The sequence below is a fragment of the Hemitrygon akajei genome, chromosome 9 (assembly GCF_048418815.1).
Source record: "Hemitrygon akajei chromosome 9, sHemAka1.3, whole genome shotgun sequence".
Lineage (NCBI taxonomy): Eukaryota > Metazoa > Chordata > Chondrichthyes > Myliobatiformes > Dasyatidae > Hemitrygon > Hemitrygon akajei.
Genome location: NC_133132.1, coordinates 142,903,907 through 143,443,943, shown reverse-complemented (window position 1 = coordinate 143,443,943; position 540,037 = coordinate 142,903,907). Strand labels below are relative to the sequence as shown.

The following is a 540,037-nucleotide window of genomic DNA, read 5'->3' as shown; positions in this document are numbered from 1 at the left end:
GTGAAGTGTCGCCTCACCTGGAAGGACATTTATGTGCTTAATTAGTTTGGGCCAAAGTGATTCTTTCTCTCTCTGTCTCTCTCACACACACACACAGTTTCTGTGGACGTACAGTAAAGCATGTTTGGTCTTGACAGAAAAGTATTGTTATAGTTGGTAACTCCAAAACATAAAAACTAATTGAAAGCAAAAAAAAGCTGGAAATAGCATGATCTAGTTTTATTTTACTTTAAGCAAGGCACACGCTCTTATAACGTAATAGTGTAATAACGTATGCCATTCATAAACTTTTATGTATAACCCATAATGAATCATGTAAACAACAAAGAATGCTTAATCAAACAATATATTTACAATATTACTCAAATATTATTGAAATATTAAATATTAACAGAACAAAACAATACCACTCAGATATTTACGGTATCATTACGTGCATCACCTATACACATGAAACCTTGTTGGAAAGTTCTTTAGACTGACAAAGATAAAAAGGATTTCTGCTCATAAATGAGTTTTGGCCGTCAGCCTGCTCTCTGTGTCTTTGCTATTACATTCTCAAAGTCATTGTCGGAAAACAGGGAAGTTTGTTCTTTGTTTGTCTTGGCACTCTTCCAAGTAGTACACCCAAAACTGCCCGGTTATTTAGATGGTAACTAAAGTTGAACACATTTGCTTTAAGAGATTTGGGGTTTATTTCAAATAGGAACTGTCTGTTGTGTTGTGCATAATACGATTAATGAACTGAATCATGCCATTCACCTCGCTGATGGCTCTGTGGGTTTTCACAAATAAAACAAAGTGAGGCGTTTTATGCTTAAGGAAAACCATAAAACATTTTATTGAACTTCAAGACCTGAACACAAAAGCATGCTAAAAACCCTTTGTGTAATTACGTCATCATGTCAGACCAGCCTCTTAAAGTGAAACCCCAACTCAATGTCAGTGGCTGTGAGTTACCACCAACTGCGTTACCCTGCAGCCCTGGAAAGAAGCATTGGCTAACTGCAGTGCATTGCTTGGCTTGTTCCTTGGTTTCTTTACCCATTATTGAAAGACTGAGCCGGGCAGATGTTGGTGCCAGACGATCTCCTCCTTTTCTGTGAGCTCAGCATTTTATTCTAGAGGCAGAATTCACCAGTACTGAACTGAAGGGTCAGATGCCAGGGCTCATAATTGTAGCATCATGGTTGGCAAGTGGGTGTTCTCGTAATAATTTTTGCTTAAATTAATTTTAATTATTACAGGCATTTTAAAGTAATTTTGTTATATTTGTTTAACTTTTGAACTATTTAAATCTATTTAACTGCCTTTGAATGTCTCTGACCAATAGAGTTAAAAACTGTTAAATAATTAAAAAGACTTTTGAAACAGGGAGCCCCAGGATTCATTAGTGCTCTGATCTGCTCCGCTTTGCAGGGAAGGCTCAACAGTCATTCCTGGAGTTCAATTGGACCCACAGGATCACAATAAGTAAATACAGCTGCAGAAATATTGGGCTTGAGCCCAAGGGGCACATTAGATTGGGCATGACCTAATGTAAAATATACAGTTACAGAGAGAGTTACACCAGTTGTTTCAGATTCAGAATAGTTTATAGAGTATAATGAACTTCTTTTCTTGCGTGAAGTTCACAGAGTAACTTGTCGACATGGCCATAATAAGTGCAGCCACAAATGCAAAACAATGGTCTGGTGCAAAGCACCACTCACAGAATGATGGAGGAACTAAGCAGGTTAGGCAGCGTCTGTGAAAATGAATGAAGAGTTGATACTTTAGGCCGGGGCCCTTCCTCAGGTCCAGAAAGGCAGGGGGATTGCTAGAGGAGGGGAAAGAGGCTAGCTGGGAGGTGATAGGTGAAGCCAGGTGGGTCAAAGGCTGGAGACGAAGGAATCTGAAAGGAGAGGAGAATGAGAAGGAGGAGGGGACCGAGGGGAAGTAATAGTCAGGTGAGAAGGAGTGAAAGGTCAGAGTGGGGAAAAGAGGAAGGGGGAGATGGGGGCGAGTGGAATTGGTTTACCAGAAGGAGAAATTGATATTCATGTCATCGGGTTGGAGAGTATAATATAAGTGTTATACAGACAGAATATAAGGTGTTGCTCCTCCACCCTGAGGGTTGCCTCATCTTGGCACAAGAGGAGGCCATGGATTGACATGTCTGAGTGGGAATTAAACTGTTCAGTTACTGGGAAGTCACACTTGGTATAGTAGTGCAAATTAAAGTAATGCCAAGTGACAGTGTTAGATAGAATTAAGGGTTCGAGAACATGACAGCAACTGTGAAGGAAATTCAAGGTTCGAAGTTAATTATAAAAGTTTGCATATGTTACCATTTACAAACCATGATTCATTTTATTTCAAGCATTTGCAGGAAAAAGGAAATGGAATAGATTTTTTTGGAAAATTATATATAAACAAAGACTGACAAATACCAATGTTCAATGCGCAAAAAGAAGACAAATAAAAATAATACTGAGAACAGGAGTTGTAAAGAGCCCTTGAAACTGTACCTGTGGGTTGTAGTCTCCGTCCTGAGTAGCGGTGAATCAAGCTTTGCACCTGATGGTTGTAATGTAATAACTGTTAATAGGTGCATGTGAAATAGGAAATTGGTTCAGAAGGTTGATCACAGTGGGGAAGAAGCTGTACTTGGGCCTGGTCCTCCAGGCTTTTTCCTGTATCTTCTGCTGGAGAAAAGGTAATGGCCAAGATGGCAGGCATCCTTGATGATACCGTCACCTTTCCTAAATTAACACGCCTGGAGAATGAATTGGATGGATTGACCACTGCTCAAGATCAGAAAAAAGCTGCAGCAAGTTGGAAACTTAGTCAACTCTATCATGGGTACGAGCCTCGTTATCTATCTTCAAAAAGTGATGCCTCAAAAAGGCAGCAAATCATGAAGGACCCCCATGCCTTCTTCTCATTACTACCATCGGGGAGGAGGTACAGGAGTCTGAAGGCACACACTCAACGCTTCAGGAACAGATTCCTGAATGGACTGTGATTCCATGAACACTACCTCACTATTTTGCATTACTTATTTAACTTAATTGTTTTATATACTTCTTATTCTAATTCCTCTTACTGTTGCTGCAAATTTCTCCACATATCCCAGTGATATCAAACCTGATTCTGTGGATGTAATGAGACGGTGAAGGATTGGACAATATTTTCCACTCTCTGCGGGTTCTGATGGCCCCGAGCAGAAGTGGTACCAACCCAGACTCGCCAAGATACTTTATGTAGTGATGCACACAAAATGCTAGAAGAACTCAGCAGGTCAGGCTGCATCTATAGAAAAGATTACAGTTGACATTTCGGGCCGAGACCCTTCAACAGGACTGCTGAAGCTTCTCGGCCCAAAACATCAACTGTACTCTTTTCCATAGATGTTGACTGACCTGCTCAGTTCTTCCAACATTTTGTGTGTGTTGCTTGGATTTCCAGCATCTGCAGATTTTCTTCACTTTATATAGTGCATCCGTTTGAGAGAACCCTCATGGATCGGCTGATTCTTCCCAGCTGCCAAAGAAAGTAAATTCACTGATGTACTTCCTTGATCACCATATAAATATGGAGGGTGCAGGAGAGGTTGCAGGTAATATCGATGCTGAGAAACTTGAAGCTGTCAACCATACCTAAAGCAGCTTCATTGATGAGGACTGAGTTGGTTCACTCCCACCAGTGTTTCTTCAGGTCAACAGCCTGCTCTCTTATCTTGCTGGTGTTAAGGGCTAGGTTGTTGTCCTAGCACCAAGGCACAAGGTTCGCAATCTCTTTTTCTGTACTCTTATCTAATCATTATTGGTGATCTGGTCTATAGCTGTGGTATCATTAGCGAACGAGCATCAGGTTAGCACTATACTTGGCTATATAGTCAAGAGGATGCAGGACATAGAGGCAGGGTCTGAACACACAGAATCTGAAGAACAACAGTGTTGAGGTGTAGGTGAGTGAAATGATATGACTAACTATAACTGACTGTCATCTACTGACCAGAAAGACTATAAGATAGAGGGCTGCAAAGCTAAGTACCAAGAGCTTATTGATGAGCTTATTAAGTACTATGGTATTGAAGGCTGAGCTGTAACCAATTAATAATATCCAGACAACATTTGTGATCTTATTATCTATGTGATCCAGAGCTGAATAGTTAACATATGGATGAAACCTTAGACAGAGTGGGCTGATTAACATCCTTCAGCCTGTACATCAGAGGAAATCAGCGCCGATCCCTGCTCTGTGCCATTTTCATGCATGTTCTCATAAATTTGTGTCTATAATACTCCGAGTACCCTGCTCTTTAGATTCCAGCATCTGTTATTCTTCAAAGAAGCTACTATCTCCTCTTCTTCATTGCTTGCAACATACACCATGATGGACTCCAGCTCTCCCTCTACAATATATTTTAAAAGTCATTCAAGAAGTCTGTTGTGCCTGGCATCAGGAATGAAATGTACCATGTAAGAATATAGATTTTGCTGTGTATTTAATATTTCAGTAATATTTGAGTAATATTGTAAATATATTGTTTGGTTAAGCATTCTGTGCTGTTTGCATAAGTGGTTATATGTAAAAGTACGTGAATGGCATGCGGCATTATGACACCATATCATATGGGTGTGCCTCACTAAAGAAAATATAAGTAAAGAACAAGATAGACCCATTATTGTTACATTTTGCAACTCCAAAATATAAAACTAACTGGCAGAAAAATAAGAGAGCCCAAAATGTGAGCCACTTCGACTTTAAGTGAGACATGCACGTATCGCATGGTAACGCGGAATGCCTTTACATGCACTTATGTATAACGCGTAATTAATTATGTAAGAACAAAGAATGCTTAATCAAACAATATAATTACAATATTAGTTAAATATTACTGACATACAGTTAAATATGCTTACCTACAAACTTTATATAGAATGCATTTCAACTTATACACACACATATATGTGTGTGTGTGTGTGTGTGTATGTATACAGTACAATATATAATACAACTACTGTATAGTTATCCACAGCATAGTAAATATTAAATTGGCCCACTCAGGCCTAAAGATTTAATTGCTGTGGAGGATTTCTTATTTCAGTAAGCAGGAGCATGACAAGAAGATACATTTTCACTTAGATTTGCTGCTGAGGATAAAAACAACAGTGCTTTGTGGCAGTTTTTCAGAGTTTGACTGCAAACAGGATGCATTAGAGTGAATAAAAATAAGGCAGGGGCAAGCAGAGTGGTCATTGTTGGAGTGGATTTGGCTCATCAGGCTTCCGTTAGGTAAGTATCTGGTAAGTTTCTTCATCATCTTCTTTATTCCTCATTCCTCATCTGTTAGGGCATAGTTGGCGCAGTGAGAATGGCTCCAGGCGTAGAGTTTTGTTCTGTATGTGTCATGGTCCAGTCCGTAATGTCTGCATTCTGGTTCATGGTCAAGTCCGTGGATTCCATATTTGGCTTTTTTTCCCCTTGTTCCGTTGGGCGCCTTAATTGAGACACCTGATTCTTGTTTCGGGCTGGCAACATAAATAGCTCTGGGGTTCAGTGATTCCTTGCCGGACCGTCCTCGTCAGTATCCTTGTCAGTAACCCCATCAGAATCCCCATCAAGTTAACCCATCAGAGTGAGACTAGAGCCACTGTCTGTAGTACCTGGGGCGTGTCAAGGACTTGCCGCTACTTGGAGCCTTTTCATGTCAAGATAAAGAACAGTCTATCATTATGTGGTTTTGTCTCTCCGTGTTCTCTCCTCTGCTGGGTAGGTCTGACCGTTTGCCACGACCCTGAGTGGGGAATAGTCTCAGTGTTCTGTGTCCTGGATCTAAGAAGAGTCTTGGCTCTATGTCCTGTGTCCAAGGAGGAGCCCTGGCTCAGTGTTCTGTGTCCTGTGTCTAAGTCATGTCTATTCCAAGTCCAAGTCCAGAGTCAAGTTCCAAGTCCGGTTCCAGTCAAGTCCAAGCCAGGTCTGAGTTCTAGTCAAGAGCCAAGTCTAGACCCAGGAACTGAGTCCCCGCCAAGACCAGAGTTCCGAGTCATGACCTGAGTTCCCTGTCGTTCAAGTCCAGGTTTTCCGGTTTGTCACTCTACGTCTACGTTCTTGTTATCATTTTGTCCTCGCTCCTTGGCTTCCCTAATAAACATAGTCCAGTTCCTAGTACTTCAGTGTCTGTGTCTTGCATCTGGGTCTGCCGCCAACACCCCCATGTGACAGTATGTGAGATGTGGAAATTCTGGAAGACCTCTAGATGTCTGCACCAGGTCACCGAGCTGTAGCTCTTCAGAGAATGCGTTAAGGACCTGGAGCTGCAGCCTGATAGCCTTTAGCTCATTCAGGGAGGAACTCAACCCTAAATTGGCAGGAGGCAGGTAACTGGGTGACTCTCAGGAGAAGGAAGGAGAATGCACAGCCTGTGCAGAGTATCCCGGTGGCCGTTCCCCTCGATAACAAGCATAGGACTTTGAATACTGTTGGGGGAGGAAGACTTAGCAGGGGGGAGCCACAGTGGTCGAGTCTCTGGCACTGAGTCTGGTGCTGTGGCTGAGAAGCAAAGAGAGGTGAAGAGGACTGCAGTGGTGATAGGAGATTCCATAGTCCGAGGAACAGAGAAGAGATTCTTGATAGACGCCCTGACGGTATGTTGCCTCTCAGGTGCCAGGGTCAGGGATGTCTTTGTAACCCAGGTTAATTAAACCCAAAGTTGTAATGTTAGAAAGTTCTACCTGCGGAGGGATGAAAATGGGTTTTACCAATTAAAAAGAAGAATTTGAAAAAAATGCTATGTGAGGGAAGGGTAGGCTAGACACAGGACAGACAAGGAGAGAAACGCAGCAACGATTAGAAGCTGAAGTCATGAACTGTTAAGAGTGGAATTAGTAGTGAGTATCTTTACCCTACTAACCTGAAAACCTCAGGGTGAAACCCCTGGAGGAGAGACAATAGTGATAAAAGATTTATTGAAGCTACAACTAGAATGAGGCAATATCGGCAGAGACCAGTGTCCAAAGTCCCTACCGTGTAGTCAGGAATCAGTTCTGCAAAATCATACCAAGGTATTTGGTCAAGTTTTGTACAAGCTTGTGAATTGACTTACTGTGGATGATCAACTATTTCATCCAACGAACCAAGATGGTGAGCCACGCAGATGAAGAACCAGCGCGGAAACGAAATGTGTAATGATGCAGAGGATTTAATACAGTTGGCTGTATAAGTATTATTTTCATATGAAGTATCCGAATTTGATTTTCTGTGAGAACTGATTATTTTTGCACAGACTTTGATAAGTTACTGAATGAGATTTACTTTGTTTAAGAGTTGTGATGTTGGAGAATTGTAGTTAAAGATGTTAAACCTTGTATATATAATTTTTGAATTTGAATTTAAACTTGTAGGTATACTGCCTGGAACTGAAACTGAAGTTAACTATAATAGTTGAGAATAGGAATTATATTTGGTTTTCTAACTAACTAGGGATAAGTAAAAAGGGAAGTTTAGTCTGTAAACTTCTAAATAGGGAATAACACTAGATCTAATTAGTTAGAGAAACTGGAGTGACAAAGGTTATTCTAATGAATATCACTGATTCTAACTAAATAAGAATTTGTCTTTTGTTGAAATCTAAGATTTGGAATGTAAGCAGAATGTTTGAATTTTGAATTGTTCTTGCTCATGTAAATATTTTGTACATATATATTTTTTAATAAACAAAACCTTATTTCCAGAAGAGTGTGTTTCTATTCACTACCTCTTTCCAATACCTGGAACCTTCTGATGGCCTATTAGCACCTAGTGAAATCTGATTTTCTCAAAAGAGTGAGACGACTAGTCACACACAATAAGACTGGCGCTACACGGGTGTTACATCTTGCATTGTGTCCATAGCATTCTTAAGGGGGAGGGTGAGCAGCCAGAAGACTTGGTACATATTGGAACCAATCACATAGGTAGGAAAGGTGAAGCAGTCCTGAAGAAAATTTTTAGGAAGCTTGGTAGAAAGCTGAAAAACAGGACCTCCAGGGTATAATTTCTGGACTGCTGCCTGTGTGATGCGCCAGTGGGGGCAAGAATAGGATGATTTAGCAGATGAATGTGTAGCTGAGGAACTGGTGCAGGGTTTCAGATTTATGGATCACTGGGATCACTTCTGGGGAAGGTACAACCTATACAAATGAGGGAATATTCTTGTGGGCAGGTTTGCTAGAGCTGGTCAGGAGGGTTTAAACTAATTTGGCAGGGGGATGGGGACCAGAGCGATAGTGCTGAGGATGGGGTGTAATGAGACTGCTCGCAAGAAGAGCTGATGTTAGGACAAAATTGCAGTCAACAGGATGAGTTGCAATGTAAAAAGCAGACCAAATTGAAATGGGTAAGTACAGGACTGAAGGTGTTATATTTGAATGTGTACAGTATAAGCAATAACGTAAATGAATTTGTAGCACAATTATAGATTGGCATTTATGATATTGTGGACATTGCTGAATCATGGCTGAAAGAAGATTATAGCTGGGAGCAATGTACAAAGATACATATTGTATTGAAAGGACAGGCAGGTGGGGGGGATATGGCTCTGTTGGTAAAAATTGAAATCAAATCATGAGAAAGAGGTGACATAGGATTGGAAGGTGTAAACTCATTGTGGGTGGAGCAAAGGAACTGCAAGGGTAAAAAGTCTGATGGGAGTTATATACAGACCCCCAAACAGTAGTAATGATGTTGTGTACAAATTACAATGGGAGATGGAAAACACATGTCAAAAGGGCAATGTCTGGTGTAAACCATATTGCTTGTTAATTTTTGTATGGTTAATCTCAAGGCTACCCTCCTGCATCTCTCTCAACATTATCAGATTTCTCAACAGCAGCATTCAGAGCTCCCAAATCTCAAGAGAGTGTTAAAGAGTTTAGAAGGTTATGGGCTCAGAGCACAACAGCACAAGTGTGAATTCTTTAAACCAAGCATTACTTACTGTAGTCACACCAATTACACAAGTGCCCTGAGAAAAATCAAGCAGTGGTGGATGCCCCAAGGTCATAAGACGTGTCACAGTTTTGGTCCTTTTTAGGATTTGTCAATTAATATAACAGGTTCCTGCCAAACCCTGGGTACCCTTGAACTGATTACTACACATCCGGAAGAAATGTAGTAGTGGTACTTGGCTAGGATAAGAGACGAGGTTCTGCAGAGGGAGTTCAGGGAGATAAGTTAAAGGGCAGGACCTCCAGGGTTGTGATCTCAGGATTGCTACCTGTGCCACATTCTAGTGAGGCCAGAACTAGGAAGATTATACAGTTTAACACGTGGCTAAGGAGTTGGTGTCAGAGGGAGGGCATAAGATTTTTGGATCATTGGGCTCTCTTCCAGGGAAGGTGGACCTGTGCAGAAGGAACAGTTCACACCTGAACTGGAGAGGGACAAATATTCTCGCAGGAAGATTTGTTAATGCAAAACTAGAGTTGCAGGGCGATGGGAACCAGAGTGCCAGAACAGTCAGTGGAGAGGTTGTGGAGGCAGATGTTGGTAAGACCTCAGTTAGGAATCAAAAGGTTGAGCATGGTGCAACTAGTGTCCTGTACTTCAATGCAAGAAGTATCGTAGGAAAGGCAGATAATGTTGCTGAAGGTGAGAGAGCTGGTTTACAGACAGAGGCAATGTGTAGTGAGGAGAGGCTGCTGATAGGGCAAAGATACACTCTGTATTGAAAGGACTGGCAGGATGGCAGAGGGGGCAGTGTTGCTTTGTTGGTAAAAGATGAAATCAAATCATTGGAAAGAGGTGACAAAGGGTCTGAAGGTGTTGAAACATTGTGGATAGAGCTAAGGAACTGAAAGGGTAAAAAGACCCTGCTGAGAGTTGTACACAGACCCTTAAACAGTAGTAAGGATGTGGCCTACAAATTACAATGGGAGATTAAAAAATGCACGTCAAAAAGGCAATGTTACAATGTCAAGGAGGTCTTCAATATGCAGGTAGATTGGGAAAACTGGGTTGGTGCTGGATTACGGGAGGGGGAATTTCTATAGTGCCTATGAGATGGCTTTTTAGAGCAGCTCATGGTTGAGCCCCCAGAGGATCAGCTATTCTGGATTGGGTGTTGTCCAATGAACCATAATTGATAAGTGAGCTTAAGGTAAAAGAACCCTTATGGGAAATGATCATTATATCAATTTCATCCTGAAATTCATCCTGATGCCAACAGACTTGTGAGTCCTTGTGCAGTATATCCTAAAGGTTAACCTCCAGGTTGAGCTGGTCGTAAAGAAAGCAAATCCAATGTTGGCATTCATTTCTAGAGGTATAGACTATAAGAGCAGGGATGTGATGTTGAAGCTCTATAAGGCACTCCTGACACCACACTTGGAGTATTGTGTGCAGTTTTGGGATCCTTATTTTAGAAAGGATATACTGACATTGAAGAAGATTCACGAGAATGATTCCAGGAATGAAAGGGTTACTGTATGAGGAACATCTGGCAGCTCTTGGGCTGTATTCCCTGGAGTTCAGGAGAATTGGGGGGGCTCTCATAGAAACATTCCAAATGTTAAAAGACCTGAACAGATCAGATATGGCAAAGTTATTCCCCAAGGTAGGGGAGTCTAGAACAAGAGGGCTCAGCTTCAGGATTGAAGGACGTCCATGTAGAACAGAGATGCAGAGAAATTACTTTAGTCAGAGGGTGGTAAATCTGTGGAATTTGTTGCCACGAGCAGCTGTGGAGGCCAAGTCATTGGGTGCATTTAAGGCAGAGATAGGTTAGATACGTTCTTGATTAGCCAGGGTATCAAAGGGAATGGGGAGAAGGCAGGGGAATGGGGATGACTGGAAGAATTGGATCAGCCCATGATTAAATGGCAGAGCAGACTTGATAGGCTGAATGGCCTACTTCTGCTCCTCTATCTTATGGTCTCATGGAAATTTGATGAGAAGCTAAAGTCAGATGTATCAGTAGTACAGTGGAGTAAAGAGAATTACAGAGGCAGGAGAGAGGAGTTGGCCAGAATTGATTGGAAAAGAACACTGGCAGGGATGATGGCAGAGTAGTAACGGCTAGAATTTCTGGAAGCAATTCGGAAGGCAGAGGATAGATACATCCCATAGAGAGAGAAGTATTCTAAAGGAAAGATGACACAACCATGGCTTACAAAAGAAGTCAAAATCAACATAAGAGCCAAAGGGAGGGCATATAATAGAGCAAAGATTGGTGGATAGTTAACGGATTGGAAATCTTTTACAAACTAACAGAAGGCAACTAAAAACGTCATTAAGATGGTAAAGATGGAATACAAAAGTATGCTGGTCAATAACATTAAAGAGGACACCAAAAGTTTCTTCAGATACATAGAGTATAAAAAAGAGGCTAGAATGGATACTGAACAGCTGGAAAATGATGTTGGAGAGGTAGTAATGGGGGACAATAAAATGGTGGATGATCTGAATAAGTATTTTCCATCAGTGTTCATTGTGGAAGGCACTAGCAGTGGCATAAAGTGTGTGAAGTTACCATAACTAGAGAGAATGTTCTTAGGAAACTGAAAGGTCTGAAGGTAGAAACTGAAGGTCTAATTCACCTGGACAACATGGTGTTAACCCAAGAGTTCTGAAAGAGGAGGCTGAAGAGATCAAGGAGGCATTAGTAATGACCTTTCAGGAATGACTACATACTGGAATGATTCCAAAAGACTGGAAAATTACAAACGTCACTCCACTCTTCAAGAAGGGAGAGAGACAAAAGAAAGGAAACTATAAGCCAGTTAGTCTGACCTCAGTGGTTGGGAAGATGTTGGAGTCGATTATTAAGGATGAGGTCTCAGGGTACTTGGAGGCACATGATAAAATAGGCTGTAGTCAGCATGGTTTCCTCAAGGGAAAATCTTGCCTGACTAATCTGTTGGAATTCTTTGAAGAAATAACAAGCAGGATAGACAAAGGAGAATCGGTTGATGGATGTTCAGAAGGCCTTTGACAAAGTGCCACACATGAGGCCACTTAACAAGCTACAAGCCTATGGTATTACAGGAAAGAGTCTAACATAGATAAAAATGTGGCTGATTGGCAGGAAGCAAGGAATGGGAATAAAGGGAGCCTTTTCTTACAGGCTGCTGGTAACTAGTGATGTTTCACAGGAGTCTGTGTTGGGAGCAATTCTTTTTATGTTATGTCACTGATTTGGAGGATGAAATTGATGGCTTTGTGGCAAAGTTTGCAACAAATTTCTTGGTAGCAGTAGATACAAAGTGACCAGAAGTGTTGCCAACAGCCTCTACTACAGCCTCACACACTGTTGAGAAGCCTCTTCTCAAAGACTGGTGATCCAGAACACTTGGTCAGTAACAATGGACAACTGTTTATTGCGGAACAGTTTCAGTAATCTCTGGAAATAAATGGAATAAGACATACCTGAACAGTACCACCTAGCTACAAATGCTTTGGTGGAAGGGTTCTGATGAATGTTGAGGGTTGTCTAATGTCTTATGTGGGGATTGCGAGTTGTTGTACAATCCAAGCAAAGAGCCTTTCCAGAGTCTGAAGAATGCACTGTGAGCAATGTCAGCAGAACACACTGCACTGACATTGAATCAGAAAGTGCCAATTTCCTCCCTGAATATCAGAATGCAGCACACTGCACAACCAACAACTCACCAACTATGCTGCACTCACACTTGGACCTCCTCAAACCCCAGCTCAGCAGGACCAACGGCTGAGACAAGTTGAGGTCTCCTCCAACGAGAAGGTTTGCTACTCCTGGACAGGCAGTCTTGGTGAAGGACCACAGTAGTGACGAGAAGTTGGTGTGTGGGCGTCCAGAGCAGTCAAAACCACTTCCTGCAGTCTCAGAGTCAGCCACCATGGAGGAGGCACCAGAACCTGAGATAGTTTCACAGCCACCAGATTCTCCTGCCAAGCAGAGTGACCACCCTCCCCTGTCAGGAAAGATGCTATTCCACAAGACTAAGAAATCCTCCACAGTGATTAAATCTTTAGGCCTAAATGGGAAAATTTAAAATTTACTATGCAGTGGATGTCTGCATAGTAGTTGCATTATATAATATACTCTCTCTCTGTGTATATATATATATACATACATGTACACATATATATGTATGTTCTATATCGAGTTGAAGTGTTGAAGTTTATAGCTACACGGAGGAGTGTATTGTATTCAATATGTCAGTAATATTTGAGTAATATTGTAGATTTATTGTTTTATTAAGCATTCTGTGTTGTTTTCATAATTCATTACATGGGTTATATGTAAAGGATGGGTATGGTACACATCATTATGCCACCACGTCATATGTGCACGCCTCACTAAGGTAAATTAAAGTAAAGAATGAAATAGACACGTTAACCCCAGCTCCGCGTTTTTCTTTTGATTAGTTTTATGTTTTGAAGTTACAAAGCATAAGACTCAGCTTTCAAAAGATGGCCTCCGTTCTCTAATTATTCAGACCTCCAAAATGATCAGTTATGCTTCCAATCCTCATTCACAGAGTTTCCTGCTTCAAAGCCCCATAATTAGCCTTCTGATTCATCCAGGTTTACACAAGTAGCACAGACATTACCCTCCTATTCCCTCTAAACATATCACTTTCTTTCCTCTTTTCACCCCTCATTTGTCCTATCCTACACCCGTTTCTGCCATAATAAAATTTGCAGTGTTCAGTATATGCATCTCTTATAGCTATTTTTTTTAGTCCTGACAAGTTCTAACTATACTACATGATTCTGTCTATGGGAAGGTATTGCAGTAGTAGATTGTTTGCTGAGCATAACGTGAGCTATGTGGTAAGCACTGCAGCATGCACATTCACTTGAGATACTGACCTCAGAGGAAGCCGTCCTCAAACCTCAAACAATTACACTGACATGGATTTCCCTTTGCATAACTCTGGTTATGGAGAATTATCCGTTGGATCCGAAGGCTGGTGGGGTGGTAGGTGAGGACAAGTGGAACCCTATCCCAAGTGGGGTGGTGGGTAGATGGGGTGAGGGCAGATGTGCGGGAAATGGGAGAGATGTGTTTGAGAGCAGAGTTGATGGTGGAAGAAGGGAAGCCCCTTTGTTTAAAAAAGAAAGACATCTCCTTCGTCCTGGAATGAAAAGCCTCATCCTGAGAGCAGATGCGGCGGAGACGGAGGAATTGTGAGAAGGGGATAGCCTTTTTGCAAGAGACAGGGTGGGAAGAGGAATAGTCCAGGTAGCTGTGAGAGTCTGTAGGCTTATAGTAGATATAAGTAGATAAGCCATCTCCAGAGATGGAGACAGAAAGATCAAGAAAGGGGAGGGAGGTGTCAGAAATGGACCAGGTAAATTTGAGGGCTGGGTGAAAGTAGGAGGCAAAGTTAATGAAGTCAACGAGCTCAGCATGCGTGCAGGAGGCAGCGCCAATGCAGTCGTCGATGTAGCGAAGGAAAAGAGCAGGACAGATACCCGTATAGGCGTGGAACATGGACTGTTCCACAAAGCCAACAAAAAGGCAGGCATAGCTGGGACCCATGCGGGTGCCCATGACTACACCTTTGGTTTGGAGGAAGTGGGAGGAGCCAAAGAAGAAATTATTGAGAGTAAGAACCAATTCCGCTAGACGGAGGAGAGTGGTGGTAGAGGGGAATTGGTTAGGTCTGGAATCCAAAAAGAAGCGAAGAGCTTTGAGACCGTCCGGGTGGGGGATGGAGGTATATAGGGACTGGATGTCCATGGTGAAAATAATGCAGTGGGGGCCAGGGAACTTAAAATCATTGAAAAAATTCAAAGCGTGAGAAGTGTCACGAACATAGGTGGGAAGGGATTGAACAAAGGGGGATAAAACAGTGTCAAAGTATGCAGAAATGAGTTTGGTGGGGCAGGAGCAAGCTGAGACAATGGGTCTACCTGGACAGGCAGGTTTGTGGATCTTGGGTAGGAGGTAGAAACAGGAAATGCGGGGTGTGGGATCTTGAGTAGGATCTTGGGTAGGAGGTCAAGACGTCGCTACCAGATGAGAAGAGGCACAGGACAAGGGAACCCCAGCACCAGACTGGGCAAGGTAGTCCTGGGCCAGGCGAAGCACATCGACAAGACGAGAACATAGAGCCTTGGTCAAGGGAGAACAGGAATGCAGAACAGAGCCTTGGTCAAGGGAGAGACAGGAAAGTGGAACACCGAGCCGGGACCCCTCTTTGGATACAGGACGTAGGGTCAGGACTCATGACACAGAACACTGAACACGACGAGACAGTTCCCAACACTAGGTAGTGGCAAAACAGCTGGACCCACCTAGCAACGGCAAGGCCAGGCACCGGGCCAAGGCAGAGTGAGGCGAGGTTCCAGACACAGATTGCAGGGCAGTGCTTCAGGCATAGGTTGCAGGCAGGGCTTTGGAGGGAAGGAAGGGAACAGTCCTGCCTCAGGGTAACGGCAATAACAGCCTGACTTACCCCACAGAGGCAAGGACAGGATACCAACAGGACAAACCCACACAGAGGCAAGGACATGATACTGATAAGACCCAGGGCCACTTATATTCCTGCCCCAAGATGAGAATCAGGTGCCTACGATTAAGCCCAAATGAGACAAGAGAACACCGGAAGACCCAGAGTCTGGAGTCCACGGACCGGACCGTGAGCTGGAATGCGGACTTCACAGACCGGACCGTGAGCTGGAACGCGGACTTCACAGACCGGACCATGACAAGGTTAGATTCTCAGAGATCTTGACACCCAGAAACTTGAAGCTGCTCACTCTCTCTACTTCTGATCCCTCTATGAAGATTGGTATGTGTTCCTTTGTCTTACCCTTCCTGCTCCACAATCAGCTCTTTCATCTTACTGGCGTTGAGTGCCAGGTTTTTGCTGCGGCATCACTCCACTAGTTGGCATATCTCAATCCTGTACACCTTCTTGTCACCATCTGAGATTCTACCAACAATGGTTGTATCATCAGCAAATTTGTAGATGGTATTTGAGCTATGCCTAGCCACACAGTCATGTGTATACAGAGAGTAGAGCAGTGGGCTAAGCACTGAGGTGCACCAGTGTTGATCGTTAGCGAGGAGGATATGTTATCACCAATCTGCACAGATTGCGGTCTTCTGGTTAGGAAGTCAAGGATCCAACTGCAGACGGAGGTACAGAGGCCCAGGTTCTGCAACTTCTCAATCAAGATTGTGGGAATGATGGTATTAAATGCTGAGCTGTAGTCGATGAACTGCATCCTGACATGGGTGTTTGTGTTGTACAGGTGGTCTATACGTGTGGAGCCATTGAGATTGTGTCTGCCATTGACCTGTTGTAGTGATAGGCAAATTAAAATAGGTCCAGATCCTTGCTGAGGCAGGAGTTCAGTCTGGTCATGACCAAACTCTCAAAGCATTTCATCACTGTCGATGTGAGTGTTACAAGGTGATAGTCATTAAGGCAGCTCACATTATTCTTCTTAGGCACTGATATAATTGTTGCCTTCTTGAAGCAAGTGGGAACTTCTGCTCATAGCAGTGAGAGGTTGAAAATGTCCTTGAATACTCCCGCTAGTTGGTTGGCACAGGTTTTCAGAGCCTTACCAGGTACTCCATTGGGACCTTCCGCCTTGTGAGGGTTCACTCTCTTCAAAGACAGCCTAACATCAGTTTCTGAGACGGAGATTACAGGGTCATCAGGTGCAGCAGGGATCTTCACAGCTGTAGTTGTGTTCTCCCTTTCAAAGTGGGCATAAACTATTTACAGAAACCAAAATAAACATTAGTATAATCATATTAAACAAATTAAACTTACATAAAAATAAGTCTTACAAGGCCAAAGAGATTGTTCTTTACTCTCCTTACATATCTCAGTATGTCAGCACTGCTTGCAAGACCAGCATTTAATGGCCTCCTTATTTGTCCTTGGACAGGTGGTGGTGAGGCATCTTCTTCTACTGTTGCGATCCATTTGATGAACATACTCTCGCAATGCTGTTTGTCAAGGCTGAGAAAGGAAGTGGTTTCCAGCATTTTGATCTTGGAATAATGAAGGAATGCTGATATACAATATTTCCAGATCAGGATTGTGTGTGACTTGGAGGGGATTTGGAGCATGTTAATGTTAACAAGCTCCTACTGTGCTCATTCTTCTTGGTGACAGAAGTTGCAGGTTTGTGAATTCTGGGTGAATAACCACAGTGCTCAGTAAACACAGCAGACTAACTGCGATTTAGTAATTAGTAAGCCATTAAACATTCACTCCACCTCCCATGCAATATGAGGTAAACATTCAGAATACTTTGTAACAAGAAATATTGGTCCATTCCAATTCAAATTCAAATTACTTTTCTGAATTCTACTGAGGAAAGCTGTAAACACCACAATCACAAAAATCAGTTTGGGATTCATGAGTTAAACTATAAATGCGTTAAACATTTTCAAGTCAGTATCATGTGATACCATATTTTCTATCTTTACAACCATTCTGGACCATTTTTTTGGTGAAAGTGCCACTATATTTTAAGAAGTACTTTATTAATTGTAAATTATTTTGGAACACATGAAAGTGGTATGCAAATCACCATTATTCCTGTTAAATTAAGTTAAGAATTTATTTTAGAAGGAGATCAGGAAAGTACCATTTTATAACCTGTAAGTTGATGGATACATTGCTAACTCTGCTGGCTGTGTAAGACGTTTGGTTTCTGAATACTGTCATGTTCTGTGTTTTTCAGCATCTTGTTTTCACCTCTTACTGCAGCCTGCACAGATTTGTGCTGATTTCTTTTGCTGCCGCTCTTCCTTCTCGAATGGCAGGTCCAAACAAAGCCCCAGTAGCAAACCCATCTTGCGCAGTTTGGCCAAACCCAGTGTCAGCAGAGATTGAAGTGTTTCCCGAAGTGGGGGAATGACTGCTCCCACTATCCCCTTAAAACCCATAAGTACACTTTGTGACCTTGCTATGAATAACAAAGACGATTGCCAAGTTTTGTAATTGAAAGGGGAAAAGGTCTGGATAAGCGTGTTTAACTGTTTCCTGTGTTTAACAAAATCATCACAAACTGGCAAGCTTTATTTTCAATAACCTGAAATCAATGGCTAGGTTTTAGGTAAAGATAAAGTGGACATTAATAGTCTCAAAGTGGGGTCGGTTGACTTCTGCTGATTCTAGTTTTTACAGCATTTAATGTTTATCCCAACTTCAAGGTCATTTAAGGGGTAGTTCAGAATTAACCACATTCGTGTGTCATGGGCCAGAGCAACTACAAATGATAAAATTACTTCCTTGATGTTTAGCAAACCAGTTAATTTTTTTTAGAAAAACTGTGTCATTTCATGGTTACTATTTTTGATATAAGTTTTCTAATATCAGCTTTATAGTTAATTGACTAGGTTTATATGTTTAACTATTATACGTAGGATATTAATTGGCATTTTTATACAGAACTAGCAAAACTGTGCACTCTGCTTCTAAGATAGAGTACTGATAGCATATAAAACAACTCCCATTAAGGTCAATTTTAACTTCCATTGGAGTGTTCAAAATGTAGTCATTTCCTTTATGATTGTAAACAGCTTTCCCAAGGTCTACTCTGCTTCTGTTGATACAACCATGGGTCGTTTCATCTGCATGGAGTTGGCAATGTGCAATTGGTTTTACAAAGTTTGCCATTTCTGTTTAGATCCAGATCTTGCAAGGAACCCGGGCACTTCACTGTTAGAACAAATGTCATCAAAAAAAATATTGACGCCCAGGATCCGTAGCTTCCATTCATTCTTTATGTCATAGTTAACAAGATTATTGGATCTATTGTAAATGCTCAATTATAAAGAATTGGTACATTAGTAATCATACAATATTTGTACGCTATCTTAGAATGGAAGGCAGACTACTGAAATAAAGTGACTTATTGTTATGAGTAATGCGCAATCTAACTTTGCAAGAGAATATGCGGGTGAGACTGCTAAAAACAAAAAAATTCAGATAGATTTTTGAAACTCTGGATACAATGGGATTATGAGAGGCATAGGTAGTGTAGGTAATCTGTATCATTCTCCATTGCATTTTTACACAGAGGGTGGTTGATATCTGGAATATGATGCCAGAGAAGGAGGTGGAATCAATCCCCTTTTAAGTGGTATTTGGAGAGGCACCTGAATAGGCAAGGCATAAAGGGATACAGAGTTAATGCAGATTGGTGAAGGTGTGCAAAAGGCTTGGCATGGACATGGTGATGTGCTGCATGACTTTGTAAATCTATGGTTTTAGTGGGAGGCTGCCTTTCATTGCCAGGAAGGTCATCCCTAAACCCCTAAACCGCTCAACACTTCCCTTTGCAACCGGATCTTTGACTCCCTGACCAACAGATTGCAATCAATAAGGGTAAGCAGCAAGACTCTGCCACGATTATCCTCAACACTGGTGCTCCACAAGTGGAGCTCCCTTCTCCACTACCATACTCATAACTGTATGGTCATATCCTGCTCTATCTCCAACAACAGGTCTGCAGTCGCTGCCACTATAGTGGGACATATCTCAAATAATGATGAGTTGGAGTACAGGAAGGAGATACAGAGCTTACAGACATGGTGTTATAACATTTCCCACTATTTCAGTCACACTTCAGCATGGGAGATGGTGAACATGTCCCTGTTTACATCAGTGGTGCTGAGGTTGAGTGGTTTGAGAGTTTCAAGTTCCTAGGAGAGAAGATTACCAATAGGTTGTCCTAGTCCAGCCATGCTGACGCCACAGCCACGAAAGATCAACAGTGCCTCTACTTCCTCAGGAAGCTAAAGGAATTTGGCATGTCCCCTTTGACCCTCACTAATTTTTATCAATGCATCATATCCGTGATCCATATCTGAATGCATCACAGCTTGGTATAGCAATTGCATTGCTGATGTCTGCAAGAAACTGCGGAGAGTTGCAGACAAATCTCAATACAACATAGCCTGCACTCCAGAGGCTCATTGGGGACTGTGGGAGTTCATGAAGGTGCCACCATGTTTTGTCAATCAAGGCAAGGATAAAAGGCATTGAGTTCACTTGGGAGTGAAGCCTTGTTGCCACCAATGTGGCTTGGTTTTACTTTATAGGAGGTGATAGCATTGAAGCCCTGTCACAGCTGTCGAGCATCCTCTGTGATTCACATTTGTTCTGGAATTGCCATTTCACATGTGTGATATCTTTCTGGAGATCGTATCTGGTACTCTGGTATTTCACTTGATTGCCAGACTTGAACACCACTGATGTAGTCCTCGGCAGATTGTGGATCTCTTCGTTTATCCAGGATTTCCTGCTGGAGAAGACTCTGAATGATTTTGTGGTGACACACTCGTCTACGACTGACTTTATAAAGCCTGTGATGCCATGGTGTACTCATTCAGGTATACTGACGAGTCCTAGTAATGGGCAGCCCTGATGGTAGTGTGGCAGTGGTCAAGTGTGTTGGGATCCCTGGTGCTGCAGGTCATATTTTGATGATAATTGGACAGCGATTTCTTCAAGCTAGCTTGATTGAAGTTTTTGGCAAACTTGAAAGACATTGGGTTCAGTTGTTCTTTAGTTTGCTAATGGTGGCGATCAGTACATCGAGTGCTTGCTTGCCATCTGCCTTTGGCATTATGTAAACTTCAGTCAGGATCATGGCAGAGAACTCCCTTAGTAAGCAGAACGAATGGTACTTAATCATTAGATGGTCCAATTCGGGAGAATAAGAGTGTGATAAGACCATGACATCCAAGCATCTCTTGCCTTGCCCGAATATTCTGTGAATCGATCCATCTGGAAGATAGTGAACCCCTTGGACATAATCACTATATCCAGCATGTCTTGAATGAACCAAGTCCCAGTGAAGCAGAAACTGCAGTAATTCCTCATTTCTCTTTGATCCAGTAATCTTGCCCTTGGATCCTCTATCCTGTTCTCCGGTGCCTGTAAACTTGTAATCAAGATACTGTACTGGGTATAAGAAGTTTTACTCCCCACCATTTTAGTCTGGATTGGAGTTCTCCCCGCCAAACTCTCTTCTGGCCATGTTGATGTACCTTCATGCACTTAAAGCTGCTGTACCTACCTAATTCCTGAGAGTTGAGTCCACCGAGTCCATCAGAAGATTGTAAAGTCACCACTTCATTTAGCCGGTTTAAAATTACGTTACTTAAAAAGAAATTACATGCTTCAGATTGCAATGGTGGTCATTCAAAAGAATCATATCTAGAAGTTTTGTTAGGTGTCCGCAAAATATTGCCATGTTTCTCCTGCACCATCTTGGAGAGCAGCAAGTCATTTGGAGGTAGCAAAATAAAGTGACAAAGTACATTCTGGCTTTTTGCTGTTCATCCATATGCAGATAAATAGTAAAAAAAAAAGTTTCTAATAAAATTTGCTGTAAATATGAGATATGGGATATAAGCAGGTATAAGTGAAAAGCATCCAACCTAATTCACCAGAATGCTACGGGAATAACAGATGTATTTTAATACAGTGTAAGTATTTTATTGAATTTGAATATGTGTGGGGTCAGAAAGCAACATTATGCACAAGATGATGTGACGAACAGTAAAGCTGGACATGGAAAATAATTTAAGAATGATGAATGTGCAATCACTTACATTTTCAATCCATGTAAAGCAGTTGGGAACAGAGCCAAGTAAATCATACAATGCACACCCGTATCTTTACGATAAGATGAAGAATGGTATTGTGGATGTCTATAGATCAGCAAGCAATACCATTGTATCACCTGGTTTAATATTGGATTGCTCAGAGGAGACGCATACCACACACGTACACACTTCCTTGAGGATTCTGGGAGAGGTGGGTAGCGTGGATTGATGGTTAGAGTCTGAATGCAAAAAATAGAAAGGTTTGTTAGTTTTGTTAGCCTTTTTTCTGTTTCTCTCCAAAACACATCTCCTTAAATCTTGAGACTTTAGAATTGTTATGTATTTGGTTGTTTGACTCTGTTTATTGTTGGTTCTATATAACTAGTTCTGCATTACATCCATTTCTCTTTAACTGGTGCATTTTCAACAAGGTGATCATTCAGCACAGAACTGACCCAAGGTGGTTTCTGACAACAACTGCAAAGCATGAGCACTCCATTGACTCATGCTATCTGTAAATCTTAACTAAATCAATTTAAATGCTTTATTTATCTTTCTACAGGCAGCTGATTTCTCACATTCTTCGCAATGGGCTTCCTGTAACTGTGCCAAGTGAACTAAATTCTGGGAGAACCATGGAAGTTGATCTTGCTCTCTAAGACTCCATGAAGAGTCCAGGGTATCCTATGGCTAGCTCTCTATGATCTCATTTACTTAGAGAGACAGTTCAGTAGGCCCTTTTGAACCCATTACACGCATGTGGTCAATTAACCTACTAACCCATCTGTGTGTCTTTTAGAATTCTCCCTCCAGAATAATGAAAACAGAGTCTATTATTAAGTTATAAGCTGTGAAGCAGGGAAATGGACGCTTTGGCCTAACTAATGTAAGCCAACCACGATATCTATCTATCCCCGCAAATCTCAATTACCTGCATTAGCCCACAACCTTGTGCTCCTTTCATATCCCAGTACCTATCCAATTGGCTTTTGAACATCGTAAATGTATCTGTTCTGCCATCTCAATTGGCAGCTCATTTCATATCTTCATACCTTCTGTGTGAAGAACCTGCTCCTCTGCTGAAGAGAAGGCTGGGATCAAAGAGAAGGCTGGGTTCCTTATGGGTCAAAACAATAAAAAAGATCACGTCATTGAACCTATGTCGACAAGGCATGGGAATGCTAGAAATGAGCTTTTAGTACACATCAGACTGGTTTTTGAAGCACCATGGAGTGCTGCAAAATACACAATATTGTGCAGGAGGTAGAAGTGGATGTAGTGGAGGAATAAGACTCATCATGAGGAATAAGACCTCCTCAGGCATTGTTAAAGAAATGAAAGAGAAAGTTGATCCAGGAGAAGCAGTGCATATTGCTGACCAAGATAAACCGAATCCATCGTTGTTGTAAGATTCCATCAGTCCATCCATCGAAAATGTAACCCACCCACTTGCCGTTTCAGCATTCCACCTGCTAATAAGCTACTTACCAGGATTCAAAGGTTCAAAATAAATTTATTATCAAAGTACATATATGCCACTATATGCAGCCCTGAGATTCATTTTCTTTTGGACATACTCAATAAATCTGTAGAATAATAACCATAACAGAATCAGTGAAAGATCGCACCAACCTGGGCGTTCAACCAGTGAGCAGAAGATATATTGTACAAATACAGAAAGAAAGAAATAATGATACTAAATAAATAAGCAATAAATCCTGAGAGAATGAGATGAAGAGTCCTTCAAAGGGCTTGTGGGAACATTTCAATGATGAGGCAACTGAAGTTGAGTGGAGTTATCCCCATTGGTTCAAGAGCCTGATGGTTGAGGGATATTAACTGTTCCTGATCATGGTGGAGTGAATCCTTCATCCTGATGGCAGGAGCGAAAAGTGAACATGATCTGGATGGTGGGGGACCCTGATGATGGATACTGCTTTCCTCAGACAACGCTCTGTGTAGATGTGCTCAATGGTGGGGAGGGCTTTACCCATGAAGGTCTGAGCCATATCCGTTTCTCTTTGTATGATTTTCTATTCAAGGGGATTGGTGTTTCCAAACCAGGCTGTGATGCAGCCAGTCGATACACCCTCCACCACATATCTATAGATGTTTGTCAAAGCTTTAGGTTCTTGGAGCTCTGGTTTCTTTTTTCTGATGGCAATAATCAGCTCCTTGGCCTTGCTGACGTTGAGTAAGAGGTTATTGTTATGGCACCACTCAGCCAGATTTTCACCTAAATGCTGATTCTTCACCACCTTTGATTCTGACTACAACAGTGGTGTCGTCAGCAAATTTGAATGTGGCATTGGAGCTGTGCTTAGCCACACAGTTATGAGTGTCAAGTTAAGCCAGAATTGCCTCTTTGCCCATGGGATGGCTTTCTGGAGATCGTACCTAGACCACTTGTAACGTTCTTGGTCACCAGACTTGAATGACTCTGACCTGGCCCTCAGCAGACTGCAGACTGCAGACTGCAGATCTCATGGTTTGTCCAGTGCCTCTGGTTGGAGAAGGCGCTGAATGATTTTGTGGGGAACGCAGTTGTCTACAACTGTTTTAATGAAGTCCATGACAACCATTCAGGTCCACAGATGTGTCTTTAAACACAGCTCTGTTCACCGACTTGAAGCAATCCCACAGTCGCTTCTCTGTCTCCAGCAGCCACACTTTTGTTGTCCTAACCTAACTTATTTTCTCTTTAGCCTCTGCCTGTATGCAGGTAGGAGAAGGACAGCCAGGTGATCTGATTTACCGAAAGTGGTCTTGGCATAGAACGGCGGGCATTCCTTACCAGTACAGGAGACCAGGAAATGCAGTTAATAAATATATTTTATGGAACATTACAATACTGAGCAGAGTATTTGTATGCCAGAAATCATTACTCACCTTCTTTCTCTCATATATTCTTGGTTGAAATTCTCTGCCAAAATCTTCAAGAGAGCTTCTTTGTCACCGAACACAAAGCAATGTGCTGTTTACTGAAAGGGAGGGAGCAGGCAACAGTTGACAAAGGGAAGTGCTTTCAATGTTAACTTTCACCTCTCCTTTTGTCTCTCCTGCGGTTCCCTTACAGCGATGAGCTGCAGAGTACTTCACTGCAGATCAATGGGCTACTCAAAGACTAAAACTCCAGGATTTCAAATAGCATAATCAAGGTAGTATTGACGGTGTGCAACCCTTGGTCAATCTGCATGCACTTACTTAATTGTCATTTTTAAGGCTGTGGTCACAAATTTTATGGATCAAGGCCTGGAATATCAGGGTTAACATGCTTATGACACATTCTCCAATTGTAAGCAATACAGTGCAATTAGCAAGCCCATTAATACACCCATTGACTCTTCTTGCTGCTCCCAAAAATAACCTGCTCACTGATTACCTCAACGTCATCTGCAGTATTCGAACTGCTGTACATCTGGGAGTTTTTTTGTAATTTCAGAAGCCTTATTTCATGCCAATGTCTTTTTTTCCCCATTTACGAATAGATCATTTTAAGTGAGTAAGACACTAGGTGAAAACCCAGCCACTTATCTGAGTAGATGTATGGTAAGTATGATGGTATATGGTCAGATAAAGAGTCCAGAAGAAGATGATGCCAGCAAACAGCGCTACTGAAGGCGACATCCTCAAGGAAGGACATGAAGCAATTCCCTTCACTTCTTTTCCAACATTTTATTTCCGATGTGGTTCTGCTACTGTTGGAGACTGTATTCTGGCAGTGTGATTGTGGGCTGATCAGGCAATTTGGTGCTTTACTGTCTCCGAGAGGGCACCACAAGGCAGTGAACAAAGCGTGCGGCGTGGAGGCCAAGAAGCCTGGAGATGGGCGACTCCATGCCTTGAGGATCTCCCCAATTAAACTATTTATTAACTATTATTTCATTTCTCTTACATTGGTTTTTTTTCTCTTAAATGTGTCTCTGGAACTGTTAGACCCTGCGACTTACAGTTTGGAGATCGACTGGGAGACCCAGTACTTTGCTGTCTCTGGGAAGATTCTGGGAAGCAGCAAGCATGAGCCTCAGGGTGAGGGAACGACGAGACGGGGTGCAAGCTGATGTTCCACTCCATTTCATATATCAAAGCTTCCATTCTTTGCTGCTTAAAGCAACAAGGAAGACTGAAACATCGAGATGAATGCGATAGGCGAGCATCGACAAGCTGCCTTCTGTTTGCTGATGGAGGAGAAGGAGAAGGAGCCTGTGATGCCTGTCACCGCTTTTCCACCAGAAAGGAGCCTGTCTGGCCTATTGCTATGCCTAGGGGGTAGGCCTCTGCATAATCTCTCTGTTTTGTTGATGTTGCAGGATGTTACCGATGTTCTGGTATTCTGCGTTTATGAATATGGACTATAGACTTTTTCAGTGTTATGTTTTTCATATTGTATGTTTTCACCCATTCTTTTTCATTTTTTTGTGCAGGGGGAGGGGGATTTTTGGGGCCAATGTACCTGTTGCATTTTGTATGGAGGAAAGGGGTCTGGTTGTTAATGTTCTTGTTGTATTTTTGCTTTTTTGTGTGAACTGAGGAGATGCAGGGTGCAATTGTGTTTTGTGCCAAGGGAGGGGGAGTTGTGGGCCAATGTTCTTGTTGCATTTCATGTGAGGGGAGGTGGTTTTGGGGGGAGGCATTGATGGTCGTGTTGCCGTTCTTTATTTGTGTGTGTTGGGGGGGTGGATTTGCTGTTTCTCTTCGAACTGACTTCTAAGGTTTTTCTTTGTTTCGTGGCTATCTGGAGAAGAAGAATCTCAGAGTTGTATACTTTGATGATAAATGAACCTTTGAACCTTTAAAGGACCAGGGAAGATTGAAATCCTTGAGCAGGGTGTGGAGGCGAGTGAGTGTTCAGCGGTGTCTACCAGCCTCTTGCTCGCTGCTCCTGGAGGAGGTATCTGCGTGTGGCAGTCTCTCGCTCGCTGTTCCCGAGGGAAGGAACCTGCGTTTGAATTATCTCTCTCATCCTCAACGCTGTTAGCAGGTGGTGCTGGTGCAAGGTTCACTCAATGCAGATTGTAGATTTTATGATGTGTTCTAGTTCAAGTTATAGTTAACTCGCTTTTCTGGGCGAGTTTTGAATCGATTAACCAAAAGAGCCTGCAGATAACGAACACTGAGCTGAATTGTACTGAAATGTGGTGGTTCCTTTCCGCACCTTGTGGTGCATCGGGCAGCAACCTTGCCATTTCTTTAGCGTTTTTTTGTCTGTTTTTTACAAGGCCGAGTTGCCAGCTCGATGCTCAACCCAGCATGGATGGAAAGCGTGCAGGGAGCCAGCCGGATTTGAACCTGGGACCACTCGCCTCGGAGTCCTGTGCAGATGCCGCTACGCTACCGCGCAGCTATGCTTTTTTGATTTTGTGTTTTTATATTCTATGCCTCAAACTGATTACTGCTTGCCACTTACATTTTAAGAACTGATGACTGGCTCCCATTTACAGCCTGAAGCTAAACAAAGAAATATTAATTGGAAGATTTCTTACAACTCTTTGTGATCTTACATGTAGCAACTGCTGTGTCTAGAAAACAGGCTCAGCACACAACTAAGAGAAAGAGGCCACTGGCCTAGGAAGTGAATATCCATCACACACTCCCCTTGCTAAGTGAAGGTTTCTAACCCAGCCTCTTCCTACAGACATCAGCTTCGAGATGAAGACTCCTCTTGGGAAAAGAAAATCACTCCTCCAATTGTTTCAGTAGTTTATCAGTGCTAGAAAGGCTCTCTTCACTCCAATGCTCAGAGAACTCAGCAAGTACTTCCCCAATGTAGGGGTTTCTGTGTGATTTTCTCTCTAATGTCAGCTGCACATATTTCCCAAATCTCAAAGGAATATCTCCATTATAATTTTCCATAAGCACACAACTTTGACACATCAATCTCCATATTATAAGTCCATTTTAGTCCATTTTTAAAATCTTCCCACAAAACAGTTCTCGCCACTTCTTGGTGCAAGTTTGAATCACTGTCTCTTGTCGCCATTAGTTCATCAGGTCAGCTGGCAATGCCTCACTGAGCTGGAGATAGTTTATGTCTTCCACAGGGTTTTGGCATCGATTTCAATGTGGCGCATGACTCATACCTTTTGAAAACGAGTCTTGTAAACAAGTTACTGATTGTGTATTGCTGTCTCCTTTCATGGAAGGATTAGTAATCTCACATCTTAGTTATAGAAAATTATATTCATTGGCTACACGATTTCATACCAATGCCCTCTGTTAGTCAGGGTCAACGGCACATGTTGTGTCCCGGCTGTCTACATGATACGCAAGCCTGGGCAGTGCGATATGGAGAGCAGGCTGGTGGCCATGTAAGAAGCTCCCCCACTCCATGCTGCTACTGAATCCAAAGTAATGGCAGAGTCCAATGCGGTTTGGCACCAGCACCATCACAGGAGTTGCCAGTCAGTGTTGAACTCAATGTAGACTGCCTTAGGAAATCCAGCTTCAGATTTTTCCTCAGAGTTTACTCCTGAAGCCTCCCCTGTGAGTAGGCATAGCCACAAGGGAGCGAAGGTTTGAGGTCAGAATTTTGTTCATCTAGATGAGCTGCCAATTGTGGCTGATCCATCTGCATGAAGAAGCTGGTTTTAAGGCACCAGTAACCCATCTTCTCCCCTTCTCCTGTCATTTGCTGCTGTGGAAGCTATATTTGCGGCAGGGGAAAGTTCTGTTGTCTATTGTTTCAGTTAGGGGAAACTTGTGAAAGTAGATGCCTCACTTATCTATTTATGTCGGATCAGTTACCTTCGTAATAGAGAAATATTTTTTAATTTGATTAAGTTTCTTCTATTCATTGTTGATGAATACCAAGTCCTTCTAGAGCATTCTTTGTTGAATTTAGGTGATATTATTGATGCTGAGCTAAATTTCAAATCACATTTTAACCATATTAGTAAGATTGCATTGTTTCATTTTAGGAACACTGCAAGAGTTCAATTTCTTATAACCTCTCTAGATACAAAAAAAAGATACATGCTGTTGTTTTTAGCCAATTAGGCTACTGTAATGCACTCTTTTCAGGACTGCCTAAGAAAGATATAGACTGGCTGCAGCTTGTTTAAAATGCAACAGCATGAATCTTAATCAAATAGAGAAAATCTGTGCATATTTCACCTGTTTTGTTATCATTACACTGGCTGGCTGTGTCCTTCAGGATCAATTTTAAAATACTTTCAATTGTATGTAAGGCCCTGAATAATTTAGCTTCTTCATATATTTTGGGGTATCTATCTCCTTACATCCCCAATTGTAATCTTAGGTTCATGAATATTGGTTTTCATAGTGTTCCTAGAGCCAAGCATGGATGAACTAGTGATATGGACTTTTGCTCTTATGCGCCAAAAATCTGGAGTGCTCTACCGACTGAGATACTCCAGACTAGTACTGTAGAACTTTTCAAAACACTTAGAAAACCTACTTTTTAAATCTGGCCTACTTGTGGGATTACTTAATACCTAATGCCTGTTGATGTTGAATATAATAATTTAGCATATTTGATTACACTGTTTGTCTTTATGATTTTTAATTTTGTCTCATAATTTTATGACTATTGATTTATCTTTACAATCTATGTAAAACACTTTGAGCATGCATCTTAATGTATGAAAGGTGCTGTATAAATAAAGTTATTATTATTATTAATATTAAAATTAATATTATTACCATCAGAAATCTTTACATTTTGAGTGAGCTAAGGGATCACATCAGTGCAATTATGAGAGTGTGCACTGTCAAATCATGGCTTTACAGGCAGTTTTACTCCAATATATTTCTGTTAAAAATCATGAAAATTGTTTAGGTTCAAAAGGTATTTGTTCTCTTCCAGTTGGTGACAATACCATGTGACTGAATATACAGCAATAACACCGGACAAAGAAGATTTTGCTTCCTGAATACTTTTGGGTGTATCTTATAGATTTTGAGCTGCTGATTGCAAAAATCATCATGAAATTTCTCAATCCAGCACTTTTTTTTAATCGACGATATTTATTATTTCAATTCATAATTCAAGTCAATAAAAATGTTGTAAGCAGAAACCATGAAGTGAAGCATGCTATTAAAAATTCATTTTCTGCATCCCATTTCAAATTCTTCCCTGCAAATCTTAGTGCTGTCAGTGACAAGTATGGTGAAAGTTTTCACCAGGCCATTGCGGTCATGGAGAAATGGTATCAGGGCAACTGGGATCCATCAGTGCTGGCTGATTATTGTTGGACGTTTAAGGAAGACACTGAGGGCAAATGAAAATTATCAACAAAACATTTTTAGCTTAGCTGAACTATTGCAAAGTGTCAGCACCGTTTTGCAATTAAATTCATTATATTCAAGAAAAGTTAATTTCTTGTTTCTACAAATTCCTACATGATACAAGTAGACTGAAATTATATTTTCGTTCAGCTTTAAGCAGTCTATCATAAACAAAAAAAATTCTGAGGAAGCAAAACTTCTGAAAAAATTGTTGTCCAGTGTAATTGGAGACTTGTCTATGTATGTAACATTGTCTATTGGAAGTAACGTTGTCAGTTTAAGACCAAAATTTAATATTATCGTTTGGGCTCCAACAGTAAAACTTTTAAAATCTTTGTAGTAAGTATGTTCATATACTTGTTGGCCATAAAGGGGAAGTGCATAATATATCTGTCTAATGGAGAAGTCTTCATTAAAAACATTGGGTTTACTCACAATGTTCTAGTCTATTGATTTCAATATCATAATCCCATGAATGGGGGCATCCAATGACATAACAATGTCTACTTTTCTTTAAGTGTAGAGGCTTCCATGTCAAGGGATTCCTCTATTAGTTTACCTTCAATATCTGGGCTGGTCATATCTATGTTTATTCCATCTGCAATGCGCTCAGAGTGAATGTTTACATGAATGGAAGCAATCACTTTACAGAACCATGTACCAGTATAAAACAAGGGTTTCAATAATTCTAGTGGAATAAATCCTGCTGGGGCAGATTTCATGTCATTTATTGAGCCAGGTTTACTTACTGTCTTGTTTCCCCTCCTGGTCTCGATTACCACAGTCCTATCATTGATAAACTGGGTAATGAGATAAGAATGTTCCATCTAGGACAGAAACTAGGCTCAAAATAATTTTCATGGAATTTATTTTCTTGGACCACCCCCGCCCCCCCCCCATCCCCAGTCCTCTCTATGTGATCGCCAAGTTGTCTTGTCAGGTTATTTTGCCTTTTTCTTGAATTCCCATAAATCTCTCCATTCCTTGAGGACAGTTGTATTGGGTGGAGGTGATGGTTAGCCTGTGTTAGTGATCAGTGGTGGATTTAGGTGGACATGAGTGGTACCACATCAACGAATTCTTACTCAATGTCAGCAACACCAAGGAGCTGATTATTGACTTCAGGAGGAGGAAACCAAAGGTCCATGAACCTACCTTCATTGGAGGATCAGAACTGGAGAGGGTCAGCAACTTTAAATTCCTTGGTGTTTTTATTTCAGAAGACCTGTCCTTGGACCAGAAGTGCAATTATGAAGAAAGCACAACAGCACCTCTACTTCTTTAGAAGTTTGTGAAGATTCAGCATGACATCCTAACTTCTATAGATGTGTAATGGAGTGGTTAAGGCGTCGGTCTAGAGATCTGAAGGTTGCTAGTTTGAGCCTCAGCTAAGGTAGCGTGTTGTGTCCTTGAGCAGGGCACTTAACCACACATCGCTCTGCAACGTCACCGGTACCAAGCTGTATCGACCCTTGCCCTTCCCTTGGACAATATCGGTGTGGAGGGGGAGACCTGCAGCTTGGGCAACTGCCGGTCTCCCATACAACCCTGTCCTGGCACAAATCCATGGTCTCTCGAGACTAACGGCTGCCTATATATATAACAGGTTATCTTGTGATTGCTCCTTCATTATAGGCCAGACATTCTTTACTACTTGCAATGAATCGCTTACGATCACTCAACATGTAAGGCCACCAATAAAACATGGCTAATTTTGCTTGAGTGGCTTGTCTGCCAGCATGATTGTGTGGGAATTTTTGTTGGGCTTCATGAATCAGTGCATCATGCAGGGGGCAGGTAGTATTTGCTTCTTATCTTTTACTTAGGATGGCATACCCAAACCTTACCTTCATCATCAACTTCATATTTGCATTGCTTTGGAATTGGTTTTAGTATTGTAGGAGAATTTTCCAAACATCACCTGGTTATTTTTATTTGTTGGTTAGTTACTAACAAGACCGTGGTCTTTCTTAATCATAGTTAGGTCCATCCCAACAAATTGTTTTGCTTATTTATTACCATCGCTGTGTAAAAGGCTTGCAGTATGTCCTGGGATGTGTAACTCCTGTACTAATAGTCTGGTCAAGAATAATTCTTAAGTATTCTTCCACATGGGTATATGTGGAAGTGATCTACCAGTGATGTGTGTTTCAGAGAGAGATGAACGTTCCATTTTACTCCAGGTCCCTGATCCAATGGGCTTGTTAAATCACATACAGCATTGAGGGATGGACTTCTTTTCCTCACTTCCAACCTTCATAGTCTTGCAGTGGGTCTTTTGTTCTTCATTTCTCTACTCTGGTGGCTTTGATAAAAATAACTCCATAGTGCTTCATGTGTTCCACACAGTGGAAATGAAATTGAATCATGCACAATGTATCTGTTTGGTTGGGAACCCAGGAGTGGTGAGCGCCAATGCTGACCATGTCTTTAGCTACTCCGTTCAGCAACATCAGTGCAGGATTGTTGAGTACAATAGCATATTCACCCACATCCCACATGTAAAAAAGGCACCTGTACTTTATTAGGAATTTGAGGAGATGTCACCAAAGATTAGCAATTTTCTATTAGATGTACAGTGGAGAGCTTTCTACCTGGTTTCATCATTGTCTAACACAGCGGCTCCAGAGGCCACAGAGGGTTATAAATTCAGCAAGTCCATCATGGGCCAAATCCTTCCCATCATTGAGGACATCTTCAAAAGGTGGCTTCTCAAGAAAGCAGCATCCATCATTAAGGACTCTCCCCATCTGGGGCATGTCCTCTTCTCATCACTACCATCAGGAGACTGAAGACCCACACTCACTGCTTTAAGAATCACTTCTTCCCCTTTGCCATCAGATGTCTGAACAGTCCATGAACCCACTTGTTCTTCCTCTTTCACACTTATTTATGTGAATGTATTCAATTACATATTTACCGTAACTTATAGCGATTTTTATGTCTTGCACTGTACTGTTACCACAAAACAAACAAATTTCATGGTCTATATTAGTGATAATAAATGATTCTAAAGCTGTAAACACATTTGAAAACAAAATTTTAAAATGTCATTAAAATTTTTAAAAAGTCAGAGAAGTTAGATGCTGGCATTACTCAGAATAGTCTGTCATTAAATTAATGCGGTTGCTGCTTTAAAGAGACCTCCGATAAAATGGTGTCTTTACATGCATTACTAGTGTTCTTACAGCCCTCAGTTTGCTGAAATATTAGAAATCACCCCTCCCTCTGCCCAGCACCAGCACATCAGTTCTGCTGGTCCTGAAGATATCTGATTTGGCTGAATGTGCTTTATGAGCGAGGCTAATATTGAAAATCCAACTAGTGATGAGATTTTATCTTAATGATTATAGTACATGTCATCACTGCATTGAACTTCTAGATAATTATATAATATAATGCAACCGTTAGTGACATTTGCAACATTTGTCAATCACTATCCTACAGTGCTTCGGGGAGTAGGCCTGTTATTCAAGGAAATGGGATTTGTGAAAGAGAAAATATAGTTACTCTTTTCCACAGATGCTGTCTGGCCCGCTGAGCTCCTCCAGCATTTGGTGTGTGTTGCTTGGATTTCCAGCATCTGCGGATTTTCTCTTATTTGTGACAAATCATTGGAGTTCTTTAACCATAACCATATAACAATTACAGCACGGAAACAGACCATCTAGGCCCTTCTAATCCGTGCCAAATGCTTACTCTCACCTAATCCCACCGACCTGCACTCAGCCCATAACCCTCCATTCCTTTCCTGTCCATATACCTATCCAATTTTTTTTTTAATGACAAAATCAAACCTGCCTCTACCACTTCTACTGGCTTGTTCCACACAGCTACCACTCTCTGAGTAAAGAAGTTCCCCCTCGTGTTACCCCTAAACTTTTGCCCCTTAACTCTCAACTCATGTCCTCTTGTTTGAACCTCCCCTACTCTCAATGGAAAAGGCCTATCCACATCAACTCTATCTATCCCCTTCATAATTTTAAATACTTCAATCAAGTTCCCCCTCAACCTTCTACGCTCCAAAGAATAAAGACCTAACTTGTTCAACCTTTCTCTGTAACTTAGGTGCTGAAAGCCAGGTAACATTCTAGTAAATTTCCTTTATACTCTCTCTATTTTGTTGACATCTTTCATATAATTTGGTGACCAGAACTGTACTATACTCCAAATTTGGCCTCACCAATGCCTTGTACAATTTTAACATTACATCCCAACTCCTATACTCAATGCTCTGATTTATAAAGGCCAGCGTACCAAAAGCTTTCTTCACCACCCTATCCACATGAGATTCCACCTTCAGGGAACTATGCAACATTTTTCCTAGATCACTCTGTTCTACTGCATTCCTCAATGCCCTACCATTTATCATGTATGTCCTATTTTGATTAGTCCTACCAAAATTCCTTTTGATTCCTTTTACACCAGTTTCCATTTCAGTTAATCAACTTACCGGTAAGTGAACAATTTAATGGGAATCAGTGATCGTGCCTTTGATAAAGTACTGCACAAAAGGTACCAAACAAAAGTCAAGCATATGAGATTGGGTTTAATATACTAGTATAGATTGAGGATTGATTAACTGACAGAAAATCAAGAGTAAGAATAAAACATCCATTTTGGGATTGAGAATCTGTGACTAGTGAGCTGCTATTTCCTAGATCCTAGTCAATCGTAATCTATATCAATCACTTGATTGGAGAAAAACAAGTTTGTTATAACCGATTTTGCTGTTAATATTAAATTGGGTGACAGTTCAACATGTCAGAAGGGTGCAATGAGCCTTTAAGATTATAAAAATAGGCTGGGTGAGTAGATGGAATATAATATAGAGAAAAAGTGAGGTTGTCCACATAAGGAAGGGAGGTATAGAAGGGAGATTGAGAATCTGACTGCGTGGTGCCATAACCACAACCTCTTACTCAATGTCAGCAAGACCCACGGGCTGATCATTGACTTCAGGAGGAGGAAACCAGAGGTCTGTGAGCCACTCCTCATCAGAGTGTCAGCAGCTTTAAATTCCTCAGTGTTATCATTTCAGAGGACCTGTCCTGGGCCCAGCATGTAAGTGTAATTACAACGGCGCCTCTGCTTCCTAAGAAAGTAGAATATATTACTAGCTGCATCACAGCCTTGTATGGAAATACAAAAGCTCCTGAACGGAAAGTCCTACAAAAAGTAGTGGATATGGCCCAGTCTATCATGGGTAAAGACTTCTCCACCATTGAGCGCATCTACATGGTGCGTTGTTACAGGAAGGCAGCATCCATCTTCAGAAACCCCCACCAGGTCATGCTCTCTTCTCACTACTGTCATCAGGACAAAGATATAGGAGTCTAAGGACTCACACCACCAGGTTCAGGAACAGTCATTACCCCTCAACCATCAGGCTCTTGAACCGAAGGGGATAATTTCATTCAACTTCACTCACTCATCACTGAACTGTTCCCACAACTGATGGATTCATTTTCGAGGACTCTTCGTCTCATGTTCTCAATTTTTTTTGCTTATTTATTATTATTATCATTATTTCTTTTTGTATCTGCACCATTTTGCACACTGGCTGAACACACAAGTAGGTGCAGTCTTATATGCCCACAAGAAAATGAAACTCAGAGTCATCTATGGTGATATATCTGTACTTTGGTAATAAGTTTACTTTTGAACTTTTTTAAGTAGAGAAAACAGGAAGTCAATGTTTTTAATATGTTGGGAGATTGAGTCATTGGTGTTCAGAGGGACAAAGGTGAAATTAATTTAATATGTTGGTCAGCAAGAAGAAGATTTCAATATAGGATTAAAAACATGTCACTGCATTATAAGCCAGAATATTGTGTAAAGGCCTGGACAAGGATATACTTGTGATTAAGGGAGTGCAACAGATGTTCTTTTTGACTCTTAGACTAGAAAATTAATTACAGGTGAAGTAATTAACCCGGAGTGGACCTGTAGTATCTTGAATTTAGAAAAACTGTAAGCGATCTCATTATTAATTTCACAGGGTCTAATGAGGTAGACGCAGGCATGATACTTCTCTAACTCAGGTATCAAGAACAGGGATGGTGGTGGTGGCAGTCATGCATTTAGCATTATGACCAACATTGCACAATAATGATATAAAAATGCCCTGAGTATGCATAAAGTCCCCAAATCCTGCTATATAAGTCCATCTGCACAGAAAAAAAAAAGAATAAGACCTAGCTGGTTATTTTTTAGAGATATAGCATGCTAACAGGCCCTTCTGTTCTGTCCTAATGAGACTGTGGTGCTCATTTACACCATGGGACTAATTAACTTACTAACACATGCGTCTTTGGAGAGTGGGAGGAAACTGATGCATCCAGAGGAAACCCTCATAGTCAGAATATAGGGAGAACATGCAGACTCCTTGGTGACAGCCGTGCAATTTAACCCAGGTCACTGGCACAGGTGTAGCAGTGCATTCACCACTACCCTGTCATGCTTCCATATATACCATAGAAATGACCCTTCAAGTTTGACGACTTGAAGCATCATTTTTATATCCCAATGAATAGCACCTTGCTAAAAGAACTCAGACCTCCTTACACTAATCGGTGTGCTCAAAAGTGAGCAGATCACTTTATGAGATATTGAAATTTCTCTCAACATTGTACCATTGCATGAAAATTCCTACTCCTAGCGGAGACTCTTATAACCATGTCTTACCAGGTGTTTACAGTCAGTCTCCAGGTCCCTTGGCACACAGGGCCTTCCTGCTGGCATGTTATTGACTCAGATTTGCATGAATAAACCTATTGTGTTGAGAGATGAGCTGCCTCTCCCTTTCCTTTAGTCTCTGTATTCTACAAGACAGCCACAGTGTGTTGCTGCTGTGTGGCTGCCATCCTGTGCATGTGTTCAATGGAGGGTTGATGCTCGTTTATGAATTCTGCACATTGTTTGAAGGTGCACAATATTGGGTGAAATCCTGTCAAGAAATGCTCTGGGAGCTAACCACCATAATTTTGGCATAATTTTCTTTGCAAGGAATCCAGTTAGATGTTTTTTGCCAAACAAAACCATGTTGTGAAGTAGGTGCAGTTTCACTTCTGCACAACAAAATACTGGATTACACCAGGATGTTGAGGGCCGTGAGGATTAGCTTCTTCCCTTCATAATCTGAGAAGGAAGGATAGAGCCAAGAGTTGTTTCGGCCTTCCAATGTAAGAGTAAAAGAACATCTTCAATAAGTCCAAGTAATGGCTGTGAGAGAGCTATCTGTCGCTGAATGGGGAAGAATTACATCATTTTGCTTGTTCATATTACATTCATTTTTGTAGGTTTTTCCCTGATAACATTTTCTGTTATAAATCATGTTGTCTATTGTTGAATTAGCAACTTTAATAACAAAAAGTAGACAACTGGGCATCTCAAATGAACCCCCTCAAATCCTCAAATCTCAATAAGGTTTATGATAGGGAACTAAGCAAACCGCACAAGTCCTGAAGGGGAAGAGCTCTCTGGGCACTCTTTCAGTACCCACTCATACTCAGACTTTGTAGACCTTCGTGGTCAGATTTCAGCAAACAAGCCTACAAAGCGTCTCTTCCTTCCAGAGGGTGCTGTAAATTTACATCCAGGGACATCCTCTGTCTGAAATATACATGAAGACTTGGCTTCCACAGATTCACCACTCTCTAGCTAAAGAAATTCCTCTCATCTCCTCTGTAAAAGGACAGCCCTCTATTCTGAGGCTGTGTCCTCTGGTCTGAGACTCTCCCAGCAAAGGAAACATCCTCTCCACATCCACTCTGCCTAGGCCTTTCACCATTCAATACATTTCAATGAGGTCACTCCTTATTCTTCTGAATTCTAGTGAATACAGGCCCTGAGCCGTCAAACACTCTTCATATGACAAGCCACTTGATCCTGGATTCATTTTCCTGAACCTTCTTTGACCCCTCTCCAGTTTCAGCACATCCTTTCAAAGAAAAGGGACCCAAAACTTCTTACAATACTGCAAATGAGGCCTCACCAGTGCTTTATAAAGTCTCAACATTACATTCTTGCTTTTATATTCTAGTTTGCTTGAAATGAATGCCAACATTGCAATTGCTTTCCTCACCACAGACTCAACTGACAAATTATCCTTTAGGGAATCCTGCACAAGGACTCCCAAATCCCTTTGCACCTCAGTTTTGTTTTTGTATTTTCTCTCTATTTAGAAAATAGTCAACCCTTTCATTTCTTCTACCAAAGTGCATGATCTTTCTCGACACTGTATTCCATCTGCCATTTCTTAGTCCATTCTCCTTGTAATGCCTCGATTAAGATTTCTACTGCTATACTGTGAGGTATGTTATTTTAATATTTTTCTGTGAAAGCAGTTTGTCCTGCTGGAAAAATGTTTTGGTTTTGGCTTCGGCTAAAGATAAGGAGCCACCTTATTCTACTTAGGAATGCTGTGTCGGCCAATCAGGATGGTGGGTTCGGGAGAAGTTTCCAGAGAGAGCTTGGCAGAGAGTGATCTATGATGGACAGTTCCAGGTTCATCGTCTCTTGGTGGGAGATGCAGAGAGGAGAGGGTCCGAGAGGACACCTGGAGGATTTGATCCAAGTTGGAGACTCTAGTACAAGCAGTGCTTCACAACATGATGGAGTTAAGCAGGGAAGTTCTACCTGTGATTGGTGATAAGAATTCAGTGCTATGAGTAAGTAGTATAACCGACCATTACAGATGCGGTATGTTTTTGTGTACATGCAGACTGGTTTAACTGTGATGGGCCCTTTTATTATTTTTCATTTATTTTTCCTATTAACTGTTCAATACAGCTAAAATTGGTAAATATACAATCTTTATAATTTTATACAGTGTACGATATGTTATTTTGTGCCAATAAGTTGTTGTGTATGGGCAGTATTTACACAGAATTCACTCAGTTAGAGGTTTCTGTAATCAGAATTCCCAATGTTCCTGTTGGTTGAATCCCAAATCATACCAACACTAGACATATCTTGTTTATGAAAGGTGGCCTTCTCTCCGCTGAGTTACATGGCTGTTAGCATAGTTAGCTACTGAGCCGAGTTTGTATACTAGCCCCAATGAGAGGGTTACACTTTTTGGGGGGCTTGGTCCAGGTTTTCTGATGCTTTGTGAATACTCTTTTAGGATTGATTAAGTGGTTTATGTGTTTAAGCTAGCGGTTAAACTAGTGTTGGAGAAAGTGTCTCAGGTATTTTATTATGAATGCCTGACCGATTAACACTTGGTGCGATTCGAAGCGGTTATCCACACATAATGGTATTTGAAGTCCCGATGAACTGTTACTCAGAGTGCTGAGTTCTGTAAAAGTATTGGGGAAAGTTACGCTGGTTGAGCAGTATTTTAATCAATCAGATGATAAGATGACATAACTGCAGTTGCACAGACTGATACGTTGGGAGGACGTGGAGAGGCGGGGCCATGTGCAGTCCATATTTTGAGAGAAGTGGAGAATGTAGCTGAGAGTGAAGTCTTAATACAAGGCTTGGGCTGAGCAGACATCTCAGTTACGAGATGAATAGCAGTGCTCAGATGATATGAAAAAGTCTAAAAGCTGAAGTGAAGGCAGAGAACCCGTTGGTCACGTTCACGAACTACATGCAAACTTCTTTGGCTCGAGAGACAGCCCAGCCGAGCTCAGTAGAAAGGGGAGACACTCTCTGCCTACATTTTAAGGCTAGGGAGTCTGCTGAATTGCTTGTGGCGTAGAGGGGCCACTCAACTGGCTGAGATAAATCGGTTAAGGTTGGGGCAGGTGGTGAAGGGCAAGCTGTCGCCAATGTGATTGCCCTAAACCCTTGAATGATTCAAAAGACACTCTCCCTCCCTTGTTTATTGAACTGATCAGAGAAGTGAGAGGAGAGGCATGGGAGGCCTACACCAGTAGGGCAAAGTCCTCTGTAGTAGCCTCTTGATAAAGCAACCCCTGACGTCACAGATGTGGAGATTTTGCGGGATGCAGTGAAAGACCTGCAAGACGAGGTATCTCAGTTGGTGTCGGCCACTGCTGCCACCAAGCGTGACAAGTCTGACAGGACACCGGACCCACCAGTAGGACATACTAAGCAGAGCGCTGCTTGCTACTAACAGAGGTCTTTTGACAAGGGAAGGGACTGGTATCTTCAGTTACAACTGTGGTAAGGCTGGACATTTCGATCAGGAGTGTGAAGGACAGTAAAACCTTCAGGAACTAACCCAACAGTTATTTGAACAAAGAAGGAAGTCAGAAAACTTTGGAAGGAGTCAGTAAGGGAACAGCTTGGCTTCTCGGAAAGAACGTGGGAAACACTAAAGTGCAAAACCCTATTTCTGAAGGCTTTTTGGGACTGTTCGGGTGTATCCATATGGATACTTTCAAGATGCTTTCAAGTAGGAGCTAGATAGGTATCTTATGGATAGGGAAATCAAGGGATATGGGGACAAGGCAGGAACCGGGTATTGATAGTAGATGATCAGCCATGATCTCAAAATGGTGGTGCAGGCGCGAAAGGCCGAATGGTCTACTTCTGCACCTATTGTCTATTGACTGAGGGTACTTAGCTAGAGGCATACTTGACACAGGTTCTCGGGTTACTCTACTCTACAGATCGTTTTATAACTGGTATTTGATGCATTTAGCATTGATGCCACTCAGTGCCCTAGAAATTTGGAGCTTGATACCATAACAAGACCATAAGACCATAAGGCATAGGAGCAGAATTAGGCCATCTGGCCCATCGAGTCTGCTCCACCATTCAATCAAGGCTGATCCTTTTTTTTCTCATCCTCAACCCCAGGTCCCAGCCTTCTCCCTGTAACCTTTAATGTCACAAACAATCAATAAATACACCCAATGACCTGGCCTCCACAGCTGAACGTGGCAACAAATTTCATAAATTTACCACCCTTTGGCTGAAGAAATTTCTCAGCATCTCTGTTTTGAAAGGGCGCCCCCCCCCCCCCATCCTGAGACTGTGCCCTCTTGTCCTAAACTCTCCCACCATGGGAAACATCCTTTCTACATCTACTCTGTCTAGGTCTTTCAACAATTGAAAGGTTTCAATGAGATCTCCCCTCATCCTTCTGAATTCAGCAAGTACAGACCCTGAGCTATCAAATGTCCCTCATTATGACAACCTTTTCATTCCTGGAATCATCCTTGTGAACTCCTCTGGACCCTCTCCAATGCCAGCACATCTCTTCTAAAATAAGGGGCCCAAAACTGTTCACAATACTCAAGCTGAGACCTCACCGGTGCCTTATAAAGCCTCAGTATCACATCCTTGCTCTTATATTCTCGACCTCTTGAAATGAATGCTAGCATGGCTTTTGCCTTCCTTACCATCGACTCAACCTGCAAGTTAACCTTTAGGATGTTCTACACAAGGATCTGCATCACAGATTTTTAGATTTTCTCCCCGTTTAGAAAATAGTCTGCGCATTTATTTCTACTACCAAAGTTCATGACCATGCATTTTCCAACTTGTATTTCATTTGCCACTTTCTTGCCCATTCTCCTAATCTGTATAAATCGTTCTGCATCCTACCTGTTTCCTCAACACTACCTGCCCCACTGGTACGACTACCAGTATGATGGTTAGTTGTTATTGAAGTTGGAGTTTTTGGAAGCAGATGTTGGAGTAGCTGAGACCCTTGACAGACCAGTGTTGGTCTGTCTGGATCCAATTGAAAGTAGTGAAGCTTCCATTATCGAGGGAACAAATACTCCCACTGTGAGTTGGGAGTATGCAAAGAGAGAATTGGAGAGAATTTTCTAAAAACCTTGTCCGTTCACCCAGTGTTTCAGATTTAATTTTGAGAAGGTGTAAATTCCTCCTAAGCAGGATGATGAGCAGAAATGAGGAACTGTGTGGTACACCCAGTCCAAACCTGTCATTTTACATCCTGGACAGACAGCTGGAGTGACTGGAAACCCCAAATTCCCTGGAATGCCCGATGCTGAGGCCCTCCTGGTGAATGCAATGGAGGATCTTGACGAAGAGCCTTGCTTACCTGCTGGAGTGCTGGTGAGGCCTGAACTGCAGAAATCTTTGGCTATACACATAGACAGGATGATAGTGATAGTCAGGAGAGAGAGGTCACCCTCAGACGTGAGATGCCAATGGCACATCTTTTCCCAGTGACCATAATGTCTGGTATTCTTTCTTTTTTTTAAATTTTTTTTTATTGAATTTTCAAATAGGTTACAGAAAGAAAAAAAAATTATCAACCCTTCCCCCCTCCCCCTAACATATCCCAAGAGAAGAAAAAAGAAAGAAAGAAAGAAAGAAAGAAAGAAAGAAAGAAAGAAAGAAAGAAAGAATGCCTGGATATCAGAAGATCCCCACATGCTCCACAGAGTTCATAATAGCTTTAATATGTATATTTATTTCTTTCCCCAGATAACCAATAATTTTATCTTTGGAGCACCTATATATTTAATCCTATTTTTTGTAAATAAGGGTGCCAAATTTTCAGAAATAGTTCATATTTATCTCTTAAATTATAAGTAATTTTTTCAAGTGGAATGCAGCTAAAAATTTCATTCTTCCAACGATCTATACTTAAGTATGAATCCAATTTCCAAGTAACTGCAATAGCCTTTTTGGCTACTGTCAATGCAATTTTTATGAATTCCTTCTGATATTTATTCAATTTGGGTTTCAATTTTATCCCTTCAATATCTCCTAGTAAAAATAATATTGGATTATGTGGAAGTTGTATTCCAATAATTTGTTCCAGTAAAATTCTAAAATTTGTCCAAAAAGGTTGAATTTTAAAACAAGACCAAGTAGAGTGTAAAAAAGTACCAATTTCTTGATTACATTGAAAACATTGATTAGATAAATTTGAGTTTAATCTATTTATTTTTTGTGGTGTAATATATATTTGATGTAAAAAGTTATATTGTACTAATCTTAGTCGAACATTTATTGTATTTGTCATACTGTCAAGACATAATCTTGACTAACTTGTTTCATCAATTTTAATATTCAAATCAGTTTCCCATTTTTGTCTTGACTTATGAATTCCTTGTTTAATTGCCTGTTTTTGAATCAAATTATACATACCAGAAATAATTTTTTAAATTTTTCCTTTATGAATTAAAGTTTCTATTTCATTAGCTTTTGGCAATAACATTGTTTGACCCAGTTTATCTCTTAAATAAGCCCATAATTGGAAATAACAGAAAAGAGTGTTATTCGATATTTTATATTTATTCTTTAATTGGTCAAATGACATTAATATACCTCCTTCAAAACAGTCTCCTATATATCTAATCCCTTTGTGAAACCAGTTATATAAAAGTTGATTATCCATTGTAAAAGGGATAAGTTTATTTTGAATTAAAGGTCTCTTTGCTAATAAAGATTTCTTTATCCCATCATCAACATTTATCTTATTCCATAAATCAATCAAATGTTCTAGTATAGGAGATTCTTTCTTTTCCCGTATCCATTTAGATTCCCATTTATATATAAAATCTTCTGGTATATTTTCTCCTATTTTATCTAATTCTATTCTAATCTATGCCGTTTTACCTTCATCAAAAAAAGATGCAATAAATCTAAGTTGATTTGCTTTGTAATAATTCTTAAAATTTGGTAATTGTAACCCTCCTAGGTCAAATTTCCATGTCAATTTTTCCAACGATATTCTTGACATCTTACCTTTCCAAAGGAATTTCCTCACACATCTATTTAACTCTTGAAAAAACTTCTGCGGTAATTGTATTGGTAGTGTTTGGAATAAATATTGTAATCTAGGGAGTATATTCATTTTTACAGCATTGACTCTACCTATTCATGTTAGTGGTAACATCATCCATTTATCAAGATCCTCTTGAATTTTTTTCAATAATGGCAAATAATTTAATTTATATAAATTCTTTATATCATTATCAACTCTTATACCTAAATACTTTATACCATTTATCGGCCATCTAAATTGAGTTATTAATCAACATTGACTATAATCTCCTTTAGTAAGAGATAGAATTTCACTTTTATCCCAATTTATTTTATACCCTGATATTTTCCCATATTCTTCCAATCTAGAAGATAATTTATGCCACAAATGCAATGGGTTAGTTAGATAAATCAGAACATCATCAGCAAATAAGTTAATCTAATATACCTCCTGATTAACTCTGAAACCCATAATATCTGAGTCCATTCTAATTAATTCAGCTAATGGTTCCATTGCCAACACAAATAAAGCAGGTGATAATGGACAACCTTGTCTAGTTGACCTTGTTAACTGAAATGATGTTGAAATTTGGCCATTTGTCACCACTTTAGCTTTGGGGTTAGTATTTAAGATTTTAATCCATTTTATAAAAGATACTCCTAATCCATATTTTTCCAATACCTTAAATAAAAAATCCCATTCCAATCTATCAAATGCTTTTTCTGCATCCAAAGCAACTGCCACACTCATTTCTTCCCTCTTTTGTGCCAAATGAATTATGCTAAGTAACCGAGTTACATTATCTGCCGATTGACCATTTTTAATAAATCCTGTTTGGTCCATGTGTATTAATTTTGGTAAGTATTTAGATAATCTATTAGATAAAATATTTGCTATTATTTTACAGTCCGTGTTCAACTAAGAAATAGGCCTGTATGATGTTGGCTTTAAAAGATCTCTGTCTTTTTTGGGCAATACTATTAAAATAGCTGTTGAAAAAGATTCTGGAAGTTTATGCATTCTTTCCGCTTGGTGTATTAGCTCCATAAAAGGAGGAATTAATAAATCTTTAAACTTTTTGTAAAATTCAGGCCGAAAACCATCTTCTCCTGGAGATTTATTACTCTGAAGTGATCCTAGATCTTCTTCGACCTCTTTTAATGTAAAAGGCACATCTAATCCCTTCTGTTCTTCTGAATTCAATTTTGGGAGAGTTATTAATAAAAGAAAGTCTAGTATGTCTAGTATTCTTGTGAGAAAACTGAGAGAAAGACAATTTCCTGGCTCAGGAGAGTTAACAGTAGAGCCATTCAACTTTGGTGACTCCCCAGTAGCTGAGGAATGGAAAAAGAGACCAATTTGGAAGATTTGAACCTCGAAGATGTCTTTTCATCTGCCAAGTTCAATGTGGGTTGCTCCAAGAGTACTCACCACACTTTTCAAATGACAGAGGACACTCCTTTGCGAGAGAGGTCTCGACGATTACCACCACTGAAGGCAGAAGATGTTCCTGCTGAAAGTGAAGAAACTAGAATTATCACTGAGTTAAGGAGTCCTTATGCATCACCCATAGTGGTGGTGAGGAAGAAGAATGGGAAGGTACAAATGTCTGTTGATTATCGGGCTCTGAAGAGGGGTACAGTCCCGACAAATATACTGTTCAATGGATTGAGGTGCTCCGGCCAGTCTGCATGGAGCAAAATGGTTTAGTGTGTTGGATCTAAGGAGCAGGTTTTATCAGGTACCCATGAGCGAAGCCAATAAAGAGAAGACAGTACTTATGTGTCCACTTGGATTCTTTCAGTTTGAAAGAATGCCCCATGGCATATCAGAGCACCGGCTACTTTTTAATGTGTCATGGAGAAGATTGTTGGTGTCACAAACTTGCTTGAGGTGCTGATGTACTTGGATGATCTCATGGTGTTTGGGTCTACACTGGAGGAGCATGTGGAAAGGCCACTGAAGGTGCTAGACCGCCTGAAAGCTAAAGGGTTAAAACTGTCATTGGACAAGTGCCAGTTCTGTAAGACATCGGTCAGCTATGTCAGACACATAGTCTCATTATCAGGGTAGCTACCGATACATCCAAGATAGAGGCAGTGACCACATGGCCAAGGCTCAAGAATAGAGTACTCTACGCTCATTCCTTGGATTCTGTGGGTAGTACTGGAGATTTGTGAAGGAGTACGCCGGAGAAAGCCACCCTTTAAATCAACTTCTGTGTGGTTACCACCCCCCCAACCCCCTTGGGGACGAGAGGGAGGAGAACAAAAGGAGAAGAAGGCAAGCCTTATCTCAGTCCTTCGAAGCCTTTTGGAGAATGATGGGATGCAAAATGTGAAGAGGCCTTTCAGCTGCTGAAAGAGTTGCTGACTACAGCACCTGTGCTGGCCTTTGCAAACCCCCATTTGTCATATATGCTGCAGACTGATACCAACCGTGAGGGTTTACGTGGTGTCCTATATCAGGACCAAGGTAAAGGGTTGCTTTCCTCAGCCGGAGCCTATCATGCTCTGAATGAAACTACCCTACACACAAATTGAAGTTTCTGGCATTGAAATGGAGAGTAGTGGATAAGTTAAATGACTATCTATAAGGTGCCAAGTTTGAGGTGAGGACTGACAACAATCCACTGACTTATATTCTGACCTCAGCAACGTTGGATACAACTGGACATTGCTGGTTAGTAGCATTGTCCTCTTATGATTTCAGCCTGAAACATCAGCTGGTAAGACGGAACGTTGATATGGATGTGTTCTCCTGACAGTCGCATGAGGTGCTGGAAATGGAAGTGGGAGGACATTCTTGCCTCTGGTGTTAAAGCAATGTGCCAGTTTGCAGCAGGGAAATCAGAGGCAAGTCTATGGCCTGATAGAACTATGGATCATTTAGGAGCTTCTAGTCATGCCATTCCACAAGCATATTGCTACTTGATCGCTCTGGATGCAAGTCAGTTACCTGGCTTGAGCCCCGCAGGAAGGGCAGCAGCCCAGTGAGCTGACTCTTGTGTAGGTGCCCTTTGGTCATCCATTGGAAAGGGGTAATGCCCAAGTTGAGAAGATAAAACACCCTACCATACTCCTACTGATGAGGGAATGGGACAAACTGGAGTTGAGGGGCATAGTTTTATAGATAGATAGATAGATACTTTATTCATCCCCATGGGGAAATTCAACTTTTTTCCAATGTCTCATACACTTGTTGTAGCAAAACTAATTACATACAATACTTAACTCAGTAAAAAAATATGATATGCATCTAAATCACTATCTCAAAAAGCATTAATAATAGCTTTTAAAAAGTTCTTAAGTCCTGGCGGTAGAATTGTAAAGCCTAATGGCATTGGGGAGTATTGACCTCCTCATCCTGTCTGAGGAGCATTGCATCGATAGTAACCTGTCGCTGAAACTGCTTCTTTGTCTCTGGATGGTGCTATGTAGAGGATGTTCAGAGTTTTCCATAATTGACCGTAGCCTACTCAGCGCCCTTCGTTCAGTCTCCTCTATTCAGACCTTGGCATTTCCAGGTGGTTTTACCTAAGAAGTACCGGAGGATGGTACTAAAATTATTTCATGATGATGCAGGTTATTTGGGATTTGACAAGACCTACGGATTAGTCCAAGATCGGTACTATTTGCCCCGAATGAAACCTGAGGTTAAAGAGTTGTGCATCAGATATATTCAGAGGAAGGTACTGCCTTTGAGAGTTGCTCCATTATCTCACATACAAAGTACATGATCACCTGATTAGTGTGTATGGATTTCCTTCCATAGATTCTGATTCCAGCAACACTGCAAATGACTTGGTCATCACTGATCACTGCACCAGATATGCTCGAGCCTTCCCCACAAAGGATCGGAGAGCATCCACAGTCGCCAAAGCATTATGGGAGAAGTATTTTGTTCATTATGGCCTCCTAAGAAGAATACACGGTAATCAGGGAGGGGATTTTGGAGAGTCGGCTCATACATGAGCTACTGGACATGCTTGGAGTCGAGAAGTCAAGGGCTATGCCATATCCCCCCTCTGAGGGATCCTCAGCCTGGAAGGTTCAACCAGACATTGCCAGACATGCTTGGAGCCCTGGATGCCAACAAAAAGGACAAATGGACTCAATATATTGAGCATTTGGTCCACTGTACACAGAATGAATCTACTAGATATTTGCCATACTATTTGAGGTTCAGACGCAAAGTGATGCTACCTGTAGATCTGTGTTTTCGAGTTGACGGTGACGACTTGCCACAGAAGATGTATCTCAAGTCTGACATGAGGAAGGAACAGCAAAAAGCTTCTGAACTAGCAGTGGTTTCTGCTACCAAGCAAGACCAAGGAAACAAGAGGAGATACAATATGATCAGAAGACTAGGTTTTCTCAACTGATGTCTGGAGACAAGAGTTTTAGTAAGACATTTTTGCAGGGAAGGATAATTTGGCCGAACACTGGGTGTCTACACCCTACATAGTAGAGAGCCAGATGCTGGTGACTGGTCCTGTCAACATTCCCCATTCGAATCACCTTCTACCCCAAGGGCAGGAAGTACAAGCTGACCCAGAGCCTGACACAGAACCTACACTGAATTGGAGAACTCTGTGCAGAAGGAGGAGAACAGAAAGGCAATCAGCTGACAGCAGTGCAATTTCAGTGGAAAGACCTGAAGAGTGATCAACCCACTGAGTGGTACACAGACTCTGAGGATGAGGAAATGGGAGCATGGTATGGTTTACCTTATGTGAACTCCCCGAGAATTGATGAAGAGATTTCTGAATCTCCGAGTCCTGACTCAGATGTAACAGGGAGGACTATCAGTGGGCAGGCAAATGTGATAATAGACAGTGAGGGGAAACTGGGCTCCAATATAATTGGGGACGAAGCTGTGTTCAGTCAGGTAGCCAGGCACAAGGGATTTACAGAGGGTGGCATCCCCTAGTAAACAGGAACACAAGAAGTGCCTGAGGCTGAAGAAGCCGACGATGAGATAGAAGGTCTCAGAGAGTCAGAAAACCCCAGATAGGCTGGCATAATAAGCAACAGGGAAACAGTGTGTTACTGTTGCACGAAGTGACTGAGGAGAACCCAAGTGCAGGACACAGGCACGGAGATTGAGTTGGGATGCTTGCGCAGACGTGAACGTTGAACAACAAACAGGAGGAATCTTGACACGGAGCTCTGATATGGAGGCTGGACATGGAGACGGGGCTTTCATGGAATATCTTGAAACTGGAGCTGAACTTAGAACTAACGGTTCTAAGCAGTTGGGAAACGAAGTTATCACATGGGAATAGACCAATGAACCGGCAACCAGTGGTTGTGACACCAGGGTTCTTATACTGCAGTTCTTGATGGAGACCAGCTGTGCTGTCATCAAGTGAATTAGCAGTAAATGGGAAATTAACGATTGGAATTAAGGCATAATCAAAGGAGATTAGGGGCAAAATAGGGGATTACAATCGGGACTATGACAGTTACGTCTATCCCAATAGTGAGATATGTTACTGCCATTTCCAAATGGATTGGGGGGGGGGGGGCGTCCTGAAATCACAAAATTCATTTTAATATGGTGTCATTAAAATTAGTTTAATAAGTTCCAAGGTCATGAGGACATGACTATTTTTGGTGGAGAAAAAATGTAATGCTCTGCTATGCTGTGAAGTATTTCATTTTAACAGTTTTCTGTGTATCCTGCTAGTAGAATGTTTTGGTTTTGACTAAAAATAAGGAGCCATGTTGTTCAATTTAGGAATGTATTGTCAGCCAATCAGGATGGTGGAATTGAGAGAAGGTTCTAGAGACAGCTGGGTAAAGAGAGATTTCTGACGGACAGTGGTCAGGTCTGTGGTCTTTTGCCGGGAGATGCAGAGAGGAGAGGATCCAGGAGGACACCTGGAGGATTCGATCCAAAGGGGAGACTCCAATGCAGGGAGTGCTTTATAAGACAAGGGAGGCCAAGAAGGGAAGCTCCACCTGTGATTGGTGATGAGAATTCTGCGCCGTGAGTAAGTGGTATAACCAACCATTATAGACACGATACGTTTTTGTGTACATATAGACTGGTTTAACTGTAGTGGGCCCTTTTATTATCTTTCATTTATTTTTCTTATTAACTGTTTGATACAGCTGAAATTGGTAAATATATTTTCTTTATAATTTTATACTGTGTATGATCTGTTATTTCTTGCCAATTGATTATTGTGTATGGACAGTATACAGCATTTACTCAATTCATGGTTTCTGTAATTGGAATCCCCAATGTTCCTTTTGGTTGAACCCCAGATCATACTGACCCTAGACGTATATTGCTTATGAAACGTGGCCTTCTCACCTCTGAGTCATGTGATATTAGTAGAATTAGCTAACTAGCCAAGTTTGTATATGAGCCCCAGTAAGAGGGTTACATCCTAATCTGTCTGAGTCCTTCTGTAGCCTCTCTACTTCCCCATAACTACCTGCCCCTCCACCTATCTTCCTATCATCTCCAAACTTTGCAATAAAGCCATCAATTCCATTATCCAAATCATTGACATATAACATTAAAAGAATTGGTGCCAACACAGACAATCCCTGTGGAGCACCACTAGTCACCGGCAGCCAACTATAAAAGGCTCCCTTTATTCCCACTCTTTGCCTCCTGCCAATCAGTCACTGCTTTATCTATGCTAGATTCTTTCCCATAACACCATGGGCTCATAGCTTGTTAGGCAGCCTCATGTGTGACACCTTGTCAAACTGCTTGTTATTTCTTCAAAGAATTCCAACAGATTTGTTGAGCAAGATATTTCCTTGAGAAAACCAGGCTGACTATGGCCTATTATATGATGTGCCTCCAAGTACCCTGAGACCTCATCTTTAACAATCAACTTCAACATCTTCCCAACCACTGAGGTCAGACTAACTGGCCTATGGTATCCTTTCTTCTGCCTTTCTCCCTTCTTGAAGAGTGGAGTGACATTTGCAATTTTCTAGTCTTCTGGAACTATTCCAGAAACCAGTGATTCTTGTAAGATCATTACTGATGCCTTCATGATCTTTTCATCCGCCTCTTTCAGAACCCTGGGGTGTCCACCATCTGGTCCAGGTAACCTATCTACCTTCACTGTTCAGTTTCCCAAGAACCTTCTCTCTAGTTATGATAACTTCACACACTTCATGACCCCTGACACCTGGAACTTCCACCATACTGCTGGTGTCATCCACAGTGAAGACTGATGCAAAGTAGTTATTCAGTTCATCCACCATTTCGTTGTCCCCCATTCCTACCACTCCAGCATCATTTTCCAGCAGTCCGATATCCACTCTCACCTCTCTTTTATACTTTATGTATCTGAAGAAACTTTTGGTATCCTTTTTAATATTATTGGTTAGCTTGCTTTCATATTCCATCTTTACCCTAATGACTTTTTTAGTTGCCTTCCTAATCCTCTAACTTCCCACTAATTTTTGTTCTATTAATTGCCTTTTCTTTGCTTTTTATGTTGGCTGTGACTTCTCTTGTTAGCCATGGTTGTATTATTTTTTCTTTAGATTATTTCTTCCTCTTTGGGATGTACATATCCTGTGCCTTCCAAATTGCTTCCAGAAATTCCAGCCATTGCTGCTCTGCCATCATCCCTGCCAGTGTTCTTTTCCAATCAACTCTGGAGCACCACACAACACAGGAGGAAAACTATGCTGCACAGATGACCAGTGACTGCTGCTCATTTTAGTGATTCATCACTGGATGTCATGCTAGGGGGTGTTAAGACTACTGGAGATATTGTTGTCTGCTGACATGTGAAAGAGACCTGTCAGTAATATTTTAAAAATGGCTGTAGATATCTGCAAAGGTTACTAGAAAGAGCCTTGTGTTAAATTCTTGGATTCACCACTAAATTGATTTCCAGCATCTGCAGACTTTCTTGTGTTTGTAAAATGATGAAATGTTACCATAAATAGAGAGAAGGTGAGAAAGTGGCATGTTTTTATATTCCAATTTGCTCCCACTTAACATTGTATTCAAACTTACCTTCACATGTTGTTTCACCTCCTATTGTTATTAAACTTTATCATCGTCCGTCCTCAATCTAATCTTCATGCAATGTTGTATCTTTTCCTTGTAGTCAATAGAGAGAAGCAGAAGTGGTTGTTCCAGATATCAGTTCTTACCTCTATGGTGGAGGGATCTTAGAGATTAACTGAAATGTCTGAATGCAAAGTCAATATGGCCTTACGGTTACCTGGTGACAAATTTCAATATCATCCAGCTGCACTGCTTTGCCCCATTCAGTCAAGGGGTTGAAGCCAGTTGTTGAAAATGAATAAATACATAATGAGAAATAATTCTGCTGCTCAGATGAGGTCATTCACTGTGAAGATGGGCTGTCACAGGAATTATCCAGACCATGCACCACATCAGATACTTACACTTCAGAGGGACTAGTGAAATCATTGATTTTCTTCTGGTGACTTGCACGTCACAGTTGATCTAGAACTGAAAGTAGAGGAAGGAATAATGGTGAAGAGTTAATATCAGAGAGTGCAGCAATATAGGTATAGCTGATAAAGCCAATCCATCACAGTGTACAGTTGCAGACAGCTAAGCCTCTGGAGCTTGTGCTTTCTTGCTGTGGCCATGTGAGTTTCCTCCAAGTGCTCTGCTTTATTCCTGAAGGAGTTGGTAAGTTGATTGGCCACTATCAATACCCCCCCCCCCCCAATTACATCGGTAAATGTGGAATCTGGGGAGAACTTATGTGAATTAGGAGAGCATAAACATGGGATTAATGTAAATAGGGTGGCTGATACATCTGTTTCTGTGCTGTATAAATCTGTGAGTCCCAAGCTCAGCTCAGCTTTAAATAAACGTTGTAATGTGGGGCTATTGACAGACAGGATTGGTCTGGGACTAAAGCAATGGCTGTTGGATGGACTGGCAGGTATCCCAGCTGCACAGGAAGAATTCATTGCAAGCACGAACAGAATAAGGTCATCTTCCTTCAGAGAATGAGTGGCCAATTACATAGGAATCAAACATGAAAGCAAGCTTTCCCTTTCCCTTCACTAATCCATGGTGAAATCTTCACTGACTCATTGCTGTTAAGGGCCGGCTTATGACTAAAATGTAGAAATGTGGTCTCTTATTAAATTATTCTTACTCTTACCCTCCTACCTCGGTCAATACTCCACTTACTATCTTTCCTTTCAGTTAGTCCTGACGAAGGGTCTCGGCCCGAAACATTGACAGTGCTTCTCCCTATAGATGCTGCCTGGCCTGCTGCGTTCCACCAGCATTTTGTGTGTGTTGCTTGAATTTCCAGCATCTGCAGATTTCCTCATGTCTCCACATACCGTGCTGTGACTCTTTGCCTCAGTCTGTCTCTGCAGGGTATAGAAGAAGCAGTCTATTGGACTTGCTTCACAAGCTCTAGAACCAGAGCATTTCTGCAGAAAACTCAATAGTTTACCATTGTCTTTTCTGGTGACAGAGGAGTTGCAACACCAGAAGTTCTATATAGAGATAGAGGTATACAAAATTACGAGGGGTATAGATAAAGTAAATACAAGCAGGCTTTTTTCATGAAGTTTGGGTGGGACTACAACTTGAGGTCATGGGTTAAGGGTGCACGGTGAAAAGTTTAAGAGGAACATGAGGGGCAACTTCTTCATGATTGGCAATCATCTTCTCATTTTATTTGGGATATCTCTTGTATTCAAAAAGTCAGTCAACAAGGCTGTTCCAGTATGTACACAGGATAGGTGAGGCTGACCTGGCACCAGAGAAAGGCATCATGCCAAGTCCCTGTGATTCCTGTGTACATCTGCATGACGATTTTTTTGTAACTACACACCAGTCACACATTGAGAGAATGGAAATATTTGCAACTAATTAATATTTCTGGGTGAATTAAAAGTGTTTTTATTGCCTGATTCACCTTACATCTGTGGGAAGCTGGTGAAACCTTCAGATCAAATTACCTGCTAGTACTGGCTAGCTTCATAGCTGTCAAAGTTGATGTAATTTCCAGCTTTGTCAAGGAGCCCATCGGTCTTTTGGATTTATGTAAGACTAATTGGAAGACGCTGCAAATGTCTTCAGCAGAACTTTGGAAGGGGTAATGATTTTGCAAGCCACCAACAAACAATGGCAATGAAATTGCTGATTCACCTTGAGTTCTTGGACGTTTCCTAAAATGAATCAGCTGGGCATTAGCATTTATAACTTCGGGAGCTTACTAGAGTGCAAAGAATTGTGCCTAGAAATTGGAGCCATTATGCCTGTTTGTTTTCAATAACTCTCTCACACCCTCTTTCCCTCTCCTGCTGAAGGTGAATCAAATGGGTTAGCTTCTATTACCTTTAAAGGGAGCCAGCAAAATTATTTCTTGAAGCAGGTACGTTACATTTTGTGATCTTTTTGTGACTTTGGACAAGATGTTAAATCCACATGCCACATTTATTTAATGTGCCAAAATGCCTAAATTCCAGTTTCCTGACATGAAAGGAGGCACAAGAGACCACAGATGCTGGATTTGCCCACACACTCCTCCCACTGGTTCCTTTCTCCCACCAGTCCCTCGTTTCCTGGTCCACCTTCTTATCCTATCAGAATACATTATTGTCAACTCTGTAATGTCCACCTCCCAGCTTCTGACTTTCCCACTCTCCCCTCCCCGTCTGCCTGTCTGTGGTGAACTACATATACCAGAGTGGTTTGCTCCCAACAGACCCCTGCTGACTGCTCCTGTGGCTCCTCCCACAAACCCCTGTATAAAGGCGAATGAGGCCTGAGGCCGGCCCTCATTCTCCAGGATGTTGTGTTGTTCATTCTTCCAGTCAATAAAAGCCGATATCTCACTTCTTACGTCTCAGAGTGAGTTATTGATGGTGCATCACTGTCAACCCTCCTCACCCGTGTCTGCGTAATGCCTGCCAGCACTTGCTCCACCCCCTTTCCAGATAAAGGGTTTTAGCCTGAGATGTCAACTGTCAACTTTCCTCCTCCGATACTGCCTGACCTGCTGAGTTTTTCCACATTTGCTCAGCATTGATGTTCACTGTGAGGAGGAGCTTAGGAGGATTAATGGCACCTAACGGCGACTCCTTTGCTTGAATCTTCAGAAACAGCTCTATGTCCATCTTTAATGTCTCTAGTTTTCCCTTTTAGGGTTCTTTTGAAGATCCTGACCTGGAGTTACACGCTGACTACCGTTCTTTGCGGGAATGGGGCCTGCTCTCGGGGTTTCACGACTGGTTGTTATTCGGCACGGCCAAGGCACGGCCTAAGAGCTCTGCTCACCTTCGGAGGACTGAGAGTTCGTAGCTATGGAGATGGGGGATCAAAGGTCGGTGCCTCTGCAGGAGATCGGTGTGTCATCGGAGACGGAAGATCTCTAGCTGTGTGCTCAGGGACCCCAGATCATTGGACATCGAGCTTGGAAAAAGTGACGCAGCAGACTTTTAACATCGTAAATCAGAGAGTTGTTTGTTATGTCTCCCCTCTCACTGTGAAATGGAGACACCTCTTTCTCCCTTATTAGAGAGAGAGAGAGAGCCTGTGGTATGTCGAATACCGGGTGAACGAGTGGTCTTCGGGTAACTGCAAGTCTGTGTCTTTGCTGTCGCTTTGCTCACACTTGAGTGCTCAGTGGCGGGTGCTGGTGGTTTTCCTTTGCCAGTGGTGGGAGGGGGTTCGTTCTTGCTGCCGCTTATAGACAATAGGTGCAGAAGTAGACCATTCGGCCCTTCGAGCCTGCACCGCCATTTTGAGATCATGGCTGACCAATTACTATCAATACCCAGTTCCTGCCTTGTCCACATATCCCTTGATTCCCCTATCCATAAGATACCTATCTAGCTCCTCCTTGAAAGCATCCAGAGAATTGGCCTCCACTACCTTCCGATGCAGTGCATTCCAGACCCCCACAACTCTCTGGGAGAAGAAGTTTTTCCTTAACTCTGTCCTAAATGACCTACCCCTTATTCTCAAACCATGCCCTCTGGTACTGGACTCTCCCAGCATCTGGAACATATTTCCTGCCTCTATCTTATCCAATCCCTTAATAATCTTATATGTTTCAATCAGATCCCTTCTCAATCTCCTTAATTCCAGCGTGTACAAGCCCAGTCTCTCTAACCTCTCTGCGTAAGACAGTCCAGACATCCCAGGAATTAACCTCGTGAATCTACACTGCACTTCCTCTACAGCCAGGATGTCCTTCCCTAACCCTGGAGACCAAAACTGTACACAATACTCCAGGTGTGGTCTCACCAGGGCTCTGTACAAATGCAAGAGGATTTCCTTGCTCTTGTACTCAATTCCCTTTGTAATAAAGGCCAACATTCCATTAGCCTTCTTCACTGCCTGCTGCACTTGCTCATTCACCTTCAGTGACTGATGAACAAGGACTCCGAGATCTCTTTGTATTTCTCCCTTATCCAACTCTACACCGTTCAGATAATAATCTGCCTTCCTGTTCTTACTCCCAAAGTGGATAACCTCACACTTATTCACATTAAACGTCATCTGCCAAGTATCTGTCCACTCACCCAGCCTATCCAAGTCACCCTGAATTCTCCTAACATCCTCATCACATGTCACACTGCCACCCAGCTTAGTATCATCAGCAAATTTGCTGATGTTATTTTCTATGCCTTCATCCAAATCGTTAACGTAAATGGTAAACAGCTGTGGTCCCAATACCGAGCCCTGTGGCACCCCACAAGTCACCACCTGCCATTCCGAGAAACACCCATTCACCGCTACCCTTTGCTTTCTATCTGCCAACCAGTTTTCTATCCATGTCAATGCCTTCCCCCTGAGCTTTGATTTTACCCACCAATCTTCTATGTGGGACCTTATCAAATGCCTTCTGAAAATCGAGGTACGCTACATCCACTGGATCTCCCCCGTCTAACTTCCTGGTTACATCCTCGAAAAACTCCAACAGATTAGTCAAGCATGATTTACCCTTGGTAAATCCATGCTGGCTCGGCCCAATCCTATCACTGCTATCTAGATATGCCACTATTTCATCCTTAATAATGGACTCTAGCATCTTTTCCACCACCAATGTCAGGCTGACAGGTCGATAGTTCTCTGTTTTCTCCCTCCCTCCTTTCTTAAAAAGTGGGATAACATTAGCCATTCTCCAATCCTCAGGGACTGATCCTGAATCTAAGGAACATTGGAAAATGATTACTAATGCATCCGCAATTTCCAGGGCCACCTCCTTTAGTACCCTAGGGTGCAGACCATCTGGACCTGGGGATTTGTCAGCCTTCAGTCCCATCAGTCTTCACATCACCGTGTCCTTCCGAATGTCAATCTGTTTCATTTCCTCTGTTACCCTATGTCCTTGGCCCATCCATACATCTGGGAGATTGCTTGTGTCTTCCTTAGTGAAAACAGATCTAAAGTACTCATTAAATTCTTCTGCCATTTCTCTGTTTCCCATAACAATTTCACCCAATTCATTCTTCAAGGGCCCAACATTGTTCTTAACTATCTTCTTTCTCTTCACATACCTAAAAAAGCTTTTGCTATCTTCCTTTATATTCCTGGCTAGCTTGCATTCGTACCTCATTTTTTCTCCCCGTATTGTCTTTTTAGTTAAGTTCTGTTGTTCCTTAAACACTTCCCAATCATCTGTCCTCCCACTCACCTTAGCTCTGTCATATTTCCTTTTTTTTTAATGCTATGCAATCTCTGACTTCCTTTGTCAACCACTGTGGCCCCTTTTCCCCCTTTGAATCCTTCCTTCTCTGAGGGATGAACTGATTTTGCACCTTGTGCATTATTCCCAAGAATACCTGCCATTGCTGTTCCACTGTCTTTTCTGCTAGGCTATCCATCCAGTCAACTTTGGCCAGCTCCTCCCTCATGGCTCCATAGTTTCCCCTGTTCATCTGCAACACTGACACCTCCTGCTTAGGTGCAGGAGGGAGGGAAGCTGGAGGGGGATAGCTTTGGGGTTCTAACATTTAACTGTCATTAATTCTTTGGGGGCACTCCTCCATTTTTGTGGATGTTTGCGAAGGAAAAGCATTTCAGGATGTATATGTATACATTTCTTTGACATTAAATGTACTTTTGAAACCTTTAAAACTTTGATCATTGGCTACAGGTACTTGAATTTGCTTGATTGAGAATGGCATTGTTAGACAAACCTCCACTTTGCACTAATTTTATGCTTGCATGTGACCATTCTTCATTCAATGAGGAAAAGCAAGTGTTTGTGAAAATGAAGGGTTTCGGCCCGAAACGTCAACTGTGCTTTTTTTCCATGGATGCTGCCTGGCCTGCTGAGCTCCTCCAGCATGTTGTGTTTGTTTGTGGAAATGTTATATCAGGCTACCTTTGTTGTTTACCACACAAATTTGCCTGATGTAACTTCAAATTTGGTGCTTCATTCTCTGATATTCCCAATATTGCTTCTTGCTTATCATTTGAGGAAGTCTGACAGAAGGTATAATAGGCAATTCTGTTTGTATTTATTACTGCCAGTGTTACTGGTCCATTGTGCCTCAAGAATATCATTTTGGGCTGTAAACTCTATGTTTACTCTTTTGTACACCATAAAAGTGTGGTCACTGTGACAACATTCTTAACATTTCCAGGCTTAGGGTAGTTACATCAATCGTGAAAAAAACATGTTTGCAAAACATAAATTAGTAAAGCCAATTTTAATGTTGCTTCCTCATCACTGATCAATAATCTGTGGTGACTGTCAGGGCCATTACAATCGACATAGACATTGTTGCACCAGAGGTAAATCCAGTTGCTGACTCGTATGTTAGGTCATTCCCAACAGAAGACTAAGTGAATTCAGAACTTCCTAACTGGTTTATTGGGAAAGTTACATTGATCTCCTTTCAAAGATGGAAGTTGATTTTTCATACCGTTAATACTCAATAGAATATAGATTGTGTTTTGGTACGGATAAGGCTAGAGCATAGCAGACAACTATGATGTAAATTGTTATTGTACAGTTTCTATTCCAGATAATGACAAAATGTAAAAAAGACAGTTGCAGCATGAATCGAGCGCACCCTTGTGTTTCACCACACTGCACCTTCCTGTATATAGTCTGATACTTGAATGCAAAAGCAGAGTGGTGAAAGGACAATATCTAAGCACTTGATTATTACTTAAGAAAGCAACTAATTTGCTACATATTCCAAGGGAAGTAATATTGTCTCGTGGACAGGGACTGAACATCCTTAGTGTATATAAAATATCAGCAACAAAAAACTGGACGATCATGGTTGTCCTAATTGGTAATTTTTCAGAGGTCTCTTTCTTTGGATTGGAAAATAGTATGTATCAGTTTGCTATAAAGAAGGTAAGAGGGATAAACCAGGTGTAGAAGAACTAGTTAGCCTTACAACTGCTGACAAATCGCAAGAGTTTGAACAGTATGACTAAATGCATTAAAAGTTTGATAAGGCAGAATTAATATGGATTTGTAAAGAACTGATTGTTTCCTATTCTGTTTTTGTGTATTTTGAAGATGTGACTAAAGTAATTAATTTCTATGAGGCTTTCAATGAAAAACCTTATAAAAATCTGTTAGCTGAAGTTAGAGCTCATGCAACTTGTGGCTTTTTAAAACTTTATCAACAAATACTTGTTTGCAAAGTAAGTCAGAAACTTATGCCGCCGTGAGCCAGCCATACTCAATGTTGACATACATTGGACATATGTACCTTCCATTCTGCAGATGTAATCATGCAACTTGCACTCCTCAGCCAGGCCTTGGCCACATTATGTTGCCAAATGTTTGTTTTTCAGTTTGTGGTTGTGGGTCTGTGTAGTGGGGACTGGGGTTTGGAGGTTAGTCCAGAAGAAGCCCCACCCATGTAAATATCTTTGGCATTCCGCTAAACCATGACCCTGGCTTAGCTGGTTGTCAAATTTGCCAGAAACAAGGGGTTTCTGAGCCCTCTCAAGTGAAAAAAAGTGAAACGTTAAGAGCCAGCTCTTAAAACATGTAAGGAATAATTGTTGGCTTGGCACAGGTTACACGGGAAGACTGTCCTCTGCAACTGAACTCCACTAGCAGTTTGATGTCAGAGAACAATTGGAAAATGACAGGCATGAAGTGGCCAGCAAATATGGGACTTGGGTGTTAACAGAGGTGTCCCGTACTTGGTGATTCTGCTGAAAAATATGCAGATAGTTTGGTGCAGAATTGCCAGTAATTCACTTCAAGAATCTGCCAAATATTAGATAAAGCCAAAGGGTAGAATTGTACACATGGATTTTCACCTGAGCAAACGTGGGGCTATTTAATTAGGGGCTAGAAAAGATAGAACTGTGGCTTCTGTGTTCTGGGAGAATCATTAAAATGTCATTGATGGGCAATTAAAATAGCCATTGGAATCGTGGATCCAGTATATCTTTTGTGGGGATAGAATTTGTGCAGCAGCCTCCTGATCTCTCCTGAGATCAAACCATGGAGCAACTGTCGATGCCACCTCTGAGGAGAGATGCATATTGGCCTTGAAGTGAATACAGAACATGTTTGATGGAATGATATCCATATTCCAAAGGGCAGGTCACAAATAGAGATTACGTAAACAAAGGTTGTACTCCATTGAATTTAGAAGATTGGCTATGGGACATTTGATCAAAGCTGGAGGGCCTGTACTGCTCTGTATAATAGTCACATTGCTCTATCAAAAGGTCAAACAGCAATAAAGGACGTTAATGACCTATTACTAGCCACATGTTTCCATAATCAGCGCACTTGTTAAAGCGTCAAAGTTCCAAGATTGTTATATTCGTGTAGGAAAAGGCACAAGAACAAGTTGATATAAAATGAAAACTGTTTATATATATTTTTCATTTCAATCAATACATCATATAATGTATTAAAATGGAAAGGTACAAAATTTGAAATAAATATTTTCTGATTCATGTATAAACCTTTTGTCCCGATGATTTTATCTGTTCATGTTACAATAAAACATTTTAAATGGCATTTCACTTTTTGTTTTAAATGTGCTCTGCGAAAACAGAACATTAACAAATACAACAAAAAAAATTGTTTTGGCGTGATGTCTTGACACACTACGTTCCCCAAAACCATGTAAATAGTGGTGAAAACAGTAGAATTTGAATTTGTTAAATAAATATATTTTTAAAACTGCAATTTCCAATCAGTCTAAATAAGCAAGCCATGTTCTGCACTTAGGATACATACATTCATTAATGTCCAAGGGAAGACAGCCACAGAGATTGAAAGTGTTGGTGAAGGTCAAAAGACTTTTTGTTATGGCTGCAGTAACTTTACACACAAAGAAGAACATTTTTAAGGCGAATAATTAAAAAAAACAGGTTAAAAATATTGAATTAAACCAAATCTGAAAGGTCACTTGCCTACTTATACTGATACTTGGGCTTGATCAGAATACAGATTACACTATGGGTGACCGGGAATTTAGATGATGGCATTCTCAATTCTGGTTATTAAAAATAAAAACTTGTATATTGGCATACCTAATATACGTGAACTCATACCACGCTAAATTTGAGGGGGGTTTTTTTGGGTTGGCACCACAGACATTAGATCCTATTTATTGTGGTTACCAAAAGACTGCAAATTTCATTTACTTTTAAGCTGATTATATAGGACCAGTAGGAGCAGAGGTACTTCACTACAGGAACTGCAGTAGCCCATACCTCCACCTTTCCCTACAGCCAATTCCAATCTGTACACCTGGCTGCACAAGGCAAGTTAAATATTACTCTTTTGGCTAGTTTTGAATGTGAGGCCCAATCAGTTTAAATTGCTTCAGAACAATGTTATCCACTGATTAGTGTGTTCTAAGAACAACAGGTGAACACGGAGCCCAAAAAGTTGTAATATGGATAAGTAATTGTCTCTAATGATATTAGGGGACAAATACTGAACACATTCAAATAATACTCTTCTGCCCACTATTTGTAGCACATCATTAACAGTTTATTTTAAATAAATTAACATCTCCAGCAGAATAATGTAAGAAAAATGGAACTGGAACATGTTAAGTGTTTATCCGCTAATATTGGCAACAGTAATTTTAAGGTTTAGAAGACTAGGATACAGGATATGGAGTGATCAAATGATTAGTAAAACATACCTCAAATAAAAAAGTTTGTGATGTCAGAACACAATACATGAAGAGTATTATCACACTACATAATTTTATAACATTATTACCTCGTTTTGTAAAATTATACTACAGAAATGTGATGCCATGTAAAAGAAATAGACAGCAATTTATCAAAACTTTTTTAAAGAAGGCCATTTTAAAATGCAATTCTTACTTTTGCAAACCATTTCTCCAAAACGAAACTCTTTACAGATCTGCATGGTCTGCTGAATGACTACAATGACCTCTAATCCAAGATGACCCCTGCATGCTTGATTAGAATTATCTTTAAATAATTCACCATCTTCCTAGGGATAATCCAGTGATTTTTTTTTTAGTCAAAATATCCTGTACGATAGTGTGGAAATTTATCCTTGGGCACCTGTATTAATTGTAAACAGTATTTTGGAAAATGTGTGTAATGTGGAGCCATTACCGTAAATGAACTTGTGAAATCAAGGAATTAATTCTAATTCAATAATTTCTCTGTGTATTATACGCATGTCTCCTTTTTGCTTTATACGGTGTGGTACCTTTACATTTCAATTAAATAAAAGACCTTTTTAAAATTTGGTTTAACTCAGTTTACCAGTCATTAAAAAATGTTGCTATTGAACACAACAGAAAAAAATACTGTGGTTCTTGGACAATAATTTGCCAAAGACCGCTTTAATTTCCACAACCTGGTTTTAAGGAACAGTATTAAAGTACAGTGAACTTAAGGAAAATCCTAGTTGGAAACAAGATGCAATTAAACAATAAAAGAGTTATTTTCTGATCAACAACCAATCACCATTATAGTCAAAATGAAACCGTCCTGTGCACTGAAGACCTCAACAACATTTCTCAACATTTCACTAAGTACATCTGACCATGCAAGATTACACAAACATCTTAACTAGTTTTAAACTTTTAAACACTGACATTATGCAATTCTTCATAATTATACTGGTTAAAGTAACAGCCAACAGCTGTCAAATATCAGATACATCATATACATATATTTTTTGTTTTTTGTATATAGAATCTGGACAACACAACATTACATATATTATAGAAAACACTTCTTTCTCAAAGAATAGGAAAAGTATTTACTATCAACTTAAGTTTACATGAAATTATACAAAATACAGTACAATAAAGATCAACTTGCTCAAAACAATATACATCCACATTGCTTAGTGGCTTTTAAAAAGCTAATAAAGGACTGGACAATGACACAGTACATATAAGGCATATTCTCAAAATATAGAAGCATTAACATCATGCTGTCTGATTCCTATTAACATTTCTGACTTTTGAGGGCAAGTTATTAACATGGATCCTGTTCATCATGATGCATTGTTCACTAATATCACCCTGGGCAATACCAATCAGCACAGTATAAAACACTATCAGTCCTTTTAAGTATTGGGGCCTTTTATTTGGATTTACTTTTCCCACACCACAAGATTTGGAGAGAACAAATTGTATAACATGACAGTCGGTAAACTCTGGAATATTTTCTAAAAGGATTTCCTTTTTGTGTTTCAAGTTTAAAGTTTTCAATTTGATCTCAGTAAATCCAGAGATTGGTATTAAGTTTGGTTCATATTCATTAACCGACAACCTTACAGTTGGTTTGCTCCAGATGTCTTCCTGAAACTATTTTCAAACCAAACTTGAGCCAGACCTGCATGCCACTGTTTGATGCTGAGATAAAACCAATGCCAAAGTAGATGCCAGTCATAAATTTGCCAATCAGGTTAATTTTGGAAGGATCTTGAAAAGCAGATATAATTTTTATAGCTAGACTGAAATATGAATTCATTTTTCTACAATATTAATATTTTCAATTAACTTTTATGAGAAATAATTAAATGGATTAAATTGAGCTTGCAGTCAAAATAAAAGCCATTTTAATTCTTTTTTAGTAGCCCACTTTAATAGATAACTTTAGAACTTCATAGTCAACATTCATACACATAACCCAATGTTGTCTCAGTTTTTTTTACATATTATAATTAAACATGAGTGTTGCCCAGACTGACAATACTTGAAACAATGCTCATGGTTATTGTGAATACAAAATCCTTTTCGAATGTATTATTCTTTTATTTAAACAGGGCCTGTTCCCACTGTTTCCAAAGCTGTAGATATTGGGGTCAAATTACTGTACACCATATAAATATTTTCTTTGAAGATTATTGAAAAGTAACTTTACAGTCAATAGACAGGCTTTACATTTTAACCATTATTATGCAGTTACCATCTTATTAGATTGAAGGAAAGTTTCACATAATCCATCTGCTGTTGTAAATGTTATACAGAATATCTCTAACATATGCACCAATTATTGAGAAATTCAGCACAATAAAGGTTTGAAGAACAAATGCATTGTTTTACATTTATAAAATGATACATTACAATTACTTTTTACAAACATCTTGTTAATTAATATAGTAATTTCTAAATACAAAGAAAGGAGATAAAAAAATCACATATTAGCCAAATATCCCATTTAATTAAAGCTTTGTATTTCTCCATTGTGCACCACTACTTTAAATCATTGATCCAGAACCTTCATTAAACCTTACTAAGAGTTTATTAAATTATGGGACAGTTTATTAGAAATAGATAGTGTACTCTTTAATGACGATTAGCTTGTACCAGAATAATCAACAAACAATAAACAGGAAATCCAGATAACCAAATCACCTACACTTGGATACAGCTGCACTAATATACTTAACATATTGAATGCAATTTCAGATAATGTTTGGTATTAATGTTCAAATAATTTTGATACACTGCTTCCCTTTTTTTCTATAACTTCTGTTTAGTTGGAAAGAACAGATGCACTAATTAGTATTGCCAGATGATGAAGAGTGCTTCTAATAGAAACTAGGAATGGTATCATTCCATCTTCATTGTGCTATTATCAATAAATCAAAAGCTTTTAAGTAAGTCAATTAGAAGGTTTTTGTTAAAACCAGTTTGGTTTTGCGCATACTTCCACATTTATTTTTACTCACAGGTTCGTATTCTGTAATTGTGGCTAATTAGGGCTACAAATTGGTATATGTATTATTGAAAGCATCAGTATGTATTTTTCTTTGAATTATTGGAAACAAAATGATTTTTTAAGTTTGCAATTTCCATTCTAAATTCCACTCTAAATTTTCACGATTCATAAAAAATAGAACATTAACCTCTTTGCAGGCACGTTTTAAATATGCAAGCTATTAAAAGGGAAATGGATATGACAAAGCATATACAGTATTATGTTTTATTTGTGATTAGGAAACTGTCGAGTCCTTTTACAGTTGTCATTACAAACACATTTCCCTTTTGCAATTTGAGTATATCCTAGACTATTTTATTACAACAGCAGTCTTAGAAAATTGAACAATTCCTTAAAGAAGTTCAAATAATTGCAGGTGGGTGGCAACTTTTGAAAACTAGCCCATACTATTTGGAGTAGTTATGAGGAGTAAAACAGCAACAATTAACAGTTTTTAAGCACTAGCCCTTGTTAAAATAGCACTTTAACCTAAAGAAAAGTATATCCAGGGATAGCTCTGTGGATATTTTCTCACACGTTAAAATACGCATACAGCATTTGCCTGATAACTGGTTGTACCTGAGTTAGTCCAACTCATCATACTTACTGTGATGGAAATGCATAACTTAGAGTAAGCAGAAGGGTGTACACGTCTCTGCGCACGTGACCTAGCCATCTCAATGAAACATTTGCAATTTATTATCTCAAATGAGTTCCTTCCTAGCATCAATAGCATATCCATTATGACTTTACTTTGAAACATGTAGAAGTCTAAATATAGACATACAGATTGAACTTTAATTTAGCTCTGTGTTTTTTTTGTGATGCTGCTAAGGCAATTGACTTCACAACTGATTTTGGTAAATTGGTTACTGCTGGTTTGCAGAGTACACTTTGGTTAGATTCTGATTTAAACTGCAACCATTTTAGGAGTTATATTAGAGGACAGTAAAAATAGAGTAAATATGGAAAGTTCAATGGATATATGAACACTCCAGCCCAGAAGACATGGCTACAAAGCCTTTCACTATTTTAAATACCCTGGTGAATTGCACACGACTGAAAGAATAATATTTTCATGTTATACACAGTAGGCAGTCTGGGTAAATGTAATTAGAAGGATGTGTCACAAATTAGCTGGACGAAAAAGTATTTTTAAGTATTTTGTTCATATGCATTTCTATGATCGCTTTAATCACACTTGTGTAAAATGTAATTTAAATTTAATTCATGTTTCAGGTATGAAGATGTTATAAATCAAAAGGGAATCCTTTGGGTGTCCAACTTTGCTTGTGGAGTCAGCAGCACCAGTGGCTAGGTCAAAGTGATTCAAGCTTTTTTAGGAAAATCCATTCATTTTGTGGCTTACATGCAAGAGCATCGTTCAACAAGAATCAAAGAGTTAAAAAACACTTTTCATCTTTTCTTTGTGATAAATCTTTATCATGATCTTTCTTTCTTTTGGAAAAGAAAGGGCAGAATGAGCTGAGAATATCTTCATAATTTCTGATGGCATTAACTGATATGATTATAGATAATTTCAGCAAACTAAAACATTTATTACAGCATCATACTGCTGGATTCAATGAACTCCATAGCTGGTCCCTAATTCAAATTGTTATTTAAACCGGGTCTGTTTAGTGATATTTGGTTTGCAGAATGAAAGAAAAAACAAAATCAAAACCAACAATTCAGAACAATGTTAAAGGAATCCAAAAAATGTGTATGCTAGTAAATTAATTGTTGCTTGTATAATTATCCTAATGTGTAACTGAATTGTAGAATATGAGAGTGTCGAGAACAATATGGGGAAAATAAACAGATTAGGATGATTTTATTTTATTTAGAGACACAGTGCAGACTCGGCCCTTCCAGCCCTCTGAGTCACACTGCCCAATAACCCCACAATTTATCTCTAGCCTAATTAAAGGAATAATCAATTAGCTTGCTAATGATTACATCTTTAGACTGTGGGAGGAAACCCATGAACCTGGAGAAAACCCATCCATTCCCTGGGGAGGACGTGGAGACTCCTGACAGATGACATTGGAATTGAGCACTGAACTCCGACCCCAGAGCTGTAATAACGTCATGCTAAACATTACGCTACGATGGCACCCCCCAGTTAGTGTAAATAGTGCTTGACAGTTTGCAAGGAATCAATGGGCCAAGCAGTATGGATGACTTTATGACTCTATGAATGCAATACCATCTGTTATGCCATCTTCTGTTCTTATGACTTACGGTCTTTTGTCAAAACCGGGTCTGCTTTCCTTTGTATAACATTACTTTAAAGAGAAGGGAGTTACTTCAGTACTATTCCAACATTTGCTCCCTCCAATGACATGACAAAAACAAATTATCAGGATATTTTCATATCACTGAGATTCTGATGGGCAGAAATTGGCTGGCTTGCTCTCAACGACAGCCATTACAATTCATTAGCTGTCAAATGATTTGATGTCATGAAAAGACAAATACATAAAATTCTATAAGTTTCCTTTTTAGATTATGCTGGATGCAAGATCAGGTAAAGTATTATCATATCATGGAGCTCTGTTTGTCAACTAGGTCTCGTTGATCTGTATTAACCTGCAAGCAGGATGAGACCGAATCATAGTCTGTGATACTTGTTATTTTAATAAGAGTGAAGTGCAAACTGCAGTCAGCATTAAAAAAATTGTCATTATTAGTTAAATTATCCTTTCAAATGATTGTTTTGGAAAGTAGTTTTAAAATATTATTTACTTCTTTTGAAAGCTTATGAATAATCAATTGAAAGTTATATAAATTAAATAAGTTAAAGAAAACATCGGGAATTTTATGAATTTCTCAGATTAATTTTCAGACTGTCGTAAAACTATTATATAAAAGGTCATAACATGCTCATCCGCCTTGTCAAAGATTTCTGTTTCTCTACGGCTGAACAAGAATCCACGTAAATTGAGGGACTTGGTAAATCTAAAGTGAAGTTAAATCTTGATTTCCAGCCCTGAATTGTACATTCTGTTGCTCATTATCCCATAAACAATAACAATTAAAATGGGGTTGGATTTTGAATATACTTTAATGATTATCTATATTTGGCCATTTTTCTAAATTATTTTAAACACAGAGATATATAAGCAGTCACATGCTGGTGGTGCAATGGTTAAATCACCAGACTGATAATTCTGAGATTTGAGTTCAAATCCCACCAGGGATACGACGGTGGAATTTGAATATAGTTAATAATATGGAATCTTTTAAAAAATGACAAAAAACTACTGGATTGTTGCAAAATCCCACTGGTCCATTAGTCCTTACAGGAATGAAAATCCACAAACTTTAACCAGTCTGGTCGATAAGTGACTACAAATCCATCAGTCTAGTTGGCTTTTAAACAGAGCAAGCCAGTCAGCTGAAGGACAATTAGGAATTGGCAATAAATGTTGTCCTCACTATTGATGCCCAATATACCCCAAAAATGAATAGTTCACTTTTCATTTAATTCATAATAACTAGTTTTTGCAGCACTTCCATTTTGATATACAGTGATCTATATTATTTGCATACATATCATGATTGGATTGTAGCAGTCTAAAGTTTGTGTTATTTTGGCTATAATATTTCTCTCCCTACTGTTGAAAACATACACACAAATGCTCCTTAACTAAAATTCCTTCAAGGAATGATCGGTAAAGTTAATTTTGAGCACAACAGGAATTTATTAAAATACGAAGCCAAATCAATTGTAAAGGTGCCAATCTCAGACGTAAGCACTTGAGAGAGATTAAACCTAAGCAGCTTAAATTTGTTACCTCAATTAGAAAATGATCTAATAAAAAATGCATTTTACTTTTATGATGTTTTGAATTAAATTTGTCATGTATCAGTTACAATAATGCAATGGTAGAAAAGTGTATTTTTTATCAGCATTGTTCCTTGTACTGAAAGGGAGCATATTAAATTAAACATCTCATTAAACATCACAAAATTTAAAAAATTCTACTATTAATTTAATCCTGTGGGTAGTGCACAAGGGAGTGACATTGCTTCAATTAAATGAAATATTTGGAAGCTTATTTTCAAGTATTCACAACTTTTTCAGATATCTTTTTGATTCCAGGTTCCATCTACAATCTACTACCTGATTCACAATTCTACCTTCTGCAGACAGTTAATGTAGTACACAAGAAGAACTGACAAAAAAACTTCATTTGTCCACAGTAATAGAGATCACTTACTTAATTTATTGATACCACATCCCAATACAAGTTCTTTGTGAAAAACACTAACATTGCTTAACTTTGTTTTGGATGTTACTCTATATGCTATTATAGTTATATATTACTGTATATACTGATTGGATTGTTGAGTTTAAGGACATGAAATATGACATTCCAAAAGACATTTCAAAATTATTTAACACTATAATGTACTGTTAGTAATGTAATTTTTTATAGAACATACTGGACAATGTGCTTCAAGAAAAAATAAAGTAGGCAAAACGGTTTCAGCATATATAATGTAAAGGACGCCACAGAAGAAAATGTGGTATAGGCTACAGGATTTTTTTTTCTATATAGTAAGTATCTAGGTGATTGGAGCTGCCTACATGAAACAGCCCATCAAAACATGAATAACTGGTGCAGTTACGGCGCCATTTGTCTTTTCCTAGCACACACTAGAAAACTGATGCAAAATTGCAGTTATTTAAAGCAGGAACGTAATTTCTTGTTTCTAATACTAATAGTTCTGGTCATCTTTTCTATACAGAGCTGTAATATTCATATAATTGATTATAATTATAGCAGGGACTAGTCAAGGCTGTGATCAGTGATTATTAAACAAAAAGCAATTTTATTTGCCTACTATCTACCATTGAACAAATTTTGAAATTTAAAGAAAATGCTAAATCCACAGGAAATCAGAGAAATTATAATGAGGTAGATACTACTACAGTAAGATAAAACTGAAGCAATATTAATTTGGAAAGAAATCTGGTTTTGTTAGAAGATGCCATTTTATTTTTCAAGATCACACTAATTCACCATAACTATGTATTTAAAGAAGTGTTTTCACCTTGTTGATACGAAGTATTGTAAGAAAAACTGCTTGAGAATGGGAAAAACTATTTTGAATTTGGAAATTGGAGTAGCTGGAAGTTTGCATAGTTGGGATCTGTGCTTCGTATCAAGGTGAAAAGAGCACTGCCGGAAAAAAAAAAACATCCTTTGAAAATTATTTCTGTTTATTCTTTTCATTGATTAATTTTAACTGTATATCTCACACAGGAAATGTATGTACAGTACACACATGCTCACAAACTCCTAACATTTATAGCCTTATAAATATCCTTTCTTAATTACTTCATGCACATCTTTTAAATAAATTTGTTATCATTTTTAAGTCTATGAATTTAACTCACAGACACATCTCTTCCTCAGAAAGAAGGGAAAAGCACCTGGGCAAAGTTCAGCTTCAAATGGATTGCTGCAACTTGAAAAAGGAAACAAAATAACTACAAACTTCTCAACTGTCTTGAGGTAAGAGTAGTTCACTAACCAAACATACATTTGAACATATACATTACATTATAGGAGATAGCAAAGTTTTTCTTCGGTACATTATTTACAGATTCTTTGTGTTGTTTTTGGATAAACAGCTATATCATTCTACAGTAAGGCTTCACAGGAAGTATTCGGTTTATTTTTTGTTTTCTTAAAAACCACACTATAAAATTGAGGTTCGATGTTAGCACCTTTGATTATTGATGTTGCTCCCATTAACACAGTAACTATTTCCTGTTAAGAACCTTATCTTTTGAAACAATTTTGATACTACAGGAGATAATTTCTCCATGCAGCTGAATGAGAACCTCACAAGTTGTACATATTATATACATTATACTTATATAAATATATATTATATATATTTATATATAATATATATACATACATATAATATATATAATACAGTGATTATTTTGTATTTTACTGCACTGGCACATAAATGTAAAGGTACTGGCATTGTTGTTTGCTGTGTGGCTGCCTTGATAGGAGTACCATAAGCACCTAGAAAAAAGGCACCACAAGGTTGAGAAGCAGTGTTTTTCTTTCATTCATTTACATTTCCTTCTAAGCTAAGATCATTTAAGAATATAGGGCTTTCACGGTCAGCGGAATAAATAATAGTTTACTTTCATCGACATAGATATGACTTCCAAAGACTTCAACACTCAATGGTGAATCAACAGTTTGAAAAAGGGAGTTTTAAGGTCAAGGCTTTTTCAAAACAATGGGATTTTAGTTCCAACCATTTTCATGGTAATCTCCTTAATAAGAAATACTTCACTCAGGGTTTCCCCAGTAGAACAAAACAGGTAAAAATGATGAAGAGGTTAAAGAGGATTGAAAATTATTATATATTAGTTCATGCAAGCTGAATGTATTTGCTTAAAATGTATTTTATAATGATTAATTAAAGTAAGATAATGCTTTTTACTGAATTTAGACTCTTAGCCAATTTAATTGATTAGAACTACCGTTCCTTTCAGATAATGACACAAAAGTTCTAGGATTCCTTTCTTTTTTATTATTGTTAATTCTTGATATTTATTACACTTGCATTAAAACACACTGGTCCAAATTTGATGATTGGAAGAAGACCAGCCAGTGTAACTTTAATTACCACATAATCTGTGTCATTAACTGATATAGAAAGGCAGCTACCCATCAGAAGGATTTTGATCTGTCTATAAAGGAGACAGTGTTATTGAATGCTGTCAGTGCTACTGAAGATATATATTTTGTTTAGAGATACAGGCGACCCCAGTCTTGTGGGGAAAGGTTTTGCCTGTGTTCTTAGAAAACATTGCAATTCTCTGTAATGTGAAGCTATGTCTACTGCACATGCAAGTTGAAACTAAAATTGTGTTTATTTATTTGCCCTTTTTCACATAAGGTTGATGAGAGCAAATTGAATTTTCAATCTCAGACTTTTGGGTAATGAATTGTAAACTCTGTAAGGACGAATTTCTGTTACCCAAAAGGGCGTGACACAGTGGCTGCCTATAAAAGGAACTTGCTAAACTATAAACGGCGCGTAAACACAAGCTTCGACTGTACTTTCTGTTAGTCCTGTAGTAATCAATGACTTATTTAAAGGAACAAAATAACTGGTGGGCATCTTGTACCTTTCCAATTCAGATTTTCACATTGACGGTTTAACACATTAGTTTATCTGATGACAAGTTCTTGTTACCATAGATTGTAAAATACAACCTGCAAATTTGCAAGTCGCTAGCACCAGTGTGAAATGTTTTGCTTTGGCCCACTGCTGTTAAAAAGATTTCCAGCTTGTTGTCATTGAAAAACTCAAAACCTGATTGACTGTGTCTACTTTAAGAAATCACTCTCAAATGCTTATTTCCTGGGAAGACCAACCTAAGCAATTACTATCTGTATGTCGATTAAAATAGCAAATATATTTATTAATATTTTATGATGAATATAGTCCGGAGAGTTAAACTAGAAAACTAGCTAACCTTGAAAGCCCTTTAGGTGATTCATGGTGTACTAACTAGGTCCTCTCAGTGGTGTAAAATTACAATTGCTTGCGTCTTTTACATCATGCAAATGCTGCAGCACATTTTCTTATATGTATAAAGGTACAATGGTATTACATATGATGAAATACAATGACACAAAATACTAATTTGCTTCAGTGATAAGGAACAGAAATCTGGTGATTATCAGATGGTAATGTGTGCCAGAGTTAGATTATCTTAAAGTGCAAATTACCAACCAATAATACATACCATATTGTTCATTACCACTATTATATAATGCCTCAAAGCATTAAACGTCAGTTTATAAAAATAAATCATACTATTTCTGTTATTAAAAAAGTACATCAATTTAGTGTGTTTGGAAATTTAGCACCCTTACAATTTGTTGTTTCAGGGAAGGTATGCTTTTTTTTTGTTTGCTAATACATACCTATCAGCCAATCACACTAGGCGACATAGACGTTGGCATTATATAATGAAATTAAATTATTGTAACCCTTTGAGTGCTGAAGAGACATTTACTGTATCATCTAACTGATAGATTACTTTCAATATGGCATCATTACTTGGGCTTCTTTTTACAGTCACTTGAGATACCACAGTCTTTTGTGGCATGTGGTCTAACAAGAAGTGAATCTATCTTCTCAGTACACAAAGGGTTCATTGACTAACATTGAGTAAAGATATAATACTAAGTATTCTAGTATAACAAATAATGACTATTGTGCTAGGCAGTCCAGAAATTAAAAGGCAGATTTTTTTTTCATTGTTAGCAATAAGCTTCATCTAGCTTGAGTTCATTAGACTCCCCAGCAAACAACAGTGCACCACAGTCTGAATTAAAAAAATATTCCTTAGTAATGTGGATAGGTATTTCACTATACTTACACAATGATGTAGCAGAACATTTAGAAATTCCTATAAGCTATGCCTTCTATAATGGATATTTCCTACCAGAAGAGAAGATACAGCTATCTGAGACAGAAGAGTTGTTGAATCTTATTGTTCTGGCATGCTAGCACCTTTTATTGGCTGGAACAATGATTCCATTTTAAAAGAAAATGCAGAAGGTTTATTGACTTAATCTGTCTCATTTCATGTGCTTTTTGTAAGGATTGTAGCTGTGGTCAATGACCCCAGAATTACTGCAATTTGAAAAATATATTTTTTCAATATATAATGATTACACAATTAAGGTACTCTGTGTTTTACTGATTCTTGCATTCTTTAGAAGGATGAAATGATACAAAGCTCTTGAATCAACATTCAAAATTGTATTTCTCACTGAATTCACTGAACACTTTAAAAAAAACACAGAACAGAAACAGGTTATTTAACATAAACAGTCAATACAGGCTCTCTTCCAAACTTCTCCTATTCGTCCTCATCTAACTTCAACATGAATAGTTCATCATTGAAAATATGCATCTGCAAGGTGGAGATAAATAGATTTCTACTCAGTAAGGGAATCAAGAGTTATAAGGATAGGGTGAAAAGTGGACTTGAGGAAAGTCAGATCATTTGTGATCTTATTGAAAAATGGAGCACAGTTGAAGAGCTAAATAGCTATAGCTGCTCAGAATTTCTATGGTTACGGTCTTATGATTGTCTAATTTGCTGAGGAAATATATACTCTCTGATAAGACTTCATGGGCTTCTGTTGCCTTAGTCATCACATTGGTTTGGATTAAACTTTATCATCCAATACATTTTGAGCTCTTTTGGGCAAAGGTCCAATGATATAAAACTGAATGTGAAGATTGGTTATACTTAAGTACCTAACCCCTTTTCTATGTGCAACTATGAAAGGGAAAAAGTAAAGAGCAGGGAATAAATAGATAAATGCACAGATTAGTAAGATATGAGAAGCTGTTTCCCGAAGAATCAATGCTGGACCATCTGTTGCTTAAACAATTTGTATGTAGGCACGAGGGAGTAGACATGAGGCCTAAGCTTGAGGGGCATTTCTAATTTCCAGCATGCCCAGCAATCCCATGCAAGTGCATGTACTCTGTGTTGTTTGTAGCTATTTACCAGCTTCAGATTGACATCAGGCTCTTCAATGAGCACCTACCAGGTAAAGAACAGTACATTCAGTGCGCTGTTGAAAAGGACCATGAAAACATAAATGGAATTGAGTTGTTGTATATAATGTCGCATGATTGATTAGAGGGTATTTGAGGTATGAGAAACAGATCATTGGAATAATATCAGGTGGAAAAAGGCACATAAAACAGAGAGTGAAAAGGTTTAATTACAAAAGAGATTTAAAATAGTGAAAGACAATGTGTTTATGACTCTAAAACATTGAATGGTGAAAGACAGCATCTACTTGTAGGTATATCAGTAATGACACCACACTTTCATTATCAGAATGATGCAGGTCAAACGATCGCTTATTCCAGACAAATGGTTATTAGTACTGAGAGTTATACACTACAATTAGCTGTACGAGCGGACCATATCAAAATTTAAAATTAACTGGGAAATACTTAGCATAAAGGGGTTGCATTAATGTAGGCAGATGTCGATTGAAGAGCTTATGTTAAGAAAGGTCAGAGGACAAACTGATTTCTTCAAAGTTGCAACTTTTTTTAATTGTGCACAGCAGGTGACTACAAAGAGTCTTCCCATCCCAACTATCATGAAAAAAAGAAGAATCTTTCAGGAATAAAACTACAAGTATTTTTTATTTTTGTATAACAAGAATAGCTCATTATTAATGGTGTCTTAGAATGGTGGGTGAGAAAATGAGGTGTCTCCTTCTCGGAATCAATAGGAACTGGAATAGAAGCTCTAAAGTAGAAGTTTAGGTCATCAGGTGAACCTCCTCACTGAATTACATTTCCTTCTTGCTAAACATCACTAACTACTTCATCTGAAATGTGCAATGCAGTAACTGATGACTACCAAGAATTATAAACAATGCCAGGAGAAATAGGAAGAGATGGCCTTGCATAAAATAATCTCTGGAAAATGTGTTGTGCAATAATACGTGTGCTGTGCAATCAATATATGAAGCACCAACAATCATTTCAGTCAAAGGTTTGCTAAATAATGCCCAAGGCCTTACCCTGAGCTCTCAAAGACGTTTTCCTACGTAGGCTAAAGAGTTGATGAAGCTTATATTCTGGCATGCTAGCCAGTTTTATTTGCTATAACAATGAATCTGTTTTAAAAGCCTATAGTGGAGGTTTATTGACTTAATCTGTCTCATTTAATGAGCTCAAAAATGGCCATAGCTATGGTCGATGAGTGTCAGGGCTGGTGGTGCTTAAAGCATGCCATTGGCAGTAGGTGATGAAGCAATCAGCCTTTGCAGAATCAGGATCTTACTGGAGACTGTGTGAGTTGGAGAATTTAAGGCTTAGAGCCATCAGGTAGTTAGAGGCTGGAGCAAATGGCACATGGGAATCATGTTATGAGATTAGTGTTGATGAGAGTTCAAAGAACTCTAGGGACAATTGAGACTTACCTTAGTGATGAGTGAAAACAGTCAGTATGATCACTCCCCAGAACTAGTAGTCTCATTGCCCAAGCAATGTTCCACCAAAAATAGCATAACTGAGGAGAGCATGACATGGAAAGCAAAATGGTGATTCACACAGGAGAGTTGCATGTAAAATGTTTAATGTGAGGGGAAACAACCCAGAAATGGTTGATCAATCACAGACAAGAGAACATCTGCAGATGCTGGAAATCTAGTTAAAATCTGGAATGGCTGTTAACCCATTTCACTCTGAGAAGATGAATAGCTACGTGAGTTCTTGGCCAATTAATTTATTTTTGGCTGCCTGTATTCAAATTGATTACCTAACTGCTGCACTAGTGGATTGGGAATGTAGGTAAATATAATTGTCCCATAGAATCTGCTAAGACATTCCTTGTAACAAAAGTTTAGGGGTAACATGAGGAGCAACTTCTTTACTCAGAGAGTGGTAGCTGTGTGGAATGAGCTTCCAGTAGAAGTGGTAGAGGCAGGTTCGATTTTGTCATTTAAAGTAAAATTGGATAGGTATATGGACAGGAAAGGAATGGAGGGTTATGGGCTGAGTGCAGGTCAGTGGGACTAGGTGAGAGTAAGCGTTCGGCGCAGACTAGAAGGACTGAGATGGCCTGTTTCCGTGCGGTAATTGTTATATGGTTATATAAATACGAAATAACTTACTTGGTCATTAATTGATCTGGCTTATTAAATGACCAAACACAGAACAGGCATTTGAAGCTTAAAGCAATGCAATCTATTAAGTATTGCTCACTTTTATGCAGACAGTTTTGTACCATTGATCATCGGCGGCTGAGTCTGCATACTATTTCTCAGTAGGTGATTACTGTCTGACTCATGGATAAGGGCATTGTTTGATTTTGAAGGAAGGCAAATTCTGAATTATTTGCAAGTTTCTGACAGGCCAGTAGATTATAAGGCATAAAACATCATCTGCTTGATAAAAGCATAAATAGTGGATGAATTGTTTTGGAAGAAATTTACAGACCTGTTGTTAGGACCTAGGAGTTTTAGCTATGTGGAAAGAATGGAAGAGCAGGTTGCATTGATGTTTTTGGAGCAGTGGTGACTGAAATTGAATTTAGCCGAGGTGTTAAAACAATGAGAGGCCTGGTTGGAGAAGATTGGAAGAATCAGTTATCCTTAGTAATGGATTTTAGGTAAAAATACTAGCAGGGAAGTGAGGGTAGTGGGAACTCACTGCCTGAAAGGCTGGAAGACAAATAAACCATCATCATATTTTTAAAAAGGACAATGTGTTCAATGATTGGATAATTATGTAAGCTTTACATGAAGCAAAGATTTAATGTGCAGTTTCAAATGGGTTGGAGATTTACAATGTCTGACAATATGAACATACTTTTACTAAATGTTCACACTAAGTTAAAACAAATTTGCCTTATGAATAAGTTAACCTATTTTGATACATACAGCTTGAGTTACACTTGGGCTACGAACTGTATAAAAATCAAATACCCAAGTTGTATCTTTCCTGCACAGTGAAAAATATTAGCAATAATTAGATAACGGATCATTGTCTCTTAACAGTAAAATCTCTATCCACATTATTCAAGGAAGCCTTTAGTCTCCTAACTCAAAGCTTTCTGGAAATCTCTGCACCAGAATACACCTGAGCTGCACCAGGAAGTCAAAAGGTTAACCCTTTTTTCAGTGGTCTGCACGTGTTTGTCATGCAAAGGCCTGATTAGGCACACAAGTACTAAAAAGAAAGCTATTCTGTGGGTAGGTTGTAAATTGGCTTATTGAATTGCACCAGATGGCTTTGGCCAGAGTACTTTGGCCTCTCCCTGTATGGCAGACAGAGTTGATGGATCTATCAAGGTTACAAACCTCCTGTATAACACCGTTATTATAACCACTTAAAATTCAGGTATATTCAGGTAAAGAAAAACTCCAGTATTTTTTTCCCATGCTGCAAGTTATAAAATTGATACTTTTTCTGCAACTATTTAAATTAAAAAAGAACTCTGTAAATTACAAAATCAAACAGTAATATTCCATTTAAAAAAAACTATATGTCAAGAATCTGATGTGGTGTGCTTGACATATGGTTGCACCTTGAACTGTAATAACAGATTGTTATTACTTGAATAAAAAGCTCACACAGACAAAGAAACACACAGTATATACTTAGAAACATTTTTTTTTGCCAAGGATGGGATTGTGGAACTGAAAAAACCCCACATGCTCACAAAACCCTGAAAGGGATTTAAAATTGCACCACTTTGAAGTTTTCTAGTTAATTGATGTTGTATGACTTGCTTTTTCAGTCCCACTTATCATCAGTCCTTTAATGCTCTGCATACAGATAAACTGAGTGAATGTATGTGTATTTTGTCTGTGATATCTGTGTTTGCATGTGAATGAATATGCACCTCTATTTGTGATTCCTTGTAATAACAATTGGAAATTCTCGATGAAATTTTCCACCATTTAATATACAGTATAAGCACTGTATTTTGCTGTGTAAAAAGATTTTTTTTCACTTTTTTGTTACGTACAAAACATATAGAATATCTTTATATACAGACAGCTACCAGGAAAACAAAAACATATCTGTGAGTTTTGTGTTTTGAGAGTTGCGTGACAGTGTCTGAGTGCCTGACGTAAACATAATTACTTCTTTTGTCTGTGTCAATGGGTGAAGCTTTAAAGTGAAGATTCATACTGTAGCAGCTCATATACAAGTGGTCCATCTCTATACCTTATACCGACAGACGTGGGAGTTACATACTGTAATATATTAACAGTTCTCCTCAGCCTTCTGTCTACAAAGTGGGCATCCCAGGCAGGATATCGTTTCCTTGGCATGTCAATCTTGATGAATGGTCCCTCTGGTATGTAGGGTCGGCCGGATGGTGTAAGTGGCACTGTGGATCGCACTTGGAAAACAGGCAGGCAGGTCTCGGCCGCATCCTCCTCCTCCTGATCGCCTGCTACTCTGGTCGGGGTAGTCTGGGATCCTCGAGGTGCCGCTGGCGTAGCTGCCATAGCCTCGAGCTCTGGGGGCAGAGGGATTCCCCAGAGCAGTTCAGCACAGCAAGAACTGGCAAGGATCTTTGTCCTTGGTCCCATGGGATGAAGTAAACCATAATACAAGAACATAAATGCTGCCCCAGCAATAAAACAAATAAAAACTGTACATAGTGCTGTAATGGCATAAAAGTCAGTGGTTGTGGGATCTCTGTAAAGATACCAAAGAAAAGTCAAGGCAGCATTTTCTGTCAAAATTACAGTATAATAGGCAAACATTCGATATCGTGTCCGTCCTTCTTTGACATTAAACCAGCAGAATATGTACACGATTCCTATTACCATATTGAACAGAATTTCCTCCCACTTGGACATGCAGAAATCTGTTCCTCCATGAATAATCCAAAATGCCATGGCACACCAGTGCACAACCACAAATATTCCAAAATATAACTGAAAAATAGATGCAAATAATGCAAACGAAATGACTCTGGATGATATGGTAAACAAACGCCAAAAGATGTGGATTAGGGCACCTCTGTAGCTCATGCTTTTTTTGTCGTCCCTGGAGTCCCGCAGCAGTTTGTGATATGAGGCTAGCACCCAGGCAAGGGACATCAGAGAGGCCACAGAAGACAAACCTGGTGTGACAGAGAGAGAAATACAGTCAGAGTAGTAATGACAATATCACGTTACATTAGCTCAAGCAGGCCTCAGGACAAAGGAAGGAACTATAATAAAAATCTGTACTCAAGTAGCAGCATTGCCCATCGCTGGCCAACGTGTTGTGCTTTTGGTTAATGCAGATTCTCGATGTAATATACTTTCAAGATTACGTTATGAACCTGCTTGTTTCTCAGTAGATTCAAGGTTTCTTAACAAGATAGGTAAATTCGACATTTTGTTAAATTAAGTTCTAAGATTTGCTTTTTCTATCCCAACTAACTTCAGTCCTTAATACAGAAAGTATGCTTATCTGCATATGGGCTACATCCCTGGTATCAATTTAATATTTCAATGAGTAGATATGTCTTATTAGATATCTAATAATAACAAGGCACAGATGCCTTGTGCAGGAAGGCACAGAGTCGACTATACTTCCTTAGAAGGTTGGCGTCATTCAATGTCTGTAGTGAGATGCTGAAGATGTTCTATTGGTCAGTTGTGGAGAGCGCCCTCTTCTTTGTGGTGGCGTGTTGGGGAGGAAGCATTAAGAAGAGGGATGCCTCACATCTTAATAAGCTGGTAAGAAAGGCGGGCTCTGTCGTGGGCAAAGTGCTGGAGAGTTTAACATCGGTAGCTGAGCGAAGGGCGCTGAGTAGGCTACGGTCAATTATGGAAAACTCTGAACATCCTCTACATAGCACCATCCAGAGACAGAGAAGCAGTTTCAGTGACAGTTTACTATTGATGCAATGCTCCTCAGACAGGATGAAGAGGTCAATACTCCCCAATGCCATTAGGCTTTACAATTCAACCGCCAGGACTTAAGAACTTTTTAAAAGCTATTATTAATGCTTTTTGAGATAGTGATTTAGATGCATATCATATTTTTTACTGAGTTAAGTATTGTATGTAATTAGTTTTGCTACAACAAGTGTATGGGACATTGGAAAAAAAGTTGAATTTCTCCATGGGGATGAATAAAGTATCTATCTATCTATCTATCTATCTATCTCTCTATCTATTATTTGCCTTCCACAGCAATTGCACAATAATAGTAAACTGGATAAATATAAACATCATTTATAAAACATTTTTTTCATTGAAATATATTCTATAATTCATAAGACAGAGGGGCAGAATTAGGCCATTCAGCCCGTTGAGTCTGCTTGGCCATTCCATCATGGCTGATCCCGGATTCCACTCAACCCCCTACCCTTTTCTTCTTGCCATATTCTTTGGTGCCCTGATTATGTGAACTTCTTGCTAAATTGACTTGGGGAAAGAGATTATAAAGTAATGACATATATAAAACAGCATCATGAATCTATATTTTGTAACTTAGATACTTCTTATACCTTATATAAGTTTATTAGATAAATGATTAAAAATAAACATCTTCTTTACCATCCTGAGCAAAGCAAGAGTGAAAACTATAATCCGTTTTAAGAAATGTAGAGAAGGTGTTGCCAGTATAAAAGATAATAATTTTCAAAAAATTAGGAGTAGTTCAACAAAGTTTAAGAAAACTAAGTACTACTAGAAAACTTCATTATCCTTGATGTCTCAAAATGTTTCATACTGTAACCAAGTAATACATTTAAATTCCTTGCTTGTTAACCATCTAGTTATGAATTTTATCAGAAAGCTCCTATAGTCCATTTTTTTCCTCAAAGACTTGCCACCCATCAAAGTATTTAACAATAATAGCCTTGCTGGGTAGTCATTAAAAAACAAACTTGTTCAAACAAACACACGCTGGTTACTTACCATCCTTCAGAAATGACAACTAAAGAACTGGCAAGACATCCACCCAATGTTTTGTTCACACAATGTTCTTTCAACTAAGTAACCTGAACAGAGAGCACATTATATTTTCCACAAAAGAAAAAATGCAGCTGGGATGTGGATTTGTGCAAATAAGTGTCCAAAACTATTTGTTTAAAAATTCTCTTTTATTTTTTGATATATAAGTCCAGAAGAAGTAGGATTGACATGTGGAAAGTTTTGTGTTTCTGAAATAGTCTACAGTTGGGATGTATATGAGGCTGTGCGATTAAAATAATCATTCTGGATATCACTTCACTGACCCTGAGTGAATATTTGATTTTGTGGGTTTGAAATCAGTGGAGTGAAAGATTCAAGTTCGAGCTCATAGGTCTAAATGTTTCAATCCCTTTGATAAGCAGATCCTAACTCAGGTCACAGCATAAAGATCTTGAGGTGGGGCTTGGTGGGTGGCAAATGTTTTCCAAGGGTCATCAGGTGGGCACCCCTTTCTTAGATGTTTTATCAATTTAAGCTCACTACGTCTCCAGAGGGCTCAACAATATGACCTGGCGCCCCAGGTGCACCCCTCTTCACATTTTTTGGCCCAGCTGTCATCACTCCTCTTCATCCATATCCAGAGGTTGCTTCGTTCGGCTGCCTCCGAGGGCTCTTTTATAGTTCGTCGCTGGCCCTGGCCTTGGACTTCCAATCCCTTCAGCAATCTGCCATGGAAGCAGCCAGACTCTACTGGGAAGATCTGCACCTTCCATCCACGCAGCTTAGCATCCGTGGCCAGCTCAGTGTCTCCTGCATGTTTCCATTCATATGTCTCGCAGACGGCATCTTCCCAGGGCACTGTGAGCTCTGAGATTACTACAGGCTTCAGACTGCGGGACCACAGGACCAAGGGTGGTAGTGGCTATCTCCGGGGGAAATATCAGCCCATCGTCACGTTCAACAGCTATGTTCCAGTCGTGAGCAGGCTCCAATGTGCCTGACACCAAGCATGTCACTGAGTGTAGCACTGTCTATCCTTGCTGGACATAGGGGATGGTGGCTCTTCCAGTCACATGAGGCTTAGAGTTGTCATTCAGCCTTTGCAAGATGAGAGGATGTTCTTGAAGTTTGCTGTTCTTCCACAGAGAGGACAAACCACAGGTTCAGATTTTTGGGTGTTGGGAGAACATCATCAACTGCTCTGATAAGGAAGCTAATCTTTCTTCCTTCCTTTTCCCATGTCTTTCCAGCTCAATTTTCTCTTCTCAATGTTTTCCCAACTGGTCCACTGACCCTGTTTTGCCTGAGATACAGCTCTGGCACACCTCATCCACTCCTCCTGTCGCTGTACTCCCTCCACCGCCACAGCTTTTGTGTTGTGCCAAGGCCCCCTCTTCCAGATTGCACCTGGCCCACCATGACTGCAAACCTGAGTGCTGCTCTTGCCTGTTTCACTGACTCTACTGGACACCACTTTCTCCCTGTTCAGGTCCTGGGTGCAGTATCCTGGACAACACTGGCATGACATTCTCATCTCAAGCCTCACCTCGGCACACTTGAACTCTCCAGTCAGCCCTGTGACAGACAACTCCAGATCTCCTTTGCCATACAGGTAGATGTTACTTAGCGATCTTGGTAGGCCCGTCCACTTCTTAATGAAGGAACTAACTGTCCTCTCCGTCTTTTCAACATGAGTGATCAGGACTTCATACAGAGTCAGTGGCCACAACACCCGAGGGAGCAATCCAAGCTGAAGGCGCCAGAGCTTGAGGTTTCCTGGCAGCAAGGTTTTATCGATGGCTTTGATGATTTCTTCTTTCAGCAGTTTCACTTACTTTGTATCACTGAGGTTTACATCATACAACGCCCCAAGCTTTTAACATGCTTTTCTGACACAGTAGGAATTACTTTCCCATTCACGCAGAACTTATAGTGCACCAGCCCGCCCCTGACTATAGAAATGCTCTGAAATTTCTTTGTTTTAATTGTCATTTGAGCCTATTGGATGTTTGAATGGAGTTACTCAAGCAACTGTTTGGTACATGGGATGGTAGTTGTCAGGATAGTCAAATCATCCATCAATGCCTGGATTGGTGGTAGACGTAGTCCTGACTTCAGTCGTTCTCCTCCTACTACTCATTTAGAAGCTCTAATCATTACTTCCATTGCCACAGTAAAGGCCAGTGGGGAGATGGTGCAGCCTGCCATTATGCCTATGTTGACATATCCAATCTCTTGCCCGTTCTTTGTGAATTAGACCAACTCCAAAACCACTGCATGAAATAATCATTAAGATAGCATGAGAATATGAAACTTTGGTACAGTTTTTTATTGTACTTTAAAAGGTTACAATTAACTTTAAAATTCAATCAACTAAGAAAGAAACTGTGTAAAGTTCCAAATGATTTGAAGTTGTTGATAGGGAGACTGATAAAACCTCATGGAAGAACATTTTGTATTGATGTGTAAATAATACTTCATTCACAATAGTAATAAGTAGCAAGCTTTCTCATGAAGTGTGTTGGTCTGTCATTGTGTAATGCTGAAGCCCCAGCTTATCGTAGTTGGGGCTGGATCTGTGGGGGGCACAGGTTAATAAATAAATCAAAGCCCAGTCACATTCGTGCCAGATTGTGATCTGTTCAGGCAGGCTCCCTTTAATACAAGGGAATGTTTCATAACAAAACAAAAGAAAGGAGACTCTCCATTTAACACCAGTTCACACAGTCTAGTGTCCATGGTCCTACAGACTGTATTCGATGATATGTCCTGCCATACTTCAGAAAAGAAACATCAGCCTTAGCTGTGTGTTCTGCACTGCCACACCAGAGAGTTAAACCCAAGTTGAGTTTATTGCCGTATGTACCAGCACAAGCCTGAACAGGTGAAATGAGAAGCAGACTTGCAGCAGCAACACAGGCACATTGCATCAGATAAGCAGCGTTCACAAGAGAAACATAAACCAAGCACAGATTATGCACAACTTTTTCACGTAAGCACAATTAGAACTAAATATAAAGTCTGTTTTAGTCGGAAGTTGTAATCCTTGCCTTCTACTGGTGCCCTCATGAAACTGAATCTCTTGGTGAATTTGGTGCGGAGGAGATTTGTGATGGTTGGTGTGGCCAGGTCAGGGCCAGCAGTGCAGCCTCTCAGGCTGAGACATGGGTCTCAGGGCTACATCCATTGGTGTGGACTGCCAGCACCAGGACAGGTGCTGATGGGCCATCTGTGTTCAATGGTTTCTCTCTGCACCTCCAACTGGATGTAATGGAAGCTGCTGTCTGCTGCCTTGTGAGTTCATACCCCCATCTGGGCATTTATTTTTGACAACAAGGTTAATGGTGGTCACATCCAACAGGAGATGGTGAGATCATAGGATTCAGGCAGTCTCTTACCACCGTTGCCAGTTGCCTGTGCTGAACAACACTCGCATTCCGGCCAGGTTATCGTTCTGAACCCTATATCTCTCACCCTTAAGCATCCACATTGCTTATCCCTGACCTGTCTCTCACAATCAGCCTCTCCACACTGAGCCACAGTCATCCATAACTGCTGGAGAGCAAGTGGAGGCCAGAGAACTGCACCTGCTTTGCATCACAACATTGCTGCCAGTAACAAATCAGTATAGTTTGTGCCGTAATGATTTTATTGATGCTGGTTCCATCAGAGCACAGTGACCCATGTAATGATTTTGGGACTTTGTAATATGAGGCAATATCCTTGTGAAAAAATTATTTTTAAACAAATTAAATTAATTATAATAAACTAAAAATATAAAAACGGTGTGTAAAATACAAACATCATACTTAAGGTTTCCTTTTAAATAATGAAGATTCACGGCTGTACGGAGCTGGTGTGGAACTGATGAACCTGACATTACAGAGCATTGAAATGTCTGCACTCATTTCACACCCAGCTCATTACGTGCTTTGGCACTGCAGAAGGCAGGCTGAGAAGACTGTAATGCTCTGATTACACATTGCAGCTCATTGTCGTGGTCTTGTCTGTTAGTCTTCTTTCTCATCAGCAGTAGCTAGCCCATTAACTCTCCTTCGATCACGCCAGGTGCTGCCAGAGCTGCAGATTTTTTCTGATATTTATCACACTATTAAATCCTTCCTGTTCTGAGAATGCCCAGAAAAGCATGACAAAAGTTGCCAACAATATTCGGGCAACATTGCAAAGATAATAATGCCATTAGATATACAAAAAATATATATATTGGCAGCTCAAAAGCAATTCAGGACTATAAGCACCAGGTCAAATTTCTGAATTGGGTCGTTCTTCCTTAAAACAGTACAAATTTCATTACAAATTTCAAACACTCCACATACCTTAACTATTCCATTCATGTATTCATTCTCATGAACCTCCTCTGGACCCTCACCAATACCAGCGCATCTTTTCTTAGATAAGGGCTCGCAATACTCCAAGTGCAGACTGACCAATATCTTAACAAGTCTCAGCATTATATCCTTGCTTTTATATTCTAGTCCTCTTGAAATGAATGCTAACATTGTATTTGCCTTCCTTACCACAGAGTCAAACTACAAGTTAACCTTTAGGGACTCACAAGTTCCCTTCCTTTGACTTCTGAAAACGCTCCACATTTAGAAGATAGTCTACACCTTCATTCATTCTACCAAAGTGGATGACCATACACTTCACTATACTATATTTCATCTGCCACTTCTTTACTCATTCTCCCAATCTGTCTCGGTGCTTCTGCAGTCTCCCTGTTTCCTAAACACTACCTGCCCCTCCACCTATACTTGCATTGTCTGCAAACTTTGCCACAAAGGCAACAATTCCAACATCCAAGTCATTGGCATATAATGTGAGAAGTGGTTCAAACAAACTCCTGCAGAACATCACTAGTCACCAGCAGTTCTCTCACTCTTTGCATCCTGCCAGTCAGCCAATCGTCTCTCCCTGCTAGTGAATTTCCTTTAATACCAGGGGTTCTTATCTTGTTAAGCAGCCTCATGTGTGGCATGTTGTCAAAAGCCCTCTGAAAATCTAAGTAAACAACATCCTTTGACTCTCCTTTGTCCACCATGCTTGTTATTTTCTCAAAGAATTCCAACAAATTTGTCAGGCAAGATTTTGCCTTAAGAAAACATGCTGACTTTGGTCTACTTTAATCATGTGCCTCCAAATATCCCAAAACCTCATTCTTAATAATGGACTTCAACATATTCCCAACCATTGAGGTCTTGATAACTGGCCTAAAATTTCATTTCTTCTGCGTCCCTCCCATCTTAAAGAGTGGAGTGACATTTGCAATTTTCCAATCTTCCGGAACAATTCTGGAATCTAGTGATTCTTGAAAGATCATTACTAATGCCTCCATAATCTCTTCAGCCACCTCTTTCAGATCCCTGGTATGTAGTCGAGGTGACTTATCTACCTTCAGACCTTTCAGTTTCCCAAGCACTTGCTCTTTAGTAATAGCAACTGCATTCACTTCTGCCCATGGCACTCTTGAATATATAGCTTACTGCTAGTGCCCTACAGTGAAGATTCATCCAAAGTACTTAACAAATTCATTCAATATTCCTTTTCCCTCCATTAGCACTTCTCCAATGTCATTTTCCAGTGATCCGAAATTCACTCTCACCTCTCTTTTCACTCTTTATATATTTGAAAAATTATTTTGGTATCCTCTTTTATATTATGGGCTAGCTTACCTTCATATTTCATCTTTTTGCTTCTTATGACTTTTGTAGTTGCTTCTGTTGGGTTTTAAAAGCTTCCAAATCCTCTAACCTCCCACAAATTTTTGCTATATCATATGCCCTCTCTTTCCTTCTATGGTGTTTTTGACTTCCCTTAACAACCACAGTTCGGTTATCCTACCTTTAGAATAATTCTTCATCATTGGGATGTATCTATCCTGTGCCTCTGAATTGCTTCCAGAGGCTCCTGTCATTGTTTTCTGTTCTGTCGTCAGCACTACTAGTGTCTCCTTCCAATCAGCTCCTCTCTCATGCCTCTGTAATTCCCTTTACTCCACTGTAATACTGACTTCAGCTTCTCCCTCTCAAACTGCAGGGTGAATTCTACCATATTATAATCATTGCTTCCTAAGGGTTCCTTTACCTTTAGCTCCCTAATCAAATCTGGCTCATTACACAACACTTAATCCAGAATTGCTCTTCCCCTAGTGGGCTCGACCCGACATATTACATTTCAGATTTATTGAAGTTAATTCTCTGGTAAGTCTCAAATCTTTCTAACTAATTAGATTAAGGCCAATGGGCTCGGTCGACAAGTAGCTAACAACATTGTTGTTTCACTTTCACTGAACATCCATTATGTCATCTAGATTCCTTTTACCAAAATGTAAACCCCTTGACTATAGGAAGTATACAGGGTCAGGTTTTGAGCTAGCCTATTTAGTTTAACCCGACAGAATTTGATAGCCACTACCAAGGAGCCATTTGTTGATTATATCCCAAGTTTTTTAATGTAGTTGTTAACCTATTTGCCCCATTGGGTTTCTGGCAGAAACAAAGTAGTTGTTAAATGCTGGAAATCCAAGCAACACACACAAAATGCAGGCCAAACAACTCTTTAACATAGATGCTGCCTGACCTGCTGACTTCCTCCAGCATTTTGTGTGTGGGGTTTGTTGTACGTTGAATCTGGATGCTTTCAGGAATACAGATAGAATGAGTGGCTGAGCTAACAGCATCACATTTAGTTCTTGTGGAGGTAATGGAAGGCAAATACGCAGTTCCTGGCACCAGAAGACAAAGCTTTAGCTCTAGACCACCTCCATCTGGCCAAGAAGCTTATTGCAGTCAGACAGAAGGGGTGGCCTTAAAGCTGGCAACAATCAGATTGGTATAAATTCATGTTTGTCAAGTCAGGCAGGTGACTCTGTCATCCAGCTTGAAGATAACCACAGGACAGAAAAAGACCAGCACTTGGACTGCTTCGCTTTCAGTATAGGAGATTTCTCTAGGATAACAGGGACTAAAGATTCACAATCCTAGTTCCAACAGTAACTCACAATATTCTCTGAAAAATATCTGTTGATCTTGTTATTTCACAGTACACTAGTAACAAAAAGTTCCAGAATTATTTATAAAGTTAAAGAATTTCAGATTTCCAGCAGCTCCATTATTTTCTTTTTGTGTCAGTTGATGAGTTTTGTGTATAAAATGACTTGTCAAAAATATGACTGGGAAATTAAAACAAATGCACAGTAGCTTTTACATCACTTAATGATACGCTCACCCCTGGTTTTCTTTTCACTTACATACTAACCTTCAGCTGCTGATTTGCAGTAATTGCAAAGATATATGCTAAGATTTTCTCAGATGTCATCAGAATTGAAAAGCATGAATATATCCAGTCTACAAAACCACAGAGGCCACAATTGTGTAATATAAGAAAATAATTACTTTGCATTCTAATCCTTTCTTTTGAGTGATCATTATGTTTTTACAATGACAAATATAAAAGATGGCATTTCCAATGAGATGAAATCTTGCAGCAATTTCATTCATTGTAGGGAATAGGCTAAATAAAAATAATATTTTTATAATAGCAGATAGATAACCTCGAACTGCTAGTACAGATGGTAATAGGAAAAGGTCTATTAAAGAGCTTGTTAAAATAATGAAGTATCCATTTTTGTTACAGAAAAAGAATCTTCTGGTAAGATGGTGGAGCGTTCAATCGCAGTGGCTTCTATAGAGTCAACGAAGATTGCTGCTGTCATTTTTAAACGTACTTTTAATGATCGCAAGACCCTGCTAGACATTATGAAGTTGAAGTACTGCAGGTCTACCCCATCAGCGAGTTGCTCGTTGGCAGAGAAAGTGAAGGCGCTGCACTTGGTGCAGATAGTGCTCCTGCTTGCATCAGAGAGTCTTCGGAGGAGCCGCAGAGCGCAGAAGGCGTGCAGTCCAATAGCAAGTCTTGGTCACTTTCCTTGTGATCGTGAGACCCTTTTGGATGTTGTTAATGTGGAGTGCTGCAAATCCGATGCACTGACTTATTGGTGGACAGCAGGGGAACTGCATGGCCTCAGTCATAGCGAGGAATAGACCTCAAGCCACGGTGTCACTTGTTTACAGCTGCCAGGAGAGAGGCATCAGAGCTGGTGTGCTCCACCAGGGGTGATGTGGTGCTGCCCCCCAGTGTTCACTTGGCAGAAAATAAGCTGCATCGTGGTCGACTGCAGGTTTCTGTGGCATTCACGCACTCAGGGTCTGGACTTTTTTTTCTATGGCTGTATTTAACTTAAATGTGCTTCCTACCTTGTATGAACTATGTGTGCTTTGTGCTGTGTAAGTGTTGGTACTGTGTTTTGCAGCTTGGCCCTGGAATAACGCTGTCCAGTTTGGCTGTCTTCACGGGTACTCATGTATGATTGATTGACAATTAAACTTGAATTAGTAGAATTGAATCTTCCAGTCCTGAAGAAGAATCTCGGCCTGAAACATTGACTGTATATTCATTTCCATGGATGCTGAGTTCCTCCAGCTTTTCTGTGTGTGTTGCTTTCGATTTCCAGCTTCTGCAGAATTTCTTGTGTTTAGAATCTTCTTGCAGCAGATTTTCATAAGATTCATGGCAGATGAAAAGTAACTGTCCTGCTACAGAATTCAACAACTGAAATGTTAAACATCTCACAACATTCACATCATCATACAAGTTGAGTATATCACATTACCGTTAAATCTAAAAGCATAAGAACTAAAAGCATGAGAGGCATAATATAATTAGGAATAGTCAGCATGGCTTTGTCAAAGGCAGGTCATGCCTTATGAGCCTGATTGAATTTTTTGAGGATGTGACTAAATGCATTGATGAAGGAAGAGCAGTAGTGTATCTGGATTTCAGCAAGGCATTTGATAAGGTACCCCATGCAAGGCTTATTGCGAAAGTAAGGAACTATGGGATCCAAGGGGACATTGCTTTGTGGATCCAGAATTGGCTTGCCCACAGAAGGTAAAGAATGGCTGTAGATTGGTCATATTCTGCATGGAGGTCGGTCACCAATGGAGTGCCTCAGGGATCTGTTCTGGGACCCCTACTCTTCGTGATTTTTATAAATGACCTGGATGAGGAAGTGAAGGGATGGGTTCGTAGATTTGCTGATGACACAAAGGTTGGGGGTGTTATTTATAGTGTGAAGGGCTGTCAGAGGTTACAGCGAGACATTGGTAGGATGCAAAACTGGGCTGAGAAGTGGCAGATGGAGTTCAACCCAGATAAGTGTGAAGTGGTTCATTTTGGTAGGTCAAATATGATGGCAGAATATAGTATTAATGGTAAGACTCTTGGCAGTATGGAGGATCAGAGGGATCTTGGGGTCCGAGTCCATAGGATACTCAAAGCTGCTGTGCAGGTTGACTCAATACATACGGTGCATTGGCCTTCATCAACCATGGGATTGAGTTAGGAGCCAAGAGGTAATGTTGCAGCTATATAGGACCCTGGTCAGACCCCACTTGGAGTACTGTGCTCAGTTCTGGACGCCTCACTACAGGAAGGATATAGAACCCATAGAAAGGGTGCAGAGAAGATTTACAAGGATGTGGTCTAGATTGGGGAGCATGCCTTACGAGAATAGGTTGAGTGAACTTGGCCTTTTCTCCTTGAAGCGACAGAGGATGAGAGATGACCTGATAGAGGTGTATAAGATGATGAGAGGCATTGATCGTGTGGATAATCAGAGGCTTTTTCCCAGGGCTGAAATGGCTAGCACGAGAGGGCATAGTTTTAAGGTGCCTGGAAGTAGGTACAGAGAAGATGTCAGGGGCAAGTTTTTATGCAGAAAGTGGTGAGAGTGTGGAATGGACTGCCGGCGACAGTGGTGGAGGCAGATACGATAGGGTATTTAAAGAGACAAGTACATGGAGCTTAGAAAAATAGAGGGCCATGGGTAACCCTAGGTAATTTCTACAGTAAGGACATGTTCGGCACAGTATTTTGGGCCGAAGGGCCTTTATTGTGCTGGATGTTTTCTATGTTTCTATGTGACTTCACAGCTAAAGACCTCTATGTGATAAATGAAATTCAATACGAGGTGGAACACAGCAGGCCAGACAGCATCTATAGGGAGAAGCACTGTCGACGTATAGGGAGAAGGACTGACGAAGGGTCTCGGCTGGAAATGTCGACAGTGCTTCTCCCTATAGATGCTGCCTGACCTGCTGCATTCCACCAGCATTTTGTGTGTGTTGTTTGAATTTCCAGCATCTGCAGATTTCCTCGTGTTTGCTCTTCAATACAAGGTGACGCATTTTGGAAAGTCAAACCAGCGTAGGACTTTTATTATAAATGGTATGTAATAGAGTGTAATAGAACAGAGGGATGGAAGATTACAAATGCATAGTTTATTAGAAGCTTCATTACTGGTGAAAATATTGTTTAGCATGCTGGTATTAGTTGCAGCATTGAGTATAAGAAATGGGACATCATATTGTTGTATACTTCCGGAAAGATACAAGCAGTGGTTTCTCAGGAGCCAACCAAAGGTGCTTTTTAACTTGTTAAATGTGTTTTTATATAGAGTAAGACTATTCTTGACTCCAATAACTACCTGTACAGTAGGTCCATCTCTGGTCATTGTTCAGAATAGCCGGCCAGCAGTTTGAAGAAGGTGAGTCAGCGCTTTGGGCCAGGGAGGTCGAATCAGCCCATTGGGCTGGGGACCACAAGGCAAGCAGTCAGGCCGGTGATGATGAAATGGGCTATTGGGCCAATGATGACATGGTGGGCCATCAGGCCTTGAGATTTGTGCCGAGTTGTCGGGCCTGGGGATTCAATCCTGGAAATTCGAGTTGTCTCGTGGGGCTGGGAGATTCAAGTGGGCCGTCGGGCCGCAGGAGAAGCCGGATTGGGTTCAGATGAGCTGTCCTGGGTGCAGACCGTGCTGCTGCTTGCCACTCGGAGTCACTGGAGTCGGTGCCTTCAAATTAGTGTGAAGGTAGCGTGCAGTAAAACCATGAGATTCTTGGACATTCCTTTTGCAATCGCAAGACTCTGTTGGACATTGATTGCCGCAGGCCTGCTTCCCTTACTTGGTGGCAAGGCAGCAGTATGGTCTCCGATGTAGCTACGGCTAGGCCTCAATCCTCGAGCTCGAGTTGTAATGTGACATCTGGGCTAGGTCAAGGGTGGCCACTCCTGTCGGTGCTGCCCTCCACTGTTGGATTGGTGGAATTACAGGCCGGACTGCCAGCAACCATCAATTTGCAGAACTTGTCACTCAGGGACTTCGACCAAAACTTTGTTTTCTTATGTCACTACATCCTTTTCTCCCCCTTCTCAATACTTTGAATGCGTGTGTATGTTTTTTCACCTTGGCCTCAGTGGAACGCTGTCTCATTCGGCTGTGTCCATCTATGGTTTGAATGACAATTAAACTTGATTTGATTTGATTTGGTAAATCAATAGTGAGTCTGCACATAGAGTGCTATGTACAGTTTTGGTCACCCTGTTATACGAAAGATGTGGTTAAACTGGAAAGGGTGCAAAAATGATTTACAAGGAAGTTACCAGGACAAGATGGCTTGTGTAACAGCTTGGTTGGCTAGGCTAGGTCGTAATTCCTTGAAGCATAGGAGAATAAGGGGCAACCTTATAGAAATGTTCAAAAATATGAGAGGCCTAGATAAGCCTGGTAAGGATAGTAACAATGTTTCCCCAGGGTAGGGGAGACCAATGTTAGGGGACATTGATTATGCGTGACAAGGGAAAGAGACCTGCGGGGCAATCTTTTCACACAGAAGATAGTGAGTATATGGAATGAGCTGCTAGAAGAAATGGTTGAGGCAGGTACAATATTATCATTTAAGAAGCACTTAGAAAGATAAGAGCATTGCTCATGTGGATAGTCAGAGGCTTCTTCCCAGGGCTGAAATGGTTGCCACAAGAGGACACAGGTTTAAGGTGCTGGGGAGTAGGTACAGAGGAGATGCCAGGGGTAAGTTTTTTACTCAGAGAGTGGTGAGTGCGTGGAATGGGCTCCCAGCAACGGTGGTGGAGGCGGATACGTTAGGGTCTTTTAAGAGACCTTTAGATAGGTACATGGAGCTTAGTAAAATAGAGGGCTATGCGGTAAGCCTAGTAATTTCTACGGTAGGGACATGTTCAGCACAACTTTGTGGGCCGAAGGGCCTGTATTGTGCTGTAGGTTTTCTATGTTTCTATAGATAGATGAAGGATGGGGCTTGGGGAGATATGGGCTGAATGCGGGAACTTGGGACTAGCTGGGTGGGTACAGTGGTGGGCATGGACTCCTTGGTCTGATGAATCTTTATCCGTGCTGTATTGCTCATGTGTGCAATGGCAGCAGCTCCAATGTATTGACAACAATAAATACAGCAATTCATATTTAAAGCATGAACAGCAGGTGCATTCACTTGCGTGTCTCTGATTCACGTTTTAGATTGAGGTCTCCAGGGGTGGAATGGATGAAATTTAGGACCATTCTGAAGTGGGCCACTCATTTTATAGGGTACGGACAAGAAAGTGGAATCCATTATTAAATCTGAATCAGACACTAGACTCCTGCCCATTCCATTCAGATGAGTAATCCCACTAACAGGGCTCTGCTGAAACAAGGGCTCTCCCTAATGTAACTAATGCAACAAATATTGTTCACATTCAAATATTATATTCCTTACCATAATGGCCATTTTGAATACCGTTACCATTGGACCCAAAATCCTGTTTTTCAATGTTTTTCTTATTATGCAATATTTCCAATTTTTCATTAGTGAATGTGCTTTAAATATATTTAATTGGCCTTAAAGTGGCTTGGCATTATTTGATAGCAGTAATAATGGCATAACAATATGACTTTTTTTTCCAAGAAGTGTGATTTTGGTAGATTTTGTTGTAGACAGAAGATGTCAATATAAGTAATGAGAGTGCAGACAAAGCCACCGATGCAGAAATTCCATAATTCTTGATCTGAATTATAAAGCCGCTTTTTCAGAAAAGTGTAACTCATTCACCAGCTTTGAATGAAACGGCTGTTCTTAGGCGTGCAAAGATCTTTTTGCCGCAAACTGCTGCAAGAGAAATTTGAAAAAATTAATCCGCAGATGCTGGGAACCTGAAGTAAAAACAGAAAGTGCTGCAGCTCCTCAGGGAGCGTGGCGGCATTTGTGGAACAGAAGAGGAAGCTGACGTTTCAGGATTGATGGATTTCGAGAGCTACCATTTAACAGCTGCCGGAAGAGGAATCTTGCAACACATACAACAAGCTGGAGGAACTCAGCAGGTCGGGCAGCAACCGTGGAAACGAGCAGTCAACGTTTCGGACCCTTCGTCAGGAAGAGGACTCTGTTCCTTCCATCATGGAACCTTTATTAGACACTCTCTAGTCTCAATTCATGCAATGACTGACCAGGAAGAGGAGGAAAATGAGAAGAGGGTATGAGAATCATATAGCAATAGCAAAAGAAAAGATAACCATTCTGACCTTCCATGAGAATCGATGCCAAATGGCACCCTTTTCTTGTACTTCAGAAATGTTCACTTGAGGAGCTGATGTTTGTTAATTAGCCATGCAAGGAGTACTTGTCTGGAGATTGAATCACATGATGCTGTTTCTTTCAGTAGCACTCTGTTGATCTTGGCAGGCTCACTCTAACTAAACTGGAGGCTTCTGATTGTGACACATGCTCGTGCCAATGATGTATTTTGCACATTAAAACTGTTCCTAATTACATCAATCCTTGCGTAAATACTGATAGAAGTTAGATGATGTTGGTCCAACGTGTTACTGGTGTTGGGCAGACAGAGACCAACCATATTTCATAGAACATAGAACATAGAACACTACAGCACAGTACAGGCCCTTCAGCCCTCCATGTTGTGCTGACCCATATAATCCTTAAAAAAGTACTAAACCCACACTACCCCATAAGCCTCCATTTTTCCTTCATCCATGTGCCTGTCCAAGAGGCTCTTAAATACCCCTAATGTTTTAGCCTCCACCACCATCCCTGGCTAGTCATTCCAGGCACTCACAACCCTCTGTTTAAAAAACTTACCCCTGATGTCTCCCCTAAACTTCCCTCCCTTAATTTTGTACATATGCCCTCTGGTGTTTGCAACTGAGCTCAATTTTCATTGAGCTCCATACACACACTCTCATTATGGCCTCTTCAAGGGGCAATTACTCTGTGATTAGGTAAGCTCTAGAATCAGAGTTCCATGATGGCATGAGGAATGAGTTTGATGTCCCCCAGGGTTCACGAATTGATGAGGCTGGAGTTCAAGGCCTAACGTCTGGTATGCTGCCATTGGTGATTCTGGATTTTGAGGCCTGATGTTCGGTGATCAACGTGTCATGGGATTGATGACAAGGACTGAGGCCCGAGGATGAATTGGCCGGAGACGAATCTTTGTGAGTCCGCTGGGAAGGTCAAGACTCAAGGTCATGTCTCCTGGAGGCTGGAGCGAGAGGCCTGTCCTGGGGTCAAAGGACTGTGTTTGTGCACAGCTAGGAGGAAAGAGCCAGGCTTGTTTTTGCTTTTGATGTTTGTTGCAAGTTGTGTACTGCGTAGTTATGCTGAGCATTGTGGGCATGCTACATTGGCTCCGGAACACGTAGCAGGCCTTCCACAGCACCCCCTCCGGTGTGGTGATTGCTAATGCTAACAGCGTATTTTACTTTATGTTTCCATGTACACGTGACAAACAATCTCAAATCTTGAAAACTTAAACCTTTATAAATAAAATAAATCTGAACTGCGATTCAACAGAGCACCACCTTCAATCCGTGGCCTTTTTCATTGATATTCTACATTCTATGGGTAATTCTCCAACGATGCATCCAGGTTGGATTTTTTTGAGCTTAAATATCAAGGTCACCAGCCAATTCAATTTTCTTTTTATCCATTCCCAATAACTAATCAATGCAGCAGGACCCCACCACCAAGCACATCTTCCCCTCTCCCTCACTTTCTGCTTTCTGCAGGGATCGCTCCCTACATGACTCCCTTGTCCATTCATCCCTCCCCACTGATCTCCCTCCTGGCACTTATCCTTGCAAGTGGAACAAGTGCTACACCTTCTCCCTTGCTACTATTCAGGGCCCCAAATAGTCCTTCCCGGTGAGGCGACATTTCACCTGCGAGTCTGTTGGGGTCATCCACTGTATCCGCTGTTCCTGGTGTGGCTCCTGTGAGACCCGACATAGACTGGGAGATCGCTTCGCTGAGCACCTTTGCTCCATCCACCAGAACAAGTGGGATTTCCCAGTGGCCACCCATTTTAATTCCACTTTCCATTCCCATTCCAATATGCCCATCCACGGCCTCTTGTACTGTTGCGATGAGGCCACGCTCAGGTTGGAGGAACAACACCTTATATTCCATCTGGGTAGCCTCCAACATGATTGCACGAACATTGATTTATCGAACTTTTGGTAATGCCCCTCTCCTCACCATTCCCCATTCCCATTTCCCTCTTTCACCTTATCTCCTTACCTGCCTGGAACCTCCATCTGGTGCTTTGCCCCTTGTCTTTCTTTGTGGCCTTCTGTCCTCTCCCATCTGATTCCCTCTTCTCCACCCCTTTCACTAATCACCTCCCCAGCTCTTTACTTCACCCCTCCCCCCGGTTTCACCTATCACCTTGTGGTTCTTCCTCCCCTCCTACTTTCTTACTCTGACTCTTTTTCTCCAGCACGATGAAGGGTCTTGGCCCGAAACGTTGACTGTACTCTTTTTCATGGAAGCTGCCTGTCCTGCAGAGTTCCTCCAGCATCTTGTGTGTGTTCCCAAGAAACTCATGCGAGTTCCACGTTGCCAGATATCTTTTGGTCCCAGCACTGGCTCAATATCCAAATCTTGGGAGATAAGGGCTAGCCCCTCTTTGGCTTGCCATCTTTATTGATGCGCCACCAATTCCAGCAAAATGATACTCCAGTGAAGGCCATGGCATCAATCTATTGGGCAACTCCATCAACCTAATCAAAGTGAGATCCCTGGTCCTGCAACAGAACACACCTGACAGGTCTTGATAGCTTGTCATCATCAGCTGTCACATAACCAACAGGAGAGCTCAGAACCTGTCTAGAGGACCAGATGTGAAGCCAAAAGACAAGAAGAACATGTTTAATGAGAGGAGAAGGATCATATAACGAGGTGATTCCCAAACTTTGTTGAGTTACGGCCTCCTTGACTCACAGACCACACCCCATTACATAAAAACTACTAAAAGTTTTGAGTTACAATGCACAGTGAAAGAAAATAGCAACTGCAACTTTAAAGCATTGACAAATAATAGCAAAATTATTCAAATCTATTTAAGCTACAAATAAAAACAATTTTCATCAACAATCTTAGAGCGTACATAAGTAGTCCAACTATTCACTACTTCATTGCTCTTTCACCTTTCAGTGAGATGGTGCTGTGATATCAGCTTCTCGACATCAGGCTGAACGTCACTCAGAAGGGGTCTCAGATCCTCACGTTCAGTAATTTGTAGTCTGTATAATTTCTTCGAAAGAAGTTGGGCGACTGCACTGAAACTGCCTGCCACTAAATATGATTTTGGAAAGGCAATAAAGGACATAAGACATAAAACCAAAGGACATAGGAGTAGAATTAGGCCATTCAGCCCATCGAGTCTACTCCACCATTCCATCGTTGCTGATTTATTATCCCTCGCAATCCCATTCTCCTGCCTTCTCACTGTAACTTTTGATAGCCTGGCTAACCATGAACCTATCAACCTCCGCTTTAACTATACTTAATGACTTGGCCTCCACCGCTGTCTTTGGTAATGAATTCCAGAGATTCAGCACCCTTTGGCTAAAGAAACTCCTCCATATCTCTGTTGTAAATTTATGTCCCTCTATTCTGAGCTGTGCCCTCTGGTCCAGGACTCACCCACTACAGGAAACACCGTCACCACATCCACTCTATCTAGACCTTTCAATAAGTTTAGTGAAATCCCGCTCATTCTTCTGAACTTCAGCAAGTACAGGCCCAGAGCCATCAAACAGTCCTCATATGTTAACCCTTTCATTATCGAAAAGCTCCCTGGACTCTCTCCAATACTAGCACATCTTTTCTTAGATAAGGGGCCCAAACCACTCACAAAACTCCAAGTGCAGTCTGACTAATTACTTACAAAGCCTCAGCATTACATTCCTGCACTTGCATTCTAGTCCTCTTGAAATGAATGTTGGCATTGTATTTGCCTTCCTCACCACTGACTCAACCTTCAAGTTATCTTTACATTTCTGCAACTGGAGGAACAAAAAGAATGGGACAAATATCAAAGCATGTAATTATTGCTTCAGATCATGAATTCTGGCATGTTCCTGGGATCAAAGTGCACTGTTTATTACAATGAATCTTGCAAAGTTCAAAGTTGAAAGTAAAATAAATATCGAAGTACATGTATGTCACGACATTCAACCCTGAGATTAATCACAGTAAATATAAGAATTACTAAAGAACCATTGAAGGACACACTCAACAGGACAAGCAAACAATCAGCATGCAAAAAAAAAACACAACACAGTGTGTAAATACAAAAAGAAAGAGAAAAAAGAAATAGCAATCATAATAAATAAATAAGCAATAAATATCGAGAACAAGAGAAGAAGAGCCCATAGGTTGTGGGAACAGTTCAGTGGTGGGGTGAGTAAAGTTGAATGAAGTTGTCCACTTTTCTTCTTGAACTTCTTCCACAGTGCAGGGTAGCAATCAGAGATTTCTTTCTGCAGTCAAAAGTCTTTTTTGATCCTTGGTTTTAGCTCAAAGGTGTTTTGTAACAAAATCAGTTCTTCTTCCATCCTTCCTGTTAAGTCCTCACTACAAATGCTCAAAAATGGATTTATTACCCAATCTGGAATTTGGATCAAGTGAAGAAACTGAAGTCTCTCTGGCATATCTTTATGCAGCCTACCCAGGTGGACACAGTAAACTTAAAGATCAACATTCTTTCTCTTTTGGAAATTGGAAAGAGTTGTGATGGTCAATGTTATGCTTAAATGGGGTAAACTTGGACAGAAGTGTGTAAGTTTTGTTTATTGCTTATTAATTTATTTAGTATTACTATTATTAACAAACTACAGTTTGTTGTCTTTTGCGCACTGGTTGTCTGCCCTGTTGGGTTCAATCTTTCATTCATTCTATCATGGTTATTTGATTTATTGACTATACCCCCAGGAAAACGAATCTCAGGGTTGTATATGGTGACATATCTGTACTTTGAACTTTGCTAAGATTCACATCATTTCCTTGCAATTAAAGACTGATTTCATTGAACTTTGCAAGTAATTATGACAAATAAGCAATGTCATTCCTAACATTCTTGAGTTGATTACAGAATGAAGCATTCGAGTCCTTAAAGAATTTTATCACAGTTTTGAAAAGTGCATAAACGCATCTCAAGCAGTTTCCTTTTGAGGACCATCTGACTTCTGCGTGAACAGCAATCATTCAAATTATTCATCATTCTCAGTACAAAGCTCTCTAAATAGTCAAGAATTGAGAGCATGAGACTTAGGTTTTTCGTGACAAGATGGTGCTTGTGAATTACACAATGAATGGTAAATATGTTAGGAATAGTTTTTTTTTCAAGAAAGCAACAACCCCCATGATGCCGTCCTGTCATTGATGGTGCTCCATCTGTTGCACAAGCAAGAATGTTAGTGAAAATAATGTCCTTCTCTTTGAAAAATTGCTCAATAACCTGAAATATTAACTCTCCCTTCATATCTGTTTCTAGTCCCCTTGCAAATAACAACTCTTAAACCATGCATTCATCTTTTATGAAGTGAACATAACCAAGAAGCAAAGATTCATTGCCCGATTCAGTGATTCATCCAAATCCAGAGTAAATTCTATTGTCTTAAGTTTGTTGCACAATGTGTCTTCCACATTCATAGACATTTCATCTATTCATCTTTGAACAGAGTTGTTGTCGGTGGAATTGCTTGAAATTATTTGGGCTGGAGACTTACGCAAAACCTTACTCAGAACCTCCTTACTGCTGGCAGAATCAGTCCTTCTCCAATTGTAAGGAGAGGACAGAACATAGATGTCATACTAGACTACATAAGGCTGGGAGCAAAGCCAATGACGTTCCCGAATATTTTAATGAACCAAACAAACCTTGAGTCAAAAGTGTTGCATGTAGCAAATGTCTTAGATGGGATGATCCTTAAAAGGATCATCAAAAGGCGATGATCAAATGGGATAATCAAAAGGCGACTGTGATTATTGATACTGTATTGTTCTACATGGAAGGAATATTACCTCATATAAGTACGACATTGCCTTTAAGATTTTTTTTACCATTTAAATCATCCATTTCACTAATTAGCTCTAGAGTTAACTCAACAGATGGATGTTCATCATGCAACCTTTGCAACAACCTATTCTTTATAAAGTATATTGTGAAATTAACTTCAGATAATTGTTTGAGTTAGTAGCAAGTCTAAATATAATGTGTAACAATCTTTTGTTTAACTGCATAATCCATGCAATGATTACACTTCTCAAATCAGCCAGGAGAGGCCAGTTTTCTAAAATTGTTATGCCTTAAGGGGTGAAATGTACCAAGAAGGAAGATGAGATGCTCTTCCTTAAATTTCCATTGGGCTTCTTCGGAGCAGTGCAGCAGACAAATCTCATTGAATCTCATTGAAGAGTTGGTGTGACTTGCAGAAATAAATTGGTCAGAGTTGCCTTTGCGTATTGAACAGAGGTCCAATGCAAAGCAGACATGTAACCTGCATTTAATTTCCTTAATGGGGACAAGAATATATCACAAGCGTCTAATATGGTACTCTAAATTGGAAGAGTTATAAGTGTGTTTTGACCTTATCTTCTTCACCCAACTTCCTGTAGAGCCTCCCAATCTCCCAGTTTAACTGGCTTTGCCACTTCTAATTATGAAACATTCCACCCTGGAGTCTTCCAAGATACTTGCAATTTTTCTTAATCATGCTTCTCCCCAGCATTATTGATGATGGGTGAAGTGCTGGAAGACTGGAGGATGGCCAATGTTGTGCCTTTATTTGAGAAGGACTGCAAAGAAATACCTGGGAAATATAGACAAGTGGGCTTTACTTCTGTGGTAGGTAAGTTACTAGTAGAGATTCTGAGGGTTAAGCTACACAGGCATTTCGAAAGACAGGGGTTGATTGGGGATAGTCAGCCTGTCATTGTGCACAGAAGATCATGTCTCAAGGATTTGATTGAATTTTTTGAAGAAGTAACCAGAAAAGTCAAAGAGGGTGGGGCGGTAGATGTGGTCTGTATGGAGTTCAGTAGAGTCTTTGATAAGGTTCCGCATGATAAACTGTGTAACCCTCAGGTTTAGCCGGCGGTGTTAGTCTAGGGAAGACAGTCTCTGGCCCCACCAAACGTGTGAAATCTGAGGTGGAAAACCTCTTGTCTGGATGCTGTGTGATGTGTTCCCCTGTTACAGATCAGTACCACGAAATAACAGATAGTGCACCATATGCAATTAAATGATTTAGCTTTATAATTCTTAATTTGACCAGAGGGTTAGTAAAGAAAAACAAAAAGAAAAGGGGCCCATTTTAATGTCTACTGTGAATGTTGGAGCTCATGGTTTCCAGTGCATTAATCCTCCATCGATTTCCCCCCTGGGTATCGTCGCCTCCCGGCCCCACTCCTGTCAGGCATCTTCTCTCTATCTTCCGCTGAACAAAATACCCAGATCACCTCGGCACGCAATAAGAAAAAATACTCCCTTCATTGGACAGCTCACATTCCAAAGTCCCCGTTATCTCTAACCATACTCAAAGACTGCTGCTACGGAACAACCATTACATCAGCAGTGAAACCTTTCCCAGGGCATTACACTCTCCCCCCACCAAATTTAGACATGTCCTCATGACTTTGAGATAATTTGCCAACCCTTTCTGCATGGCACAAAGTCCAACCCAGGTGTAAAAGGCAGTGTCATAGCTCCCCAAAGCAGTAGGCCACACTCATTTCCCCCGGCGCTACATAGGCCAGCCTATCCGGTGGTCTCCTAATTCTTTGAGACCTCCGTACCCCAATCTACCTCTTCATGTTTCAACACTACTGGGGATATTTCTGGTCTACTTGGCGAGGCCTCCCCGGCCTATCACTCGTGCCCACCTGCAACTTGGACCCCTCTGTCCCTTGGCCAAGCCCCGCTTCATCTTGTGCAGGGTCCCGCTGCAACCCAGGCTGTCCCCCCCACTTCACCTGACTCAGCATGAGAAAGGTTGGGAGTTTCTTCCTCGGTCAGTGGGGAGTTAGCGAAAGGCAGCATATACCACACCCTCATTTCCTCATCCTCTGAATCAGTATCCCATTCAGAGGCAGGGGCCGGTCTAATCTCTCCTGCCGTTGGTCCTTCAATTGCCCCACATCGCCGCAGAGTCCCCTTACTAGGTGTAGGCTCCAGGTCGGGCTCTGGGTCAACCCGCAGCTCTTGTCCCAGAGGCAGAAGGTGGTTCCGTTGGAGAATCTTCACAGACCCATTCCCATCCTCTGGTTTCACCCACAAAACTGGTACATTTTGCATCTGACTCTCCACTACATAGGGCATAGCCACCCAGCCATTGGCCAACTTCTGCTTCCCTGGTAGCCCCAAGTTCCTTATGAGGACTCGGTCTCCTGGCAGGAGTTGGGAGAACCTCACCTTTTGATCATTCCTCCTCTTATTTCCTTGATTCTGCTTGGCAGCCGCGACCTCAGCTGATTCATAAGCCATTTTCAGCTCCCTACTCATATCAGACACATACTTGAGATAAGTCTTCGGTGGTAGATCACCTTTGTCAGTCCCAAAACAAAGGTAGATGCATAACCTCGCCTCACGCCCAAACATCAGATAATACCCAGTAGTTTCATTTCAGGTACAGTTGTAGCAGTGGACCAGATGTTCAATATGTTGACTCCACCGGCTCTTCTTGCTGATCTCCAAGGTCCCAAGCATGTCTAGCAAGGTCCAATTAATCTTCTCAGGCTGGGGATCGCCCTGCGGGTGATAGGGCGTGGTCCTCGACTTCTCTACTTCAAATATGCTCAGTAACTCATGGATGAACCTACTCTCAAAATCCCATCCTTGATCACTATGTATCTGTCTGGAAAGGCCATAATAAATGAAATACTTCTCCCATAACACTTCGGCCACCATATACGCCCTCTGGTCCTTGGTAGGGAAAGCCTGCGCATATCTGGTGTCGTGGTCCGTGATGACTAAGACATTCGCCATGTTGCTGGCATCTGGCTCTATTGACAGGATATCCATACACACCAGGTCAAGGGGTCCTGCACTCTGCAAGTGGGATGAGGAGCTGCCCTCATAGGCAGAATCTTCCGCTGTATGCATAGATTGCACAACTTGCAGTATTCTTCAAACTCCGGCTTCATTCAGGACCAGTAGAACTGGTCTCTGAGAAATCCATAGGTCTTCTCAACCCCCAGATGTCCAGAATCATCATGAAGTGACTTCAACACAATCCTCCGATACTTCTCAGGCAGAACTAACTGGGAACACCGAGGTCAGTCTGGAGGCGATGTGACCCGGTATAGGATCTGGTTCCTCAACTCCAACCGAGGCCATTCTCTCAGTAACAGAGGCACAACAGCGTATTTCATCTTCTCCGCCTGAGCCATGTCTCCCTTTTCGACCGCTGACCAAATGGTATCAATGCCTGGAGCAGCTGCCACTTCCCCAGAACTCAATTCCAGTAACTGGTTTGTCTTCAGGGCAGTCAGGTTACAGTAAGCTTGTGGAATGGCGTCATCAGAAGCCCCCAATTGATCTACTGCTCGATCCTGCCCTTGCCTTCCCTCAGCCTTCATCGTGGTGGCAAACTGGCACATTGCTTTCACTCCCGGAGCAGGAACACTCTCCCACTCTTCGTCCCTGTCCAGCACGTCGGGACATAGTATCAGCATCAATGTTCCTACTTCCCGACCGGTACTTCAGGCTGAAATCATAGGCAGTCAACACTGCCAACCACCGATGGCCTGTGGCATCCAATTTCGCCAAGATCAGTATATAACTTAGGTTATTGTTGTCTCTCCTCACCTCAGACTTGGCACTATAGAGGTAGTCACTCAACCTATCCACTACAGCCCATTTCAACATCAGAAATTCCAACTTGTGTGTGGGATAGTTTTTCTCACAGAGCGACAGACTCCAGCTGACAAACACAACGAGTCTCAACCCAGTGCTGTGATCCTGATACAGGATACCCCCTAAGCCTTCTCAGCTGGCAACCATATGCAATACGTATGGCAAAAGCCAGCACAGATGCCTGGGTCAGCAGCTCCTTCAATGACTGAAAGGCCTCTTCACAGTTTGCATCCCACTTCAGTTCAAAAAGCTCTGAAGGGCTAAGATACTCTCTACCCTCCTCTCCTTTTGTCCTCCTACCTTTCTTCCCCAAGGGAGGGTAACCACACAGAAGCTGATCCAAGAGTGACTCACTGTTGCGTAGCCCTTCACGAACCTCCGATAGTAACCACAGAACCCGAGGAACGAGCGCAAAGCGCTCCCAGTCTGAGGCCTTGGTCATGTGGTCACCGCCTCTATCTCAGACAGATCTGATACTACTCCATACAGTGAGACTATGTGCCCAACATAGCTGACAGATGTTTTGCAGAACTGGCCCTTGTCCAGGGAAAGTTTTAACCCTTCAGCTTTCAGGCATCCCAGCACCTTCAGTAGTCTCACTTCATGTTCTTCCAAGGTGGACCCAAACACAATGAGGTCATCCAGATACACCAATACCTCAAGCAAGTTCATATCCCCCACCGTTTTCTCCATGACCCTCTGAAAGGTTGCAGGAGCTTCGGATATGCCCTGGGGCATCCGTTCGAACCGGAAGAATCTCAGTGGACATTTAAATGCCATCTTCTCTTTGTCAGCCTCACTCATGGGGATCCGGTAATATCCACTGCTCAAGTCCAGCACACTGAACCACTTTGCACCACTGAGACAGGCCAGCACATCTTTGATCCTCGAGACCATATACTGGTCAGGGACAATACACCCGTTCAGAGTCTTATAGTCCACACATCTGTATCTTCCCATGCTTCTTTCTGGCTACTACTATTGGGGACGCAGAGGGGCTTCTGGACTCAGTGATGATCTCAGCTTTCTTCAACTTGCACAGATGTTGCTGAATGTCCTCCACCTCTGCGGGGGTCAGTTGCCACGACCTCTTTCTGAACGGGCTGTCCTCGGTCACCCGGATAGTGTGACGACTGCTCTTGAAACAACCCACATCAAACTAGTCAGTGGAAAAGACACCGTCCAGCTTCAACATCTTCTCTACCGACCTCCTCTTACAACCTGCAGGTACCGGGGAGTCAACTGGACTCAGTGGTCAACTTTCCCCCTCTCAGATAGTTTCTCCCTGGCTTGTCTCACAGGGACATTAAACGTTACTGGCACTGGGAAAAGATGCACCGGGGCATCCCCCACTTGAAGGAGACCTCCCTCTTCATAGTGTTCCGGACGATCACTGCCATCCTGTTCCTGTACATCTGAGGGCTTCTGCAGTTCGGGCCTCACCAGTACCCCAGCAGGAAATCCCAACTCCTCTTTGTAGTCTTCCGGAGCATCCACTCAGAGGACCTCACCCTCAGGCATTCTGGGAAATTTGAGGGTCCCCATCACTCTCACTACTTCCCGGGCCGTACCACCTTTGGCTTCGACTGGATGAACCACACAGTCCCTCGTTTAAACTCGGTATCCGGCCTAGTGCAGCCACGCACTTCCTCAAAAGCAGCTCGAAACACTGAGTGAACGGAAATGTTCTCAGGAAGCTCTCTCCAGCTTTCACCTTGTAGGCTCCCATCATAAGGGGGGGGGGGTCACATCCACTGATAACAACCAGGACGTCTCACTTCTCAACTCTGCCACAGTCTCCTCTACCACTCCCGGGGCAGGCTATCCATGGTCATTTCACCGCAGGGGACCAATACTGAGGACTATACCCTGCTGACAGTGGCTTCCCACGCCTCCGATGCATTCTCTTCCTCTTGTACTTCTCTGATCAGCTCGACAAGTGAGGGAGGGGGACACGTCTTACAAGAGAGTCGGAGACCCCAAGCAGTCAGGTCCTGGGACTGGGCACCCTTTGTTTTCTGGTCCATTCTTAACTGATCCACCTCAGCCGCCTGAATTGCCCCTCTGCTCCGCAAGAAATTTAGCTGCCTGTCTAGCCGAAAGAGGTAGGCAGAAAGCTTCTCCCCCTTCTCCTGACACATGTTCTGAAACCCCATCATGAGCTCCATTGAGCTTCCTGTCGTGCCAAATGCATTTTCCAGTGCTTGCATGTAAGCGGCAGTAGTGGTAAGCGGGTACTGTGACTTTACAGCTCTCACAATGTCAGCAGCCCGCCCCCTCAAACTTTCAACCAATCACTGTCAATTTACATCATCGGAGCACTGTCTGCTCTGCCCAAGTCTCCCGTAACGATACCCCATAATTGTAACCCTCAGGTACGGCCAGCGGTGTTATTCGAGGGAAGACAGTCTCTGGCCCCACCAGACAATAGACAATAGGTGCAGGAGTAGGCCATTCGGCCCTTCTAGCCAGCACCACCATTCACTGTGATCATGGCTGATTATACACAATCAGTACCCCGTTCCTGCCCTCTCCCCATGTCCCTTGACCCCGCTATCTATAAGAGCTCTATCTAACTCTAACCTGTGAAATCTGAGGTGCACAGCCTCTTGTTTGTGTGGATGTTGCGTGATGTGTTCCCCTGTTACAAATCAGTACCATGAAATAACAGACAGCACACCGTATGCAATTAAATGATTTAGCTTTATAATTCTTAATTTGACTAGAGGGTTAGTGAAGCAAAACAAAAAGAAAAGGGCCCATTTTAATGAAACAATCTAACGTGCATGTTGGGTCCATCTCCCCCTCCCCCCTATCCTCATCACATTCTACAGGGGTTGTATTGAGAGCATCCTGAGCAGCTGCATCACTGCCTGGTTCGGAAATTGCACCATCTCAGATCGCAAGACCCTGCAGCGGATAGTGAGGTCAGCTGAGAAGATCATCGGGGTCTCTCTTCCCGCCATCACGGACATTTACACTACATGCTGCATCCGCAAAGCAAACAGCATTATGAAGGACCCCATGCACCCCTCATACAATCTGTTCTCCCTCCTGCCGTCTGGGAAAAGGCACCAAAGCATTCGGGCTCTCACGACCAGACTATGTAACAGTTTCTTCCCCCAAGCCATCAGACTCCTCAATACCCGAAGCCTGGACTGACACCTTGCCCTATTGTCCTGTTTATTATATATTGTAATGCCTGCACTGTTTTGTGCACTTTATGCAGTCCTGGTCTGTAGTCTAGTGTATTTGTTATGTGTTTTTTTTTCTCTGTGTTGCTTTTTTTACGTAGTTTAGCCTAGTTTTTGTACTGTGTCATGTAACACCATGGTTCTGAAAAACATTGTCTCATTTTTATTATGTACTGTACCAGCAGTTATGGTCGAAATGACAATAAAACTAACTGAACTTGACTTGACTTGAGCTCACAGTTTTCCTGTCCATTCGTTCTCCATCAACTTCCCCCGGACGCCATCAACTCCCGGCCCCATTCTATGTTCCCTCCATGCTGCGGTCTATGAACTCTCACTTCTGGCGTCTTCTCTCTCCACCTTCTGCCAAACAAAAGTCCGCGAATCACTCGCTCTCGGACACACAAGAAAGACCTAGCACTGAACCCAGGTGACAGGTCTCCAGTCCAAAAACTAACCTGTCACCAGCACCCTGTTCCCTACCATCATGCCAATTCTATATAGTCAGTTAGCCAGTTCTCCCTGAATCTGATGCGATCTCATTTTCTGTGACACTGTAGTGCCCTGGGAAAGGTTTCACTGCTAACGTAATGTTTTTTCTGTAGTGCAATGTTTGGGTTATGACTAGAGATAACGAGGGCTTTGGAATGTGTGCTGATGAGGGGCTGTGTTTGATTTTTCTCAATCTAGAGGAGGCCATGTTCTGAATACAATATACTAGATCGGAAGAAGTGTGAGTGAACCTGAAAAGACTATTTGGGAAAGAAGCAACAAAAGGGCAGATATTATTACATCTCCTGGCGTTGCATTGGAAAGTACAATGTGGAGCTGTAGTTGCAGACTGAAAAGATAAATCTGTTTGAAATGCTTAAAGGGGAAAGGGAGTGGAATCATGTTTTGACTGATGGAAATCTTGAAGGATGATTCTTTGATTGCAGTGGCTGGTGGGGTAGAAGGTGAGGACAAGGGAAACTGTTCTTGCACTGTCAAGGAGGAGAAGGGGTGAAAGTAGAGTTGCAGGAGTGGGATGACTGAAGATGCTGGAGAGCTAAAACATAAATGGAAAATTCTGGAAATATTAATAGGTTAATTAATATTAATATTAATATGAAATACTAATATTAATGCAACATCTGTGGGAAATCAAACAGAGTTAATATTTTGGAGTGAGAGCTCTGTACAATGTGATAGAGAGGAACACTACAGTTAAGAAAGAAGGATGGCATCTCAAAAGCACCTTTGTGGAATATCTCATCATCGAAGCAAATATGATGGAGATAGAGGAATCAAAATAATATGAAAAAGTACTACACGTAGTTTTGTTTGCCTTAAGTTAAATTTGTACCACAGTATTGGAGGCAGTCTAAAAAACTGGGATGAGGGTATTGTCCTACCAAGAGAGGATAAATATGTTGGGTCTATATTCTTTTGATTTCTGAAAAATAAAAAAAAATTATCTTATTGAGACGTAAGATTCTAAGGTGATGTGATAGATTGGTCATCCTCTTCCCTTCTATAACTGGATGTTGACAGCCATAAGGTGATGTGCTAACAGATCCTTCCACATCAGTCACAGGGATTAATGAAAGAAATCATTGGCTGAGAAAAGATCAATGACATAAATTCCCTCTGCAGCGCACAAAACATTTAATTTACCATGCTATACTCCACAGTTGCACTTTTATTCAGTAACTTGACAAAAACATAGGGAAGACCAAATTCCAGCTCTTGGAAGTATATTTAAAATCCTAATGGTTAGGAAAATAGCATTTGATACAGAAGATACACAAATTTCTCCCTCAGAACCTGCAAGAGAAATATAGACAACACGCACAAAATGCTGGTGGAACGCAGCAGGCCAGGCAGCATCTATAGGAAGAAACACTGTCGACAGTGACACTGTCGGCTTCTCCCTATAGATGCTGCCTGGCCTGCTGCGTTCCACCAGCATTTTGTGTGTGTTGCTTGAATTTCCAGCATCTGCAGATTTCCTCGTGTTTGCGAGAGAAATATAGAGGAAATTTTTCCTGTGTTTGTACATAGCCACAGTGGGTCCTCTAAATATTGGAACTTTGAGCAGTTTGTAATGTGATTCTGATCTCTCTTCAACTTCATGCAGTGATCTTAGTTCGGTTTTCCTCAAGCAATCTTGTTTAAGGAATTAAGAAATGGTTTTTGTTTCTGCGCAAATTGGCTGCTATATTTTTCAGAGTTTCATGAGCTGATTCTTTCTGACTGGCAGTCCTTCGTGGCTGAAGACTGACTTCTGCTCCAGGAGTATGGGTTTTGCTCCAGGAGTATGGGTTTTGCTCCAGGAGTATGGGTTCTGCTCCAGGAGTATGGGTTCTGAGCTGGCTGATGAATCTGCAGAATGGGGGTCAGGAGGTACACACCTTCCACCGATTTCACTCAGCTTTTCCTTTCTCCTGTAAAGAGACTACATGCTTCTTCTCCATCTTAAGCATCCATGGTCCACAGATTTCCATGAGTTAGTGAGGATATTACAGTTTTTCTCAGAAGCAATTACTTAGGAAGAAACTTGTAGAGAGATCGCAGACTGTTGCAAGAAACATAAGGTTGTTGATTTCAAATTTCCACATATTGACTAGGTAGGTCACCCATACTGTAAAAGGACAGGATGGGATAGAGTTTGTTAAATGTGTTCAGGCAAGTTTCCATAATCAGTACATAGAAGTCCCAAAGAGATGGTATGCAACACTAGATCTCCTGTTATGGAATGAGACAGGGCAGGTGACAGAAGTTTGTGAAAGGGAACACTTTCATAGTGATCATAATGCCAGTAGTTTCAAAGTAAATATGGAAAAAATGTATCTGGCACGCGGGTTGAGATTCTAAATTGGAGAAAGGCCAACTTTAATGGTATCATAGAAACATAGAAAACATATAGCACAATACAGGCCCTTTGGCCCGCAAAGCTGTGCCGAACATGTCTTTGCCTTAGAAGTTACCTAGGGTTACCTATAGCTCTCTATTTTTCTGAGCTCCATGTACCTGTCCAGGAGTCTCTTAAAAGACCCTAACGTACCCGCTGCCACACAGTTGCCAGCAGCCCATTCCACGCACTCACCACTCTCTGCGTAAAAATCTTACCCCAACATCTCCTCAGTACCTTCTTCCAAGCACCTTAAAACTGTGCCCTCTCGAGTTAGCCATTTCAGCCCTGGGAAAAAACCTCTGATTATCCACACAATCAATGCCTCTCATCATCTTATACACCTCTATCAGGTCACCTCTCATCCTCCGTCGCTCCAAGGAGAAAAGGCCGAGTTCAGTCAACCTTTTCTCATAAGGCATGCTCCCCAATCCAGGCAACATCCTTGTAAATCTCGTCCGCATCCTTTCTATGGTTTCCACATCCTTCCTGTAGCGAGGCAACTAGAACTGAGCACAGTACTCCAAGTGGGGTCTGGCCAGGGTCCTATATAGCTGCAACATTACCTCTCGGCTCTTAAACTCAATCCCACGATTGATGAAGCCCAATCCACCGTATGGCTTCATAACCACAGAGTAAACCTGTGCAGCTGCTTTGTGTGCCCTATGAACTCGGACCCCAAGATCCCTCTGATCCTCCACACTGCCAAGAGACTTACCATTAATTCAATATTCTGCCATCATATTTGACCTACCAAAATAAACCACCTCACACTTATCTGGGTTGAACTCCATCTGCCACTTCTCAGCCCAGTTTTGCATCCTATTGATGTCCCACTGTAACCTCTGACAGCCCTCCACACTATCTACAACAGCCCCAACCTTTGTGTCATCAGCAGACTTACTAACCTATCCCTCCACTTCCTCATCCAGGTCATTTATAAAAATCACGAAGAGTAAGGGTCCCAGAACAGATCCAGAAAGAATATTTTCCAAAATATTCTTCAGTGCCAGGCTTTAGATGTTTCAGAAAGGACAGGGAGGGAGGCAAAAGAGGTGGGAGCATGGCACTGTTGATCAGAAATTGTGTCATGGCTGCTGGAAAACAGGAAGACATGAAAGGATTATTTATGGAGTCCCTGTGGGGGAAATTAGGAACAGGAAGGGGTCAATAACTGTACTGGCTGTTTTTTATAGACCACCCAATAGTAACAGGGACTTCGAGGAGCAGATAGAGAGACAGATTCTGGAAAGTTGTAATAATAACAGGGTTATTGTGGTAGGAGATTTTAATTTCCCAAATATCAATTGGCATGTCCCTAGACTGAGGGGTTTAGATGGGATGGAGTTTGTTAGGTGTTCAGGGAGGTATATTGACACAATATGTAGATAAGCCTACAAGAGGAGAAGCTGTACGTGATCTGGTATTGGGAAATGAACCTGGTCAGGTGTCCGGTCTCTCAGTGGGAGAGCATTTTGGAGATAGTGATCACAATTCTATCCCCTTTAGCATAGCACTGGAGAGGGACAGGAACAGACAAGTTTGGAAAGCAATGTTTAAGAGAAGTTTGTGTAGATACGTGAATGGTAGGGATGTTCCCGGTCCTAGTCAATGGGTGTAGGCAGTTTAAATGGTTTGGCATGGACTAGATGGGCTGAAGGGCCTGTTTCTGTGCTGTACTTCTCTATGGCTCTGGGAATTGTGAATTTTTGTGTATTTGCAATGGTTGCCCACTTAATTGTGGTGGTATTGGTCAACTGAAATGAACCTTCTTACAAATGCATACCCAAATATGACTGCATTATGGCTGGCATTTCGTTTAATGGGCCGTGATAATGACCATGCTACCCTTCTGGATTAATAACTGAAATCTAATTTGTAGCAGAAACCCCGGTGATTGAAACCATTTCAGATTAGGAAGACCACTTTGGTATATATTAACTCCAAATCTACAAAGGAATCCTCATAGTATATCACACACAAAATGCTGGTGGAACGTAGCAGACCATGCAGCATCTATAAGGAGAAGCACTGTCGATGTTTCGGGCCGAGACCCTTCATCAGGACTAACTGAAAGGAAAGATAGTAAGTGGAGTATTGACCGAGGTAGGAGGGTAAGAGTAAGAATAATTTAACTTACTATCTTTCCTTTCAGTTAGTCCTGATGAATAGTCTCGGCCCAAAACATCGACAGTGCTTCTCCTTATAAATGCTGCCTGGCCTGCTGTGATCCACCAGTATTTTGGGTGTATTGTTTGAATTTCCAGCATCTGCAGGTTTCCTCGTGTTTCCTCATAGTATATACTTTCTAACAACTGTAATGTTAGCTAGAATATATTCATAGCTCTAGGAGATTAATGGAAGTCAGGAGATTGGTGACTAGGAATCCTAGTGGTCTGGAAAGGTGAATATACAGTGTTTCAGTTGTTGCTGCACATCATGGAACTTCAGTTGGAGCCTTGGGTTAGGGTTCAGAAAATGCATACTTACTTGCGATGAAATGTTTCACATGGACTTCCTCATCTGAGGCTGAGGGATCAAAGGCTTAGGGATTGAAGGTGAACAGGGGATCACAAACTGCCATATTCTAATGGGGGAGAAGGATGGGTGGACATTGTTCAGAGGTCAACATTCAAGCTAATATTGTCTTGTTTACAGAAGCCTTTGAGAGAGCTGGTCATGCACCAACCAAGTGCCAAACAGAGGTCCTTTACCAGCCTAACACATAGCAAAACACTGTCGAAGGTCGTAGCTGTCTATCTTGGATTTCAAGGGACCACTCCGACATTTATTTAGTGATGATAATAGGCCTTTCCAGAACAAATGGGTCTCCCGTTGGACTGTAACCTGCGATGGGTTCTCCCCAGCATCTTCTCCCTTCATCTCCTGCTGAACCAAACCACCCCCCACCCTTCCGAGACCAACCTTAGTGCCCCTCACCAAGAAAGCCTCCCCCTAATTCTACCATCCTAATTGTATGGCGTACATGTGGTGAACTAGATATACCTGTCTGACTGCTCCTGTGGCTCCTCCCACAGACCCTGCTGACTGCTCCTGTGGCTCCTCCCACAGACCCCTGTATAAAGGCAACTGTGGGCTGCTGCTCTCCCTCATTTTCCCCAGGATGTTGTGTTGTTTATTCTTCCAGTCAATAAAAGCCGATATCTCGCTTCCTAAGTCTCAGCGTGAGTTATTGATGGTGCATCAGTACATTCCTCATCATCCCTTACCTTTAACAATAACCCAAACAGGCTGACAGCAGAACAGACCGCTCTTACAGAACTGCTAAATGAAATACACACAGCATAACAGTAAAAGTATGAACCAGGGCTTTACATCTGTATTTGCACAGTTTGCTGTCCGTTGATCCTATTTACAGTTACTGTTCTATAGATTTACTAAGAATGCCTCCTGAAAAGGAATATCAGGGTTGTCTGTGGTGACATGTGATGTACTCTGGTTGACATGCAGCGGACTGAAACACTTGAGTGTATAAACATTATGAAAGAGGATGCGCTGGAGCTTTTGAAAGATACTAAGTTAGCTAAGTCACTATTTTCTATTTTCTCAGTGCCCCAACTTATACAGTAATTTCACCTGCTTCTCCGGAGACAAATGCACAGAAATCCAAGCAAAACACACAAAATGCTGGAGGAACTCAGCAGGCTAGGCAGCATCTATGAAAAAGAGTACAGTTGACATTTTTGGCCAAGACCCTTCGGCAGGACTGGAGAAAAAAAGCTGTGGAGTAGATTTAAAAGGTGGGGGGAGGGGAGAGAGAAACACAAGGTGATAGGTGAAACTTGGAGGGGGAGGGATGAAGTAATGAGCTGGGAAGTTGATTGGTGAAAGATACAGAAGGCCATGGAAGAAAGAAAATGGGGAAGGAGCACCAGAGGGAGGTGATGGGTGGGCAAGCAGATAAGGTGAGGGAGGGAAAACAGGATGGGAAATAGTGAAGGAGGGCGGCACTGAGAGATCGATGCTCATAGCGTTAGGTTGGAAGCTACCCAAACAGAATATAAGGTGTTGTTCCTCCAACCTAAGTGTGGCCTCATCACGACAATGGGGAAGGCCATGGATGGACAAATCGAAATAGGAATATGAAGTATAATTGAAATAGGTGGCCACTGGGAGATCCTGCTTTTTCTGGTGGATGGAGTATAGGTGCTCGATGAAGCGGCCTCCCAATTTACATCAGGTCTTACCAATATACAGGAGGCCACACTGGGAGCACCGGATACAGTATATGACATCAACACTCTCACAGGTGAATTGTCACCTCAGCTGGAAGGACTGTTTAAGACCCTGAATGGTAGTGAGGGAGGAAGTGTAGAGGCAGGTGTAGCACTTGTTCTGCTTGCAAGGATAAGTGCCAGGTGGGAGATCAGCGGGGAGGGACGGATTGACAAGGAAATCACGTAGGGAGTGATCTCTCCGGAAAACAAAAGTGTGAGGGGAAGGAAAAGATGTGCTTGGTTGTGGGATTCCTTTGGAGGTGGCGGTAGTTTCAGAGAATTATGTGCTAGGCATGAAGGCTGGTGGAGTGGTAGGTGAAGACAAGAGCAACCCTATCCCTGGTGGGGTGGCCAGAGGATGGGGTAAGACCAGACGTGTGTGAAATGGAAGAGATGCAGTTGAGGGCAGAGTTGATGGTGTTGAAAGCGAAGCCCCTTTCTTTGAAAAAGGAGGACATCTCCTTCTTCTAGCATGAGAAGCCTCATCCTGAGAGCAGATGCGGTGGAGACAGAGGAATTGAGAGAAGAGGATGGGATGAAGGAAATGAGAGAAGGGGATGGGATATCCAGTGCAATATTGAGGAAGCGATACATTCCAATGAATGTTGTCTTTCCAATGGGGCATTGATTGATAGCCTGTTCTGCCTATCAATTAAAATCTTTAATATGTTTCTGCATAACGTCTTGTGATCTCAGGATATCCTAGCTATTAGGTACTTCACATCTATTGAGTACCTAATGGCTGGGATGATTTGAGATCATGAAAAATGTTGCAGAAACACAATAAAGATGTTTAAAGATTAGTTTTTATTTGTTGCACGTCCATCAAAATATTGTGTGTGTGTGTGTGTGTGTGTGTGTGTGTGTGTGTGTGTGTGTGTGTGAGAGAGAGAGAGAGAGAGAGAGAGATAGTCTCTATTCTCATTCATATTCTGGCAAATTACTAGGCAAAGAAGAATATTTATTTTTTGAAATGATTGGCTCTTTGTACTGGCATACGTTTTCATCAGTTTTCTATAGGAAATGGTTGTTGCAGAATGTGATTGCATCATGTAAAGTTTCTTTATACTAAGCATCTCAATTTAAATACAGTTAAGATTTTAAACAGAAACTGTGAGAAATATTTAGCAGATGAGCATTAGAGTTCCAGCAAGCAGTATTTTGTACCTCACAGTTCTATACTGTACATTCTTAATTTGCTCTCCTCTGTGCTGAATCACCGTCTATTTTCATTTCTTCCAGACAGATCAGTGTGATTCATCAGCATCAACACTGGAATCATTAATTCCCCTCTGGCCTCCCCTGACACCATGTTTTCTCAACCCTATTGCTACTTCCTGCAAATTAGAACATCTTTGATATCTGATTTTTCCTGGTTTTCATGAATGGCCACTGACCTAAAGCAATTGCAATTCAAAAAAACTGCACTTATTGAAAATCTGAAATGAAACAGAATGTGCTGGTAACACTGATTTCTGATGAAGGGTCACAGACTTCAAATATCAATTATATCTATTTCTCCAGATGCTGCCTGACCAACTGAGTGTTTCAGCATTTTTGGTTTTTATTTTATACCTGAAGAATAACTTTGTTTCCCTCTCCACAGATGCCGCCTGATGTGCTGAGCATTCTCAGCGTTTTCTATTTAGATTTCAGATTTCCAGCTTCTTGCATTTTTTGCATTTTGATTCAAGTGAAGATTTGCTGCTACGATTTCTGGAATGTGGGAATTCATTTATGGAAGTGTACAGAGAACCTCCCCTCAGTCCTCCCTGCTGAACATCTTTGTTTCCCTCCAGCGTAAAATTTGAGAGGGGATTTGAAAGTGGTATAGGGAGCAATTGTTTGCATTGGTGAAAAGGTCAAAGAGCATCTTTCAGAGATTTGAAAGGATTGCCAAATAATTTCAGAGTGATATACTGAAAATCTTTTTGTGTGCAGTGAATGGTTATGATCTAGATTGCACTGCCAGATGCTGCATAAATTCAACTTTTTGAAAAGGAATTAAATAAATATTTGATGCCCTGGAGAGTGGAACCATTCAGATTGCCTTCCACTTGATTTATATAGAGTTGCTAACTGAGCTGTCACCTGTATCGTATCGACTCTATGATTCCTCCCAAGTCCTCTGCATACCTCAAGGCCACTTCTGTGATGTCATTTGACCCCTTTGTGGTCCATGAAAGGTTAAAAAGCCTGCTTCATCATAACCAAGAAAAGATCAGCTTGAACAAGTACCAGAAAGGTCTTGGGAGACCAATCTTTTAAATAGGTCTTTTAAATAAAATCCATTATTATTGTGGTATCTTCCCCTGGTGCCACCAACAAACCTCAACCCTCAACATTCACACTCTTCTACTTATCTCCCAAAATGAACCTTACTCCCCACAAATCCAACTACCAAATCCACTTGCTCACCCAACCCTCTACCAATCGCTGACCCCAGAATGCCAATCAAAATTCAACCCTAATACCCAAATATTTTTGCAGCTCCCAACGCCCACACCAACATAATCTAAGCATTACATCCATCTGAAGATCTAAAGCCTGTTTATTATTTCCTCTGAAATATGTTTTTTTAAACAACATTCTAAACATTTTTTATATAAAGAATGTTATTATTCATTACTTTTATTTTTTGGTGCTTTTTAATTTACTGCATGTGCGTAAATAAAATTACCAAGAACAGTAACAGCCATCAATTAAAAACAAAATCAAGAAATAAAGTGAATTAAATCCAACTGGTGGGCCAGAGAAAGCAAAGAATTTGCTAGCACTTTCGGTTCTTATTCTAATAGGAAAAGGCTTCCAAAAGCTTCTAATTCTAGTTATTAGAAGAAAAAGGTTTCCTTACAGAGATCGCTGCCGAGAAGTGGGAAGAAAAACTCCCAAGCTGCAACAGGCTTTATGTGACCTGAAATTCTGTATTTGGCTTTATATGACAAGCCTTCCAGTTTAGTGTCTGAATATCCCTACATGGGGTATAAGGACAAAGCAGTAGAAAATGGGGTCTCATGTGCCAGCCTGCTGTTTATAGACCAGTTTGCTGTCCAACACCAGCACACCCCGGAAATCGGTGGGGAAACTGTCCTTGCTGGGTCTCAACACCTCCCTCTAAAATTGGATACTGGATTCTTCACAGTCAGTTTTGTACGGCCAGCAACATCTCTCATCCCATTTCACTGAGCTCTAACGCTCCCCGGGGCTGTGAACTCAGCCCGCCGCTGACGCATGGACCGTGTCGCAGGATCCAGCTCAAACCATGTCATTGAGTTTGCAGATGACAACAGTGCGTCACCTCATCAAGAAGGATGACGAGGCAGAGTATAGAGAGACAGTGGAGCGGCTGGTGGATTGATGTGAGAACAACAACCTGAGCCTGAACGTGGAGAAGACAAAGGAAACCACTGTGGACTTCAGGAAGGTGCAGATGAACCACCCCCCTCTGCGAATAAATGACTCCTCCGTAGAGAGAGCTAAGAGCTCCAAGGTCCTGGGAGTTCACACCACGTATGACCTCACCTGGTCCCTTAATATCACCTCCCTGAACAAGAAGGTACAGCAGCACCTCCACATCCTAAGAAGATTGAGGCAAGCAAGGCTTCCCCCACCCCCCCCCCCCATCTTAACTGCATCTTAACACTATTGAGAGCATTCTGACAGGTTGCATCTCCATCTGGTATGGGAGCAGTTGAGCATTGGACCTGAACGTCCTACAAAGGACTGTGAGAACAGCTGAGAGGATCATAGGGGTCTCACTACCTTCCATTGGAGACATTTATCAGGAGCACCGTATACGCAGGGCCCTTAATGTTATTAAGTATCCCACCCATTCATCCAGCATCCTCTTTGACTTTCTACCATCAGGCTTAATAAAAGAACGGTCAGGATGGGAAACCGTTTCTTCCCGCAGGCTTATGAACCCCTGGCCACATCGTATTCAAAACATCACTGGTTAATTTGTTCTGTAGCTTACAACATTTAATATTAATGCAGTTTAGTTTGTTATTTATGTGTGATTCCTCTAAGGGTTTTGTCCTTACCTTCATAGGTTATCGTGTTTATGTGTGTTAAGTCCTTTACACCCTGGTTTGAAGAAACATTGTCTCATTTCTCTACATTATATACATTATTTACATATATGCAGTTAAATGGCAATGAACTTGACGAGTCCTAGAGCATGTCCAAAAATGTCCTGTGTGGACATAAAGTGATGTATGAAGTCATCATTCTATCTTCCCTTCACCACGTTAGTCTGAAATGATGTGGATGTGAGGACAGCTCTTTGTTACTATGCAGTCTAAATTCAAAATGACAGAATCTGAACATCTACTCAGCTTTCTAGATAAAGCTTTGGGTAAACTTGTTATCAAATAAAGCATGTTTATTTTTTGGAATGAATTCCACCCTGCACCAAGATAACAGAGAGCTTTTTTTCTGTCTAAACAAAGTAATTCTCCAGATAAGATATCACCTTGTTCTAAGTGTGCTCATTTTAACCGTGCTAGTTGTAAGTGTGCTAGCATTAAGTGTGTTCCTTGTGAATGAGCATTCCTCTCATTATGAACAACCAGTATCATTACAATTGGCTATGAAAAATAGACAAGCAATTTGCAGAGTTAAATTTATCTTTGCTTTTTATTCTGAACCGACATCTCCTGCCAAAAAGATATTGCTTCAGGAAAATGGCCCTTGCAAATAGAAATCTTGAAAAATGTAAATAGCATCATGGATTAATCTTCTTTACTTGCAATGTTTCTTTTTCTTTAAATGGTTATCCTCCATTAAACAAATTTAATACCTGTATCCCATCTGAATGCAGCCAAAATTCAAATGTGTTTCCAGTTTTTATTTCTACATTATGATTAAATGCTCATGCCACTTACTAAAAATGTGAGAATTCTGATCTCACCAATGTTACTGTACACTTTAAAACTTCCGTTAGACCATAGGTAAAGAAAAGTTGAAGTGTTACATACTGTATTAGAAAGCCAGGACATAATACCAGCATTTTCCCAATAGATATACTTAATGTAAAATATGTCAACCAATCTCCAAATCTATGGATTAAAAGCAGGACCTCAAAGGTAATCAGTTCTTGATTAATCCAGGTCAAGGCAGAAATCAAAAGTCAGAACAGGTACATTGGTGGCTAAGGAGTTGGTGCATGGGACAAGGTTTCAGGTTCTTTGATCACTGGAACTTCTTTGGGGCAGAGGCAACCTTCACAAGACGGACAGGTCACACCTTAACAGGAGGGGAACCAATATCCTGGCCTGAAAGTTCGCTAGTGCTACACAGGAGGATTTAAACTAGCTTGGCAGGGGAGTAAGAACCAGAACACCAGGGCAGAAAGAGGAAGGACTGGGAGGAAGGTGGATGACCGGTAGGTCTGTAAGGAAGGACGAGTAGGAGCATGGTGGTAGACACAATGGGATGGACAGTTGAAGTGTAAAGGTAATAGATGAGCTTAGAGTATAGATCAGAATGTGGAACTATGACAGAGACTTGGTATGGAGAGGGACAGGACTAATTGCTTAATATTCCAGTGCTTCGATATTTTGGAAAGGATAAAGAGGGAGTTGGGGGGGTGGGGGATGAAAGAGTTACACTATTAATCAGGAACAATATCATAGCTGCACTCAGAGGTGATGTGATGGAGAGCTCCTCTACTGAGTTTATATGGGTAAAACTCGAAACCAAGAAAGATGAAATTACTCTGATGGTGTCATGGTACAAACCCCCAAATAGCTACTGAGACTTTCAGCAACAGGTGTGCAGGCAGATCAGAGAAAGGTGTAAAAACAATACCATGCCATGAATGACATCAACCACCCCAATATAGACTGGGACCTCCTTAGTGCAAGGGGTTTAGATGGGACAGAATTTGTTACATGCATCTAGGAAGGTTTCTTAAATCAGTATGCAGGTAATCCAGTGAGAGGGCAGGTCCATACTAGACCAAGTGTTGGGAAATGACCTTTCAGTGTTAGAACATTAGGGAAAAGTGGTCACAACTCCATAAGTTTTAAGACAGCTATAAATAAGTGTAAGTGTGGACCTTGCAAGAGAGTATTGAATTGGTGCAGGACAAATTATGAGTAGATTAGACAGGAACTAGATAAAGTTAATTTGGAACAGCTGTTCTTAGGCAAGTCCACATCTGACCTGTGTAGGGTGTTTAAAGACCAACTGCACAGAATTCAAGGCAGATAAGTTCCAGTAAGAAGGAAGGAAAAGGGTGGCAAGGTAGGGGAACCTTGGTTGTCAAGAGAGGTAATGGATCTGGTCTAGAAGAAGAAGGAAATATATGTAAGGAAGCAAAAATCAAATACACCCTTGAAGAAGAACTCTTCAAGGATTAGGAGACACAGGAAAGACCATGTAAAGAAAATGGCAAGTAAGATTAAAGAAAATCCCAAGGTATTCTGTACATACATCATTACACTCTTTTGCAATATCCTCAGTACGTAGTGATGGTATCCAGGCATCTAATGGACCTGGAAATGGGCAGGCAGATGATGGGACTTAGTTGTAGTGAACAGGCTAAGTATCAACTCATTAGGGATGCAGAATCAGAAAGGATAGCAAATATGGTACTCAAAGTTTTGTATCTAAATGCGCGTAGTATAAATAATAAGGTGAGTGATCTCATTACAGTATTACAGATTGCGAGGCATGATGTTGTGGCCATCACTGAATCATGGCTGAAGAATGGTTGTAGTTGGGAGCTGAATGTCCAAGGTTACACGTTATATCAGAGGGATAGGAAGGTAGGCAGAGGGGGTGGTGTGGCTGTACTGGTAAAGAATGGTTTCAAATTAGTAGAAAGATGTGACATAGGATCAGAAGATGTTGAATCCTTGTGGGTTGAGTTAAGAAACTGCAAGGGTAAAAGGACATTGATGACAGTTATATACAGGCCTCCCAACAGTGGCTGGGAAGTGGACCACAGGCTACAACAGGAAATAGAAAAGGCGAGTCAAAAGGGTAATGTTATAGTAGTCATGAGAAATGTTAACATGCAAGTCGTTTGGGAAAATCAGGTTGGTCATGGATTTCAAGAGAGTGAGTTTGTTGAATGCCTAAGAGATAGCTTTTTAGAGCAGTTTGTCATTGAACCTACTAGGGGATCAGCTATATCGGATTGGGTGTTATGTAATGGTGATTAGGGAGCTTAAGGTAAAAGAACCTTTAGGAACCAGTGATCACAATATGATTGTGTTCAACTTGAAGTTTGATATGGGAGAAAGTAAAGTCTGATGTAGCAGTATTTCAGTGGAGTAAGGGAAATCACAGTGGTATGAGAGATCAGTTGACCAAAGTAAATTGGAAGGAGCTGCTTGGGGGGCTGCTTCGTCGAGCACCTACGCTCCATCCGCCACAACAGACAGGATCTCCCGGTTGCCACTCACTTCAACTCTCCTTCACATTCCCATTCGAATATGTCCATACATGGCCTCCTCCACTGCCATGATGAGGCCAAACTTCGGTTGGAGGAGCAACATCTCATATACCGTCTGGGTAGTCTCCAGCCCCTTGGTATGAACATTGAATTCTCCATCTTCCAGTAATTCCCTCCCTCTCCCTTCCCCCATCCCACCTTCACTCTGTCTCCTCTTCTAGCTGCCTTCTTCCACTACCCATAGTGCTTTCCCCTTAGATTCCTTCTTCACCTCTCCTGGCCATCCCCTCCCTGTTTCCCCTCCCCCACCCCTTGATCTTTCCTCTGATTGGTTTTCCACTCTCCCCCCACCTTCTTTATAGGGCCCCTGCCCCCTCCTTCTTTAGTCCTGATGAAGGGTCTCAACCCGAAACGTTGACTGCTTCTTTCAAAGGATGCTGCTCAACCTGCTGAGTTCAAAGAATGGTTGTAGATGGATCATATTCTGCATGGCAGCCGGTGACCAGTGGTGTGCCTCAGGGATCTGTTCTGGGACCCCTACTCTTTGTGATTTTTATAAATGACCTGGACGAGGAAGTGGAGGGATGGATTAGTAAATTTGCTGATGACACAAACGTTGGGGGTATTGTAGATAGTGTGGAGGGCTGTCAGAGGTTACAGCAGGGCATTGATAGGATGCAAAACTGGGCTGAGAAGTGGCAGATGGAGTGCAATCCAGGTAAATGTGAGGTGGTTCATTTTGGTAGGTCAAATCTGATGGCAGAATATAATATTAATGGTAAGACTCTTGTCAGTGTGGTCAGACCCCACTTGGAGTACTGTGCTCAGTTCTGGTCACCTCATTACAGGAAGGATGTGGAATCCATAGAAAGGGTACAGAGGAGATTTACAAGGATGTTGCCTGGATTGGGGAGCATGCCTTATGAGAACAGGGTGAGTGAACTCGGCCTTTTTTCCTTGGAGCGACAGAGGATGAGAGATGACCGGATAGAGGTGCACAAGACGATGAGAGGCATTGATCATGTGGATAGTCAGAGGCTTTTTCCCAGGGCTGAAATGGTTATTTCGAGAGGGCACAGTTTTAAGGTGCTTGGAAGTAGGTCCAGAGGAGATGTCGGGGGTAAGTTTTTTACACAGAGACTGGTGAGTGTGCAGAATGGGCTGCCGGTGACAGTGGTGGAGGCAGATATGATAGGGTATTTTAAGAGATTCCTGGATAGATACTTGCAGCTTAGAAAAACAGAGAGCTATGGGTAACCCTGGGTAATTTCTAAGGTAAGGACATGTTCGGCACAGCTTTGTGGGCCGAAGAGCCTATATTGTGCTGTAGGTTTTCAATGTTTCTATAACATGTAACCTTGGACATTCAGCTCCCAACTACAACCATCTTTCAGCCACCTCCTACTGCCATCTACTATTTGACATTTCCACCCTGGGAGCAAGACTCTATCAGAATCAGCATTAGGTTTATTTTCACTGACATACAGCACGTCACAAAATTTGTTTTGCTGAAGCAGTGTAGTCCATTACCCGAAAAAAATTACTACAGGTTAGAATAAGAAATATAAACGTACATATATATAAATAGTGCAAAATATTGAGGTAGTGTTCATGGGTCATGGATGATGATACCAGAGAGGACGAAACTGTTCCTGAAGCATTGAGTGAGCATCTTCAGGCCCTCGTTCCTCTGCCTTGATGGTAGTAATAGGAAGCGCACATGTCCGGGATGGTGATGGTCCTTAATGATGGATGCTGCCTTCTAAAGGCAGTGCTTTTTGAAGATATCCTCAGTTGTGGGGAGGATAGTGCCCATGATGGAGCTGACTGTGTCTACAATCCCCTGTATCTTTTTCCAATCCTGTTAATTAGAGCCTCAGTTAGTGATGTAACCAGTCATAATGCTCTCCATGATACCTCTGTAGAATTTGCTAAAGACTTTGATGACATACCAAATCTCCTCAAACTCTTAATAAAGTATAGACACTAGAGAGCCTTCTTCATGATATTCTTCATCAATAGGTTGGGCCTAGGATAGAACCTCTGAGATGTTGACATCCAGGAACTTGAAGCTGCTCACCCTTCCTACTGCTAACCCATCATTAAGGATCATATGTGTTCTCCTGGCTCTCCCTTCCTAAAGTCCACAGTCAATTCCTTGGTCTTACCTGTGCTGGATGTACGGTTGTTCAAAGTTCAAACTTGAAAGTAAATTTATTATCAAAGTACATATATGTCCAGCTGGTGGCGAAGTGGCATCAGTGGACTTCAGGGTGAGAGGTCCTGAGTTCGAATCTGGCCAGCTCCCTTGCTCTCCATCTGTGCCTGGGTTGGGTGTCTACCTCATAAAAAAAAACCTGGAGAGGGAAGGGCTCCGCCAGGTTTCAGATGCTGTACGATGAGCAATCACCAAAAAGATCGGTGCAAAATGCTTGTCGTGATGTCACCCCGACGACTCCACCACGAGTTAAGGACACACACACACACAACCCCGAGATTTTCTTGCAAACATTCACAGTAAATACAAGAAATACAATAGAATCAATGAAATATCACCACCCAACCAATGTGTGAAAGACAACAAACTGTGCATGTACAAAAAAGAAAAAAAGATGAAATCATAATGATAGTAATTAATAAATAAGCAATAAATATTGAGAACCTGAGATGTAGTCCTTGAAAGTGAGTCCATAGGTTGTGGAAACTGTTCAATGATGAAGTGAGTGAAGTTGATCCTTTCTGGTTTAAGGGCCTGGTGATTGAGGGGTAATAATGTTTGCTGAACCTGATGTAATGGGTCCTGAGGCTCCTGTACCTCTTCTCAGCGGTGATAAGACAGCATAGCCTGAATGTTGGGGGTCCTTGACCATGGATGCTGCTTTCCTACAATAACACTACATTTGAATTCTGTTGGAATTCTTTGAGGAAATAACAGGCAAGATAGACAAAGGATAGTCAGTTCATGTTGTTTATTTGGATTTTCAGAAGGCCTTTGACAAAGTCTGCACATGAGGCCACTTAACAAGTTAAGAGCCTATGGTGTTAAAGGAATGATACTAGCATGGGTAGAAGATTAGCTGACTGTTGGAATAAAGGGGGCCTATTCTAGTTGGCTGCTAGTGACTAATGGTATTCCACAGGTGTCGATGTTGGGACTACTTCTTAGTATGTTAGATTTCTATGATTTGGATAATGTAATTAATAACTTTGTGGCCAAGTTTGCAGATGATACGAAGATAGGTGGAGGGGCAGGTAATATTGAGGAAGCAGAGAGTCTACAGAAAGACCTGGACAAATGAGAAGAATGTCAAAGAAGTAGCAGGTGGAATGTAGTGCAAGTAAATGTATGGTCAGGCACTTTGGCAGAAGTAAGAAAGAGATAGACTATTTTCTAAATGGGGAGAAAATTCAAAAGTCAGAAGTGCAAAGGTTCTTCTGTGACTTGTGCAGGGTATAACCATATAACCATATAACAATTACAGCATGGAAACAGGCCATCTCGGCCTTTCTAGTCCATGCCGAACGCTTACTCTCACCTAGTCCCACTGGCCCACACTCAGCCCATAAACCTTCATTCCTTTCCTGTCCATATACCTATCCAATTTTACTTTAAATGACAATACCGAACCTGCCTCTACCACTTCTACTGGAAGCTCGTTCCACACAGCTACCACTCTCTGAGTAAAGAAATTCCCTCTCATGTTACCCTTAAACTTTTGTCCCCTAACTCTCAACTCATGTCCTCTTGTTTGAATCTCCCCTACTCTCAATGGAAAAAGCCTATCCACGTCAACTCTATCTATTCCCCTCATAATTTTAAATACCTCTATCAAGTCCCCCCTCAACCTTCTACGCTCCAAAGAATAAAGACCTAACTTGTTCAACCTTTCCCTATAACTTAGGTGCTGAAACCCAGGTAACATTCTAGTATATCTTCTCTGTACTCTCTCTATTTTGTTGACATCTTTCCTATAATTCAGTGACCAGAACTTTACACAATACTCCAAATTAGGCCTCACCAATGCCTTGTACAATTTTAACATTACATCCCAACTCCTGTACTCAATGCTCTGATTAATAAAGGCCAACATACCAAAAGCTTTCTTCACCACCCTATCCACATGAGATTCCACCTTCAGGGAACTACACACCATTATTCCTATATCACTCTGTTCTACTGCATTCTTCAATGCCCTACCATTTACCATGTATGTCCTATTTGGATTATTCCTACTTCACACTTATCAGCATTAAACTCCATCTGCCATCGTTCAGCCCACTAAACCTACTTCATTATTCACAACGCCACCTACCTTAGTATCATCTGCATACTTACTAATCCAATTTACCACCCCATCATCCAGATCATTAATGTATATGACAAACAACATTGGACCCAGTACAGATCCCTGAGGCACACCACTAGTCACCAGCCTCCAACCTGACAAACAGTTATCCACCACTACTCTCTGGCATCTCCCATCCAGCCGCTGTTGAATCCATTTTACTACTTCAATATTAATAACTAACTATTGAACCTTCCTAACTAACCTTCCATGTGGAACCTTGTCAAAGGCCTTACTGAAGTCCATATATACAACATCCACTGCTTTACTCTCGTCAACTTTCCTTGTAACCTCTTCAAAAAATTCAATAAGATTTGTCAAACATGACCTTCCACGCACAAATTCATGCTGACTGTTCCTAATCTACCCTGTCTACACCATCTCAAAGAATACTTTCCATTAATTTACCCACCACTGACGTCAAACTGACAGGCCTATAATTGCTAGGTTTACTCTTAGAACCCTTTTTAAACAATGGAACCACATGAGCAATATGCCAATCCTCCAGCACTATCCCCATTTCTAATGACGTTTGAAATATTTCTGTCAGAGCCCCTGCTATTTCTACACTAACTTCCCTCAAGGTCCTAGGGAATATCCTGTCAGGGTATTTATCCACTTTTATATTCCTTAAAAGCACCAGTACTTCCTCCTCTTTAATCATCATAGTTTCCATAACTTCCCTACTTGTTTCCCTTACCTTACACAATTCAATATCCTTCTTCTTAGTGAATACCAAAGAAAAGAAATTGTTCAAAATCTCCCCTATCTCTTTCAGCTCCACACATACCTGTCCACTCTGATTCTCTAAGGGACCAATTTTATCCCTCACTATCCTTTTGCTATTAATATAACTGTAGAAACCCTTCGGATTTATTTTCACCTTACTTGCCAAAGCAACCTCGTATCTTATTTTAGCTTTTCTGATTTCTTTCTTAAGATTCTTCTTACATTCTTTATATTCCTCGAGCACCTCATTTACTCCATGCTGCCTATATTTATTGTAGATATCTCTCTTTTTCCTAACCAAGTTTCCAATATCCCTTGAAAACCATGGCTCTCTCAAACTTTTAATCTTTCCTTTCAACCTAACAGGAACATAAAGATTCTGTACCCTCAAAATTTCACCTTTAAATGACCTCCATTTCTCTATTACATCCTTCCCATAAAACAAATTGTCCCAATCCACTCCTTCTAAATCCTTTCTCATCTCCTCAAAGTTAGCCTTTCTCCAATCAAAAATTTCAACCCTGGGTCCAGTCCTATCCTTCTCCATAATTATATTGAAACTAATGGCATTGTGATCACTGGACCCGAAGTGTTCCCCAACACATACCTCCGTCACCTGACCTATTTCATTCCCTAACAGAAGATCCAACACTGCCCCTTCTCTAGTCGGCACCTCTATGTATTGCTGCAATAAACTATCCTGCACACATTTTACAAACTCCAAACCATCCTGCCCTTTTACGGAATGGACATCCCAGTCTATGTGTGGAAAATTAAAATCTCCCACAATCACAACCCTGTGCTTACTACAAATATCTGCTATCTCCTTGCAAATTTGCTCCTCCAATTCTCACTCTCCATTAGGTGGTGTATAATACACCCCTATAAGTGATACTACACCTTTCCCATTCCTCAATTCCACCCAAATAGTCTCCCTAGATGAGCCCTCTAATCTATCCTGCCAGAGCACCGCTGTAATATTTTCTCTGACAAGCAATGCAACACCTCCCCCTCTTGTCCCTCCGATTCTATCACACCTGAAGCAATGAAATCCAGGAATATTTAGTTGCCAATCACACCCCTCCTGAAACCATGTTTCACTAATAGCTACAATCTTAAAGGTTAACTTGTAGGTTGGGTCGGTGGTAAGGAAGACAAATGCAAGGTTAGCATTCATTTCAAGAGGGCCATATTGTCTACTTTTTGTAGGCTTTTCTGTGCAAGGGCATTGGTGTTTCCATACCAGGCTGTGATGCGACAAGTCAATAAACCCTCCACCAAGCATCTATTGAGATTTGTCAAAGTTTTTGATGACATGCTGAATCTTTCCTAACTTCTAATAGAGGCACTGCTGTGCTTTCTTCGTAATAGCACTTATGTGTAGGACCCAGGACAGGTCCTCTAAAATGATAATACTGAGAAATGCAAAGTTGCTGATCATCTCCACCTCTGATTCCCCAGTGAGGACTGGCTCATGGACCTCCAGTTTCCTTCTCCTTAAGTCAACAGTCAGCTCCTTTGTCTTGCTGACATTGAATGAGAAGCTGTTATGGCACCACTCTGCCGGATTTTCAATCTCCCTCCTAAATGCTGATTCTTCACCACCTTTGATTCAACCAATGGCAGTGGTGTCATCAGCAAACTTAAATATGGCATTGGAATTGTGCTTAGCCTCACAGTCATAAGTGTAAAGAGAGTAGTGCAGGGGACTAAACACACAGCCTTGTGGTGCCCCTGTACTGATGGAGATCGTGGAGGAGATGTTGTTGCCCATCAGAACTGACTGGGGTCTGCAAGTGAGGAAATTGAGAAGTCAGTTGTACAAGGAAGTATTAAGGCTTATTGATTAGTTTTGGGGGATGATAGTATTAAAATGATATCTCTTGTTGACCTGTTGTGGCAGTAGGCAAATTGGAGTGGATCATAGGGAGGAATTGATAAGTTTTATTACCAGCTTCTCAGAGCACTTCATCACAGTGAATGTAAATGCTACTGGACGATAGTTATTGAGGCACGTCACCATCTTCTTCTTAGGCACTGGTATAATGGAAGCCTGCTTCAAGTAGGTGGTTATCCCAAACTGCCAAAGCAGCAGGTTAAAGGTATTGGTGAACATTCCAGCCATTTGATCATCATCGGATTTTAGTACTAGGGCAGGTATCCGGTCTGGTCCGGATGTGTTCCATGGCTTTGCCCTCCTAAAGGATGCTCTCATGCCAGCCTCAAAGATTGAAATCACAGGGTCATTGTAGAGTGTGGGAGTTTGTGAAGGCTCCGCCATGTTTTGACAGTCAGAGTGAGCGTAAAAGGCACTGAGCTCTCTGGAAGTGAAGCTTTGTTGTCACATATTTCACTTGGTTTTACTTTATATCAGGTGTTAGCATTCAAGCCTGCTCACAGCTGTTGAGCATCCCTCTGTGATTCAAGTTTGGTCCAGCATGTGAGATGGCTTTCAGGGAATAGTAGGTAGACTTGTTGTATTTTATTTGGTTGCCAGATCTGAAAGCCACAGATCTTATGGTTGTGGATTGTGGATCTTATGGTTTAACCAGGGCTTCTGGTTTGGGACACTGGGATGATTATGTGGGAGCGCACTCATCTATGATTGTCCTTATCAAGTCTGTGACAACTTCTGTCCCACTTCCCTCTGGGAGAAGGTTCAGGAGCATGAAGATTCATATGGCCAGATTTGGGAACAGCTTCTTTCCAACTGTGATAAGACTGATGAACAGATCCTGACCCGGATCTGGGCCGTAACTTCCAAATATCGGGACCTGACTTGCACTACATTACTTTCCCTTTTCTATTTTCTAATTATGAATTATAATTAAAATTTTTATTACATCTACTTTGATTTGTACTTCATGGAGCGCAAAGCACAGAATCAAATATCGCTGTGACGATTGTATGCTCTAGTATCAATTGTTTGGTGACAATAAAGTAAAGTAACTGTGACGTATTCATTCAGATCCTCTGAACCCTTGAAACTGAGCCAGTTCATCTACTTAAAGCAATCCCTTAGCCGCTCCTCTGCCTCCTTCCTGTTGTCCTTGTCTCTGGAGCCTTTGCCTGTATGCAGGTAGGAGCAGAACAGCCAAGCGATCAGATTTTCCAAAATGTGGTCTAGGCATGGCATGGTAGGCATTCCTCATCATAGTTAACAGTGGTCAAGTGAGCTGGGACCCCTGGTGCTGCAGGTAATATGTTGATAACTGGGCAGAAATTTCTGCGAACAGGTCTGATTGAAGTCCCCGACAATGATTTGAATGGTGTCCAGGTAGGCTGTTTCTAGTTTGCTGATGGTGGCACTCAGTACTTCGAGGGCTCGCTTAATGTCCGCCTTTAACACTATGCAAGCTGCAGTCAGGATCACAGAGGACAACTTTCTTGGTAGGCAGATTGATCGGAACTTAATCATGAGATGCTCCAGGCTAGGGGAGCATGAGTGTGCCAAAACCGCTGCGTCTGAACACCACAAAGAGTTTATCATGAAACGCACACACCCGCCTTTTGCTTTATCAGAATCAGTAGTTCAGTCCATCCTGAAGCCCTCAGATTTTACCAACTTATCCAGCATATCTGGAGTGAGCTATGTCTCCATGAAACAGAAAATGCAGCAATTCCTAAGTTGCCTCTAATATAGCAAACTTTCTGTTAGGTAGCCAGTCTTGTTCTCTAACAACTGTACATTTGCTAACAAGGTGCTGGGCAGAGGAACTGTCATACCTCAGTGTTCCAGTCCGACTTCCTCTTCTTTGGCCATGGCAATGTACCTTTGTCCACTTAAGGGTGCTGTATCTGCATACCAAAGAGTTAAGTCCACTGAGTCCTTCAGAAGATCATGAAATCACTACTTTATTAAAACAGTTCAAAATTGCATCACTTAAAGGGAAATTACAAGCTGCAGATTGCAGTGAGAATAGTTCAGAAGAAGTATATTTGGAAGTTTTGTATGATGCCCGCAACACGTTGCCCTGGTTCACTAGTGTCATTTTGTGATACCACTCAACCAGCTGATCTGTCTCACTCCTGTATGCCTCCTCGTTACCATCTGAGATTCTGCCAACAACAGTTGGGTCATCAGCCAAACGTATAGATGGTACTTGAGCTGTGCCTGGCCACAGCCGGGGGAGTAGAGAGAACAGAGTCATGAGCTTTAGCACACATTGCTGAGGTGCTCTGGTGTTGATTGTCAGTGAGGTGGAGGCAAGGAAAACAAAGAAAATGGTTGGTGCCTTGTTTGATCCTGTCTTCACTGAGATCAGCTGGTGAGAATCACAGCTTGCAAATCATCATGGAGCAGAGAGAGAGAGTGTGACAAATTTGTGGGACAGCTAAAAAAGCAGCCTTTGGAACGGATACTCCATAAACCTTCTTGGCTTATAGTACTAAACACTTTTGAGAGGTTAAAGAAGACAACTTTCAATGGTTGATGCCATGCCCTGCACACCTCTTTATGGACTGTTCTAAGATGAAAATCATGTCCATTGAATCTCTTGATATGCGTAATGCTCAGTAAAACTATGAGAAGATTCTTCACTATTGTAAGGACGAGGTTCTGGATGGAACTCATGATGAATTTCCCTGAGGCAGACAAAGTGGATCTCACATCTAAAGGATTGGCTTGCCCTCGCAGGGGCTCTACCCTGCTAATTTAAGCAGTCAACATGGATCTCTTCCGATAACTTGGAAGTAACCCTGTTAGCAAGAGAAAACCCCAAACGAAAAAAATCCATTTCCACCTACAGTGCACTATCAAAGTCTTTGACCACCTGCAGAAAAAACATTGGAAGATCAAGACCTCAAAGCTGGCACCACACTCATGATTTACTGAGCAGCAGAGATCCATTTCTTGCTGTAAGCATCAGAGCCATGAGCAAATCATAACAGACATCTCAAAGCATTTGGAAAATATCACCAATTCTGCCTCGGTAAAACACTCCAATACTACTGGCAGCTTATGCAACTAAATGTCAGAATCCTCTCCCAAGTTTAAGTCGCCAGACCTGAGTTAAAAATAAGTCTCAAAAAGCTTGGCTACATCATGCATATGTCTGACTTTAAACTACCAAAGAAAGTACTTTACTCTAACATTAGTCACGAAAATTATGCTCAGGAAGACTTAGAAAATTCTCCTTGGTCTCTGGCTGTCAGAGTGTGGGTGGGAAACGGCTTCCAATTTTCATTGTGGGAAGTAAGAGGATGTAACTGCAGAGAAGTCAAAGAACTCCTTCAGTGACTTAAAAGAAGCCCTTTTGATCTTCCCAGCTCACTAAATCCATAGAAAAACAAAGTTTTCAATTGCACACAGGCCTCTTTTGCAGCTGCCTGCCAACAGATATCAAGCGATGCCCTTTTCATGGACTTTATAAATTCAGTGGCATGCAAAAGTCTGGGCACCCCTGGTCAAAATTTTTGTTACTGTGAATAGCTAAGTGAGTAAAAGATGACCGCATTTCCAAAAGGTATAAAGTTAAAGATGACAAATTTCTTAAATATTTTAAGCAAGATTACTTTTTTATTTCTATCTTTTACAGTTTCAAAATAACAAAAAAGGAAAAGGGTCCAAAGCAAAAGTTTGGGCACCCTGCATGGTCAATACTTAGTAATACCCCCTTTGGCAAGTATCACAGCTTGTAAACGCTTTCTGTAGCCAGCCAAGAGTCTTTCAATTCTCTTGGGGGACTTTCACCCATTCTTCCTTGCAAAAGGCTTCTAGTTCTGTGAGATTCTTGGGCCGTCTTGCATGCACTGCTCTTTTGAGGTCTATCCACAGATTTTCGATGATGTTTGGGTCGGGGGACTGTGAGGGCCATGGCAAAACCTTCAGCTTGCGCCTCTTGAGGTAGTCCATTGTGGATTTTGAGGTGTGTTTAGGATCATTATCCTGTTGTAGAAGTCATCCTCTTTTCATCTTCAGCTTTTTTACAGACGGTATAATATTTGCTTCCAGAATTTGCTGGTATTTAATTGAATTCATTCTTCCCTCTACCAGTGAAATGTTCCCCGTGCCACTGGCTGCAACACAAGCCCAAAGCATGATCGATCCACCCCCGTGCTTAACAGTTGGAGAGGTGTTCTTTTCATGAAACTCTGCACCCTTTTTACTCCAAACATACCTTTGCTTATTGCGGCCAAAAAGTTCTATTTTAACTTCATCGGTCCACAGGACTTGTTTCCAAAATGCATCAGGCTTGTTTAGATGTTCCTTTGCAAACTACTGATGCTGAATTTTGTGGTGAGGATGCAGGAAAGGTTTTCTTCTGATGACTCTTCCATGAAGGTCATATTTGTGCAGGTGTCACTGCACAGTAGAACAATGCACCACCACTCCAGAGTCAACTAAATCCTACTGAAGGTCTTTTGCAGTCAAATGGGGGTTTTGATTTGCCTTTCTAGCAATCCTATGAGCAGTTCTCTCAGAAAGATTTCATGGTCTTCCAGACCTCAACTTGACCTCCACCATTCCTGTTAACTGCCATTTCTTAATTACATTCCGAACTGAGGAAACGGCTACCTGAAAACGCTTTGCTATCTTCTTATAGCCTTCTCCTGCTTTGTGGGCATTATTTATTTTAATTTTCAGAGTGCTAGGCAGCTGCTTAGAGGAGCCCATGGTTGTTAATTGTTGGAACAAGGTTTGAGGAGTCAGGATATTTATAAAGCTTTGAAATTTGCATCACCTGGCCTTTCCTAAGGATGACTGTGAACAAGCCATAGCCCTAACAAGCTAATTAAGGTCTGAGACCTTGGTAAATGTTATCTGAGAGCTCAAATCTCTTGGGTTGCCCAAACTTTTGCATGGTGTTCCTTTCCTTTTGTTCACTCTAAAATTGTACAAAACAAAAATAATACACTAATCTTGTTTAAAATGTTGAAAAGAATGTTTCATCTTTAACTTCATGACTCTTGGAGATCAGTTCATCTTCTACTCATTTAACTATTCACAGTAACATAAATTTTGACTAGGGGTGCCCAAACTTTTGCATACCACTGTAGGTGGGATCGCTGCTGTTATCATTAGCATGTAAACTTGGCCTCTTAAACTGATAATCATCAATTTCACTTTCTCAAAAGTCCAAATCAGTCTTCTAAATACTACAAAGGCCAGAAATGAGTCAACTTGCTATGATATCTCGATTTTTAGTGATTGACTTCTTGCTTAACCCTTTATTGGTATTGGGGTAGATATTAAAATTGAGACTGTACATTAAGTATATTGCAAATAATTAACACTTGACAGTGTGATGTCACCCACAATTATCCATCATTACCTTCTGAGCAATATTGGGTATAAGAAGTACAAGCATACATGAAGTAGCCAGCGATGCTAAAGAGAAAGAACAGCTCTAGGGCATAAAGAAAGAACTTGCTCATGAAATGTAATGAAACAGGAATATCATATGTGAACACACTGCCATTCTCCAGAAACATTAATGACTAAGAGCACACAAAATGCTGGAGGAACTCAGCAGGCCAGGCAGCATCTATGGAAAATGTACAGCCAACATTTCAGGCCAAAACCCTTTGAGAGGACTAAGGGTCTCGGCCAAACATCAACTGTACTTTTTTCCATAGATGCTGCCTGGCCTGCTGAGTTCCTCCAGCATTTTGTTACTCAGATTTCCAGCAGCTGAAGATTTTCTCCTGTTAATGATTAATAGCATTGACTTTTTGTTATTTGATTTTATTTATCTCTCTTCACCCATAGTCCATTTTTCCAAACTTAATTTTGTATTTAAATAAATTATTCAGAACAGATGATTATTCTCATTTGAAAATTAAGGGGCCAGTGGTTGTCAACAGAAATTTTGAGTCTTAAGATATGAGAATGGTCAATTTTGAAGCTCAGTTAAAAATGGGACAAGTCCCAATCTTCAAAAGAAGGTTTCTTGCCTTCCTAAACACAAGAAAATCTGTTGAAAATCCAGAGCAACACACACAAAATGCTGGTTAAGCAGCACTTAAGGAGAGTTGGTGTTTCAGGTCGAGAGCCTTTATCAGGAATTAGACCCTTCTTGCCTTTCGATTGTATTCACAATTATCTCCTGAAATATATCTGGTTATTTACAAACCCTATTTAATTTTCTCTTGACAACCATTCTAGAGGAATGTTCCTTGTTGTATAAAGGAATATTCATGATTTCTCTCTCAACATGTGTTCATGAATATTTGACTTCCTAATCAGAGAAAGTTATTTGCCTTCATTAACTTTCACAATAGCATTTGTGGTTAAGAAAACTTTGTTAACTCCATCACCTTTTTCAATGAGCACTTTATGCATAGAATTCTGATACTTTAATTATTTTCTCTATTTCTCCACATAGCAAGGTCAACTTTATCCTTTCTAGCTGAAAAGAGCTTCAAACCGTATTCACTACTTTTTGATCATTATCTCATACATGAATAGCATAACATTTTTGATTTACAATTTCAATGTTGGAATCCTATCCACAAGATGGTTGAGTACCACATTTTACAAGCACAGCAGGTATAAAATGACAAACTCTTTCTAAAAAAAATTGCCTTTCAACTGTGTGAATCACAACCTACAGCTTTGAATATGACTTTCAAACAAGAATCCAAGGTTCATCTAAAATGTATCCTAAAAATTTTCAGAGTTCACAAGATACTTCTGCTGTATCAAAGTTCTTGTCAATACCTTTTTACAGAAGAAAGTTAAACACACCCAAGTTGATACAATATATATATCATTTATTTTGCAGTTCCGAGCACAGTTTCTAATTTGGAATTGTTATGTCAAATGCTTCCAACTAAAGTGAACAAAAGCCTCAATTTGCTTGCAGATTAAACTGCAATATCTGAAAAAAATTACAGTATTTGCCAAATATATATTTGCATGTTAAGGTAGAATACATTTCATAACATTGTCATTATGCACAAAACACAAATGCTTTAGTACTATAGAAGTACTATGACATCTTTGATTTACAATTTCAATGTTGGAATCCTAAACACAAAAGGGTTGAGTACCACAAAACAATTTCTACGAAGTACTGTAACTTTCATGTTATAGTACTTCTACTATAACATGAAAGTTAAGTTCCTAAAAAACTAATCACACTATAATCAATACATTTTGTGTAAAGTAAATAACATTCCCTAATCCATCAATAAGCAATTCACATAATGGAAGTCTCTGCTTGTGTCATGGGATTTGCTGTAAACAAGGGAACTTCATAAAATGGGTATCAAGATAAGCACGTGCATGCAACATTGAGACTTACATGGTAAAGTTTCTGCCCGGTTTTTCTGGATCATTATGCAGAGTTGTAGCACCAGTTGTGGCGCACTCTCCAGGAAGGTTTCCAGAAGGCGCAGCATATTCACATCTGCATACTCATACATCATGGCCCAGTAAAATCGGCGCTGGTGTTCGTTCTTCCTCCTGCTCTGAATGCCCAAGTACATTGTACGAATATACCTGAAATAAACACAAGATTGAAACACTTCAGAAATATTAGTATTCCAAATTAGGCTAATTGATACATTCGGAATATGTGGGCTTTGGACAGTACTCTACCAAACCTGAATCAGTTATTGATCATGAACATTGTTGGAGGTTAATGGCGGGAATATGGGAGAGCAATGCGTGGAATTCCAATCATTTTTCCTGTCCTGAATGGTTGAGCAGCAGAAGAAAGCCCTGGAAAACATGGTGCCCATACAAAGTGAAGACTACTTGATGCACCATCAATAACTCGCGGAGACGTGAGGCGAGATAGGCTTTTATTAGCTGGAAGAAAGCACTGTCAGCAGCAAGAGACCATCACACAACATCCTGGAGACTGAGGGAGGAGCAGTGCCTCCAATCGCCTTTATACAGGGGTCTGTGGGAGGAGCCACAGGAGCAGTCAGCAGAGGGGCGTGTCCAGACAGGTATATGTAGTTCACCACACTACTTAAATATTACATTTAATAGTACCGTGGTTGTGAACCCACATTTGCAATTTTAACAAAGAGGAAAGAATAGACTTCTTATGTTAGCCCCAGACACTGAGCAGCCTAATCAGTACTCTTAGGGACCACTTAGATAAGATGCATTCATCCTATAACGTCTACAGGCAGTGTCTTTTTATCATTCATCCCTCCCCACTTAAGATCTCTTTCCAGAACAATTCAATGTAGAAAGCACTAAGCATCTCAGACACCATAGTCAATGAACTGTTGAAGAGCCTCAGTTTGGAATTGCATTGTCCAGCAATATTCACATGATTGTTGTTTAAATATTATGGGTGAATTCTCCATTCTGAACCAAAGTTGAACATTTCTAATGCAAGATTAATCATGCAAGTTTTTCTGTGATTAGCCAGTGTTCACTTCTGCCCTATGAAAAAGCATCACATAATTAACTAGTACCCATCCTCACCACCACTTAGACTGCCTACATTTTTGTGGAAAATAATTTACATCAGGCAATTTCTCATAATCATTTGCCATCTCCTAATCAATTATGAAGGTGGTATTTACAAGATGCTGATTGAAGGTATTTCATTAGGTTTCTTGCATCTCATTAAGGTGTGATTAACTTAATGACTCTGCATTTAGCATTTTCAAAGCTTTGTTGAATTCAGATAAATTGAAGCATTTATTAAATGTATTTTAGGAGCAAAGGAACTTAAGAGTCAGGAATAGGTCCTTCATCCCTTTGATTTCCTCCATTCTCCTGTTGCATTGGACATAAACTGCACATCAGCTTCATGGAGTAGATTTGCCTCAAAGTCTTATACAGCAAAACTGTTAGTCAAGAAAGTTTTAATTGTTCAGGATCCAATGCATTTTCAGGAAATGATTTTTCCTCTGCTTTACTTGAAAAAAGTATTCTTGTTCCTAAATGGCTGAGCAATAATTTTTAAGAATACATTCCTCATTCCTGATTTCTCCATCAAAGATAAATTCTTTACATCTACCCTGCCAAATCCTGTAACATTTTAAACATATGTCAAATAAGCCATCACTCTTATCTACACATAGTCTTTGGTAAGAAAGTACGACAGACAATTTATGCAATATTTTCAGTTGATTTGTGCCTGCTCGAGATGGCCTCAGGAAGGTTCTGCATCTTGTCATGAGGAAGTAATGGGGAACAAAGAAATAGCAGATGAACTTAATGGATACTTTGCATCAGTCTTCACCGTGGAAGACACTAGCAGCGTGTCAGGGGCAGGAGTGGATATTGTTGCTATTACAAAGGAAAATGTACTATGCAAACTAAAAGGTCTTAAGGTGGATAAGTCAACTGGACAAGATGGACTACATTCAGGGAGCCAAGAAAAATTGCTGAAGAGATAATAGGTCCCTTAGTCATGATCTTTCAAGAATCACTTGATTCTGGCATGGTACCGGAGGACTGGCAGATTGCAAATGTCACTCCACTCTTTAAGAACAGAGGAAGGCAAAAGAAAGGAAATTATAGGCCAGTTAGCCTAACCTTAGTGGCTGGGTAAGAGATGGAGTCTATTATTAAGGATGAGGATTTGGGGTACTTGGAGACTAATGATAAAATAAGTCAAAGTCAGCATGGTTTCTGTGAAGGGAAATCTTGCCTGACAAATCTGTCGGAGTTCCTTGAGGAAGTAACAAGCAGGTGGACAAAGGAGAGGCAGTGGATGTCATTTACTTGGATTTTCAGAAGGCATTTGATAAGGTGCCACACATGAGGCTGCTTAACAAGATAAAATCCTATGCCGTGACAGGGAAGATACTGGCATGGATCGAGGAATTGCTGACAGGCAGGAGGTAGCGAGTGGGAATAACAGGGCCTCTTCTGTTTGGCAGCCGGTGACTAGTGGTGTTCCTCTGGGTCAGTATTGAGTCCACTACTCTTTGCATTATTTGTCAGTGATTTGGATAATGGAATTGATGGCTTTTAGCAAAGTTAGCGGATGATACAAAGATAGTGGAGAGGTAGGTAGTGCTGAGGAAGCAATGTGGTTGGAGCAGGACTTAGACAAATTAAAAGAATGGACAAAAAAGTGGCAGATGGAATACTGTATGATAACGCATTTTGGTAAGAGTGCTGGTTATTAACTAAATGGGAAAAGTTTCAAACATCAGAGGTGCAGAGGGACTTAGGAGACCTCGTGCAAGACTGCCAGAAGGTTAATTTACAGGTTGAGTCTGTGGTAAAGAACGCAAATGCAATGTTGGCATTTATTTCAAGTGGAATAGAATATAAAAGCAAGGAGATAATGCTGAACCTTAATAAGACACTAGTCAGGCCACTGTATTGTCAACAGTTTTGGACCCCGTAACTCAGAAATAAAGTGTGGTCATTGGAGAGAGTGCCGAGGAGGTTCACGAGGATGATTCCAGGAATGAAGGGGTTAACATAAGAGGAGTGCTTGGCTGCTATGGGCCTGTACCCACTGGAACTTAGGAGAATACAGGGGGATCTCATTGAATCCTACTGAATGTTAAAATGACTAGACAGGGTGGATGTGGAGACGATGTTTCGTATGGTGGGGGTATACAGAACTAGAGGGCACAGCCTCAAAATTGAGGGGTGACCTTTTAGAACAGAGGTAAGGAGGATTTTTTTTTTTAGCCGAAGAGTAGTGAATCTGTGGAATTCTCTGCCACAGACTGCAGTGGAGTCCACGTCCATGGGTATATTTAAGGGAGAAGTTGATCGTTTCCTAATTGGTCAGGGCATCAAAGGATATGGTGAGAAGGCAGGTGTATGAGGTTGAGTGGGATCTGGGATCAGCCATAACGGAATGGCAGAGCTGACTCGATGGGTTGAAATGCCTAATTCTGCTCCTATGTCTGATGATTTTATCATTTTATGGTCATACGTTGTACAGTAAATGTGTGAAATTACACCAAAATCTCATGTGTGAAAGTGTGAAGATTTCTGAGCTGTTGACACATTGGATCTTAAAGCTGTTCACCTTTTCCACATCAATGAGGACTGGTGCATACTCACTGACTTCCCCTTCTTAAATGCCAGAGTAAAACACCACTCAACCCACTCCTGTATGTCTCATCACCATCTGTGATTCTGCTAACAACAGTAACATTTGCATAGAGTGATCACGATGCCATTAACTTCACAGTAAATATGGAAAAAGATAGGTCTCGTCCCACAGGTCGAGATTCTAAATTGGAGAAAGACCATTTTGGATGGTATCAGAAAGGATCCGGTTAGTGTGCATTGAGACAAGCTGTTTTTTGGCAAAGGGCAAAGGTTTACTTAGTAATTGGAAGGCCAGAAGTGAAATTTTGAGAGTACAAAGCTTATATGTCCCTGTCATAATAAAAGATAAAGACAATAGGTTTAGGGAACCTTGGTTTTCAGGAGGTACTGATGCTCTGTTTAAGAAAAAAAAAGGAGGTGCATAGCAGGTATGGGCACTAGGAACAAAAGAGATATTTATGGAGTATAAGAAATGCAAAAGAGATGGGAGAGATCTCAAATGGATCTTCCATTGACTTTTTGCATCTGTGCTTACTCAGGAGATGGACACTGAGTCTACTGAAGTGAGGCAAAGCAGCATTGACTTCATGGATTTATGCAGATTGCATAGGAGGTGTTTGCTGTCTTGAGGCAAATTCGGGTAGGTAATTCCCCAGAGCCTGACAAGGTTTCCCTCGGAAACAAGTGCAAAATTTGCAGGGACCTGAGCAGAGATATTTAAATCATCCTTAGCAACAGGTGAGGTACTGGAGGATTGGAGAATAGTTAATGTTGTTCTGCTGTTTAAGAAATGATCTAAAAATAAACCAGGAGATTATAGGCTGGTGAGCCTGACATCAGTATTGGGAAAGTTATTGGAAGGTATTCTGAGGGACCAGATATTTGAGTATTTGGTTAGACATGGACTAATTAGGGATAGTCAGCATGGCTTTGTGTGTGTGGTAGGTAGTGTCTAACCAATCTCATAAAGTTTTTTGAGGAAGTTACCAGGCAAATTGATGAAGGCAGGACAGTGGATGTTGTCTACATGTGCTTTAGCAAGGCATTTGACAAGGTCCCACATGGGAGGTTGTTGAGAAGGTTCAGTTGTTCAGCATTCAAGAAGAAGTAGTAAATTGGATTAGACATTGGCCTTGTTGGTGAAGCCAGTGAGTGGTAGTAGATGGTTGCCTCTCTAACGGGAGGCCTGTGACTAGTGGAGTGTCATAGTGTTCAGTGCTGGGCCTGTTGCTGTTTGACATCTATATCAATGATCCAGATGATAATGGGGTTAACTTGATCAGCAAAGGGTGTCGTGGAGTAGTGGACAGCGAAGCCTATCAGAGCTTGCAGTGGGAACCATCTGGAAAAATAGGCTAGAAAATGGCAGATGGAAGTTAATGCAGAGAAGTGTGAAGTGTTGCACTTTGGGAGGACCAGCTAGGGTAGGTCTTACATGGTGAGAGGCAGGGCACAGAGGAGTGTGGTAGAAAACACAGATCTGGAATACAGGACCATAATTTATTAAAAGTGGTAGCACAGGTAGACAGGGACATAAAGAAAGCTTCTGGCATGTTGGCTTCATAAACCAAAGTATTGAGTACAGGAGATGGGATGTTGAAGTTGTATAAGACATTGGTGAGGCCTAATTTAGAGTATTGTGTGCAATTTTGGTCACCTACCTACAGAAAAAAATGTAAATAAGGTTGAAAGAGTACAGAGAAAATTCACAAGGATATTGTGGGGTCTGGAGGATCTGAGTCATAAGGAAAGATTGAGTATGTTAGGACTTTATTCCTTGGAATGTAGAAGACTGAAGGGAGATTTGATAGAGATATACAAAATTATGAAGGGTATAGATAGGGTAAGTGCAAGCAGGTTTTTCTACTGTGGTTGGGTGGGATTACAATGAGAGGTCATAGGTTAAGGGTGAAAGGTGAAAAGTTTAAGGGAACATGGGGTAAAATGCCTTCACTCAGAGGGTTGTGTGAGTGTGGAATGAGCTGGCAACACAAATGGTGCATGCAAGCTTGATTTCAATGTTTAGGAGAAGTTTCAATAGGTACATGGATGGCAGGGGTATGGAAAGTTATGGTTCCCTGTGCAGGTTGATTGGAGTAGGCAGTTTAAATGATTCAGCATGAACTAGATAGGCTGAATGGCCTGTTTCCATGCTGTACTTTTCTATAACTCTATGACTCATTGGAAAATTTGTAGATCTGTTGGACATATGCTGTGTCATGTAGTCACAGCAACAGAGCGAGTAGAGCAGGATGTTCCCTAAGGTGTGCCTATGTTGATGGTCATTGAGGAGGAGATTCTTCTGCCTGCTGATCAGCCTGACACTTCTGATCCCAAAGCACTAATCCACCCAGCCAATTTCTGATCTACCTCAGTTCCGAAATCTCCATCACAGGGCACCCAGCACCCATACTCACTGTTCTGAATGACAGGATTTTCACAGGGCAATGCCTACTCATTAGTACATCAAACTTTTCAAACATTGGGCATCAAGGAAAATGTTTGTTGGTCTGCTGATTAAAGTCAGGAAATCCGTGCCTTAGTAAGGCTGGGCCAGCGTGTAGAAGTACTAAGGTAAGGTTGTTGGTGGTTGGGTGTTCTGGGTTCTCGGAATCTCCTTTCGCAGCTGCCATTTGTTCTGTGCGGCACAGCAGAGGTCAGTTCCACATAGCACAGCTCCCTCTTGAACAGATTTCCTCCAGGTCTATCTACTGGGTGCACTGTCTTCCCAGTTTTTAGATGTAAAGTTGAATTTCTTCAGGCTGATTTTAATGTTGTCCTTTGCCCACCAGGGGCTCGCAGACCTACCTTCAACTGAATGACATGACCTATCCATCGGAGTTGTTACCGTGGTGGAGATGCTGTTCATGTTGGCCTCCTCCAGTACACTGGTGTTAGTGCGTCTGTCCTTCCAGCTGATCCTCAAACCTTCTGTAAGGCTCTTTACATTTTTCCTGTTCTCCTGGGCTTTCAGGTATCTACTGTAGGTGATCCATGAGTCTGCTCCATACAATACTGTAGGAAGGCTGGCTGCTCTATAGACCAAAAGTTTTGTTTGAACCCATAGGTTGTGGTCTTCAAAGCCTCTTTTCCTCAATCCTGCATAGGTTCCACTAATACTACTCAGCCGGTGGGTTGATCTCTGAGTCAATGTCTGCTTTTGAGAAGAGAATGCTGCCAAAATTAGGAAAATGCTTTACATTTTCAAGGGGGCTATCGTCAACCTTTATGGAGGGCTGGGTAAAGAGTTGGTTGGGCAGTTGCTGATATGGGTCCTGTCTTTTTCAATAGTCAAAACAAAACCCAGGGCTCTATGTGTCTGGGCAAAGGCGTTCAGGGTACAATGAAGGTCTTCTTCACAGTTGCACTGTGTCAGCTGCATACTGAAGCTCCATGAGAGTGGTGGTACTGACCTTGCTCTTGGCCTTGAACCAGTTGAGTTTGAAAAACCCGTTGTCCATTCTATACACAATTGGGATTTCTTGCAGCAGGTCCTGGCCACTGAGGTGAAATATGTCAGCAATAAAAAAAAATCCCTTGATAGCATATGCCAGAGAGCTTGGCAAACTGCTGTACCGAATGCTGTTGTCAAATCCATGAAACCCAAGTACAGACAGTCCCCGGGTTATGAACGAGTTCCGTTCTCCCGTCTTTAACTCAGATTTGTACTAAGTCGGAACAAGTACATTCGGTATTATTTAGCGTTAGTTAGTCAAATGTTTGTCTTAGTATATAGTATATATTTTACCCTACTATGCATATAAAACACTTAAGAAACGTACGTATTTCAATCATTAAGCCACTGCGTTGCTAAGTAATAATTGTAGCTTTCATTGGGGCAGGGCCTTTCACATGCTCCATTATTCTCACTTTATCCTTTACCTGTATCCTTTAAAGTTGTTCCGATCGTTGACCGACTGTAACCTAAAGCTTTTCCAATGACCGATGGCATTTCACTTCTTTCCAATCACTTTATTTTTTCCATTTTATTTTCAATAGCGATCATTTTACGTGAACAGAACAGAAAACTGTGGATTTTATGTTCTATCGCTGAGCAGCAGTGAACCGTCTGATTGGCCTGTCAGAGTTCTCTTTAGGAACTAGTTGACATGATCAGCATTTCTGATCTGGCTTCTGGCTATTGTTCAGGATCTCACTTAATAAAAAAAATACAGCAGCAGCCGTGGGCGGCAGGTCTTGTGCTGCTCCGGGTCCTAAAATCCACCTGCACTGAGACAGGTTAAATGGGACGTTGCTGACTGGAAAAGGGCGGGGAGGGGGGGGTGGTGGTGTCAGGGTGAATCTTGCTAAGAAATATTTAAGCCAAGTCCAAAGTTACCCACTCAGCACAGTGTTAACGGCAATGACTTAAAGTGGAGGACGGCATCGTGATCGGACTTAAAATGGCGGACAGCGTTCTCCTCCCTCCGTTTGTAAGTATGAGTTGTCTGTAAGTCAGACGTTCGTAACTCGGGGACTGCCTGTACAAGGGTTGCCTTTGTTCACAGCAGGTTGTACAGGAGCCTAAAGTCCCACACACAATGTCTTAGGAACAGCTTACTCCCCTCTGCCATCAGATTTCTGAATGGTCCATGATCCCATGAGCAGTTCCTCACTATTCTTCTTTTGCACTATTTAGTTATTCTTTTAATTGTAGTGTTTCTATGTCTTGCACTGTATTGCTTGCCACAAATCAACAAATTTCATGACATGTGTCAGTGATAATGAATCTGATTCTGCTTCTGGTTTGTATTCAATAGCTCGTCCTGGTCCACCCAGCCAGGAAAGCACACCAGCATCTTTACTTCATCCGGAGACTTTTGTATGTACCCACTGATATACACTACAGAAAGCATCCTATCTGTATGGCAACTGCTTCAAAAAGGATAGCAATCATACTAGTGCCTCAGCGACTGTCACCCATTAGCATTCACATTTACTGTAACGAGGTGCTGTGAGAAGTTTGGCATGGGCAGTGTAAACTTCTGCCTGAGGGAGAACCTGAACCCTTTGCAATTCATTACCACCGTAACAGACCTACGGCAGGCACAATCTCACAGGGTCTTCAGTCAGTTTCAGAGCACCTAGATAAGCACAAATTTGTCACGCTGCTGTCTATCAATTACAGCTCCATATTCAGTACCATCACCAGCAAACCCCTCCGCCCCCAGTACTAATCATCAAGCTTCAGACCCTGGGCCTCTACTTCTCTCTGCAAGTAGATCCTCAATTTCTTTACTGAAAAACCACCGTCAGTGTGTATCAGTCATAACATCTCCACTTAGCTGACAATCAACAAAAGGCCATCTCAAGGATGTATGCTTAGCCCATTGCCTTACTCTGCATCGTGACAGTGCAGCTAAGCACAGCTGAAGCGCCCTCTATGGATTCACAGATGACATCTCGGTTGTTGGTAGGATCTCAGATGACGATGGGAGTGAATGAGATTGATTGGTTAAGCAGTGTTGTGACTACAACCTTGCATTCAATGTCAGAACAACCAAGGAGTTGATTGTGGAAAGCAAAGTTGGGAGTACACACTCCAGTCAGCGGTGGAAAGGGTGAGCAGCCTGAAGCTCCCGAGCACTAGCATCTCAGGGGATCTATCTTGCGCACCAATCACAAAGTCGGCAGTCCAGTGGTTCTACTTCATTAGAAGTTTGGGGAGATTTAGTATGTAACCAAAGACTCTTTACAAATTTCTATAGCTGTAGAGTGGAGAGCATTTTGACTGGTTGGATCACAGCCTGGTATAGAGGCTCCAATGCATAGGATTACAAAAGGTGCAAACAGCTTCATCACGGACATAACCCCCTCCCCTACGGCACCACTGAGCACCTCTTCAAGAGGTAGTGGTTCTGGAAGTAGACCATCACCAAGAACCTTCACCACCTGGGACATGTCCTCTTCTCATCACTACTGTCAGGGAGGAGGTACAGCAGCCTGAAGACCTTCCCAATGATTCAAAAGTAGCTTCTTCCTTTCTGCCATCAGAGTTTTCAATGATCCATGAACCCATGAACAATACCTTATTATTATTATTATTATTGTTGTCCATACATGGCCTCCTCTACTGCCATGATGAGGCCAAACTCAGGTTGGAGGAGCAACACCTCCTATACCGTCTGGGTAGTCTCCAGCCCCTTGGTATGAACATCGAATTCTTCAACTTCTGGTAATTCCCTCCCTCTCCCTTCCCCCATCCCACTTTCACTCCTCCTCCTCTTCCAGCTGCCTATCACCTCTCTCATGATTCTGCCTTCTTCTACTACCCATAGTGCTTTCCCCTTTCATTCCTTCTTCACCTCTCCGGCCAATCCCCTCCCTGCTTCCCCTCCCCCACCCCTTGATCTTTCCTCTGATTGGTTTTTCACCTGGCACCTTCCACCCTCTCCCCACCTTCTTTATAGGGCCCCGCCCCCTCCTTCTTCAGTCCTGACGAAGGATCTCAGCCTGAAACATTGACTGCTCGTTTCAACAGATGCTGCCCGACCTGCTGAGTTCATCCAGCTTTTTTGTACATCTTGATTTGACCACAGCATCTGCAGTGTACTTTGTGTTTACTATACCTTATTATTAGCTTTTGCCTGCACCATGTTTATTTTTGAAATTCATAGTAATTTTATACCTTTACACTGCACTGATGCTGCAGACCAACACATTTCATGTCTTGCAAGACTGTGATAATTCATCTGACTCTGATTTTGATTTGGATTTGCCCAAGAATGCAGGAACCTGCAGAAAACTGTGGACACACTGTTCAGTGATAACAGGTTTGGTGCATGTCACCTAATTCTGGAATGCTTCATTTTCAACATTTATCCCATATCCCCACATGACCAACCTCTCATTTGAATTGCCATTTGAAACATTGACTGCATTTGCTTGCCTAGGCCACACCAGCAGCAACTCAAATTTTCAGCCTCTACTGCAAAGAAAGACAAGGACTACAAGTGGGGTGCGAAGCACAGCATTACTTGCAGATTACCCTCCCATTTACACATCATCCCAATTTAGAAAAGCATCCTTCACCGGGGGAGGGTGTGTCTCCAGCGTTTAAAGAAGGTAATTTACCACCACTTTCCCAAATAGTTCGGGTTGTCCGCTTTTACAAGATGCATGAATGAGCTCACATTGACAAGCTAGCCTCACTTGTCTGCAGTCTTCAGTTTCAATAAAATTGTGCAGGTAATCAATTGAAATACTACTTCAATATATTTTGCATTTACTTGTATGTTGGTGGTTGAAGTAATTAGATTCATTCTAACCCTATTCAGTTAGTAGTTTCTGCTCCAGGATACTGAGACAGATCTTTGTATTAATGATGGTTCTTTGTTAATTATTGACAATTTTATTTCACGCGTGAGTTAACGCACTGTTCCGCGTGTGAAAGATGTAACGCGTTACTAACAATAGAATAAATTTGACATACCATTACTTCAAGGGAACCAATGACAACGGTGGGCTGAGATGACGGTGTGATGGTGGAATCTAGGATCTCTTCTGGCATTTAGAGCATTGAAACAACGAACGAATCAGCTGATTGAGTGTCTAAGATACAGGAATCTACTTGGAGTACACAAACTGCTTTCTCCATGGATTTGCAAAAGCAGATGGAGTTCTCAATGGGGATAATTGAAGGGTGTAATCCTTTTTGTTGACTTACTAGCCAAAACTTTTCAGTCGCCAAATATCTAAGTGAGGCCAATGACAGCATACTTTTCATTGATATAGACAGACATATTTTCTAAAAGTAGCGCTGTATTTAAAGAAGAGGTAAGAAAATTAAAATATGACAAAACATGATACATTTCAATTCTCTTGTCATTTTTAAAATGCATTTTATCAACTGAGTATTTTCAGTTAATTAATTAATATTCTTATTTATTTAGGTGCATGCATAGTCCTTTAGAGTAATTAATATGGCATGCATTGCAAAAGTAATTACTACATGGAAATCCCCCCAATTACATCTGCTGATCTCATTGGGATAACTAAAGCCACTTTGTCTCTTTGCTCTGTGATCTTTGCCACAGTGCAGCAATGGAAAATAAATTATGCCCCACATCTGGAAGACAGGTTGATGGCTAATTGCCATACTTACTTCAGCAGCTAATGTCAATAGCCCCACTAATAGGTCTTTATCAAACTGCGCGTAGAGATATACTATTTACTTCCATTGGGACGCGCAGCCCTAGAAAATGGTATGTTAATCTCTATCTCAGAAATCCCAACCCTCCGGTACTAATGAATGGAACAGAGGTGCCCATAGTCTGTCTGCACTCCAGCTTAACAAAAAGATAGGAGTAAATTCATTAGACCAATAAATTCATCTGTACATCAATAGCATTAAACCCACAAGACATGGGGATCCAATGTGTGTTCATGCAGCGCACCTGGGAAGTGGCATTCAGTTTTGACTGTAAACAATATCTTGTCTGTATGCGGTCTTTTTTTTAAGTTTGGTGCTGATTGAGTAGTGATTATTAATACTACAGCACCTTCTGACTCACTCATTAAATGTTATGACACGAGCCCTCAGAGGGTACCCAACAGTATGACCGGAAGTCTCTGGTGCATTCTGGACACTCAGCTGTGCATGGATGCTATCTGCTCCTCCCTCCCTTCCCCCACAACCTCAGCCTTTCACTGGACACAGCAGGTGGGAAGGTGGAAGTCTGTTCTCTGTGCCAGGATCAAAGTGTAGCTCCACTGACACGGTGGCAACAGAAATCATAGTCAGCAGTGAGCAATGTAGGCTGGGAAAGGCGGAGGAAAAATATTCCGTTTTCTCACATGTTCGGTCAAGGTGAATGTTATAACTCTGTCTGTCAACTGCAGCCTTGCAAAACATGCATCATTCTCCTAGTAGCTGTTCTTAGCTCACAAAGATCGCAATTCGCAACTCTCAGACACACACTCACACCATGTACCTGGCCACAAATAAAACACAAACACAAACGACTAAGGTAGGCATGTCAATTAGGAGCAGGAAATGGTCAGCCCTCGTCTATTTTTACTATTCAAAACTACTCTCATTGTAACCTCAACTCTCCATTCCTCACTACCTCTGCTAATCCCCTTGTTTATCAAGAATGTAACTTTGCCTTACAAATATTCTGAGATTATTATTCCATCTTTCGAAGAGAAAGTGAGGTTCAAAGAGATACACAACATTAGAGAGAAAAAAATATGCCTCATCTGTTGTTAACAGATAACTGCTTTTTTTAAACAGAAGATTTCCCTTGTAGGAGAATCTAGATGTGGTCCTAGATTCTCATTCGAGAAAGCATCCTCTTAATGTCCACATCAGATCATGTGTTTCAATCAAGTTCTCTCTTTCTTTTCTAAATTTCAACAGATAAGAGACTGGCCTATCCAACCTTTCATCAAGGACAACACATCTTTCAAGGCAATCTCTAAACTGCTTCCAATGCATTACCTTTCATCCTTAAACAGGGAGACCAGTCTGTGAAGGTTCTTTGCATGAAGTCTCATCAGTATCCCAATTAACTGAATCATAACTTCCTTACTTTTATTTTCAATTTCTCTCACAATAAACAACATTCTGTAAGCTTTCATAATGACTTACTTCACCCACATTATTGCTTTTTGTGACTTGTGGATCCCTCTGTACCTCTGAGATCTGCATCCTCACACTACTTATATAAGACAAATTATTCAGCCAAGATGGGCCATTGGCAACAAGCATGAGAGAAGGTTTTATTTTCAACCCCAACCTCATGTGGAGGATTTTAGCAGGAAGGGCTGGTGTGCTTCAATCTTCGCTAACCATAATTGATGAGTAGATATTGTCTACTTGAAAACCCTCTGACAATGTTACAGTCAACGTTGTTCACTTCATAAGAGACGGCTATGTGTATAGAGCACAGCAAAGTCTATTAGCCTTGTAAACATTCTTTTTGTAGTACTAAAATGTCTTGGACAAACTGTTGCATGGTCCATGGAAGAAAGAAAAGGAGGAGAGTATCCAGAGAGACATGATGGTCAGGTGCATGAGAAATGGAAAATAGAGAGAGTGGACGGGGGTGGGGAAAATGAAAGAAATTGATGTCCATGCTCTCACATTAGAGTATTAGAGGCTACCCAGACAGAATATCAGAATATGAGGAGTTGCTCTTTCAACTCGAGTTTGGCTTCATCACAGCAGTAGAAGAGGCCATGGACAGACATTTCAGTATGGGAATGGGAAGTGTGTGTAGGCCTCTGTTAGTCTTGATAGACCACGGATTTGCGCCTTGGAAAGTTTCCAGAGCGCAAGCCTGGGCAAGGTTTTTTTTAATGGAAGACCGGCAGTTGCCCAAGCTGCAAGTTTCCCCTCTCCACACCACAGATGTTGTCCAAGGGAAGGGCATTAGGACCCATACAGCTTGGCACTGGTGTCAACACAGAGCAACGTGTGGTTAAGTGCCTTGCTCAAGGACACACGCAGCCTCAGCCAAGGCTCGAACCAGCGACCTTCAGATCACCAGACGAACATCTTAACCACTTGGCCATACACTAATGGGAATGGGAAGTATCGCCGGTATGAATCAGATGTTAATGCAAAAGTTAAATACCTGAGGATAGCTGTACTTGTCCTTAAAAGTTTCATATTAAGTGTCATATTTTTAATATGAAAAAGTAACTATATACATCCCCACGCTGATGTCAATGGGTAATCAAAGCAAAACCTATTAAGTGGATGATACTTTCAGAATCCCAACAATGAAATTCTTTATAGAGTGCAAGAGCACTTGGACAATACACTCAGTATTAGGTATCTGCTGTCCCTTATAAAGTGGCCACTGGCCTTCTGCTGCTGTAGTCCATCCACTTCAACTATTGTTTGTTCAAATGCTCTTCTGCACGTCACTATTGTAACAAGTAGTTATTTGAGTTACTGTCAACTTCCTGTCAGCTTGAATTAGTTTGGCCTCTGACTTCTCTCATTAACAATTCATTTTCACCCACAGAACCACCACTCACTAAGTGATTTTTTCATCTTTCGCACCATTCTCTGTAAACTCTAGAGACTGTTGTGCAGTGGCAGGAGATCAGCAGTTTCTGAGACACTCAAGCCATCCCGTCTGGCGCCAATAGTCATTTCATAGCAGGCTGAGGAATTCTAGTCAAAGAAGCGGGCTCGGAGATGGAGGCAGCGGAAGGAGAGAACAGCATTGTGGCGTGAGCGGAACGCACTGAGGTTCAGGTGAAGGGGGTCAAAGGTAAAGGCCTTGCTGTGGACAGAATGTTCCAGCTCAAAGAAGAGGAAGTTCAGAGGGAAAGGTAAAGCCACGGTAGGGATCACAGCTGCGATGAGAGGGGAGAAGGAAGTTGGTGGTATCAGAGGAGGAGGGAGTGCTGGGATCTTCAGGGAAGGTAGGGTGGGAGGAAAATGGAAGCTACTAGGATCCGAGTGATGATGGGGGAGCATGAGAGACCTGGGTTAAGGAAAGTGGAACCCAGGGTCTCAGCAGCAGTGGGAAAAGTCACAGCCTGGAGGTGGGTAGCTGAGATCGGTACAGGAGGGTGGATAATTTGGGGTCGTTGGAACTGGAGTTGGTGAAAGTGGGATCTGCAGTCTGGAGTCATTGGAGCTGGAGTTGGGAATGGTGGAATCTGTGTCTAGAGGTGTCCAGAGCTGTAGAAGTCTGTGGGCTGGAGCCAACCGATCGAATCGAGTTCTGAGCAGGAGGCAGCAGGTTTGTGATCTGGAGACATGTGATCTTCTGATCCTGCCTGGATGCAAGGAAGGAGAAGAACCGGCAGTTTAAGACGTGGATCCAGTGGAGGGTGAAATATCAGACAGGTCCGTGGCAGGTGATGGAGCGTGAGGCCTGGAGCAGAGAGGGTGGTGTGTAGAATACAAAGGGAGATGCAGATATCTGGACTCCTCAGAGGGTCCAAAGCAGGAGGTCTGGAAACAGAGCTGGAAGCCATATGGAACAAGATGGCAGCAAAGACAATTCCCCGTGAAAGACGTGGCTATGGTAGCAAGTCTGGGTAAGAACATAGTTAAAGAATTGGAGAGCGACCGAGATCACAGAAGGGGAGTAGTGAGAAAAGGGTCTCATGGAACTCCAGTTGAAGAGAAGATTTAAACTTCTTCAAGGTAGGCATCCCTTAAAGAGACCGCAATGGAGTAGCAAATCAAAAACACAATGGATCCTACGAATGCTGGGAATCTGGAGCAACACACACAAAATGCAGGAGGAACTCAGCAGGTCAGGCAGCACCTATGTGAATAAATAAACAGTTAATGTTTTAGGCCAAGACCTTTACTTAGATATGGAAAGGAAGGGGATAGATGCCAGAAGGTGAAGGGAGGGGAAGGTGTCATAGTCCGGATCAGTTCCCCTTTAAATTTAGTTAGGTCGCGATCCGGACCATTGACGCCTTGTTCCCTTTTAATTTCGTTTTACGCGTCCCTTGAGTTTGGCAATCAAGGTAATCTACCCTCGGCCCAAACCGGCAGCTTATAAGCCCCTGGCTTTAGCCGTTCAGGGCGAGAGTGTTAAAGAAGCCTTTGCAAGTCACCGCCGCCACCACGACAAGCCAGAGTGATCCAGCCCACATCGGAGTACCAGCAATTCACCTTCCGTCGCCAGAGTGATCCAGCCCGCATCGGAGTACCAGCAATTCACCTTCCATCGCCAGAGTGATCCAGCCCACATCGGAGTACCAGCAATTCACCTTCCGTCACCAGAGTACCAGCAATTCACCTTCCGTCGCCAGAGTGATCCAGCCCGCATCGGAGTACCAGCAATTCACCTTCCGTCACCAGAGTGATCCAGCCCGCATCGGAGTACCAGCAATTCACCTTCCGTCACCAGAGTGATCCAGCCCGCATCGGAGTACCAGCAATTCACCTTCCGTCGCCAGAGTGATCCAGCCCGCATCGGAGTACCAGCAATTCACCTTCCGTCACCAGAGTGACCCAGCCCGCATCGGAGTACCAGCAATTCACCTTCCGTCGCCAGAGTGACCCAGCCCGCATCAGAGTACCAGCAATTCACCTTCCGTCGCCAGAGTGACCCAGCCCGCATCGGAGTACCAGCAATTCACCTTCCGTCGCCAGAGTGACCCAGCCCGCATCGGAGTACCAGCAATTCACCTTCCGTCGCCAGAATGATCCAGCCCGCATCGGAGTGCCAGCAATTCACCTTCCGTCGCCAGAGTGATCCAGCCCGCACCGGAGTACCAGCAATTCACCTTCCGTCGCCAGAGTGATCCAGCCCGCATCGGAGTACCAGCAATTCACCTTCCGTCACCAGAGTGATCCAGCCCGCATCGGAGTACCAGCAATTCACCTTCCGTCGCCAGAGTGACCCAGCCCGCATCGGAGTACCAGCAATTCACCTTCCGTCACCAGAGTGATCCAGCCCGCATCGGAGTACCAGCAATTCACCTTCTGTCACCAGAGTGATCCAGCCCGCATCGGAGTACCAGCAATTCACCTTCCGTCACCAGAGTGATCCAGCCCGCATCAGAGTACCAGCAATTCCCCTTCCATCACCAGAGTGATCCAGCCCGCATCGGAGTACCAGCGATTCACCTTCCATCACCAGAGTGATCCAGCCCGCATCGGAGTACCAGCGATTCACCTTCCGTCGCCAGAGTGGGTCCGGGCAATGTCAATCTACCAGGGGTGAGTGGAAGGCGGAGTCCTGACTCGACGTTCATGCCCCTTGTCCGTGTCTACCCCTCGAAGAAGTCCTGGCTCGGTGCCCGAGTTGAAGGCGGAGTCCTGGTTCAAGATTCCTTGTCCTGTGTTTTGGTGTCCACGTTTCTGGCTGCAGCGATCCATGGTATCCAAGTGTCTGGTGGCGGTGAATCAAGGTCCCAGGGTCCAAGTCCAAGGTCCGCGGCTGTCCATGTTCCCCTGTCCAAGTCCAAGGTCCGCGGCTGTCCATGTTCCCCCTGTCCAAGTCCAAGGTCCGCGGCTGTTCAAGTTCCCCTGTCCAAGCCCAAGGTCCGCGGCTGTCCATGTTCCCCTGTCCAAGTCCAAGGTCCGCAGCTGTCCATGTTCCCCTGTCCAAGTCCAAGGTCCGCAGCTGTCCATGTTCCCCTGTCCAAGCCCAAGGTCCGCGGCTGTCCATGTTCCCCTGTCCAAGTCCAAGGTCCGCAGCTGTCCATGTTCCCCTGTCCAAGTCCAAGGTCCGCGGCTGTCCATGTTCCCCCCCATCCAAGTCCAAGGTCCGCGGCTGTCCATGTTCCCCTGTCCAAGTCCAAGGTCCGCGGCTGTCCATGTTCCCCTGTCCAAGTCCAAGGTCCGCGGCTGTTCAAGTTCCCTGTTTCCAAGTGCCAGGTCCGTGGCGATCCAAGTCCCTAGTCCGAGGTTCGTGTTCCTCTTTGTCCTTGATTTCCCGATCTGCTGTGTAGCGAGTAATAAACGCTCTTTTATTGTACCTAAGAAAGACGTGTTTGTGTCCTGCGTGTGGGTCCTTTCCCAGCACCCTTGTCCCCACCTCGTCACAGAAGGAGGACAAGATGGAAGTTGATCGGTAAAGCCAGGTGGGTGGGGGAGGGGGGGTGAAGTCATAAACTTGTAGGTGATGTGAAAAGGCAAAGGACAGGAAAAGGAATCTGATAGGAGAGAATAATGGACCATGGGAGGTGATAGGCAGGTGAGGAGCAGAGGTAAGTCGCCAGAGTGGGGAAATGAAGAAGAGGGAAGGGGAAGGGAAACATTTACCGGAAGTTGGATAAGTTGATGTTCATGCCATCAGGATGGAGGCTACCTAGACAAAATATGCGGTGTTGCTCCTCCAACATGAATTGGGCAGAAGAGGAGACATACACCAAATATCCACATCTGCAGTTCCACTCATACCTACAGAATGCCCAAAGCACGAGCAATTTCTGATTGTTTCTTCCCTTGTGTGTCTGGATTCATGTGTGTTTGAGGCACAAGGCAAAGCTCCGGATCTTGATGAACCCTGCTGTGCGTCACTGCAGCTGGCCACTTTTCCAGGAACGCCACAGATTAACTTGGCATTTACAGTGAAATCACAACAGCTTATAGCGTTCATCTGGTCTTCTGTTGCTTTTTCCCTTGACTGCAGATGGAGCTTTTTCTAAACTATGCACTGTATCTTTTGCACACTTGAATGTAGATGAACTGAACCTCCACAAAGAAAGCAGTCACGGCAAACTTGTGAAATTGTGTTTGAGGTTGCACAGATATCAAAGCATACAGATTTAATGTTAGTCCTTCAATGCCACGGAATCGAGATGAGTGAAACCTGTCAGCACGTAAGGATGGTTCTCTTTACAAGGCTGTGACATTGAAATTACGCTGGAGATAAATATTGCATTTTGCATTACTGTGGACATAATCTTGGGAGCTTGCTGTGGAAAAGCCTTGCTCCAGGAAATGAAAATCCCACCAGAGTGCTTGAGCCAAGTTTCCTGATGGGTGCCAAGAAATCCAGAAATGAGCACAATATTGCTGTAATCTGACTTAAGCCAATTTTCACCAGCACCGCTCGGTGTACATACAAGGAAGGAAGAGAGAAAAGTTTGAGTGTTGTATCCGAATGCTGTTTGGCGTCCTGGGGCTTGACATCTTTGTATCAAGTGTAAATACTATAATATTCAAAATGTGCTGCCTCTCAATTTTCAAAAAGTACAACTATCAGGTTCATAGAATAGGCAACGGAAGAGATCCATCAGCCGCTGTTAACCATAAACAGTGTTTACAATTGAATCACCACCTTTCTCATTGTCATTCAAATGGTTCTGTTTATTGCCAGAGAATGCATACAGTATACCACCTGAAATACTTAATCTTTGCATTTATAAAGAAATATTAATATGTTTGCCATGGAACTAAATACACGATTTTGTGGAATAAGATTCGGATGTTACAATTCTGCTTGGCTCTTTGAATACAATCATTATAAATCATTTTCTTTCACCCACTAGAGGGTGCACATGTATTTCAAATTCTGTTTTAATCTTGTGCTGTAACATTGGCTAATTTAATTACCTAAGGAACAATTATTCCCAAGTCCTTTCCTCGTGCTTGGATAAATCAGCCATCGCTCTGCCCAGTGTAGAAGTTCCAATGCACAGGATCAAAGCAATCTGCAGAGGACGATAGACTAAGCCAGCACCTAACCATTGTGGACATCTTCAAAAGGCCGTGTCTCAAGAAGGCGGAATCCATCTTCTAGGACCTTCATCATCCAGGACATGCCCTCTTCACATTGCTGTCATCAAGGAAGAGGCATAGGAGACTGAAGATTCACACTCAACATTTCAGCAACAGCATCCTCCCCATTGCCATCAGATTTCTGAACGGTCCATGTATCTCAGAACACTACCTCACTATTCTGCTCACTTTTTGCATTACTTATTTATGTAATATTTCTTATTGTAACTTACCATAAGTTTATGTGTTACACTGTACTGCTGCTGCAAAACAACAAATTTCGTGACATAAACTACGTGGCCACTTTATCAGCTAGACCTTACACCTGCCCGTTAATGCAAATATCTAATCAGCCAAACATGTGGCAGCAACTCAATGCATAAAAGCACGCAGACAGGGTCAAGACATTCATTTATTGTTCAGACCAAGGGTGACCTAAGTGACTTTGACCGTGGAATATTTGTTGGTGCCAGGTGGGGTGGTTTAAATATCTCAGAAACTGCTGATCTCCAAAGATTTTCACACAAAACAGTCTCTAGAGTTTACAGAGAATGGTGTAAAAAATAAAAAACATCCAGTGGGTGGCAGTTCTTTGGGCAAAAATGCTTTGTTAATGAAAGACGTCAGAGGAGAATGGCCAGACTGGTTCCAACTAACAGGAAGGCAACAGTAACTCAAATAATCACAGATTTAAGTTAGTAATGTGCAGAAGAGCATCTCTGAACACATAATACGTTGAACCTTGAAGTGGACGGGCTACAGCAGTAGAAGACCGCAAACACACAGAAATTCACTCAGGTACCTCCTCTACCAAGTAAAGTGCCACTAAGTATATGTTAGTGATAATAAACCTGATTCTGATACCGTTTTATTTTTCACCTTATTTTTATTGTGACCGAGTTGCCTTTCTCATCCTCATGCTCCCTCTGCTTCTGAGCTCTTTAAACGTGCTTCATCACACAATTTTCCTCTCCTCCACTGTTCATCTACCTGACACAGTCCTCTAGGTGTTTCATTACTAACTATTTAAATTATAGAAAGCATCCCTGCCAGTTGCTTTCCTCCCCAGTAAAAGCTCCACAAGGGCCTGCCATGAATCCATCATCAATATACAGTACTTCACCTTTACAATATCATCCAGAGGAGTTGGTGAGGCATTGCCATTTCTCTTTGTTGTTTAACCAGTTTATTTGGCATCCAGGCTCAAATGAAGATTAACTTCATGTGGAGAGTGGGAAGAGTTTTGCCCCCAGCAAAACTTCTCATGGGTACTCCACATTTTTCAGCTAATTGAAATGTTCTTATTTTCGCTGACATTTGATTCCCAGTTCTCCTCATCATCTCCACCACAAGCAACTGCCCCCGTAACAATACACATCTTCACTGCTACCTCAGCCTCATCTTCCTCTTCAATGCAATTTTCAGAATCAGGTTTATTATTACTGACATATGTTGTGAAATTTGCTCTTTTGCGACAGCAGTACAGTGCAATACATTAAAAAGCTACTGCAAGTTATAATAAAAAGTATAAAACAATAAATAAGTAGTGAAAAAGAGAGGAAAATTGAGGTAGAATTAATGGATTCATGTTCCATTCAGAAATCTGATGGTGGAGAGGAATAAATTGTTCCTATAATGTTGAGTGTGTGTCTTCAGGCTCTTGTACCTTTTCCCTGATGGAGCATTGAGAAGGTTTGTCCTAGAATGTGAGGGTCCTTGATGGATGCCTCTTTCTTGAGGTATTGCCTATTGATCGTGTGGGTAATCAGAGGCTTTTTCCCGGGGCTGAAATGGTTGCCACAAGAGGACAGAGGTTTAAGGTGCTGGGGAGTAGGTACAGAGGAGATGTCAGGGGTAAGTTTTTTTCACTCAGAGGGTGGTGAGTGCGTGGAATGGGCTGCTGGTGGTGGTGGAGGCGGATATGATAGGATCTTTTCAGAGACTTTTAGATAGGTACATGGAGCTTAGAAAAATAGAGAGCTATGGGTAAGCCTAGTAATTTCTAAGGTAGGGACATGTTCAGCACAATTTTGTGGGCTGAAGGGCCTGTATTGTGCTGTAGGTTTTCTCTGTTTCTATGAAAATGTCCTTGATGGTGGGGAGGTTAGTATCCATGATGGAGCTGGCTGAGACTACAACCTTAGAAACATAGAAAACCTACAGCACAATACAGGCCCTTCTGTGGCTTTTTCTGATCCTGTGCATTAGGGCCTTCATACCTAATGGTGATGCAGCTCATCAGAATGCTCTCCAGGTATCTGTAGAAATTTGCCAAAATCCTCCAAGCCACTCCATTCTATCCTTCTCTATGGTCCTGTTATCATTAACATTTATTTCCTCCCAATTCTACAGTAGATTAAATTTTAATGTTTGTTTTTGAATCCTTTCATGGTTTCTGTATAGTTTCCCAACATTATGACCTTCATCTAATCTGTTGCACTTCCTGTTTGTCCCACCGCTGATTCAGCCGCATTCTATAGAACATAGAACACAGAATAGTACAGCACATTACAGGCCTTTCGGCCCACAATGTTGTGCTGACCCTCAAACCCTGCCTCACGTATAACCCCCTAACTTAAATTCCTCCATATACTTGTCTAGTAGTCTCTTAAACTTCACTAGTGTGTCCGCCTCCACCACTGACTCAGGCAGTGCATTCCACGCACCAACCACTCTCTGAGTGAAAAACCTTCCTCTAATATCCCCCTTGAACTTCCCTCCCCTTACCTTAAAGCCATGTCCTCTTGTACTGAGTGGTTCCCTGGGGAAGAGGTGCTGGCTGTCCACTCTGTCTATTCCTCTTAATATCTTGTACACCTCTATCATGTCTCCTCTCATTCTCCTTCTCTCCAAAGAGTTAAGCCCGAGCTCCCTTAATCTCTGATCATAATCCATACTCTCTAAAACAGGCAGCATCCTGGTAAATCTCCTCTGTACCCTTTCCAATGCTTCCACATCCTTCCTATATTGAGGCGACCAGAACTGGATACAGTACTCCAAGTGTGGCCTAACTAGAGTTTTATAGAGCTGCATCATTACATCGTGTCTCTTAAACTCTATCCCTCGACTTATGAAAGCTAACATCCCATAAGCTTTCTTAACTACTCTATCTACCTGTGAGGCAACTTTCAGGGATCTGTGGACATGTACCCCCAGATCCCTCTGCTCCTCCACACTACCAAGTATCCTGCCATTTACTTTGTACTCTACCTTGGAGTTTGTCCTTCCAAAGTGTACCACCTCACATTTCTCCGGATTGAACTCCATCTGCCACTGCTCAGCCCACTTCTGCATCCTATCAATGTCTCTCTGCAATCTTCGACAATCCTCTACACTATCTACAACACCACCAACCTTTGTGTCATCTGCAAACTTGCCAACCCACCCTTCTACCCCCACATCCAGGTCGTTAATAAAAATCACGAAAAGTGGAGGTCCCAGAACAGATCCTTTGGGACACCACTAGTCACAACCCTCCAATCTGAATGTACTCCCTCCACCACAACCCTCTGCCTTCTGCAGGCAAGCTAATTCTGAATCCACCTGGCCAAACTTCCCTGGATCCCATGCCTTCTGACTTTCTGAATAAGCCTACCCTGTGGAACCTTGTCAAATGCCTTACTAAATTCCATGTAGATCACATCCACTGCACTACCCTCATCTATATCCCTGGTCACATCCTCAAAGAACTCTATCAGGCTTGTTAGGCACGATCTGCCCTTCACAAAGCCATGCTGACTGTCCCTGATCAGACCGTGATTCTCTAAATGCCCATAGATCCTATCTCTAAGAATCTTTTCCAACAGCTTTCCCACCACAGATGCAAGGCTCACTGGTCTATAATTACCTGGACTATCCCTATTACCTTTTTTGAACAAGAGGACAACATTCGCCTCCCTCCAATCCTCTGGTACCATTCCTGTGGACAACGAGGACATAAAGACCCTAGCCAGAGGCTCAGCAATCTCTTCCCTCGCCTCGTGGAGCAGCCTGGGGAATATACCGTCAGGCCCCAGGGACTTATCCGTCCTAATGTATTTTAACAACTCCATCACCTCCTCTCCCTTAATATCAACATGCTCCAGAACATCAACCTCACTCATATTGTCCTCACCGTCATCATTCCTTCCCTAAATCTTTCTATCTGCCTGCTGCTCCCTCCTTGTACAAGACCCTTTCTGAAGTAAACATTTTGGCCCAAAATTTTTGTTTTTTCCCCCTTTTTTATCATTCTTTTAAAAGATGGTGAGGATGTTTTATATGCAAAAGATCCCGTGTTAATGCAGATGGTTGTGCTTTCTATCAAGCTAACTCCTACGGCATGTCTTTTTGTTGATGCTGTCATGTCCCTGCAGTTTTTGATTGCCTGACAGCCAGAGCTGACAATTTCAAGTGGAACATTGTGTTGGCTCTTATTTTCCCTAAAAGTAATACATGTATAAATTACTGTATTTTGAAAACCCTGTGAAATATAAATCTCTTTTTTTGGCACATTCACAGATCCACTCCAACTCTCAAAAATGTTTAATTAGCTGGAAAGAAAACATTGAAAGAAAGAAGTCTAATAATATTTCTCTTACCTGCTGCACTTTAGTTTGAATAGGTGCTGATACAGGGTACAATAGAAGCCTTAGTTAAAAATTGTCAGATTGTTAGGGCTAACTACCAACGTTTTGTGGAGCTTCTGTGGTTTCTGTTGTGAATTTGCACACTCTAATCAAATAATTTAGCACTGAAGAGTGAAGGGCTGCCTACAACATCTAGAAAATCCAGAAATTTGCATCAAAATCATCTAATCTTGCCAATTTATTTCCCTATTCTACATATGTATTTCTGTTCCCTGATATACTTCAACTCTGAAGGTAAAGAACTCTTTAGGTAAGAAAGCTGAGAATCAGCCTTGCATGGCCTCTTGAGCACAAGTTCTATTTAAACTCAAGCTGAATGTTGTGGAAGCACTGCATTATCAGTGGTACCATTCTTACTATTACACCAAGGACTGTACCTGAAAAGACTCAGAAAATTCTTTTATTGATTTGATGGCAGAACTTGAAGAATATAGGACTGTTGGAACGCAGAAGCTGAATGTTTTTCTCTCAGACCCGAATGACATTGAAGAGTCCAATGCAGCCCAATACAAGGCTACACAATGTCATGCAATATATCTTACTCAAATGGGTCAATATTCCCTTCTATTGCAAGTGTACTATCGCACACACTACCCAGGATAACTTAACACCCAAGTAGTATTCTTAACAGGTATAAACAGATAATATTAAGTTGTTTAAACAGGTCAAAGAGGAAATAGCAAAGATTCTGGCAGTTTCCCATTTCTTGTTAAATCTGCAGTCAAGAAGAAAGTAGTAACCTGCCTCACTGACTTTTGTCCAGTAGCACTAACATCCGTTGTAATGAAGTGCTTTGATAGGTTGGTCATGAAGCATATCAACTCCAGCCTGAGGAGTGACCTGGATCTGCTCCAATTTGCCAAATGTCACAACAGATTAAGAGCAGATGCCACTTCATTAGCTCTTCAGTCTACCCTGGAACATTTGCACAATGAAGATGCATACATCCAGATTCTCCTAATTGACTACAGACCAGTATTCAATGCTATCGTTCCCTCAAAGTGAATCACTAAGCTCAAAGACCTGGGACTTGATACCACCCTGTGAAACTACATCTTATTTCCTCACTTGCAGATCCCAGTCAGTTCAGATTGGCAACAACATCTCCTCCACAATCTCCATCAGCACAGGTGCACCACAGGACTGTGTGCTTAGACATCCTGCTCTACTCGCTATATATATATATATACCTATGATTATGTCATAGTGATAGAAAAGTACAGAACAGAAACAGGCATTTACTCTATCTATACCCCTCATAATTTTTTTTACCATTGTCAATCCCTCAGTCTTTTATGCTTCAAGGAATAAAGGCCTAACCTATTCAATCTTTCCTTATAACTTAGGTCCTCTAGCCCCGGCAACATCCTTGTAAACTTTCTCTGTACTCTTTCAACCTTGTTTACATCTTTCCTGTAGGTAGGTGACCAAAACTGCACACAATACTCAAAATTAGGTCTCACCAATGTCTTATACAACTTCAATATAACATCCCATCTCCTACATTCAATATTGGATTTATGAAGGCCAATGCACAAAAGCTTTCTTTATGACACTCTCTATCTGTGACAGAACTTTCAATGAATTATGGACCTGTATTCCCAGATCACTTTGCTTTACCACACTCCTCAGTGTCCTACCGTTCACTGTGTAAGACCCACCCTGGTTGGCTCTACCGAAGTACAAAACCTCACACCTGTTTGCATTAAATTCCATCTGCCATTTTTCAACCCATTTTTCCAGCTGATTCTGATCCAACTGCAAATCATGATAGTCTTCCTCTCTGTTTATTACATCCCCAATCTTGGTGTCATCTGCAAACTTACTGATCCAGATATTATCACTCAGATCATTGATATAGATGACAAACAATAATGGACCCAGCGTCGATCCCTGTGGCACTTCACTAGTCACAGGTTTCCAGTCAGAGAGGCAACTATCTACTACCACTCTTTGGCTTCTCCCACAAAGCCAATGTCTAATAAATATACCACCACATCTTGAATGCTGAAAGACTGAATCTTCTTAACCAACCTCCCATGCAGGACTTTGTCAGATGCCTTGCTAAAGTCCATTTAGACCAAACTCCATTGTCTGCATCCACTTTTCTGGCAACTTCCTCAAAAAACTCTAAGATTGGTTAGACTTGACCTACCACACATGAAGTCACGCTGACTATTCCTAATCAGTCCATGTCTATCCAAATTCTCATATATCTGGTCCCTTAGAATACCTTCCAATAACTTTCCCACTACTGACGTCAGGCTCACCAGCCTGGTTCATTTTTAGAGCCTTTCTTAAACAGTGGAACAACTTTGGCTATTCCCCAGTCCTCTGGTACTTTACCTGTCACTAAGGATGATTTAAATATCTATGCTAGGGCCCTGGCAATTTCTGCAGTTACCTCCTACAGTGTCCAAGGGAATACTTTGTCAGGCCTTGGGGATTTATCCACCCTAATTTGCCTCAAGACAGCAGCTAAATACAGCTTCAATGCCATATCTAAGTTTGCTGATGACACAAATCAAAGGTAGTGACAAATCAGCATAAAGGAGAGAGGTTGGAAATCTGGTTGCCACAACAACTTCTAACTCAACATCAGCAAAACCAAAGAGATGATTACCAACTACAGGAGGAAGAAGCTGAAGATGCATGATCCAGTCCTTATTAGGGGATCGGAGATAGAGAGAGTCAATAAATTTAAATTACCTTGTGATATCATATCAGAGGATCTGTCCTGGGACCAGCATGTAAGTGCCATCACAAAAATAGGAACAACAGCACTTCTATTTTCTTCAAAGTTTGCGTAGATTCCTCATGTCCCCAAAAACTTTGACAAACTTCTATAGATGCACAGTGGAGAGTATCTTGACTAGTTGCATGACAGCCTGTATGGAAATACCAATGCCCAGGACTTCAAAAGTCTACAGAGCGTGCTGGACAGAATTCAATCCGTTCTAGGCAAAGCCCTCCACACCAGTGGGCACATTTACAAGAAGTGCTGCTACAAGAAACAAGCATCCACCATCAAGGACCACCCAGGCCATGCTATCTTCTTGCTACACCCATCAGGTGGGATACAGGAGTCTTAAGTTGCACACCACGAGGTTCAGGGATGGTTATTACCCTGCAGCCATCAGGCTTCTGAACCAGTGTGGATAACTTCACTCACCTCAACCTGAGCAGATTCCACAACCTAGAAACACCCTTTCAAGGACTCAAAAACTTTTTTTTTGCACCATTTGAGTCTGTTCAACATTAACCATTTGTCAGTCATTATTTATCTATAGTTTTCACAGATACTATTGTATTTCTTTATTTTCCAGTAAATGCCTTAAGAAAATGAATCTCAAGATAGCATATGGTGATATATGTACAGTATAGGTACCTCAATAATAAATTTACTTTGACTCCAAAGTCTTTGTTCAGAGTCAGAGCATAGTTTAACTGACAGCTGTGAGAAAGCGAACAAAATCCACAATTCAAGATGAACTTTTAAAAATCAACAGGTTAATCAAAGACAGCCTGCATTGATTTGACAAAGGCATATTGTACTTCACAATTTACTCCTAAAGACGTATTATGAAAAAATTCTGAATGGATATGCAATAAAACCACATATGTACGGATCTTTAGAGTTTTCTTACGAAGAATCCATAAGCAAACTTACAGAAAGAAGACAAATTGTAAGACGACCACAAACACAAGAAAATCTGCAGATGCTGGAAATCCAAGCAACACACACAAAATGCTGGAGGAACTCAGCAGGCCAGGTGGTATCTATGGAAAAGAGTAAACTGTTGACTTTTCAGGCTGAGACCCTTCAGCGGGACTGGTGAAGGACCTCAGCCCGAAATGTTGACTGTTTACTCTTTTCCACAGATGCTGCCTGACCTGCTGAGTTCCTCCAGCATTTTGTGTGTGTTGTTACGTTGGAAGAGGAATTATAATAACATAAATTGAAAGTTGGTTGGTTGACAGAATTTGGATGAATATATGCTCATCAGGTGCAGAATGATGTTAGAGTTGCACTTATACTAGAAAGCACATGGACAATTTGCACTTGGGCAGCCTGGTATTTTCCAAATTTGCTGATAGCAGTTTTTGATTAACTGTGAAAAAGGCTGTACAGATCTTCAGGAAGATATGCAAATTAATGAATGCGAAAACACATGGCAAATACAACTTAATATTGCTAGGTGTGAAGTAATGACACTATTTCCTTTCAACAGAAGGTTGGCAATTTGAGAGGTTGAAAGTATGGCTTATAGATTCAATTATCAACCCCCCTGAAATCATTGGTAGATGAAGATAACACCATAAAATAGGATATGAACTTTGGCTGATTTATCCCTCATGCCTCTGATTAATTATAAGGATTTGTTTCAACTGTTGCTTCACTTAAGGTACGTGGCATAACATTTATGTTCTGTGTTCTATGTCCTGTGTTCCATGATTATACAATGTATACTCAACGACGGAATACACATAGTGCTCTTAAAGAGGAAATACATAAAATAAAGTAATAATACCATAGCGACACTACATGGGCAATTGTCAGTACCTTTTAAATGGATGCTAGCGTGTAAGATGAAAGTGTTAACAATAAGCTTATTGATTACTGCATACAGGTCTGACCAGCAAATTAGGGACAGAAGAGTATACAATATAGTAATGGTGAAAAATAATGGTTAGACAGAAAGAATTGGGTTGCTGAAGTAAAGGGGATAACATTAAGATGTTAAGGACTGAAATGCACTTACCTCTACCCATAGTCTCATGCAGAACTGCCAGCGACATCCTCCTCATAAGTCAGGCTATCTTATTTTTGTGCCTGCACTTTGAAGTGTGGACATCAGAGACAAACTGGAGGGCAGATATTGATGGATCTGAACTCCCAAACCATGTCAGTGCTCAACAAAGCTGAGGGGCTGGAATGCACATATGGTCTTACCCCTTGGCTTCACAACAACTAGGATTAAAAACATAGAAACATAGAAGCATAGAAAACCTACAGCACAATACAGCCCCTTCGGCCCACAAAGCTGTGCCGAATATGTCCTTACTTTAGAAATTATCTGGAGTTACCCATGGCACTCTATTTTTCTAAGCTCCATGTACTTATCCAGAAGTCTCTTAAAAGACCCCATCATTTCCACCTCCACCACCATCACCTGCAGCCCACTGCACGCACTCACCATTCTCTGTGTAAAAAACTTACCCTGACATCTCCTCTGTACCTACTTCCAAGCACCTTAAAACTGTGCCCTCTCATGATAGCTACTTCAACCTGGGAAAAAGCCTCTGACTGTCCACACGATCAATGCCTCTCATCATCTTATACACCTCTATCAGGTCACAGCTCATCCTTCGTCGCTCCAAGGAGAAAAGGCCGAGTTTACTCAACCTATTCTCATAAGGCATGTTCCCCAATCCAGGCAACATCCTTGTAAATCTCCTCTGCACCATTTCTATGGTTTCCACATCCTTCCTGTAGTGAGGCGACAAGAACTGAGCACAGTACTCCAAGTGGGGTCTGACCAGGGTCCTGTATAGCTGCAACATTACTTCTCAGCTCTTAAACTCAATCCCATGACTGATGAAGGCCAAGGCACTATATGCCTTCATAACCTTAGTAACATTGAACAGAATAGGAAGTACAATCAAGTGGGTTGGTTAGTTCTCTTTTATTTTACCTTTGTTTTTAGTTCATATTTTGTATTGTTATATAATTTCAAAGCACCTTTTCCATTTATAAATATTATGCCTTTTTTCTGTATTTAGAGTTAAAACGTATCTGAGTTTGAGGTATGTGATATAGCCAAAGGGTTTTTAATCACAGTAAACTGTCAGAAAGCCATCAGGCTGACCTGGCGTCAGGTGCAAAGGATCCAGCTCCACTCACCACTGGGGACGGCTACAGAACGAAATGTGGCGGATGACTGATAGTGCAAACCTATCACAATTAAATATAACTAGGAGAGGCAAATCCATGCATCACAAATAATTAAACCTAATCCCAGGGCTGAAATGGTTGCCACAAGAGGACATGGGTTTAAGGTGCTGGGGAGTGGGTACAGAGGAGATGTCAGGGGTAAGTTTTTTCATTCAGAGAGTGGTGAGTGTGTGGAATGGGCTGCCGGTAACGGTGGTGGAGGTGGATACGATGGGGTCTTTTAAGAGACTTTTAGATAGATACATGGAGCTTAGTAAAACAGAGGGCTATAGATAAGCCTAGTAATTTCTAAGGTAGGGACATGTTCGGCACAACTTTGTGGGCCGAAGGGCCTGTATTGTGCTGTAGGTTTTCTATGTTTCTGTTTTCTATGTTTAATCGGCTTTTTAAGCAGTGAAAAGTTTTGATTGTGATTCAAGAAATACTATTTTCTTTAATTGTGGAATCAGTGACAAGGAATCATCAATTTGCAGTTAACACCATCAGAATGGGAAGGTAATTTAGCATTTTTTATCAATAAAAGATTACTGTAATGAGATACACTTTGCTACAAAGAGATGGAGCCAAGTATATCTTTTAAGGGAAAAGTTGGGTAAATCTTTAAAGCACAGAAAATGTAGGACTTAGAGACAGAGGGTCATTTTGAATCCTGTTGCTTCTATACATTGTAAGCAAGCGGTTATTATCCCTTTAGAGCATTTGTTAGTGCAAAGTATTGCTGGCTTCTCCGCTTATTTGGTTTGCAGACTGGTTGGTGCAGGGCTCCTAGATAATACTCGATCTATCTGAGGTATTAACAATCGAACCTGCAGCCAGTGTGGTTGTCATTATCACATTGCTAACTGTTTTTTGGAAGTAGGTCAGTTCTCCCGTGGCAGGACAGCACTATGGTCCTCCAGTTTGCCCTTCAGGAAAATATCCACCCTCATGACTTCACTATTTTTGGGTTTTACCAGATGGTACCCGAATCTGTAAGCAGTCTCAAATCTTCATCAGGCACAGCAAAATTAATTATAAATAGCAAGGTCGTTTAAATATAATGCTTCCATAAACATATACTGTATAACTAGAAAGTGGATTTCACCTTCTTTTAGCGAGTTAAACGTGTGCTGCTTTCCCCAATTTACAGATCTCTTATCTCACCAATTCTCGCTGTAATGCATTTGAATCTTTGCATTACTTTTTACTATTTATGGATCTAATTTTCACTCCAAGAAATACTCCACCACTCTCCACCATAGGGACGGAGATCAAAATATTCTTCGTGCAATTCACCCAGCCTTCTTAATTCACAAAAAAATTGTTTAACAAAATGCTTTCAAGTACACCTCCAATTTATAAATCAAGGAATAGTCATAGCATTAATGTTTAGTAAAAAAAATGAAAGAAAGCAGGCCTGGATCAGCAGAAGCTTCAGGGGCAACACGGTGGTGACTGGCTAGGTTAACATTATTTCAGCGCCAAATGACCCAGGTTCAATTCCCGCCATTACCTGTAAGGAGTTCATATGTTTTCCCTGTGACCGCATGGGTTTCCTTCGGGAGCTTCCAAAGACATTTGGGTTAGTAGGTTAATTGCTCACATTGAATTGACTTTATTTCTCACATTCTTCATATACATGAGGAGTAATAATCTTTACGTTATGTCTCCGTCTAAATGTGCAATGTGCAATCATAGTAATTTATAATAAATAGAACAGTCAGTGTAACATAGAAATACACTCAGATCAGGGTGAGTCATTCAGTCTGATGGCCTGGTGGAAGAAGCTATCCTGGAGCCTGTTGGTCCTGGCTTTTATGCTGTGGTACTGTTTCCCAGATGGTAGCAGCTGGAACAGTTTGTGGTTGGGGTGACTCGGGTCCCCAATGATCCTTTGGGCCTTTTTCACACACCTGTCTTTGTAAATGTCCTGAATCACAGGACGTTCACATTTACAGATGCGCTGGGCTGTCCACACCACTCCCTGCAGAGTCCTGTGATTGAGGGAATTACAGTTCCCATAACAGGCAGTGATGCAGCCCAGTCAGGATGCTCTCAACTGTGCCCCCGTAGAAAGTTCTTAGGATTTGGGGGCCCACACCAAACTTCCTCGTTGTGCCTTGCCTTTTTTACCACACAGCTAGTGTGTACAGACCACGTGAGGTCCTTGGTGATGTGGATGCCGAGGAACTTAAAGCTGTTCACCTTCTCAAGCCCAGATCCATTGATGTCAATAGGGGCTAGCCCATCTCCATTCCTCCTGTAATCCACAACCAGCTCCTTTGTTTTTGCAACATTGGGGGAGAGGTTGTTTTCTTGACACCACTCTGACTTGTTGGAGGGCCGGTCACTGTGCTGTATCTCTGAAAACACAGCAGCGCACAGAATCTAGTTTTCTGCATTCTGCACAGAACTCGCAGCTGCTGGGCTATTACAGCACTCATCAGTGGGTTTAATGCAGTCACACCATGACACAAGGACACTCATGACACAGAACTACAGTAGGCCAGGGCAGAACATTGTGTGAGAGGTGGAAGGCCACGAAAAGGAGAGAGAAAACACAATGGGAGCAAGAACACCACAACCTCTTGTGCAGCCAGAACTCACCCCACAATAGTCAGCTCCAATCAAGTGCCATTCCTTCAGGAGCCTTGCGCCACACTGAGATGCAGACATATCAGTAACAGTGATCACAAAACGGGACGGTATATAAAGACTGTGAACAATGAGGCAGATTCTATAAACCTGACTATTTAAAACTGAGCAAACACGAGGAAATCTGCAGATGCTGGAAATTCAAACAACACACACAAAATGCTGGTAGAACACAGCAGGCTAGGCAGCATCCTGACGAAGGGTCTCGGCCCGAAACGTCGACAGCGCTTCTCCCTATAGATGCTGCCTGGCCTGCTGTGTTCCACCAGCATTTTGTGTGTGTTGTTGTTTAAAACGGAGACAGGCAGATGCTGTGTGTAAGAGGTTAATGACTCTGTGATGACCTGCCATTACCAATCTCTGCCCCTGATCACTTAAGGTTGAAGGATACACTGAAAAGTTATGCCAGAAGTCATGGAATTGCTTTGGCCAATTTCCTGATTGGCACAATTACGCCCAGAAATGATTATTGCTGTTCCTGTCACACATTCAGTGCAACGCAGACCATATTACCACCTCACACACACTCACACATCACAACGCAGGCCTTCATCCAGTCACACTCACTTCACTACAACTCAGGCCTTCATCCTTTAAGGTACAGCTTCAGCTAACTAGTATGAGCATGATCTTTGATGACAAGCTGTTTGTCATGTGCTTGCGTGGGAGCTGGTCCAATTATCAGTGGATACACTGCTGAGTGCCACAAAGAATGATGGCCATTAATTTACTGAGACAAGCAAATATGAATCTGGGCCATTTAACAATGTAAATTATTTCCACAGACCTCTGAGGATAATAATGTATGCTTTTAAATAAAAGAGCTGCAAATCAGAGGCCTTTTACTTTACAAGCCTTCACGTAAATTTTTGGTACACCATTAAAAAATGGTTATAGACCAATAAATACAATGATAATTTATCATTTGTGTTGAGACCTGTGCACTCAGTGAAATAAGCAGAGCTTGATATTTCTTTAGCTAGTATATTTACTTCACAGTTTACCTGTTGTCCACTAAAACCACTCAGCTCCCTGATTGTGATCAACCAGGTCCCAGTCAGGCAAACTCCTTACTTGTACAAAAGTTAATAAAACTGAAACCAGATGCATTATTTGTCAGTAACCTGAATATCACCTTCAGGTACCCAGTCCAGTAAACCATTCTGACTGTCTCTCTGGAGATTTGTGCCAAAATTCAGCAAGCTACCCCACAGACTAACCAAGCAACAGTGTGATATTGCCATTCACATAGATTCGTAGTTTTCATCCAATGCCCCACACTCGTCTTTCACTCCCTCTCCCCCTACCCTAACCTATCGACAGGACCACATCTCCAGAGGTGACAGTACGATGATATCCGGTCAGGAAACCATAACCCTTGGAGCCCTCGACAGTGACCCTGACCTCCATGAAATCTCATGGTGTCTGGTCAAATGTCCACCCTCAATGGATGCATCTTCACTCAACAGCTAACAGCACTCGGAAGTACAAAGGGAAGCAAAGGCCCAGAATGTACTCTGTCTGAGGAAGGTTGATAACCAATACTGTTCCATAGGTGGAGCTGGCCATTGCTGATTAATGCTATTTCCCGAATGAGCTTGTAACAGGTGGTGGGAGAACAGACATCAAGGGAACTATTTTACCTTGTCCTCGCCACGTTACTACGTGTGTTCTGTCTTTGGCAATGGGGCCGCAGTGTCCACAACACACGCCCAACAGAGACGATGTATTTAAATTAGGTGCACTTCTACACCACGGGCCCCAACAATGTCTTCACCATGTCACTGAACACATGTTCCAAAACTTGTCACGGGACCCATCAGGTTAACTCAACAGAGCTCCTAATACATATAGAAAGCCACATACTGTGACCCTGTTAAAAAAAAAGCAGATAAAATTCAATATAGCTCATTACCACATATTAATCTGCTCTCAATCATTAGCACATTTGAAGGAAGATGTTTCTGGCAATCCTTTCAAGCAAATCTTAGTTATGAATAATCCTGCTCATTGGTACCTACCTTTGTAGATTGGTTCCAGAGTTTAGCACAACCTGGTCCAAATGTTGAAAAAGAGGCTAATTACTGAGGTGATAGCAACAGCCCTGGGCATCAAGGCAAAATCTGACTAAGTGTGGCTTCAAACAGTCTAAGTAATTTTGAAGTCAATGAAAGTGAAGGACTCCACTAGTTGGAGTTTGCCAAGCACCACAGGTGATGGTTGAAATTTAATCCTGTCCAACATTGGTGAGTTCCTCAAAATAGTTCCACAATCCTTTCCAGCTGCTTTAACAATGACCTTCCAAACACCTAAAGATCAGAAATGGGGACATCCATTGAGGATTCAAGTACTCAGTTTCATTAGTAACTTTAGATAAAGCTGTAACAGTCCTTGATCTCATGAGATAAGACTGGAGTAATAGTGAAGCTTTGGGTATTTTGTGTGATATATCATCTATGTGCCAAGTAATGAACATTGTCAAGAAAAGAGACAAACCAAATTCCTTAGCCATGTGACAGAATGACCACCATCAATACTCTGAAGGTCTGATTCAGAATCAGGTTTAATATCACCAGCATATGTGGTGAAATTTGTTAACTCTGAGGCAGCAGTACAATGCAATGCTTGATAATATAGGAAAAAACAGAACTACAGTAAATATATATCCAAGAAAGTATTGAGGTAGTGTTCATGGGTTCAGATGGCAGAGAGGAAGAAGCTGTTCCTGATTTGTTGAGTGTGTGCCTTCAGGCTTCTGTACTTACTTCCTGGTGGTAACAATGAGAAGAGGGCATGCACTGGGTGACGGGCACCACCTTTTCGAAGATGTCTTGGCTAGTGCCCATGATGGAGCTGACTGACTTCACAACTCTTCTGCAGATTATTTCAATCCTGTGCAGTAGCCCCGCCCCCCGCACCCCACCAATAGCAGACGGTGATGTAGCCAGTTGGAAAGTTCTGCACAGTACATCTGCAGACATTTGCGAGAGTTTCAGATGACAAATCTTCTCAAACTCCGAAGGAAATATAGCCACTGTCTTGCTGTCTTTATAGCTGATATGTTGGGACCAGGTTAGGTTCTCAGAGAGCAGGAACCTGTCACGCAGGTGGTCACCATTAATATAAACTTTACTGAGCCAGCCACATGATTGGATATCAGTGGCTGCATTTGTGAATGAACTCCTCCACTGGTTCTTCGCTCCTCCAATAACACAGACATTGAAATGCCATTCATGTCTTTCATTAACAAGCCACTAAAAGCACTCAGCCATATACCAGTATATAGCTGTAGCTGCTGTGAGCTGTACTTGTAAAATGCACTCCTCTGCGGGGTTTTTAGGTTTAAAGTGAGAGGAAGGAGTTTAAAAGTGGATTTAAGGGGAAAGTTTTTACACAGAAAATGGTTGATATCTGGAACTCACTGCCAGAGGAGTTGGTGGAGTCAGAAACAATCACTGAGACATTTAAACAGGCTTTTAAATAGGTAAGATATAGAAGGATATTGACCCAGCGCTACAACAGCAAGGGCAGCTGGTACATAAGGTACCAAGTTCACCTTCTAGTCAACTAAAATTAGTACTTTCACACAATCAGACATAAGGATTCCATGTTCAAAGTTCAAACTAAATGTTATTATCAAAGTACTTGTATGTCACCACATCAACCCTGAGATTAATTTTCCTGTGGCATACTCAGCAAATCCATAGAATAGTAACTATAACAGGATCAATGAAAGATCAACTCCAGTGCAAAAGACAGCAACTATGTAAACACAAATATAAATGAATAATAAGCACATGAGATAATGAGATAAAGAGTCCTTGAAAGTGAGATTACAGGTTGTGGGAACATTCCAATGACGGGGCAAGTGAGTGTAGTTATCCTCTTTTAGGCAATAGCCTGGTGGCTGAGGGGTAGAAACTGTTCTTGAACCTGGTGGTGTCAGCCCTAAGTACTATATTAGGGTACTATATCAATAAAAGTTGAAATAATTTGTTCTATGTCAAAACTTGTAGTAAAAATACTCTCAGGCCACTTACTCCCTTTCACTGTTGGTGAAGTTAATATAAAGTTCCTGCAGTATTTAACCCAAAGCCTTTCCACAGAGCAATAAATGCTCTATGATTATACATTTTTCTTGTGACCAATTTTCCTTCCTTCATCACAGCAGTACACAGTTCTACAGGCAACAGTAGCAATTTCAGAGTCCACCCAAGCAGCCCATCTTCATGTGTGCCCGGTGACAGGGTATGTCAGCACACTGTACACTGAGTAAGTAAAAGGACATCATCCAATTGAATTCAGTATTGGTGAAAATAAAAGGGTTAAACTCTGTATTCAGATGCAGGATGGTGAAATGCCATACAAATGTGTTAAGTGTTCATATGCTAATATTGTCGCAAATGATTTCTAGGTTAATGGGTTCTGTGCTGCTGGGACCATGGATATGATGTCTGTGGAAGTAAGCTTGCCATCCTTGAATAATGAGGTATACATTTTGTAGAGCTTTGCTTAGCTACATTTAGAGATTAGGGAAATTTATGTGCAGATTTTTCCCTTAAGAGTTTAAGCAGAATGGTTGGAGATTATGATGGAATGGAGTGCACACGAATGGTGCAACTTATGTATTTGATGGCCTTCATACATATGGTCTCTCTCATTCCATACGTCCCTATACAGGTGGCTAAACCTCTTCTACTCTTTGCTCTCACAAAGAAACCCCTGTTTTTTTTTAATTTTAGTTGTATGACACTTACCTTTTGATAGCTGGTTAGGATATAGTGGATGCAGAATAGTACAAGGTGTAGCCTGTCCATCCGTTGCTTTGCTCTTCCAGCTCTCCATCTACCAAAGGGACCTCAAAATAGCACTCTTTCTTTTCCAGGCTGTAAGCAAGGTACCTAAACAGTGGCCCAGCGCAACATCCACTCAAACTACATTCAGCAGCCACTTTATTCAATACCTCCTGTCTCTCATAAACTGGCCACTGAGTGTATGCCCATTGTATTCTGCTCTGTAGCCCATCCACTTCAATATGTTGCCTGACCAGAGATGCTCTTCTGCACACCACTGTTATAACGCGTGCTTATGTGAGTTACTGTCGCTTGAACCAGTCTGGCCATTCTCCTCTGAGCTCTCTCATTAGCAAAGCATTTTCATCCAAAGAAATGCTGCTCACTGGATGTTCTTTTTTTGCATTTGCACCATTCTCTCAAAGCTCTAGATCAGGGGTTCCCAATCTCTTTTATGCCATGGGCCCCTACCATTAACCGAGGGGTCATTGGACCCCAGGTTGGGAGCCCCTGCTGGAGAAATCCCAGGAGTTCAGCAATTTCTGGGGTGAACAAATCACACCCCACCTGGCAGCAACATTCATTGCACAGTCAAGTCTCTTAGATCACATTTCTTCCCCATTCTGATGTTTGGTCTGAACAACAACTGAACCTCTTGACCATGTCTGCATGCTTTTACGCATTGAGTTGCTGCCACGTATTTGGTTGATTAGGTATTTGCATTAACAATCAAGCGTACAGGAGCACCCAATAAAGTGACCGCTGAGCCAATGTTGGAAAAGCAGAACTGATAAGACTGAAGCAACCAGCAAATTGGTTTTATTGCAGGACGTTTGTGGGCTTGTATCTCTGAACATGCAGGCAGGTTTTCTTGTTCCTTTGCTTGGGGTTATTGAAAAACCGGGGTTTTTACAGAAACAAATATTAAAATGAGGTGGATGGTGGAGATCTGAAACAGACACAAAAATACAGCGAATGCTCAGAAGGTCAGGCTATATCTATAGGGGCTCAGAGTGTTAGCATTTCAGATCAATAAGCTATCTCCAGACACTCCTAAAATTTATGGAAGTTAATTGATAGAGTTAACATTAATTGCTAGCTTGACTCTGAGTCATGGAACCAATTGGGGATCTTGCAGTTTTGATCTTGTCACAAGGAGCAAGCCAGTGTGCAGAAGTGAGTTGAGGGCTCAGCTAAGTGCAAATACAGACACTAAAAACCAAACAAAGGTGGTTCACAGGCATGCCACAGAAGAGTTGAATCAGGCGGACATGCTTTATCAGGGGACGGCAGTGCCTAAAACAGTCCTGATGCAGAGACTCGGACTGAAACGTGAACTGTTTATTTCACTCCATCGATGCTGCCTGACCTGCTGATCTCCTTCAGCATGTTGTGTGCGTTGCTCAAGATTTTCAGCATCTGCAGAATTTCTATTGTCTCCATTCTTTGTTGTTGTTCTTTTTTTTTTGAGTAAGTAACACTTGGAAATATCTACGTGTAACTACGCAGTTCGGTGCAGAACCAAACTTCAGAAATTTCTACCACTGGACTCTGGCTGTCTGTATAAAAGCAGACCTAACATTAACTAATGGGCAGAACTACTGACAGGCCTAGTTGTGGTCAATTACTGTTGGCATCACTTGAATGATCTAATAATTCCAAGTACAAGAATAAGCAAATTAATGCAAATGAGTGCCTCCTTAACCAAGGGGAAGTCTGCAGGCAAAAAATATCCAACAATCTGTTATCAGTAGCTACCCATTTCAATTCTACTTCTCATTCCCATTCCGACATGTCAGTCCATGGCCTCTGTCTGGGTAGCCTCCAACCTGCTGGCATAAACATCAATCTCTTGAATGTCTGGTAATTGCCCCTCACCTCTACTTCACCATTTCCAGTACCTGCTTCCCTCCTTCACCTATCTCCGTACCTGCCCATCACCTCCCTCTGGTGTTCTTCCTTCTTCCCTTTCTTCCATGGTCTTCTACCCTCTCCTGTCAGATACCCCTTTCTCCAGCCCTTTATCTCTCTTTCCAATAGACTTTGCAGCTCTCTACTTCACACCCTCCCTCATCCCATTTCCACCTATCACCTACCATCTTGTACTTTTTCCTACCCTCCCCCCATCTTATCACTCTGACTTCTCATCTTTATTTCCAGTCCTGATGAAGGGTCTCGGCCTGAAGAGCCAACTGTTTACTCTTTTCCATAGATGCTGCCTGGTTTGTTGAGTTCCTCCAGCATTGTGTGTGTGTTGCTTTGGATTTCCAGCATCGGCAGATTCTCTCATGTTTGTTAACCTATTATCTGGGTAAATTATCTCCATGAAATTTCTCTCCTATAAATTGCTCGTTTATATTAATGTGTCAATGTGTAACAGATAACAGCGCTTAAGTAGGGATGTAAATGAAGATTCAAGAAATCCAAGTAACAAATTGGAAAGCACGCAATTTGTTTTCATATGAGCAGACGATGCCAGATGGCACAAGCGTTCGAAGAACTCTTGCCTACGTTTGAGCATTCAGGTAAACACAATGCAAATTTAGACCAATTTAGATTATTTAGAACTTGGCTGTGTTTCAGATGGTCTGTCTCTTTAAAAGGGCATTCACATGCAGAGAAAAGCTTCATCCTGCCAAATGTTTCTGTGCCACCGGCACGGCAAGCATCTGTGCCTGGCAATGCCATCCAAATATAGATAATGAGAGTGGGTCTAAAATGTGGGTACAGCATTTGATATTTACACTCAATATCACCATTGGTCAGAACACAAATAATTAACTTTTTAATTTAATAACAAGATTATTTAATGAAAGATAATTTGCTAACAATATCAATGCATAGTGTTTTATAAGCTGAAACCTTAAAGGAAAATAATCTGGAGGCTGGGCATCTGAAATAACAGACAGAGACTGAAAATTCCTTTCAGGTTAAACAGCATCTCTGGAGCAACAAAGTTAATGTTTCAGCTGGATGACCTTTCAGAATTCCAGCCAAATGGTTCCCATCTCCATAGCCGCCGAAATTTCCAGTACTCTCTATGTACAGTGTAAGTTCCCAGCATCCACGTTTCTTGCATTTACAGTTGTCTTGAAACTCTGCCCTAGTAAACGAGGCATAGCAATTTAACTTAATTGTTCCTTTGAAAGAATACTAGTGCAAGTTTACTTGGTTATCTCCCACTTGTGATTTTCCAAAACTTTTTCTTCTCTTTAATTAAAAACTTGCAAAGAAGTAGATTAAAACTAAATTCACATTTAAAACTGATTCAATTTTAAAGATTGGAATGCTGTTGAAATAATTTTTCCTCGTATTGGCCCAAATATAGAACCCAGAAGGCCTTTGTTTAAGCTTCACTATGGATATAAATGAGAAAATATAGTCATTATGATATTGCACTTTGCAGGGTGTGGCTGCATACAAATCTGATCATTTGTTTCTCCACAATAGTCTTCACCAGGTGTGAAACAGCACATTATGAAATCCTGAGGCTCTAGTTTGTAATATAAATACAAAACCTACTAGGATTTTTAGACATGTATGTCTTTAGATTGTTGTTTTGGACATCTTAACTAATCTTTCATAATAAAGTTATGAACAAGAAATTGTGCAATTTGTGCAATGCAATCCCAGCAGTTAAATCAGAAACAGGTTTAGTATCACCAGCATATGTCATGGAATTTGTTAACTGTGCGGCAGCAGTACAATGCAATATAAGTATGGGTGGTGAGGGTACTTAATGATATACATTGCCTTTCTGAGGCGTCGCTCCTTGAAGATGTCCTGGATACTACAGAGGCTAGTGCTCATGATGGCGCTGATTAATTTTACAACCCTCTGCAGCTTACTTTGTAGCACCCCCATACCAGACAATAATGAAGTTAGAACGCTCTCCACAGTACATCTATAGAAATTTGCGAGTATTTTTGGAGACATACCAAGTCTCCTCTAACACTTATTGAAATAAAACCGCTGTCTTGCCTCCTTTATAGCTGCATCAATATGTTGGGTCTATGTTAGCTCCTCAGAGATCTTGACACCCAGGAACTTGAAGTTGCTCACTCTTTCCACTTCTGATCCCTCTATGAGGACTGGTGTGTGTTCCCTCATCTTACTCTTCCTGAAGTCCACAGTCAGTTCTTTGGTCTTACTGGTGTTGAGTGCAACATTGTTGAATGCACAATGTAACAATACTAAGCTGTCATCAAGATATTTTCTGTGCACTTATCCAGTGATTATGAAGAGTAAATCCTGGAAGTGAGATTTTCAAAAGCTTAAAGTCAGTCCAGATCAAAAACGTAAATAATATTCGAATGAGGCATAGCCCATTTGTGAAATGGGATGCAAAAGAATGTTGAATAGCTTATGTTATTTTTGTTCCCTCCACCCAAAGCTTCATACCCCACCTTATAATTCCTTTATTTCTATTTCCTTTGCCTTTCTCTTTACAGACTACAGCTGCAGAATTTCTAATATTTTGTCTTAATTTCACATACGGAAGAGCAAATGAAGGCCACAAGATGTAAAGTATGGGTATCCTGATACCGAGTGATGGAAGTTTTCCCTGTCACTGTGGATACTATGTACACACGGGCTCTGTTGTATTTTCCTTTCATTCAACCGAAAAAAGTCAGCATTTAATGTGAGGAACATAGAGCCCAGCCCAAATATCCTGTTGAGATTACAATCCTTAAATGAGAGGGCGGGAGATCACAACTTTCGCATGTAACTCACGTCAAAAAGGAGGAATTTTTGGACCCAGTATCACTTTTGTTCCTGCCGCAAAATCCATACATTCCCATCGGTTCCGTTCCCTCAGTCTTTTACCAGCTTCACTCAACTCCTGGCAGTCACCTAACCTCAGAGTATCATTATAGAAAGTGATTGTTCCAGCTCCATCACGGCAAATCCTTCAGTCCTGAAATCTGCCTCCATACACATTTTATTTGATATAAGTTATGCTCTCATAGCTGGCTTCCATAGACATCAGCACTAAACAAGCCAAGGTTCCACCACCATATGTATTCAATGCTCCTTAGTTCCTAAGCTCCTGGTTTCTCAAATTCAAGATTCTTTGTGAAATAGTGTAGTCCAGAGTTTAATGACCAGGTAAAATAAACTGCAGACCACAATTCTAGGAGATATTCATGGCACCAAACTTGAAATAAAATCCTGAACCAGAGCCAAGTGTCACAATAACAATCTTAAAACAATGGAAAAGAATTAAAAATCAGAGTGAGAATTATAATTCTTCCTCTTGTGAGCTATTACTGTACTAAAAAGTTTATATCATTACAACACATGGAGCGACTTCAATAAATCATGATCATAATTTCATAATGTGAAATTACATACAACAATAAAGAAATTATATGTGATTCTCTTGTTGAGATATCACAAAGAAAATATGAATTCAAAATAACAATTTAATAATGTTCCAAAAAAATTAGACCTCACATACTTGACAGCTTGGCTATGTTACAAATATGGTGTGATATTGAATGGAGTCCTGCCTTTTCTAAGAGAGACCTTTTAAAGTGTCAGCGGCTCACAGCATTTAGCTGCCATGCAGTAAAATGCCATCCCAAGTGTAAATGACACCATCTGCAGTGTGTTCTGGCTGCAGATGCATCCATTTTAGTTTTCAGATTTGTTGCTGAAATTGCCCCCTCCGTGAATGCAAAGGAGATGCAGAATACTGACGGCAGACTTTAAATGAAAACAAATATCAAAACTCCAACACTGGTTTCACTATCTACGTGACCTTTACTCTTGACAAACACCTTCAGCTAGCCCAAGCATTATGTTACTTTTACCTTGATCTCTGTATTTGCTTTAGATATATTTTACTTTGTCTGTTGCTGCTCAGGTGGATTATAATTTGTAATGCTGCATTTAGTAAAGTATACACTTTGCGTGAAAATCAAACAAATGTTGCAAAAGTTGGAAATCAGAAACAATAAAGAGCATTAGAAACACACAGCAGGTCAGGCAGCATCTGTAGGAAGATGAACAGAGTTTATTTGTTGATTTATTATTTAGGTAACAAGGCACAGTAAAAGGCCCTTCAAGCCCAACAACCCTACACCACCCAATTACACCATGCAACCAATTAATCTACTAACGCATATGTTCAAAGTTGAAGATTATTTGACCATCCCCATACCTGTTCCTATCTACTCAGAAGCTGCCTGACATGCTGCGACCAGTATTCCATTTTAACCCTTACTCTGCTTCTGTGGGTTGTAATAATAATGCTTATAGAAGCTATATTAGTTTGTTCTATTAGTTATTACGGTAGTTTATAATGATCTTCCATCATTATAAAATTATAAATGTATACAACAAATCCTGCTTATAAGTCTGCAACCTACTCACTATTGCTATTTTGAATTCATGTTTTCTTTGTGATGCCTTAACATGATAATCACATATAATTTCTTTATTACTGTGGGTATCTTCACATCTTCACTTTCTAAAGGGGAAATTGTGCATGCCAAATCTGTTGGACTTCAGAAGAATTAATAGGAGAATCAGTCAATTCTGTTTATTTAAATTTTCCTAAGGCCTTTGACAAGGTCTCTCACATGAGGCTGCCTAACAAAGTAAGAGCCCACGGTATACGGGAAAGGTACTAGAAGGAATAGAAGATTGGCTGACTGGCAGAAGGTAAAGAGTGGGAATAAAGTGGACCTTTTCTGTGTTTGAAGGCTCTGGGCCTGTCCTCCCTGGAGCTTAGAAGAAGAAAGGAGAGGGGATCTCATTGAAACCTATCAAATATTGAAAAGTCTGGATAGAGTGGATGAGGAGAGTATATTTCATATAATGGAGGAGTCTAGGACCAGAGAGCACAGCCTCAGAATTGAGGGGCATCTATTTAGAACAGAGAAGAATATTTTTTTTTTAGCCAGAGGGTGGTGAATCTATGGAATTCTTTGCCACAGACAGCTATGCAGGCTAACTTATTGGATATATTTAAGAGGAAGTTGATAGTTTCGTGATTAATTAGGGTATTCAAGGTTATGGGGAAAAGGCAGGAGAATGGGGTTGAGAGGCATAATAAATGATATATGACTGAATGGTGGAACAGACTGAATGGGTTGAATGGCCTAATTCTGCTCCTGGTCTTATTATGAAACTATGGTCATGATCAAAGATGTAAGGGGTTTCTTCTTTTATGTTACTGCTAAGGCTAATAAAATGGCTTCTTTGTTATGGTAAAAATAAAAATGGCTTTGTTGTTATGTTAACTGCTGAGAAAGTGCTTCTCTCTCGCAGCTTGTTTGGGTTATAATTACTGATAGAGAGAATTGTATTCATTTGCTAACCAATTGAGATAGATGTTACTCTTTCTTGTGTATCTGTCTGTAAGCTATTGTGTTCACAGGCTTTGGGGAGAAGGTGCGATGGGGACAGAGAGAGGAGACGCGATGCTGTAAGCTGGGCAATGGGACGGACCCCAAGCAGGAGTCCGAGGCCCAGGGTCTTCGGCGAGGAAAGGAGATGAGGACAGACTCGTGTAGAGTGTCTGGGCGACCACTGTTGTTGGTCCCAGGCGGCGGGTCGAGGTGGTCGGAGGGGATCGAATAGTGGAAAGAAGACTCTGTTGATTGAGCTCCAATGGTTGTGCAAGAAGAGGTTGAACTTTGATAAGTTTGGCGCCTTTTACTTCTTCCTTTTATATTGTATCTCTATTAATTACATAGTTCCAGTATGATCTATAAAGTGTAATCGTTTAATTGCATATACTGTACTGTCTGTTACTGGCATGGTGGGGACATCACACAGCATCCATACAAACTGATTACCCAGTCTGGCGGGGCCGAAGGTTGCTCCCCCTAGACGGAAGCGAACTGAGCGAGCCTGAGGCGACCCGGGGGGCTGCATAGATTTAATTTGTGTTGCTTTTCCAGGAGCAATGGCCTGATCACTAATGGAGTTTCGTGGAACCAGACCTGGCACAGTGATTTTATGTCTGCGGTAGAAGGACAAGGATTGGCGTATTAGAGCATTAGTATATTCAATATTAAGTAATTGTGGCGTGTCGTCTGATAATTTGTGAAGCCAGACTTAAATGGAGGTCTGGGAAACTATGTTTAATGAGTCTTTCAGGAAGTCCATAGAACCACAAGACATAGGGGCAGTATCAAGCCAGTCATCCCAGCAAGTCTGCTCTGCCATTCCATCATGGCTAATTTATTAATTTATTATCTTTCTTAACTCCATTTCCTGCCCTCTCCCTGACTAATCAAGAACCTATCAACCTCCGCTTTAAATATACTCAAATACTTGGCCTGCACAGCTGTCCATGGCATAAAGATCTTCCTCCCCATCCCTGTTCTAAATGTTCAGTTTCTAGAATGGTAAGCCCAGATCCAAAACGCACAGCGGCATGTATGTATTTTGGTGATTATGTGGGTGTTCACAATATGCCTTGCTCACAAACAGACCAAAAGACGCTGACAAGTAGCAAAAGCCATCTGTCAAAGCAGTCAGAGTTTCTCTGTAACCAGAAATAGCCAGTAAGTTCTCAGTAACTCAGCAAGTTTGTGTGTTACCATTGCACTCCACGCAGAACCAGTTCAGAAATCGTCAGCAGAGCTTGGAATGTCATCCAGAATTCCCAAATTTGCAACTACAAGGGTGAATACTGGCAGTCTAGCAAGGAACGTCTGGAATTTCCATCGAGTGGTAGGCCCCTGCTTCGCTTTTCACAGATGCTGCCAGACCTCTAGAATATCCCTGGCATTTCTGTTTATATATCAGAGATTCATCCCTGGCTTCTTGACGAGTAGTGTGCAGTATAGGAGCCTCTACACATTGTGCTGAGCTTCCTGAACTCGAGCTTCTCGAGCGGAGCTGCAGGGGATGATGACGTTAGCATTTCAGAATGAGTCAGACTCTCTGATGACGAGTTAATAGACGATTCATGCAGAGACGCTGCAGTTAAGATACTGGCGTGCTGGTGCAACGTACATTAGGGGTAACGAGGATCGTAACTAGGTGACTCATACACTACATCGTACTAGGTGAGCTAAAGCAGATGGCAAAAATAGACGGCAGTAGAGAGAACACATTAATGGGTGCGGGGCTATTTCCTGCTCCATCCAGCTGCTGCAAATGCACTTCAGGGATTGTCAGTGAACAGGACACCTCTGAGCGACAGGATTCAATGTACGAGAGGCTGGCAAGCTTCCCAACCTCGCTGTGCATTCCTGCAGAGATGAGAGGACCCTCTCAAGCATGTCACTGATGGTTTTATCCATGGGAAAAATGCCCGCCTGCAGCATCGAAGGACAAGTGAATGCATATAGGCTTTAATAGGAGTTCGCTCATTGAGAATTTTACAAAAGATAACATGCGTAATACCAAAGCCTCATGAGGGAGTGGGGTTCAGCATCTGGATGTCAGAGGAATGGACTGATGAAACCTAACTGAACCTCACAATAATGAGGATATCTCGGGCAGTGTTTGCTGTTCCAGTGGCATTGACTACATTATATTCTTCAGTTTCTAAACAACACACACAAAATGCTGGAGGAACTCAGCAGGCCAGGCAGTAGCTATGGAAAAGAGTAAACAGTTGACGTTTCAGGCTGAGACCCTTCATCAAGACGTTTTGGGCCAAGACCCTTCACCAGGAGTCATGAAGGGTCTCGGCTCGAAACATCGACTGTTTACTCTTTTCCATTGACGTTGCCTACCTTGCTGAGTTCCTCCAGCATTTTGTGTGTGTTGCTTTGATTTCCAGCCTCTGCAGATTTGCTCCTGTTTCAGGTTTCTAAGTGCTCTCTGTAATCTGCTGTCCACAGCTGCTTCAACTGTGCCTGTTTGGAGCTCGGCACAGCACCAGGTTCTAGAGTACATCTGCAGATACATCCGAAACCCATCTCCAGCCAGCCCGAAACCCATCTCCAACCAGCCCGAAACCCATCTCCAACCAGCCCGAAACCCATCTCCAGCCAGTCTGAAACCCATCTCCAGCCAGTCTGAAACCCATCTCCAGCCAGCCCGGAACCCATCTCCAGCCAGACCGGAACCCATCTCCAGCCAGTCTGAAACCCATCTCCAGCCAGCCCGGAACCCATCTCCAGCCAGCCCGGAACCCATCTCCAGCCAGACCGGAACCCATCTCCAGCCAGTCTGAAACCCATCTCCAGCCAGCCCGGAACCCATCTCCAGCCAGTCTGAAACCCATCTCCAGCCAGTCTGAAACCCATCTCTAACCAGCCCGAAACCCATCTCCAACCAGCCCGAAACCCATCTCCAGCCAGTCCGAAACCCATCTCCAGCCAGCCCGAAACCCATCTCCAACCAGCCCGAAACCCATCTCCAACCAGCCCGAAACCCATCTCCAACCAGCCCGAAACCCATCTCCAGCCAGTCTGAAACCCATCTTCAGCCAGTCTGAAACCCATCTCCAACCAGCCCGAAACCCATCTCCAACCAGCCCGAAACCCATCTCCAGCCAGTCCGAAACCCATCTCCAGCCAGTCCAAAACCCATCTCCAACCAGCCCGAAACCCATCTCCAGCCAGTCCGAAACCCATCTCCAGCCAGTCCGAAACCCATCTCCAGCCAGCCCGAAACCCATCTCCAGCCAGCCCGAAACCCATCTCCAGCCAGTCTGAAACCCATCTCCAGCCAGCCCGGAACCCATCTCCAGCCAGTCTGAAACCCATCTCCAGCCAGTCTGAAACCCATCTCCAGCCAGCCCGAAACCCATCTCCAGCCAGTCTGAAACCCATCTCCAGCCAGTCCGAAACCCATCTCCAACCAGCCCGAAACCCATCTCCAACCAGCCCGAAACCCATCTCCAGCCAGTCCGAAACCCATCTCCAGCCAGTCCGAAACCCATCTCCAGCCAGTCCGAAACCCATCTCCAACCAGCCCGAAACCCATCTCCAGCCAGCCCGAAACCCATCTCCAGCCAGTCTGAAACCCATCTCCAGCCAGTCTGAAACCCATCTCCAGCCAGCCCGGAACCCATCTCCAGCCAGTCTGAAACCCATCTCCAGCCAGTCTGAAACCCATCTCCAGCCAGCCCGAAACCCATCTCCAGCCAGTCTGAAACCCATCTCCAGCCAGTCTGAAACCCATCTCCAACCAGCCCGAAACCCATCTCCAACCAGCCTGAAACCCATCTCCAACCAGCCCGAAACCCATCTCCAGCCAGTCTGAAACCCATCTCCAGCCAGCTTTCTCAATGCTCATTAGATTATTTTGCTTCTAATGCCCTTGGGCCTTACTCATTGTCCATCTTGCAGGTGCTGCCAACCATGTTTTAGAAGAGTAATTCTCATCTCCGTGCTACCAGTCTGAAGGTCTGCTTCAAGATGCTAAGAAATTACGAAAGCTAGACTGCCTAAGAGGGAAATAAGGCATCATTTCAACAGTGCAGGAGCCATTCACGTTTCTGTGTGAAGATTTACGTCAGTTTGTACGCCGGACGCATGTTAATGAGGTGGGCCTCTGCAGCTGGGTGCACCCACAATAAATCACCCAGCACCACAAAACAAACTACCCACCCATTCTAAGTGGCCTAAGGGTGTTTAATTGGTGGCTCTAATGCAGGCAGATAGAACTTGAGTAGCTGGGATATTGGTCAGCCTGGGTGTGGCCTAAAGGGCCTGGTTCTGTGAGGTGAAACTCTACGACTATAACCTGATGTTACGTACTTGTGTCCAAACAACTGCAAGGTCCCACACACATCTCCAGTGGACCCCTGACAGGATACCAAAGTAATGTGACTGAGTGCCACTGGTTTTGCACAGCTATCAGATCTCTACATTGTCACCGTTCCTCTTCAACACACGCAAAATGCTGGAGGAACTCAGCAGGCCAGGCAGCATCTGTGGAAAAAAGTTCAGTTTCAAAATATTGACTGTACTTTTTTTCCATAGGTGCCGCCTGGCCTGCTGATTTCCTCCAGCATTTTGTGTGTGTTGCTCAGATTTTCACTTGTTTGTTCACCATTCCTCTTGCTTCTTCTCTGATCCACAAGAAGGCAGAATCAGCAGCACCCTACTGATGTGGCAGTTTAGAGCTTCAATGTGCAAGTCACACCGAGAAATGTCTAAAGTAAACTGCAAACTCTAAGGTTTATTACTGTTAGCTCTCATTATCAGTTCAGTGAACAGCCTTTAACAAATTATTCAAGGAAGCAGCTGTGATGTTACAATATTGTTAACAGTCCTTATACACTTCAATTCCCCATCAAGAAGGCCTCAAAGCCCTCCGCTACTTTCTTGACAACAGACCTCACCAGTTCCCCAACACCACCACACTCCTCCGGTTGGTGGAACTGATAATCACACTTAATAACTTCTCCTTCAGCTCTTCCCACTTTCTTCAGACAAAGGGTGTAGCTATGGGCACTCACATGGGCCCCAGCTATACCTGCCCCTTTGTGGGATATGTGGAACAGTCTATGCTCCAAATCTATACTGGTACTGCTCCCCAACTTTTCCTTTGCTACATTGATGACTGCATTGGTGCTACTTCCTGCACCCATGCTGAGCTCGTCAATTTTATCAACTTTGAAATACTTTCATGACTTTCACCCAGCCCTCAAATTCACTTGGTCCATCTCGGACACTTCTCTCCCCTTTCTCGATCTCTCGGTCTCAATCTCTGGAGACAGACTGTCCACTGACATCTTCTATAAACCCACTGACTCCCATAACTACCTTGATTATACCTCCTCCCACCCTTCCAAATGTAAAAATGCTATTCCCTATTCCCAGTTCCTCCGTCTCCACCGCATCTGCTCCCAGTATGAGGCTTTACGTTCCAGGACATCCCAAATGTCCTCTTTCTTTAAGAATCGTGGTTTCCCTTCTGCCGTCATCAATGATGCCCTCACCCACATCTCCTCCATTTCCCGCACTTCAGCCCTCACCCAATCCTCCCATCACCACGACAGGGACCATGTTCCCCTTGTCCTCACCTACCACCGCACCAGCCTCCGGATCAAACATATTATCCTCCGCAACTTCTGCCACCTTCAACAGGACCCCACCACTAAGCACATCTTTCCCTCTCTACCACTCTGCTTTTTACAGGGATCGTTCCCTCCACGACTGCCTGGTCCACACGTTCCTCCCCACAGATCTCCCACCTGGTACTTATCCCTGCAAGTGTAAGTGCTACACCTGTCCCTACATCTCCTCTCTTACCACCATTCAGGGCCCCAAACAGTCCTTCCAGGTGAGGCAACACTTCACTTGTGAGTCTGTTGGGGTCATCTATTGCATCCGGTGCTCCCGGTGCGGCCTCCTCTACTTCGGCGAGACCCGACGCAGATTGGGGAACCGCTTCGTCGAGCACCTCCGCTCCATCCGCCACAACAGACAGGATCTCCCGGTTGCCACCCACTTCAACTCTCCTTCACATTCCCATTCGGATATGTCCATACATGGCCTCCTCTACTGCCATGATGAGGCCAAACTCAGGTTGGAGGAGCAACACCTCATATACCGTCTGGGTAGTCTCCAGCCCCTTGGTATGAACATCGAATTCTCCAACTTCTGGTTAATTCCCACCCTCTCCCTTCCCCTATCCCACTTTCACTCTGCCTCCTCTTCCAGCTGCCTATCACCTCTCTCATGATTCTGCCTTTGTCTACTACCCATAGTGCTTTCCCCTTACATTCCTTCTTCACCTCTCTGGCCTATCCCCTCCCCCACCCCTTGATCTTTCCTCTGATTGATTTTTCACCTGGCTCCTACCAGCCTCCCCCCACCTTCTTTATAGATAGATAGATAGATAGATAGATACTTTATTCATCCCCATGGGGAAATTCAACATTTTTTCCAGTGTCCCATACACTTGTTATAGCAAAAACTCATTACATACAATACTTAACTCAGTAATAATATGATATGCATCTAAATCACTAACTCAAAAAGCATTAATAATAGCTTTAAAAAAAGTTCTTAAGTCCTGGCGGTTGAATTGTAAAGCCTAATGGCATTGGGGAATATTGACCTCTTCATCCTGTCTGAGGAGCATTGCATCGACAGTAACCTGTCGCTGAAACTGGCCCCTGCCCCCTCCTTCTTCAGCCCTGACAAGGGTCTCGGTCCGAAACGTTGACTGCTCCTTTCAACGGATGCTGCCCGACCTACTGAGTTCATCTGTGTTGATTTGACCCCAGCATCTGCAGTGTACTTTGTGTTTACTGGTTGTTAACAGTCTTGCCTGTCCTTTCTGCAGAACCAGCCAATGATGTTGCATGCTCACTTAGCTTTCAGCGGCGAGTGTCCAGGAAGCCAATCCTACAAACCTGCATTAATATCACTTGAACTGAATGATTAACATATTGAAAGCGCCAACCTGCCTCTCTCAGGGGGAATTGCTCAGCTGGACACGCTCAGGTTAATTGAAAAGTTGTCAGGTTGGAGATAACTTCCTAAAGCATTGACGTTGTCAACGGTTTTAATCTCACTCATGCTTCAAAGCCCATTTACTCATATAAGCTAAAGTTTAGCCCGAAGTTCCAAAAGACTTACAATGTTGACGGTCAACAATAAAGTGATTATTTAGGACCAAATTACAGACTTATAGAATTGCAATAATAACCGTTGGATCTGGTGATATTGATCCTGGAGTTGTTCAGAAGATAAGAAAGAGACAAGAGTGGCCATTTTATGAAGTGTTACAAGAACAAAGAAGAAACAAAGAAAAGAAGTTGTGGTCACTTCATACATAGACTAGCGATAATAACATTTCAACCTTAAAATATCCAGATTCGAGTGGCATTACACCAGCTGCAGAAAAACTGAGAAGCTTCTGTAAAATACAGAATTAGCTGTACTGCAGTTACTAGAAAACTAACTGAACAACTACACATAGAAAGTTAATTATATAAATATAAAATCAAGCATAGAAAAGATTAAACTACAGGAAAAATGCAAGAAAAATAACAATTCTGCACCCTAATCCAACATGACTATCACTTTGATGCCTGCCCGATCATTCCTTTCTGCTTAATTGTGCACGGTTTACCCAGGGCCACCATTTGGGCCTACTGGCACATTCTGAGGATCAAACTGAATTCCCTTATCATTGCAATAGCCTGGCTCTGTGTTACTCTTGCTAAATCACACCACATATCCAGAAAGTAGTATTGGGACAATAAGTTTTTAAATCCTTAAGGAGAATTTCAGGAAGTTGAGGTTTTGAAAACCTAGCAAGGAATGAGTTAGGGGTTAGGGGGCAAAGATGCTGGAAACCAGAAATTAGACCATAGAGGAGAGAATACCAAACCCTGACTGGAGAGATCCTACCAAATGCACCGATACCTTTTCCTTGTAGCTTGTTCAGATTTTTGTAAAAAAAAGTGGAGGCTGTCCTCATTAACAATGCTTCCTTCCCCATGTCCTCCAAAATTAATCTCTTCCTTTGAGCAGGAAGTGAACAGGCCTTGCTGTAAGTTGCAGTCTGGGCCTACTGATGTCATTAGGACCCAATTCGCAATTTGAGGTTGAGAAAGTCAGTGGTATCGGTGGCTGCTGTGCTGGTTCCACATCAGATCAAACTGTTGAATGTAATCAGAGAAAGCACAGATTGTCAAGCTTTATTTATTTTAGGTTTCCGTGCAGACAGGACAAGGGGATCATGAGTTATAGCCATGGTCTGATCACACGCATTTCCTTTTCCCAGCCTGTGTCATAGACAAACGTCATCCCACTCCTTAACCTACCAGCTACCCACTGCTTGACTATAGAAGGCTGATGATAGTTTATACTCCAGTCTGTTGGCCAAACTGTCAATCTAATCAGCAAGAGATTACAACGTTTTACTTAACTGACTTCCCTGCAACAGCTCCAAACAGTTTCAGCACTATTTCAGAAGGAAGACGGACAGTGAAACTATGAACGTTGACAATCGAAGAACTAATCATGAAATCACCAGTTGTATTAGGAGGTGTGGTTGGGTGGGCAATGAAAAGAATAAATTCATTAAAAGGGGGGGGGGGGGGGTGTCAAACTGATTCCTGGGATGGCGGGACTGATGTGTAAAGCGAGATCAGAATCAGAATCAGGTGTATTATCACAGGCATGTAACATTTAATTTAACTTAGCAGCAGCAGTTCAATACAATGCATAATATAGAAGAGAAAAAAATAAAATAAAAATAATAATAATAAATAAACAAATAAATCAGTTGCGTATATTGAATAGATTTTTTAAAATGTGCAAAAAAACAGAAATACTGTGTATTAAAAAAAGTGAGGTAGTGTCCAAAGCTTCAATGTCCATTTAGGAATTGGATGGCAGAGGGGAAGAAGCTGTTCCTGAATCACTGAGTGTGTGCCTTCAGGCTTCTGTATCTCCTACCTGACGGTAACAATGAGAAAAGGGCATGCCCTGGGTGCTGGAGGTCCTTAATAATGGACACTGCCTTTCTGAGACACTGCACCCTGAAGATGCCCTGGGTACTTTGTAGGCTAGTACTCAAGATGGAACCGACTAGATTTACAACCTTCTGTAGTTTCTTTTGGTCCTGTATAGTTGCCTCCCACCCCATACCAGACAGTGATGCAGCCTGTCAGAATGCTCTCCACGGTACATCTATAGAAGTTTTCGAGTGTACTTGCTGACATGCCAAATCTCATCAAACTCCTAATAAAGTATAGCCGCTGTCTTGCCTTCTTCATAACTACATCAGTATGTTGGGATCAGGTTAGATCCTCAGAGATCTTGACACCCAGGAACTTGAAACTGCTCACTCTCTCCACTTCTAATCCCTCTATGAGGATTGGTATGTGTTCCTTTGTCTTACCCTTCCTGAAGTCCACAATCAGCTCCTTTGTCTTACTGACGCTGAGTGCCAGGTTGTTGCTGTGACACCACTCCTCTAGTTGGAATATCTCACTCCTGTACGCCCCCTCGTCACCACCTGAGAGTCTACCAACAATGGTTGTATCGTCAGAGCACTGGGTCAATATAGACCGTAGGACCATAAGAAATAGGAACAGAATTAGCCATTTGGGCCATTGAGTCGGCTCTGCCATTTGATCATGGATGACCTATTTCCCCCTCAATCCCATTCTTCTGCTTTCTTCCCGTAATATTTCACGCCCTGACTTATCAAGAATCTGTCAACCTCTACCTTAAATACACCCAATGACTTGGCCTCCACAGCTGCCTATAGCAACGAATTTCACAGATTCACCACCCTCTGGCTAAATAAATTTCTTCTCATCTCTGTTCTGTGGTTGTGCTCTCTGGTCCTAGACTCCGCCACTGTAAGAAACATCCTCTCCACATCCACCTTAAACATTGAGACATTCAACAGGCTTGAATAAGTTCCTGCTCATTCTTCTAAATTCCAGTGAGTACAGGCCGAGAGCCATTGAACGCTCCTCTTATGATAAGCTTTTCATTCTCATGATTATCCTTTGCTCTATTATATGCCTTCACTTTTGCTTTTATGTTGGCTTTGACTTCTCGCATCAGCCACAATTGTGTCATCCTGCCTTTAGACTAGTTCTTCTTCGTGATGTATATATTCTGCACCTTCCAAATTGCCCCCAGAAACTTCAGCAATTGCCGTGCTGGTGTTTTCCTTTCCAATCAACTGTGGCCAGCTCCTCTCTCATGCCACTGTAATTCCCTTTACTCCTCTGTAACTACTGATACATTTGACTTCAGCTTCTCCTTCTCAAAATGCATGGTGAATTCTAACATACTGTGATCACTGTCTCCTAACGATTCTTTTACCTTAAGATCCCTAGTCAAATCTGGTTCATTGGAGCTATAAGCAGGTAGTCACTCCAGGGCCTGGGGAGACAGATAAGTGGGTAACAGTCAGGAGAAGGAAGGGCAAGAGACAGATAATAGAGAGTACCCCTGTGGTTGTTCCCCTTGACAACAAGTTCTCCTGTTTGAGTACTGTTTGGGGAGATGGCCTACCTGGGGGAAGCGACAGTGGCCGCGCCTCTGGCACAGAGTCTGGCTCTGTGGCTCAGAAGGGTAGGGAAAGGAAGAGGAAGGCAGCAGTGATAGGAGACGCTATAGTTAGGGGGTCAGACAGGCGATTCTGTGGAAGCAGGAAAGAAACACGAATGGTAGTTTGCCTCCCAGGTGCCAGGGTCCAGGATGTTTCTGATCGTGTCCACGATAGCCTGAAGAGGGAAGGAGAACAGCCAGAGGTCGTGGAACATATTGGTACCAATGACATAGGTAGGAAAAGGGAAGAGGTCCTGAAAACAGACTACAGGGAGTTAGGAAGGAAGTTGAGAAGCAGGACCTCAAAGGTAGTAATCTCAGGATTACTGCCTATGCCATATTTCAGTGAGTATAGGAAGAGAATGAGGTGGAGGATAAATATGTGGCTGAGGGATTGGAGCAGGGGGCAGGGATTCAGATTTCTGGATCATTGCGACCTCATTTGGGGCAGGTGTGATCTGTACAAAATGGACGGGTTGCACTTGAATCCCAGGGGGACCAATATCCTGGCAGAGAGGTTTGCTAAGGCTACGGGGGAGATTTTAACTCGAATTGCTGGAGGGGGAGGGGGGGGGGAAGAGATGGAGGAAGGGGAGATTGGCTCACAAATAGAGAAAGCTTGGAGACAGTGCGAGAAGGAGGATAGGCAGGTGATAGAGAAGGGACACGCTCAGACCGATGGTTGGAGATGTGTCTACTTTAACGCAAGGAGGATTATGAACAAAGCCGATGAGCTTAGAGTTTGGATCAGTACTTGGAGATATGATGTTGTGGCCATTACAGAGACTTGGATGGCTCAGGGGCAGGAATGGCTACTTCAAGTGCCAGGCTTTAGATGTTTCAGAAAGGACAGGGAGGGAGGCAAAAGAGGTGGAGGTGTGGCACTGCTGATCAGAGATAGTGTCACGGCTGTAGAAAAGGCTGAAGTCATGGAGGGGTTGTCAATGGAGTCTCGGTGGTGGAAGTTAGGAACAGAAAGAGGTCAATAACTCTAGTGGGTATTTTTTATAGACCACCCAATAGTAACAGGGACATTGAGGAGCAGATAGGGAGACAGATTCTGGAAAGGTGTAATAATAACAGGGTTGTTGTGGTGGGAGATTTTAATTTCCCAAATATTGATTGGCATCTCCCTAGGGCAAGGGGTTTAGATGGGATGGAGTTTGTTAGGTGTGTTCAGGAAGGTTTCTTGACACAATATGTAGATAAGCCTACAAGAGGAGAGGCTGTACGTGATTTGGTATTGGGAAATGAACTTAGTCAGCTGTCAGATCTCTCAGTGGGAGAGCATTTTGGAGATAGTGATCACAATTCTATCTCCTTTCCCATAGCATTGGAGAGAGATAGGAACAGACAAGTTAGGAAAGCATTTAATTGATGTAAGGGGAAATATGAGGCTATCAGGCAGGAACTTGGAAGTATAAATTGGAAACAGATGTTCTCAGGGAAACATATGGAAGAAATGTGGCAGATGTTCAGGGGATATTTGCGTGGGGTTCTGCATAGGTTCATTCCAATGAGACAGGGAAAGGATGGTAGGGTACAGGAACTGTAGTGTAAAAACACTGTTGTAAATCTAGTCAAGAAGAACAGAAGAACTTATGAAAGGTTCAAAAAAACTAGGCAATGATATAGAAGATTATAAGGCCAGCAGGAAGGAGCTTAAGAATGAAATTAGGAGAGCCAGAAGGGGCCACGAGAAGGTCTTGGCAGACAGGATTAAGGAAAACCCCAAGGCATTCTACAAGTATGTGAAGAGCAAGAGGATAAGGCGTGAGAGAATAGGACCAATCAAGTGTGACAGTGGAAAAGTGTGTATGGAACCGGAGGAGATAGCAGAGATACCTAATGCATACTTTGTTTCAGTATTCACTACGGAAAAGGATCTTGGTGATTGTAGGAATGACTTGCAGTGGACTGAAAAGCTTGAGGATGTAGATATTAAGGAAAAGGATGTGCTGGAGCTTTTGGAAAGCATCAAGTTGGATAAATCACCGGGACTGGACTGGATGTATCCAGGCTACTGTGGGAAGCGAGTGAAGAGATTGCTGAGCCTCTGGCAATGATCTTTGCATCATCAATGGGACAGGAGAGGTTCCGGAGGATTGGAGGGTTGCGGATGTTGTTCCCTTATTCAAGAGAGGGAGTGGAGATAGCCCAGGAAATTTAAGAACAGTGAGTCTTACTTCAGTGGTTGGTAAGTTGATGGAGAAGATCTTGAGAAGCTGGATTTATAAACATTTGGAGAGGCATAATATGATTAGGAATAGTCAGCATGGCTTTGTCAAAGGCAGGTCATGCCTTATGAACCTGATTGAATTTTTTGAGGATGTGACTAACACATTGATAAAGGTAGAGCCATAGATGCAGAGAATATGGATTTCAACAAGGCATTTAATAAGGTACCCCATTCAAGGCTTATTGAGAAAGTAAGCAGGTATGGGATCCAAGGGACATTGCTTTCTGGATCCAGAACTGGCTTGCCTACAGAAGGCAAAGAGTGCTTGTAGACGGGTCATATTCTACATGGAGGTCAGTGACCAGTGGTGTGCCTCAGGGATCTGTTCTGGGACTCCTACTCTACGTGATTTTTATAAATGACCTGGATGAGGAAGTGGATGGATGGGTTAGTAAATTTGCTGATGACACAAAGGTTGGGGGTGTTGTGGATAGTGTGGAGGGCTGTCAGAGGTTACTATGGGACATTCATAGGATGTAAAAGTAGCTGAGAAGTGGCAGATGGAGTTCAACCCAGATAAGTGTGAAGTTGTTCATTTTGGTAGGTCAAATATGATGGCAGAATATAGCATTAATGGTAAGATTTTTGGCAGTGTGGAGGATCAGAGGGATCTTGGGGTCCAAGTCCATAGGACACTCACGGCTACTGTGCAAGTTAACTATGTGGTCAAGAAGGCATACAGTACATTGGCTTTCATCAACCGTGGCGTTGAGTTTAAGAGCCAAGAGGTAATGTTACAGCTATATAGGACTCCGGTCAGACCCCACTTGGAGTACTGTGCTCAGTTTTGGTCGCCTCACTACAGAAAGGATGTGGAAACCTTAGAAAGGGTGCAGAGGAGATTTACAAGGATGTTGCCTGGATTGGGGAGCATGCCTTATGAGAATAGATTGAGTGATTTCAGCCTTTTCTCCTTAGATTGGCGGAGGATGAGAGGTGACCTGATAGAGGTGTATAAGATAATGAGAGGCATTGATCATGTGGATAGTCAGAAGCTTTTACCCAGGGCTGAGATGGCTAGTACAAGAGGGCATAGTTTTAAGATGCTTGGAAGTAGGACAGAGGAGATGTCAGGGGAATTTTTTTACACAGACAGTGGTGAGTGCGTGGAATGGGCTGCCAGCGGTGGTTGTGGAGGCAGGAACGATAGGGTCTTTTAAGAGACTCCTGGATAGGTACATGGAGCTCAGAAAAATAGAGGGCAATGGGTAACCCTAGGTAATTTCTGAGGTAGGGACACGTTCGGCACAGCTTTGCGGGCTGAAGGGCCTGTATTGTGCTGTAGTTTTTCTATGTTTCTATGTTTCCTTTGCACAACACCCAATCTGGAATAGACTTTCCCCAGGAGAGCTCAAACACAAGGTACTCGAAAAGCCATCTTGTAGGCATTCTACTAATTCTCACTCTTGAAATCCAAAATCAGCACCAACCTAATTTTCCCAATCTACCTGCAGATTGAAATCCCCCATGGCTACTTCCCACTTGACATTCATTTTCTATCTCCCATGGTAATTTGTAGCCCACCTCCTGACTACTGTTCAGAGACCCATATATAACTCCGATCAGGGTAATTTTAACCTTGCAGTTTCTTAACTCTACCTACAATGATTCTACATCTTGAATCCTATGTCACCTCTTTCTCAGGATTTGATTTCATTTTTTACCAGCCGAGCCTTATCACCCCCACTGCTTTCTGTCCTGTCCTTTCAATACAATGTGTATCCTTGGATTTTAAGGTCACAACTATAATCTTTCAGCCATGACTCACTGATGTCCACAACAACATACTTACTAATCTCTAACTATGCTACAAGATCAATTACTTTATTCCATATATTGCGTGCATTCAAATATAACACCTTCAGTTCTGTATTCATCACCCATTTTGATTTTGTCTCCCTGTTGCGCTGTAGCTCATCCCACTGACTGTAACTTTGCCCTGTCACCTACCTGTCCTTCCTCACAGTCTCATTACACACTTCCTCTTGTATACCAATTGCCCCATTCTCATCCTAACACTCAGCTTCCCACCCCCCCTGCCGAATTAGTTTAAACCCTCCCCAATAGTTCTTGCAAGGATATTTGTCCCCCTCAGGTTCAGGTGTAACCTGTCCCTTTTGCACAGGTTATACCTTCCCCAGAGGTGATCCCACTGATCCAGAAATCTGAAACGCTGCCCTCTCACCAGTTCTTCAGCCACGCATTCATCTGCAGTATCGTCCTGTCACGCGCCACGAACAGCAAACCAGAGGTCCCTCGAAGTCCCATTTTTCAGCTTTCCACCTAGCTCCCTAAATTCTCCCTTCAGGACCTCCTCCCTTTTCCTACCTACGTCATTGGTGCCAATATGTCCCATGCTTTCTGGCTGCTCACACTCCCCCTTTGGAAAACACCTATTACTGTCTAAAGATCAGGGATACCAACAAAAGCAGGAACGGGGTACTGAATTAGATGATCGCGTTGACGAGGGGGAGCAGGCCAAAAGGGCTCCTGCTCCTGGTTTCTGTTTCCACGTCACTGCTATTCCAGCAATTAATGCATACGGCTTGCTGCCCCTCCTTCCCTCCGCCTCCACAATTAGCATTAGCTGGTGCACTGCTACAGTACTTTAACTCACAGAGATCTAGAACCTGCTCTGGCACCTCATGCATTGTCTACAGAGAATACTGTTCTAGAAGAAACATACAGGTTTCATCCCCCAGAACATTATGGCACATCGGACATTAGCTCAAATCAGCCAAGTGAACAGAACAGAATTATGAAGTTAGTGTTTTGAACTATGCATAGATAAAATTTTGATCCTCAGCTATGCCTGCATATCGAATCTGGACTCTTGATTTGGGTAATTAGAATGCATTATTTGGGCTGCATTCTTCATGGTTTCTATATTCATTCGAACTTCTGACTAGGATTGCTTCCCCACTTGATTCTGTAATAATTAAATTGAGAGACTATGATGACATGAAACTGCAAAGGAGAGTCTGAAGTTTGAGGCCTAGTGTTTGGGGTCCTTGTCCAGGGTTTTTAGTCATCAACACCGGTGAGTTCCTGGTTGATACTGAAGATCGAAGCCTGAAATTCTGGAAGTCTGCAGAAGCCTCGGTCTACGACCCTCTATGAGTTTGTTAGGGATGTCGATGCCCAATGTCTGCAAATCCATGAGTCCGCTGGAGGCTGAAGACAGCCTGCTTGGGGTTGGAGGTCTGTGTTTGTGTGTGGGTGGGTGGGAGGCAGAACGAGGATTGTTTCCCTGTTGTTGTTTTGTTGCTTGTTGTGTTCTATGTTCTGACACTCCCCGTCACATTGTTCGGTTTCGCTCGTGGTATGTGTGGTAACTTCTATTTTTTAAAAAGCCCACTTGACAATTTGATGGCCAAAAGAACACCTTTATCTGGGACGGCAAATTATATTTACAGTACAGAGGCTTCCAGGTACCTCGTGCAGCATGGGTGGAGGAACTATATACAATGCATACTGGGAGTAAAAAGAGCGGAAGTAAAGACCCCGCCAACCCCGGATCCTACCTCTTGTTACCAACAGCTTCCAGATTAGTATTAACTTACTTTAAATAACACTCACATTAAAACAGTATGCTTCAATATACATGAGATAAATAAACAAATCTAAATCTGGGAGGTCTGACTCATAGTGTAGAACAATCTGTTCAAGAACATACTTGGGGAATGAGGTTGAAGTAGTCATTAACCAACACCCTCTCAACCTCAATCTCAGGGTAGTATTCTCGGGATTACTGCCTGTACCATGTGACAGTGAGGACAGGAATAGAATGAGGTGGCAGATAAATGCATGGCTGAAAAATTGGAGCAGGAGGCAGGAATTCAGATTTCTCGATCATTGGGACTTCTTCCGGGGCAGATGGGACCTGTACAAAGGTTGCACTTAAATCCGAGTGGGACCAATATCCTTGCAGGTAGGATTGCTAAGGCTTTTGGGAGTGGTTTAAACTATTATGGCAGGTGGATGGGAACCAGGATGATAGAGCTGAGGATGATCCAGCAGGTTTACAAGTAGATGATAGGTGTAATATGAATGTAAGGAACGACAAGCCAATGACTGGGTACAAAGACAGACAGAGCAAAGAGTTAAATTGTACTGTTATGATCCCAGCCCCCTCCTTTGTGAGAATCGCAATAGCCCTAGTGAAGGGGGGGTCAATGACCCAAGAGAAGAGAGAGATACGTGCGGTGTCCCTCGTTTCACGGCGAGGCAAAGCTGGCGACTGTGGTCATTGTCTCGTGGAGACACCTTTGTGAATTGGGAACTGTACTACGTGTACACCCTCGGGGCAACGTGGGTGGAGAGATGGAGAGAGATTGCATCATCCCAACCTGATTGACATCTGAGACCCTGTGAGTTCAGATAAAAGAGGGGTTGTAAAGACGGCCCCCCAGACGCACCAGAAGACATGCTAGAAATCCTGTGACAGCGTTTAATAGCGACAGCCGGTGAGGAGGTTCGTGTGCGTCTTTTCCTTGCCTGGGATTGGCGACCTCACCACGAAATAACGGCTTTAGCTACAGGAGAGGCCACGAGTGAACGGCCACCCCCCAACAAGACTCCGACGGATCGAACTCCTAAAAGTTGGAAAAAACCCGCCGGGTAACTGTTTCATTCAAGCTCTATCTCTCTCTCTCTAACAAAAGTGCACCACCGTGACCCCCCAAAAGACAGCAGCTGGTGGAACTGCAGTGAACGCAAGAGACTTTTAGATATACAGCGGACAATATATATATTACCCCTAGACAACGATAGAGCTTATTTCTTATTGATTATTACTATACCTGTGCTTTAGATTGAGTATTGACGACGTATGTTATCTGAATGTTTGTATTAACCTTACTTTTGTGCCCCTTTATAAATAAAAACGTTTAAAAATGGTACCATCAGACTTCAGCGGACCTCTCTATCTTTGCTGGTAAGTGATCCAGTTACGGGATACGTACCAGTACCATAGAAGCAAAATTCAAAAGGGTGAAGAATACAGGACTGAAGGTGGGTTTGAGAGTGCAAAGGAACCTGGAAAAGGCATGTAATAAGGGTAATGTAACATTGTAATGGGGAACGTCAATATGCAAGGGGGCCAGGAAAATCAGATTGGAGTTGGGTCGCATGAGACGGAATTTGGTGAAAGCGTACGAGCTAGCTTTTTAGAGCGGCTTGTGCTTCAGCCTACTCGGGGAAAGGCCATCTTAGATTGGGTGTTGTGTAATAACCTGGATCCTATTAGGGACTTAATGTAAAGGAACCCTGAGGAGGCAGTGATTGAATTCATACTGCAATTTGAAAGGGAACAGCACAAGTCAGATGTACCAGTGTCACAATGGAATAAAGGGAATTACAGAGGCGTGAGAGAGGAGCTTGCCCAGGTGGATTGGAGGAGGATACTGGCAGGGATGACGGCAGAGCAGGGACGGCTAAAGTTTCTGGGAATAGTTCACGAGGTGAAGGATAAAGATGTCCCACAGAGAAGTTGTTCTCAAATGGCAAGGGTAAACAAGGGAAGTTAAAGACTGCATAAAAACCAAGGAAAGGGCATGTAATGTAGCAAAAGTGATTGCGAAGTTGGATGATTGGTAAGTTTATAAAATCCAACAAAAGGCAACTAAAAAACCATAAGAAGAAAAAAGATTAAATATGAGGGCAAACTAGCTGATAGTATAAAGCAGGATACTAAAAGTTTTTTCAGTTATTTAAAGAGTAAAAGGGAGGTGACATTTGATATTGGACCACTGGAAAATGATGCTGGTGAGGTTGTAATGGGGGATGAACTTAATGAGTACTTTGCATCAGACTTCACTGTGGAAGACACGAGCAGTGTGCCAGAGGACCCTGAGTGTCAGGGAGCAGGAGTGATTGCTATTGCTATTACAAAGGAAAAAGTGCTAGGCAAACTAAAAGGTCTTGAGGTGGATAAGTCACCTGGGTCAGATGGGCTACATCCAGAGTTCTGAAATTGGATGGTGAAGAGATAGCAGATGCATTGGTTATGATCTTTCAAGTATCACTTGATTCTGGCATGGTTCCGGAGGACTGGAAGATTGCAAATGTCACTCCACTCTTTAAGAAAAGGGAAAGGCAAAAGAAAGGAAATTATAGACCAGTTTGCCTAACCTCTGTCAATGGGAAAGTGTTAGAATCTATTATCAGGAATGAGGTTTCAAGGTACCTGGAGACTTATGATAAAATTTGTCAAAGTCAGCATGGTTTCTGTCAAGAGAAATCTTGCCTGACAAATTGGTTAGAGTTTTTTGAGGAAGTAACAAGCAGGTGGACAAAGGAGAGGAAGTGGATGTCATTTACTTGGATTTTCAGAAGGCATTTGGTAAGTGGCCACACATGAGGCTGCTTAACAAAATAACATTCTATGGCATTTTAGGAAAGATACTGGCATGGATAGAGGAATAGCTAACAGGCAGGACACAGCAAGTGGGAATAAAAAGGGTCTTTTCTGGTTGGCTGCCAGTGACTAGTGGTGTTCCTCAGGGGTCAGTATTGGGACGGCTACTTTCCACAATGTTTGTCAATGATTTGTATAATGGATTTGATGGCTTTGTGGCAAAGTTTGCGGATCATAAGAAAAAATAGGTGGATGTGGTAGGTAGTGCTGAGGAAGCAATGTGATTGCAGCAGGACTTAGACAAATTGGAAGAATGGGCAAAAAAGTGGCAGATGGAATATGGTGTTGGGAAATGTAAGATAATGCATTTTGGTGAAAGGAACAAAAGTGCAGACTGTTATCTAAATGGGGAGAAAATACAAAATATCAAGAGTACAAAGAAACTTAGGAGTACTTGTGCAAGACCCCTAGAAGGTTAATCTGCAGTTTGAGTCTGTGGTAAGGAGGGCAAATGCAAAGTTGGCATTTATTTCAGGGGGAAATAGAATATAAAAGCAAGGAGATAATGCTGAGCCTTTACAAGACACTAGTCAGGCCGCACTTGGAGTATTGTCATCAGAGACTGTGGGCCTCTCATCTCAGAAAGGATGTGTTGTCATTGGAGAGAGTCCAGAGGAGGTTCACAAAGATGATCTCAGGAATGAAGGGGTTATCATATGAGGAGCATTTGGCAACTTTGGGCCAGAACTCACTGGAATGCAGAAGAATGCAGGGAATCTCATTGAAACCTACTAAATGTTGAAAGGACTAGGTAAGGTGGGTGTAGAGAGGATGTTTACTATGGTGGGGGAACGAGAGGGCACAGCCTCAAAATTGAGGAGCGTCCCTTTAGAACAGAGATAAGGAGGAATTTTTGTAGCCAGAGAGCAGTAAATCTGTGGGATGCTCTGCCACAGACAGCTGTGGAGGCCAAGACTGTGGGTATATTTAAAGTGAAAATTGATAGTTTCCTGATTGGTCAGGGAATCAAAGATTATGGCGAGAAGGCAGGTGTCTGGGGGTTAGTGGGATCCAGGATCAACCATGATGGAATGGTAGAGCAGACTCAATGGGCTGAATGGCCTAATCCTGCTCCTTTGTTTTATGGTCTAACCCTTCCGCATGCACCTCCTGCTTTACACATCACAGTTCCTAAAATAGTTTTAGTTCAGGGTTTCAATGATTCAGATAGCAACTGCACATCTTTGCTCAGGAGAACTGGGAAATGACTGATAGCTTATCACAATCTTAATTACTCCAAAGGTTGTCATCATTAATTGCACAAGCTACGTAGTGTTAATATATTTGCACAATTTGTGAATTGGTGTAAACAGAGAATTTAAAACAGATGTCAGCAAATGTTAGATATAGTGCATGTTATATCTTTTTTGTGCTCATTACTATTTTGAAGGATAATGGAATTAAATGTTTTTTTAAATGACAATTTTAGCCCTTCCAACTGTGAACCAATTTATGTTGAGTTCGTATTGAACGTTCTTCATTAATAATCAGAATCTGTAAAATTATGCTTTTAAATTCTTTAAGCTCACCTACCTATTCATACACACAATACTTCTAATATTTATTGGTGCACTAAAATAAATTTTATTCTAAAGGTACGCAAGTGTAGACAACCAATTTGAAGTGTACAATTATAAATTTTATAAATCATTTATAAAAACGAAGAAGTCTGAATTTAAAAACCAGGTTTAATTCATTTTTGAACCCCAAATAATTCTATAATTCCAATACTTGCCTTTTACACACAACTCTTCAGGAGCAACTCTTTAGTTCATCCATAGTTGATAACAACTATATTTCCAGGCGTGGGACCATTGATTTATGGGTAATGGATTCTTGGTCTGTGCGACAAAATACCCTAGTAATAAATATTTGATGTAACAATTCTTGAGGCAACTTATGAGTAAGGAAGAAAGTCCTTTCTGATTAGTAACTATGCATGGACACCCCCTGAAAGTGCCTGGAGAGTGCTCTGGCCCCTTTAGTTGAAGGTCCCATCTGAGGATAGCTGAAGGATGAATGCCATCATCTGAAGGGTAGTTCTGAAATCTCAGTTCATTGAGTTACCGCCAGATCGCAATATGGATGGCCATCCAGAAGTGGGACAGGGTGTCTGGACAGGACATCTCGTGAAACATGGTGATAATATGAAGTCACACCACAACAGCCTTCTCCCTTTGTTTCATACAGTTTTACATTGATTATAACATATTAGCTAATTTGTATTCAACAGAGAACTGGTAATGGAAATTAGTCAAATAACCAGATATCTATTTCAGTGAATTAGGGATATTGGTACAGAAGTAAGCCAATCAGTTCTTCACAACTATTCCCCATTCCATTAGTTCATGGTCGGCCTGAATTTAACCACTTTAAACTCTCGCTTATGGGAATCTACCAGCCTCAGGGTTGATTCATATTCAGCAGAGTTTAGGTGGGAGCTGCAGATCTCCACCTGGTGCAAAGAAATGCTCCCAGGTATCATTCTTTGAAGGGTTTGCCTCCAGTTTTAAGAGTGTTGCTTCCTGTTCTAGACTGTTCAACAGAGGAAATTGATCCTCTTATCTACACTATTAAAACATCAATTTAAGTAATTCAGTTACATCACTCTTAATCATCCATGCTCAGTGGAACATAACCTTTCAGTGAAAGATAATATTGGCTATGCTGAATTTCCACCCAAATAGTGAAAGTAGAAATTTACTCTATTGTAAAAATTTTTACAGGGCCTTCTTTCCCCAGGCAGTTAATCTGATCAACCATTCTAGTTAGCCATTCCCACCCCCTCTTTCTATCACCCTAGTCACATCGTAAACACTTTAAAACAATTTTCATGATGCTCTTTACATTGTAAATACATTATGGTATTTATGCATTTATTCCATGTTTGTACTTTAACCCCTAAGTTTTTTTAATACAATTCTTTTTTCTTATAACACCAGATAACAAATTTTTCAGAAAGTGTTGTTCCCTCAGAAGTTTTTTTATTTATGATAGACCACTTGAAGCTGAATGCGAATAGAATTTCAGAATACTTGCATCTCGGAGGAACTGGAGAGAAAGAAATTAACTTTTTTTGGATGTAATGGGTTTAATTGCATAACGGTGCTGATGCTTTACAATAGTTCAAATAAGCTAAAACTGTTTTGTTGATGATTTTCATTTGTACTCGGTGACGAAGACGTCTTGCTGAAGTGTCCAACGATAATCAGCCAGCGCTGATGGGTTCCAGATGTGCTGACACTATTTCTCCAGGATTGCAATGTGCTGGTGAAACCTTTTGCCATGCTCGTCACTGACAGTGCCCAGATTTGCAAGGAAGAAGTCTAAATGGGAATGCAGAAGATGAATCTTTCATGAGATGTTGCAGTTCATGGTTTTGTATGCTTGAAGCATGTTGTCAACCAACTGCACAGAGTTGGGTGCTCTGTAGTTGCCAAGACAATTTTTAACAAAATCCTTCAATGCCTTCCATGCAGTTTCCTCCAGTCTCCAGAAGTTCTTCATATTGCCTGTCATTGATGGCCTGTTTGATTTGTGGACCAATGAAAATGCCTTCCTTAATCTTGGTATCAGTTATTCTGACTTGAATTCTGAAGTGAAATAACAAATGTAGGCGATTTTCGAAAAACGGTGCATGAGAGGGAAAGTTGATGGTGATTTACATGATCAGCAGCCCAAAATCCAGAAGATACCCCCAAAAGTACTCAGGAAGCAAAATCTTTGCTGTCTTGTGTAATTGTTGAATGCTGTTGTTTTTTGTTGCATTATACACTAACACACCACAGCAAATTCCCAACAAATGTAAATATATATGGCAAATAAAATTGATCCCTAATCCTATAAGCTACCCTGAAACCTCTGTTTTCCACTAACTGAAGAGATTTAAAACTATTTTCCTTTTTCTGCAACATAACAGTGACATTGGTACACTTGTAGTTTGTTTTCAGCATCCATGGTAAACCAGCCCCTACACCGCACAGAAGCACTCATCACAAAGTCAGCCTGACAGGCGTGAAACTGAAACCACAACTGTTCAAGGGGAATAAAATTCATAAATCAAAACATTCTGCCTCTTCAAATCAAATCCAGTCACCTGTTACTGTGTGAAATAAAATCATGTCAAATCAATATTAACAAAAAGCTTTAGTAGCAGTTTTGGTGCAGAAGTAATGAGGCAGGTATGCCCGAATAACAGTAGCAAGCCATTTCTGCCTGCTATATCCACACTGCACACTGCAAAGACATGACATGCACTGCTGATGACAATGGACAAAATCACTGAACAGCTTATCCTACACTTCCTAACAGGGATGCGTATTGATTTGGCGACCTGAGCTACGGGTAAAATCATTTTATTTCCTCACTGACACTCAAGTGCATCAAGTTATGAAACTAGATTGCCTGAAGCTTCAGGGTATTAAAACATGTTTATTAGAGCGAGGATACACTGTGCCTTCTGTGATTTGTGAACTTTCTTCTAGCACAGTACAACAGCTGGTTTAGTTAGTAAATCTGATCAAGTAACACCATTACTGTATTCACAAGATGCTGAAGTAGAAAGAAAACTGATGGACAAACTCAGTGGGTCAGGTAGCTTGGTGAATGGTCAATATTTTGGGTTGAGACCCTGGATCAGGACTAAGAGTGAATATGATGGGCAGATGGTGCCAGGTAGGGAAGAAAGAGTTTTTTTTGTACAGAGGCTGGGGTGATAGGTGGAAGCAGATAGGGACACTAAAAACATGAGCTCCATCCATCTATTATCCCCTGCCTCACCTTGTCATCTATTACCTACTAGCCTCTGTCTTACCCCTCCCTCCTGCCTCTCTGTACGAGCTACCTTCCCTGATGTGGGGTCTTGACCAGAAACATTTGTCTCCACGGTGCACTGAGTTTGACCAGCGGTTTTTGTTTTTATTTCTGCTCCATAAATTGATTAGTTTTTACAGGAGGTTCGAGGATCATGACTATCATTTACATGGCCATTTGTTTCATATATTTTACCTCTTCATTCATTCTCTAATTTTAATTTGACAACCAGAAATCTCCAGTCAAGAGTGGTTTTCAGACCCTAGAGAGATTCTTTGCACAAGAGCTATTAGTCAGTGTTCCACAATGTCAAAGGAAAGGAGAATATCAGGTTTTTGCCAAGGTGAGTTGATCCATCTGACTAAACAGCTGGAGCCTTGGAGAATGTGACAAGCAGGAAAATAAAGAGAAACTAATGGATGAAGTGGACTTAAATTTAGGAAAGGCTACTGATAAAGCGGCACATGGGAATTTGATTAACAAGCTTGGAGCATGTGCAATTCTGGATAATATTCTGTCTTGGATTGAGGATTGGTTATTAAGCAAATACAGAAAGTGGGAATAAACAGATCCTTCTTAGGTTGCCAGGCTGGGATGAATGGAGTACCACAATTATCAGTGCTTTGGATCCCACTTTTCACCATTTATACTAATTATTTAGCTATAATCAAGCGATTGAGACACTGCATGATGCTGACTGCAAACAAGAAACAGTCCATCCCAATTCATTTCAAACCAGGCCTCAGCCAGACACACCTGAAGAAAACTCTGCCCGTTTTCCATAAGCATATAACCTGTATCTCCAGAGGACCTAACACTCTAGACCACTGTTATACTAAAATAAGGAATGCCTACCGTTCCGTGCCCCGACCACATTTCGGTAACTCTTATCACTTGACTGTCCTTCTCCTACCTACACACAGGCAGAGGCCAAACAGCAAAGCGTCAGAGACTAGGACAACAAGGAGATGGTCACGGGAGGCAAAAGAGCGGCTACCGGATTGATTCGAGTCGGTGGACTGTGCTGTGTTCAAGGACTCAACTGTGGATCTGAATGAATACACCACAGTTGTCACAGACTTTATTAAAAGAGTTGTAGAAGATTATGTCCCACAAAATTGTTCAGAGTCTTCCCCAACCAAAAGCCCTGGATGAACCATGAGATCTGAGATCCGCTGAGGACCAGATCAGAGGCGTTCAAGTCCAGTGACCAAGAAAGTTACAAGAGGTCCAGGTATGATCTCCGGAAAGCCATCCCACAGGTGAAGCGGCAATTCCCAACTCAACTTGAATCAACGAAGGATACTCGGCAGTTGTGGCAAGGCATGAACACTACCTCTTATACAGTAAATTCAAGCCACATTGGTGACAACAGGATTTCACTTCCAGATGTGCTCAATGTTATCTCTTCTCACTTTGACTGTCAAAACATGAAGAAACTCCCGCAATCCCCAATGACCATGTGATTTCAGTCTCTGAAGCCAACATACGAGCAGCCATCAAGAGGGTGAAAAGCATTCAGCCCAGACAGGATACTTAGCCAAGAACTAAAGACCTGGCTGGAGTGTTCACTGAGATCTTTAACCTCTCACTTCAGCAGTCTGAGGTACCCACCTGCTTCAAGCAGGCTTCACTTCTATCGATGCCTAAGAAGAATGTGGTAACATGCCTCAATGGCTATTGTCCAGTAGCACTTATATCCACATCGATGAAGTGTTTTGAAACGTTGGTGATGAAATATACAAGTTCCTGCCAGAGAAGCAACTTGAATCCGCTCCAATTTGCCTACTGGAACAACAGGTCCACAGCAAGTACCATCTCATTGGCTCCTCACTCACCCTTGGAACATCTGGACTGCAAAAATGCATACATCAGGATCCCCTTTATACTACAGCTCGGCATTCAATACCACCATCCCCTCAAAACTAATCAATAAACTTCAAGACCTTGGCCTCAATCCCTCATTGTGTAATTAGATCCTCACTTGCAAACCCCAATCATTTCCGATTGGCAACAATATCCTCTCCATAATTTACAGGTTGAGTCTGTGGTAAAGAAGGTAAATGCAATGTTGGCATTTATCTCAAGGGGAATAGAATACAAAAGCAAGCAGATAATGCTGAGCCTTTATAAGACATTAGCCCGGCCACACTTGGATTATTGTCAGAAAGGATGTGTTGTCGTTGGAGAGAGTCCAGAGGAGGTTCACAAGGATGATTTTGGGAATGAAAGGGTTAACATTGGCAGCTTTGGGCCTGTGCTCACCGGAATTCAGAAGAATGTGGGGGGAGCTCATTGGAACCTACCAAATGTTGAAAGGACTGGACAGGGTGGATGTGGAGAGGATGTTTCCTGTGGTTGGGGTATACAGAACTAGAGGGCATGGCCTCAAAATTTAGATCAGAGGTAAGGAAGAATATTTTTAGCCAGAGAGTAGTAAATTTGTGGAATGCTCTGCCACAGACTGCAGTGGAGACCAAGGCCGTGCATATACTTAAGGCAGAAGTTGATTGTTTCTTGATCAGTCAGGGCATCAAAGGATAAGGCAAGGCAGATGTATGGGGTTGAGTGGGATCTGGGATCAGCCGTGATGGAATGGCGGAGCAGACGTGATGGGCTGAATGGCCTAATTCTGCTCGTTTGTCTTATGGTCTAATGGTCTTATAATCTCCATCAGCACATATGCACCTCAAACTGTGTGGTTAGCCTTCTACTCTACTCACTTTACACGTATACCTGTGTAGCTAAGTACAGCTCCAATGCCGTATTCAAGTTTGCTGATGACACCATCCTGAATCATAGGTGCTAATGGAATCAGCATGTGTAGAGAGAGATTGAAAATCTAGCTGAGTGGTGCCACAGCAACAACCTCTTACCCAATGTCAGCAAGACCAAGGAGCTGATTACTGACTTCAGGAAGAGGAAACCAGAGGTCCACGAGCCAGTCATCATCGGAGGGTCAGAGGTGGAGACTATCAGCAACTTCAAATTCCTCAATGTTATCATTTTGGAGAACTTGTTCTGGGCCCAGCACATGTGCAATTATGAAGAAAGCACGACAGTGCCTCTACTTCCTTAGGAGTTTGCAGAGATTCAGCAATGACATAGTGGCTGCCTCACAGCCTAGTATGGAAACGCCAATGTCCTTGAATGGAAAATCCTACAAAATGTAATGGATATGGTCCATCCATCACAGGGAAAGCCCTCCCCATCATTGACAATATCGACGTGAAGCATTTTAGCAGCATCCATCATCAGGGACCCCCACTACCCAAGTCACGCTCCCTTCTCGCTGCTGTCATCAGGAAGAAGGTTCAGGAGCCTTAAGAGTCACACCACCAGGTTCACGAACAGTTATTACCCCTCAACCATCAGGCTCTTGAAACAAAGGCGATAACTTTACTCAACTTCACTTGCTCCATCACTTAATTGTTTTCACAACCTATGGACTTACTTTCAAGAACTCTCTATCTCATGTTCTTGATATTTATTGCTTATTTATTCATTTTTACTATTTCTTTCTTTTTATACTTGCAAAGTTTGTTGTCTTTTGCACATTGGTTGAACACCCATGTTGGTGTGGTCTTTCATTAATTCTATTATGGTTGTTATTCTATTATGGATTTATTGAGTATGTTAAATTAATATTAGAGTTGTATATGGTGACATATATGTACTTCGATCATAAATTTACTTTGAACTTTGAATAGAGAAAATGTCATACCTATTTCCAGACTTACTAGTGGTACCAAACAACAGTAAGTGGGATTGTGAGTTCACAAGAAAATGTAGATGTGGGCAACACAGTGGTCTATCTCGTGCATCTCCAGCAACTTGGGTTCAATCTTGACCTTCCGTGCTGTCTATAGACAATTAGCATGTTCACCCAATTGTTTCCTCCAGATGCTCTGGTTTCCTTCTTCATCCCAGTCACTAGGTTAATTAGGCTAATTAACAGTATGTTAATTAGCCACTGTAAATTCTCCCTAGTTTCAGCTGATGAGTTGAGATGATGGGCATGTGGAGAAAAACGTGAAACATTTGTGAGGTATGTAACCCTCAGGTTCGGCCAGCATGCATTTGTCTAGGCGAGGACAGCCTCTGGCCCAGCCAAACTGAGAACTCTCATTTGTGTGGATGCTGCGTGATGTGTTGCCCAGTTACAAATCCGAACTGCAAAATATCAAACAGTACACTGTATGCAATTAAACAATTGAACTTTATAAATCTTAATCTGACTATAGGGTTAGTAAAGAAAATAAAAAGAAAAATGGCCATTTTAACAGTCTAAGGTGCACGTTGGAGCTCACAGATTTGTCTATTTGTTCCACATCGACCTCCTCCAAGCGTCGCTGACCGTCGGACCCTCGCTCCGAGTCCACTCCGTCCGCCAGTCTACCAACTCTTTCCATTCGCGTCTTCTCTCTTCATCTATCACCGACAAAAAGACCATGAAATCCCTGCTCCCAGTCCCACAAGAAAGAACAACACGTCTCTCATTGGATGGCACACATCCCAAAGCCTCCATTATCTCCAGTCATAACCCAAACATTGCTGCTGCAGAGAAACCATTACATTAGCAGTGAAACATTTCAGAGCGGCCATTACCTTAGTAGTGAAACCTTACAGCACATTACATTCTCCCCCCACCAAATTTAGTCATGTCCTCATGACATTGAGATAATTCGCCACCCCTTCCTGCAAAGCACAAAGTCCAACCCAGGTGTAAAGGGCAGTAACATAGCTCCCCAAAATGGTAGAGGTCACACACTGTTCCCCCAGTGTTACGTAGGCCAGCCTATCTGGTGGTCTCCTAATTCTCTGAGACCTCTGTACTGCCTCACCTAACTCTTCAGGTTCAGGCACTACTGGGGATACTTCTGGCCTACCTGGCATGGCCTCCCCCGATCTATCACTCGTGCCCACCTGCAACTCGAACCCCTCTGTCCCATGGACAAGCCCTGCCCCATCACTTGCAGGGTCCCTCTGCAACCCAGGCTGTCCCCCCACTTCACCTGACTCAGCGGGAGAAGGGCTGGAGGTCTCTTCCTCAATCAATGGGGAGTTAGTAAAAGGTAGCATATACCTCACATGCAGGTCCTCATCCTCCGAATCAGTATCCCTCTCAGGGGTGGGGACCGGCCTAACCTCACCTGTTGGGGGCCATGTAATTGCCCCGCATTTCCGCAGAGTCCTCTTACTAGGTGTAGTCTCCAAGTCGGGCTCTGGGTCTACCTGCACCTCTTGCCCCAGGGGCAGCAGGTGGTTCCGATGGAGAATCTTGACAGGCCCATTCCCATCCTCTGGTTTCACCCGGAAAACTGGTAGGTTTGGCATCTGACTCTCCACCACATAGGGCGTAGCCACCCAGCGGTCAGCCAACTTATGTTTCCCAGGTAGCCCCATATTACTTATGAGGACCCGATCTCCAGGGAGGAGTTGGGAGAACCTCACCTTTTGATCATACCTCCTCTTATTTCCTTGATTCTGCTTGGCAGCCGCAACCCTAGCAAATTCATAAGCCCTTTTCAGCTACTTTCTCATGTCAGACACATTCTTCAGATAAGTCTTCGGTGGTAAGTCACCCTCGTCAGTCTCAAAGCAAAGGTCAATGGGCAACCTCGTCTTGCGCCCCAACATCAGATAATATGGCGAGTACCCAGTAGCTTCATTTTGTGTACAGTTGTAACTGTGAACCAGGTGACCAATATGTTGACTCCAGCTGCTCTTCTTGCTGATCTCCAGGGTCCCGACCATGTCCAGCAAGGTCTGATTAAACCTCACGGGATCACCATGTGGGTGTTAGGGTGTGGTCCTCAACTTCTCGACTCCAGTAATTCATGGATGAGTCTGCTCTCGAAATCCCATCCCCAATCACTATGTATCTGCCTGGGACGGCCATAATAAATGAAATACTTCTCCCATAACACTTTGGCCACCGTTGACACCCTCTGGTCCTTGGTAGGAAAAGCCTGCACGTATCTGGTCCCTGATGACTAAGACATTCACTGTGGTACTGGCATCGGGTTCTAGGGACAGGGTCCCCAGCTGATTTGTCTTCAGAGCAGTCAGATTATAGTAAACTTGGGGATGGCGTCATCAGAAGCTCCCAATTGATCCACAGATCGATCCTGCCCCTCCTTTCCCTCTGCCTTCATGGTGATGGCAAACTTACACAGGGCCTTCACCCCCGGGACAGGAACGCTCTCCCACTCCTCGTCCCTGACCAGTTCCTCATGCGCCCATCGGGACAGAGCATCAGCATCAATGTTCCTGCTTCCCGGCCGGTACTTCAGACTGAAATCATAGGCAGACAATGCTGCCAACCACCGGTGGCCTGTGGCATCCAGTTTCACCGAGGTCAGGATATAGGTTAGGGGGTTGTTGTCCATCCTCGCCTCAAACTTGGCGCCATAGAGGTAGTCACTCAGTTTATCTACCACCGCCCATTTCAACGCCAGAAATTCTAAACTCTGTCTGAGATAGTTTTTCTCAGAGCGCGACAAACTCTGACTGACAAACGCATCGGGTCTCAACCCAATGCCCTGATCCTGACACAGGATGCCCCCCAAGCCTTCTCAGCTGGCATCCGTATGCAATACGTAAGGCAATCAGGGGGTCCGCAAAAGCCAGCACCAGCACCTGGGTCAGCAGCTCCTTCAATGACTGAAAGGCTTCTTCATATTTTGCATCCCACCTCGGTCCAAATTGCTCTGATGAGTTAAGATACTCTCCACCCTCCGGTCCTTTTCTCCCCCCTCCCTTTCTACCCCAAGGGAGGGTAACCACACAGAAGTTGATTCATTGGGTGACTCACTTTTGCGTAGCCCTTTACAAACCTCCGATAGTAACCACAGAACCTGAGGAACGAGCACAGAGTGCTCCCAGTCTGGGGTCTTGGCCAAGTGGTCACCGCCTCTATCTTAGCTGGGTCTGTACCTACTCCATACCATGAGACTATGCGTTCAACATAGTTAACAGACTTTTTGCAGAACTGACACTTGTCCATGGAAAGTCTTAACCCTTCAGCTTTCAAGTGACTGATAACCTTCAGTAGCCTCGTTTCATGTTCCTCCAAGGTGGATCCAAACACTATGAGGTCATCCAGATACATCAATGCCTCAAGCAAGTTCATATCCCCCACCACCTTCTCCATGACCCGCTGAAAGGTTGCAGGAGCTCCCAAGATGCCCTGGGGCATCCTTTCAAACTGGAAAAATCCCAGGGGACATATAAATGCCATCTTCTCTTTGTCAGCCTCATTCGTGGGGATCTGGTAATATCCACTCCTCAAATCCAGCACACTGAACCACTTTGCACTACTCAGGCAGGCCAGCACGTCTTCAATCCTTGCGACAGTATACTGGTCAGGGACGGTGTGCCAGTTCAGAGTCCTATAGTCCACACACATCCGTACTTTCCCAGTCTTCTTTCGGGCCACTACTATTGGGGACGCATAGGTGCTTCGGGACTCGGTGATGATCCCAGCCTCCTTCAACTTACACAAATACTGCTGAACGTCTTCCACGTCTGCAGGGGCCAGTCTCCGCGACCTCTCTCTGAACGGGCTGTCCTCGGTCACCCCAATAGTGTGATGAGTGCTCTTGCAACAACCCACATCAAACTCGTCAGTGGAAAAGACACTGTACAGCTTCAACATCTTCTCTACCAACCTCCTCTTCCAACCCGCAGGAACCGGGGAGTCAACTGGATTCAACTGGCACTGGTGAGTCCCTGAAGTTGAATGACACTGCTGTCAACTTCCACCACCCCCTTTGCAATAGTTTCTCCCCAGCTTGTCTCACAGGGACACCAGACATTACCGTCACCAGGAGCAGATGCGCCAGGGGCACCCCCCGCTTGAGGGTGACCTCTCTCTTTGTAGTGTTCCTGACAATCACTGCAATCCTGCTCGCCTGTACATCCGAGGGCTTCTGCATTTGGGCCTCACCAGTACCCCAGCAGAAAATCCCAACTCCCCCTCGTGGTCTTCCAGGGTGTCCACTAAGAAGGTCTCCGGGAAATTTGGGAGTCCCATCACTCTCGCTACTTTCCTGGGCCGTACCACCGTTGGCTTCGTCTGAGTGAACCACACAGTCCCTCGTCTAAATTCGGTATCTGGCCTAATGCAGCCACGCGCTTCCTCAAAAGCTACTCAAAACACCGAGTGCATGGACGATGTCCCCAGAAAGCTCTCGCCAACCTTCTCCTTGCAGGCCCCCCTTCAGCCTCCTCACAAGAGGGGTGTTGGTCCCCACCAGAATTGAAGTCTCAATAGGGTCCGGACAAACCAGAAATAATGTATCAAGAAGCTCAGACGCTCCCACATCGGCCTCCGAAAACAACAGTTTCACTGACAAATAGCCATCGCACGGATAATCACCTACACTAAGACCCCAGGTCTCCAGTTCACTGAACAGTAAATGCTTCAGATACCAGTTGTAAAATGAATGGTACAGCAACGTGACCTGTGATCTGTGTCCAGTATGGCTTTAGCATAAATACACTCTATCTGTAGCCACACACTGGAGCATGGTCTCATAAAGCTTTCGGGAATCGGGCTTTTGCTTTCGGGGGTTCCTTGGTACATTGCTGGGAACGTGCTCCCCCACAGACACCAGGCTGTTCCCTCACTGGGTCTCCTCTAAGTTTTCCCGACGACTCTCTCTGCTGAGATACCCGGGGGCTCCCTCTCCTTCTGGCGTGACACTTGCTGCCAGCAGCCCTCCGCATTGTCCGTCCCCTTGGGGATCTGCCCCCCCCCCCATCAGCTCCATCATATGGGGGAGGGGTCACACCCACTAATAACAGCCGACGTACCTCAGGTTTCAACTCTGTCACAATCTCCTCTACCACTTCCCGACGTAGGCTATCTGTGGTCACTTCATCGCAGGGGACCACTACCAAGGACTGTACCCTGCTGACAGAGGCCTCCAGTGCCTCTAACGCATTCTCCTCTTCCCGTACCTCTCTGATCAGCTCAACAAAAGACGGAGGGGGGCGCATCTTACGAGACTGTCAGAGACCCCACACAATCTGGTCATGGGACTGGCTATCTGGTCCATTCTTATCTGATCCACCTCTGCCGCCTGAATGACCCCCCCCCCCCCCTCCCTGCGCTGCAACAATTTAGCTGCCTCTCTAGTCAAAAAATAAAAGCAGAAAGCTTCTCCCCCTTCTGACACATGTTCTGAAACCTCACTATGCGCTCAGGTGGGCTCCCTGTCGTACCAAAGGCACTCTCCAATGTGCACATATAATCGACAAGTTTAGCTAAAGGTTGGCATGTTTTCACAGCTCTCACCACATCAGCGGCTCGCCCACTCAAACTCTCAACCAACCTATGTTGCTTTACATCATCAGAGTGTTGCCAGTCATCTAACAATTAAGAGGTCTGCTCTGCCCAGGTCTCACACTCCTCTTCCCCCTCGGCGGTGGCCATTATTCCAGAGAATAGGCGGAGCATACCAGAGCAGGCACTTTGAACCTGGGCATTTTTCCATTCATTCGCCAGAGAGGTAAGGGCAGATACTACCTCAGAATTCTCACTCTTCCCTGTGGGACAGGGACTAATTAGACATTCCAAATCCGACCACTTTTCCCGCTCACTCCGAAACGGAAGAACCCTGTCTTTGAAGTCGCCACCCCCGGCTACAGGAAACTCCACTTGTGACTCAGCCCGCTCCGCTACGTTCCTCTCCTCCCTGACAGTACGGACAGGCCACGGCCCCGCCTCACCTGGGGCACCGATAGACGCTGGCAGTCCACTACCATTATGTCAGTGCTAGTCTGAACTAAAACAAGGTCTGAACCTGCCATTTTATCAAACCTCAACATTGCCAACAACTTTAACCGTACACAAACATCGAACATCGAACAATTCATCCGGGGTACGAATATCCACCCCACTCAACATGCACGCATTAGTTACCAGTACTCCACGCTGGCAGCATCCATACCAGCACAGATTTAAACACACAATGCACAGGGCAATCTCACAGCATTCAATAGAATCAATCCCGGAATGATACCCCCACAATCGTGACCCTCAGGTTCGGCTAGCATGCGTTTGTCTAGGACAAGACAGCCTCTAACCTGGCCAAACTGAGAACTCTCATTTGTGTGGATGCCGCGTGATGCATTGCACACTTACAAATCTGGCTATAGGGTTAGTAAAGAAAATAAAAAGAAAAATTTTAATGAAACAGTCTAAGGGGCACGTTGGAGCTCACAGATTCGTCCATTCGTTCCCCATCGACCTCCTCCAATCGTCGCTGACCTTCAGACCCCCGTTCCAAGTCCACTCCATCTGCCAGTCTACCAACTCTTTCCATTCGCATCTTCTCTCTTCATCTCTCGCTGACTAAAAGACCGCGGAATCCCTGCTTCCAACCCCACAAGAAAGAAACAACATGCCTCTCATTGGATAGCACACATTCCAAAGCCCCCGTTATCTCCAGTCATAACCCAAACATTGCTGCTGCAGAGAAACCATTACCTTAGCAGTGAAACATTACAGAGAGTTGCAGGTAATTAATGGGATGGTCAGTAAGCAGGCATAGACTCAAATGCCAAAATAGATCTCCTTCTGGGCTTTAAGGATTTACAAAAATATGTTTTCAACCTGAGTGAGAAGGAGAGAAGCAGGATATATGCTAGATGAGGAGATTCTGATTAGAAAAAGAAACTTAACAAAATTCAAAAAGGGCATGAAGGGGTAAATGTAGAAAGAATGATTCCGTTGACTGAGGACCATGGGTTTGAAGATAGTAAGTCTCTCACTGAGGACTGAGAGAAGATGGTAAAGCTCTGGAGTTTTCTGTTAGAGATAGAACCAAAGGCTTAGACTTTGTTCATTTAAAACAGAACTTGATAAATTTCTATCTATTCGGCCATCAAAGAACATGGGGAAAGTGCAGATCAGTTATGTTCTTGATGAATAGCAGACTAGGTCAATCCTTCTCCTATTTCATATGTCCTTACATTCTTAATTAAATTTGATTGTTTCTTTTTAATATTTGTTACATTATTTTAATTATTGAAACTCTTATTATCAATATAACTCAGAGACGTTCCAGAATAATCTCTAAACTGACAAGGTACATTTGGGACCTGGTATCAGTTCTGTCAGCTAAGGCCTATAATAGTACAGAGGACACCCCACTTCACGGGACAGCTGGCAGTTGGCCCTGCATGTTGCAAAGTGGTTAGTGCAGACAGCTAGAAATTCCAGGTGCAAGGTTTGGGCATTAGGTCAACGACTGGAGCATGAGAAGCAAGTAAAAATGGGTTGACATTGGATGTCAGAATTGTCACCTAGTGACCCAATCACAAGGAAATTTACATGTGTCCAGAGAGAATGTACAAGCATGTCAGGATCTTTGCAGAGCTGCGATTTACAGAGTTTTCCTTTTGTCTGAAGCCACACTCTCATTTGAAGTATTGGAGCTTTTTTTTTGTTGGAGTGCTCCTGACTTCACCCCATTTCAGCCTTGATTGTTGTGCACAGCATAACTCAAGGAGACACGCCATATCAAAGTTCAAAGTAAATGTTATTATCAAGCAACATATATGTCACCACATACAACCCTGAGATTCATTATCCTGTGGGCACACTCAGCAAATCTACAGAATAGTAACTATAACAGGATCAATGAAAGATCAACCAGAGTGCAGAAAACAACAATCTGTGCAAATGAAAATGTAAATAAATCTTAATAAATAATAACATGAAATAACAAGGTACTGAGTCCTTAAAGTGAACCATTGATTTTGGGAACTTCTCAGTGCTTGGGCAAATTAACCCCTTTTGTTCAAGATCCTGATGGTTGTGGGGTAGGAATTAGACTTGAACCTGGTGGTGTGAGTCCTGAGGTTCTTCTACCTTCTACTTGATGGCAGGTGACTGGGGTCACTGGTGATGGATGCTGCTTTCTTATGACTGTGTTTCATGTAGATATGCTCAATGGTTGGGACAGCTTTACCAGTGAGGCACTGGGCCAAATCCACTACCCTTTTTAGGATTTTCCATTCAAAGGCAATGATGATTCCATACCAGGCGGTGATGCAGCCAGTCAATACTCTCAACTACACATCTATAGAAGTTTGTCAAAGTTTTTGATGTCATGCCAAATCTTTACAGACTCGTAAGGAAGTAGAGACACTGCCATGCTTTCTTCCTAATTGCAATTATATACTGGATCCCAGACAGGTCCGCTGAAATAGTGACACCCAGGAATTTAAAGTTGCTGACCCTCTCCACCTCCGATCCTCCAATGAGGACTGGCTCATGGACCTCTGGTTTCAATCTCCTGGTCTACAATCAGTTCCTTAGTCTTCCTGACATTGAGTAAGAGGATGTTGTTATGGCACCACTCAGTCAAGTTTTCAATCTCCCTCCTGTTTGCGGATTCATCACCCCATTTGACTCAGCCCGCAACAGTGGTGTCATCGGCAAACTTGTGAAGAAAGTTAGCATTTTTTTGTTGAAGAACCAGGAGTTAACAGCAACCTACACGTCCATCAGCACATTATGTGACTCAGACTCTCCCAGGGTTTGATTCTCTTATAAAAATGCACAAGTCCCAAACCTCACAAGGGTTTAACCTCAGGAAAATGACTTTCAGATGGATATCCGTGAAGCCCCAGCTAGTTTGCGGACTCTAACTTGCACCCATTTCCAATCTATTCACAGCCTTCACAGTGAAAGTTTAACTATAACAGATCACCATCTGCTTCTGTTCCTTAACTGGGTCTTTGCTGACAAAAGATATGCCTGAGATCACAAGGAGCCATTGGATAGTGCAATGTGGGAGCGAGGTTTGAAGAAGTGATCGGTACCATTTGGGACATTCTGCCTGCCTGAAATCGCAGGTAATTAGGCATTTGAAAAGGACTGATAAAAAGTAGTTAGTGTTAAATGGAGCAGCCATTGTGAATGTGGGCCTGTGTTAGAGAGGGAAGCTTGAGTCTCAAGCGACTTTGGCGAGGAGAGGTGGCGGCTGCTAACATAGGTTTCTGGTAAGTTTCCTTCTTTCTTCCTCTATTACTCCCTAGCAAGTGTAGTGAGAATGGGTTCAAGGTCAGTGGTGTGTTCTTCATGTCCGATGTAGTAGATCTGGGAGACCTCTAGACTCCCAGATAATTATATCTGCATGAAGTGCATCCAGTTGCAGCTGCATACAAACCATGTTAGGGGACTGGAGCTGCAGCTGAATGCAGTTCGGCTCATACAGGAGAATAAGGAGCTGCTGGGAGGTAAGTTGCAGGAAGCACATAGATGGGTGACTGTCAGGAGAACGAAAGGGAATAGATAGACAGTGCAGAGTAGCCCTGTTTATACCGGTTTGGATACTGTTGGAGGGACGACCTACCAGGGAAAAACTGCAGCAACCAGGTCTCTGGCACTGTCACACTCTATGGCTCAGAAGGGAAGGGGGGAGGAGAAGAGTGCTGTGGTGGACGGTGGATTCAATAGTTAGGGAAGCAGACAGGAGATTCTGTGGACATGAAAGAGCCACACACATGGCATGTTGCCTCCCAATTGCCAGGGTCAGGAAAATCTCACAAGGTAAAATTGCAGTCAGTGGGATAGATTGAAGTGCTTTTATTTTAATGCAAGAAATATTGGACAAGAATTATGAACTTAGAGCATGGGTCAGTACATGGAACTATGACATTGTGGTCATGATGGAGACTTGGCTGTCACAGAAGCAGGAATGGTTGCTGAATGGTCTGGGGCTTAGATGTTTCAAAAAGGACAAGGAGGGAGGTAAAAAGAGATGGGGGAGAGGCACTGTTAATTAGGGATAGTATCACAGCTCCAGAAAGGGAGGACGTTGTGGACAGATTGCCTACTGAGACAGTGTGGGTGGAAGTCAGAATCATGAAGGGAGCAATCACTCTATGAGCCTGTTCTACAGAAGTCCCAGCAGTAACAGATACACCAAGGAGCTGATCGGGAAGCAAGATTTGGAAAGTAAAATAATAGGTTTGTTGTCATGGGTGAATTCAACTTCCCTAATATTGATTGGCACCTCCTTAGTGCAAAATGTTTAGTTGGGCTGGAATTTTTTTAGGTTTTTCCTGGAAGGAATCCTGACACAAAAAGTAGATAGGCCAACTAGAGAAGAGGCCATACCTAGATTTGGTGCAAGGCAAATCTCTCGGTTGGTAAGCATCTTGGAAATAGTGACCACAACACCACCCCCCCACCATAACTTTGGAGAGCGAGAGAAGGAGATCGTAGGGGCAAGTATTTAATTGGGGGAGGGGGAGTTATGATGCTATTAGGCAGGAACTTGGGAGCATAAATTGGGAATAGATCTATTCAGGGAAATATAAAATAGAAATGTGGAGGTTGTTTAGATAGATACTTTATTGATCCCAAAGGAAATTACACTATCAGACTAGCATTACAGGTGAAGAGAAGTAGAAAGAATAAAAAAAGTAAGTTACCACAAACAGTTAACAGGAGGGGGTCATCACTTCCCCGGCTGTAGGTTGACTCATTATAGAGCCTAGTGGCCGAGGGTAAGAATGACCTCATATAGCGCTCTTTGGAGCAGCACAGTTGTTTAGTGAGCACTTGCATGAGGTTCTGAACAGAATCGTTCCAAAGAGGCAGGGAAAGAGTGATAAGGCGAAGGATCATCTTGTCAAGAGGAAGAAAGAAGCTTACTTAAGGTTTAGGAAGCAACGATCAGGCAGAGGTATAGAAGCTTACCCGAAAGGAGCTGAAGAATGTACTGAGGAGAGCAAGAAGGGCATATGAGAAAGCCTTAGTGAGTAGAATTAGGGAAAACGCCAAGTCATTCTCCACGTATGTGAAAAACAGAAAGATGACCAGAGAAAGAGTATGACCAATCAGGGATAAAAGAAGAAACATACCCCTGGAGTTGGAGGGTAGGGGAGGTAGAGAATACTGACTACTTTGCTTCAGCATTCACCAGTGAGAGGGGCCATGACATTTGTGAAGACAGCATAAAACAGGCTGATATGTTAGAACATATCGGTGTCAAGAAAGAGGAGGTGCTTGAACCTCTGAAAATGATTAGCATAGATATTAGCGTGGATCAGTACCTGGAGCTATTATGTGGTGGCCATTACAGAGACTTGGATAGCTCAGGGGCAGGAATGGTTACTTCGAGTGCCAGGCTTTAGATATTTCAGAAAGGATAGGGATGGAGGCAAAAGAGGTAGGGGTGTGGCACTGTTGATCAGAGATAGTGTCACAGCTGCAAAAAAGGAGGAACTCATGGAGGGGTTGTCTACGGAGTCTCTGTGGGTGGAAGTTAGGAACAGGAAGGGGTCAATAACTCTACTGGGTGTACTTTATAGACCTCCCAATAGTAACAGGGACATCGAGGAGTGGAAAGGGGGACAGATTCTGGAAGAGTGCAATAATAACAGGGTTGTCGTGGTGGGAGATTTTAATTTCCCAAATATCGATTGGCATCTTCCTAGAGCAAGGGGTTTAGATGGGGTGGAGTTTGTTAGGTGTACCTACTTCCAAGCACCTTAAAACTGTGCCCTTTCGTGCCAGCCATTTCAGCCCTGGGAAAAAGCCTCTATCCACACGATCAATGACTCTCATCATCTTACACACTTCTATCAGGACACCTCTCATCCTCCGTTGCTCCAAGGAAAAAAGACTGGGTTCACTCAACCTATTCTCAGAAGGCATACTCCACAATCCAGGCAACATCCTTGTAAATCTCCTCTGCACCCTTTCTATGGTTTCCCTGTCCTTCCTGTAGTGAGGCGACCAGAACTGAGCACAGTACTCCAAGTGGGGTCTGACCAGGGTCCTATATAGCTGCAACATTACCTCTTGGCTCCTAAACTCAATCGCACTGTTGATGAAGGCCAATGCACCGTACGCCTTCTTAACCACAGAGTCAATCTGCGCAGCTGCTTTGAGTGTCCTATGGACTCACACCCCAAGATCCCTCTGATCCTCCACACTGTCAACTTGGTGTTACAGTGGATGTTGAAGTATGTATAGCACCCTCCTAGAGAGAGTATAGAGGAGTTCTTCCAGCATGTTGCCTGGATGAGAGAACATATCCTATGAAGTTAGGCTGAGCAAGCTAGGGCTTCTCTCCTTGAAGTGAAGAAGAATGAGGACTTGATAGAGGTGCACAAGATGATAAGAGGCATTGATCAAGACTTTTTACCATGGTGGAAATGGCTAATACAAAGGGCATAATTTTAAGGTGATTGGAGGAAAGTATAGGGTGAATGTATAGGGTGCAATTTTTTTTTACACAGTGGTGAGTGCATGGAACATCCTGCCAGGGGTGGTGGTAGAAGCAGCTACATTATGGGCATTTAAGAAACTTTTAGATAGGCACATAGATGATAGAAAAATGGAGGATTATGTAGGCGGGAAGGGTTAAATTGATTTTAGAGTAGTTTTGAAGGTTGACACAACATCCATCATGTGAAAGGAGGAGGTTTAGGCAAGGGGCTATAAACCCCTCCCATAAAACCCAGAGCTACAGAAACTTCAAAGACCTCATCCCTGGGAGAGGAAGGATCTTCGCCTACAGGTCGTGTGGTGAAAGCAGATGGCCCACAACCGATCAAACCGGCACAGGACAGAGAGCTCAGGAAGCTGCTGTCATCGGCCAATGCACCAGTAGATGATGGGCTAAAGAAGAAGAAATGAAATGACATTATGGGCTAAAGGGACTGTACTGTGCTGTAATGTTCTATGTCCTATAACCTGGTAACTGTTCATTTTTCGGAGAAATCAAAAGGAGGCTGATGCAACTGAGAAAATGCCTATAGTCCAGATTGATAGAATCTTTTAACAGCATCATAGCTGAATAAACTGCGTGAGATAAATTTGATTTGACGGTTTAGAGCCCGAGGGTTCAACAGACCTTAGGAAAGAGTAGGTCTCTTCCAATTAAGGGAATAACCTGTATTCTCTGTGAAGAACAGAATATTTGAATCTGAACATTTTTAGCTATTTATACTGTTTCTCCTGGGGCTTCAGCAATCTTCCACTGGATAATCCATGCAGAAATTCCTGGCACAGGTTTAATGGTACTGTTTTCCCTTCATAAAAAATGTGCAGTGATTTCCATAAATAAACATTTTAGATGGAGTACAAATTCTGAAATCTGCTTTTGCCAAGGAGCACAATGAAAGAACTCACAACCACCTTACCTGCATTGATCTGTTTCCTGCAGGTTAGTTCCTATCAAACACAGTTCTAATTCCATGGGCTAAAATAAACAATGTATTGAGTTGTAAGTAAACAGAAAGGTGAAGCACAATAAATACAAGGGTGTATGACATAATGCATAAATAAAAAGAAGCTGAAATAAAATGATGGCACTGAGGAAACATATATGAATAAATCTGCTGAGTCTTTAAATAGTATTTCCAGCTTATTTCTCTATACCTGTGTTGACAGTAGGATGTTTTCAATTATAGCATGATGGTCACAAGACTGCAAATATCACTAACCCTACTAGTGTCCCCAACCAATCAACTCTGGCCAGCTCTGCTCCCACACCTCTGTAGTTACCTTTACTCAACCGTAATACCAATACATCCAGTTTTAGCTTATCCCTGTCAAACCACAGAGTGAATTCTATCATATTATTTATCAATGTCTCCTAAGGGTTCCCTTACCTTAAGCTCCCTAATAAAATCAGATTCATAACACAACACCCAACCCAGAATCGCCTTTTCCCTAGTGGACTCAGTCACAATCTACTCTAAAAAGCCATCTGGTAGGCATTCTACAAATTCCTTTTCCTATACTCCAACACTTTAGATTAGATGAGATTAGATATATATTTATTAATCACATGTGCATCGAAACATTCAGTGAAATGCATTTACATCAGCACAACCTGATTTCCCCAATCTACTTGCATATTGAAATACCCCACAACCATCATAATACTGCCCCTTTTACATGCCTTTTCCATTATAATCTGTACCCCATATCCTGGCTACCAGCAGCATACCCAGAAATTCGAGAGTGTCAGGGAGATGAAGTGTGTGTAATGGCTATTACTAAGGAGAAGTTGTTTGGGAAGCTAAAAGGTCTGAAGTAAGTAAGTCAGCTGGACCAGATGGACTGCACACCAGTGCTCTGAAAGAGGTAGCTGAAGAAATTGCAAAGGCATAGATAGTGATCTTTCAGAAATGACCAGATCCTAGAGTAGTTCCAGAAGACTGGAAAACCGCAAATGTCACTCCACTCTTTAAGGAGGAAGAGAGATAATAAGGAAGAAATTAAAGGCCAGTTAATTTGACTTCAATGATCGGCAAGATATTAGAGTCCATTATTCAGAAAGAGGTTTCAAGGTACTTTGAGACAAAATGTAAAATAGGTCAAAGTCAGCATTGTTTCCTTAAGGCAAAATCTTGCCTGACAAATCTTTATGGAAATAACAGGCAGGACTGACAAAGAGTCACTAGATATTGTTTACTTGGATTTTCAAAATGTCTTTGACCAGGTGCCAATCATGAGACTGTTAAACAAGGCTAGAGCCCATGGTATTACAGGAGAGATGCTAGCATGGTTAGAAGATTGGCTGATTGGCAAAAGGCAAAGAGTGGAAATAAAGGGGGTCATTAATGGCTGATTGCTGATGACTAAGTTGGGTTCGATGTCGGATCCGTAATTTCACGTTACAGTATATGTTAATGATCTAGATGACGCAATAGATAGCTTTGTTGCCAAGTTTGTGGATGACACAAAGATAGATGGAGGGGCAGGTAGTTTGAGAAAGTAATGAATTTGCTGGAGGACTTGGACAGATCGGGGAGTAGAGAAAGAAGTGGCAGATGGAATACAGTGTGGGGAAGTGTATGATCATGCAGCTTGGTAGAAGGAATAAAGGCATAGACTGTTTTCAAACCAGGAGTGAATTCAGAAATTTGAAGTGCAAAGGGGACTTGGGAATCCAGTGCAGGATTTTCTGAAGGTTGACTTGCAGTAATGCGATGTTAGCATTCATTTTGAGAGAACTACAACATCAAGCAAGGATATAATGCTGAGGCTTTTTAAGGTATTAGTCAGACCGCAGTTAGAGTATTGTGAACAGTTTTGGTCCCATATCTAAGAAAGGACGGCATGGAGAGGGTTCAGAGGACATTTATGAGAGTGATCTCAGAATGAAAGATTAACGTATGAGGAGCATTTGTTGGTTCGGGGTTTGTACTTTCTGGAGTTTAAAAGAATGAGAAGGCATCTTATTGAAACCTATTGAATGTTAAAAGTTAGAGTGGATATGAAGAGGATACCTCCGATAGTGGAAGAGTCTAGGACCAGAGGGCACAGGCCACGTCCCTTTAGAATAGAGATGAGGAGAAATTTCTTTAGCTAGAAGGTGGTGAATCTGTGGAATTCAATGCCACAGAAAACCTTAGTCCAAGTCATTGTCTATTTTTAAAGATGAAGTTGATAGGTTACTGATTAGTAAGGGTGTCAAAGGTTACATCAAGAAGTCAGGAAAGGGAAAACAAATCAGCCATGATCGAATGATGGAGCAGACTCAATGGGCTAAATGGCCTATTTCTGTCTCTACATAGGAAAGGAAATATACTCAAAGACCAGATATTTCTATTCATTGTCATGCTATTAACTATTCAATCTATTTATAGTCAGATTATAAGATACATTTAGAAATATTACAATAGATAAATAAATTGAATTAATTGAAATCCTTTAAATTGTGCAACCAAAGACCTAATAGCATTCATCCCATCTTATAAGGAAAACCAATATTAGTCTATGAGGAATAAATACATGCTCCACATTCATATCCTTATACCAAGTGTTGGCATGTGGCCAAGTGGTTCAGGCATTCGTCTAGTGATCTGAAGGTCGCTAGTTCGAGCCTTGGCTGAGGCTGCATGTGTATCCTTGAGCAAGGCACTTAACCACACATTGCTGTGCGACGACACCGGTTCCAAGCTGTATGGGTCCTAATGCCCTTCCCTTGGACAACATCAGTGGCATGGAGAGGGGAGACTTGCAGCTTGGGCAACTGCCAATCTTCCATTAAAAAAAAACTTTGCCAAGGCTTGTGCCCTGGAAACTTTCCCAGGCACTGATCTATCTGCATACACATTCCTTATACCAAAAAAACAAAAAAAAACAGAATTATTATTTAAAAAATTATAGAAAAGTTCAGTGATGGAAGCATTATCAATTTAAGTCAATTGGATCAGTGATGCTAAGAAGGTAAAGACTGTCATGTCAGACACAACATAGACTGGCAAAATTCCAAACTTCTGGCAGTAATAAGTAATGATATTCTCATCATCAATATAAATCCATAAGATATAGAAGGAGAAGTAGGCCATTTGGCCCATTGTCTACTCTGCCATTTCATCATGGCTGATCCATTTTCCTTCTCAGCTCCAAGCTCCTGCCTTTTCCCTGTAGCCCTTTATGCTCTAACTAATCAAGAATCTATTAATCTCTGTCTTAACATACCAAATGACTTGGCCTCCACAAGTGCCTGTGACAAAGAATTTCACAGATTCACCACTCTCTACCTAAAGAATTTCTCCTCAGCTCCACTCTAAAAGGATGTCCCTCTATTCTGAGGCTGCATCCTCTGGTCATAGACTCCCCCATTATAGGAAACATCCTCTCCACATCCACTCTGTCGAAGCCTTTCAACATTCAATAGGTTTCAAAGAGGTCACCCCCCTTTCTCCTGAATTCCAGTGAGTACAGGCCCAGAGCCACTAAATATTCTTCATATAACAAGCCTTTCAATCTCAGAAGCATTTTTACAAACCTCCTTTGAACCCTGTCTGTGGTAACTTCTACTTTACAAAAGGACCACTCGACAATTTACTGGCCAAAAGAACATCTTTATCTGGGACGGCAAATGATATTTACAATACAGAGGCTTCCAGGTACCTCGTGCAGCATGGGTGGAGGAACTATATACAATGCATACTGGGAGTAAAAACCCCGCCAACCCCGGAACCCGCCTCTTGTTACCAACAGCTTCCCGATTAGTATTAACTTACTTTTAATAATACTCACATTACAACATTTCTCCCCCTTTAAAATACAACATTCCCCAAGTACAGAAGAACTGGGAAATAAAAACAGTGGTATCATTAGCAACAGGTTACCAATACAAAAACACCTAAAAACAACATGGCAAATTCAACATTCAATCTAACAACAAAAAAAACTATCCAATCAAAGATTCAGTCTGTCAGGAGGTTTGTGAGGTGCTGCGATCTACGCACTACCCCCGGTGACCCAGCAGACACTGCTGGTGAGGATGTTTTGGGTGGATCTAGTGCTGGGGGCATGAAAGGGGTCTGTGTGTCCGCATGAGAATGTCCGTCGTCCTCAGGGGACCCTGACCCCTCTGCCAGCGTCTCTCCCTCTGGCAAAGCCACTGGTGGACATGCTTCCCCAGTAGTCTGTCTCACCGTTGGAAACTCCACGGAACTGTCTACCTCTGAACCTGTATCGTGACGCAGATGCAGATGATCCTGATGTCTGCGGAAAACACGCCCATCGGTCAGCTTAACAACATAGAAGACTGGACCACTCTGCTCAAGAATAACCCCAGGTAGCCATTGCTAATTGTTGCTACTGCTAAAGTTTCTCACATAGACACTGTCATCCGGTTCTAACTGTCTGCCTCGCGCATGTTGATCGTTTCCCTCCTTCTGCTTTTCCTGCTTTCTCTCCACTTTTGCCTTCATGTCCGGACGCAGCAGGTCCAGTCTTGACTTGGGCCTACGCCCCATCAGCATCTCTGCTGGAGTGCGTGCAGTCGTAGTCCGTGGCATGAGGCGGTATTTAAACAGGAAACGTGAAAGCCAGGTACCAAGAGAGTCCCCTGTCATCCGCTTCAGGCCTTCCCTCACTGTCTGGACAGCCCGCTCAGCCAAACCGTTTGACTGGGTGGAAAGGGGCTGTCCGAACGTGACGAATGCCATTCTGCTGCATGAACTCACCGAACAGCTCACTGGTGAACGTCGGGCCATTATCAGTGACCAGAGTGTCAGGCAACCCGTGGACTGCGAACACTTGCCTGAGTTTGTCTATGGTTGAGGGGGCTGTGATGTTGCTCGTGATGTGAGCTTCTATCCTTCTGGAGTGCGCATCTACCATTACAAGAAATATATGCCCCATAAAAGGCATGGGTGCAAAGGAGCTGGTGGTGGCATGTTCTGATTGGTCTGACATTGCGTGCATGATTTTACCTTGTTCTCCAGATCCTGATCCATTCTTGGCCACCAGACGTAGGACCTTGCAAGGCTTTTCATTCGAGACACCCCTGGTTGAGACTCATGAATTTCCTCCACAATCTGTGAATGGCCGGAAGAGGCACATTGACCCTCGCCCCCCCAGAAAATGCGGCCATCCTACAGACTCAGCTCGGTCTTGCGTTTGGCATAAGGCCTCAGTTCCTCTCCTTCCACAACTCTGGGCCAACCTTGTAAAAGGAAAGTCTTGACTTGAGACAGGACTGGGTCCCTCTCTGTCCATTGCTTGATCTGGGTCGCCTTTACAGGTGTCTCGGACAGCCTCTCCAATGAAAACACAGTCTCTGGAGGCACATATGTAGTAACAGGCATCTCAGGTAAAGGGAGTCGACTCAGTGCATCGGCATTTGCATTATCCCCACCCACTCTGTACACTATAGTATACTGGTAGGCTGACAATGTGAGAGCCCAACGCTGTATCCTGGCTGAGGCTAGCGGTAGGATGCATCTGGTCTCCCTAAAAAGGCTCAGCAGTGGTTTATGGTCCATATAAATTGTGAATACACGTCCATAGAGGTACTGCTGAAAGTGTTTGACCGGAAAACCAACGGCCAGACCACTTTTGTCTAGCTGTGAATATCCCTTCTCAGCAGCCGTCAGGGTACGTGAAGCAAAACCAATAGGCTTCGCTGAACTGTCCTCCATTACGTGTGAGAGAACTGCCCCGACTCCATAGGGCGAAGCGTCGCATGAATGTGTGATCTCCCTGTCTGGGTCATAGTGAACGAGCAGCTTTGCTGAGTGGAGAAGTTCTTTCACTTCCGTGAAAGCTTCCTCCTGCTCGTCACCCCACTGCCACTTAGTGTCACTGTGAAGCAGCTTGTACAGTGGGGCCAAAACCTCTGAGAGGTCAGGAAGAAACTTGCCATAATAATTCACCATGCCCAAAAATGATCTGAGTTCAGTGACGCTCTTGGGACTTGGGGCCTCCTTGATAGCTCTCACTTTGTCCTCCACTAGGCAAAGCCCCTCAGCTGTAATCTTGTGTCCCAGGTAGGTCACACTCGGAGCCAGGAACACATATTTTCCGCATTTCAAACGCAGCCCTGCGTCTGAGAGCCTCTTCAGCACCTGTTCTAAGTTAGCCAGATGCTCCCCCTCCATGGCTCCCGTGATCAAGATATCATCAAGATACACTGCTACATGCAGAATCCCCTGCAGCAAAGAGTCCATTGTCCTTTGGAAAATGGTGGGGCTAGACGCCATTCCAAACACCAAGCGATTGTATTTGAATAATCTCTTGTGCGTATTGATGGTGACGTACTCCTTTGAATCCTCGTTGGCGGCAGCTGTTGGTAGGCGTGGCTCATGTCCAGCTTTGTGAACAGCTTACCCCCTGACAGGGTCGCAAACAGGTCATCCACCCGTGGCAATGGGTACTTAGATACCTGATTCACCATATGTAGTCCCCTCATATCCTTGCCATTTTATCTGCCTTCAAAACTGGAACAATAGGAGCCGCCCACCTTGAAAACTGGACGGGCTCAATGATGCCCAGCCCCTGTAAACGTTTCAGCTCCTCCTCGACTTTGCCTTTCATGGCAAAGTGCATTGGGCACTGATCTGGGCTTAAAAAAACGTGGTGTGGCCTCAGGGTCGACATAGAGTTTCACGGTCACGCCCTTCAGTGTGCCCAGCTCGTCCCTGAAAACGTCACTATACCACTGCAGAACGTCCTCTGTCGTGTGTGCATACTTAATTTCATGCCAGTTGAACCGGATTTTGGAAAGCCAATCGCAGCCCAAAAGACTGGGCCCACTGCCCTTAGCTATCACCAGCCTGGCTTCAGCCTTCTGGCCCCTGGCCGAAATATCCACATATAACACCCCTAAATGAGGTATGGGCTGCCCTGTATAGGTCCTGAGTTTGAGCTTAGACAGTCTGATAGGAGGCAGGTTGGATCCCCATGTCCTCTTGTAGGTCTCCTCACTAATGACCGATGCAGTAGCCCCTGAATTAATCTCACACTTAATGTACTTTCCCCTGACAGTGACTGTGGCATAATATGGTTCAGGTGGTCCCTCATCCGTTTCCACCCCAAACATGTCATAGGCACACACTGCCTCTTCGTCTGCTTCTCCTAGGTGGTGTGTGGCTGCCTGAGTCTGTTGAGCTTTCCCCTGCCCAGGCTTAACCTTACCCTTTATGCTCCTGCACTTTTTAACTAAACGTCCCTTTTTGCTACAAGCATGGCAGACAGTATCTTTGAATTTACAAACATTTGCATAGTGTGTTCCTCCACACCGAAAACATTCCACCCGCTTTGCCTGTTTACCAGACTCCCTCCTGACTTGGAGCACTGCTGCTGACTGCGACCCCCAATGTCCTTTCTGTATGTCCTTGGCATTATTAGCAGCCATCTCCATGCCTTGGGCAATCCCTAGGGCTGTCTTGAAAGTCAATGGTGGGGTTTCCCCCAACAAGCGGCGTTGTACGGTGTCATTATTAATGCCGCATACTAATCTATCACGGAGCTTGTCATCCAACATGGCTCGGAAATCGCAAAGCTCGGCCACAAAATTAGCCACAGACTGACCTGGCTTCCTGAAATGGCTGTGAAGCTTGAACCAAAGGTTTCAGATTGTGGTGGTTCCCCACGAGCTTGACCAGTTCATCATATGGAATTTCTCCCGGTTTCCGCGGTGTAGCTAAGTTCCTTATCAGCTTGTAAATCTTTGTCCCACACACACTCAGGAGAATAGAGTGCTTCTTAGCCTCCTCAGTAATTCCATTAGCACAGAAAAAGTGTCCCAACCTTTCCTCATACTCCAGCCAGTCCTCATTTCCCTTCACAAATTCACCGAAAGTCCTGAAAGTAGCCATTCAAACTCGAGGCTCCTCGTCCACTCACAGCTCCTGTTCGAAATGGGCCGACACGTCCACAAAACCAGTTCACCTCGTCGCCAAACATGTGGAAACTTCTACTTTACAAAAGGACAACTCGACAATTTAATGGCCAAAAGAGCATCTTTATCTGGGACAGCAAATGATATTTACAATACAGAGGCTTCCAGGTACCTCGTGCAGCATGGGTGGAGGAACTATATACAATGCATACTGGGAGTAAAAACCCCGCCAACCCTGGAACCCGCCTCTTGTTACCAACAGCTTCCCGATTAGTATTAACTTACTTTTAATAATACTCACATTACAACAGTCTCTAATGTCAGCACATCCTTTCTTAGATAAGGGGCCCTAAATTGCTCACAATACTACAAGTGAGGCCTCACCAGTGCTTTATAAAACCTCAACATTACATCCTTGCTTTTATATTCTGGTCCTTAGCGTACTTGTTAAACTTTTGTCCTATGTAAAAGAAGATATTTACCAACTCTAATTCATGAGTCACTTTAAGAAGATTGAACAAAATGCTCAGCACGAGGTACTTGTGTAGGAAAGGCCTGTTGTTGAGAGTATCTAGCTTCTTAGAATACTGATGGAAGCCTTTACCCACATGGGGAAGATATATTTATTGACCTCAAAAACAAACTTGATGAAGGGAATAAAGCACAAATATTCGATCATATACTGTATTTTTAATTGATAATTGTTTGAATATATACTCATTACAGAACTTTTCTTTGTAACATCATACAACATAATTAATTTTTGAACTTCAGTAAGTCCTATCCTTATGATACACAGTGCTTCAAACTTGAAGGCATAATTCCATTATTTAGATCCTGGGAATAGTGTTATTCCTAGGGACCCTCCAGCATCACGTTAAGCCAGCTATTCGTCATGGAACAGTGGCAGAGCATTCCATTTACCACGTCTGACAGGCTTTCTGGTAAGAGGAATGGATTCAGTTAGGAGCTGTAACTGTCTTATTCTGTTTCTGAAGGTTCTCTGAGTGAGATGTGATGCTCTGAATGACATAATTAAGTTCAATATTGCTCAAAGACCCAGCTCTGAGTTTTATTGTACAGTCTGTCAGTCCATTCACAACTTGAACATCAGTGGAAAGGCAAAAATAAAGAACAGGGACCATAAAACAATCGTTGGGACTAATGGTCCATTCCTCCTCCCCTCACTCTTTCTGCTGCTCATATGCATTTTGACTTTACTGGCTTCCTAATGAATTATTTTACATCTTTGCAAGTTTCCTCAACTTATCTTCTTAAATCCAACTTGCTAAATTCCCTTGTATTTTAGTTTTGAGTTACGAGATAAGGAGAAAAATTGAAATATACTTGACAACACATTTTAAAAGAATATTATAAATTCAATATAATTGTCAAAATATTAATTATGCATTCTATGATAAATCCATGTTATGAAAATGGTCAAACACACCTTGTAAACAAATTTTGTTAGTGGCATACTATCTGATAATATATAAGTATTGAACAGTAATTCTTCTTAAATATTATATTACCTTAAAATGTTGATAATAGAACAGAGGAAGGTAGTCAACATTTGTAAAATCCACAACACAAAAATGAAAATAGAACTATGCAAGAGAATAGGTGTCCCCTCAGGAAAGAAGATTGGATAAAACTTTAATTTTCTACCAGAAATTCAACCTTAGTCCTCATTGATAAATATGGTAGTGGCTTAATCTCTTGCTCTAATTCCAAAGTTCAATGACACAGTGTTCTGGATATGCAGTTGAATTAACTGCCATTGAAATGGAATGCATTTAGCGATAGGGAGGAAGTACTAGTCACTTTTTGTTGAAATTGGCATAGTTAGAATCAAGAACCCCTTTTTTAGGAGACAGAATATTCACAAAGAATAACTAAAGTCAAAATCATAAATACCAAGATACAGATTTACCTCTTCAGCACTTGTACAGAAAGCATTGGCTTCAGAATACAAAGTTGAAAAGTGTATGCAGGGAATTTCATCTCTTGAGCAGAATGTCTGCCTTTTTACCTACAAGATGTACAAGTTTCCCTACTCAATTTCTTCTTTTGCCTTGAGCCCAGGCATGTTTTGTGTCCAAAACTTAAAGATGAAAATTTACCTTGAGATGGAAAGTGCTAAAGCCTATACTGAATTCAGCCCGGATAGATACTTAACTTCATTTTAATGAACTGCATTTCCTTCTGGGCATCTGAGCTGATTTCCCTTTGAGACATCCAAAGCTAGATAGCTGAATTAATATCTTGCATGAATACACATTAACGCTGGAGCCAAACATCTCCTCAATTAAGCAGTGATACAACCTAGGTCATCTCCATTTCTTTTGCTGAAAATAAAGCAGTGGCAGGAGTTCTTCAGCTGATTTGCAGTGAAAATGACCAAGTTTCTTCAAGCGAGAGACAGTAATAAACTTGGCTCCAAACTCAGTAACAGCCACTAAAAATATCTTTATTACAAACTGAGTTTAAGATTATAGCATAAAGGAATGTAACAGTTGATGACGCAGATCTGGCACAGGTTTCCAATTCCTCGGTAAATGAATGTTTATTTATATAAAGCCTGACTAAACAAAATTAACAATTGACGGAGTAGCTAGGAAACTAAGGAAGCAGGGTGAAATGAGAGCGAAGACATTGCCACCAGTACCTTCGGGTTCTCATTTCCATATTGTGCAAGTTTTGGTGAGCTGGACCCCAAGTCTGCAAGAGCACTGGTAAATTATATAATTAAGCCAAGAAGCTCTTTGAATATGTGACTGTGACAAGGCTATCAAAAGAACACTGCATCTTGACTCGGAAAGGGAACCACACGTAAGCACTACAGCTGGTGAACCTTCAGCGCTGTTACACATGGTAACCACTGGCAACTTCAGAAAACACGCAAGATGCCGAGACTCCCACAATGGACGGAGCTGTTAAGTGGGAGCTCTCAGTGAGAACAACCACTTCAGGCAGTAGGATTGATTAATTACTGTGGGAGTTCTGGGATAGAACTGAACTGGGCATCCAGCTTTTCAATGGGATGTCGAACACAACGGAAATCACAGCACCCCTTCGAGAGCAACCTCAGAGATATTTAATCTATCAATGAAGACCCAATGTCTGACTTTGGCAATAAACTATTCAGTGGCAGCACAACAAGGACTGCCTTTTTAACTTAAAAAAAAATTCTCTTTCTTTCAGAACTTTTTTACCTTTGTTTTTCCCATCAGGTTCCATAAGACATAGGAGCAGAATTAGGCCATTCAGCCCATTGGGTCTGCTCTTCCATTCAGTAATGGTTGATTTATTTCCTCTCAACTCCATTCTCCTCCTTTCTCCCCTTAGCCTTTGACACCCTTACTAATGAAGTAACTATCAACCTCCACTTTAAAAATACTCAATGACCTTGCTACCACAACCTCCTGTGGCAATGAATTCCATGGATTTACCATTCTCTAGCTAAAGAAATTCCCCCTCATCTCTGTTCTAAATAACGTCCTTCAATTCTGAGGCGGTGCCTTCAGGTCCTAGACTCTCCCACTATTGGAAACATCCTCTGCATATCCACGCCATCTAGGCCTTTCAATGTTCAGTAGGTTTCATTAAGATTCTCTCTCATTCATTAGCACACATTCAAGGTTGGAAAAGTCACATTAAATTTGAACAACACACACAAAATGCTGGTGGAACAGAGCAGTTCAGGCAGCATCTATAAGGATAAGCACAGTCGACGTTTCGGGCCGAGTATTTCTGTACACCAGTCAGCTTGATGTGCTGGTGTGTCTCATTTAATGTTTAATGAATTTAGCATAATATTTTTGTTTTAAATTTATACTTTTACTTGGATCCTATATGCGTTGAAATGGGCCAGAGTCTACACAGTGGTGCGGGGTATCCTCTTCCTGCGAGTTATCGTTTGAGGCAAAACCTTTCACCTGTTCCTTCTTGTGAGGGTTGGGATTTGTATAATTTTATAAGAGAATCAAAGTACAGAAGTGAGATAGGTCAGCTGGTTGGGCGATCAACCTTACACTCAAGGTCAGTAAGACCACGGAATTGATTGTGGACATCATGAAGGAGAAGTCAAGGCAACAGACACCAGTGTTCATTAAGGGATCACCAGTCGAAAGGGTGAGCAGTTTCAGGTTCCTGAGTGTCAACATCTGAAGGTCTATCCTGGACCCAACATATTGATGCAATTACCAAGAAGCATACCAGTGGCAATATTTCATTATGGTTTTGAGGATATTTGGTAGTCACCAAAGACTCCAGCAAATTTCTAAGATGTAGTGTGGGGAGCATTCTAATGGAATGCATCACCATCTGGCATGGAGGGGCTACTGCACAGGATTGGAAAAAGCTGCAAAGTGTTGCAAACCCAGGCAGCTCTGTCACTAATCACCCCAGCAGAAGACCATAAGACCATAATTTATAGGAGCAGAATTATGCCATTTGGCCAATCGAGTCTGCTCTGCCATTTCATCATGGCTAAAACATTTCCCTCTCATCCCCAATTTCCTACCTTCTCCCCGTATCCCTTCATGCTCTGACTAATCAAGAATCTATCAAACTTGGCCTCAAGTATACCTGCTGACTCAGCCTCCCCCACCACCTGTGGCAATGAATTCCTCACCTTCAAAAGTTGATACCTCAAAAGGGTGGCATACATAATTAAGGACCTCCATTACCCAGGACATTCTGTCTTGTTACTACCATCAAGGAGTAGGTACAGGAGCCTGAAGACACACACTCAACGTTGTAGGAACAGCTTCTTCCCCTCCGCCATCAGATTTCTTAATGGACATTGAACCAACCCATGAACACTACCTCACTACTTTTATTCACTTTTTCCACTAGTTATTTATTTTAACTTTTATATATTGTATATATTTCTTGTAAATTGTAGTTATTTTGTGTATTGCACTGTACTGCTGTTGCTAACAGCAAATTTCAGAACATAGGGCAGTGGTTTAAGCCTGATTCTGATTCTGAAGACTGGGAGCATCTGAACAACAACAAAAACATGCTGCTAGACACAAACTCTGTTCTTCCGCAAAATTCGAAATTTTTCCATATTTTTATGGCTCCTTGGAGTAGAATGACTTTTGCTGTTCAAAACTACCAAGGCTGAAATGAGGCAACGCTATATTTGCTCTTAAATTTCTCTTAAATTTGCTCTTAAATTATTTTTAAATTTGCTCTTAAACTTATCAAAACAAAAGATAGAATTTCTCACTCAAATTGTTTTTCCAAAAGAATGACGATGGCAAAAGGCATCACTGACAGTGAAGTGAAAGGAGCGGGACAGACTGTGCAGGGTGTCGTCTTGAATTTAGCTTCTTCCTGAGCTGTCAGGACTAGGATTCACATGTAAGCAGCACAAATTGTGAACCTTCAGCATAGCTACATATGGACAGAATTCCGTAACTTCCGCCACCTCCAACGGGATCCCACTACCAAGCACATCTTTCCCTCCCCCACTTTCTACTTTCCGCAGGGATCGCTCCCTACGCGACTCCTTTGTCCATTGGCCCCCCCCCCATCCCTTCCCACCGATCTCCCTCCTGGCACTTAACCTTGCAAGTGGAACAAGTGCTACACCTGCCCTTACACTTCCTCCCTCACCACCATTCAGGGCCCCAGACAGTCCTTCCAGGTGAGGCAACTCTTCACCTGTGAGTCAGCTAGTGTGGTATACTGCGTCCGGTGCTCCCGGCGTGGCCTTTTATATATTGGTGAGACCCGACGCAGACTGGGAGACCGTTTCGCTGAACACCTACGCTCGGTCCGCCAGAGAAAGCAGGATCTCTCAGTGGCCACACATTTTTAATTCCACGTCCCATTCCCATTCTGATATGTCTATCCATAGCCTCCTCTACTGTAAAGATGAAGCCACACTCAGGTTGGAGGAACAACACCTTATATACCGGCTGGGTAGCCTCCAACCTGATGGCATGAACATTGACTTCTTTAACTTCCGTTAATGCCCCTCCCCTTCTTACCCCATCCCTGATATATTTAGTTTTTTTTCTCTCTCTGCCCATCACTCTGCCTGTTCTCCATCTCCCTCTCGTGCTCCCCTCCCCCTTTCTTTCTCCCTAGGCCTCCCGTCCCATGATCCTTTCCTTTCTCCAGCTCTGTATCCCTTTTGCCAATCATCTTTCTGGCTCTCAGCTTCACCCCACACCCTCCGGTCTTCTCCTATCATTTCACATTTTCCCCTCCCCCTCCTACTTTCAAATATCTTACTATCTTTCCTTTCAGTTAGTCCTGACGAAGGGCCTCGGCCCGAAACGTCGGCAGTGCTTCTCCCTATTGATGCTGCCTGGCCTGCTGTGTTCCACCAGCATTTTGTGTGTGTTGCTTGAATTTCCAGCATCTGCAGAATTCCTTGTGTATGGACAGAATTGTCCAGTAGGGTCACAATGCTGCAGTAGGATTTGAAATTAATAAGAAAACCATTCAGGTACTGGAAATCAAATCTCTTTTCCGTGTCAGAGTACATGCAGAAAGAAATGTTCTGTAATTTCACGTTACTTGGTATGAGTTTGATTTGCCTTTGAGTGCTTGTAAGTCATCTGTAGAGAAGCTACCTAAAAAATATTAGCCCTCAACTATGCTGATTTTTATTCCAAATCAGGTGGGAATACCAGTGTCAAAAGCACAACCAAGGTTGTGAGAGATTATTTCATTTACAACTTATGTACAGCCAATTCCCATAAAATTACATAATTTATGAAGAGTGCATGGGAGATAATTAAGAATGTGAAAATGGTGGAAAATGGAGGGTAAATGCAAGTAATTAATCACCCACAAACATCTGTGGCCATTTCCTTCCTCCTTGATCATAGACATTACCCTGCATTTTACAACGTACATTGTGCAAACTTCAATATGAGAAAGGCAGCTGCCACACATATTGTAACACTTGCTAGTCAGCGTATAAAATCTTACCTCCAAAAACTGGTTTTTAACATGCCTGCATTTTAATGATTTGAGTAAATAAGTTTAACAGCAAGCTTCATCCAGAGGTACATTCACTCAAAACCCCTTCAAATAGATGGTTACAATGTACACTTTCTTGTGTCCGGAAACAACTTCCCATTCGGAAGACCAGTTTGCCTACTACAGCAAAAGAATGTTCCAGAATACGGCAAAGTATTCCTGAAAAGAATCAGACATCACTAGGCACAGTCTGCATGAGAGTTTTAATGAGTGACTCAGTCAAAATACTCAAATGTTAGTGTATAAAGAAAGGGCATCTGCTTGTATAGAGGAATGTTGTTTCTTTCTCTGTTGCAGAATTTACACATTTCTACTAAAACCCCACATCCTGGTACCATGTGAAATTTTGTTGTAAGTAGCAGTCAATATCCTTACTAGGTAAACAGTTCAATTGCTGCAGTTTGACGTTATTAAGGCAACCCCCCCCCCCCCCCCCACGCCCCATTCATCTGAGTCTGCTCCTATAAGCTGAGACTTCTTTGCATCGTGCTGTGTCTAAAATGCCTGGTGACAAAAGTCATCAATTAGGACATTATTCTGTGGCACCCAAAGTTGGAATCTAAGGAGCATTCTCCAGGGACGACTGGCAATTGCTCTGGAATGAAAGCCGCCGCAGATGCGGTGTTATAGAAGTTCTTAATTGGAAAGGCAACAGCAACAGGGCTTTCATGCAACTCGCATCCATTTTTCTCCGAAATTGCTTGAAGGCATGGTATTATCAAACTGTTGCTCTAGGCAAGTGGGAAATGGCCCTAACCTTGGAGAACAAGCAAGGATCTCAATTACTGCTGAGTATAGACTGGTAAATACATATCCTCAATCTTCCAGAGTTCAATAAGTAATTTCGATCTGGAGAGTTGACAATTGCAGCAAGCCTGAAGGCTACATGAAATCTCACAATCAGTGGCCTGTAAAGGTTTCTCTGGGTCATCGTACCATGAATATCAGCTGCTTTGAAGGCTCATTAGATAGAAATTGGCTGTGTTTGCTCTCACAGGGAACATGTGAGTGGATTGAGATTTATACAAAGATTCTGCAGTGTCATGCAGCTCAGGAAAGTCTATTCCACACCCTTCACTGACTCCCGACACAAATTACTTTAGCCCAAGATCCTGAAAGAGATGTTGACAGCAATAGAATATTAGATTTAATCCAAAGCATGTCCTCAATCTTGAGCCGAAAGCTTAAATTCTGATGGCACATAGTCCAGAATTTTGATCAAAAGTCTTGGGGTTTTCTAATATATTTAATTGGAATGAAATCATGATATTAAATAAATTTCTTCTTATGCTGCATGAACAGCGATTTAGCTTTGAATGCAAATAGCTTGATAGTCATAGTTTGACGCAACAAACCTCGGAACAAGATGGTGCCAGCAAACAACAGGACCCAGGGCAACGTCCTCCAGACGGTTCATGAAACTACTTCTTTCATCTTCTTTCTCTCTCAACTGTGGCTCTGCTACGTTTGGAGCCTGTGATCTACATTTTGGAGGTGTGTTTTTGGGCTGATTGAGCGATCTGGCGCTTTGCTGTCTCTGATGGTGTTCTGTGAGGCCAAGAAACTTGGAGACGGGGGGCGAGCCCAGGATTTCTCACCAATTAAAGCACCAAGGAAGTTTGAAATTATCAAGGCAAGGGAGAGCTCAGTGCCGTCTACCAGCCTCTCGCTCACTACTGCTGAAGGACGGTGTCTACATGTGACTGCTTCTCCTCCCTCTCGCTCCTTGCTCCCAAAGAAGGTCCCTGCAACTGGATGCTCACTGGCTCTCACTCTCTCTCACTTGATGCTGACCAAGGATGGTGCTAGAGTTGTTCTGGGTCTTGAGCAAGGTCTAATCAATGTGGTTTAAGGGTTGGACGCTGCAGTTCACGTTATGATGTGTTTCTGGTCGCTCCTTTTTATGTCGCTGTTTTGGGCGATTTTAATTCAGGGCAGCTTGCAGATAATGAACAATGAGCTGAACTGAATATGTCTGGACTCGTTCGATTTTGTTTTACATTCTGCGTTTTTTGTTCTTTTTTTTTGTTGCTGCGTGTGTGATTTCTTTTTGCTCGTGGGGGTTGATGTTTTTCTTTGAACAGGTTCCATGGTTTTCTTTGTTCATGGCTGTCTGTGGGGAAGACTAATCACAGGGTTCTATACGGCAAACACACTTTGATAATAAGCTTACTTTGAATCTTCGAATTTCTGAATCTATTGCAAGAAATAGTTTGAATAAATGTCCTAATTAGAATAGTATTAACCACTGTTCTAACATTTCTATGCCTATTGTCTATAACATAATTTTTTATTTAAATAGAATTTAAATTTTACAAGACAGAAAAAGATTTTTGGCCAAGTGATTCCATACTGACTACTTCTGCCTTATTCTCCACATCAACTCCAGTCAGATTGTACCAATCACCTACACACACCGGAGAACAATTTACATATAAGGTAAGTTAAGATATGTCACATGTACATCAAAACATTGAAACATATGGTGAAATGCGTCATTTGCGTCAACAACCAACATAGTCCGAGGATGTGCTGGGGGTGCAGTCTGCAAGTGTCACTATGCTTCCAGTGCCAACATAGAAATATAGAAAACCTACAGCACAATACAGGCACTTGAGCCCACAAAGTTGTGCCAAACATGTCCCTACCTTAGAAATTACTAGACTTCCCCATAGTCCTCTATTTTGCTAAGCTCCATGTATTTAAAAGTATCTTAAAAGACCCTATCGTATCCGTCTCCACCACCATTGCTGGCAGCCTATTCCACGCACTCACCACTCTCTGAGTTAAAAACTTACCCCTAACATCTCCTCTGTACCTACTTCCCAGTACCTTAAACCTGTGTCCTCTTGTGGCAACCATTTCAGCCCTGGAAAAAAGCCTCTGACTATCCACACGATCAATGCCTCTCATCATCTTGTACACCTCTATCAGGTCACCTCTTATCCTCCATAGCTCTAAGGAGAAAAGGCCGAGTTCACTCAACCTATTCTCATAAGGCATGCTCCCCAATCCAGGCAACATCCTTGTAAATCTCCTCTGCAGCCTTTCAATGGCTTCCTCAACCTTCCTGCAGTGAGGTGACCAGAACTGAGCACAGTAGTCCAAGTGGGATCTGACTAGGGTCCTATATAGCTGCAACATTACCTCTCGGCTCCTAAATTCAATTCCATGATTGATGAAGGCCAATACATCGTACACCTTCTTAACCACAGAGTCAACTTGTGCAGCTGCTTTGAGCGGCCTATGGACCCAAACTCCAAGATCCCTCTGATCCTCCACACTGCCAAGAGACTTACCATTAATACTATATTCTGCCATCATATTCGACCTACCAAATTGAACCATTTCACACGTATCTGGGTTGAACTCCATGTGCCACTTCTCAGCCCAGTTTTGAATCTTATCAATGTCTCACTGTAACCTCTGACAGCCCTCCACACTATCCACAACACCTCCAACCTTTGTGTCATCAGCAAACTTACTAACACATCCCTCCACTTCTTCATCCAGGTCATTTATAAAAATCACGAAGAGTAAGGGTCCCAGAACAGATCCCTGAGGCACTCCACTGGTTACCGACCTCCATGCAGAATAAGACCTGTCTATAACCACTCTTTGCCTTCTGTGGACAACCCAGTTCTCGATCCACAAAGCAATGTCCCCTTGGATCCCATGCCTCTTTACTTTCTCAATAAGCCTTGCATGGAGTACCATATCAAATGCCTTGCTGAAATCCTTACACACTACATCTACTGTTCTTCTTTCATCAATGTGTTTAGTCACATCCTCAAAAAATTCAATCAGGCTTGAAAGGCATGACTGCTGACTATTCCCAATCATATTATACCTCTCCAAATGTTCATAAATCCTGCCTCTCAGGATCTCCTCCATCAACTTACTAACCACTGAGGTAAGACACACTGGTCTATAACTTCCTGGGCTATCTCTACTCCCTTTCTTGAATAAAGAAACAATATTCACAACCTTCCAATCCTCTGGAACCTCTCCCATCCCCATTGATGATGCAATGGCCATAAGTCCGTAAGATATAGGAGCAGAATTAGGCCATTTGGTTCATTGAGTCTGCTACACCACTTCATCCTTGCTTTTACATTCTTGTCCCCTTGAAATGAATGCTAACATTGTACTTGCCTTCCTCACATCTGACTCAACCTGCAAATTAAACTTTAGGGAATCCTGCACCAGAACTCACATGTCCCTTTGATCCTCAGATTTTTGAATTTTCTCTCCATTGAGAAAATAGTCTACCTTTTTTTCTTCTACCAAATTACACGACCATACACTTCCCAACACTGTATTCCATCTGCCGCTTCTTTGCCTATTCTCCTAGCACATCTGTCCGTCTGTAGTCTCTCTTCTTCAAAACCACCTGCCCCTCCTTCTAGCTTCATATCGTCTGCAAACGTTGCAACAAAGCCATCAATTCTGTCATTCAAGTCATTGATATATAACATAAGAATATTTGGTCCTAGTACAGACCCCTCAAGAACACCACCAGCCAACAGCAACCAACCAGAAAAGGCTCCCTTTATTCCCATTCTTTTTCTCTTGTCGATCAGCCACTGCTCTATCCATGCTAGTAACTTTCCTATAATGCCATGGCCTCTTAACTCGTTAAGCAGCCTCATGTGTGGCACCATGTCAAAGGCCTTCTGAAAATCCAGGTATGCAACATCAACTGATTCTCCTTTGTCTGTCCTGCTTGTTATTTTTTCAAAGAATTCCAACCGATTTGTGAAGCAAGATTTTCCCTTGAGGAAACCATGCTGACTTAGGCCTATTTTATCGTGTGCCTCCAAGTATCCTAAAACCACATCCTTAACAATCAACTCCAATTTCTTCCCTGCCACTGAGGTCAGAGTAACTGGTCTATAGTTTCCTGATGAAGGGTTTCGGCCCAAAACGTCGTCACTACCTCCTCCCATAGATGCTGTCTGCCTGCTGAGTTCTGCCAGCATTTTGTGTTTTTATTTATTTCCTGCATCTGCAGATTCACTCGTGTTGCCTTTGAATTCACTACTGCGAAGCCTCTTCCAGTGATGCCTGCACTGAAAAAGTTCAGATCTTCTCTCCGACGGAAGTTCAGCGAGAGCCTCTCTCTCTGCTCCCAACCTACTATTTCTTCGGCCCTAAAACGTTTGGACCACACGCTAACCCAGACCCGGTATTATAGTCACATATCCTTCCTTGGTGCGTGTCTCCACAACCAACTAACTCCAACAGGCTTCAGGATTCGTTTCCAAGCCTCCCGATTTGGACCTTCGGAGGATCACAGGTACTCACATGTAATTGACTCTGCCTCCCGCTGCTTCTCCCGCCGGGCTGTGAGAGCAACCATCTCTGTGATGAGGAGATACCTGGTCTCCTTTTCCTCGTACCTCCTGCACCTCCAGGACACCTTCTTCACCGTGTGTCGTGGACCCACCCACTATTTCATCCTTCGACGGATTCATGCATGCAATCATCATTTTTTTGACTTTGTTTCGTCCGCTAAACACTGCAAAATCGCCCATCTGCGGACCCCAGAGCCCGTCAGCTCCGACGCCAGCACGCATGAATCTTGGATCGCAACCCCCGCTGCCAATCACGGCACTGGACAGACTCCGAACCCTGACTCCAGTACCACCAACGTGGGTTCCTACGGCCATGGACACACCCTCAGAGACTCCAGCCTTGAACTTCCAGTCGGACCTGCCGTCTCCCCTTCCCCCACCAGCACGCTGGATCCCAGCCTTGACCTCCGAGCTGGACCTCCACGTGCTGCCGTCTCCCCTTCCCCCACCATCACACTGCCATCGGATCTTTCCAAGCCCGAGGTTCAATCACCGGTTCCCGGGCCCTCGGGGGCTTCAGCTTCCTCTCACCCCCACCCCTTCTCCGCTGACTCAACCAGCCTCCCATCCCCCTCGGACCAGAGCTCTCAACCCTGCCGGGTCTTCACCATCCCCTCTGTGGTGAACTAGATATACCTGTCTGACTGCTCCTGTGGCTCCTCCCACAGACCCTGCTGACTGCTCCTGTGGCTCCTCCCACAGACCCATGTATAAAGGCGACTGTGGGCTGCTGCTCTCCCTCATTTTCCCCAGGATGTAGTGCTGTTTATTCTTCCAGTCAATAAAAGCCGATATCTCGCTTCCTAAATCTCAGCGTGAGTTATTGATGGTGCATCACTCTCTGACCTTCCTCTCTCTCTGAGGCTGAGCGCTCTGTCCTTAGTAAGGGCCTCTCCTTTGTCCCCCTTCGCCCTCACCTCAGTGAGTTCTGCGTGCACCAGGACGTGGAGCTCTTCTTCCGCCAGCTCCGACTTCGAGCCCACTTCTTCGGTAGGGACTCTCCCACCCCCACCGATGACCCGTTCTCCCATCTCCAACCCTCCTCTTCCTCATGGACTACCCGCCCTGGATCTGTTCTTCTCTAATTGCTGTCGGGACATTAACCGTCTCTAACCGACATTATCCACTCTCGCTGCTCTTTATGCATCTGAGGAAACATTTAGTATCCTTTTGAATATTATTGAATAGCTTACTTTTGCATTCTATCTTTTCCTTCTTAATGACTTCCTTAGTTGCCTTCTGGTGGTTTTTAAAAGCTTCCCAATCCTTTAATTTCCCACTGATTTTTACTCTATTTTATGCCCCTCTCTGGCTTTTATGTTGACTTTGACTTCTTTTGGTACCCACAGTTGTGTCATACTGCCTTTAGAGTACATCTTCCTCTTTGTGATGTATATATCCTGCACCATCTGAATTACTTTCAGAAATTCCAGCCACTGCTGCTCAGCTGACATCCCTGCCAGTACTTTTTCCCCCCATCAAATTTGGGCACCTCCTTTCTCCTGCCCCTGCAATTCCTTTTCCTCCACGATAATACTGATACATCTGACTTTAGCTTCTCCTTTTCAAATTTCAGGGTGAATTTCATCATATTATGATCACTTACCCCTAAGGGTTCTTTTATCTTAAGCTCTCTGATCAACTCCAGTTCACTGAACAACTCCCAATCCAGAATAGCCGATTACCTAGTGCGTTCATCCACGAGCTGCTCTAAAAAGCCATCTCATCGGCATTCTAGAAATTCCTTCTCTTGGGATTCAACATCAACCTGATCTTCCCAACCTACCTACATATTGAAATCTCCCATGACTATTGTAACATTGCCCTTTTAGCATCCATTTTCTATCTCCTGTTGTAATTTGTAGACCACATCCTTACTACTGCTTGTGGGCTCTGTACATAACTCCCATCAGGCTCTTTCTACCCTTGCAGTTCCTTAGCTCTACCCACAATTACTCAACACCTTCAAATCCTATGTCACCTCTTTCTAATGATTTGATTTCATTTTTATCAACAGGGTCATGCCGCCCCCTCTGCCTTCCTGCCTGTCCTTTTGGTACAATGTGTATCCTGGACATTCAGTTCCCAGCTATAATTTTCTTTCAGCCATGATTCAGTGATGCCTACAACATGCCAATCTGTGACTGTGCTATGTGTTCATTTACCCTATTCCATATACTGTGCACATTCAAGTATAACACCTTCAGTCCTGTTTTCACACTTCTCGATTTTGTCCACCTTTTACATTGCAACTCATCCCATTGCCCAATCACCAGCCTCTCCGTGCTCGGTGTCTCACTACACATTTCCATTGTTTATAAACCAACTACCTCATCCTCAGCCTATCACTATGTTCCCATTCCCCTGCCAAATTAGTTTAAAGCTTCCCAAACAACCTTAGCAAACCTGCCTGCAAGGGCATTGGCCCATCTTGGGTTCAGATGTAACCTGACCCTTTTGTACAGGTCATACCTTCGTCAGAAGAGATCCCAGTGATTTATAAATCTGAACCCTGGCCCCTGCACCGGTTCCTCAACCAAACATTCACCTCTCAAATCATCTTATTCTTACCCTCACTGGCACATGGCACAGACAGCAACCCAGAGATGACTACCTTGGAGGTCCCATTTCTCAGCCTTTTCCCTAGCTCCTTAAAATCCAGAGCCACTCCTGATTAACCCCTGAAACCTAGATCTACCTGCCCAACTGAGGATGATTGCAAGCATTTCCAAACAAAAAACTTCCAAAGTGTTCCCCATACAACCAAAACTTTCAATCTAACCTAGGGTGGTTCCCCTCCTTAAAATTTATATCATCATTTATTCTACATTTAATATATATAGGCTAAAGATAACACAGATCAAGCAAAGCGTTAAAAACAAAAACTAGGAAACTAAATGCCAGAGATGCAAATCCCAAATATTTACATTTTGCTGGTTGAAAGATTTTGTAAATCAGATTCCGCAACGTAGCAGTTTGACCCGATTGCATTCCACAAATTACAGGTAAACTGGAAAAATGAACAAAGAAGTGAATTGCGAAAATTAACAGTTTGCCTTGGCAGGAGGACCCTTCAATGCTGCGTGAATAACCTAAAAATGTCATTGCTCTTCTCATTCTTCTTCTCCCCAGCGCGAATGGTAAAACTCTTTGGCCGCCTCTCGTGTATCGAAATAATGCTTTTTACCTTCATGGATGACCCAGAGCTGGGCAGGATACAAGAGGCCGAACCTGACCCCTTTCCTGTAAAGCAGGGATTTCACCTCCTTGAAAGCTGCTTGTTTTTTCCCCAGCTCTGCACTAAAATCTTCATGAAAGAACACCCAATGCCCGCGGAAATACAGCTCCTGTTTCCATCTACTGATAATGCGTTGCTTATCTTGAAAGTGAAAGAAAACCAGGAACATTCTTGGTCTTGTTTGCTTGGCTTCAGGGACGCCGGATGGTTTAGGCCCGACTCGGTGAGCACGCGAAAGCACGAGAGGCCTCGGGAAGAAATTTGTCCCCAGCACTTCGTCAAAAAAAACTCAGTCATAAATTTAACAGAGTCCGAACCTTCCAAATTTTCAGGAATGCTGACTACTCTCAAATTGGATCTCCGCGACCGATTTTCAAGGTCATCTAGCTTCCCCTTCAGAAATGCGTTTTCGCTCTGCAGCGCTGCAATGGCGGCTTCAGCGCTCGCCAGTCGGTCACTGTAATCATTCAGGCCATCTTCAACCTCACGAATGTGTTCGTCGTGCGACTCATAATAAGACGTAATTTGTTCCATGGTAGCATTCACTGGTGACAAAGCACCTTCAAGTTCTCTTTTTAGGGCAGAATGCACTGCTTGCTTCATGTCAGTAAGAAGTACTAAGCGAAGCCTCTCCAAGTCATCGGGTAGCGCAGGTCCAGCAGCGTGCAACGGCGCCATTACCGTAACATCAGCTTTCTTACTCCAGGCTTCGCTATCTTTATCCCCAGTTTTACTTCAAAGGTGCGTTTTGTTTGCCATGTCTGTGTCCAGCAACATCTCGGGTTGTTCACAATGTTGAACATTCAGTTATCTCGCGCATACGGCAAAGATAAACAGGTAGATTTTCAATAAAAATCGGGAGCCACATTCACACGCACCTACTCACTCCATGCTCAACCCGGAAGTCCAGTGCCAACTATCTTAATTCCAATCCCCACTCCCATTCCAACATGTTGGTCCATGGCTTCCTCTTCTGCCGTGAAGAGGCCACACTCAAGTTTGAGGAGCAACACTTTACATTTTGTCTAACTAGCTTCCAACCTGATGCCTTAACATCAACTTCTCCAACTTCAGGTAACTTTTCCCCCTCCACCTCCCCTCTTCTTCAATTTTCCATTCGGGCCTCTTCTCTTCTTCCTGCTTATCACCTCCCCTGGTGCCCCTCCTCCTCCCCTTTCTCTAATGGTCCACTCGTCTCTCCTATCTAATTTCCTCTTCTCCATCCTTTTACCTTTTCCACCTATCACCTCTCAGCTTCTTACTTCATCCCTCTTCTTGCACCCACCTAGCTTCACCTATCATCTTCTAGTTTGTACTCTTTCCCCTCCCCCCACCTTTTTATTCTGGCATCTTCCCCCTTACTTTCCAATCTTGATGAAGGGACTCAGCCTGAAACGTTGACTGTTCCCTTGCATAGATGCTGCCTGACCTGCTGAGTTCCTCCAGCATTTTGTGTGTGTTGCTCCCAATGGACAAAATAAGAATATCTTTCTTACTTATTTTCTTTCTTATTATCGTAAAGAGATTGATAGCCATAGGGCACAGGTGGTGTTTGTCATCTGAAAGGCAATTGTTTATAGAGGTCTACCAAAGATCCACCACAGACATAAGGGGCCAAAGGATCCATTTCTGAACCATATCCTTCTATGATTCAATTATTAATTGAATTCAATTATATTTATATTCAATTATATTCCAGCATTAATAAGGCAGACATGAATTGGAATATGTCATATATGATGCAACACAAGCAAAATGCTGGAGGAACTCAGCAGGCCAGATAGCATCCATGTAAATTGCAAACAGCCATCATTTTGGGCTGAGACCATTCATCAGGACTGATGAAGGATCCCAGCCCAAAACGTCAACAGTTTACTCTTTTTGATAGATGTTGCCTGGTTTGCTGAGTTCCTCCAGCATTTTGCTTTGGATTTCCAGCATCTGCAGATTTTCTCTTTTAAAACTGCATTATTTTAGACTAGTTCATATAGTTTGCCTTAATCCAAGATGGGACCACCCTTTCTCAGCCCTACTCCAAATCCTGCTCCAACCATCCAGATAAGGGTCCTGGCAAAATCAGTGCAACTCCCACCACATGTATGACAAGTAAACATTCAAACTTCACGAGGAGATCTGCAGATGCTGGTAATTCAAGCAACACACACAAAATGCTGGTGAAACACAGCAGGCCAGGCAGCATCTATAGTGTCACCTCACCTGGAAGGACTGTCTGGGGCCCTGAATGGTGGTGAGGGAGGAAGTGTAAGGGCAGGTGTAGCACTTGTTCTGCTTACAAGGATAAGTGCCAGGAGGAAGATCAGTGGGAAGGGATGGGGGGGGGGGGGGCACAAATGGACCAGGGAGTTGCGTTGAGAGCGATCCCTGCGGAAAGCAGAAAGGGGGGGAGGGAAAGATGTGCTTGGTAGTGGGAATCCAGGTGAGGCGACACTTCACCTGTGAGTCGGCTGGTGTGGTATACTGCGTCTGGTACTCCCAGTGCGGCCTTTTGGTGACCCAACACAGACTAGGAGACCGTTTTGCTGAACACCTATGCTCTGTCCGCCAGAGAAAGCAGGATCTCCCAGTGGCCACACATTTTAATTCCACATCCCATTCCCATTCTGATATGTCTATCCACGGCCTCCTCTACTGTCAAGATGAAGCCACACTCAGGTTGGAGGAACAACACCTTATATTCCGTCTGGGTAGCCTCCAACCTGATGGCATGAACATTGATTTCTCTAACTTCCGTTAATTCCCCTCCTCCCCTTCTTACTCCATCCCTGATTTATTTATTGCCCCCCTCTTTTTTTTCTCTTTGCCCATCACTCTTTGCCTGTTCTCCATCTCCCTCTGGTGCTCCCCTCCCCCTTTCTTTCTCCTGAGGCCTCCCGTCCCATGATCCTTTCCCTTCTCCAGCTCCGTATCCCTTTTGCCAATCACCTTTCCAGCTCTTAGCTTCATCCCACCCCCTCTGGTCTTCTCCTATCATTTCAGATTTCTCCCTTCCCCTCCTACTTTCAAATCTCTTACTACCTTTGCTTTCAGTTAGTCCTGACGAAGGGTCTTGGCCGGAAATGTCGACAGTGCTTCTCCCTCTAGATGCTGCCAAGCATTCAAGCTTGCCAGCTCTGGAGGGCTCTATAATGACTTGTAAGGTAAATGGGAAGCTGACTTGCAAGCTTTCAGGCCAGTGTGCACTTTAGCAAAACTGACAAGAGGCTGGCATTCAATCTGCTCAGCATGTATGTCCAGCTGACATTAGAATGAAGACTCTGTACTGTCTGAAGAATTGATGGGAATCGAGTATTATCCTTTTGTTGTCTGCCAACTAAATTAGGACCTGTAGGCTCCCAGAACTACAGTTCCATTAGGATAGGTACACCTGTTTTTAAATGAGGACTATCTAGTCAAAATTGAGCTTGTTGCAATAGCAACTTCACGGAAAAAAAAATCCTTTGAAGTGACAAAAAAGCAAGTCAGCCTCCCATGAGAAGCAGAAGACTTACGATCTCTGAGGCAAAATCAATGGCATAGTTGGTGGTACTAGGCCAGCTGCCACTTCCAGTACACAAGTCTCACCACAGAATTGGACACAACAGATCCAACCCCAAGACAATTTCCCCTTGAAATACAAAAAGATCAAAGTGAAACTAACTCAGTGCAAAGAAAGGCAGGAAGAACTCTCAGTTACAAACACAAAGCCCAAAATGCAAACATCCATTTTAACCAAGTAGTTTGATATCTTTTTATAGTGACTATACTACTGACTTGATATTATACATCACTACTGTTCTGATTTTTAGATCAATTGTGACAAAGCAGCAACGATCTCAAAGAAAATTATCAGGCAGAGAGAGGTTCAGCCCAAGGTTTCCCTTTACCTGGCGTGAGTTATAGTTTGGCAGCTTCTATGTGGGATCAAAGGATCAAGATATAGTGATGTACAAGGACATCCCTTCAGAACAGCTCAGGAGGAATTTCTTTAGCCAGAGGGCAGTGAATCTGTGGAATTCATTGCCACAGATGGCTGTAGAGGCCAAGTCACTGAGTATATTTAAAGTGAAGGGTGATGGGTTCTTGATTAGTCATGGCATCAAAGGTTATGGGGAAAAGGCAGGAGAGTGGGGATGAGAGGGATAGTAAATTAGCCATGATTGAATGACAGACAGGCTTGATGGGCCAAATGGCCTAACTCTGCCCCCATATATATGGTCTTATGTCATTAAATTTGCTGATCTGCCCCCAATTGGAATGAAGGATTTTGAATGAATGCAAATCAAGAAAAAACATGATCAGATGTTTTTAATGTTGAAATTATTTTTCAGAAAGCAAATTAAGATTTGGTGTAAATATTAATGGCTTATTGCAGAATATTAAAGATATAAGGAACATGCCATTATGTAGCAACCCAATGATTTTTACAGCAAGAATAAATTGTGTTGATGTTCTCATCAAATCAATGACTGTGTGATAATAATAGGTGGGAAATAAAACAGGGCAAACAATGATGTCATACAGCACTATAGCATAGAAATAGACCATTCGGCCCATCAAGTCCATGCCGAACCATTAATCTGCCAAGTCCCGCAGACCTGCACCCAGACCATAGCCCTCCATACACCTCCCATCCATGTACTGCACCTATTTAAATTTCTATTAAATTTTGAAATCGACCCTGTATCCACCACTCTTTCCACCCTCTGAGTGAAGATATTTTCCCTCATGTTCTCCTTAAACATTTCACCTTTCACCCTTAACCCATAACCTCAACTTGTTGCTTCACCCAACCTTGGTAATAAAAGTCTGCTTACATTTATCCTATCTATACCCCTCATAATTTTGTATACAGTATCTCCACCAACCTCCTCTCAATCTTCTACATTCTAGGGAGTAAAGTCATAACCTATTCAACCTTTCCCTATAGCTCATGTCCTCAAGTCCCGGCAACATAATTATAAACTTTCTCTGTAGTCTTTCAAGCTTATTTTCATCCTTCCTGTGGTAAATGACCAAAACTGGGCACAATACTCCAAATTAGGCCTCACCAACATATTGTACAATTCCAACATAACACCCCAACTTCTGTACACTGTACATTGACTTATGAAGGCCAATGTGCCAAAAGCTTTCTTTATGACCCTATCTACAGCAGCTGTGATGCCACTTTCAAGGAATTATGTATCTCTTTTCCCAGATCCCTCTGCTCTACCACACTTCTCAATGCCCTACCACTCACTGCATGAGACTTATCCTGGTTGGTCCTCCCTAAGAGCAACATCTCATACTTGTCCGCATTAAATTTCATCTGCCTTTTTTCAGCCCATTTTTCCTGTTGCTCTAGATCTTGCTGCAAGCTTTGGTGGTCTTCCTCGCTATCCACTATGCCCCCACTCTAGGTGTCATCAGCAAATTTGATGATCCAGTTCACCACATTGTCATCTAGATCATTGATATAGGCGACAAACAACAACGAACACAGCATCAGTCCCTGTGGCACAGTACTAGTCACTGGCCTCCTGTCAGAGATGCAACCAGCCATCTACTACCACTCTCTGGCTTCTCCCACTAAGCCAATGTTTAATTCAAGGGAGAGGGAGATTTTGATTTACATGTTTAAATGTGCACTTTTGTTTGCCAGTAGCTGCTATCAGTTTCATCTAGTAATGGCAGAAAATGCTGACAGTTTCAATGTCAATACAAGTAAAAACACTGGGCAATGATTTTTGCTTTAGGCTTTCTCTTTCATACTGGCTGGACAATGCAAATACACGGCTCCTCCATAGAGAGAGCTAAGTACACCATGTTTCTGGGAGTTCATATCACTGATGACCTCACCCTGTCCCTTAATATTACCTCCCTGACCAAGAAGGCACAGCAGCACCTCCACTTCCTTAGAAAATTGAGGCAAGTAAGGCTCCCACAACCCCATCTTACCTGCATGTTACAGGAGCACCACTGGGAGCTTCTTGACAAGTTGCATCTCCATCTGGTATGGGAGCAGTCGAGCATTGGACCAGAAGTCCCTACAAAGGACTGTGAGAACAGCTGACAGGATCATAGAGGTCGGAGACATTTATCAGGAATACTCTGTACACAGAGACCTTAATATTATTAAGGATCCCACCCATCCATCCAGCATCCTCTTTGACATTTTACCATCAGACAGGAGACTACGATGCATAAAAACAAGAACAGTCAGGATGAGAAACAGTTTCTTCCCTTAGGCCATCAGGCTTCTGAATTCCCTGCCACATCGTATTTGAAATGTCACTGGTTAATATGTTCCGTACCTTACAATATTTAATTTATGCACTTTACTTTGTTTATTTATGCATGTTTCATCTGTAGATTTTATCCTTACCTTCACAAGTTATCATGTGTAATGTGTGTTATGTGTACTACTGTACTTTGCACCCTGGTTTGAAGAAATGCTGTCTCGTTTCTATATACATTATATGTTTATATATGTTATATACATGTCTATAGTTAAATGACAATAAACGTGACATGCTGTCTGCTAAATTACGAGTTTACGCATTCTCCCTATGACAAACTACCCAGGTAGTTCAGCCTCCTCCCACATCCCAAAGACGTCCCGCTTGGTTGGTTACTTTCATACTGTAACCAGCCCCTAGTGCGATTCATTGAATTAGAGTGAATTTGATTGGCGTATCGTAGAGAATGAGTTATCGAAAATAAGAAGGGGAATGAGAGTAATGTGTTCACTCTGAAAGTCAGCAAAGATTCAATGAGCTAAATGGAATCATGGAAAGTATAGAATATCATAAAGACAGAGATATGAACAAGCCATGACCTTTACCCAGGCAGTATGGTTGACAATTATATTCTCCCTGCTTATGTTCTCTCCATTCTCAAATCACCCTAATATGGAATTTAATTGATTCTCTGCTTTCCACCCTCACCCCACCCTCTCCATTAATGTTCTTCATGGCTCCCAGTAATTCCTTCTGGAGTTCATACAGTTTCCAGGTTTCATTAAGTGAACATTATCTCCAAATATTTTTTTTATTTGTAATAGTAACAAGATGACTAGGAATAAAAGCAGGTAAAGGTTACATGGAATTTTTGACACTGCTCCAACTTCAAAAAGAACTTGGTCAATCCTGAAGTTCATTTCAATCCCCTAATTTCAGTATCCAAGCTTCTTTTGACCTTGGACTTCAATCTGTTCAATGTCTGAACATCTGCAAAACTATGAGATGGGTAATTCCAAATATCTACAACCTCTCAAAATATAAATTCCTTCTCATATCAGTACTTCTCCTAAGACTCTGTATTCTTGTCTGGACTCTCCATCAAGAGAAGCCAACATCGGGCAAATACCCTATTAATGTCTTGAAGAATCTTATTTGTTTCAATTAGATAATTTTCCATTCTTATAATGAACTTAGAACAAGCTTCACAATCACTCTTTGCAGGGTAACATTTTCACTGATGAATCGTATTATAAATATGTGCCACACAAGCTCCCAGAGCAAAATATTCTATATACAGAGCAGAGAACAAAGTGACAGATACTCCTCCAAATCTGGTCAGAATGGGCACTGTAAAATCTCAGCAAGACTTCTAACCATTCTTTTACTAGTCTGTGTCAATTATTTTTGATAAACTCATCTGCTTTACACTGAGTATTGCATTTACTTGGAACTCTGTTGTTCTTTCCATGTTCCCTAACCTGTGTAGAAAGTTTCCTCTCTTCCTTACTTTAATTTCCTTCCCAATCCACTAGAGCCTACTACCAAGAGCAGAACCCCAAACTGCAGCAATAGTTCACCTCGTGGTATTAATTTGTCTCATCAATTAATTCCATACTGTCGCCATTTATGTCAGTACCACTGTATCTTCTTCACTGTCGATTTTATAAACTGATTTGTTCCTACATTGGGGATCTAATCCAGTCCATATGTTAAATTTGAACTGCTGCAATTACATTAGATTTAGGTATCAGCACAAGATACATGTTGCTTTGGGCTCCTTTAGTCTTCCAATATGGGGTCAGTGTTTTACTTTTTGAATAGAAACTTGCTTTTTCTTTTCCCTACTTCAAACCATCCAATATCACTAACTTCATATTTTTCCAATATGTTATTGAATGGTAATCCCATAAATGCAATATATAGATCCCAGCCCAGAAGATAGTGAACTTGGTAAAAGTTGAGCAATCTTGCCTGTCATTCTTCTTTTCAATTTCTCTAGCTAGCAATTATGCCCAAAGCAAACATTTAATTCATATGAATTTTAACTCTAAAGAAGAACATAAGCAATAAATCAGATACTTAAAATTTGGTTCCATTGCATCTTTTAACACAAAGGGAGTCTAAACTTAATGCAAAGAATTATCCTTCCAAGTTTGTATCAAGAGTGAACTGTTCCTGAATGGATTTACTTTAATTGTGTACATGCAGATATTAAAGACCATGGGCAACTGTGGCAACATTAGGAACAGCACCAAATAGTTTCATTATAATTGGTTAATTGCCAGTCACGTTTCTGGATGTAACAATTCCTAGTTAGACCATTTATAATGTAATCGTTCTTAATGGAAACTTCCTTCATGAAACTTCTTTGTTGGGAGGGGAGAGGTATCTGCTTAATGGCATCTATTGAGTTCCTGCAGCTTTTAATTGTGTGTTTCTAAAAAAAAACATATTTTAGACTATGCAAGTCTGAAGTAGGAGGAAATATGTTCAAATATTTAAACAAAATTTTAAGCTGGTTGTGATGACTCATAAATTCAAACAGACTCGTCTTGTTCCAAAGGTAGTCAAACTGAAGAAAACACTATCACACAGATAAAAGCAGATATCAGTTGTCATTAACCTGTTCCCACATAGTGATTTCTTCAAAGACCTCCCAGGATTTACACTGAGCTCACTGCAGTTCATATCTGCCAGCGTCAAGCAAAAAAAACCTCACTTTTGTTATTGTAATTGCCAGCACTTAAAATAGCTATATATATGTATATTTTAAAATTCAATAAAACATTGAAACTGCATAGTAATTATTTTAAAAAATGCATATAACTGTTTTAAACCCCATCAATCAACTCGGAAAAATCATTTCATGGTCTTGTTCAGCTATTCTTAGTGGAACAAAGATAAAATGGAAACATTGGCTCAAATGAGAAAGTTGTCATAGTAGGACAAGTATTTTCAATATAAGATACTGACTAGTCCAATGGGCTAAATTCTATTGCAAAATGCCTGAAGCAATTTTACTTTGCAAGCTATGCACTTTGTATTATATTTAATGTATTGTTATAGACGGTGAGTTCTTTGCCAACATGCATTTCCTTTGCAATAGACAGGTTTTATATCTATGCAATTTAGATGTTTTAGGAGGTTTGTGATCTAAATCAGTTTAAAAAAAAAGACCCTGGAGTATTAATGTTCACACAGCATTTACTTCAATCTTCATGGTATGAATGATACCACATGGTGTAAATGCTAGATTCTAGTATGATGAGTTAAACTTGGATTTTGGTTTGGTTAATATTTGTCAAGCCTTCCTATTGCCAATGAAGGCAGTAGCCATAACAATCTTTGATGTCAATTCAGCATGTTTTATTAAAACAACCAGGGGCATCCAGGCAATCATGCTTTCTTCACAATCCTCATGCTTTCTCAGGAGGACACCTCACTTCAACAGCTTCTCCAGATTACTTACTGCTGCTCCTGGGGCTCCTGCGATTTATCAGCAGCTGTACCAGAAACCTACATTTGCATTTGACGAGGATGCACATTTTCTCTGTAAGGAAGAAAATGGTAAAAGGCTAACTATATTTTCATAGTTATGAACATGAATCAACCTAACCACACAAATTATTGATAAATACTTTGGCTGAAAGCATGAAGATCAATAATCTCCATTAATGTATAGAGAACTGCAGTGCCTCATGTTTCAGATCTTGCTGAGTGTTACGGACTGACCCCAGCACATCTTTAAGTATTAGTTTTTAACACATTTGCACATTTGGCTGTGCTGGATTGGTTGCTGTGCAATGATCCAGAGGCAATAAGAGAGCTTAAGGTTAAGGAACCCTTACAGAACAGTGATCACAATATGATCGAATTCACTTTGAAATCTGAGAAGGAGAACCTAAAATCCAATGTGTTGGTATTTCAGTGGAATAAAGAAAATTACAATGACATGAAAGGGGAACTGGCTGAAGTTGACTGGAAAGGGACATTTGCAGGAAGGACAGCAGAGCAGCAATGGCTGGAGTTCCTGCCAAAAATGAGGGAAGTGCAGGACAGATATATTCCAAATAAGAAGAAATTTTCAAAGGGAAGAAGGACACTACCATGGCTGACAAGTGAAGTCAGAGCCAAAGTAAAAGCAAAAGGAAGGACATACAAGGAAGCCAAAGCTAGTGGGAAGATAAAGGATTGGGAAGCTTTTAAAACTTGCAGAATAAAACTAAGAAGGTCATTAGGAAGGAAAAGATGAATTATGAAAGGAAGCTGGAGACTAATATCAAAGAAGATACTAAAAGCTTAAGTATATAAAGGGTAAAAGAGAGTCGAGAGTAGATATAGGACAATACAAAATGATGCTGGAGGTATTGTAATGAGAGATGCAAAGATGGCAGAGGAACTGAATGCGTATTTCGCATCAGTCTTCACAGTGGAAGACATCTGCAGTACACCAGACATTCAAGAGTGTCAGGGAAGTGGAGTTACTGCAGTGAAAATTATGACTGAGAAGGCGCTTAGGAAGCTACATGGTCTGAGGGTGGATAAATCTCCTGGACCTGATGGAATGCACCTTCGGGTTCTGAAGGAAGTAACTGGAGAGATTGCAGAGGCATTAACAATGATCCTTCAAGAATTGATAGATTCTGGCATTGTACCGGATGACTAGAAAATTGCAAATGTTACTCTGCTATTTAAGAAGGGTGGGAGGCAACAGAAAGGAAACTATACACTTGTTAGCCTGACATCAGTGGTTGGGAAGTTGTTGGAATCAATTGTTAGGGATGAGATTACGGAGTACCTGGAGGGACTTGACAAGATAGGCCAAAGCCAGCATGATTTCCTGAAGGGAAAATCCTACCTGACAAACCCACTGAAATACTTTGAGGAAATTACAAACAGGATAGACAAAGGAGATGCAGTAGATGTGGTGTACTTGGATTTTCAGAAGGCCTTTAACAAGGTGCCTCACATGAGTCTGCTTAGCAAGATAAGAGCCCATGGAATTACAGGGAAGTTACTAGCATGGGTGGAGCATTGGCTGATCAGCAGAAAACAGAGAGTGGGAATAAAGGGCTCCTATTCTGGCTGGCTGCCAGTTACCAGTGGAGTTCCACAGGGATCGGTGTTGGGACCGTTGCTTTTTAAGATGCATGTCAATGATTTGGACTATGGGATTAATGGATTTGTGGCTTAATTTGCTGATGATACCAAGATAGGTGGAGGAGCGGGTTGCGTTGAGGAAACAGAGAGCCTGCAGAGAGACTTAGATAGTTTAGTGGAATGGGCAAAGAAGTGGCAAATGAAATACAATGTTGGAAAATGTATGGTCATGCACTTTGGTGGGAGAAATAAATGGGCAGACTATTATTTAGATGGGGAGAGAATTCAAAATGCAGAGATGCAAAGTGATTTGGGAGTTGTTGTGCAGGATACCCTAAAAGTTAACCTCCAGGTTGAGTTGGTGGTGAAGAAGGCAAATGCAATGTTGGCATTCATTTCTATAGGTATAGAATATAAGAGCCGGGATATGATGTTGAGGCTCTATAAGGCACTCATGAGACCACACTTGGAGTTTTGCGTACAGTTCTGGGCTCCTTATTTTAGAAAGGATATACTAGCGTTGGAGAGGGTTCAGAGAAGATTCACAAGAATGATTCCAGGAATGAGAGGGTTACCGTATGAGGAATGTCTGGCAGCTCTTGGGCTGTATTCCCTGGAGTTCAGGAGAATGAAGGGAGATCTCATAGAAACATTCTGAATGTTAAAAGGCCTGAACAGATTAGATATGACAATGTTATTTCCCATGGTAGGGGAGTCTATGATAAGAGGGCACGACTTCTGCATTGAAGGACATCCATTTAGAACAGAGATGGAGAGAAATTACTTTTTAACCATATAACAATTACAGCACAGAAACAGGCCATCTCGGCCCTTCTAGTCCGTGCCGAACGCTTACTCTCACCTGATCCCACTGACCTGCACTCAGCCCATAACCCTCCATTCCTTTCCTGTCCATATTCCTATCCTATTCTGCTTTAAATGACAATACCGAACCTGCCTCTACCTCTTCTACTGGAAGCTCATTCCACACAGCTACCACTCTCTGAGTAAAGAACTTCCCCCTCATGTTACCCTTGAACTTTTGCCCCCTAAGTCTCAACTCAAGTCCTCTTGTTTGAATCTCCCCTACTCTCAATGGAAAAAGCCTATCCACCTCAACTCTATCTATCCCCCTCATAATTTTAAATACCTCTATCAAGTCCCCCCTCAACCTTCTACACTCCAAGGAATAAAGACCTAACTTGTTCAATCTTTCCCTGTAACGTAGGTGCTGAAACCCAGGTAACATTCTAGTAAATCTTCTCTGTACTCTCTCTATTTTGTTGACATCTTTCCTATAATTTGGTGACCAGAACTGTACACAATACTCCAAATTCGGCCCTACCAATGCCTCGTACAATTTTAACATTACATCCCAACTCCTATACTCAATGCTCTGATTTATAAAGGCCAGCATACCAAAAGCTTTCTTCACCACCCTATCCACATGAGATTGCACCTTCAGGGAACTATGCACCATTATTCCTAGATCACTGTGTTCTACTGCATTCCTCAATGCCCTACCATTTAGTCAGAAGGTGGTAAATCTGTGGAACTTGCTGCCACGAGCGGCTGGGGAGGCTCAGTCATTGGGTGTATTTAAGGCAGAGATAGATAGGTTCTTGATTAGCCAGGGCATCAGAGGGTATGGGGTGAAGGCACCCTGACATCAAGCTCACAGCACCCTGACAGACCCATGCGGCAAATTAAACTACTAACCCATTGTGGTGAACTACATATATCTGTCTGGACTGCTCCTGTGGCTCCTCCCACAGACCCCTGCTGACTGCTCCTGTGGCTCCTCCCACAGACCCCTGTATAAAGGCGATTGAGGCCTGAGCCCGGCCTCATTCTCCAGGATGTAGTGTTGTTCATTCTTCCAGTCAATAAAAGCCGATATCTCGCTTCTTACGTCTCAGAGTGAGTTATTGATGGTGCATCACCCATATGCTTTTGGAACATGGGAAGAAACCAGAGAAGCCGGAGGAAGCCCACACAGTCATGGGGAGAACGTACAAACCCCCTGCAGACACCAACAGGAACTGAACCCAGGTTGCTGCTGCATTACTGATGATATGCTAACCACTACACAACCATGCTGTGCTGCCTTATTACAAAAATACCTGATGCATAGGTGTGACAGGAACACTGCATATGTCTGCAGCGATACTTCAATGGACTGAAAAAAACTAATTGAGAAGCCGGAGACAGATTGTTAAATTACTCTGGCTGGCATTTGTATGTGAATATGCAGAGGAAATGTCCAAAATTAAAAGTCATTCAGTTGTTTTGATATTCAACAATTGCTAATAAATGAGGGCAACGATAAACCACTAGAACTTTCTATACTGATGGGCCTCCTTTATGATAGCCTCTCATTTCTGTGCAAATTCTGTCTTAAACTTCTCTCGTGCTAATGTGGATTGCTAAAGACTAAGATTTTCATGGAATGACAGACCTCAAGCATTTTTTTGTTTTATACCTATTGAAAAGAGCGGCTTCTCTCCTCCATCCCTGTTGAGAAATTCACCAGTAAGTCTGTCAATACAGCTTTCTCCCTACAAGTCTGGATTCTGGCCAGGCATCTTTATTTGTGTTCAAAATAAATACATGCCTTCAGACAGCTTGCAATGAAATAATTGACTACTTTCCTTTATTAAGTTAAACACGTGACAGAAAGAACTGAAAGAACTGAGAAAATTGGCATTCATCACATTTGGGTTTATTTATGCTATTAGTGTGATAAACACATGCACCTTTGATGTTTTTAAGAGAACAAATGTTACTCCGGTTTGATAGATGCCCTGCACATTCGCATCGCTCCTGCACCAAGCAGAAAGGTGAGCTGCTTAACCAGTCCAGTTAAAATGTAAAAGAGGAGCAGTTCAGCTGCGAAGTGACCATTGTCACTCACTGATTACTGGAGATGACTCGAGAGCTGGTTGCGTTTCTTTTCTGGTGCTTGTCCTAGAGCATACATGTCAAACTCAAGGCCCGTGGGCCAAATCCGGCCCGCGGTGGAATTATCTTTGGCCCGCGAGATAATATCTAATTACTATTAAAGCTGGCCCCAGTAATCGAAGCACCTATGGCGTATGATATGGCTAATGCTGAGTTTATTCAGGTACCGGGTTTTCAGGGTTTTTAGTGTTTATTCGGCAGTCTTCTTCATAAGAAATGGAATTTGTAAAGTGAAACACTTTGTAGTTATAGCAGAGACTGAGACACATGAGAGCAGGCTGAAAAAACGGAGGCAACGAAAGCTGCGTTGGCACGCGTCCGACTGGTCCGGCCCGCATGAAGCTGCATTTTGCTCAATCCGGCCCGTGACCTAAAATGAGTTTGACACCCCTGGACTAGAGTGTGGGTCTGTGGGTACCAAAGTAAGAATGAAGGTGGCATTCATTCCACCCCGCTGTTTGGTAAAAGCTTCCATGGAACCTGTCCCCTTCCCTTTCACTGATTCCCCACTCCCACTTCCCTCGCTCACCTCTCTATTTACCTGCCCATCACCTCCCTCTGGTGCTCCTCCCCCTTCCCTTTCTTCCACGGCTTTCTGTCCTCTCCTATCAGATTCCCCCTTCTCCCGCCCTTTATCTCTTTCACCAATCGACTTCCCAGCTCTTTACTTCACCCCTCCCCCTCTCCTGGTTTCACCTATCACCTACGGTAGCACTTCCTCCTCTCCTCCCCCACCTTCTTACTCTGACTTCTCATCTCTTTTCTCCCCCAGTCCTGATGAAGTCTCGGCCTGAAACATTGACTGTTTACTCTTTTCCATACCTGCTGCCTGGCCTGCTGAGTTCCTCCAACATTTTGTATGTATTACTTTGATCTCCAGCACCTGCAGATTTTCTCTTGTTTATGGAATCTGCTTGCTTTGTACTCTGCAGTCAGTTCTGAATTACCAGGCTGCTTCTGCAAGGCATCAGAGTGCTCACATTGCTCTTGTGTATGAGGGATGGGAGGAGTTGCATAGTTTCAGTGTGAAATGATACAGCCTATTTCCAGGCATGGATGATCACTATATACCCCAGTTACTCCTTACGTCCCTGTAGACCACAAAGAGCTCTCCAGCCACAAATGGATGTTAACAGAAGGGGAAAGCCAATCTAAAAACAGCCTCTCTTTGAAGCGATGCATTAACAAATACACACGCTATTAATTTAACTGTGAGTTATGCTGAGGGTATGGAGAGCAACAAACAGCTACTAGAACACATTCATCTCCAGTTCCAGTATGCACATACATTATACATCAGGCATTTAGACTTTTCTTTTTGACTCTTGCATTCATGTTATTTATAAATTTAACCTTTTCACAGATCCTCTGAGTGACTTGGATCTTCTCAAATGAACTTGTGTTGCATCCACTTCCTGACTTAATAATATGATTTCTTGAGTCAATTCAGTCAGTTATTGTCAATTCTTCCAGCATCTCCACTGAATTCACTCTCGAAAAACCCTCATGATCAATAACTCTGATATTCCCTTGTGTGCCTCTTACTGGAATTGTGTGAAACCAGTCTGACAATCAGAAAGGGAGGTTTGAGTGATGATCAAAGTATGATCATCACTTCTGATTTCAGCTCTTACTTTCACAAAGCATCTCATTGTATCTCATACTTTTGATCATCACTCCAAAATACCTTTCTGAGTGTCAGATTGATTGGGTGATATTAACAGAACTATCATAAACACAAGAGATTTCTTGTGTTCATAATTGAGGCAACTATCATGAACAAATGAACACAATGTTCCTCTCCCTGACTTGAATCAAAATCTCACATCTGTCTTTTCTTCTTTCAAGGCTTTACTAAATTAAGGTAAATATTAAATAATATAAGGAACTTCTTATTAGACTTTGTGACATTTTCTGAAATTTGACAAGTTTGCTAATCAAATATCTCATCATTAAACTTGAACACACAAGTAATAGCTGTCTGTTCCAAGGCACTTCAGCTTCTGTCCCTGATCTCTCACCTGTACTACTGACATTAGTGAAATTGCATTTTGTCTCATAAGAAACAAACTGGGTAATCTAGCTCTAGTTGGAAATAACACCAAAAATGTGTAGCTCAGATGGTTGGGATGCTGACCAATCTTGGAAATCCACTTGCAAACATTTCATCACAATATGAGGAGACATTATCAATACACTGTTCACTTGTGGTGTGTCCTCTGAATGTCTTTACATACTTATCAACCCACTGACTGGTTGAAACTCAATTCTCACATAGAGAGGGACTCTCATTGCTGATTGGTTGAAACTCAATTGTCACATAGGGAGGGACTCTCATTGCTGATTGGTTGAAACTGAATTGTCACATAGGGAGAGACTCTCATTGCTGATTGGTTGAAACTCAATTGTCACATAGGGAGGGACTCTGATTGCTGATTGGTTGTGTGGCGAATTCTGTACGCTGTGATCTGGAATTTTGCCAGCATTGGCTTGTGAATAGTTTCGAGGTCTGCATGTCTGTTTACAGAATTCTTTGCAGAAAACCATCCAGCTAGGAAATCTCCTGCCTGCCACTTGTTTGCTACATCACATTTGAGTTTCCACAATGACGAGCCATCAGCTGATTGATAAGTGTATAAAGGGCAAGCATTCATAGAAATGCCACAAATGAACAGAGCATTCTTATCCCTGCAAGTGTAAGTGCTACACTTGTCTCTACACCTCATCTCTTACCACCATTCAGGGCCCCAAACAGTCCTTCCAGGTGAGGCAACACTTCACTTGTGAGTCTGTTGGGGTAATCTATTGCATCCGGTGCTCCTGGTGCGGCCTCCTCTACATCGGCGAGACCCGACACAGATTGGGGGACTGCTTCGTTGAGCACCTACGCTCCGTCCGCCACAACAGACAGGATCTCCCGGTTGCCACTCACTTCAACTCTCCTTCACATTCCCATTCGGATATGTCCATACATGGCCTCCTCTACTGCCATGATGAGGCCAAACTTCGGTTGGAGGAACAACATCTCATATACTGTCTGGGTAGTCTCCAGCCCCTTGGTATGAACATCGAATTCTCCAACTTCCGATAATTCCCTCCCTCTCCCTTCCCCCATCCCACTTTCACTCTGCTTCCTCTTCTAGCTGCCTATCACCTCTCATGACTCTGCCTTCTTCTACTACCCATACTGCTTTCCCCTTAGATTCTTTCTTCTCCTCTCCTGCCTATCCCATCCCTGCTTCCCCTCCTCCACCCCTTGATCTTTCCTCTGATTGGTTTTCCACCCTCTCCTTCTTTATAGGGCCCCTGCCCCCCCTTTAGTCAGGACAAAGGGTTTCGACCCGAAACGCTGACTGCCTCTTTCAACGGATGCTGCCCGACCTGCTGAGTTCATCCAGCTTTTTTGTATGTCTTGATTTGACAAAAAAAGTTTTTTGCCTTATACCCACTGAGCAATGGGAGAAAGTTTTACAATTAGTCAATTCTTTTATTTGTGCTAAGCGTGCCCTAATACAATTTAAGGTTGTACATAGGGCTCACATGTCCAAGTATAAACTTGCTCGATTTTTTTCTTATGTTAATCCAACCTGTCACAGATGTCATTCTGAAGTCGCTTTATTGACCCACATGTTTTGGTCTTGCCCTTACTTGCAAAATTATTGGGAAGATATTTTCGGTATTATTTCAACAGTTCTGGATATCAAATTGCAACTGCATCCTATTACTGCAATTTTCGGTTTACCAATGGTGGATAATAGTCGTTTATCCCCCCTCAGCCCGGCGGATGATTGCATTTGTCACATTAATGGCTAGAAGATCTATCCTATTGAACTGGAAAGAAATTAATCCTCCAACTATATTTCAGTGGTTTTCTCAAACTATTTCTTGTTTGAGTTTAGAAAAAATTATAAGTGTTGTCTTTGACCCTTCAGTTAAATTTGAAGAAACTTGGAGACCATTTATTCAACATTTTCATATGAGCTAAACTGACTATACCTAAACCTTACTTTTATTATCCTTAATTATTTGGATGGAGGTGCGGAGTTATTGACGCTACTGTGTATATTTGACATAATGCAATGGCCCATGTTGGTTAGGTTTTTTTTTCTTTTTTGGGTTTTTTTTTCCTTATTTACTCAATTTTTTGTAATTACTGTGAGTTTGGGAGGTTATTATATATGGATTATCATCTATTTGTATTTATACCTTAACCTATTAATTATGTACTCTCAAGCTCTCTGTATTCATGTTTCATTTATGTTTGTTTAAAATTAATAAAAAGATTTTAAAAGAATGATTTGACCACAGCATCTGCAGGATACTTTGTGTTAACAGAGCATTGATGATGTATCCTCATATGGTGACAAAATGTTTGTAAATGGATTTCCAAGATCAGAGAACAACCCGACTCAACCCAACCCGACTGTAGTTCTTCTACCAAGCCCTAGTATCAGAACATGGATCTCATCTTTTCGATAGCATGTTCAGTTGTAATATTGGACCAAGTTGTGACATCTCAATCTACTTCAAGCAGCAACATGTTATCAATCTCCACATAATAATTAGTGTGGACTCTGAAAAGATTTTGTTTGTCATTGATTTACAACAGTCTTTCGGTTCTTCAGTAGCTTATCCCAGACAATAAAAAAACTCCTGTAATTAAATTTATTATCAAAGTACATATATGTCACCATATATTACCCTGAGAATAACTTTCTCGCAGGTATTCACAGCAAAGCAAAGAAATACAATAGAATCAAGGAAAAGTTATGCACAAAGACTTGATAAACAACCAACATGCGAAAGCATGCTCCCTTTTCCAAAATATTCAGTATCAAACTTCGATAAAATTTCTCTTTGCAATGCACTTGGCATGAAACCCCATATCCATGTTTAATATAATATTCACCCATCAGCAACTGACAACAGCATCTGCTCTAATTCAGGATAAACCACTGTTATGCTGTACAAATGCACAAATGTATTTTAACATTGTACTTAAAAGGCAACACGAGTGAATCTGCAGATGCTGGAAATAAATAAAAACACAAAATGCTGGCAGAACTCAGCAGGCCAGACAGCATCTATGGGGGGAGGTAGTGACGACGTTTCAGGCCGAAACCCTTCATTAGGACCTGATGAAGGGTTTCGGCCCAAAACATCGTCACTACCTCCCCCCATAGAAGCTGTCTGGCCTGCTGAGTTCTGCCAGCATTTTGTGTTTTTAACATTGTACTTGCCTAGTTATTCAAATGTTCCTCATATCCACATTAGTGTCACACTGAACATACGTTCAGTGGCCACTTTATCAGCTACACCTGTACACCTGCACGGTAAAGCAAATATCTAATCAGCCAATCATGTGGCAGCAACTCAGTACATAAGAGCATGAAGACATGGTCAAGAGGTTCAGTTGTTGTTCAGACCAAACATCAGAATGAGGAAGAAATGTGACCTAAGTGACTGACCATAGAATAAACACGAGAAAATCTGCAGATGCTGGAAATTCAAACAACACACACAAAATGCTGGTGGAACACAACAAGCCAAGCAGCATCTATAAGGAGAAGCACTGTCGATGTTTCGGGCCGAGACCCTTCGTCAGGACTTCCTTACGTCCTGACGAAGGGTCTCTGCCCGAAACGTCGACAGTGCTTCTCCTTATAGATGCTGCCTGGCCTGCTGCATTCCACCAGCATTTTGTGTGTGTTGTTTGACCATGGAATGATCATTGGTGCCAGACAGTGTGGCTTGAATATCTCAGAAAGTGCTGATCACCTGGGATTGAATTCAATTAACTTTATTGCTTAAATCCTTCATATATATGAGGAGTAAAAATCTTTATGTTACGTCTCCATCTAAATGTATCATGAGCAATTCAGAGTCATTTATAATAAATAGTATGTACAACAGGATAGTCAATATAATATAGAAATACAGTTGTGTCAGAATGAGTTTATCAGCCTGATGGCCTGGTGGAAGAAGCTGTCCCGGAGCCTGTTGGTCCTGGCTTTTATGCTGTGGTACCATTTCCCAGACGATAAGCAGCCAGAACAGTTTGTGGTTGGGGTGACTCGGGTCCCCAATGATCCTTCAGGCCCTTTTTACACACCTGTCTTTGTAAATGTCCTGAATAGCGGGAAGTTCACAACTACAGATGCACCGGGCTGTCCGCACCACTCTCTGCAGGGTCCTGCAATGGAGGGAGGTACAGTTCCCATACCAGGCAGTGATGCAGCCAGTCTGGATGCTCTCAATTGTGCCCCTATAGAAAGTTCTTAGGATTTGGAGGCTCACACCAAACTTCTTCAACTGTCTGAGGTGAAAAAGGCACTGTTGTCAACCCCAGGTCCATTGATGTCAATAGGGGTTAGCCTGTCTCCAAGCCTTCTGTAGTCCACAACCAGCTCCTTTGTTTTTGCGACATTGAGGGAGAGGTTGTTTTCTTGACACCGCTGTGTCAGGATGATGACTTCTCTGTAGGTTGCCTCATTATTATTTGAGATTGGGCCAATCAGTGTAGTGTCGTCTGCAAATTTAATCAGCAGATTGGAGCTGTGGGTGATGACATAGTCATTGGTATACAGAGAGTAAAGGGATTTTCACACTCTACATCGTCTAGAATTTGTAGAGAAAAGTGCAAAAAAAAAGCATTCAGTGAGTGACAGTTCTGAGGATGAAAACACCCTGTTAATGAGGGAGGTTGGAGGGAAATGGCCAGACTGGTTCAAGCTGACAGGAAGGTGACAATAACTCAAATGACCACCTGCTACAACAGTGCTGTGTAAAAGAGCATTTCTGAATGCACAACATGGTGGCCTTTGAAGTGGATAGCTACAGCAGAAGACCAGAAACATACTCTCAATGGCCATTTTATTAGGTACCAGAGGTACTTTGAAACAAATTATTTTGTTAAACAAGAAATTCTGCAGATGCTGAAAATCCAAATCAAAGTATACAAAATGCTGGAAGGTCAGTCAGCAAAGTTTTCAGGATCTGAGAAGGGTTTGGCCTGAAATGTTGACTGTTTGTTCATTTCCATGGATGCTGCCTTACCTGCTGAGTTCCTCGAGGATTTTGTGTAAATCATTCAGTAGTCTCCATTGCTGTAGGTGGAATATCACATTTTCAGTGTGAAGATCTGCTTTCATTCCTGAAATCTGTTTAATGAAATGGCCCATTGCTGCATTCAGCATTGTCAGTTTAGGACTAAGAACAGAACAGCTGATGGGATAAAAGATCTAAGCAATAGGAATCAATTAAACCTTTTTACTCAGAGCAGATTTTCTCTCTTTGTCAATGTATACATTGTGAACATGAATGGCTTTCCCTTGACCATCTCTGTATGTAATTTACGAGATCCCTTTCTCCATTGTTTGAAGTATTACACCTAAATTCCCATATACATATTGCAAAGTAGCAAAGGCTCATTTTTCAGAACTTCTGGCCTAAGTCATATAGTAGTCTTTTATTGCCAGAAATCAACTTATTGTCTTTTTAGAGTAACTGCTACAATAACGTCAAACTATTGTAAGATCAGGAAGACCTGAGACATCAACTGGACCATCCTAGAAACAACCAGCAATAATATCTCCAGCTCTCTCGTCATCACAATTACTTACACCTTTTCGATGTTGCAATCTGCTCTGTATCTGCTGAACCCACAATTGTCCATGCACAATTGGAACAGGCATGAGGGGAAATTTCTTTAACCAGAGAATCTATAGAATCCACTGCTGCAGAACAGTTGCAGAGGCCGAGTAATTGGATATACATGTATAGCAGAGTTTCATAGGTTCTTGATTAGTAAGGTTAAAAAGTTACGGAGAAAAGCAGAAGGATGGGGTTCAGAGGGACAATAAATCAGCCATGATGGAACGGCAGAGCCGACTTGATGGGCCAAATGGCCTAATTCTGCTTCTATGTATTATGGTCTTTTTTTCTTTTCAAATGGACACTTGTATCTTAACATTGTATTTGCATATCCACTCAAACATTACTAATATTTGAATATATTTTTCTTTGGTGACTGTGGCTTCTGGTACACATTACTTATTGCATTGGCAATGATCCATAGCTTGTAGTATCTTGTCTATTCTCATTTGAAAGATTAAAAAATTGATTTTGCACTGTATTAAAACCTATGTGTGTTAATTACTGAATGTTGTTGACTCTCCTTAGCCTACTTGTACAATGTGATGATCTAATTTGCTGAAAACTTGTCTCCTACCAACTTTATTGTGGCCTCTCAAAGTCCAACCCTACATCCCCATTGTGAGAGGTGGAGGTGGGTAATCCATACAATAGATTACAGAAATATTGATGAACTCCAATCATTCCATTGACTTTGGACTGTGGAGCTGGGAGGTCATCAATGGCCTATGTTCCACCAGAAGCTAAAGGCCCAAGAAGAAGAAGAATGCTGCTGTGAATCAGGCAATGAATACCAACCAGAATCAACTGCAGATGAACAAGAATAGCTAACATTGCTCATCAGTTGCCCATTAGGGCCTTGTGTTATTTTGGTACCAACATTCAGCTATTGCAGTCACGATATCTTAGGTCATGATGCACATATACACTGTTGATAGCTTGGTCTTTGTAGTTGGTCTCATCAAAACCAGAACACCAGAACCCAAAGAGGGCGTAGGCCTACACTCTTACACAGAAACAACTTCTTTACAATGGAACACTCTCCCCGATAAGACTAGGTAATCTAATGCAGATTTTTAATATGTAATGCATCAGTGACTGAATTTTTTCAGCACCGTTGACCTCTATGAAGTAGCTGAAGCCAAAAATAGAAACATACAGTTCATCTGATGGTACTTAATTAATGGGCCACAAATGGGCCATATTAATATTTAAAAGGAAACTCAACATCACTGCAGAAATCATTGTCAGAAAGTAGACATAACGGACATATTGAATGGCAGTTCTTTATCATGAGTTCTGAATAAAAACTGTACAGTCAACTCTAACAGTCAACCAGGGACATATCACTGAATGACTATTACAGTCAATGAGATTAGAGTTGTAACCTTCAAGGATCATAAAGCAAGGCAGGGCTTTGTACAACAGCCTGGCTTTCTTCAACACCATTCTTCATGCCATGGACCTGGTCCAACTACTTTCACAGTGATTTACTTTGTAATGTAATATATTTGCACTTTAAATTCCTCCTCACCCCCTCCCCCAGCTTATGTGCAGCCTGTGCATACAAATGAGCGTTTTTGAGTCTGGTGGGATGAACTTACCGACTAATACGGGGCGGCAGGGACCTTCTGCCATGAGATAACACCAGTTTCAGCTGCATTTCCATTTGGCTATGGACAGTTCACAGGAAATGGGGTGGACCTGTAAAGCCGCACTTCACAGGTACTGCCTGCCACACGAGTAAGGTAAGAAGAATTGTGGCTGCACTATTTGTACATAAAAAGCAGCAATCACCAAAAGTAAATTCATACTGTGAGAAAGTCTTCTTCCTCCTCCTTCCCTCTCATCTTCAATACAACATCCTTCCTGATTACCTCTCCACCACCAGGGGAATGCACATCCTTATCTAGCAGATCACCAGCAGCTGCTTCTCTTTCCAGCTTCAGTATCGCTATCTTTGTTGTTTCCCCACAGATTTATTCTTGGGCCCTAATTCTCATACACTTGTTATCTCTCAGCAACAGCATCTGGAAGCATCTTGACCCTTGCATTATGCCAGCAAAACAAAAGAGCTGGACACTAACTTCAGGAAGTGGGGCAAAATACGTGCCCCTCTATGATGCTATGGTGGAGATGGTTGAGAGCTTCAGGTTCCTAGGTGTAAACATCACCAATATACTCTCCTGATTCAACCACATGGACGATATGGCAAAGAAAGCTCACCAATGCCTGTACTTCCTCAGAATGCTAAGGAAATTCGACATGTCCCCATTTCCTGTCACTAAATTATATTCACCATTACAGGTTTTGCCAAAGACTCCAGAAATTTGCAGAGATGTGGACTCAGCTTGATTCATCAGGAAAATCAACTTCTGCTCCATGGATTCAAGAGGACTAGAATATAAAAGCAAGAATGTTATGCTGAGATTTTATAAAGCACTGGTGAGGCCTCACTTGCTTGGAGTACTGTGAGCATTTTTGGGCCCCTTATCTTAGAAAGGATGTGCTGAAACTGGAGAAGGTTCAAAGGAGGTTCACAAAAATGAATCTAGGATTGTTGTATGAAGACCATTTGATGGCTCTGGGCCTGCATTCACTGGAATTCAGAAGAATGAGGGATTACCTAATTAAAACCTGTTGAATGATGAAAGTCCTTTATAGAGTGGTTGTAGAGAGGATGTTTTCTAAGGTGGGGTTGTCTAAGACCACAGGACACAACCTCAGAATAAAGGGATGTCCTTTTAGAACGGAGATGAGAATTGCTTTAGCCAGACTGGTGAAACTGTGGAATTTTTTGCCACAGGCAGCTATGGAGGCCAAGTTTTTATGTATATTTAAGGCAGAGGTTGATAGATTCTTGATTGGTCAGGGCATGAAAGGATATGGGGGGAAGGTAGGAGATTGGGGCTGAGAGGAAAATTGGATCAGCCATGATGAAATGGCGTAGTAGACTCAATGGGCCAAACGGCCTAATTCTGCTCCTATATTTTATGGTTTTTCCATTGGACACAAGATACAACAGTTTGAAAATACGCACTGCCCATGATCAAGAACAGTTTCTGTCCCCGATACAAGATTCTTGAATGTAACTCTTGTATGATAAAGCTGAACTCTTGATTTCACAAGAGTGAGATCTTCATGGTAACTGTACTTTTAACATTATTATTCTGCATTCTATTATTGTTTTTCCCTCTGTAATAGCTCAATAACTTTAAGTTTGAATGTTGTCTGTATGAATGGCTTGCAAAACAATGTTTTTCACTGTATCTTGATACAGGTGACAATAATAAATTAATAACCAATAAATTGTCAGTCTGATTAATCAATTTACAATATGGATGAAAAAACATTTCTTTCATCCAAATATGGGAAGACACTCTTTGGTTAACATTAAATGGTACCTTATTTCCTTGTAGTATTTAATTCAAAATCACTTGTAAATTAGTTGAGAATTTCACATATTTCTTTGATTGTGTGTAATTGCTCTTTTAGTGTTGTGCCTTTCCCTAATCCAACTTATCCAGCTCTCTTCATTCCTCTTTAATCGGCTTTATTTAAGTTTTGGACTTTAATTATGGATTTAAGAATGCAGTATCAAATTCAACATGGAACTCAAGGATATTACGATCACATTTTTCCCCGGAGGATCCTTTCTTAAGAGATTACTAATTAACACCAATCGCTTTATGCACAATGAGATCTAAACTAACCTGTTCCTTGCTTGGTTAAATTCTAGGAAACTGTCTCATATACATTCTATGGATTTATCCTCTTGACTGCCTCATTACTTCAGATTAAAGTGCCCTAATGTTCCCTTTGTTACAAGCTTTTCTTATTTCTTAATTAATTCTCTGTCCGATGTTACATGTGCAAAGCCAATGACGTACCCCAACTCATGTCACCTTCTTTACCTTTCATGTTTCTGTTCATTGTGATTCTACTTTCTGATCTCTGAGTTTGTTTTATTCTTGACCTATGTCCTTACTTTATCTTATGTCCTTACTTTATTTTTCAAGGCTATCCACTGCACCCCTCCCAAAAGTGCTTCCCCCCCACCCCCATTTTTCCAAGTAGTAAGCATTGTCTTCAGACTGGATGATCACATCCACTACTGCAATTTTACTGTTTTTCTGGAATATAATCTCAGGAATAAACCCTTTTACCATCTCATTCCCAAATTCTAGATTGCTTAAAAGGCCTCCAGCATTATCTTATCACAAAAGAGGTCCACAATGTGATTGTGATGCTTGATCCCAGCATCTCAAATCAAGGGGCATATTTAGCTCCTATTCAAACCCACTTATCTCTTTTTACAGCATGAATTCAATCATCTTGTTACAAAGGCTCTTTGCATTGAGAAATGCTGCCCTTAATTTAGACCACTCATTTTTCCCAACTTGGACCCTTTTTTATCGACACACTACTGAATTCTCTCCCTCTGAAACAGTTCGCTTATTCTTACTGAAGTCACTGCAATACACTCTTTTGAATGCTCATGCAAGCAACATTTCTCATTTGCTGTCTTACCAAAAAACTCAAATTAGTAAGACACAATATGTCTTTAATAAATCCATAATGACTTTTTAAAAATTCATCTATTCTTGGTCAGTTGGACTTGTTCTGACTCATTTCCTGTGGATATGAATCAGGAGTCTCATTCCATCTCGTGCAACCTCTGGTTACTGAGCTAAATAAGAACTTCTTAATATTTCCCATGACATGACATGAACATAACAGGTTCCTACTTACCAGCCATTGACCACAACCTGCTAAAATGTTGGAAATTCAAAAATCTATAGAGAATTCATGTGAACGGGAGCCCATTAGCTGGTTTCTGAACCAATATATCCACTTAAAGCAGACTGTGTCAAATAATTACACTAAATTCAACTGGATGTACCAGTGCTCATTGGTGTTAATTATATGTCAACGTACTGCAGTATGATATCTGCAGAAAAATAATTAAGTAAAAAGATAGTAATTGACAGCCAGTGTATTTTTTGGGGGATGTGGATATTGTCGGTAAGGCCACCATTTATTGCCCATCCCTCATCACCCCCAAGCAGAAGATTTGCTAGGACTTTTCAAAAGACAAATAGTTTTAGAGCTAATTGCAGTGCTGGAGTCCCACATAAGATAATAGCAGCAGATTTCCAGGCCCAGAAGTTCAGGAACAGGGATGTGTGATTTGCGTTTGGGTCCCAGGGTTCTGGAAGTGAGTGGGCTTGTAGTCAGACTGATATACCTGGAGAGAATATAACTGAGAAATCAGATCCATTATCTGGATTGAGAGCCAGGTGTGGAGGAGATCGAACAAGTATGACACATGGAGGGTTTTCAGAGAGATTGGACATTAGGACAAGTGGTCAGAAGTTGAGTTTGAGCCTTGGGAGCTTGGGGCATCTGGGGTAGAGTGTCAGGAGGGTCAGGGGTTGTGGCCTAAGAGTCCTTGCTATGTAAATGAAAAGAGTCATGGACGAGTGTGTCCCCCACAAAATCATTCAGAGTCTTCCCCAAACAGAAGCCCTGGAAAAACCATGAGATCCATAATCTGCTGAAGGCCAGATCAGTGGCATTCAGGTCTGGTGACCAAGTAAGATACAAGGGTCCAGGTATGATTTCAGGAAAGCCATCCCACATGTGAAATGGCAATTCTAGACCAAACATGAGTTCAACAGCTGTGACAGGGCTTGAATAGATTACCTCTTACAAAGTGAAACCAAGTGACAGATGAGTTCAATGCCTTTTATGTTCGCTTTGACCTTCAAAACGGAGGGAACTTCACTAACTCCCACAAACCCCCCAATGACCCTGTGTTTTCAGTCTCTGAGACTGAAGTGAGAGCATACTTCAGGAGGGAACCCATGGGAAGCATCCGGCCCAGATGGGGTACCTGGGTGAGCACTAAAGACCTGTGCTGATCGATTGGCTGGAGTGTTTACCAATATCCTTAACCTCTCACTTCAGCGATCTGCGGTAACCACCGGCTTCAATTATACCGGTGCCTAAGAAGAGTGTGGTAACCTGCCTCAGTGGCTATTGTCCAGCAGCATTTACATCCACTGTGTTTTTAGGAGTTGGTGATAAAACATACTAACTCCTGCCTGAGTAATGATTTGGATCAGGTCCGCAGCAGATGCCATTTCATTGGCTGTTCACCCAACCCTGGAACATCTGGACAGCAAAGATGCATACATCAGGATGCTCTTTATTGACAACAGCCTTCAAGGCTAAGCACAGCTTCAATGCAATATTTAAGTTTGCTAACAACACCATTGATATTGGCCAAATCAAAGGTGGTGACAAATCAGCAATGAAACCTGGCTAAGTGGTGCCGCAGCAGCGAACTCTCCCTCAAGGTCAGCAAGACTAAGAAGCTGATTGCTGGCATTGGGAGGAGGAAGACTGAGGTCCATGAGCCAGGAGGATCAGAGGTGGAGAGGGTCAGCAACTTTGAACCCTTGGCATTATCATATCAGTGGATCTGTCTTTAAATTTCTTGGTGTTATCATTTCAGAGAACCTGTCCTGAGCCCAACACATAGTTGCAATTACGACAAATGCACGGCAGCATCTCTACTTCCTTGGAAGCTTGCGAAGATTCAGCATGACATCTAAAACTTTGACAAACTTCTACAGAAGTGCATTGGAGAATCTATTGACTGTTTGCATCACAGCCTGGCATGGAAACAACGGTGCCCTTGAACAGAAAATAGTGTATACAGCCCAGTCCTTCACGGGTAAAGCCCTTCCTACCATTGAGCACATCTACAGTATACGAAGTGCTGTCACAAAAAAGCAGTATCCATCATCAGGGACCTCCACCACCCAGGCCATGCTCTCTTTTCACTGCAGCTGTCGGGAAGAGGTACAGGAGCCTCAAGACCACACCACCAAGTTCATGAACAGTTATTAGGCTCTTGAGTCAGAGGGAGTAACTTCACTTGCCCATCACTGAATTGTTCCCACAACATATGGAGTCACTTTCAAAGACTCTTCATCTCATGTTCTTGATATTTATTGCTTATTTATTTATTTGTGCCATTTTCTATTTCATATTTGCATATTTTGCTGTCCTTTGCTCATTGGTTGTCTGTCCATCCTGTTGGCATTGTGTTTCATTGACTTATCATGTATGCCCAGAAGAAAACGAATCTCAAGTTTGTTTATGATGACATATATGTACATTGAAGTTTGAACTTTGAAATCGGGGTAAGATACTGTTGAGGTAAATTTCAGACATTCGAGGGGTGATTGATAAGTTTGTGGTCTAAGGTAGAAGGAGTCAATTTTAGAAAACCTAGCACATTTATTTATCAACATAGTCCCCTCCTACATTTACACACTTAGTCCAGCAGTCGTTGAGTGTACGGATCTCAGACCTCCATAAAGTATCCACAGCAGGAGTGATTGATAAGTTCATGGCCTAAGGTAGAAGGAGATGAGTTATTAACTTCAAACTTTCTGCATGATCACTCAAAGAGTTGAACTGCATGTGCACATAATGAGAGCTGTATAACTCATCTCCTTCTACCTTAGGCCACGAACTTATCAATCACCCCTGCTGTGGCCACTTTCTGGAGGTCCAAGATCTGTATGCTCCATGACCGCTCGACTAAGTGTGTAAATGTAGGAAGGGACTAAGTTGAAAAATAAATGTGCTAGGTTTTGTAAAATTGACTCCTTCTACCTTAGGCCACGAACTTATCAATCACCCCTGCTGTGGCCACTTTCTGGAGGTCCAAGATCTGTATGCTCCACGACCGCTCGACTAAATGTGTAAATGTAGGAAGGGACTAAGTTGAAAAATAAATGTGCTAGGTTTTGTAAAATTGACTCCTTCTACCTTGGGCCACGAACTTATCAATCACCCCACGTATATTACAAGGATATCAGTTCGGTGCTGCACTGTGAAATCTAGTCATCCTGGTAATGTTCAGCAACGGTGGGTCCTGGGGCAACTTGCTCTAGGATCCCTACAAGCTCCAAAAGGAGTAGTTCATCATCCTATGCATGTCTTACATGGAATTCACAACAGGTAGATCAGATCTAAAGTATCCAGCCTCATTTCCAAATTGATATGAATATCACAGAAATAGTCATAATCGCATTTCACTTGCGGAAAATTTAATTCTCAGTCGCAGTGCTGAGAATAATTTGAAGCCAGCATTTCAAACAGAACTGAGAAAAGAAAATGCTGGAAACACCCACTAACCTTGGGTCTACCTATGCAGAAAGAAACAAATTGATTCTTTCATGTTAATGAACTTCTTGGTGCTCTGAAAGAGAACCATTGTCTGTTAGCCATCAGTGTGCCAGCTGATGGAATAATCCATACTTCACTGATCTCTTTGACTTTCCCCATCCTCCAACTCACGGGCTTCTCCTCTTCTATGCCAAAATTTCCATGTTCCCACTCATTGTAAGTCAGCTATGGTCATTGATAGCCACATTGGCCTCATATTTCCATGGTTTATAAGTTTATTGCCATTCTTGTACCAACATCCCATTTGCCTTTTAATTTCTCAGCACTTCCACCCAATTGTAGGCTCTCCGTTTCCCTTTTGTCCTCTTCAATGTTCCCAGCTTTGCACCAGTTTACAGGCGTTTCACCTTTAATAATTTCCAGCTCTAATGAAAGGTCATTGAACCAAAACATTAACTTCTGACAAGAAAGCTGGGAGTTTTCCAAAATTTTCCATTTCTGTTGCACTGGAAATAATACATAGCTGAAACTCCCAGGTGGAGATCAAATGGCATTGAACAAGATCGAAATAATTACAGATTCAAGTTCTCTGGCATTGAATATGAAGAGTGATTTTATGCTTCTAAGATTCAAGATTCAAGTTTACTTATCACATGTACATTGAAACATACAGTGAAATGAGTTGCTTTCAATAACAACCAACACAACAGCAGACTTGGGTTCTGACTCATACATACAGACATTGAACCTATGACTACCTCAGAGATCCATAGATCCTAGTGCTTCTGCCAAAGGGCCTTCCAGACCATCCAATTCAACCCTCAGGCCTCAATCCTCAGCATCAGCCCCAGGAACCACCGATTTCTGATCGCCAGGCCTCGAACTCCAGACTCACCGGTGACGACACCCCGATCACTAGGCCTGGAACTCCAATCCCACTAATTCATGAACACAGAGGTTATCGAACCTCGTTCCTCCTACCGCACAGAACTCCATCTCTGGAGCACACGGACAACTCGCTGACCCTGGGAGGGTCCACCAGCCTTTGCCCACACTGGTCTGCCAGCCCAACGTCCAATGAGGAGTGATGCTCAAAGGGTCAGTGATGAGTCAGTGATTGTGTGCTTGTGGTTTCCCAGGCTGTGCTGCTTGTGACAGCAATGGCCAGTTGAAAAATAATCTCTGTTACCTTTATGTTACATTACCAAGTGACGGACATTGGGGTACGGTTCATCATCTTAATTTAATGCTTTATAAGGTAAGAAGTATTTCCAATGGCTGGACAGTTGCAAGGCCGCGGGACCGGATGGCGTCCCAGGGGAGTACTCAGAGTGTGCGTGGCACAACTGGCAGGTGTGTTTCCAGACATTTTTAATCTCTCCCTCTCCCAGTGTAGAGTGCCCTCCTGCTTCAAAACATCCATCATTGTTCCCGTACCTAAAAAGACCAAGGTAATATGTCTGAACAATTGGCGTCCTGTTGTACTCACCTCAGTAATAAGCAAATGCTTTGAGAGGCTGGTCAAGGATTACATCTGCAGCATGCTGCCACCCACACTGGACCCCCAACAATTCACCTACTGACGCAACCCGTCAACAGATGACGCAACAGCCACAGCTCTACACACCGTCCTTACACATCTGGAGAAGACCATAAGACAAAGGAGCAGAAGTCAGCCATTCAGCTCACTGAGTCTGCACCGCCATTTCATCATGAGCTGATCCAATCTCCCCTTTAGTCCCATTCTCCCACCTTCTCACCATAACCTTTAATGCCCTGACTACTCAGATACCTATCAATCTCTGCCTTAAATATACCCAATGACTCAGCCTCCACTGCCACCCGTGGCAACAAATTCCACAGATTCACCACCCTCTGGCTAAAAAAATTTTTTCGCATCTCCATTCTGAATGGGCGCCCTGCAATCCTCAAGTCATGTCCTCTCGTACTAGACTCCCCCACCATGGGAAACAACTTTGCCACATCCACACTGTCCATGTCTTTCAACATTCGAAATGTTCCTATGAGGTCCCCCCTCATTCTTCTAAACTCCAAGGAGTACAGTCCAAGAGTGGTCAAATGTTTCTCATATGTTAACCCTCTCATTCCCGGAATCATTCTAGTGAATCTTCTCTGAACTCTCTCCAATGTCAGCACATCTTTTCTTAAATAAGGAGCCCAAAACTGCACACAGTATTCCAAGTGAGGTCTTACCAGTGCCTTATAGAGTCTCAACATCACATCCCTGCTCCTATACTCTATTCCTCTAGAAATGAATGCCAACATTGCATTCGCCTTCTTCACCACTGACTCAAACTGGAGGTTAGCCTTAAGGGTATCCTGCATGAGGACTCCCAAGTCCCGTTGCATTTCTGCAATTTGAATTCTCTCCCCATTTAAATAATAGTCTGCCCATTTATTTCTTCTACCAAAGTGCATGACCATACACTTTCCGACATTGTAATTCATTTGCCACTTCTTTGCCCATTCCCCCAATCTATCCAAGTCTCTCTGCAGACTCTCTGTTTCCTCAGCACTACCGGCCCCTCCACCTATCTTTGTATCATCAGCAAACTCAGCCACAAAGCGATCTATCCCATAATCCAAATCGTTGATATACAACGTAAAAAGAAGCGGCCCCAACACGGACCCCTGTGGAACACCACTGGTAACCGGAAGCAAACCAGAATGGGATCCCTTTATTCCCACTCTCTGTTTCCTGCCAATCAACCAACGGTCTATCCACGTATGTAACTTTCCCGTAATTCCATGGGCTCTTATCTTGTTTAGCAGCCTTATGTGCGGTACCTTGTCAAAGGCCTTCTGAAAATCCAAATACACAACATCCACTACATCTCCCTTGTCTAGCTTACTTGTAATTTCCTCAAAAAATTGCACTAGGTTTGTCAGGCAGGATTTTCCTTTAAGGAAACCATGCTGAGTTCTGCCGATCTTGTCATATGCCTCCAGGTACTCCATAACCTCATCCTTGACAATCGACTCCAACAACTTCCCAACCACCGATGTCAAGCTAACAGGTCTATAATTGCCTTTTTGCTTCCTTGCCCCCTTCTTAAATAGCAGAGTGACATTTGCAATCTTCCAGTCCTCCGGAACCAGGCCAGAATCTATCGACTTATGAAAGATCATTGCCAATGCCTCCGCAATCTCCACTGCTACTTCCTTCAGAACACGAGGATGCATTCCATCTGGTCCAGGAGATTTATCTACCCTTAGGCTATTCAGCTTCCTGAGTACTTTCTCTGTCGTAATTGTGACTGCGCATATTTCTCTTCCCTGACACCCTTGGACGTCTGGTATATTGCTGATGTCTTCCTCAGTGAAGACTGATGCAAAATACTCCTTCAGTTCCTCTGCCATTTCCTTATCTCCCATTACAATTTCTCCAGCATCATTTTCTATCGGTCCTATATCTACTCTGACCTGTCTTTTACTCTTTATATACTTGAAAAAGCTTTTAATATCCTCTTTGATATTATTTGCTAGCTTCCTTTCATAGTTCATCTTTTCCCTCTTAATGACCTTCTTAGTTTCCTTTTGTAAGCTTTTAAAAACTTCCCAATCCTCTGTCTTCCCACTAATTTTTGCTTCCTTGTATGCCCTCTGCTTTGCCTTTACTTTGGTTTTGACTTCTCTTGTCAGCCACGGTTGCATCCTTTTTCCATTCAAAAATTTCTTCTTCTTTGGAATATATCCGTCTTGCACCTTCCTCACTTCTCACATAAACTCCAGCCACTGCTGGTCTGCCGTCCTTCCTGCTAGTGTCCCTTTCCAGTCAACCTTGGCCAGTTCCTCTCTCATACCACTGTAATTTCCTTTACTCTACTGAAATACCGACACATCAGATTTCAGCTTCTCTTTCTCAAGTTTCACAGTGAACTCAATCATGTTGTGATCACTGCCTCCTAAGGGTTCCTTCACTTCCATCTCTCTAATCACCTCTGGATCATTACACAATACCCAATCCAGTACAGCCGATCCCCTAGTAGGCTCAACAACAAGCTGTTCTAAAAAGCCATCTCGTAGACATTCTACAAATTCTCTCTCTTGAGATCCAGTGCCGACCTGATTTTCCCAATCCACTCGCATGTTAAAATCCCCTACAATTATCATAACACTGCCCTTCTGGCAAGCCTTTTCTATTTCCTGTTGTAATTTGTAGTCTACATCACTGCAGCTGTTTGGAGGCCTGTAGATAACTGCCATCAGGGTCCTTTTACCCCTGCGATTTCTTAGCTCAACCCATAAAGATTCTGTACCTTCCGATTCTATGTCAACTCTTTCTAATGATTTAATGTTATTTCTTACCATTAAAGCCACGCCACCTCCTCTACCTACCTGCCTATCCTTCTGATACACCTTGAATCGTTGGACGTTCAGCTCCCAGAGACATGCATCCTTTAGCCATGTCTCAGTGATGGCCACAATATCATACCTGCCAATCTGTAACTGTACAACAAGATATCCACTTTATTCCTTATGCTGCATGCATTTAAGTAAAACACCTTAAGTCCAGTATTTGGTAATTTTGCATTGATTGCACTGCAACCTTATTGCACTGCAACTCATCCCAATGGCTGCAAATTTGCTCCATCACCTGCCTGTCCTTCCTGACATCCTTACTGCTCACTACCTTAGATCTATTTCTGTTTTCCCTCTCCTCCACTCCATCATTCCGGTTCCCATCCCCCTGCCAAATTAGTTTAAACCCTCCCTAACAGCTCTATTAAACCTTCCCATCAGGATATTGGTCCCCCTAGGATTCAAGTGTAACCCGTCCTTTTTGTACAGGTCACACCTGCCCCAAAAGAGGTCCCAATGATCCAGAAACTTGAATCCCTGCCCCCTACTCCAATCCCTCAGCTACGCATTTATCCTCCACCTCATTCCATTCCTACTCTCATTGTCGCGTGGCACGGGCAGTAATCCCGAGATTACTACCTTTGTGGTCCTTCTTCTCAACTGCCTTCCTAACTCCCTATATTCTCCTTTCAGGACCTCTTCCCTTTTCCTACCTATGTCATTGGTACCTATATGTACCACGACCTCTGGCTCCTCACCCTCCCACTTCAGGATATCTTGGACGTGATCAGAAACATCCCAGACCCTAGCACCAGGGAGGCAAACTACCATCCAGGTCTCCTGATTGCATCCACAGAATCGCCTATCTGACCCCCTAACTATCAAGTCCTCTATTACTACTGCCTTCCTCTTCCTTTCCCTACCCTTCTGATCCACAGAGCCAGACTCTGTGCCAGAGGCATGGCCACTGTTGCTTCCCCCAGGTAGGCTGTCCCCCCCCAACAGTACTCAAACAGGAGTATTTATTGTCAAGGGGTACAACCACTCTGCTGCCCATTGTTTAATGTTGTGTCCTTTTTAAATCTTCCCCACTTCTCTGCCCGACGTCACACGCCTGCGCAGTCCCACCTCTCTTAACTCTGATGAGAATAAGAAAAAGTCAAAATGGCTTCCGCCGCACTCCCGTTCTGATCCTCCGACTTCCTTCTCCAAATGAAACCTGATTTAGAATTTCTGCCCTTTTTAAATCTTCCCCGCTTCATTGTCCAATGTCACACGCCTGCACAGTCCCACAGAAGAAGGATGCTTATGTGAAAATGCTGTTCTTGGACTACAGTACATCATTCAACACCATAATTCCATCCAGGCTTGACAAGAAACTCAGAGACCTCGGCCTTCACCCTGCCTTGTGCAGCTGGATCCTGGACTTCCTGTCAGATCACCGGCAGGTGGTAAGAGTGGGCTCCCTCACCTCTGCCCCTCTGACCCTCAACACAGGTGCCCCTCAGGACTGTATACTAAGTCCCTCCTTTCCTCAATCGCAGGACTCTGCAAAGAGTGGTGCGGACAGCCCAGCGCATCTGTAGATGTGAACTTCCCATGATTCAGGACATTTACAAAGACAGGTGTGTAAAAAGGGCCGAAGGATCATTGGGGAACCCCAACCACAAACTGTTCCAGCTGCTACCATTTGGGAAACAGTACCGCAACATAAAAGCCAGGACCAACAGGCTCCAGGACAGCTTTTCCCACCAGGCCATCAGACTGATTAATTCATGCTGATACAACTGTATTTCTATGTTATATTGACTGTCCTGCTGTACATACTGTTTATTATAACTTACTATAAAGTGCACATTGCTCACTTGCTAAGTTAACAAATTTCATGTGACATGCCGGTGATAATAAACCTGATTCTGATTCTGATTCTGTTTCCGATTTAGACGGAGATGTAACGTAAAGATGTTTACTCTTCATGTATATTAAGGATAATAAAGTCAATTCAGTTTTGTTTTTCTCCTCCATAAGCTTCTTGCACCTGTGAATTTATGGCATTTAAAGTACATGTTCAGTTTTGGAGACTACAATTCAGGAAAGCAAAACTGACCTTACCAGCACAGATTCACAGTCATAATATTAGGGCAGCTGACCCAGACTAACACTGATTTTATGAAACATCAACATTTTACACTCATGCAATACCTTTCTGTAGTTAAAACACCTCAAGGCACTTCACTGCATGGTATCAGACACTGAGCCATGTAGGAAAGTATGACATATGATCAAAATCATGTTCAAACAGATTTTAAAGAAGGAAAGGGTGGCAGACAAGTAACTAAGTTTGGAGAGGGAATCCTAAGCCAAGTGCCTTGGGTGATGAAGGTACAACTAAGCATGGAGCAATCAAGACCAGGGATGGTTAAGAGGCAAAAACTGGAAGAGCACAAATTGCATGGACTGTGGGAGAGAACGGAAGAGCGATGGGTGTGTGGCAATGCTAAGGAAGGATTTTAAATCACAATGGAGAACTTTAAAATCAAGCCTTTCCTCAATCAGAAGCCAATGTAGTCAACAAAGATCATAGAATTCTAGCAGCTTGGAAGAAGACCGTTTGTCCAATCAGGCTTATGTTGGCTCTTAGCAAAGCAATCCTATTGGTCACATTCCACTGCTCTTTTCCCTAAGTCCTTCAAGTTATTCTCCGTGCAGGTTAAAGACGTTGAATTCTATATCAAAACATGTTTCAGAGTAAGAAAGTTTCTCTTTACATACCCCTTGTATCTTTTGTCCAACTGTGTCCCCTGCTCCTTGAGTCACTCAGTAAATGGAATGGATGACCTGTGTTTACCCTGTAATGAGCATGTGCACCTCTAGCCAAGGAAACAAAAATATCCTGTCCTCAATTGGGAATTGAAATTTCTCATCCTTAAAACCATTCTGGCAAATCTTCTCTGCACTCCCTCTAGCCTGCACATTCTTCTCAAAGTCTAGTGATCAGAATGAGATTCAATACTCTAACTGGCCCAACAAGACTGTTGGACAAAATATTATTCATTCTGTTTATGAATTCCAGGATCCCACAAGGCCATAAGATATAGGAGCAGAATTAGGCCATTTGTCCCAACGAGTTGCCTCCACCATTTCATCATGGCTGATCCATTTCCCTCTCAGCCCCAATCTCCCGCCTTCTCCCCACATCCCATCATGCCCTGACTAACCAAGAATCTAAATTTCAAAGCTCAAAGTAAAATTTATTATCAGAGTACATACATGTCACCATATACAACCTTGAGACTCTTTTCCTGCGGGCACACTTAGCAAATCTATAGAACAGTAACTGTAAACAGTAAACATCAGGAACTATTAACTGTAAACAAACAATGCAAATACAACTATAAATAAACAGCAATAAATAATGAGTATTAAATAACAATTTAATGGAGTCCTTAAATGAGTGTAGCTATTCGCTTTTCTGATGGTTGGGGGGTAGTAACTGTTCTTGAACCTGGTGGTGTGAGTCCTGAGATACCTGGTGGCAGCAGAGAGAAAAGAGCATGGCCTAGGTGCTGAGGATCTTTGACAATGGATGATGCTTTTCCATGGCAACATTTCATGTAGATGTGCTCAGTAGTTGGGAGGGTTTTATCCATGATGTACTGGGCTAAATCCACTACCTGTTGTAGGATCTTCCATTCATAGGCATTGGTGTTCCTATACCAGGCCGTAATGCAGCCAGTCAGCACACTTTCCACCACACATCCATAGAAATTTGCCAAGATTTTTGATGACATGCCAAATCTCCACAGACTCCCAAGGAAGTACAGGTGTTGTTGTGCTTTCTTTGCAATAATGCTTAAATGATGGGTCCAGGACAGATCATCTGAAACAGCAACACCCAGGAGTTTAAAGTTACTGACCCTCTCCCCATCTGATCCTCCAATGATTACTGGCTCATGGACCTCTGCTTTCCCTCTTCTGACGTCTACAATCAGTTCCTTGGTCTTAACAACATTGAATGAGAGTTTGTTGTTATTACACCACTCAGCCAAGTTTTCAATCTCCCTCCTGTATGCTGATTCATCACCAACTTTGATACAGCCCACAACAGTGGTGTCATCAGCAAACTTGTATATGGTGTTGGAGCTGTATATCGCCACACAGTCATAGGAGTAAAGCAAGTAGAGCAGGGGGCTAAGTACACATCCCTATGGTGCTCTCTGTGCTGATAGAGATTGTGGATGAGATTTTTTTTTTGTCATCAGAACTGACCGGGGTCTAGGAGTAAGGAAATCCATAAATGCTGAGCTGTAATTGATAAAGAGCATCCTGATGTATGCATCTTTGGTGTTCAGATGTTCCAGGGTTGTGTGAAGAGTCAACGAGATAGCATCTGCTGTGGACCTGTTGCTTCAGTAGGTGAATTGGAGCAGATCCAAATCAACATTCAGGCAGGAGCTGATATGCTTCAACACTAAAACACTCTATCACTGATATAAGTGCCACTGGGTGATAGCTGTTTAGACAAGTTACCACGCTCTTTTTGGGCACCAGTACAATTGAAGTCTGCTTGAAGCAGATGGGTACCACACACTGCTGAAGCGAGAGGTTCAAGATATCCATGAACACACCAGCCACTTGGTCAGCACAGGTCTTCAGTACTCAGCCAGTACTGGATGCATTCCTTGGATTCACTCTCTTGAAGGCAGTCCGCACTTCATCTTCAGATATTGAGACCAAAGTATCATCAGGAGACATGATAGTTCCTCCTTATTCTGATGGTCAAAGCGAGCATAGAAGGCATTGAGCTCATCTGGAAGTGAAGCCCTGCTGTTCCCTATGTCACAAGATTTAGCTTTGTAGGCTATCAACCTCTGCCTTAAACATACCCCACATGCCTCATTAATGTATCTCTCAACACACCCTTCCTCTTTCAAGAATTCATTTGTACAGGCTCTAAATTTCTAGTTCCTCATCATGCTTTAGAACTATGCCATCCAATCTATTTGTCTCAAGTTGTCCCTTCTGCCAAAATGTATCTCTTCCCTCTTCTTCGCATTTCATCAATAGCTTTTCCCTAGCAACACACACCAGGAACTCACCAGGTAAGGCAACATCCACGCAGATGAACAGTCGATGTCTTGGGCTGAAACCTTTCTTCAGGACTGGAAAGGAAGGGGAAAGACTGATGCACCATCAATAACTCACTCTGAGACGTAAGAAGCGAGATATCGGCTTTTATTGACTGGAAGAATGAACAACACTACATCCTGGAGAATGAGGCCGGGCTCAGGCCTCAATCGCCTTTATACAGGGGTCTGTGGGAGGAGCCACAGGAGCAGTCAGCAGGGGTCTGTGGGAGGAGCCACAGGAGCAGTCCAGACAGGTATATGTAGTTCACCACAAAGACTATCTACAAAAATTACTCAGCTGTGTAGCTTCTTTCCCTACCTCACTATTATTCCCTTTTTGTACTTATTTTGTATATATTTATTTCTGTAACTTATAGCAGTTTTTTTACGTGTTCGACTGTACTGCTGCCTCAAAACAACAAAAATCACAACATATGTCAGTCTGATTATAATTCTGATTAAATCTCATCTTCCACTCACCTAGACCATAAGACCATAAGATATAGGAGCAGAAGTAGGCCATTCAGCCCATTGAGTCTGCTCCACCATTCAATCGTGGGCTGATCTAGTTCTTCCAGTCATCCTCACTCCCCTGCCTTCACCCCATACCCTTGGTTAATCAAGAACTTATCTATCTCTCCCTTAAATACACCCAATGACGGCCTCCACAGCCTCTCGTGGCAACAACATCCACAGATTTATCACCCTCTGACTAAAGTAATTTCTCTGTATCTCAGTTCTAAAAGGACGTACTTCAATCTTGAAGTCATGCCCTCTTGTCCTAGGATCCCCTAACATGGGAAATAACTTTGCCATATCAAATCTGTTCAGGCCTTTTAACATTTGGAATGTTTCTATGAAATCCCCCCTCAGAGAAAACTTACAGCACAATACAGGCCCTTCGGCCCACAAAGCTGTGCCGAACGTGTCCCAACCTTAGAAATTACCCAGGGTTACCCATAGCCCTCTATTTTTCGAAGCTCCATGTACCGATCCAGGTGTCTCTTAAAAGACCCTAGCGTATAGGCCTCCACCACCATCGCTGACAGCCTATACCACACACTCACCACTCTCTGTGTAAAAAACTTACCCCTGACATCTCCTCTGTACCTACTTCCAAGCACCTTAAAACTGTACCCTCTCATGCTAGCCATTTCAGCCATGGGAAAAAAGTCTCTGACTATCCACATGATCAATGCCTCTCATCGTCATATACACCTCTATCAGGTCACCTCTCATCCTCCTTCCATTCAAGGAGAAAAGGCTGAGTTCACTCAACCTATTCTCATAAGTCATGCTCCCCAATCCAGGCAACATCCTTGTAAATACCCTTTCTATGGTTTCCACATCCTTCCTGTAGTGAGGTGACCAGAACTGAGCACAGTACTCCAAGTGGGGTCTGACCGGAGTCCTATATAGCTGCAACATTACCTCTTGGCTCCTAAACTCAGTCCCATGGTTGATGAATGCCAAGGCCCCGTACACCTTCTTTACCACAGAGTCAACCTATGCAGCAGCTTTGAGCATCCTATGGACTCGGATACCAAGATCCCTCTGATCCTCCACACTGCCAAGAGTCTTACCATTAATGCTATATTATGCCATCATATTTGACCTACCAAAATGAACCACTTCACACTTACCTGGGTTGAACTCCATCTGCCACTTTTCATCCCAGTTTTGCATCCTATCAATGTCCCACTGTAACCTCTGACAGCCCTCCACACTATCCACAACACCCCCAACTTTTGTATCATCAGCAAACTTACTAACCCATCCCTCCACTTCCTCATCCAGGCCATTTATAAAAATCATGAAGAGTAAGGGTCCAAGAACAGATCCCTGAGGCACACCACTGGTGACTGACCTCCATGCAGAATATGACCTGTCTATAACCACTCTTTGCCTTCTATAGGCAAGCCAGTTCTGCATCCACAAAGCAATGTCCCCTTGGATCCCATGCCTCTTTACTTTCTCAATAAGCCTTGCATGGGGTACCCAGTTGAAATCCATATATCCTACATCTACTGCTCTACCTTCATCAATGTGTTCAATCATATCCTCAAAAAATTCAATCAGGTTCATAAGGCATGACCTGCCTTTGACAAAGACATGCTGACTATTCCTAATCATATTATGCCTCTCCAAATGTTCATAAATCCTGCCTCACAGGATCTTCTCCATCAACTTACCAACCACTGAAGTTAGTATAATTTCATGAGCTATCTCTACTACCTTTCTTGAATAAGGGAACAACATCCGCAACCCTCCAATCCTCCGGAACCTCTCCTGTCCCCATTGATGATGCAAAGATCATCACCAGTGGCTCAGCAAACTCCTCCCTCACCTCCCACAGTAGCCTGGGGTACATCCTGTCTGGTACCAGTGACTTATCCAACTTGATGCTTTCCAAAAGCTCCAGTACATCCTCTTTCTTAATATCTACATGCTCAAGCTTTTCAGTCTGCTATTAGTCATTCCTACAATCACCAAGATCCTTTCCCATAGTGAATACTGAAGCAAAGTACTCATTAAGTACCTCTGCTTTCTCCTCCAGTTCCATACACACTTTTCCACTGTCACACTTGATTGGACCTCGTCTCTTACGTCTTCATCTTGTTCTTCACATACTTGTAGGATGCTTTGGGGTTTTCCTTAATCCTGTCTGCCAAGGCCTTCTCATAGCCCCTTCTGGCTCTCCTAATTTCATTCTCCTGAACTCCAGGGAATACAGCCCAAGAGCTGCCAGACTTCCTCATATAGTAACCCTTTCATTCCTGGAATCATTCTTGTAAATCTCTGAACCCTCTCCAACGTCAGTATATCCTTTCTAAAATAAGGAGCCCAAAACTACAATACTTTAAGTGTGGTGTCACAAGTGCCTTATAGAGCCTCAACATCACATCACTGGTCTTATATTCTATACCTCTTATATTTGCCTTCTTCACAACTGACTCAACCTGGAGGTTAACCTTTCAGGTATCCTCCACAAGGACTCCCAAGTCCCTTTGCATCTCTGCAATTTGAATTCTCTCCCCATCTAAATAAATGTTTGCCTGTTTATTTCTTCCACCAAAGTGCATGGCCATACACTTTCCAACATTGTATTTCATTTGTCACTTCTTTGCCCATTCCCCTAAACTATCTAAGTCTCTCTGCAGGCTCTCTGTTTCCTCAACACTACCGGCTCCTCCACCTATCTTTGTATCCTTGGCAAATTTAGCCACAAATCCATTAATACCATAGTCCAAATTATTGACATACATCATAAAAAGCAGCAGTCCCAACACTGACCCCTGTGGAACTCCACTGGTAACCAGCAGCCAGCCAGAATAGGATCCCTTTATTCCCACTCTCTGTTTTCTGCTGATCAGCCAATGCTCCACCCATGCTAGTAACTTCCCCATAATTCCATGGGGTCTTACCTTGCTAAACAGCCTCATGTGCGGCACCTTGTCAAAGGCCTTCTGAAAATCCAAGTACACCACATCTACTGCATCTCCTTTGTCTACCCTGCTTGTAATTTCCTCAAAGAATTGCAGTAGGTTAGCCAGGCAGGATTTTCCTTTCAGGAAACCATGCTGGCTTTGGCCTATCTTGTCATGTGCCTCCAGGTATTCTGTAATCTCATCCCTAACAATCGATTCCAACTTCCCAACCGCTAATGTTATGCTAACAGGTCTATTGTTTCCTTTCTGCTGTCTCCCACCCTTCTTAAACAGCGGAATAACATTTGCAATTTTCCAGTCATCCAGTCTATCGATTCCAAAAAGTTCATCATTTTTGCCTCTGCAATCTCTCCAGCTACTTCCGTCAGAACCTGAGGGTGCATTCCATCAGGTCCAGGAGATTTATCCACACTCACACTTCACATCCCTAACACTCCTGAATGTCCGGTATACTGCAGACATCTTCCACTGTGAAGACTGATGCAAAATATGCAGTCAGTTCTGCATCTCTCATTGCAATGTCTCCAGCATTATTTTCTATTGGTCCTATATCTACCCTCGACTCTCTTTTACCCTTTATATACTTAAAAAAGCTTTTCGTATCTTCTTTGATATTAGTCGCCAGCTTCCTTTCATAATTCATCTTTTCCTTCCTAATGACCTTCTTAGTTTCCTTCTGCAAGATTTTAAAAGCTTCCCAATCCTCTATCTTCCCACTAGCTCTGGCTTCCTTGTATGCCCTCTCTTTTGCTTTTACTTTGACTCTGACTTCATTTGTCAGCCACGGTAGTGTCGTTCCCTTTAAAAATTTCTTCTTATTTGGAATATATCTATCCAACCAGCCAGCACATCTAATTTTCTTGCAGTTTAACACTGTTCTCCTCAATGTTTATCATACCAGTGGTATCATTCACCATTTGGAAATGTTATCCTAAATCCTAATACCCTTCTCATGGTGCAAGTTAGGAAAGCAGCAGCAGACCTCAAAACTACAGGTTGTAGAATGAGGAACAGCAATGTGAATCTGACCCCTTTGACACTCAGTGGCATCACCAGCACTGAATCCCCTACTATCAACATCGGGGGAACTGCACTGGTCTCACCATATAAACATGTAGCTACCCGAGCTAGGAATCCTGCGGTGTGTAACTCACCTCCTGACTCCCCAAAGCTTGTCCGCCATCTACAAGGCTCAGGTCAGGAGTGTAATGGAATACTCGCCACTCACTTGGATGATCACAGCTCCATCAACACTCAAGAAGCTTGACAGCATCCAGTAGAAGGCATCCAACTTGATTGGTACCACTTCTACAAGCATCCAATCCCCCCACCATCGATGAACCGTTGCAGCAGTGTGTGCTATCTACAAGATGCACTGCAACAACACACCAAAGTTCCTAAGGCATCACCTTCCAGACCCATGACCACTACCGTCTAGAAGGATGAGAACAGCAGATACCTGGGAACATCACCACTTGGAAATCCTCCTCCAAGTCACTCACCATCCTGACTTGGAAACGTTTCGTCGTTCCTTCATTGTCACTGGGTCAATATCATGGATTCCCCTCCCTAACAGCACTGTGGGTGTACCTACACCTCAGGGACCGCAGCGGTTCAAGAAGGCAGCTCATCACCACCCTCTCAAGGGCAACTAGGGATGGGCAATAAATGCTGGCTTAGCTGCGACACCCACATCCCGTAAATGTATAAACAAAAAAATAAAATTACAAAAAAAGTCAAGCTCAGTTCTTGTAACCATGGCTGAGAGTTCTACCAGTACAATCATTGAACTTGGCACAGATTCATATAGTGCACAAAGTGGACAAAATATTCTTTCTTATCAGTCTTGTGTGCTTTGATGCCATTCATTACAATAATGTGGAAAGTGTGGTTACCATGTTCACTTAATTTTGTGAACCCAATCGATAGGAAAGAGATGCAGTCCAAAGCTCATCGTGGAGTCAAGAATAACAAACACGAAGTCTGCAAGCAGTCTGGTTGAAAGTTGGACAGGTGCCAGAGAAAAGAGTAGATCTGAGAGCTACTGGCCAGATAAAGACAAGAACCAAAGGGAGGCCACAGTTCCATAGTGGTTATCTCGTTGCCATTACAGCTCGGGGGCGGCAGAGTTCATAGTTCAATCCTGGCGTTCTCTGTAAGGTGTTTGGACGTCCTCCCTGTGGAATGCATGGGTTTTCCTCCAGGTGCTCCGGTTTCCTCCCACAGTCCAAAGATGTACCAGTTACTAGGTTAATTGGCCATTGTAACTTGTCCTGTCATTAAACTAGGGTTAAATTGGGGTTGTTGGCAGTGTGGCTTGAAAGGCCTAATCCGTGCTATACCGCTACGTAAATAAATCAATGATTACTGAGTGGTCAGGAGGAAGAAAACTGACCTGTGCCAAGCTGAGCATCGAGACTGCAATTAGGGGGAACATTCTCTCAGTTTATTAGTAAGGCCATGTAATCTCCAATAGTAATAGCGATAATAATCACCAATTGTGGGTAGCAAAGTACAAGTGAAGGAACTCCATGAAGGGTGAAATGGAGGTGGAAGAGGCTGAAAATTTACTCTTTGGTGTTGCCCAGGAGGAAGTTCGGGTCATGAAGAAGGATGATTGGTTGAGTTTGTTGTTCCTTCAACAAACAGGAAAGCTACAGGCCTATTGAAAATGCAATAAAACCGGGAGAGCTTTAGGAAGATTGGTCAGCGAGTATTGAATGGACATAAAGAATACCACACCAAAAAGTAGAAATGAAAGAAAGCATAATAATAAGAACGAAATGAAAGGTTGAGATAATAAAATGGCAATAAAAATCAGGACTCAGCACTGAAGGAGCAGATAAAACACACACCTGAACAGGCAAAGCTGCAGCTATTCTTACCCCCTCGCATAGAAATGATCAGAATACTTACAAATCATTCCTGGGGTTTGAACTTGACTTATGGACACCTACATATAATCAAACTCCCATACTATTAGTAAATTCAAAAGTCAAATGCACAGACAGAAATTCATTTCTTTGAGTCACAGAACTAGTTTCCTCTCTCTCTCCACTTTTCAAAAATATTCTTTCTTAATAGTCTTGTGTGCTTTGATGTTGTTCATTACAGTAACGTGGAACGTGTGGCTACTATGCTCAGTTAATTTTGTGAAATTTCTGAATTAGGGACAAAATCAGCTTAAGGACATGCGTGCAGGGAGATTCATTACCTGGGACTGTGTGGTAAGGAAGGCGGGCTCTGTCGTGGGCAAAGTACTGGAGAGTTTAACATCGGTAGCTGAGCGAAGGGCGCTGAGTAGGCTACGGTCAATTATGGAAAACTCTGAACATCCTCTACATAGCACCATCCAGAGACAGAGAAGCAGTTTCAGCGACAGGTTACTATCGATGCAATGCTCCTCAGAAAGGATGAAGAGGTCAATACTCCCCAATGCCATTAGGCTTTACAATTCAACCGCCAGGACTTAAGAACTTTTTAAAAGCTATTATTAATGCTTTTTGAGATAGTGATTTAGATGCATATCATATTTTTTACTGAGTTAAGTATTGTATGTAATTAGTTTTGCTACAATAAGTGTATGGGACATTGGAAAAAAAAGTTGAATTTCCCCATGGGGATGAATAAAGTATTTATCTATCTATCTATCTATCTAAAGTCAAAGAATCATGGAGCACGGACACAGGTGAACCAGCTTGACTAGCTGCATTGCTGTTTCACCCACATAAGGAATAAGATTTCTTGGCAGAGAATGGGAAATAATGAGGGATAATAGCATAGAGTGAAAAATTCAGTAAGCTGGGTAAAGTTAACATGTGCAGGGTGCAGTGAGCAGGAGTAAAAGTTTTCAATGGAGTACATGCAGAGATGGTTGCTTCATTTGGAATTGCAAGCCAAAAGAAGAGGTTAGAATCTTGGGGTTTGGGTATTTGATCCTCCACAATATTCCGTGTGGGAATTTAGACTGGAGGGTGGCAGTGTTTTTTTTTTACGAGGCCGAGTTGCGAGCTCGACATCGACCCGGTGCGGGTGGAGGGCGCACTCGGGAGCAGTCTGTCACTGGATCGATCTCGGGAACCTCCGTTCTCGAGCCCGGCGCCAATCTCACTGCGCCACCAACTGCACAGCTAGGCTAGAACTAGGTAATTTAAGAGAAAAATCAAGACTGGATATTTTCTCAACCAAAATTTTCAAGATTGAGATTGAAAGAGTTTAATTAGGCAATGGTATCAAAGGGTGTGGATCAAAGGAGGGTAAGTAGAGGTGCCGTTCGGATCCAATTGAAATACAGAACAGGCTCAAAGTGTTGACTGCTTCTGTTCTTATCTTGCCTCTGATATTTTTAAGTAATTCACCCTCTTTGATGTTCATAAATAGACATGCCTTGGTGCTTTGAGAGATGATCTGGATCTCCTGATTGATTTACACACTTGTAATCTGCTTTTAGATAGTTAATAATTATCTATATGGGGGACAAATAAGTGGAGAACACACAAATAAACCATGAGCACCTGCTGCCTTCTGAATGATTGTAAAGCTGCGCATTCAATTGGCAGCACAACTTTGTTAATTCGTAGAATCATAGAGAAGTACAGGACAGACACAGGCCCTTCAGCCCATCTAATCCATGCCAAAACCATTTAAATTGCGTTCTCCCATTGACCTGCACCGGGACCATAGCCCTCCATACCACTACCATCTATGTACCTATCCAAACTTCTCCTAAATATTGAAACCGAGCTTGAATGGACCATTTGTGCTGGCAGCTCATGCACACTCTCACAACCCTCTGAGTGTAAAGGTTTCCCCTCATGTTCCTCTTAACCTTCTCACCTTTCACCCTTAAGCCATGACCTCTGTTTGTAGTCCTGCCCAACCTCAGTGGAAAAAGCCTGCTTGCATTTACTCTATCTATACCCCTCATAATTTTGTATACCTCGATCAAATCTCCTTTCAATTTTCTACATGCTAAAGAATACAGTCCTAACCTGTTCGATCCTTCTTTATAACTCAGGTCCTCCAGACCCGGCAACATCCTTGTGAATTTCCTCTGCACTCTTTCAGCCTTGCTTACATCTTCCCTGTAGGGTAGGTTCAAAGGAAAATAAATTCCAGTTGGTTTCTTACCCGAAAAGGAAAGCCTTTGAGATTCACCATTGCCTTCAGTATCGGGGGCTTATAGATGCAAAGTCACACTGGGAACCAATTGTGGCACTATGGTAATCATTTCCATATTCTTACAAATGTATATTCTCAGCAATATACCATATTATCAATACACATTGATCTAATTGCATATCTGACTGTACATGTAGGTTACAAGACAGTGATGTACACAATCTTAGTGTTTGGGAAATATCCTCCCACATTTCCCTTCCTTATGCTTTGTACATAGTGATGGAGACACAACATAAAGATTTTTACTCCCTCGTGCTGTGAGATGGATGTAAGAAATAAAACTTTGATTCTAATATATTACCATAAATTACCTTCTGTACCCCTATTCCATTTCTATTTGGGAAAATGTCTTTCCAATTGCGAGCTCCTCCTTACCAAAATGAGAGATTCCTAACCTGTGGCTTTAGGACAAGCAGCGTCTCCACCATGACTGGCTTATATAGTCGACACGATCCTGTTTGCACAAACAGCTTTACTTCCTGAGTTTGTTCCATCTGAAATTTGTGAGTCTGGAGTCATAAAGAGGTTTTGTTGCCTCATTGTTAGTTAAATTCTTAGCAGAGCAGCGATGTGCTTGCATTAGCAAGTTAAAATTTATATAAGTTTGTTGAACCTTCATTTAAACATGACCTGTGGGTCCTGGTTTCCATGATGTACAACCATTAGGCTGAGAAACCTGAAACCCCTTGCTTCAGATGCTGAGCTCTCTAAGATAGTCTAATTGTGGGGAATCTTACAATACCTATCTACAGTTAAAATATGATAAAAATGAAAATTTTCAATATCATACACATTTTTCATGTTCACTCCTCAAAATTCTTTTTCATATAACTATTAATAATAAGTAAAAGATAAACAATTGAAACAATCTTCAGAAATAAGAATAAATTATCAGCCTTCTTAACCAATATGTTATGATGTTCAACATCAAGGGTTAATATGGATGGAAAATCAAAATTGTGAACTGTATAAATGAAACAAAACAGGCAGTCTGGAGAGAGAAACAGATATATATTCTTGTTGATGAACTTTCACCACAGCTGGGGCTCCACAGGGGACTGTCCTGTCTCCCTTTCTCTTCACCATCTACACCTCAGACTTCAACTACTGCACAAAGTCTTGCCATCTTCAGAAGTTTTCTGATGACTCTGCCATAGTTGGATGTATCAGCAAAGGAGATGAGGTAGAGTACAGGGCTATGGTGGGAAACTTCGTCACATGGTGTGAGCAGAATCATTTGCAGCTTAATGTGAAAAAGACTAAGGAGCTGGTGGTGGACCTGAGGAGGGCTAAGGCACCAGTGACCCCTGTTTCCATCCAAGGTGTCAGTGTGGACATGGTGGAGAATTACAAATACCTGGGGATACGAATTGACAATAAACTGGACTGGTCAAAGAACACTGAGGCTGTCTACAAGAAGGGTCAGAGCCGTCTCTATTTCCTGAGGAGACTGAGGTCCTTTAACATCTGCCGGACGATGCTGAGGATGTTCTACGAGTCTGTGGTGGCCAGTGCTATCATGTTTGCTGTTGTGTGCTGGGGCAGCAGGCTGAGGGTAGCAGACACCAACAGAATCAACAAACTCATTCGTAAGGCCAGTGATGTTGTGGGGGTGGAACTGGACTCTCTGACGGTGGTGTCTGAAAAGAGAATGCTGTCCAAGTTGCATGCCATCTTGGACAATGACTCTCATCCACTCCATAATGTACTGGTTAGGCACAGGAGTACATTCAGCCAGAGACTCATTCCACTGAGATGTAACACTGAGCATCATAGCAAATCATTCCTGCCTTTGACCATCAAACTTTACAAGTCCTCCCTCAGAGTGTCAGACACCCTGAGCCAATAGGCTGGTCCTGGACTAATTTCCACTTGGCATTATTTACTTATTATTATTAAATTATTTATATCAGACTGATGCACCATCAATAACTCACTCTGAGACATAAGAAGCAAGATATCGGCTTTTATTGACTGGAAGAATGAACAACACTACATCCTGGAGAATGAGGCCGGGCATCAGGCCTCAATCGCCTTTATACAGAGGTCTGTGGGAGGAGCCACAGGAGCAGTCCAGACAGGTATATGTAGTTCACCACACGGACAGACATATCGGAGTGGGAATGGTCTGTGGAATTGTGGAATTGAATTCAACCGTTTTCAATTCCACAGACCACTCCCACTCCAACATGTCTGTCCATGGCCTCCTCTACCGTCAAGATGATGCCACACGCAGGTCAATGGAGCAATACCTTATCTCCCGCCTAAGTAGCCTCCTACCTGCTGGCATGAACATTCAACTCACAGACCTCCGTTGATACCCCTGCCCCCCCTTACCCCATCCCTATCTATAATTTTAGTCTGGTTCTCTTTTTCTCTCTTTCCCCCCTCACTATAATCTCCCCCCAGCCCTACCTTTCTTTCTCTTTTATTTCCCATAATTCTCCACCTTCCCCCTAGCCCATTTCCCTCCAGTCTATCACTTCCCAGCTCTCTACTTCATCCCTCCCCCCACTTCTTATCCCCCCTCGACCATCCCATGTTACTTCACTCCTGATGAAGGGTTTCGGCCCAAAACATCGTCACTACCTCCTCCCATAGATGCTGTCTGGCCTGCTGAATTCTGCCAGCATTTTGTTTTTAATCATATGTAATACTGGTCCTACATGGCATTTTCACTTCAATATCTTCCCACTAGTTTATCCAAGTAATTTCATTCACTGTCTTTCTTTGCTATGATACACAATCTTACAAAACCACTCTAACCTTGACATGACTCCCCCATGTTGTGGCACTGCCCTTTCAGTAGGTTGGATTTTTGCAGCCATGTTGTCAGTAAATAAGTTTGCACTGATGTGAGAAGCAGACATAAGACATAATTTCCTCCGAGTTCCTCCTGAGTTACCAGTCCACAGAGAATAAACTGAGATACTGCTGCTGTTGCCGGTCAAGGAACATTTTCCAACAATGTGAACTGCTGTTAAAATTAGAGGCTATTTTCCTTACTACCTTTGGTCATAAGGAATTTTAGCAAGTGGAAGGAAGAGCTAAGCCTGCCAAACACCTGGACACCTTTCGCCATTGTTAAGAGACAGCTTCATATCTGCAGGATATGATAGAACCTGTTCTGGCAGAGGCAGTCAGGGGTGTAAGATATAGGAGCAGAATTAGGCCATTTGGCCCATCGAGTCTGCTTCACCATTTCCTCATGGCTGATTTATTTTTCTTTCAGCCCCAATCTCCTGCCTTCTCCCCGTATCCCTGCATGCCCTGACTAATTAAGAAACTATCAACCTCTGCCTTAAATATACCCAATGACTTGGCTCCACAGCTGCCTGTAGCAATGAATTCCACAGAGTCACCATTCCCTGGCTAAAGAAATTCTTCCTCAGCTCTGTTCTAAATGGGCATCCCTCTATTCTGAGGCTGTGCCCTCTGGTCTTAGACCTCCTCCACTGTAGGAAACATCCTCTCCACATCCACCCTATCGAGGCCTTTCACCATTCGATAGATCGAAAGGCTTCGGCAGAGTGGGTATGGAGGGAATGTTTACTGTGGTGGGGGGGTCTGACAGCTAATAGTTAAAGATTGCATATATACTGTAAATCTGTTTCACAACTACTTAGGCCTACAAAGGCACTCCAAACTCAACAGATCTTATGCCTGAGGTGTGAGTTTACTGATAGCAGCCTGCTTCAGACACTTCTCACAATGCTGCTATAACACTGCTAATGAGAGTACTTCAGTACTTATAGAAGATACCAGACTCAAAATAAATAGAAACAGTGGGAAGGAGACGGCAACAGAAACTGTGAGGGGTAATAATGGTAGGTTGATAACTCTGACTAGGATAGTGCTCTATTCTCGATTAAAGTGCTTTCTGATGTGTTTAAAATGTATTTGCTTCTACCCTGGATCTCATGTTAAGTGGTTGAGTAGTTGAGGTGAGTAGTTTCCTATAAGTTACATTGGTAACACAACTATGCATTTAAATCAGCTTCACGGCCTGTACATTATTGGAGGCTACACCTGCAGACAAGATCCTGCAGAGAAAATTTATAACCGTTTATTGAACACTCTGATTCAAATATTAAAAATAGGCCCAAAATTTCAAGGAAGAAAGCAGCTGGTCTTCTGACACCATACTATACCAGCCCAACTCCGGAAAATTGGAATCGTTCAAATGACAATGTTGGATAGCCCACTTCCTGCCCAAAGTACTCTGTGAAGGATCGTAGAAGAAAACCACAGACCTGAACAGCAAGTAAAAAATTCTCTATGATTCCCCCCCCCCCCACCACCTCCAGAAGAAACACTAATTGGTAAATTGATTGGTGTTTTCCACATATATTCAAATGAATAGAACTCGAAAAGAACTGACACCTCTCCCAAGCACCATAGTGATTTCCAGAATAATGCTGGACAGCTACCTGTCTCGTTTTTGACAGTGGAATGACTGTTTGTACCAGACAAGGTGCTTTGATTATCTTAGAAATTGCTGATCTCCTGGGATTTTCTAGAGTTTACAAAGAATGGAACAAAAAGCGAAAAAAAAACATCCAGTGAGCAGCAGTTCAGAGTAGATGTTGACAGAACCGTTGGCTCAATAATGTGCTTATCCATGCAGATTCATGCCATGTACTTTGGTAAGTGAAACAATCTATTTTCTTCCTACAGAATATACTGCCATAGACAGTAATGTGGTACAAGTACAAAATAGCATACTTGCACTTAACGATATTATTCTTTATTTATTCTTATAAAACATAACATTGCGTTTTCTATTGATGAAAAATATCCTTTTTCATTCTTGACACAAAATGTCTCGCTATTGCTTAGGAAGTTAAATATTATATCTCTGGTCTTTTGAGTTGGATGCTATTTCTTTCTGTGCTGAGTTGGTGCATAGTTTTGCTGATCTGCTTTCAGCTATTCTTGCTGCTGCTGAAGTAACGTTTAACGGTGTTGCAAACCTGCTGATGTTCCTGGTGTTATTGTGGAAAATTTCAAAAATGGAAAATGCTGGAAGTACCTAATACCTATTGGAGAAGAAACAGTTAAATTCAGGTCTGTTTCTCTCTTCACAGATGTGGTCTGACCCTCCAAGCATTTCAAGCATTATCTGTTTTAGCTTAAGGTATTCCCCCCCCCCCCCCACCTTTTACAAAGATAGAGAGTTCCTCTGAAACCTTCCTTAAGCTGAAAAGGTGTAAAGCGAAGAACCATTAATTTATATGGGAAAAATTTTCGTAAAAGCGAAAATCCTCTTTGTAATGCGAAAACAGGTTACTAATGTAGGTCTTTTGTAAAAGCGAAGTGGCATAAAGCGAATATTCGTAAAGCAAGGGGACACCTGTATCTGCATCTCTTTGCCTTTTGATTATTACTGATGCTTGCTCCTCCATCATCTCAGGTCCAGATTGAAGATTAATTTGGTTCTTTCTCATCTGTTGATCAATTGTCATCTTGATGATGCATAATCCTTGCATATTGACTTTATCAATAACATTAGCCTGATCCATATTTCCATAAATGTTTATTCCATAAACATGTGCTGCTGATCATCTCCACAGTCCAATAATGATTTAACATGGTTGTTGAACAGTTAGCTTCTTCTTATGTGTGTGTCAGTCAATCATTTGTTTATTTCTTCTTGGTCTTAAGGAGGATGGATTATAATTGGTGTTTGCTTTGAACTTCTGAGATGCAGTAGCTTGACTGATGATTCCATGTTGGTATTAAGAAGTGTGACTCGGGCAGACAGCAAGGCAATTTCTAGCTCTCTCTCTGTCTCACTGTGATGGATTAAGATTTTCTTGACTACTTGAACACATCTTTCCATAGAATGATGTCCCCTTAGATAATATGGGCAGAGGTCACAATGTTTGAATACCTTTACTCTTATTTTCGATCATTTGGTTTATTGTTGTAGCTCTTACATTTCTTGCCTTTCTGAAGAATGGAAATGAGGCACTAATCTACAACAATGAGGTGTTGTTCTGGATTATATTTGACCAAACAGCCCTACGGCATGCTGTGATCTTGGCCATATGCTGGGGTCATCATCTCTTCTTTTTCCATTCCGTTTCTATACTTCCGGTATATTGTGCATGATAGCACCATTTTGTAGATCTGTGCAGATGGCAAGTCAGTATGTAGTTGCTGTCATTCTCCAAACCCATACGGCTTTCGTACATCTTCTGAAGCATTCCTTCTTGCGCCTTTTTTTTTGGGTATGACGATTCCAGACCTAGCTAGCATGACATTAACCTGTAGAGAATTGTTATCTCTGTTTGACCAATAACATCTCATTTCTGGCTTTGTGTCACCTTTACAGGTCACTCCTGAATCGGTTGTTAAGAAATCACATGCAGATTTTCTTGGATTTTACTCAGATTCATAGGTGTTACATTTATTCATTCGTGAATTTGTCAGATCCAATCTCCCGTCTTGTGCAGCAGTCGAGATATTGCTTCTGCTAGCACCATTTCTCTCCCTCATTTGTATCTGAGAGCAAAGTGAAGCCTCGCGTGTGATCTCTGCATATCTCGCTGGCATCTACATTGGTTGTTCTTGTAGATTTGGGTGGTACAGTAGTTCGAATTGCAGCCAGCCTCATGGCTGCACCGACACAGGTTTAATCCTCAGCTCCATTACCGTTTGTATGGAGATTTCTCATTCTTTCATTGACCAAAGTCAAAGTCACAGTAAATTTTATTATCAGGGTACATGTATGTCACCACATACAGCCCTGAGGTTCATTTTCCTGCAGGCAATTCTGTAGCATAGTATCAATGAAAGATCAAGTAGAGTGCAGAAGATAACAAACTGTGCAAAAGCAGATATAAATAAATAGCAATTGATAACGAGAACATGAAATAACAAGACAAAGCGTCCTTAAAGTGAGATAATGGTTGTGGAAGCATATCAATAGTTGAGTAAGTGAGAGTAGTGCGTCCCTTTGTTCAAGAGCCTGACAGTTGAAGGGTAGTAACTGTTCTTGAACCTGATGGTGCAAGTGCTGAGGCTCTTGTGTCTTCTACGTGATTTCAGCGGTGGGAATAGAGGAAAAGAGCATGGCCTGGGTGGTGAGGATCTCTGACGATGTGTGTTTCTTCAGTGTGTTACTATTTCCTCCCTGCTAACTGGCATATTAGGACAGACAATATTGATCCAAGAGATACATAGACTCGATGGGCTGCGATTTTCTTCTACATCGTAGGGAAATATGAGAGATTTGCTCCACAGAAATATGCCTACCTATCGTCAGACTGTCAATGCTGCTCTTATGCCGTTTGCAAATCTCATTTCAGCTGACGTGAGTGCTCTCACTGCAAATGCGATCAGCTTGCTATTTTGTGCCAGAGCTGCTACCTGACCTTTAGAAGGAGTACCTTTTTCTGTGTTATAATGTGACAGACTTGTCTCAGTGCACACCATTTCTGTGAGCTTATTGAAACTCACTTCATAGTATCGTGACTATTTGTATTCTGCATTTTCTTTCCTCAGTTCTCCCACGTGTGCCACTTATTCCGACCAGTAAGGGGCAAAAGAATTTGGGTGTCAGTTCTTTCACACCTCTTGATGATTCCGTCTTAACCATTGCTTGATGATATTTGGAATTGACTTAACTCTGCCTTCTGTTCTTTGATCTTCTTTGCGTTCTTTGTTTTATTCTTTTACTTGGTGCAGATAATGGTCATCTACTGCATAAGTGTGGATATTAATTGTGCATTATTTGCTTTTTTTATTTACTTTTATGATGTGGGCTTTGCTGGTAAGGTGAGTATTTATTGCCTAACTGCATTTGCTCCTGAGAAGGAGGTGGTAAGTCTGCTTACTGGACCATTGTAGTCCTGCTGGCGAATTTATCCCCATGGTGTTGTTGGAACCCAATCAGGCTGAAAGAACACATATATATTTCAAAATCAGGGAGGTGTGTGGCGAGGAGGGGAACCTTCTGACAGATCTACTTTCTTTGACTGTTTTGCTCGCCATGGTTGTGGGATTAGGAGATGCTCTACGTTGCATTAATCATTGCATGAATCCAACTGTTCTGCTTTGTTCTTTGGCTTCATGGAGATAATAGTCTTTTGTATTATCATTTACCCTAAAAGTCTGGATGTTATCCTCTCTGAGGCTCATCAACTTCTGCTGCAACATATCCTGGCCTTATCCTATGATTAATCACAAGACATTATTAATACTTTGAAGTTTGCTCATCAAGCTTCATACTTCTTTTTGCATTTCTGGCATCAAGTTTGCCAACATCTCTGGTCATGCAATATTCAAAATCTTCAATAGCATAAGACTTTTTGATTAAAATATGCTGAGTACATTTGCACTAGGCCGGGTTTGTCTCTGATTGGACGGTGCATCTTACTTTCAGTTTCACTGTTGTCTCCACACACCACATTTGGCATGAATCCCAACGAGTTATGAGTAATATTTAGTTCAATATTTTGCATCAGATTCAGGATCCCAGGCAGGCACAATTAAATTAAGAATAGCACAATAAGAGTATATAATTTAAAAATTGCAGCCTCATAAGAAACTGACTCTTGCACTTTCCTTCCAATTTCCAAATTGTGCGGCTCCCATTATTGCAGCTTCTTCCAGGCCACCCAGCTGGGGAAATTGTCCCATAAAGTTACCCGGTTAAGGAGGTGAGGCTTTTCAAGTGAAATCAAGTTCAATTTTATTGTCATTCAACTGTATACATGTATATTATCAAATGAAACAATGTTTCTCCACTCTAAGGTGCACAACCCAATACAACACATTCCAGAATTCTGCATTCTGCTTTTGCTTTCCTTGGTTACTCCTTTGATGTACTCATGAATGTCATGATTTGTTTAAACAGCATGCCAACAGAGCTTTTTAGTATATCTTGGTACATGCGACAATAATATATCAATAACTAATTAACAAATATAATTTTTGTCAGCTCAAGAAATTTGGGCCTGAGGAGCTTTGAATTCACATGCCTACATCTTTTACCCTGAACTTTGACCTGTGCTGCCATGTACTAGACATGGACCACAGAAATCTACAGCGTAGAGAAGGCCTCTCCATCCATTGTGTCCATGCTAGTTCAAAGAGCTGTTTGGACTAATCATGCATGCCAACTCCAAGCACGTACGACTGTATGGACTGCCCATCAAAGGCTCATCTAGCTGTCTTTTAGACGTTTAAGGGCTTCAACTGTGACTGCCTTTTCAGGCTGTGAATCCGAAAATCCCACCAACCACTGAATACAAAATTTTGCATCCATTCCCATGAAACCTGTTGTTCATCTACCTGAGTCCACATGCTTTAGTTACAACCTCTCTACTGAGCAAAGAAGAAACTTCCTATTCAACCTTGGAACTTTGAAACTGTTCACTGCTGAGTCTGTATAACCACAAAGACTAACTGGGCTCCTCATCAAGTGTAACAGAGCCCCTGTTTGTTGAGCATGCAAATAGTATTTTCCAGCAAGAGCCACAAAGTTCATGAAGAAAAGTTCAGATAAGAAAGGTCAATCAGTTGATCCCCTACTGAAACCTACGTATGTAAATCTAATCCTTAACGTTACTCAGTCTGTCTACAGACACCTCAAATACGTCATATTTCCAGAGGCAACAGTACCAATGTACAGTATCATAAGACATACAGCAGAATTAGGCCATTCAGCCCATCAAGCCTGCTGTACTATTTGATCATGGTTGATTTACTTTCCCTCTCAACGGGATTCAACTGACTTCTCTGCATAACAGTGATACCCTTACTGATCAAGAACTTAACAATTCCACAGATTTTCCACCCTCTGGCTAAAGAAATTTCTCTTCATCTCTGTCCTAAAGGGTGTCTATCTATGCCTTCTGGTCTTAGACTCTCCCGCTATTGGAAACATCATACCTACTCTGTCTTGGCCTTTCAATATTTGGTAGAATTCAATGAATTCTCATCCCTCTAAACTCTGGTGATTACAGGCCCAGAGCTATTATTCCAGGGATCATTGTCATAAACCTCTTCTGGACCCTCTCCAATGCCAGAACATCCTTTCTTAGATAAGGGGCCCAAGTCAGCTCTCAGTTCTCTGAATGTGGTCTGCCCAAAGCCTTATAAAGCCTCAGTATTACATCCTTGCTTTTATAGAACATTGAATAGCAGAGCAAAGGAACAAGCCATTTGGCCCACAATTTTGTGGCAAACCAATTAAATTGGAAATCAAATGGCTCACTAAATTAATCTGTCCTGCCTACACAATGTCCATATCCTTCCATTTTTCTCACATTCATGTGACTATCTAAATGTCTCTTGAAAGTCCCCAATGTATCTGCCCCTACCACTAAACCAGGCAGTACCTTTCAGGCACCCACCACTCCCTGTGTAAAAAATGTGCCCCTCACATCTCCTTTAAAATTACCCCCTCTCATCTTAAATGGATGTCCTCATGGTATTAGACATTTCAACCCTGGGAAAAATATACTGGCTGTCTACTGTCATAATCTTACAAGCCTCTAACAGATTTTACCTCAGCCTCTGCCTCTGGTTTTCCAGAGAAAACAACTCAAGTTTGTCCAACCTCTTGTTATAGCACATCTCTTCTAATCCAGACAGCATCCTGGTAACCATCTTCTGTACCCCATCCAAAGCCTCGATATGCTTCCGATAATGGGAGAAACAAGACTGTATGCAATAGTAAACATGAGAAAACTTGCAGATGCTGGAAACATATGCAATACTCCAAATGCAGCCTGACTAGAGTTTGATAAAGCTGCAATACAACTTTTGAACTCAATGCCTTGACCAATAAAGGCAAGGATGCCATGTGCCTTTTAACCTGTGTAGCCACTTTCAGGGAACTATGAACTTAGATCCAAGATCCCTCTACTCATCAACACTATCAAGGGTTTATTCCCTTAACAGTGTACTCTTTCTTTATGTTTGAGTTTATATGCTAGTTCTCTTGAAATGAATGTTAACGTTGCCTTTGCCTTCCTTACTACCAACTCAACCTGCAAGTTTACCTTCAGGGGATCTTGTACCAGAATTCCCGATTTCTGATTTCATCTTCCTTATTTTTCTGTCTCCAAAACTGGCAGCCTTCAGCTTCCTGCTTATCACCTTCCAGCAGGCTCACCCTCCTCTCTCCCCCCCCCCCACCCCACCCTCCATCAGCCTGGTTCCATCTGCTTTCTTTTTTGCCTGCCTCTGTCTAACATCCACTGGCTCAATCTCCCAACTCCACCTTTCACCCCTACTCTCCCCTACCTGGCTCCACCTGCTGTCATCCTTCACCCATCCTCGGTCCATCCACCAATCAGTTCTGACCCCTTTGTCACACCACTGCCTCTCTCCTCTCTGTATTGGCTATCTCCTCCATCCACTCTTTGCCTTCATGCAGGATTTCAAGACATATGCCAGTGATATTAAACCTGATTCTGATTTTTCAATTCAAAATATCAACAATTCCTTCCCCCCCCCCCACCTGACCCACTGAGTTCCTTCAACAATTTGTTTGTCAATGCTGATAGATCTTTATGGGCAGGAATGGTAATAGAAAAAAAAGCTTTAATAAAAATTCATACAACTTATATCATATAATACGGAATTTGAAAAGGACACATTAATGTTAATTATTACAAAACACCGGCTATAAAAAAGCTTACAAGAACTGAATGCAATTTTGGCCTTCCATTCAATGAAGCATGGGGAAACTATGGGGGGTGACAGGGCATGCGTTACGAGGAGATAGGAACTAATAATTATGATAAAAACCTTTCATTCAGCAAAAAAATTAGCTATTCATTAGAACAGAGACAGATAATACGAATCCAAAGGAAGATTTTTCAGTTTTGAAAGGATATGAGAGTGCAATTATTGAAAGATTATTACCACTGGCAGAAGTTCTAATATGACAAACATAAATTTAGGATCAATATTTAAAATGCAGAAGATGAGATGAGAAGGGTTTTTTTTCCGGAACAGACTTACTGGAACATGGGGAAGTAATGACTGTCAAAGCTGAGTCAAGTACACTGGAGTCAGCACTTCCACAACAGGTTTAATTGCCTCCTTCTGCGCTCAAATCCCTAACAGCAATCAGATAACAGTAATTGAACTACAGTATTAATGGAGCTAACATCACATTTCCCCTGCCACCATGATATCTGGAAGACTGAAGTGTCAGGCTGCCCTCAGTTCTAATCCATACCCTGCCGTCTGTAAAGAGTGCAGTTGGAATTCCAGTCCCAATGTCAATTTTTATTTCATAGGCATTGAATTTCAATGGTCATCGTGTCATAGAGCACTACAGCACAGAAACAGGCCCTTTGGCCCATTTAGTCCATGCTAAACTATTACTCTGTCTAGTCCCATCAACTTGCACCTGGACCATATCCCTTCATACCTCTCCCATCCATGTATTTATCCAACTTTCTCTTGACCGTTGGAATCAAACCCACATTAAGTGTTGGCATCCACCACTTCCATTGACAGCTCATTCTACACTCTCACCACCATGTGAGTGAAGAAATTCCTCCTCATATTCCTCTTAAATATTTTAACTTTCTCATTTAACTCATGACCTCTAGTTCTAGTCTCACCCCAGCTCAGTGGAAAAAGCTTGCTTGCATTTACCCTATCTATACCCCTCATAATTTTGTCTTCCTCCGTCAGATCTTCCTTCATTCTCCCACACTCCAACGAATAAAGTCCTAACCTATTCAACCTTCCCCTATAACTCAGGTCCTCAATTCCCGGCACAACCCTGGACTAAGGGGTGGAATTTATTTATCTGAGAAGCCACTCTGTTCATGGACACAGAATTATAAATTTTCTCCACATGATGTGTAATAAAGATGTTGTGATATGCTTTATGCTACAGAAACAAAGTTTAATTCATCGTAACCTACATGGAGTTGTCTGCATGTGCCTAAAGCCCAAGATTTACCCTTGTGTTCAGTTTGCCACAGGCACCACTCTAGCAAATGAAAGAAGAAACAGCTCTAGCAGCTTGTGGCAATCTTCTGCCATTTCTGAGACTTTCCACTGCAAATCTTCAGTTACAATAAATCACCTGAGCCCCTACTTGAATGACTGCACATGACGGTAACAAAAGATTCTGGATATATTTTCACAATGACAATGCTGGTCATTAGGAGGTGCCTGGAGACATCCACACTGGGCTTTGCCCTATTTCCCAAGGGACAACATTTGTAAAGGCCAAGGGGCTGGTGCAACTGAATTCAGCCGATGGAGGAATGGAGCTGAACAACGTCAGTAGGTCGCCTTTGACCTCCTCAGGCTTTGGCTACCATTCAATGACATTACAAGGGAACTGTGATCTAGCTCCACATGCCTGCTCTTGCAGCTGTAGGTGCAATTGACGGCTTTGGCTAAAACTGCATTTAATTTAACTCAAAAAGTACCAATGATGGCACAAAGATTGTTGCCCGTACCACTCGATGTACTCTTTAGCAAATCCCCCACTACAGGAGGGCTTCCTCAGCAAACGGTGAGGAGTACAACCTCAAAAAGACCACAAACTCAGGAAAGCCTCAGTGTTCGGAGAAACCACCCTTCAGCTGTGCAGAGGAGATATGAAACTGAACAACTGCCACCTTCCCAGTACAGTGGAAAACCCACACCTTGGCGCCACACACATCTTCCAACCTAAATGCCGTTGACTTTAATGCAGGAAGCCTCATAGATAAGACAAATAAATGCAAAGCATAAATCAACACATGTGATATTATGGCTATTATGGAAACAGGTTTAAAAGACACTGGGACAGATATATGGATAGGAACAACCTGCACGGAGATGAGACAAACTCAGGCAAATGGAATCAATCAGATTGGGAAGTTCTCAGCGTAGATGAATTGGGCCAAAGGGCCTGCTTCTGAGATGCATGACTTTATGACGAACCTGAAGATTTTCAGTTTAGACCTGGCAAAGAAAGCCTGTAACTGAGTGAGCTGAAGATATGACTACATGCTGTGGACAAAGTGGGGATGAGTTCAGAGGCATGTTTGTGGACTGACTCAAGGCCTCTGATACAAAAGCCATGATACAATGTTTTTTTTCTTATTTACTTTTGTCAATGGGAAGGATTTTGTTTTACACCCTGGGAACTGTAATTTCGCAGGTGGAAATACACTTAACAACCTGCAATAGCAATCAGTATTCATTTCCGTGCGGACTTGATAAAGTGCTGATGACATTGTACAAACTGAGCCAACACCACTTTTTTCAGTCTCTCTTTGCTTCCAGGTATCCTTTCACATGTGCAGCAGAGTGTCATAATTCACTTGTAGAGGTGTTACTTGGATTTCCCAGACTCAAGCAAGCACAAGCGTAACCCATAAGATTCCTTGAAACACTCGCAATAGAAATATTTCACAGAACAGCGCCAGCTTAGCAGTTATAGTGCTCTCTCCTAGTCATATTCCACTTCATCTCAAAGGCTGAACAAAGACTAACAATGATTCAGCTCAGGTCCCAGAATCTGCCCGGTCCCAGTGGCAGGAAGATGGATGATATGCGCAATTATAGTGCTTTTTTAAGAAAGGGTATCCACTCAAGGATAAAGGGGGGAACGTTTGCTTGGATGCGGAGGATGGGGGTGAGGTCCTTAATGAGTACTTTACATCAGTACTTACCGAGGAGAAGGATGTGGAGAATAAAGAGATCAGTGCTGAGTGTACTGATATGCTAGGTAAAGGAGGAAATAGTGTTGGGTCTCTTAAAAGAGCCCCAGGGATAGGTCCCCAGGGCCTGATGTGATAAAAACCCGGGTTATTGAGAGAGGCAAGAGAAGAGGTTGCTGGGATACCTTCTTATTGTTCCTAGTTCCCAGAGGACTGGTAAGGAGCTAATATTGTTCCTTTATTCAAGAAGGAAACCAGAGATAATTATGTAAGCTAGTGGTCGCCAACCCGTCGATCGCGATCGACTGGTCGATCTTCGAGACTTTCCCAGTAGACCCCAAAAAAAAAAGAAATACACAAATACTGTTGAGAGATTGTTTCCGAGTTACGAGGTTTTAGTTCTATTCTTTCTGCCCAATGCGCACGCGTGTAGCCCCCCCGCACTACACAGTGTACTTCAGTGGTCCCCAACCACCGGGCCGCGAGGAAACGATACGAGTCAGCTGCACCTTTCCTCATTCCCTGTCAGCCCACTGTTGAACTTGAACACACGTGAGGTCATCACCCACCTAAACGCAGTAATACCCTCGCAGGGATCACTGGTTGGCCTCGGGCGGCCAGCGGGAAATGCCGTTGCTACTGGCCTGGAGCACGGACAGATGGGTGCCGCCTCTGATCCTGTTTAGCACACCAAATGTTCATGGGGAATCTGGTGCTAAAATATTCGCAGACGACCTAATTCAGGCTCACCATTTCATAAGTAGCAGAGCAGCTACTTCACTGCGATCTACTGAGACAAACTTTTGTCAGCCGATAGAACCTACAAAGGGGGGCGGGCGTGTCCTGTTGCACTCCTCGCTCGGTTGGTCGCTCTGTCCAGACTGTGACCGCCGCAGCCCCGGCACGGGGACCTCCGGCTCTGACCTCGTTCTCTCACCCGACCCACGACCAACTGCACCTGTGCCTGGAGGCTGTGGAAGTGAGCGAGGTCCTCAATGAATACTTCCCTTTGGTATTCACCAATGAGAGGGAACTTGATGACGGTGAGGACAATATGAGTGAGGTTGATGTTCTGGAGCATGTTGATATTAAGGGAGAGGAGGTGTTGGAGTTGTTAAAATATATTAGGACAGATAAGTCCCCGGGGACTGACGGAATATTCCCCAGGCTGCTCCACGAGGCGAGGGAAGAGATTGCTGAGCCTCTGGCTAGGATCTTTATGTCCTCATTGTCCACAGGAATGGTACTGGAGGATTGGAGGGAGGCAAATGTTGTCCCCTTGTTCAAAAAAGGTAGTAGGGATAGTCCGGGTAATTATAGACCAGTGAGCATTACGTCTGTGGTGGGAAAGCTGTTGGAAAAGATTCTTAGAGATAGGATCTATGGGCATTTAGAGAATCATGGTCTGATCAGGGACAGTCAGCATGGCTTTGTGAAGGGCAGATCGTGCCTAACAAGCCTGATAGAGTTCTTTGAGGAGGTGACCAGGCATATAGATGAGGGTAGTGCAGTGGATGTGATCTACATGGATTTTAGTAAGGCATTTGACAAGGTTCCACATGGTAGGCTTATTCAGAAAGTCAGAAAGCATGGGATCCAGGGAAGTTTGGCCAGGTGGATTCAGAATTGGCTTGCCTGCAGAAGGCAGAGGGTTGTGGTGGAGGGAGTACATTCAGATTGGAGGGTTGTGACTAGTGGTGTCCCACAAGGATCTGTTCTGGGACCTCTACTTTTCGTGATTTTTATTAACGACCTGGATGTGGGGATAGAAGGGTGGGTTGGCAAGTTTGCAGATGACACAAAGGTTGGTGGTGTTGTAGATAGTGTAGAGGATTGTCGAAGATTGCAGAGAGACATTGATAGGATGCAGAAGTGGGCTGAGCAGTGGCAGATGGAGTTCAACCCGGAGAAGTGTGAGGTGGTACACTTTGGAAGGACAAACTGCAAGGTAGAGTACAAAGTAAATGACAGGATACTTAGTAGTGTAGAGGAGCAGAGGGATCTGGGGGTACATGTCCACAGATCCCTGAAAGTTGCCTCACAGGTAGATAGGGTAGTTAAGAAAGCTTATGGGGTGTTAGCTTTCATAAGTCGACGGATAGAGTTTAAGAGACGCGATGTAATGATGCAGCTCTATAAAACTCTAGTTAGGCCACACTTGGAGTACTGTGTCCAGTTCTGGTCACCTCACTATAGGAAGGATGTGGAAGCATTGGAAAGGGTACAGAGGAGATTTACCAGGATGCTGCCTGTTTTAGAGAGTATGGATTATGATCAGAGATTAAGGGAGCTAGGGATTTACTCTCTGGAGAGAAGGAGGATGAGAAGAGACATGATAGAGGTGTACAAGATATTAAGAGGAATAGACAGAGTGGACAGCCAGCGCCTCTTCCCCAGGGCACCACTGCTCAGTACAAGAGGACATGGCTTTAAGGTAAGGGGAGGGAAGTTCAAGGAGGATATTAGAGGAAGGTTTTTCACTCAGAGAGTGGTTGGTGCCTGAGTCAGTGGTGGAGGCAGATACACTAGTGAAGTTTAAGAGACTACTAGACAAGTATATGGAGGAATTTAAGGTGGGGGGTTATATGTGAGGCAGGGTTTGAGGGTCAGCACAACATTGTGGGCCGAAGGGCCTGTAATGTGCTGTACTATTCTATGTATAGCGGCTGGCGGCAGGTGGGAGGCTGGAGCTCAGACCCGGAGGCTGTCTAATGAGGCAATGAAGCCCTCAAAGCTACTTCGGTACCTTGAGTCCAAGAACCCTGCACTTAAAGACAAACCCGTTGAGTTTTTTCAGCGGAAAAAACGTGAGCAGCATGGGACAGCAGCTAAGTGCCGAGAGCCGCGAAAACTAAATTGCGGAATAGACTGGACATAAGGAACTTGCTTCGAGTATCGCTGTATTCCTGTTGGGTTTAACACCACCACCACCCCCCCCCCCACCCCCCCGTCAGCCGGTCCGAAAGTATATTGTCGATATTAAACTGGTCTGCGGTGCAAAAAAAGGGTGGGTACCCCTGGTGTTTATACATTATTTCTACTTCCAGGTTGCAGGGTTTTACTTCCGGTCTTTTCTGCCCCAGTGCGCATGCATGTAACTAATTGATCTGGGGTCGATCTTGCCTTTTACTAAGGCCGAGGTAGGAGATCTTGGGCTTTAAAAGGTTGGTGACCACTAATATAAACTATAGACCGTTGAGTCTCACAAGCGTTGTAGGGAAGTTACTGGAGAGAATTCTTAGGAATAGGATTTACGAGCATTTGGAAAACCATGGCCTAATTACGGAGAGTCGGTATGGCTTTGTGCAGGGTAAGTTGTGTCTTACTAACTTGATTGAGTTTCTGACAAGGTGATGAGGGTGATTGGTGAAGAAAGAGCTGTGCATGTTATCTTCATGGATTTTAGTAAGGTGTTTGGCAAGGACCACGCGAGAGGCTTATCCAGAAGGTTAAAATGAATAGGCTCTATGGTGAATTCACCATTTGCATTCAGAACAGGCTTGCTTATAAAAAATAGAAGGTAGTGGTTGAAGTGACTTAGAATTCTGAAGTGACTTAGAGCTAGAGTTCTGTGATTAGTGGTGTTCTTCCGGGATCAATATTGGGACCTCTGCTGTTTGTCATGGATGAAAATGTAGATGGATGGGTTATTAAGCTTGAAGATGATACAAAGATTGATGGCATTGTGGATAGCATTGAAGACTGGTAAAGAATATAGTGGGATATAGGACAGTTGCAGATATGGGTAGAGAAATGGCATATGGGGTTAAACCCAGCCAAATGTGAAGTGTTGCATCTTGGGAGGCCAATGCAAAGTGACAGTACACTGTTAAGAGTAAGATCTTTAACAGTGTTCAATCACAAACAAAAAAATTTGCAGATGCTGGAAATCCAAGCAACATACTCAAAATGTTGGAGGAACTCAACAGGCCAGGCAGCATCTATAGAAAAGAGTAAACTGTCAACATTTCGGGCCAACCTTAACAGTGTTGATATGCAGAGAGATCTTTGGGTCTAAGTTCAAAGCACCCCAAAAATGGCTACACAGGTTGATAGCTAAAAGGCATACTAGTCAAGTATATGTATTAGTCAAGGCATTGAGATCCAGAATTGGGAAGTTATCTTGCAGCTTCGTAAAACTCCAGTTAGGCTGTATCTGGAGTATTGCACACAGTTCTGCTCACCCCATTAAAGGAAGGAGGCTTTGAGAAGGTGCAGAAGAGGTTTACCAGGATGTTGCCTGGATAAGAGGTTGGACAAACATGTTTTTTTTTCTCTGAAGCGGCAGAGGCTGTGGGGAGATCTTATAGAGTTTATAAGATTATGAGAGGCACAGATAGAATAGACAGAAAAAATACATAGCTTTTTCCAAGGATCGTAATGCCTAATACCAGAGGACATATATTTAAGGTGAGAGGGGGTAATTTCAAAGGAGATGCAAGGGGCACATTTTCTTACACAGAGAGTGGTGTGTGCTGCGATGGTGGTGGAGGCAGAAACATCAGACACACTTGAATATGAACATAAATGTGAGGGAAATGGAAGGATATGGACATTGTGTAGGCAGAAGAGATTAATTATACATTTAATGATGAATTTTGGAAGAACACGGTGGGCGGAAGAGCCTGTTCTTGAGCTGTGCTGCTCTATGTTCTATAGAACTCAGATCTGTTCCTTTACAAGCATTGCTGACGAGATCAACATTAATTACTAATCACTAACTGTCACACAGATGCTGATGGAGAGTCATCTGTAGCACAAACCTTCTTAAGTACATTTGCTTAATCAGTTATACTGTACTTCAGAATGTTTTACCATTAGCTGCTCTTGGACCTTCTTAAGGTTGTGAAAGGAACAAACTTATTTCATTTCATAATGCTTTTTACATTACTGAGATCATTTTCAAAAGTAGATTTTTATTCCAAAAAGGGTGATAGATTCTTCAGAGAGAAACCTTCAAATAAAAAAGCCTAAGAAATGACAGCATGTCATTTCAACAGCAGCTTACACAGGCCATACTGGGGGATCTCAGCAGGTCAGGTAGCGTCAATGGTGGGACATGACCAGTGCGTGTTCCGGGCAGGGATCCGTCATCAGGACTGGAAAGGTAGGGGGCCAAAGCCAGAATATAAAGGTGAGGCAGTGGGGGGAGGGGGGAGAAGGAGGTGCACAAGCTGGCAGGTGGGGGAAAAGTAGGTAGGTGGGGAAGGGGATGAAAGGGGATGAAGTGAGAAGCTAGGAGATGATAGGGGAAGGGCTGAAGAAGAAGGAATCTGATAGGAAACATTTCAATTCTCTAAGATGCTTAAGGAAGGTATCCAGAAAGTGGAACACAAGGTTTGTTTGCAGAGATGATTCTTGCGCACAACCATACATGGTTTAGAAAGTCAGAGCAACCAGACCATAGAAATGTATGTGATGTTATCTGCACCATGTCAGCCAGGAATATTTTTCAGTTTGTAATGGACAAAATGTTGTATGGTATTGCTCAATATTTGTACTGCAAAGGTGACATTCTCTTTGACAAGGAGACCTAACAGGAGCACTTGAAATATTGATGGAGGTGCGTGCCACATTGCATCACCATAATGTACAACTGATAGAGAACAAAGGTACTTTCCTGCAGCCTGGAATTGTTAGTTTGGCCTTCAGAACTAACCAGAATGGGCAGAGACCCACCCAGGAGATGGTGGTGATGGCATTAGCCCCTATAGAGCTAGTTAATGCAACTGAGCTCTTTTATCCCTCACATTCCTTGCTGGTTTTGACCACCACATTGTGTTCTCTTCGCAAATACTTAGGCAAACAGTAGCCCTGGCTCTGAGTGAGGAGTGATGACAGGGGCATGAACTACGTACGCTATGTGGAGCAAATTTTAGGAGTTAATCATTCCTGATTTATCATGACTTATGGTATCCATTACAGAACTGAGTGATACCTCCAGCCGTCTTCACCCATGTTATGCGAGGAGGGTATGAGTAACCAAATAGCTCCACTTCTCCCACCAAAGAGAAAATTTGCTTCACACAATGGAAAGGAAATGTTGAGCCATTATTTCTGCGGTCACTCAATTTCCGATTGGCAGCAAGCACGCACACACACACACACAAGCACAGACACGCACAAATACACGCGCACACATGCACACACACACACGCACGCGTGCGCGCACACACGTGCATGCACGCACATGCACACATGCACACACATGCACGCACACACACGATAAACCTTCCATAAGCTATAATTTTTCTTTTATCCAGCCCTCAACATCCCTTGACTTGCTAACCTTGCCCTTCTCCTTGCGGAAGCATTTTGACCTTGAACTCTTTCATTTTTGACTGTTTCTCATTTGTCACCCAGAGAGTTACCGTACCTACACCAACCATCAAAATGCTCTGTAGTTCCTCGCCGTTAGTCTACAAGATGATCTGGCATTTCTTCTCAAATAAAAGAAGAGGGTGTGAAGCACCTCAATGGCCACAAGATAAAGAATGTGATTCACAAGTACAAGGTTGTCTGACTACCCCCTAACCACTAGCGAACTTGTCAAGTTGTACTTATCCCAACCATAGAATAGAATAGAACTTTATTGTCATTGCTCAAGATAATGAAATTCCAGTGCTTCTCCACTCCGTGCATAACAGATATTTACAATGCACGTGGTACAACTTAATTTAAAGAAAAAATTCCTCTATTTACATGCAAGAAGTGCTTTGATAGTCCATGACCCTCTAAGGCCATTGGCAAGCCGGGGTGTAGCATTATTCAGCTGCACAACAACCCTCAGAAAGAAGCTGTTTTTCAGCCTCTGTCTGGGCTAAGATGTTTCTTTATCTCTGACCAAATGGCAAGATATTGAATAGACAGTGTCCGGGATGGGATGGGTCTTTAATGATATTACGAGTGTGCCATAGGCATCGAGAGTTGTTGATAGTTGGCTCCGGGTCCGGTAGTTGAGTCACAGTGATGTGCTGAGCCATCCTAATCACCGGTTGGAGTGCTTTGTGATCTGTCTTGCTGCAGCTGGAGTACCACACTGTCAGTCCGTATGTCAGTTTGCTCTCTATCACACATCACTAAAAGCTGGCCAGCAATTTTTGGAGCAGATTAGTTCCCTATAAGCACCTCAGGCAGTATAGTCACAGCTGTGCATTCCCTGCTATCGAGGTTGTGTTGACAGACCAAGAGAGCTCCACAGCGATGTTCATCCCCAAAAACTTGAAACTGGAGGCCCTTTCCACTACCTCACCATTTATGAATAGTTGGACTTGTTCGGGACCTCTTGCCTTCCTGAAGTCAATTATCATTTCTCTTCTCTTCTCAATGTTGAGTGATAGGTTGTGGTTCCTGCACCAATCAGACAGTTTCAGCAACTCCTCTCTATATGCAGATTAATTATTGCTTGTGATTAGGCCAATCACAAATGTGTCATCTCCAAATCTGATGATTAAGTACATACCCCTAGGGGGCACCAGTATTCAGGAAGGTGGTTGGGGGTGTGTGGGGGGGTTGATGTACAGTTCCCTAGTGTCACTGTCTAGGTATGATTAGTGGGGAAATCCAAGATACAATTACAGGTAAACAGTCCATAAATGGATTGTCCAATTAACCATATTTTTGCGGGGCCTTGATGAAACCAAAAGCTGACTTAGATGCCCAGCTCAAATGGCACCAAAGCCTATCTCCAAAGCTCATTCCTCACTCCAGAGCAGATCTTCCCCAAATTTACTCACCAAATGAAGTGCGGTTTTACTTTTAAAGTACTCACAGCCTGTGCTTGTGCAGCAAAGATTGTATTTGTCATTCATCGGATATAACAGAGCATTTATTTGCAATTGTGAATGGAGCATTTGGGGTTTACAGTTTACAAAACAAGACACCAAGACCCACATTGAATTCCCTTAATATATTATCGTCCTTAAAATAAATCCAGTAAGGAACTCTTGCTTCACCAGAAAGTGAGGCATCCTGCCACGAGCTGTGACTAAGATGAGTTGCTCTTGAGTGAAGCTAGACACAGTGTTGCAAAATGCAGCCAGGGTCAAAAGGCTGAAGAAGCAAGATGGCTGGTACTTGGCATTAAAGCATATTGAAGAGTTCAGGCAAAGTGAGATCTGGGCAACTCAGTAAACAATAGTCAAGATGCAAACTCTTAAGATTAAGATTAGCTCTGTTTGTCACATGCACATCGAAACATACAGCGAAGTGCATCATCATATCAGCAAGGACTGCGCTGAGCAGACTGCAAGTGTTGCTTCTCCTCCTGCGCCAACGTAACATGCCCACAATTCTCTAAACCTAACCATACATCTCTGGAATCTGGGAGGAGACTGGAGCACCTGGAGGAAACCCACACAATTCAAAGTTCAAAGTAAATTTATTATCAAAGTACATATATGTCACCATTTACAACCCTGAGATTCATTGTCCTGTGGGCATACTCAGTAAGTCTATAAAATAGTAACTATAACAGGTAAAAATAAAAGATCAACCAGAGCGCAGAAGACAATAAACTGTGCTAATTCAAATATAAATAAATAGAAATAAATAACAAGAACATGAAATAACTAGATAAAGAGTGAGATTATTGGTTGTGAGAACGTTTCAATGGACGGGCAAGTGAATGCAGTTATCCCCTGTTGTTCAAAAGCCTGACAGTCGTTGGGTAGGAATCATTTTTGAACCTGGTGGTGCCAGTCCTGAGGCGTTTACCTTCTAGCTGGTGGCAGCAGAGAGGGAAGAGCGTGGCCTGGGTGGTGGGGATCTCTGGTGACCGATGCTGCAACAGCAGTTCATGTAGACGTGCTCAGTGGTTGGCAGGGCTTTACCAGTGATGGTCTGGACCAAATTCACTTCCTTCTGTAGGCTTTTCCCTTCAAAGGCAATGGTGCTTCAATGCCAGACTGTGATGCAGCCAGTCAATAGACTCTCCACTACACATCCATAGAAGCTGGTCGAAGTTTCTGATGTCATGCCAAATCTCCGCAGACTCCTAAGGAAGCAGAGGTGCCGTTGTGCTTTCTCCGCAATTGCATTTACATGCCAGGTCCAGGACAGATCCTTTGAAGTAGTAGCACCCAGGAATTTAACGTTGCTAACCCTCTGCATCTCTGATCCCCCGATGAGGACAGGCTCATCGACCTCTAGTTTCCCTCTCCTGAAGTCCACAATCAATTCCATGGTCTTGCCGACATTGAGTAACAGGTTCTTGTTATGACACCACTCAGCAAATTTTCACTGTCTCTCCTGTATGCTGATTCATCACACCCTTTGATACAGCCCACAACAGTGGTGTCATCAACAACCTTCGACATGGTGTAGGAGCTGTGCTTAGTCACACTGTCGTAGGTGTAAAGTGAGTAGAGCAGGGGGCTCAGCACACAGCCCTGTGGTGCAACTGTGCTGATGGAGATTGTAGAAGAGATGTTGATGTCAATCTGAACTGATGAGGGTCTACAAATGAGGAAAGCCAGGCTCCAATTACACAAGGAGGTATTGAGGTCAAGGTCTTGGAGCTTATTGATTCTTTTTGAAAGGATGATGGTATTAAATGCTGAGCTGTAATCCTGATATATGCAGCTTTACAGTCCAGATGTTCCAAGGTTGTGGGAAGAGCCAATAAGATGGCATCGACTGTGGACCTGCTGTTCTGGTAGGCAAATTGGAGTGGATTCAAATCACCTCTCAGGCAGGAGCTGATATGCTTCATCACCAGCCTCTCTAAATACTTCATCACGGTGGATGTAAGTGCAACTGGCCGATAATCATTGAGGCAGGATACCACGCTCTTCTGGGGCACTGGTATAATTGAAGCCTGATTGAAGCAAGTGAGAACCCCAGACAGCCGAAGTGAGAGATTAAAGATATCAGTGAACACGTCAGCCAGTTGGTCAGCACAGGTCTTTAGAACACGGTCAGGTACCCCATCCGGTCCGATACAGACAGACAGACATACTTTATTGATCCCGAGGGAAATTGGGTTTTGTTACAGCCACACCAACCAAGAATAGTGTAGAAATATAACAATATAAAACCATAAATAATTAAATAATAATAAGTTAATCATGCCAAGTGGAAATAAGTCCAGGACCAGCCTATTGGCTCAGGGTGTCTGACACTCTGAGGGAGGAGTTGTAACATTTGATGGCCACAGGCAGGAATGACTTCCTATGACGCTCAGTGTTACATCTCGGTGGAATGAGTCCCTGGCTGAATGTACTCCTGTGCCTAACCAGTACATTATGGAGTGGATGGGATTCATTGTCCAAGATGGCATGCAACTTGGACAGCATCCTCTTTTCAGACACCACCATCAGAGAGTCCAGTTCCACCCCCACAACATCACTGGCCTTACGAATGAGTTTGTTGATTCTGTTGGTGTCTGCTACCCTCAGCCTGCTGCCCCAGCACACAACAGCAAACATGATAGCACTGGCCACCACAGACTCGTAGAACATCCTCAGCATTGTCCGGCAGATGTTAAAGGACCTCAGTCTCCTCAGGAAATAGAGATGGCTCTGACCCTTCTTGTAGACAGCCTCAGTGTTCTTTGACCAGTCCAGTTTATTGGTAATTCATATCCCCAGGTATTTGTAATCCTCCACCATGTCCACACTGACCCCTTGGATGGAAACAGGGGTCACCGGTGCCTTAGCCCTCCTCAGGTCCACCACCAGCTCCTTAGTCTTTTTCACGTTAAGCTGCAGATGATTCTGCTCACACCATGTGATGAAGTTTCCCACCGTAGCCCTGTACTCAGCCTCATCTCCCTTGCTGATGCATCCAACTTTGGCAGAGTCATCAGAAAACTTCTGAAGATGGCAAGACTCTATGCAGTAGTTGAAGTCCGAGGTGTAGATGGTGAAGAGAATACTTCCCTCGGATTCACCCTCCTGGAGGTAGTCACAAGGAAAGTGTACAAATGCCTCACAGACAGTGGTGGGAATCGAACCCCAATCTTACAGCTAGCGCTGTAAAGCATTGCACTAACCGCTATCCCATTGAGCGGCCATATTCCAACCCTTGAGGAAACTCAGTCAAAACCCAACTTACCCATTCTTCTCAAGCCTTCATTTAACAAATCACAAATGTGATTGCAGGTAGATCATCTATATACATGTAATCTAACTCCGATCAACTTCTGGTTCGGATAACGAAGGTATTTATTAAAATATATTCATATATATATTTTGATAATTATTGGAGCATTGTGAGCAGTTCTGCACCCCTTATCTTAGACAGGATGTGCTGAAACTGGAGAGGGTTCAAAGGAAGTTCACAAAAATGATTCCAGGCTTTAATGGCGTGTCATATGAAGAGCGTCTGATGGCTCTGGGCCTGTATTCACAAGAATGCAGAAGAATGAGGGGTGACCTAATTAAACCTATCGAATAGTGAAAGTCCTTGATAGAGTTAATGTGGAGAGGATGTTTCCTTTAGTGAGAGAGTCTGACTAGAGGACACAGCCTCAGAATAGAGGGGTGTCTTTTTATAACGGAGAGTAGGAGGAATTTCTTTGGCCAGAGAGTGGTGAATCTGTGGAATTCTTTGCCACAAGTAGCTGTAGAACCCAAGTCTGTCTGTATATTTAAGGGAGAGATTGATTGATTCGTGATTGGTCAGGGCATGAAGGGATAAGGGGAGAAGGCAGGAGATTGGGGCTGAGAGGAAAATTGGGTCAGCCATGATGAAATGGTGGAGCAGATTCGATGGGCCAAATGGCCTAATTCTGCTCTTATGTCTTATGGTCTAATGGTATAGCTAGAAGTCTGAATGCCTGAGGACTTGGATTTTTCCCTCAGCTGAACATGTGACACAACAGAGAGCAGAAACTAGGTGAAATTGTGTCATTCAAACTGAAGTACTGATTCATATCGTGGTAGAATTCAGTTTTATTTCACTCCAGATTACAGGGAAATTGCTTGTTCTGTGAGTGAAGATGGATTGATGGCACTTGAAAGAACTGAATTCAGAGGAAAGGCCTTTATTGCAAGGAGCACAAAAGTAGGGATATACATTTTGATATACATTGCCACAGTGCTGGTGAATTTATATTTAGAGGGCTATGTACAGTTTTGGTCTCTGTAGTTAAGAGTGATGTATTTGTATTGGAGACTATGCAGAAGACGCTCAGTAGGTATGAAGGGAGGTTAGGCCAATGCTCACTGAGAACAGAGAAGTCTTATAGAAACAAACAAGAGTCTGGAGGTTGTTTTTGCAATCAGGAGCATCTGGAACAAGGGGGAATAGTTGCAGGATAAGTCGTTATACATTTCAGCCAGAGATGAAAAGGAATATTTTCTCTCAAAGGTCATGTATTTCTGGAATGTTTTAATCTGGAAGACTGTGATGATGACATCATTGATTATGTTCAATGTAAAGAAAAGCATTACATAGAAAACAAGTAGCGTAGAGTATGGAGGGAGGGCAGGAAAGTGATGTTAGGCTATTATTGGATCCGCCTTTTTAATAATAGAGCAGGTTACTGTGTTTCCTACAAAAAGTGATCCTGGACAGCAGCTTCTAATAGAATGGGAAGAAAGGGAGAAAGAAGAGGAGAAATACTGTCAGTGAAGGTATCATCAATTGCAACAGCAAATCATGCCCTCTGTGGCTGATTTATCATTCAGAGGAGTGTGTCCTCCATAGCATGCTAAAGAAGTGACATTGTGTTGGGTAATTATAGTTGCTTGTTTGCATACAACTAAACAGCAAGTAATGACAAAATTGCAGTCTTGTCACTTCACTTTGTGCTAGGCTTATTACATAATTAGAACACTTACTGCCTCCATAGGATCCCACAAAGACTGGGTAAATTATCTTAATTAAGCGTTTGGTTCTTCAGCAGCCTGTATTTCATACAGCTGATGGAACGAAAAGTAAAAGATATACAGAACTTAAATTCCACGAATTGTTGAACTGAAGTAAACAACATCAGTTTTTAGGGTCCTTCATATGAGGATTCAAATTCGTAGTTCTTGCTTTCCTTTTGTTTCTGTTCTTCTCCACAAAAGACAGAGTTGCCAAAAACATGTCAATAGAAACCCAGGGTAATTTCAACACGGGGCTTGTGATACGTTGTCGATCCCGCCAGGAAAACTTGACTGCAACTGAGAGCAAACCCAGGAGAGAGGTCAGAAACATTCTCTTCAGAATTTCAGGCATTCCTGTGGGCCAGGGGGAGGGAGGCCACTCACAGTGGGTTTATAACACCTGCTACGGTCAACATTGATACAAGGACACTTCCTGATAACTCCTCATGAGCCATGACAATCAGGAGCGCCCTCTCAATGTTTCTCAAAGAAGCCTAGGGTGCACCAACCACCAACCACAGTGGTGCAATCTCCAACCAATTCCCCTACTCCTCCCCATCCCTCCTCAACCTCTGGCCCACACTGATCCTGACTGTCAACTTTTCTTGCTCCACGCTCCACAGAGCTGCTGATCCATCACTAAGATGCCTTGGATACAGTATTTTGTCACTGGTCAGACTCTAGCTAAGTTATCAATTTGAAAAGAGACTGCCTGGAAAAGTACAGCAAAAAAAACCCAATAAGGTCCTCTTGTTCATTTCTGCAGAACTTCCCTGTCCACCAACTTGCTATGCCTTTTAATCCTTTTCAGCCTTGCCTGATGTTTTCCCATTTCATGGCTTCATTGGCCTCTAATAGTTCACTGTTAGCCTTTTTTTTTCTCAAGAGAATGTAGACCCAGCCTATTCATCCTTACCCTGATGATTATATCCTTTCATTTCTGGTATTATCCTTGTAAATTTTCACTGGACCCTCCCCATCACCTCTGTAAGTCTGTTATAATGTGGCAACCAGAACAATAAGCAACACTCTAAATGCAGAATAAGCATGGGGCCCATTCAGTTTACCACCCCTATTGGTCAATTCTGTAACTTTAGAAGTCCCAAAGACTTGGTCAGCCTTGTCAACCTGCAGCGCAAATTTTGGTGAATTGTACTTAGACTCTGAGATCACTTTGTACTTCAGCTGGTTTCACATCTTGCAAGTAATAAGTGATCACCCTTTTCTTCGCACTAAATCTCACGTCCTCCAGCTCCTTGTCCACTCCCTAGAACATAGGCGAAAACATTTAGGACGCTCCAATAGTGTAGCGGTTGGCTCAGGGTGTACCGGAGTTCAGAGTTCAATTGCAGAGCCATCTGTAAGGAGTTTCTATGTTCTCCCGATGAACGCGTGAGTTTCCTTCGGTTTCTTCCCGTAGTCCAAAGACATATCGGTTAGGAAGTCAATTGGTCATGGTCAATCGTGCTGTGATTAGGCTGGAGGTAAGTATGTGGGTTGCTAGGCAGCGCAGCTCGCTGAGCCAGAAGGGCCGGTTCTATGCTCTATCTCCAAATAAGTAGTACAGAATAAAGAAAGTGCTCCAGTATTTTTACTTTCTTCGGAGATGAAAGACATCAAGAGCTTGTCACGGAGCACCCAAACTTCCATGGAAGTCCTGTTGAAAGTATCCTGACTGGCTGCATCGTGGTCTGGTACGGCAGATGGAATTCACAAGAATGGAAGAAGCCACAGCGAGAGGCCAACTCAGTCCAATACATCGCAGGCACATTATAGACAGTATCTACACGAGGCACTGCCTCAGAAAGGCAACATCTATCATTAACGATCCCCATCATCCAGACCATGTCATCCTCTCACACCTACCATTGGGCACGAGGTAGAGAAGCCTTAAGTCCAACACCACCAGGTTCAGGAACAGCCACTTCCCTTCAACCATTCGGTTCTGAAACCAACCAGCAGAAGCTTAATTACTAGAGTTTAGCAAAACAATGATAATTGTGATCACTTCACACCAAAATGGACTTCGTTGCCATTTTGTTCTAAATGCATTCTTCCCTAAAAAATCATGCATAATTCATCTTTAATTTATGTTTTTGTTGTAAATGCTTATGTCCCCGTGATACTGCTGCAAGTAAATTTTTTATTGCATCTGTCATACACATGAAACCCCTTTCTCCTGGGCATCTCTGGAAATGTGGCTTGTTAGCCCCTCATTAACAGGCACTGGACTCCGTGGCGAGAAACACACCTTTCTCGGGCTCTGTACGTCTAGGGTGTATACGACTTCAGTCCCGCCAAGCCCATGAGGTTGGGTTGTTTCACCCACCCAAACCCTGGTTTATGTGAATGCTGTGCAATCGTCCATTGGCAAGAAATAACAGATTGTAGATTTCATACAGTTATAAAGAAAGTATATTTATGAACATTAACTTAACCAAAGAACTATTCTGAAAAGAAAAAACAAAAAGGACGCATTATAAATAAACAGTCAAATGCACACGTAAGTTGGAGTTCATCTTGAAGTTGTCTATAACTCACATGCTGGAGCCTTGCTCTGCATGAAAACACACACTACCTTCTGAATGTCGCTCACAATTCGCCTCCCCCACTGGAGGTCCTTCCTCCTCGAAGCCCTTCAACTGCTCAAAGCACCTTGTGCATTATCCTCAGCCATCTTCCCTGCTGTCTCCTCAAAGCTCCCACCAAAAAGACCTCAACCCACAGCAGTGTCCACCACAAAAAACTCTCCCAAGTCCACCATCTTGACTGACTGACACCACATTCCTAAGCTGAACAACAAAGCCCCTTATCTCAGCTCAAACCCAAACAGGCTGAAAGCAGAACAGACTGCTAAAATCAAATCCCTACAGCATAGTAGTAAAAGTCTTAACCAGCGTATTACACATGTACTTATGCAATGACAGTAAACTCAAATTTGACTTTGAAGCAGCATGTTCTTCAATTTATTGAAATCCTGCGACTACAATCCCAGACTCTGCAGCACCCCTAATAATTTTGTATCATTTACGAAATTAGAAACTGTATTCTTGATTCTAGAGTCAAATTAGTTAATAAAAGTTATGAACAGCAATATACCTGCATTGATGCTTGTTGGTAAGCACCAGCACCTGCCTTTTTCCATTGTAAAGAGCAACCCTTTACTCCCGTTCTTTCCTTCCGATACTGAATCCATTCTGCTTCTCCTCCTCCAACCCTGCATCCTCGGAACTAACTCTTTAGTTAATTTTGGATTTTCTCTCCAGAAGCCTTTTGAATATTTGATAAATTATGTCTACTGCATTACCAATATCTATTATTGCTGTTACCTTTTCCAAAATTATCAAGGCTGATGTAAGGCTGATCAGGCAGTATTTCTCCGTTTAACTCTATTACGTTTTTATTATTTAGTAATACATTTTATTTTGCTTCTGAGTATTTATTTTTATTCTCATTTTTTTAGGGATGCCTTTATTTTCCTTACAACAAAGTTAACTGAATCGTCTATAAGTGTTTTATCTTCTTTCTTAACTTTGTCTTTTTTAACTAATATCTACATTAAGCAATGCCTCTGTTACCAATCCACAAGATGCTTTTTGAATGTGTAATTGCAGTCCATCCAAGCTGGAAAATCTATCTACTTTGAATATGATTAATTTATTTAAAGATTCAAAGTATATTTTTTATCAAAGAATGTATAAATTACACACCTTGAGATTTGCTTGTTTACAGACACCCACTGAGCAAGAAACCCAAAGAACCCAGTTTAAAAAAAGAAAGATCATAACGACTGCACTGAGAAAGGAAAAAAAACACACACACACATCATGCAACAGGAACAAACAACACATCCCAAACCAGATTGAGTCCTTAGATCCGTTACCCTTCTATCTTAAATATCCTGTCTCCTTACTCATCTCGTCATCTTATGCCATGTCCACCTTGACATAGGACCTTGGCAGCTGTTGACATAGACATCAGAAGTGGAGCGATTGCATTCGGGAATGATTGCTCAAAAAGCCAGAAGCAGAACAGCCCAGGACAAACAAGATCAACAGGAGTGGAACTGATCAAGAAGGACTGGGATATTTGTTCCAAGCCAGGGGAAGCTGTACAGAGGTGTCTAAAATTATAACAGGAATTATTGAGGTAGACCAGACAACACACCTGCTCAGGAGAGACCAAACCATAGTTCATAAAAGTAACGGACACCAAGAAATCCAAATGGGAATTTAGGACAGCCTCTCTTCTCAAAGAATGGCTGGAATGTGAAAGCTGCTTCCACTGAGAGTAGCTGAAAACAGTGCAGATGCACGTGTGAGAAAGCCAAATAAAGCAGAAGAAGAAAGGAAGAGATTTATATGCTGAGAAAGGCAGGGAGTGTGCACTGACATAGGCCAGTTGTGCTAAATGATCTGCATATGTGCTGCAGCCTCTATGTAGTTCTATATCAAATGACTGAATCAACTTGCACTTTAGAATTATAATGAATCTAGCTGAACCAGGACATCACTGGAATGAATTTAACACAGATATGTTGCTTACAAAACTAATGGAACATGAAAATTGCCTGAAGTTTTAAAAATGGTGAGTCTGAGTGGTATAAAGTAGATATGAACATTGGGGAAGCTGTTTGTGAGGGAAGTGAATTACTTTCTCATAGACTTACCTTCACCATGACCTTCTCATTTTGATCCAGTGTTTTCAAAAGCATATTTAAATGCATAAACATATTTTCTAGTGTTTATCTTTGTGTGCATGGACATATTGTGACCATGTTTACAGGAACATCATATGGTGTCCCTGCTTTGTGACAGATTGGGACACATTCTGTTACAGGAGTTCCAAGACTTCACCAGCATATAGGTCATGTTCTTTTTCACTGGTAAACCTCGACCTCTTTTATATATAATATGATGATGAACTTATGAAGACGTTTGGAGTGACAATGAGAATGCTGAGGATGGGAACAGCTGAGGATTCTCATGTATTTTTCCATTTGGGATTATTGAACAACATTGAATGATGCGCACAAAACAATTTTTAATGAGTTTATAGCACCAAAACTGGTGTGTTTTCCTGCATCCATTTGCACAGGATCTCTGTTTGTCTATGGTCTTTCTGCTTTCCTGTAAAAGTGCACACCACAGCTGAACCTTCATAAAACAATGCCTTGGCCTCGGCTGGGGTATTGCGTTCAATTCTGGCTGTGACATTACACAGGTGATGTGAAAGCATTACAGGGGTACCAGAAAAGATTATTGAGATGAGTTCAAAAGATGAAAGACTACAGTTATAAGGATATATTAGAAGGCTGGGACTGTTTTCTTTGGAGAAGAGAAAGGGAGATTTTATAGAGATATATAAACGATCGGATGTCAGGACGAAGTGGTGAATGGAAGGCTGTTGAGGAGTACAGGTCATACATACAAACCACTGGGGAAGTGAATTAACTGACAGGCAATCATAGAGTCAGACAGAAAAGAAACAGGCCCTTTTTTGGCCCACCATGCCTCCGCTGACCATCGTGTACTTATTATAAGGAAATACTTTACTTCAGGTATGTGCAGAGCAGGGGTCACCAAGCCAAAGACTGGGAACACCTGGTGTAGAAGAAGGTCTCTTTGTGGCTTTGTAGGGGAGATTGGTAAGGACATGATGAAGGAAAATTTGATAGGCTTCAAAGAGCTGATGGGTGCAAACTCCTGGTAGTGCACATCTCACACAATCTCTCATGGCCCCAGAACACATTCTACACAATCAGGAAAGGTCACGAATGCCTCTACTTTCTGAGGAGACTGAAGAGACTATGCACATCAGTACTCATGTCATTCTACGGGTGCCCAGTAGAAAGTGTCCCAACATGCTGTATCACTGCATGGTACAGAAACTGCACTGCAGCGGGTGGAAAGGGGCAACAAGGAGTTGTCAAAACTGCCCAACACATCACCAGCGCCACCCTACCTGCAGTCAAGGACATCGATACAGAAAGGAGTCAGAAAGAGGCCAGTAAAATCCTGAAGGATCCCACCCACCCTGCTCATGGACTACTTGTCCCATTCCCATCAGAGAGGAAGCTACATAGCATCTATGCCAAGACTACCAGATTCAAAAACAGTTACTTTCCTCAAGCAGTAAGGCTGATCAACACCTCCACCCACTAACCCAGCCTTCCACAACCCCAACCACCATTACTTTATCATTTCCTGTCAGAAACCCCTGCCTAGTATTACTTTATAGACACACAATCAATCTATACATATAAGCATTGTCAGGATGGTGCCAGCAGATATTGCGACCAAGGGCAACATCCTGCCGATGGTTTATGAAGCTACTTCTATTCTTCTTTCAAATATAATTCTACTGCTAAGCTGTGTGTGATTGGATCCTGTGATTTATATTTTTGGGCCAATTGAGCAAACTAGCACTTTGCTGTCTCCGAGGAAGTTCTAAAAGACCATAAGATATTGGAGCAGAATTAGGCCATGTGGCCTATCGAGTCTGCTCTGCCATTTCATCATGGCTGTTCCAATTTCCTTCTCAGCTCCAATCTCCTGCCTTCTCCCCATATCCCTTCATGTCCTTACCAATCAAGGACCTTTCAACGTCTGTCTTAAATATACATAAAGACTCAGCCTCCGCAGCAGCCTAAGGCAAAGAATTCCATAGATTCACCACTCTCTGGCTGAAGAAATTCCTCCTCATCTCCGTTCTAAAAGGAGGCCTTCTATTCTGAGGTTGTACCCTCTGGTTTAGAATCTCTCAACACAGGAAACATCCTCTCCACATCCACTCTATCAAGGCCTTTCACTATTTGATAAGTTTCAATGATAGGTTTCACCACTCATGCTTCTAATGAAGTAGGTATTGTAATACCTCAGTGACGGTGAAGAGAACCAAATCGCTTTCACTTCAAAGGATGAGAAAACAATGTGCAAATTGAGAATAAATTTCGTGGAGTAGTGTCGATCAAAAAAAAAAATCCACCAGTTTTTATTTTGCCAGTCCTCTACTATAACAAATCATTAACCATAAGTAAGTATATCAGGACATAAACTAGTTAAGGCATAGACTAGTTAATGAGCCTTCTACTACAGAACGACTAAAACGCCAGGTTCAGAAATTTCAAGTATAATGTCATTACTCTATCACCGCTACTTCTCGTGAAATCTGATGCCGGAAGTAAAAATATGATATACATGTTTAAAAGTAGTCAATGAGGACTTTACAGTGATTGCATCTGAAATTCCAGACAGTTCAGAAAGTGTCAAAAAAGACTCCACTGAAAGAATGGACAGAATTCGACCAATGTATAAGTGAGGAATTAAGCCTGCTCCACATTTGTTACAATGAGAGCCCAATTGCCCGGAGGTATACTAAGTGGGTGATGGCATATGAGACTTTTCTTAATGAATACTGTAGATGTGAAAAAGGAATTGACAGTTTCCTGGTATTGAGCAATAGTCCCTCAAAGTGGAGTGAAGTGACACTTGTGGGCTCATCTTTAGATGAGCTGAGCTCAATATCTCCATCTCATGGCTTACCTGAAAGGTTTATGATAATGGCCACTGGTTTGATAGACTCTTTCCACAAACAATGGAAGTGGTATCAAGCATACTTTTATTCCTTCACATCACTGAGCTTCAAATAGAACAGCCAAGAGGTCAGTCAGAATAGTTTTTCATGAAGCAAGTGAAAATGCAGAATATCTGGATGCTATGTTGGGTTTAACAAAACAGATCTCTTTCTAAAGAGAAGATTGAGAAGTTAAGCTTCATTCTACCTATTAGAGCAGAAGTAAAAGTTACTACCGCTCTTATTAAAAGGAATGCATTTTCAAGTTAAACAAGTGCAGTCTTGTTCTCAGCGCAACTAACGTCTTGACCTCACACAAATTGGAGGTAGGAACCAATTAAGATGAAATTGGTGACAAAATGCAAGGTGATCCTTTTGATCAAGTGACCTCATCAAAGCTGAGCCAAGTCTGGATGTTAAACCCCTTGATCTTGCAGTTATATCCAAGTTGGATCCCATGCAGACTTCAGGAAGTGAAGTACCAAATCCAGGCAAAACCTTTTTTTTTGTAATTTATTTTTTATTGAAGTTCATCGTCAAACAAACATTTCCATAAGATGTATTTCAGACATTGTACATTGTACAGTCCAAAAGTTAAATCAACTCCTGAGATAACAGGATGACTCCAGAGACCAGATACTAGACCAGGTTTGTTTATTTGAAATGGAACACAATATGTGAGGTATGCTGATATTATTGGCATCACGGGTAACCTCAATATACTGCAGAAAGTAGAAGAATAATTGTCATAAAAATATCTTTAGTTTCCTAAGAAGGAATGAGCAATATAGTGTTTCTATGTACATGGACTTACGTAACTCTCTCTATAGATATATATCTGTTTTTGGACATACCATGATCCTGTTGAACAGGAGAGTCACGTGCTTTGCTTGCTTTGCCAACTCTGAGTGGAAGTCTGGCTTCAGCAGGAGCTTAGAAACAACTTGTACATCGGTAAGATGTTCTGCATTGCAAATAAACCTCTCTTTCTTGTTCTACCTAGACGCCCTGTTGTAAAGCATGTGTGGAGATCCTCTGTAGAACTCAGGAGGAAACCAGCATATCTAGAAACATGGATAATCTTGCTATCTGCAAACCAGGCCAAAGGTTTTGGAACAGCACTGGACACGTGGGTTTAGAGGTTGGAAACTAGGCAGCAGGCGTTCAGTTCCTGCTCACGACCCGGTCACAGGCTGCATGTAAGGGGTTGCTTATCCTCTCTTGAGTTATGAGAGAAGACAAAGTCTTAACAAATGGAGCTTCCTGTGTTGGGCTTGGTCTATAGCAGACAAATATTAATCTAGGGTTACAGGTGCCTCTGCATCACAGTTGCCACACAATGGTACGTTCTAATCACACTTGCACCAGAACTTGGAGATGTCACCTCATGGATAGGAACAGAACACTTGGTCTGAAAGACTAGGGAATGTTTGAGTGCATGACTCGAATAGCCCATAGCCGAGATAATGTTCAGATAATGGCCAACACCAGGGAGTTCTGCTTTCATTTTGACCACTCACTGCAGTTGAATGAAGTGGGCAAAACAAGAGCAAAAAATACATCCTGTATAAAATGGCCAACCTGAAGATTTTTACTTTAGTCCACGGAAGGCAGTCAAAGTGCGGTACTAAGTATGTTCTTCCCACTTCTAGTTGGCAATTCATGCCAGCTTTCTTTGCTCTTATATCACAGCAATTCTAAGGTGCTCTTTTTCACCATAAACCCTGGTTAGGACTGGGTCAGCCCCTCTCTTTCCACCAGCCCATGTCCCCTCTCCTTCTACCCTCTCAATCCATTATAGATCACATGTCTACCTCCCTTCTTTCCAGTTGATATGTCCATAGAATCACAGTCCATTCATTCACGGAGTCTCTGTCAGCTCTACGTAATGTTTTGTAACTCCAAAACATAAAACAAATGGAAAAGCACAGAGCTAGGGATAGCCTGTCTACTTTGTTCTTAATTTAGTGAGCTGCCCACATGTGACATGGGGATGTAAAGACATGAGCCATTCACGTACTTCTTACATATAACTGGTTATGAATTATGTAATCAACAAAGAATGCTTAATCAAACAATACAGTATATTTACAATATTACTAAAATATTGTTGTAATATTAAATACGCAACACTCCTTCCGTTAGCTATAAACGCCAACTCAATATAGAATGCATCTCAACTATATACATTGTATACTGTATAATACAGCTACTACATCTATATCATAGTGCATTTAAAGTTGTCCCATTCAGGCTTAAATATTTAATCACTGTGGAGGATTTCTTACTCTTGTGGGATGATGTATTTCCTGACCAAGTTGGGGGGGGGGGGGGGGTCACTGCTCAGCTGGTGACAATTGTGGCTGTGAAACAATCTCATGTTCTCGGGCCTCCTCCATAGTGGTGGTAGGAGTTGACTCTGGGAGTGCAGGAAGAAATTCTGACAGCTCTGGACACCTTTCTTCTCCAACAGTTGGCTATGCTCTACTCAGCTGATTGATGTGTCATCTCCAGATGACATCAGAGACACAATCTCCACTGTGCAGGAGAGTAATCCAGTTCTGTCCTCAACCTTGCCAAGTACCCACTTGCGATCAACTCTGAAGTCCCTCTCTAGGACTGCTTGTCCGAGAGTGAAACATCCAAATTGCTTGTTTGAGGAGCCCTCAATTTGTCACAACTGTTTCTCCTTCTGCGGTTGGGTCTGAGGAGATTCAAGCAGGAATGCAAGGGATGACTCAGGAACAGCACAGCTGGTGAGTTGCTAGCTGTGGAGTGTGCTGCATTGTGATATGAAGGGAGGAAATTGGCATCTTTCTGACTCGTCGTCAGTGTAGTGTGTTCGGCTCATTGTGTGTACTTGAGACTTTGGACAAACCTTTCCGCCAAACCATTTGCATCAGGGTGGCACGGTGCAGATGGAATATGTCTTCTTCTATTCAGTTTTCAGGAATTAAGGAAACTGTTTCGCAACAAATTGTGGTTCATTGTTACTGACGAACCCAGAATCAAGACCTCTCTGTCAATCTGTGTATAATGCTCCTCTGCAGCAGTAAGGGATCATGATGCAAAGGCAATGGGCACTCACCTCCATCGCTCATAACATGTGAAATTAACCTATACCATACGGCCAGGCATCAGGTAAGCTTTACTGGACAAGGTGGATCATAATGTGCAAGTACAGTGTCTGACGTCACCACGTCACACAGCTTTGTCCATTGCCAGTTCTTCCATATCTGTAGTAATGATTTCAAGGAGGGGAACATTATAGCCATGTTTGTAATTGACAAATCCTAAAAAGGACTGCAACTGTGACACGTCCTTTGGCCTTGGGGCATCCTCCACTGCTTGAATTTTCTCAGCACACTTGTGTAAAGCTTGTGCGTCAATGGTGTGACCACAGCAAGTGATGCTTGATTTAAAGAATTCACACTTGCGTCATGCTCTGAACCCAGAATCTTCTCATATTTTTAACACCGTCTTGAGATTTTGGAGATGTTCCTTGTGATCCTAACCAGTAACAATGATGTCATCCGGGTAACACTGAGTGGCTGGACAGCCTTGCAGTACCTGGTCTATACCTTTCTGCAAGAGTGCAGGTGTGGATGCTGCTCCAAAAATAAGCCGATTATAGTGATAAACCCTCTTGTAAGTGTTTGTGGACTCTTCTTCCATTTCCATCCATAGGTAGGCCTCAGTCCACTTTCAAGTCCACTTTGCTGAAGTGTTTGCCTCCAAAAAGGTTTGCAAAGATATCCTCTATCCTCGCAAAGGATATTGATCTGCTTTCAGTAATGAGTCAATGGTGTCCTTAAAATCACACAAATCCTGACAGACCCATCCTTCTTGGCCACTGGGACCATTGGCATTCTTGGAGAGAATCTTGCAAAGAATTTCTTGAGCCTCCATGCTATCTAGTTCACTGACTATTTTATCATGGATAATATAAGGAACTGGTCGGGCTTTGTAAAACTTGGGTTTGGCATTTTTCATATTAACACTATTTTACCCTTGATATGTTTGAGTTTTTCAATGCCATCTTCGATCACTGCTGTAGCATCATCCAGTACCTTTCTTAATTTCCTTTAGTTGACTCTATTGCAGGGAATGCGGCATGCAAATGGCAGATATCTCCAGTCAAGTTGTCGTCATCTCAGCCAATCATGGCCCCACGTTGGGCCCCCTGTCTTTACCACATAAAATCTTAATGTGGCTTATTGGCTGTTGTATCCCACTTTTCTGAATGCCATTCTCACAGGAATTATTTTTTCTCCAGTATAAGTTCTTAGCTGGAAACCTACAGGTTTCAGTTCATTATCTTTAAAATACCGTTGAAACTCATTTTGTGGAATGACTGAAACAGCCGAGCCAGAGTCCAATTTCATTTTAATTAATTTGACGTTCACTTCCAGAGTAAGCCATAAACAGGTAGCCCTGTTAATTTTCACATTCTAAGTCTCAAGGCCACTCGGTGTCACTCCCATCTTCATCAGATTTTTCACCAAAGCGTGCCGATTGGTGCTCTTTTTGAATCTGCAGCTTGACTTTTTATCCTTCTCCCTTCTCTGTACAGACCGTTTATTTTTGCCTGTCCAACCTACTCTACTTTGTCCTACTTTGTTGCATTTTCTGCAAATTTTACCCTTAAACCTGCATTAGCCTGATGTATGTGAGCCCCTGCCATAATGGTAACACAATTTGTCTGGCCAAAGAGGTTTCTTTGTAGACGTTGCAAGTGCATTCACACTCACTTCCATTCCTGACTGCAACTTAATTGCATCTCTGGCTACGCTTTCCATTCATACGCTGATTTCAACTGCTTTTCTAAATGAAAGTTGTGCCTCAGTTAGGACAACAACACACACAAAATGCTGGTAGAACACAGCAGGCTAGGCAGCATCTATAGGGAGAAGCGATGTCGACGTTTCAGACCGGACTCGGCCCGAAACGTCGACATTGCTTCTCCCTATAGATGCTGCCTAGCCTGCTGTGTTCTACCAGCATTTTGTGTGTGTTGTTGTTTGAATTTCCAGCATCTGCAGATTTCCTCATGTTTGCCTCAGTTAGGAACCATTTTTGTATGTTTTCTTGTAAGATTCCACAAACTAAATTATCCCTCAGTGTATCATTAAGCCCATCAGTGAATACTCAGACAATCTCTTCGATTCAGTCATGTATGCTGAAATAGACTCCCTTTCCATTTGATTCCACTTAGGAAACCTGCAATCAACAATGGTTTCGGTTCTAAATCTTCCTGTATTACTTTCATAGTATTAGCAAAGCTTATTTTGACTGGTTTGGTTGGAGCAGTCAAACTTCTAAGCAAACTGTATTCATTTCCACCTATTATACTCAGCAAAATTGGCACTGTCTTTGCATTGGCTGTTTCATTTGCTTTAAAATTCTGCTCAATTTGTTCAGTATACAATAACCAGTTATCTGTAGTGCAATCAAACACATCTATCTTTCTGATGTAGACAGCCATTTCTGTTTTGTTAAATTTATTATTATCACCCGATACCCACTGTTTATGGAACCATGAATTTCAACCATTTTTTACCTTTTTCTAACTCAAACATCTCGCTGCGCATCCAAAAAAAAGTCTCACGTTTTTCTTTTTAACTCAAACGTATTACTCTCCCCCTTCCATAGAAAATACTTGCCGCACTTCAACAGGTAGGTAGTCATCTCGGATTCATTTTAAAACTACCTCATCACCACTTTTATGATTTGTAACTCCAAAACATAAAAGTAATCAAAAGAAAAACACGGAGTCAGGGATGACGTGTCTACTTCATTCTTACTTCAGTGAGGCATGCACATATGACTTCCTGGCATAATGATGTGTGCCATTCACTTACTTCTTACATGAATTATGTAAACAACAAAGAATGCTTAATCAAGCAATATATTTACAATATTACTCAAGTATTACTGAAATATTAAGTACACAACAACCTACAGCTTGTATAGAGCAACTTCCACCTATCTCCCCCATATCTGGCCTCCAGCCCGTTCTTCATCCTCTGCTCTGTCAGTCCTGAGTGCCATTTTAAGTTTCTGTCTCCTGGTGTCCAGGACAGTGAGTAGTGCCTCAAACTACGGAATATAAATCTTGACTGCAGAGGAATTCCTACCCAGTGTGTGCTCTGTGGTATTTAATCCTCGGAGCAGTGGCAGGCGGGGGAAAGATGGGTGCTGAGGTGAAGAACTGGAGGAATGGAAACAAAACCAGTTCTGCAGGCAGAGAAAGCCTGATTTGACAAACAGGCACTGACTCGCTGCTAGCCAACTGCCTGTGCTGTAGTATTGTACCACTATGCAGTGTCCAGTTGCCATAGCAACATTAATGTCATTTCATGGTGTGCTACACTTAGAGTTTAAATACCCCCTTTAAAAGCCAATCAACACTGTTACTATAAGATGACAGTTGGGAAAAGACACTATGCCATAGAGAGTTTAGGAGCTGCCATGAACGAAGGGCAGTTGGATTTTTAAATTAATTTTTTTGAAATGACGATATCAAAGACAGAACATTGTTGTCAGTACGACATGCTAAAAAAATACAATTCATTATCTCCAGCATTTGCTATAACAAAGGGGGAGATTTAGATGATTTTGTGGTTTTGCTCCTTGCTATTTCATAGACAAAAGACAAACACAACAAATAAATTTACATTGAAGAAATATTATTTTGATGACACTGGCTTCTGTAAATATCTTTCAGCAAAACACAGCTAAAAATTGCTTTTCATTGAAACATAAAAATTAAAATTTAGCCAAAGGTTTTTAGCTGGAGTAAAATGATATCAGTACAAACTGTAACACACCATGGCATGACATTTAACTGATGTTCTTCAACGTGATTTTTCATTAAGCACAATTGCCACACAGACTTGCCTTCCCAGTTTCACTGCAGGCAATGAGCTTGTTCCAGCATTATGAAATTATCTCTAAGAGCCACAACTTACAGAATGGCCATGGTCACATGCAATGTTTCAGATTTGCTAAAGGTTCCCGATGCAAATGCAGAGACCGCCATGAAAAGGCCGTCAATGTCATGATTTTGTATTATTGTTGGCGGTGCCTTTTTCAAACTGGAGCTTCGATTTCTCCAGGGTCTCTGTGGCTGTGACCGCTGTTGAAGCAGTCGAGCAGCAGCCAGTGAGAGCATTACAATCACAGGAGGCAATCTGAAGAAGTCATGGCAAAAAAAAAATAGCAACAATGTCAAAGACAGGAACAAGGAGAGAAGAGAAAAAATAAGAAGCACCCCAGGAAAAAGAAATATATGACACAACACAGGAGGGGAGAGAAAACCTAGAACATTAGAGGCCAAGAGAATTAATCATCACCACTGAAGGTAGTGCTATGGTCATATTCTCTCAGTTCTTCCCTGGACATACGGCTTTGGTCAACTTTGCTGATCGCAAATGAATGAAACAAAAATAAATATAAAATATAGAAAAGGAAATTCTAGTCTACAGGATCTGAAAGCAATGAGGGCAACCTTGAGAGATTTCAACTTAATCTTTATTGCAATCTTGCCCAGACTGTCTGGGGCTTGAGGCCACCTCTGCAGTGCTCACAAGGTGGTGCCTATAACTCTTATTAAATACTACCTGGGTCTGAGATGCATCATGATCAATCCTGGACATCGCATATTGGCAAGCGTGTTATAGGCGCAGTGGTGGTGCAGAGACTGCAGTGGCTCAGAGGCAGAATTTCAGTTAAGCGGTGTGAATGGATTTGACAAACCTCTTCTCCTTGGAGCAGAAGAAGTTGAGAGAAAACTTGTTATTTGTATTCAAAACCATAAGTGAGCATCAGACAGTTGAAAGAAGAACTAGCTTCCACTCCTTCCATCCATGCCAAGAGTTAGTGACCAGGAATACCGATTTAAGATCATTGACAACACAACCTCAGGGTACACCAGGAAATGGATCAAAGATTATAAATTGGATTTACTTGTCATCTGTATGTCAATACATCAAAACCTATAAGTGAAATGCGACATTTATGTCAATGACCAACACAGTTGAAGATGTGCTGGGGGCAGCCTGCAAGTGTTGCCATGGTGCCAATGCCAACATAGCAGCTCTACAACTTACTAACCCATAAGTCTTTCAAATATGGGAGGAAACCAGAGAAACCCATGCGGTTATGGGGAGAACTCTTTACAGGCAGCGACGAGAATTGAACCCTGATCACTAGCAATATAAAGAATTACACTAACTGCTACATTACCATGCCCCTACCATGCTACCATCTTGAAATCATGGTTGAAAAGGAGGATCAAACAGATTATGCAGCTGTAACATTCAAGTGGGAATTAGATAAGTAATTGATGGAAATTGTTATCAGGGCTGTGGGGAAAGAGGACAGGATTGACTGGGTGGATGGAATGAAAAAATGACAAACACACAGGTAGCATCTTTCAACGGTGTATCGTATTGACTGAAATAGCACTGCTTGCAACAATACAACCAAATGATTAGCCTGGAGCAGCTGTTTTTAAAATCGTTATGATGTTCTTCACCTTGTTTAGTTACCGCTGGTTATTACAAGGGAACTTTGTAGAGCTCTTTCCTACAGTATATTGGCTTAAAAATGTTCTACCTCTTTACTTTGTACCAGGACTGTGATGATTCAGCTTGCAATTTGAATGGCTGGGATCAGTTTGATTCATCAGTTACTTTGATCATTTGTTCATATGTATTTTCTTCAGCACAATCTCCTTTCATTTGAACTTGTGTTTTAGAAATCCCAGCTCCCAGTTCTCATTGTCCATGACTTAAACAGCAGCAAAGCACTAATCACTTGGGCCTCAACAACTTTTGATTCTGTAAATGCTTGGACAATTGCTGATATCTAGGACAAGTTGGCCTGGTGAATCTGACTACTTGCTCCACTGCTGAACTCTCCAGTGAGTCTGGTGTTGGAGCACTAAGGAGAGAGGTTAAACACAAAGTTCAGATTAACCCCAGGAATGGTGGGAAAACAAATGGGAACTTGGTTGCTGACATTGTAGAGTACAGTACGTTTTTAATTATTTTGTTTAATATTAATTATTTATTAATATTTAAAGATTTTAAATAAATATTTTAAATAACTATATTTTCTAAATTTTTAGATATATGTAAATAGCTTTTAATGGTCTATGACTGAAAGACCTTTGAAATCAGATTGCAAGCCCTTGTCATAAACTGGAGCCAAAAAAACTGCTGGAGAAACACAGCAAGTCAGGCAGCATATGTGGGCAAAGTGCATTGTCTTTCTTTCTTTTTCAATCTTTTTATTAAATTTTCAAAAACAAATACATAGCAGTCATAATAATACAAAGGGAGTGGGAGTACATTGTTGGTAATTAATACGCGTGAGTAGAAACTTTGAGTATCACCAATATAATTGACCTCCCAAACTCTTAATATAGACAAAATACAAAGAAATAAAAAGATTGGAAAAAAAACCCCAAATGAAAAATCAAAAACAAAGTAAACTAAACTAAACTAAAACTAAATTAAACAAAGCTGGGCTATTCCATTATATCGGATAAAGTCATTAATGTCGTCAACTCTGTTCCTCTACTCAAATTAATAAATAATATAAAGGAATCGGAGAAGGGAAAATTACATTCTATGAAAGTATTGAATAAACAGCCTCCAAGTTTCCTCAAATTTAACCGAGGGATCAAAGGTACCACTTCTAATTTTTTCTAAGTTTAAACAGGATATGGTTTGGGAAAACCATTGAGATGTAGTTGGGGGATTCATCGCTTTCCAATTCAATAGAATAGATCTTCTAGCCATTAAAGTAGCAAATGCTACATCCGCCGAGCTGAAGAGGGCAGATCACCCATTGGTAAACCGAAAATTGCAGTAATAGGGTGAGGTTGTAAATCATTGTCAACATTATGTGAAAAGACAATGCATCAGGACGGGGAATATTTAGGGGTATAACTCCACCAAAGTGCTGACGGCAGAGTGGGGAAAAGCAAGAGGAAGCTCACCTGCTAATTCTTTTTAATTTATTTTGCATTAAAAATATCCAATTTGGTAAAACATGATTGTGTATGTACCCAAGGAAACAAAACTTCTCAACAGGAGTTAACCAAACTGAAAACTCTCAGAAAATGTGTCAACCGTGGCTCCAAAACTATCTCTAGTTTTTCATTGATTCTATTCTATTTCTTTGTTTGAGTATCTACAAGAAACTGAATATCAGGGTAGTATATGGTGACATATATGTACCTTGATGATAAATTTACTTTGAACATTGAACTCCATGGCCAGGAAGGTCCAATATCCATCTTAGAGATATGAGCTCTTGAAGCTAGCTGAGAAACTTGATCTGCAATCTTTGAACTAAGTTGTTACTCCAAAGCTCTCTCTCTGGATCAGGTCCAAGTCGTTCACCTCAAGGTTCTCCCCCCACTCATCTAAGTCAATGCTGATCCTTAACTGTACTCTTTTATCCACCTGTGTTGCTTACCTCAGGACATTATTTGAGAAATTCTGGAAGCTTTCCCTGAGATCATCCTCAACATTTATCTCCCAGCCAATACTGGTAATTCAGATTATCTTGCATTAAGTCATTGTTGTTTGTGGGATCTTATTCAACTCATAGTAGTTATAGTAAACCAGGTACTGCTCAAAACTATGGCAGACAGAGCTCGATGAGGCCAAGTTAACTTTCAACCTGACAAAAATAATTCAAATTATTTACCTAATGAAGGATCTGTGAAGGATTTAGATTCTGAGTATACAGCTTTGGTACTCATTCATGAGATGTGTTTCAGGTGAGGTTCATTCCATTTTGCCTCCATTTTGCTGGTTATTTTCAGAAGGCAGTTTAGACTTAACAATATTTTTGTAGGACTCGATTACATGCAGGACTAATTCAGAGAAGGATGACACTTTTTATGGATATTAGTGAATTAGATGGGCAATGGTGGTGATCTATCTGCCAATAATTTTGTGGTGACCATTACTGATTGAAGCTTTTTATTCCTGATGTATTTGATTGCTTGAGTTTAAACTCCTCAGCTACTCAAATGGGATTCAAATTCTAGATCAATAGTGTAGGCCTCTGGGTGCGTTCCATAAACTTAGTCTGTAATATCGCAGTCAGCCCACAGATACAAAATGTTGGCTTTATCTCAGGAGATGGAATTTAAAACATGAGAAAGTAGTGCTTCAGTAGAACAGAACTTGAGTCAGACTCCACCTGGGGCATTTTATTCAGAGTGGTGCCAACTCCCTGCTGCCTAACTGCCAAGCTCTTGTGAACTTCAGGTTTTTGGCATCTGCAGGATTTGCATTCTCTTGTTGAAGTCATATTGACTTTAGCATCATAATAATAATAATAATAACAATAATAAAAAAAATACTTCATTGATCCTGAGTGGAAAGTTTTTTCGTTACAGCAGCAACATTTAAAAACACACTTAGCGGTGCGCAGACTTAACTAACAATAAAGTGCAGATTAATAATATACACAATAGTGTACCAATATGCAATAAAGTACAATAATGTGCAATAATAACATATGAAATAATAAAACAGAGACTATTGTACTATGATGTATGTTCTCCTGTCGCACAGAGATGAACAGTTGTATATGCTTATTGCATTTGGTAGGAAAGATTTTCTGTAACGTTCCTTGTGATGGTGGAACTGAATGAGTCTGTTCATAAGGGTGCTCCACTGCTTATTCCCTAGATCATGAAGGGGATGTGCCTGATTGTCCATAATGGATAACAGTTTGTTTAGTGACCTCCTGTTGCTTCTGGAAGGCTTATAGTATTGCAAAGGATGCCTGTCATCCTGACCATTTCGTTTTCTCTCTTCTATTTTCTAGGAGAAGATAGAGGAAAAAGTCACAGGACCAGACTCAAGCACAGTCTCTTCCACACTGTTATCAGACATCCAATCACTTCTTCCACATTCCCTTCTCGGTGGTGCTGTTAGTCCTTTCTCTTCCATTATTGTCACTTTAGCATTTCTTCTTTCACTACTTCAGGTCCCACTGCCGAACATTGCTCCAATCCATTGTTTTTGTTCTCAGCTCTGTATTCATTGATATGCTTTTTATTACCGTTTATACTGTTAACTCTGTGAACTTCATGAATGCAGGAGATTCATTGCACTCTGGTGTGCATGGCAATAATCTAATCTTCACCAGGTAACCAGGCCTTAAACAGTTTTGGTAACAAGATTATTTAGGCCTAGTTTTATATTCCATAAAGTTTAACAAGTTGGGAGAGGGAGGAAGGCGGAAGCAAGGTATTGATACAGATTAATGGAATGAACAACATAAATTCATGGAAACTATTTCATCTGCTGAGAGCATTCAGAATAAAGAGGTACACTGTTAATTTTAAAAACACCTGTAAGATCAGGAAGGACTTTTACCTACAAAGAGAAATCCAATTTTGCAACTTATTCTCCAGAACACTGTGGCTGTTGGTTCAAATAAGACTTTCAAGATCCAGACTGGTCAGTTTGGAGGAACAGAAGCAGCTTGAGGTACAGATGTTCTTTCAGAATATTGGACCATGCTTGAGAAACAAAATGTTTCCTAAATCAATGTGCTTCCGAGTCCTTATGGTAGTTGTGTTTCACCAGCTGGGACAATGAGAACCCTTTCAGTATGAACCCGACCTGGAACATCTAGTGATCATGTGTGGTTCATTTTATCTGTTGTGGGAGTTGGAAGGTTTGAACCAGGCCAGCTTGAAAAAGTCCCTAAATACTTATCACCAACATATCACTTGCAGAACCAGAGGAGCCAACACAGTGGAATACTGTTATACCATCATGAAGTATGTTTACTGTGCCATCTCACACCCACACATTGGAAGGTCTGATACTTGGCTGTACTTCTACTCCCTGAGAATTGACAGAAACTGAGGATCGCAGCACCAGTAGAGAGGACCAAGAGGGTATAGCCAAGGGAGGCAGAGAAGCACTTACAGGACTGCTTGTGTTGGTGGACTGGACATCTTCGAGTCGGAATGAATACGCCACAGTTGTCACTGGCTTCATTAAAACCTGTGTGGATGAGTGTGTGCCTAAGAGAGCATACTATACATACCCGAATCATAAGCTGTGGATGACCCAGGAGACCGATAGTGTGCTGAAGGCCAGGTCTGATGATCCAGATCTGTACAAGAAAGCCAGGTATGACCTATGGAGGGCTACCTCATGAGCAAAGGAACTATTCCAGTTGAGGTTGGAGGTGGAAATGGATGCATATCAACTCTGGCAGGGTTTGCAGACCATTATGTCCTACAAGGTGAAACCTAACATCATGAATAGCTGTGATGCTTCACTCCCAGATGAACTCAAAGCCTTTTATGCATGGTTTGATAGGAAGAATAATACTATGGATCCCTGCAGCATCCAGTGACCCAGTGATCTCTGTCTCAGAGGCAGACATCAGAATGTCTTTCAGGAGGGTGAACCCTTGCAAGACAGGCCTCAATAGTGGCCTGATAACTTCATAAGCCACAAAATAACCTCATAGTTCCCACACCCGGCACCTCCCATTTCTACCTCCTACCCAAGATCCACAGACCTGCTTGTCCAGGTAGACCCACTGTTGCAACTTCTTCCTGCCCCATTGAACACATACCTGCATACCTCAAATCTGTTTTACCCCCTGGTTCAGTTCCTTCCCACCTACATCCGTGACACCTCTCATGCTCTGGATCTCTTCAATGATTTCAAGTTCCCTGCCCTGATCATCATATTCTCACTATGGATGTCCAGTCCCTATACAAGTCTATCCCCAATCAGGAAGGCCTCAAAGCTCTCCATTTCCTTCTGGACACTGGACCCAACCAGTTTCCCTCCACCACTCTCTTCCATCACTCTTAATAATTTACTCTTCACTTTGTCCTCACTCTTAATAATTTCTCCTTTGGCTCCTCCCACCTCCTTCAAACAAAAGGTTAGCTATGGGCACTCACATAGGTCCCAGCTATGCCTGTCTTTTTGTCGGCTACGTGGAACAGTCTATGTTCCAAGCCGACACTGGCATCACTCCCCAACTTTTCCTACGCTACATCGATATCTGCACTGGTGCTTCTTCCTGCACCCATGCGGACCTCATCAACATTGCCTCCAGCTTCCAGCCTGCCCTCAGATTTACCAGGACCATTTCCAACACCTCCTTCCCCTTTCTCGATTTCTCTATCACTATCTTTGGAGACACCTTATGTACTGATGTTTATTATAAATCCACGGACTCTCACAGCTACCTGGACTATACCTCTTACCACCCTGTTACTTTTAAAAGTCCATTTTTCAATTCCCTTCTCTCAATTCCTCCGTCTCCACTGCTTCTGTTCTAAGGTAGAGGCTTTTCATTCCAGAACGAAGGAGATATCCTCCATTTTCAAAGAAAGGGACTTCCCTTCCTCCACCACCAACACTGCCCTCAACCACATCTCTTCCATTTCACGCGTGTCTGTTCTCACCCCCATCCTCCCTCCACCCTACCAGGGATAGGGTTCCTCTTGTCCTCACCTACCACCCCAACAGTCTCTGCGTCCAGCACATAATTCTCCATAACTTCTGCCATCTCCAACAGGATCCCACCACCAAGTACAACTTTCCCTCCCCCCCACTTTCTGCTTTTCACAGTGATCACTCCCTACATGACTCCCTTGTCCTTTCATTCCTCCCCACTGATCTACCTCCTGCACTAATCCTTGAATGCAGAACAAGTGCCGCACCTGTCCCAACTTCCACCCTATCCCTCACTACCATTCGGGGGCCCAAACAGTCCTTCCAGATAAGGCAACCCTTCACCTGTGAGTCTGTTGGAGTCAGATACTGTGTCCGGTGCTCCCGGTGTGGCCTCCTGTATATCAGTGAGACCCGACATAGATCGGGAGACCGCTTCACCGAGCATCTACGCTCCATCCACCGGAAAAAGCCGGATCTCCCAGTGGCCACCCGGTTTAATTCCACTTCCCATTCCCATTCCAATATGTCCATCCATGGCCTCCCCTACTGTCACAATGAGGCCACTCTCAGGTCAGAGGAACAACACCTTATATTCCATCTGGATAGCTTCCAACCTGATGGCATGAACACTGATTTCTCAAACTTCCAGTAAAGCTCCCCCCCCCCCCTCCACCACTCTCCATCCCCTTTTCTCTCTCTCGCTTTATCTCCTTGCTATGCCCATCACCTCCCTCTGGTGCTCCTCCCCCATTTTCTTTCTTCCAAGGCCTTCTGTCATCTCCTATTAGATTGCCTCTTTTCCAACCCTGTACCTCTTTCATCAATCAACTTCCCAGCTCTTTACTTCACCCCTTCCCCTCCCGGTCTCACCTATCACCTTTCGTTTCTCCCTCCCCTGCGCCCCCCCCCCCCCACCTTTTAACTCTACCCCTCATCTTTTTTTTTCTTTCAGTCCTGCTGAGGGGCCTCAGCCCGAAATGCTGACTGTACTCTTCAATGGCTGCTGCCTGGCCTGCTGGGTTGCCCCGGTAGCGTACCTGGCAGGGTTCTGAAAACCTGTGCCAACCCATTGTGCTCATAGACACTTTCAGTCTCTCATTGCCAGTACCCACAAGGACCAGGGTGAGCTGCCTGAATGACTATCTCACATGTAGCACTCACATCTATGGTCCTGAGAGGTGGGTTATGGTTAGAATCAACTCCTGCCTAGGCAAGAACCTGGACCCGTTGCAATTTGCCTATCACCACTATAGGGTCTACGGTGGATATGATTGCACAGGATTTTCACGTAGACTTGGATCACCTAGACAATAGTAACACTTACATCAGGCTGCTGCTTATTGACTACAGCTCAGTGCTTAACACAATTGCTTCTACAGTTCTGATCAAAAAGCTCCAAAACTTGGCTCTCTGCAACTGGATCCTCGGCTTCCTCACCGGAAGACCGCAGTCTGTGAGGTTCAGAAATAACGTCTCCGCCTCCGTGGCGCACCTCAAGGACGTGTGCTGAGCCCACTGCTCTACTCTCCTTGCACTTGCAACTGTGTGCCGAGACACAGCTCAAATGCATCTATAAATGTGCTGAACATACAACAGTCATTGGCAGAGTTACAGATGGCAATGGGAAGATGTACAGAAGTGAGAGAGACCAGCCGCTTGAGTGGTATTGCAGCAACAACCTTCTACTCAACGTCAGCTGAGACCCAAAGAATTGATTGTGAACTTCAGAAAGGACAAGGTGAGGGAAATCCTCATTGGGAGATCAGAAGTGGACAGAGTGAGCAATTTCAGGTTCCTGGGTATTAAAGTCTCTGAGGATTTATACTGGGCCCAACATATCAGTTACAAGGAAAGCAAGACAGCAGCTATATTTCATCAGGAGTTTCAGGAGATTTGATATGTCACCAAAGGCACTCACAGATTTCTATAGATGTACCGTGGAAAGCATTCTAACTGGCTGCATCACTGTCTGGCATGGGGAGTGGGTTACAGTCCAGGTTAAAATAAGCTACAGAAAGTTGTGAACGCAGTCAGCTCTGTCAATGGGCACCGGCCTCCCCAGCATCCAGCTCATCCTCAAAGTGTGATGCTTCAAAAAGGCAGCATCCATCATTAAGGACTCCCTCCACCCAGGACATGCCCTCTTCTCATTGCTACCATCAGGGAGGAGGTACAGGAGCCTGAAGGTACACACTCAATGTTTCAGGAACAGCTTCCTCCTCTCTGCCATCAGATTTCTGAATGGACACTGAACCCATAAACACTCCCTCACTATTCCTCTTTTGCAGTACTTATTTAATTTAACTTTTTAAATGTATATATACTTCTTGTCGTAATTTATAGTTATTATTACTTATTGCAATGAACTGCTGCTGCATAACAACAGATTTCATGACATATGCTGGTGGTATTAAAACTGATTCTGACTGATATATAAGCAGAACATATTCATTTTAGCTTAATAATATCTGCTTTGTAGCACTCAACACTTTTTGTACCAAATGAAGATAAAAGTTACTTCATTTGTCACCTGTCCATCAAAGCATTGAAACACACAGTGCTATTCATCATTTTGTTTCACACCACGAAGAACACAGTCTGAGCATTGCGCTGGGTGTCAGCATGCATCTCGCATTAACAGAACATACCCACAATTTACTAATCTTAAGTCATACATCTTCAGAACATGGGAGAATACCAGAGCACCTAGATGAAACCTATTGGTCACTGGGAAAATGTCCAAAGTCCCTACAGACAGTGGCAGCAATTGAACCGTGATCAGTAATTGCTGGCACTGTAAAGCATTGCGCTAAAAGGAATGGGAAGAGTCAGAGGCTAGAGAATATCCATGTGGCTGTCCCCCTTGACAATAAGTACTCCTGTTTGAGTACTGTTGGGAGGGGACAGCCTACCTGGGGGAAGCAGCAGTGGTCGTGCCTCTGGCACAGAGTCTGGCCCTGTGGATCAGAAGGGTAGGGAAAGGAAGAGGAAGGCAGTAGTGATAGGGGACTCTATAGTTAGGGGGATAGACAGGCGATTCTGTGGATACAGAAAAGAAACACAGATGGTAGTTTGCCTCACAGGTGCCAGGGTCCGGGATGTTTCTGATCGCATCCACGATATCCTGAAGAGGGAAGGAGAATAGCCAGAGGTTGTGGTACATATTGGTACCAACGACATAGGCAGGAAAAGGGAGGAGGTCCTGAAAACAGACTAGAGAGAGTTAGGAGGGAAGTTGAGAAGCAGGACCGCAAAGGTAGTAATCTCGGGATTACTGCCTGTGACACGTGACAGTGAGTATAGGAAGAGAATGAGGTGGAGGATAAATGCGTGACTGAGGGATTGGAGTGGGGGCAGGGATTCAGATTTCGGGATCATTGGGACCTCTTTTGGGGCAGGGGTGACCTATACAAAAAGGACGAGTTGCACCTGAATCCCAGGGGGACCAATATACAGGCAGGGAGGTTTGCTGAGGCTATTGGGGAGAGTTTAAACCAGGATTGCAGGGTGGTGGGAACCAAACTGAAGAGACGGAGGAAGAGGCGGTTGGCTCACAGATAGAGAAAGCTTGGAGACAGTGCGAGAGGGAGGATAGGCAGGTGATAGAGAAGGGACACGCTCAGACCGATGGTTGGAGATGTGTCTACTTTAACGCAAGGAGGATTATGAACAAAGCCGATGAGCTTAGAGTTTGGATCAGTACTTGGAGATATGATGTTGTGGCCATTACAAAGACTTGGATGGCTCAGGGGCAGGAATGGTTACTTCGAGAGCCAGGCTTTAGATGTTTCAAAAAGGACAGGGAGGGAGGCAAAAAAGGTGGGGCATGGCACTGTTGATCAGAGATAGTGTCACGGCTGCAGAAAAGGAAGAAGACATGGAGGGACTGTCTACGGAGTCTCTGTTGTTGGAAGTTAGGAACAGAAAGGGGTCAATAACTCTACTGGTTATTTTTTATAGACCACCCAATATTAACAGGGACATCAAGAAGCAGATAGGGAGACAGATTCTGAAAAGATGTAATAATGACAGGGTTGTCATGGTGGGAGATTTTAATTTCCCAAATATCGATTGGCATCTCCCTAGAACGAGTGGTCTGGATGGGTGGAGTTTGTTAGGTGTGTTCAAGAAGGTTTCTTGACACAATATGTAGACAAGCCTACAAGAGGCAAGTCTGTACTTGATCTGGTATTGGGAAATGAACCTGGTCAGGTGTCAGATCTCTCAGTGGGAGAGCACTTTGGAGACAGTGATCACAATTCTATCTCCTTTACCATAGCATTGGAGAGGGACAGGTCAGACAAGTTAGGAAAGTGTTCAATTGGAGTAAGATGAAATATGAGGCTATCAGGCTGGAACTTGGAAGTATAAATTCAGAACAGATGTTCTCAGGGAAATGTATGGCAGAAATGTGGCAAATGTTCAGGGGATATTTGCATGGAGTTCTGCATAGGTACGTTCCAATGACAAAGGATGGTAGGGTACAGGAACCATGGTGTACAAAGGCTGTTGTAAATCTAGTCAAGAAGAAAAGAGCTTCAGCTAGCAGGAAGGAGCTTAAGAATGAAATTAGGAGAGCCAGAAGGGGCCATGAAAAGGCCTTGGCGGACAGGATTAAGGAAAACCCCAAGGCATTCTACAAGTACGTGAAGAGCAGGAGGAGAATATATTCAAGATGGTGGCGCGACACAGCTTGCAGCGGCCACTCCGGAGCTGATATGTTATTTGTTAAGCGGGGTGCTGTGCGCAATCCTAATCTAATGAAAAACGGACATGGGAGCACGGAGGAACATCTGGAAATCTCCAGGAAGACCCTCTTCATTGCTGCTGCTGCTGTGAGGTCCAGGACTCTGCTGGGAAGAACAGGCCCCCAGTCCTCGGGGTTGCGTTGCCGATGGCCGTTGGCAGGGACGTCTTAATACGCTCGGCAGAGGATGGTGCTTGGAGAAGCTGTGCCGGAGGGGATGGTCAGAGACTCGGAGGTTCGATGGACTCGGAGTATGCTGCGGTCAGATCGCTTTCAGTGTGCGCTGCGTCTGCGAGGCTGAGTCAGGCGGCACCGTGGAAGTCCATAGCGGGGGTATTCCCTTCTGCCACCAGCATGAGATGGCGAGTCTATCGGGACCCTGAGGACTTGTGGAAACTGTGTGGTAGTTTCTTTCGAACTTATAGTCTTTTAACATCTCTGGACTATTTTTACTGTGCCCATGGTCTGTTTTTTTATCAAATTATGGTATTATTTGCACTGTTGTAACTACATGTTGTAACTATGTGGTTTTGCGCAGGTCTTGTAGCTTTAGTTTTTGGTCTTGTTTTGTCTGGTGGATTTGGAGCTCCTTTCCGGGGAACGTGCTAAGATAGAAGCGCGATATTAATATGCAGCAGCCTCTCCGGGCTCTGGATTGGGGATTGCCAAACATTACGTGGATTTTCTGGTGTAGTCTATTTTGTCATGTGTTTTGTTGATATCATTCTGGAGGAACGTTGTCTCATTTTTTAACTGCATTGCATTTGTGGTTTTTAAATGACAATAAATTGAATCTGAGTCTGATAAGATGTGAGAGAATAGGACCAATCAAGTGCAACAGTAGAAACGTGTGTATGGAACTGGAGGAGATAGCAGAGGTACTTAATGAGTACTTTTTTCAGTATTCACTACGGAAAAGGATCTTGGCAATTGTAGGGATGATTTACAGTGGACTGAAAAGCTTGAGCATGTAGATATTAAGAAAGAAGATGTGCTGGAGATTTTGGAAAGCATCAAGTTGGATAAGTCACTGGGACCGGACGGGATGTACTCCAGGCTACTGTGGGAAGCGAGGGAGGAGATTGCTGAGCCTCTGGTGATGATCTTTGCATCATCAATGGGGACAGGAGAGGTTCTGGAGGATTGGAGGGTTGCAGATGCTGTTCCATTATTCAAGGAAGGGAGTAGAGATAGCCCATGAAATTATAGACCAATGAGTCTTACTTCAGTGGTTGGTAAGTTAATGGAGAAGATCCTGAGAGGAAGGATTTATGAATATTTGGAGAGGCTTAATGTGATTAGGAATAGTCAGCAAGGCTTTGTCAAAGACAGGTCATGCCTTACGAGCCTGATTGAATTTTTTGAGGATGTGACTAAACACATTGATGAAGGAAGAGTAGTAGATGTAGTGTATCTGGATTTCAGCAAGGCATTTGATAAGGTACCCCATGCAAGGCTTATTGAGAAAGTAAGAAGGGATGGGATCCAAGGGGGCATAGCTTTGTGGATCCAGAACTGGTTTGCCTACAGAAGGCAAAGAGTGGTTGTAGATGGGTCATATTCTGCATGGAGGTCGGTCACCAGTGGTGTGCCTCAGGGATCTGTTCTGGGACCCCTACTCTTCGTGGTTTTTATAAATGACCTGGATGAAGAAGCGAAGGGATGGGTTAGTAAATTTGCTGATGACACAAAGGTTGGGGGTGTTGTGGATAGTGAGGAGGGCAGTCAGAGGTTACAGCAGGACATTGATAGGATGCAAAACTGGGCCGAGAAGTGGCAGATGAAGTTCAACCCAGTGTGAGGTGCTTCATTTTGTTAGGTCAAATATGATGGTAGAATATAGTATTAATAGTAAGACTGTTGGCAGTGTGGAGGACCAGAGGGATCTTGGGGTCCAAGTTCATAGGACACTCAAAGTTGCTGCGCAGGTTGACTCTGTGATTAAGAAGGCGTACGGTGTATTGGCCTTCATCAATCGTGGGATTGAGTTTAGGAGCCGAGAGGTAATGTTGCAGCAATATAGGACCCTGGTCAGACCCCACTTGGAGTACTGTGCTCAGTTCTGGTCGCCTCACTATAGGAAGGATGTGGAAACAATAGAAAGGGTGCAGAGGAGATTTACAAGGATGTTGCCTGGATTGGGGAGCATGCCTTATGAAAATAGGTTGAGTGAACTTGGCCTTTTTCCTTGGAGCGACGGAGGATGAGAGGTGACCGGATAGAGGTGTATAAGATGATGAGAGGCATTGATCGTGTGGATAGTCAGAGGCTTTTTCCCAGGGCTGAAATGGCTAGTATGAGAAGACACAGTTTGAAGGTGCTTGTAAGTAGATAGAGAGGACATGTCAGGGGTAAGTCTTTTACGCAGAGAGTGGTGAGTACGTGGAGTGGGCTGCCAGCAACAGTGGTGGAGGTGGATACGATAGGGTCTTTTAAGAGACTCCTGGACAGATACATAGAGCTTAGAAAAATAGAGGGCAATGGGTAACCCTAGGTAATTTCTGAGATAAGGACGTGTTCGGCACCGCTTTGTGGGCCGAAGGGCCCGTATTGTGCTGCAGGTTTTCTATATTTCTATGTTTCTATGTAACTGCTATGCTATGCAAAGATTTATCTATGCAAAGAAAAATCAGTACTTCAGTATTTATTCAGAACACACACATTTTCCCTGGCTCCCTGCAAAGACATATCTTTTGGTCCCTGTGGGAAAATCTTTCCTTAGCTACCCTTTTGCTTCTAATATAATTATGAAAGGTTTTGGAATTCTCTGTAGTTCTGTTGACTGGGGCTCTTTCACGTCCTTTTTTTGTAATGCCCTCTTAACAGCTATCTTAAAATCTGTCCTTTATCCTTTATAAACTTCAAAGCACTTACTTAATAATAATTCCCTACTCCTGGCATGTGCTTCATTCCTTTTCCTGTTCAAAGCCTCAATTCCCTTTGTTAACTAAGGTTATAAATATTGGCAGAGTAGTGTAGAGCAAGAACGGTTCTCAAAGGATACAGCGGAGTGTGGAGCAGTTGGAGACATGGGCAAACAAGAGACAGGTGGAGTTGGCTGGAGATGTTTCACTTAGTAAGATGAACATGCAGATTAAATGGCAGGACCCTTGGGAGCATTGACATACAGAAGTTAGAAGGTTAAGTATAACCTCCTAAAAACTTAAAAACTTATTGAACTTTGAAAGATCTCCAGAGCTGATCCTGAGGACCACTTATGACAGTCTTTCTGAGGGAAAGATTATTGCAGCAGGCTTTGTGATGGATATTCACTTACCAGGGCCCAAAAGGCTTACTGCTAACCTCAGCTATCTAACACAGTGGCATGGCCTCCTTTCCAAAGGGTTAAATACTGTTGGTGATAAAGTTTTAACAAATACTCTTTGCTCAGCTTTTTATGGTAAACAAGAGCCAGCCTTTAATGTAAATCACAAGCAGCAATCAGTTTGAAATTGGAGGCACAAATGGCTGTTAAGAGATGTGGTTTGCAATATGGAGTGACCAGGAGACTTCTTGTCTACATTAGCGAAACAACAAGACAATGGAGTCATGTCACTTAGCACATCAAACATGATTGCAAGTTAGAATGTTTGTGTTCTCAGAGGGTCAGCCTCAGCATTAATTGTGCGTGCTTGAGATCTCTGTCATCAGGAGCTTTTAAGACCATCTGTGTGAGTTACTTGGTCTCAGTAAAAGTATCTGGAAAATATCACAAGCAAATAATGTCATCTAGCAGCAAAAACTCTATAAATATTAGAATGTATTGAGGATTGTTAGGAATGACAAGGAGAATGACAGAAAGACTGTGACGGACAACTTGTTCAGCTCAACTCATTGGTATGTTCTTTTAGTTCATAAAAATTGTACCCATGTTTGAAAACCCTTTGTAGTTTGTAAACCTTTCATATTTTGGAAATCATTCTATAAATCAGAATTCATTTGTGAGCATTAAATGTGTATTTAGAAATATTTGTCTAAATTTAAACAAGTATCATTAAAAATAAAATAGCTGTGTTTAAACTACTTTGTTATCTGGAAGCATCTTCACTACTCAGGCAGTGATTATTGGCAGCTAGAATTCACCACAGGGGCTAGACGGGGAAGTAAGCTAGTCCTTGAAGAGTCAGTGGATACCCTGTAGTGAGGATACCTGTAGATATCTATGCTGGATAGGGTTTAAAATCCTCTTTTGAGTTAATGGTTTTGCAGGCAGGAAACTCAATACTACCACAGTTTTCAGATAAATTGTCATTTGTGTCCTTCCCAGTTGCATTTCCTCCCCTCTGTGTTCCCGTTTTCCTTGAACTCTGAGCTTAATAACTGATCAAAGAAAACCAGCATAAATTTTCAACCCCGCTCAGCTGTGTATTGCCAGACTTCTCCAGGGGTGTCCTGGCAGTGGATGCAGCACGCGAATGGTGCGCAGTGTTGTTGCAGAGTGGCTCCGTGCATGTTGTGTAGGGTTGATAAGTGCTGTAATGAGGTTTGAAAGCAAATCAGGCCAGCAAGTAGGAATGGAGTGAAGTCAGTAAACTAGCAAGAATGAATGCATAAATACAGCAGTACAGAGGCAACCTGAGTAAACGTGCACCAGGAAAGAAGAGCTTTAACTTTAGCACATGATGTAAACTGCGAAAGGTACAAATGGATGAAATTGAACACATTTAATGGATCTTTTAAATAATCCTGTCTAAATTTAAGAAATTTCTAATTTAAGAAGACAAATATGTTACATGACACTGATGGCTCCAATGTGATAGATGATATCCTGAGAGAATATTACACAGTCAGTAAAAGTAATGGGAAACTGAATATGAATGAGTGCAAGGTCAAGGGGTCAGAGTGCAAGATGTTGGTTTCACACTTTATGGCTGCAGAACAAAAATCTGACGGAATATGGGTGACTCAATGCAAAAATAAAACAGAAATAGTGGCAACAGAAGAGAAATGCAGTATCGCAGCATTTAAACTTGCACAAAACTGATAAGAAAGCCATTTGGACAGATGATTTTTATGGAAAAATACCATAAAAAGCAACAGAACCCAAATTCTGAAATACTATGATTTGAAGCTACAGCAAGCCACTGCATGAAATCACATTAAGAGCACATTGCATCTATGACTTGACAGAAATCAAATGAATGGTGCAAAGCTGAAATGGATGTTGTACCAAATCAGAAGTATCTAACTAAAACCAACAGGATAGATGGCATAGGTGACCAAGTAACTGCATGAAACAAATCTGTCGTCTTACGTATCACGTGAGGCAACAGAAACCGAGTAAAATTTAAATTACTGTCCTTAGAGAGATTTCTTGAAGCTGATTTTGAGAGCCACTTGCACTAGCATTTCCGATTATTGCAGGGGGTTTAAGACCAAATGCTGCAAACATTCCCAGACTAAACATTGTACTGTTCTGGTGGAAACACATAATGTGCTTGTTGTGTGCCATCCCAATGCTTTATCCCATCCCAACTACAGAACTGTTGTTACACTCTTTCCTGCCATGCTGATTTACAATACTGGCCGACCATTTTGACAATTTGCGCCGACACACTGGAACAATATGGCAACCCTTATAGATTTTCAGCTTCTTTATGTTTTTTTTTTCAAAGCAAATTTCTTCCCACTGACAGGCCTGGAAATTACATCATGCCCCGCTGTTCATTTCAGCTCCATGCATTTAAGAATAAAATCCACCAGAATATAAACTAATATTTGTCAGTTTCCTAGAATGGGAATCACAGATAAAGTTATTTCAGAGAAAGGTTTTCATTTCTTGAGCATAGAGTTCAGAAATTTAGCGAAGCCTTGAAATCAAACAATGTCTCATTTTCAAAATATTCGGAGTACAGTGAGAAGACTCTTTAAATTGCACAGCAATAAGTAGTTGTCGGCAGTAAAAGGTCAAACCAGCTTGATTACCATACGCTGCTGGAAGCTGCTATAGCAGTACCAATCCAATTACTGATAGGCTGTGGGCACTTCGCTCCTCAATGACTGCTGAAACTATAAATAATCAAAGGATTTACACACTAACCTACGCAAGAACAAGCAGATCCTGCTTGACCAAAGATCGCATCCTTTCAATCACCGTCACTGAAAAATTCTGTGAGAATCCATGCAATTACAGAAAATAAATGCAAATCAGTGACTGTTTCTGCATAAGAGATGAGCCAAGTGCCTATGTCATGAGAGCAGGTGATCTTCCATCAAGGCAGTGCAGAACAAATCTCACCAAATGTACAAAAGCTGGAACCAAAACAAGAAAAGGTGACTGAAGTAAACAAAATATTGGCCCAGCAAGCTAAGTCAAACTGAGCAAGTGAACCAGAGCAGAGGCATCCAATCACAGTCCAAAAGCCAAACAGTGAAAATAGAAATGTCGATTTTTGTTCCATCACAATGCAGATGAGAGGGTAGAAAATATAAACAATACACTCAGCCGTTACTTTACTGAGCACAGGAGGTCCCTAATAAAGCGTGGTCTACTGCTGCTGTAACCCATCTACTTCACGTTGCAACATGTTGTGCATTCAGAGATGCTCTTCACTGTTGTAACATGTGGTTATCCAAGTTACTGTTTCCTTCCTGTCAACTTGAACCAGTCTGGCCATTCTCCTCTGACCTCACTTATTAACAAGGCATTTTTGTTCACGAACTGCCACTCACTAGATGCTTTTTTAAAAATTTTTCACACCATTCTCTGTAAACTCTAGAGGCTGTTGTGTGTGAAACTCCCAGGAAATCAGCAGTTTCTGAGATACTCAAACCACCCTGTATGGCACCAACAACTATTTCACAGTCAAAATCACTTAGCTTACTTTTCTTCCTCATTTTCTGTCATGGTACGGTCCGTGAAGACCACGTTCCAGTTCACGGTCCGGTCCATGGACACCGGACTCCGGGTCTTCTGGCTGTCCATTGTTTCAGTTAGGCTTAATCACAGGCACCTGATTCTCATATTCAGGCTGGAATATAAGTGGCCCTGGGTTTGAGTGCAGTGGCTGGTTTGTCTTGTTTGTATCCTGTCCTTTCCTCTGTTGGGTAAGTCAGGCTGTCTTTGTCATTACTGTATGGCGGGATCTGTCCCTTCCTGTCCTTTCCTCTGTTGGGTAAGTCAGGCTGTCCCTGCCATTACCCTGTGGTGGGATCTGTCCCTTCCTGTCCTTGCCTCTGCTGGGTAAGTCAGGCTGTCCTTGCTGTTACCCTGAGGCTGGACTGTTCCTTTCCTTCCCTCTGAAGCCTGGCCTGTAGCCCTGCCAGCTACCCATGCCTGCATCCTCACTTGTATCGCTGTCAAATTCAGCTGCCGGAGTGAGACCAGAGCCTTGCCATGCCAACAGAAGTCTATTGTTGAGCTTGGAACTGTCTCTTTGTGTCCATGTATGAGTCCCGGCCCTACGTTCTGTTCCCAAGGAGGGGTCCCAGCTCTGTGTTCTGTGTTCCTGTGCTCCAGTCCAAGGCTCTGAGGAGGTTCCAGTCTGTGTCCAAGGCTCTGAGGAGGTTCCAGTCCGTGCCCAAGTCCAAGTCGTAGCCTAGGCCCTGAATCCTGGTCTTGTCCAGGGCTAGTGTCCGTGTCCAGCTACGCCTCTCCCTGCTTCTGCTTTTCTCTCCCTCGACCTAGGCTATGTGTTCCTACTCTCCCTCGACCTCAGCTCTTCATTCCTTCTCTCCCTCGATCAAGACCAAGTCTAGAACTTCACGTCCTCGTCCAAGTCTGAGCTTCATGTCCTCATCCAGCCCTGGAGCCCCGTGTCCTGCCCCCACGTCCAGTCCTGTTGCCTTGCCACGTTCAGTCCTCGCCTGGATCCTGAGTCCGAGCCCAAGTCAAGACCCAGGTTCCGGGTCCCTGTCCAGTCTCTGGCTCGGAGTCTTTGTCCAGGTTCCTGGCTCCTAGTTCCCAGTTGCTAGTTCCTCATCCAGGTCCCACTTTTCTACTCTAGCCCTGTCTCCTGGTCTTGTCCAGGCTTGTGTCTTGTCCAGTGTTGTTTCTTCCCCACTTCCCTTGCTTTCTTGACACACCTGGTCCTCTCTCTAGTACTTCAGTGTCTGTGTCTTGCATCTGGGTCCATTCCCAATGCCCACCTTATGACATTTTCATGTTTAATCTGAACAATTGAACCTCTTGACCATGTCTGCATGCTTTTATTCATTGAGTTACTGCAACATGATTGGCTATTTAGATATTTCATTAGTAGGCAGTGTACTGGTGTACCTAATAAATTGGCCACTGAGTGTATAATGCCACTCTGGTGATGAAGAAAATGATTGATTCCCAGGGCTGAAATGGCTAACAAGAGGGGGCATAGTTTTAGGGTGCTTGGAAATAGGTACAAGGGGGATGTCGGGTAAGTTTTTCAGAGTGGTGGGTGCATGGACTACACTGCTGGTGGTAGTGGTGGCGGATACAATGGGGTCTTTTAAGAGCCTCTTGGGTAGGTACATAGAGCTTAGAAAAATAGAGGGCAAGTACTAGGGAAATTCTAGGCACTCTATAGAGTAGGTTACATGGTCTGCACAACATTGTGGGCTGAAGGGCCTGTAATGTGCTGTAAATTTCTGTCTTATGTTCAATTCCCAATGAAATTCCACATTGGATCACCACATTTCCCACATTAAATCGATAAGTTCCTCTGCTGTCATTGTTCTCCCAGTAAAGTTGCAGTGGGAGAGAGGACGACTTCAGAGCCAGAGTAATCCAAGAGACCAAATAATATTTTTAAAAGATGTGTGAGTAGCTCCAGAGTTATTAAAATAGACATGTCGTGACAAACTTGGTGCAAATCATGAGAAAACATAACATCTTAAAATGACAAAATTTCCACAATTCTGTGTTTTTGCATGTAATAAGTAGGGCAACAAAATTGTGGATTAGAAATTCTTCCACATTTTGTACAGTGCACAAAGGAACTTGATGAAGAACGGTCATTGAACGTGGCTGAGGCCTTGGTGTGCAGACTGCAGTTTCGGAGATTTGTTCCTAGTTTTCTATCGAGCACTTACCCTGTATGTACGTGATCACTGATGCACAAGGTGGACATGTGAGGTAACTCCAAATCAACAAAGTAGGATTTGCATACTTGTGCAAAACTAAAGAGATTTTAAGGTCATAAAAAAAACTGGGCCACCCACAAAACACCTGAGATGGAAAGATGGGACTTTTTGCTGCACCCCTTAAAGGATGCAGCATCACCAATTTCAGTACCATGTCGACCAAGCCATTGATTATCTAACGGTTTGGACTGCTTTAAGAATTTTGCATCGCAATTTTTCTTAGCTCCTGCTCTCCCCCCAACCCCCACTACCAGTTCACTGACTGTGTTGTCTCTAATCTTGTCCCAAACCATTCCCAGAACCCAAACACTCATCAAGATATCCCCGTCTCCAGTATCTTTTCCTTTAATTTCCCACCTCACAACGTTATTGTGTCCTGTCCTGCCCACCCTACCCCTGAAGCCAGCTCCAATCCTCTCCACCATCTCCCTCACCCACACGACAAGCCAACATCAGAGTAACATCCCCAACTTCAGAAATACCCAAAGAAGGGTCTTTTTGAAAAAAAAACTATTATTGCCTTCTGAATCTTTATCTTTGTTCATATGAGAAAATAGAAAACTCTGCAAACAGGTCACACTATTTACGTAATACACTGCTTTACCACTCCTCCTTCACTACCCCTCTTTGATTGTGAAACACTTTTATAACTATAAAGCAACCTTGGATCTGTACAACTTTTACCAAAAGCAACTAAATTCCAGAGCAAAGTTTATTACTATACTTGATTTTTTTTATCTGCTCACTATTCTGTTTTTTATTTATTGACATGTCTTTATTTAGAATGCTGTTACCATTTGAAACCTTAGTAATAGCTTGTTATTTGAGTTGGTTTCTCAATAGTACACAATCTTCCTGAAATGATAAATGAGTGGCTTTATTCCACACTTATGAGGTAACCATAGATATAAAAAATGGGCACTGTACATTCCATTCCTTTTATATTATCAGTACTTCACAGAACTTGAGACTGTACAATAAAGCGATCAAAAGCAGATAAAGTTTTTACAAAAGTTGAAAGGGATCTTCAAAGTCAGTTTGCCAAATACAGTTTAAAGCAACAAGGGACAGAATGAGGAATGAATATATGCTGTAGACACAGATGATTATCTTTCTGATCGCAAAGCCTTCCGCATGCCAATTTTTGGTGCATTCGCATTAAGTTCCACTGCACGCAGGTCAGCACACTTGGTGAAGTCACATCCCACATGAAGCATGCTCTACACTCAGTGCCATTACTTATGTAGCTCCTGTACCTTATAAAGAGGCCACTCAGTGTATGTTTGTGATCTTCTGCTGCTGTAGTCCATCCACTTCAAAGTTCAACATGTTGTGCATTCACAGATGCTCTTTTGTACACCACTGTGGTATTGCAATGGTTATTTGAGTTACTGTCACCTTCCTGTCAGCTTGAACCAGCCTGGCCATTCTCCTGTGACCTCTCTCACTAACTAGACATTTTTGCCCACAAAACTGCTGCTCACTGAATGTCATTTTTTGTACACCATTTCCTGTAAACTCCAGAGACGGTTGTGCTTGAAAATCCCTGGAGATCAGCAGTTTGTGAGATACTCGAACCACCCTGTCTGACACCAACAATCATTCCACAATCAAAGTCACTTAGGTCACATTTCTTCCCCATTCTGATGTTTGGTCGAACAACAACTGAACCTCCTGACCACGTCTGCATGCTTTTATGCAATGAGTTGCTGCCACATGATTGTCTGATTAGACTTTTGCACTAACAAGCAGGTGTAAGGTGTACCTAATAAAGTGACCACTGAGTGTCTATTCATCATTATTTATGCACTGTGCCATATAACATGGTCTCCACGACCATGATTGTTCTTGGCAAATTTTTCTGCAGAAGTGGTTTGCCATTGGCTTCTTCTGGACAGGTGTCTTCCAGGATAGGTGACCCTAGCCATTGTCAATACTCTTCAAGAGTAGTCTTCCTGACATCGATAGTCACATAACCAGGACTTGTGAAATGCACCACGTGCCCATACGACCATCCACCATCTACTCCCATGGCTTCATGTGACCCTGATTGAAAGTCTAAGCAGGGATCACCACTTACCCAAGGTGACCTGCAGGCTTGTGATGGGAAGGAGAGCCTAGCCTTCCTTTGGTAGAGATGTATCTCCACCCCACCACCCAAGAGCATCTATTAGGTTTTTAAAATGTTACTGTTGTTTGCAGTTGGACATGTCAGGAATCTTTTCCTGTGATTATAAAAGGAGTAAGAAAGAAATATCATTCAGGGTGCGATGTATACTTTTTCTTGCAAGTACAGATAGTGCCTCTTGGTGTTTCTTGATGTCTCATCTAGAAAATCTAAATTCTATTTTTTCAATGGGATTTTTGCTCTCAGTTTCTTCTTTTCTCCAGTGTAAATCTCTCCCAAATGATGTCAAAAATAATGCAACGTGTAAAATTTGTTTCCAGTGAAAATTTAAACTTCACAGTCCAAGAAATGACAGTTTGCAGGTTCTGGCAGAACAACTAGATTATATTAACCTACTTCCATTGGAAGTGTGCTATGTGACACCATATTCAAGCATGCTCTTTGTTTTTGGTGAGCTCCTGCAGCCTCAAACACAGCCTCGCATTCGTGCCTGGTCTGCTCTGACTTGGCTGTCAGGATGCTGGTCCCTCTAATCTTTCTAGGTTCATTGCTGTCGATCTCTGTCATATTCTACAGTTTGCTGCTCACTTTTTGTTACATAAGTGAACTCTCCCTAAAGCTATTCTCAAGAACAGCGTTCATGTAGGCATTTCCTTCTGCCTACATGAACTTTCAGGGGAGGCGCACGTGTCTGCACTGATACCATTACAGAGACCTCGCTGTTAATGTCCTGACAGAAACAACTGTCTATACCCATGTCTCACAAACACTCCAGCACCAAGCAATTGCGTCCTGCACACACTAAATTTCTCTGCCTTATGGAGCTTCCTCTGCCCTCCTGGAAGCATTCTCACAAACTCTCCTGACATTGCTGAAGGAGTCTGCCTGCATTGTGGGACGTCCCTTTCAAACAGACAGCAGAGAGAACCTGCAATGGATCAGTATCAGGTTTAATACGTCATGAAATTTGCTGTCCTTGCAGCGGCAGTACAATGCAATACCTACATTTATTACAGTATGTATTTATTATTTATTGAGTTACAGCGTGGATCCCTGCTGCCCCAATTTAGCCCTAGCCTAATCACAAGAACAATTTACAAAGACCAATTAACCTACCAACTGGTACATCTTTTGGAAGGTGGGAGGAAACCAGAGCACCCAGAGGAAACCCACACGGTCACAGGGAGAACGTTCAAACTCCTCACAGGCAGTGGCGGGAATTGAACCCGGGTCACTGGTACTGTAAAGCGTATGTTCTAACCACTACACTACCGTGCCGCCCCGGAAAGTATACGTATATTAAGTAGCTAAATTAAATAAGCAGTGCAAAAATAGAAATTAGAGAAGTAGTGAGGTAGTGTTCACGGGTTCAATTTCCATTCGGTAATCGGATGGCGGAGGGGAAGAAGCTGTCCCTGAATTGTTAAGCGTGGGCCTTCAGGCTTCTGTAGCTCCTCTTTGACGGTAGCAATGAGAACAAGGCATGACCTTGGTGATGGGGATCCTTAATGATGAATGCCGCTTTTTTGAAGCATCACTCCTTAAAGATCCTAGCGAGGCTAGTGTCCGTGGTGGAGCTGATTAAATTTACATCTCTCTGCAGCTTATTTCACTACTGTGCAATATCCCCCCCACCCAACTCCCCCCCCCATACCAGATGATGATGCAGCCAGTTAGAATGATCTCCACGGTACACCTGCAGAAATTTGCAAGACCACTGTTGCCAGCTTCAGTTGGATAACAACCTAGTGAAGATCGTGGTTTTTGTGCAAGGTTACTACATCTTAGTGCCAACAACAGATGGAAGAGCAATTTCTACTCAGAAATATCCTTGGCCCATCAAATGCAAGCTCCTGGGAAATTGCTCCAGTCTCCATCTATTGATAATGATGTAAGTGTGTGGGCCCAGGAAATGTACGCGATCTCTCCACGGTCATTGACAAAACTCGTGTAGCAGCAGAGCAGAATCATTCATACAACATCCAATATAGGCATTGTGTGAACTCACAGGCAGTTCTGCAATGACTAATATTTTGACATATGTGAGCCTAGATAATGGATTTCACCCTAATTGGCATGCTAAAGAATTGCTGTATTTATCACTAAAATTCAATTGAGGGACCCAAAAAAAAATAAAGAAATTGGGAAAATCAAGCCTTGAAAGAAAAGTCTGAGGATGGTTTTCAAATGCAATTGCTGCCAGAGATCATGGGAAATGTCTCAACCTTAAAGACTTCTTTTCGTGGCAGTCACATTGCAACAGCATGAAAAGCTACCATGAAAGTGAAGGGAGAGTGAAGATATGTGCGTCCACTGTCCTGTGACTCAACCTCTCCCCCATCACCCACCTCTCCATACAGTCAAGACGGATCTCCTCTGATGCCAGGGGTGGCCCATGCCAGTGTGACTCACAGCCTGCGCACCCAGCAGGGATGTGACAGGTGTTGCTTCTGGGCACAGCTGCAGTAACTGATGTCAGACCCAGCACTGATGTGAGAAATATGTGGAACAATAAAACCTCCAGCGGATAGATGCAGGCAGCCACCTATTTGATGTCCTGGCGGGGAGGCATTTTAACTCTTGTCTCCTCACTGCAGGGCTTGCCTCTTGTTTACTGGGAATTTAAAAAAAAAAACAAAGGTCATAAATTGCAGGCTGTTGCTTCAATTTCTGTTGTTAAGGCGAAGTGGAGCATTGCACTAATTGTTGATGTCATTAATTGCGCCCAGATTCACAGTGGGCAAGATTTCAACAGGAAATGGTTGCAATTGCATTAAAGACAAATGAAATAATTTTTTACATAAAATATGAGGACAAGTGGGCCCAATTTCTGGATGTTATTTCTTGAGTATTAAGTTGCCACAAGCAGCATATAAAATAGTTAGACCCATGTGTATGTGTTTAACGCAGAAGGCTCCCTCCTGAGTCATTCGATCTCATTTTCATTTAACACTTGGACTGATATATAATGTTTTGTCAGAATGTAGAGCAGCTTGGGAAGTGGAGAAAGTTGGGGCATTTGAGTTGGTTACAAGTGAGGCCTATGAGATGCACAAGTGAGATGTCACAACATCATGTGTGACGGTAAAATGCTTAGATGGCCTACTCTTGCTCCTATTCCTTGTGTTGTTATGTTCACACTCTCATGACCCTCTGAGTGAAGACCTTCCCCCTCATGTTCTCCTTAAACATTTCATTTATCACCCTGAACCAATATACAACCAATAAGTATCTAATATTGTATCAAATTATTTACATAATATAAAAATATAACTGAGCTTCCAGCCCTCGAACGCTTAAACTGGCAAAGTTAAGTTGATCAGGGTTGTAGTTTTAATTTTTATCTCTATAATAACAGAATGGTAATTATTTGTATGTTTTCCATGTATATATAAATGACTTCCAATTGTTGATGCAAATATGTCATCCTTTTCTGATCCATCTAACCCATCAAGCCTGCTCCGCCATTTGATAAATTCATGGCTGATCTGACCATAGACTGATCTCCCCCTGCCTGCCATTTCCCCTAACCCTTAATTCCCCTACTATGCAAAAATTATCTGACCTTGTCTTAAATATATTCACTGAGGTAGCCTCCACTGCTTCACTGGGCAGAGAATTCCACAGATTCACCACTCTCTGAGAATAGCAGTTCATCCTCATCTCTGTCCTAAATCTATTCCCTCAAATCTTGAGGCTATGTTCCCTAGTTTCTCACCTACCAGTGGAAACAACTTTCCTGCCTCTGTCTTATCAATCCCTTTCATAATTTTATATGTTTCTATAAGCTGTCCTCTCATTCTTCCGAATTCCATTGAGTACAGTCCCAGACAACTCAATCTCTCCTCATAGTCTAACCCCCTCATCTCTGGTATCAACCTGGTGAACCTGCTCTGCACCACCTCCAAAGTCAGTATATCCTTCCTCAAGGAGCCCAGAACTGCGCACAGTACTCCAGGTGCGGCCTCACCAGTACCCTGTATAGTTGCAGTATAACCTCCCTGCTCTTGAATTCAATCCCTCTAGCAATAAAGGACAACATTCCAATTGCCTTCCTGATAGGCTGCTGCATCTACAAACCAACCTTTTGTGATTCACGCACAAGCACTCCCAAGTCCCTCTGCACAGCAGCATGCCGCAATCTTTTACCATTTAATTAATACTGTTCTTTCATTGTTCCTTCCAAAGTGAATGACCTCACATTTACCAATATTGCACTCCATCTGCCAGATCCTTGCCCACTCACTTAACCTATATATATCGCTGTGTATAATGAGCAAGTGGTGGATGTGGGCTTGATTTCAGCGTTTTAGAGAAATTTGGATAGGTACATGGATGGGAGGGGTATGGAGGACTATAGTCCCAGTGCAGGTTGATGGGACTTGGCAGAATAATAGTTTGGCATGGACTTGATGGGTCGAAGGACCCGTTTGTGTGCTGTAGTGTTCCATGACTCTAAAAATAGTTTTATTTTCTAATACTGCCTAACTCTTTATGAATGTTTATGAATATCAGACGTTTGATTCCTGTGACATCTTTGACAAGCAGCAAGCTTGGGGGGCAGGACCCTATTACTGCATGGGGCCCTGTCAGTCACTTGGGGCTATGCTCTTTTCACACCTTAGAGTGCAACAGAGAAAATCAGGTGACTAGCAATCTCTTATGCGGTAACCAATTTCCCTTCACTGCTTTCATAAGTTGTGCAAGTTTATATAAAAAGATCATTGGCCAGAAATATTAGCTCTGTCTCCCACCACGGATGCTGCCTGATCTGTGCATTTTCGGGATTCAATTCGGATTTCCAACATTCGCCATTCAGATTTCAATTTAAATGAACAAAAGCTTGGATTTCCATCAAAAATACTGTTGATTCTTTTCTGAGCTACCAACTTCTACCCTGTTTAAATGTCGGCATCTCCAGTATGTCCATGCAGACACTGTCATAAAGGAAAATCCCAACTGCATGCTGGCGGCATATGCTTCGCGTCCTTTGTAGTTAGTCTCCCTATGGAATTGAGAGACAGAGCTCTGTCTTAGTGAGATTACCCATAATTACACTGGGGAACTGACTCTCACATCTTGTACTACGTTAGACCTGCCCAGCATCTGTGACTTGATTTCACTTGGGGATTGTTGGTCTGCTGGGAAGGTAAGTATTGAGAAGACAAGCTCCTTTTTGAAAATTATTTGCGTTTCGTTTAATTTTTTTAATTGTTTGTAAACCTTTTGAGCTTTGATTGATTTCAATCCATTTAAAAATAGAAGCCACAGTACAGCGCAGGAGCAGGCCATTCAGCCCATGATGACCATGATGTAAGTGAAACATAACCCTCCATGCCTGTTCACATGCCTGACTAAATGCCTCTTAACTGTCACTTTCGCATCTCCTTTCACCGCCGCCTCTGGCAGCAATCTCCAGTAAAAGCTGCCTGTGCAAAAAATTTTCTCCTTCTCACCTGAAAGCTATACCCCGTACTATCTGAAATTCATACCCTGAGAGAAAGACTCTGACCATCTACCCTACCTAAACTTCTATCAAGTCACTCCCTCCACCTCCCACACTCCAGGGAGAACAATCCAAGTTTCTCCAATCTTTCATTGCAGCTGGTTCCCACCGACCCAGGCAGCATCCTAGTAAATCTCTACTGAACCCTCTCCTTCCTAAAATGGAGTGACCAGAATGGCACACAACATTCTAAATCCAACATTCAAGATTCAAGACTGTTTAATGTCATTTCCTGTAGACAAGTGTAAGGAGAACAAAATAATTGTTACTTTGGATACGGTGCAGCACAAAAAAAAACGCAAAATATAAAGAACATAATAAAAATACTAAACAAACACACAATAAATATAAATACATATGTAACCTTCAGGCTCACCCAGCTCATGTTCCTCTAGGGAAACAGCCTCTGGCCCCACCAAACTGAGTAATCACGTTTGTGTGGATGCTGTGTGAAGTACCCCCAGTTACAAACCCACAACGCAAAATATCAGACAGTGCACCATATGCAAATAAATGACTGAACTTTATGAATCTTAATCTGAATATAGGATTAGTAATGAAAATAAAAAGAGGACCCAATTCAAGGAAAAGTCAAAAGTTCATATCAGAGCTCACTCAGTGGTTATTCTTCCACCATCGGTCTCCTCCGAGCATCGCCAACCTTCGAACCCTCAGATCTCTGTCTACACCATCCGGTGATCTGGCAGCTCTCACCACACGCGTCTTCCTCTTCATCTCTCCTCGACAAAAGACCGCGAAAACAACATCCTTTCAGATACACAAGGCAGAGCAACAATCTCCGATTGGCTAACATGCATACCACAGTCCTGTTATCTCCAGCCATGACCCAAACATTGCTGCTACAAAGAAACTGTTACCTCAACAGTGAACATTGCAGAGAAGCCATTACATTAGCAGTGAATCCTTACAGCGCGTTACACATAAGACAGTTTACAAAAACACAGATTGATTGTATGTCCAGAAAATGACACTGGGCTGTACATAAGGTGACTGATGGGAAGTAATAAAGTAGTGGTGGAGGTGTTGATCAGAATTATAGCTTGGGGAAAGTAACTTTTTTTGAGTCTAGTGGTCCCGGTGTGGATGTTACGTAGCCTCTTTCCTGATGGGAACGGGACAAACAGTCCATGAGCAGGTTGGGCAAGATCCTTCCTGATGTTACGGGCTCTCTTTCAGCACCTTTCTGTATATGTGTCCTTGATTGAGAGTAGGCTGCTGCTAAATGCAGCCTAACCAAGGTTCATATAAATGTAATTCTTTAAAAAAGGCTAAACATACATTTTCATTTTGCTGTTAAATAATGTTTAAATGTTTCTGAATACTTGACAAAAACATTAAAAGATCATGTCAACTTTGAAAGGCAAAGATGCTGTAAGTGAGGCATTGCAGTTTTCAGTGCTGCTCGGGAGAGCTTGGAAACAAGTCTTCCGCAGTGGGACTCTTAGATTCTTCTACCCTGGAGTCCAGGACACCCCAGACTAGTAAGATTATCTGCACCAGGCAAACACAAATAGGGAGGTGAGGGGTAAGAGAGAGGAGCTGTGGCCCATGTGCAAGCCCTGTGTCTATTTTATTTCTTTGGTTACTCCAGATTTAAAATGGTGCAACTAGTAAAATACTTGGTTGCTTAGCATTGTTGTGGTAATGGGGACAAGCTCCCACTACCTATTAAATGCTCCCAATGGCATGCACCTCAAATAGCCTCTGACAACCAAATCGAGTTGCTGGCCTTCACGTGTGGCTTGGCTGTTGAGCCCATTTCTACTGACAGGAGAAGGGGCAAAGGTGAGCTACTGCCACCTTAAAACCAGTCACTTCGGGCAGATGGGGTTTGTCAGCGGTGGTTGGCCGCTCATTGAGGAGAAGGGAAACTCTAAACTCGACCCACCACTGCCTCGTGGCTATATCCACTCGAGCAAAGTCCGAGGAAAAAATCCAGAGCTGGAATCCTTAACGCAGCCCTACATTGAGTTCAATGCCGACTGGCAACTCCTGCGATGCCGCTGGTGTCAAACTGCATTGGTCTCTGCCATTCCATTGCGTGGAAGGGGGGAGCTTGCTATATGGGCAATAGTTTGCTCTCCATATGCTGACCAGACTTGCACATCTCTACAGCTAGGATGCAGCATCCACATTTAGTCCTGACCAACAGAGTCCTCACTCAATACAATGCCTACAGTAGAATTAGCATTAATCCCAATAGCTTTCAGTTCTTAGCATTTACTTGTTTTCAACACAGTTTAAAGTGTTCATAAATTCAGTTCTGCTTCTGTTCTACTTTCTTAATCCAGTCGGAAAGTTCAGAAAACTTTCTTAAGCAAAGTAGGGTAACCACATTAAATAATTCACAGTTTTGGACATGCTTAAGAAGCTTGCCACACAGAAAAACTTTAAACAGTTATGCACTCTCAATGGTCACTTTATCAGATGCACCTGAACACCTACTCATTAATACAAATGTCTAATCAGCCAATCATGTGGCAGCAACTCAGTGCATAACAGAATGTAAATATGGTCAAGAGGTTCTGTTATTATTCAAAACAAACGTCAGAATGGGGGGAGAAATGTGATCTAAGTGACTTTGACTGTGGAATGATTTGGTGCCAGATGGGGTGGTTTGAGTATCTCAGAAGCTGCTGATCTCCTGGGATTTTCACACACGACAGTCTCTAGAGTTCAAAGAGAACGGTACGACAAACAAAAACATCCAGTGAGTGACAGTTCTGTGGGCAAAAATGCCTTGTTAATGACAGAGGTCAGAGAAGAATGCCCAGACTGATTCCGGCTGACAGAAAGGTGGTAGTAACTGTAACCACGCATTACAAAAGTGGTGTGCAGAAGAGCATTTCTGAATGCACAACACATGGAAACTTGAAGTGGATGGGCTACAGCAGAAGATCATGGACGCACACTTAGTGGCCAATTTATTAAGTACAGGAAGTACCTAATAAAGTGGCCACTGAGAGTTTATCCAGATACTGCGACTGAATATAACAGTGCAAAATGTTTCTGCATGATAAATTTCTTAACAATCTAACACTTTCCAAAATGTGACTCTTTAAATTTACACCTTTATACTGTACAAATGCAAGTTATATCTTTGAATGGATGGCACTGATTAACTGCAAGTTTCTATAGTAGATCCTTCAAGGTATTTTGAAAAATTGCATATTCTTGGTACAAGATAACAAAGACTTCCAAACAAGAGAAAATCTGCAGATGCTGGAAATCCAGGCAACACACACAAAATACTGGAGGAACTCAGCAGACCTGGCAGCATCTATGGAAAAGAGTAACAGTCGATTTTTCGGTCTGAGACGACCTGACGAAGGGTCTCGACCCAAAATGTTGACTGTACTCGTTTCCATAGGTGCTGCCTGGCCTGCTGAGTTCCTCCAGCATTTTGTGTGCGTTGCTGGAACAACCAAAGACTGCTGTGTTGTAGAACAAAATGCTTTTTTTTCTGGCTTCATGCCCACGTCAGCATACAAATTGCTGATGTTCTCTATTCCAGTCACGGCTCCCACTCCTTGCCAATATATCCATCAGAGGCCGTACGCACCATCGTATTGACAAAACAGTACGTTGTAGGAAACGTTGCTTAAAACAAGTGCAGAAATTAATAAACAGCAGCAGATAAGGGCATCTTTAATATAATCACAGCAGGTCCAGCAGCTTCAGTGGGCTTATATTGTTCAGCGAATGAAGAAGCTGTGGTCTCACACACCGTGGTGCATAATTTCTCACTTTGGCACTCTTTATCAAAAGCTGCATCCCCCTGAAGGAGCCATTTGCACAGCTAACACCATCCGCTTTTTTACGTTTCATCCAAGTCTTTGAAACATTGATGAGTAAACACTTTAAATATATTCACATTTCAATCATTCCTCACCCCACCCCCCATAACCCCACACTAAGCCAAATAAAAGCAGTATATTTTATTGTTCGGGTGCATTGTAAAATATTTGATCTTCATACGGCAAAGAAAATCATTAGCTCAGAACACCTTCCAGGAGTACAAATCTATCAGAGCAAAACAAGGAGAATTATAATTCTGAAGTTAGCTGGTCCCTCAAGTCCATCGTTTTGCAGCAAAATGCAATTTCCTTGTCATCTCTGTGATCACAGTCCTAAAGCTGAATACCCACTTTGGGGACTGACCAACACTGAATTGTGGAAAACATCAACAAACTCCATAGTAAAATTTCTAACATGATTCAGCATTTTAAAGTGGTACTGACATTCCTACAGTGAACAATATCATAATATAATTAATTGCTCTTTGCCTCTCACATAGTAGCACGCAGGGTTTGTTATGTGACCAAATCTTCCTCAACCTTAGAATGTCAGAAAACCGCTGTAAAAATTCATCAGAATGGCTTGGTTAATGCAACAATAGGTGATTTTAAACAATATTAAACCTAGGGCAAGAGGGCACGACTTCAGGACTGAAGGACGTCCATTAAGAACTTCAGTCAGAAGGTGGTAAATCTGTGGAATTTGTTGCCACGAGCGGCTGTGGAGGCCAAGTCATTGGGTGTATTTAAGGCAGAGATAGATAGGTTCTTGATTGGACACGCATCAAAGGGTATGGACGGAAGGCAGGGGAGTGGGGATGACTGGAAGAATTGGATCAGCCCATGTTTAAATGGCTCCTTTATCTTATGGTCTTATGGTTTAAATTATTTTTGTTCTTAAAAAATGGCAGCAATGTCTTCAATATTTCCTTCTAATTATCTTAATGTACCTGTCAGATAGTCCAGCTTTTTATTTGGGAAGAGCTGAAGCTATGTAAGTGCCTCATAGTTCATTGTCTAAACGATCATTCTAGGAGAGTTTTGAAGTTGCACAATGGTAGTATAAGGTTATTTCATTGAAAAGCGCCATAATAGAGCTCGGTCCTATTATCACTCAGCACCCTTACCAAAAGGTAGAAACACAGAAAACCTACAGCACAATACAGGCCCTTTGGCCCAGAAAGCTATACCAAACATGTCCTTACCTTAGAACTACCTAGGCTTAAACATAGCCCTCGATTTTTCTAAGCTGCATGTACCTATCCAGGAGTCTCTTAAAAGACCCTATCGTTTCTGCCTCCACCACCACCTCTGGCAGCCCGTTCCACGCACTCACCACTTCCTGCGTAAAAAAACTTAACCCTGACATCTCCTCTGTACCTGCTTCCAAGCACCTAAAAACTATGCCCTCTCGTGCTAGCTATTTCAGCCCTGGGAAAAAAGCCTCTAACTATCCACATGATCAATGCCTGTCATTATCTTGTACACTTCTATCAGGTCATCTCTCATCCTCCGTCACTCCAAAGAGAAAAGGCCGAGTTCACTCAACCTATTCTCATAAGGCATGCTCCTCAATCCAGGCAACATTCTTGTAAATCTCCTCTGCACGCTTTCTGTGGTTTCCACATCCTTCCTCTAGTGAGGCGACCAGAATTGAGCACAGTACTCCAAGTGGGGTCTGACCAGTGTCCTATAAAGCTGCAACGTTACCTCTCAGCAACTAAATTCAATTCCATGATTGATGAAGGCCAATACACCATACACCTCTTAACCAGAGTCAACCTGTGCAGCTGCTTTGAGCACCCTATGGACTCAGACCCCAAGTTTCCTCTGAACCTCCACACTGCCAAGAGTCTTACTATTAATACTATATTCTGCCATCATATTTGACCTACCAAACTGACGCTTATCTGGGTTGAACTCCATCTGCCACATCTCAGCCCAGTTTTGCATCCTATCAATGTCCCGCTGTAACCTCTGACAGCCCTCCACACTATCCACAACACCTCCAAACTTTGTGTCATCAGCAAACTTACTAACCCACCCCTCCACTTCCTCATCCAGGTAATGACGAGTTTTCAGGAACGTAGAAGCTCCAGGTAGTTTTCCTCATTATAACCCAGAAGGTAGAGTGTCCTTTTCTACACTCCTAACTGTGATGAGTTATATAATGGCCAAGAAGCTCCAAGTCTAAATTCACTATCTCTCTGAGTCATGTACTGAACAGCTGAGTAATACATGCTGGCATGCGAACTTCTTGCTAGAATATATTTTTAAACAGAATGCCAGCCGGTACCGCATAGCGAGAAAAAAAATACCCATTTCAAAAGTGCTCCTCTGAAATAGCCTGACAAATTAACAGAATACAGCAGCATTGCTGCTAATTACTACTGTTGCACTGTTCTCACATTTTTGTATTGCTTTGGAATATTACTGCATTCATGAACATGAATAAATTCTTCCTGAAACAGTCTAAATTAATAATGTTTGTATTATCAATGTAGCACCAGAATCCAATTAATTATGTGAAGGCATGACAGATTGAGTTCATGTTAAAAGGTGGTCCATTTGGACTGTAAAATAGTTTTGAAAGCCTCAGGTGTTGTTACTTCCCTGGAGATTCCCATATTAAGGTTTGTCTTTGCTAGTCTTCTGACCTACTTCTTTATTCTGAACTAGTATTCCCCACCTACAATTTTGACTCCCAAGAGGATTCAATTTTGATTTATGGTAACAGCAAATGATACAAACCATCTTTCATCAGTCTGAAGTTTTGTCTCCTGTGATCATATTGACTTCGGGTGTTTCATGAGGTTATTTTGAAGGACCTGCATTTTTCTTGGCGAGTAAAACAGTACAGATACGAAGATTCGGAATTTCACGCCAACGGTGAGCCACCTGTGATTGCAGCTGGCAAGTGTGCCAAAACCAGAGTGGTCTTTAACAGATTCCTCTGCGTTAGCTTCCTTCAGTGTCAGCCAGCTCTTCACTGGCAAGGACCTCTCTGACAGCAGGACTTTGCACAGATATATTCCCAGGAAAAGGCTGAAAGCAGCTTTGAAAGCTGGCTCAGCCATGGCCTCCAGCTAAGGAGGCTGTCAAACTGATGATTATTTTTAATGATCCTGACTGTCTCTGACACTCTATAAATTACAAAAGCATTCAAAAGTTATTAAAAATTTAATCAATTTTTGAAAACTGCCAAATTATTAAAAACAAAATCTATAAAGTAATTACCACTTAAGAACCATAAAAAATTAAAAGCTATCTAAAGTCAATTTATTAAAAAAATAAATGTGAACTTAAACAGCCTCTCCTCTCCATCTCCATCAAATAAAAGGTAATGCTGTTTCTGCACCAGGCTAACTACCGGAGAATTATTGCAACCTGGATGCAGTAGTGGCGAGTTATTGTTCATCTGGATGATGTCTTATATCTTAAGCATTGCTCTAAGTGAGTGGTGAGTATTCCATTATCTTCCTGGGTCAAGTCTGCGATGTAGCAGAATGACCTTGGGCACGTGAACCATTTACTGGCACGTTCTCAACCTACACACAACACAATCTCAAAAGAGATAGTGGGAAGCACCATAGGGCAATTCTTTTGATGTTTACTCACTTGAAGCTATTACTTCTGCAGAGTGCATAATTACCTGATTTGTAATCTTAAATTGGGAGCTGAGAAGACTCAATCTGAGATAAGTATACAGCATATATAGCAGAAGGTTACATTTTTAAACCTTACAAGCAAGGATGATAAAAATAGGATAACAGAAATAGCATGGGACATGTTCTAGGGAATGCACCTTATAGACAGCAGTTTTAATAAATGGGTATTAGTGGAAAGATTAATATACAGTTTCACTGAGATTATATGATACAGCTCCAATGGAAGGGCAGTATTGTTTTACAACCTATATCAGATGTCCTTACCAATGTAGCAAATGTGAGATGGGTAACATCACTGGGCCTTAACTAGGTTACTAGGCCAGGCAGCCCCATTATGAGGAGAAATTCACTGACAGTGTACTGATCTCAGAGAGGCTATAGTATCATCACTGCAGCGTTTTAGTCAGTATCAATGAAAATGAGAGCAAAGAAAGCGAAGAAGACATAGTAACCTTCAATACCTTGCAGCCAAAGGCAGAAGATATCAACTAACTTTAATACAATCTTTAAAACTCAGGGAAGTAAGACCATGGAGTGCCTCCAGAAATCTCAGTCTACATGCTAAAAATTACCAATAGTGCTTGAAAGCTTACTGACAGAAAGGAGTGGTTGAAAAATCATCAAATTGAACATTGGTTGGCTCTGTGATTTAAAAGATCACTGATGCTCAAAAATGGACTCGGTGATTGGCATTGGAAAAATGTTGTAACTAGTGAAGATATCACTGGATTAGTCATATTGGGAAGAAAGTTCCAAGATGAAGTCAGAGAGAAGTACAATCAGTATATGTCATTTTCTTGCAGGCATTCACAGTAAATAAAGAAACACAAAGAACCGATGAAAGACTGCATACCACAGGATGGACAAGCAATCAACATATAAAAGGCAACAAACTGTGCAAATACAAAAAGAAAAAAAAGGAAATAATAATAGATGAAGAGTCCTTGAAAATGATTCCATAAGTTGTGGAGTTTAGTGATGGGGCGGTGAAGTTATCCCCTCTGCTCCAAGAGCCTAATGATTGAGGGGTAATAACTGTTCCTGAACCTAGTGGTGTGTGTCCTGAAACCCTGTACCCTGAGGTGGTAGGACGGTAGTTGAAAAGGCATATAAATTCTTCATTAGCCAATTCACAGAGTGTTAACAGCAAACAAGTTGGAAATGTGTAAGACTCATGTAAAACCTGAGATTCAGTTACTTGTGGGCAATCACAGTAAATCTGAAGAAGCAAAAAAAAAGCAAAATAATAATAATAGCAAGTAAAATAAGAAATAAATATTGAGAACATGTAATGAGGAGTCCTTTAAATTGAGTCCAAAGGTTATGGGAACAGTTCAGTGTTGGGTGCATAAAGTTGAGTGAAGTCATCCCTTCTGGTTCAAGAACCTGAAGATTGAGGGGTAATAACTGTTCCTTAAGCTGGTGGTGTGGGTCCTGAGGCTCCTGTACCTCCTACCTAATGGCAGCAGCAAAAAGAGACTGTAGCCTGAATAGTGAGGGTCTATGATGATGGATACTGCTTTCCTGTGAAAGCACTCCATGTAGATCTGCTTTTCTCATTGTCACCATCAAGGATGAGCCTGAAGACATTTAAGGAACAGCTCTTCCCTTCTGCCATCAAATTTCAGAATGGACAATGAACTCATGACCACTACCTCAGCATTTTTCCCTCTCTTTTTGCACGACTTATTTAATTTGTTTTTTCTTTTTTCACATATTCTTACTGCAATTGATAGTTTTTATTATTAGTTTTTAATATTGCAATGTACTGCTTTTCCAATCAAGTGCATTGGTGTTTCCATACCAGTAAATATTCTCTCCACCACACATCTATACAAATTTGTCAAAGTTTAAGATGACATGCCGAATCTTCTCAAACTTAAAGAAAGTAATAAAGTGTCTAAATGTGCTTTCCAATATATATGACACATAAACACTTCTCGGGCTTCCAGCCAGGTCTAGGTATTGATTTTAACCAAAGTTACGATGACAAACTTCACCATCTTCATCAGGGATGATGCCTAGGCATGTCTAGTCCAGTGGTATATATACTCAATCATCCATCCCTTCTGATTGGTTAGTCCTCAACCAATCAGGTTTCCATTCGCCACCTAGTTTAAAGGCATATATCAATTCTTACTCAGAGCAAGACCTTAACCATTGTTGAAATTCTTATTCTCTGGTCGTATTTCAATGGTTTTCTTCACCAGGCGGTCCCAAAAGCCACAGGTGCAGCACAGTATTTCTGAGTATATATGCTGCCTATGTACGGCAGTTAAAATCGACACTTGGACCCGGCTGGAAGCCTGAGAAGAGTTTATGCGTTCTCGGAAAGTAGTAGTGCTGCCATGCCTTCTTTGTAATAGCACTTTTGTGCTGAACCAGGACGGGCCCTCTGAAATGATAACACCAAAGAATATAAAGTCGCTGACCCTCTCCGTCTCTGATCTGGCCTGGCACATAGGCCACCGGTTTCTTCCCCCTGTAGTCAGTAATCAGCTCCTTGGTCTTGCTGACACTGAATGAGAGGTATCATTCCTCAAAGAAGCAGAAGACCATGGCTACTTGCCAATAACTTTTCGGAACCTCACTGTACGTATCAGGTGCAGATCATGTCAGTTTTATTTTCTGATGAGCACGCAAGTTGGGTCATCACTATGTGTGCCCTCTGTTATTGATCAACAACAGTATATCTGCAGCAAAGAAAATCTTCTTGTCTTGCTTCATTTTGCAAGTCATCTCCAGCTCATGTCAGAATTGTAAGTACTCAGCTGTGGGTGAGGTTCAAAGGGAATTTTAACTTTATACCCACACAGAACTCTATAATGGAGAACGTTCTCTCTGAATTGCAAGACTCTCTAATGTGACGATGCTCCCATATTGGCGTTAGCTCAGGGTGTTAATACAACCTGAGAATTCATTCAGAATACAACAAGGATATTAGAGTGAGAATGGTGTGTTGATTGAAGGATAGCTTTGAACTGATAATGGTTCCATGATACTCTTGTCATTTAGAGTAAGAGATGATAGGATTAGGAACTGACTTCAAATTGCTGCAATAGCAAATCTTCCCTAAATGACAACCAGATCCAGTTTTCAGAGCAGCGCAGAGGTATTTTCATTTTTGGATTATTCTATTAGAACAGATGGCAGTGTGCTAGAGAACAAGTATTTAAAGGACCAAGTATTTAAGGTTTAACAAAATCATTTCAAACAAGAATGTACATATACACTTTTCTCATGATTCACATTCTGATGAAAAGTCATCTCTGTACAGATGTACACACACACACACACACACACACACACACACACACACACACACACACACACACACACACACACACACACACACACACACACACACACACACACACACACACACACACACACACACACACACCTGCTAGAAAGGAAGGGCAATTGTTTTCAGTAGCAAATTTTCAGTGACATAATTTCTTTAAGTTATCCCCAATTTTGTACTTATCTTTCTATTTACTTTTGGCAGTGATATTCAACAGCAACAAAGACCTTTGACAATAGCTTCACAGTTTATAAAATTCAGTTTAACAGAATTTGTAGACTGAAAGATGAAAACATGAATGGTTCTTCATCCATTGTAAAGTTTCAACACTGGCAACTAATCAATGTATATTCTTGGAATGATAGGTGTGACATAACATTTTCAACATCAGAGATTGTAAGTTAAAGGCCACTGGGATCATAAAGGGAAAGATAATAATGCCAAGAATAGTGACTGCTGTTCTAATAGCTTAGCAGAACTATATATATATATAGTTTAGCCCTTCAGAAACTTTCTAAAAACCTATTTCTGACTATCATGAAGGATTGAGTTGTTGAAACCAGAATGATTTGAATATCAGTTGGGAGGTCCTACTTTGACCTCAGTAGACAGAGTCAGGATGAAGTAAAAGAGTAGAAGTGGGGTGGGAGTATTCAATTCACTCAAAGCACTGCCCTGATTTCAGGAATCATTTCAGTGTGGCCATGTCTTTGATCCTGGACTTCCTCATGGAAAATGTTTTTAGATTCATTTGAAGAAATAAAACAGAAAAGGGGCAGCTATCACAAGTTTGTTAATGGATTATTTCAGTCTGCTGTAATGTGCACTCTACAACAACAGTAACATACAACCCACCATATCCTTACACAGAACTGACATTCTGAGTCAAGTGTGATTGACTAGCAAGAAAGACAGATACAATATTTTTATAGTGGCATTCACATCACTTATGGACCTCCAAGCACACTACACCCCGTGATCTTCATCTGAAATGTACTCATTCCTTTAAAGTAGAACCTTGTGATAGACTGGCGTCCTATCCGGGGGGGTGGGGGGGAGTCTCGTGCTCTCCGTCGCTTCACGCCACGGAAACCAGCATAAGCACTGGCCTGATGAGCCTATAAGGCTCGTGACAGACTTTAACTTTTTAACTTTGAAGTAGAAAACATAACATCTGACTTGGTGCACAGCAAATATCCACCAGCAGCTACATGATAATAACCATGCAACCTGTTTTAGAAATGGGATAACTGTCAGCTGAGATGCCAGAGATAACTCTCCTTCACTGATAGAGGCAGTGGAGCCTCGGACTGATGTCCGTGTGCCAGACTCCCCCAGTGCTGCACCGTGCTGTCAGCCTATATTTCTCTGCTCAAGTCTCCTGAGGGAGACTTGCCATTGTGAAATACTGTAATGGAAATCAGGCCAATTCCCAAAGTCGCATTTCAATTTACTGATGAATAGAAATTAAATCTGAAGCATTCAAAGCAGCATTTCTACATATTCAGCTGGAATGTTTAAGAAATGACAATTGTGGAAGTTTGTTCTTCAATCTGATGGGCTCTAGCATCACAAAAAACAGAACATTTACAGAAACAGTGTAGATCTCAGTAAGCATTTTGCAAACATGACAGTAAAATGTTACCAAACACCAGTAATTGTCAGATCAGGTCCTATAACAACTAACATTTTGAGACAAAGGATGTCCAATTAGAAACACGGGTCCTTAGATATTTCGCCAAGTTTGAGAAGTGTAAGCAAGCTAAAGAAGGGATTAGAACACCATTAACGACTGGGGATCTTTACATGTAAAAGTATCTGAATAAATTATTTATGTGTGAATTTATTGGAGATACAGGTGCCATCTTCCCCCATGATGTTCCAAAAGATTTTGGCCACTGAACATTACAAATTGATAATGAGAGTAACATGATGTACATCTGCAATCAATTCCTTCAGGGAAAAGGGAATACAGTAGTTTTAACTTTTTTTAAAAAGCAACGCTCATGGTTTATTGAGGCCCTAATGCCTCGCAAATGCTATGGTACAAGTGGATGATTCGCTGATAAGAGGAATTTAATGTTCCCAGTGAAGCCAAACTGGGAAACAGTAGAAAGGTAATTTCCCTACAGAACAAAGAACACCTTTTTTCTTCCCCGGATTCCAGCAATTTACAGCCTTTCTTAAAAACCAATTCAAATTCCCCGTCTGGTGGAATTTAAACTCCAGATTTTAGATTAGTTGAATAATGTGATCAATGCATCACAACTCAGCCAAAATAGCTGAACAACTGAGAGATCTGGAGTCAGCGAGGTCGAAGAACGCTGCTCTGCTGTGCAAAGAATCACACAGATGGTGCTGAAGAATTGGTCTCTCTCATGGCTTCCATGGGGCCAACACACAGCTGGAGCTCAGCACTTTAATAGTCTAAAGTATAGATGGCAGTTCATTAACCCACCCACTAAAGCCACACTTCTATATAGCACCAAGTATGCCATAACAATATCTTTATATAGGTGATTCCAACTAAGTCAATAGCTTTCAACCTATTGGTGTGTCTGTGTGGGATATGTGAACAAAAATTAAAATGCCAATAAAATTTCCCACGGCCTCTGAAATCATCCGAAGCTATCTACTGGATCGTAAGGTGGTGCTGAAGATGCCTCCTCACAAGCGATTCTGATCCCACAGAGTATCATGTTATGACAACCGGAACAGATCGTGTGGCAAGTGTTTGATGATATCGTACAGTGAACACAAGGAGGGGAAAAAAAGCAAGTTGGTTTATTTTAAAAGCAGAATGCTGGAGGGCAAATTCTCACCGAGCTCAGGAGTAGAATGCAGAATAGTGGAGAGGATTTAAATTGTTTAATTTAAGCAATGTGAGACACTAATTTGGAAAGCATGGCATGTTAGGCTTTTTAAGAGATGGTTACACCATTGTACAGAATCAGAATCAGGTTGGATAGACTCACATGCTGTATGTCATGTGGCAGCAGTACAGTGTAATACATTAAAAAACTATAAATTACACTAAGAGATGTATACAAAAACAAAATTAAATTAAATAATTAGTGCAAAACGAGAGCAAAAGCAGTAATGTATTGTTTATGGGTTGGTTTAGAAATCTGGTGGCAGAGGGGAAGAAGCTGTTCCTAAAACTTTGAGTGTGTGTCTTCAGGCTCCAGTGCCTTCTCTCTGACAGTAGTACTGTAATAAGAAGAGAGGATGTCCTGGGTGATGGGGGACGTTAGTGATGGATGGAGCCTTTTTGAGACATCGGATTTTGAAGATGTTCTCAATGCTGGGGATGTTAGTGCCCATGATGGAGCTGGCAGAGTTTGCAACCCTCTGCAGCTTTTTTCTGTTCCTGTGCAGTGGCCTCTCCACACCAGGTGGTGATGCAACCTAGCATGATAATGTGTTAGCATATTGGATCATAACAGCTGCCCTGCAGTGTTTTAGAAAGGCTGTGATTAAGGATTAGGAGGGTCCATTGGACCAAAAGATATGTTTACAGATAGATTATCGGAGGAAACTCTTTCATCCATGAAACAGACTGTTTCAATATTAATTGGGCAGTTTGGACTGGCTCTGATGAGTTGGGGTTGTGGAGTCCATTTCTAAGAACAAAGAGCTGAGCGTGGAATCATTTGCAGTCCCACATGAAATAAGGTCATTATCTGACCTTTGGCAAATATAAGTACTAAGCAAAACTTTCACTTTTAAAATGAGAAGCCTCTATTTTTAATAAACTCACAATAAAAACAATGCTTTTCCTCATGGCATTTCAATGTTTTCACTGCTTAAACCCTGATGCACCATCAATAACTCTCTCTGAGACGTGAAGGCGAGATATCGGCTTTTATTGACTGGAAGAAAGAACAAGCAGTAGTTGACCACCATACTACATCCTGGAGACTGAGGGCCGGGCTCCGGCCTCAATCGCCTTTATACCGGGGTCTGTGGGAGGAGCCACAGGAGCAGTCAGCAGGGGGCGTGTCCAGACAGGTATATGTAGTTCACCACAAACCCGAAGCCTAAGAAGATGGGTGAGAGAATCAGGAACACTCCAACCTTATAATCTCTTTATTTGCCACTTCCTTTCTGAGACTGTTGGGTTTTTTTCCTGAAGAAAGCACAACAGTTGCTTCTACTTCCTCGGGAGTCTGCCGAGATTCAGAATGACATCTAAAACTTTGACAAACTTCTATAGATGTGTAGTGGAGAGTGTATTGGCTGGCTGCATCATGGCCTAGTATAGAAACACCAATGCCTTTGAACAGAAAATCCTACAGAAGTCAGTGGATTCGGCCTAGTACTTCATGGGTAAAGCCCTCCCAACCAGAGGGAGCACTGTCACAGGAAAGCAGCACCCATCATCAGGGGCCCCGCCACCCAGTTTCTGCTCTCTCTCGCTGCTGCCATCAGGTAGAGGAGATAAGAGCCTCAGGGCTGACACCACCAGGTTCAAGAAAATGTTCTGCCCCTCAGCTATCAGGCTCTGGAATAAAAGGGGGATAATGACACTCACTTGCACCATCATTGAAATGCTCCCATGACCAATGACCTCACGTTTCAGGACTCTTTACTTATTATCTCATGTTCTCGTTATTTATTGCTATTTATTTGTAGTCACATTTGCACAGTTTGTTGTCTTCAGCACACTGGTTTCTGTTTCATTGATCCTGTTATAGTTACCACTCTATAGAATGGCTGAGGATACCCACAGGAAGATGAATCTCAGATTCATATATGGTGACAAATAAAAAGCTGCACTATTTGCTTACTTGTATTGTTTGCACATTATTTTCTCTTCTTTTCTCTGTTTCTTTTGTTTCAATGGGTTCTATTGGGTTTCTTTGTTTTGTGGCTGCCTGTAAGGAGACAAATCTCAAGGTTGTATAAAGTATACATACTTTGATAATAAATGTACTTTGACTTTGATAATAAATTTACTTTGAACTTTATTAAAAACCCTATGAATTCATCATTTTCAATTCATAACTTCTGTGGCATTCCTAGTCCAACTTTAAATCTGTAGGAAGCAAGAGAATTTTTTTTTTAAAAGATAGAAGATCCTGGAAATCTGTAGACAGGCAGCGTCTGTGAAGAATGCAACAATGTAAATGTTTCAGGTTGCCAACTTCTTAGGAACGAGGAAAATGTCAAAACTTTTCATCTGGAAACATTAAGAGAAAAGCAGGGAGGTGGAAAGAACAAAATGAATACCAATGATAAGGTGGAGAACAAGAAAAGGCACAGATTGTTGTCTGCATTAAGAGGATGTAACGGCAGCTAACTTGCCTGGAGAACATGGGACATAGAACTGTACAGCAGAGAACAAGCCCGTCAGAAGATGGAAAGGGAGGTCAGAGATGGGCAAGAGCACACCTGCTGAAACTGGGAGGTACAGCAACCTGAAATAAAGGAAATGGGAAACCCCAGTAGTCAGGCAGCATCTGTGGAAAGAAACACTAAGTTACATCCAAAATGACAAAGGCAAAGTTGGGGTCAAGGAAGTGGTCAGGGAAGGGACAGTTGATACCTAAAACAGAACCAAATGCTAGAAATATTTACCAGGTCAGACATCATCTATAAAGAGATAAAAAGGATCTCTGAGGCGGGCATCATGAAACGTTATTAACCCGAAATGCCACTCCCACACCTTTCCTCACAGACACAGCTCAACCCATAGAGTATCCCCAGTATTCCCAGCTCTTATACCAGATGTGTTTGGATCTGACATAAACTTGGAAGGATAGTTATATAAGATTGTTGACTTTGATGATAAGCCCCAAGGGTGAAGTGAACTGAAATGGCTGATGACACTTTGCTCTCCAAGTTTACTTGACTTGACTTTGACTTTGAACATAGAATACTAAAGGTTATGGCCTACCACAGGCTCTTCAGCCCATGATGTTGTGCCAACCTTTTAGCCGATTCTAAGATCAATATAACCCTTCCCTTCTACATACCCGTCCATTTTTCTATCATCCATGTGGCTATCTAACAGTTTCTTAAATGCTCCTATGTATCTGCCTCTTCCACCACCCCTGGCAGGATGTTCCATGCACTCACGGCTCCTCATGTGTAAAAAACGTACATCTGACATTCCTCCCCCCCCCATACTTTCCTCCAATCATCTTAAAATTATGACCCCTCGTGTTAGCCATTTCCACTCTGGGAAGAAGCCCTGGCTATCCACTCAATCTAGGCCTCATATCATCTTGTGCATCTCTATCAGGTCACCTCTCATCCTCCTTCTCTCCAAAGAGCTCACAAAACCTCTCCTCATAAGACATGACCTAAAATCCAGGCAGCGTCCTGATAAATCTCCTCTGCGCCCTCACTAAAGCTTCAGTTGAACCCTGCAAGAGGCCAAAGGCAGAAGGGTTAGAGTAAGAATGAGATGGAGAATTAAAATGAAGTTCACAGCCATTCTTTTGGACTATACAGAGATACTCTGCAAGGCAGCCAACAGTCTGGAGTTTCTCCATTGTAGGGTGCACACCTGCCCTCTCCTTCACTCCGTCCAAGGTCCCAAGCACTCTAGTGTGAACCAGCAGTTTATTTTCAGTATTTTCCAATTGAGTGTGCTCCTGGAGTGGCATCCAGCATCCTACATTATTTCTTACTGAAACTTCACTCACTCTACCATTGAACTGTTCCCACAACCTAACCACAAGGCTAACTTTCAAGGACTCTTCATCTCATCTTCTCAATATTTATTGCTTATTAATTTATTATTATTATTATTATTATTATTATTTCTATTTTTCTCTTTCTTTCTGTATATGCACATTTTGTTGTTTTTTTTCACATTGGTTTTGCCCATCCTGTTGGTTCATTGATCCTTCTTGTATTAACTGTGCTTGCCTGCAAGAAAATGAATCTCAGGGTTGTATACGGTGACATACACATGTGTGTTCTTCAATAATAAATTTCAACATTGAACTTAGAAAATAAGATTATGTTACTTTAGATCCTAGTCCCCAGAAATCGCTTTCTTTTCCAATAATAAGTGAATCAAAATGCTAAGCTTTTGAGTATCAAAGCTTTTCTAGGCACATCTCAGTAGCTAGTAAATAAAATCAAGCCCACAATAAGACTTTGCATGAAGAGGCACACAAGAAATTGATATATTAAAGTTGGTACATGGTTTCATTTTCTGGGTGCCTGGAGAATTTTATCTGTGAAACTAGTTGACCAAAGGAAGCACGGCGGAAAATTTTGCCCTGAAGATAAACTCATCAAGTTTCATTTTCACTGACATTTTCTGAATTTAATACAATGAAACAGAATCAAGTCTTATCAGCAGACCTTTCCTTATCTTTAAGCTCTGAAGCCAAGTAAAGGAAGAGGACATTGTAAAATTGAAGAAACTCACACAAAATACTGGAGGAACTCAGCAGGCCAGGCAGCATCTATGGAAAGGAGTACAGTTGATGTTTCGAGCCGAGACCCTTCAGCAGGACCTTATCCACAGATGTTGCCTGGCCTGCTGAGTTCCTCTGGCATTTAATTACTTAATTTTTACTTAATTATTAAGTAACTTAATAGTTTACTTAATAGTTACTTAAGTTTCTGTCTGCATATTTTCTCATGTTTGTGATTGTAAAATTGAAACTTATTTTCAGTACATGTCAACGTAGAAGCAAAAGAGAAAGATATTCTGCCATATTGAGTGAGTAATCAATATCATCTGCAGTACAAAGGAGATAAAAACATGTCTTTGTGTGATAACTTCAGCACAGATGCGTAAAACTGGTTGCACAAATAAATGCAACCATAGATAACGTACTGCATGAGGAGGGGGATGTTCAGCTCCCATTGGAAACAAGATTAGGGATTGGAAGGTAGGCATAATGAAAAATAATTCCAGTGGATTTCTTTTAAACAGTTGGGATACAAAATGAAGGCTGTTCTCTTTTCAAAATGGAAGACAGAAGACACTCATTCAACAAGCAATGCAGTTTTGTGTTTCATTCAAAAATCAATTGCAAGAAAGATACATGAATAACTAACCAGAACAGGCAGAATGTATTGTTCAATTACTGTCAGGCATCAAAACAGGAACGCCATTAAGCATTAGGAAGCCAGCAGTTACAAGACATTATGACTTCTGTCTTTCAGGGAATAAAGACTGCTCACAATTTGATAGCTTACCTTGTGCAAAACAAATATTTGTAAATCTGAAAAATCAACACAAGATAAATATTGTCCCGAGTTATCCTAAGAAGTTTTGGCAGTTCCACGTGAAATTGTTGCATCGTATTGCGGTAATCATCAAAAAATTCAGAACACCTGCACAATTGTGCGCACGCACAAAAATCTCAAATTTCCAGGAAGGTGTTTGCTAGGAAATTCTCAGTTGTACTCTTGTGTAATCCAATGGTATAACAACATTAGAATCCAATACAACATCCAATGGGCAAGCTTCTCAAACAGCATAGATAACTTCACTCCCATCAACTAGTTCTACAACCCACAGACTCACTTTCAATGACTCCACAACTCATGCGCTCAGTGTTATTTATTTACTGATTTTACTATTAGTTGCTTTTGTATTCACATAGTTTAACATATATGTTATATACATATATATATATATATATAATGGAGTCCTGCCATGTGCAGAAGTTCGCTGATGACACGGCCATAGTGGGGTGTGTCAGGAATGGACAGGAGGAGGAGTATAGGAAACTGATACAGGACTTTGTGATATGGTGCAACTCAAACTACCTGCGTCTCAATATCACCAAGACCAAGGAGATGGTGGTGGACTTTAGGAGATCTAGGCCTCATATGGAGCCAGTGATCATTAATGGAGAATGTGTGGAGCAGGTTAAGACCTACAAGTATCTGGGAGTACAGTTAGACGAGAAGCTAGACTGGACTGCCAACACAGATGCCTTGTGCAGGAAGGCACAGAGTCGACTGTACTTCCTAAGAAGGTTGGCGTCATTCAATGTCTGTAGTGAGATGCTGAAGATGTTCGATAGGTCAGTTGTGGAGAGCGCCCTCTTCTTTGTGGTGGCGTGTTGGGGAGGAAGCATTAAGAAGAGGGACGCCTCACGTCTTAATAAGCTGGTAAGGAAGGCGGGCTCTGACGTGGGCAAAGTACTGGAGAGTTTAACATCGGTAGCTGAGCGAAGGGCGCTGAGTAGGCTACGGTCAATTATGGATAACTCTGAACATCCTCTACATAGCACCATCCAGAGACAGAGAAGCAGTTTCAGCGACAGGTTACTATCGATGCAATGCTCCTCAGACAGGATGAAGAGGTCAATACTCCCCAATGCCATTAGGCTTTACAATTCTACCACCAGGACTTAAGAACTTTTTAAAAGCTATTATTAATGCTTTTTGAGATAGTGATTTAGATGCATATCATATTTTTTACTGAGTTAAGTATTGTATGTAATTAGTTTTGCTACAACAAGTGTATGGGACATTGGAAAAAAAGTTGAATTTCCCCATGGGGATGAATAAAGTATCTATCTATCTATCTATCTATCTATCTATCTATATACTTTGATAATAAATTTACTTAGAAATTTGAACAATGTCCTTCTGTATCCAGCATTTAAGACAAAAATATAATTGGTAAAATTGCAGCAAGGAGCAGTGCCTCAGAAAGGCAGCATCTATTACTAAGGACCTCCAGCAACCTGGGCATGTCCTTTTCTCACTGTTATCATCAGGTAGGAGGTACAGAAGCCTGAAGACACACACTCAGCGATTCAGGAACAGCTTCTTCCCCTCTGCCATCCATTTCCTAAATGGACGTTGAACCTGTGAACACTACCTCACTTTTTTCATATGCAATTATTTCGGTTTTTTGCACGATTTTAATCTATTCAGTATATGTATACTCTAAATTGATTTATTTATTCTTCTTCTTCTAGATTATGTATTGCATTGAACTGCTATGTTAACAAATTTCACGACACATGCCAGTGATAATAAACCTGATTCCGATTCAGATTCAGATTAGACCTGGCCCATTACTAGTGAGCCTATTATCTGAACAGAGGGGAAAAACTGCAAGGGGGAGAAGTCTTCAGGTAAGTTACATTTCTTTTAAGCAACTAAATTTACATATATGTTTATGTGTTACAAATAATTTGAATATTGATTCACTTGTGCTGAATTCATTTGAATCTAAGACATATTCTCAAATATTAGAAATGCTTTAGTTTTAAGAGTTGGTTCATGCTGGAGGCAGAACTTGTTAAGCTATCAAATCATACAGATGGGGAGTTTGTTTATATGCCAATATGTAGTGTCATTTACAGATGGAAGCCCTCAGCTCTAAATGAAAGCTGGTTTTGTGCATGATGCTGTGACCTAAAATTACACACAAGTCCTACTAGGCAGGAGAATACTGCACATGTGCAGCTGGCTACTCCCAGGAAATTATAAGGCAATGCTAGCAAATAGCCCTCATAGTAAAAACTCTGTCAATGGGCATTATACTTCCAACTACAACCTCTGAGTTGCTCCAACCCCATTCTTTAGCCCATCCCTTAATTTAATCTCTCCACTAATGGCATCCTTGCCTCCAGCTAGTGTGGTGAACTACATATACCTGTCTGGACACGCCCCCCCTGCTGACTGCACCTGTGGCTCCTCCCACAGACCCCGGTATAAAGGCGATTGGAGACACAGCCCCGGCCTCAGTCTCCAGGATGTAGTGTGGTGGTCAATTGCTGCTTGTTCTTTCTTCCAGCCAATAAAAGCCTATATCTCCTAGAGTTATTGATGGTGCATCAGCTAGTAAGAACTTGAACTCTGGAATGCCTTTCTTAACCCTTACCACTTCAGTCCCAGACTTCTCCATTTTAGAATGGACTTTTTTAAACACTCTCTGTGACCAAACTTGGGGTTACCTGTCCTCATATTTCATGTTACTCAGGGTCATAATTCATTTGAAAATACAGGCTGTTTCTTTGAGTAAATAGTAGAGCCCTGCGGAGTCTTGTGGAACAGAGATACCTAGGTCCTTGAAAGAGGCAAAACAGGAAGAGGGAGGAGGAAGGCATTTGGCACACTTGTCACCTTTGGTCAGAATATTGAGTGTAGGTGATGGGACATCATGTTACAGCTGCAGAAGATGTTGGTAAGATGTTGGAGTGCTTTGTACAATTCTAGTCACCATGCAAGAATTTCATTAAACTAAAGAGGTACAAAAATTATTCACGTTAGTAGGGCAAGAGGAACTCGGTTATCAGGAAAGCTACAGAAGCTCGACCTCTTTTGCCCCGGCGCGTAGGAGGCTGAAAAGTAATCTTAGAGAAAGTTACAAGATCACAAGGGGCATAGAACTGTGAAGAGCCAAACTCCTTTCCCCAGGGTAGAGGAAAAACCAAAGGACAGGTGAGAGGGAAAATTTTTAAAGGAGACATGGGGGCAACTTTTTCACGCAGAGGTGGTGGGTGAATGGAATGAGCTGCCAGAGGAAGAGGTACAGACAGATACAATTATAACAAAAAAGATAGTTGGACAGTTACTTAGAAAGGAAAGTTTAGAAGCATATAATCAAGCATAGGCAAGCAGGACCAGCTAGCTCAGTTAGACAACCTGGTTGACATGGCCATAGGACCTGTTACTCTGCAGTATAGTTCTGTGACTACAAATATAGAATATTCCTGTCTACATTTGCAACATTTCATTCTGGACTCGTGAAAAGATACCTTTTCATTCATGCCGGCGTCTCCACTGATGGAGCTTACAGGAACAACTTTTGGGGAAAGGGCACATTAACCCTTCGGGGACTTGAACATTGTGGAGGACAGTTGATTGCTGGTTTTCCTAACTCAGCACGTTGTCACGTCTATAAAAAGAATCAGGTGCCATGCTCTTTTTCCATAATTTAAGAAATAGCAGAAGTCATGAATGAGTGTGGGTGTGTAGGTCAGCCCAAAGAGACACAAGGAGGGCTCTGGCAAAATTGCCGCAAGTTGGGAGCCACACTGATTCCCCTGCATTCACTATTTAGTGAAATGATGTGAGCTTGTTTATTAACGAGCTAAAGAAATAAAAAAAAACACCAATCAATTCTGGGAAACATAGATAAAAGTGAATTTCTAATGGGTGATAGGGAAATAGCAGGGGAATATAGAAAATAAATATTTTCTGTCTGTCTTCACAAAACCAAAACTTCCCACAGATACTGAAGAACCAAATGCTCCATGCAAGTGAAGGAAAAATACCTCAAGGGAATTATTATCTGAAATCTGAGAATTACCAAGGTCTGATGATGTAATCCCAGAAGTCTAAAAAGTTGTGACTATGGGGACTCATGTTATCAGCTTCCAGGATTCTATAAACTTGGCAAATGTTCCTGCAAGGATACTAAATGAGTTATTCATAAATCAGTAATTAGTAAACTACAGGAATTTATAAAGATCAAAGTTCAAAATAAGTTTAATATCAAAGTACATATATATTCATTTTCATTTTCTTGAACGCATTCACAGTAAATACAAATAAGCACAATAAAATCCATGAAGAACACAGACAGACAAACAACTAAGGTGCAAATACAATAAAGAAAAAAAGAAAGCAAAATAAGAATAAATAAATAAATAATGTTGAGGAGATGAGTTGTAGAGTCCTTGAATGTGAGTACATAGATTGTGGAATCAGTTCCGTGTTGTGGTGAGTGAAGTTCTCCACTCTGGTTCAGGAGCCTGATGGTTGAAGAGTAATAACTGTTCCTGAACTAGTTGGTGCGGGTTCTGAGGCTCCTGTGCCTCCTTCCTGGTGGCAGAGTTGAGAAGAGAGCATGGCCTGGGCGGCAGAGATCCTTGATGATGGAGTTGGGAGCAAAGATGGATATAATAACAGGTAATTTAGAAAAGAATAATAGGTTTAAGTTGAATCAGCATAGATTCATGCACAGGAAATCAGCTTTTAATAATCTATTGGTATTCTTTAAGGACATGGCTGCTTAAGAAAGAGCTGGAATCTGTAATTAAGGATATAATATCAAAACAAAAGAGCAGATTCAACATGGATCTCTGAAAGATAAATCATGTTTGACTAATCTATTGGCTTTTTTTTTTTGAGTATGTACCTAGTTAAGTAGGTGAGAGAGAGCCAGTAAATGTGGTGTGCTTGCATTTACAGAAGGTTTTCGGTGAGGTCCCACTCAAAATGACATATTTGAATTGTGAAACTCAGTGTGTGGGAGGCTCATTAGTGTATGTTCATTCCCTGGAGCACCAAGTTGTCCATTTTTTTCTGTTTTATCAAGAGGTCTTTGTGAAAATCCTTGAAAGCTTTTGTGACTAATACTTTGAAAGTTTCTCATTCCATTATAACCAGTGAAAGTATAAAAGTTTTTTTTTCACCCCCTCAAAAACAGTGTCATTGTTGGACAGATTTTGTAAAACAAGTCATGTTTGACCAGTAGATTCATCATGACAGGGAAATCATATTTTACTTATATATTGAGGCTTCAGAATGTAATTAGTAGGGTAGATAATAGGAAAGCAATATTTCAAAGAATGAGTGGGATCTCATTGAATCTACTGAATATTGAAAGGCCTAGATAGAGTGGATCTGGAGAGGATGTTTCTTATAGAGGGGGAGTCTATGACCAGTAGGCTCAGTCTCAGAATACAAGGACATCCCTTGAGTACAAAGATGAAGAAGGATTTCTTTAGCAAGGGGGCGGTGAATCCATGGAATTCATTGCCACAGACAGCTGTGGAAGATAAGGCACTGGGTATATTTAAAGTGGAAGTTGATAGGTTCTAGATTAGTAAGGGTGTCAAGGGTTATGGGGAAAAGACAGAAGAATGGGGTTGAGAGGAATAAAAAAAAACCCATGGCAGAGCAGACTTAATGGACCAAATGGCCAAAGTCTTAAGTCCAAAAGAGAACTGTGTGTCACTGAAATCTAATATGCAGACACAAAAGTTAGGTTGGCCTTGATTGCACGAGACTATGAGTACCAAAGTAAAGATTTCTGAATAGAATTCTTTCGACCTTACTGAGACCACACTTGGAAAGATGAATGGTGAAAAGGATATACTTGTCAAGTAAGGAGCACGGCAATGATTCAGTTAGGCCAGTGGCTCTGGCATTAAGGGATAGATTGAGTCCGCTACGCCTCTGTCCCTCGAAGTTAGAAGAATGAGAGAAGACCTCACTGAAATGTGCAGGATTCTTAGACAGTTTAACTGTGTAGATTACAGGAAAGATCTTTCCCTTTGCAAGGAGTATGTGCCATTCAGAACCTAATCAGTACACACTCCTTGCCAAAGCTGCAGAAGGCACTGGTGAGTCCTCAGTCGTGAGCGGCTTTGAGCCCCTTATTTAAGAACTCTCTCCTAACATTGGAAAGAGTTCAGAGGAGGTTTACCAGAATGATTCCGGGAATGAAAGGGAATCGAACGTCGAAAGGCCTAGATAGAGTGGATGTGAAGAGGATGATTCCTTTGGTGGGGGGAGTCCAGGACCAGAGGGTTCAGCCTCAGAACAGAGGAGAGTCCTTTTATAACGGAGATGAGGAGGAATTTCTTTAGCAAGAGAGTGAAGAATCTGTGGAATTTATTGCCACAGGCAGCTGTAGAAACAAGATGCATTTAAGGTGGAGGATGATAGATTCTTGATTTGTCAGGGCTTGAAAGGTTACACGGAGAAGGCAGGAAAGCAGGGTTGAGAGGGAAATGCATCAGCTATGATGAAGTGGTGGAGCAGACTCAATAGGCCAAATGGCCTAAATTCTGCTCCTATGTCATATGGTCTAAATGAGGAGAAGTATCTTCATTCAGAAGGCAACCAAATCTTTAAAAGTCTGTATTCTTTAGATTTGTGAAGGTTTGGTCATTCATTGTGTTCACTAGAGAAATCTTTTTGAATAGCAGAGGACAGTCAAGAGGATACCTGGCCTCAGTTCTTTATTCACCAGATTTTGGGTAGGCATAATCTGAATATTTAAATAGTCCTCAAAGGGTTCTCTAGAACCACTGGGCAAGGTGTTTGCTGTACACCCTTCTGATACCTGTGTAGAAAGGCTTCTTCTCCCTCATATCTTACCACCAACACAGCTTCAAAAACGTTGTACATTTGTGGGGCCAAAAGAGAAGCAAACAATCTCCACCATCAGATTCTAACAACCATAGCAAGCTTTCAATTAAAAGCAAGAACATAACCTCCAGTAGCCCGTGTACAATGTCTTTATGAAATTAATATCATTAATGTCAAACTATGATTTTGATCACACTATTGGTAACAGTCTTAATCTGACTATTTTGCATAGTTAGAAGTTTGGAATTATGTGGCTAATTGCTTACTTAATGGAACACAGCAGTGGAGATCCATGTTTAGATGCCATTGATGCAGCTTAATTTGGGTATGCTGAACTTGTAAACTGCTTTAATCTTTGATTTATAGGCTTATCTTAAACTCCATGGATAACTGATTTATTAAAGTCCATTCATCTGAGTTTATAGGGATTTGCATTTCTTTCATAAGTCTGTATACCTTTACATACTTTGGCAAAATATCGATGGCCAAAGGGCCCATACTGTGGTGTGATGTTCTATGTTCTAAGCACAATTTTCAATGTCAGTGCCTCTTCTGTAAGATATTATACATTTGGTAGCATTTTCTGGTTTTAGTCCTCTGCAAATCTGCCTGAAGCAAAACATCTCCATCATGGGCTTGTACATTTGCATGTTTCTCGAACTTTGGCCATCCTGCTAACAGATTGCTTTCTAAAGATTGCTCATTGTCTGCCTTTGTCTCACTTCAAGTCTTAAAAAAAGAAAACACACTTATATTTCTTTAGCATTTCTACAGACATGCCTGAATAAAGTCATCAGTTTGAAACAATGACTCTCTCTCTCTCTCTCTCTCCGGAGCTGCCTGACCTGTTGTATATCGGTAGCATTTTCTGTTTTCACTCCTCTGCAAACCTGCCTGAAATAAAACATGGTCATAGTATAAATGGGTAGAAAACTCCTACCTTTTTTTTAATGAGGTAAAGGAAAAGTTTGATAAAGGGAAAAGACGTGGATTTTCAGAAAGCGTTTGATTAAGTCTCACATAAAATAAAGCTGGGAGTGTGAAGCAAAGTTCTTCTCAATGCAGGGAATGGTTTTGATTTTGAATTCTCAGCATTTAGGGATGGTGGTAATGCACCATCAATAACTCTCTCTGAGACGTAAAGGCGAGGTATCGGCTTTTATTGACTGGAAGAAGGAACAAGCAGTGAGTGACCACCATACTACATCCTGGAGACTGAGAGGCCGGGCTCAGGCCTCAATCGCCTTTATACCGGGGTCTGTGGGAGGAGCCACAGGAGCAGTCAGCAGGGGGCGTGTCCAGACAGGTATATGTAGTTCACCACAGGTGGATACAGAAACAATCAGTACCTTCATAGAGAAATGGGTAAGTACTGGAAAGGAAATAATTATTTGTAAAGAGTGAGGGAATGGACTGATTAATTTGCTCGATAAGGAGCTGGCATAGATTTCAAGGGCCATCTTGAGTCAGAGTCATAGGTAACTACAGTACAGAAAGAGGCACTTCACATTGGCCCATCTAGTGGTTTCCTTCAGTGAACCAATTGAACAATCACATGCAAGATGGCACCACTGACCAATGCGACTAACGGCAATGTCCTGCAGGTGGTTCACAAGAGCACTTCTTCTCCTTATTATTTTAAATATACTTCTACTACTAATCTGTGAACGATTGGAGCCTGTAACTTACACTTTGATAATGTCCTTTTTATGCCAACTAAGCAATCTGGTGCCTTTGCTGTCTCTGAGGGAATTCGGTGTGGTTGAGAATGGAATGTGTGGCCTAATGGCGGAGCACGAACCCATGATCGGTTCTAATTCTTGCCAGTTAATGTTGAGCAAGATTGAAATCAACGAGGACAAGAGCAAAAGGTGAGCAGAAGTCCGGTGCCAACGACCTGCATCTGACCGGTTTCCCTCTCCCTCTTGGTCACTGCTGCAGGAGGAAGGCGCAGGAGTCTTGGGGCTTGGACAAGGTTTGAGCGGTGGATTGGACTTTGCAGTTCACGTTATGACATGTTTCTGGCTTCAGGTTAATCCTTTCTTATTGCTATTCTCTGCGATTTTGATTGGGTCAGACTGGCTCTGCAGCCTGCAGTCAACGAACAACGAATGACTGAACTAAACTAAGCTATTTGTCTTTCTCATTTTTTTGTGTGTGGAGGGTTGGAGGATTTGGGGGTCAATGTGCCTGTTCCATTTTTGTTTGTTTCTTGTGTGAGCAGGAGGGATTTGTGGGATGTTGACTGCACTACCTTTCTCTTCTTTCTTGGTTTCATGGCTATCTGGAGAAGAAGAATTTCTGAGTTGTACACTTTGATAATAAATGAACCTTTGAACCTTTGATTTGGTTTTTTTTGCACGTTGGGTATCTCATATTTTCTTTGAATGGGTGTTTCTTTGTTTCATGGCCATCAGTAGGAAGACATATCTCAAGGTTGGATACTGCTAATAAATGTACTTTGAATCTCTGAATCTTTGGCCTCCATCAGTGTGCCAAAAATTCTATGATTATGTAATGCCCTGGTAAGGGTTTCACTGCTATCATAATGCTCTTTCTGTAGAAGCAGTGTTTGGGTTATGGTTAGAAATAGCGGGGGCTTTGGAATGTGAGCCGTCCAATCAAGGGAGTGGGTTTTTTTTAGCGTGTGCCTGACACCAGTGTGATCTGGGTCTTTGTTCAGCGGGAGATGAAGAGAGAAGACACTAGAAAGAACCAGTGGTAGGATTCGACCCGGTGGGGGACCGTGATTCAATGGAGCAAGGAGCCCGGGTCTACTGAAGATCGGTGGATATGTGTGATGTTTGGAAGAGTTGAGCTCCAACTTGTATTTAATTATAACGGGCCCCTTTTGTTTTTTCCTTTCTTTTCTTTACTAACCCTTTAGTTAAGATTCATCAATATAATTTCTTTAATTGTCTGCAGCATGCTGTCTGTTGTTTCTTGGCACTGAGTTATAACAGGGTAGCAAACTACACAGCAGCCACACAGACCGGGGTTTGGGGTGGGAGAGCTGTCCGAATCTCACAAATTTGGTGGGACTGGATTGTGTATTTCCTAGACTTACGCTGCCCAAGAAAAATGGGATTTCAATTATATGATCAAGCATACCCACCACCTCAGCGCCCCCTTTTAACCTCACTTTTGACTCTTCCATTAATTGAAAACTTAACTTTATCAGTCCTATCCATAACATGGGGGCAAGAGCAGGAGCAAGACTTGGCGCTCTGCGAGGAGCAGTTCACCTCATCATCCCCAAAGTCATTCTATCATCAATGAGGTTCAACCGTGAAATAAACTAACCATTTAGTTGGTAAAGTGCATTAACAGTATCCCAGCTTGCATCCTTGACTATAGAATAGGATAAGATCAGCAAATGATGAAGCCAATCACTCACAACTTCCTGTTCAAATGATAGAATCATAAGATAGACGTGCTTTGATGGACTGACTTTATAAAGACACTCATTGATGAGTGTGTGGCACAAAATCATTCGAAGTGTTACCCAATCATAGTCCCTGGTTGAACCAAGAGATCCACTGACTGGTGAGTGGCATTCAGGACTGGTGGTCCAGGAGAGTACAAGAGGTCCAGGCACAATCTCCAGAAAGCCATCGCACATGCAAAGTGGCAATTCTGAACCAAACGTGAATCACAGAGGGACGCTTGGCAACTCAGACAGGGCTTGAATGGCATCACAACCTCCGAAGCAAAGCCAAGTATCATAATTGACAATAAGGTTTCTCTCCCAAATGAGCTCAATGCCTTTTATGACCAGCAGAACATGGAGGCGCCTTGAGAAGCCCCAGATGACCCTCTGATTTCAGTTCAGTGTCTGAGGCCGATGTGAGAGCCCAAGAAAACCACCAGGCCCACACTGTGCACTTGGGTGAGTACTGAGGTTCTGTGCTAATCAACTGTCTGGAGCGTTTACTCACATCTTCAACCTCTCACTTCGTCCCTGCTTCAAGGAGGCTTCAACCATAGCAGTGCCAAAGAAGGATGAGGTAACCTGCCTCAACAAGCATCGCTCAGTACCACCTACGTCCACTGTGATGAAGTGCTTCGAGAGGTTGGTTATGAAGCATATCAACTCCTGCCTGAGGAGTGACCTGGATCCCTCCGACTTACTTACCATCACAACAGGTCAGGTTCAGAATCAGGTTTAATTACACCGGCATATGTCGTGAGATTTGTTAACTTTACAGCAGCAGCAGTACAATGAAATACATGATAATAGAGATAGAAAATATACTGGATTGCAGTAAGTATATAGATATATATACGGTATATATTTGACTATTAAATAGTTAAGTTAAAAAATAATTAGTGCAAAACTAACAGAAGTAAAAAAAAGTAGTGAGGTCCTGTCAAAGGATTTCAGCCCAAAACATCGACTGTACTTTTTTTCATAAATGCTGCCCGGCCTGACGAGTTCCTCCAGCTTTTTGTGTGAGTTGCTCTGATTTCCAGCATCTGCAGACTTTCTCTTGTTAGTGAGTTAGTGTTCATGGGTTCAATGCCCATTTAGAAATTGGATGGCAGATGGGAAGAAGCTGTTCCTGAATTGCTGAGTGTGTGCCTTCGGGCTTCTGTACCTCCTTCCTGGGTGGTAGGGGTCCTTAATGATAAAGATGCTACCTTCCCAAGGCACTGCTCCACAGCGAATGCCATTTTGTTGGATCTTCACTCAGCTTGGGAACATCAAGGCAATGAAGATGCATATATCAGGATGGTCTTCAATGAATACAGTGCAGCATGCAACACTATCATCCCCTCAAAACTAACCACTAAGCTTAAAGACCTAGTCCTTGGTAGCACCCTGTGCAACTGGATCCTTGACTTCCTCACTTGCAGAGCCCAGGGAGTACCGTCTGGCAGGGCACCTGTGCGCCACAATAAGCATCAGTACAGTTACACCCCAAGACTGTGAGCTTCCCCCCCACCCCCACCACCACCCCATTCACTTTATACCTTTGATTGTGTGGCTACTGTGAGTACAACCCAATGCCACATTTAAGTTTGCTGATGACACTGCTGTCGCTAGCCAAATCAAAGTTGGTGACAAATCAACATATAGGAGGGAGGTCAAAAATCTGGTTGAACGGTGCCATAATAATAATCTCTCACTGAACATCAGCAAGATCAAAGAGCTGATTGTTGACTGCAGGAGGAAGAAGCCAGAGATTCTGAGATTCGTGAGCTAGTCCTCATTCGGAGATCAGAGATGGAGATGGTCAGTAACTTTAAATTGCTTGGCATTGCCCTATCAGATGATCTATCCTGGGCCCAGCACAAAGTGCCATCACAAAGAAGGCTTGACAGCGTCTCTGCTTTCTTAGCAGTTTGTGCAGATTCAGCATATCATCTAAAACTTTTGCAAACACAGTGGAGAGTGTCCTGACTGATTGTTCCATGGCCCGGTGTGGAAACAGCAATGCCAAGGGGTGGAAAAGTCCAGAAAAAGTGGTGGAGACACACCAGTCCATCACAGGCAAAGCCTTGCACATCATTGTGAACATTTACAAGGAGCACTGCCGCTAGAAAGCAGCATCCTTCAACAAGGGCCCCCACCATCCAGGCCATGCCTTCTTCTTGTTGCTGCCATCAGAAAGGAAGTACAGGAGCCTTAGGTCCCACACCACCAGTTCAGGAACAGTTATTACCTGACAACCATCAGGTTCCTAAACCAGCGTGGGCAACCGCACTCAACTCCACTCCAAACTGATTGCACAACCTGCAGACCCACTTTCAGGCACTCTACGTTACTTATTTACTTTTTATTAGTACTTGCACAGTTGGTTTGCTATTCACGGTTTTTCATAAATTCTAATGTATTTTTTTATTTTCCCGTAAATGTCTGCGAGAAAATGAATCTTAAGAATATGGTGACATACACGTACGTGCTTTGATGATAAATTTATTTTGAACTTTGATGTATCATAGTTCTTCCATTGTTTATAGGTAGAAGGTCTGGGAAACCTTCCTCAGCATCACTGTAGAATTATCATCAACGCAGGACACCATAATCTAGGCAGCTAGAGATGGGTAGTAAATATGACTTTTGCAACAATACCCTCAGTTTCTGAATAAAACTGTACCATATGCATATCTGGAAGTGGATTTACTGTAACAATAACGTGATCAATACAAAAGACACGTCCTTGAAACAAAAACCATTAGTATTGCTTCCATAAATAACTGTCACTGCCAAATTTCAGACTTCTTTTTGAAGTCAGTGTTATACTGAGCGCTGAGTTACACTGAAACCAGACCGGGACACTGACTCTGTCATTTGCCTGGATCTCTGTCCTGCCTTGGTAGATTTGAATACAGATATCAGACCTCCATATGAAAATAGGAATGGTAAATTGATTGCATAAATATAAACATATTAAAGACATGCACGCACATATTCAACAAAAGGTGAAAATACCATTAGACCATTCAAAAACTATCACTATCACGATCACTTTTCAAACTTCAGAACAGATCAATTGCTCTCACTGCTGACAAAGGTACATCAATACTCTTCACTGAACTGCTGACACCAGACACACAAATTAATTTGGGGGGCAAATACTGAAATAAAGTGAATAGTTGCAATGATCCGGAGGTTTCCATAAGGTTTATGTGCAAATTAAATTTATTGAGGTTGGAAATGATGCTAGTGCAGAATGAGAAGTGCTTTGCTCTTTGCAGTTAATGACAACTTCCATATTGTTTGGCACAGGTCCATAAGACCATATGACATAAGAGCAGAATTAGGTCATCCAACCCATTGAGTCTACTCTGCTATCCCATCCTGGCTAAGTTATCCCTCTCAACCCATTCTTCTGCCTTCTCTCTGTAACCTTTGACTAATCAAGGCCTATCAACCTCTGCTTTAAGTATACCCAATGAATTGGCCTCCACAGTTATCTGTATCAATGAATTTCATAAATTCACCACCCTCTTAAAGAAATTCCTCCTCATATCTGGTCTAAATTGACGTCCCTCTATTCTGAGGCTGTATCCTCCTATCCTAGACTCCCCTACTGTAGGAAACATCCTTTCTACTCCACTCTATCGAAGCCTTTCATTCAATATTTGGTAGGTTTCAATGAGATCACCCCCACCCCCCCACCCTTATTCTTCTAAACTCCAATAAGTACAGGCCCACAGCCAAGAAGTGCCCCTCATACGTTAGTCCTTTAATTCCTGGGAACTCATTCTCATGAATCTCCCCTGGACCCTCTTCAATGCCTGCACATCCTTTGTTAGATAAAGGGCCCAAAACTGCTCATAATGCTCCAAGTGTGGTCTGACCAATGCCTGATAAAGTTTCAACATTATATTATTGCTTTTATACTCTAGTGCGCTTGAAAGGAATGTTAACAATGCATCTGCCTTCCTTATCACCGACTCAACCTGCAAATTAACCTTCAGGGAATCCTGCACGAGAACTCCCAAGTCAGATCTAGACCTGGAGTAAGAGTACATCTGATCACTTTAGCAAGGCAAAACATGAAATGTAGACTTATGTATTGAGAAGTCAAATAAATTTATTTTGTTATTTATTTGTTCACAAGAGGTGAACATCACATGTGGCCAGCATGTACAGTCCTTCACTGATTGGCTTTGAATTGCTGGGCCATTTCTCAGGAAAGCAGGTGGATCTGGAGTCACAAATAGGTCAAGCTCTAAAGATGGCAGATTTTCTTCCCAAAAAGGCACTGGTGAACTAGAAGTGCTCTTACTTTTAACCAGTATGTTCAAGGTTATAAATATCCATACAGCCCACTTTTTTTAATTGCTAGAATTTAAACTTCCCAGCGGATTTTAAACTCTGATTTCTGAATCAATACAAATACCTCTGTCAGGATGCTGTTTATTGACTATGCTCAGCATTTAACACCATCAATCCTGCAGTCCTGATTGAAAAGCTACAGAGCCTAGGCCTCTGTACCTCCTGGACTTCCTAACCGGAAAACCACAATCTGAGGGGATTGGTAATAACATCTCCACCTCACTGACATTCAACAGTAGCACACTTCAGGGATGTATGCTTAGCGCACTGCTCTACTCTATTTTCACCCATAACTGTGTGGCTAGGTGCAGCTCAAATGCTATCTATAAGTTTGCCGATGAAACAATCATTTTTGTCAGATTCTCAGATGGTGACGAGAAGGTGTTCAGGAGCAAGATATACCAGCCAGTTGAGTGGTGTCACAGTAGCAACCCTGCACTCAATGACAGTGAGATCAAGGAGATGATTATGGATTTCAGGAAGGGTAAGATCAGGGAACACACACCAGTCCTCATAGAGGGACCAGAAATGGAGAGAGTGAGCAATTTAAAGTTCCTGAATATGGTATTAATATCTCTGAGGACCTAACTTTGTCCCAACATAACAATGCAGCTATAAAAAAGGCAAGACAGAAGACAGATTTCATTAGGACTTTGAGGAGACTTCGCATGTCACCTAAAACACTTGCAGATTTCTACAAATGTACCATGGAGAACATTCTAACTGGCTGCATCACTGTTGGTACGGGGGGTGGGGGGGCGGTGGAATACTGCACAGGATCAAAGTAAGCTGCAGGAAGTTGTAAAATTAGTCAACTCCATCATGGTCTCTAGCCTCCATAGTATCCAAAACATCTTCAAGGAACAATATCCCTCATAGGATCATCACAAGGACGATTCCAGGAATGAAAGAGTTATCATACGAGGAACGTTTGATGGCTCTGGGTCTGTACTTGATGGAATTTAGAAGGATGAGAAGGAATCTCATTGAAACCTTTCAAATGTTAAAAGGCCTAGACAAAGCAAATGTGGAAAGGATGCTTCCCATGGTGGAGGAGTCTAGTGTATAAGAGTACAAATTTACAAGGATGTTGCCGGGTCTAGAGGACCTGAATTATAAGGAAAGATTAATTAGATTAGCACTTTATTCCTTGGAACATGGATTGATATACAAAATTATAAGGGGTACACATAGGGAAAATATAAGCAGGCTTTTTCCACTGAGGTTGGGTGGGACCACAACTAGAGGTAATGGATTAAGGGTGAAATGTGAAAAATTTAAGGGAAACTTAAGGAGAAACTTCTTCACTCAGAGGTTCATGAGAGTGTGGAAAGAGCTACCAACACAACTGGTGCATGCAAGCTCGACGTCAATGTTTAAAAGTAGTTTGGATAGGTACATGGATGGTAGGGATATGGAGGACTATGGTGCAGGTCAATGGGTGTAGGCAGCTTAAATGGTTTGGCACGGGCTAGAAGGGCTGAAAGGCCTATCTGCGTGCTGTACTTCACAGAAAACTCCAGACTGTGTAATGAGGACTGGAGAAGCCAAGCACTACTCGTTTGAGCTGCGGTCAGAACAAATCAACCCCACAAATCCCCCAACACCCTGGAAGGAAGTCTTGACAACTGTGTGTACAAAACTGGACCACAGATTATACTGCCCATAACTTTCCATAATTATGTTGAACATCTTTGGGATTTTTGGTGCGTTTTCAGCAAGACTCCCAGAACTACATGATAAAAATCACTCCTTGGATCTTATGGTTATCTTGAATTTGCATTTAATTCATTTTGAATCACTAAGAAATTTATTTCAAAAACAAGCAATTTTTTTTGTATCTGTTTTATTGGCAATTCATAAAATCTAAATTTTGTACAATAACTTCAAACAATGATCAGTTGATTACATGCCAGAAAAACCACCCTTTAAATTTTTTATATGAACTTATTAAATGTGAATTTGTAACACAGGAACAGCTGACTGTTCAGAATCAGAATCAAGTTTATTATCACTGACATATGACATGAAATGTGTTGTTTTGTGGCAGCAGTACAGTGCAATACATAACATATACAATAAATTATAATAAAATGTATAAATTCAGTCGTGCAAAAAGAAAGCAAAAGTAGTGTGGTAGTGTTCATGGGTTCATTAAGGTGGAGGGGAAGAAGCTGGACAGAAAACGTTGAGTATGTAGGCTCCTGCTCAACGCTCCCGCTCAACGCTCCCGCTCAACGCTCCCGCTCAACGCTCCCGCTCAACGCTCCTGCTCAACGCTCCCGCTCAACGCTCCTGCTCAACGCTCCTGCTCAACGTTGCCTCGCAAGACCAATGTAGTCATTAATATTGCAGGAAGCGTGAGGAGAAGCTGCCACTAAAATATTTGAAGCTCTTAAGATAGCCTGTTCCACGTTACAGTGACTTCAGAGATTCTATATGGCAGCAAAATGTTTTGGAGTGCCAAAGTCACGAAGGACACAACATAAAAACACAGTTTCCAGGGTCTGCACGATAGAGAAGTGGCTCACTTCCTTCTACTGTATATGAGCAGTGGGACACAAAGTTATTATTCAGATTTTGTCAGTTTCAATCACTCAAGCATTCATTAAACACATTTTTTTATTGTTACTTGCTATCCGTGCAGCAAATTTGGATGAGCCTAACGAGGCAAGATAGCCAAAAAGTAAACCTAAGTCCATAAAACCATAATACAACAGCATGCAATAAGGGATTATAGTTTCAGGAAGTCTGAGTCTTCCAAAGTAATTGAAAAGCAAATGGGTATAGATGCTGGAAATCTGAAGTAAAACAGGAAATGGTGGGGTTACTCAGTGCATCAGGCAGCATATGTGGAGCAAAAAGCAGCATTAATATTTCAGTTAAATGTCCCTTTGACAGAATGTTACCAGCATCTTCTGTTACTATTTAAGATTTTGAGGTTGAATCCTCTCACCACTCAGGAAGTTTATCCTTGTCTAATGGTTGTGATTTTCAAGCAAGGAATCTGAACCTGGTTGCTTCATCAAGTTTGAAACCAAGCAGTCTGACAGTAGCATTATTCATGTGGGGAAGTGTATGGTCAAACATAAATGGATGAAGACTCGATATACACTTCTAAAAGGGTGGATTTACCTTGGAATTATTTCTGCATGCCCATCATCTTCACCTTAATATGAAGTTGGAATCGTCACATCTCTTTCATTCTTCATAGATATATATGGTCGATCTACTTTAAAGCGAACTCCATAATGGACAATCCCGAGCCCAGTGGTGAAAGGCTGGGTATGGAGCTAGCAACCCTATCATATAAAAACACCAACAGAAGTTCCAAAGATCTCATTCCTGGGAGAGGAAGGATCTTCAAAGAAGGGCTACTTCTGGCTACAACTTGAAAGACCGGTCCAGGACAGAAGACTCTGGTGAGCAGCTGTCAATGGTCAATGCCCAGTAGGGGTGATAGGCCTAAGTTAGCACTACTTCAAAAGACTTACGTGTTTTAGACCATAAGAACATAAGATATAGGAACAGAATTGAGCCACTTGGTCCATTGAGTCTGCTCCACCATTTCGTCATGACAAATCTATTTTTCCTCTCAGCTCCAATCCTATGCTTTCTCCCCTCATCCCTTTATGCCCTGAGCAATCAAGAATCTATCAAACTCTGCCTTAAATATACATACAGATGGCCTCCACAGCCACAGCCACCTGTGGCAACAAGTTCCACATATTCACCACTCTCTGGCTAAACAAATTCCTCCACATCTCTATTCTAAAAGGACGTCCCTCAATTCTGAGGTGTCCTCTGGTCCTAGGTTCACCCACCATTGGAAACATCCTCTACACATCCACTCTTTCAAGGCCATTCACCATTCACCACTCTTCATATGACAAGCCGTTCAATCCTGGAATCATTTTCGTAAACCTCCTTTGAACCCTCGCCAATCACAGCATATCCTTTCTAAGTTAAGGGGCCTAAATCTTCTTACAATCCTCCAAGTGAGGCCTTACCAGTGATTTATAAAGCCTCAACATTACAACCAAGTCAATGACATATAATGTAAAAGGAATTGGTCCCAACACAGACCCCTATGGAACACCACTAGTCACCGACAGCCAACCAAAAAGACTCCCTTTATGCCAACTCTTTGCCTCCTGCCATACAGCCACTGCTTTATCCATGCTAGTATCTTTCCTGTAATTCCATGGGCTCTTAACTTGTTAAGCAGCCTTATATGTGGCACCTTGTCAAAGGCATTCTGAAAATCCAAATACACATCAACTAATTCTCCTTTGACTATCATGCTTGTCACTGCTTCAAAAAATTCCAACAGATTTGTCGTGCAAGATTTTCCCTTAAGGAAACTATGCTTACTAGAGCCTATTTTATCATGTGCCTCCAAGTACCCCAAAAGCCACATCTTATACAATCGGCTCCAACATCTTCCCAACCACTGAGGTCAGGCTAAACGGTGTATAATTTCCTTTCTTCTGCCTCCCTCTTTTCTTAAAGAGTAGAGGGGTATTCGCAATTTTCCAGTCTTCCTGAACGATTCCAGAATCTAGTGATTATTGAAAGACCATTACTAATGCTTCAATAATCTCTTCAGTTACCTCATTCAGAACCCTAGGGTGTACAACATCTGGTCCAGGTGAGTTATCTAACTTCAGACCTTTCAGTTTCCCAAGAACCTTTCCCTAGTAATGGCAACTCATACACTTCTGACTCCTGACACTCTGGAACTTCCACCATGCTACTAATATCTTCCACAGTAAAGACTGATGCAAAATACTTATTCAGTTTGTCTGCCATTTCTTTGTCCTCCATAACTACCTCTCCATCGCCTTTTTCGAGAGGTCTGATATCCACTCCCACCTCTCTTTTACACTTTATCTATCTGAAGAATCTTCTGGTATCTTCTTTAATATTTTTGGTTAGCTTACTTTCACATTCCATCTTTTCCTTCTTAATTTTTTTTTAGTTACATTCTGCTGGTTTTTAAAAGTTTCCAATCCTCTAGCTTCCCACTAATTTTTACTGTATAACATACCCTTTCTTTGGCATTTATGTTGGCTTTGACTTCTCTTGTTAGCTACAGTTGTGGCATCTTGCCTTTAGAATAATTCTTCCTCTTTGGGATGTATTTATCCTCTGCCTTCCAAATTGCTTCCAGAAATTCCAGCCATTACTGCTCTACCATTATTCCTATCAGTGTTCTTTTCCAATCAATTTTGACCAACTCCCCTCTCATGCCTCTGTAATTCCCTGTACTCTACTGTAATACTGATACATCTGACCATAGCTTCTCCTTCTCAAATTTCAGAGTGAATTCAATCACATTATAAACAAGAGAAAATCTCCAGATGCTGAAAATACAAGCAATGCACACGAAATGCTGAAGGAACTCAGCAGGCCAGGCAACATCTACGGAAAAAAGTTTCGGGCCGAGATCTCCATCATGATCACTTTCTCCAAGAGTTCTTTTATCATAAGCTCTCTAATCAATTCTGGTTCACTGCAAAACACTCAATCCAGGACAGCTGATCCCTTAATGAGTTCAACCACAAACTGCTCTAAAAAGCCAACTTGTACACATTCTAGAAGCTCCCCCTCCTGGAATCCAGCATTAACCTATTTTTCCCAATCTGCCTGCCTATTGAAAACCCCCATGACTACTGTAACTTTGCCCTTTCAGCATGCATTTTCCATCTCCTGTTGTAATTTATAGACAACATTCTTACTACTGTTTGGGGGCCTGCATGTAACTCCCATCAGGGTCTCCTCACCTTCGCAATTTCTTAGCTCTACCAACACCTTCCGACCCTATGTCACCTCTTTCTAATGATTAGATTTAATTTTTTGCCAACTGAGCCACACCACCCCCTTTGCCGACTTGCATGTCCTTTCGATACAATGTGTATCCTTGGATGTTCAACTCCCAGCTATAATCTTCTTTCAGCAATGATTCAGTGATGCCTACAACATCATGCATGCCAGTCTGTAACAGTGCTTCAAGTTCATCTACCATATTCCATCTACTGCGTGCACTCAAATATAACACCTTCAGTCCTGTATTCACCCTTTGCGATTTTGTCCACCTTTCACATTGCAGCGCATCCTGTTGACTGTAATTTTGCCCTATCATCGGCCTCTCCTTGTAGGAGTCACACTACACATTCCTTTGTTTGTAAACCAACTACCTCATCCTCAGCCCTATCACTCTGGTTTTCTTTCCTCTGCCCAATTAGTCTAAACCCTCCCGAACAACTCTAGCAAACCTGCCTGCAAGGATATTGGACCCCTTCGGGTTCGGATGTAACCCAACCAACATTCAATTAATGAGGAATGTAAGAAAAAAAAGCAAAGGTTAGAATAAAAGAAGCTTGGGAATGGTTGTAGGACAGAGATATCAAAATGTCTTACGTAAAGAATTACCCGAAAGAGCAGAAAAATCCGTAAGTGTAGGATTGCATCTCAGATGATGTATCTCCGACAGTACTACACAATGGAGTCAGTCTTACTTTCACTGCTGAGCTGGACTTGAACCTGCGACCTCCTTCCTCAGAGGCACAATACAATCAACTGAGCAGGCACCATTGTCAACTAAGTGCTGGACCTAACTTGATCAGATAGCAAGCAGCTGCCTCCATTGGAACAATACTCGCCCGAGGTTCAATGAACCCTTTCTAGTTATGGAGCTATGGAAGCTATGACAAATGTAGTGAATTTGACAGAGACAAGAAAATGTTGACTCTGCTCCCGACCTGTAATGGCACTCTCTACAGAAAGAAAAAACTGAAAGATTACCTCAGTATACAAAGAGCAAGAGCAAAATGCCTTGTTGTCCAATTTCCTACTTCTAGGATCCTTCACCGAGATCAAAGAGGAAATTTTGCCTTTAGAAATAAATACATTAAAGGATGATTTTCTTATGAGTCAATACAGGATTACTCAGTGATAAATAGCCATTAATTACTGTGGACTAATGGGTAAAGAGGCTTTTCATCATAAAACTTCAGTAAATTAATATTAGTTGGATAAGAGCTCCCAAGTGAATTAACAGGGCACTGCAGCCACCGTTCACATTCCAGGGACTGATATTCACACCAAGGCAGTGGGTTAAGAGGTACAGCATGTTTAGACATGTTATTGAAACATCACCTTACTTGATACATGAGTCTCTAAAAGAGAATTCTCAGTAGAATAAGAAATACAGAAAAATAGCATTTTTGTTTGTCCATGTACATTGTTGCTTAAGAATCTGATGACTTCTGAATCTGTTCTTGCTATAAGCAAAAAAATATAAGATTATGTGATATCAATTGTGAAAGGATAAATAAATTTTAAAAATTAAAAACAAAAGGATACAACTGGAAATACTCAACGAATCAAGCAGCATCTGAGAAGAGAGGAGAAGAGATAACCTTTTGACCTTTCATCAGGGCCAGGAAAGGTTGGAAGTGAAGTACATTTTAAATTGCACAGGAAGAGGAAGAGGCACAAAGATCAAAATATTGTGACGAGACTAGGAGAGATTGAATGAGCCAAGCAGGGATCATATAAACAGGAGAACGTAAATGAAATGCAAAATTACAAGATGATGCAAAGATTTCCAACATCTGTAATATTTTCCTTTCCAGATTAACAAATACAACCAAAAACAATCCACTGTCAAAATTCCAGCACTCACAGTATAACCTGTTGACCATTAATGTTTGAAAAAAATATATACCAGTAAATCAATATAAACTCTGTTGCAAGCTCAGCAAAAGATGCTCCTCACTGAGAACACAAAACTGGAAGCGTAATTTGCAGAAACAGAAACTTGGTTGTGCCTTGCATTCACTTCAGTCAGTAGCATTACAACTTAAGAATATAAGAATTAGGGGCCCTATGAACCTTCTCCATTGTTTGTTAAAATCTCCTGCCTCATTTCCTCTTTAGTTCACTAAGCCAAGCTCCTTGGCTTCCCAAAATATCCAGAAATCCATAAATCTCCATTCCAAATGAATTCAATGGTTGATACTCCACCATACTCAGGGTTACAGAATTCTAAGGATTCACTGCTCTCTGAGTGAAGTGCTTTCTCCGCTGTGACGGTGCTGAGTTTACTGACTGTGAAGTTCTAAACTCAAAGAAAGATCTTAAGCCCTATCTGATAAAAGGGATGTTATATTGTAACTACCAAACCTTCAAAGTTCACTTTCCTCTTTACCCTCCACAGTGGGCTTAGCTACCAATACTTTTTTTGAGAGGTGGGTATGCCCCTACAGTGGAAGTTGCAGTAGTGCAGGGGTTAAAGACAACATCTGGACAAGTATAGCCCAAGGCAATTGTAGTCAATTAAAACTTTTGAAGTTTAACCACTGGAGATACCTCTGCCTACTACAGATGAGGCAAGCAGTGTGTACTCAACCAGACCTCTGCAGTGAGACTTTTCCAAAAAGGTCTTCCTAAAGCATAGCATCCCTTTACACAAAAGGGGTGCTGGAGACAGACAAGATAGAAATAACAGAAGGATGTGAAGCACACCCAAGGACTAAGCGACACTTCAAGATATCACTGGTTGTCAGCTTGAAGTTTTGATTAACTTTAAACACCCCTATTGTGAATGACAATTAATCTTGCAAGTAAGGAATTCAAACAAGTGCCCATAACTGATCAGCTAATTCTGTGTAAAAATAAAAAACACAAAATGCTGGCAGAACTCAGCAGGCCAGACAGCATCTATGGGAGGAGGTAATAACGACGTTTCGGGTCGAAACCCTTCATGACTCCTGATGAAGGATTTCGGCCTGAAACGTCGTCACTTCCTCCTCCCATAGATGCTGTCTGGCCTGCTGAGTTCTGCCAGCATTTTGTGTTTTTTATTTATTTCCAGCATCTGCAGATTCACTCGTATTGCCTGTGTAAAAATAATAGTTTCTGTCCTGGCTTCAGAACGGTGTGGGTGACAGGGGCCCATGCTGTTCTGCTCATGCACAAGTGAAGAAAAAAGAATATTTGAGGCATAAGAGTGTGTGTCTTCTGGGCCCAGTTACTTGGTTGTTTTAGTTATTATATTTTATTATCAGTGACAAAACTACTGAGGAGGAGATACCTCCAGCTACCAAAGTAATTTAAACACAGTTCATCTATTTTAGTGATAAACATTTAAATCCAGACAAAATTCTTAAAACACATCCAAAACTCACAGAGGATTTCTATTTTGTAAAATATTTCCAAATTACAAATGATTTCTAAAACACAAAGGAATTCCAAATCACAGATACAATTCTGATAAGCAAAAAAGACATACCAACAAGTTGCAAGTGAACCAATCGTCCATTGAAGAAATCAAAGGTCGAGGAATTGGTTCTAGTCACTCCATCTTTCTGTCATTCTTCTTGCTGTTCTTTACGATTTCTAACAAGTCCGAATGTTCTCTAAACTTGGATGATTCCACATACATGATATTTTTCAGATACCTTTTTGCACAAATGGCCTAAAAGTTTCTGGAGACAGAGCTCCCAGAGTACAGAAACCTTCCAACTATTAACAGATCAGGGAAGTGCAAGGCAGATATATTCCAAATAAAAAGAAATTTTTGAATGGAAGAAGGACGCTACCGTGGCTGACGAGTGAAGTCAGAGCCAAAGTAAATGCAAAAAAGAGGGCATACAAGGAAGCCAAAGCTAGTGGGAAGATAGAGGATCGGGAAGCTTTTAAAACTTGCAGAATAAAACTAAGAAGGTCATTAGGAAGGAAAAGATGAATTATGAAAGGAAGCTGGAGACTAATATCAAAGAAGATACTAAAAGCTTTTATAAATATATAAAGGGTAAAAGAGAGTCGAGGGTAGATATAGGACCAATAGAAAATGATGCTTGAAATATTGTAATGAGAGACACAGAGATGGCAGAGGAACTGAATGTGTATTTTGCATCAGTCTTCACAGTGGAAGACGTCTGCAGTATACTGGACATTCACGAGTGTCATGGAAGTGAAGTTTGTGCAGTGAAAATTACAACTGAGAAGGTACTCAGAAAGCTTTGAGGGTGGATAAATCTCCTGGACCTGATGGAATGCACCCTTGGGTTCTGAAGGAAGTAGCTGGAGAGATTGCAGAGGCATTAACAGTGATCTTTCAAGAATCGATAGATTCTGGCATTGTACCGGATGACTAGAAAATTGCAAATGTTACTCCGCTATTTAAGAAGGGTGGGAGGCAGCAGAAAAGAAACTATAGACCTGTTAGCCTGACATGAGTGGTTGGGAAGTTGTTGGTATCGATTGTTAGGGATGAGATTACGGAGTACCTGGAGACACATGACAAGATAGGCCAAAGTCAGCATGGTTTCCTGAAAGGAAAATCCTGCCTGACAAATCCACTGCAATTCTTTGAGGAAATTACAAGCAGGGTAGACAAAGGAGATGCAGTAGATGTGGTGTACTTGGATTTTCAGAAGGCCTTTGATAAGGTGCCGTACATGAGGCTGCTTAGCAAGATAAGAGCCCATAGAATTACAAGGAAGTTACTAGCATGGGTGGAGCATTGGCTGGTTGGCAGAAAACAGAGACCGAGTGTGGGGGGAATACTGGCTAGTCAGCAGAAATCAGAGAGTGGGAATAAAAGGATCCTATTCTGGCTGGCTGCCAGTTACCAGTGGAGTTCCACAGGGGTCGGTGTTGGGACTGCTGCTTTTTACAATGTATGTCAATGATTTGGACTATGGGATTAATGGATTTGTGGCTAAATTTGTCAATGATATGAAGATAGGTGGAGGAGCAAGTAGTGTTGAGGAAACAGAGAGTCTGCAGAAAGATATAGATAGTTTAGGGAAATGGGCAAAGAAGTGGCAAATGAAATACAATGTTGGAAAGTGTATGATCATGCACTTTGGCGGAAGAAATAAACAGGCTATTTTTTAGATGGGGAGAGAATTCAAAATGCAGAAATGCAAAGTGATTTGGGAGTCCTTGTGCAGGATACCCTAAAGGTTAACCTCCAGGTTGAGTTGGTGGTGAAGAAGGCGAATTCAATGTTGGCATTCATTTCTAGAGGTATAGAATATAAAAGCAGGAATGTGATGTTGAGGCTCAATAAGGCACTCATGAGACCACACTTGGAGTTTTGTGTGCAGTTTTGGGCTCCTTATTTTAGAAAAGAAATACTGACTTTGGAGAGGGTTCAGAGAAGATTCATGAGAATGATTCCAGGAATGAAAGGGTTACCATATGAGGAACGTCTGGCAAATCTTGGGCTGTATTCCCTGGAGTTCAGGAGACTGAGGGGAGATCGCATAGAAACAGTCCAAATGTTAAAAGGCCTGAACAGATTAGATATGGCAAAGTTATTTCCCATGGTAGGGGATTCTAGAACAAGAGGGCACGACTTCGGGATTGAAGGCAGAGGTAGATAGGTTCTTGATTAGCCAGGGCATCAAAGGGTATGGGGAGAAGGCAGGGGAGTGGGGATGACTGGAAGAATTGGATCAGCCCATGATTGAATGGTGGAACAGACTCAATGGGCCGAATAGTCTACTTCTGCTCCTATATTTTATGGTCTATTTGCTGTGTTACATAATAGTATCAATCTGGTATTCAAGCTTCCTTGAACTAAATACCTTATGCAGTGTTGTCAGGTTTTAAACAAGCCAATTAAAATAACCCATTGTCTTACACAGTACTGTATCTCTTGAGCAGTCAGCCCACGTGGCTGTGAGCCAGCATTCTATGTTCTAAAGACAGTGCTGTTTGTTTAGCTTCTTGGTGTAAATGGCAGCCAGTCTTCAGTTCTTAGTGTAAAATGCATGGCAAACAGACAGCACTGTCTTTAGAACACAGGATATTAGTTGGAAGTTTAACTTATTCAAAAACAACTCTTTGAGTGCTAGACGTTTCAACTGCTGTGTTGGAAGTGAGCTTGGAAGGTAATAAAAGGGCCCGGCTCTGGACAACGATTATCAATAACACTGCATCTCAGTCTGAAAACAGCCTCTTCTCCTTTCTGAGCTGTGACCCATGATTCTAGCCTCCACACCCAGGGAAGCCATCTTCCTTGCTTTCAATTGGTTGAGAATTGCAAGGGTTTTCATTAAGGTTGCCTGCCATTCTTCCTCTGAACTCCAGAGAAGGCAGATCGAGTTCAATCAGTCACTCCACATGAAACCCCATATGCACTGAAATGCTAACTAATATTTCTCAAATACAAAAGCACAAGCACTTTCTGTAAAGGAAATCAAGAATGAATGTTCTCAGACATTTCAGTAGAAATACAGTACTCTCCGAACAAGGTCCCAAAGGCACTCAGGAAGGAAAATTTCACAGTGTCAAACGACACTGGCTCGGGTTGAAGAGTTGAGAGCATTGATGAATTCCAGGATGACTTCTTTGATAAATTACATTAACTGAAAGCAATCTGATCTTTCAGCAACTGCATCAAACAATCAACTTAAAAACAACTGGGCCAATTGATAAAAGCTCAGAGACGCTATAGTATCTGGCAAACAGCCAATCGTTTCATTCCATTGAGAAAACAGAGATACGACAGGCTCCTAGCCAAATCCTGGTATCCACTCAGAATATATAGTTTTCACAATCATCCAGATAACAATCAAGAAACCAAGTTTAAGATATTCAGTTGCACATAAACAACTTATAGAAATCTAATTCCAATTAATTTGGGAAAGGAATATTAAAATGAGCTAAGTTAATTGAAATTTTAACTTCTTTTGATGTAATAGATACTTGCATTTATGCTCTAAACTTAACATAATAACACCTGCCATGGTGTTTCACAAGAGCTTCAGCAAATGTAATTGGTCACTGAGTCACACAAGGATGTATCACGGCAAATAACCAAAAGTTAGATCAAAGAGACAGGTATTGATAAGTGTCTGCAACGAGGGACTAGGGAACTTAAGTTTAGAGAAGACATTCCAGAAATTACAACCTTGGCAACTGAGGAACACAATGTCTAATGCTGGGATAATTGTGAGGTTATAAATGGAGGGGCATTACTTGGAGAAGATTACAGAAGCTGAGTGAAATGTGGCCATGGACAGATTAGAAGAATGAGTGTTAAGGAATGCTTTGAGAGGCTTATCAAGGATTACATCTGCAGCATGCTATCACCCAAACTGGACCCCCTACAATTCACCTACCGACACAACTGATCGACAGACGATGCAATAGTCACTTCTCTACATACTGTCCTTACACATCTGGAGAAGAAGGATGCTTTTGTGAGAATGCTGTTCTTAGACTACAGTTCAGCATTGAACACCATAATTCCATCCAGGCTCAACAAGAACCTCAGCGAGCTCAGCCTTGACCCTGCCTTGTGCAACTGGATCCTAGACTTCCTGTCAGATCAGTGGCAAGTGGTAAGGGTGGGCTCCCTCACCTCCACCCCTCTGACTCTCAACACAGATCCACATCAAGGCTGTGTACTAAGTCTCCTCCTTTACTCCCTGTATACCCATGACTGTGTCACCACCCACAGCTCTAATCTGCTAATTAAAATTGCCAACGACACTACATTGATTGGCCTTATCTCAAACAATAACGAGGTGGCTTACAGGGAAGAAGTCATCTCTCTGACACAGGGGTGTCAAGAAAACAACCTCTCCCTCAATGTCGCAAAAACAAAGGAGCTGGTTGTGGACTACAGGAGGAATGGAGACAGGCTAACCCCTATTGACATCAAGGGATCTGGGGTTGAGAGGGTAAACAGCTTTAAGTTCCTCGGCATCCACATCACCAAGGATCTCACATGGTCTGTACACACCAGCTGTGTGGTGAAAAAGGCATAACAGCCCCTCTTTCACCTCAGGCAGTTGAGAAAGGTTAGTATGAGCCCCCAGATCATAAGAACTTTCTACAGCTTTACAACTGAGAGGATCCTGGCTGGCTGCATCACTGCCTGGTATGGGAACTGTACTTCCTTTAATCGCAGGACTCTGCAGAGAGTGGTGCGGACAGCCCAGCACATCTGTAGTTGTGAACTTCCCATGATTCAGGACATTTACAAAGACAGATGTGTAAAAAGGGGTTCGTAGGATCATTGAGGACCTGAGTCACCCCAACCACAATCTATTCCAGCTTCTACCATCCAGAAAACATTACCACAGCATAAAAGCCAGGACCAACAGGCTTCAGGACAGCTTCTTCCACTAAGCCATCAGACTGATTAACTCATACAGATTTGAGTGCATTTCTATGTTACGTTGACTGTTCTATTTATTATAAATCACTATGATCGCACATTGCACATTTAGACAGAGACGTAACGTAAAGTTTACCTCCTCGTGTATGTGAAGGATGTAAAAAATAAAGTCAATTCTAATGGAAGTATTGCTTAAATGTAAATCATGAGGTATTGGATTAATGGGAGAATGGGATTGTGGGTAATCTAGGACTTGGAAAGAGTGGTATACGTGAAGTAAGAAGGGGCAGCAAAGTTAACAATATGGGAGTAGGAACCAAAACTAGTCCATGAGATTCTCCAACTACAAGTCAACCAGTAAGAGTGGAAAAGCAAAAGACATCAGGTGCTTGAAATCTGGAATATACACAACAGCTCGGGCAGCATCACTGGACAGAGAAAAGAGCTAGTTCTTTAGATCAATGACCTTTCACAAGAATGGAACCAGGTGAGTACAGTGGCATGAAGAGGAGGAAGTTGAAGGTTTGGTCAGTCATGTTGAAGGCGGCTGAAAAGGTCAAAGCAAATGAGAGAGGATAGATTGATAAATTTGTTGCATTCATAAACAATGCCATTTGTAACCTTGATAACAACAATCAAACGTTTGTGATAGGCAATTAACCAGAAGTGTTGGACTCGAACAGGAGGAAAAAGTGGTCAGAAACTTAGTGGGAAGGAGGGGAAGGATTTTTAGTGGACCTTCAAGGTCGAAGCAGGAGTGGTGGTGGAGTTGGAGGATCAGGTGTTAACAAGACAGCTTGAGAGTTAGGACATTTTTGCAGAATCAGAATCAGAATCAGACTTTAATCGCCAAGTACCTATGCACATACAAGGAATTTACTTCTGGCAGATGTTGTCTCTCTGCTCATAACAATAATAATGATAAATATAAATGAAAATATAGATTATACATACAGGTAGTGCAATCCAAGTAATAGTTAGCCGACAGTTAACCGGCAGATAAAGAAACACTTATCAGAGGAGAACAATCATGTTTGATGTGGTCAAGATCCAACAGTAATGGATAAAGCCAATTGTATTCAAGACTGCATTTGTTTCAAGATTCATAGAGAAATATAGAAAACCTCCAGCACAATACAGGCTCTTCAGCCCACAAAGCTGTGCCAAACATGTACTTGCTGTAGAAATTACCTAGGGTTACCCATAGCCCTCTATTTCTCTAAATTCTATGTACCTGGCCAAGAATCTCTTAAAAGACCCTATTGTATCCGCCTCCACCACAGTCGCCGACAGCCCATTCCACACACTCACCACTCTGCATAAAAAACTTACCCTTGACATCTCCTCTGTACCTACTTCCAAGCAACATAAAACTGTGCCCTCTTGTGCTAGCCATTTCAGCCTTGGGAAAAAGCCTCTGACTATCCACATAATCAATGCCTCTCATCATCTTGTACACCTCTATCAGGTCACATCTCATCCTCCGTCGCTCCAAGGAGAAAAGGACGAGTTCACTCAACCTATTCTCATAAGACATGCTCCCCAATCCAGGCAACATCCTTGTAAATCTCCTCTGCATCCTTTCTATGGTTTCCACATCCTTCCTGTAGTGAGGCGACCAGAACTGAGCACAGTACTCCAAGTGGGGTCTGACCAGGGTCCTATAAAACTGTAACATTACCTCTCAGCTCCTGAACTCAATCCCATGGTTGATGAATGCCAATGCACCGTATGATTTCTTAACCACACAAGTCAACCTGTGCAGGAGTTTTGACTGTCCTATGGACACGGACCCCAAGATCCCTCTGATCCTCCACACTGCCAAGAGTCTTACCATTAATACTATATTCTGCCATCATATTTGACCTACCAAAATGAACCACCTCACACTTATCTAGGTTGAACTCCACCTGCCACTTCCCAGCCCAGTTTTGCATCCTGTCAATGTCCCGCTGTAACCTCTGACAGCCCTACACACTACGCACAACACCTCCAACCTTTATGTCATCAGCAAACTTACTAACCCATCCCTCCACTTCCTCATCCAGTTCACTTATAAAAATCACAAAGAGAAGGGGTCCCAGAACAGATCCCTGAGGCACACCACTGGTCACCAACTTACATGCAGAATATGACCCATCTACAGCCACTGTTTGCCTTCTGTGGGCAAGCCAGTTCTGGATCCACAAAGCAATGTCCCCTTGAATCCCATGCCTCTTTATTTTCTCAATAAGCCTTGCATGGGGTACCTTATCAAATGCCTTGCTAAAATCCATATACACTACATCTACTGCTCTACCTTCATCAATGTGTTCAATCACATCCTCAAAAAATTCAATCAGGTTCATAAGGCATGACCTGCCTTTGACAAAGCCATGCTGACTATTCCTAATCATATTATGCCTCTCCAAATGTTCATAAATCCTGCCTCTCAGGATCTTCTCCATCAACTTACCAACCACTGAAGTAAGACTCACTGGTCTATAATTTCCTGGGCTATCTCTACTCCCTTTCTTGAATAAGGGAACAACATCCAGAATCCTCCAATCCTCTGGAACCTCACCAAGGATCATCACCACAGGCTTAGCAATCTCCTCCCTCACCTCCCACAGTAGCCTGGGGTATATCTCGTCTGGTTCCAGTGACGTATCCAACTTGATGCGTTCCAAAAGCTCCAGCCCATCCTCTTTCTTAATGTCTGTATGCTCAAGCTTTTCAGTCTGCTGTAAGTTATCCCTACAATCGCCAAGATTCTTTTCCATAGTGAATACTGAAACAAAGTATTCATTAAGTACCTCCGCTATCTCCTCCAGTTCTATACACACTTTTCCACTGTCACACTTGATTGATCCTATTCTCTCATGTCTTATCATCTTGCTCTTCACATACTTGTAGAATGCCTTGGGGTTTTCCTTAATCCTGTCCGCCAAGCCCTTCTCATGACCCCTTCTGGCTCTCCTAATTTCATTCCTAAACTCCTTTCTGCTAGCCTTATAATTTTCTAGATCTCTATCATTACCTAGTTTTTTGAACCTTTCGTAAGCTTTTCTTTTCTTCTTGACTAGATTTTATTCAGCCTTTGTACACCATGGTCCTGTACCCTACCATCCTTCCCCTGTCTCATTGGAACATACCTATGCAGAACCTCACGCAAATATCCCCTGAACATTTGCCACATTTTTGCCGTACACTCCCCTGAGAACATCTGTTCCCAATTTATGCTTCCAATTTCCTGCCTGATAGCTTCATACTTCCCCTTACTCGAATTAAACGCTTCCCTAACTTGTTTGTGTCATGGTCTGGATCAGGTTCTCTTTAAATTTCCTTTGTTTGTGTTACGATCAGGACCGTTGACTCCTTGTTTCCCTTTAATTCCCTGTTTTCCTGTGTCCCTCAAGCTTGGTGATTAAAGGCAATTTACTCTTGACTGAACCGGCAGTTTATAAGTCTCCGGCTTTCAGCCGTTTAGTGAGAGAGCATTATGGAGCACTAACAAAGTCACCGAAGCTAGTGCAAGCCAAAGTCATCTTGCCAGAGCCAACTAAGTTTCTTGCCGGAGCAAGCCAAGTTTCCTCCCCGAAGCAAGTGCCAGAAAGCCGCTTTCCCTCGCCAGAGCAGGTCTGTCAAAGTTAACCCGCCGGGGTGAGTCAAGAGCTCACCGCTGCTTGGAGCAAACTTGTGTCCAGGTAAAGGACTGTCTATCGTTGTGTGGTCTCCATCTCCATGTCCCGTGTCAAAAAGAGTCCCGACTCCATCTTGTGTCCAAGTAAGAGCCCTGGCTCAGTGTTTCTTGTCCTCACCTCGACAGTGTAGTCTCAACCGTCTGCCGCTACCCTGAGTTAGGATCTGTCTCTTCATGTCCAAGTCCAGGTTTCATGAATCAAGTCCAATCTCTGAGGTTCAAGCATCAAGGCCAAGCGCCGAGATTCAATTATCAAGTCCAGGGTCCCGAGTTCCAAGTATCAAGTCCAGTGTCCTGAGCTCCAAGTCCTAGCCGAGAACCTGAGTCCCAGCCTAAGTCCAGGGCCTGAGTCCTAGTCCGTCATGCTTATTCCCACTTCCGCTTTGCTCTCTCTTTGATTTCTCTCCGTTCTATCCTTGTGTCAGGGCTTTCCTTGTAACTATTAATAAACTCTTTTTAGTTAAACCTACAAAACACGTTTGTGTCCTGCATTTGGTTCCATCCTTGCTCAGCACTTGTTACAGTTTGTTCCTGTCCCTCTCCAGTGCTATGGTAAAGGAGATAGAATTGTGATCACTATCTCCAAAATGCTCTCCCACTGAGAGACCGGACACCTGACCAGGTTCATTTCCCAATACCAGATCACGTACAGCTTCTCCCCTTGTAGGCTTATCTACATACTGTGTCAGGAAACTTTCCTGAACACACCTAACAAACTCTACCCCATCTAAACCCCTCACTCTAGGGAGATGCCAATTGATATTTGGGAAATTATAATCTCCCACCATAAAAGCACTGTTATTATTGCACCTTTCCAGAATCTGTCTGCCTATCTGCTCCTTGATGTCCTTGTTACCACTGGGTGGTCTATAAAAAACACCCAGTCAAATTATTGACCCCTTCCTGTTTCTAACTACCACCCAGATTCCGCAGACAATCCCTCCATTACTTCCTCCTTTTCTGCAGCAATGACGCTATGTCTGATCAGCAGTGCCACGCCCCACCTCTTTTGCCTCCCTCCCTGTCCTTTCTGAAACATCTAAAGCCTGGCACTCTAGGTAGCCATTCCTGCCCCTGAGCCATCCAAGTCTCTTCTGTAATGGTCACAACATCACAGCTCCAAGTACTGATCCATGTTCTAAGCTCATCAGCTTTGTTCATGATACTCCTTGCATTAAAATAGACACATCTCAAACCATCAGTATGAGCACATCCTTTCTCTATCACCTGCCTATCCTCCCTCTCACACTGTCTACAAGCTTCCTCTATTTGTGAGCCAACTGCCCCTTCCTCCATCTCTTCAGTTCAGTTCCCACCCCCAGCAATTCAAGTTTAAACTCTCCCCAATAGCCTTAGCAAACCTCCCTGCCAGGATATTGGTTCCCCTTGGATACAAGTACAACCCATCCCTTTTGTACAGGTCACTCCTGCCCCAAAAGAGGTCCCTATGATTCAGAAATCTGAATCCCTAACCCCTGCTCCAATCCCTCAGCCACACATTTATCCTCCACCTCACTCTATTCCTATACTCACTGTCACATTGCAGAGGCAGTAATCCTAAGATTACTACCTTTGAAGTCCTGCTTCTCAACTTCCTTCCTAACTCCCTGTGGTCTGTTTTCAAGACCTCCTCCCTTTTCCTATCTATGTCGTTGGTATCACTATGTACCACGACCTCTGGCTGTTCACCTTCCCACTGCAGGATATCTTAGACATGATCAGAAACATCCCAGACCCTGGAACCTGGGAGGCAAACTACCATCTGTACTTGTTTCCTGCATCCACAGAATCGTCTGTCTGACCCCCTAACTATAGGGTCCCCTATCACTGCTGCCATCCTCTTCCTTTCCCTCAGGTAGGTTATCCCCCCCAACAGTACTCAAACAGGAGTACATATTGTTAAGGGGGTCATCCACAGCGGTACTCTCTAGTATTTGACTCTTGCCTTTCCCTTTCCTGACTGTTACCCATTTTTCTGTTTCCCAAGGCCCTGGCATGACTACTTGCCTATAACTCCTCTCTATCGCCTCCTCACTTTCCCTGACCAGCCGAAGGTCATCAAGCTGCGGCTCCAGTTCCCTAACACGGTCCCCAAGGAGCTGCAGCTCAATGTGGCCGTCCGAGAGTCTCCCAGACATCCCACGTCCAACACCCAGTACAGAACACTGGCCTCACAGACATACTTCCTATTCCTATTCTTCACAAGTAACTTACCTCACCTCGACCCGTTATCGCCAAAGCCCCGTTGAGCCAAAGCCCTCCTACCCTGACACTCGCTCTATAAAGCTGTCCTCCTTTCAAACTCTTCCCGCCGGTCTAACTCACTGACGTCCACGCGCCTGCACAGTCGTGCCTCGATCAAACAGCTGAAGGAAAAATTGTTAGTTGTCATTTCGAGATTGTTTAATGTCATTTCAGGTACAAAGAGTAAAGAAGAGTGAAATAATTGTTGCTGTGGATCTGATGCAGCAAAAAGACACAACAAAATAAAGAACACAGTAAAAATTTTAAAAACATGACAAATATAAATACATAAGATTGCATGTTTTCTTGTTTTCTAGGTGTGTCAGGGCCAAGTGCATTCTGTCCGTAAGCTGATTGACATGTGTCCAATGTGGCAAGAATGGAATTTTTGATATTGCCATCACCAGCCCATCGAAGCACTTCATGATGATTGGTGTCAGTACAATCAGGCGGCAGTTGTCTATTTCTGAATGTGTAGAGGTCTTCAGTGCAGCGATGATGGTGTCTGCGGCTGATTCGAAGGCAGTGTGGACAGCAGCCTGGATAAGTGATGTGTTGAAGATGTCAGTGAGCTGGTGTGCACGCTCCCTGCATCTCTGGCCTGGGACATTGTCTGGCCTGGCTGCCTTACGGCGGTTGAACCCCTGCAGAGCCCTTCTCACCTCTGCTGTTGTTACATACTTTGTATGCTCACCTGGGAAAGGGAAGGCGTTGTGTTGCAATCCTCAAAGCGTGCATAAAAGTTGTTGAGAGTATCAGGGAGGGAGGTTTCACTGGTACAATCAATGCAGTTTTTCCTTGCAACATTACCCTTGATGCCCAGCCACATATGCCAGGGAACATTATCAGACAGGTACTCCTGAATATTTTGAGTATGGGTGGTCTTAGCCCTCTTGATGTCTAAGATGAGTTTTCTCCGAGCTTCTGAGAGCTGTTCTGTCACTACAGGCTTGAAGGCAGATCCCAGGCATTTAGTCGGGGGGGAAGCTCAGCGTTCAGCCAGGGCTTCTGGTCGGACTGTGATGTGACCATTCCTGAGATGCCAACGTCATCAACACACTAACCGATGTAGGCCATGACAAAGGAGGCATAATCCTCAAGGTCTGTGTCTTCTCTGTTTGTGGCACCACCTTGGACATCTGCCAGTTAGTCCATGCAAAGCAGTCCTGAAGCATAGAGATTCCCTCATTAGGCCACACAGTGATGGTCCTCTTGACTGGTTTCTCCATTTTTAACAGTGATCAATATGCCAGGATTAATATTATGGAGATACGGTCAGAGAGGCCAAGATGAGGGCATGGGACGGCTTTGTAAGTACTGCATCTGTTTGTATAAACATGGTTGAGTCTATTTGTTCCCCAGTAGCCACAGTGATGAGTTGGTAGAATTTGGGTAAAATGTCCTGTAGGTTAACATGGCTGAAGTCCCTTGCAATTATGAAGCGACCACTTGGATGCTTGTTTTGTAGAGGGCTGATGATAAAGCTCTCCCAGTGCATCCTCAGCGTTTGCACAGGGGGGGTGTAGACAGTGACGATGAACACAACAGTAACCTCCTTGAGCAGGTAATGTGGCCTGCATTTATTTGGAAGATGTTCAGAACAGTTGCTACTACTAACAGATGAGCTTGAGCTCCAGCCTTTGTTAATGTACACCCAGAGTCCTCCCCCTTTGGATTTCCCCAACAGGGAGTTTCCATCTGCACGGAACAGAGTCATTCCATTGAGTTGAAATTCCGAGTTTGGCACGTTGTTGTTTAGCCACGTTTCAATGAAAACCAGAAGTCAGCAGGTTCTCATGTCTTTCCGTGTGTTCATTCTAACTCTCAGTCAGTCCATTTTATGTTCCAGCGAGCAGACGCTGGCCTGAAAAACTGACAGTACCACCAATCCGGTTAGCTTAGCTCCCATCCTAGGTAGTGTCCTGGCTCTCTTGCCACATTGCTTCCTCCTACATCTGCCGCTTCCTCGGGTGAGCCACCTGGGCAAAATTGCTGTCAACAAGTCGTTGGGCTGTTTGACTCAGAGATGAGCAGTGTGACAGAGACTACTGATCTTAATGGAGTCTGGACCATCAAAAGTAGAGGTATGTTTGTGATTCTGATCAGTTGCTGTGGAAGTGTTATGGCAAATGCCTAAAAACAGGGATTTTGAAAGTGCAGCTGCAATGTGCTGCAAAAGAGCTTTTTCTCCAGCGATAATTTGAGAAGGAAGAATAAAGGTGGAAGGGGATATGGAAGAAGAGGGATACAAACGGAATGATCAGAGTTGGCTGTTTATTGATTGAGGTGATAAGGACAGTAGGGCCAATTGAGATAGTGAGGCCAGGGATGCATAATTATGGATTGGAGACTTTATAAAGGAGTGAAGATTAAGGAGGTCTGGGATGGTTATGAATCCCCCAGCAATGTGGAAAGCTGCCTGTTCACAAAATGCAGCACTAATTCATTCCAACTAATTACCATCCAGTCAGTCTGCTCTCAGTAATCAGCAAGGTGATCAACAGTTGAGTCTAGCAGCATTAACATCCAATTTTGGTTTCACCAGGATTATAGAGCTGGAAACCTCATTTTAGACTTGGCCCAAACAATGACTGAAGAGATGAATTCCTGAAGTGAGGCTGGAGTGAATGCTCACATCTGCGACTGAGTTGCATCAACCGTGCAGACCCAGCGACATTGTGAGAAGAGCCGCCCTGCCAGCTCGGGCAGGACAGCTGCAGAGAGGCTTTACCGGTGGTCAAAGGCCCAGCAGCCCATTCACGTGAGGAGACATGCAGAAGGGAAGTGAGGGAAAGGGTGATGGTAGGAGGAAGGCAAGAGCAGCGAAGATGAACTGTGCAATTATTTAGAGTTTAAATGCATATAAGATCAGTACTTCATTACATTCATTTGTTTTTTATTTTGCAATACAGCATGGCCCTAAACCTTCCAGTCCAATGAGCCTGCACTGCCCAATTGTAGTCAATTAATCTGCTAACCTGCATGTTTTTGGATTGTAGGAGGAAACCGGATCATCCGAAGGAAACATGGTCACGGGCAGAATGTGCGCAAGACTGAAGAGAACGTCTGTAGTGACAGCCCAATCTGCCAGGAACAAACAAGAAGCATAATTCCAGTGATACCATTATATATTATCCCCCGCTATGAAGGAAAAATGTGGTCAGCCTATCAGTGGCCCTTGGTTTACCCCTAGTCATCTGTTGTACACTACAGAACTACTGACTGGAAGCATCCTGCAAGAGACTGATTTTTTTTTTAATCATGGAAGTTCCCCTTATTTAATGTCACAAGGTCCCTGATGGAATGTTGTCAACCTGAATTAGTCCTGCACTGGGTTTCAATATCCACCTGCCCTGTAACTTCCTGCAAACCCCAGTCATTGCTTTAGTCATTGCCTCCCAGGTGCCAGGATCCGGGATGTTTCGGATCACGGCCAAGATATCCTGCGGTGGGAGGGAGAACAGCCAGAGGTCATGGTACATATTGGTAACAATGACATAGGTAGGAAAAGGGAAGAGGTCCTGAAAAAAGACTACAGGGAGTTAGGAAGGAAGTTGAGAAGCAGGACCGCAAAGGTAGTAATCTCGGGATTACAGCCTGTGCCATGTGACAGTGAGAATAGGAATAGAATGAGGTGGAGGATAAATGCGTGGCTGAGGGATTGGAGCAGGGGGCAGGGATTCAGATTTATGGATCATTGGGACCTCTTCTGGGGCAGGTGTGACCTGTACAAAAAGGACAGGTTGCACTTGAATCCCAGGGGGACCAATATCCTAGCGGGGAGGTTTGCTAAGGCTACTGGGGAGAGTTTAAACTAGAATTGTTGGGAGGTGGGAACCAAACTGAAGAGACTGGGGAAGAGGAGGTTGGCTCACAAATAGAGAAAGCTTGTAGACAGTGCGAGAGGGAGGATAGACAGATGATAGAGAAGGGACGCGCTCAGACCGAAGGTTTGAGATGTGTCTATTTTAATGCAAGAAGTGTTGTGAACAAAGCAGATGAACTTAGAGCATGAATCAGTACTGGGAGATATGATGTGGTGGTCATTACCGAGACTTGGATGGCTCGGGGACAGGAATGGTTACTTCAAGTGCCAGGCTTTAGATGTTTCAGAAAGGACAGGGAGGGAGGCAAAAGAGGTGGAGGCGTGGCACTGTTGATCAGAGATAGTGTCATGGCTGCAGAAAAGGTGGATGTCATAGAGGGATTGTCTACGGAGTCTCTGTGGGTGGGGGTTAGGAAGAGAAAGGGGTCAATAAATTTATTGGGTGTTTTTTATAGGCCGCCCAATAGTAACAGGGATACCGAGAAGCAGATAGGGAAACAGATCCTGGAAAGGTGTAATAATAACAGAGTTGTCATGATGGGAGATTTTAATTTCCCAAATATTGATTGGCATCTCCCTAGAGCAAGGGGTTTAGATAGGGTGGAGTTTGTTAGGTGTGTTCAGGAATGTTTCTTGACACAATATGTAGATAAGCCTACAAGAGGAGAGACTGCACTTGAATTGGGAAATGAACCTGGTCAGGTATCAGATCTCTCAGTGGGTGAGCATTTTGGAGATAATGATTATAATTCTGTCTACTTTACAATAGCATTGGAGAGAGATAGGAACAGACAAGTTAGAAAAAGCATTTAAGTGGAGTAAGGGGAATTATGAGGCTTTCAGGCAGGAAATTGGAGGCTTAAATTGGAAACAGATGTTCTCAGGGAACAGTACAGAAGTAATGTGGCAAATATTCAGGGGATATTTGTGTGGAGTTCTGTATAGGTACGTCCAATGAGACAGGGAAGTTATGGTAGGGTACAGGAACCGTGGTGTACAAAGGCTGTAATAAATCTAGTCAAGAAGAAAAGAAAAGCTTACAAAAGATTCAGAGTGCTGGGTAATGTTAGAGATCTAGAAGGTTATAAGGCTAATAGAAAGGAGCTTAAGAAGGAAATTAGGAGAGCCAGAAGGGGCCATGAGAAGGCCTTGGCGGGCAGGATTAAGGAAAACTCCAAGGCATTCTACAAGTATGTGAAGAGCAAGAGGATAAGACGTGAAAGAATAGGACTTATCAAGTGTGACAGTGGGAAAGTGTGTGTGGAACCGGTAGAGATAGCAGAGGAACTTAATGAATACTTTACTTCAGTATTCACTACGGAAAAGGATTTTGTTGATTGTAGTGATGACTTTCAGCAGACTGAAAAGCTTGAGCATGTAGATACTGTGGCTACTGTGGGAGGCAAGGTATTGATTGCTGAGCCTCCGGCGATGACCTTTGCATCATCGTTGGGGACGTGACTCGTTCCCGAGGATTGGAGGGTTGCGATTGTTGTTCCTTTATTCAAGAAAGGGAGTAGAGAAAGCCCAGGAAACTATAGACCAGTGAGTCTTACCTCAGTGGTTGTTAAGTTGATGGAGAAGATCCTGAGAGGCAGGATTTATGAACATTTGAAGAGGTATAATATGAGGAGTAGTCAGTATGGCTTTGTCATGGGCAGATCGTGCCTTACAAGCCTGATTGAAATTCTTGAGGATGTGACTAAACACATTGATGAAGGTAGAGCAGTAGATGTAGTGTATATGGATTTTAGCAAGGCATTTGATAAGGTACCCCATGCAAGACTTATTGAGAAAATAAAGAGGCATGGGATTCAAGGGGGACATTGCTTTGTGGATCCAGAACTGGCTTGCCCACAGAAGGCAAACAGTGGTTGTAGATGGGTCATATTCTGCATGGAGGTCAGTCACCAGTGGTGTGCCTCAGGGATCTGTCCTTGGACCCTTACTCTTCGTGATTTTTATAAATGACCTGGATGAGGAAGTGGAGGGATGGGTTAGTAAGTTTGCTGATGACATAAAGGTTGGAGGTGTTGTGCGTAGTGTGTAGGGCTGTCAGAGGTTACAGCGGGACATTGACAGGATGCAAAACTGGGCTGAGAAGTGGCAGGTGGAGTTCAACCTAGATAAGTGTGAGGTGGTTCATTTTGGTAGGTCAAATATGATGGCAGAATATAGTATTAATGGTAAGACTCTTGGCAGTGTGGAGGATCAGAGGGATCTTGGGGTCTGAGTCCAAAGGATGCTCAAAGCAGCTGCGCAGGTTGATTCTGTGGTTAAGAAGGCGTATGGTGTATTGGCCTTCATCAATTGTGTAATTGAATTTAGGAGCTGAGAGGTAATGTTGCAGCTATATAGGCCACTGGACAGACCCCACTTGGAGTTTTGTGCTCAGTTCTGGTCGCCTCACTACAGGAAGGATGTGGAATCCATAGAAAGGGTGCAGAGGAGATTTACAAGGATGTTGCCTGGATTGGGAGCATGCCTAATGAGAATAGGTTGAGTGAAACCGGCCTTTTCTCCTTGTAGCAACGGAGGATGGGAGGTGACCTGATAGAGGTGTATAATGAGAGGCATTGATCGTGTGGGTAATCAGAGGCTTTTCCCCAGGGCTGAAATGGTTGCCACAAGAGGACACAGGTTTAAGCTGCTGGGGAGTAGGTACAGAGGAGATGTCAGGGGTAAGTTTTTTTACTCAGAGAGTGGTGAGTGCATGGAATAGGCTGCCGGTAACAGTGGTAGAGGCAGCTAAAATAGGGTCTTTTAAGAGACCTTTAGATAGGTACATGGAGCTTAGTAAAATAAAGGGCTATGGGTAAGCCTAGTAATTTCTAAGGTAGGGACATGTTTGGCACAACTTTGTGGGCCGAAAGGCCTGTATTGTGCTGTAGGTTTTCTATGAAATCTGCCAAAGTCAGAGTAAATTTATTATCAAAGTATCAATTTGTCACTATGTATTACCTTGAGATTCAATGTCTTGTAAGCATTTACAGAAAAATAAAGAAATACAAACAATTCATGAAAAACTGTACATAAAGAGAGACTTATGTGTGAAAGAAGATAAATTGTGTAAAAAACATACATTCAATATAAAATATTCCAAGGATAATACAGCCTGAACTTCACTGAACATATGGTGATCATCATTAAAACGAGGGATTCCATTGTTACTTTGGTCTACAAAAGCACTGATATGGTGAAACTTAGAGCTTTTGGAAAGCCATAAAAAATTGTCATTTTATCATGCATACGCAATGACAATAATATTTTATTCCATGTCTACAAACTGCAAACTAAATAAAGCTTCATCAAACAGATTTAAATTCAGCCACTTGCAAATACTTAGCTAACAAATCGAAGCGAGGTTTTGCCCTAGTTTTTAAAATCTGAATTTAGACTTGACGAATACTCTCTCCTACACGGATGGATTTCATTCATAGAAACTATCTTCATGAATAATTTATGAACATCCGATACTACACTTAAGAGACAGCAGACAGGCTGCTGCCCAGACAGTGGTAAGGAAGATATCCGGTAAAGTCATATGTTCCTGTCAGAGAACCCAACTATTTTAAAAGCAACATAAGTCTATAGTGCCATTAGGGAGGACTTTTTAACAAGTATTTGGCAAAGATCCTTTTCCCAGTCATTCGCAAACGTGGCCAGATATTTCAGCTCATGCTTACAAGATGCTTTCCCATTTGCATGTAAAGTACCGGTAGTAACTTCTTATGCAATTCATGATGTATCATTCTGTCTTAAGATTAAACCGAGTATAATTAAATGAATAGTAAGTGGCAGACATCTTCATTTTTCATAAACATTCACATATACGTGCACAGGTAACGATGGTTGAGATTTTGCACTAGTTAATGACAGCAAGTACTCACCAGATCAAATATTATAATGTGCCTTTCCTCTCTCTGTGTTATGGTGCACATATGGTCACATTTCCAGAAGCAGACGTGATCACACTCATCTGTGGAGGATCTGGACTACAAAGCCACCTTCACTGGATGAGCTCACAAAATGATGGAGGACCTCAGAAGGTCAGGCAGCATCTACAGTATTGTGCAAAAGTCTTCAGCTCATATATAGATAGGTAGCTAGGGTGCCTAAGACACTTGCCCAGTAATGTACTAATTTTGTGAATTGCACTGTACTGTTGCCGCAAAATAAACACATTCATGACACATGAGTGATGATAAACTTGATACTGATATGATAATGTTCTATGGTTCTATAAGTGCAGGTCAGTGGGACTAGGTAGAAAAATGGTTTGGCACAGCCAAGAGGGGCTGAAGGGCCTGTTTCTGTGCTGTAATGCTCTATGCTTCTATGAGTTGCTATTGTGGACAGAGAGTGGGAAGGGAGAGGGGAGAGGGGAACCATGGTTGGGAAAAGGGGAAGGGAGAGGAGAGGGAACGGGAAGCACCAGAGAGACGTTCTGTAATGATCAATAACCAATTGTTTGGAGTCAAATGGCCTTGCTTGGTGTCTCAGGGCTGGGTGTGTCTGCACCCATGCCACCCCTCACCCCTGGCACCCTCTCTCTGCCAACTGTCACACAACCCTCCCGCAGCGCGACACCCTCGCCATTCCCAACATCCTTTCCTCCCACCAGATTTACAAACTTGCTCTCTACATTGACAAATACAGTGCAAAAGTCTTAGGCACCCAAGCTATAAATACTGTACGTGCCTAAGACTTTTGCACTGTACGGTATGTCCTAATGAAGGGTCTCAGCCTGTTCATTCCCCTCTTTTGATAGTGCTAGCATTTTGGGAGCTGCTCCAAATTTCCAGCATCTGCAGTCTCTCTTGTACTTATGTTAGACTATTGTTTTTTGACTACACTTCTGCCTTTAATACTATAACTCCACGCAAACCCATCTCCAAACTCCTAGACCTGGGACTCAACAGCTCCATTTGCAACTGCATCCGTAGCTTCCTGACCAACAGATTGCAATCAGTAAGGATGGGCAGCCACACCCCCACCAGAATTATCCTCAACACTGGCATTGCACAAGGCTGCTCTACCTAAACACTCACAACTGTGTGGCCAGACTTTGCTCTAACTCCACCAACAAGTTTGCAGATGATACCACCATAGGAGTACAGGACGGAGAGAGAGAGCCTGGTGACATGGTTTCAAGACAACAACCATCCCGTCAATCTCAGCAAATCAAATGAGATGATCACTGACGTCTGGCAGGGAGGTGATGCACATGCTCCCATTTACATCAATGGGGCTGAGGTTGTGAAGATTGAGGTCCTCAAGATTCTTGAAGAGGACCAATAACCTGCCCTGGTCCAACCACATAGTCAAGAAAGCTCACCACTGCCTCTACTTCCGAAAGAAATTTATCATGTCTACTTTGACCCTCACCAGTTTTTAAAACCATCCCATCTAGATGTATCATGGCTTGGTATAGCTATTGCCCTGCCTGCGCCCACAAGAAACTGCAGAGACAGCTCAGTATAGGCTCAATCAACACTTTTCACTGCCTCAGTAAAGTACCCAAAGGTGATCATGGACCCCACCTTCCCCAGACATTCTCTCTTTTCTCATTTCCAATGGGCAGAGAACACAAAAGCCTGAAACCAGACTCAAGGATAGCTTCTATCCTGCTGTTGTAAGACCATTTGATTGGCCCTCTAGTATGACAGGAGGGACTCTCAACCTCTCTATTTACCTGGTTATAACATTGCACCTTATTGTCTAACTGAACTGCACTTTCTCAGCAACTATATCACTTTATTATGCATTCTATTATGGCTTAACCTTGTACCACCTCAGTGAAATGATTTGCATGAACAGTACACATGGTTTTCACTGTCCCTTGGTACATGTGTCAATAATAAAGTTGCCAAAGCATTCTGACACTGACAGATCTCTCTCAAACTCCCTTTCAGATTTCTTCTGCATCCACCTCTGCTGTTGGATTTTCATCTCCCTCCTTGTGGAAAATGGTTAACAGCAGCCCAAGGCATGTTTTGTAATGCCTCTGGTAACTAATGAGCATGTCCACATTCAGTGCCCAGATTGACACATAAGCAGTGGGCATTCTGGCAAAGTACCAAAGACCAACCAGCACAGCAGGAATCATGAGGCAGGAAGCACATGAGATATGTGCAGAGAGTGAGAGAAAAGCAGATGAATAAAATAAGCAAGGATATTTCAGAAGTATACACATATTTACTCTCCCACTTCTTTGTTTGCAATTTCTGCTGCCATTAGGCAGCAGTCACCTGACCCTTGGCTTTTCAAGGGGCTGTCATTTCCTCCATAAAGAAAAAAGAGGCAGTTTTCCGTCCAAATTCCATCGGAAATCCGCTCTAACTTCAATGGACGCCTACTAGAAGCTCTTAAGAAATGGTTCAAGCCAAGTTTCTATCTTACTAGCTGAGCTTTTGCCACCTGTACTCCAGGTTGTAACAGAGCAGAAAAGAGAACCTGCACTGCAAGACCCCCAAATCCCTTTAGGTTACCTTGAGAGGAACCAAATTTAAAATTAATCTAATAAATGCAATGTTGCTTCTGTGAATAAAAGCACTCTGTGGAAAGATAAAGAACTTCAGCTTTATTTTTGCTGAAGAATTCATCTGCAGCCTCGAGCAAAGTATAATGCTCTTTTTCATTTTGTTCCCATCTCGAAGACAAATGGTCCTTTTTTTATACATATCAAAATTTTGCTCCACAACATATGGCAATGTATGACTGACTTGGTTTCACTTTCATAGGCATATTTGCTTTTTTTCCCACATTCAGCAAGTTAAAGACACACATCTATTGGATTCCAGACAACTGCACGCATTGATGATTTTTATGCGGTTTCCTTAAATATTGGGGCTGCCCTTCTTTAGCACTGCATACGCATTCCCTATTTACATTGAACTTATTAATCCTAATTTTCCCAACCATGTGCACTTGTGTACAAAATGACAGAAGTTTAGCGTGAATGCATGGTTTCATTTCATGGCAAGGTGCCTAATGTTCACTTACTTATCGGGCATATCAGGAAAGCCACTGTGGGTAGCCATGGAAAACAATCACAAAGGCCGAATGTGTTAACATAGAGAGAGCATGTAGGGAACCAGGCAGGAGAAAATCAACGAGTTGAACCAAAAGCAAATCATGGTTCTCATTTTAGAAGACACGTCGGAAAAGCTTAATTTGGTTTGGAAGGGGCTGAGCAAGTGCTGGAGAAGACTGACTCAGACAGTGAAGCTTTATTCATTAATTGATTCTTGAGCTCAGGGACTTGAGCTATGTATATTGTTTTTGTGTGTGGCTGTACATTTATATATATGTGCTATATGTGTCTTGTGCTGTGTATGACTATTGGTACCTTGGCTCCAAAGGAACACTGTTTCATTCATGGGTAGTCATGTATGGTTGAATAATAATTAAACTTGAACTTGGAATGCATTGCTAATATCCAAACCAGTCCTCACTGGTCAAACTAATTAGCAAATAGATATACTGGAATGAATTAGGGCCCCATCATAAATATGAGTGAAATGACCTTGAGAATGATTGTTGGTGCCAGACAGGGTGGTTTGAGTATCTCAGAATCTACTGATCTCCTGGGATTTTCAAACACAGCATCTATCGAGAGTTTATAGAAAATTATTTACAGAAAAGCAAAAAAAAACTTCCAGTAAGCTGCATTTCTGTGGGAGAAAACACCTTGTTAACAAGAGAAGTCAGAGTTTAATGGTCATACTGGTTCAAGAAGTCAGAATTTAATGGTCATACTGGTTCAAGCTGACCGGAAGGCAACAGCGACTCAAATAACCACGAGTCATGACAGTGGTGTGCTGAAGAGCATCTCTGAACGCACATAATTCAAACCTTGAAGTGGATGGACTACAGCAGCAGAAGACCACGGACAAACAGGAATACACTCAGTGGCCACTTTATTAGGTACTTATAAATTGGCTACAGAGTGTATTTGATCTGGGAATAAAGAACAGGAACACCAGCAATTTTGCATCACAAACTTTTGTAATCAATAATTTTCACCTCAACTTTAAATTGACTGCTTTCTTCCTTTGCCTTAAAAGAGCACAATTGTTGTTGCACTAGTCAAATCAATGAGAAACTGGTATTGGCTGCTTAACAGAGAAAATTACAAAAAGATACATAATGGGATTGCAGAGGATCAATCTTACTCTAAACCTATTTACTGCAAAGTAAACCACATTCTTCAAAGTAACATTCCTCATAGACGTTTGGTAAAATAGAATGGAACGTCACAGAAAAGACAACAGCAATATGTTAAGCTATTAAAATTGTCAGGGGATGTATCACTTTGATTTGTGTATATCCATTTTTGTCTGGTATATTATATCTAAATCACCCAAAGGCATAAAACTACAGTACATAATTGTTTAAACATAACCAAATCATATATAAATACCTCAAATAAATAGCTCTTTTTATCTTGTTTTAACTTGAGTAGATTATCAGAGCTTCTTATTCAACATCTCTAAAACAGTGCTGTTTCAATGGAATACTTATTTGCAATATACTGAGTGCTGAATATCCAAATCCATTTTGAACTAAAAAAAATCTTAGATGTTTTTAATGCTTAAACAGCTATATGTGATTTGCAACTGAACTGTGTAGATCAGATCCTCATCTTTGCTGAGTTATTTTGAGTCTGATAGAGGCATCACAATTGGTTTTGACATTATCAACTGGATGGGAGTGAAGATTTTTCGTTGCAGTTGCTGATCCCAGTTGTTGTGCAGTAACATCCACTTGAAAATAACAGCCAAGGAAACACCACGTTTACCGCATTTACTATCCATATTCATATTTAATTATATTTAATTAACCCTGCCATTGTAAAGGCCTCACAAGGGTAAGGTCAAGACTGATCACTGTCCAAGTTACATTCATTTTTCTCTCCACGCATATAAAGAGCATTCGGTTAAACAAAGTACAAAGGGCAGTCAACATGCATGAAATTAAATTCCCGATAGAAGTACAGATCTAATATTTTATTCCTACTATCTGTTATGCAAATGCAGACTGGCAATATTCTTGATAGACATTTATATACAACCTTCTACTTAAATCAGAACTAGATATGAATTTATTCCCAATGCAAAGGAGATAAATTATATTTATTGATGTAAATGGAAGCTTACTTGGCCTGGTAGCTCTGACATCCACCATCATTAAGTGCTTCGAGAATCTGGTCATGGCATACATTAACTCCAGCCTCCCCGGCTACTTCAAACCACTGCAATTTGCTTACCAACCAAACAAATCTACAGCTTCTAAATTTAGGAACCATCTTCCTAAATCTGCACTCCTCACTGAAGCATCTGAAACTGAAGACACTTATGCTAGAATATGGTTTATTGACTTTGGCTCCATCTTCCAAACCATGGGTGGCACGCTCATGTAGTGGTTGACAGTACAGGTGACCAGGGTTCAAGTCCCGCCACTGTGTTCTTCAATGACTGCATTGGATTCCTCCGGGTGCACCGATTTCCTCCCACAGTCCAAAGATGTATCATTGGTAGTTTAATTGGTCATTATTAATTGTCCCATGATTAGGTTACGATTAAATCAGGTGTTTGCTGGGCTGTGTGGCTCGGAGGGCTGGACCAATTCGACACTACATCTCAATATATAAAAGCAATAAATAATTCCAAGTGAACTCAAATTCAAACTCCAAGACCTGGGACTCAACATCTCCCTTTGCAGCTAGATACATGAATTCCTAACCAACAGACTGCAACACAGGCAGCATCAGCACCAGAAGAAACATCTTCTCCACATCCACTCGATCAAGGCCTTTCAATATTCAATAGGTTACAATGAGATCCCCACTGATTCTTCTAAATTCCAGTGAGTATAGGACCAGCACTATCAAACACCCCTCATATGATAAGCCTTTCAATCCTGGAATCATATTCGTGAACCTCATTTAAACCCTCTCCAATGTCAGTACATCATTGCTTAGATAAGGGTCCATTGCTGACAATACAAGTGAGGTCCCACCAGGTGCCTTATAAAGCCTCAGCATTATATCCTTGCTTTTAAATTCTAGTCCTCTCGAAATGAATGCTAACGTTGCATTTGCCTTCCTCACCACCAACTCAACCTGCAAATTAACCTTTAGAAAATCCTGCATACGGACTCCCAAGTCTCTTTGCACCTCAGATTTTTGAATTCCCTTTCCCTTTACAAAGTAGTCGACGCTTTTATTTCTTCGACCAAAGTGCATGACCAAACGCTTCCCAACATTTTATTCCATCTTCTGATCTGTGTAAGTCCTTCTGTAGCCTCATTGCTTCCTCAAAACGTAAAAAGAAATGGTCCCAACATAGAACCCTGTGGAACACCACTAGTCACTTACAGACAACCAGAAAAGTCTCCCTTTATTCCCATCCTTTGCTTCCTACAAATCAGCCAATGTTCTGTCCTTTCCAGTATCTTTCTGGTAATACCATAGGTCTTAACAAGTTAAGCAGCCTCATATGTGGCACCTTGTCAAAGACCTTCTAAAAATCCAAGTACACAACATCCACTGATTCTCCTTTGTCTATCCTGCTTGCTTTTTCTTCAAAGAATTCCAACAGATTTGTCAGGCATGATTTTCCCTTGAGGAAAGCATGCTGGCTACAGCCTATTTTATCATGTGCCTCCAAGTAACCCAAAACCACATCCTTAAAAATCAACTCCAACATCTTCCTCAACCACTGAGGTCAGGCTAACTGGCCTATAATTTCCTTTCTTCTGCCTCTCTTCTTTCTTGAAGAGTGGAGTGACATTTGCAATTTCTAGTCCTCCAGAACCATGCCAGAAACCATGCTTGAAAGATAATTACTAAGGCCACCACAATCTCTTCAGCCACCTCTTTCAGAACCCTGAGGTGTAGACCATCTGGTTCAGGTGAATTACTTACCTTGAGATCTTTCAGTTTCCCAAGCTCCTTCTCCCTAGTAATAGCAACATCACATACTTCTGACCCTTGACACTCTCAAACTTCCAACATACTGCTCATGTCTTCAACAGTGATACAAGATGTTTATTCAGTTCATCCATCATTTCCTTGTCCCCCATTTCTATCTCTCCAGCATCATTTTCCAGTGGTCTGATATCCACTCTCACCTCTCTTTTACACTTTATATATCCGAAGAAACTTTTGGTATCTCTTTAATATTCCTGGAATAGTGAATGGCAGTTGTGTGTTCTTCATGCCGGATATTGGTGTCCTGGGAGACCCAGAGTCACCCAGGGAACTACATCTGTGTGAAGTGCATCCAGCTGCAGCTCCTTGAAGACCGTGTTAGGGATCTGGAGCACCAGCTGGATGACCTTCAGCGTGTACGGGAGAGTGAGGAGGTAATTGATCAGAGTTACAGGGAAGTAATCAACCCCAAAGTTGCAGGAGGCATGTAGCTGGGTGGCTGCCAAGAGGAATGAAAATATAAAAAGGCAGGTAGAGCAGAGCACACCTGTGGCCATTCCCCTCAAAAACAAGTATACCGCTTTGGACACTTTTGTGGGGGATGACCTCCCAGGGGAATACCACGGCGACCGGGTTACAGGCACTGAGCATATGTCCATGGTGTAGAAGAGAAAAAGAAAAAAGGAAGGAGCTATAGTGATAGGGAACTCAATAGTGAGGGGAACAGATAGGAGATTCTGTGGATGTGAACAGGACACCCGAATGGTATGTTGCCTCCCAAGTGCCAGGGTCAGGGACGTCTCAGATCACGTCCAGAACATTTTGGAGAGGGAAGGAGTGCAGCCAGATGTCTCTATACATATTGGTACCAATGACATAAGAAGGAAAAGCAAAGTGGTCCTGTAAAGAGACTTTAGAGAGCTAGGTAGAAAGCTGAGAAGCAGGACCTCCAGGGTAGTAATTTCTGGATTGTGCCTGTGCCACACACTAGTGAAGGTAGAAACAGGATGATTTGGCAGATAAATGTGTGGCTGAGAAGCTGGTGCAGGGGGCAGGGCTTCAGGTTCTTGGATCATTGGGATCTCTTCTGGGGGAGGTATGACCAGTTCAAAAGAGACAGGTTGCACCTGAACCTGAGGGGAACCAATATTCTCCTGGGCAGGTTTGTTAGAGCTATTGGGGAGGGTTTAAACTAATTTGGCCGGGGAGTGGGAACCAGAGTGAAGGGACTCAGGATACGACGGATGGTAAAAAAGTAAAGATAGCATGCAGTCTGACTGTCAGGAAGGGCAGGCAGATGATCAAACATTGTCACTACCAACAGGGTGAATATCAGTACATTAGGGATGCAAAATCAAAAAGGGTAGCAAATGCGGTAGCAAAAGGGAATCCATGTTCCCTTCCAATCAATTTTGGCCAGCTTCTGTTATTCCCTTTACTCCACTGTAACACTCATGCAACTGACTTTATCTTCTCCTTCTCCAATTGTAGGGTGAATTCTATCATATTATGATCAATATCCCCCAGGGTTCCTTTACCTTAAGCCCTCAGTTCCAGATCATTACACAACACCCAGTCCTGAATAATTGATCCCCTAGTGGGCTCAACCACAAGATATTCTAAAAAGCCATCTCACAAGTATCCTACAAACTCCTCCTCTTGGGATCCAACACCAACCTGCTTTTCCCAATCTGCCTGCATATTGAAAGCCCCCATGAAAATCATGGAGATGCATTTTTATCTCCTGTTGTAGTTTGTAGACCACATCTTTAAAACTGTTTGGAGGTCCATATATAACTCCCATGAGGGTCTTTTTATGCTTGCAGTTTCCTAGCTCTACCCACAACGATTCTACGCCTTCCAATCCTACGTCACCTCTTTCTAAGGATTTGATTTCATTTTTTACCAACAGAGCCACCCTACCCTCTCAGCCTACCTGCCTGTCCTTTCAATACATACTTGGACGTTAAGCTCCCAGCTATAATATTCTTTCAGCCACAGTTCCATGATGCCCATACCTGCCTATCTGTAACTGTGCTACAAGTTCATCTACCTTATTCCGCATACAGCGTGCATTCAAATATAACACCTTCAGTCCTGTATTCATCACCCGTTTCAATTTTGTCCCTTTTTTGCATTACAACTCATCTCATTCACTGCAATGTTGCCCTGTCATCAGCCTCTCCTTGCTCACAGTCTCACTACACATTGCCTCTGTTTGTACATCAACTATCTCATCCTCAGCCCTATCACTCCTGTCCCTATGCCCTGCCAATTTAGCTTAAATCCTCCCAAACACATCTAGCAACCTAGCCACAAGGATATTGTTCCCCTCGGGTTCAGGTGAAAACCCGTCCCTTTTGTACAGGTCATACCTTCCCCAGAAGAGATCCCAATGATCCAGAAATCTGGAGCCCTGCCCCCTGCAATAGGGTGGATAGTCAGTACCTGTTTCCCAGGGCACCAATAGCAAACACCAGAGGGCATATGTACAAAATTAAGGGAGGGAATTTTAGGGGAGACATCAGGGGTAAGTTTTTTACACAGAGGGTTTTGAGTGCCTGGAATGACTTGCCAGGGATGGTGGTGGAGGCTAAAACATTAGGGGTATTTAAGAACCTCTTGGACAGGCACATGCATGAAAGAAAAATGGAGGGTTATGGGGTAGTGTGGGTTTAGTACTTTTTTTTAAGGATTATATGGGTCGGCACAACATGGAAGGCTGAAGGGCCTGTACTGTGCTGTATAGTGTTCTATGGTTCTATGGTCCCTCAGCCATGCATTCATCAGCTGAATCATCCTATTCTTACCCTCACTGGTGCGTGGCATGGGCAGCAATCCAGAGACTACTACCCTGGAGGTCCTTATTTTCAGCTTTCTACCTAGCTCCCTAAAATCTCTCTTCAGAACCTCTTCACCTTTCCTACCTATTTCCTACCTACCTGTGCCAATATATACCAAGATTTCTGGCTGCTCACCCTTTCCCTTGAAAGTGCCATGGACCTGATCGAGACATCCCTGCCCCCTAGCACCTGGGAAGCAACATACCATCCATCTATCACGTCCACAGAATCTCATCTCTATTCCTCAAACTATAGAACCACTGCAGCCCTCTTCACCTCTCTTCTCTTCTGAGCCACAGGACAAGAGACCCAGTCATTGCAGCTACCCCCTGATAGGTCAACCCCCTCAATAAAGTGGTAATACTTATTGAGGGGAACGGCCACAGGGGTGCTCTGAACCGACTGCCTATTCCCTTTCCCTCTCCTCACAGTCACCCAGTTATCTGCCTCCTACAGAATATGTAACCATATGCTATCTTGGCATCTGTTTTCTTGCAGGCATTTACAGGAGTACAAGGAAATACAAAAGAATGTATGAAAAAAAAACATAAATATCCAAGACTAACAAACAACCAACATACAAAAAAAGGCAAATCATGCAAATAATTAAAATATGTAAATAATACTGAGCTGTAGAGTAATTGAAATAGAGCCTGTAGGTTGTAGAGGTAGTTCAGAGTTGAGGTGAGTGATGTTATCATTGCTGGTTCAAGAGCCTGATGGCTGTAGGGTAATAACTGTTCCTGAACCTGGTGGTGTGGGATGTGAGGCTCCTGCACCTCCTGACTGATGGTAGTAGCGAGAAGAGAGCATAGTTAGTACGATGGGGCTCCTTGATGATGGGGAGGGCTTTCCCTGTGATGGGCTGAGCTGCATCCGCCAAGTTTGTCAAAGTTTGTCAAAGTTTTAGATAGCATTCTACGCAAATCTCTATGACAGAAGAGGTGCTGTGATTTATGATGGCACTCACATGTTGGTCCCTTGTCAGGAAACTAAAATAGCTGCTTATTGGCTTCAGAAAGAGAAACAGCCCACATGCTCCTGCATATCAATAGTGCTGAGGTCATAAGGGTTGGGAGCTTCAGAGTCCCAGGAGGAAACATCATCAACAGTCTATTGGGATCCAACCAACTTGACTTCATGACCAAGATTCAGCAGCACCTCTACTTCCTCAGCAGGGTAAATAAAATTGGCATATTTCCTTTGACCATAACCAATTTTTAATGCACTTCAGTAATAGTCCTATCTAGATGCATCACCACTCAGCATGGCAGTGGGTCTGCAAGAACCTTGTAGACAAAAAGTTCAAAGTTCAAATTTATTATCCGAGTACATACACGTCACCACATACAACCCTGAGATTCTCTTTCCTGCGGGCATACTTAGCAAATCTATAGAACCGTAACTGTAAGCAGGATCTATGAACAACAAACTGTGCAAATGCAAATATAGATATATAACAATAAATAACGACTGTATGAAATAACAAGATAAAGAGTCCTTAAAATGAGAACATAGGTTGTGGGAACACCAGAAGTAGAATGAGTGTAGAATGAGAGCCTTTTGGTTGAGGGGTAGTATCTGGTGGTGCAAGTCTGGAGGCTTTTGTAGCTTCTATCTGATGGCAGTAATGAGAAAAAAGTATGGTGAGGATCTTTGATGATGGATGCTGCTTTTCTATGACAATGTTCCATGTAGATGTTCTCAGTGGTTGTGAGGGCTTTACGCGTGTTGTACTGGGCCGAATCCACTACCTTTTGTAGGATTTCCCACTCAAAGGCATTGGTTTTCCCATACCAGGCCATAATGCAGCCAGTCAACACATTTTCCACCACACATCCATAGAGGTTTGTCAAGATTGTTGATGGCATGTCCAGTCTCCGCAGTCTCCTGAGGAAGTAGAAGTGCTGTCATGCTTTCTTCTCAATTACACAGCTCAGCACAGCACAGAAAGTAGCTAGCACTCCACAGATTCGGACTGTACTTCTCAGTGCCTCAGTAAAGCAACCAGCATAATCATACACCCCACACACCCTGGACATTCACTCTTCTCCTCTCCCTTCCAGAAAACACATTGCACTGGGCTCAAGGACAGCTTCAGCCCTCTGCAATTATAAGACTAATGAATGGTTCCCTAGTACAATAAGATGGATTCTTGACCTCACAATTAACCTCATTGTGATATTGCACCTTACTTTCTACCTGCACTGCACTTTCTCCACAACTATAACACTTCTATTCTGCACTGTGTTATTGTTTTATCTTGGACTACCTTGCTGGGATGCACATACCACTAGCCACAGACAAGAGAGAGACACAGAAAGACAGAAACAACTGGGGGGTGAGGGGGACCTGCAAATGGAAAGTTCAGCATTCATATGATTGGGTTGTGGACTGTACAGGCAGAATATGAGATGATGTTCCCCTAGCCTGTATTGGGTCTCACCCTGGCAGTGGAGAACTCTGAGGATGGACAGGCCAGTGTGGTAATGGGAATGGAAACAGTAAAGGGAATTGAAATGGCATGCAGTTGAGAATTCAGGATGTTAGCTACAGACAGAGCACAGGTGCTCTGTGTATTGGTCACTTTGTCGCCGCTTTGTCTCACCAAGATAGAGGCGACCCTGTCAGGAGCACCAAATGCAGTAGATGAGGTTTTAACAAAATGCCAAGATACTGTGTACTGTAAGTTCTTAGATGCAGCTTTGGTATATTGAAACTATTAAATTAATAATTTAATTTAAACTTAAATATAGAAAAAGCTGTTCAGAGATTTATCAAATAAAACGTGACCCCAGACCACTTAAAGATTTTTGGGTAGATGACAGAAGGCTTGCTCAAATCTCTTGGTTTTAAGGGATGTCTTAAGGAAGGAAAAGCAAGAAAGAGGTGAAGCGAGGGAATTCCACATCGCAGGGCTCTGGCAACGGAACGCACGACTGCTCATGGTGGAGCCACGATGACTAAGGATGCACATAATCGCATATCTGGTGTAGTGGAACATTTAAAACTAGGCAGCAGTTGTTTAGTTATGAACATAACCTTGCATCTTGCAATTAATGAGATGATTTTGAGGTAAAAGGGATCACTTCACTTAAATCAAGGCAAGGTTTCAATTTTGCTTATCACAAAACTTTCAGTCACTTATGAGGTAAAATGGATAATTTTAAAAAGGTTAAAATCATATTTATTTATTCAGTTGGCAGGGGAGCAGAGCTAAGATGTTACCAGATGGTGGTTTCTTCAAGCTCATCTGCGAAAACAGCTTAAATTCTTCTCTTTAACGTCTCTTTTTTCCTTTTCAGGGTGGCTGGGGTTCTGTCAGAGTCTGTGATCTGCAGCCACACTCAAACTGACGCTTTTCACAGTGAATGATTTCCCACCCCAGGAGCTCAGCGATCAGCTGTTTTCAACATATCCAGGAGCAGTCTGGAAAACGCGCGCCTTCAGAGTGCAACCTTGTGCGGTGCTGTGGGATGACCAACTCCATGCCAGTGTCGCCAACTGAGGCATCGCAGGAGAAATGGAAGATCGCAATGTCCGATGCGGCTGTCAAAGGCCTCTGCACTCCGGCCATCACTCACTCTCCCTCCCTTTCTCTTGATGGTATGGGAGTACTTGCTGCCGATTCTCGAGTCAGAGAACCTCGGAATAAAAGGTGACGCGGCAGGCCGTAACATCGTAACAGCGACGGTTTGTTGGCCTCGCTCTTGCTGTGGAATGGATGACACTTCTCCCTTCCTTGTTAGTGAGAGAGAGAGGGCCTGTAGCAGGTCGAATTATCGGGTGAACAATGCTTTTCGCTGGACTGCAGATCGTGGTCTTTCTCTGCAGGGTTTTCTTTTGCTTGGTGGTGGGGGGCGCTGCCGAAATGGGTGAGGGAGGGGCAGGGAGGAATGCTGATGCTTTGTGCATGGGAGGGGGGAGAGGGGGCTGTGGGGTTCTCATCTTCATTCTTTGAGGTTCTTTTCTGTTTTTGCGCCTGTCTGTGAAGAGTAAGAATCTCAGGTTGTATGTACATGCTCTGATATTAAATGAAACCACTGAACCATTTTCTCGTTGTACTCTTGGAATACAAATACTAGTCAAAGGCTAAAATCTCTTAAGTTGGATGTGCTTGGTGAACAGGTCCAGATTCCAGAAATTATTCCTTTTGCATTTCAGGATCAAATGGCGCAGGAGCCTGGAAGATCAACACTCAATGATTTAAGAGCAGCTTCTACCCCTCTGCCATCATACTTCTGAATGGTCCATGCACCCATTAATACGAACTCACTATTTCTTATTTGCACTATGTATCTATCAATTACAACATATCCTATTTCTTTTACATTTTGCACTGTACTGCTGCCTCAAAACAACAAATTTCACAACAGGTTCATGATAATAACCCTGCTTCTCATTCTGAGAGCCTAATATGATAAGAGCACTTGAGTTAGAATATTTTCTAGACATACGCAATAAATGAAAGGTCATCAACCTGAAATGTTAACTGTACTTCTCTCTCCACAGAAGTTGCCTGCTGAACATTTCCAACATTTGCGGCTTTTATATAAATAGTGCGGAATTTATTCCATATCTGCAATGATCAGAAATATTTCTCAGTCACCGGCGCTTTGAGAGCGAAACAGCTGTGTGCTCATTCTCACCACGCTGCACAATGAGTGCCAGCTGTAACCATGGCAACTTCCTCGCTATGATTGCCCCTGAGCACATTGAACTGTCAATACCCACAGATCCTACACGGCTGCTGCAGAGGTGAAACAATGCACAAACACACCTAATGAAAGAAAAGCATCCATCCCAAAAAGGTAATGTACACTCCCCATCATTGCATTCTCCCAAGCGCTGAACGGAAATTAATAATGAGAACTGTTGAGTCTGCGATGCCACATGACACTTTCTATTGAGCACAACACCAGAGAACTACCCTGTTGCACTTAGTACATACCATTTCTGTTCAATATTTGTATTTCTTATCCCCTAGACTTTCATTTTAATCCTCCTAGTATAAAGCAGATGATTCATTTATCCTCGGGAATAACAGCCCATAGAAAATCACCCAAAGATCAAATCTTCAAGGAGGTCCCAGATTTTGACCTGACTACCCAGTATATTTGTACCTTCAGTCAGCACTTCAATAGATGTGTTGATAGAGTGCAGACAGTGGTGAGTGACAGGAGTGGAACCCAGTGTGGTCTTCTGCTGCTGAAGCCCATCCACTTCAAAGTCCAATGTGATGTACATTCAGAGATGCTATTCTGCACACTACTGCTGTAATGTTATTTGAGTTACTGTCGCCTTCTTGTCAGTTTCCACTAGTCTGGCCATTCTTCCCTAGCCTCTCTCATTAACGAGGCATTTTCACCTGCAGAACTGACTGGATCTTTTTTTTTTCTTTGCTCCATTCTCTGCAAACTCTAGAGACTGTTGTGTGTGAAAAGCCCAGGAGATCGGCAGTTTCTGAGGTGCTCACATCACCCCATCTGGCACCAGTAACCATTCCATGCTCAAAGTCACTTAGATCACAGTCCTTCCCTATTCTGATGTTTGGTCTGAACAACAACTGATCCTCTTGACCATAATGTTGCTGCCATATGATTGGCTGATTAGATACTTGCATTAATAAGCAGGTGTTTAGGCATATCTAATAAAGTGGCCACTGAGTGTAAGATTTAGAGGTAGGATGATATTTAAGATAGGACTGGGCAGGTAACAAGAGAAGTATTTGATACTGATTTATTAATTATTTTGCATATATTTTCTATGAAGTTATTTTTTAAATTTGATTTCAATGAAGGCACCAATCTGACAAATCTCCAGGATCTGACTGATTCCACCCTTTTAAATAAAGTGGATAAGATCTTTACAGGTACCTAATCTTCCAAAGTTCTCTTGATTTAGGAATTTTCTCTTTAGCTGATAAACAATATATGCAAAGGGAGAAGGAATGAAAGGCCAATCTAACAACTGTCTGGTTTACTAAGAAAATTACTAATGCACGCAAAGATACCCTAATAAATATCTCAGCAAAGTTTTTGTGTCATTTTCAGTCATTCAAGATAAAGTTTCGCATTGATCAAGGGCTGTGCAGTTAATAAAATGCTTATTTTTGAGAAATTAATTTTCAATTGTAATAATGAAACTGCCCCAAGTTACCACTCTTAAATGCACCAGGGGCTGTTTTAATGAAAAGGGAAAATAAATGATCACATTCCAATAAAGTTAGACTGAAGAATTTACATCTGTCCTTGTGCCTATTCACCTGTGCAGAAATTCGTACTGCAATTTGCTACAAGATTTCCAATTATGCTCAAAGTGAAAACTCGTCCCCATAATGCTCCAAGGTTTGAAGTGGGCTCGAGATTTCAGAGCCACTGAGTCAGTGAAGAACACTTAACTGCCAAAAACACCAACTTGTGCCAACAAAAAGTAGTTGTTGAATCTACTGGCTGCATCTGTTATCGGAAAATGCTGGCAAAATAGAAGATGACTACATATGCACATAATTTGCAAGAAGCTTTTCCCCTGGTTTATAAGTTGCATGAATAAAGACATATACGTGCATCTGACAGATGAGCATGAGTAAGTTTATGGGCTTGTTAACATTTATAATTATGCCCAAGCGAATATTTTGCTAATCCTGTTTCTGTAAGACCATAAGACATAGGACCAGATTTAGGCCATCTGCCTCATCAAGTCTGTTGCGCCATTTCATCATGACTGATCCATTTTGCCTCTCAGCCCCAATTCCCTGCCTTCTTGCCATACCCCTTCTTGCCCTGACCAATCAAGAATCTATCAACCTCGGCCTTAAGTATACATACAGACGTGGCCTCCACAGCTGCCTGTGGCAGCTAATTCCACAGATACACCACTCTCTGGCTAAAGAAATATCCCCGTTCTAAAGTGACACTCCTCTATTTTGAAACTCTGTCCTCTGGTCCTAGACTTTCTCAGCATAGGAAACATCCTCTCCACATCCACTCATCAAGGACTTTCACCATTCAATAGGTTTCAATGAAGCCACCCTAATTCTTCTGAATTCTGGTGAATACAGGCCCAGAGCCAAAAAAAAAAATGCCCTTCATATGACAAGCCATTCTTGTATTGGAATCAGTTTCGTGAACTTCCTTTGAACCTTCTCCAGTTTCAGCACATCCTTTCTAAGATAAGGAGCCCAGACTTGCTCACAATACTCCAAGTGAGACCTCACCAGTGCTTCATACATTTTCAACCTTACATCCTTGCTGTTATATTCCAGTCGTCTTCAAACGAATGCTAAACCTCATTGGAGAGGGTTCAGAGAAGATTCACGAGAATAATTCCAGGAATGAAAGGGTTACCGTATGAGGAGCGTCTGGCAGCTCTTGGGCTGTATTCCCTGGAATTCAGGAGAATGAGGGAGGATCTCATAGAAAAATTCAGTATTTCAAAAGGCTCGAACAGATTAGATATGACAAAGTTATTTCCCATGGTAGAAGATTCTAGGACAAGACGGCACATCTTCAGGATTGAAGGACATCCTTTTAGAACTGAGATGCAGAGAAATTACTTTAGTCAGATGGTGGTAAATCTGAGGAATTTGGTGCCACGAGCGGCTGTGGAGGACAAGTCATTGGGTGTATTTAAGACAGAGATAGATAGGTTCTTGTTTAGCCAGGGCATCAAAGGGTATGGGGTAAAAGCAGGGGAGTGGGAATGACTGGAAGAATTGGATCAGCCCATGATTGAATGGTGGAACAGACTCGATGGGCTGAATGGTCTACTTCTGCTCCTATATCTATGGTTTTATGGTCTAAAATTAGTTTCCAAACTATTCTGAAATTAGTTTCCAAGACAAAAGGTGCTTTTCTGTATGTTTCAACTGCATATTTTGTGTGTTATCTAATAATTTGGTCATATTATTCAGGTAGATAACACTATTGGAAATCAGAACAAATGCAGATGCTGAAAATCTGAAATTTTTTTAAAAATGCTTTAAACACAGCAGATCGGGCTGTATCTATGGAAAGAGAAGCAATTAATGTTTCAGATTAACTTTACTTCCCTTAGCAAACTAGGATCCAGATGATTAATCACCTCAAGTGTGACTAACCTGCCAACACTTCTTCATCAGGCCATCAAGAATCTTAATCACATTTTCCTTTGCCAGGCATCCAAAAGCACTTCCTTTCTTGATGAAGACTGATGTGAAATATTCATTTCGAACCTCAGCCACGCCCTCTGCCTCCAGAAATAGATTTCTCTTTTGATCTTTGTCAGGCTCCACCATTTGCCTCCCATTTCAAACTTTCCTAATTCACATGCTTATGGAGTATTTTTGCATTTTCTTTTCAGATTGCTGCCACGTGTGTTCATGATCTTTATTTTCCTTCTGTTTGACGTTGCCCCACTGATACCTACTTCGCCTGACCTGGCTCATTTCCTAAAAATAAGTCCAGCAAAGTCTCCGTCCACAACGGGGCAGAAACAAACTGATCAGGAAGGTTCCTCCAGGCAACCAAGAGAAACTGTTCTCTTTCTCTGCATCTAACATGACTGCTCTTTTCCATTTCCCGTCTATATCTGGGTAACCGAAGTTCCTCCTACCCCCCCTCTCTCTCACACATATATACACACACACACACGCACGCGCACATGCACTCAATCCCTCTTGCCTCCTGCTTTGAGGGGGTGACCTTTCAAAGCTGAGGTAAGGAGGAATTTTTTTAGCCAGAGAGTAGTGAATCTGTGGAATGTTCTGCCACTGACTACGGTGGAGGCCAAGTCTGTGGGTATATTTAAGGCAGAAGTTGATCATTTCCTGATTGGTCACGGCATCAAAGGATATGGCGAGAAGGCAGGTGTATGGGGTTGAGTGGGATCTGAGATCAGCCACGATGGAATGGCGGAGCAGACTCAATGGGCTGAATGGCCTAATTCTGCTCCTATGTCTTATGGTCTTACGTTTCTGCACCTCTCTGCAATTTCCATGCAACTTTGGTCCTCTGTATCTTTCTTTGGTTGGCAGCCAAGACAGCTGCCCCAGCAGTGTAACTGCATCCCTGTTGCTTCTTGACTTGAAACAGAAAAATTTGTCCTTGACTTTTCAAGGCATCTTGTCTCTTCAGCACTGCAATATTCTTTGAAACTAAAATTGCCCCTCCAGCTCCTTTTTGCCTTTCTCTATTTTCCCCCACACTTTCCTGTCATTTTCTTCAGCCACAGCATCACAATTCCAAGAGGGCGTGCCAGCAGCTCAACAAGCTTGTAACATGCACTTCTAGAAACTCTCCTTGGATAGTCTTGTCCCCTCACTTCAGCTGGTTCTGTCTCAAAACATTCTAACACTCGCTAGAGATGATGCTATTTATCTCTCCGAATCCTTTCTTCATCTTTTTTTTAATTTTCACTGATAGCTGTGACTTTGCATAATCCCAGTAACATCATCAGCACCTTTTAAACCTTCCCATCAGGTGACGTGCTTCCTTTCCATATAGCGATCTATTGGATCTGTACAGATCTCACTTCCCACAGAGCTGATTACAGTGACCCAAGAATCTTAGACCCTCCCTGCTTCACTGTCCCTTCAGCCACCCAGCTGGCTAAGCTTTCTTGCTGTTTCTATATTCACTAGCACGTGTAACATTGAGTAACCTGGAGATTATACAACCGAGGTTCAGATTTTTAACAACACACACAAAATGCTGGTGGAACACAGCAGGCCAGGCAGCATCTATAAGGAGAAGCACTGTCGATGTTTCAGGCCGGGACCCTTCGTCAGGACTAACCGAAAGGAAAGGTAGTAAGAGATTTGAAAGTAATGGGGGGTGGGGGAAATGCGAAATGATAGGAGAAGACCGGAGGGGGTGGGGGAAATGCGAAATGATAGGAGAAGACCGGAGGGGGTGGGATGAAGCTAAGAGCTGGAAAGCTGATTGGCGAAAGTGATACAGAGCTGGAGAAGGGAAAGGATCATGGGACAGGAGGCCTTGGGAGAAAGAAAGGAGGTGGGGGGGAAGCACCAGAGGGAGATGGAGAACAGGCAAACAACTAAATATGTCAGGGATGGGGTAAGAAGGGGAGGAGGGGCATTAACGGAAGTTAGAGAAGTCAATGTTCATGCCATCAGGTTGGAGGCTACCCAGCCGGTATATAAGGTGTTGTTCCTCCAACCTGAGTTTGGATTCATTTTGACAGTAGAGGAGGCCATGGATAGACATATCAGAATGGGAATGGGACGTGGAATTAAAATGTGTGGCCACTGGGAGATCCTGCTTTTTCTGGCAGACCGAGCGTAGGTGTTCAGCGAAACGGTCTCCCAGTCTGCGTCGGGTCTCGCCAATATATAAAAGGCCACACCGGGAGCACTGGACGCAGTATACCACACCAGCCGACTCACAGGTGAAGTGTCGCCTCACCTGGAAGGACTATCTGGGGCCCTGAATGGTGGTGAGGTTCAGATTTTTACATTTTTTTAACTCCTTAAAATCTGCTTGAACAGTTTCATCTCTGTTCCTTTCTCAGCCAAGACCTCTGTCTGTTCAGGAAGCCCCTTAGAGTCTGCAGCAGCTGTTCAGCAATATTCTTCACTCTAGCACCAGGGAGTCAATATTCAATTCTGTAATCACCTCTGCAATTGCAAAAATTACCATTTGCTCCGCTTTGGAATCCAAATTTATAATCCTCAATAACTATTCGCATTGTGTTATTGTTTTCATTTCTCCTACCTCAATGCACTGTATATGATTTGATCTGTATGAACAGTATGCATGACAAGTTTTTCACTGTATGTGTGACAAAAATAAACCAATTCCAATTCCATAACGTTAACGTTTTGGCTTTGTAGAAAAGGGTCCCTCTGCAATACTCTGAACTCCAATACATTCAGGGGTTTTTCTTGAGCCATTTCAAGTCAAGTCAAGTCCAGTTTATTGTCATTTTGACCATAGACTGCTGGTACAGTACACAGTAAAAACGAAACAACGTTCCTCCAGGACCCTGGTGCTACATGAAACAACACAAAACTACACTAGACTGCACTAGACTACGTAAAACAACATTAAAACTGCACTAGACTGCAGACCTGCACAGGACTACATAAAGTGCACAAAACAGTGCAGGGCAGTACAATAATTAATAAACAAGACAATAGGCACAGCAGAGATATATTTGCCTCTCACTCTCTTTCTGCTCACAATCCTTTGATCCTGTTCTGAAACACGCATACCATGAAACACTCCACCTCGTGTTCTCATCAGTGTGAACACTTAGCGTGTGTTATTACAGTTGCCTATCTCCAGTTCTTTTCAGGCTGAGAATGTCAGCTCCCAGAACCTTTTCAATAACTGTAAGGTTTTAAATCCTAGTTCTCATTTGCACTAGCAGAGGCAACAGCTGTCAGAATTAGAATAAGGTGTGTTATCGCTGACACATGTCGTGATATTTGTTGTTTTAATGCAGCAGTACAGTGCATGACATAAAAATTACTGTAAGTTACAAATAAAAAAATAGTGTAAAAGACGAACAGTGATGCAGTTTTCAAGGACTGTTTAGAAACCTGATGGTGGAGAAGAAGAAGCTGTTCCTAAAATGCTGCGTGTGGGTCATCAGGCTCCTGACCTGCTCCCCCACGGTAGTAATGAAAAGAGGGTATGCATGTCCCAGATAGTAAGGTCCTTAATTATGGACTCTTCCTACGTGAGGCACTGCTCTTTGAAAATGTCCTTGATGATGGGGAGGCTTGTACCCATGATGGAGCTGGCAACTCCCTGCAGCCCCATTCAGTCTTGCACGTTGGAGCCTCCACGCCAGACGGTAATACAGACGGTTGAATACTCTTCATGGTACATCCGTTGAAACTTGCTGGAGTCTTTGTTGACTAAATCTCCTCAAACTCCTAATGAAATATAGCTATTGTGGCAGGCCTTCTTCAAGATTGCATCAACGTACGGGGCCCAGGATAGATCCTTCGAGATGTTGGTGCCCAGGAAACCGAAGATGCTGACCCCTTACTGGGGACTAGTGTGTGTTCTCTGAACTTGAAAGTACTTGCACAAAGATTACCTAACTTTGTGCCGTAAAATGCTTCTTTCAAGGAAATCACTATGTGTAGATAAATGTGGCAGTAATTGGGGAGAAGGAGCCAAGAGGTAGATGAAGGAAATAAAGAAGGAAGAATGTGTTACTGTGGAATGTCCTGCTTAAAATCGCTTGGGAGTGAGAGAAGAATGTCATAATTGTTCCATTAGTAGCTCTGTGTTAATCTCATGGATTTTTTCCCTCTGGGATAGCTATGGCATAATTGCTTCAGGGGGCAATTTTGTCCAAGTGATCAGGATAGCTTTTCCAATGAGTATTACAGAAGTTGAATAAGTACACACTCAGGAATACAGAGGCGTTGAAATGTAACTTTGTCATTTGGACTAAATACCATATATATAGACAGCAGTGTCTGTACAGCATACTCCACTTTCTTGGTTTCGTTCTACTTAAATTAATGGCATGAATTTCAGAAGTGGAGTACCACATGCTGTGACGCTGTATTCCCTCAGCAAGATCTCAAAACAAAGAGGAATTTAGTGCTAATGTGCAACATTTTTAAAATAAATGTGCTAATTTAAGATAACATATATAAAGATATGAAATCTGTTTAAGTCAATCTAACGCACTAACTATATACAACTATGACAATAAAGTCATGTAGCGTGTGGGCATGAAAGAGGAAATCAATTTGTCATTTCTTCAAATGGAAAGAAGGATTCTTCTATTATAATTACACATCAATACAATATGTTGATTATTCAAGGAACCAAAAAAAATGAAATCACTTCAGATTATTTTTAGAATAATTTTAAGTAAAGAAAATACACCCAATAAAGGCTACCACAGCTAATTCAAAGCATGGAAAGAAAGTTATTCATATAAGTATAAAACCATGTGACATAGGAACAGAATTAGGCCTCTTGGCCCATCAAGATCACATCAATAGTCAATCATGAGTGATTTGCTTTTCCCTCTCAACCCCATTATGCTGCCTCCTCTCCCTTTGACACTCTTACTACCAAGAACCCATCAACCTCTGCTCTCAATATACCTGCATCCTCTCCATAGATGTTGCCTGGCCTGCTGAGTCCCTCCAACATGTTGTGTGTATTATTTTCAATATACCCAATGACTTGGCTTCCACAGCTGACTGTGGAAATGAATTCCACAGATTCACCACCTTCTGGCTAAAGAAAATCTTCTTCATAGGTTTGAAAGAGATTCCCAGCTTCATCCTTCCAAATTCCAGCAAGTACGTACTCAGAACCATCACATGCTCCTCAAGCATTTCATCCCTAAAATCATTCTTGTAAACATCCTCTGAATCCCCTCCACATCCATAATTAGATATTCTAGTCCTCTCAAATTGAATGTTAACATTGTATTTACCTTCCTTACTTCTGACTCAACCTGTAAGTTAACCTTTAGAGAATCCTGCATTAGGATTCCCAAGTCCCCTTGCACCTCCGACTTCTGAATCTTCTTCCCAATTAGAAACTAGTCTATGCCTTTATTCCATACTCTTCTCTATGCTGTAATTCCATCTGCCAATTCTTTGCTCATTTTCCCAACTAGTCCATCTGTAGACTCCCTGCTTCCAACACTACCTGCCCCTCCACCTATCTTTGGATCATCTACAAATATGGCCACAAAGACATCAACTACACCATCCAGGTTATTAGCTATACTGTCACATGAAAAACCATCAACCAACCACCAACCCCTATGAAAGACTAATAGTCACTGGTTGTCAACCAGATAATGTCCCCTTTATTTGCGTTCTTTGCCTTTTGCCAGTCAACCGATCTTTTATCAATACTATTATGTTCCTCTAATAACAAAGGCTCCTATCTTAGTTAACAGCCCCACGTGCACAGCTTGCTACAGGCCTTCTGAAACCCCAAGTGAACAACATCCATCACCTCCCCTTCGTCTATCTGCTCGTTACTTCAAAGGTTCATTTATTATCAAAGTATGTATCCATATACAATTCTGAAATCAGTATTTCTCCAGACAGCCATGAAACAAAGGAAGAGCATGAAAGTCATTCAGAGAGATCCATCAACCCCACCCCCCAGACAAAAACGGAAATGGAACCCCCCAAAAAACAACCTCTCCTCCGTATAAAAAAGAAACAGAACATTGAACCCCAAAGACCCTCCTCCTGCACAATAAAATGGAAAAGGAACAGGTGATAAAAACACAGAATATAAAAGCGATAATTCGGAAAAAGTCTACAGTCCAGAAACACAATAGTCCAATCCATAAACGCAGAGCCTCGCTACCATCCTCCGCTATCACCGACATCCATCGAAAGAGAGGGACTCCACACGAGGCAGAGAGGCCTACCCACCAGCCACAGTGAGCCACACAGCGATAGGCCACTCAAGACTCTTTCTCCAGCAGCAGTCAAAAGGAAGGTAGTCGGCTCTGAACTCTTGCTCGCCTTCTGCATTCGCCTCAATGTCTCAATCTCCCTCAATGCTTTAATCTGCGATTAATGGACACTTTAACTTCCTCAAAGAATTCCAGCAGTTTTGTCAAGCAAGATCCCCCCGCCTTTAAGGAAACTATGCTAACTTTGTACTATATTAACATGTGCTTCCAAGTACCTCAAAACCTCAATCTTAATTATGAACTCAAAAACCCTACCATCCATTGAGGTTGGACTAATCAACCTTAAATTTTTTGTCTTTTCCTCCTTCCATTCTTAAAGAACGGAGTGACATTTGCAATTTTCAAATCCTATGGAACTATTCGTGACTCTAATGATTTTGAAAAATACCTTCACAATCTTTTCAGTTTTCTCTTTCAGAATCCTCTGATGTAGTCCATCTGGTCCATGTGACTTATCCACCTCCAGATCTTTCAACTCCCCAAGCACCTTCTCCTTAATAATAGTGACTACACTCAGTTCCTCCCCGACTCTTCGTGACTTTTATAAATGACCTGGATGAGGGAGTGGAGGGATGGGTTAGTAAGTTTGCTGATGACACAAAGGTTGGAGGTGTTGTGGATAGTGTGGAAGGCTGTCAGAGATTACAGCAGGACATTGATAGGATGCAAAACTGGGCTGAGAAGTGGCAGATGGAGTTCAACCCAGATAAGTGTGAAGTAGTTCATTTTGGTAGGTCAAATATGACGGCAGAATATAGTATTAATGGTAAAACTCTTGGCAGTGTGGAGGTTCAGAGGAAACTTGGGGTCCGAGTCCATAGGATGCTCAAAGCAGCTGCGCAGGTTGACTCTGGTTAAGAGGTGTATGGTGTATTGGCCTTCATCAATCATGGAATTGAATTTAGTTGCTGAGAGGTAACGTTGCAGTTTTATAGGACCCTGGTCAGACCCCACTTGGAGTACTGTGCTCAGGTTTGGTCGCCTCACTACAGGAAGGATGTGGAAGCCATAGAAAGGGTGCAGAGGAGATTTACAAGGATGTTGCCTGGATTGGGGAGCATGCCTTATGAGAATAGGTTGAGTGAACTCGGCCTTTCCTCCTTGGAGCGACGGAAGATGAGAGGTGACCTGATAGAGGTGTATAAGATGTTGAGAGGCATTGATCGTGTGGATAGTCAGAGGCTTTTTCCCAGGGCTGAAATGGTTGCAACAAGAGGACACAGTTTTAAGGTGCTGGGGAGTAGGTACAGAGGGGATGTCAGGGGTAAGTTTTTTATGCAGAGAGTGGTGAGTGCGTGGAATGGGCTGCTGGCAAAGGTGGTGAGGCGGATACGATCGGGTCTTTTAAGAGACTTTTGGATAAGTATATGGAGCTTAGAAAAATAGAGGGCTATAGGTAAGCCTAGTAATTTCTAGGTTAGGGACATGTTCGGCACAACTTTGTGGGCCGAAGGGCCTGGATTGTACTGTAGGTTTTCTATGTTTCTATATTTCAAAACCAAATGGAATGCTACATTATACCTCACTGTTATTCAGACTTTGCTCTCTATATATATGGTACATCTTCCTAATCTATCCCTAGACAGTGCATCATATTTGATCATTTTGGTCTAAATCTATCACTCAAATATTTACCTCACTTTTTTAAAAACTGCCAGAACCAATTACTCTTGCAAGAATACAATACTCAATTTACAGCCAAGTACATGTCAGCATTTAACTAATTCTTTGATAAAAGCTGTACATTGACTTTAAACATATAGTACATGGATCCATAATTATATTCAAATCCTTTCTCATCTCTGCTAATGGACTCTGCTTTATCATATGCACACTTCCTGTTCCAAAGTGCAGTTTCCTATATGTAGCAAACATTGAAATCTATTTGCATTCTTAGCCTATCTCCCTAATTGGGCCAGATGCTTCTGAATGCTGGTTATTTTTCTCTGTGTCTGTCACAGGCCAGAGCACATTTTGAAAAAGCACATTGCAATTAAACATAATGTACTTCCTTTACAATACAGCTGTTACTAGCTTTTTTCTAAGACAACCAATGAGTAAAATATCAAAGATAAAAATGTTTCTGCACAAAATATTCATTTGCTTAAACTAGCCATTTTGTGACTTTTATCTCTCAGTCTGATTATGTATTTTTATTTCTCTCTAACTTTATCATTTTGTTTTACCTTAATTTTTACATTGCGAAATTTTCTTACTTATTTTCAAAATGTAGGTGCTGTGGAAAGAGCTATGATCTACTGTCCATCGCCAACTGTTCATATTGAACAATGGAGTTGGTACACCCAGAGATGTCGGAACTACTTCAGCTTGAGGAAATGGCAATGAATTGGGAGCGTGGATGTCATGGCTCAGAACAGAATGGTGGAAATGCTATGCCCACATCCAATCATGGATCCAGGAGATGAAATCAAAAAGAATAGTGGTTACCAGAGACTATCAAGTCAGGGGAGCAAATAATAATTTCTGTGGTTGCTAAAGTGATGTGGCTGCCCTACTCTTTTCCGCTGTGGTTAGTGTGTTTGCTCTGAAGTCCTTGAACTCCCATTGCACTGACACTGATTAATCAGCAATCCACCTTCACTAAATCACATCTCAGTCTAAAGCAACTCTGAGCCTTAACACCTATATTTCATGTTTTCCACCACAATGCTAAATTGAGCAGAATTATGGTCACACCCTCAAGTTACCAGAAACACTGGTCACCTCCTCGCCCTTGTGCTAATTTCAACCAGTCACTCACTTCTTTGCTTTCTTGTGATGTCACAGTTCAATTTTATTCTTTAAATTCTGTTTTCTTTCTTTGTATATTTTTCTGTTTACATCAGCTCTCAATCACCATGTATTGCAAGAAACCAGCAAAAGTGGTGGCACTGAGGAGAAATGCACTGACCCTCAACCTGCAATCAGCATTCACATCGGGCTGTAATTAATCCATGCAAAATCTGTTCCTGGGTCACAGTGCCATCAAAATGATACTAATTTCATCATCTTACTCGGAAATGACATTGGCAACTTCGAAGACAGGAAGAAAAATGGTAAAGGGCAAAGGGCGGGATAACCTATTATACTCTGCATTCTTTATCTCAATGAACATTTCAGCTGGCCAAATACTTGATCCGGACACCAAAATAATTGCTTCTTTGGCAGCTTTTTTTTTTTGGCAATATATGAATGGACTGAGAAAAACATTTAAAAGGACCTCAGTGCAAAAGGAAATTCTTTTTCAAGTTACTACTGAGAATCCTGGATTGTACGCCATCTCCCATTTACTGGGGAAGATTTTAAGTGTGTCAATCTTAAAGATTGGGAGGGAAGGGGAACAGTAGAAATTGTGATTAATATTGAAACTGATAACATTATAAGGTATTGAATTGAAATATCACAAAATGGTTTTTTTTAGTTTGGAAGAGATAGATTGAAAGGAAAGGCAGTAATTGAGGAATCAGCTATCAACTAGAATCATTGGCTCTTCACTCAACCCTGGAACATCTGGATAGCAAGATGTATACACAAGGATGCTCTTTAACGGCTACAGCTCAGCATTCAATACCAACATCTCCTCAAAACTAATCAATAAGCTTCAAGACCTTGGCCTCAATACCTCCTTGTGCAATTGAATCCTTGATTTCCACACTTGCAGACCCCAGTCAGTTCAGATTAGCAACAACATCTCCTCCACCATATCAATCAGCACAGGTACACCACAAGGCTGTGTGCTTAGCTCCCTGCTCTACTCGCTTTACATTTAAAACTGTGTGACTAAGCACAGCTCCAATGCAATATTTAAGTTTTCTGATGACACCACTGTCGTTGGCCAACTCAAAGGTGGGGACAAATCACCACATAGGAGGGAGATTGAAAATTTGCTGAGTGGTGCCACAACAACAACTTTTTACCCAATGTTAGCAAACCCAAGGAGTAGATTAATAACTAGAGCTAAAGTTTGTTAATGCTGCACAGTGGGGTTTAAACTAGAGATGCAGGGGGATAGGAACCTAATTGCCAGAACAGTTAGTGGAGGCGTTGTGGGGACAGATGTTGGAAAGACCTCAGACAAAGTTAGGAATGAAAAGGTTGGGCATGGTGTGACTAGTGTCCTGAGATGCAGATATCTCAATGCAAAAGCTCCTCTGCCTTTCCTACAATGCTTCCTGCATTGAGATATATGCATCTCAGGACACTAGTCACACTAAAGAGTCTATAGAAGAGAGGCAAAATGGCATCAACATGGATTACACGCAGAGGCAAATCAGGGTGGATAAATACCCAGGGCCTGACAAGGTCCCTCGGACCCTACGGGAGGCAAGTGCAGAAATTGCTGGGGCCCTAGCAGAGATGTCTAAAACATTCTTAGCAACAGGAGGGATACCAGAGAATTGGAGGATAGTCAATGTTGTTCTGCTGTTTAAAAAAGGCTGTATACATAAACCAGGAAATTATGGGCTGGTGAGTCTGACATCAATTGTGGGAAAGTTATTGGAAGGTATTCGAGGGGACCAGATATATAATTATTTGAATAGAAATGGACTGATTAAAGATAATCAGCATGGATTTGTGCATGGTAGGTCATGTCTAATCAATCTTGCTCAGTTTTTTGAGGAAGTTACCAGGAAAGTGGATGAAGGCAAGGCAGCTCATGCTGTCTACATGGACTTTAGTGAGACATTTGACAAGGTCCCGAATGGGAGGTTGGTCACCTGATATTCAAGATGAGGTAGTAAATTGGATTAGATATTAGCTTTATGGGAGAGGCCAGAGAGTGGTAATACAGGGTACCACAGGGATTGGTGCTGGATTCTTTGTTGTTTATCATCCACGTTTATCAGTGATCTGGATGATTACATGGTTAACTGGATCAGCAAATTTGTGGGTGACACCAAGATTGGGGGTGCAGTGGACAGTGAGGAAGGCTATCATGGCTTGCAGAGGGATCTGCATCAGCTGGAAAAATGGACAGAAAAATGCCAGATGGAATTTAATGCAGACAAGTGCAAGGCTTTGCACTTCAGTAGGACCAACAAGGGTAGGTCTTAGATGGTGAATGGTAGGGCACCTAGGAGTGTGGTAGAACAAAGGAATTTGGGAATACAGGTCCACAATTCATTGAAAGTGACATCACCGGTAGTTAGGGTTGTAAAGAATGCTTTTGGCATATTGGCCTTCAAGTTTAAGGGAAACATGGGGGGAATCTTCTTCACTCATAGGGTCGTGAGAGTGTGGAATGAGCTGCCAGCACAAGTGGTGCATGTGAGCTCAATTTCAAACTTTAAGAGAAGTTTGGATAGGTACATAGATAGTAGGGATATGGAGGGCTATGGGCCTGGTGCAGGTGGATGGGAACAGGCAGTTTAAATAGTTTTGGCATGGACTACATGGGCTGAAAAGACTGTTTCTGTGCTGTACTTCTCAATGATTCTACGACTTCAGGAGGAAGAAACCGGAGGCTCATGAGACAGTCCTTATCGGGGATCAGAGGTGGAGAGGGTTAGTAACTTGTGCATTTAACAAAGCATGCCAGTGCCTCTACTTATTTAGAAGTTTGCAAAGATTCAGCGTGACATCTAAAACTCTGACGAATTTGTTTAGATGTGTGGTGGAGAGTATATCGACTGGCTGCATCACAGCGTGGTATGGAAACACCAATGCCCTTGAATGGAAAATCCTACAAAAGGAAGTGGATGCAGCCCAGTCTATCACAGGTAAATACATTGAGCACATCTACACAGAGCGTTGTTCCAGGAGGGCAGCATCCATCATCAGGGATCCTCACTAACCCGGAGCCTCAGGCCTCACACCACCAGGTTCAGAATCAGCTATTACTCTCCAACAATCAGGCTCTTGAACCAGAGGTTGTAACTTCACTCAACTTCACCTGCCGCACTTTGGAACTCTTCTCATAACCTATGGACTCACTTTCAAAGACTCTTCATCTCATGCTCTTATTGCTTATTTATTTATTATTATTATTTAATTTTTCTTTTGTATTTTCAGTTTTTCATATTTTACTCACTGGTTGTCTGCCCTGTTGGTGTGGTCTTTCATTGATTCTATTATGGCTATTGGATTTATTGAGTATGCCTGCAAGAAAATTAATCTCGGGGTTGGATATGGTGATGTATATGTACTTTGATAATAAATTTACTTTGAACTTTTGAAACAGTGTCTGCACAGTTGAATATATGGTAGGAAAGAAATTCCTGAAACATTTGGTTCACTTCAGGGCAGTAGGCCATGTTTGAGCGGCATGTATATTAGTATAATGTATAAAATTAAAGGTCAGGTGGAACAACTACTTGTGGAAAAGTTTGATCTAACAGCAGAAATACGGCTCAGATTAGTGGAGGAGTGAATGTGCTTTGCATCAGAGCAAAGTAGGAAGAGGAGAGTAACAACGAGAATGAACTCAAAAGTAAAGGTGATATATGTTGGCTGGTAAAAGGATGTCCAGCAGTCAACAATCTTTCTGTCACTAGAACGTGGTTTCTCCTTAGTAATTCCAGCAAGTTCCTCTTGCCTTCAAAACTTCCTTGCTCTAAGGAGAACAAGCACAACTTCTCCAGTCTCTTCTCAATAAATGAAGTAATCCATGTCTGGTATAATAGCAGTAAATTTCTTCCTCATCCTGTAGAAGGCCTGATATCTTTCCTGAAACCTGGTACCCAAAATTGACACAGTTCTCCTAATACAGATACATGTTTTAAAAATAGTGGCATAATCTCCTCATTTCTGGACTCCACATATATCAATGAAGACAATGGTTTCTCTTTTCCACTTGCCCTATCACTTTCAATGATTTGTGTGCATTCGCTCTCATTAAAGTTTGACTATTTACTTTTTATAGATTTCATTACCTCCATCAAAATTAATTGCTAGCTGTGTGCCAAATGACATCTCCCAAGTGTCTGCCTATTGCATTAGCCTGTCAAAATCCTCCCATAGACTGCTGTTATCCACCTCTGCCTACAAATTCATTAGCTTTAAGATTCAGGATTGTTTAATGTCATTTCCTGGACACAAGTGTAAAGGAGAACAAAATAATTTTTACTCCAGATCTGATGAAGCACAAAAAAGCACAAAAGATAAAAAACATAATGATAATAAAAAATATAATTAATATAAATATATAAGATAGCTTATGTACTGTAGATAGAGTGACTGTGTGCCTATTAATGACACTGGGCTGTACATAAGGTGACTGACAGGAAAGTGTTGGTAGAATGAATGGGTGGAGGTGCTTGGGGAAAGTGACTGTTTCTGAGTCTGGTGGTTCTGGTGTGAATGCTGCGTAGCCACCTTCCTGATGGGAGTGGGACATACAGTCCATGAGTAGGGTGGGGGGAATTCTTCATCATGTTACTGGCCCTTTATCAGCATTTTTCTGTATATATGTCCTTGATGGTAGGTAAGCTGCTGCTGGTGATGTTTTGACTGCCCCTAGAAGAGCTTTCCTACTCTGCGCAATGTAATTTCGGTAACAAGCAGTGATGTAGCTCTCTACTGTGCATCTGCAGAAGGATGCGAGTATGGAAACAAAGTCCAGCTCTCTTCAACCTCCTCAGAAAGTAGAGGCATTGATGAGCTTTTCTGATTGTGTAGGATATGTTCTGGGTCCATGAAAGGTTGTGTGTGAGATGTGCACTCCCAGGAGTTTGAAACTGCTTGCAGTTTCCACTGCTATGCTGGCAATGTAAACGGGGGAGTTGTAGGCGGTGAGAGTTCTCCTGAAGTTGATACCCATCTCCTTTGTCTTGTTGACATTGAGGAAGAGGTTATTTGCCTGGCACCAGGCCTCGAGCTCTTCCACCTCCTCTCTGTAGGCAGTTTCATTACTGTTGGTGATGAGCCCCACCACTGTTGTGTCTTCGGTGAACTTGACAATGTGTTGCTTGGGTGTTTGGCAGTGATGGGTGAGCAGAGTGTACAGCAGAGGGCTCAGCACACAGCCCTGGAGGCACCCGTGTTGCGGATGATGGGGAGGGAGGAGTAGTTGTGCATTCTTACTATATGAGGTCTGATGGTTAGGAAGTCCAACACCTAGTTGCACTGTGGTATCAAGCAGTAGAGTTTGTTCACCGAGGTCTGTGGGATAAAAGTGTAGAATGCTGAACTGAAATCCATAAAGAGCATTCCAGCATCCTGTTTCTCCAGGGCCAGTCATCGAAATTATATCAGAAATATGGCTCTGGCCTGTACTCACCGGAATTCAGAAGAATGAGGGGGGATCTCATTGCATTCATTGTGTTTCCATTTTGTTGGGGGTTTTTTTGTGTGGGGAGGTGGGATTTGGGGGTTGATGATCGTGCGGCCTTTCTTTACTTTCTTGGTTTCATGGCTATGCGGAGAGGAAGAATTTCAGATTTGTATACGCTGATGATAAATGAACCTTTGAACTTTGAACCTAGTGAATATTGAAAAGCTTCGATGGAGTGGGTGTGGAGAGGATGTTTCCGATAGTGGGAGAGTCTAGGACCAGAGGGAACAGCCTCAGAATAGAGGGGCATCCATTTAGAACAGAGATGAGGAGGCATTTCTTAAGCCAGAGGGTGGTGAATCAATGGAATTTGTTGCCTCAGGCAGCTGTGGGGGCCAAGTTATTGGGTATCTTTAAGGCAGAGGTTGATAGATTCTTGATTAGTCAGGGCATGATATATTACAGGGGGAAGGCAGGAGACTGGGGCTGAGAGGTAAATGGATCAGACATAATGAAATGGCAGAGCAGACTTCTTGGATAAAATGGTCCAATTCTGCCCCTGTGTCTTATGATTTTACTAACACTATTCCCTTTAATCTCTTGATTTAGCTGATATGTGATACTTAGTTAAACATCTTTTGAAAATCCAAAACATCAAAATTATCACAACAAACTCATTAACTCTTCCCATTACTTCTTCAAAGAACTATGATGAGAGATATCAATCTGGGTTAATTTTGACAGATGTGCATAAAGTGATCCCAAGATAGATCAATATTATATTTAATGTTCCCTTCATTTTTCCACTTGTGACAAAAATAAATTTAATTTATAGAGGTATAGTAAGGAAGAATATTAGAAAAAACTTTAATAAAGTCTTGAATATTTTTATAAACCTGTAAGGAAAAGGATATTTGATGGAAGAAATAAGTTAAGGATAGAAAATAAAATGTTCTCATTAAAACATAGAAGTCGGTCTTTTACCTTAGAGTTTAGTAAAGTGATAATGGTATAAAGATAGAGAAGTAGCTGGAGAATTAGGATAGTCACGACTAATGTAGAATTGCAAAAATACTAGTGCACCCAAAGAAGAAAATACTCTCAACTCTAGAGTATTTACAATACTGAGAAAGAACAAAGAAAAGAGCAAAAGTTGATCACAACCTTTCAAATTGATTTGGCTATGGGACTTGCACTATTACAACACTACAGTTCATAAAGAAGGGAAAAATACAAGTAACCATGAACCAGTCACCTAGTGTCAGTACAATATACAAACAAAAACACTTCCTTAAAACTGTGGCTTTAGGTCCGTCATTATTTTAGGGAAGGGAGGACACGGTTGATTTAGGAAATATAGCCATCCATAGCCAAAACTACCATTGAAATTTTACAGATATTGTCTCCAACAGGAAAAACCTACTTGTCTTAGGACTGGGTCTTCAAGTAAAAGGATACAGGTGACAGAGACCCAGTTAAAAGAGTATGGGAATCTGATGACATTGGACAACAAAGATTTTTCTTCCTGAATACTTTTGAGTGTATCTTATAGACTTTCAGCTGCTGATCATAAAAATCACCATGAAATTTCCCTATCATGCACCACTTTTTTAAAAAATCACCTATATTTTTTACTTCAAGTCAATTAAAATGTTGCCCAAAATGTAAGCTGAAAAGTTTTCTATCCTGTCCAGTCATCCCTGGGCATACTTAGACAGGGTGGAAGCTGCTTGCAAGACAGGTTTTAGAAAAATATAAATTTCTGTGAAGGATTTCAATATTTGATTCTGATGTTTCCAGCATAATGCTGAGGATGTTCTACGAGGCTATGGTGGCCAGTGCTATCATGTTTGCTGTTGTGTGCTGGGGCAGCAGGCTGAGGGTAGCAGACACCAACAGAATCAACAAACGCATTCGTAAGGCCAGTGATGTTGTGGGGCTGGAACTGGACTCTCTGACGGTGGTATCTGAAAAGAGGATGCTGTCCAAGTTGCATGCCATCTTGGACAATGACTCCCATCCACTCCATAATGTACTGGTTAGGCACAGGAGTACATTCAGCCAGAGACTCATTCCACCGAGATGTAACACTGAGCGTCATAGGAAGTCATTCCTACCTGTGGCCATCAAACTTTACAACTTCTCCCTAGGAGTGTCAGACACCCTGAGCCAATAGGCTGGTCCTGGACTTATTTCCACTGGGCATGATTAACTTATTATTATTTAATTATTTATGGTTTTATATTGCTATATTTCTTCACAATTCATGGTTGGTGCGGCTGTAACGAAACCCAATTTCCCTCGGGATCAATAAAGTATGTCTGTCTGTCTGTCTGTATAACTGATGCCAAGATTAAGGAAGACATTCTTATTGGTCCACACATCAAACAAGTCATCAATGACAGGCAATTCGAAAAGCTTCTAGTGGGACCGGAGAAAATCACATGGAAGGCATTCAAGGATGTTGCTGGAATTTTCTTGGCAACCACAGAGCACCAAATTACATGCAGCTGGTTGAGAACATGCTTCAAGCATACAAAACCATGAAGAGCAACATGTCACTGAATATTCATTTTCTGTATTCTCATTTAGACTTCTTCCCTGAAATCTTGACTCTGTCAGTGACGAGCATGGTGAAAGGTTTCACCAAGACATTACCGTCATGAAGAAACAGTATTAGGGCAACTGGTATCCATCAATGCTGGCTAATTATTGTTGGACACCTAAGTGAGAAGCCTCAGACACTGAGCACAAATGAAAATCATCAACAAAACCTTTTTAGCTTAGTTAAAATATTGCAAAGTGTCAGCACCGTTATGCAATTAAATGCATTATATTCAATAAAAGATAATTTCTTGTTTCTCTAAATTCATATGTGATACAAGTGGTCTGAAATTATATTTTTGTTCAGCTTCAAGTGGTAAAGGCCTTCATCAACCATGGAATTGAGTTCAAGAGCCAGGAGGCAATATTAAAGCTATATAAGACCTTAGTTAGATTCCACTTGGAGTACTGTGTTCAGTTCTGGTCACCTCAGTACAGGAAAGAAGTGGATACTATAGAGAGAGTGCAGAGGAGATTTACAAGGATGTTGCCTGGATTGGGGAGCATGCCTTATGAGAACAGGTTGTCTGTACTTGATCTTTTTTCCTTGGATCGACAGAGGATGACAGGTGACCTGACAGAGGTGTAAAAGATGATGAGAGGCATTGATCGTGTGGAGAGGCAGAGGCTTTTTCCCAGGGCTGAAATGGCTGCCACAAGGGGGCATAGTATAAGGGGAATGTCAGAGGTAAGTCTTTTACACAGAGAGTGGTGGGTGCATGGATGATGGTGATACTGCCGGCGATGGTGGTAGAGGCAGATACAATAATGTCTTTTAAGACACTCTTAGATAGGTACAAGGAGCTTAGAAAAATAGAGGGCCATGCGGTACGGAAATTCTAAGCAATTTCTTAGTGGTTGGCACAACATTGTGGGCCGAAGGGCCTGTAATGTGCTGTAGATTTCTATGTTCTATGTTCTATGTTTTATCATAAGAAAAAAATTGAGGAAGCAAAACTTTCAAAAGAATTTGTTGTCCAGTGTGATTAGAAATACAGTAATTATTAAACTATTTTGAATAGATTCACAGAAAGGGAGCCCTACTGATGCATTCCTCTTATGCCATAAAGTTTCAACAGTAATGTCCCTCATGTGTCACCATCAGGGTCATTGCTTATAAAATATAGGAACGGCCAGAACTCAGATAAAAGAAGCACATTAGTCATGCAGGCAGACGGACTAAAAATTGTCAACTTTGTGAAAACCACAATCAAGTTCAGAAAATAAACAAGTTACCAGATTAGCAGATAGTAGATTAAACTTTATTGAAAGAAATGTAGCATGATATACTTTAGCAAGAATGAAGTGGGTGTATACTAAATTACAAGCTGGAATGCACTATTGGGCATTTTGGCAGATGTTGAAGAAACCGGGATTAGAATCAGGATCAGAGTCAGGTTTATTATCATTGACATATGTTCTGAAATTTAGTGCTTTTGTGACAGCAGTATAATGTAAGACTTTAAAAAGTTATAAGTTCAATTAAGAATAAAATAAATAGTGCAAAAGAGGAATAGTGAGGTAGTGTTCATGGGTTCATGGACCATTCAGAAATGTGGTAGTGGAGGGGAAGAAGCTGTTCCTAAAATGTTGAGGGTGCACTCTGCCCCCTGTACATCTTCCCTGATGATGGTAATGAGAAGAGCGATGTTCTGGGTAGTGAGGGTCCTTAATGATGGACACCTCCTTCTTGAGGCACTGCCTTTTGAAGATGCCCTCGATGATGAGGAGAGTTGGACCCATGGTGGAACTGGTTGCATTGGAGCCTCCAGACCAGATGGTGATGCAAACAGTCTGAATTTGCTCCATGGTACATCTGTAGGAATTTGCTGGAGTCTTTGGTGACATTCCAAATCTCCTCACATTCCTAATGAAGTATAGCCACTGACAAACCTTCTTTGCGATGTGTTTGGCCAGGATTGATCCTCTGAGATGCTGACACCCAGAAACATGAAACTGCCGACCTCCCAATGAGGACTGGCATGTGTTCCTTCAACTTCTCCGTCCTGAAGACCACAATCAATTCCTTGGTCTTACTAATGATGAGACACCACTCAACCAGCTGACCTATCTCACTCCTCTACACTTCCTTGTCGCCATCTGAGATTTTGCCAACAGTTGTGTCATCAGCAAATGTATAGATGGTGTTCGAGTTGTTTCTAGCCACATGGTCATGAGTGCAGAAGAGAGAGTGGATAGTGGGCTAAGCACGCATCCTTTAGGCCCTTTAACAAGTAAATAAGATGCTCAATGCCCCTAAGAATTCTCTCCAAAAATGGTTTGCCTCAAGGGAGTCCTCGGGACTCTGGCATTCTGGGATACCCTACATTGGATGGCAATGACCGAAGGTTGGCAGAAGTGTTGACCAGATGAAATATTCAGAAGTTGGAATTCAAGTAGTCTCAAAAGACGAACCAATAGTGCCTGCTGAAACCTTAAAATATGTTATGTAAAATGCCAATCCACATTTACTTATTTTAATACAATGCATATTGCAAGGTCCAGCAAGTTTTCCAGTTGTGTTTTGTATAAATATACACATATTTATAATAAACATTTTGATCATTTTAAATTTGTTATACAATTATTAAACGCATGCTCTCTTGTAATGGATTGTTCAGTTTGTGATACCGAAGAGCCTCAACAAGAAAGTATATTATTATTCAAAATCATGTTTTTTTTTCTTCTCAGACCATCATTTCTAGGAAGATTTCATATAGAGTCTGCATGTCATGAGAAGCCAAGTGTACACTAATATTCAAAAGCTCACAACTGAATGCATTGATTTTCACTGATGAACAAGTGTTGTTAAGTGTTACAAGAGAGATTTATAGAACGAATACTACATACGTATATGCCTTTTACTCTGAACTTAGATTTGCTGTTTCTCCTGAGAGTCTCTTAAACTCAAGAGCAGTCATTTTAGTTGAAATTTTACAGTTACCTTAAGTGTCAAAACCATCGTTGAAATCTTAAAGGCACCTCCAGAAGTAATAAAAATAAGATATTCATCTACTTAAACCATAAGATCATAAAACATTGGAGCAGAGCTAAGCCACTTGGCCCATCGAGTCTGCTGATATGCCTGATTTATTTCCCTTTCAACCCTGTCTCCTGCATCCGCCCAGTAACCTTTGATGCCTTAATTTCAGATTAAGTCTTCCAGTAAAAGGATACAGGAGGCAGAGATGCCGAGAGCAAGGGAAACAGAGACCGGAGAGCAAGGGAAACAGATACCGGAGAGCAAGGGAAACAGAGACCGGAGAGCAAGGGAAACAGAGACGGGAGAGCAAGGGAAACAGAGACCGAAGAGCAAGGGAAACAGAGACCGGAGAGCAAGGGAAACAGGGACCGGAGAGCAAGGGAAACAGGGACGGAGAGCAAGGGAAACAGAGACCGGAGAGCAAGGGTAACAGAGACCGGAGAGCAAGGGTAACAGGGACCGGAGAGCAAGGGACACAGAGACCGGAGAGCAAGGGAAACAGAGACGGGAGAGCAAGGGACACAGAGACCGGAGAGCAAGGGAAACAGAGACGGGAGAGCAAGGGAAACAGAGACGGGAGAGCAAGGGAAACAGAGACGGGAGAGCAAGGAACACAGAGACGGGAGAGCAAGGGAAACAGAGACAGGAGAGCAAGGGAAACAGAGACGGGAGAGCAAGGGAAACAGAGACCGGAGAGCAAGGGAAACAGAAACCGGAGAGCAAGGGAACAGAGACAGGAGAGCAAGGGAAACAGAGACCGGAGAGCAAGGGAAACAGAGACCAGAGAGCAAGGGAAACAGAGACCGGAGAGCAAGGGAAACAGAGACGGGAGAGCAAGGAACACAGAGACCGGAGAGCAAGGGAAACAGAGACGGGAGAGCAAGGGAAACAGAGACCGGAGAACAAGGGAAACAGGGACCGGAGAGCAAGGGAAACAGAGTCCGGAGAGCAAGGGAAACAGAGACGGGAGAGCAAGGGTAACAGAGACGGGAGAGCAAGGGAAACAGAGACGGGAGAGCAAGGAACACAGAGACCGGAGAGCAAGGGAAACAGAGTCCGGAGAGCAAGGGAAACAGAGACGGGAGAGCAAGGGTAACAGAGACCGGAGAGCAAGGGAAACAGAGACCGGAGAGCAAGGGAACAGAGACAGGAGAGCAAGGGAAACAGAGACCGGAGAGCAAGGGAAACAGAGACCGGAGAGCAAGGGAAACAGAGACCGGAGAGCAAGGGAAACAGAGACGGGAGAGCAAGGAACACAGAGACCGGAGAGCAAGGGAAACAGAGTCCGGAGAGCAAGGGAAACAGAGACGGGAGAGCAAGGGTAACAGGGACGGGAGAGCAAGGGTAACAGGGACCGGAGAGCAAGGGAAACAGAGACCGGAGAGCAAGGGTAACAGAGACGGGAGAGCAAGGGAAACAGAGACCGGAGAGCAAGGGAAACAGATACCGGAGAGCAAGGGAAACAGATACCGGAGAGCAAGGGAAACAGAGACCGGAAAGCAAGGAAACAGAGACCAGAGAGCAAGGGAAACAGAGACCGGAGAGCAAGGAAACAGAGACCAGAGAGCAAGGGAAACAGAGACGGGAGAGCAAGGGAAACAGAGACGGGAGAGCAAGGGAAACAGGGACCGGAGAGCAAGGGAAACAGAGACCGGAGAGCAAGGGAAACAGAGACCGGAGAGCAAGGGAAACAGGGACCGGAGAGCAAGGGAAACAGAGACGGGAGAGCAAGGGAAACAGGGACCGGAGAGCAAGGGAAACAGAGACGGGAGAGCAAGGGAAACAGGGACCGGAGAGCAAGGGAAACAGAGACGGGAGAGCAAGGGAAACAGAGACCGGAGAGCAAGGGAAACAGAGACCGGAGAGCAAGGGAAACAGGGACCGGAGAGCAAGGGAAACAGAGACCGGAGAGCAAGGGAACAGAGACAGGAGAGCAAGGGAAACAGAGACCGGAGAGCAAGGGAAACAGAGACGGGAGAGCAAGGGAAACAGGGACCGGAGAGCAAGGGAAACAGAGACCGGAGAGCAAGGGAAACAGAGACCGGAGAGCAAGGGAAACAGATACCGGAGAGCAAGGGAAACAGAGACCGAAGAGCAAGGGAAACAGAGACGGGAGAGCAAGGGAAACAGAGACCGAAGAGCAAGGGAAACAGAGACCGGAGAGCAAGGGAAACAGAGACGGGAGAGCAAGGGAAACAGAGACCGGAGAGCAAGGAAACAGAGACCAGAGAGCAAGGGAAACAGAGACCGGAGAGCAAGGAAACAGAGACCAGAGAGCAAGGGAAACAGAGACCGGAGAGCAAGGGAAACAGAGACGGGAGAGCAAGGGAAACAGGGACCGGAGAGCAAGGGAAACAGAGACCGGAGAGCAAGGGAAACAGAGACCGGAGAGCAAGGGAAACAGGGACCGGAGAGCAAGGGAAACAGAGACGGGAGAGCAAGGGAAACAGAGACCAGAGAGCAAGGGAAACATGGACCGGAGAGCAAGGGAAACAGGGACGGAGAGCAAGGGAAACAGAGACCGGAGAGCAAGGGTAACAGAGACCGGAGAGCAAGGGTAACAGGGACCGGAGAGCAAGGGACACAGAGACCGGAGAGCAAGGGAAACAGAGACGGGAGAGCAAGGGACACAGAGACCGGAGAGCAAGGGAAACAGAGACGGGAGAGCAAGGGAAACAGAGACGGGAGAGCAAGGGAAACAGAGACGGGAGAGCAAGGAACACAGAGACGGGAGAGCAAGGGAAACAGAGACAGGAGAGCAAGGGAAACAGAGACGGGAGAGCAAGGGAAACAGAGACCGGAGAGCAAGGGAAACAGAGACCGGAGAGCAAGGGAACAGAGACAGGAGAGCAAGGGAAACAGAGACCGGAGAGCAAGGGAAACAGAGACCAGAGAGCAAGGGAAACAGAGACCGGAGAGCAAGGGAAACAGAGACGGGAGAGCAAGGAACACAGAGACCGGAGAGCAAGGGAAACAGAGACGGGAGAGCAAGGGAAACAGAGACCGGAGAACAAGGGAAACAGGGACCGGAGAGCAAGGGAAACAGAGTCCGGAGAGCAAGGGAAACAGAGACGGGAGAGCAAGGGTAACAGAGACGGGAGAGCAAGGGAAACAGAGACGGGAGAGCAAGGAACACAGAGACCGGAGAGCAAGGGAAACAGAGTCCGGAGAGCAAGGGAAACAGAGATGGGAGAGCAAGGGTAACAGAGACCGGAGAGCAAGGGAAACAGAGACCGGAGAGCAAGGGAACAGAGACAGGAGAGCAAGGGAAACAGAGACCGGAGAGCAAGGGAAACAGAGACCGGAGAGCAAGGGAAACAGAGACCGGAGAGCAAGGGAAACAGAGACGGGAGAGCAAGGAACACAGAGACCGGAGAGCAAGGGAAACAGAGTCCGGAGAGCAAGGGAAACAGAGACGGGAGAGCAAGGGTAACAGAGACGGGAGAGCAAGGGTAACAGGGACCGGAGAACAAGGGAAACAGAGACGGGAGAGCAAGGGTAACAGGGACCGGAGAACAAGAGAAACAGAGACGGGAGAGCAAGGGAAACAGAGACCGGAGAACAAGGGAAACAAGGGCCTGTTAAGTTAAAGAACAATGAAGCAACCTGAGTGAGTGAGAAGAGCACAGGAATCAAAGTGTGCAGAAACCAGGTCCCAGCAAGGCAAACACTAAAAGAGTTCTAGTGAATGTAACAAGCCAGAAAGCTTTAAAAAAAACTCCTTCAATGTATAAATGACAGTAAGTAATTTAATTGTGGCATCATTGTTTGATCAACGAGTTCAGTTAATCCTTGGGCATGGCATGCTGAGACACAAGGAGGACATTCCCTGTCCTAAGCAGCAGCAGGTGCAGGAGGCCTTCACACCGAGCTGCATTTTTTTGAAGTTTGATTGGCAACTGACTTTACTGTGGTCCATTCAGTGCTGAGGGATTCACAAGAGGAAGTTTAAGGAAAAGGCCCACCAGCAGCTCCAAAGGAGCAGGCACAAAGGGAATGGGTGACTGCATACAGACCAAATGAAACAGGCATGTGATTCAACAGGCCTCTAAAGGTCCATTCTGAGCACTGACGAAGCAAAGACATCTCCTGAAGAGTAAAGTCCGAGTAACATAACAGACTCAGCTGCAACTTCAGGGAAAGAAGGTGAAAATAGCAATGTACAGAGGTGATTTTATAGTTGAGATATCATTCCAATGTTTATGTAGTTAGATGGTATTCCAGATGTTACTCTTATATTGAGTATAAGAGTTGGGATGTTATGGTGAGGTTGTATAAGGCACTGGTGGGGCCAAATTTGGAGTACTGTGAGCAGTTTTGGTCACCTAATTACAGGAAGGATACTAATAAGGTTGAAAGAGTGCAGAGAAGGTTTACCAGGATGTTGCCAGGACTTGAGAAACTGAGTTACAGAGAAAGGTTGAATAGGTTAGGACTTTATTCCCTGCAGCGTAGAAGAATGAGGGGAGATTTGATAGAGGTGTATAAAATTATGATGGGTATAGATGGAGTGAATGCAAGCAGGCTTTTTCCACTGAGGCCAGGGGAGAAAAAAAAACAGAGGACATGGGTTAAGGGTGAAGGGGGAAAAGTTTAAAGGGAACATTAGGGGGGCTTCTTCACACAGAGAGTGGTGGGAGTGTGGAATGAGCTGCCAGATGAAGTGGTAAATGCGGGCTCACTTTTAACATTTAAGAAAAACTTGGACAGGTACATGGATGAGAGGTGTATGGAGGGATATGGGCCAGGTGCAGGTCAGTGGGACTAGGCAGAAAAATGGCCTGTTTCTGTGCTGTAATATTCCATGGTTCTATAGTTCTAATGATAGATTCTGTGCCCGGTCAATATTGGCATCAATGACATAGAACATAACAGCACAGTACAGCCCCTTCAGCCCACAATGTTGTGTCGACCTTTTAATGTACTCCAATGTCAATCTAATGCTTCCCTCCGGCACAACCTCCCATTTTTCTTTCATCAGTGTTCCCAGAGTCTCTTAAATGCCCCAATACCATTATACACCCCTAGCAGTATATTCCACATACAAATCACTCCTTGTGTGTAAAAAACTACCTCTGACATCTGCCCAATACTTTCCTCCAATTACCTTAAAATTATACCCTCTCATATATCCTCTCATTGCGGCCCTGGGAAACAAACACTGGCTGTCCACTGTATCTATGATTCTTATCATCTTGTACACCTCCATCATGCCACCTCTCATCCTCCTTCACTCCAAAAAGCAAAGCTCTAGCTCATTCAACCTTTCCCCATGAGACATGCTCTCTAATCCTTGTAACACTCCTCTGCACCCTCTGTAAAGTTTCCACATCATTCTCACAATGAGGCATCCAGAATGCAATACTCCGTGTGATCTAATCAGAGTTTTATACAGCTGCATTATTGCAACACTTGAACTCAATTCCCCAACTAATGAAGGCAAACAGACCATATGTCTTTTTAACTACCTTATCAACTTGTGCGGATAAATGGACAAGGATCCCAAGGTCCCTCTGTTCCTCCACACTGCTAGGAAACATGCCATTAGCCTTGTAATCTGCCTTCAGGTACATGATGAAAATATAGCACGTATTTAATATAATAGATGGAAAAATAATTGTGTCCTGCAGGAACATTTTAAGGGATTAAATGAAGATAATTTACAAGCAGGATCTCAAAAGTGTTGATCTCCAAAATATTACCTGTATGAAGATGACAGGAGGACAGGCACATACAGTGGTTGATACGATGATGCAGGAGGGAGGGCTTTAGGTTCCTGAAACATTGGTACAATGGATGGTAGGACCTGCACATTCCATTTGCATTTCGATGCAGCTGAGACCAATGTCCTCATGGGTAAGTTCACAATTACTGGGCTGGTAAGAGGATAAGCAGAGGAAAATTGAAATGAAAGAAACACAGAAATTAGGAAACTAAACACAACCCTCTCCACCACTGAAAACATCTTCAAAATCCATCACTAAGTATGCTCACCAGCCAGGATATACCCCTCTTCTAATTCAGAAAGTAGCCCAAAGACCCACAAGTCAATGATTTGGAAGTAGCTTCTTCCCCTATGCCATCAGTTTTCTGAAGTCCATGGAACCATGAATAATACCTCATTATTCCTGTTTTTTGCATAATGTATAGTAATGTCTTTGCATTGAACTACTGCTGCAAAACAACAAATTTCACATCAGAGATAATAATTCTGATTCCAAACTACTTATTGAAAGAGAAAAAAAATCAGACAGACCAGAATAAGCAAAGGTACAAAGTCTACAAGAAGTTTACAATGTACATTCAAAGAAATTTGAGAAATGCATTACAGAAGACTGCCAGGTGCAATTATGAACATGAAATTATGATTTTATGGTAATAAAGACACGAGGCTAAAAATATAGGCAGAAATGGGTTCTAAATACTCCAAGTAGGAGCAAAAGTGGCAATATTGATTCAGGAAAATACTGCAGTGCTGGAGAGACAGGATGTCCTGGAAGAATTAAGGACAGAACCTATACATTTTGAGTTAAGAAACCAGAGATCAATTACATCACTGAGACTATTCTTTTGGCTGCCAAGGTGTGAAAAGGAGTATATTGTAGGAAACGTGTGCAAAAGCAATTGAACATTGATAATCATGCCTTCTATTATTCAAATATAAACTGAAACACAGGGATAGGAATGGGAGACAGACAGGGAGAAAAGCTTCTTTCATGTAACAACTTTTCCGATCCATAGGTTTCCGTCCAGTGAGGAAGGATGATTTGCTGGAATCGGTTCTGGGAAATGGACCAGGTCAAGTGGGGAACTGGAGAAAAAGGAGTGAGTTTTAGAATCATTATGTGGGAGAATATGGAACACTCCATGTAAAATTATTCAATCAAAGAAGGGCCAGTTTCGCTGAGATGGGAACAGATTTGGATGGGTTCAATAGGAATGAACCTGGCTCAATAAACATGGAAACAATTATATATGTTGAAGGCCAAAACTAATGCATACATTAATTCAATGAACTGCTTCTTATACCAATCTGAATACTCACACAGCAGAATACAGAGACAGTATTCTGTAGACAGAATAAGTAGACAGTTAAGGAAAGTTACGCATAGGTAAAGTCAGATGTTGGGAGGCTAATATAAAAGTGGTTCCCAAGCCTACTGCTAATATCGTGAGGGACAGCGGGTAGAAAATAAAGAATACAGAGCCAAAAACAAGCTATGCTGAAATATATAAAGCAATGGGCAGAAAAGGGAAGATCCATTTCTGGTGATGCTGTAGAGAAATAGATATGTCAGAGTGGAATCAAGGAAAAGCTTTGCCACTGGGCAGTAAACCATTGAATGATAATGGTTTTGTCTCTGTGGCTAAGAACAAGAAACAAAAAAGAAATCATATCGAAACAAGTTTTAAGAACTGTCTGCAGGCATTATAGAAATTGGATCCAAATTAAGTGAACAGGAGCAGAAGAGATGAACGAGTGACAATTCTCCGGCTACAGAGAATGATAAGGGGAAGTCATGGCACACTCCGAAAAATATCCTGTTACCTTGACTAAGTCAGTTTCTTTGCTACAGCAGGATTCAAACACGGGATCCAAGCAATGAATTTGGAAGCAGCAACACATGGAAGAGCTTTGACCAAGCAAGTAAGAGAAATGAGGAAGCAACAGTGGCACCTCAGTAGATGGTCTCAGTGAGAAGGAAACACACAAGCCCTTCACATTTGTTGAAGGAAATGAGAAGGAGAAGGATGATTAAGGAGTCAGTTGGTGACTGAGGAATAAAGCTCAAATAAGTGAGTCTTAAAACAGGAAGACTTTAATAGGCTTTAGTGTTCTCTTCACCTCCAGTATAACATTTACTTCTCAAAACTGAAAACTGCAAAATTAATTCAGAATATCACTATAATTGTGCATTTGAAAACCGTAATGTTCAAGGAAGCACTAGGTAAGTAATTTTAACCATGGGAATGAACCAATTTTTGATCCTCTGTTATAATTACTGAAGCCATATAATTCGAAATGAAATATATTAAAAGTGTGGCAAAACCTGTATTCTTAATATTCATATTTAATGGAATTTTTACCAATCTTTGCACTCACTGAAAGGTTACTTACTAAACATCTTTTCATAAATTTTCACTTGTATGAAGTGAAAGCACCATGTTGTTATCCAGTCACTGCGTTGTTTGAACATGCAGTAATTAAGCATTTGCACCAAGGGATAATTAAATCTTAAATTAGTTGAGAAGATATGGATAATTTCAGTGCAGGAAATCCTCCCCTCTAATCCTACTTTTCATGTGTTCCCATTATTAAACAATTACCTGCTTATTTTGCCTCCACTCGGAAAGAGAACAAGGATGAGAATTAAGGTGCCATTGAACTGGTAATTCAGAATCAACTGCTGCAGACCAAGCACAGTTGCTCCATGAAGCAATCATTCAATCTGGGTTTGGTTTCTGCAATGTCATACTGTGAACACGAAATGCAGTCTGGATGATGTGCAAGTGAATTGTTGCTTGACCTGAAATGATTGGGCTGACGAGAAGGGAAGAGGTGACTTGACAGATCTGGTTGCGTGGGATAATGCCACAGCATGGGGCAGGGACAGAAGAAAGGACGAGGGATTCAGAAGGTGAGAAGTCCCTGCACAATGCAGAAAGGGAAGGCAAGAGCAAGTGTGTCTGGGGATGGGAGCATGTTGAAGCTGATGAAAAGTGCAAAGGCTAATGTGTTGAATGCAAAAGCTTGTTGGATGGAAGGCTTTGGTTTAATTGGTTTAATATATCAAGTGCTAGAGGAATTCAGCAGGTCAGGCAACATCTAAGAAGAGAAATGGGCCAACAACATTTTGGATTGTGGTATTGGAAATTGATTTATTTATCGGTTTATTATTACTGTTCATCATTTCATCACAACATTACATTGAGGTAATACAAGGGGGAAGCAAGAATGCAGAACATAATGTTACTCTATTTTTGTTCTGCCCTGGGGCAGGGGTTTGAGAACAGATGTGCAGGCAATAGATATAATTTGGATGAGAACTCCACCTACTATTGCAGAGAAGCCACAGTCAAGGAAGGAGGAGAATGCATCACAACCACCTGGATGGAAAGACTCACCATTAAAACAAATGCAATGGTGTCAAAGAAAACAGGGAAAGGAAAGGTGTGTAGTCAAGGTTGCTGTAGAACTCTATGGGATTGTTAAAGATGTTCATCTTGAGGAGGAGATGGAGAGATCCAGAAAGGGAAGAGAACTGTCAGAGACAGACCGGATAAATGTAAGACCAGGGCAGAAATTGTCAGTAAACGTGATGACATTTGGGATATGGCAGCAACACAGTTGACAATGTATTGGAGAAGGAGTTGGTCCACACCAGTCTGGAACAAGACCTGTTCCACATATCCAGCAAAAAGACCGGTATAATTGGGATCCAATCAAATTCTCATAGCTACTCCAACAATCTGGCGAAAGAGAATGAAATCAAAGTAGAAGTTGTTCCACCAGTTAAATAAACGTATTGGCAGAGGGGAACTAGTTGGGACTCCATTCGAGGAAATAAAAGAGGGCATTCAGACCTTCCTGATGTGGATGGAAGTATAAAGGGAATAACCATCCACGGTGAAGATGAGCCAAGGAAATGGAAATTGTCAAAATGGCAGACAGCATCAGAATTGTCACAGCGGCAAGTAGAATGCAACTGGATTGAATTAAAATCAGGAGAAATTAATTCACAACAGTATCTCCCCTTGTCAGTGGGTCCTGTGCGTAGATCTTGGATAGGAGGCAGAAGCAGGCCGTACAAAGTTGGGGCATAACCAGCCTGGAGGCTATTAAAGGAAAATCTTCTGATGAAATGAGATCTGTGACAATCTGGGAGACAATAGCCTAATACGTATTAGTGACTGGGTTCATGGTTCAGAGGGAGCTACGAGGGTGTGCCTGTTACACCATGTGAGCATAGCAGTTAACATGACATTATCACAGCCCAGGCCTTCTGGAGGTCGGAGTTCAATTCCAGCACCATTCTGTAAGGAGTCTCTGTACATCCTCTCTGTGGAATGCACGGGCTTTCCCTAGGGGCTCTGCTTTCCTCCCACAGTCCAAAGACGTGCCAGGTAAGTTCACTGGTCATTGTAAATTGCCCCACGAACAGGTTTGGATTAATCAGGGTTGTGCGGTTAGCTGGGGTGTTGCAGATCGAAGGGCTGGAAGGTCCCACTCTGCATTGTATCGCTAAGTAAATAGATAATATTTGGTTTCTGCAAGGCAGAGATCGTTTCATCAGAAAAACAACAGTATCTCCCCTTGTCAGTGGGTTTAATAATGAAATCAGCATTGGTTTGCAGTGAACAGGCTGCTATTAGGTTAGAGGAAGTGAGGAGTGAAGAAATCAAGATGATTTCAAGCCCAATCATTTCTGCCAAGCTGGATTCAGGGGATTCTGGAACAGTTAGGGAAGTAGACCATGGATTGGAAAATCAATTTCAATAAAGAAAAGTGCAAGGTGATGTATTTTGGAAAGAAAAACCACAGTAGGATTTGTACCATGAACAGGGAGACTCTAGGGGGTGTAAAGGGACAAAGGGACCTAGGAGCACACGTTTGCTTTATGTGCAGTGTGTGATATATGTATTGTGGGTGCACTGTGGTCCAAAGGAACATTGTTTCATTTGGTTGTGTACATGTACATCAAATGACAATAAACTTGAGGACATCACTGATAGAGCAGTGAAAATAGTGTCAGGGCACTGAGTATGGGAGGTGAGACATTATGTTGCAGTTGTGTAAGTCATTGATAAGGCCTCACTTGGATAACCATACAGTTTTGGTCACCATTATTGTGAAGAAGTGATTAAACCAGAAAGAGGGCAGAAAAGGTTTACAAGGATGTTGCCAGGACTGGCGGGCTGGAGTAATAAGGAGAGGTTCGGCAATCTGGGTTTTTATTGCTTGGAACATAATAGAATGAAGGGAGACCTTATGGAAATGTTTGTAACTATGAGAGGCATAGATAGGTGGATGGCAACAGTATTCTCTACACAGTAGGGGAATCCAAAACTAGAGGAGCATAGACCTAGGGTGAGAGAGGAAAGATTTAAAAGGGACAACTATTTCGTGTAGATGGTGGTGAGTATGTGAAATGAGCTGCCAGTGGAAGATGTTGGATAGGTAGATGGAAGAGCGGGGCCTAGAGGATATTTGGGACTAGCTGGATGGACATGGAGATTGGCATGGACTTGTTAAGCTGAATGTTTTCTATGTGATGTGTTGCTCTGTGACTCTGAATGGACAAGCTAGATCATGTGTTTCTAAGCTACACATTCACTGGATAACATAAACATTAGAGGTGGACTCCAAAAAGCACAAAACAAGATTGAAAGTATAACCAATATTTCATTTTAGGCACAAACTGCTCTAAAGATTGAGTCAAGTGAGGGGAAAGATTGCTGGGCATTGTCCAATTCCATTTCACTTTGCTGCCTGGAGCCTTTCTCTAAAGACAAATCATTCCCTTTTAGGAACGCTGGTCTGCAGTGATTTCAAACCATCATGATCCTGTAAAGGAACTTGTTTGGTCGACTCCATCCCAGAAATATGACATTTTCAAAATGGAATAACTTTGAAAATCAAAAGCAAGTCAACAACATCATGTTGAGTAACAGGTTCAGGTCCAATGACAGAGCTTAAAAACATAACATTCAGCTGATATTAATAAAATGCCATTTTTAAAAAGCCACTTCTGATTTAAAAGATGAAGCCCAATTGAGATTCAAGATCATTTGGATTAGTAGTCTGTTTCAAACAGAAGGCAATAAAATGTTCATATTACGTTTGTGCATGGATCTAACTATAGTGATGCTGCCGCATTTCATATTCAAACTTGTAAATAGAGACGTAAAAATCTTACATTAGTAAATATTAATATAATTCATGAATTGCACCAGGAAGCATCATTGATAACCTAGCACATGTGATTTCACTCCCAGTTTCTAACTTGTAGATGATGAAAGAAGTATGGATATCAATATGAAGATTATCCAAATAAGTTGTAAAAGAAGGCATAGGATATACAGTAAATCACTCATAGCAACCCACATCAACACCCTAACAAAGGAATATACTGCACTCTGATTTTTGTGGGAGGGCAAATCTGGGCCATTTCCCAGTAGATGCCAGTATTTTAGTTATACTGGAACATCTAGTTTTAAACCACAAGTAGTTCTGAGGCACATGCTTTCAGTTTCATACTGGATTGTCATTAGCTTCAGTAGTCTTCACTCTACCCGGTCTTCTTTAACTGTAGAATGTGAATCAAATTGGTTGAAGGTGAACTTCTGTGATGGAGACACTCAGGAGGTGGCCAAAAGACCTATCATTTTAGAATGCTTTGAATATTTGTATCAGGACTTTACATATAGGCAGGCTCCATCCCCAAATTCAACATGCTCCATCACAGAATCCTCCTCAAACTTCAGTCCTTAACTGTGCATCCCCAAGAGGATCTTTGATACATTGGCCATGGGAATCGCCTAGCACTATTTTTGCATGCACAAAACAAACTACTGAGAGAATTCAGCAGTTGAAGCAACATCTGTGGAGGCAAATAGATGGTTGACATTTTCAGTTAAGACCTCACGGTTGGACCGAGTGTGTAGAAGATGAAGTGAGAGGAAAGCAGCTACACCCAATGGCAGTACAATCTATTGTACGCTCCTTTTGAAAGTTAGTACAAGTATCTCTATTTAGTAACCACATATGCACCATTGGTAGCTCATTTTAAGGTAGACTTTGTGCTGCTCCCAGCATATGCTTGCTTACACCCTGTTGAATTAGGTTGGTTCCCTGCGTTCAGAGCAATTGATAGAATTAAGGGTATTCTGGACAATGATGATACAGAATGTGGTGCAATAAAATTCTGACGCTGCTGATGGCAGAGTCACCAGATTTGATTGCTGGTTGTCTTCTGAGCCAACCTCAATTAACACAAGGGCACTGCTACACTTGATGGAGATAGCACTATGATAAAATTGCATCCTGCCTGCATGTAAAGTCCTAGAGAAATAGCTGTAACAGGTAGATTGGTGAGGATCAGGTGAAGTTGGTCTGGCTATCATATTGATTATTGTGCCAGTTGCCACAGATTCATTGTGGAAACCATAACCTTCAGAACTCGGCTGCCTTAGCAATTGCAATACAAATGTGAAAGTTTTAGTAATGAGCATGAAATATATTGTTCCCTTTCTACACTCTACTTTTCCAAAATGTTATTCAATTGGTGTGGACAGATACACCTGAAGGGTCTCGGCCCGAAACGTTGGCTACTCTTTTCTCACGGATGCTGCCTGACCTGCTGAGTTCTTCCAGCATTGTGTAAGTAATCAGTGGGTTGCCCTGCCTTTGTTTTTATGAATGTCTTGAAATTTCATACACTTTGGACTTGACATTAAGGTGAGATGCTGAGGGAAGAGCTATCTCAAAGATAAGCATGATGCAGCATTGATAAGATTGGTGACCCTGAATCTCCGGCTGGATTTAGCCCTTAAACTGCTGGAGAACAGTGCGGAAAGATCAGGTGCTGTTTTCTCCCGGTTGGGATTAGTTTTTAGTTCCAAGTGCTCCTGTCATGTTTTGTCACCCTATAACCTTATCTTTCAATCTCTCTGAATTACGGAGGACTGCATGTGTATAAATATCTCTCTCCAGCAGACTTCACCATTATCATCATGACTCCAGTATTGCTACTTTTTTTTAATGTTTTTAATTGTACATATGATTTTTTTTAATGTTCTATCACTGAGCAGCAGTGAACCATCTGATTGGCCTATCAGAGTTCTCTTTGGGATCTAGTTGTAATCAGCATTTCTGATCTGGCTACTGTTCACGATTGCACTTAATAAAAAAAAAATTCAACTTGCAAACAGATGTTGCTGGGGAAGACAGTTTGGAGGTGAATGCAGGCTTGTGCATTATTTAAACTATAAATGGGATTGTCAAGAGAAAATATTAAGCCATTAAATATACAATCAAGGCAACTGAAACTCAAAGTGACTACTTAAACTTGGGTCGGAAAACAAATTACAAAAGGATAACATAACGATATGAAGGCTGGATACTTGGGAGTTCCTCACTGTCACTGCCATACAGGACAGAGCACAAGTCTCGTATTCCACTTATTGCATCACAGTGTGCTATTCCATAACCAATTACTTAATTATAGCAAATAAACCGTTGGTTAATTTGGAATTTGAACCCAGCTGAAGTGCTTTGTGCTAAAATCACTTCAGAAGTGCCTTGTTCAGATGCAGGTGACAGTAGATGTGAGCAGGCTGAGATGACGCAAGTCCTGAAGGGTACAAAGGCTGCAACAAGAGTAGAAAATCATTGCACTGCAGCTTTGAGTTTGTGGCAGAAACAAAATCTGCTGACATGAAGTCAGCCAAGACTTTTGTAAAAGGAAACTCATTAAAGTATTCCACAATGCCAGCACACCAAAGACAGCCAGATGTGAATGATAAGCTGCTGCTTTGGAGGTTATGATAACATGGCAGATGCTGTATCTACTGCAGCAGGTTCAAGAAGTTCTACAATTATCTTTCAAAGTCTGGAGGAATCTCAAAACACTGAACATCCTACAAGCTACATTATGAAGTTAAACTTCATGCAAAGGCAAGAAATTAATGGCATTATTTTCTTGAAAGTTATAAGCATTACCGCAAATATATATGTTGTTATGAAATAGGTCTGGTTGCATTAATGCAATGACTTTTTTCAAGCACACCCAAGTCAACAGTGTACAAAAACATACACTGTAGTGTACAAAACATATACAAGAAAAGATGAAGTCATATTATATAGAAATATCAATTTGGGAACAAACATTTTAAAAATATGAAACAGAAGAGACCACTAGAAGGAAGTAAACATTGAAGGAAAACAGAAATCAAACACAGATAAAGTTAAGGAAGAAACTCAATGAATTTCTTAATAGAGGAGTTAGTAGGAATCAGAATCAGGTTTATTATCAATGGCATGTGAGTGACGTAAATTTGTTACCTTAGCAGCAGCAGTTCAATGTGATGCATAATATAGAAGAAAAAATAAATAAGTAAATTACAGTATATGTATATTGAATAGATTAAAAATCATGCAAAAACATAAATACTGTATATTTAAAAAGTGAGGTAGTGTTCATGGGTTCAATGTTCATTTAGGAATCAGATGTCAGAGGGGAAGCAGCTGTTCCTGAAACCCTGAGTGTGTGCCTTCAGGCTTCTGTACCTCCTACTTGATGCTGATAATGAGAAAATGGCATGCTCTTATGCTGGGGATCCTTAATAATGGACACCGCCTTTCTGAGACACCGCTCCTTGAAGATGTCCTAGGTACTTTGTAGTCTAGTACCCAAGATGGAGTGGACTAAATTTACAACCCACTGCAGCTTCTTTGAGTCCTGTCCAGTAGCCCCCCCCCTCCATACCAAACAGTGATGCAGCCTGTCAGAATGCTCTCCACTGTACATCTATAGAAGTTTTGAGGTGTTTTTGTTGACATACTGATGCACCATCAATAACTCTCGGAGACAGGAGGCGAATGATAGGCTTTTATTAGCAGCAAGAGACCACAATTAGCAGCAAAAGACCACCACACAACATCCTGGAGACTGAGGGAGGAGCAGTGCCTCCAATCGCCTTTATACAGGGGTCTGTGGGAGGAACCACAGGAGCAGTCAGCAGAGGCGCGTGTCCAGACAGGTATATGTAGTTTACCACACATACCAAATCTCTTCAAACTCCTAATGAAGTACAGTCACTGTCTTGCCTTCTTTATAACTACATCGATATGTTGGGAGTAGGTTAAATCCTCAGAGATCTTGACACCTAGGAACTTGAAACTGCTCACTCTCTCCACTTCTGATCCCTCTATGAGGATTGGTATGTGTTCCTTCATCTTACCCTTCCTGAAGTCCACAATCAGCCCTTTTGTCTTACTGACATTGAGTGCCAGGTTGTTGCTGCGACTCCACTCCACTAGTTGGTATATCTCGCTCCTGTACCCCTCTCGTCTCCATCTGAGATTCTATCAACAATGGTTATGTCATCAGCAAATTTATAGATGGCACTTGAGCCATGCCTAGCCACATAGCCATGAGTATAGAGAGAGTAGAGCAGTGGGCTAAGCACACACCCTTGAGGTGCACCAGCGAGGAGGAGATATTATCACCAATCCACACAGATTGTGGTCTTCTGGTTAGGAAGTTGAGGATCCAATGCCTGGCAATGGATAAATTGAGGACTCCTGTAAGGCAAAGGTGTTCATATTTCTTGAGAACCACAATACATCTTCTTCTCAATAGATAGCATTGAGACAGCGAGAGAAAGAGAGAAGGGATGTGTTAATGTCTCAATCCCACATGACATGGAGTGCTTGTAGCCACACAATTCCTTGTTCATATTAGGTTTGTTTTAGCTCAGGGGATAATACAAAACATTCCTCCTGAAGACAAAGGACTTAAAAGGTCCATGCATAAATACAGGATTACCTGAAAGTTTTTTGTTTCACATGGATTATGGTCAGCAAGTTTTCTTCTCCATTATTTTAGACAATAGAGTCTTTGGACATGCCATTATCATTCAGAAGCATATTTAAATACAAGGTCTGGAACGAACAGAGTAAATTCAGTTGTCAACTATGTTTTATTTTAAATTTTGCATTTTAACTACTTAATCTTTCATTTCTATTTTGCTTTTCAATGGCTTCGTTTTCGTTCTTGGTTTATTTTTAAACATAAAACCAGGAGTTTTCAAAGGCAATAAAACAAAACAAAGAAACAATGTGCCAGGAACATTTTATTTCTAAAGTATTCAGCATAATAATCCATCTCAAAATCTATTTCAACGCCCTAATAATGAAAAATTTCACAGTATTTTTCCTCTGATATGATAAGATGATGGTGTACAAGGTGTATAAGATAATGAGAGGCATTGATCATGTGGATAGTCAGAGACTTCTTCCCAGGGCTGAAATGGCTAACACGAGGGGGCATAGTTTTAAGAAGCTTGGAAGTAGATACAGAGGCGATGGCAGGGGTAAGGTCTTTACACAGAGTGATGGGTCCATGGAATGCACTGCCAGTGACAATGGTGGAAGTGTTTTTTTAAGAGACTCTTAGATAGGTACATGGAGCTTAGAAACGTAGAGGGCTATGTGGCTCGGTAATTCTAGGCAGTTTATAGAGTAAGTTACTTGGTCAGCACAACATTGTGGGCCGAAGGGCTTGTAAAGTGCTGTAGACTTCTATGTTCTATATTCTATGAATGAGTATTTATTGAATTCTTGATAAACAATTCTGATCTGAAAATAACAATTTTTATGCAAGTTACTTATACATCTAGATTTTTGGTCAAAAAATGTCCTATTTCCCACATAGCTCCATCTACATAGACCTTCTTGTTTTACATTTGTTCAGCAAAGCTTCATCCTCAAAAACCAAATATGTTTAGACAAAGGATTTAGAATAATCCAATTTTAATCTCCCTTGCTCCCACTCCATATCTTGATTCCCAAACTTCTCAAAAATAACACTAGAATTAATACTGAGCATTTCTCGTCTATTAGATTATCCCTAAGTTTACAATTTTATTTGCTCCTACTTACTCTCATCGAATCTACAACATGCTGGCAAGATCCATCTGAAATTCCCCAATTTTGTTTTAACTGAGTACCACTGGTGAGAGAAATAAGAGGAGTAGGGTAAAATTAACAGTCAATGATTTATACAAACAGTTAAGGCCATAAGACAGTAATACATACTGTAGAAGCAGAATTAAGCTATTCAGCCTATCAAGTCTGCTCCCCATTCCATCATGGCCGATTTATTACCCCCCCCCCACCCTCATTATAACCACATAACAATTACAGCACGGAAACAGGCCATCTCGGCCCTTCTAGTCCGTGCCGAACGCTTACTCTCACCTAGTCCCACCGACCAGCACTCAGCCCATAACCCTCCATTCCTTTCCTGTCCATATACCTATCCAATTTTACTTTAAATGACAATACCGAACCTGCCTCTACCACTTCTACTGGAAGCTCATTCCACACAGCTACCACTCTCTGAGTAAAGAAGTTCCCCCTTGTGTTACCCCTAAACTTTTGCCCCTTAACTCTCAACTCATGTCCTCTTGTTTGAATCTCCCCTACTCTCAATGGAAAAAGCCTATCCATGTCAACTCTATCTATCCCCCTCATAATTTTAAATACCTCTATCAAGTCCCCCCTCCACCTTCAACGCTCCAAAGAATAAAGACCTAACTTGTTCAACCGTTCTCTGTAATTTAGGTGCTGAAACCCAGACAACATTCTAGTAGATCTATGTTGAACCATTTATGGTTATGTTATGTTGAACTATTTGAAATATTAGTTGATGGTACAGCTTCAGTGCTAAATCCCATTCTCTTGATTAAACTTCGGGAAAGTCATAACGGCTGTAGAGAGGGTACAGAAATAATATACTAGAATGGTTCTAGAGATGAGTAGTTTCACTTGCCATAATAAACTAAAAACTGGGGCATTTGGCATTGGAGCAGAGAATATTGAGAATGGATTTAAGAGGTACGCAAAATCTGATAAATAGAAAGGAACTGTTCCCATTCACACAGCAATGCAGAGTAAATGCTTGATGTGATTAGTACAAGAATTAATGGTAACAAGAGGAAATACAGCAGTTACTTTTTTAATGCTTCCAAATGTGAGGTGCATTCAGGCTCAATCAGATCCAACACTCATTTGAACACCAGACAATGTAGTTTGCTCCAGGGACAAGGAAAGAGTGGACCCTATTGTAAGCATGACCAAAATTGAAGAAAAGGAGTATAATATCCTCCATCCTGACGAAGTGTCTTGACCCAAAACATCAACTGTTCCATAGATCTTTTCCATCGATGCTGCCTCGCCTGCTGAGTTCCTCTTGCATTCTGTGTGTGTTGCTTTGTATTTCTAGCATCTGCAGATTTTCTCATTTGTGGAGGCAGTTAAATGGGTTGTCTGTTGAGCATCTGCCACAATGAAACCTTGATAATATGAGCAGAATTCGGCCGTTCAGCCCAGTGAATCTGCTCTGCTATGCAACTGCGGCTGATTAATTATCCTGCCTTCTCCCCATAACTCTTAACATATTTACAAATCAAGAACCTATTAATTTCTGTCTTAAATACACCCAATGATGTGGCCTCCAAACTGGCAACAAATTCACGACTCTCTAGCTGAAGAAACTGTTCCTCATCTTGGTTTTAAAGGGAAGTCCTTTTTTTCTGAAGCTGTATTCTCACTGCCTAGATTCTCCCACAAAAGGAAACATCCTCTCCATCTCCACTCTATCCAAACCTTTCAGTATTTGATAGATTTCAATGAGATCCCCCACTCATCTTTCTGCACTGATCAAGATCCATCAAACACTCTTCATCTGTTAAGAATTTCATTCCTGTGAACCTTCTGCAGACTCTCACCAAGGCTGGACCATCTTTTGTTAGATACAGGGCCCAAAAGTCAGCTGCTTGAGTCTACCCGAAGGGGTGCCAAGGTCAACATCTTGGAACGTAACTGTGATTTTTCACTGAAATTATAAGGATGAGACAGTATCAGAGCTGTAATTAAGGAGGGAGAAAGGCAACTCAAAGGAAGTTATCAGAGATGAGGAATTTAAACTGAGCATGATACTCAAGGAAATGAGGGCCACATTTTTTCTCATGCAATTTTGTAGCAAGAAGTGTCATCAAAACTTGAAGACTTTTGGATCAGTGCCAATATTATTGTACAAATGGACCAAATTATATAACAATATAATATGGTTATTATTTCTTTTTTTATTTAGAGATATAGTGCAGAATAGGGCATTCTGGCCAAACAAGCAACACACTCCAACAACATACCTATTTAACACTAGCTTAATCACATGACAATTTACAATGACCACTTAACCTACTAACCAGTACATCATTGGACTCTGGGAGGAAACCCATGTAGTCATGGGGAGAACGTACAAACTCCTTGCAGAAGGTGCCGAAATTGAACTGCAATCTGCAGAACGCCCCAAGCTGTAATAACATCACACTAAACACTCTTGTGCATCACCATAATCTTCAGTGGTCTTACTCATGTGAGTACAAATTAGTAATGTTAATTAGTAATTGACTTGCAGCAATGTTGCTCAAAAAGAGCCAATAAGTAGAAGAGCACAGTTAATAGATAAACTTCACAAAATTTAAAAAGACAAAACCTTTCTAACTGCATAAATAAAAGTAAACTGGAGAAATGATAACATAGTCAATATCCCAGAAGTACCCACCCAACAGAGCGTCAAGGCATTTTCACCAAAGGACTGCAGCAATTCATTTTCTCAGTAAGGACAATAAATGCTGGCATTGTCCAGATCCAGAAAAAAGAATAATGGAGAGTCCAGTAAAGGATTTGGTGTCACAGTTGTGGTGCACATTATAGTTTATTTAAAAATAGAGATAAAGCAAAAGATAAAAAATGAAATAAATGGAATAAAAAAGGAAAGAAATTAATTAAATCCTAATTTAGAAAGCTACCAGGAAAAACAGAAATCCAATAAAGAAATTTCAACAGATTTGAAAAGGTCCAATTTGACCATTCCTAGTTAATTCACCGGATTAAGTAACATAACAGCCAAGACGGCAAATTGCAGGAAATACAAGACATCTGGATTTTCAAATAATCCTGAATGAATGCCACACAGTAGATACATGTGCAGTCAGGGAACAAGTAAAACAGAATTAGAATAAAGGTTTTAAGAGTACATGGATGCTGAGAATGAAAAAGCCAGAAATGGTGATGCCACACTGACTGATACTGGGATTTTATATTTACAATTTAAATATATACCAAATTCAGAAATGCAATTTTATAAATCACCCAAATTGGGTTGATGGAGAGAGGTCTAGTTAAAGACCAAAGAAAGATCGCAACAAAAGAACATTTTCAAGTTTATAGAACTGGGAGTGTTGGCAATTTACACTCAGTGGCCACTTTATTTACCTGCTCGTTAATGCAAATATCTAATCAGCCAATCATGTGATAGCAACTTAATGCACAAAAGCATGTAAACATGATCAAGAGGTTCATTAATTGATCATACTGAACATCAGAAAGGGGAAGAAATATGAACCAAGTGACTTCGATTGCAGAATGAATGCTGGTGCCAGACAGGATGGTTTGTGTATCTCAGAAACTGCTGATCTGGGATTTTCATGCATAAGTCTCAGAGAATGGTGTAAAAAGCAAAAAAAAAAATCCAGTAAGCAGCAGTTCTGTGGGCAAAAATGTCTTGTTAATGAGAGAGGTCAGAGGAGAATGGCGACTGATTCAAGCTGACAGGAAGGCTTCAGAAACTCTGATAACCACATGTTACAAGTGCCATGCAGAAGAGCATCTCTGAACGCACAACACATCAAATCTTGAAGTGGATGGGCTAAACCAACAGAAGTCCATGTACACTCAGTTACCACTTTATTAGTTAGAGGATGTACCTAATAAAATGGTCACTGGATGTAGATTAGTGGTGAAAAAATAAGCAAATAGATGAATTAGAAGATGGAAGGATTTAGGGACCTGCAAAATACCGATAAAAGTTAACGTAAGCCACGAATGCAAAGCATGGTAGTCCTTAAGGGAGAAAACTGAGGAGAAAATAAGTTACATTGAACTACCAGGAATGACTAAACAGACTGGTTCCTTCTCAGAATGCAAGGCAGAGGCTGAACTAATAAAGATTTTGAAAAAATGCATATCACTCGACAGGGAAGACATAAAATATTTCTGTATGTTGTCAAACAGAGCAATGCTAGCTGTCAAAGTGTACAAATAAATTCAGGATGAGAAAGTTCAGAACTCCTTTTATTGAGGCAAATTAACTGAATATATTTTAGTGGATGGTAGATAATGGCATAAAAATAAGAGATATGTTAATGTCTCACTATGAAGAGAGTATGTTTAAATACAGACATTGACCAGTCAGGCTGAAGTGTCTGCCTGTTCTGATTATTCTACATCATAGAGAAGGCTAAGGAAGGAACAAATGCAATCTGCACATTTATCATGAGGAATTTGAATAGGCCCAAAGCGGAAAGTATCTAAAGAATAACAAAGGAACAAAGATTGAGAAAAAGCTTATTTGGTGAAAGTGAAAGATGGTACAGCCACAAGAAGGAATGCCTACTGTTGCTTGCCCAGGCCACATTTTGATAAATCTGATTACTTAGCTATCCTCCTCCTTGAACAGAGGGAGAACCTGAAGAGCAAGGCTCCAGAGATTGGGTCAACTAAGAGCTGGTCATGGAGGCACAGGAACAATTACAGGATTGCATTGATTTAGTGGTCTGGGCTGTGTTCAAGCACTCATCTGTGGATCTAAATGAATACACCAGGGTTGTAACAGACTATTTAAACAGCTGTAGATCAGTGTGTCCCCATTAAATCATTCAGTCTTCCCCAATCAGAAGGCCAGGATGAACCATGAGTTCCAAAATTTGCTGAGGGCCGGATCAGAGGCATTCAAGTCTGGAGACCAAGAACGCTACAAGATGTGCAGGTATTATCTCCAGAAAGCCATCTCACAGGCAAAGAGGAGATTCCAGACGAAATTGGAATCAACGAGGGATGCTCAACAGCTGTGGCAGGGTTTGAATGCCATCACCTCAAAGATAGCAGTTTGTCATTGAAAGGCCAGTTATAATTGATACCTGTACCTGGCTTGAAGCCCGAGAAGAGTTTATTCATCATGTACATCGGAAAGCTCTAAATCCTTTTTTTAACCTCTTACAAGCTTAAATCAAGTGACATGGGGTAGAGCAGGCCTTCACCACTTCTGAAGCTGACATGAGGGCTGTGTTTAGAAGGGGGAATCCAAGGCATCCAGACTGGACGAAGCACCTGGCCATGTACGAGAGACCTGAGCTGACCAACTGGCTGGTGTGTTCACTGAGATCTTTAACCTTCAACTTCGGCAGTGTATGATACCCAGCTATTTCAAGCAGGCTTCATTTATACCGGTGCCCAAGAAGAGTACGTTGACATGCCTCAATGACTATTGCCCAATTGCCCTTACATCCAGAGTGATGAAGTGTTTTGAGAGGCTGGCAATGAAATACATCAGCTCCTGCCTGATAAGTCTGCCTACCAGAACAAGAAGTACACACAGCAGATGCCATGTCATTGGCTCGTCACACAACACTGGAATAACTGGATAGCAAAGATGCAAACATCAAGATGCTCTTTATTGATAATACAGTAGCTCAGCATTTAATACCATCATCCCCTCAACACTAATCAGTAAGATTATGCCTCAATACCCCTTGTACAATTGGATCCTAGATTTCCTCACTTGCAGACCTCAGTCAGTGAGGATTGGCAACAACATCTCCTCCACCATTTCCATCAGCACAGGTGCACCACAGGGTTGTGTGCTCAGTTCCCCGCTCTACTCACTTTACACTTATGACTGTGTGGCCAAGTATAGCTCAAACACCATTTACAAGTTTGCTGACGTTGTGGGCCATAACAAAGGTGGTGATAAATCAGCATACAGAAGGGACATTGAAAATTTGGCTGAGTGGTGTCATGACAACCTCTCACTCAATTTCAGCAAGACCAAGGAACTTATTGTAGACTTCAGGAAAGGGAAACCAGAGGATCAGAGGTGGAGAAAGTCAGTAACTTTAAATTCCTGGGTGTTACTATCCCAGAGGAACTGTCTTGGGCCCATCATATAAGTGCAATTGCGAAGAAAGCACATCAGTGCCTCTACTTCCTTAGGAGTCTGCGGAGATTCAACATGACATCAAAAACTTTAACAAACTACTATTGATGTGTAGTGGAGAGTGTGTTGACTGCCTACATCACAGCCTACAGCACACCAGTGCCTTTGAATGGAAAACCCTACAAAAGGTAATGGATTCAGCCCAGTACATCACAGGTAAAGCCTTCCCATCCATTGAGCACATCCACATTAAACGATGTAGAAAAGCAGCATCCATCATCAGAGATCTCCAACACCCAGACCATACTCGATTCTTGCTGCTGCCATCAGGTAGAAGGTACAAGAACTTCAGGGGTTGCACCACCAGGTTCAAGGACAATTACTGCCCCTCCATCAGGCTATTGAACAAAAGGGAATAACTACCACTACACTCAGAAATGGTCCCACGACCAATGGTCTCACTTTAAGGAACCTTCATTTTGTTATTTCATGTTCTCATTTTTTACTACTATTTATTTAGATTTGCATTTGCACAATTTGTCTTCTGCACTCTTCTTGATCTTGATCTCTCACTCATCCTGTTGTAGTTACTATCCTATAGATTAGCTATGTCTGCTCACAGGAAAATGAATCTCAGGTTTGTATCTGGTGACATTTTATGTACTCCGATAATAAAATTTACTTTGAACTTTTGAGTAAACTACAAAAATGAAGAGAATTAGAAATACTAGAGTCATCGAGTCACTGAAAAATAAGCACAGAAACAGGCCCTTTGGCCCTTCTAGTCTATGCTGAACCATTTAAACTGTCTACTCCATCAACCTGCGCCTGGACCAAAGCCCTCCATACCATCCATGTACCTGTCCAAACTTCTCTTAATCGTTGAAATCAAGTTTACATGCACCACTTGCGCTGGCAGCATGTTCCACACTCTCACAACTCTTTGAATGAAGAAGTTCCCCCCTCAGGTTCCCCTTTAACTTTTCACCTTCCAGCATTAATCTATGACCTCTAGTTGTGGTCCCACCCAACCTCAGTGGAAAAAGCCTGCTTGCATTTACCCTATCCATACCCCTCATAATTTTACATACCTCCATCAAATCTCCCCTCAATCTCCCCTACCCTTAATCAGTATGGTTATACAGAGCCACTAAAAGCAAAGAACATAGGGGAATCCCAGAGTTGCATGAACCTATCAAAAGATTCAAGCAAAATAATTGAGGGTGTTAAAAGGTAGATTAACACTGTCGTGAAGTGCAGTTGTGTACAAAGCTAAAACAACGTGGCATTCATATTGTCAACTGCATAATGCATCAGATAATGTGAAAATTAACCTTGGAAACTTGAACTCTTGATATTGGCTGTGTGAAATTGCAATTCTAATATTTTTGCCATCAGGTCAGCACCCTAACAGTTTAAAGAGAATTATAATCTTTATTGATTTATCTTTAATATACACAAAACAACTGTGTAGATGCAACAAATGTGAAATGCCTCTAAAACAGTGTAAATGATCATAAAAGTTTTTTAACCAAAAATCAGAGAAACATACATACAAGTTAAAATTTAGCTGAAGAAATACATCTCCCAATAAATCACTGTAATAGATGACAAACACCAAATCAACTAACCAAAGCAAAGACCTGTACATTCGAGATTCAATATAAGCATTCTGCTGGACCAGTTGAGAAGCAGTGGAAAGGATATACTCAGAAGCATTTCACTTATTTTTAAATTAACAAAACTGTCCAAGAGGAGGAGAACAGGTGGTTTTTCAGGAAGAAAGTAAATTAAATTATTTAAAGATGCAAGTCATATAGAAGAACAGCATCCAGTTAAGTTTCTTCATTTATGGGCATCTGTCTCTGGTATCGCTGACAAAAATATAGTCGACATCAACAAGCATCTATCGAATTTGCTTTCAATTCCCTTCACCATTTTTCTTGTGATTGCCAACAACTTATTAAAGAAAGCCAAGTTTTACATTTCTCCACTGGACAGAAAACATCTCTTCAGATGTGATTAAATGGCTGTTATTAAAGTTAAATGCCTACAGTACTTCATATTTCTCATTGAACATGGCAATTTTGATCATGTTTAGGACTAATTCTGCAAATTATAATGTCTTACAGAACTAGTGATTCAATTGAAGGGCATTTTTTAAAGTATAGAGTCACTTCAAAATCACCTGGTATACCCTATGCCTTTTCAACCACTTTCTCAACCTGCCCCGCCACTTTAAATGAATAATCTCTCCAATCTAAAACTTTTTTGGAGTTATGATCTCTTTTTTAAATTGTTTCTGTTCATTCTTTCTATCAAAATATAAAACTTTAATTAAAGCATTAAATTTTATTTATCATTTATCTGCCATACTACCCATATCTGCTTCAAGTCTTTTTCAGTATATCTAATTTTGTGTTATCTGCACAAAATTGTGGTCCATATACTGCATTCAACTCTGACCTTTCACAACTACTACTACCTGGTACTTAACAAATGTTCTGCAGACCCTCAAGTTCCATTGCCTTCAATCTTAATGACAAGTCCACTATGTTGCACCTTATAGAAGTCAATATATACCACACCAAATTCCATCATTGACCTTCTCCGTCAAAACACAATCACATTAGTTAGACACATTTGCCTTTTTAAAAAATCCATGCTTATTTTCTCAAATCAATCCAGCTGTCCAAGTAACTGCTTGTACAGTCTCTGGTTATTGTTTCTACAACTTTCCTCACCGCTGATTTATTCTGACTGGTCTCTATGTATTGGGTATATCATTACACACTTTTTGAACAAGGGGTGAGTAACATTTGTAATTTTTAATCCTCAGGCAGCCTGAATCTATCAACATTTGGAAGATTATGACTAGGATCTCTGCAATTTCTTCTCATATTTTCATTATATGCTTCCCTATAAACAAGGATATAGACCCATCAAGTGCAGTTAGTCTATTCATAATCTCAATTATAATGAGCGACACCATCTTCTTCAATGAAGATATGCAAAACACTCATTTACCACCTCATTTATGCAATATGCCTCCATTAACAAAATTTTTTTGATCTTTGATCAATCTCACCTCTCCACCTACAACCCTCTTAATTTTAAATGTCTATAGAAAATTGTTGGATTTCCTTCTATGTTTGCTACTATTCTAATACTCTACTTTTGCTTTCTAATCTTTTTTAAGCTTTGCCTCTGAAACTTCTGTTATCAACCTGATTCTACCTTTCATTAACAACTTGTCCTCTGTCATATGCTTTTGACTGTTCTATTTTACTCTCTTACTTTTTGGCCATCCAGTGTTTTAACCTGCACATTATTCTCACTCTTTATAAGGCTGTCTTGTGAAAATTAGCAATGAAAATGAACCAGAGGCAATTTCTTTCAAACCAGTCCTTGCACACTTTAACCAATCAAATTTTCTTTACTATAGGCTGCAAACCTGTACAAAACTGTCTGAATTTTCAATATGGAGATTCTGAACAATGAAAAAAAACACATAATCATCTCATTTCAAGTTAAAAGATGCCATCCAAATAATTTCCAAAAGAGGAAACAAAACTTTGAATCAACTGATCATCCATGCTAAATCACAGAATCAATTCAGCATGGAAGGAAGACATTGGTCGCCACATCTCCCTATTTTGTTGTTTTAGTAACATGTAAATCAGTGCACTCCAACCCAAATAACTCATTCACAAGGTCTTGGAGTTATACACCATGGAAATAGGCTCTTCGCCTTACTGTTTTGCCCATCTATACTATACTAATCGCAGTAATGCTCACATTAGGTCCATATCCTTTATGTCTAAACTTCGAAGCTTGCATCCATTTCCATTGCCCCTTCTGGCTGTGAGCATTCTCTATATACCGTTCCCTCAAATCTCATTTAAAACTCCTACTTTAAACATTTACCCTCATTTTAAAGACCAGCCTACCCTCAGACTGTGCGTAAATACATAAAAGATTCTCACTGTTCCCCTATCTTTGCCTCTTATAATTTTATATACCTCAATCGGATCACCTCTTCACTCCAGGGAAAATTGGCCTGGCCTATGCAATCTCTCCCCATAACTAAAGTCTTCCATTCCAAGCAACAACCTTCCTTGAATGTAACCAAAACTAAACACAATTCATTAAATTTAGTCCAACCAGTGTTTTGTACAATCGCAACACAAGTCCCAACTTTCATATTCTATCCTCCAGCCCACGAAGACAAGCATGCCTTTACCATCTAGCTACCTACCCATGTCACCACTATCAAGGAGCTACAGATTGAACCCCAAGATACCTCTTCTAATCAACATTCCTTAGAACCCTCACCTTTACTGCACTTGACTTCTCAAAATGCATCAATTTGCACCAATCAGGAATAAATTCCAACTGGCAACAATCTGTCCAATTTTCTATCTGTTTGACATCTGCTGTGTCATCATAGACAACCTACCATGCTATCCACAACACCATCAATTTTTGGGTAATTTACAAGCATGTTATTTATTCCTCCTACGTTCATATCAGAGTCTTTAATATACTGTATATCACAAGCAAAAAGAGACGCATAGATCCCTACAATGCACCACTGGTTACAGATTTCCAACCAAAAAAGTATCCTTCTGCCACTATCCTCTGCCTTCTGTCACCACGCCATTTTCAGATCAAATTAACCAGTTTGCCTTGGATTCATTGTGACTTAACTTTCCAGACAAGCACACCAACTGGGGTCACATCAAGCATCTTTCTAGAGTTCCTATCGACAATGTCTTCTATACTACCTTCATCAATATTCTTAGTTACCTGCTCAAAAATCCCTATCAAATTAGTGAGACAAGACTTTCACCACATGAAGCCTGGCTGACTATCCCCACTCAGTCCCTGCCTTTCTAAATGTACATAAATTCTATCCCATAATTTCTCCACCATTAACATAACATGCACCAGCCTGTAAGTTACTTTTCCTACATCATTTATGGCTCTTTAGCCATTGTCTTCATTCTAAACACCCTCATTCTTCTTGTCCCCACAACTGGGAACAATTTCTCCCAATCTACTCTGTCCATACATTTAATTTTTTAAATGGAAGAGGAAGAATCAAAATTCAGAGTGTGTGTTGGGGGCCTGTGGGGGAGACAGGGGACAGCAATCATAATCTGTATTGAAATAACAAACTGATAGGGTTTTGAATTTATATTTTGAACACTTAATTGGTAAAAGCATGCTGGTGCTATCATTCTTTACAATGTTGAAAGCTAGGATAGTTTTGTACATACATCATATTTCCAGCTGATAGTTAAAAAAATGATTGGTGCCAACACTCTTAAAATGCTTGGGTACGATGAAAAAGCAAAATTAAATTAACAATGTTGACAAACTGAAATAAGTAGCTGAATCATGAAGTTATTTATACCTCTGAACTAACAGACCGAAACTCATTAGGGATTGTTACAATATTTTGTCGGTAGAATGTAAAAGAATACAATTTCTGATTGTTCAGTATTTATGTTGCTTCTGTTACAGATCACACAAGCACTACATGTTCATGTTGCAGAGAAACATTACTATAATTTTAATCAGAGTCAATAATACTTGTACTTTTAAAATAAATATAGCCATCATGTTCTTATGAGTGGACATCACTGAAATTCTGCAAAACCTACAAGGAGATAAAAGGAAAAACAAAAACATTAATTAAAATGAATTCAGTGCAGAAAAACAAAACAAAGATGAATTTAACAAAATTAATCAAACTAAAGTTAAAATTAAGATTTACGGATGTATATACTTAAGTCATAAAATGTTTCTAATGGAATCAGTTGCCATTTCTTAAAAATGAAAACCATTTCAGAGCAGCTGTTAGAATTATTCTTATCTTTGGTGCCAAATCAAACCTACAATATTTTGTCTTGAAGTAAGCAAGCAAGACCAGTGCCTTCAGCTTTGACTCCTTGGTCTGTTTCTCTGGATACAAGGACCCCATCATAAATGGCTTAATGACCAACTTAAAAATTGATCATTTTAAAAAAAACTTTATATTGTTATTAAGTCAATTATTTACACAAATATCCCAAATAAATACTTAGGACACTAAGACTATCTAGTTATAAAACTCTCAATCAATTTTTTAATCCACCAAATGTATACATCCCCTCTATACCACATTCTAAGTAATCTAGCTGAGCAAAACATGCAAGTTCTAAAGTTTTACACATAAGTCACATCATAATCCGCCAAGTTAAGGCATGCTCTAACACAGCTGCCTCTGAAACAAATCTGTTTACTTTTAAGTCCTCTCTCTCCATCCCATGCTCCCTCCCCAAACCCACTCTCACACCCAATCAATGCAGGATAGACACTCTGCTACCAACAAAGCATGACACCCAACAAGATCAGGATCCAAAATCCAATTTATGTAAAAAAAAAATTCAACTTTCCACCAGAGGGGTGAATTCTGTATCTTAATTTAATGAACTATAGTGGGGGTTACATCTCAAGACAGTACTGACATGAGAAACTGGAAAAGCCAGGCACACTGGTGTGAGGTATTCAGGAGATGAGAAAAATGCCACATGTTGATCTGGACTCTTTAGTATTTTCTCCATTACCATTGATATTGTAGACTTCATCTCCCACTCCCGGGCATCTCAGAGACTGCTAGACTTCAGCTTCTTTTAGACTACAGACACTGACCATTATATCGCTGCCATCACTCCTCTGATGAGCTACTGTAGAAAAACAAATGGATGAATTATGACACCACTTAATAACACCTCCAAATAACAAAGAAGCCTCTCGCTATAACATTCAACATAATATAGCTTCTTTATAACACACATGCCTTAAAAGGTCTGCCATGCTATATTCTCAAAAGCTAAGAATGCAGAGCTTACTATCTATATATTCTGTAGCTTTGAATGGATACAATCTGAAAAATCTTACAGCATCTTGTGAGTAAACATTATATTCAATGGGAAAAACAAATATTATAAGAGTTTTAGTCTTTAATCAATTATATCTCAGGAGAGGTTTATTATTATAAATTCACCGGAATATTGGATAAATATATGAAATATCTGAAATAACAAAAGATAATCATATCAAAAACATCTTTGCCACATTAACAACTTGCACCTACAATGTTAAAATGACTCCATGGAGGTCTAAAGAAATATAGATGCGGTAACAGATAAAAATGTCATTAAAATTAAAATATGGTAAAAATGTGAGATAGGACAAGGAGAATTTCAAGCAGTACTATCTCAATAGATGTTTAAACAGAACTTGGAGCTTCCCTCTTAAGAAAAAGTATTCTAAAAGCAAAGAAGCTTACAAAGGCTGAAATTAGAACAAAAATGCAGAAATACTGAGTAGGTCAAGCAGTAATGGTGGAGAGAGAAACTGTTAATAGTCAACAACCTATTTCTCTCTCCATAGATGCTGCATAACCCACAGAGCTTTCCTTGTTTTTTAAACTTGAAAACATACGTTCAACCTACCGGCCAAATCCAAATCCATTAGCTGACAAATGCTACAATTTTTCAGGGAATGGAAACACTAAGATTCATTCCCTTATATTTTAAATCTTATTGGGAAGTCCGAGCAAGAATGGGAATAGTGGGATTGGGGTATTGAAAAGAGCACTATTGTAGAACTCCCTGCAGAAACTACAAGTGATAATTAACCAGCAAGATTAACAAAAATAACTGACAGCCGCAGCTATCCATCAAACAAAAATACTAGCAATCTTCCATTTTCACCCTTAGACTTGATGCAGGGTTTCAACCCAAAGCATCAACAATTGTTTTCGTCACATAACGCAGCTCAACCTACTGAATTCCTCCAGGAGCTTGTTTGAAACCATTGTAACTAGCTGTTAGCCAACTGCATGGAGAAATAAGTCAACAGCACAAAATACATTTGATAACCTGGAATACATAGAAAATGTAGCTCTTGATATTTTTCTTCATTTAAGATCTCAGTGAGCTATAAATTATCTCTCACTACTCCAGATCATCAAATGGAAACTGATAACATTAGACTAAAGCTTAAAATGGTGTGTATGAGGCTCATTCAGCTTCTCTACAGAAAAGTTAAATGGGACATACTGACAGATTGCATTACTTCCTACAGACAAGACTAATATTCCTGCAACCACGAAATTCCACGAAAAGTCAAATTCAACTGCAATGATATACAATCAAAATCATGGTTCAAATCATGCATTACTTTATGAATTAAGAATAATATTTCCTCAGTATTTCTTGTCCCATCGGTCCTAAGTTCTTAAAGTATTTTGACAGTAAGAAAATGTTTTAGGTTCCACTTACTGATTACATTTTTGAGGTTTTCTATTTATCGTCTTCAGAAATGAGGTGGGAAAGAGTATTTGAGTTGAAGTGGATAATGGAAAACAAGAGGTGGTTGGATCTGTGTTGATCAAACAGCCAATACCAGAATTTTCTGATGAAATTGAAAAAATGCTCATCATGCTTTAACATTAGAGTCTGTTAATAATTATTAAAAACTCAGAAACCAAATTGGATTATGAAAGACTCATTTTCAGTTCCACATTTTCAACAGAGGTGGTAAATATCCAGACAGGAAGGAAGCATTATTTTTCAAATTTGTAGTAATGTTTATCATTCTGTGTCTCAAGCAAACCACAGAAAAGGGGCAGCCCCAAGGCAAACAGATATTTTCATTTTCCTTCAGCATCTACACTGAACAGCTCATGCTTAACACATCCTTCCCAAATATTTGTTATCTATTCAATGAGCTGTTAGGAATTAGTACACCAAGATTTGAAATGCTGCTAATAAAATTGACATACACCAGAATCTGAAAGTGACATCCTACAAAGTCAATTTGCACCAGAAATTAATTTTAGTGACAATGGGTAAACAAAAAATGTAAATGTCTTAGCAAAAGTGCATTTCTTATCCTGGTTCAAAGCTTTAACATACAAAAATTTCAAATTGTTGCACCTTCAAGCATCCTTACAACCCAACAGCCAAACTCACCCTCACTTGCTCATCTTTTCTTGATCAACAAAAGTTCTTGATCAAGAATTGAGAACACTAAATGCTGCAAGCACTCAAGGTCAGACAGCATCTCTGGAGAAAGTAAATGCTTCAGGTCAATGACCTTTCATCAGTATGTCCAGCTCTTTGTTTTTATTTTAGGTTTTCAGTATCCATAGCCTTTTTGCTTTGAGTGTTCAGCAAAATGCCAGGCACTGCAGACCTCATTGTTTTTAAAATGGCTTGAAGCCTTCACAAAATGGAAGACAGAAATCTTTTGAATATGTTAATATACACTCAACTGTGCTGACAGATGGTTATGAACATAGATTTTGCACTTCAGTCCTAAAGACTTAAATCATTATAGGCTCTTGCTATTCATCTGTTACAATTGCCAAACTGATTAACTAAACTGCTAAGTTGCTGAAAATTAGATCCTAATATAATGTCTCATCCAAAAAGTTAAAGATATCTCAATGACCCAAGACATGTCCAAACTTCACTAATGAGTAAAGAAGAAATCATAGCTTGGATTCCAGAATATTGTTTACAGAATTAGACTGACAGAATCATAGCAAACACTTGTGAATGTGTGCAATATAACATTTAAGAACACAAATAGAACTATCAATAGAGTATCGATGTACATCAATTGTCTTTTAAGGGATTAAGCTCATTTAATTGTGTCTGCCTCAATTTTGAGCCATCTGGAATTAGCAACCAGAGAGGGATGTGAAACACACTGCAATGAGACTGGCAACATATAGCAGAAGAGTTTACTTTTATTCAGAAAAAATAAAAAATTATTTACTTTTCAATCTGCAACTCTCAGAGGGGGAAGAGCCAAGCCCACAAGTCCAAAATTACTACGATTACAATGATAACTATTGTACAGAATACTAGATCATGCATTTTCATACCAACGCATTAGTTGAATGTCTCCAAAATTCAGCAGCTATGTTACCTTGCGCAACAAACATCAAGGGTGGTAGCAGAATCTGCAGTGATACCAGCTCTTCTTAAGCACCATGAATCTGACCCAAATCAGGTCTAATTTTCAAGTAATGCAAATCTATATGGAAATTGATCACACTTGTGTAATATGTCCACAAATCAGGTGCAACTAACAAAATGGCTGAAAACAGACTTTCTTTCAAACACTGAATTTTAGATTATACTTCAAGGAGAAAACGACACTTGCCTGAATTTCTCCCTTCAACAGCAAATGGTGAATGACAGGGTGCATGCTAATTGTATACTTAGAAACTACAAATACAAAGAGCTTGATATTAATTTGAAATACGACTAAATACCTTATTAATAACACATTTTCTGTGGCAAGATCACCCCAAGCAAAGAGGTGAGCGAAGGCAAGGTTGACTTGAGGGTTGAGCCATGTGGGTGCAAAATTGGAATGTGGCATGTTCCAGAAAGAAACATGGTCGAGACAGCGTTGGAGTTGGAACAAGCGAATTGGGGAGTCATCGGTGTAGAGGAGGTCAGGCCCCAGAGAATATCGATGCAGCAAGGCCCAGGTCCTAGTGCTTGGACAATTTTACTGCCGGCTCAAATAGGCTGAAAAGGCAGGATGTCAGGACAGGAGGTGAGGTTTGGACTAATACCACTCACTTTTCCATGACATTTACTCCTCTCTCCATGACACTGAGGCTGTGAGACTGCTCCAGCTGCTATTCATTTTGTATCTGCCAGCTTTGTGGTGATTTGCTCCGCTGTGTGATGAACTGGGCCTACTCAGGCTGCTCCGGGCTCCGGGTCTATGGACTCAATTTGGTTTCGAATATTGTTGCCTGCTTGTGCTTGTGCTTGTGCTGTTTTCCCTCTTTCTCTGCACATTGGGTGTTGGGTCTTTTTTTTAAATTGGGGTTCTTTTGCATTTCTTGCTTTATGGCAGCCTGTAAGTAGATGGGTCTCAATGTTGGAAAATCTATACAGCATTTGATAATAAATGTACTTTGAATCCTTAATATTGCAACAATAGGCTATCTGATGCATAATCACTCGTCTTGTTGAGCAAACTATCAAGCTTAAATTTTATAAAATCCCATTATTTTGGAGGTAACATTTGAAGTTACCTGTTGACAATAGTTTGCACAAAGATCATTACAGATCAGAGAGAAGATGTTGGAATATGATCTTTTATTCCCAAACTAAATGAAGACAATAAATTATTGCTATACTGACGCAAAAAAAATGTGGAAAATCAGTCAGCAGTACAGGCAGCATCTCAAGGAAAGATGTTAAACATTAACATCATCAGTGCATTAATTCCCAACATCTCGTTTACTACTGAAATTAAGCCACCAATTTCATTCCTTTTGAAATATTAAGACAACTTCAATCCACCTTTTCAACCATGGGAACAATTACAGAAAGAAAAAAAGGATAAAAACATTGCTGTTTATTACTGTCATTTCATGTGCTTTTCCAAGTCTGGAAAGCTCCATCAGTCATTTACCAATTTTTACCCTTCCCTCATCTTCAGATGGTCCATTTCTGATTCTTCTAATCCCAAGTCAATGATCTGATGAATCTCCAGAATACTACCAGATCTGTTGAATATTTCCAGTATATTGCACTTCTGATTTTCTGCATACACGGGGGTTTGCTTTAGTACTTTAGTCTTTCTAACAGTTTATCTGACCTGTAAATAAGTATACAAAAAAGGAAATAGACCATTTTCCAATAGCCAATGCCAAAATGGTATGGTACAATATTTCCATAACTTTGTCTATATTCACATTATTTCCCCTCCACTAGAAAGAAAACAATGTCTTGAAATACAAGGGGAAAAATATTTTGCCAATTTTTTTGAATGCAAAAGACAACAAAAGTTCCACTAATATGCAGGTCGTCACCAAATGTGGTTACATTTTAATATCCAGTGAATCTGCCTTCACTGCTCAAAGTAATATTTTGTACCACAAAATATCAACAATATCCAAAATACATGTCCCTTCTACACAGATCAAAAAGAATTCTTTATCTTCTTTATTACGATAAAATCAAAGTCCAAACTTTTCCATTTGCTCCTCTCCACCCCTTCTTTATACTTCCTTCACTTTACTCACTATGGTTTGTCTATTTATTGAAACAGGATATGTTGTAATCTACACTTTTCAATGAAAACTCATAAATCTAGAAACTTGAAAATTGTTTCCTGACTTCTTTATCAGAATTAAATTTTAAATCCACCATCAAAAAGATTTACATTCTCAAGACCTTAAGGGTTTGGTGAATTCATTTATCCACATGAAGAGTTTTCTGATGGGGAGGATTGCTTATCAAGGACCCTTTTTTTAAAAAGAAAATAAATGAATAGTGAAATTTTGAAAAAATATCTAAAAATTTAGAAATATTCTGCTGATCGGGCAACACCTGCAAAGAGCAAGAAACACGTTTTTTTTAAATGACATTTCTTTATAAATTAGGAATGTTAATGGGTTTATAGCAATAAAGAGTCACACGATGTGACAAAACAGAAGACAAGGAGATTATACAGCAAAGGGGATAATGACAGAAGGCCAAAGGAGGAAATACTGAAGCATTAATTAAAATTTGCATCGGAGGAAGAAAAATTGAAAAATTGAAAATGCAGAATCATTATTGGAATTATTAAACTCAACATAGAATCCAGAGAATCAAGTAACACCTTGTATGGTGAAGTGTCATTTGTCAGCACAGCGCAGTAAAATGAGAGTGAAGCATAGAATTACTGGAAACCTTAGTCATATGCCATCTGAAATGAAATGTTTTGCAAAGCAACCACCCAGTTTGTACTTGCTCTCCTCAATGAAGATACAATAACATTGTGAGAAATTAACACAATTAAATAAATTAACAGGAGTCTTTTTCCCCTTGAGAGGAACAAGAGGAATAAGTCATTTTGCTCTAATGAACTTTCATGTAATAAAGGATACCACAGAATTCCCAAAATTTCAAAGAAGGAATGGCCCTTTCATGCAGGTGTGGCGGGGGGGGCATGTGAGATTTGTGGACGAGGTCTGAGATATGTTTGGTAATGGATTTATACAAATGTGAGAAACAGCAGAGAACTACCAGTTGAATATGGAAATAGATTTAAAGAATTTAGTTCAAACACAACACAGTGGAAAAGAATCTTCAGATGAACAAAAAAAAAGGGGGAGACAAATCAAATCCACTCATGTGGATATGCTAACACTGAAAAATATGCCATTCCTTTAAGCTATTTGACCATTGAGGATATTTGGAAAGAGGGCAATAAATGCTCTTACTGGAAGCGGGAGAAGAGCAAGTACAACAGAGGTAGCAATGGCAGTATGCTTCCACAAAATATTAGTCTGTTCCCAAAAATGGAAATAAGAATAAAAAAAAATAGAAGGGATAGGAAGAGTCAGAGATGGACCATCTGATGATGAGGAAAGCTTAGAAACTGGAAGCATGCTAGATGAAGCTTTATGGTCCTGGACAAGTACAGAAAGTTACTTCAATAACATCAATATTTTTAAATTTCCTTTCTGGATTTCTTCTCATGAAGAGAATAGTAAGTTCAAGATACCCTATTATTTCAGAAAAGTATGAAATTGGTGGCTGGAAATTTAACCCACGTTTAATTTTAGCCACAGACAGGTAGCTGGCAAGCAACACACTGATGATGCTTAAGGAAGCATAGCCACCAGGCTGAGCTGTGGATAAAACTGAAACACAGAGCCTTCAGGCCCCCACTCCTGACTAACGTACAGTCTTTGGAAAATAAAACTGAAGACCTCAGAGCAAGATTGCAGTTCCAGAGGGACATCAAGGACTGCTGCATATTTTGCTTCACAGAGACAGGGCTCACTCCCAGCATTCTGGACACATACTCCAGCCTAAGAACTTCATCTTCCACCGCATGGTCCAGACAGCGGGGTCAGGTAAAGACAGAGGCAGCGGTGTTTACTTCATGATTAACTCAGTGTGGTGCATAGACATGGCAGTTCCATCTCAGTCCTACTCCCCTGAGCCGGAATATCTGGTGGTCAAGTGTCTCTGTTCTATCTGCAGTGAGAGTTTTCCACTGTCATCCTGGTTGCAATGTACATTCCACCCTGATCAATATCACACTGACACTGGTAGAGCTGAGCAGTCACAAGACAGCACATCCTGATGCCACCCTGGTCATTGAGGGGTACTTCAGCCAGGCCAGCTTGAAGTCTCTGCCAAAGTACCACCAACATGTCACCTGTGGAACAGGAAGTGCCAACACCACCATAAGAATGCGCGAACCGTGCTTTTCCACACCTGCGCTTTGGCAAGTGTGACCACATAGCTGTACCTCTACCCCCGGTGTAGAGGTAGGCAGAGACCGAGGGCTGCAGAACCATTGGTGAGGAACCGCGAAGGAAAGGTCAAGGGAGTAGGAGGATTGCTTAGTGGACCATATTCAAAGATTTATCTTCTGATGTGAATGAATACGCCACAATCGTCACTTACTTCATCAAGATCTGTGTGGATGAGTGACTTACCAAACCCAGAAGCGTGGATGAATTGGAGATTCGCAGTCTGCTGAGGCCTAAATCTGTGGCATACAAGACTAGTGATCCAGAGCTCTGCAAGTCCAGTTATGACCTACAGAGGGCTATTGTAACAGCAAAAAGCAATTATGAATGAAGCTCCAGACATAATTGGATTCAGGGTTTGCATGCTATTATTTCCCGAAAGGCAAAACCTAACATCATAAGTGACTACCTGCTTTCCGTTGCTTCAACAGGGATGTAGGTAGTAGTAGGCCTCCTGTGTTGCCCTTAAGGCATTTGTTTAGTTTATTACACTTTCGTTTTAGTAATTCGTTTGTAATTATTTTCTAGTTAAAAGTTAAGGTCGTTGAAAGTAAATTTGTTTTCTGTGATGTATCGAGGCATGCGATGACGTCACACCTGGTTTCGCCGCGTCTTGTGGGAAAATACCGGTTTAGAGAAACGGGAAGGAGGGGGCTTGTGTGTGCAGGATCAGTGCAAGGAAAGTTTCTTTCTACGCACTAAGAAACATCATAGAAGCAACGCCGTAAGTTCATAAGATAATCAATATATTGATGTAAAAATGTTAACGCTGATTCTGTTAAAAGTAATGACGGTTGATAAAGTTTATTTTCTTGTGCTATTGAAAGAGTTGCTGGATAGCTTGTGTTGAAGTGTATTTAAAGCCAGTTGATGGCGTAGGTAGATTCTGACTCTATGTTGTACTTTAATGTAATATAGTTTGTTGTAGTTTTACTTTTGCAGGTATTTATGATGTAAATGTGATGCCAAGAAGGAAACAAATACTGTATATATTTTGAATTGTTTTATCAACAGTTTTCACCATACGTTAATGTGGAAAAGTGAACAGTTAATCTTACTGTGATCATGCCTCATTGACTACGGTTTACCTCGGTGTTTAGTTCAGAGCTTTTACACCTGAATGAGAACACTACATTAGTCTTGAAAGTTAGTCTTGAAAGACCATGGATTTGCGCCTTGGAAAGTTTCCAGGGCGCAAGCCTAAGTAAGGTTTTTTTTAATGGAAGACCAGCAGTTGCCCAAGCTGCAAGTCTCCCCTCTCCACGCCACCAATGTTGTCCAAGGGAAGGGCATTCAACAGGGATAGAGCTGAATTGAATTGACTTTATTACTTACATCCTTCATATACATGAGGAGTAAAAATCTTTACAGTACACCTCTGTCAAAATGTGCAATGTGCAATTTATAGTAACTTATAATAAATAGTATGTACAACAGGACAGTCAATATAACATAAAAATACAGTTGTGTCAGCATGAATTAAGCAGTCTGATGGCCTGGTGGAAGAAGCTGTCTCGGGGCCTGTTGGTCCTGGCTTTTACACCGCGCTTCCCGAATGGCAGCAGCTGGAACAGTTTGTGGTTAGAGTGACTCGGGTCCCCAATGATCCTTCGGGCCCTTTTTACACCTATCCTTGTAAATACCCTGAATAGTGGGAAGTTCACATCTACAGATGCACTGGGCTGTCCGCACCACTCTTTGCAGTCCTGCGATTGAGGGAAATACAGTGCCCATACCAGGCAGTGATGCAGCCAGTCAAGATGCTCTCAATTGTACCCCTGTAGAAAGTTCTTAGGATTTAGGGGCCTATACCAAACTTCTTCAACCGTCTGAAGTGAAAGAGGTGCTGCTGGGCTTTTTCACCACACAGCCAGTATGTACAGACCATGTGAGATTCTCAGTGATGTTTATGCCAAAGCATTTAAAGCTGTTCACCCTCTCAACCCCAGATCCACTGATGTCAATAGGGGCTAGCCTGTCTCTATTCTTCCTGTAGTTTACAACCAGCTCCTTTTGTTTTTGCAACATTGAGGGAGAGGTTGTTTTCTTGACACCACTGTGTCAGGGTGATGACTTCTTCTCTGTAGGCCTCTTGTCCTCACCTAACACACCACAAGCTTACGCATCCAACACATCATTCTCCGCAACTTCCACCAACTTCAACGGGCCTCTACCATTAAACACATCTTTACCTCTTTCCCCCACTCTCTGCTTTCCACAGGGATCCTCCCTCCATGATTTCATTGCCCATTCGTCCCTCCCCACTAATCTCCCTCCTTGCACTTCTCCCTGCAAGCAGCAGAAGTGCTACACCCACCCATTCACCTCCTCCCTCACCTGCAGATCTGTTGAGGTCATCTAGATGTGGCCTCCCCCACATTGATGAGACCTGGCGTAAATTGTGGGACTGCCCTGTCAAGCCCCTCTGCTCCATCTGCAAAAAAGAGAATTACCCAGCGGCCAGCCACTTTAATTTCTATCCCCATTCCCGTTCTAACATTTTGGTCCATAACCTCCTCTTTTGTCACGATGTGGCCACTCTCAAGTTGGCGGAGCAACACCTCATATTCTTTCTACTTAGCCTCCAACCTAATGGCATGAACATTGATTTCTCCAACTTCCAGTAATTCTTCCTCCATCTCCCCCTGCCTTCCTCTTCAATTCCCTACACTGGCCTCTTACCATTTCTCCTAACCTGCCTAACACTTTCCCCTGGTGCCCCTCCTCCTACTCTCCTCTCCTATCAGATTCCTTCTTCTCCAACCCTTTGAATTTTCCACCTGTCACCTTCCAGCTTCTTCCAGTCCACCTGGTACGGAGTCCTTAAATCACATGGTCAAAAGAAAAAGCTCTACAGGGTTGTAGACTCAGCCAGTTTCATTATGGACACTAAGACTCACCAATATCAAGGACACCTTCAAAAGGAGATACATTGCGTCAAGGTGGCAGCATGCATCATCAAGGACCCTCACCATCCAGGATATGCCCTCTTCTCATTATTACCATCAGGGAGGAGGTACAGGAGCCTGATGATGCACACTCAATGCTTTAGGAACAGCTTCTTTCATTCCACCATCATGAACACTATTTCACTATTTTGATCTCTTTTGGCACTTTTTATATATCTAATTGTAATTTATAGTATTTTTTAATATATTTCATGTCTGTGATAATAAATGTGATCCTGATTCTGATGTTATTGATCACTTTGTGCTTCTGGTGTTAGTGAAAATCATCTAGTATTCCTAAAGATACACAAGTTATACTTCACTGGATTTTTCAAGAAAATCATGGATGACGATGGTTGATCTGGTACACTGACATCTTAGAATTCTTCCACAAAATGCTGCATAAACATTCATTAGAAGCAATTAGACCATATGCAGATTACAGAGCAGCTGTTGTGGTTAATAATTAGCTGGATGAAAGCACATAAGCAGAAACCCGTTACTAATGGGAATGCAAGAGACTGGGGTCTGGTTACAAGTCAAATTCCATTCGGCTCTGTTCTGGGAACTGATCATCGTTTGCATGAAAGATTTAAACAGATCTATGTTAAAAAAAATGCACAATACATACATGCAAGCCATAAATACTTCTAAACTGTAAGCTGCTGACCTATTCAGATAGGTTGGGTCAACAGACCCAGGGTATAAGATGACAACTCATGTTAACAAGTGTAGTACTGTGCATTTGAAATTGTAAATCTCCAAGTACATTTACACCTGCATGGGAACCTGTTAGTAGTAACAGATCAAAAATTTAATTAACGATTATTGTTAAGAGTGCCTGAGAGTAAAGCAAATTAGATCTAGGCTGCCAAGCCAACAATGAATATAAAAAGAATGTAACTGTCAGCCATGAAGCATAGTGCTATGTTGATATTTGCTATACTTGGAGTCATTCTACAAGGCCTTCTTCTGGGAGACGGAATACTTTGCTGCAGAAATGCAGATTTACAATGCATATCATGGCTGATCTTCTGCTTCACAATTTTCCAGCCCTATGCACTTCCTCTGATATCCAGAAATTTAAGACCATTAGATGTAGGATCAGAATTAGGCCAATTGGCCCATCAAGTCTGTTCTGCCATTTCATCATGGCTGATCCATTTTCTCTCTCAGCCCCAATTTCCTGCCTTCTCCCCGTATCCCTTCATGCCTTGACCAATCAAGAAACTATCAACCTCTGCCTTAAATATATGTAAACACTTGGCCTCCACGAATGCCTGCGGCAATGGATTCCACAAATTCACCACCAATAAAAATGTATCAACTTCTGTTCTCAACACAATCATTCACTGAACTTCCAGAACTGAGAGCACCAAAAGTACATCAGACTTAAGTGAAGAAATTACTCATTTCAATCCTAGATTATTGACCTCTTTTTTCCAAGATAAATCAGGAAAAACATTCTTCCAGTATCTAATCTACCAAGACCTCATTATGGCAAAAATTCTTGAAACTTTTAAAAGATTAGCTATAATTTAATTTACACATTTATTTGAGAAAGATGGTGAAAAACATATGACATTGGTAGGTAAATTATTAACTACACAATATCTAAAAAAAAAATCAACTCTGGAAGAAGCCTTAGTCTGATAGGAAGGTAGCCTGGAATACATACAGAAATCAATGTATTTTTCCAATTAAGGTGGTAAACTAGTCATTATACAGAAATTTTATGCTATCGTGCTTCCCCCAGAACTAACTTGCTTGCTTGGTTTACACCAAGGGAACTCCCACAGTCAACACAATATATTCAAATTTGTTTGATCAACTGATTTTTGGAAACACTGCATAGCACACACTTACATGCAAAAGTCTCAGAATGAATATGGGAAACAAAACCTTTCATTCTTTCAAGTGGATTTAATGCTTAAAAAACAAGCCCTCAAATGATTTCCCTAATTATAAACAATCATAACCAAAACTGAAAATTTACATTGGGATTAATACGTTCCACTACAGCTCCCACCCAAGGGTATTCAGAATATTGAGTGAAACAACATAATGGATTCAATAAGCCTTACTCTCATTACTAAAAATCTGTATTTTATCCAAAATGCCCTTCAGTAGATGCTCCTTTCCCAATTTGTTGGTAACTTTGCTTAAGTCATCTACCAAAGTGTGTCATATATACCTCTGATACATGTTTTTCTTTTCCTTTTAAAACTGGTTCCACACAGTTAACCGAGTTTATTGCCATTTGTTTGGCAATAAGCTGCTCCAAGCTGATAGGTGTATGGCAAGGAAATGGACATCAATCTGTCAATTAAAAGAAAGAGAGCACTCAGACATAATTAGGGCTTTTTTATTTACAGTGTGAGAATTTTCTTTTTTTATTAGTGTTCGGTGAAATCAGATATTTGTCATTATTAAAATAGACTATTAAAATTCATAAAGCACAATTTAATTGAAATCTGTAATAATAACAATTACAGACTAGTTCAAGCTTTACCTTAATTAGTTTCTAGATAATATCTTTTTTTTCACCTAATCATGAATACTTTTGTTTGCAATTATTTCTCCTTTTTGCATCACCACTAACCAGTCCCACAAAATATGTAATGGCTCTGTAGTTTCTATCAACACTGAAAACCCCAGACTATTATTAAATTACTTGTTAGAAAGACAGATAGTTAAGTATTGAGAAACTTACTATTCCAAAGCTTTGTTGCCTAAAGTTATATTATTTGTGCTCGCTTAGCTCTTGAACAGAATTGTACTGCATTAGCAAATATCAGACTACTGACATCACTTGATATCCAAGGATACTTAAAATGTCAGAGCTCCTGTCATCTCCTTTTTAACATTTTTTATTCCTGAATCCATGCAACCAATTTTTGCTTTCCACTAAATTCCTGATCAGAAGTTATTCTACCTGAGCTTCTCTATTCTCTTGTCATACCAATCTGTAAAAATCAAACTGAGTTTTTCATGTTGTAATGTTCAGTTGGTTTGGTGATCACCGTGGAGAAAGAACCAGAACTTATGCTTTATGATGATGATGACTTTTGTCTGATTTTTATTTCAAATTTCCAGTATCTCAGTTTTGCTTTTGGTTTTATTATTTATAATCCCTACCAAAGCTACATTCTCCCTGCCATACAAGATGAAATATACAAATTTAATGTGAAATGAGAGAAAATAGAAGTTTTCTCAGTTTATTAGGGGATTTCATTATATATTCTGTGGCATAAACTAAGTATTAAAATAAATGCAAAGACACATTAGTATAGAAACTATAAATTACACATCAGACACCACAATATAGTAAAACAAAAGATGCTCATCACTTACAAGGAAAGATGATTATAAAGAAAAGATATAGAGCAAAACAGAAATAGCACAGAGCAGTGAACTAGAGCAAATATTCATCAAATATCCTTGCTCTCAAAGAAACTTGTCACAATAGTTTATCCCGAACATTTCACAAGGCTGGTAACTTAAGTACAAGTGACGAAAAGTTACTGTAATCCAAAATTCTGCTAATCACAGAAAAGAGAATCTCACCAGCAGATTTAACATTACAATGCAGATCAAGCCTGCTAGTGAGTGCAGTGGCTATGTCCTATGTTAACTTGTTTTATTTTATGACTTGTTCACATAGAACCTACTGACCCACTGCCCCAAATGTGTCATATGTTTCCCCTGAAGTGCCAGTATAAAACATTCTGTTAAGGACTTCCGAGCTAATACTGGTTTGCAGTATATCATTAAGCAGCTGTAACTTCAAAGTAGCAGCATCTTATTTCCAGTGGTTCTCTGGTGCTCAGTTCACCTTGCTTCAAATATTACAGCTGCATATCCACTTCAGGAATAAAATGCACCCTATACAACAAAACAGTTGGTTTTGCTTCCTCGAAGACTGCAAAACCAACACATATCATTTTGCAACAATTTGATACGGTGAATGAAGAAAATTTCAGTGGCAATTTTTATCTCTGACATCGAAAGTCCACAATATCACATGCTTCTGATCTCCAAATGTGGAGGTTAGACATAGTTGATTCACAACCTATACTTTAAAAGAATAAATAAAGTAAAATCACTTTAGCATGGTTGGCCCCATATCAACAGTCACTTTTGCGAATGTTTGGAACCACCACAATCTAGTCAAATGCACCCAATACACACAGCAATCTGCCCATTCAAATAAGGGCCAGAAATAAGACTTGAAAGATTTCCTCTTTGTATATATAAAACAATATTGCCACAGCATATTTCATATTTTGCAATACACAAAAATCATACTCACAAAAAATAGATTGCACAGGAGGCAAACATATATCCCACCATACATGCTAGTCAAAAAGATTTTGCTCTTTTGAACAAGAGAATTCATTAGTAATATTTCAAAAGTAGTTTAAAGCTTGGATTACCTCTTAAAAGAACAGGAGGTCACAGGGCTTGATTTGTCTGCAGTAGCAAAAAAAAATCTATACCCCCAGTTGTTGCACATACTGCGATGTTACCTAAATGTGCCAATCACTAAATAAATGTAATTATATTAGTAACACACACAAAATGGTGGAGGAACTCAGCAGGCCAGGCAGCATCTATGGAAAAAGAGTACAGTCGACATATCGGGCCGAGACCCTTCAGCAAGATGCATAGATGCTGCCTGGCCTGCTGAGTTCCTCCAGCATTTTATGTGTGTTACTTGGATTTCCAGCATCTGCAGACTTTCTCTTAAATGTAATTATACAGAGGTTTTCAACTCCTGAAGAGGCACTTAAGTACTTTTGAAAGATGTAGAAACATTTCAAATCAGTGATACCCAGCTGTTTTTAATAAATTGCCAATGAGAGATAAATTACTTTCACCTACAAGTGTAACTTCCTTATACACATCATGTTTGATTACTTGATACTGCAACTATAATTTAACAACATGAAGCATATCAAAATACTTTCTATATTGCATCAACATCAAATAGTATTCTGTAAAAACCAATAACATGGCCCAAAACAAATGAGAAACTTGGATCACAAATAGCATTGGAATAATGTTGTCTACTTACTCTTTGAAAAGAAATCTGACTGCTTGCAGAAGAAGATAATGCCAGGCCTCTTGTACAGCAGTAGCTGTGATTCCAAAGGATTCATCTTTATATGTTAAATTGCATAGCACTGGATTACAATTAGACAGCATGATTAATGCATGAAAAAGTTGGAAATCCTCAACAGGTCAAGGCAGCATCATGGAGAGGGACACGGGGATAACATTTCAATTGACTGTCTCTCCTCAGAAAATTTATGACACAGGAGGCAGCCATCATGACTGAGGCCAGTCAAAAAACAGCTGCCCAACCCAATCCCAACATCTGGCATTTGGCTAGTCTGCTGGTCACAACTCTTGCAGAACATTGAACTAAAAGATTAACTGTGTTCTTTCTTCAAGATACTGCATGACATAAGAACATAAGAAATAGAATTTACTTAGGACTGTTATTGTGATGGTGGGAATTTCAAAAGCAAGTCAAGATAGATTATCTACTTCATATTGGTGCCTGAACACAGTTGCCAATGTTTCAGCCTTGAATGTAGTGCAAACATTCCACTGATGATGAGGATGTTCTCGGAGAAGTCTAGAAAAGTGAACACTAGAATGATTGGAGGCTATTATGAACTCAACCCATACAAAATGAGCAGCTAACCTTCATCATTACCGGAATCAGTGTTAGCAGAAAAACATAGCACAGAAACTCACCAGGCAACAGAAAAATCTTCACAGGGGTCTTGTGTCACAAGCAAAGATGTGCAGTGAAGTACCCGCTGAGAGTAACTGCTAAGAAACAGTCACAACTCAATAGGATAACACAGACATGCTGGTTTCTGTGACATTGCCTAAAGAGCTGAGAATCAGATAAAGATCATACAAGGATGTCCAGATCTACTAACTCCTCTTTAATCCATTGAAATAGAATTACTTTCTCCATCTGGGCACTTTCCAACAATGTTTGCATAAATGATCTGAATCATATATTCTTTCAGTCATATGTCACGTTAAACCTCAGCTCAAAGTGACCTTTCCAATAAGGAGGGTAGGTAGAGATGACACTATCTTACAAAAGATACCTACTTAAGATTAGAATGGTCATCCACAGGTAATAACAACTACAGAAAAAAAAAATCACTTCAATGTTACTCCAATTTGACACAATCATTCACTAAACTCATAAACAATATTCAGGTATAAATCATTATATGAGCAGACCAAAGCAAGCATGTGATTAAAACTCCTTGGAAAGTGGGAAATTATTGCATTGCATTACTGACCATTTCTCTTGTCTTACAATACTTATGTAGAAAGTCAGCAGCACAAATGGAACTAAACTCAGTTTATAATCAGTCATAAGGAATAAGTCATAACTTTGTAACTTATCAATACTTCCTTTTCTCTATTTATATTTACCATTACTTTCAGAATTTCCCCGACGTATGACATCTATGAAAATGTACTGAAAGCATAAACTTTGTTTACCAAAAGGGTCTGTGGTAAGAAATGTAATATTCGATCTTGGAATTAAAATGTAAATTGACCCGCCTACCATGCCAATGGTAAAAAGATGAATAGGCTCCAATTATAACAACAGAATTTTCCAAGAGTAGATATGATGCTGCCAGATAAATAACATGGCTAATGAAGGGGTTTTTCTGCACTATTTAACTATCTTGTGTATATATGTTACTGTAATTCACAGTTGTTATTATGTATTGCAATGTACCACTGCCGCACAGCAAACTTAATATCACATCATATACCAGTGATATTAAACCTGATTCTGGTTCTGAATATGATCTGAATTTAGAAGGCAGTAGGAAGTTAGACGAAAGCAACTTCAATCCACCTTCCTTCATAATGTGCAGATGGTCAAAGAGGATGTTAAGCAGTCAACAGCAAAAAAACAAGGCATAGTAGTAAATAAAACACTTTAGAACATACTTCAAGTGCTCTTAGCTGTAAGGAAGTGATCCAAATACAAAAGATATCATGTGAAACTAAAAGCACTGGAGAATAATAGGAATAAAAGACAGTGTCCAGGCAATAACATCCCTTTTAATCAGACGAAAGATAACCAAGCATAATGAACTTCAAAACAACACCAAGGAAGAAAGAGTAGAACCAAAAAAATCTGCAACAGGAAGATGGCAGACAACTAAGAAAATCACTTCAAACTTAATGATGAGCAATATTATACAATATTCATATACATACTGCACATTATATTGAATCACACTCCATCAAGCTCTTTCATTGCAAACTCAAGTAATTTAAAGAAAATTAGACAAGTTGTCATATATCAGTGTTCCTGAAAATTGCCTATTGCATAAACTAACACCTATATAATGTAGAATCTCTAACTTCATGATATCCTGAAGCAATATGCAGCCAGTGAAGTCTCAGCAACACACATCATTCCCTTGTAATGCAAAAGTTTCCCTACAAATATTACTCTTGCTACCTGTGCACTTCCATTGCACTTAAGCAAATGAGTGTATCTGCAATTAATTTAGCCCTGTGATTCACAGCAGCATACTTGCTATGCATACATTGCTACATCTTCACTTTTCTCAAATTTAATTTCTACCATATCCACAGCTCATCCATCCAGATCTGACCAATCCCTATCAGCAGTTCCCTCTTTCAAATATGATCTTTCACTTAGAACTTCTGCTACCGAAATTCCACACATCTTCTGCATCCCCCTCACTACAAAAATTACATGGTCCAAGTCTGCATATAAGCAACTTTCATAGCTATTTCTGTGCAGCTACGTTGCCAGCATTTTTCCAATGAAGCAATGAACAGATAATATACAGGTATAAAATTGATTTAACGGATTACAGAGGATCCCACCATAAGCTGGGAATTCCTCCAGTCTAATTTTTTCTCATTCAACCTTTTCCAAACAGGAATAAGTGTTTTGCATTTCCATTGTTTATTTTTTAAAGACATTCTTTGGAAAACTAGTTGCAACAGTGCAGAGCAAAATTCACTGGTCATAAAATGCTTCGGAACACCGTAGTGAGTGAGACCTTTACTTTTAATCACCCAGCTTGCAGTTAATCAAAGTTGGCAGGTCACCAAACCATACAACCTCGCAACATTCAAACCTCAAATAAACCCCTTACTGCACAACATTACCAGACCATACTTCTCCACTCTATCCAACACCATGACACCAATCGGCACAATACCCTAAAATACTTTGAATCTAAATCCCAAAATACCTGTACTCCTGTTCTGGATGGAGATAGTATTTGGATATGTTATATTTGGGTGTCAAATATAAGCCCCAACACATCTGCAAGCACAGTAGTATTTACGACCCCAACCACTTGGTGGATAATAAAAGTAATCTATGTAACCTTCAAGTTCAGCCAGTGGTGTTAATCTAGGGGAAGACAGCTTCCGACCTGGCCAAACTTGAGAAATCTTGTTTGGGTGGATACTGTGTGATGTGTTCCCCTGTTACAAATCAGTACCACGTAATAACAGTACACAATGTGCAATTAAATGATTGAACTTTATAATTCTTAATTTGACTATAGGGTTAGTAAAGGAAACAAAAAGAAAAAGGGCCCATTCTCATGAAACAGTCTAATGCTCAACGTTGGAGATCACTGTTTTCCTGTCTGTTCGTTCTCCATCGATTTCCCCTCAGGCGTCATTGACTGCCGACCCCATTTCAAGTCCGCTCAGTCCTACAGTCTACAACTTCCCCTTTCTGGCATCTTTTCTCTCCATCTTCTTCCGAACAAAAGCCCGCGAATCCCTCGCTCTCAGACACACAAGAAAGAAAACCACTCCCCTCATGGGACACCACACATTCCAAAGCCCCCATTATCTCTAGTCATAACCCAAACACACTGCTGCTGCAGAGAAACCATTACATTAGCAGTGAAACCTTCCCCCAGGGTGTTACAACTTCACGTCACTCTTAATTCTTTTCCTATGTAATAATTATGGCCTGCTCAACCAAAGGGACTAGATTCCTGCTATCCATTCTATTCAGACCCCTTTATTTCTATCAAATCTCCTTTCAGCCTTCTCTCTCCAAAGAAAACAGCCTCAAAATCTCTATAATTTTAACTGCAGTCCCTCATTCCAGAAGCCTTTCTTATAAATCCTTTTTGATCTCACTAATGAGTTCACATTCCTCCAAAAACGTGGCAACTATAAATTGAACATAATACTCCAGCTAGTGCCAGACCCCTAATTTATATAAGTCATGATAACTTTAAAACATATTTTTTCCTTTCTTCTTACAGAATGAATTGCCTCACATTTCTCTGTGTTGTGCCACGTACCAGCCATTCCAATGGCCCATTTAAATTCTGCTGCAATCACTATCTTCTTTGAAATTCCAATACTGTCAATTTTTATTTGATTCAAATTAGAGATTACAAGTTCAGAAATTCTGACTCGTATTCCCAAATTCAGATTAATATAATACAAAATAAAACAATGGCCCTATCATCAACCACTGGAGAAAACCTTACTCCAGTCCAAAAATGCAGCCATTTACTAACATTCTTTGTTAGCCATTTTAAGGTTTTATGATCTATTTTTAATGTTTTTCTTAATACCTTAGTACTTACAGTATACATTGCCTTAATTATCTCCGCTTTCAATATTCCCTGAGAAGTACCCTCTTCTTGATGAAGATAAATACAATGTACTCATTTATTACCTTCCAGGATCCCTCAGCAATATGTGCATGTTCACTTTTGGCCTTAATAGGTCAACATCTCTTTGTCTGTCTACAGAACATTATTCTTCAGAACTAATATGTGTTACATAAAGTGACAGGTTTATAATGGTCAAGATATTATAAATGCATCCTTGGTGATGTTATGCAGTGCATTTTATCACTTCTGGAAATATATATAATGCCAGTGAAAGTAAATAATCCTACAACATCCTGTCCCCCATCTGCATAGACTATAATGGTTGGATGTCGTAGTTCATAATCACCTTCTTTAAGATAGCTTTGCCAATTTAAAGATAAAATTGCCAATATTCTCCTCAAAAAACAGCTAAAACTGTTCATTAAGTACTCTGCTGTCGTGAAATAATGTGGTCTGCAGATGGTGACTTGAGTGTCTTACATTACAACGATGATTACACTTCAAAAGTTAACAAGTGCTTTGGGATGACTTGACGTCACAAAAAGAATTAAATGTTAATCCACCTCACTGTATAAATCCCATTAAAGCACAAAGATTTTTGATTCTTTGAAATCTAGCTTGTTCCTACATTTTGACAATATAACATCAGGTTAACATGCTGACAGTTAAATTTCCATTGTGTATGGGGAAGCAGAAGGTGTGATTTGAAGCCATTGCCAATCAAGTCTGAATGCATTGACAAAGCAATAAGGTACACTGGCTGCAGTGCAATTTATTGTGCAATATATTGTACATTAGAAGTGCTAACAGTCAATTGTTTTGCTGCTGCTGAATCCTGTGCAAACCAAAACTGCAATATATAGAGCTTAGTTTCTAAAAGGCCTATGACAATATGACAAAAATAATTCTTGAACATCAGACAATATAAAAGGATCCTGATCAAACGTTTAACTTCTAGTGGTGCACACTGAAGCTTCTGTCCAGGTGTATGTTAATGCAGGTCACAAATACAAGATGTTTTGTAGCAGATCACCAAAGCTTTTACAATATCATCTCCAAAAGCTGAATGTTTACAACCTAGATGGACAAAAGAGATTGGTGCACTGGAAAATAATGATCTCCAACTTCCTCACAAAACAACACAGCATTTTAACAGAATGGTACAACACTATTCTCTCATCCTTGCCACATCAAAAAGGATTTCAGTGCATGGACTACAGTGGTTCAATGTGTTGGACCATAGCAATCTAGAACAATAGTGATCTTCTGCAAAATAACATTCTGATCTACATCACTCCAGAGGCAACTTACAGAATGCAAATTCAAGTACTGAGACTACACTGCTTTGTGCTATACAGAGCACATCAGCAATTCTAACCCAGCAGCTAATGCCACAGTGCACAAATCCAAAGACCAAAGCCAGAAAGCACAGGCTAAAAAAGTAGCAAGGGCAAGATTAAGGAGAATCCACAGATGATTTTTTTTTAAGTGTCTTATGGGGAAAAGCACATTTAGAAAGAGGCCTCTCATAGGCCAAACTGGACAGGAAACTCGCAAGGTCCTCAATGTTTTTCTCATGGAGAAATATATGAACACTTGGAAACCAGGGAAAGTTAATGGGAGTTAATTTCTTGGAGATAGTCCACATTACAGTAGAGTAGGTGCTGGATGTCTTAAGATGTATGAAGGTAGAGAAATCACTATGACTTGACCGAGCATATCCAAGAACACCATGGAAGCCCCCTGAAATATCTGCATCAGAGTGTGAGATGCCAGAAATCTGGAAGTTAGCAAATATTGAGCATTTAATTGAGAAGCACTGCAAAGAAAATCCTGGAAACGACAGACTAGTAAGCCTCACACAAGGAAATCTGCAGATGCTGGAAATTCAAACAACACACACAAAATGCTGGTGGAACACAGCAGGCCAGGCAGCATCTATAGGAGAAGCACTGTCGACGTTTCAGGCCCAGACCCTTCGTCAGACTAGTAAGCTGATATCCTGAGAGATAAGAAATATTTAGTTCAGGAAAGACAAGTTGACTAGGAGTAGTTAGCATGGCTTTGAGCAGATCACATCTTATGAATCTGATTGCATTTTTTTGATGAAATGACCAAGAAGATTGCTGAGGACAGGGCAATAGACGTGATGTATATGAACAAGCAACATTTTTGATTAAAATACTTGGTAGGATACTCTGGAAGGCTAGATATCAGAGAACCCAAGGAAAACTGGCTAAATGGATAGTGATAGTAGAAGGATGTTTCTCAGACTAGAGGCCCGTGACAGTAAAGAAGGTTACCAGTTATTATACGTGGATCTTGATCAGCTGGATAAGTGGGCTGAAGAATGGAGTTTTATTCAAAGTGTAGCATTTTGGGAAATCAAATCAAGATTGGAATTTCACAGTAAATGATAGGGCCCTGGTGGATGTTGAAGAACAGAGAGACCTTGGAATTCAGGCATATGGTTCCCTGAAAGTGGAGTCAAAAGTAGACAGGGTGGTGAAAAAGGCTTCCTGCACACTGGCATTTGTTAATCAGCACATTGTTCACAGGCTACAGTGGAGTTGTAGAAAATGATGGTGAGACTACACTTGGAGTATTGAGCTCCGTTTTGGTAATTCTATTACAGGAAAGATGTCATTAAGCACATTGGACAAACATGAATAGTCTTCTCTGGACCGGTGGCTGAACTGGAAGTTTATAAAATTATCAGAGGCATAGATCAGGTAGTCAGCCAAGATCTTTTTTCCTGCGTTAGAATGCCAAATACTATAGGGAATGCAGATGCTTTAAGGTGAGGGGGAAGTTGAAAGGGGAGATATTGGAGTTTGTTCTTTTTTTTTTAAAACAAAGTGGTAGGAGCTGGAACCTGGAACACACTCCCAGGGGTGGTTGTGGGAACAGATAGAATACTGGCATTCAAAAAGCTTTTAGACAAGAACATGAAAATGCATGAAATGGGGTGGAGGAGATATGGATCAAGCACAGGCATAAGGATTACTTCAATTTGGCATCATGGGCCAAAGAAGCAGTTCATGTGCTGTACTATTCTATGTTCCATAAACTGGGAAAAGTACAGAAAAGATATACAACAATGTTGGCAAGACTCAAGGTATTGCAATACAGGGGAAAGTTGGTCAGGTTAGGACTTTTTCCTTGGAATGTAGAAGACTGAGAGGTGATTTTACTAAGGTGTATAAAATCATATGGGGCATGGATAGGGCAAATGCACATAGTCTTTTTCCTTCGGTTAGAATTCAAGAACTAAGAGGCATAGATTTAAGGTGAGAGAGGAAAGATTTAATAAGAACTTCAGGGACAAATTTAAAAAGAAATGCAGAGTGGTACATATATAGATTGAACTGCCAGAGAGGACAAGGCAGGCACTACACCAACTTTTAAAAGGCAGTTGGATGTGTTCGTGGATAGGAAAGGTTTAGAAAGTGTGATACCAAATGCAGGCACATGGGATTAGCATCTTGATCAGCATGGACCAACTGCGTCAAAGGGACTGTTTCTGTGCTGTAGAAGTATTTAAATCAATGCAATTGGGCTACAAGGATAATTCTAGAAGATGATCAGCCTCAACTCCCAGCAGATTCTTCTAAATTTATTAGTTCATAGATTGTATATTTCCTTAGCAATGATGGCAATCTTATACCGATCCTTAATTGCACACGATTAGAAAGATAAAGAAAATACAATCAAATTGTGTATGAAAAGCACTAAATAGTTAAAACCCTACTACACTGGTGGATCAGAATCATACTTATGTCAGACCAAATAAGGTTAGGAGATTTCTTTCTCTGGAGGACATAAGTAAAGCAGATTGCATTTTAAAATAATCTGGTAGTCTCATGGTTACCAGTACAAGCGCCAGCTTTTAATTCCACAATTTTTAAAATTTAATTATTTTAATTTAAATTCCTGAGCTACCATAGTGGGATTCAAACTCATGCCAATTGATTAATGATCTGGGTCTGGCTGTTAGTCCAGTAATTTATCTACTAAACCACCATATCCATTCCCTGGCTCGGAACTCCCACATAAGAAACAACTTCACTACATCTTCTCTATCAAATCCTTTAATCATCTTTAGCACTTCAATTAGAGGCTCAAAAGAAACATAATCATAGGCAAGAACTGGCATGATAGTTACCAAGAAGCAAATAGCTAATTACTCCTTTGTATTTACAACCCCAGGAAAACCCAATATGCATTTGACCGGGCTTTTGCAGCTTCCACTACACAAAAAGATTCTCAACCATCCTTTAAATGGAACCTACTGGGAAATGCAGCCAGGCATTCTCTTTGCATATGCCACTTCACTGAAACCATATGAAGGACAAGTAGCTGAGGCAACGTAATATTATTTCAAATGCCAACCCCTCGGTCTTAATAACAGCAGCTCGGTAAATTTGTAATGGACAATTACTGGGGTTGACTGCAAAAGACTTTTACAGATGCAAAATGCATACTCAGTATGCTAAAATTAGAAACACCTCTAATACAAAAAGTATTTCATATATGGATCAGTGCAATTTGAAATCTCAGTATGTTTGTTTTGCACTGTGTTTGAAAATTGGCAATCCTATTCGACTACTACTCATCTCATGAAGGGTTGTTAAATGCATAGTCCTAGAGCAATTAAAGTAAATAATATGAACACCTTTTATTAGCAGTGAGTTTATTTTCCCTCTGAAAAAAATATTGAACAGAACAAGCTTAAAGGCAACAAAGTGGAACAAAGCTAATACTATTATAAAGTTCCCTAGTACAGTAAGTTGGATTCTTGATCTCACAATATACCTTATTATGATCTTACACCTTATTGTTACTTCCACGGCACTTTCTCGATACACTTTATTCTACACTGTTATTGTTTTAACTTGTTCTACCTCAATGCACTATATCCTGATCTGATCTGTATGAAGAGTACACAAGCCAAGCTTTTCACTGTATCTATGTGTGTATTTATTTATCTAATTTATTGAAATAGTGTGGAATAAAACATTAGAATATAAGAAATAGAAGCAGGTCTAAACCATCTGGCCCGACGAGCCTGCTCCACATTCAAAAAGATCATGGCTGATAATTTTATATGTTTCTATAAGATCTCCTCTCATTCTTCTGAATTCCAGTGAGTATAGTCCCCGCGACTCAATCTCTCCTCATAGTCTAACCCCTTCATCTCTGGAAACAACCTGGTGAACCTCCTCTGCACTGTCACCAAAGCCAGTATATCCAGTAAAGCCTGGTGAGGTGACCAGAACTGCATGTAGTACTCCAGGTGCGGCCTCACCAGTACCCTGTATAGTTGCAGCCTAACCTCCCTGCTCTTTAATTCAATCCCTCCAGCAATGAAGGCCAACATCCCATTTGCCTTCCTGCACCTGCAAACCAACCTTTTGTGATTCATTCCCAAGTCCACCTGCACAGCAGCATGTTGGAATTTATTACCATTTAAATAATAAAAAGACGGAGCTTAGGAAGGTTACTGGCGCCTAATGGCGACTCCTTTGCTTGCACCTTCGGAAACAGCTCTATTTCCATCCTTAATATCTCTATTTTTCCCTTTCAGGGTTCTTTGGAAGACCCTGACCTGGAGTTACAGGCTGACTACGGTTCTTTGCGGGAATTACTGGCGCTTAACGGCCACTATGCCTCTGTGCCGCCCAGTACAGTAGACAACTATAAACTAATTCCAATTCACTGTTACTGCTAGTCCAAATAATTCGTCACTAATACCATTTCCCTGAAAATTAAAATGTTAGCAGAAAAAGAAAAATATACATCATAAACACAACAAACTGGAATAAAATAATTTGCTAAAAACACAAAATGCTGGCAGAACTCAGCAGGCCAGACAGCATCTATGGGAGGAGGTAGTGATGACGTTTCGGGCCGAAACCCTTCATCAGGATGGTTTCATCAATGCTCCTTCATCAATACTCCTGATGAAGGGTTTCGGCCCGAAACGTCACCACTACCTCCTCCCATAGATGTTCTCTGGCCTGCTGAGTTCTGCCAGCATTTTGTGTTTTTATTTATTTCCAGCATCTGCAGATTCACTCGTGTGCCTTAAAATAATTTGCTAATTTTATTGATAAATATCTTGATTATTTGCCACACACACAATACTGGAGGAAATCAGCAGGCCCAGGCAATATCTATGGAAGAGCAAACACGAAGAAATCTGCAGATAGAAACATAGAAAATAGGTGCAGGAGTAGGCTGGAAATTCAAACAACAACACACACAAAATGCTGGTGGAACACAGCAGGCCAGGCAACATCTATAGGAGAAGCTCTGTCGAAGTTTCGGGCCGAGACCCTTCGTCAGGACTAACCAAAAAGAACGACAGTAAGAGATTTGAAAGTAGTGGGGGGAGGGGGAAATGCGAAATGATAGGAGAAGACCGGAGGGGGTGGGATGAAGCTAAGAGCTGGAAAGGTGATTGGTGAAAGTGATACCGAGCTGGAGAAGGGAATCAGGGATGGGGTAAGAAGGGAATTAACGGAAGTTACAGAAGTCAATGTTCATGCCATCAGGTTGGAGGCTACCCAGCCGGTATATAAGGTGTTGTTTCTCCAACCTGTGTTTGGATTCATTTTGACAGTACAGGAGACCATGGATAGACATATCAGAATGGGAATGGGACGTGGAATTAAAATGTGTGGCCACTAGGAGATCCTGCTTTCTCTGGCGGACCGAGCGTAGGTGTTCAGCGAAACAGTCTCCCAGTCTGCGTCGGGTCTCACCAATATATAAAAGGCCACACCGGGAGCACCGGACGCAGTATACCACACCAGCCGACTCACAGGTGAAGTGTCGCCTCACCTGGAAGGACTGTCTGGGGTCCTGAATGGTGGTGAGGGAGGAAGTGTAAGGGCAGGTGTAGCACTTGTTCCGCTTTCAAGGATAAGTGCCAGGAGGGAGATCAGTGGGAAGGGATGGGGGGGACGAGTGGACAAGGGAGTCGCGTAGGGAGTGATCCCTGCGGAAAGAAGAAAGTGGGGGGGGAGGGAAAGATGTGCTTGGTAGTGGGATCCCGTTGGAGATGGCGGAAGTTACGGAGAATTATACGTTGGACCTGGAGGCTGGTGGGGTGGTAGGTGAGGACAAGGAAAACCCTATCCCAAGTGGGGTAGCGGGCGGATGGGGTGAGCAGAGTTTACATTTCGGGAGGAGACCCTTCAAAAGTTTGTAATGTATATAGAGTCACAGAACACTACAGCACAGAAAGAGGCCCTTCAGCCCATCTAGTCCATGCCAAACCATTACTCTGCCTTGTCCCATTGATCTACACCTGGACCATAGCCCTCCATACCTCTCCCATACATGTACTTACCCAAATTTCTCAAGTGCTGGAATCGAACCCACATTCATCACTTGCACTGGCAGCTTGCTCCACTTTTACCACCCTCTGAGTGAAGTTCCCCCTCATGTTCCCCTTAAACATTTCACCTTTCACTGTTAACCGATGACCTCTAGTCTACTCTAGCACTTACCCTATCTATACCCCTCATAATTTTGTATTCCTCTATCTAATCTCCCTTCAACCTTCTATACTCCAGGGAATAAAGTCCTAACCTATTCAACTTTTCTCTACAACTAAGGTCCTCAGGTCCCAGCAACATACTTGAAAATTTTCTCTGAACTCTTTCAATCTTATTTATATCTTTTCTGTCAGAAGGTTACCAAAACTGCACACAATACTCCAATACAGGCATCAATAATGTCTTACACAATTTCACCATAAAATTCCATCTCCTGTACTCAATACTTTGATGAAGGCTAATGCACCAAAGCTTTCTTTATGACCCTATCTACCTGTGCCACCACTATTCAATGAACTATAGGCCTGTATTCTCAGATCCCTCTGTTCTACCACACACCACAGTGCCCTATTGCTCACCATATAGGTCCTATCATATAACCATATCACCATATAACAATTACAGCACGGAAACAGGCCATCTTGGTCCTTCTAGTCCGTGCCGAACGCTTACTCTCACCTAGTCCCACTGACCCGCACTCAGCCCATAACCCTCCATTCCTTTCCTGTCCATATACCTATCCAATTTTACTTTAAATGACAATACCGAACCTGCCTCTACCACTTCTACTGGAAGAAATCCTTGTTGGTCCTCCCAAAGAGCAATACCTCACACTTGTCTACATTAAATTCTATCTGGCATTTTCAGCTCATGTCACAAGCTGGTCCAAATCCCACTATAAGCTTTGATAGTGGTCCATGCTGTCCATGAAATCCTGAATCCTGGTGTCATCCAAAAATTTGCTGCTCCAGTTTAACCAGTTCATTGATATAGATAACTAACACCAACAGACCCAGCACCTATTCCTGTGGCACACTACTTGTCACAAGCCTCCAGTCAGAGATTTAACAAAACACTACCACTATCTAAGTTCTTCTGCAAAGACAATGCTTAATCCAATGTGTTAACTCATCTTGTACACCAAGCAATTGAACCTTTTTGACAAATCTCCCATGCAGGACCTTGTCAATGGATGGCCTTGCTAAAGTCCATGTAGAGACAACATCCACTGCCTTGCCTTCATCAACTTTCCAGGTAAATTCTTCAAAAAACTTGATAAAATTGGTTAGACAAGACTTAACACGCACAAAGCCATGTTGACCATCCCGGTCCCTGTCTATCCAAATACTAATATATCCGGTGCCTTAGAATACCTTCCAATAATGTTCCCATGACTGATATCAGGCCCACTAACCTATTATTTCCTGACTTATCCTTAGAGCCTTTCTTAAATGACAAAACTTTAGCTATCCTCTAATCCTCCAGTACCTCACCTGTGACAAAGGATGTTTTAAATATCTCTGCACTAGCCTCCCACAGGATTCAAGGGAACACACTGACAAGCCAGGGGAATTTATCTACCCTAATTTGCCTAAAGACACTAAACACCTCCTCCTCTGTAATTAGTGTAGGGTCCATGACCTCGCTGGTGTATCGCCTCACATCTATACACTCTGTGTTTGTCTCACGAGTTAATACTGATGCCAAAAATCTATTCTGCCCTATCTCTTTCAGCTCCATGCCTAGATTACCACTCTGAATTTCCAGGGCAAATTTTGCTCTTAATATCTCTGTAGAAGCCCTTAGGATTCCCCTTCACTTTGTCCACTAGAGCAACCTCATGTCTTCTTTTAGCCTTCCTGATTTCCATAAGTGTTCTCGTGCATTTCTTATACTCTTCAAATACCTCACTTGTGAGAAACTTTGTCACATGGTGTGAGCAGAATCATCTGCAGCTTAATGTGAAAAAGACTAAGGAGCTGGTGGTGGACCTGAGGAGGGCTAAGGCACCGGTGACTCCTGTTTCCATCCAAGGGGTCAGTGTGGACATAGTGGAAGATTACAAATACCTGGGGATACGAATGGACAATAAACTGGACTGGTCAAAGAACACTGAGGCTGTCTACAAGAAGGGTCAGAGCCGTCTCTATTTCCTGAGGAGACTGAGGTCCTTTAACATCTGCTAGATGATGCTGAGGATGTTCTACGAGGCTGTGGTGGCCAGTGCTTTCATGTTTGCTGTTATGTGCTGGGACAGCAGGCCGAGGGTAGCAGACACCAACAGAATCAACAAACTCATTCGTAAGGCCAGTGATGTTGTGGGGGTGGAACTGGACTCTCTGACAGTGGTATCTGAAACGAGGATGCTGTCCAAGTTGCATGCCATCTTGGACAATGACTCCCATCCACTCCATAATGTACCGGTTAGGCACAGGAGTACATTCAGCCAAAGACTCATTCCACCGAGATGTAACACTGAGCGTCATAGGAAGTCATTCCTACCTGTGGCTATCAAACTTTACAACTTCTCCCTAGGAGTATCAGACACCCTGAGCCAATAGGCTGGTCCTGGACTTATTTCCACTTGGCATGATTAACTTATTATTATTTAATTATTTATGGTTTTATATTGCTATATTTCTTCACTATTCTTGGTTGGTGCGGCTGTAACGAAACCCAATTTCCCTCGGGATCAATAAAGTATGTCTGTCTGTCTGTCTGTCTGTTCCTACCTACCTAAAACTGCTATGCACCTCCTCCTTGTTCTTAAAAAGGGCTTCAATATTTCTCAAAAACGAAGGTTCCCTAAACCTGTTATCCTTGCCTTTTATTCTGACAGGAACATACAAACTCTGTACTCTCAAAATTTCACTTCTGAAGGCCTCCCATTACCAAGTAACCCTTTGCCAGAAAACAACCTGTCAATCCATGCTTGACAGATCCTGAAACCATCCAAATTGGCCTTTCTCCAACATAGAATCTGAAACCGAGGACCACACCTATCCTTTTCCATAATTTCCTGGAAACTAATGGCAATATGATCATTAGATGCAAAGTGTTCCCTTACACAAACTTCTGTCATCTACCCTTTCTCATTCCTTAATAGGAGATCTCTCTTTGGGACTTCTATGATTAAAGAGATTTTCCTGAACAAACTTTTTCCCATCCTGCCCTTTTACGTATGGGAGCCCCAGTTAATATGTGGAAAGTTAAAATCACCTACTATCACAGCCTCATGTCTTTTGCGACAGTCTACGAACTCTCACAAATTTGCTCCTCTAAATCCCACAAATTGTTGGGTGGTCTATAACAATCAGATAAATGTGATCATATCTTTCTTATTCCTCAGTTCTAACCATAAAGCCTCAGTCAAGTTCTCCAGACTGCCCTGTCATTTTTCCTGACTAGTAACACCACCTCTCCCACTCTATCACATCTAAAACAAAACCCCAGAATACTGAGTTGCCAGTCCTGCAACTAAATCACACAAATTGCTACAATGTCATAATTCTACATGCTGATCCATGCCCTAAGCTCATTGGCCTTTCATAAAAACATAGAACAGTACAGCACATAATAGGCCCTTCGGCCCACAATATTGTGCCGACCCTCAAACCCTGCCTCCCATATAACCCCCCACCTTAAATTCCTCCATATACCTGTCTAGTAGTCTCTTAAACTTCACTAGTGTATTTGCCTCTTCCACTGACTCAGGCAGTGCATTCCACATACCAACCACTCTCGAGTAAAAAAACCTTCCTCTAATATCCCCCTTGAACTTTCCTCCCCATACCTTAAAGCCATGTCCTCTTGTCCTGAACAGTGGTGCCCTGGGGAAGAGGCGCTGGCTATCCACTCTATCTATTCCTTTTAATATCTTGTACACCTCTATATCTCCTCTCATCCTCCTTCTCTCCAAAGAGTAAAGCCCTAGCTCCCTTAATCTCTGATCATAATCCATACTCTAAACCAGATTTACAGAGCAGGTAAATCTCCTCTGTACCCTTTCCAATGCGAATCTTATAATAATCATTTGCAATAATCCACACAGCTCAGAACATTGGTCCCACCACGTTCGATCTTTTGATTCCTGTTATGTATGTAGACCTCCACTATCTGTTCAGCTGCTCTATCCCCCTTCCTCTCTAGCTTAAACTCACTCCCCACCCCGCACACCCATGCAGCACTGCATTAGCAAACCTTCCCACTAGGATATCACTCCCCTTCCAGTTTAAGTGCAAACTATCCCTTCTTTATGGGTCCCACCTTCTATGGTAGAGAGCCCAATGACCCAAAAATCCGAAGTCCTCTTTCCTGCACCAACTTCCTAGCTACGTATTAAACTCTATGATATTCCTATTCCTGGCCTCACTAGCACATGGCATGGGTAGTAATCCTGTGATCACAGCCTGGAGGTCCTGTCCTTTAACTTAGTACCCAACTCTCTGAACTCACTTTGCAGGACCTCATCAACCTTCCTACCCATCATTGGTACAGATGCAGACTACAATCTCTGGTTGCTCACCCTCCCACTTAAGAATGCTGAGGACTCAATCCCAGATGTCCTGGACCCTGGCACCTGGGATGCAACAAACCATCCAGGAATTTTGTTCTCATCCACAGAATCTCCTTTCTGTTCCCCTAACAAACAAATCCCCTACTTCTATAGCGCAAACACGAGGAAATCTGCAGATGCTGGAAATTCAAACAACAACACACACAAAATGCTGGTGGAACACAGCAGGCCAGGCAGCATCTATAGGGAGAAGCGCTGTTGACATTTCGGGCTGAGACCCTTCATCAGAGCTACTTCTATAGCTCGCTTCTTCTCTCCCCTTTCCCTTTTGAGCCACAGAGCTGATCGCTGTGGCATTCCTTTGCTAGGTCATTCCCCCAAAAAGTATTCAAAACAGATTACCTGCTGTTGAGAGGAACAGCCACAGGTACCGTGCATTGGCTGCCAATCCCCTTCTCCGTTGCTGATGGTGTATCTACCTCATTGTATATCAACCCCTCAACCTCCTGGATGATCTGGAGTTCATCCAGTTCCAGCTCCAACTCCTAACAACTCAGTTTGTTAGAAACTGCAGCTGGATGTAGTTCTTGCAGGTGTAGTTGTCACGAACACTGAAGGTCTCCTTGCCTTCCCACATCCCGAAAGAAGTACCATCCACCATCCTGCCTGGCATCCCCACTGCTCTAGACGCGCAATAAGAAACACAAAGTAAAGAAAGAATAAATAACAAAAAAAAACTACTTGCGGCTTAGTCTCTCCGCACTAAAGCCTCAACTCCCCACTCCAACACTGGCCCACTCACAATGGTTGCTCCACTTAAATGTAACTTCTTTTTATTGGACCTTGCCACGTGCCTAATTATGCACAATCCAATGTCTCCTGGGGATTCTGGAATCCAAAATGTGCCACATGAACCCACTCACTTCTTTTAAATTCTCTCTCCCTCCAAGCAATCTGGTGTCTCTTCAGGATGGTGGCTTGCAATATGTACAGAAATCAATCACCACAATTCTATGCATGGAAAAGACAAAAAGAATCATTTATACCATAAAAAACAATGCTGTATATGTTATTTACCACAGTAACAATGTTTGTCACAGTGGAATATCATGAGCAACCTAATTCACATAATTACTGTAATTAAAACTAATTGCAGTAATACTAACAAACTCTTTCAGCATTTACATACAAGAATAACCTTTGTTGACATGACCCCCATATAACATGACACTGGATTGTTACAAAACATATTGTGAAAGTAATTGCTTACCTTGGAATATAAAAATGTCTTGTATTTACTTAAAATATAATAATCTAACTATGATCGGTTCCCAATTCTGAAGTGCAAAACCCTAATTCATACTAATCTTTAAAATTTTCTGCTTTCCCTAATTATGTCCAGCAGCACCAATGAAATGAATATTAAAGGTACACATGGAGATTCAGGCTGAGTTTAAACATTTCTGGTAAGCAGAGACCGAAACTATAAACACTATGCAAATTTTCCACAGAATAATGGATTATTTTGAGATTATACAAAAAAGTCATATTTGCAAAATTCCACATTCAGTAACAAACTAATCAACAATTGTTTGAGGAACTCTGCACAAGGGAATAAACATTTGACCTATTGGGCCAAGACTCTTCATCAAGACTAGAAAGGAAGGGGGCAGAAGCCAGAAAAAGGTGGAGGGGGGGTGGGGAAGAGAGGAAGGTGCACAAGTTGGGAGGTGATAGGTGAAAGCAGATAAGGAGGAAGATGGGTGAGTGGAGGAGAGGGATGAAATAAGAAGCCGGGAGGTGATAGGTGAAAGCAGATAAGGAGGAAGATGGGTGAGTGGAGGAGAGGGATGAAATAAGAAGCCGGGAGGTGATAGGTGAAAGCAGATAAGGAAGAAGGTGGGTGAGTGGAGGAGAGGGATGAAATAAGAAGCTGGGAGATGATAGGTGGAAGGAGTCTAACTGGAAAAGATTGTGGACCATGGAAGAACGAGAAGAAGAGGCACCAAAGGGAGAAGATGGGCAGGTGAGGTTAAGAGGTGAGGGGGGAACCAGAATGGGGAATGAAAAAAGAGAGAAGAGGGAAGAATTTACTAGAAGTTAGAGAAACTAATATTTATGCCATCAGGTTGGAATTTACTCAGACAGAATATAAGGTGTTGCTGCTCCAACTTGAGTATGGGCTCATCATGGCAGTAGAGGAGTCCATGCACAGACATGTCGGAATGGGTCCTCCAATCTGAGTATGGTCTCACTTTGTTATCCTGGCTTCTGCCCACTTCTTTTCCAGTCCTGATGAAGGATCTGTCTGAAACATTGACTATTTATTCCCAACCATAGATACTGCCTGACTTGCTGAGTTCCTCCAGCATTTTGTATGCGTTACTCAAGATTTCCAGCATCTGCAGAATCTCTTGTGTTTCTAATCAACATCAATGATACTTCAGTATCAATTAATAATTACAACTTCAAGGAACAGAAAAATCATGGGCACAGGAGAAGAATCCAAGTAGCTAATCAATAAAACAGAATCACTCAAGATTACATTGATGCAAGAGACTTTTCAACAAAAAAAACAATTATAGCCCTAGAAATGGCCCAGTGCACTGATACACTCAGTGGCCACTTTATAAGGTACACCTGTTCGTTAAAGGTACTATCTAAAGATAGCATCATGTGGCAGCAACTCAATGCATAGAAATATCCAAACATGGTCAAGAAGTTCAGCTGTTTTTCAGACCAAGCATCAGTATGGGAGAAGAAATGTGATCCAAGTGACTTTGACCACGGAATGATGGTTGGTGCCAAATGGGGTGGTTTGAGTATCTCCAAAACTGCTGCTCTCCTGGGATTCTCATGCACAACAGTCTCTAGAGTTTACAGAGAATGGTGCGAAAAAACAAAAAATATTCAGTGAGTGGTAGGTCTGTGGGGGAAAATGCCTTGTTCAGAGGAGAGTGGTCAGACTAGTTTGAGCTAACAAAAAGGCGACAGTAACTCAAATAATCAACAGTGGTGTGCAGAAGCACAACACATTGAACCTTGAAGTGGATGGGCTACAGCAGCCGAAGACCACGAACATACACTTTATTAGGTACAGGAGAGACATTGTGTTCTGTACAGAAAAATGCTACCATTGTAATTGAACGTTGCAGCACAGCCTGTCACCACATACTTGACCTTAGACAGATTTAGTTTCAAAATTTAACAGAATGTCCTTTAAACATATTTTCCAAAATAACATCTTCAGCACTACTATTTGGCTTCAATGTCAACATAATACGTGACTGCATAAGAGTTTCAATACACACTATTTGTCAGTGCATTGACAGCAAAACCCTAAGACAAGCTCTACAGTCTTCAAAGTTAAGCTTGGAGAAAAGTTAACAACTACAGAAAGGTGATAGTGATTCATAAGATCCTGTAATGGAACATGTACAATTTTAAGCCCAAGGCAAGAATAGACTGCAGAAGGCAGAATACAAGCAGAATACTCGTGACAAAAAAAGTTACAATGACATAGAAGCCTCATCATTTCAATGTTATATGCTAATAAAAGAAGAACAATACAGCCACTGGCATTCCTTAAATGAGACATCCAATGATTTACAGGAACGTTTTTGTGCGAATCAAACCGAGCCACAAAATAAGCTATTACAAGAAAAACCACTAGCTTAGTAAAATTGGTAGGTTTTAAAAAGAAAGTATAAAAGGGGGTGGGGGAGACTGACAGAGAGGTTTAGAGAAGAGACTTCAGAGTTTAGAGTCATGCAACTTAAGACGCAACTGCATAAGGTAAATCAGCGAGCTCAGGAGATATGCTTGAGATCACTGATGGCAAGAACAATATTACTAATGCAAGTTATGACACAAGCACCTCAGAATGGAAAATTTACAACATATTCAAAAGGATTCACCTTCTATTTTTGTCCCTTAATATGAAAAATTAACTTTACTTGATATCTACTTTCTTCAACATAGCACAACGGTGACCATGTCCTTAGCTATAAATAATAGTAAGGACAAACATACTCCATAGAATGGCATAGGATAGTGAACTTCCATAAGCAAAGAATCCTAATTACTGCATCAACTGTATCAAAAATCTGTACATTAAGCCACAAAACTACAGAGGAGGACATCAACAATCTCTGACTCATCATAAAACACCAGTCCAAAATATCTTGGATGCAATGCTGCCTCCCAAATCACTGTCCATCTTTTATTCAATGTTTGAAACTCTCCAACAAAGCTTCACTCCTGCCACAGTAGTCAAGCATCCTGATCGAAGTTATTCTTGCTGATGTAATCTTCATCATTGACTCTCCAAGTCTACAACATCCTCATTCATTGAGGTCCCCATTGAGTTGGATGATCCTCACTAGGTTCAGTTCTGGTTTCTCTGAACTGATGGGAGTTCCTTCAATTACATACTGAGAAAACCAAAAAGGTTTGAATTTAAAATTTTCTTCCTCTTTAGCCAAAACATATATCCTTGTTCATAGTCCATCTTACTGCAAAATCTTCCTCCAAACTCTACAGCTATACATTTCCTCAACATTGACTATCAGTAATTTCCCCCATCAATGCTTTTACTTCTACAACTAACCTCCAAATAACCTCAGCTGGACTTTCCAGTCCTCAACCTCTTCATCTTCAGAGCATCTTATTAGCCATGTTTTAGTCACCCAAATACAGTACTGTGCAAAAGTCTTAGGCACCCTGGATTTTTTATATAATTTTTGTTTTAGATGTTTAGTTTGTCTTCTACATTGGTGTGTCAGTAGAAAAGAGCAAATTTTAGACTTCCAAATTAAATGTTAGAGAAATTTTTGTATTTCATTAAAGAAAGTAGATATTAAGTAATAGACCACTTTTCAAATAAAAATTTGATTATTTTGTAGGTGCATGATTAAACAAAGATAACAAACAGGATGCTACTGACCAATGATATAATGAGTTGAGTAAAGCAAGCTGATTAACTGAAAAAGAAACAGGTGTAGAAGGAATAAAACTGGGCGAAGGACAGCCGAACTAAAAGGTGAGTGTGTGTTGCAGATGTGATAGTTTAACCTTCAAATCATCAGTTCTTACACCATGGCAAGAGTGAGTATAGCACCAAGGCACAAGGACCTGCATCAGCAAGGTCTCTCCCAAGCAGAAATTTTGTGGCAGACAGGGGTTTCAAGATATGCTGTCCAAGCTCTTCTGAAGAAGCACAAAGGTATGGGCAAAGGACCAGAAATGCTGAAGCTGAACATGGAAACTGAGTGCAGCAGATGAGAGATACATCAAACTGACTTCCCATCTAAATCGGAAAAAGTCCAGCACCACTATCAGCTCTGAACTCACAGAAACCACTGGAATCCAAGTACACACCCCTCCACAGCCCAGAGAAGTCTTGTCAGAAGTGATCTTCAGGGAAGAATTGCTGCCAAAAAGCCATTTTTCCAAAGTGGAAACAAAGCCAAGAGACTCACCTACATAGAAAAAACACAAGGACTGGGGTGCTGAACCAATGGCAGCAAGTGCTGTGAATTGATGTCAAAATTTGAAATTTTTGCCTCAAACAGGAGGCAGTTTGTAGAAGAGCTGGAGAGTGCAACGTAGTTAAGTGTCTGCAGCCAACAGTGAAACACAGTGGACGTTCCCTGCAGGTTTGTGGCTACATTTCTGCAAATGGAGTTGGTGATCTGGTCAGAATTAATTGAATTCTCCAAGCTGAAAAGTACAAGCAGATTCTCATCCATCACACAATACTATCAAGGAGGTATCTGATCAGTCCCAACTTCATTCTGCAACAGGACAATCACCCCCAGCGCATGGTCAAGGTCATAAAGAACTATCTTCAGCAAAAAGAAAAACAAGGATTCTGCAACAGATGGTATGGCCTCCACAGAGCCCTGATCTCAACATCATTAAAGCTGTCTGGGATTACCTGGAGAGACAGATGAAAGCACAGCAGCCAAAGTTTGCAGAAGAACTGTGGCAAGTTCTCCAAGATACTTGGAACAACCTATCAGCCGATTTTCTTACAAAACAGCATGACAGTGTATCTAACAGAATTGATGCAGTTTTAAAGGCAAAGGGTGGTTACACCAAATATTGATTTGATATAGTTTTACTATTAAATATAGTAAATATTTTGATATTTATACACTTCATTTCATTATTTTTGCAAGTATTTTTGCTTTATAGAATTTTTTCACGTGCCTAAAACTTTTACAAAGAATGTATATCCTTCAGCTCAGAGTCAATTTTCATGTGATTGATTCATTAAAAAGTTATTCAATCACATTTTAAATACTGAAAATAACACTAGAACTGATATAAGTTTGAAAAAAAAATGCATACACAACTTTCCTTTGTAGACGGAGAGATACCAAGCCAAAACTAGTTTGTAGTTAAGACTAATGTGGACAAAATGAATATCAAATTTGTATAGAAACCAAAATATGGCATGAAGAACATTATATATACACAACCATTTCTCTGCATTTTCTCACCAAGATGGTACTTTAAAAAATATTTCAGCACACTGTAATACAAAACCATTAAGATATTACAAAATCGTTCTGTACAGTGAAGATGGATTCTACTTCCTAATTTTCAATAACTCTAATTGAAGACATTGAGTGAATTTGCAAGTAAAGTCAGTAATTTGTAATTTTTGGGTGGACATGGGGATGATTGCCTGCTGAGAAAAATGTCAATTCATCCTTTGAATTAGAGCATTATCATAGGGATTTTCCCTTCATAAGGCATAAGGAACTTCACAAATAAAATATTACTGAGACGTGTGACGATTATCGATATTTCTCTATCTAGTGTCATGACAACAAGATTTCCTCATGTCAGCAAAACAGAAGACCTGGTCATTGACTTCAAAGTGGGGACAGTGTACGTGCTTCTGTTTATGTCAACGGTACTGAGATCAAGAGGATTAAGAGTTTCAAGATCCAAGCAATGAACACCATGAGTAGCCTGTCCTGGCCCAGCCACGTAGACGCCACAGCCAATGAGGCTCACCAGCGCCTCTGTTCCGCAGTAGGCTAAAAAAATTTGGCATGTCCCCTTTGACCCTCACCAAATTTTACTGATGCCTCATAGACAGCATCCTATCCAGATGCATCACATCTTGTCACAGCAGTTGCTCTGTACATGAGCACAGGAAACTACAGAGTTATGGACACAGTTCAGCACATCATGGAAACCAAACTGGTTGCTTCACTCAGGCAGCAAAAAGTGTAGTCAGAATCCATGGAGGGGTGATCCCACAAACCCTAGACATTCTTTTTTCTCCCCCATCCCATCAGACAGAAGATATAAAAGCCTGAAAGCACATACCACCAGGCTCAAGAAAAGCTGTTATGAGACTACTGAATGGCTCCTTACTACGATGAAATGGACTGGAGACTACATAATCTATGTTGTTATTTCCTTGCGCCTTACCGACTGCCCGCACTGCACTCTGTACTGTAACACTTTATTCCACACTCTTATTATTTCACCTTGCACTTCCTCAGTGCTTTCCTGTAGTGAATAGATCTGTATAACGCCATACAAAACTAATGTGTCAGTATATCTGACAAATAAACCAATTTATTTACCAATTTAAATGAAGCTGAAACTACTCAAAGGAATTAAAAGGGTTGGGAAGTAGGAAAGACCTAACATGACCAAACAAACTTTTAATCTCTGAAGGAGTGGAAAATTTACAGTTTGAGGCAGCTGCTTATTTGGAACAACTTCTAAAGAACAAAAACTAATTCAGGAAATAGCCGGGATTCCCTCTGTTTATTTGGGACACTATGCCGCTTAGTTGGGACAGCAGAGTGTTGCCACACGGTTTCTAACAACTGACAGTTGCATGCATTTGTGAGGTTGTTAGACACTACACCATGCTTAGAGTAAACAGTTTTTAAATAGTGTCAGTTATGTGTGTAAGCAGTGATTTTTGTTACTGATAGTTGACAAGAAATAAGCAGTAAGACAATTCAGAACTGTTTTTCTCACTGTGGTTTCAAGCATTCAGGCTTGGAAATGTCAAAAACAGCAAAGATGAAACTATTTCACTACTTCAACAAGTTAGGAACTATGAAGAATCTGAAGCTATTGAAGATATTGACAATCATCTTGAATGTTACAAAGAAAATGAAGGTTTGGAGGACGCATTCAATGTATAAAGGCAGTCCATAATCTGCACTAAGTGTCTGTGCTGATTTTGTTCATTTACAATCAATCAAAAGAACACGGCAGTGTACACTGGATGAACTCCCCTATCGATAACTAATACAGTTTTATAACACTGTAGTAGTATTGGTAGCATTCTAATTTCTTCTGTATTTCATTTAAATACATAATTTGTTACTCAGTTAAACGGTACTTCGTCTTTTTTATACCTTTTCAACTATTTCCATGAAACCTTGTCTAATTGGGTGAAATGTACTGGTTGTGATGTGTCCCAATTAACTGGAATCCACTGTATATCGGCAGCTTTGTTAAAAGATTTGCAGAACTATCAGCATGAAGCAGAGATTGCTAATAATGCCAAGAGAAGGGAACCTGATTGTCACATTAAGTCAGAATACAATGCATTCACCAAAATTCATCAACAATGAAAGGGGGAGAAGGAGGAAAAGCCTAAGAGGAATTCCCTTGAAGAACAATAGTCTTGATCACACAAGTGATGACAAAGATAATTCTAGCAAACCAACCTTCAATATCATTCAAGATGATATCATGATCTATCAACTTGAAAACAATACACTGCTATAAGAAGTTAAATTATGAACAAGGTTTAAAAATACTTTACTGGAAAGTGATATATTTTATGTAATCTCAACTGTACTAGAAAATCTACAAACAATAACATGAGTGGATGTATAAACAATCATTAAACCCACATCCAGTAGGCCTACAATCTAAGAGAAATGGCAAAAATGATGATGCACATTATCAGACTCAAGCTGCTCTTAACAGTATTTGTCAGATATTAGAGAATAAGACGTCCGCCATGTCTATCTCCAAAGCCAATGGAAATTACAGTATATATCACAAAATTGTATACTTTACTTTGTATTTTAAGACAATCAAAGAAAACTCTTCTGCAAATAGCCACAGGAACAATGATTGATCCACCCTAATGGAGAAAAGGAGCAAATATGCTGCCCACCCGTGCAGTTGTTAAAATGGTGAGAAAATATGCAGATTCTCAAAAAAAATCATGATGATTATTCTTTCTCCGCACGTGGTGCACAATCCAACTTTTGATTTTAGCACAAATTGACTGACAATATCATATCACTCAATGAAAGCAGCTTCATTTCAGAAATATACATGAGAAATGCAACATTTTCACTAAATTTAGCTATATATAGGGCATTCGGCCATTAATGCTCAATACACTTGCAATTAGGATGTTAACTGTCCTGTCTAGGTACTATGTAAATGATACACCTGTTTTACACCATCAATTACACCAAGTATGATCGCCTTACACCATTTGTTAGATAAAAATGACCATTACTTCTGGAAGAAGTTTGACAACTTAAGCATTTATACCAGAGACTTTCTATTCACTATACAATATAAACGTTACTTAACAAGTGGATATCACAACTCTCCTTCAAAGTGGTGACCTTGATTTTTTTTCAAAAATTATGTGCTACTACATTTTGTCAGATTTACCAAAATCTTCCCACACACTCATTCTGCAAATATGATGAATTTTTCAAAGAACATAACAGCAGTGCTCTTTCGTTTAGTCTAAATGGCTGTGCCACCCACACTTTCAAAAAAGATCAACCAGAATTAATACATTCGCACACTTTCATAAAACCTTAATAACTCTGATATAATTTCTGTGACAATGATTACCTTTGATGCAAATTTCAATATTACGCGTTATGGTTCTCCAAATATGCAGCAAGGAATTCTGTTTTTCAAAGTTATTTTTGCTCTATTAGTATGCTGTCAACCACCACTGCAATTATGACAGTAAATACGTTAACATGATCATTGACTTTTTTAGTCTATCTGTCCAACTCGTCCACATAATAACTATTCGTGTTTCAAATGAATATATCCAGAAGGACCATTTGAAATATAGACGCTCCATTTTCTAAAAGACAGACCAACACTGTATTACATATTTGTAATTTTTCAAATTTATCACACCTGCAGAATTTATTAAAACCCACCTACAGTAAAGTCAATTAATATTTCATGGATCAATGAGCATTTCTCAATGGAGGTCACCCCCACACTACTCAAAAAGCTGGTACGGGAGCCACGAATCATCTTCTGTGATTCGCTCTCACCGCTGCGCCATTTTTCCGCTTTCCGCAGACCGTACAACACCTGTAGTGATAACTGATCAACTACAAACTCGAATACCAATTCTGATACCCAAGGAATTCGCAGACCGACTCCCTAAAACATATCTCTGAATGGGGGGGGGAGGGAAAGATGTTTTAAAATATGTCATTTTTCACTGGACCCTTACACTTGCTCCAACTGCAGGACACGAATGCCTAAAGATCCTGCCAGGCAACCTTACAATTTCTTGACTCCGATTTCGATGGAGATGACCCTCCAACGAAAATTTGAACCCAGAGGACTAGCCAGGGAGAGGGGAAGGGGGACACTTAGCATCGCCCTCGCCCGCCGGTGCGCACATACGCTCTCTCTCTCTCTCGCTCTCTCTCTCTCTCTCACTCGCTCTCTCTCTCTCTCTCACTCTCTCTTTCTCACACACACACACTAAATACCTCCACACTTGTCCCAGCTGCAAGATGTGAATGATCGACTGCCAGATCCATACCGAGGTCCTGCAGCAGCGGTTGTAGCCGGTGACGCCGGGCCGCCTGCTGCTGAGACCCTCCACACCCCCGAGCCCCCCGCCGGCGTAATCCTGCATGAACCACCTGAAGCTGAGAATCTGCACCAGCACGGACGGCACTAGCACGAAGAACAGCGTCAAGCCGAACCACCAGTAGTCCTGCTTCAGATAGTAGTCGGCCGCCAGCCAGAGGTCGGTCCCCACGTCCGAGAAGAAGATGAGCAGCGCGATCACGATCCAGAGGCAATCGAGCACCGGATGGTCGCCCCCCTTCAGGCTGCACAGCGATCTCCTCAGGCAGGCACTCCGGCAGCCCCAGTAACATGAGGAGGTGTTGCAGCAGTGGCAGATGTGGAAAGAGCTGCTTGCCTCCGGTTCCCCGTCCAGCTGCTGCTGCTCGTCGCCCCCTTCGGTCACCGACTCGTCCAGATTGTGGAGCTGGGCGAAACCGGTAACCCCAACGCCGTCAGATTTCGCGGCCATCTTGGCGGGTGCCTGGCACGCTCAGCTTCCGGGGTTACGGCGGCCGCGCGGAACTGTTGAGGGGGGCGGGGCGGGGGTGGTTGGTGGAGAGATGGGGGGGGTATGGAGCGGAGCGGAGGGGGGACGACGCGGAGAGCTGGAGACGATGACCTCACTTCCTGGATGCCGCAGGGAGGAGGCGGGGCAGGGCACGGAGGGGTGTGGCCAGTGACGCCCCGCCCCTCCGCCCACCCGCCCTGGTGACTCTGCCCGGCATGTGCACCCGCTCGGAGGGGGCGCAAATCGGGGTGGGAGCCGGGGGTGTGCACCGGTGGCACGGCCCCTTGGTCGGCGGGCACACCTGCAGTGAGCACGGCCGTGCCCCGGCACCGTTCAAAGCACTCCAGTGCCAAGTCAAATTGCCAATTGCCCTGGCAAGTGTGGACGCTGACAGCTCGCCTGCCGCAGCAGATCGTTCGCTGCTGTTCGAAGAGTGCTCCACTCCAACCTAAAGCATTTCCGTCACGACACCCGGGAAAATGCGGACTTTTAACGCAAAAACTCCAAACCCCTTTAGTAGAAGGTGCTCTGCTAAAAATTGCAAGTAGTGCTCATTTTACACCTAAAGTAAACAAGACTTGACTGGTATAGTCGTGACCATTATGTTGCAGTCACAAATTTCCAAGTAGTGACAGTTCAAATTCTTAATTTGAAGTAATAATTAACCCCGCTTAACCATAGCACAAACAGATAAAATCACATTAGAAAAGAGGGAAGTGGCACAGAAGTCAAATGCTATCGGGTTTAGCTTTGAAAAATACAACCAACTGCTTAAAGTGCCGACGAACGCTCGGGGATTTTCACGCATTTTTTCTGATCTCAGCTTCTATATCTCGCAATTGGTTAGAAGATAACTATGAGAGGCCATTGATGTCTTGGCAGCTTTGATGGGAATAGTGAAGAGTAAAGAACAAGGATATGAAATAAAACATCTCTACGATTGTTCCCACTGTTGTAGTACTTTACATTGAAATAGTTCAGGATTTTCTGCACTCTCACAGTGGTCTCCAGACGTTATACCCGAAATATCCAACAACACAATTGCCACCCAAATTGTTATTTTACCAATTATATGA

General features: G+C 41.9%; 1 protein-coding gene across 2 annotated transcripts; it reads right to left on the bottom strand.

Annotated features, from left to right (window-relative positions):
- Positions 1 to 77,823: 77,823 nt before the first annotated feature.
- On the bottom strand, positions 77,824 to 539,005 carry xkr6b (XK, Kell blood group complex subunit-related family, member 6b). Of its 2 annotated transcripts, XM_073057170.1 has the most exons (12): positions 538,495 to 539,005; positions 510,673 to 510,736; positions 505,826 to 505,848; positions 443,709 to 443,724; positions 346,888 to 346,908; positions 297,083 to 297,101; positions 278,284 to 278,290; positions 274,764 to 274,779; positions 246,231 to 246,236; positions 204,991 to 205,012; positions 136,248 to 136,469; positions 77,824 to 79,311 (listed from the first exon to the last, which is right to left on the bottom strand). In XM_073057170.1, the coding sequence occupies exons 1-12, from the start codon at positions 538,920 to 538,922 to the stop codon at positions 78,347 to 78,349; spliced, it is 1,809 nt and encodes a 602-aa protein (XP_072913271.1). In that variant the 5' UTR covers positions 538,923 to 539,005; the 3' UTR covers positions 77,824 to 78,346. The 2 variants fall into 2 exon arrangements, with proteins under 2 accessions (XP_072913271.1, XP_072913270.1); XM_073057169.1 differs by lacking the exons at positions 204,991 to 205,012; positions 246,231 to 246,236; positions 274,764 to 274,779; ... (4 more) ...; positions 505,826 to 505,848; positions 510,673 to 510,736 and having other exon boundaries at positions 136,248 to 136,444; positions 538,369 to 539,005.
- Positions 539,006 to 540,037: the final 1,032 nt, after the last annotated feature.

Coding starts and splice junctions, on each gene's coding strand:
- xkr6b (XM_073057170.1), bottom strand. CDS start 538,922: ATGGCCGCGAAATCTGACGGCGTTGGGGTTACCGGTTTCGCCCAGCTC. Junction 510,737..538,494: donor CAGGATTACGCCGGCGGGGG/GCTCGGGGGTGT, acceptor AAAATGCTGGAG/GAACTCAGCAGGCCAGGCAG. Junction 136,470..204,990: donor GTTCAGTGATTTTGTCCATT/GTCATCAGCAGT, acceptor ATATTTCTGAAG/TGTTTCAATCTTGTGTTTAT.